The 576,716-nt window shown below is 36.7% G+C and overlaps 3 protein-coding genes across 8 annotated transcripts; 2 read left to right on the plus strand and 1 right to left on the minus strand.

Moving 5' to 3' along the window:
* Nucleotides 1-120,897: 120,897 nt before the first annotated feature.
* LOC139362249 (WAS/WASL-interacting protein family member 3-like) lies at nucleotides 120,898-122,796 on the minus strand. The gene is made up of 3 exons (XM_071092687.1): nucleotides 122,747-122,796; nucleotides 121,894-122,699; nucleotides 120,898-121,603 (listed from the first exon to the last, which is right to left on the minus strand). Exons 1-3 carry the CDS (start codon nucleotides 122,794-122,796, stop codon nucleotides 121,248-121,250), a joined length of 1,212 nt encoding a protein of 403 aa, XP_070948788.1. The 3' UTR covers nucleotides 120,898-121,247.
* On the plus strand, nucleotides 121,581-458,828 carry LOC105486352 (protein phosphatase 3 catalytic subunit alpha). 6 transcript variants are annotated; one of them, XM_071093249.1, is made up of 16 exons: nucleotides 143,053-143,068; nucleotides 144,307-144,394; nucleotides 146,031-146,139; nucleotides 280,270-280,470; nucleotides 365,983-366,107; nucleotides 381,394-381,505; nucleotides 382,599-382,744; nucleotides 387,180-387,319; nucleotides 398,125-398,202; nucleotides 400,776-400,870; nucleotides 417,920-418,045; nucleotides 420,134-420,208; nucleotides 441,411-441,495; nucleotides 449,968-450,065; nucleotides 453,062-453,091; nucleotides 456,216-457,031. In XM_071093249.1, the coding sequence occupies exons 4-16, from the start codon at nucleotides 280,362-280,364 to the stop codon at nucleotides 456,410-456,412; spliced, it is 1,416 nt and encodes a 471-aa protein (XP_070949350.1). In that variant the 5' UTR covers nucleotides 143,053-143,068; nucleotides 144,307-144,394; nucleotides 146,031-146,139; nucleotides 280,270-280,361; the 3' UTR covers nucleotides 456,413-457,031. The 6 variants fall into 6 exon arrangements, with proteins under 6 accessions (XP_070949352.1, XP_011747508.1, XP_011747509.1 ...); XM_071093251.1 differs by lacking the exons at nucleotides 143,053-143,068; nucleotides 144,307-144,394; nucleotides 146,031-146,139 and adding an exon at nucleotides 121,581-121,670; XM_011749206.3 differs by lacking the exons at nucleotides 143,053-143,068; nucleotides 144,307-144,394; nucleotides 146,031-146,139 and adding an exon at nucleotides 122,951-123,161 and having other exon boundaries at nucleotides 456,216-458,828.
* On the plus strand, nucleotides 123,449-142,897 carry LOC139362359 (uncharacterized). The gene has a single exon (XM_071093252.1). It carries the CDS (start codon nucleotides 123,598-123,600, stop codon nucleotides 124,093-124,095), a length of 498 nt encoding a protein of 165 aa, XP_070949353.1. The 5' UTR covers nucleotides 123,449-123,597; the 3' UTR covers nucleotides 124,096-142,897.
* Nucleotides 458,829-576,716: the final 117,888 nt, after the last annotated feature.

Consider the following 576,716-nt stretch of genomic DNA (forward strand, 5'->3'; position numbering starts at 1 on the left):
AGGACAAACTATGCACTCAGTTTACTGAGATCAGGCCTGAAAAGAACTTTCCTTATATCAAAATAAACAAACAAAAGGAAAAAAGAACCATGAGGCCTAGAAAAAAATAGTTTACAATCTAAAGAATCCACCATATGCTGGGCATTTTAAAATTGTATTATATTTTTAATAGGTAATGTATTCAAATTGGTCAAAATCAAGACCATAGAAAGAAATACAAATGGAAATTCTGTTCCCACCAATGTCCCTATCTTCATGCTCCCCATTTCCCCCAGCTAATACCTATTGGTAACCACTCTCCTTATTCCTGTTCCTGTGCTTCCTTCCACTGTTTCTTTATGCCAATACAAGTACACTGCAATGTAAATTCTTATTTGTCCTTTATTTCAGAAGCGTTTTATAAAACTTGCATTTTTTCCTTTTTTAAATTTTTATTTTAGGTTTGGGGGTACATGTGAAGGTTTGTTACAAAAATAAACACATGTCAAGAGGATTTGTTGTACATATTATTTCATCACCCATGTATTAAACTGAGTACTCAATAGTTATCTTTTCTGCTCCTCTCTTCCTCCCACCCTCCCTGCTCAAGTAAACCTCAGTTTACTTGTCTATTGTTCTATTGTTCCCTTCTTTGTGTTCTATTGTTCCCTTCTTTGTGTTCTATTGTTCCCTTCTTTGTGTTCATAAGTTCAGTGTCTATTGTTCCCTTCTTTGTGTTCATAAGTTCTCATCATTTAGCTGCCACTTATAAGTGAGAACATGTGGTATTTGGTTTTCCGTTCCTGCATTAGTTTGCTAAGGATAATAGCCTTCAGCCCCATTCATGTTTCCACAAAAGACATGATCTCATTCTTTTTTATGGCTACATAATACTCCATGGCACATATGTAACATTTTCATTACCCAGTCTGTCACTGATGGGCATTTAGGTTGATTCCATGTCCTTGCTATTGTGACCAGTGCTGCAAGGAACGTTCACGTGGATGTGTCTTTATGGTAGAATGCTTTATATTTTTCTGGGTATATACCCAGTAATGTGATTGGTGAATCAAATGGTAGTTCTGCTTTGAGCTCATTGAGGAATCGCCATGCTGCTTTACATAATGATTGAACTAAGTTATACTCCCACCAACAGTATATAAGGCTTCCCTTTTCTCTGCAACCTCACCAGCATTGGTTAGTTTTTGACTTTTTAATCATAGTCATTTTGACTGGTGTGAGATGGTGCCTTATTGTGGTTTTGACTTGCATTCCTCTAATGATCAGTGATATTGAGCTTTTTCCAAATGCTTTTTGGCCCCGTGTATGTCTTCTTTTGGGAAGTGTCTGCTCATGTCCTTTGCCCACTTTTTAATGGATGGTTTTTCTCTTGTAAATTTGTTTAAATTCCTTATAAATGCTGGATATTAGACCTTTGTCAGATGCAGAGTTAGCAAATATTTTCTCCTATTCTGTAGGCTGTCTGTGTATTCTGTTGATAGTTTATTTTGCTGCACAGAATCTCTTACATTTAATTAGATCCCATTTGTCAATTTTTGCTTTTGTTGTGATTGCTTTTGGTGTCTTTTTAATGAGATATTTGCCTGTTCCTATGCCCTGGACAGTATTTACTAGGTTGTTTTCCAGGGTTTTTACAGTTTTGGGTGTTACGTGTAACTATTCCATCTTGAGTTGATTTGTGTATATGCTGTAAAGAAGGGGTCCAGCTTCAATCTTCTGCATATGGCTAGCCAGTTATACCAGTATCATTTACAGACTAGGGAATATTTTCCCCTTTACTTGTTTTTGTCACCTTTGTTGAGGATTGGATGGTCATAGATATGCTGCCTTATTTCTGGGCTCTCTATTCTATTTAACTGGTCCATGTTTCTGTTTTTGTACCAGTGCCATGCTGTTTGGTCACTATAGCCTTGTAGCATAGTTTGAAGTCAGGTAACATGATTCCTTCAGCTTTGCTCTCTTTGCTTAGGACTGCCTTGGCTAATCGGGCTCTTTTGCGGGTTCATATAATTTTTAAAATATTTTTTATAGTTTTGTGAAGAATTTTGTTGGTGGTTTGATAAGAATGGCATTGAATCTGTAAATTGCTTTGAGCAGTATGGCCATTTTAATGATATTGATTCTTCTATCCATGAGCATAGGATGTTTTTCCATTTGTTTGTGTCATCTGTGATTTCTTTGAGCAGTGTTTTGTAATTCCCATTGTGGAGATCTTCCACCTCCCTGGTTAGCTGTATTCCTGGGTGAGTTGTTGTTTTGTGGCACTTGTGAATGAGATTGCCTTTCTGATTTGACTCTCAGTTTGGTTGTTGGTGGTGCATAGGTGCTAGTAATTTTTGTGCATTGATTTTGTATCCTGCAGCTTTGCTGAAGTTGTTTATTAGCTGAAGGAGCTTTTGGGCCAAGAATATGGGGTTTTCTAGATTTAGAATTACATTGTCTGCAAACAGAGATAGTTTGACTTCCTCTCTTCCTACTTGGATGCACTTTATTTCCTTCTCTTGCTTGATTGCTTTGGACATGCCTTCCAATACTATATTGAATAGAAATGGTGAGAGAGGCCATCTTATCGTGTGCTGGTTTTCAAGGGGAATGCTTCTAGCTTTTGCCCATTCAGTATGATATTGACTGTGGGTTTGTCATAGATGGCTCTCATTATTTTTGAAGTATGTTCCTTCAATACTTACTTTACTGAGTTTTTAACATGAAGGAATGTTGGATTTTATCAAAAGTCTTTTATGCATCTATTGAGATAATCATGTGGTTTTGTCTTTAGTTCTGTTTATGTGATGAATCATATTTATTGATTTTCGTATGTTGAACTAACCTTGCATCTCAGGAACAAAGCCTACTTGATCATGGTGGATTAGCTTTTTGATGTACTGCTGGATTTGGTTTGCAAGTATTTTGTTGAGGATTTTTGCATTGATGTTCATCAAGGATATTAGCCTGAGGTTTTCTTTTTGTTGTTGTTGTACCTCTGTCAGGTTTTGGTATCAAAATGATGCTGGCCTCATAGAATGAGTTTGGGAGAAGTCCCTCTTCCTCAATTTCTTGGAATAGTTTCTGTAGGAATGGTACCAACTCTTCTTTTTACATCTGGTATTTGGCTGTGAATCACTCAGATCCTGGACTTTTTTTGGTCGGTTGGCTATTTATTACTGATAAAATTTCAGAGCTTGTTATTGGTCTGTTCAGGGAATTGGTTTCTTCCTAGCTCAGTCTGGGGAGGGTGTATGTGTCCTGGAATTTATCCATCTTTTCTAGGTTTCCTACTTGGTGTGTGTAGAGGTGTTTGTAGTAGTTTCTGATGGTTGTTTTTATTTATGTGGGGTCAGCAGCAGCATTCCCTTCATCATTTCTAATGTGTTTATGAATCTTCTATCTTTTCATCTTAGTCTAGCTAGTGGCTTATATATTTTATTAATTTTGTCAAAAAACCAACTCCTGGATTCATTGATCTTTTGAATGTTTTTTGTGTCTCAATTTCCTTCAATTCAGCTCTGATTCTTGTTATTTCTTTCCTTCTGCTAGCTTTGGGGTTGATTTGTTCTTGCTTCTCTAATTCTTTCAGTTGTGAAGTTAGGTTGTTAATTTGAGATCTTTATAACTTTGATGTAGGATTTAGTTCTATGAATTTTCCTATCCTCACTGACTTAGCTGTATATTATATCTTTGTTCTCATTATTTTCAATGAACTTCTTGATTTCTGCTTTAATTTCAAAGTTACCAAAGTCATTCAGGAACATGTTGTGTAATTTCTATGAAGTTGTATGGTTTTCAGCCATTTTCATTGTATTGACTTCCATTTTTACTGCATTGTGGTCCAAGAGTGTGTTATTATGATTTCAATTTTTTACATTTGTTGAAGATTGTGTTATGCCTAATTATGTGGTCAATTTTAGATTATGTGCCATATGGCAATGTGAATGTATATTCTGTTGTTTTTGGGTGAAGACTTCTGTAAAAATCTATTGTATCCATTTGGTCCAGTGCTGAATTTAGAACCTGAATATCTTTGTTAATTTTCTGCCTCAGTGATCTGTCTAATACTGTCAGTGGGGTGTTGAAGTCTTCCACTATTATTGTGTGGGAGTCTGAGTCTCTTTGTAGGTCTATAAGAACTTGCTTTATGAATCTTGATACTCCTGTGTTGGGTGCACATAGATTTAGGATAGTTAGGTCTTCTTGTTGAATTGAACCCCTTACCATCATGTAATGCCCTTGTTTTCCACTTGCTTGGTAGATTTTCCTCCATCCCTTTATTTTGAGCTTATGAGTGTCATTATGTGTGAGATGGGTTTCCTGAAGACAGCATACCATTGGGTCTTGCTTTTTTATCCAGCTTGCCACTCTGTGCCTTTTGAGTAGGGTATTTAGCCTGCTTATGTTTAAGATTAGTATTGATATGTGTGGATTTGATCCTGTCATTGTGCTTTTAGCAGGTTGTTATGTTGGCTTGTTTGTGTGGTTGCCTTACAGTGACACTGGTGTGTATGTTTAAGTGCATTTTTGTATTAGCTGGTAGCATCCTTTCCTTTCTATATTTAGTGCTCTTTTCAAGATCTCTTTTAGGCAGATCTGATGGTAATGAAGTCTCTCAACATTTGCTTATCTGAAAAGGCTTTTATTTCTCATTCACTTAGAAAGCTGAGTTTGGCTGGATATGAAATTCTTTGTTGAAGATTTTTTTCTTTAACTATGTTGAATATAGGCCCCCAATCTCTTCTGGCCTGTAGGATTTCAGCTAAGAGGTCTGATGTTAGCCTGATTGGGTTCCCTTTGTAGGTCACCTGCCCTTTCTCTCTAGCTGCCTTTAACATTCTTTCTTTCTTTTCAACCTTGAAAAATCTGAGGATTATGTGTCTCGGAGAAGATCTTCTTGTGTAGAATCTTGCAGGAGTTATCTGTATTTTCTGAATTTGACTGTTAGCCTCTCTAGCAATGTTGGGAAAGTTTTCACAGACAACATCCTGAAATATATTTTCAAAGTTGTTTCCTTCCTCCCCTCCCTTTCAGGGATGCCAGTGATTCATAGATGTGGCCTTTTTACATAATCCTGTATTTCTCAGAGGTTTTGTTCATTCATTTTTATTTTTTTTCTTTATTTTTGTCTGACTGTCTTATTTCAGATAACCAGTCTTCAAGTTCTGAGATTCTTTCCTCAGCTCTGTTTATTCTGCTATTAATACTTGTGATTGCATTGTGAAATTCTCGCATTGTGTTATTCACCTCTGTCAGACCTGTTAGCTTCTTTTGTGTACCAGCTACTTCATCCTTCAGGTCCTGTATTATTTTATTGTAATTCTCATTTTCCTTGGATTGGATTTTGCCATCTTCCTGAATCTCAATGATCTTTGTTCCTATCCATATTCTGAATTCTATTTCTGTCATTCCAGCCAGCTCAGACTGGCTAAGGAATCTTGTTAGAGAACTACTACAGTTGCTTGGAGGACACATGACACTCTGGAAATCTGAGTTACCAGAGTTCTTGCATTGATTCTTTCTCATCTCTGTGTGTGGGTGTTCCTTTATCTGCAGTGTAGATTGTGTACAGTCAATAGACTTCTTTTCTGGACGTTTTCATCAGGCCATGGCTTTACGTAGGGTCTTTATTTGAAGCTGACTTCTTGTCTCTGGTTTCAGAGGGTGGGGTATGTTGGTAAGATTTTTTTAGTGTTGAAGCTTTGCAGTGTGATCCAGCAGATGACACTAAAGCTTATTGGTCAGTTGATAGATTCTTGCTCAGTTGTGTGACTTCCTTATGTTTCCTCACAGTTGTGTTCCCTCTCAGTGCTCTGAAAGTGTGAGTTCCTCTCCCCCTTAAGTGCTGGCTGTAGTTCATGACTTAGCACTCCCGGGCTTCCCTCTGCAGCTCTGGGGCAATCTCAGTGTTTATGTTTCTTCCCTAGCTTAGAGGCAGCAGTAGTGGTGGTGGCCAAGGGTAGTTTGCCTGACTCCTGGGGGCTCCGCCCAAGAGAAATGCAGGTCAGTCATTGCTCAGTGCAATCAGTCCAAGATGGAGGGTTTGTGCTCTGGGCCCAAGCCAGGGGTTCCTTGTCTACTGATGAGTCAGGTGGTGGGGCCAATAGTATGGGACTCATGGGAGATGAACTGACCTCCTCTCCTTAGGTCAACTGCAACTTGTTGGGGGTATGGATAAAGCACTTAGGGTCTTTATTCCTTCATTAGTCTGAGGGTGGCAAGGGCAGTTCCTCTGCAGAGGCAGTGGCAGAGAGGCTTTCAGTTGCCTCCGGAGGCTCTGTCCAGGGAGTTGCTGGGTTGATACTGGCTTGATAGCTCTGGTAGGCATGGTTGGAGGCCCAGGCCCAAAAGACCTGCCCAGTGAGGAGATATGGGCAGGGGCACCAATGTAACAGTCTGACCACTTTTCTGTAGGGCTGCTGCAGTATGCTTGGGGCCCACTCCAGTCCCCTAGTTATCTTGGATTTTCCAGAACCTAGAGGTGTCACCAGTGAAGGCTGCAAAACAGCAAAGATGGCAGCCTGTTCCTCTCTCTGGGAGCTTTGTCCCAGGGAAGTATGGACCTGTTGCCAACCCAAAGGCACCTGTAGGAAGTGGCTGGAGACCCTGGTTGGGAGGTCCCATCTAGTAATGAGGAACAGGATCAAGACCCACTTTAAAAAGCAGACTGGCCATGTTTTGGTCCAGTAGCTGTCCTATGCTGGGGATCTGCTTCAGCCACCAGGTGCCTCAGGCACTCCAAAGCCTAAAGGCTGGAACGGCTAAGTCACCCAAACAGCAAAGATGGTGGCCCACCCCTCCCTCTGGGAGCACTGTCTCAGGGGGAATTCATATCTCTGTCAGCTGGAGCGCTCAGGCGGGGGTGGCTGGAAGCTCCAGTTGGGAGGTCCTGCCCAATGAGGAGAAAGGGAATCAGGGACCCACTTAAAGCAGCAGTCTGGCCACATATTGGTAGAGCAGCTGTGTTGTGCCGAGGGATCTTTTCCACCCTGGGTGGACTCACACTCTCCAAAGCCTGAAGGCTGGAATGGATAAGATGTCCAAACAGCAAAGATGGTGGCCCACCCCTCTCACCCCTCCAGCCACTACCCCTGAGATGCAATGCCGCTACTGTTTGCTGGCTGGAATTCCAAGCCACTGAGTCTTACCTTATCTCACTGACTTGGAATTCCAGCAAGTAAGGTGCCATGGAAGTAGGGTCTGTGGGCTGTTGCTCCTCAGCCCCCTGTATTCAGCCTCTTTCCTAGGGGTATGTAGAGGAGTCTAACTTCTCACTGTGCCAGAGCTGCACCTATTCCATGTTTTGACTTTCTTCTTCAGAAATTTCAAATGTGTATATATTAAATATCTTTTGTCTGTCTATCTCCTATGGATAAAATTTATCTCTAATCTCTTGAGATAGTTTTCTTTTTCTTTCCACCTCATTTTATTTTCCTTTTACTATTAACCTACCTGTCTCTTACTATGCTTTCTGTAGTCTATTCACTTTTAGGGTCTTTGTAATTTAGTCTTCACTCCTGAAATGGTTTTCTCATTTTTTGTTTGCTTGTTTGTTTCTGAGATGCAGTTTCACTCTCGTCACCCACGCCTGTAATCCCAGCACTATGGGAGGCTGAGATGGGTGGATCACCTGAGGTCAGGAGTTCAAGACCAGCCTGGCCAACATGGTGAAACCCTGTCCTTACTAAAAATACAAAAATTAGCCAGGCATAGTGGCAGGCGCCTGTAATCCCAGCTACTTGGAAGGCTGAGGCAGGAGAATCGCTTGAACCTGGGACATGGAGGTTGCAGTAAACTGAAATGATGCCACTGCACTCCAGCCTGGGTGACAGAGCGAGACCCTGTTTCAAAGAAAAAAAAAAGAATTAGGTTATTATTCTCTTTTGCCTTATGGCAATTCTTTCTAAAACATTTTCTTCAAGTGTAAAGACTTTTTTCTCTTCTTCTACATACTTTGTTTATAGTGCCATCTTACAGAAATTGGTTTTATCCCTTCACATCATTCATCTTTGAAAGAGTTGAATTATCTTAAACCAGCTATTAGCAGGAGGTTCCAGAAACATGAGGGACCAGGCTTGTTGCACAGGTTTCTCTGCTTGAAGGATTTCTCTTTAGTTTCTTTAAAATATAGCCCCTCTGGGACTGCAGGAAGTGGGCAATGGAGAGCAGCTGTTTAAGAATGTACAGTTTCAGCCTGGTGCAGTAGCTTACGCTTGTAATCTCAACACTCTGGGAGGCTGAGGCAGGTGGATCACCTGAGGTCAGGAGTTCAAGACCAGCTGGGCCAATGTGGTGAAACCCTGTCTCTACTTAAAAAAAAAAAAAAATTAGCTGGGCATGGTGGTGAGGACCTGTAATCCCAGCGACTTGGGAGGCTGAGGCAGGACAATCGCTTAAACCTGGGAGACAGAGGTTGCCCTGAGCCAACAATGTACCAGTGCACTCTAGCCTGGATGACAAAAGTGAGACTCTGTCAAGAAAAAAAAAAAAAGGAGGTATTTATTTAACACTTATACGTATCAGACACTAGGAATATAATATGAAAAAATATATTTACAGGTAAGCTTAATTGAGAGATTGACCAGGGACAGTGGCTCATGCCTGTAATCCCAGCACTTTGGGAGGCTAAGGCAGATGGATCACAAGGTCAAGAGATGGAGAACATCCTGGCTAACATGATGAAAACCCTTCTCTACTAAAAATACAAAAAATTAGCTGGGTGTGGTGGCGGGCACCTGTAGCCCCAGCTACTCAGGAGGCTGAGGCAGGAGAGTGGTGTAAACCAGGGTGGTGGAGCTTGCAGTGAGCTGAGATTGCACCACTGCACTCTAGCCTGGGCAACAGAGTGAGACTCCACCTCAAAAAAAAAAAAAAAAAAGATTAGAAATATATTTATGAAAATATTAACAATGGTCATACTGTTTACTTTGTTGTACATGTCTATATGTTTTAAACATAAACCCATATGTTTATGTTGTAATTAAACCCATATGCCTTTGTAATTAAGAAAAAATTATTAAATTTATATATAAAGAAAACTGACTTCCAAATTCAGTTTCATCTTTCATTTTATACTCCATCCTTTCTATTGCCTTTCCCTCTCAAACACTCCTTTATAGTCTTAAGACTTTATAAATACAATTTTAAGTGAAGGGCTCATTAGAAAAGAGAAGAAGGATAACACATTTATATTATTGCTGCTTGCAATTATTTCTATTAATTTATATTTATGAATTTTCCATAGTATTAAAACTTATGAAACTACAAATTCCTGTTGTTTAAGGCATGATTTTTTTAAAGAAAATTAATCTCCTTATTCTAGAATATGTTAACATTTCTCATGACTAAGGTAGTTTTTCTCTAAATCTGTGTTTGCAAACCTAGCTGCACAATAAAATTACTTGAGGAGCTTTTAAAAATGTCTTGTCCTAGGTATTTTAATCCTTTAAATAATCCTTTAAAGAATCCTTTAGAAGTGATTCACCTTTCACCTATGAATAATATCATCAGTATCTTTAAGCAAATTGTAAGGTGACTGCCTCTAAAAATTGACATAATTGAAGCTAAGTTGGTATTAGGGAAAGTAACAAAGTCATCTTGGTGGGTTCCAAGATGGCCAAATAGGAACAGCTCCAGTCTACAACTGCCAGCGTGAATGATGCAGAAGATGGGTAATTTCTGCATTTCCAACTGAGGTACCGGGTTATCTCACAGAGACTTGATGGACAGTGGGAGTGGCCCACGGAGTGTGAGCTGAAGCAGGGCAGGGCATCACCTCACCTGGGAAGTGCAAGGGGTCAGGGAACTCTCTTTCCAAGCCAAGAGAAGCTGTGACAGATGGTACCTGGAAAATCAGGACACTCCCACCCTAATACAGCACTTTTCCAATTGTCTTAGCAAAAGGCACACCAGGAGATTATATCCCACACCTGGCTCAGAGGGTCCCACACCCATAGAGCCTTGCTCACTGCTAGCACAGCAGTCTGAGATAGAAATGCAAGACAGCAGCTAGGGTGGGGCAGGGGCATCCACTATTTCAGAGGCTCGACTGGGTAAACAAAGCAACCAGGAAACTTGAACTGGGTGGAGACCACCACAGCTCAAGGAGGCCTGCCTGTCTTTGTAGACTCCACCTCTGGGCACAGGACATAGCTGAACAAAAGGCAGCAGAAACTTCTGCAGACTTAAAAGTCCCTATCTGATAGCTTTGAAGAGTGTAGTGGTTCTCCCAGCATGGAGTTTGAGATCTAAGAACAGACAGACTGCCTCCTCAAGTGGGTTCCTGACCTCTGTGTAGACTAATTGGGAGATACCTCCCAGTAGGGGCCGACTGACACTTCATACAGCTGGGTGCCCCTCTGAGACAAAGCTTCCAGAGGAAAGATCAGGCAGCAACATTTGCTGTTCTGCAATATTTGCTGTTCTGCAGGCTCCACTGGTGATACCCAGGCAAATAGGGTCTGCAGTGGACCTCCAGCAAACTCCAACAGACCTGCAGTTGAGGGTCCTGACTGTTAGAAGAAAAACTAACAAACACAAAGAAATAGCATCAACATCAACAAAAAGGACATTCACACCAAAACCCCATCTGTAGGTCACCATCATCAAAGACCAAAGGTTGATAAAACTACAAAGATGGGGAGAAACCAGAGCAGAAAAGCTGAAAATCCTGAAGATCAGAGTGCCTTTGCTCCTCCAAAGGATTGCAGCTCCTCAACAGCAATGGAACAAAGCTAGATGGAGAATGACTTTCACAAGTTGACAGAAGTAGGCTTCAGAAGATCAGTAATAACAAACTTCTCGAGCTAAAGAAGGATGTTCAAACCCATTGCAAAGAAGCTAAAAGCCTTGAAAAAAGATTAGACGAATGGCTAACTAGAATAAACAGGATAGAGAAGACGTTAAATTACCTGATAGAGCTGAAAACCATGGCACAAGAACTACCTGATGCATGCACAAACTTCAGTAGCCAATTCGATAAAGTGGAAGAAAGGTTATCAGTGATTGAAGATCAAATGGATGAAATGAAGTGAGAAGAGAAGTTTAGAGAAACGAGAGTAAAAAGAAATGAGCAAAGCCTCCAAGAAATATGGGACTATGTGAAAATACCAAATCTACGTCTGATTGGTGTACCTGAAAGTGACAGGCAGAATGGAACCAAGTTGGAAAACATACTTCAGGATATTAACCAGGAGAACTTCCCCAACCTAGCAAGACAGGACAACATTCAAATTCAGGAAATACAGAGAATGCCACAAAGATATTCCTCAAGAAGAGCAACCTCAAGACACATAATTGTAAGATTCACCAAGGTTGAAATGAAGGAAAAAAGGACAGCCAGAGAGAAAGGTCAGGTTACCCACAAAGGGAAGCCCAGCAGACTAACAGTGGATCTCTCAGCAGAAACTCTACAAGCCAGAAGAGAGTGGGGGCCAATATTCAACATTCTTAAAGAAAAGAATTTTAAACCCAGAATTTCATATCCAGCCAAACTAAACTTCATAAGTGAAGGAGAAATACAGTCTTTTCAGACAAGCAAGGGCTAAGAGATATTGTCACCACAGGCCTGCCTTACGAGAGCTCCTGAAGGAAGCATTAAACATGGAAAGGAATAACCAATACCAGCCACAGCAAAAACATACCAACTTGTAAAGACTATAGATACTAGGAAGAAACTGCATCAACTAATGAGCAAAATAACCAGCCAACATCATAATGACAGGATCAAATTCACACATAACAATATTAACCTTAAATGTAAATGGGCTAAATAACCCAATTAAAAGACATGGACTGGCAAATTGGATAAAGAGACAAGACTCATCAGTGTGCTGCATTCAGGAGACCCATCTCACATGCAGAGACACACATAGGCCCAAAATAAAGGGATGGAGGAAGATCTAGCATGCAAATGGAAAACAAACAAAAAAATAAAATTAAAGGAGAGGTTGCAATCCTGGTCTCTGATAAAACAGACTTTAAACCAACAAATATCAAAAGAGACAAGGCCATTACATCATGGTAAAGGGATCCATTCAACAAGAAGAGCTAACTATCCTAAATATATATGCACCCAACACAGAAGCACCCAGATTCATAAAGCAAGTCCTTAGAGACTTCCAAAGAGACTTAGACTCCCACACAATAATAATGGGAGACTTTAATACCCCACTGTCAACATTAGATCAACGAGACAGAAAGTTAACAAAGATATCCAGGAATTGAACTCAGCTCTGCACCAAGCAGACCTAATAGACACCTATGGAACTCTCCACCCCAAATCAACAGAATATACATTCTTCTCAGCACCACATAACACTTGTTCCCAAATAGTTGGAAGTAAAGCACTCCTCAGCAAATGTAAAAGAATAGAAATTATAACAAACTGTCTCTCAGTCCACAATGCAATCAAATTAGAATTCAGGTTTAAGAAACTCACTCAAAACCGTACAACTACATGGAAACTAAACAACCTGCTCCTGAATGACTACTGGGTAAATAATGAAATTAAGGCAGAAATAAAGATGTTCTTTGAAACCAATGAGAACAAAGACACAACATACTAGAATTTCTGGAAACATTTAAAGCAGTGTGTAGAGGGAAATTTATAGCACTAAATGCCCATAAGAGAAAGCAGGAAAGATCAGAAATCGACACGCTAACATCACAGTGAAAGGAACTAGAGAAGCAAGAGCAAACACATTCAAAAGCTAGCAGAAGGCAAGAAATAACTAAGATCAGAGCAGAACTGAAGGAGATCAAGACACAAAAAAATCCATTAAAAAAAATGAATCCAGGAGCTGGTTTTTTGAAAAGATCAACAAAATTGATAGACTGCTAGCAAGACTAATAAAGAAGAAAAGAGAGAAGAATCAAATAGATGCAATAAAAAATGATAAAGGAGATATCACCACCGATCCCACAGAAATACAAACTACCATCAGAAAATACTATAAACACCTATATGCAAATAAACTATAAAATCTAGAAGAAATGGATACATTCCTGGACATACACACTCTCCCAAGACTAAACCAGGAAGAAGTTGAATCCCTGAATAGACCAATAACGGACTCTGAAATTGAGGCAATAATTAACACCCTACCAACCAAAAAAGTCCAGGACCCGATGGATTCACAATCAAATTCTACCAGAGGTACAAAGAGGAGCTGGTACTATTCCTTCTGAAACTATTCCAATCAATAGAAAAGGAGAATCTTCCCTAACTAATTTTATGAGGCCAGCATCATCCTGATACCAAAGCCTGGCAGAGACACAACAAAAAAGAGAATTTTAGACCAAGATCCCTGATAAACATTGATGCAAAAATCCTCAATAAAATACTGGCAAACCGAATCCAGCAGCATATCAAAAAGCTTATCCACCACGATCAAGTTGGCTTCACCCCTGGGATGCAAGGCTGGTTCCACATACCAAACCAATAAATGTAATCCATCATATAAACAGAACCAAATACACAAACTACATAATTATCTCAATAGATGCAGCAAAGTCCTTTGACAAAATTCAACAGCCCTTCATGCTAAAATCTCAATAAATTCGATGTTGATGGGACATATGTCAATATAATAAGAGCTATTTATAACAAACCCACAGCCAATATCGTACTGAATGCGCAAAAACTGGAAGTATTCCTTCTGAAAACTGGCACAAGACAGGGATGTCCTCTCTCACCACTCCTATTCAGCATAGTGTTGGAAGTTTTGACCAGGGCAATCAGGCAGGAGAAAGAAATAAAGGGTATTCAATTAGGAAAAGAGGAAGTCAAATTGTCCCTGTTTGCAGATGACATGATTGTATATTTAGAAAACCCCATCATCTCAGCCCCAAATCTCCTTAAGCTGATAAGCAACTTCAGCAAAGTCTCAGGATACAAAATCAATGTGCAAAAATCACAAGCATTCCTATACACCAACAACAGACAGACAGCCAAATCACAAGTGAACTCCCATTCACAATTGCTTCAAAGAGAATAAAATACCTAGGAATTCAACTTACAAAGCATGTGAAGGACCTCTTCAAGGAGAACTACAAACCACTGCTCAACAAAATAAAAGAGGACACAAATAAATGGAAGAACATTCCATGCTCATGGACAGAAGAATCAATATCATGAAAATGGCCATATTGCCCTAGGTAATTTATAGATTCAATTCAATCCCCATTAAGCTACCAATGACTTTCTTCACAGAATTGGAAAAAACTACTTTAAAGTTCATATGGAACCAAAAAAGAGCTCACATTGCCAAGACAATCCTAAGCCAAAAGAACAAAGCTGGAGGCATCACGCTATCTGACTTCAAAATATACCACAGTGCTACAGTAACCAAAACAGCATGGTACTGGTAGCAAAACAGAGATATATACTAATGGAACAGATCAGAGCCCTCAGAAATAGTACCACACATCTACAATCACCTGATCTTTGAAAAACCTGACAAAAGCAAGAAATGGGAACGGATTCCCTATTTAATAAATGGTGCTGGGAAAATTGGCTAGCCATATGTAGAAAGCTGAAACTGGATCCCTTCCTTACACCTTGTACAAAATTAATTCAAGATGGATTAAAGACTTAAATGTTAGACCTAAAACCATAAAAACCCTAGAATAAAACCTAGCCAATACCATTAAGGACATAGACATGGGCAAGGACTTCATGACTAAAACAACAAAAGCAATGGCAACAAAAGTCAAAATTAACAAATGTGATCTAATTAAACTAAAGAGCTTCTGCACAGCAAAAGAAACTACCATCAGAGTGAACAGGCAACCTACAGAATGGGAGAAAATTTTTGCAATCTTCCCATTGGATAAAGGGCTGATATCCAGAATCTACAAAGAACTTAAACAAATTTACAAGGAAAAATAAAACAACCCCATCAAAAAGTGGGCAAAGGATATGAACAGACACTTCTCAAAAGAAATTTATGCAGCCAACAGACACATGAAAAAACGCTCATCACCACAGGCTATCAGAGAAATACAAATCAAAACCACAACGAGATACCATCTAACACTGGTTAGAATGGCTGTCATTAAGAAGTCAGGAAACAACAGGTGCTGGAGAGGATGTGGAGAAATAGGAAAACTTTTATACTGTTGGTGGGACTGTAAACTAGTTCAACCATTGTGCAAGACAGTGCGGCGATTCCTCAAGGATGTAGAACTAGAAATACCATTTGACCCAGTGATCCCATTACTGGGTATATACCCAAAGGATTATAAATTATGTTGCTATAAAGACACATGCACACATATGTTCATTGTGGCAATATTCACAATAGCAAAGACTTGGAACCAACCCAAATGTCCATCAATGACAGACTGGATTAAGAAAATGTGCTACATATTCACCATGGAATAATATGCAGTCATAAAAATGGATGAGTTCATGTCCTTTGGAGGGACATGGATGAAGCTGGAAACCACCATTCTGAGTAAACTATTGCAAGGACAGAAAACCAAACACTGCTTTCTCACTCATAGGTAGGAACTGAACAATGAGATCACTTGGGCACAGGAAGGGGAACATCACACACTGGGGCCTGTCGTGGGGTGGAGGGAGTGGGGAGCGATAGCATTAGGAGAAATACCTAATGCAAATGACCAGTTAATGGGTACAGCACACCAACGTGGCACATGTATACATGTGTAACAAACCTGCACTCTGTGCACATATACCCTTGAACTTAAAGTATAATTAAAAAAAAAAAGAAAAAGAGAAAAAAACAAATAAAACAGTCATCTCTACCACTCTTTCTATATAGCATGAATTGTTCTAAAAAGTACTCAGCAAAACTATGACGATATTCTAGCTCCACATTTATGGAAGTCTTGTAGAGAAAAATCCTTCTTTCGGCCGGGCACGGTGGCTCACGCCTGTAATCCCAGCACTTTGGGAGGCCGAGGCAGGCAGATCACCTGAGGTCACGAATTCAAGACCAGCCTGGCCAAAATGGTGAAACTCCATCTCTACTAAGAATACAAAAAGTAGGCAGGCGTGGTGGCTCTTGACTGTAATCCCAGCTACTTGGGAGGCAGAGGCAGGAGAATTGCTTGAACCTGGGAGGTGGAAGTTGCAGTGAGTGAGATCGGGCCACAGCACTCCAGCCTGGTGACAGAGCGAGACTCTGCCAAAAACAAAACAAAACAAAACAAAACAAAACAAAACAAAGAAAGAAAGAAAAGAAAAGAAAAGAAAAAGAGAAATCTTTCACATTCTTAGAACAGAACTAATAAGTAGAAACAAAAGTCTGTCTCTGACCGTTAGCAGAGAAAATAGCCAAGAGTTAAAATCTGTACTACTCTAAAAGAAAATTGTTTCCTTTTCAGAATTTCTTTTTCTTGTCTTTCTTTCTTTTTCTTTTCTTTTCTTTCTTTTTTTTTTTTTTTTTACTAAATGGAGTCTTGCTCCATCGCCCAGGCTGGAGTGCAGTGGATAGATATCGGCTCCCTGCAACCTCCTCCTCCAGGGTTCAAGCAATTCTCCTGTCTCAGCCTCCCAAGTAGCTGGGATTACAGGCACACACCACCACTCCCAGCTAATTTATTTTGTATTATTTTATATGATGTATTTTGTATAATGTATTTTGTATTTGTATAATGTATTTTGTATAGTGTATTTTGTATTATTTAGTAGAGATGGGGTTTCACCGTATTGGCCAGACTGGTCTCGAACTCCTGACCTTGTGAGGCCTCTCAAAGTGCTGGGATTACAGACATGAGCCACCGCACCCAGGCCTGGAATTTCTTATATTGTAAGAAAACTATATTCAACAATTTAGTATCAATCAAAGGCCTAAGAGAAATCTTAATTTCTGAATTTTTAAAAAATGATCAACTGATTACTTTGGTTGACTGCATAAAATTCTGTGGGTTAAAATTTAAAAAAGCATATGTGTATCTAGGAGAAATATTTACATACAGAAATTTTCCCCAGAAAAACAAAATTTCTTTCCTTGTATGCAACCGTAATTTGTAATGGAATTAAAACTCTAAATTCTAATAGAAAATATACTGTGTAAAGTTGTGCATTGTTGGTTTTATAAGGAAACAGTCAACAGGCTAGAATTTTTAATGGATTAGTAAAATAAATGATAACATTGAAGCCGTATTTAGTTAATACTGAGTTGATTTTAAAAGGACTAGTGCAGCAGGGTCTGGAGACAGACTTTATCAGCTGTCTGATACTAGACTGCTTGTGTTCTAGAATCCTGAAAGCTTTGCAAAGTCTGGGATTAATAGAAGGTTTGAAGTAGATGGAGAGAGATGAGATTAATGTTTAAAAGAAAGCTGAATGGCGATCATTAAAAAGTCAGGAAACAACAGGTGCTGGAGAGGATGTGGAGAAATAGGAACACTTTTACACTGTTGGTGGGATTGTAAACTAGTTCAACCATTATGGAAAACAGTATGGCGATTCCTCAAGGATCTAGAACTAGATGTACCATATGACCCAGCCATCCCATTACTGGGTATATACCCAAAGGATTATAAATTATGCTGCTATAAAGACACATGCACACGTATGTTTATTGCAGCACTATTCACAATAGCAAAGACTTGGAATCAACCCAAATGTCCATCAGTGACAGATTGGATTAAGAAAATGTGGCACATATACACCATGGAATACTATGCAGCCATCAAAAAGGATGAGTTTGTGTCCTTTGTAGGGACATGGATGCAGCTGGAAACCATCATTCTTAGCAAACTATCACAAGAACAGAAAACCAAACACCGCATGTTCTCACTCATAGGTGGGAACTGAACAATGAGATCACTTGGACTCAGGAAGGGGAACATCACACACAGGGGCCTATCATGGGGAGGGGGGAGGGGGGAGGGATTGCATTGGGAGTTATACCTGATGTAAATGACGAGTTGATGGGTGCAGCACACCAACATGGCACAAGTATACATATGTAACAAACCTGCACGTTATGCACATGTACCCTACAACTTAAAGTATAATAATAATAAATAAATTAAAAAAAAAAAAAGAAAGCTGATGAGGGTTGATTTCAGCCAAACATGGTGTCACTGTTAACAGTTTAAGAGACCTATTTTTTAAAAAGATGCAAGGATCTGAAAGTTGAACTTATTGGTGCTGGGTATCACTCATTTGCAACTACAGCAGCTAAGAAAGTGACTTTTCTTTGCTTATCTTTATTCTTTTTCTTTATTTGTCAATTGACTTATTGTGCCATATAGAAACAAACAAAACAAAAAGTATTAAACCAGAAATAGGATTTTGCTTGGTGCTCTGCGAAAAATTTTAGGTTAGAGTTAAGTGCCCTGAGAGCTTGGATCAGATCTCCTATAAACATTCTATTTGAACTTAAGAAAATAACTTATATTCCATGGCATTAATTTAGCAATCAAGTGTAGAAGCAGTGTAGGATTTCAAAGCCCGAATTTTGGAGCAAGCTGCCAGGATTAAATGTCAGCTATGCCACTTACTAGATGTATACTTTGCAAAAGTTACTTAACGTTTCTGTGCCTTCGTTTTCTCTTATGCAGGATAGGAATAGTAATAACACTTAGCTCATAGGGTTATTGAGGGAGTTACATGATTTATTATCTGGCAAGCACTTAGAAGAGTGCATGAGACAGTCATTGTTTTAGCAATATGATGGGAACTTTGGTCTAGAACTCAGTGTTTTTCAGATTACTTTAAGCTATGGGAACTTGGTTCAAATTAAATACCACACAGATGTCTAAATAATTAAACAGATGAAATTAGAGATGTTTTCATTGGGCAGGCAACAATGGATTTGAGAATCATGCCTTCCATCTTTCCAAACCTTCCCAGGTGACCCCTTAGACAACATTAAGAAACCACAAAATGATGGAACACAGTTTAAAACACTAATGAGCCCTTCCAAATCTGCCATAGCTCATTTATCGGTGGGGAATTGTGGCTGGTAATAGAAATCTGACAACAGTGGTTTAAATATAAAGATCTATCCTTTCATCTAGAAGTTGAGCAGTGGGCAGTTAAGGCCTGTATAATACTCTCCAAGGTCATCAGGAAACCATGCTCTGTCCTTCTGGAGCTCCAGTCAACATAGTCATGATCCAGACAGAAAAATATAGGAAGGAGAAAAGGACAAAAGCAGCTTTTTTACAAGCTTCACTCAACATCTTTTGTTATCATCTCTGTTTATCCCTAGATACAGGGGAGACTAGGAAATGTAATCTTTTAGTTGGTTGCATTTCTACCTGGAATTAAGTAAGAATTCTGTTACTAATGAAAGAGATAATTAATTATGCTAAGGCTTCACCTTTTACATATTAATTTTAAAATGCCATTGTGTTTTATGAGTAGAAGAGGTGTTAAGGCTGCCTCTTAGATCAAAGAAACCGGGGAAAGAATAGTACATCAATCAACATCTGACTCTTTTAATTGGCTTTTAATCACCCTTAATTCTTACATGGCTTCTGAAAAAGTATATTAACTCCTCTAGTAATTAAAATAATTTTCAATGAAAGTCTGCCAAATTAGTTTGAAAGTATGTTCTTCTTAGACAGGGAAGTCAAAAAAAAAATGTTAAAGAGATGTCTACCTATAAAGTGAGGCTAATTTGAAGTTCTAAAATAGATGATGCGTGACAGCAGTATAGTATGATGTCCAGCACATGTTAGGTTTATAATAGATAATAATTCTCTATATTCTCTTTTGTTAATCTGAACCCCAATTTCTTCATCTACATTATGAAGAATTTAAGTCAAATAATACCTAAGGTTTCATGTAACTCAAACATCCTGTGAGGCAATAAGAAAATTCTAGAAATTCAAAACATTTTAGGGGAAAAGGGCTTCAGATGCCCTCAGAATTGGGTATTCGATAGGTAACTTCAGGAATCTAGACTCTATATAAAAAGAAGACTAGTAGTACTACCGGGGCATGGCAAAAGCTAATTAGTCTCCCAAGGTTAAACTTTTCGGGGAGTATATTTTAACCTATTGCCAAGATAAACTTATAGAACTGGAAAGGAGAGGAAAATACTTTTTACCCTCACACCATTCATTTCACCTAGCTCAGCTAATTGTAAATTATTAGTTCTCTCATTCGTCGTATTCTTTGAGCCCCTACTATTTCCAGGGCCACTACCATTTGTAGTACTTTATGAGAAATACAAATGGAATAGAAGTTGAAGGGTCTGCCCTAGATAGTCTTGAAGCATGGCAAACAAGAAAGCATTACATCAACAAATATTCACTTAGCTTCTCCTGTTTGTCAAATCCCAAACAAGAAATTGGGCATTAAATGTCAAATAAGACCCAAAGCTTGATATCACAAGCTTTGGGTCTAGTCACCAAATGTTATGCTCAGGACCACTGTACCCCTTGCACAAATCACATTACTTTATTACTCAAAACACACCTTAAAACATTGTCTAGTAAATAGTTCTTCCTGTTTCATAGGTCTTCTATTCTTATCTATACTTAAAGCTGAGTCAATTTCTTTAGACTGAAGAAACCTCTACTCCTCTGCAGAAGAGATCCTCAGAGAGTTTTCATGAGATAATTATTATGAGTGCCTGGAAGCAAAGGATTTGGCTGAATAAGGACACTTCTAGAGCACATAGGAAAATCAAACTCTGGAATTTGTAGCAGTGTCAAACTGGGGGGAAAAACAGTGTGCCTAAACCTTGAAGAAAACCCACTATCAAAGTCAAATTCCAGTTTCAAAATCAAAATGAGATTTATTTATTTATTTTTTATTTATTTTTGAGGGAGTGTCTCTCTCTGTCACCCAGGATAGAGTGCAATGGTGCAATCTCAGCTCACTGCAACCTCTGCCTCCCAGGTTCAAGCCATTCTCCTACCTCATCCTCCTGAGTACCTGGGACTACAGGCATGTACCACCACACACAGCTAATTTTTGTATCTTAGTAGAGACAGGGTTTCACCTGTTGGCCAGGCTGGTCTCGAACTCCTGACCTCAGGTGATCTGCCTGTCTTGGCCTCCCAAAGTGCTGGGATTACAGGCATGAGCCACCATACCCAGCCAAAATGAGATTTCAGATGTTTGCCAAGCTCAGTTCTCCAAGATATGACATGGGAAACTTGTACATGTGTTAGGCTGAATTTAGCTTTTATTATTATCTACTTTCTACAGCATCTTCTCTCTTTTTCCTTTTCTCTATTTTGAATTTCTAGTTTTCAGTGTTTGTAATGAAAAACAGCTGGAGGTGCCAGACTGAGTATGATCTCTATCTCAAGTTCCATACCGAATTTCAAAGTCTTCTCCTTACCCACATACAGTACCTTTAGGAGGCCTGGGAAATGTCTTTATGTTTCTTCTTTGACTTTTTTTCTTGTGTTTTATGCTATAAAGTCAATTATTAAACCTCTGATTCTAAAATCAATTATTGAATTTCTGGTGATTTTTGTTGATTTTTTTGTTTTCTGTTAGAGGTACTATGAGTAAGGATAGGATTTATGGCTGGGTAATAGGGAATCAACCTAGAAGAAAGGAGAGATGGCCCCTATCCCATAATAAATACATCATCCCCAATAAAATTTCTTGCTATTGCCTGCTGTCATACACTGGACAAATCTAATGCCCTTCTGAGAGCTGCTTAACTACCAACACTCATGGACCAAGATGTTAAGCATTGCAGTTTCAAAACAGACAGAATATTTAGAAAACTGAGCTTATGTCAGAAATATTAATTTGTGTTTCTATCCAGAAACAGTGTCTAAGAGCCCAGAACTAGTTTTTATCAAAATTCTATTTTGAACTTCTATTCTCCTTTAGAGTTAGAAGAAAAAATGTAAATTCTAGGAATATTTATGTAAATTTTAGGAGTATAAGAGGTGCCAAAGAAATGAAAGGAAGTCATTATTAATTCAACAATGAGCTGGAATTAAAACTCTCCATGTAATATACAAGTTAAAGACACGATATTGTTAAATGAAAGTTGCAATACCATTACATAGGATTGAAATCAATTTTAAAAGGTAGATGATAAGGTGACTGAGAAAAGGAATATGAAGGCTTTAGTGGTCAATTGAATATCATGTTTCAAAGAATAAAATTCATGTGTTTTATGAAATCAGGAATGTAGGGTGACTAATAGTATATGGATGCATGACAAAAGATAGTGTAAATAAATATATGAATAAGTATAAACATTAGAATTTGCTTCATAAAAGGTCTGGATTATGCTCCCCTTGAGTTAATATCATATGTGGGCTTTTACTCTTTTTCCTCAGACTAAGATTAAATATGAGACTATTCAGAATGAATAAAGTAGGAACCAACAGAAAAGGCTAGATTCAGTAAACAAAAGGAAAACTGCTATAAAGTAGTAACAGAAAAATGATTCAGATATTCTTTAGATTGATGATCATACTCCAACATCTTTCTGATTCTATTATATAGGCCCATGTAAATAACAAAGAACAGAATAACCTGGAAACAGAAGGAAATAAAAGGGCTATGACAATATCATAAGGCTCCAATATTATCAACAAGGTCAATCAAGTATTTCAGGAGTATCGCTGTGTCCCAAAACCATGACTTGGCAATAAAGCACAGGAAGATCCTACTGCATCCTGCTTCTCTAGAAGTGTGCCAAAATAAAGTACTTGGATAGGAGGGCATAACTCCCTACCTCTAAGTTAAAGCCCAGTGCAATTGTCCAGCACCTGTTATTTCCAATATGATAAGTCATGCTTAATTACTAAGGTTTTTCTCTTTAGAATCCCTTGTGAAGATGAAAAATTTTAATCAAAAAGATCAGTCTTTCTTATACATCCACCAGGGTGACCTGGAAATAGTACTGATCTTCATATCAGTCAACTGGGTTTGGAATTCAGCTGGACCTCTACTTACTGTGTGAGCTCAGGGAAGGTAGTTACACAGTCTGTTCACTGCTGAACTAAAGATTGCAGTAATAACAACTATTGTCCAGAGTCATTGTTCCTATGAGCTCAGAAGTGCTTTGTAAAATTGCCCATGAGCATCCTTTTCATATTCTCAATTAAAATCCACACATTTCATTTGGTGAAGGAGGAGGAGGAGGAGAAGGAAAAGAAGGAGATTCTTATTGATATAAGTATGCTAATTCACTTGTTAGTCTTCTAAAATAGGAAATCAGTGGACATTTTTATGTTCTTGGAATAGAAAAATAGATTTCTTCCATGTGCAACATAGAATCACTTTTCTTTTGGGATGGTATCTAGTATTAAGCCTACTGTGCTAATCAGCAAAGATTAGGAAAGTGCAGTTTTAAATGGATCTAAAGCGCTTAAATATATGTCCAGCATTTTGTTACTAATGTTTCTAATGGGGAGAGTAGCTGTGAAATGGTTAATTATGGCATAAATTATTTCTATAATTCAGGTAGAATAATAATATAATTTTTATATTTAGGTGTGATTGCCACACAAAGACTTTAGAATGCTTTACAGATAACATGTCATCAAGTATGTACTCACCGTTTCCCTGGGGCATCCAAAATACCTCTTTTCTCCTAATGAAGGCAAAGAATATAAGTCTTATAAATTACTGAAATCAAGTAGGATGACAGTGTTAAAGATGATAATAGAAACCATAACGTTCATTTTTCTTTATATATCTAAGTAAAAGACATATATTTTTCTAATGTAATACATGTGAACTAGAGAAATTCATCAAAGAGCTAGCAAATTATTAGAAGAGCATCAAAAAAGGAACCTATAATTAATACCTAGGGAGAATTAGATTTTAATCAAAATTTAACTGTATTCTCTGGGTATTCTGTGAATTTTTAAATTTATATCCAGAACAGGAAAACTGGCTTTTCAGTAAGTGAGATGCCCCACAAGTTGAGAGATAGGTAGACAGAGACAGAATTTATTATTGTTTTATAAGTAGATAAACTGAACTTAAAATTTTTTCTTTTATCAGTTTTACTGGCTATGATAAGGGTTTAATAAAATTGCATAGCTTCTGCCAAAAATGATGAAAGTCATTTTTAACTTACGTAAAATATGTTGTAGTGTGTATAAGTTGTTACCAGGTCATATACACTGAACGGTAAACATGAATAGGAAAAGGATAGAAATACTCTTCTTTGATAAAGGCAATGGTAACAAGACCCTTAACAGCTAGGAGATAAATCAAGAGTAAGAGAAGTTTTTCAAAAGAACAAAACAAAGAAAAGTGCAACCTGATCATAAAAACATGTTGAAGCTTTGAGAAAGAAGAAAAGCTTTGGCCTCAAATGAAAAGAAAGAAGAATTCCTCAAGCACGGATCATAACTACTGAAGTTCAGCAGCCCTGGGCAACTTAGGTGTACAGATGACTGATTAAATGCGAAGCTGTATGGTATGAGTCTACAGTCTTAAGCATTTAGGTATTTCTCCTAATGCTATCCCTCCCCTAGCCTCCCACATCCCAACAGGCCCTAGTGTGTGATGTTCCCCTCCCTGTCTCTATGTGTTCTCATTGTTCAGCTCCCACTTATGAGTGAGAACAAGCTGTGTTTGGTTTTCTGTTTCTGTTAGTTTGCTGAGAATGATAGTTTCCAGCTTCATCCATGTCCCTGAAAAGGACATGAATTCATCCTTTTTTATGGCTGCATAGTATTCCATGGTGTATATGTGCCACATTTTCTTTATCCAGTCTATCATTGATGGACTTTTGGGTTGGCTCCAAGTCTTTGCTATTGTGAAGAGTGCGGCAATAAACATACGTGTGAATGTGTCTTTATAGTAGAACGATTTATAATCCTTTGGGTATATACCCAGAAGGATTATATGGGACTGCTGGGTCCAATGGTATTTCTGGTTCTAGATCCTTGAGGAAGCACCACACTGTCTTCCACAATGGTTGAACTAATTTACACTCCCACCCACAGTGTAAAAGCATTCCTATTTCTCCACATCCTCTCGAGCATCTGTTGTTCCCTCACTTTTTAATGATCACCATTCTAATTGGCATGAGACAGTATCTCATTGTGGTTTTGATTTGCATTTCTCTAATGACCAGAGATTTTGAGCTTTTTTTCATGTTTGTTGGCTGCATAAATGTCTTCTTTTGAGAAGTGTCTCTTCATATCCTTCACCCACTTCTTGAGGGGATTGTTTTTTCCTTGGAAATGTGTTTATGTTCCTTATAGATTCTGGATATTAGCCCTTTGTCAGATGGATAGATTGCAAAAATTTTCTCCCATTCTATAGGTTGCCTGTTTACTCTGATGATAGTTTCTTTTGGTGCGCAGAAGCTCTTTAGTTTAATTAGATCCCATTTGTCTATTTTGGTTTTTGTTGCCATTGCTTTTGGTGTTTTAGTCATGAAGTCTTTGCCCATGCCTATGTCCTGAATGGTATTGCCTAGGTTTTCCTCTAGGGTTTTTATGGTTTTAGGTCTTATGTCAGGTGAACTAAGTGTTTACAAAGACTTTCTTAAAAAAAAAAAAAAAAAAAAAAAAAAAGGCATCCCTGAGATTAAAGTTATAGTGATTTGAAGGGAGGTAAGCTTAAGACTTTTTAATATTCATTGTCAGTACAAGTGTTGTTCAAGGCCTTGCATGAATTCACATTGTATGGCTCTGACTTTTATCAAATATACAATTGAAAGTTCTCTGTCATCTAAAAATTGAAGATAACAAGTATTTGAAGTTTTAACCCTCAATGTTCCTGGCAACAAAGCACAATAGGGGTGACAACAGACAAATTTAATAAACAAACAGTTTACAAGTCATAGGCAAGTTTTAAAAATAAAAGAAGATATGGTGAATAATCTCAGGGCTAGAGACCATAAAGAGCCAATGCTTAGAGAGAGAAAGGCAAGATTAATTATCAAGATACATACTTGTCAGGGAGAATCTCATTTTAGCAGCTCTGGCCTTTGGTATAGGAACAAAGTCATAGGCAGAACCACACTGAAGCAAAGACGGATGGAAGTAGAAAGGGGGATATACACCAGGACCTCTTCATTTTCCCGTTCTCTTGTTTCCTGCTAATGCCTCCTATAGACGGAACCCAGTGGAAACCAGAGGGAAATGAGGCCCATTGCTTCATTCCTTAGAAGGCAGGCTCCCAGTGCACAGAACAGGGTGAGAACAAAAGTATAAGGTGGAAGAGTCAAATAGAGAGTACCTAGTACAACCTCTGCCCATTTGAAACATTCTCAGAGTTGCTTCAGTAGTTTTCTGAAAGTCAAGAGAGCATTTGGGCAAAAACAAGGTCCATTTATTCTATAATTTATTTTGTGCCTTGTTCATAATTAACCAACATAAGAGTTTAACTGGCAGTCTACAACTATCGGATGGTAAGTACATTAAAATATGGGGTATTGAATATTCCAAGGATAAAAAAGATGATTAAAAACAATGAGGAGTTTACATTATGGATTGACACCTTTGTTTCTGTACTAAAACCAAAACAATGACATAAAATGAAATTCCAGATGTGAGAATGAATTACACTAGTATAGAATGGGCAAGAGAGAACATTAAAAAGTGACATCTTTAAATCTGAGTTAATAGAGAACACTGCAATGATCCCATTGTTGATTAGAAACAAAGAGTAACAAAAACTGTGGGACTATTTTACATTCATTTTAGCAAGATTTGGTATTTGCAAAGTGACAAAGCATTGAAATCAGTCTTCATGAAAGAAATATCTAAACACTGAGCAGCAGAGAACAGTCAAGAAACTATTAAAGGTGAAGTCAGGACATTAAAACAATCGGGACAGTTAAGGCCAGGTGTGGTGGTTCACGCCTGTAATCCCAGCACTTTGGGAGGCTGAGGCGGACAGATCACGAGGTCAGGAGATCAAGACCATCCTGGCTAACATGGTGAAACCCCGTCTCTACCAAAAATACAAAAAATTAGCCGGGCGTGGTGGCGGGCGCCTGTAGTCCCAGCTACTCAGGAGGCTGAGGCAGGAGAATGGCGTGAACCCAGGAGGTGGAGCTTGCAGTGAGCCGAGATCAGCCACTGCACTCCAGCCTGGAAGACAGAACAAGACTCTGTCTCAAAACAACAACAACAACAACAATCAGGGCAGTTAACACAAGGACATTTGTAAATATGTAGTTCTTAGGTTGCAAGTAAATGTTCTTATATCCAAAATGCACCTGGAAATAAGCACTAGACGATGGAAGACATGCAAAGGAAGACATGGTTATAAAGATCAGTTTGGGTTAACAGATTAAGTTTTAGTCATAAGTCAGAGGACACTACATAGCCAGGATCCTAGGTAATTTAAGCTAGAATACAGATAAATTGAGTATATTCTTCAATGTTCTGGCCTGAAGCTTAGTTCTCTAAATTTCTGCTGAGGGCTATGTGACAGACTCTTTTCCAGAAGCTAGAGGCAGAGATGAATAAACCATGATTACTGCCCTCAAGGAGGCTGTAGGGCTAGTGGGGGAAAGGGATGCCTTAATCCTTTTCTCTAAAATGTTCCATGGAAAGAGGCTCTGATGAGATGGGAAAAGCAAGAAAAATGGCCAGGGCTGAGAATCATGGATGCCCAAATCACACTCTGCCACCACAGTTCCTTCCTCAAGTTCCCTGAAGGAGACATATATTCAAGGAAAAACATCTGAAAAGAAAAAATCTTGAAAGCTTTGGCAAATAAACTCCAGTAGAGTCTACACACTAAACACACTCTCCCACCATTCCCATAGGAGAGAACTACACTGATGGTCTCATGAATAAACTCTCTTTCTGCTCATCTTGACATTACTAGTTTGTACCATAACTGAAAAAAACATTCCTATTTCTGTTATCTATTACCGTGTGACCAAGCACTCTAAAACCTAATGGCTTAAAACACTCCTGTTTATTTCATTTTCTCTTGTAATTCTGCAGGATGATGAGGCTCTGTTCTTCTCCTCCACTTGATGTTGGCTGGGGCTGCAGCCATCCAAAAGCTCAATTAGGCTGAAACATCCAAAATGGCTCGCTCACAAGTCTGGCAGTCCATGCTAGCTACTGGCTGGAAGCTCAGATGTGGCGGTTGTCAAGAACACCTGCATGTGTCCTGTGCTTTCTCCACGTGACTGGGGCATTGCACAGGCTGTCAGCTGTTTCTGAGAAAGCATCCCAACAACAAACGTTTGAAGGGAAAGATGCAGAAGCTGCCAGTGATCTTAACATCTCAGCCTAGAACAGGCACACTGTCACTTTCACCTCATTCTGTTGGTTAAGAAGTTACGGGGTTGACCCAAAATCAAGAGAAAGGAAACTAACCTGAAATAGAATTACCAGCCATCTTTCATTCGCTCCAATCCTTGAACATAAAACATTCACACCAGCAGTCCCAAGAATGAAGTGAGGGTATGATGATGATGGGGTGCTGCAGAGCGTAGCCCTAAGTTCTCTCTAGAGGCCAGGATCTTTTATATAGGGAATTTGAGTAGCAAGTTGTCAGTGTTATTATAATTGGCCAATAATGTCAGCCAGTCAGAGGCCAGGGGAGAGTTGCTTAGTTACTGACTGACTAAACTATAAATCAGAATTTGCAAGTGGAAGAATACAGGCAAATTAAAAAAAAAAAAAAAGTCAAGGGAAATAAATGCTCAAAATGAGATGACTTTGGGGAAATAAGTCGGGTCGGAAAGTTGGTGCTAGGTCTGACCTCCCTGACTCTGGGAAGGTCCGACTTTTCCCATAAAGTGAGTTTCAGTTAAGAGTAAATTAAAATGCTGTGGAATTAATACAGCATTTAGCAAAAAATGGCTTTTTGGAGAATCTGAAACTGAAATATGCAATATGAATAAGGTTAATTCAGTGTCATGTCATTTGAACTGTTATTCCTGTGTGCTTCAATATTCTCTCTTTCCCTGCAACCACTTAAAGATGTTTTTTATTTTAAAAACGACAATGAGGCCGGGCGCGGTGGCTCAAGCCTGTAATCCCAGCACTTTGGGAGGCCGAGACGGGCGGATCACGAGGTCAGGAGATCGAGACCATCCTGGCTGACACAGTGAAACCCCGTCTCTACTAAAAAATACAAAAAAACTAGCCGGGCGAGGTGGCGGGCGCCTGTAGTCCCAGCTACTCGGGAGGCTGAGGCAGGAGAATGGCGTGAACCCGGGAGGCGGAGCTTGCAGTGAGCCAAGATCACGCCACTGCACTCCAGCCTGGGCGGCAGAGCGAGACTCTGTCTCAAAAATAAATAAATAAATAAAAATAAAAAAATAAAAACGACAATGATACACTACAGCATTTCTTTAACTGGAAGCACAGTCAGTCCAATCAAGAGGAACTCTAGCCAACAATCTCTTATAGACTGTGAAGGAATAGAGACTAAAAGAAGTTGAGGTGACTTCAAGTCAAATGTGTTTTTTTTCTGTTTGAACTCACTTAACTTTTCAAAATTAAGCCAAGTTAAAACACAACAATAAACCTTACTATTTCAAACTCATTTAAGTGTTTTTATATATTACATCAATCAGTTTTAAATACGTTTTTTAAATTTGCTGCCTTTAAATGTATTGTTATTTTATTTGTCAGAGATTTTCTTGGGGAGCAAGCTTCCAAGTTTATAATAGAAGTAACAAGAAGATCAGCTTTCATCAGTAGAGAATTGCTTTTATAGGCAATATTCATTTCACAAAGAGAGGTTCATCTGTATTCTCTAGCTGACAGTTCATAGCTAGTAGCTGTTCTTTGGGACTACTTTTCTGCTATTACCTTAACATCAAAATATTTGAGATTAGTTTATTTGGTAGGGAGGAAAAGAGAGATTGTGAAACAAATAATTTCCAGTGGCTGAAACAGGAGTAGTTAGGCAAAGTTCCAGAGAGCAGTCAAGGCTATAACTACCCAGCTCCTACTGACATCAATGTGAGTAATAAAACTAAATCCTCTGGAGATACTTTGAAATTTTAGCCTGTAGTATCTTTGGAAATGTTTCACAGTGAAATTATATTTCCAATTCCCCAGCCAATACTCATTCTAACCATCTCTGTCCCATCCTCCCAAACATACGATAGCATCTAACTCTGGTCATTTGCAGTGATGACTTCAATTTATATAAACTGAGCATAGAGAAGGGGAAGGCAAGCAGCTATTTCTGATTTGCCCATTTAAAACAGTGCTGCGACAGTGTTTTCTTCCCTTTGACCAATTGACAAAGGAACTGTGCATAGTCTTGATCAAGTGTTCTAAGCCCCACCCAAAGAATCTTCAAAAAGGATGATTGGTAAACACTATAGGAATGGGTCAATCCTTCAGACGGAACATGTGAACATGGACAGGAGAGAGAAATAAGAGAGATAGGAGTGAGAGCACATGAATGAGGTCTCTCTCTCTCTCTATCTCTATCTCTCTCTCTCTTCTATCCCTCTTTTTATTGCTTTTTGTTTGTTTGTTTGTTTTAGACACAGTCTCTCTCTGTTGCCCAGATTGGAGTGCAGTGGCACGATTTTGACTCACTGCAAGCTCCGCCTCCCGGGTTCACACCATTCTCCTGCCTCAGCCTCCGGAGTAGCTGGTTCTACAGGCACCCGCCACCACTCCTGGCTAATTTTTTGTATTTTTAGTAGAGACAGGGTTTCACTGTGTTAGCCAGGATGGTCTCGATTTCCTGACCTCGTGATCTGCCCGCCTCAGCCTCCCAAAGTGCTGGCATTACAGGCATGAGCCACCCCACCCGGCCTTTTTATTGCTTTTAACCTTTCCCAAAAGAGCCTAAACCACATCTATCATAAAAGAATATGTGCTGTCTGTTTATTAAACTTCATAGGTCTCTTTGCCACTCACCTAATGAAGATGTATTTGGAGTACTAACCCTATAGGGGGATTGTGAGGATTAATGAATGTGAAGTGCTGAGAAGAGGGCCTGGCAGATAGCAAATGTTCAATCCATGCTATCTGTGCTTATAAATCCTTACACAGGATTTGGATTAATATGCCACACAGTCTATGCCTGGGCCTCTTCTAAACTGATCATTTAAACCACACACACACACACACAGACAATTTTGCCTACAGACTTTTGTCCATCCTATTTCCATGCATATAAAATCATTCAATTTTATATCCAGAATTTTTAAAAGTAGGTAAAAATAATGGAATTAGTGCAGCCAATGCCTGGCAGTTTGGTAATATATAAAAAACCCTTGGAAAATTCACTGCCTCAAGAAATGATGATAGTGGTTGTGATGGTGGTAGTGGTGGTGGCGGTTCACATTTACTGAGCATCACATGTCACCCAGGAATTGTGCTTTGCTTATTGTATGGTTATGTCAGAACTACACATCAGCCTTTTGATATATTTCTGTATCTGTTTTTATAGATTAAAAAAACCATGATTTAGAAGGATATTATAAATTGCCTGTACCTCCCTGTTTCTCCTGCAGTCAAATTCAAGTTTTTAAAATGTTATCCAATTACTCGACTCTACTTCCTTAATAGCATTGTCCCACCCCATCACTGAAATGAAACAAAACCACCTATGGTCTCATTATTGCTAACTCAAGTTAGCCCCTTCTCACCTTATCCTGCTTTACGATCTCACTGTCTAGCAAGTGATACTACTTTGATCATTTCCTCTCCCTTAAAAATGCTCACTATCCTTGGTTTTCATGATTCTTCCTTCTCCTGGTTTTTGCCTTTGTCTACCTATTGTCATCACTTTTTTGTCATCACTTTTGTTTTGTTGTTGTTGTTGTTCTTTTTTTTTTTTTTTTTTTTTTTTTTGAGACAAGAGTCTTGCTCTTTCGCCCAGGCTGGAGCGCAGTGGCACAATCTTGGCTCACTGCAAGTTCCACCTTACAGGTTCACACCATTCTCCTGCCTCAGCTTCCTGAGTAGCTGGGACTACAGGCGTCTGCCACCACACCAGGCTAATTTTTTGTGTGTGCTTTTTGTTTTGTTTTGTTTTGTTTTAGTAGAGACAGGGTTTCGCCATGTTAGCTAGGATGGTCTCAATCTCCTGACCTTGTGATCTGCCTGCCTCAGCCTCCCAAAGTGCTGGGATTATAGGCGTGAGCCACCGTGCCCAGCCTGTCATCACTTTTAAGTAGGTTCCTATTCCTCTTTGTCCCTTAAGGGAGTGGCTTTCAAATATTTTTATTGCAACCATGGGAGGAAATATATTTTAGATCACAATTCTTATTCAAATACATATTAATGCACTTCATGAAACAATGCTTCCTTACTATGTTCAATGTATTCTGATACATTTACTTTATCTCATTAAAAAGAATACTGTTGGTCATAACTTATCAAATTAAGTTTATTGTTTACACATTTTTCAGCTTTCTGTCTCAACATTATGTTTTCTCTTGCATATGGCTCAAATTTTGAAGTGACCACTCTGCCTGGTCACAACTATCTAAACATCTGTCACATACTAGCACACGGTGGTAGCAAAACCCAAGAGAATAGGTAATAGTCTTAGCTAAGCTTCAAAAGCTTTGAGAAGAATTATAATGAAGTCCCCAGAACATTTTTTAAACGATCCCATAGATGTCGAAGAGGCATTTTGCTAAATGTTTTCAATTGAATGAGCAAATGCCATGTTAGGGAATGGGTATTAAGTGTTAGAGAATAGATATATTTTCTAACTTCAAATCAACAATAACATCTGATCTGGAAAAAAAAGCTTTAAAATTAGAGTAAGATACAATATCAGAATAATTTTCTTATTTTACTATTCCACTGCATTATTTTACTCCTAAAAAGAAAGCAGACAAGCCTGTGTATCTCTTGTCATCGCTTCAAACTTCACTTATCCATTCATGCATACATTTGATCAGCAACAGCCATTTAAGCATTTTCTATGTACAAGTAATGCGCTTGAGGCCACATATCAAGTGTTCTTTTTATTCTGAAAAGGTCCCGTGGCTTGACAATTAACATTTAGATCCAAATAGGTGACTTATTAGCTGTGATCCAGTTGTATTATATGCAGTACATATTAATCACCAACTAGATTTTAAGTCAGAAAACAAAATCCCAATAAGTGGATTTCTGTCTACTTTTAAGATGTGTTTTCATGGCTTTAGCAAAATTTATTTAGATAACAACCTCCTATTTACTGTTTTCTAATCTCAAAGAAAATGAAAGATTGTGTTTTATCTTCCCAGATCCTACAGAGTAACAGTATTTTTAATCTAGTAGAATTCTTTTCCAGGCAGGATATACAAACTCTTGTAAAGTAAACTAATCATGCAGAATGTTACCAATGAGTAATTCTATAGACACTTTAGGAATGAGTGTGCCCTGACAATGGTGACTAACGACAGGGTTCATGCTACACTCTTGGCCCAGTATGATACGCCAGGTACAGCTTATCTGAGATGATTTCTCTGTTTGGAATGGCAGCTAACCATGGCAGTCCAGATAGTAGACACAAACATTAGCTTAACACCACACTAAGAAGAGTCTAAAGATATACGTGCCCTACAACACAGCAAATCCACTTTGAAATATACGTTCTTGTATATATGCCAAGAAAACCTGCATGTGTGAGGATGTTACTCTAAGTGTTGTTTGCAACAGTGAAAACCTGTGCTTATTTGCAGCATTATTCACAATAGCCAAGAGACTGAATCATCCTAAGTGTCCACTAATGGACAAATAGATAAAGAAAATCTATTATATATACTTAACGGAACCCTATTCATCTATTTTTTTTAAAAAAAAAAACTATGAAATTCTCTCATTTGCAGCAACATGGCTGAAACTGGAGGTCATTATGTTAAGTAAAATAAACCAGGCACATAAAGACAAATATTGCATATTATCACTCACATGTAGGAACTAAAAAATTTGGTCTCATGGAGGTAGAAAGTTGAATAAATACCAGAGGCTGGGAAAGGTATGTGTATGGGAGGAAGGGATGAATAGAGGTTGGCTAATAGGTACAAACTTATAGTTAGTTAGAAGAAATAAGTTCTAATGTTCTATAGTAAAGTAAAGGGACTACGGTTGGCAAGAACATACTGTATATTTCAAACCACCTGGAAGAGAAGACTTAAAATGTTCTCAACACATAGAAATGATAAACACTCAAGGTGATGGACACCATAAACACCTTGATTTGATCATTACTCATTCTATGCATGTAATAAAAAATTATAGGTACCCCAAAAATATGTGAAATAGTATATATGAGTTGTTTTAAAAACTTAGAGGAACTAAGTTGGACATGGAACTCAAATGTCCAACACACAAACACACAATATAAAATTCTATTGTGTGAATACTGTAAAATAAATAACCTACTTATAAATGCATCATTGAACATAAATATGACTACTGAATGACAAAAATACAATTTAGAGAAATCAGATAATATGCTATATCACACGTGCAACTTTTAAAAGCACACTGTGAGAATATGGTAAATTATAAAACATAGATAGAAAAAATACACATCAACTTTAGAAGAGAAGTATCTTCTAGAGAAGGAAAGAGAGTATAAGAAGGGAGGGAAAGAATTGCATTGGCACCCTTGACAGTCTTTTTAAGGATTTGAAATACATGTGGCCAAATGCTCACAATTGTTAAATCTGGGTGGTAAGTAATTTGTATATTTTAATTTATTCTCTTTGATCTTTCTTATAATTCAAATATTAGTGACTTTTAAACTATATTTTGAAATAACACAAGTGGCATGGAAACTTGGATCAGATCTAAACCAGAGTTAATATCCAGTGTAAGAAAATTGAAGCTAGAGTCATCAAAAAGTCTTCATTCATCTCATCCAGCTGATAGCACAATTATGATTTCAGGAGGTTTGTCCAATTTGAAGTAGGCTCTAGATGAGGTCATTTATTAACCAGCTGGTGGGTTGGTCTGGGTTGTAGTCAGGAATTATAGATCTCACCCAGGATGGAAAATAGCAGTATCAAGAAGAAACCAATCACAAGTACCAGGTAATAGCTATAACACTAGCAAGATCACAAAACCAATGTAGAATATGAATCCATCATTGAAAAATAATCAGGATGAAGTCTTGATCCTGTGTTAGTGTTATTTAATATAAAAAATAAAGCAGAATTATTTAATATGGAAGAAAGTTAGTATACCGCCTGGGCTCCCCTGATAAGCAGGGAACACCAATAACTGTGTTACAAAAATAAAACTAAGTTGAGATCATACCCAATGTTTTTTATGGCCTTTCTCGTTTCCTCTATGCCTTTGTCAAACTCTACAAAATGAGGTATTGTGCCATGTAGGCTCTTCATATGCATTGCTTCATTTTATCTTTATGTTCAGGTTTGATATTATCATCAAATTTTATAGATTGGGGAAATGAGGCATTGTTTCCAAGTGTTGGAACTGGACTTCACACCCAAATAGAAAAGGAAGGGAAGGAAAGGGAAGTGAAAAGAAGGGAGAAAGAAAGAAAAAAAGGGAAGGAAGGAAGGAAGGAAGGAAGGAGGGAAGGAAGGAAAGAAGGAAGGAAGGAAGGAAGGAAGGAAGGAAGGAAGGAAGGAAGGAGTAACTATATACACTATATTTCAGTAAAAGGAACGTTTAAAATATTCAGAGGAAAAACAAAACACCTCATGTAGTATAAGGCCAATAAAATTTCTTATTTCTTCCATATCCAAATCCATTTTTGCTGTTAATACAAGTGGAAACATTGACCAACAGTGTCTCTCCCTAAAGAATTGGTAGAAACTATCCTTATGCAAACAACACTCTTGACTCTGTTTCAAAGATTTATGTAGCCTTTTTTACATCTTTAAACTGAAAATAACAGATGAACAAATGTAAAATGACCATGAACCAAAATGAAGTATATGAATGATTTACCATAAATTTAAATGAACATTCAGTTGAGGAAGTAGGAAGAAAACTGAACATATACCAGTCCAGTGAGAATTTTATTTTTACACTTTATGTTTGACATTCTCGTCTTATGAGAAAAACTCATTTTGACATTTTTTTAAAATAAAAGGAAGCTTTAAAAGCTATAGTTGGCTTGCATTTTCGTGAGTGTCTGTTGTTCTCATGAGGAAAAATGCAGTGTAGACCAAAAGTCTGAAAGACTGAATATCCTTTGGGAATACAATAATTTGGGCAACTTGAGAAAAATGAGAGAAAAAAATTATCTAGAGAATAAGTTCCTAGTAATATAGCAAAATTATAAATGAATTATGGCTAACTATATAGGAGAGAAAACTTTTTAATTGGAGATATTTTTAATATAGAGAACCTTTAATATTATCATAGGGAATATTTTTGTTTTTGACAGTTGAAAATAAAATGCATTTGTGTGATAAGAATGAATGGCGGCTCCTGGACTCCCTCTTGCTGCACACCCTTCACCACTACCCCCAATCAAAAGGAAGAGCCAATGAATTGGATAAATGTAATTGAGACCGTAATCACTCTTTAGATAACAGAAAGTGACGTATTTTTGTGACTCTGGTGGGCCCCAAGGCAGAACAGAAAAGAAGTCTTACGATTTCCGGTGAAATTCTTTTTTTTGTTTTGTTTTCCTTTTTTTTTTTTTTTTTTTGAGACAAAGTCTTGCTCTGTCACCCAGGCTGGAGTGCAATGGCATGATCTTGGCTCACTACAACCTCTGCCTCCTGGGTTCAAGCAATTCTCCTGCCTCAGTCTCCCCAGTAGCTAGGATTACAGGCGCACGCCACCACACCCAACTAATTTTTGTATTTTTAGTAGAGATAGGGTTTCACCTTGTTGGTCAGGCTGGTCTTGAACTCCTGACCTCGTGATCCACCCACCTCAGACTTCCAAAGTGCTGGAATTACAGGCGTGAGCCACTGCACCCGGCCGATTTCCAGTGAAATTCTAAGGCCCTATGAATTCAAAGTTTACTAATTGCAAAAAGTTCCTCAATACAGGTTTCCAATATGGTTTCGTGATGGGGAGCGTATTATTAAGCTGAAGTACCAAAGTGAAATAAATGTTACATTCCAAAAGAGACATTAGATAAAATGCCAAAGTAATAAAGGAATTTAACCTGGGGGGACAAAAACAGTTACATGCTTCTTGGGCATGTTAATAACACAGAGATTAAAAGAGCCAGGTTAGGTAAGGGATTAGTGAGGAAGAGGGGTTTTTGGAGAAAAATCTTTGGAGCTAAACATAAAATAAAATAGTAAAGTTTGAGGGGATTGTCAGTAAGAGATATCCATACATGGAGGCAGACTTCCGCATAACCCATAAAAATTCTCCACAAAAGAAAGAATCAGCTTCAGACATTCACTTGGATTGGAAAATGTAGAGCCATCATTTGGCATCAAAATAAGAACTTTTCTGCTCTCCACGATCTATCTATTTTCCTTCCTTTATGTCCACCCACCCTAAACCCAGCTGAGACAGAAAGAGTAGGCAGCAATTGAGGACGGAAATAATTCAGAAGAAAAGAAGTGACTGAACAATCTCCCTTCCCAACAGGCTTAGAATAAGAATAATGATGGGTCATGAAGTCACTAAAAGCAAGCAAAACCAAATACCTTGTGCTTTTTCCTAAATGATAAAAATTAAAATAGGCTTCTTTACAGAACTCTAAATAAGTAACTCAATTTTAACTTTCTTTATACATTTATATAGCTAATTTTTCAAATTATCATTTACAAATCTAGTTCATTTATCTTTATTGAATCCCTACATATCAGTCATCAGCTCTATTAGGAAAACAATTTTTGTCTTATTCTCTGTGCGTCAATGGTAACATGCATGCAATAGACATCCAGTAGTGTTTTTTGTTTTTATTTTTTGCCTCTGCACTAGAGCTAAAGAGGTAAGAGTAGAAATTTGAAGAACCAAAATATTACCACATTCGTTTACATAAGTCCATCTTTTCATGCAAAATGACCCCATCTTGGAGAATGTAAATGTAAGCCAAAAAATTAAATTTCATCAATATTCATTGCAGTCAACCTTCAGTATTCACAAGTTGTGCATCTATGAATCCAACCAACCACAAATCGAAACTGTGGGATGGTTGTATCTGTACTGAACATGTATGAACATTTTTCTTCTTGTCATTATTCCCTAAACCAGGGGTTCCCAAACCCCAGGCTGCAGACTGGTACTGGTCCATGGTCTGTTAGGAACTGGGTTGCATAAAAAGAGGTGAGTGGCAGGAGACAAATATTACCGCCTGGGCTCTGCCAGTGCAACATTAGATTCTCATAGGAGTGTGAAACCTATTGTGAACTGCACAGTGAGGGATCTAGCTTGCACACTCCTTATGAGATATAACTAATGCCTGATATGAAGGTGGAACAGTTTCATTCCAGACCCACCATGCCACCCTGTCCATGGAAAAATTCTCTTCCACGAAACCATCCCTGGTGCCAAAAAGGTTGGAGACCACTGCCCTAAACAATACAGTATAACAACTATTTACATAGTATTTACATTATATTTACATAGTATTACAAGTAATATGAGATTTTACGTATATGGGAGGACCTGCATAGATTACATGAAAATACTACACTATTTTCTATGAGGGACTTGAGCATCTGCAAACTTGGGTATTTACCAGGGTCTTGGAACCAGTTTCCAGGAATACTGAGGGACGACATCATACAGAATAAGTAAAGGAGTAAAAAACCTTACTGTATATAACACTGACAACTCAAATGAGGAATCTGTGCAAAAGAACAGTCTGGGAAGTAAAATTTGTGACCTGTCACTATTAATTACCTAATAATATAGCAACGTTGGCAATGTTCTTTTTGTGGTGATCTTTATTATAATAAGTTGTCATTTAACCTTTAGGATGCTAATTTCAGAAGAAATTTATTTATCGAATCCATTTTATTTTGATCTGGTTCAATTTACTTTCCATGTCAAGTTATTATTACTTCTAAACACAATATGTGGTACTTACAAAATCATTCCACTTTTATTAGAAAATATTAGTGTCTTACAAATGCTACTAAATTCAATTACCAAAATCTAAGCAGTCTCTTTAAAAAAATTCTGTATTTAGGCCGGGCGTGGTGGCTCATGCCTGTAATCCCAGCACTTTGGGAGGCCAAGGGGGATGGATCATGAGGTCAGGAGATCGAGACCATCCTGGCCAACATGGTGAAATCTCATCTCTACCAAAATACAAAAAATTATCTGGGCGTGGTCGTGCATGCTTGTAGTCCCAGCTACTCGGGAGGCTGAGGCAGGATAATTGCTTGAAGCAGAGGGGCAGAGGTTGCCCTTGAGCCAAGGTCGCACCACTGTACTCCAGCCTGGCGGCAGAGCAAAACTGCGTCACACACACACACAAAAAGACTCTGTTTTTATAATGGTGGTATAATGATGCACATCTACTTTCCACTAAACAAACTGTAAACATGCTAGCTCAGCCAAAATTCATGGAGAATTTATTCACTCTGGCATTCTCACTTCCTATACTTTGTGTTAAGTGAAAACTTTACACAAAAATTAATCATTCCCTATGGGCAGGACTTTTGTCAAACAGTAGTGTAGTGACACTAACATTGTCTTGACTTTATAAACTAAAAATAAAATCCTAAGTCCTCTACCCACTGAAGGGACACCCTCTTGACCAAAGGAACCCCAGGAAACCTTAAAAATTTAGTTCCAAGTCATGATGGAATAGAGAGTTGGACACATTACACACTGATTACATGTCCAACTCATTACACTCTTTTCTTTTTGTGGTTTACACACAACTGACACAACTGACCAGAACTAATGTTAAAATAGAGATCATAAGATGGACAGAACAGACTCTTGTGGCAATAAGATACCAAACTATAAGACCTAAGGCCATGCCAGGCAAGGGTTAAGTCATGCACCCCTACACTTACAGAACAGACTATGTTCTAACTGCCATGAGGTTTTTGTTGTTGTTTTTCTCTAGTAGCTAAACAAGCACTGGCCTTAAGATAAGCAATATTAAAGCAATTTGCAGCTACATCAGATGCTAACTGACCCTTTGTTCCACCAGCCATAATTACAGCTTTGATTGAACAAGAGACTGATTTCAGTAACTTTCTCCTGATAGTACACCACCAAAGATGAACTGGCTCTGGCTGGTTTACAGAGACTGTGCACTTGCATGCCTTTGTGTCTTGAAAAGAACTTCTGACATATAGGTCTAATTGTAATACATTTAAATGCTATGTCTCCACCCCGAAGTGAACACAGGTCATATGTTACATGCATGTTTTTTAACACTTATGTGTCAGGACCACCTTCATGAATATTCATAGCTCCTTTTATAACCTGTTGAACAGGTATGTTTAGCCAACCTGTTCAGCATAAAACTCCTAACCTAGCCTCTCCTCCTTCAAAGTGCCTGTCTCTGGTCTTTGCTGGAGGCTGTGCTTCCCAGCCTGCGGGATGGCCACCTTGTAGGCTGCAATCCTTTCCCAGAAATAAGGTCTCCTCCCCTTTCTAAATGTATGAATTATGGGATTTTTTTTCATTTAACACCTTCATCTAACAAACCCTAAAGAGAAGCTGATAATTCTGCAGAGGACTTGGATTCGGTCTTTGTGAAAAAGCTTCCTCTAGTTCGTAAGACTTATGGAAGTTAAACATTTCCTACAGCAAGGCAAAAGAAAGTTGTCCTAGTCCTTTCATGCTACTATAACAAAACACCTGAGACTGGGTAATTACAAATAATAAAAATTTACTCTCTTACAGTTTTATAGGCTGAGAAATTCAAGATTACGGTACCAGCAGGTTTGATGTCTGGAGAGGGCCAGGTCTCTCTCTCCTTTCATGATAGCACTTTGAACATTGTGTCCTTACATGGCAGAATGGATGGAAGTATAAAAATGGCCTTATTCTATGAGAGGCCACTTTTATAAGGGCCCTAATCTCCATTCACAGGGGCTCTGCCCACATGACTTAATTACCTCCTAAAGGCCCCATATTTTAATACTATCACATTGGTGACTAAGTTTCAATACATAAATTTGGGGGGATATTCAAACCATAAAAATATTTTTTTCAAGTAAAGAATAACATGCACTGTCAGGCTGGGAGATATTGAGTGAACGTGCTTGGGTTATGGGTCTGCCAATTAGTTCCGAGAGAGGCCCTGTCAGGCTGCAGAAAGCCCAGAGAGGGAATTATCAGGACTTCTTTTTTTTTTTTTTTTTTTTTTTTTTGAGATGGAGTCTCGCTCTGCCGCCCAGGCTGGAGTGCAGTGGCCGGATCTCAGCTCACTGCAAGCTCCGCCTCCCGGGTTCACGCCATTCTCCTGCCTCAGCCTCCCGAGTAGCTGGGACTACAGGCGCCCACAACCGCGCCCGGCTAATTTTTTGTATTTTTTAGTAGAGACGGGGTTTCACCGTGTCAGCCAGGGTGGTCTCGATCTCCTGACCTCGTGATCCGCCCGTCTCGGCCTCCCAAAGTGCTGGGATTACAGGCTTGAGCCACCGCGCCCGGCAGGACTTCTTATATCTCTAAACACATCAACCTAAATCTTCAGCATAATTCTCTAAGATAGTTGCGAAAATTGCCTTCATCAAGGCATGATATCAAGCTTTATAATCTAAGTTTCAAGTAAATATATTACTCTAATTATTATATAGATAGCAGGAATCACATATGTACAATCATATGGCAGTCATTTACAAAGAGCATAGCTGAAAATATGTCTTGTCATTGCAAGACTTATTAGAGCCTACAAGGGGCCCACAAAAAGATGTTACATTAGGAAATAAATAACATTATTAATAAAATGGCTTCTCATATAACATTATTAAAATTAATATAAATAAGAAATGAGGAGTACAGGACCTCTTTTTTTTCCATTCTGCAAGACAAGGAGATCATTTTTTAAAGCATTTAACATTTACTGAACAAATATCTGCTATTGAAGAGCAGCCTCCATCAGCTTAGAACGTACAGACAATCTTCTCTCTAGTGAATTGAGTACAGAATGGTCCCTTAAAGTCACAGAAAACCAGAGCACTACATTATTCAGTGACTGAGAGGCCCTAGGTCAGTAGTTCCCAGCAGCAAGTCTATGTAACAGAGCTGAAAAACTAAAGAAATAAAGAAATCACAAGTAGAAAATGGAACAAATGCAGTGGAGGTAATTTTGTTATCAAAAGCTTATATCATTTAATGCAGGAATTCCACTTTTAGGCATTTGTCCAGCATAAATACTAGGTTACGTGTGAAATGATATATAATAATTATTTGCTACAGTATTGTTTGCCATAGCAAAATTTTTGGAAAAAAAAATTCCATCAATAGGGACTGATATTGAAATGTACAGAACATTTATATATTGTCATACTAAGCAGGTATAAAATGGAACTATGAACTCATATGGGACCTTAAAGATATTTAAAGTGGAAAGGAGTACAGAACATTATATATATATATATAGCTTTTTAAACTTTGACTTAAATGGAGAAAATAAGAATATATATTCCCATTTGTTTGAGTTATGTTTGAAGAAATTCCAGACGTATATCCAAGAAACTGTAACACAAAAGTAATTTTTTTTTTTTTTTTTGAGACAGAGTCTCACTCTGCCACCCAGACTGGAGTGTAGTGGCACAATCTCAGCTCACTGCAACCTCTGCCTCCCGGGTTCAAGTGATTCTCCTGCCTCAGTCTCCCGAGTAGCTGGGATTACAGGCACCTGCCACCAGGCCCGGCTAATTTTTTGTATTTTTAGTAGAGACAGGGTTTCACCGTGTTGGTCAGGCTGGTCTCAAACTCCTGACTTCAGGTGATCCACCCACCTCGGCCTCCCAAAGTGCTGGGATTACTGGCGTGAGCCACCGCACCCGCCACAAAAGTAATTTCAATAGTTACAATAGAGTAGGTATAAGAATTGGGTGAATGAGGCCGGGCACGGTGGCTCACACCTGTAATCCCAGCACTTTGGGAGCCAAGGCGGGTGGATCACGAGGTCAGGAGATCGAGACCATCCTGGCTAATATGGTGAAACCCCATCTCTACTAAAAATACCAAAAAAAAAAATTAGCCGAGTGTGGTGGTGGGCGCCTGTAGTCCCAGCTACTTGGGAGGCTGAGGCAGGAGAATGGTGTGAGCCCGGGAGGTGGAACTTGCAGTGAGCTAAGATCGTGCCACTGCACTCCAGCCTAGGCAATAGAGCTAGACCCCGTTTCAAAAAAAAAAAAATTGGGTGAATGAGAGACAATGAAGTGAATACTTTTCACTGTATGTATCAGTCAGAATCCCAGAAGAAAACAAATGACAAACTCAAATAAAGCTAAATTCAGAAATGTTTAACAAAAAAATACTTAAAATGGTGTGGAGAGGGTGTAGAGAAACCAAAAGAAATAATTCAGTACCAAGCCTAGTAGTGATGTGGCTGTGAGTCCCCCTATATCTACAGATTTGAGAGATGGAGCAGTCAGCCCAACCTGGAAGAGAGCACCGTGTAAGAAAGCACTGATAAAGGAGAAGTGCCTTTCTGTGAAGGGACACAGGTGGCCTACGATGACCTCATAGAAAGGCATCCAAATAAATAAGTACCCTACCTCTTATTCCTCCTCCTTCAGACCTCCTTCCAAAGTTAATTGGAATCCAGAGGGCAAGGAACCCTGCTTATGTAACTCACAGATCTCAGACTACATGGGCATAAAAAAAGGGGGTATAGTGCAGAGAGGATATGGGCAAAAGGAAGAACATCCACTAGTGTCCTTCATCCATGTATAAAGATGACATCAGCAATTCAAGCGACATATAAAATCCCATCTGCTATCATACTATCATTGAGTAATGCCAATTTTGTCATACGCCCACCTAAACTTAAAATTTTAACCAGTGTTCTTGATATAAGATAGAAAACAGAAGGGAATAAAAAAGAATTATGTAACATAAATATAACTGCTACCATTTCCATAAGACACAAATGGTTATTGAAAGCAGTGTACTTGTATTATTCTTCCCATTACCAAGTATGATGTCAAGAAACTTGACTGGACACACTTTTGTGCTGAGTGGGGTGGCTCAAATTTCCATTATTGTAGAATCTAGTCCTTGGTTGTCTTGACCTTATTGGAATGATGCAGTGTTTTCTTGACCAGGACTATTTTGTTTTTGTTTTTTGAGAGAAAGCCTCACTCGGTCACCCAGGCTGGAGTGCAATGGCACAATCTCAGCTCACCACAACCTCTGCCTCTGTGTTCAAGCGATTATCCTGCCTCAGCCTCCTGAGAAGCTGGGATTATAGGCGTGCACCACCACGCCTGGCTAATTTTTGTATTTTTAGTAGAGGCGGGGTTTCACCATGTTGGTCAGGCTGGTCTCGAAATCCTGACCTCGTGATCCACCCGCCTCAGCCTCCCAAAGTGCTGGGATTACAGACGTGAGCCACCGCGCCTGGCCCTGACCCAGACTATTAAGCAAGGGAGTAAAATGAAGTACCCTAGTGAAACTCCAAGGTTCCAGACATAGTCCTTCTTCTTCCAGTGTATGTTAACAACCTAATTTCTCCCAGTACTTGGTACCAAATTACTGTATGGCCATACCTTGGATGACCATTAATGCAATGGAATAAAAGTCTAAAAATGGCCAGAAGCTTCCAATACTTCAAAATCATTACTTCCTTAAGTACTAGTTACTCCATATCCACCATGCTTAAGGGCATGATGACAGTAGTAAAATTTCTTAAAACTCATTGTTAGATTTCATCACAGGAGTGGCTACTTTAATGTCAAACCCTTGTTTCTGGCAATAGGAAACAGTCATGATACATGGCCTGCTGGGTTAAGACATGAGCCATAAATTGCAAGGTTTTATCAGTAGTAAAAACTGTAAATAAGCCTAGCTAAATATTTTATTTGTAGAGACAGAGTCTTGCTATGTTTCCCAGGCTGGTCTCAAACTCTCAGTCTTAAGCAATCCTCTTGCTTCAGCCTCCCGAAGTGCTGGGATTACAGGCATGAATCACCATGCCTAGCCAGAAATACTTTTGAGCTGCAAAGTACATGTTGCTCTAAAAAAGTTAAGATAAAGAATTTTGGACCTGCATTTACATTTTTTTCGTTAGGGTTTTGACTTGCTAAGCAGAAAGAAGAAAATATACATTCATCTCAAGTATACATGAAATAGTTTCCAAGATACATTACATGTTAACCCGCAAAACAAGTCTTAACAAATTTAAGGGGATTGAAATTAGAAATTAATAAGAGTGAGAAAATAGGAAAATTCACAAAACATGTAGAAACTAAATAGCACACTCTTGAACAACTCCCAAGTCAAAGAGGAAATCAAAAAGAAATTTTTAAAATTTTTTGAGATAAATTAAAATAAAAACACTACTTCCCAAAATGTATGGAATGCAGCAAAAGCAGTATTAAGAATAAATTTTATAGCAACAAATGCTTACACCAAAAAGAAGAAAATCCAGACACAGTGGCTCATGCCTGTAATCGAAGCTACTCAAGAGATTAAGGCAGGAGAATAGTTTGAGCCCAGGAGTTCGAGGCTACGATGAGCTATGATTGTGTACACTTCAGCCTGGGTGACGGAGTGAGACCCCATCTAAAAAACTGAAGAAGTAGGAAAAGAAGAAGGAGAAGGAGGAGAGAAGGAGGAAGAGGAGGAGGAGGAGGAAGAAGAGGAGGAGGAGGAGAAGAAGAAGAATTTGAAATAACCTAAATTTACACCTCAGGGAACCAAAAAAAAAAAAAAAAAAAAAAAAAAAAAAAAAAAAACTAAATCCAAATCTATCAAAAGAAAGAAAATAATGAAGATTATAGATAAATAAGTCAAATAAAGAATTTTAAAACTATAGAAAAGATTTTTTTTAACTGAGTTGGTTTTTTGCCAAAGGAAACAAATTCAACAAACCCTTAATTAGACTAAGAACAAAAGAGAGAAGACCTAAATAAACAAAATCAGAAAGTAAAGTAAATACATTACAACAGATGCCTCAGAAATGAAATAGTTCAGAAGGGACGATTACGGGCCGGGGCGCGGTGGCTCACGCCTATAATCCCAGCACTTTGGCAGGCCGAGGCGGGCGGATCACGAGGTCAGGAGATTGAGACCATCCTGGCTAACACGGTGAAACCCCGTCTCTACTAAAAATATAAAAAAATTAGCCGGGCGTGGAGACGGGTGCACGTACTCCCAGCTACTCAGGAGGCTGAGGCTGGAGAATGGCGAACCCGGGAGGCGGAGCTTGCAGTGAGACGAGATCGCGACACTGCACTCTAGCCTGGGCCACAGAGCGAGACTCTGTGTCAAAAAAAAAAAAAAAAAAAGACTATTATCTATTATGGAGAATCATATAACAAAAAGCTGAGTAACCCAGAGTAAATGGACAAATTCCTAGAAACATAAAACCTATCAAGACTGAATCAAAAAGAAAAAGAAATAGCCTGGACCCACGAATAACAAGAGACAGAATTAGTAATCAAAAACTTCTCAAAACAGAAAATGCCCAGAAAAATATGATGTCAGAACTGAATTCTACAAATCATTTTTATTTTATGAGGCCAGAATTATCCTGATCCCAGAGCCAGAGGAAGACATCACAAGAAAAGAAAACTGCAGGTCAGTACCTTGGATGGACATTGATGCAAAAATCCTCAATAAAATGCTAGCAAACCAAATTGAACAACACAGCAAAACGATCATATATCATGAACAAATGGGATTTATCCTTGGGATGCAGGGTTGGTTTAATGTATGCAAACTAACCAATATGCTACACCACTTTAAGAGAATGAAAGACAAAAATAATATGATTATCTCAATAGACTCAGAAAAATCATTTGATAAAGTTCAATATCCTTTTATGATTAAAAAATTCTCAATGAAATATGTATCGAAGAAACTTTTCACAACATAATGAAGGCCATTTATGAACAATTTCATAGTTAACGTCATAATAAATTACAGAAAACTGAAAGCTTTTCATCTAAGATCTGGTACTAGGCAAGGATGCCCATTCTCACAATTTCTAATCAGCACAGTACAGGAAGCACTAGCAAGTGCAGACAAGAAATAGAAATAAAAGGCGTCCAAATCAGAAAGGAAGAAGTAAAATTACCTATTTACAGATGACATAATCCTATATGTAGAAAACTCTATAAAGACTCCACCTGACCGGGCGCGGTGGCTCAAGCCTGTAATCCCAGCACTTTGGGAGGCCGAGACGGGCGGATCACGAGGTCAGGAGATCGAGACCATCCTGGCTAACACGGTGAAACTCCGTCTCTACTAAAAAAAAATACAAAAAGCTAGCAGGGCGAGGTGGCGGGGCCTGTAGTCCCAGCTACTTGGGAGGCTGAGGTAGGAGAATGACGTAAACCTGGGAGGCGGAGCTTGCAGTGAGCTGAGATCCGGCCACTGCACTCCAGCCTGGGGGACAGAGCGAGACTCTGTCTCAAAAAAAAAAAAAAAAAAGAAAAAAAATTTCTACACAAAATATTATCAAATAGAATCCAGAAATATAGAAAAGGATACTATTAAATATATTGTGACTAACTTGTATGCATGGAGTACAGGTTAATATTTGAAAATCAATTAATGCAATTTACTGTATCCACAGGGAAGCAGAGGAAAATCCAAGTCTTATCATTACATGACAGAAAAGATAAAATTTAACTTTGTTTCAAGATGTAAATTCTCAACACACTAAGAACATGGAGAGACTTTCCTTAATTTCACAAAATGTTTATAAAAACTTACAGCAATTATTATAGTTAACAGTGAAACTCAGAAGTTTTTCCTTCCCAGCACTTTGGGAGGCTGAGGCGGGTGGATCACAAGGTCAGGAGATGGAGACCATCCTGGCTAACACGGCAAAACCCCGTCTCTACTAAAAATACAAAAAAATGAGCCGGGTGTGGTGGTGGGCACCTGTAGTCCCAGCTACTCGGGAGGCTATGACAGGAGAATGGTGTGAACCTGGGAGGCAGAGCTTGCAGTGAGCCGAGATCATGCCACTGCACTCCAGCCTGGGCGACAGAGGGAGACTCCGTCTCAAAAAAAAAAAGGAAGTTTTTTCCTTTTCCTTTGAGTGTAGCAACAAGGCAAGCATACTTGCTGTTATAATTTCCATATAATGGGCAAAATGCTGGCCTATATATAAATGCCACAGTCATGCAAACAAAAGAAATTAAGAATTAGAAAAACAAAAACGTATTATTTGCATATATGTGTCACATGCAAATAATTACAGTATGGGTATAAATTACAATCTCCAAAATAATCTGCAGATAAATCATTAGAATTACTAATAGTTTATCAGTTTTTCAAGATTAAAAAATTAATATATCAGTTGCATTTCTATACCAGCAAAAGAAATTAGAAAATAAAAATTTTAAATATAACATGTACTATTACATTAAAATATGTGCAGAATTTAAGAACAAATCTAGTAAAAGAAGTGCAAAACATATATGGAGTAATTTTATTGAGGAATATTAAAAAGAACTTAAATAAGTGGTGGCATATAAACATGGATGGGGATGCCTAATAATATAGTCATTAAATCCTTTATATTGATCTATATATCCAAAGCAATTTATATCCGAATCCCAAGTCATATTCCCAAACTTTCACCCCCGCTGTAGAACTTAACAGGCAAAATCCAGAATTTATATGAAAGTGATAAGTGACAAGAATAGCCAAGACACACATGAAGAAGGAACATCTGGGAGAAGATGCCTTAATAGGTAAAAAGACATAGGTTTAATTAAGATTGTATTGTATTGGAGCAAAGGCCAAGAACAGATGAAATGATCATAAAAGAGAAATAAGATTATGTATACATGTGGACACTTGCTAGATAGTTAAGTAGAGAAAGAATGGTAAACAATATTGTGACAACTTGGTATCCCACTGGGAGAGTACAACTGGATCTGTTTTTTTTTAATGGAACAAATTTAGTTTAAGGATGAAAGTGGCTTTTATTAAAAATTCATGAATAGGGCATGAATCTCATCCAAAAATTGAAAGAGCTTCATTAAATATGGCAGAACAGTTGGGTTTTGTAAGGTAGCTTGAGTAAGAATAAGGTGACAGAATAAAACAAAAAAGTAGACTGGTTAACATACTTCAGATTACTTCAGGTTACTTTCCTTGCAAGGGTTAATGTGATATGGTTTGGCTCCATGTTCCCACATAAGTCTCATCTCAAACTGTAATCTCCATAATCCCCACGTTTTAAGGGTGGGACCTGATGTGAGGTGATTGGATCATGGGAACGGTTTCCCCCATGCTGTTCTCATGATAGCAAGAGAATTCTCACAAGATCTGATGGTTTTATAAGGAGCTCTTCCCCTTCACTTGTTCATTCTTCTCTCTCCTGCCACTATGTGAAGAAGGTCCATACCCGCTTCCCCTTCTGCCATGATTGTAAATTTCCTGAGGCCTCCCCAGCAATGCAGAACTGTAAGTGAATTAAACCTCTTTCCTTTATAAATTACCCAGTTTCAGATATTTCTTTATAGTAGTGTGGGAACAGACTAATACAGCAAGTTGGTACCGACGTAGTGGGACACTTCTATAACATACCCAAAAATGTGGAAGTGACTGTGAAACTGAGTTGACAGGCAGAGATTGGAACAGCTTGAAAGACTCAGAAGAAAACAGAAGATGTGGGAAATTTGGAACTTCCTAGATGCTTGTTGAATGGTTTTGACAAAAATACAGATATGGACAATGAAGTCTGAGCTGAGGTGGTCTGAGATGGAGATGACGAACTTATTGGGAACTGGAGCAAAGGTCACTCTTGCTATGCTTTAGCAAAGAGACTGGTGGCATTTTGCCCCTGCCCTAGAGATCTGTGTAACTTTGAACTTGAGAGATATGATCTTAAATGGGAACTTATGTTTAAAAGGGAAGCAGAGCATAAGAGTTTGGAAAATTTGCAGCTTGATGATGCAGTAGAAAAGAAAAACCCGGTTGGGCATGGTGGCTTATGCCTGTAATCCCAGCACTTTGGGAGACCAAGGTGGGCAGATCAGCTGAGGTCGGGAGTTCGAGAACAGTCTGACCAACATGGAGAAACCCCATCTCTACTAAAAATGCAAAATTATCCGGGTGTGGTGGTGCACGCCTGTAATCCCAGTTACTCGGGAGGCTGAGGCAGGAGAATTGCTTGAATCTGGGAGGCAGAGGTTGTGGTGAGCCGAGATCGCGCCATTGCACACCAGCCTGGACAACAAGAGCAAAACTCTGTCTCAAAAAAAAAAAAAAAAGAGAGAGAAGAAAAGAAAAGAAAAGTAAAACCCATTTTCTGGGAAAACATTCAGGGCTTCAGAAATTTGCATAAGTAACTAGGAGTCAAATGTTAATCTCCAAGACAACAAGGAAAATGTCTCCATGGCATGTCAGAGACCTTCCCAAAGAGAAAAATGGTTTTGTGGGCCGGGTCCAGGGCCCCCTGCTGTGGGCAGACTTGGTGCCCTGCATCTCAGCTGCTATAGTCATGGCTAAAAGGGGCCAAGGTACAGCTCAGGCGGTTGCTTCAGAGGGTGCAAGTCACAAGTCTTGGCAGCTTCCATATGGTGTTTGTCCTCCAGGTGCACAGAATTGAGGTTTGGGAACCTTCCCCTAGATTTCAGAGGATGTCCAGGCAGAGGTCTGCTGCAGGAGCAGAGCCTCATGGAGAACCTCTGCTAGGGCAGTGTGTAAGGGAAATGTGGGGTTGGAGCCCCCACACAGAGTCCTAGTGGACTCTGCCTAGTTGAACTGTGAGAAGAAGGGCTGTGCCTAGTGGAGCTGTGAGAAGAGCACCGTCCTCCAGACACCAGAATGGCAGATCCACTGACAGCTTGCACCGTGCACCTGGAAAAACCAACACTCAATGCTAGCCCGTGAAAGCAGCCAGGAGGGAAGCGTGACCTGATGTGAGACATGGAATCAAAGGAGATTGTTTCAGAGTTTTAAGATTTGACTTGCCCCACTGAATTTTAGACTTGCAGGAGGCCTGTCATCCCTTTGTTTTGGTCAATTTCTCCCATGTGGAAGGGGAACATTTACCCAATGCCTGTAACTCCATTGTGTCTTGAAAGTAACTAACTTGTTTTTCATTTTACAGGCTCATAGGCAGAAGGGATTTGCCTTGTCTCAGATGAGACTTTGGACTGTAGACTGTTGAGTTAATGCTGAAATAAATGAAGACTTTGGGGGACTGATGGGAATGCAAGATTGGTTTTGAAATATGAAAAGACATGAGATTGGGGAGGGTCAGGGGCAGAACAATATGGTTTGGCTCTCCGCACACAACTCTCATCTCCATTTGTAATCTCCATAATTCCTATGTGTTGAGGGTGGGGCCTGGTGGGAAGAGATTGGATCATGGGGGCAATTTCCCCCATGCTGTTCATATGATAGTGAGTGAGTTCTCACAAGATCTGATGGTTTTATAAGGGGCTCTTCTTCCTTCGCTTGTTCACTCTTCTCTCCTCTGCCACTATGTAAAGAAGGCCCACATCTACTTCCCCTTCTGCCATGATTGTAAGTTTCCTGAGGCCTCCCCAGCAATGCAGAACTGTAAGTGAATTAAACCTCTTTCCTTTATAAATTTCCCAGTCTAAGGTATTTCTTTAGAGCATTGTGAGAATGAACTAATAGAGTAAATCAGAAAGGACTCCCTTATTCTTCAAGCTCAGGTTGATAATCCCTTTCCAATTGGTTATTGTAAATCTCTTACTTTTAAGAAAAAATGGTCTGTTTGCGAATTTTTCTGCTTCCTTAAAGTGCCAGTTTGATTATGTGGCACTTTGCACATGTGAGTCCATTTTGGTTTGGTCTGTTCGGGCCTAGTGTATGAGCTAACTCCAAAATAATGTCCTCTCATTATTTTATTTACCAGATTCTTACCTTCACCGTATGCAAATATCAATTCCCTAGGGGTAAAGAGCAAATAAAAACACATAATTAAACAAATAAAATATTAATATAGGCTATATCTTCATAACTTCAAGGTAGGGAAACATTTTTTAAACAAGTACAAAAAAGCAATATTCATAAAAGACTAAGGTTGATAATCTGGACTAAATTAAAATTAAGAACTTTGTTTTTCAAATGACACCTAAACTGAGTAAAAACACAAGACAAAAAGTGGAGAACATATGTACAACACATTTAACCCATAGTTACTTGTATCCAAAATACATACAAGTCAATAATAAAAGGAAAAATATATAATAAGAAATGGGAAAAGAATATGAACCAGCAATTTACAAGAGGGAAAATCTAAATTGCTAAAAACATACAAATATGTTCAATCTCACTGGTAAAAGAAAAATGCAGATTAAAATAACCATGGCATTTTAAATTTCAAAATAAAACATAGAATATCATATTTACCTACACTTTGAAAATATATATGTGTGCCTGCTATTATTATACCTATTACAAAGTTCAAAGCAGAAAAATTCATCCAGTTATGCATTTAACATGCTAAAATAATCTCACCAATTAATCACTGCTTAGATACCTCCAGATATAAGAAACTCAAAAAAATTCATCTAATCTTTGAACAGCTTAGGATTGGAAAGTTATTGCTTTTCTTATTGTGTTGTGATTGATTTCCTTCAGTTTGGAATGAACATTTGTCTTCTCATTCTTCTCTCCACTTGAATTTTATCTTATCCTTATAACCAGGCAAATTCTTTCTTCTGAACAAAATACTTTATAAATAAGAACCACCCAGTAATAGCAAAATTTAATTCAAGACATGGTAGCCTTCTACTACTAGAAGTATACTAGCACATGATGAATTATCATTTTTCACCATCGTATGAAAGGTTATATGCATTAAATGACTTCCTGAGAGACATTTAAGATTGGGTTTCATTCAGGCAATAACTAAAATTCCTTACATTATTTCCTGGGGAAAGCAGCTGCAGCTGGATGTTGCAGCAATGGCAATAGCCTGAGGGGAAGAAACAGGGGAGAGCCCTGGTGCCTAATGACCAAGAAACTCTACCCAACCTAGGACTTGCTCACTGCTTATGTGTCTATGAGAACTGGCACTCTAAGACTTAGAGCTGTGCTGTGCAACAGAGAGCCACTAGTCATATATGGCTATTAGACATTTGAAACGTGGTAGTAAAAATTGAAATGTGCTATATATATAAAATACATACTGGATTTCAAAACAATACCAAGAATCTAAAATCTCATTAGTAACTTTTTTTAACAATTGATTATATGTTGAAATAATATTTTGGATAGCTGTATTAGATAAAATATTTAATATTAACAGTGTTATAAAATCAATTTCATCTGTCTCTTTTCACCTTTTAATGTAAACACTGACAAATTTTAAATTCTATATGTCTCACATTGTATTTCTATAGGGCAGCACTGCCATAAAACTAAGGTAGAGTTCACAGTCTGGTACTCTGTAAGATGAATACTGCTCATGGAAGTGTTTTGTTTATCTCTTACAATATTTTTAAAATTTAAACCTAATTGCCAATTTTGAAAAAATCATCCATGTTTTAATTAAACTTAGATTTTATAGAATGATTTAATTTTATTTTTCTTGGAAATCCAAGAGATCAGGCATTTCTTGGACTAAATTTTAATACATGGCACCAATTGTTCGGAGTGAAGAGCTTCTGATTCATTTTTAGACCACATTTTCCACTTCCCCATCGTCCCCAGCATTTCCTAATGCTAGTTTTTCCTCACTTCAACATCTGCAATATTTAGCTGTTACCTACCTAAGTACTACAGACTTTTGAATTTGTAAGCCCTTCCCTTTAAGAATAATAATTTAGCATTCAACTTAAAAATGAATAGAAGATTGTGGCTTTGTTTTGGGGATAGAAAAAGTAGATTTTAGTGATAGAGACAGTCCCTGACTTACAATAGTTCAAATAAACAGCTTTTCAACTTTAGGGTGGGGAAAAAGCTATATGCATTCAATAGAAACATTACTTGTGAGTTTTGACCTTTTCCTGGACTAGCAATATGCCCTACGATACTCTCACAATATTGGACAGCAACAGAGAGCCACAGTTCCCTGCAGTCACAAGATCAGGAGAGTAAACAACTGATGCTCTTCAGTGTACTGTGTTGCTAGATGATTTTGCCCAACTGTAGGCTAATATAAATGTTTAGAGCATGTTTAAGGCAGGCTGAGCTATGAGGTAGCTGTCATATTTTTCGGTTAGATGTATTAAATGCACCTTCAATTTAAAGATATTTTCAACATACAATGGGTTTATTGGAAGGTTAACTCCATTGTAAGTCAAGGAGCATCTGTATATTATTCCACAGGCCCATTTCTGACTCAGGTGTTAAAAACTAGAACTCTATATTGGCATGTGGAGAAAACACATGTACAAATAATTGCTGCCAATTAAATTAGTTGGTTAAATGAATTAGAAGAGGTTCTCACTTACTTGCTGTAACAGAGGATTTTGTTCGAAATGTGTATGAGGATCCCACATCCTGAGATCAATTGGAAGTAGTGATGCCTGTGTCTACTAGAAGAGAATTCAAGAGTAAGTGGTTTGTTAATTCTTCTTGAAGACAAACCAAATGGCAGTCTCCCAAGCCTTAGAAACAAAAGTCAAAGGAAGCTACAAAGCAGAACAAACAAAGAAACTTCAGGGAGGTGGTGCCCAAAATCAGAGAAGCCTTCATTCCCCTTTGATAATCAGTGTATAATGTGGCCACCAGGGGAGACCTAATACTACCAAATATATCGGCATTTACAATTACCTAGTCAAGATAATAGTCCTTTAGATACTCTGTCCTTCCCAGCTTTAGTTTCTCCTGATTACCAGTTGGTCATTTAGAGAGCTGGTCTTCCAAAAAAGGCACAATTGCACGTTGTTTTTTAGCTCAACACTCTTCCTGACAGAATTATTGAGGAAGCATTATGCAAATCTATTGTTTACCAAAACCATAAAACCATCTGGTCCTAGAGGTTCATTTTTTGTAGCTGACTTCTGGAAACCAGCGTGGGTTTAACTTCCTCTGTCCTTCCTATTCTAGCTGCCAAGCCACTGTTGACAAAACACAGGTGTTTTAAGTTACTCATTTTTGACTGGGCTTTTTATCGAGATCCTTGTTTTATTTAACTTTGTTCTATTTTCTGTAAGATCACTTTATCTTCAGGATTTCCATGACTCAGTCAGTTTCTATACTTTCATATGGGCCTCATTTGAAAACGTTCTGAGTATTTCCAAACGTAGTCAAATACAAAGCACGTTTTTAGGAAGCCATAAAAATGACCTGGGTAATATAACCAGGGGACATGGCCATACATTCAGGTGGCAGCATCTAGGTTTCCAAAATCAGCTCCTGCTCCAACTCATATATCCACACATTTTGAATAACAGATACTAAGAAATCTAAGATTTTGTTGCTGTTGAGTAGGATAAATAGTGAATTTAATTTTCAAGATCACTACATAAAATTATGCTCTTTAATTTTCTTTAAAATGTGATTTTGGGATACTTCTTTTAACATATCACTGTTCTTAAAATATCACTATTATTCCAAACCACGGCAAATTCTGCCCTTAGGATGTGGAATTATATTTCTGCCAGCAGAATTTCTCCAATATGATCTCCGGTGTCTGAAGTATATAATAGCTATCATAGCATAGAAGCTGAATGATGTCCCTTTTAGGCACTAAATACCCTAATGGAGGGTAGCTGTCAGTTTCCAGCAATTGGGGATGCTTTTTAATCTTCATACAATCTATATAACTATGAGCAGGAAGCAAAGGGAAGTTGTTTCAGTGATGTACACAAGTAAAGAAGTACATGCTACAATATTTTCTGGGACATAAAATTTTACCAAGGCCTAAGGGCTTTTAAGACCATTGTAAACAATGTCAAGTTCACTGCATTGTCCAAGTACTAGTAGAACAGATTGAACTTTCTATGTGTCCGGATAGTTGCAAGTTAGACCAGAGAAGGAATTCTGGTGGCTTTTTGAGATAACAAAGGACAGATAATTTTTAACACAGCGTTAATAACCGTTATTTGATTATGATCTTTTTCGTGAGTGCCCCTGTTTTACCATTTCGGCTAGATGAGCTCGGTAATTTGAAATCACTGATGCCTAATATTTTCTTAAATTGTATAACCTGTGTTATAAACTAAGCTTATTCTGAGTTGCTGATTTTAAAAGGGAGTATGAGAGCAATACAAAGAAGATGTGAACTTTGGTTAAAGTCAGAATCTTAGGAGTTGCCATCAGCTAAAAAAAGAAATAGTGGGAGGAGGATGTGGCTCTTTGCTCAAAGACTTATAGCGCTTTTCTGGCAGCCACATCCTGCCTGTGGCTAGGTCAACCCAAGTACCACATCTTACTGTTTTCTTGAATGATAAAACATTATCTGCAATTGAAGGATCCTCTCTTTGCAATAAATCAATGTGATTATGAAAGGTGAAACATTTAGGGCTACAGGAAACTTGGGACTTTCATCTTTGCAAACATCACATATATGTGAAAATGTTTGTAGCCAAGATATTTATTGATAATTAAAAAATGTCATTATAGAAGACAATTTGGAAAAATACATAAAGGTGGAAAGAAGAAGAAATTTAAAGCTACCTCCTCTGATGTATTGAGAATAGCATTTATTTCTGCTAGTACATATGTACATGTGAATGTATATATATGCACATGTATGAATGGTTTTGATTTTACAAATATATATGTACTCATGGATTTACAAATGGAAATAATATTATCCATAATTCACATATGATCATACTAAATATAAATAATTGTTTCTCTTTTTATTTGCTTAATATTATAAGCATTTTTCCATGTTAAGTGTTCTTTGAAAACACTGACTGTCTGTGTAACACTTCATTACAACGATTCTCAAATATTAGTACATATCAAAATTAAGTGAATACTCTTATTCTACCAAATCCTCTTTGCTACTTAGTATATTTCTATGTTTTAAGTTGTTAGTCAAACTAACATCTTATTTCAATTTACATTTCTTTCATTACTGATGGCAGCAGCCACTCATCTGGAGTTGCTCCCACTATGACACTGGCTGCCGCAGCACTCCAGGGATCCAACAGAAGACAGGAATAGGAAGAAACCCCTCCCCTTTCCAAGTAGGAGGGATGGGATCCCTGCCCTCCCAGGCACACCTGCAGCTGCAGGTGGCTACAGACCTGGCATCTCTGCATTCTCACGGGCCAGGAAGACCCCCTGATCCCATAGACTTGGATGTGCCTGCTCCTGCTGACTGGCCTCTCCTCACTCCTGGTGCCTGCTCCAATTTCACGGCAAAGTTGTGGCCAGATCCAGGTGCTGTCGTGTGCCCACTCCAATTTCAGAGAAAACTTGTGGCCCAGCCCAGATGCTATAATGAGCCAGCCGGGTATGTGAGTGCTGACACACCAGCTCCCTGCTGCCTCATCTCTCTCTGGAGTTAGGGTGCCAAGGAGCACAGGAGGAAGGCCAAGGTGGGGTTAAGGGCAGCTCAGCATGGGCCCACAGGCACCCCTTAGCACAAACAGCCTGGACATGGTAGAGAGCATGTTAATGGTGGAAAGAGGCAGATAGACTTCTGGGCAGAAATGGGTGGGTCCCTGATGAAACCCCACCTTCAGGACAGGGATGGTCCGAGGCCTGGGGTCCAGGCTGCCAGTTCAGCAGACCAGAGCAAGAAATTATGGTGCTTTTTCTGGGCCCACCCATGGCTGCCCATGGACCAATCAGCATGCACTTTCTTCCCTCTGAAGCCCATAAAAATCCTGGACTCAGCCAGGCTCAAGCAGATGAGAGGCAACCTGCCTGTGCAGAGAAGCTACACACTGTGGGTCTCCTCTCTAATGAGAGCTGAAACTCATTGGAATGACTTGCCTGTGGAGAGGGTGTACCTACCGTGGGTCTCCTCTGAACTATTCTATCACTCAATAAAGCACCTCTTGGCTTTGCTCTCCCTCCACTTGTTCACATACCTCATTCTTCCTGGACGCAGGACAAGAACTCAGGACCCACTGAATGGTGGGGATGAAAGAGCTATAACAGACAGGGCTGAAACACACCCCTTGCTCACCAAGTTGCGGATGACAAGAAGAAGAGAAGACAGAAGGAGAGAAGAGGTGCAGCCCTTCAGGGAGCCCAGACCTAGGAGCTCCCCAAGCCAGGGCTGTGACACCCTCTTTGGGGCTCTGCTGTTCTTGGCATCTCCCAGCTTCCAGGTGCCACTGCATTTCCTGGCGCCAGCCATGGAAGCTACTTGCCATATATCTGGTCCAGCCACAGCATTGCAGGGAACCAGCACCCATGCCAGTGCCTGGAGCTGCCTGCCCCACCACAGCTGGCATGCCTGGTTGTGCACAGTGGCCAGACCCCACACTCGCTCACTCACTCACCCCTTGCTTGGCTTGCCCTTGCCAGGTATGGAATCCAGGCCAGTAGCACAAGCCAAATGCAGCCTGCCAAGCTTGGTGGGCAGAATGAGCCCGGCAAGCCAGGGCAAAACTCGAGCAAAGGCTCCATCAGCCACAGAGGTTTCTGGCCAGAAAAATGACACTGCAAGAATCCTGTGACATTACCAGTGAAGTGAAATAGTTTATCATATTTTAAATATCTATTTGAAAGAATGATGAGCGAAATTCTATGGCTGTTTTCTTCAAGCTGTAGGGGGCTTAAGATTTTTCTTACATGTGTCTAGGAAACCTTTATATTTTCAGGAGGTGAGGCTCTTTTTTTGTCATATTTGCTATAAAACTTTTCTTACTTGATTGCTCTTTACTCATTTGCTGTTTTTGATAGTAACAGTTTTTGTTCTTTTCAATTTTTATGTAGCTAAGTCGCTTTTTTCTTTGTGATTTATTTTGTTTCTTGGAAAATAGGTGTATTAGTCAGTTTTCACACTGCTATAAATAACTGCCAAAGATAGGGCAATTTATAAAGGAAAGAGATTTAATTGACACATAGTTCCACATGGCTGAGGAGGCCTCAGGAAACTTACAATCATGGCAGAAGGTGAAGGGGAAGCAAGATGTGTTTTACATGGTGTCAGGAGAGAGAGAGCGCGCCTACGAAGAAGCAAATGCCACACTTTTAAATCAACTATCATGAGAACAGCATGGGGGAAACCACTCCAATGACCAAATCACCTCCCACCAGGTCGCTCTCTCAACACATGGGGATTACAATTAGAGATGAGATTTGGGTGGGGGCACAGAGCCATACCATATAACAGGAGACCTAAAACAAATGAAATATTTTTTGAATTCTCATTTTTATGATTTTTATGCTTGGCATTTGCCAAACACTGAGGAATTTCTTGCCTTACCCTTCCCTCCCACCCTCCCTCCCTCCCTCCCTTCCTTCCTCCCTCCCTCCCTTCTTTCCTTCCTTTCTACCTTCCTTCCTTCCTTTTTTCTGTCTTTCTTTTTTTGTTTTCTGTGTTTTACACAAGGTGAATTGAGTCTCAAGTAGTTAATTACCCAACATCATTTATATTGAATAATCACTCCTTTTCCTATTCAAATGTGATGCATGATCACATTTAAGTTAATTTGCATGCTGGAAAATTAGTTCTTAGTTGGTATTTGAAGGGAATGTAAACTGATATAAGATATTGTTTTTAGTAAAGCACAACAGGAAATACACGCATGACAAATAATGAGAAAACCAGAAGTCAAGCCATAGTAGAGCAATATCATCTCAATTTCAATATGTGTCTTGGCTTCAGCATAGGTTTCCAACCAGTTGTTTACAGGGTTTCCTTGTTTTGTTCACTGCCTTAAAGATAATGTTCTCACAGAGACCAGCAAAAAAAAAAAAAAAAAAAAAAAAAAAGCCCTATTGCTTTTGGCAAATATTGAGAGTTGTGTATGTTTCCCAGAGTGTGGGGCAAATAGGGACTCTAGTTTAAAAATCCCACTGTATCATTGTACAAAGTACGTATTTTTATTGTCTGGCCTCACTTTTTAAGTTCTTTGTCATTTGATCTGTCAAACACTAGGCTTTTCTCAGTCTGTCATAATTAAAATCTTCCCACCCACCTTACTGCCCCAAAATATATCAGGACTGCATTATGGAGTCTAAGAGAGAGTAAAATAACCTCTTGGCATTTGCTTTGCTAAAGTCAAGTTCTGTTTACAAAATGTTTTTTTAACAAATGTAAACATCTTATAAGTAGCTGTCAAGAATTCTTTAATATTACTGTAGCTCCCTTATCAAAGCATCTCAATTGCAATGCTAGTAGAAAATTTCACCACAAAATCTAATTTCTAAGGCAATGACAATTATTCAGCATTTTTTCAGTTAATAAAAGTTATAAATGTAAAATAAAAGTTATAAATGTAATTATCTTTAAAACGCTGAGCCTCAGTTGTTACAATGGTGAAACTAAGGAGAAATGTCAGAACTTCAGATGATTAACCAAAGTAATGACCAATTTTCAGAAGAATGAATGGCAGAGTAAGAAAGTATTTTTCCAACTTGTTTTTTCCAAGAACTCACATCTTATAAATTTTGAAGTAGAGTACAGTGTTATTAAAAGAGACAAATATCACATGTATAATTCAAAGACAATGATATTTTCCAAATGCACTTAGCAGTTGCATCTGAGACTTATTTTTTAAATTTCCAATAACTCTGGCACTATAGAGATTTGTAAACATTCATTTTGGGATTTGTGGAAATTACGTTCAGATACTTCATTCCTGATCTCTTGTTCATTTCTTTCCTTTGTGTATAATCATACTAATAATAACAATATCACACTTTTTTTTTTTTTTTTAGATGGAGTCTCACTGTCACCAAGTTGGAGTGCAGTGGCGTGATCTCAGCTCACTGCAACCTCCGCCTCCCGGGTTCAAGCAATTCTCCTGCCTCAGCCTCCCTAGTAGCTGGGACTACAGGGGTGCGACCACACCCAGCTAATTTTTGTATTTTTAGTACAGACGGGGTGTCACCCTGGATCCATGTGTTCTCATTGTCCAATTCCCCCCCCAACTTATGTGTGAGAACGTGCAGTGTTTGGTTTTCTGTTCTTGTGTTAGTTGCTGAGAATGATGGTTTCCAGCTTCATCCATATCCCTGCAAAGTACATAAACTCATCCTTTTCTTGTGGCTGCATAGTATCCCATGGTGTATATGTGCCATATTTGCTTTACCCAATCTATCACTGATGGACATTTGGGTTGGTTCCAAGTCTTTGCTATTATGAATAGTGCTGCAATAAACATATGTGTGCATGGGGTTTTATAGCAGAATGATTTATAATCCTTCGGGTATATACCCAGTAATGAGACTGCTGGGTCAAATGGTATTTCTAGTTCTAGATTTTTGAGGAGTCGCCATACTGTCTTCTACGATGTTTGAACTAATTTACACTCCCACCAACAATGTAAAAGTGTTCCTATTTCTCCACATCCTCTCAAGCATCTGTTGTTTCCTGACTTTTTAATGATCATTATTCTAACTGGCATGAGATGGTATCTCACTGTGTTTTTGATTCGCATTTCTCTAATGCTCAGTGATGATGAGCATTTTTTCATATGTTTGTTGGCTGCATAAATGTCTTCTTTTGAGAAGTGTCTGCACTTTGCCTCATGCACCTGCACCTGATACCAGAATATTTTATCCAGATATTATACATTAAATTAATCTCAAAGTATTCATACTTTTAGGTAAAGTGAGAAATAGTTTACAAATTACATTCTCCTTACCAGTTTCACGTTATATATTATTACATTTGAAAAAAATCTGTTAAAATTATTGCACTTAAACTGAGGCCAGAGAGGCAAAATGACTTCCCCAGTGTTACAGAACTAGTAACGTGGAAGCCCAGTTGAGAACTGTACAGTCTGCCCTTGCTTTCTCCTAAACCATGCTTAAAAGTTGGAAATATTTGCCTCTTTGTGAGCTAATGAACTTCCTGAAAGGAGAAAGAAAACAAAATAGGAAAGGCTTCAGGTGAAATGTAAGGAAAAAATCAGGGGAAATACAAAGCTAGGTGAAATATAAGTTTTAAAAACTAAGCAGGATTCCTATTAATTGAACCAAAAGAATGAATAAACAGAAAAACATGGCAATTTACATGGCAAAATTTTGTATAGGAGCTATTATGTTAATATGACCCAGATTATCTTCAATTTATAGAATACCTGTGGATTTTAAAAACTTCTCCTAACTAATACAAACTCTCAAATGCCATTCACCAAAACATTTTGCTCCTCACCAGGTTCTTCCTTCTTTCGTTATTTTTTTTCCTTGTTTCTCCTCCATTTTCAGTCTGAGAAGAATCTTCAAATTTTCAGTATTTCCTCCTTTTGGAATAACTTGAAACTGGGTGTGTCTTCTCTATGTAAACAAATATATTTACTTTCTGACACATCCCACCTTCATAAGTTAAACTCATCCCATTTACCGAAGCCCTAAAGTTCTGCCTAGTTCTCCATGACATACTGTTAGTCACAGGTCAAAATTTCCCTCCATTTTCTATATTATGTCATTGACTCTGGGAAAATTATGCAGCTGGCAGGGAAAAGCATAAAGGAATTAAAAATAGATTGAATTATTATTTTTTTTATTTTTTAGAAAAACAGGCCAAAATGGACCAGAAAAAGAAGAAATGTGAATAAAATGAGGGAAAATAAAGATTTTGGCACAAGGAGAAATTACATTTTAATTAAAAAATTATCTTTTGGGGAGTTCTTAACTAAATTATTTTCCAGAAAAGCTTGCAAAAGTGTTTTGGGTACAGAAAAGTTTCAAGACGGTGAAGCAAGGCCGAAATGTGACTTGACATGAGAGTTAAAAATATATTGTCTAGTGCATGAAAACTCTCTCTACTTGCCTTTATTCTCACAAATTGTTTCAGGGAATAACTTACATCCATTATATTACAATTGGGTTTTGAAATTTCAAAATGTGTATTTTATTCATACTCTCTTGTTTTCTTCACAATGTCTCATCTTCATTGACCTTATAATTATAAGATTGCAATTAAATGACTCACCTCTGGAAGGATAAAATCTCAAACAAATTTAGAAGATAAACTAACATTTTGTCCTGCCATGTGGTGGGCACCCAAAAATGTTTGTTTTAGTAACTGATTTTGGAGAAGTATTTGAAGTTGGGCGTTCAAGAATGGAAGAGTAGGTAGAAGTTGTCAAGCAAGTTTTCTTTGTTTTGTTTTGTTTTGGTTTGGTTTTGAGATAGGGTCTCCCACTATTGCCCAGGCTGGAGTGCGGTGGTGCGATATCGGCTCACTGCAAACTCTGCTTCCCAGGTTCAAGTGATCCTCCCACTTCAGCCTCCCAAATAGCTGGGATCACGGATGTGAGCCAGCTAATTTTTTTTTTTTTTTTTTTTTTTTTTTTTTTTTTTTGAGACAGAGTCTCGCTCTGTCACCCAGGCTGGAGTGTAGTGGCATGATCCGGGTTCACTGCAACCTCCGCCTCCCGATTTTAAGCAATTCTCCTGTCTCAGCCTCCAGAGTAGCTGGGACTATAGGCATCTGCCACCATGCCCAGCTAATTTTTGTATTTTTAGTAGAGACAGGTTTCAGTATATTGGTCAAGCTGGTCTCGAACTCCTGATCTCACATGATCTGCATGCCTCAGCCTCCCAATGTGCTCAGATTACAGGCGTGAGCCACTGCACCCATCCCTTTTTTTGTAGAGACAGGGTTTCACCATATTGCCCAGGCTGGTCCCAAAGTCCTGGATTCTAGCAATTCCCCCATCTTGGCCTCTCAAATTGCTGGGATTATAGGTGTGAGCCACCATATCTGGCCAACAAGTACTATTAAATAACAAAATGAGCTAACATTTATATATATATATATATATATATATATATATATATATATATATATATATAATTAAACAACAAATGAACTATCATATATTCTATATATATATATATATCATCAAATGGAAGATCAATGGAGAAGACCATTATTGAAACACTTAATCAAGTATTCTGAATGCCTTTTCACTATGGTTGGAGGAAGAAGCACTGAGAGAGGGGGAGAGAGAGAGAGAGAAAGAATAGGAAGGCTTTATACCACCTTAGTAAGTATAGTAAAATCACTCTTGTTAGATAAAATTAGTACCAGTAGTTGGTCAGGTAATTTTATAAAGGTTAAAACATAGAATCATATAAATATTTTATATATATATATATATATATATACACACACATACACATACACATACAGTCATGAACTCTGAAGGCTCTGAGATTCTACCCTTCTTGAAAGCTAACAAGTTAGCCTGCCACAGTTTCTTGGATGCCAGCAGAAGACAAGAAGCTCCTGTATCAGAAAAGAAGAGTCTCAGAGCACAGCAGGCCACACATTTGTTCTTGTCCCACCAAGTCCCATATAGGTAATGCAGAATGGCCTGGGAGGACACTACACACCGATGAGTTGTATCACAACAGAGGAATCTCCAGCTTGGGAAACTCCAAACTTCTATAAGGGGAATATAAGCAAGACTGCCCAACCTTTGTCTGAGAGGTAGATATTAGCTTTATGATCCTTTACTGCAAATAAATCTACCTTTTGCTCCAGGGAGAGACACTATCTGCATCTTCCAAAGCTGTTATGCAAACACCATTGGAAAGATAGTCATGACAAGAGCTGCTAATGCCTCTGCTAAGAATATGTGCAGAAATGAGAGATCCATGAAGAGTTATCTCCCAACACACACTATAATTTTTTTAAAAAATTGACGTAGAAAATATGAATGTATTAAATCATACCCATAATTTATCCTCTGCTATTTCTATATAAGTTTCAATTATATTAATTTTTTTCTTTTTAAGCAATTTACATTTCTTGAGTTTTGTCAAAGCATGCAACTTTTTTTTTTTTTTTTTTTTTTTTTTTTGAGACAGAGTCTTGCTCTGTCACATAGACTGAAATGCAGGGGCGTGATCTCAGCTCACTGCAACCTCTGCCTCTCAGGTTCAAGTGACTCTCCTGACTCAGCCTCTCGAGTAGTGAGGATTACAGGTGTGCACCACCATAACAGGCTAATTTTTTTTTTTTTTTGAGATGGAGTCTCGCTCTGTTGCCCAGGCTGGAGTGTAGTAGCACAATCTTGGCTCACTGCAAGCTCTGCCTCCTGGGTTCACACCATTCTCCTGCCTCAGCCTCCCAGGTAGCTGGGACTATAGGTGCCCACCACCACCCCCGGCTAATTTTTTTGTATTTTTAGTAGAGACGGGGTTTCACCATGTTAGCCAGGATGGTCTCAATCTCCTAACCTTGTGATCCGCCCGCCTCATCCTCCCAAAGTGCTGGGATTACAGGCGTGAGCCACCGCACCTGGATAATTTTTGTATTTTTAGTAGAGACTGAGTGTCATGATGTTTGCCAAGCTGGTCTTGAAATCCTGACCTCAAGTGATCTGCCCACCTCAGCATCTCAAAATACTGAGATTACAGGCATGAGCCACCATGCCTAGCTGCAGCTTTGTATTTATAGGCACCACTCTGTCTTCACACACATTTAATCATGTAATATTATTAATCAAATAATTGTTTATGTATTCTATAATAATTTGTAATATCAAATAATTATGTAGCTATAATAAACAAAATGACGTAGCCAAAAGAAACAAACACAAATATTTGGGTACCAGACTAATTCTTAGTAAGCAAAAATACTGAAAACATGAAAGTAGAGTGGCATAGAGGTACTTGAGTAGTCAGGCAGCAGCACTAATTCAGTGTGGTATGAGTATCAGTTAGTACATTATATAGAGGAAATGGAAAACATTGGTTAAAACAGCTAGTCAGAGGGCAGTGTATCTACTACAATATCTTGATCTTCTAATATATTCTCATTTAGTTGTTTTATTGAGGCCCTGTGTAAAACTATGCCCAATAGTTGGAAGATAGAGTCAACACTAAAGTGGGTGCATAGTCTGAGTGTCAATGATCAACGTTGGGAGGATCTTAGATAGAAAATAAATTTAGTGGGTTTTTTTTCAATTTTTATTTTAAGTTCTGGGGTACATGCTCAGGATGTGCAAGTTTGTTACATAGGTAAACGTGTGCCATAGTGGTTTGCTGCACCTATCAACCCATCAGGTATTAAGCCCAGCATGCGTTAGCTATTTTTTCAAATGCTCTCCCTCCCCCTACTCCACCCTCTGACAGGCCCCAGTGTGTATTGTTCCTCTCCATGTGTCCATGTGTTCTCATTGTTCAGCTCCCACTTGTAAGTGAGAACATGCAGTGTTTGGTTTTCTGTTCCTGCATTAGTTTGCTAAGGATAATGGCTTCCAGCTCCATCTACATCCCTGCAAAGAACACGATCTCGTTCCTTTTTATGGCTGCATAGCATTCCATGGTGTATATGTGCCACATTTTCTTTATGCAGTCTATTGTTGATGGGCATTAGGGTTGATTCCATGTTTTTGCTATTGTGAATACTGCTGTAATGAACATACGTGTGCATGTATCTTTGTAACAGAATGATTTATATTCCTTTGGGTATATACCCAGTAATGGGATTGCTGGGTCAAATGGGATTGCTGGCTCAAATGGTATTTCTGGTTCTAGAATCTTGAGGAGTCGCCATACTGTCTTCCACAATGGTTGAACTAATTTACACTCCTACCAATAGTGTAAAAGTGTTCCTATTTCTCCACAACCTCACCAGCATCTGTTGTTTCTTAACTTTTTAATAATCGCCATTCTGACTGGTGTGAGATAGTATCTCATTGTGGTTTTGATTTGCATTTCTCTAGTGATCAGTGATGTTAAGCTTTTATTCACATGTCTTTGGCTACATGAATGTCTTCTTTTGTTGAGCAGACTGCTGTAATAACACGTCACAGACTGGGTAGCTTAAACAATAGAAATTTCTTTTCTCACAGTTCTGGAGGCTGGAAATCCAAGATCAAGGTGCAAGCAGGGTTAGTTTCTGGAGAGGCCTCTCTCCTCAGCTTGCAGATGGCACTTTCTCACTGTGTCTCACATGCCTTCTCTCTGTATATGCATAAAGAGAAAGAGCTCTGTTGTCCTCTGAGGTCCTCTCAGATTAGAACCCAACCCTTATAACTTCATTTAACCTTAATCACCTCCTTAGAATCCCTGTCTCCAAGCAGTCACACTGGAAGTTAGAGCTTCAACCCATAAATGTGGGAAGTGGAGCACAATTCAGTCTATAACAGATTGACGGGAGAGAGAACCAGTAAATTTATCAGCTTTGCTCTCTATGAAAAGATGGCAACCTCCTCTTCCATTGCCATAGCAAATTTGATACCATCCATCACAAAACATCTAAAAATCATGAGCAAAATATTTTGAAGATTTTGTAAATGCACTACCAAGGTGCCTGGAAACTGAGAGACACCTTAGAAGAAAAGATTGTTGTAAAAATGTTAATTTAACTTTGAAGCTAGTGAGAGTCTAAAGACATTTTTAAATCTCTGATAAGGCCAGCCTTGCACAGCTGGGTAGGTGAGAATTATCATGAAGATACAAGACTCAGGAATCAGTCAATCAGAAGCCACGTTTTCAGGACTAGGATATGATGCAAGCAGATTTAATACAGGGTGCCATGAGGAAGGGTAATAGCCATCATTGTTGAGTAGAATCTGGGAGACTAGAGGGGGACCTAAGTCTTGAGGTAGGAATTAGGGTTGAAGGCTTATGACCAATCCACATCTGATGGTTTTAATAACCTTACACTTTAATTATCCTATCTTCAGTGATGTCTTAAATGCATGATTGCTTGATTCAATTGCAGGTGAATACAATTGCCTGTGTTCTCAATATTCTAGACTAGTCTTATTTCTCTGAATAGCACCTTATTTATCTGTAGATTAAAAACCATCTATGTCAGGCCTGAATAAAACAGTTTATATTTATAATTCAAAGATCAAATCTAAAGGCAAGGCTTGCTACATTTTTTACCTCTATTCTGAGAAGTTGAAACTATTTTACTTATAGTTTATTTACTTATCATTAAAGGAAGAGACGGTAGAAGGCTTTATTTTGTACCTTCTCTTGAAATGGGGAGGAGATTTGTATATTTTTGTCTCCTTGACTAAACTAAAGTTAAAAAAATAAAATGACTTGCAAAAAGGTCAAGACTACAGGCAGGATATTATCTCTGCCTCCCCCTTTTTTGTCATCAGATTACTTGGCGACTCTCCTGAATACTTCCACTCTCCTCAGCCTCCCTTCAGGAGGAAAAAACAACAGACCGCAGTGGTTTCTTGGGTTTCAGCTTTGTGGGCTCAGGCTCCTGCTCACGCTGTAGCACGACTGACGGGAAGTCGAACCCCTCCTACCTCACACAGCCAGGTCACTAAGAATCTTTCAAAATTATTCTGCCAAACTTATGGGAACTTGGCATATCCGCTGAATAAATGCAGATTTACCAGAGCAGATTATCTGATCACCACTTCACCTTCATATAATTTTCAAAGTACAAAATAATTAATAAATTTAGGATGATCCACTGCATTTGCTACTTATGGCTATGTTATATACTAATTGACAATAAGGTACTTTGGGGAATCTTAATTAAATATTGTTACTTTATTGGCATAGACTATTTCATTCTGATGTGAGGAAAATCAATAAAACTGTCTAGACCTCAGTAAGGAGAGTACTTACGTTGTGGCTAAAAGGCTATCATACTTTGTGGCTAGGCAGGTAAAAAGAAGAATATTTATATAATGCAAGATACAACTTTTGAGAGGACCATTTATTTGTTTTATTGCTACACAAAGTATGCAAGTTAAATATTACTGGCTGTTTGAACCACTGGGTAAAACAACAGTTCTACTTAGGTAGAAAAGATTTATGTCTATTGTCACTATGCACTGTTTTCATTGAAGACAGTAAGGAAATTCTAATCATGCATCAAACGTGCATCTCTTAAAAAATATAAAATGCTAGAAACCATTTTTAAAGGTATATTTTTTGAGAACACAGTAAAACCTGAAAAATCCTAACTGATTTACATATTTTTAGAGATTTTAGTTTATTCGTAAAGCCTGAAAAATCCTGACTGATTTATATTTTTTCAGACACTTTCATTTTTATTTTATTGAGATTTTAAATGTATCGTGTTTGGAAAGTACATGAACACTCATACAAATCAAAATTCCTGCCAGGAATTTATCAACAGTATTATGTCCATTGTATGTAAGTATCTACATGTGTGAGAGAGAGAGAGAGACTGGAGTCATTTTTGTATGTTTATTAAGGTATTTTAAATTAGCTCGTCAATTTTAGATTTTAAGTATTTTTTTCTGTGTATAAAGAAACAAGTTGAGATCAATAAATAAAAACAAAAAATCTGAAGTTTTATTTTGTGATAATATCTATATTATCGGAAATGAAGATAAAGTATTCCAATAACAAATAAATAATTCAGTGATCAGTACAAAATTTCAGAATGAAAACAAAATCAAAAACCTCTCTTCCTCTGCCTCTTACCCAAAACGCTTGTCTCGTATTCTGGAAGGTGACTGTAGAAATTATTTTACCAGTAGTTCTTTTCCTGTAGCAATTCATTGATTACTCTGTTTTAAAAAAACAAAGAAACAAACAAACCACACATACACGCACACACACACACACTCTCTCTCTCACACACACACACGCACGAATCCACCAATAAACAAAAAAACAAAGACATGCTCCCCAAGGGAATTCTTTATTTTCTTCAGCAGCTCATTATGTCAAAAGATTGGGCCCAGCGTGGTGGCTCATGTCTGAATTCCCAGCACTTTGGAAAATTGAGGTGAGCAGATTACCTGAGCTAGGGAGTTCGAGACCAACTTGGCCAACATGGTGAAACCCTATCTCTACTAAAAATACAAAAATTAGCCAACGTGTTAGTGCATGCCTGTAATCTCAGCTACTAGGGAGGCTGAGGTGGGAGAATTGCTTGAACCTGGGAGGCAGAGGTTGCAGTGAGTCAAGACAGCGCCACTGTACTCCAGCCTGGGTGACAGAGTGAGACTCCTTCTCAAAAAAAAAAAAAAAGAAAGAAAGAAAGAAAAGAAAAGAAAAGAAAAGAAAAGAAAAGAAAAGAAAAGAAAAGAAAAGAAAAGAAAAGAAAAGAAAAAGATCAATTGGATTAACCTGGTCTGTAAGGGACAGCAGAGAAGCAAAAAAGGGATAAGTAAATAAATAAAGATCTAACATTAAAACTTGTACATCTCATGTACCATTAAAGTATTACTACTTTGACATTTCTGAAAGCAACTCTACTAGTGACAGCTTCACATTAATTATTTGTGTTCTATATAGGATACAGGATTTTCAGTTTCTTTTTGTGGAAATGTTTGATGTAAGTATTTGTTATTTTGGAAGTATTCTCCTATCTCAATCACCTTAATTTTTTCTCTACCATCTGACTTTCTGTTATCCTGATTTGCACATAATTTCTGGGGTTTTTTGTTTGTTTTGTTTTGTTTTGTTTTGTTTTGTTTTGTTTTGTTTTTTGAGACGGAGTTTCACTCTTGTTGCCCAGGCTGGAGTGCAATGGCGTGATCTTGGCTCACCTCAACCTCCACCTTCTGGGTTCAAGCGATTCTCCTGCCTCAGTCTCCCGAGTAGCTGGGATTACAGGCATGTGCCACCACACCCAGCTAATTTTGTATTTTTGGTAGAGATGGGGTTTCTCTATGTTGGTCAGGCTGGTCTCAAACTCCCAACCTCAGGTGATCCAGCCACCTTGGCCTCCCAAAGTGCTGGGATTACAGGCATTAGCCACTGCACCCAGCCAATATGCCCATAATTTCTTCTGCCTCATTGTTTCCTCATTCACCAGACAAGATTAATGTGGCCAGTGTTATAATAAGGATAACAAGAAAGTGAAGACAAAGATACGGACAAAACAGAAGAAATAATTTATTGAGTTTTATTATGCATCAGGCACTCTTCAGGGTGCCTTGCAAACCTTCACACATTTAAAGTATATGAGAATCCCATAACATATATTCTGTTTTCAGCCACATTTTAGATATAAGAAAACCAATGAACAGAGAGATATTAAGTAACTTGGCCATGGTCACGCAGCTATTCCCAAACTGTAGACTTTCTAAGCTAAGTTCCATTGATAAAACCTAGGCTTCCTCCCCTTCTTTATGAGTACACTTTGGCTCACTGTGTCTACTTACTATAGCTTCTGGAAAGTTCAAGTGCACATCTCTATCTTCCACAGATTTCTCTAGAGCACTGAGATATAGTACACCATGAAGTCTCAAACCAACAACTTAACCTGGCATAAGCTTAAAGCTTTACACATTCTCTATTTTTTAATTTACTGACCTTTCATGTCAGATCACCTTTCTTAAAATCCTGGACTCAGGATAAGGCCTTTCTTTGTGTTAGCTATCAAGAGTCTTAATTTTAAAGCCAAGACTTGTCGAGCTCCCTCAGTGTTGAGCCAAACTTGTCAAGGTCACCCCATGTAGCCGGTTTTTCCTGGCACCTTCTTGTATGATCTTTCCCAGTATTTTATCAGTGGCCTTGCACTTAAATGTAGATTGCAAAGCAGTAACAGCAGCAGTGCTCAGGAGCTTCTTAAAAGTCTACAATCTTTAGTCCCACTTGCGGCCTACAATTCTTACACAAATCACGTTTGAGAAGCAGTACTTCAGGACATTGCCTGCTGTTTGACAAATGGATCTAAGTCTCCAGTGTGGTTTCCAAACTCTAGTGGGCATTAGAATTACTAGGAGGGCTTGATAAAACACAGACTTCTACTTCATTGAGTATCTGAGTCAGTCTGGACGAGGGTAGGACTTAAAACGAACATCTGTGACAAGTTCCCAGATGATGCCTATGGTGCTGATCTGGGGACCATCCTTTGAAAACAACTATTGTACTTCCCCTGGATTCTATACCCTTCTGTACTCAAAACTTCTCTAAAAACTGTGAGTTCTCCTTAACTACAGATTTATCATTACCTTTCAATAATTCAGATACGAAATTGTTCTTTGCAGCTATTTTCTAAGAAATTGTAGGCTGATGAAACCCAGCATATACTGGGGAGTAAGAGTTGAGGTGGGGCTGGATATCTGAAATTCCTGCCCTGATCCTGATATCTAGACCATTTTACATCTACTGTGATTGTTTCATAGGATAATTTGACTGAAATATTCATAAGTACAAACAAGGTGGGATAAAATATATATTGAAGGGTCTGTAATAGCTGTTTCTAAACTAATCATTGTAAAGAGAAATTCAGCTAGGAAATTCATGGAACTGCTTAAGGATCGTGGTATAAAAGGACAATCTGGAGTTGAAAAGAGAGAGCAGCTAGGAATAATAAACAATTTATCTGCATCTTTACTGAGGAAATGTTTAGGGAGCTTCTTATTCTCAAATTGCTCTAGAAATGGGTATTTTGAAATCTCTAAAGTGCATAAAAGTAAAGCTACATGTTATTTCAGACCAAATCACTAAGAAAATATAAATAATTTACCTGGATGTCACTGACCTATAAGACTGGAAAAATTCAAGGTATGCAATTGTGGGATACCTCCTAGAACACTCAAGCTTTTATACAAGACAGCTGGGAATTTTCCAAAGTGATAATCATTTATAACAAGGGCTCTGGAGGGAATACAGAGAACTACTGATTATTCTTTCTTCCATTTCACAGAGATTGTTAGAATTTAACATAAAGAATTGAAGCTTTAAATATATAAGGTGATTATATATGTATATACATAATACACCCCATATATATAAATCAGGCATACTTCCTTTAAGAAAACTGGCATTTATCTACAATAATATGAGAAAAACAAGGATCAGTAGTTATAAACTATTTAGATGTTCAGATATTTTTCTACATCAAACATTATTGAAATACATTGAGTTACCAAGTTATTACAGCCATGATTTTACAATGGTCTTGAGTAAGAAGTACAGGATAATGATAAATAAACTCATCTCTGAAGTGTTCTTTTATAGTTTTATAAATAATTTGGAGGAAGCAGGCCATAACCAAATCTCCAAGTCTATAAATGGCATAAACTTTTTATTGCAGTGAAATTGTAAGCTAAAGGAGATAAAGTGCAGAAATCTCTTTTGGTATGAGAAGGCATAAAAATGGCAAATGAATTTCTATATAACAAAATCCAGAAAGCAAGTTGCTTGTGGAAGGATAATCCAAATTTTACTAATAGAATGGCAAAAACTTGAAGCCAGCAACAATCTAGATAAAGGCCTTGGCAATCATTATAAACACTTGGGTCATTGGTCTTCTGTGATATCTCAGAAAAAAAAGGTGGTTATTTTAAAAATAAAATGTAAGAATTACAATCTTACTTCTATCCATACTGCATGATTCTACTCATTACTCGGGTATTATACAAAGTCATAAACAAAGACAAAAATAGAAATGAAGCTCAACAATGGGAATCAGAAAGTATCAGGAGGCTGCAGAACTGTTGAACTGGATTAAAACTAAAAGATAAAATGTTCAACTTGCAAAAAATGAGATGCTTGCATAAGACAGAAATCTTTGAAATATGAAATAAGTTAACATATAAATTGGAAAAAATTGTATTTTACATAATGGGAAAATAAATTGTCTACTACTATATCCTGACAGTTAGATAGAAAAAGCTTAGAAAAAAATTCCAAAAGATTTTTGATACCACCATGGTGGTGGTCACCTGATGACTTTTTCTAAGTAAAAATGGTGGGGTGGTGTCATTAGCAGACCCTTAAACTTCGGAGGGAGGTGGAGTGTGTGACAACCATAGATGACACCCACAGTTTCCTGGAGCCTCCTTTACTGACAAAATATTATGCTGGATATACCATGCTAGCTATTTTCTTTTATTATTGTTACCCTTACTGTTTTGTAAAGTAGCTCTCTTTCTGATAAAAAGAAAATAATAATAATTATCCATATATCTGCCTCAATCCTCCACCCCTGTTCTTTAGGTATTTGTGTCTATCTCCTGTTTTGTCTCAACTACCCTATTGCTTGCTTTCCCTCACTGTTCTCTCCCCACTATGTATTATTTTCTGTTCTTTGACAATTCATTCTAGGCCTCTTTTGTCACTCTGTCTCTCATTTCTACTCTCTGAGTCTTCCATACTGCATTGTTCTATTCACACTGCATTGTGTCTTCTGGTTTTCTCTGAACCTTTGCTATGTGATGTTTTGGAAATTTTCAGGAGGAGAAAAGTTCAGCAAGAGAATGGGACTACCGGAAAAGACAGAAAAAGCTTTAAGGTGAGGAAGGAGGTTTGAAAACTTTTGCAGTATCTGTGTGTCTATAACTCTAGAATTGTGGGCCTACACAGTGCAATAGTATTCAATATTCCCCCAACTCCATCAATAGTACTCAATATTCCCCCAACTCCATCAATAGCACTCAATATTCCCCCAACTCCATCAATAGTACTCAATATTCCCCCGACTCCATCAATAGTACTCAATATTCCCCCGACTCCATCAATAGTACTCAATATTCCCCCAACTCCATCAGTAGTAGTCAATATTCCCCCAACTCCATGCTATTCCAAGAAGGTAGCCAAGTGCCTGGATACACCTCCTTGAAGTTTGCTGGCTAGAAAGATGCAGATTCAAAAAAGATTACTCATCATCATCTGAAAAAGCTATTAAAATGCCCACTCATTTTCCAATTACATGTATCTCTGTGAGTCTGGATCTTTATTATATAATTTTATCAAAGATTATAATACAATGAATTTGGAAATGAGAATGTAGAAAAGATAATCTAGCTCTTCTCCATGAAACTAGACGTTAAGGAGATACGCGAAAGTGTAAAACAGTGCCACTCCTCTCACTGCTTTATAGTGTGGAAAACACATTTATTTTTATAAAAATATTTTATATATGTTAAAATGTAATGGGTTTATTATAAAGCTCTTGTTAAATAAATTACCAAATAAAACCTTTTAAGTTTTCTTAGTTTTAATGTGTAACATGGCAAACAATGATAGCTATAACTACACAAAAATAAAAAATCTTTGTTGTTCTTAATAATTTTTAACAGTATGATTTTTTCATAAATTATATTTTGTGATCCTTTAATGCTATTAAATATACATATATCTTAATATAGAATAGTATAGTTTAATACATTGAGTCATTTCCTTAATTGAGCAGTAATTTGCATTTCTCAGCAGTGATCATCAGCTACTGAAAAACCTAGTGTATGGTTTTACATTGAGAGTTTTGAGTTCAGCTTTTCATTCCAGGATTTTTTTATATTTGATAGTGAAAAAAACAAAACAAAATAAAACAAAAAACTCTTGAAACAAATCTGTTCCAATCTTAGATAAACACTTTTTACATAAATGTTTCAGTTCACAAATAACAAGGAAACCCCTAGTGTCTCCAAAAGAAGGAGAAATTGAAAACCAGCATTATAATGAGTCTCTGGCAATTTGGCAGTCATAGAGGCTTTGCTGGGCTGAGTAATCAAGAGACTTGGCCTTTAAAGGCCACATGAAGCCATGGGCACCTGCGAGTTGATGAGTTGGAATGAAGATGACTCATACAACTTTGACCCTTGAAGGACATCATCCACCAGGAAAGTGTGAGCTTCATTAAAATCTCTACACTTGAAAATTGATATGACAAAGGAACTTTGTGTCATACTTGGCCCTGGGTGAAAAAAAAAAAAAAAATCTCCCCTGAAACTACATCCAAAGGTCTGCTTTAACAAGGTTAGAGATTTAAATTTAACCATGGTGTGGAAAGTTAATACAAAAAGTGTTTTCCAAAGTAGTAATATTTCTAAGAAGCCTAGCCAATGCAAACCCAAGACTTCTCTGTATGGATAAATCACCAAGCCATCCTTCCAGGATTCTAACAGATAAAGCCAGCTGAGGATGATTTCCCAGTACAAAATCTAAAAAACACATTAAGAAAAAATCCAGAATGGGACAGAGTCAACATAAAACAAATGGATGGCAGAAATATACGCATAATACCATACACTCAAATGAGAGATTCATCAGATATGTCATACAATAATACGTAAAATGATAGAGAGAAAAGCAAAACTTAAATAGATAGGAAACAAGATATTGTCCAAAAAGACTAGACAATTTGAAATGATAAACAAATAGAACTGTGAAAAATAAAACTTATAATAGGTGATTTAAAAATTTAGAGATAAGGATTAGGTTAAAAAAGATTGAAAATAATCTAATGGAGTAGAGTATATATCTGGAGACTCTATTCAAAACATAACACAATTAGAAAAAAATAGGATGGAGGAAGAAAAACATGTGACATGAAACAGAAAACGAAAGAACCCAGCTATATCTACTTACACATAAAAGAGGAGAGGAGAGAAGAATGGGAAAAAGGAACATTCCTAGAGATAATTATAAAGCATCATCAAGAAAAAATGGAAGTCATGATTCCTCAGGGTCAAGAAGTCTAATGAGTATCAATGTGAATTTGTAAAACCAATTCTTTTTGTTTTATTTCAATGGCGTTAGGGTCACAAGTGTTTTCTGGTTACATGAATGAATGATTCATATAGTGTAGTGGTGGTGAATTCGTGTAGTGGTGAATTCTGAAATTTTAGCATACCTGTCAATCAAGTAGTGTACATTATACCCAATATGTAGCTTTTTTAATCCCTCACTCTTCTCCCATCCTCTCCACTTCTGAGTCTTTAAAGTCTATTATACCACCCTACATGCCTTTGCATATCCATAGCTTAGTTCCCACTTGTAAGTGAAAATGTACAGTACTTGGTTTCCCATTCCTGAGACACTTAACTCAGACTAATGGCCTCCAGTTCCAACCAAGTTGCTACAAAAGACATTATTTCATTCTTATTTATGGTTGAGTAGTATTCCATGGAGTATTTATCTACTCATTGGTTGATGGGCACTTAGGTTGGTTCCATATCTTTGCAATTATGAATTGTACTATAATAAACATATGTATGCAAGTTTCTTTTTAATATAATGAATTCTTTTCCTCTGGGTAGGTTCCCAGCAGTGGGATTGCTGGATCAAATGGTAGATCTACTTTCTCTACTTCAAGAATTTTCCATACTGTTTTTCATAGAGGTTGTGCTAATTTACATTCCCACCAGCAGCATATAAGTGTTTCCTTTTCACCACATCCACATCAACATCTATTGTTTTTTGACCTTTTAATAATGGCCATTCTGGCTGGGGTAATGTGAGTATTGCATTGTGGTTTTGATCTGCATTTCCCTGATCGTTAGTGCTGTGCATTTTTTCACATGTTTGTTGGCCATTTGTATACCTTATTTTGAGAAATGTTTATTCATGTCATGTGCCTACTTTTTAATGCTGAGCATTTTTTCACATGTTTGTTGGCCGTTTGTATACCTTATTTTGAGAAATGTTTATTCATGTCATGTGCCTACTTTTTAATGGGATTTTTTGTTCTCGCTGATTTCTTTGAGTTCCTTGTAGATTCTGGATATTTGTCTTTTGTTGGATGCAGAGCTTGCAAATATTTTCTCCCATTCTGTGAGTTGTATGTTTACTCTATTGGTTATTTGTTTTGCTGTGCAGTTTTTTAGTTTAATTAGGACTCATTTATTTATTTTTTACTTATTTTCTTGTGTATGCTTTTGGGGTCTTAGTCATATATTCTTTGCCTATGCCAATGTCCAGAAAAGCTTTTTCCTATTTTCTCCTAGAATTTTTATGGTTTCAGATCTTATATTTAAGTCTCTGAGCCATCTTCAGTTGATTTTTGTATACGATGAGAGACAGGAATCCAGTCCCGTTCTTCTACATGTGGCTATCCAGTTTGCCCAACACCATTTATTGAATAGGGTGTCCTTTTCCCATTTTATGTTTCCATATGCTTTGTTATAGATCAATTGATTGTAAGTATTTAGGGCTTTATTTCTGGGTTATCTATTCTGTTTCATTGGTCTGTGTACCTACTTTTATACCAGCACCATGTCATTTTGGTTATTATAGTCTTGTAGTATAATTTGAAGTAAGGTAACGTGACGTCTCCAGATTTGTTCTTTTAGCTAAAGATTGCTTTGGCTATTTAGTCTCTTTTTTCATTCCATACGAACTTTAGGATTGTTTTTTCTAATTCTGTGAAAAATGATGTTGGTGTTTTGATAGAAATTGCACTGAATCTGTAGACTGCTTTGGGCAGTATGGTCATTTTCACTATATTGATTCTTCCAATCCATGAGAGTGGAAACTATTTACATTTTTTGTGACATCTATTATTTCTTTCAGTTATGTTTTGTAGTTCTCCTTGTAGAGATCTTTTACCTCCTTGGTTAAGTACATTCTTAGGTATTTTAAAAATTTTTGCAGCTATTATAAAAGGGATTGAGTTATTGACTTGATTCTCAGCTTTGTTGTTGTTGATGTATAGAAATGCTACCAATTTGCATACATTGATTTTGTAACTTGAGACTTTACTGAATTTGCTTATCAAATCTAGGAATCTTTTGGGGGAGTCTTTAGGGTTTTCTAGGTAAATGACCATATTATTGGCAACAGAGACACTTTGATTATTTCTTTTCCAATTTGGATGTCCTTTATTTCTTTCTCTTGCCTAGTTCCTCTGACTAAGACTTCCAAATTCTTTATACAACCTAAATAACTTGTAGCGAAAGTGCTGATCACTGATAACAGAAAAAAAAAACTCTTAAAGACAACCGATAAGAAAAACAGATTCTCAGAGATCATGGTGGGCAGGAGGCAAGACGAGGTTGCAGCTCCCACTTGGACAGGCAGAGAAGTGTGTGGAGACTTGCATCATGAACTTTGGCTTCAGACCTACTGCAGGAATAAACCAGAAAAGCCAAGAGAACCCATAGACCCTCTGAAGGAAGCAGATTAATCCTGAAGGACCCAGGAGACACCCCAAATACTGTGCTGGTAGCCATGGATGAGAGCCCTACAAACAGTTCACATCACAGGACTCTGGGCAGACAACCCCCAGTACCAGCCTGAAGCTTGGTAGACCTACTAGGTGGCTAGATCCAGAAGAGAGATAACAATCACTATAGCTCAACTCTCAGGGAGCCAAATCCCTAGGAAAAGGGGGAGAGTACTACATCAAGGAACATTTGTGGGACAAAAGAATCTGAACAGCAGCCTTGAGCCCTAGATCTTCCCTCTGTCACAGCCTACCCAAATAGGAAGGAACTGGAAAAACAATTCTGGTAATATGACAAAACAAGGTTCTTTAACACCCTCCAAAAATCACACTAGCTTACCAGTAATGGATCAAAACCAAGAAGAAATTCCTGATTTACCTGAAAAGGAATTGAGAAGGTCAGTTACTAAACTAATCAAAGAGGCACCAGAGAAGGGTGAAGTCCAACTTAAGGAAATCAATAATATGATACAAGAAATGAGGGGAGAAATCTTCAGTGAAATAGATAGCAAAAATAAAAAATAATCAAAACTTCAGGACATAAAGAATACACTTAGAGAAATGCAAAATGTTCTTGAAAGTTTCAGCAATAGAATAGAACAAGCAGAAGAAAGAACTCCAGAGCTTGAAGACAAAGTTTTCACATTAACATAATCCAACAAAGACAAAGAAAAAACAATTTAAAAAAATGAACAAAGCCTCGAAAAAGTTTTGGATTACGTTAAACAACTAAACCTAAGAATAATTGGCATTCCTAAGGAAGAAGACAAATATGAAAGTGTGGAAAACATACTTGGGGGAATAATCAAGGAAAACTTCCCTGGCCTTCAAGAGACCTAGATAACAAAATACAAGAAGCTCAAAGAACACCTAGGAAATTCATTACAAAAACACATTGCCTAGTCACATTGTCTTCAGGTTATCTAAAGTCAAGACGAAAGAAAGAAAGAATCTTAAGAGCTGTGAGGCAAAAGCACCAAGTAATGTATAAAGGAAAACCTATCAGATTAACAGCAGATTTCTCAACAGAAATACTACAAACTGGGAGGGATTGGGACCCTATCTTCAGCCTCCTTAAATAAAACAATTATCAGACAAGAACTTTGTATCCAGTGAAACTAAGCTTTATAAATGAAGGAAAGATACAGTCTTTTGCAGACAAACAAATGCTGAGATAATTCACCTGTACCAAGCCAGCACTACAAGAACTGCTAAAACGAACTCTAAGGCTTGAAACAAATCCTGGAAACACATCAAAACAGAACCTCTTTAAAGCATAAATCTCACAGGACCAATGAAACAAAAATACAATTTAAAAAAAGAAAAAGAAAACAAGGTAAACAGGCAACAAACAGCGTGATTAATAGAAGGGTACCTCACATCACAATACTAACATTGAAAGTAAATGGCCTAAATGTTCTACTTAAAAAAACAGAATTGCAGAATAGATAAGAATTCACCAACTATCTGCTGCCTTCTACCAACTATTTGCTGCCTTCAAGAGACTCACCTAACATAATAAGGACTTACATAAACCTAAGGCAAAGGGGTAGAAAAAGATATTTCATGCAAATAAGCACCAAAAGCAAGGAGGAACAGTTATTCTTATTTCAAACAAAACAAACTTTAAGGCAACAGCAACTAAAAAAAACAAAGATGGACATTATATAATGATAAAAGGCCTTGTCCAACAGGAAAATATCACAATCCTAAATATATATGCACCTAACACTGGAGCTCCCAAATTTATATAACAATTACTACTAGACCTAAGAAGTGAACTAGATAGCAACACAATAATAATGAGGGACTTCAATACTCCACTGGCAGCACTAGACATATCATCAAGACAGAAAGTCAACAAAGAAATAGTGGATTTAAACTATACCCTAGAACAAATGTACTTAACAGATATTTACAGGACATTCTACACAACAACTGCAGTATATACTTTCTATTCATCAGTGCATGGAACTTTCTCCAAAATAGACTATATGATAGGCCACAAAACAAGTCTCAATAAATTTAAGAAAACTGAAATCATATAAAGTACTCTATCAGATCACAGTGGAATAAAACTGGAAATCAATTCCAAAAAGAACCTTCAAAATACAAATACATGGAAATTAAATACCTGCTCCCAAATGATCGTTGGGCTGACAATGAAATCAAAATAGAAGTCAAAACACTCCTTGAACTGAACGATAATACAACCTATCAAAAGTAATACAACCTATCAAAACCTCTGGGATACAGCAAAGGCTGTGCTAAGAGGAAAGTTCGTAGACCTAAGTGCTGCCTACATCAAAAAGTCTGAAAGAGCACAAATAGACAACTTAAGGTCACACATCAAGGAACGAGAGGAACAAGAACACACCAAACCCAAGCCCAGTGGAAGAAAAGAAATAGCCAAGATTGGAGCAGAACTAAATGAAATTGAAACAAAACAAGTACAGAAGATAAATGAAAGAAAAAGCCGGTTCTTTGAAAAGATAGATAAAATTGATAGGTCATTAGCAAGATTAACCAAAAAAGGAAGAGAGAAAATCCAAATAAGCTCAATTAGAAACGAAACAGGAGATATTACAGCCAACACCACAGAAATACAAAAGATCATTCAAGGATACTATTAACACCTTTATGTGCGTAAACTAGAAAACCTAGAGGAGATGGATAAATTCCTGGAAAGATACAGCCCTTCTAGCTTAAATCAGGAAGAACTGGATACCCTGAGCAGACCAATAACAAGTAGCGAGATTGAAATGGTAATAAACCAAACTAAACAAAAAGAACAAATCTGGAGGCATCACATTACCTGATTTCAAACCATGCTATGAGACCATAGTTCAAAACATGTACTCTAAGGTACTGGTATAAAAATAGGCACATAGATGAATGGAACAGAATAGAGAACCCAGAAATAAACCCAAAAACTTACAGCTAACTGAACTTCAACAAAGCAAACAAAAGCATAAAATGGAGAAAGGACACCCTATTCAATAAATGATGCTGCAATAATTGGCAAACCACATGTAGAAGAATGAAACAGAATCCTCATTGCTCATTTTATACAAAAATCAACACAAGATGGGTCAGGGACTTAAATCTAAGACCTGAAACTAAAAATTCTAGAAGACAACGTGGGAAAAACCCTTTCAGTCATTGACTTAGGCAAAGATTTCATGACCAAGAACCCATAAGAAAATGCAATTAAAAACAAAGATGAGTAGATGGCACTTAATTAAACTAAAGAGCTTTTGCACGACAAAAGGTATGTCTGTTTACTTTGTCAGTAAACAAAGTATGTCCCACAGAGTAGGAGAAAATCTTCACAATCTATACCTCTGACAAAGGACTACTATCCAGAATCTAAAACTACCTCAAACAAATTAGCAAGAAAGAAACAATCCAATCAAAAAGTGGGCTAAGGACATGAAGAGACAATTCTCAAAAGTAGATATACATACGGCCGACAAACATATGAAATAATGCTCAAACACCACTAATGATCACGGAAATGCAAATCAAAACCACAGTGAAATACCACCTTACTCCCACAAAAATGGCCATAATTTAAAAACCAAAAAATGTTGGCTTGGATGTGGTTAAAAGGGAACACTACTACACTGCTTTTGGGAATGTAAACTAGAAAAACCACTAGGGAAAGCAGTGTGGAGATTCCGTAAAGAACTAAAAGAACTACAGTTTGATCCAGCAATCCCACTACTGGGTATCTACTTAGAGGAAAAGAAGTCATTATACAGGCTGGGTGTAGTGGCTCATGCCCACAATCCCAGCACTTTGGGAGGCCGAGATGGGCAGATCACAAGGTCAGGAGTTCGAGACCAGCCTGGCCAACATGGAGAAACCCCATATCTACTAAAGATACAAAAAATTAGTCAGGCGTGGTGGCACTTGCTTGTAATCCCAGGTACTCGGGTGGCTGAGGCAGGAGAATCACTTGAACCTGAAGGGCGGAGGTTGCAGTGAGCCGAGATCACGCCATTACACTCCAACCTGGGTGACACGGCAAGACTCCATCTCAAAAAAAAAAAAAAAAAAAGTCATCATACAAAGAAGAATCTTACACACGCATGTTTATAGCAACACAGTTTGCAACTGCAAAAATGTAGCACCAAATCAAACAAAATGCCCATCAGATAAAGAAATGGTGGAATATATATATATGATGGAATACAACTCAGTCATAAAAAGGAATGAATTAATGACATTTGCAGCAACCTGGATGGGATTGGAAACTATTATTCTAAGTGAAGTAACTCAGGAATGGAAAACCAAACATCATATGTTCTCACTCATAAGTGGGAGCTAAGCTATGAGGATGCAAAGGTATAAGAATGACACAGTGAACTTTGGAGAAAGGGTGGGAAGGGACTGAGGGGCAAAAGATGACAAACTGGGTTCAGTGTATACTGCTCGGGTAATGGGTGCACCAAAATCTCACAAAACATCACTGAAGAACTTACTCATGTAACCAAATAACACCTGTTTCCCAAAAGCCTATGGAAATAATTTTTTTTTTTTTTTTTTTTTGAGACAGAGTCTCACTCTGTCACCCAGGCTGGAGTGCAGTGGTGTGATCTCAACTCACTGCAAGCTCCGCCTCCCAGGTTCACGCCATTCTCCTGCCTCAGCCTCCCGAGTAGCTGGGACTACAGGTGCCCACCACCATGCCTGGCTAATTTTTTGTATTTTTTAGTAGAGACGGGGTTTCACCGTGTTAGCCAGGATGGTCTCAATCTCCTGACCTCGTGATCCACCTGCCTCAGCCTCCCAAAGTGCTAACAGATTCTTATAAACAAATGACAATAAACTTTTTCAACAACAACATTAAAGTTACAAAACAAGGCAATAATATTTTTAAACCTGAAAAAGGAAATAATTAGTAAATTATCATTTTATATCCAGTTTATCTAAAAATAGAGATAAAATGAGGACTTTCAAGAAAAAAAAATAGAGAATTTAGTAAAAGCAAACCTCCAAAGATGAAATTTAGGACGAAAAATATTGAACACGGAATGAAAAACTGAAAAGCAATAAAGAAAAGAGGAATAATTGGTAATTATGAATGTAAGTAAGCACTTAATGTATTTAAACATGCACTGCAAATTAGAGAAGTATAAACACATAGTAGTAATAAATACTGGATTTTTCAAATATAAGGTAGAATACAAGGGTAATCTGAGTGAAAGAATTCTAAAGTTCATTTATTGTTAAGGAAACCAATTAACTTCGGACTTTGTTATCTCTTCCTGACTATATTTTAAGGAAAAACAAATTAAAGAATAGAAATAGAATATATAACTTCTATAACCAGTACAAAGGGAAGAAAGGAGTAATAAATAAAACTTGAGCAATTCCAAGGAAGTCAGAATAAGAAAACAATAAATATACAATGAGAACACATGGGCACAGGGAGGGGAGCATCACACACCACACACACACCGGGGCCCGTCGGTGGGTGGAGTCTAGGGGAGGGATAGCGTTAGGAGAAATACCTAATGTAGATCACGGGTTGATGGGTGCAGCAAATTACCATGATACGTGTATAGCTATGTAACAAACCTGAATGTTCTACACATGTACTCCAGAACTTAAAGTATAATAAAAAAGAAAGATTTGAACGAACATGCCAGATGACTGCATTTGTATTCACTGAATTGGGTGTAAGATGAAGCGTGTTTGGGGCTGCCTTAGCATGTCTAAAATTTGGCTGTATCAACTACTGAAATAAAATGGAAGATAAAAGTGTAAAAAACAATAATGAATATAGAAATGCAGGTAAATAGAAACAAAAACTAAGAAAAATAAATAATAGTATAACTCACTCCACAATAAACATACTGGCCAGCTTATTTATAAAAAGAGTTTACAAAATTGCATGTATAAAAATGTATATGCTGCTTTAAAGGAAATAACTAAAACTCAAAAAAGATGAACATAAAATATAAAAAAGAAAAAGAAAATTCTGAAAAGAAAACTAGGAAACTTTTATTAACACCAGACAAAAATACATAATTAGTCAAAAAGGATTTTTAAAAATAAACATTGATCCTATATAATGAATTAAGAAAACTCAATAGAAAGATATAACAATGAAAATGTGTGAAAAAATATATTTTAAAAATATAAAAAGCAAAAATCAACAGACTAAAATAAGAGACTATTGAATTTCAACATAGTGGGAGGTTTTAACATGTATCTTTCATCAGATGCACAGAAAATGAGAATAACAAATAATAAGTTTGATTTAATGGCGATATATACAGATATCTACAATAGCAGTCAACAACTAAGAGTACCTATTATTTTCACATATATGTGAAACATTAACAAAAATAACCCAATTACTAGGCCATAAAATGGCTTTAAATATATAAGAATTAATATTAGACAATCCAGATAATCAATTCATATAAAAATTCTCTACAGTAATAATACTTTCAGGGAGAAAAAAATCATATAAATATAAAAGAAGAAGATTAAGCTTTTCTAGATTAAATACTCTATGCATAATAATACATTTTTTAATAAAACAAACTCTTAGCAAACTAAGAAAAGAAGAAAATTTCCACAACACTCCTAAATTTTTCAGAATACACGATGTCTAATGGTATGAACTTAGAATTTATTTTTCAATTATTTTTCAAATCAGGAGCAATACAAGAACATTTGTTTTCAGTAATTATATTTACATTTTTCCCAGAGGTTGAAGCTAATGTAATTTTTAAAATTAACAACTAAGTCATACACATAAAGCAAGACTTAATAGTTTTTAAAAATACAAAACCATACAATTACATGAAAACTAAACAACTCATTTCTGAATAACTTCTTGGTAAACAGCTAAATTAGGCAGACATCAAAAAATTCTTTGGAATAAATGAAAATAGAGAACCAACATACCAAACTCCCAGAGCTATAGCAAAAGCAGGGTTAAGAGGGAATTTCATAGCACTAAATGCCTACATCAAGTTAAAAAGATCTCAAATTAACAATCCAACATTGTGTGTCCAGAATTGGTAGGTTCTTGGTCTCACTGACTTCAAGAATGAAGCCACAGACCCTCGCGGTGAGTGTTACAGTTCTTAAAGATGGTGCGTCCAGAGTTCGTTCCTTCAGCATTCAGATGTGTTTGGAGCTTCTTCCTTCTGGTGGGTTCGTGGTCTCACTGTCAGGAGTGAAGCTGCAGACCTTCCTGGTGAGTGTTACAGTTCTTTTTTTTTTTTTTTTTTTTTAATTTATTATTATTATACTTTAAGTTCTAGGGTACATGTGCATAACGTGCAGGTTTGTTACATATGTATACTTGTGCCTTCTTGGTGAGTGTTACAGTTCTTAAAGGCAGTGTGTCTGGAGTTGTTCATTCTTCCCGGTGGGTTCGTGGTCTTGTTGGCTTCAGGAGTGAAGCTGCAGACCTTTGCGGTGAGTGTTACAGCACAAAAACGCAGTGTGGACCCAAAGAGTGAGCAGGGGCAAGATTTATTGCAAAGAGGGAAAGAACATAGCTTCCACACTGCAGAAGGGGACCCCAGCCCGTTGCCTCTGGCTGGCTCCCGCAGCCTTTCTTTATTTCCTTTTCTGACCCCACCCACAACCTGCTGAGTGGTCCATTTTACAGAGAGCTGACTGGTCCGTTTTCACAGGGTGCTGATTGGTGTGTTTACAATCCTTTAGTTAGACACAGAGCACTAGACAGAAAAGTTCTTCAAGTCCCCACTAGGTTAGCTAGATACAGAGTACCAATTGGTGTATTTACAAACCTTGAGCTAGACACAGAGTACTGATTGGTGTATTTACAAACCCTGAGCTAGACACAGAGTGCTGATTGGTGCATTTACAATCCTTGAGCTGGACACAGTGCTAGAAGGAAAAGTTCTCCAAGTCCCCACTAGGTTAGCTAGATACAGAGTGCCAATTGGTTTATTTACAAACCTTGAGCTAGACAGAGTGCTGATTGGTGTATTTACAATCCTCTAGCTAGACATAAAAGTTCTCCAAGTCCCCATCAGATTAGCTAGATACAAAGTGCTGATTGGTGCACATACAATCCTCCAGCTAGATTTAAAAGTTCTCCAAGTCCCCATCCTGTTCAGAAGCCCAGCTGGCTTCACCTAGTGGATCCTGCACTGGGGCTGCAGGCGGAGCTGCCCACCAGTCCCCGGTTGCACCTGCACTCCTCAGCCCTTGGGCTGAGGAGCCACCGAACAGGGGGCGGCGCCCCTGTGGGAGCCTGGGGCTGCACAGTAGCCCACTGCAGTGGGGGAGCTCAGACATGGCGGGCTGCAGGGCCGGAGCCCTGCCACTGGGGGAGGCAGCTAAGAATTTGAGTGCAGCGCCAGCTGGCCTGCACTGCTGGGGGACCCTGTGCAACCTATGCAGCTGCTGACCCGGGTACTAAGCCCCCCACTGCCCTGGGCCGGCAGTGCCAGCCTGCTGCTCCATGTGAGGGCTGCGGAGCCCACGCCCACGCCCACCAGAATTCGCACTGGCCCGCCAGCATCGCGCTCAGCCCCGGTTCCCGCGGAGTCTCTCCCTGCACACCTCCAGCAATCAGAAGGAGGTGGCTCCAGCCTTAGCCAGCCCAGAGACGGGCTCCCATGGTGCCCTGGCAGGCTGAAGGGCTCCTCAAGTGCTGCCAGAATGGACTCCGAGGCCAAGGAGGCGCTGAGAGTGAGGGCTGCTAGCACATTGTCACCTCTCAATTGCACCTAGAGGAACTAAATAAACAAGAACAAACTAACCCTAAAGGTAACAGAAAAAAAGAAATGACTAAAATCAGAGCAGAACTCAACAAAATTGAGTCCCAAAACTCCATACAAAGGATCAATGAAACTTAAACTTAGTTCCTTGAAAGTATTAAAAAAAAAATTGAGGCTAGGTGCAGTGGCTCACACCTGTAATCCCAGCACTTTGGAAGTCCGAGGCAGGCAGATCACGAAGTCAGGAGATCAAGACCATCCTGGCTAACATGGTGAAACCCCCTCCCTATCAAAAATACAAATATCAGCCAGGTGTAGAGGCCAGCGACCTGTAGTCCCAGCTACTCTGGAGGCTGAGGCAGGAGAATGGCGTGAACACTGGAGGCGGAGCTTGCAGTGAGCAGAGGTGGCGCCATTGCACTGCAGCCTGGACAACAGAGCAAGACTCCATCTCAAAAATACATAAATAAATAAATAATAAAAATTTAAAAATTGAAAGAACACTAGCTGATTAACAAAGAAAAAATTCAATGTGCTTTCACTATAAAAGCCCTCAGCAAACTAGGCATTGAAGAAACAAACCTCAGAATAATAAGAGTAATCTATTACAAACCCAGAGCCAACATCATAGTTAACAGGCAAAAGGAGCAAGCTTTTGTTTTGAGAACTGGAACAAGACAAGGATGCTCCCTCTTGCCACTCCTATTCAACATAGTACAGGAAGTGCTAGCTAGAAAAATCAGGCAAGAGAGAGAAATAAACTGCATGCAAATAGGAAAATAATTTTCTTTCTTCATTGACTGTATGATTCTATACCTAGAAAATGCTATAGGCTCCACCAAAAGGCTTTTAAAACTGATAAACCACTTCAGTAAAGTTTCAGAATACAAAATCATTGTACAAAAATCAATAGCATTTCTATACACCAATAACATTCAAGCTGAGAGCAAAATCAATAATGCAATCTCATTTACAATAGTCACACACAAAAATAAAATACCTAGGAATACAGCTAACCAAAGAGGTGAAAGATCTCTGCAAGGAGAAATACAAAACACTGCTGAAAGAAATCACAGTTGACATAAACAAATAGAAAAACATTCTGTGGTCATGGATTGGAAGAACCAATATTGCTAAAATAGCCATATTGCCCAAAACAATACACAGATTCAGTGCTATTCCTGACAAAATACCAATGTCATTTTTCACAGAATTAGAAAAAGCAATCCTAAAATTCATGTGGAATCAATAAAGAGCCCAAATATACAAGGCAATCTTAGGCAAAATGAACAAAGCCAGAGAAATCTCATTACCTGACTTCAAACTATACCACAAAGCTACAGTAACCAAAACAGCATTGTATTGGTACAAAAACAGACACATAGACCAATGGAACAGAAGAGAGGACCCAGAAATAAAGCCACACACCTACAAAAATCTGATCTTTGACAAAGTCTACAAAAATAAGCAATGGGGAAAAGCCTTGCTATGCAATAAATGGCGCTGGGATAACTGGCTGGCCATATGCAGAAGAATGAAATTGTACTACTACCTTTCACCATATACAAAAACTAACTGAAGATAGATTAGATGGGGTACAGTGGCTCATGCCTATAATCCTAGCACTTTGAGAGGCCAAGGTGAGCAGATTGCTTGAGCCCAGGATTTCAAGACCTGCATGGGCAACACAGTGAAATCCCATCACTACAAAAAATACAAAAATTAGCCAGGTGTGGTGTCATAGACCTGTGGTCCCAGCTACTCAGGAGGCTGAGGCAGGAGAATTGCTTGAGCCCAGGAGGCAGAAGTTGCAGTGATCTGAGATCATGCCACTGCATTTTAACCTGGGCAACAAAGCGAGACCCTGTCTCAAAAAAAATGAACAAACAAACAAAAACAGATTAAGGACTTAAATGTAAGACCTAAAACCATAAAAATCCTACTGGAGAACCAGAAATACTCTTCTGGGCATAGGCCCTGGCAAAGATTTCATGACAAAGATATCAAAATCAATTGGAACAAAAGGAAAAATTGACAAATGCGATTTATTTAAACTAAAGAGTTTCTGCACAGTGAAAGAAACTGTCAACAGAGTAAACAGAAAACCTACAGAATGTGAGAAAATATTCATAAAATATGCATCCAACAAAAGTCTGATACCCAGAATCTCTAAGGACCTTAAGCAATTCAACAAGTAGGGAACAAATAACCTCATTAAATAGTAGGCAAAGGACATGAACAGACACTTCTCAAAAGACGACAATCAAGCAGCCAACAAACATGAAAAAAACGCTCAACATCACTATCATCAAAGAACCACAAAGCAAAAGCACAATGAGATATACACTAATCAGAATGGTTAGTAATAAAAAGTCAAAATAACAGATGTTGTCAAGGCTGCAAAAGAAAGGAAAAGCTTATATACTCTTTGTGGGAATGTAAATTAATTAAGCCCCTGTGGAAATCAGTTTGGAGATTCTCACAGAACACAGAACAGAGCTACCATTTGACCCAGCAATCCCAATACTGGGTATACACCCAAAGGAATATAAATTGTTCTACCAAAAAGACACATGCACTTGCATGTTCATCACAGCACTGTTTACAATAGCAAAGACATGGAATTAGTCTAGGTGACCACCGATGGTAGATTGAATAGAGAAAATGTGGTACATATACACCATGAAATACTACACAGTCATAAAAAAAAAAAAAACCCTTTTTTTTTTGCAGCAACATGTATGCAGCTGGAGGCCATTATTCTAAGTACTTGCCAAAACAGAAAACCAAATGTCTCACGTTCTCACTTGGAGAGAACTAAACATTGAGTAGACATGGACAACAGACACACAGTACTGCTAGAGGTGGAGCTTGAGGGAGGGGACAAGAGCTGAAAACTACCTTCTGAGTATTATGCTCATGACCTGGGGGATAAGATCAATTGTACCCCAAACCTCGGCATCTCATAATATAGCTATGTAACACAACTGCACATGTACCCTCTAAATCTGAAATAAAAGTTGAAATTAAAAATAAAAACAAATAAACAAAACTAAGGTATACAGATTAAAACAGAGTAACTACAGTTATTCACATTTTGCATCATACTTTTTTTAAAAAGAATTTTACTAAAATAACATGAAAACTTAGCAAAGTTGCTTGATAAAAGATCAAGATAAAAATTGCTAGTTTCCAATAGTAACAGAGTTGCTTGTATTAGTCTAACCCTTCTTCTTATAACAATTACAATAATCATAAATTCTGGAAAAATATATTTTTTTAAAACCATCTTTTGGAAAGAGAAGAAAAGCAAGAAAATTTGAAGCAATCTTAAGTTTGAAGGAAGGAACCTGCTCTGGGGAAAATTAGCATTTATATGACTTTTTTGCCCTAGAAAACTCCCTAATGCAACAACTAGAACTAAGTCAGAAAGCTAGTTATCACTGGTCTCCTACAGTCTCTTCTTGAAGTTACTGTCATAGTATGGATTTCAGGCTACTTTTCTTTCTTCATTTAAGAAAATATACGATAATGTAGTTTATCTAACATTTTCTTGATGTTAGGGTAAAAGCAACACTACATTTTACCACTTTCTTTACAATGTCTTAATATTAAATAGATGAAAGCAGAACTCTTCCCAATCCCACATCACTCTTTAGCAAAGCCATGTCCGGGTGCCAGCAGGGTAATTTTCAGCCCAGCTCTTAGTTAGGGACAGATTTCATGTGTTGGTGCCCACAAATGTTTTTAAAGTTGTTTTTAGGTAAGGTTCATTAATATTCATTACTGTAAAGGATTCTGTTCTATGAATATATCAGAATTCACCCGTTCTATGTTTAATGAACATTTGAGTTGTTTCCATGAGCAAATATAAAATAAGACACTGAAGAACGTGTTTCAAGAGGTTTTTTTTTAACACACACATGCACAGAGTTCTATTGACTACAAACTTAGAGGTGAAATTGCTGGTCTTCTGGAACATTCACATTAAACAATAGTACATAATGCTAAATGGTTTTCCAAAATCCTTGTTATCAATCCTTTTCAATTGTGTAATTTACTCCGCATCCTCTCCATTACGAGCTTTATGAGACTTTATAATTTCAAACCATTCTGGTAAATGTAGAGAAATCTCAAAATTACAATTGGAATTTCCCTTGTGACTAATATGGTAGAGAACCTTTTCATATGTGCATTGTCCACTTGGCTATCTAATTTTTTAAGTGCCTGTTAACATCTCTCACCTATTTTTCTATTGATCTGTATTTTTCTTACTAGTCATATTTGTAACAAATATCTCCTCCTGCTCTTTGACCTTGTCACTCTCCTAACAGTGATGAATAGATTTTTGTGCTATTTAAAAAAATATTTCTTTACACTCAAAGTCCTCAAGAAATTTCCCTATAATCTTACAAAAGTTTACTGTTATGCTCACATTCATATCTACAAATTTTATGGAACTGATTTTTGTGTCTATTATGAAGTAAGCATTCAAAGTTTTATCCTCCATTTGCATGTTCAACTTATCCATTACTATTTATTAAAATATAAAATTTCCTCATGTCTCTGTGGTGTCATATTTGTAACAAATTGCATATCTGCACATGTAAAGGTTATATTATGGGGGTTTTCATCTGTTTAATTTGATTATTTGACTCTTCTTGAATTAGTATCTTACTGTCTAAATTACTGTAGCTTTTTAAGTTTTGTTATTCAGTATCACTAATTTTTTCCACTTTTTTTTTCCTTTCTTGAATGTCTTGGCTATTTTTGAAGCTATGCATTTCTATATACATTTTATTTTATTTTATTTTATTATTTATTTATTTTACTTATGTTTTTGAGACTGAGTCTCACTCTGTTGCTCAGGCTGGAGTGCAGTGGTACGATCTGGTCTCACTGCAACCTCTGCCTCCCGCATTCAAGTGATTCTCCTGCCTCAGCCTCCTTAGTAGCTGGGACTACAGGCACTGGCCACCACACACAGCTAATTTTTTGTGTTTTCGGCAAGATGGGGTTTCACCACGTTGCCCAGACTGTTCTCAAACTCCTGGACTCAAGCGATCCACTTGCCTTGGCCTCCCAAAGTGCTGGGATTACAGGCATGAGTCACCACACCTGGCCACATTTCCACATAAATTTTAGACTCAACTTACTAAGTTATATTTTAAAATATTTTCTGAGTTTTTATTCGATGATTTCATGAATTTTTTCCTCTGATTTTTGGGAAGGTTTTGTGATACTTCTACATGTGATATTGTTTGTATTTTTCCTGCTTTTTGTCTATTTTGCTTATTATTAGCAGTGAGTTTTGTACTTTCAGGTGACTACTTATTGCTCAAGAACATCCTTTTCTTTCTGATCGAAGTATTCCCTTTAGCATTTCTTGTAGGACAGGTTTCGTATTGATAAAATCCCTCAGCTTTTGTATGTCTAGGAAAGTCTTTGTTTCTTCTTCATGTTTGAAGGGTATTTTTGCCAGATACACTATTCTAAGATAAAAGTTATTTTTTCTTCAGCACTTTGAATACATCTAGCCACTCTCTCTTGGCCTGTATGGTTTCTAGTGAAAAGTCTCCTCCATATGTATTGGAGCTCTAATTTTATGTTATTTGTTTCATTTCTCTTGCTGCTTTATTGTTTTCTTTCTTTACCTTTGACCTTTGGAATTTTGATTATTAAATGGCTTGAGATAATCTTCTTTGGATTAAATCTGCTTAGTGTTCTAAAACCTTCTTGTACTTGGATATTGATGTATTTCTCTAGGTTTGAGAAGTTCTGTGTTATTTATTGTTCCTTTGAATGAGCTTTCTACCCCTATCTCTTTCTCTACCTCCTTTTTAAGGCCAACATCTCTTAGATTTGCTCTTTTGAGGCTATTTCTAGATCCTGCAGGCATGATTCATTGTTTTTTATTCTTTTTTCTTGTCTCCTCAACTGTGTATTTTCAAATAGCCTGTCTTCAAACTCACTAATTATTTCTTCTGCTTAATCAGTTCTGCTATTAAAAGACTGATGCATTCTTCAGTATGCCAATTACATTTTTCAACTCCAAAATTTCTGCTTGATTCTTTTTAATTATTTTCAATCTCTCTGTAAAATTTATCCAGTAGAATTTGGATTTCTTTCTCTGTGTTATCTTGAATTTCTTTGAGTTTCCTCAACACAGCAATTTTGAATTCTCTGTCTGAAAGGTCACATATCTCTTTGTTTCTCCAGGGTTGGTCCCTGATGCCTTATTTAACTCATTTGGTGAGATCATGTTTTTTTTTTTTCTTTTTTTTTTTTTTTTGGATGATGTTGATGCTGGTAGATGTTCTTTAGTGACTGGCCATTGAGAAATTAGGTATTTACTGTAGTCATCACTATCTGGGCTTATTTGTAGCCATCCTTCCTGAGAAGGCTTTCCAAATATTTGAAAGGACTTGGATGTCCTAAACTAACATGTATCTGCTTTAGGGGACAGCCGAAGCCCAGTAATACTGTCGTTCTTGCAGACTTGTAGAAATACCACCATCGTGGTCTTGGACCGGATCAAGGAGAATTTTCTGGATTACCAGGCAGAGATTCTTGTTCTCTTCTCTTGCTTTCTCCCAAACAAATGGAGTCTCTCCATGCGTGTGTGTGTGTGTGTGTGTGTGTGTGTGTTTTGAGCCACCTATAGCTGGGGGTGATGTGACACAAGCACCCCTGGGGCCACTACCACTATGACTGTGCTGGGTCAGACCTGAAGCCAGCACAGTACTAAGTCTTGCCAAAGACCTGTGGTAACCACTCCCTGGCTACTGTCTTTGTTTACTCAAAGCCCTAAGGCTTTACATTCAGCAGGTGGCAAGGCAAGCCAGGCCTGTATTCTTCCCTTTAGGGCTGAGAGTTCCCCCAAGCTCCTGGGGGAGCTTACCCATCGAGGGCTTGGGGGAACTCATAGCAACTGTTGGAAAGGATTATTCATCATGACCAAATGGGATTTATCCCTGGGATGCAAGGGTGGTTCAACATACACAAATCAATCAATGTGATACATCATATTAACAGAATGAAGAATAAAAAACTTGATGATTTCAACTGATACTGAAAAAGCATTTGATAATTCAACATCTCTTTATGATAAAAAAAAATCCCTCAAAAAACTGGGGATACAAGGAACATACCTCAACATAATAAAAACCATATATGACAGACCCGCAGCTAGTATCACACTGAATAGGGAAAAGCTGAAAACCCTTCCTCTAAGATCTGGAGCATGACAAGGATGCCCACTGTCAACATGGTTATTCAATATAGCACTAGAAGTCCTCGTTAGAGCAATCAGACAAGAGAACGATATAAAGGGCATTCAACTTGGAAACAAAGAAGTCAAAGTTTCCTTGTTTGCAGATGATATGAATTATATTTGGAAAAAACTACAGACTTCACCAAAAATCTATTAGAACTGATAAACAAATTGAATAAAATTGCAGGATACAAATTAACATACAAAAATCAGTAGCATTTCTATGCCAACGGTGAATAATGTGAAAAATGAATTAAAAATGCAATCCCATTTACATTAGCCACATATAAAATTAAATATCTAGGAATTAACCAAAGAAGTGAAAGATCTCTATAATAAAAACTGTAAAACACTGATGAAAGAAATTGAAGATAAAATGGAAAAAATGTCCGTGTTTATGGACAGGAAGAACAAATACTGTTAAAATGTCCATACTGCCTAAAGCGATCTACAGATTCAGTGCAATCCCTATCAAAATACCAAGGACAGTCTTCACATAAATAGAAAACAACAATTCTTTTTTAATTTTATGTATGTATGTATGTATGTATGTATGTATGTATGTATGTATTTATTTTGAGACAGAGTCTTGCTCTGTTGCCCAGGCTGGAGGGCAGTGGCACGATCTTGGCTCACTGTAAGCTCTGCCTCCCAGGTTCATACCATTCTCCTGCCTCAGCCTCCTGAGTACCTAGGACTACAGGTGCCCACCATCACGCCCTGCTAATTTTTTTGTATTTTAAGTAGAGACGGGGTTTCACCATGTTAGCCAGGATGGTCTCGATCTCCTGACCTCATGATCCACCTGCCTCAGCCTCCCAAAGTGCTGGGATTACAGGCATGAGCCACTGTGCCCAGCCAGAAAACAACAATTCTAAAATTTGTATGGAACCACAAAAGACCCAGAATAGCCAAAATTATCCTAAGCAAAATGACAGAATTGGGGAAATAACATTACCTGACTTCATATTATACTACAGTGCTATAGTAACCAAAACAGCATGGTAGTGGCATAAAACCAGACACATAGACCAATGGAACAGAATAGAGAACTCAGAAACAAATTTGCCCAGCTAAAGTGAACTAATTTTCAACAAAGATGCCAAGAACATGCACTGGGGAAAGACAGTCTCTTCAATAAACAGTACTGGGAAACCTGGATATCCGTATGCAGAAGAAAGACACTAGACCTAAGTCTATCACAATATACAAAAATAAAATCAAAATGAATTAAAGGCTTAAATCTATGACCTCAAACTATAAAAATACTAAAAGAAAACATAGGGGAAAACCTCGAGGATCTTGGTCTGGGCAAAGATTTCTTGAGCAATACCCCACAAGCTCAGGTAACCAAAGCAAAAATGGACAAATGGAATCACATCAAGTTAAAACACTTCTGCACAGCAAAGAAAACAATCCACAAAGTAAAGAGAAAACCCGCAGAATGAAACGAAATATTTGCAAACTACCCATGTGACAAGGGATTAATAACCAGAATATATAAGGAGCTTCAAGCAACACTATAGGAAAATGTCTCATAATCCAATCAAAAAATGGGAAGAAGATTTGAATAAACATTTTTTTTTTATCAGACAAGCAAGACACTTGCATTTTAATATGTGTGAACTCATGCAAGAAAGAGAATGGGATTGAGAGAGCTGGATAAATGTCTTACAAAAAAAGCAATAAACATACAAATCCTCCAGGAAAACTGGTGCAGTAATTTAATCACATATTGACAATATCTATATTCCTAGATAAATGCAAAAAGACTTTCCAATTTATAAATAGCTTACCACCTTCCTTAGTCCTCTCTCCACACTGTTTAAAGTCCTTGGCAGGTAAACACACAAAAGCAAAGATTTACACTTTAAAGGTTTAACTGCCATTTTGCAGTCAGTATGGAGGTAATTGTACCATATTAAAAAGTGGTATCTTGTGAGAGGGAGTAGTTTAGTTGGAGTATAGATGAATAGCTAGTCTGTGCCTCTAACATATTTTATATAATTCTGTATTGATTTTCTGCATTCCTTTTTTGCAAAGATTTTAGGATCAGAAAATACTGAGTTTCACCCTTGGCCTTGTTGGGCCCATGGCAAACTACAAAATAAACATTTCTTAAAAGAAGACATACAAAAGGAAAACAGGCATATGGAAAGATGCTCAACATCATTCATCATCAGAGAAACGCAAATCAAAACTTCAATGATATAGCATCTCACTCCAGTTAAAATGACTTATATCCACAAGATAGGCAATAATAAATGCTGATGAGGATGTGGAGAAATGGAAATCCTTGTACACTGTTGGTGGGAATGTAAATTAGTACAACCACTACAGAAAACAGTTCAGAAGTTCCTCAAAAAGCTAAAAATTGAGCTACCATATGATCCAGCAATCCCACTGCTGGATATATACCCCAAAGAAACAATACCAATATATCCAAGAGATATCTTCACTCCAATGTTTGTTGCAGCACTGCTTGCAATAGCCAAGATTTGGAAGCAACTTAAGTGTCCATCAACAGATGAATGGATAAAGAAAATGTGATTATACACACACACACACACACACACACACACACACACACACACACACACACACACACACAATGGAGTACTATTCAGCCATAAAAAATAATGAGATCTAATTATTTGCAACAACATGGATGGAACTAGAGATCATTCTGTTAAGTGAAATAAACCAGGAACAGAAAAACAAACATTGCATATTTTCACTTATTTTGGGGATCTAAAAATCAAAACAATTGAACTCAAGAACTTAGAGAGTAGAAGGATGGTTACCAGAGGCTAGGAACTACAGTGGGGGCGATTGGGGGGAGGTGGGAATGGTTAATGGCACAAAAAGATAGTTAGAATGAATAAGACCTAATATTTTATAGTACAAAAGGCTGACTATAACCAATAATAACGTACACTTTAAAATAACTTACAAAGTGTAATTGGAGTATTTGTAACTCAAAGGATAAATGCTTGAGAGGATGGATACACCATTCCTTATGATGTACTTACTTCACATTGCATACCTGTATCAATATATCTCATGTACCACATAAATATATACACCTGCTATGTACCCACACAAAAAAATTTTTTAAAATCTTAGAAATCAACTGGGTGCGGTGGCTCATGCCTGTAATCCCAGCCCAGCACTTTGGGAGGCCGAGACAGGCAGATCACTTGAGGCCAGGAGTTCAAGACCAGCCTGGCCAACATGGTGAGACCTCCGTCTCTCCTAAAAATAATAATAACAATAAATTAGCTGAGTGTGGTGGCGCATGTCTGTAATCCCAGCTACCCGGGAAACTGAAGCAGGAGAATCACTTGAGCCTGGGATGCCAAGGTTGCAGTGAGCTGAGATGGCGCCACTGCACTCCAGCCTGGGGGCAACAGAGCAGACAAAGAAAAACAAAGAGGGAAGGGAAGAGGAGGGGAGGGGAAGGGAGGAGAGGGGAGGGGAGGAGAGGGGGAAGAAAATAAAAAACCTTAGAAATCTACCTGGTGCTTGATTGTAGTATGGCTGAGCTGTTGAGGCTTACCAATTTTATTGATCTTTTCAAAGAATAAGCTTTTGGTTTTGTTTAGTTTCCCCATGATTTCTGTTTTCCATTTTATTGATTTCTGCTCTAATTTAGATTTTTTATTTTTTTATTTTTGGCCAGGGTCTTGCTTTATTGCCTATGCTGGAGCACAGTGCAGATCATGGCTCACTGCAGCCTCACACTCCTGGGCTCAAGCTATCCTCCTGTTTCTGTCTCCTGAGAAGCTAGGACTACAGGTATGCACCACCACATCAAGTTAATTTTTTTCTTTTCTTTTCTTTTCTTTTTTTTTTTTTTAAATAGAAGCTGGGTCTTGCTATGTTGCCCAGGCTGGCTTTCTTTGTTTTTAATATATGAATTTAATGCCATAATCTTTTCCTCTACACACTGTGTTTGTGGCATCACACAAATTTTAATATGTTTTCATTTTCATTTGTCAGAAATATTTTTTTGTTTCTCTTGAGACTTTTAACCCACGTGTTATTTAGAAGTGTATTGTTACTCTTCACATATTTTGAGATTTTCTGGTTATCTTTCCATTGTACATTTCTAGTGTAATTTCAGTATGGCCTGGGAGAAAACATGGTATGATTTCTATTATTTTAAGTTTGTTAGGATGTGCTTTATGGTCTACAGTGTAATTTATATTGGTAAATGTTTCATGTGAGTTTGAGAAAAATGCATATTCTGCTGTTATTTAATAAAGTAGTTTACAGATGTCAGCTATATTCAGTTGACAGATGATGTAGTTGAATTCAACTATGTCCTTATTGATTTTCTGGAGAAACCTTTTGGATCCCTCCATTTCTTACAGAGGGGGTGTTAAAGTTTCCAACTATAATAGTAAATTTGCCTATTTCTCCTTGTAGTTCTATTAGTTTTGTCCCATGTATTTTGCTGCTTGGTGGTTGGGTACATATATGTTAAGGATTGTTGTCTTCTTGGAGAATTGACTCCTTTATTGTTATGTAATGCCCTTTTTTATTCCTGGTAAATTTCCTTGCTGCAAAATCTTCTTTGTCTGAAATTAACATACTACTCCCACTTTCTTTTGATTAGTATTAGCATGATGTCTTTTTCTCTGTCTATCTACTTTTAATAGATATGTGAATTTATATTTACATTGGATTTCTTATAGAAACCATATAGATGCATCTTATTTTTTGATGCACGCTGACAATCTCTGTCTTTTCATTGGTACATTTTTATACCATTGATGTTCAAAGTGATTATTGACACAGTTGGATTAATATCAGCCATATTTGTTATTATTTTCTATTTATTGCCCTTTTTCTTCATTCTTATTTTTGTGTTCTACTGTTTTTGCCTCTTTTTTGGTTTTACTTGTGCATTTTTATGACTCTACTTTCTCTTCATTCTAAGCTTATCAGCTACACCACCTTTTTTACTTTTCAAGTTGTTGCCAGAGTTTGCAACATACATTTATAATTAATCGAAGTCCACTTTCAAATAATACTACATCTCTTCACAGATAGTCTGAGTGTCTTATAATAATGAAATAGCCTTATTCCTCCCTCACTTGTAGCAATGCTGTCATTTATTTTACTTACATATTAGCATATATTAATTCTAAAAATATATACATAAGCATACATAATTGAATACAATGTTGCTATTATTATTTGGAAAAATGCTATCTGTTACATTGATTAGGAATACAAAAGAGTTTTCATTTTGCTTTCACTTTTTCCTCCTTTGATGATGTTTCTTTCTTTATGTAAATCTGAATTTCTGCCCTCTATTATTTTAGTTCTCTCTAAAGAGCTTCTTTGACATTTCTTGAAAGGCAGATCCTTTGGCAACAAATTTCCTTTTTTGTTTGTCTGAGAAATATTTTATTTCTGCTCACTTTTAAAGATAATTTTGCAGGGTACAGAATTCTGGCTTGGTGGTTTTTTTCTCTCAAAACTTTAAATATTTTGCTACAATCTCTTCGCATATTCATGATTTCTGAGAAGTCACAGGTAATTTTTAACTTTGTTCTATAGGCAAGGTGTTTTATTCCTCTGTTTTTGTTTTTTGTTTTTTGTTTTTTGTTTTTTTGAGAAAATAATCCCTATGTGTAGGATTTTGGGGGGTTGGTGATTTTTGTTTTATGTTTTGAGTAGTTATCCTGCTCAGTATTTTCTGAGCTTCCTGGATCTGCAGTTTGATGTCTAACATTAGTTTGGGGAAAATTCTCTATCATTCTTGTTTTAAATATTTCTTCTCTTCCTTTGTCTTTTCTTTCTCCTTCTGGTATTTCCATTACATGTTAGTTAAACCTTTTGTAGTCATCCCACAATCTTGGATATTTTTTGTTTTCTTTCCTTCCTTCCCTTCCCTTTCTTTCCTTCCTTCCTTCCTTCCTTCCTTCCTTCCTTCCTTCCTTCCTTCCTTCCTTCTCTCTTCTTTCTTTTTCTTTTACTTTTTTTTTGGTGGGGGACAAGGCCTCATACTGACACCCAGGTTTCAGTGCAACGGTGCAATCACAGCTCACTGCAGTCTCAACTTCCTGGGCTCAGGTGATTCTCCCATCTCAGACTCCCGAGTAGCTGGAACTGCAGGTGTGTGCCACCATGCCTAGTTAGATTTCATATTTTTTTTTATAGAGACAAGGTCTCACTATGTTGTCCAGGCTAGTCTTGAACTCCTGGACTCAAACAATCCTCCTACCTTGGCCTCCCAAAGTGTTGAGATTATAGGCATGAACCACCATGTCCAGCTGAATTTTTCATTTTTGTTACACATTTTTTAGTCTCTCCCTTTTTTTGGTTATCTCTTAAAATTTTCATCTCTCTACTTACATTACCCTTATGTTCTTATATGCTGTCTACTTTATCACAGTAATCTTAATTGTTTTAAATTCCCTGTTTGGTAATGCCAACATTCCTTGTGTCTGGTTCTGATGCTTGCCCTGTCTCTTCAAACTGTTACTTGCATTTTAGTATGCCTTGTAATTTTTTAAATCATAGCCAAACATGGTGTATTGATTAAAAGGAACTACTGTAAATGGGCTTTTAGTAATATGGTGGTAAGGTGTAGGGGAAATAGACATGCTCTATAGCACTACAATTAGATCTGTCTTTTAGTGAGCTAATGCCTCTGGTCTCGAACTTCATAAGTGTTCCTCAGTTTTTCCCTCCTTCCTTGGGTGAGACAGGATAGCTAGAATTGGGTATTTCCCTGCTGTCCCATGGAAAGGCAGAGTTAACTGGAGTTTGGTATTTCCCTTCCCCTAGGTCAGTTGGCTCTGATAAAACACTAGCAGATTAGGCTCTGGTTAACCAGCTTCTCTTAAGAGCATACTTTGTTAAGAAAAACAGACTAGTGAGAATCTGGTTGAGCTCCTGCAGACAAACCTCACAAAAATGTGGAGGCCTCCCTGTGACTGGGTTTGTCTGGAGTTTTTAACTCTCATACTTGAGCAATTAGTCAGTTACAGTTCAGGTTTTTCTACCCTAGCACTGCTTCCCATAGAGTTTTCTGCTGTGATATTTTGTCATTTTTCTGTATCTGTCTGTCTGTCTCTCAAGTTTTGGGGTATCAATTTTTCTTTTGACCTCAATGTTCTTAAAAATCCAAGAAGGGCTGTTGATTTTTTCAGTTTGTTCAGCTTTTTACTTGCTGTCAGCACAGAGTAAAGATTTCCTTTTTTTTTTTTTTTTTTTTTTTTTTTGAGACGGAGTCTTGCACTGTGGACCAGGCTGGAGTTCACTGGTGTAATCTTGGCTCACTGCAAGCCTGCAAGCTCCACCTCCTGGGTTCACACCATTCTCCTGCCTCAGCCTCCCAAGTAGCTGGAACTACAGGCGCCCGCCACCATGCCCGGCTAATTGTGTGTGTGTGTGTGTGCGCGCGTGCATGTGTGTTTAGTAAAGACGGGGTTTCACCGTGTTAGCCAGGATAGTCTCAATCTCCTGACCTCGTGATCCGCCCTCCCAAAGTACTGGGATTACAGGCATGAGCCACTGCGCCCGGCCAGGACAGAGTAAAGATTTATAAGCTTCTTCTCTACATGCCTGATTATAAATTGGATGTATTCTTACTGTGTTTTTTAAAAAGTTAATAAGAAATGATATTTATAAAGTCTGTTTAAAATGACTTGAAGCTGAAACCCCGTCTCTACTAAAAAAAATACAAAAAATTAGCCGGGCATGGTGGTGGGTGCCTGTAGTCCCAGCTACTCGGGAGGCTGAGGCAGGAGAATGGCGTGAACCCGAGAGGCGGAGCTTGCAGTGAGCCGAGATCGCGCCACTGCACTCCAGCCTGGGAGGCAGCCAGACTCCGTCTCAAAAAAACAAACAAAAAAAAACCAAAACAACAAAACAACAACAACAACAATGAAACAAATGAGTTGAGGCTGGGCATCAGTTTCATAAATTCCATTCTATTTCTGGTTAGCAATCATTACTAGAATGGACCCCTCCAGTCGCCCTATTGAAAGCCAGAGATTTTACTGGGGGTCCTTCTCCTTGGAGAATGCCATAATTTAATTTTTTTTCCTAGTTCTATTACACTTATCTTCTTGAAATGTGGAGAGATGCTTACGATTTGGCAAATGCTAGAAACTGCCAAGATGTCTGTGCCCATCTCTCACCATATTCAGTCATGATAACCTTCAAAGCAAAACGGCATCTGCTTCACTTCTACCTTCCAAATTCCATATTAGTTTCCCTTTCAGTCAACTCTAACTGGGACCATACAGGGAAGGGAATTTTGGGAAACATAGGTCTAGTTTAACCAGATTGACACAGTACAAAATCATCATGGATAATGACAAGCAATTTACCCAAGTGGAAACCGAATGGCCAGTAAACATAATAAAGGAGGTTAAACTTTACATTTACTCAAAACATTCACTTTGACAACACGAGATACTGTTTCACCAGCAGATGTATATTCTGTGTTATTTAATAAAGTAGTTTACAGATGTCAACTGTATCCAGTTAAGTGGTGATGTAGTTTAATTCAACTATGTCCTTATTGATTTTCCGGAGAAACCTTTTGGATCTCTCCATTTCTTATAGAGGGGGTGTTAAAGTTTCCAACTATAATAGTAAATGTGTCTATTTCTCCTTGTAGGTCTATTGGGTGAAATAAAAGTGTTAACATATTAAAAATAGGGACCATATATTCTGGACAGAGTATAAATGGGTTCATCCAGGTTAAAAGACAATTTGAAATATCAAATAAAATTAAAGATGTGTGTAGCTTTCAACCCAGTGATTCTACTCCTAGAAATGCACTATTTACAGATGTATGCAAAGATAAATGTACTAAAATGTTCATAGCAGCATTGGTTTTAATAGCTAAAAAAAAAATCTGCAAAAGAAATTTAAATGTTAGTGAGACTCTAGATAAACACTTACTTATTTGTAAGAGAAAAACCTATGCAATCTTTAAAATTAGAACTAAACCTAATGCAAGAAAATGAATAAATCTTTAAAATAATGTTGAAAAAGCAAGTTGCTAAAGAATATATAGAGTATAACAGCATTTCTATAATTTTAAAACATTCAAAATAAAAATTCAAAATAAAACTATACATTTATAGAAATCATACATATGTATGAATATGTAAAATAATCTTCATATGACTATTTCTTTAGGTAACCTCTCCTAAAATCTGAGACATTAATATTTAATTATAATTTGTTGAAGTTACGACTACAGAAAACTGAAATAATATATCCCAGGAAATTAGGACATTCATAGGAGCCTTATTATCTCATGCTCTTATGCAAATGAGCATCAGTCTGCGCTCTTTGAAAACCAGAACCAAATTCTGAGTCAGTTAATTTTTCCTACATGGTTACCAAAATATTTCAAACATCTAGTTTAAAGAAAATCCAATAAAATATGTAGAACACTGTATCAGTCTGTTCTCACACTGCTAATAAAGACATAACTGAGCCTGGGTAATTTATAAAGGAAAAAAGTTTAATTGATACACAGTTCAGCATGGCTTGGGAGACCTCAGGAAACTTATAATTAGGGCAGAAGGGGAAGCAAACACGTCCTTCTTCATGTGGCATCAGGAAGGAGAAATGCAGCACAAAGCAGGGGAAAGCCTCTTATAAAACCATCAGATCTCATGAGAAATCACTCACTATCATGATAACAGCATGGGGGAACCACCCCCATGATTCAGTGACCTCCCACAGGGTCCCCGCTAGGACACATGGGGATTATGGGAGCTATAATTCAAGATGATATTTGGGTGGGGACACAGCCAAACAATGTCAAACACCTCTTCCCCTAAAACTATTAGGCAATATTGACAGAAATTAAATATTTAAATAAATGGAAAAATGTAGTATGTTCATGGTTTGAAATATGCCACTTTTCTCTAAATTAACCTAAAAATTGAATGCAATTCTAATCAAAAGTCTCATGTTTTCTTTTTCTCTTAAAATTTTAAAAATTAATATATCATTGCATATATAAATAAATGTATATTTTATACATGTGATATTTTGATACATGTGCCCAATGTGTAATGTAATAATACAATCTGTAATGTAAGTCAGGATAATTGGAATATCTATCACTTTAAACATTTATCTTTGTGTTGGCAACATTACAATTCTTCTAGTTTGTTTGAAATATACAACAAATTAATGTTAACTATAATTTCTCTACTGTACTATCAAATACTAGAACTTATTTATTCCTTCTATCTGACTGTAATTCTGTACCCAGTAGGTTTTTTGTACAGATATACGTTGAAATGCAAACAACCAGGGCAATCTTGAAGAAGAGAAAACTGGGAGAACCTGCTCTATTTGATATCAAAATAAATGCAGAGCTACAGTAATAAGGAAAAAGTGATATTGGTACAAGGATAGATTAATAGAATAATGGGTCAGAATAGCATATTCAGAAACAGACCTGAGTGTATGTGAATACTTGATTTATGTCTGATGTGGCAACCCCAGAACAGTGGCAAAAGGACATTCTTTTCATTAAATAGAATTAACATTTCCATATGGCAAAAAATAAACCTTAACTACAACCTCACACAATAAATAAAAGTCATTTCCAGGTGGTTGTAGAATTACATGTGAAACATAAAAGAGTAGAGCATCTAGAAGATAACATAGAGGATATCTTTATAAATTTGGGAGAAACAAAGATTTCTTAGAACACAAAAAGTACTGATCATAAGGGAAAAAGATTGACAAGTTGGACTAAAAATTAAGAATTTCTCTATATTGAAAGATATCATTAAGATGGCAAAAGCCAAACTGCAGAGTGAAGATAAAAACAACAAAAGGTTGGTATCCAAAGATATAGAAGTTCTAAAAATCAATATGAACAAAGACAATCCAATAGAAATATGGCATTAAACTTAAAAGGTGACTCACAGAAGGGATGTCAAAATGGCCACTGGTGGCCACTGGACATATAAGAAGGTGCTGAATATCATAACACATCAGGGAAACAAAAGGTGAAAACATAAGTTTGGTAAGTGCATGACAGTATGCCACCAGAATGGCAAAAACAAAAACAAAAGGGAAAACCAAGGGCTGGTAACAATATGGAGCAACAAGAGCTTTCTAGTGCTGAGGAGTGGAGTGTAAACTGCTACAGACACTTTGGAAAGTTGATTAGCAGTATGAATTCAAGCTAACCATCATACTTCATAATTCAGCAAATAATTTTTTTACCCTAAAGAAATGTATGCACATGCATAGCAAATGACAAGCTTAGTAATATTCACTGCAGTATTGTTGGTAATAGTCCCAAACTGAAAACAACTAAAATGTTCATCACCAATATTTTTGTTCATCAAAATATTTTGTTCATCATTTTATTGTTCATCAAACAATAAAATGTTCATTTATTTTATTTAAATAAATATTTAAATAAAATATTTAAATGAATATACATCTATAGTAATACTGTTCAGCTATGAAAATGGAAAAAACAGAACTATGCATAAAACATAAATCAGTTGAGTGAAAGAAAGCAGATACATGTTTTCTGTTGTTGTTGTTTTTGTTTTGTTTGTTTATTTATTTATTTATTTTGACACAGGGTCTCACTTTGTCATCCAGGCTGGAGTGCAGTGATTTCATCATGGCTCACTGCAGTCTCGACTTCCTAGACTCAACAATCCTGTCATTTCAGTCTCGAGTAACTGGGGCTACAGGAATGCCACCATTCCTGGCTAATTTTTGTATTTTTTGTAGAGACGGTTTTTGGCCGTATTGCCTAGGCTGGCCCTGAACTCCTCCCATCTCAGCCTGCTAAAGTGCAGGTGTAAGCCACTGCACCCAGTTGAACATGCTAATTTTATTTTATTCCATTTACATCACCTTCAAACTAGCAAAAAATTTATCTGTGTTGTTATAAGTCCTGAGAGTTACCCTTATGAAATAGGGAGGGTAATAGGTAATTGGTAGGGGTCTTAAGTGGGGGAGTGGGTGATTCCAAGCTGCTGGTAATGTCTGTCTTTCTTATTTATTTATTTATTTACTTATTTATTTACATATTTTCTTAAGGCACAGTCTCCTTCTGTCACCCAGGCTGGAGTGCAGTGGTGCCATCTCAGCTCACTGCAACCTCTATCTCCCAAGTTCAAGCTATTCTTGTGCCTCAGCATCCCAAGTAGCTGAGATTTCAGATGTGTGTCCCCACGCCTGACTGATTTTTGTATTTTTAGTAGAGATAGGGTTTCATTATGTTGGCGAGGCTGGTCTTGAACTCCTGGCCTGAACTGATCCGCTCACCTTGGCCTCCCAAAGTGCTGGGATTACAAGTGTGAGCCAACATGCCCAGACTAATGTTATTATTTCTTGATATTTGTCTGTGTCATGGTTACATAGGGGTGTGTTTACTTTGCAATAATTCATTAAACTATACACATGACTTTTGCACTTTTCTGTATGTATGTCACACTTCAATAGTTTTTTTTTTTTTTTAAGTACACAGGTTCAAATGAGAAAGTGCTTACCAAATTGTAGTAGCCAATTTTAAAGCTTTTGAACTAGAAGGACTTTCTAGAAAATCTAATCAGTTTGACAATATTCCCTATAAGTCACATGACTACACATTTCTGTGTTGTCTAATATATTCTCTAGATTATTTTAATGTGTCCATTCATAGGTAAAAGAGAAAAGGAAGGAAAATGAATATTTGGGAGTATATACACTATGTAAAGCACAATGATAGATGATTTCCATGTTTTTTTTAATCCTCAGAAATGTACCATGGGTAGTTAATATTATTCACATTTTTTAGTTTAAGAAATTGAGACTTTTATTTGTTAAATAACTTGCCTAAAGTCATATTCCCGAAGGGTAAATATCCAAGGATGTAACTAGTAAATGTCATTCTGATTTCACGTTGTATTGTTTAGCTCCATAAACTATATGAATTGGACATGAACTTGTGTAGCATGGGAAGAATCTATATCTGTCAGAAAACCCGACCTTATACCATAGCTGCATTATCTACTGTCTATAGAACTCCAGCACAAGATACTTAAACATTCTGAGCTTTGGTCACTTTATTTTCTTTCTTTCTTTCTTTTCTTTTCTTTTCTTTTCTTTTCTTTTCTTTTCTTTTCTTTTCTTTTCTTTTCTTTTCTTTTCTGTTCTGTTCTTTTCTTTTCTTTTCTTTCTTTTTCTTTCTTTCTTTCTTTCTCTTTCTCTCTTCCTTTCTTTCTTTCTTTCTTTCTTTCTTTCTTTCTTTCTTTCTTTCTTTCTTTCTTTCTTTCTTTCTTTCTTTCTTTCTTTCTTTCTTTCTTTCTTTCTGTCTCTCTCTCTTTCTTTCTCTCTCTCTCTCTTTTTTTTTTTGGGAGTTTTGCTTTTTTTGCCCAGACGGGATTACAATGGCGCCATCTCAGCTCACCGCAACCTCCGCCTCCCAGGTTTGAGCAATTCTCCTGCCTCAGCCTTCTTGACTAGCTGGGATTACAGGCATGCACCACCACATCCGGCTAATTTTTTGTATTTTTAGTAGAGACAGGGTTTCTCCATGTTGGTCAGACTGATCTTGAACTCCCGACCTCAGGTGATCCACCCGCCTTGGCCTCCCAAAGTGCTGGGATTATAGGCGTGAGCCACCGCACCCGGCCTGGTTTATTTCTAAATAAAAAACTGGAGACATTTTTGATGCTCCTCCCAGATTCCCTTTACCATCTAGATTATCCATCTCCCATTTCCCCTAAATATTGATGACAACGTCCCTCTTCTCTACGGAATTGCCTCCAGAGTATTGGTCAAACTGGAACTTCCCCCTGCCCTCAGAGACAGGGGTATGGAAAGCCAGCCCCTTGCATGGAGGGGGTACAACTCTGTGGTGCAATTTGTGCACAAAGCTTGTCTGTGGGATTAGATTGAAGCTAGTGACCAGCTGAAACCACTCACTTGCTTGTCTTCTAGTTCTTGTCCTATCTCACACCCCCTTCTCCTGAGGATACTCCCTCAATAAATCATTTGAAAAGAATTTCTATCTCAAACTTTTAGATATAGGCAAAAAAATGTGCTCAAAGTTCATGAGAATAAAATGAAATAATACATGAAATATTTTATTAGCTATAGAGTACTATAAAAATTTGATATTAGCATTATGCAAATTTATAAAACAAGTAAAATTAATTACCCTTAGAATATCAGAAAAGATCATCTTTTGGGTACCTAGTATACTTGTGTTGTGTCTTCTCTTTCCACATGTCACAACTAGAAACTAGCAAATGCTTGAAAACTGGGCCACTAGGCTAATCGGCCAAAGTGTGTGGTCCTAGGTCATGAGACATTCAAGAGTCTGAAAAGAAAAAAAATGGGTTTGACCAGCGTGTCTTTGTCATAGTGGTTAAGTCTGGGTGAATATGTTTTGCTGATCTAGAGATATCCAATGTTTTTGCTGGAGTGCCTCCAAAATAATTTTTTTACATTATATTTTTCAGTTGTTAGCTAAAGTTTTATATTGATGATTTAATAATTAAACATAATTGTAATTCCAGCAAATTGTGTGTTGCACTTATATGTTAAATATTTTTCATCAAAACAATAGAGCAGCACGTTTAACTTAATTAATTTAGAGAAAATGTCTGCCAAAGAACTTCATTGGCAAAGCCAGTTCTTAATTGTGAAGCAATAACTAAAGTGGAAATTTCTGTGAGGACAAAGAAAACTCTGATTTTGTTTTTCAATTTCAATAAATATGTAAATATGTATCCCCACTATCATCTCACTTGCAAATTCTAACATGTATAAGTAACACATGGTTTTCAGGAGATAGATCAAGTCACAGGGGACTACCCATCAGTCTTTCAGTCTTTCAACCTAGATTAGAAAAGGCACTTTCCTCTTCAATATTTCATGCATTGATGTCTTCCTGGATGCATCTTATGATGCTCCATTATTATCAATTCTCAAATTGTTTATTTGTATGAGACCCCAGAGGTTTTCACATCCTGGAATAATGCACCATAGTAATTTCAAAAGAGGGAAAGAAAGGTAAAGTTTCTGTGATGAGAGTTATGGGGGGGGGGGAAGAGACAGTGCCTTCTAGAAAGCCTTCTTATATTCCAGGGCTATGCTTGTCACCACTATAGCCTCTAGGCTACCCATCATTCTGCCAGACCTCTGGAGAGAAGGTGGCTCCACAGATCTAGACCCAGGATTTGTCCTAGTCAGAGTTTACAGCTGAGAAACTGTGTTACTCTTAGTTTCCCATATTATTTTTAAGTCGAATTATAGGTTCACAGCAAAACTGGGAGAAAGGTATAAAGATATTTCATATACCTACTGCCCCCACACATGCATAGTCTCCTGCTGTCAACGTCCCCCATCACAGTGGTACAGTGCTACAACTGATGAGCTACATTGATACACCATTATTACCCAAAGACCATAGTTTACATGAGGGTTCACTCTTGGTGTTGTACATTCTGTGAGTATGGACAAATGTAGAATGACATGTACCCACCATCATAGTATTACACAGAGTAGTTTCACTGCCCTAAAAATCCTCCCTGCTCCACCTGTTTATCTCTTCCTTCCCACTGACCTCTGACAATCACTGACCTTTATACTGTCTCCATAGTTTTGCCTTCTCTAGAATGTCAGATAGTTGGAATCACACACTATGTAGTCTTTTCAGGTTGGCTTCTTTCACTTAGTAATATGCATTTAAGTTTTCTTCATGTTTCTTTATTGCTTGATAGGTCATTTCTTTTTAGTGCTGAATAACAGTCCATTGCCTGAATGTACCAGAGTTTATTTATCCATTCACCTACTGGAAAATATATTGGTTGGTTCCAAGTTTTGGCAATTATGAATACATTTCTTTATTACTTACTACCCTTTGGTTGTACATAACTGAAATTCAACCAAACTCCAGCTTAAATGCTAATGAATTATAAGAATGTTGTGGGGGTCTCATGGACCCCAAGGGCTGTCATGTAGCTGGGTCGTGGGAACACAGTGGAATTAGGAAATGGAATATCAGCAGTCTTTCTTCTGTCATCTCTGCTCTTTTCTGCATTTCTGATTCATGTTTTTTTTTTTTTTCTTTCTGTAGAACCACCTTCTCTTCTTTCCTAATCCATATGGTAGAATAACATGGCTGCTGAAAGCTTCTTAGTATCAACATGACCTGTTTTCCAGAGAAGAGACTGAATTTAGTTTTCCAAAGAAAGAAATCTCATGGGAAAAGAAGGCAACATGGATCCAATCTTGATCTATGGAACTATAACCTTGAGATGGGGCCATGTAGAATCATGTGGATAAGTCATCTTTGAAATGAGGCTTCTGAACAGACAAAATATCCGACATACACCTAATGCCTTCCCAGTCTGGGCAGAGGGGGTACTGCAAATATCTGGGACAGATCTCAGTTCTGAGATGAGTCAATATATTTCCTGTTTTAGGAATATTTTCATTTTATCTATCAAGGAATTAAATGCTATATTCCATGAGTTAAAAATTTCGGGCAATGTAAGGTACATCACTTGGGGATTAGAAAAGGTGAAGGAATCTGCCCAGGAAATTCATCATCCTTATTCTTAGGATGGTAAATTCATTGTGGGTGTGGGAGAAGGAGCGTAATCCGAAGTGAGATAAGAAGAGATTATTGGCCCGGCGCGGTGGCTCATGCCTGTAATCCCAGCACTTTGGGAGGCCGAGGCAGGCGGATCACGAGGTCAGGAGATCAAGACCATCCTGGCTAACACGGTGAAACCCCGTCTCTACTAAAAATACAAAACATTAGCCGGGCATGGTGGCGGGTGCCTGTAGTCCCAGCTACTTGGGAGGCTGAGGCAGGAGAACGGTGTGAACCTGGGAGGCGGAGCTTGCAGTGAGTCCAGATCGCACCACTGCACTCCCCCCTGGGCGACAGAGCAAGACTCCATCTCAAAAAAATAAATAAATAAAAATAACTAACTAACTAACTAACTAACTAAATAAATAAATAAAAGGAGAGATTATTGTTTTTTTCCCCACTGCATCGTTAAGTCGGTGATCTGGTCATTTTCCTTGCACCATCCCTTTATCCAAGAGGCTATCAGTTCTGACTAGCATATGCCCTCAACACCTCGACCCTGAGCCTCTCCCAAACTTTTCCACTTCCACAGCAGCTCCCTGTGTGCTTGTATCTGCATCTTTGTCAGACCATTGTCCTCACACTTCCTTGGCCTTTGCCCGAATGTGGAGAAAGCAGGAAGTGCCTAGGAATTCGTATCTCCCTGAGGCCATCTGATCACACAAGCCTGGTGGGTACAAATACTCAGCTCCCTGATCCCTGATGGGGACAGCTCAGAGGTGTGACATAAGTCTCCAGAGGACCCCTGCAGGATTGGGCCAAAGTTACCCTCTTTACTTGACATATCACCCTTGCTTGGCTTTCTTCCCTTCCATGTCACTTTTCCTCCTTCCCTCCTGGTTTTTCCTTGGAACACTTCTTAATAAATCACCTTTACATGAATATTTATCTTAGGGTCTACATCTAGGTACTCCAATCTTAGATAGCTGACTATGCATTACAATTACGCAGGAGGTAGGTATTATATATTTAGGAGAACAGAAATTCTTAGGTCGTGAATGAGGAACAAAAAGTAAGTTTTCACCCAAAAAAAGTTAAATTAAAAACTTTAATTTTTAATAAAGATGTAATACACTGTGTGTGTGTGTGTGTGTGTGTGTGTGTGTGCATGCGCATGTATGTGCATATGTTCCACAGTCATTCCAGGACTAACTGTGGCATGTCAAACAGATAAGACAAATGTCCTAGTCACTGGGTTGTAATGAGTAGCATATGGGTCCTACAGGATTAGATGGGTTATTTAGATATGCTGATTGGCATATTACTCTTTATAAATGTTTGATCTCCAATTTCAGACATGTGGGAGAATCACATAACTCTGCCTCCCTTGAAATTAGGTTTAACCAAATGATGAGTTCAGCCTATGGAATGTGAATGTGGTCATTCACGAGTATCACTTCCAGGCAGAAGCATTTGATTGCTAGGGCTTAGACCTTCAGCCCTCTCCAGTCCTGCTGGGTGACTGTGGAAGCACGTGTTAATATTTGTGCTATCTGATTGTAGCAAGCTGGAATGCTGAGTCAGCCTGGAGGGCTGCCCAGACCTGCAGAGAAATTCAAACTTTTGTTAAGCTACCGAGATTTTCCATTTTTACTGCAGCATAGCCTATAACCTGCCTGATCATGACATGGAAATAATCATGGAGAATATTCAGTTAATAGCTCAAAAATTCACTAAGACTACCTAGTCAAAGTCTATCTATCCCTCTTTCCATCCATACTGATTTTTCTCCTTTCATTTTTTTTTTAACTGAGTGTGCTATAGAAACAGTGGTATAGGCAAAGATGAAAGTAGAATATGATCATTCTCTACTGTAGATAAGCATTTCCATAAGCACCAGAATCAGTAGATGAAAACTTACAGAGGGCATAAAGTAATACTCTTAGCTGCTCTTTTTAGGGGTCTTTTGGTTGTAAGGAACATAACACTCAAACTAACTGTAGAAAATAGGGCTTATTGTAAGGGTACTTAGGGGTTTATATAGCCAGAAAAAAATTAAACAATCATGCGTTGGAAGGACAAAAAGGACACAGATTTTGAAATGTCTCTTTCTGCTCTCTCCACCCCTGTTGAATCTGACCTATTACCCCTCTACCCAGAATGGCTTCATCTGTTTACACACCTTGCACATGAATCATGTGCTAGTGGCTACCTTAACCCCAGCCTGCAATTCCCTGTATTCAAACAACAACCATACACTTTCCTCTGAATTTTAAGGGCAAGCCCTTCACAGAGGGCATCTGGTTAATCCAGCTTACTTGTGCAAATTAGATTAGGGAAGTTAAAGGTTACCAGCCCATGGGTACCCCCTAGTCAGATGTTCATCCACCCTAGTCCAATATCCTGTAATGACAGTGATTAAACCTGTGACCTGATGATCGCTTGGCAGGTGAGGCTACTGAGGCATTTTACCTACAGCAGGGATGTGGGCAGGACAGGCACCCTAAAGCATATTAACACGATTTCCAGGACTGACTAGATTTCTCTGCTCTAGGCATCAGGAACACCCTGAAATAGAGAGGGAAACTCTTTTGAGGGAATGCTCCTAAACAACCATAACCCAAACTGTATCCACTTCCTCTGAAAATTGCTGCTATCTGTCCTAATTTATCACCAGAGAATAGCTTAGATGTTGCAAGCAAACAATAGAACCCTTTGTGTATTTGGAGAAGGAAGAGATATGAGTAATACTGGCCTTCCCTTGGATCTATATAAGTAATTATTCTTACAGTACGGATGTGTGAGAGACACACCTCATGCTAAAAACTAAACTCCTGAATTCCATTTGTCATCCTCAAGGCCTGAGTCAACTCTCTACTCTACGAAAGTTGACTTTGTAACTTTAAAAAACCTAAATGTTAAATTTTAGTTTTTCCTAAAAATCTTTTGAAATGCTTATTTAAACTATTTAGAAGATTAGAAAAACTAACATGGACTAGCGTTGTAATCAAATATTTGTTTTTTTTCCCAATAAACATATATTAAGCACCTGGAATATTGTACGCATGTTCCAGGCATTGGAAATTCAGCTGGGAACAAAACAAAGTCCCTGCTCTCAAGGTTCATATTAGCTAACAAGATGACAGAAGACCAACAAACAAATAAGTCAAACACAGCATACATACAGATGCAATGTCAAGTAGTTATAAATAGTGAAAAGGAACTGAATCCCTATAAAGAGGCAGAGAGTGACGAGGCACTGTTTTAGTTAGGTATACAAGTCTGCTTTGTCAAGATCACAAAGAATTTCCCTTTCCATTAAAATCAACAATCAAATTTCAGTTGTCATTTTACTTATCATATCAGCTTGATTGACACAATGCATTTGCTTGACTGTGGGGACATTACCTTTCTATCCCAGAAGCTGAATCTTTCAGTTGGTTTTGCTGGTACCTCCTTTTCTTCCTACCTTCTAACTGAAATAAAGTACTATTATGCCCACGATTTCCAATTTTATACACAGACTTTCAAGTTCAGGCTTATATATCCGACTGCCCACATGCCATTTCCACTTCCATGTACAATATGCGCCTCAGAGTTAACATATCTAAAGCTAATTTTAGATCTTCTCTACCAAATATGCTGTCCATTTCTAATGTTTTCTTTCTTAGTAAATGTTAGCTCCTCTCTTCCATTCGCTGAGACTCAAAATCTTATAGTTCTTCTTGATTCCTTTTCTAATTTTTTCTCACATCCTGTATCCAATCCATCAACAAATTCTGTTAGTTCTACTTTTAAAATGCACTTGGTATTGGATGCTTTTCACCACTGTCTTCTAAACTGTATAACCCAAACTACCTTATTTCCATTGGATTATGACAACAGTCTTTTAACTGCATCTTCCCATTTCTATTCATTCTTCCTTCCCTCCATTACATCCAGGGTCAGTTTTTACACAAGAATGATTGTTTTCTTTGAATTTAAGTCCTACTATATCACTTTCCTAACAAAATCCCTTTCATTTCACCCAGAATAAAATTCAGTCATTCCTATGGTTAAGGCCCTACATAATCTGACCTTTCATGATCTCCCTAACCTTATCTTGTACCACTCTTTCGAGTTCATTCTGCTCCAACTTCACTGGCTTCCTTTCAGAGTTTGTAGACTCTTAACTCTGGACCTTTGCACATGCACTTCCTTTTACTGGGAACTCTCTTCTTCCACATACTGGCATAAATATCTTCATTATTTCATTTGAATCTCTGTTCAAACATCACCTTCTTAGGGAGGCCTTCCTGGTCCAAGCTGTCTACAACAAGTACAGTAGTACTTTAGTATCTGTGGGGTTTAGTTCTAGGACTTCCTGAGGATACCCAAATGCACAAATTTGCATGTAACCTATGCACATCTTCCTGTATATTTAAAATCATCTCTATATTACTTATAATAGCTAACAAAATGTAAACGCTATGTAAATAGTTATTACACCGTCTTGTTAGGAAATAATGACAAGTAAAGAAAGTCTGCACATGTTCAGTACATATGTAGTTATCTTTTTTCCCGAAATATTTTTGATTCAAAGTTGGCCTAATCCATGAACGTAGAATCCACAGATATAGAGGGCTGACTATAGTACCCTTCTTCCCATCACTTCTGTCAATGTCCTTAGCACTGTGCATTGTCTGCACTTACTACTTAGTTTGCCTGACATGTTTTTTTTTGTGTGTGTAACTGTTATTATTTTTTCTTTACTGTTATCTATCTCTCCTCACTAGAATATAAGTTTTATGAGGTCAGAGATTTTGCTTTGCTTTGCTTTTTTTCATACTATATTCCTAGTGCCTGATATGTATAAGTGTTCGATAAATACTTTTTTTTTTCTCTTGAGACAGAGTCTCGCTCTGTCGCCCAGGCTGGAGTGCAATGGCGCGATCTTGGCTCACTGCAACCTCCACCTCCCAGGTTCAAGCGATTCTCCTGCCTCAGCCTCCCAAGCAGCTGGGACTACAGGCACCTGCCACCATGACCGGCTAATTTTTGTATTTTTAGTAGAGATGGTGTTTCACCATGTTGGCCAGGCTGGTCTCAAACTCCTGACCTCAGGTGATCTACCCACCTTTGCCTCCCAAAGTGCTGGGATTATAGGCGTGAGCCACCACACCAAGCCTCAATAAATACCTTGTGAATATATGCCTTCCACTAGCCATGAATAGTAGTTAAAAAAAAAAATCTCACTAATTGGAAATAAATGGAAAGAAGGCTAGCTGATTCTTCTAAATGGTAGAATATTTACTTGCAAATTCATGAATTTTTTAATCAATAATTGGCAAAATCTGTTTCAAGTAAAAAATACATCTTTGCCAACTTAGATGAGTGAAACTCGTTACTAATTGCTATATTGATTTTGTATATGCAAATGTGCTTTTAAAGGTCCTGACAAACTTTCTCCTAAATTGATTTACCGGATCTCCTACGATTTGTCTGTACCTGTAGTTCGATTAGTAAGCCTTTTACTGATATTGTTGAAGTCATTCTCAAAGCACCTAAAATGTAAACTTCAGCTCATTTCATGTCAAACATTCTGAAATTCAAAGTTTAGAGAATCCAGAATACATAAAGTTTTACAGTATGTATATTTCTTGGATGTTTAAAAATATGATAGCACATATATTTTAAATGCAAATATTTATGACTTGGCACCATTAATGTATTTATAATTTTCAAAATCAGTAATAAAATTAAAATTCAAAGTAAGAGAAAGGACTAATAACATTTCTCTCCAGCATATGTGTGTGTGTGTGTGTGTGTGTGTGTGTATGTGTGTGTAGGGGTTGATGTGCATGTTTTTAATTTTATGAGTCATATTGAAATTTCTCTGAGACTAGGAACTATATTACTTAGGCTAGTAACTTATATAGTGGATACCAATACATTTTAAGAATTCATTCAACAAAATTTGTTGAGCACCTACTCTGTGCCCAAAACTAGGATACGAGATGATGATACAAATCTATTAATAAATAAAATAAATATGATAATTTATTAAATACAAATGAATAATGATCACAGATTGTCTTGCTAAATTCTATGTAAAATACATATTTCTGCATACATTTAGCATATAATTCCATAAATTATAGTTTAATCCTAATGGGAAAAAAATAAACTTATTCCTGGATACATTTGATATAAAAATTTTTTATACTCCTTGAAAAATAGCTTTTCTAAATGGGTAAAACTGCCTTCTGAAATAAACAAGGCTCAACAAAATTTCAAGAGCAATGAAAAAAATAAGCAGTAAAACTTCCTTTTAGTTTGAACCTCAAATTAGATCTATGTAGAACAGCATATTTCATAGGACCTCTATGGAAGCAGGGTAGAACTAGACAATGTGAGAAGGAAATGTCACAGGAATTAGCTTTAAGATAATAAATCAAAGTCTCATATGCATTCGTGGCCCTATCAGGATTGACTGTCTACTTTGCAGGTTCCTCAGCATTGTGTTCCACTAACTTAAGTGAGGATACGGCAGACATACTGCTGTCTACCATTAGCTACTCAGAAAAAAGTGAATGCCTCAGAAGCGTCATAATCAGAAGTTATTTACTTATTTTTATTTTTTTTGAGATGGAGTCTCACTCTGTCACCCAAGCTGGAGTGCAGTGGCATGATCGCGGCTCACTGCAACCTCTGCCTCCTGGGTTCAAGCAATTCTTCTGCCTCAGCCTCCCGAGTAGCTGGGACTACAGGCGCACACCACCACACCCGGTTAATTTTTGTATTTTTAGTAGAGACGGGGTTTTACCATATTGGCCAGGCTGGTCTCGAACTCCTGACCTCGTGATCCATCTGCCTCAGCCTCTCAAAGTGCTGAGATTACAGGAGTGAGCCACTGCACCCCGCCATAATCAGAAGTTATTACTCAACCGTAATATCCAAATGCTAACACATTCATCCAAGAATCAAAGGAAAGTTCAAAATTTTGAAAGCCCGTTATTTTCAAAACAGAATATAACATACAATATTTTATTTTATTTTAAAAATAAAGCATCTGATAGAGCACTTAATAATAAACTAAAACGTACTTTGTTTACTATGATTTGCACCAATGGAAGTAAGCTCTGTGGAGCACTTAAATGCACAGATGATTCCAAATCCACAATATTTTCTTTTTTGCCTACATATTTATCTTCATAATTAGTTTTGGTATATCTAACAGTTTTTCTTCTCCAATAGAAAGAGAAAGTAGCACCTCACACCTAGATGTTTGCAGAGAGAATATATATCTAATGATCATATAAAACTTTTAAATCCTTGAATGAAGGAACAAAATCTTTGAATCCTTTTTTCCTCCCTACGTTTTATGCATCATGTAGCGTAGGACCTAGTACAGAACAGGTGTTCAAAACACAAGTGGTCAAAGAATATTCGTTTACAGATAATTAAGATTTGATGCTCATGTATTAAAAGAAGTAAGAGTATTTTTAGTCTTCTGGTAGTTCTCTTATATTACAGTAAAACAATAATTCTAGGTTTTGCTAAGGATTGTACTTTTTGAACTAATATATTACTTTTGCAAATTAATTTGGTAATATTAGCTATTCTAACAAACATATCTCCACATTTTAATGGAGTAGCAAAATAAATGGGTAAAGCCTAATGCATATTTTCTTAGTAAGTGGGCAGCATTCCTCTGTGTTGTAATTAAGGGATTCTCCTCTTTGTCTCTGGGGTTCTGCCTGCCCTGGGTCTTAGAAGTCTCTGCATTCAGCTAAGGATGGGAGTCCATAGACTAGAAAATGTATAACCGCTGCTTAACTGCCTTGGCCTGAGAGGGACCAACCATCTCAGCCCACAGTCTGTTGATCAGAACTAGTCACATGGACCTACTTGGTCAGGCTAGAAATGGGATCCCTCACTGGGCAGACACTTCCCAGAGTGAATTATACTAAGGAAGGGAAAACACATTTTTTTGGTAGACAAAAAGTTGTCTTTTTTCAAGTTTTTGCCCGCTACGATTTCTTGATAAGCAGGACATTGTCAAAGTCAGCATCTGGGAACTGAAGTAATCCCTTCAAAATGTAAATTCCAAAGATAAGGTATTCTCATGCAAGCGGTAATATAATTATGGACTGCTAGGGCAGTCTAATATGGGGGTTCCCAACTCCTAGGCCACAGAACAGTACCAGTCTGTGGCCTATTAGGACTGGACTGTACAGCAGGAGATCTGCAGCAGAGTGAGCAAACATTACTTCCTGAGCTCTACCTCCTGTCAGATCAGCAGTGGCATTAGATTCTCATAGGAGTGCAAACCTTACTGTGAACCATGCATGCAAGGGATCTAGGTTGCATGCTGCTTATGAGAATTTAATGCCTGATTATCTGAGGTGGAACAGTTTTATCCTGAAACCACCCCCTACTACCATCCATGGAAAAATTGTCTTCCACGAAACCAGTCCCTGTTGCCGGAAAGGTTAGGGACCTCTCGACAGGACAGAAAAAGAATGGCAGTAGGAGAGGGTAGGACATCTGAAACAGTATCTGAATTAAAAAGATGATCTGGCTGTCTACTTCAGGAGGCCAAGTGTATGAACACAAGTTGTTGCTAGTTAATATGCTGCTGTCCTGTTTCCCTTAGAGCAGGATCCAATTTTGTTTAAGAGGTGTCAGTGTTGCAGCAGTTATGGAATCATACACAGGCATTAAAAGTTCCTGTTGATAATGTGTTGGGAAGTGATTATGAGTCATAACTTTTTTTTCCCCATACATACCTTAGCTAGGAGGTGTCCTAGACTTGTAGCGGACTAAAGGGTGTGCCTGAAAGGTGTGCCTTTATTTCCTATCTGTATCGTGTAGTTTTATATGGTGCTGACATTTTAAGCCTTCTGATCTTGGTTCAAAGATGTTTATCCTATACTCAGTAAAAAGTTAGTCCAAATAACGGTGGGAACTTCATTTTTTTCTAATATGTAGGAGAGAATGTCTTGGCCTTGGAAATGAGCATCCCTGGACATGGTTTCCTGGTCTTTCTGAAGCAGGCCCTCTTCACCCACAGGTCTTGGCATCGCTCCCTCACTGTGTGCCATCTGGCCAGGGACCAGCTTCCCAAATCTGCCTTAGCAACTAGCTCTGCCTGTGCTCAGGAGGCTGTTTTAAACAACCTCTTCCTGAGGAGATTACAGTGACCTCTCAGAGCTCATAATTTTATGTTCTCTGAAAATTCTAGGCTTTATTGAGGGCAAGAACAATTTTCGAATACACTCCCTCCCCACCTAATTACCCACCACAGTGTCTGGCATATAAATAAAAGGAGTACAGAAAATATATTTATTGAATGAATTGTCTAATTGCCACCCAGTATACTGGGGTTGGAAATTGGGCAGCAGAATCTCAGTGCCAGTGGCAGGCTCCCTATCCTGGTGGGATACACCCTGCGTCTGCTCTTTTTGCTAGGCCTCCACAGAGGTATCTAGTGTGTGTTTCTATACAGTGCAGTCCACATCAAAGCCATGCTGCAGTACAATCAGTCTCTTACTCAAAATTTTCAAGTTTGAGCTTTAATCTAATCCTTGTCTCCAAAACACTTCTGGCTTCATCTCCCAGCTCCCTACATTTTTCGTTTTCGTGTGTGTGTGTGTGTGTGTGTGTGTGTGTGTGTGTGTGTGTGTGGTATCAAATCTTTTATTGGACCCGTGGTCAATTGAGGAAATAGGAAAAACCTGATACTGAAGGACTTTGGAAATAAAACAGGAAAGACGAAGGGTGAGAAATTTATTCAGATTTCTTCATAATTCCCCCCAAAACCTCCAACCACGTTGCCAGTCCTTGGGTGCTGCGGTTGGTCGCGGAGAGGGGCTGTGTGGAGGTGACCTTCTGGTAGACGGAGACCCGCTTTTCAGACTCTGTGGCACAGCAGGCGGGCCAGGAAGGAACATTTGGGCCACTATCACTCTTAGCTCTGCCGAGCCTGACTTTCTCTTCTCTAGTTTCTTTTCAACCGGAGGGACAAGTGTGGGGATCCGCTTTGGACTCCAAGGCCCTGCCCGCACTGGCAGCACCAAGCGGGTGTAGAATGACTCGAAGGAGCAGGGAAGGAAGATGGGTGTCAACTGTCCCGGCCAGTGGCTGCGTGTGTGTGTGTGTGTGTGTGTGAACAGGGAAAAGGCCACCCTTTCCCGTGTTTCTCCAGTCTCTTCGGTTCTTGGAGATCCGCAGGGCTGTCCCAGGTAACTCCGAGTTGCCCTGGGTCGCTGGGGCTTGATCAGCATGCTCCTCCGCTAGCCCGCTCCGGCGTTCCACAGCGCCCCGCCGCTCGGTGTGCACGCCTGGGTGGGACACAGTAACAGCCCCTACGCCGCCAACGCAAAAGCAAAAACAACCGTACACCCCATCGCAGTCGCAGCTTTTCTCCGCAAGGTAAGTTGTTTATTTGTCGCCGTTTTGGCGAACCTCCCTGGACAGCTGCGGCAGCGACGGCAGCTGCGCCGCGGGCGCCAAGCTCCCAGCCTCTTCCTTCCTCCGCCCTCTCAGGGCTGCCTCTTACCCCCACCCTCTTCCCTCCTATCCCCGCCTTTTCTCTTCTTGCCCTCTCGTGGGCCACGCAAACACCCGGAGACACCCTCTGCACTTGGCTACTCACACTGCGGCTTAACCCAGCCGACAAGGCACGCTTGCCAAAGAGGCGCGGGTGTGCGTGTGCGGGGTCCGCGTTCAGAGGCCAAAGGAGGGTGGCGTGGTAGAGCCCTTCTCCTCCCGGCCGCGACCCCTTGCCCACTCTCTTTCCCTAATCTCGGCCTGCCAGCAAAAGTGACACCTGAGCAGGGACTGGGCGGTGGAGGCTGCAGGCCCGCTGGTCCGGCAGCTGGGAGAAAACAGAGCAAGGGGCGGGGACAACGAGGAGGAGCGGGAGGCGGGACGAGCGGAGAGGCCGCCACCTGGCACTGAGTGATGTGCACTCTAGCCAATGAACGTGCGGGACTCCGACGTCGGGGCGGGAGGTCGGGGGCGGGCTCAGTGGGGAGGAGGAGGCTGCCGGCGCGCAAGAGGCGGGGGCCGGGAGGAGGAAGGGGAGGAGGCGGAGGCGGGCGCGGTGTCGGCGGCGGCGGCGGCGGCGGCGGCGGCAGCGGCGGAGGGGGGTAGGCTGTGCCCGGGACTGTGTCTGCCGAGCTCCGCGACTGTGCCTGTGTGAGTGGAGGAGCGGCGCGGGGAGGCAGAGGCGAGCGCGGGCGATCGCGGCGGCGGGACGTCTCCGGCAGCCGCGGCACCAGCGGCGGCGCTCGGTGTGGAGAAGCAGCGGTAACAGCAGCAACAGCAGCAGCGGCAGCGGCAGCGGCAGCAGCGGCGGCCGCCTCTCCGCCGCCGGGGACGCCAAGGTGCGGCTGGTGGCACTGACATCGGCGGCCCTGCCTCTCCTCCCTCGCCCCCGGCCTTCCCCATGTGATCGGTCTTAATCCCGACCGTGTGTGCGCGCGTGGGGCTCCATTCCGCGGTGCCGGTTCTCTGTGCCGGGGTGGGTGCTCGTGTGTGCGCTTCTTCTCCCCATCCCCCTTCCCCCAAGAATAAAAGAAGAACCGGGAGGCGTGCTTAGAAAATAAATAAATAACCACCACACACGCGCAGCCCAGAGCGAGTCGGCTGGGCTGTCGGCAGCGGCGGAGGAGGAGTGAAGGCGGCGGCGGCGGAGGAGGGACGCGCGGAGAAGGCAGCAACTTTAAAGCCAGCTCAGAGCCTAGACCTCCAGCCGAGCGGTTTGCAGCGCGGCGGCGGCGTTGAGTGTCTGGCCCGCCGGTCCGGTCGGGGTGTGCAGTCGGACGGACGAGCAGCGCGTCGCTGTCCTCCGGCGGCTGGAGATGTCCGAGCCTAAGGCAATTGATCCCAAGTTGTCGACGACCGACAGGGTGGTGAAAGGTAAGCGGAGCGCCGCGGTGGCCTGGGTGCACCGTGTGCCGCAGGCGCCTGGGCAGCTCGCCTCGCCTCGCCTCCCCTCCCCCGCCCCAGGTTCTCCTCTACCCGCTCCAGCCGCGGACCTTCTAGGATATTGTGCAACCCGCGAACCCCCCGCCCCCGCGGCGCCCTTCCCCCACGCGTCCCACCCAGCCTCACTTGGGGCATTTTTATTGACGGGGGCGTCAGTTGGCAAATGGCTGAGCCGCGGGGAGGTGGCGGCGGGGGTGGCGGTGGCGGGAGGGGGCGCCCGGGGGGTGGTTGCTGGTAGGGTGTAGCTGCTGTGACAGAAATAGGAAGTGGGTGGCTGCTCGCAGGCTTGCATGGGATCGGGTTTATGGTTTTCTTCTGCAGAGGGAGGGGTGATTTATGGCTTTTAAAAAATTAATATGGCATTTTTATGTGGCCGTGGCTTTCCACCGACTGCCTCGCTCTGGCAGGGTTCTCTTGGCGCTCCATTGCAGCAATTCCCTCCGCGCCCCCCTCCCCCTCCCCCTCCCCTGGAAGGGCCTGCACAGGACTCGCGAGAGAGCGGGAGAGCGTGGGGGGAGCCCGGCGCTTCCTTCCGCGCGGGGCGGAGGCGGGGGCGGCCGCTGGCTGGAGGGTGGCCGCGGGGGGCGCGGGAGGCGGGGAACGACCCGAGAGCACCAGCCGTTGCCGCCCCGGGATTTCCCCCGCACGCCCCGGGGAGAGACACGAAAACCACTTCTCTAGCCTCCCTTGCCATCCCCGGCAGGCCCCCGCCGACCTGTCATTGCTCTTGAAGGGTTCTCCACTCGTGCACACCTCCCAAGTGATAACCTCATTCCGCCTGCTTCCTCCGTGCCCTGGCATCCTTTTTGTAACGGGCTGTTTGATTCCTATTACTGCCTCCTCTTCCCCGCCTCCGGGATGTTAAACTCCTGGCGAGGATGGCACTGAGGTTGCTGGCAAAGAGAAACTGGGATGTGCGGAGTGAGGAAGGGGACAGGCTGTGGTTGTTCTCTCTATCGCACGGGGATCCACCGGCCTCCTTGTATTCCTAGGTGTAGTGGGGGAGGAATCATCCTATGAATCCTGGAAGGATGAGGCAGCAGAGCAGACCCGCCTGGATTAAGTAGTATCTCTCATTCCTGGGGGTTAGGACACCAAGCAAAGCAGGGATGGGCATGAGCTGTGCGCGGAGCGGGCCTCAAATTGGAAACAGCTCTGGCTGGTGTAATGTGTGTATGTGGTGTGTAGAACAGAGATGGTATCTAATGTGGCCAGAGCATGCAGCTAGAGTGCAAGGCAGTCAAGTCGTTCGCACCATGAGCACTTGAAAGTGAAGTAAACCCAGCAGCCCAAAGACCATGATACACAAGTCCCTCTGGGGTTTCAGAAATGATTCTTTCTCCTTAGAGGTTTACTCAATTTCTAAAGTAATTTTTCTGTGTGAGTGGCAGTGGTGATGGGGGAAATTGTGTTCCCTTTTTTCAGAAAGAACAAAATATCTTCTTTTGTTTTGGTTATACCGGAATCATTCCTGCTTCAGTTTCTGTGCAGGATTCATACACCCATGAAAATAATGAGGAAATAGCTCTGCAAAAATTATTTGAAATAGGGCTGCAGAGAGATGCACAGCTATTTTATTTTTCCTGCGGGCATGGATTTTCATGGAAACAGTCCATTCAGATTTATTTGAGAGAGCTGTGTTTTGCATGAAAGGCTTCTGTTGACATTTTCAAAAATTGAGACCCTTTGCTGGAATATTAGAGAATGATAACTGTCTCCTTAATGTGTGAAGTTTAGATGTAGCTCTAATCTAGGTTAAGATCAAAACAATGTAAAACTTACAATTCAAATGATACTAGTGAATGTGTTGGCAATTAAAAAAACACTTGTGCACACATAGGGTCACATTCCCTGTTTTAAATCACAGGATGTGGATTCTTAATGTAAATGTAAAGTCATGTCATCAGGTGAACATGTAAAAATAAATGTTTATACTTTCTGGCTTAGTGTCTCTACCAGTTAGAATGGAAGAGCAAATGGAAGAGCCCAATCAACCATTCCAAGGCTACTTTGCCTTGGTTTTTTTCAATGCTGTATCATTATAAATGACTTTTCATTTTAGATACACACACCCTCCCATAATTTCAAAAATTTTATTTACATACTATGTGGATAATAGACTCAAAATAGGAAAAGTTAATTTTGCATTTGTTTTGATAGAGATCCTGGTGTGAGATGTGAAATGTGAAATTTTGTTTATAGAAGTTTTGTTGATGAATCCTGATTTTAAGATGGATACCCTGTTGTTGTTTATCCTGTGTTTTCTTGTAGACTTTATATTATTGGCATGAAAGGCATTATCCAAGGTTGGATTCAACATTTTGTCGTACATAAGATTTTTGTGATTAGTTATTTGAGATAATCTATTTTGATTATTAGCCTTCTGTGAAATATAATATTTCCTCTTGAATATGTATACACATATTGAATGAATGGAAAGTATGGGTATGCTGGATGCGAAACCTACTAACAAGTGATTTAATTTCCAAAAATTAGATAATACGGAGTTTAGAAACCATGATTTACTTGAAATTTTGTTAGAACTTCATCTCAATGGCTATTTAAATCATTCTTTAATACAGAAAAGAAGTTATCCTTGAGGAAGTATTTGTGCCCCTTAAGTTTTCTCTTTTTTACAAAGTATGTGGAGTATTATTTACTATATATGCATACAGAAATAAATATTCAGATTGTTATTACCATGGCATGCCGTGGCATTTGCTTACAGTTACCATTGTTAGTGTCATCTGGCTTTTGTTGTATAACAGATTGCTATTTACAAATAAAGATGTGCTTGTGGTTTGTAGTAATATGATGTGACTGTTTTCTTAATTGTACTTTTAGAATGCAGCTTTAGAGAGGTAGGTTGAGTTTGTCTCAACTATGTTATTTTTGAGGTTTATAGAATCTGCTAGCATGTATTCAGAGACCCTGATCAGTTCTAAACCTTAAAAATGAAAGAGAATGATGGCAGTGGAGATGAAAAATATTCATTTAGATTATCCCAGGAGAAAAAGTTACTTCAGTTAGCAAAACTAGTGCTGTTTCATTTTGAGTCTTCTTGGATTAAAACAATGGAAAGTAGAAAAATTCAGTGAAAACATCTTGCTAATGACATTTGCTGGAAATCAAAATAATTTGATCTATTTATTGTTTTACATTATGTTTTTAAAAATACATACAGCAAACTGACGGCAATAAATAGAAGAATAACCGTCTTCCTCCCCTCAACCCCTGTCCTGATTTTTCTCTTGGTGGTACTCTACAGGCCTTGTCCCAAACTTTGGCTTTTCTTCATTTCTCTCTATTCCTGCTTAGAATGTTTTGTCTGGCCCTAGCATTCCCTGTTGGTCATAGAACTTTGCTATGTAATAGTTAAAAATACTTAGAGGAAATTAAACCCTATGTGATAATGAGTGTTTGGCTTTGTTAAATCTCTTAACCTTCCTTCCCTCTGTTCCCATCCCCAAGTTATTTTGTGATGGGACTTTTACCTTAACTCAAACTGATTGTAATGGTAGAAATTTTGTAAACTATGGGAGGCTGTTGAGAATAAATTTCTGAGAAGAGTTTTGTGGAATCTCTCAGAAACTGTAGGTAGTACGTTGTTGTGCTTTGTGTAAGGTTGCTTTTGGCTCTAGAGAATGAGCTGTTTTCCAGGTGTATTCACAGCTTAGTACTTCATGTAGACAGAGTACACATAGGGGAATTCTGAAAAGATACTAAGATCCTATATAGAAGCAAGAAGATGCTAATTAAGTATTAGTAAGTAAATAAGGATTCCAGTCACTAGTATTTCTAGCTGGGTGAGACTGATAATACTACTTAAAAAGAAAACAAATATGCCACATTGGTAATAACTGTGGTGTTTAGACCTTGATGCAACAGAGTAGTAAATAATGTCATTTATTTGTGGTGTTCCAAGAAGAACTTGTGAATTTATTTTGCTGACATTTTGTTACCATCAGTTGAGTTTCATGTATCTGGTTTTCAATTTGAGTATAGTGAAACTTTATTAATTCAGTATCATGAATTTAAATTTATTGTGAAAAAACACCAGTGTTTGTTGGCTGAAGTTTACATCAGCATTGGATGTGAAGAAAGGGGTCCAGTAATCAAAAAGTATAAACAACGTAGTTCCAGCATTGTTAATATGCCAAGAGAACAAATTCTTTTCAATACTTAGTGAACAGTGTGCAAATTCATCCTGCTCGTTACAAGTTAGGTTGGTCTATTTATTAACATTTCCTTTCGGGACTATTATAAAGTGAATATAACACAAGTACATTGTTGTAAATACATTCAGTAAATTTAATGATTAATGCAACAATTGAGACTGGGATTCAGGGGAATTCTGGTGATTCTAAAATGCCATCAATTAGAATAATCAACATTTTGAAGATAATAGTTTTTTTGGGAAGTGTGGAACAGAACCCTTACTTTAAATGGACAGTATATCTTAAGACATCCAGTTAAAATAGGAAAAATTTAACATCTAGCATCTAATTAATGAGGTTTACTCTAAGATTTGTTTAAAAATATGCCTTTTAAAATCTGTTTGTCTCTTTATTTGTAATTTTAGAGAGATGAAATATGATTTTGAGATACCATTCATTTATAACTTTTGTAATTGGCCTCTCATGCTTTTCCTTATCTTTTTTTGTGTCAGCTATGTGTAAATTTGAAACTAATTATGACACCAAATAAAGAATCCATTTAGGGTGACCTCATTGGAAAACACCATTTTTGCAGAGATACTCACTCTCCTTTTAGCAATGGAGATGTGATGGTTAAATTACCATTTTGAATACTTCCAGAACTGTGAAGAATGGTGGTGATTCATGATACAGAATTTTGATAATTACTAAAAATCATTTTGTCAATTTTTTTTCAGCAACTTTCTGATGTAGCAGTCTCTTGATATATAAGAGGGATATGGTGAGACCTTGAACTTCAACTTTCTGTAATTCCACTGGTATATGTTATAACTTCACAGGCTAACTTTCCCTATACATAAAAGGGGATTAATTGTATCCACTGCCAACTTGTGAGGACCAGAGGATAATCAAATGGGATATGGGGGGTGGGTGGTTACACTTTGTCCACCACCTGGTAATGGCGATTCAGTCACTGCTAACACAGAATTAGAAATGACAACATGTTATGTATGTTTTGGTCACCTGAGAATAATCAGAACCATTAGTATTGAAAGCCATGAGTGCCTTGGGTCAAGACTAGGTTATGATGAATTTTATTTTTATAGTTAAAGAAGTGGAGACAGAATACATAGAATGGTTACAGGTAAGTGTAAACAAATTATTTTCTTTATTAAAGAGGCTTTTCTCACTTAAAAATATTTTTGAAAATTGCCACTGGCCAGGTGTGGTGGCTCATACCTATAATCCCAGCACTTTGGGAGGCTGAGGTGGAAGTTCGGACAACATAGCAAGACCATATCTCTTAAAAAAAAAAAAAAAAAAAAAGAAAAGAAAAAAAGCAAATGGCCACTTCTTTTGGTATATTTAAAGTCTCTTCGCATTTTGTTACCCATTTTGTTTTACTCAATAATTAGCTATGTAAAATGGTGTGATTGGGAGAGGAAGCTTTTTATATTTCTGTATTTAGTAGACATAAAATTCTGGTAATAAATATTATGATCTAGTTTGACCTTGGCCTGAGGTTCACTAAAGAAATACTGTTAAACATTGCTTTCTGTTCAGGTAAATATATACACAGGAATAGAATAGCATACTCTCCTGCAAAGGAATGTCATTTACTTTCATTTTGAAGGATGTTGTCTTAAGCCTGTTTGTCTGAACTCCAGGTAATGACCCACACTGATGCTCTGGTTTGACAAACAAAATCCTCAGATTTGATGATTTTGTTAATTTCTAGAGCAGGCTCAGGTCAAAATATCAGTCAGTGATTCTGAGGTGTTGCATTCCTATTTTTAAAGCAGTCATTAGGTGGGACTGATGTGTGCAATGAAATAGGATTTTAGTTTGTAAATTAAGTCTCTTTAGTACTCTTGACATTTTCAGCATTCTAAAATCATTTTATTTTACAATAATTCTATCTTTTATATGAATCCATCAATTATATTTCATTTGAGAAGTCAAATAACAATATTGTATTCCTCCATGGTTAGGGGTTCTGAATAATGGCTTAAATCAGATGGGTTGTCAACTTTATGACCTAGCCCAGTTGCTGGTATCTCAAATCTGTTTTAACAAATACGCACTCGGATAGTGGAAACTTTAGATATTAAAAAATAAAAGCCCTCACTGAGGAAGTGGCAATAAATTATTAAAATGCTATGTTTTTGGAATTCAAGTAGATTCTTTTTGAGACCATCATAGAGAGGAATAGAACTTTGTTTTCCTTCTTTTTGTTTTCCTTATCCATGCTTTTGGATAGTCACAGCAAAATATACTGTGACTCTATTTTAAAAAATGGTCTGCCTGTCTGTGAACTTCTGTCTCTTGCAACTGGAAGTTTTGTGTGTATCTTTCTGCAAAAGAGGAAAACAAGTAGATATCAATGATTTATAAAAGCTACCTCAAGATTATGACATACTACTTTACAATGTTTGTCAATTTCAGGTACTTTCGACAGCTGTGAAACCGGAAGAATGGTGGTTGATGTTCAAAGACAGAGTTTTATTTATATGGAGCTAAATTTAAAAAATTTTCATCAGCTCTAAGATTCTTAGACTTAAAGTGAGTCTTTCTGTGGTGATTTTATTGTCCTAGCTTTCCTTTCTTTGGGGAAGAATTAGTAGTAGTTTTCATTTAAAATGTCCAGTTGTTTCTATGTAATATCAAAATGTTTTGGAAATTCTAGTCTGTCAGTGTCTAAACTATGTGTCTTGGTTGCTGCATATACTTGGAAGTTGCATAAAATTGTTAATATTTGTATTCAAAGTTTTAGTTTGAAAAAAATGGTCATTGTCTTATTGGTCCCTAGCTCAATGCCTTGCTCATTATGCACTGAATAAATTCTTGTTGAATGATATGGGCATTGCAAAATTCTCATGTGCCTTCTGAAGCCTTTGTTTTTATTTTGAGTGTATTATATTAAGTTCCATTTGTAAACGGTTCTGTATGGTGACTGGCGAATTGGAGTGCTTCTTTCTCCAGCCCAATCGGGGCATGGAGTATGAGAAGGAGGTATTAATAAGGTTACACAATTAGAATGAGAGCTGTTTTGTTTGGTCACTTGAACTCACTTTATCCCTGCTGAATATAAAAGGCTAAGTTCTATTCAGTTTAGTTTATTTGCTTGAACCTGACACCTGTCTTTCAGTTTTTATTGTATTCCCCCTTAGGCTGATCAATTTCTGACAAGTGAGAAAAAATACGTTAATCAATGAGTGTTTGATTTATTGGGTGATTTGTGTATTTTAATTATTGTCTAGACATGGACTTGAAGATAAAATGACCTGGTAAATTTCATGAAAAAGAAAACAAATTGGAAAAAACCTGTTTCCCTGTTTGCATCTCAATATATCATTTCCTATAGTGCTTTTGTAATCCAGAAATGCAGCCTTCTCCAGCATGACCTCTTTCCCTTCTCTGGCCCCCAAAATGTCATTGGATGCCTTCCAGTGGAAAAATACACAGGCTATGAAAAGTTAAGAAAAAGGTAGCACTAACGCTGTTGACTCCTTAGATTCTTACAGTGGGCTTTGAGCCATCCATTGACATTTGTTTTTAAAACATCTTGTAAGTTATGCCATTTTATCAGGTTAAATTAAAAGCAGGATATATTCTTAAAAGGATGGAACCTGAATCAGGAATTCAGGTTTATTTTATTTTTTGTTTGCTTTTTACAAAGGAATTACATTTTAAAAAATGATAAATCTGGCATTGTTGGTTCATTATATTTAATGCTATTAAAGTTACACACATTCCTGTTTTGTGTGGGCCTGATTATTGGGATAACAAACGTTCTCCTGATCATTCAGTTCTCTTCTTTCGAGCTTCAGTTCAGAAGTTGCATCCTCTGGGACCTGCATCTCCTGACACCTTCACTTAGAATAAAGGAATTGAGCCTCTTCCTTCTCACAGAGAACACCTTGATAAAAGCATGTTGCTGTGATGACTTGTTTCCTTGTCTGCCTCTCCTCCCCAGGAAGTGGAAAGTCCTAGAGACAGAAGTTCTATCTACTTTTGTATCTTTAGCTCTAGCACAGGGCCTGCTGTAGAATAGGCATTTGATACATGGTTGTTAAAGGAATGAAATAACATAAAGGATAAGATGGATTTAAATTTCTAAATTATAGGATTCCTTTATGTTTTGAAATTTTGTCAATCTTAAATCATGATCAGTATGCAAACGTCTGATGAGTTTCTTGACTTGTAAGCTCCCGTCGTTGTAGAAGTGTGTTTTCCTATGAAGTTTTGAAGTGCTGTATTTTATTAACTGGCATTATATGATTGTTGCTCAGTAGCCAGCATGCAGAAGCATAACTGGCAGAAGTGGCCTTCCCATGGGGAGTGGTTGGCTTTTAGTGGATTATTGTCACAATGTGTATAGGTTGATTTCCTCAAAGGTGAGTGATGGTTTCTTTCTCAGGAAGACAGGTAATGATACTAAGTTGAGGGGAGAGGCATTTGACAAGCATGTGGGAGGCCCATATTAGTCTTCACATGTGCAAATTGAAATGAATAAAAATGTATAAGATTAGGAATTAGAACAAAGATTAAAACATACTATACATCCTGATGACTTACTGTGTATATACCAATAAAAAATATTCAGGCCCATCACAAGTACAGGTTGCTCATGAGTCACCTCTCCTGATGGCATGTCTGCATGGTGAGTGTTTTTAGAAAAGCTCAGTACTGGAATCCACACCAACAGAGTGGCAGTATAGTGAAGCACTTGCTCTTAGTCCCATCCTTACAGAAGACCACTAAAGCTGCACTACTCCAGATGTGGTCGTATGACTTCTGATTAAAGAAAGCCAGCTGCGGCTTTCCAAGCTCCATTTTATTTTTGTTCTGAACCGATATTTCCGGTCTCTCACATGGGCCAGGATATACTTTTTCTTACTAACACAGAAATACTTTCATTTCAAAGAGTTGAAGACTAGGTAAATTATAGTTTCCTAAATAAAATCTCACTGTTAGCTTCTGTTGGTTTGCATTCAGCAACCAGGAGGGAATCTCTGTTGTCATTGCCTCTGGTCAGAATTCTTCCTGAGTACTCTGTCTCATTCCACGTGCCCTTCCAGAAATGGATGTGTTAAATTTTGGAGTATGTTTTATAAAATAGCCCCCAAGATGATTAAAGGACTTTAAATAAATTGTGACAGGAACTGAGAGATTATTCAGTCTGAACAAAAAAGGGTGAGTGGTGATTTAACTACAGGCTTCAAATACTAGAACATCTTTCTGTAGTTGATCATACTCAGATGTTCATCACGCCAGTCAACTACAGAGAGGAGATATTTAGAAGCATCAGAGAATTAGGTGATTTTTAAAAAAATTTAACCAGTTAGGGGCATTTGACTTTGAGATGGTTTATGGGAATCATCTGAATGGAGAGAATAAATGATTCTCATTTATTTTTGTTGTAAATGTGAACTTTATGTGTGCTAAAGAATAGTCTAAACCAAATGGCGTTTTGAAGCTGGAAGGATCCTTGGAAATAAATCTAATTTTCTGTCTGGCTCAGAATCCTTTATTTGTTGGGGAGAAGGATTGGGGGATGTAGGGGAGACCTTTTATCTCTTACACTTGCTCATGCTTGAATTTAGGCATACAAATCAGACTCCTAGAATTGGAAGGTACACCAGAATTCTAGCTCAGGCTATCTCTAATGTGAAACTCCTTGTCCAGCCTCTCTGATGGATAGAATCCCATCCCTGCATGTACACATCTAGTGAGAGGCAGCTCTCTATTCCATATACGTCTCACTCCATCCTGGACAACTCTGCTTTCAAGGAATATTTTCTTGTGCTTGATTACAATCTGACGCTTTGAATATACTTCCTTGTTCTTAGCATTGCCCTACAGAATTCCATAGAATGAGTCTTACCTGTTTGCCTCCAGAGAGCTCATTTGATATTAAAAACAGGTTTTTTTTTTTTGTTTTTTGTTTTTTTTTTTTTGACAGTCTTACTCTGTCGCCTAGACTGGAGCGCAGTGTCGCGATCTTGGCTCACTGCAACCTCCAGCTCCTGGGGTTCAAACGATTCTTGTGCCTCACCCTCCCGAGTAGCTGGGACTACAGGCATGTGCCACCTTGCCTGGCTAATTTTTTTGTATTTTTAGTAGAGACAGGGTTTCACCATGTTGGTTAAGCTGGTCTTGAACTCCTGACCTCAAGTGATCCACCTGCCTTGGCCTCCCAAAGTGCTGGGATTACAGGCATGAACCACTGCAGCTGGCCAGCTTTCTCGTTCTTAAGTCTGCTTTTTTTTTTGTTTGCTTTTTTTTTTTTTTTTTTTTTGAGACAAAGTTTTGCTCTTGTTGCCCAGTCTGGAGCCCTATGGTGCGATCTTGGCTCACTGCAACCTCCGTGTCTTGGGTTCAAGCCATTCTCATGCCTCAGCCTCCCAAGTAGCTGGAATTACAGGCACCGCCACGACACCTGGCTATTTTTTTTTTCTTTTTGTATTTTTAGTAGAGATGGGATTTCACCGTATTGACCAGGCTGGTCTTGAATTCTTGATCTCAGGTGATCCACCCACCTTGGCCTCCCAAAGTGCTGGGATTATAGGTGTGAGCCACCCATGCCTGGCAGTTTCTAGGTCCTCCTCCATCCTAGGAGTCTACCTTTAAACCCAAGTCAGGCTGTTGGAGTCCCTTGAAACTGGAGAAGTGAACAAAGGTTGATCTTGACCGACTTATTCCACAGAACCTCCAGCATCTCGTGCTCAGTTACTTGGTACTCTTGCTTGCCCTTCCGTGTCCTCATGCCAACTTGGAACTCAAAAGTCTTTACAGGTGGGCCCAGTTTAGCATCCCGTGATACCCCTTGGGAGGGTGAGAATTGCCACAGTCATGATGCTCTTAGTTCTTATGCCTTTCCCATTGAAATTCCCTTGTTTTTTTTTTTTTTTTTTTTTCCCATGACTTATGCAGTTTCAAGTCATCAAATGCCTAATCTGGTCTATAAGTAGAAGTCTCTGTAAAATCTAGATAGCAGATGTGTTTTAACAGTGACTTTCTAAAGGCATTGCTTTCACCTTTCATTTATAATACAGGCGAGTAATAAAGACAGGATGAAAGCATAGCACCATGTGGTGATAGTGGGGCTAGTGAAAGACAGGCCATGCCCCTTTGTTTACTTTTCAAATCACGCCACAAAGACAACTAGCTCAGCACCTCACTTGACCAGAGCCAAACCTTCCTCTTGTGCTTGCTTTCACTTGTGCCTAATCTTTGAAGATTGTCTGCTCCTAATGCCGTTGAGTTTGGCAAATTTAGTGAATTTGATTGTAATTTGATAACTAGTTTGAGTTTCACTGAGTTATGAAGGAGACCAGTGGTTTCCAACTATGGTGTCACAACACATTGTTGTGTTAGACTCAGCTGTGAGGTATTAACAGCTACTGATAACCTACAGAAGTTTGCCACTGACTTATTTTAAGATATCTGTGTATAAACGAGAGTGGATTCACATTCAACCCTAAAATGCTACTTTCCCTTGCATTCTGACATGAGGGGATGGAGCTTCAACTGTCATGGTGGGCATTTTGTATAACTTGCAGTTGCTGGATCTTACTGATAGGTCTTTAATCACAGTGGAAATTACATATGTGTGTATTTCCCTGAACATTTTTTTTATGTTGGTTCATTAGAATCTGGATTTGTTTATCCTAGTGTTTCATAGAAGTGAATGTTATATCATGTATATCTGGAGGGAAGAAAGGCCGAGACCTGTCATGGGAGACTGTCCCTTTGCTAGCCAGGTCTGTAAATTGAGTGGATCTTGAAACATTTAGGTAGGCACATTTGGGGTGACTTCAAAGTCCTTTATGAGGTCTTCTCTCCTCACACGTCTCCAGGGACTGCCATACCTGAAATTTCATGATTTTTTAAGATAAGAATGGCCTTTTTGATAGATATTTCCAAAGTACCTGATCTTTAAAACATAATTTACTGAACTGGATAATTTAAATTTTTTTCCCTTTGGATAATGTTGAATCTAGGAAAAAAAAATCCTGTTGTTCAGGAGACTTTTCGAGAGTGAACTTTCACGCTTCTTTTTAAATCCATATCCCATGCCTCTTTGAAAGTGTCACTTGGGGGTTGGGCGCGGTGGCTCATGCTGGTAATCCCAGTACTTTGGGAGGCCGGGTGGGTGGATCACCTGTGGTCAGGAGTTTTAGACCAGCCTGGCAAACATGGCGAAAAACCGTCTCTACTAAAAATATAAAAATTAGCTGGGCGTGGTGGCGGGTGCCTGTAATCTCAGCTACTTGGGAGGCTGAGGCAGGAGAATCGCTTGAACCCGGGAGGCAGAGGTTGGAGTGAGCAGAGATCACGACATTGCACTCAAGCCTGGGTTACAAGAGGGAAACTCTGCCTCAAAAAAAAAGAAAAAAAAAATGTCATTGGGTTTTCCGTGCATCCCTATTTCTCATATGATATAATCTCCTGCTTGGTAAGTAGATTATTTGCTTGAGTGTAAAATGGCTGTTAGAAAGATACTGCTTCTACTTATTAAGCCATCGATCTACCCATCCTGCTTATGTATGTGTCAGACTTTTAGCGCTCACTATGTGTGTGGCTCTGCACTATGTTCTTGCAGCCTAACATAATGTAGGCAATCTGAAGGTTACTGTCCAGTGTGAGAAGCAAAAGGAAACCACAGTATAAGTTGTGCTTACTTTAATAGCAGAAGGTGCTACATCCTACTGTGGAATGCAGAAAAGGGAGTGATAAGCTGCCTCCATAGACTGTGTTTTCGTTTTTTGTAAAAATAAATGTAATCAATATTAATTTGTGGGAAGTGTAGCATATATTGCCATGTGTTATGACTTTGAGCTTATTTTAAAATACAGATGGATGCCCGTTTTTGCCTGACATGATAGTCAGTGTTATCAAAGACAAGAGGCAGACCATTCCTTCATTCACTCATTTCCAAAACACTGAATACCATTCTGTGCCTAGTGCTATACAAAGCATGGGAGATTCAGTGTCGATAAGTCTTTGCTTTCCACTTAACAAGGGATGATTTTAATTATAGATTGTCTTCCTATTAAGTATGAATTTTAGCAGGCATTAAAATTAGTTTGATAATATGAGAAAAAAATGAAGATTGAGGCCAGGTGCAGTGGCTTATGCCTGTAATCCCAATACTTTGGGAGGCTGAGGTGGGAAGATGACTTGAGCCTAGGAATTTGAGACCAGTCTGGACATCATAGTGAGACCTTGTCTCTACAAAAAAACAAAACTAAACAAAAAAAAACACTGTACATGTTAGTGCATGCTTGTTGTCCCAGCTGCTGCTCAGGAGACTGAGTTGGGAGGATCGCTTGAGCCCAGGAGGTTGAGGCTGTGGTGAGCCATGATCATGCTGTTGCATTCCATCTTGGGTAACAGTATGAGACCTTGCCTCAAAAAAAAAAAAAAAACAAAAAAAACCAAAAAACCAAAACATTGTATTTGGAATTCTGCAGCTATTATAACTCACTTATGAGCAGGGTATATGAGATAGAATCATGGACTATTGAAGGTGGAAGAGGGCTCAGAAGTGAGCTAGTTAAACTATCTTTCAAAAAGAAAAGGTATTTCTGTTAGATGGTTAACAAGCCACTCTTCACTCCGCCTCCCTCCACATACTTCCAGTGATGGGGAGACAGCATCACAGTGTGGAAAGAGCATTGGTTTACAGCTAGACAAAACCTGGACTTAAATCCTCTGTCCTCCATATACCAACTGTGTGTCCATGGGCAAGTCATGTAACCATCCTGAACCCATTTTTCTTATGGAAATTTGGAAACAATACTAAGTTTTTAAGGTTGTTGTAACGGCGAGAGGAATATTATGTAAAATATCTACGGCGAGAGGAATATTATGTAAAATATCTAGTGTTAGTGCCTGCATGGAAGGTGTTCCCAATATATGTTAGGTATTGTAATTTTGCTGCTGGACAGCTCCTTTGAAAGCCATGCTTTTTACTTCTAGAAGGAGTAGTAATTATCATTAAAGTAATACACTTCCTCACCTCCTATCCACTATCAAATCCATTGTACAGTCATTTGGGGGACCCTACCAATCCACTGAGGGAGGTTGGCAGTAGCTGTCCAATGGCTGCTTTCTGTGATATTTGACATGGTATCACTTTGTTCTTCTTGAAAGGTTGTCCTTATTGGCTTTCATGACTTTTTATTTTCTTGGGTTTTTTGCTATCTCATCTTGACTGAATCCTAAATGTTGATGTTCCCTTATCCCTTTATACCTTCTTCTAGGCAGTCTCATGTCCTTACACTTACAGGATTGATTACTGCCTGTAGGATGATCACTGGCATGTCTGTATTTGCAACCTAGACTTTTCTCTTGAGCTGTCTCTCAAACCCTATATACAGCGGTTGCTATGGATGGGTATGGTGAAAATACAGTTGGGTGTCTTTTCTCCTGTGTTTCCTGTGCTTGGTGATGTCGTCACCACCCATCCAGTCAACTAAACATACCTTTCAGTTCAAGTCTTTTAAATACTTCTAACCTAGTGCTGCAGGAGCCTCACAACATCAGTGTCTCTGCTTTCAACCTTTTTCTCTTGCATACATGTATTTTGTCACATTGTCACTAGGATTATTTTGTAAAATGAACATTTGATTATGCCAGTACCTACTTGGTGGTTGATCCCTTTTTTTACTGGTTTGTAGGAAGTCTGTATATTATGGAATTTGACCCTATCACATGAATTCTGAAAATACTTATAGCATATGTTACATTGTACTGAACTTATTTTAAGTCTTCAATGTATTTGAATATAAATTTTTGGGAGCTGGGAGCATTTTTTATTTGTATATGTATTCTGAATGTTTATCTGTGTTTGGCATATAATAAAAGTTGATTGAGCTGAAGGACCTAAACACCCGAAGCACTCCTTCCCTGCTTTTCATTTGCTTTACCTCTGCATAGAACACTTTTAGTCTGTCCTGTGTGAAACTTCTCTGAAACCCTTACCAGCTGTCTGTGCTACTTCTCGTCCCTTGTATGCACAATGGATCACAAATGTTTGCAGCATTTTTTCTTCATTAACTGAGAAATCTCTGAGGGGTAGGGTCTTATCCACTTGATCTCTCCAGTGCTTAGTGCAATGCCTAGCACATTATTCTTCATTTGTGTTTTTACAACAAATTGACTGGAGAAGATATTTCTGTTTATTACACAAGAATAATGAAGCAAAGTACTTCCTCTCTTCCCGACCCATGTCATACTTTAGCTCCAGTTGAATTACTTTCTCTCATACTTTGAACTTTAGGAATACCTGACTTTCCCTGAGCATTTTCATGTGATGAACTTATAAACCCGGTCTCCTTTACTCTAGATTTTGTAATTTTTATTTGTAAACACAAAATGGAAAGTAATATCTCAGTTCGATTTATTCTTGCTAACCTCTGATTCTAGGCTTTTGAGACTTAAAATAAGAATCTGGAATACTTTTACCTATTCTTTTTAGTTATTTGTTCCAATTTATGCCATTAGTATATTTGACTAGACATTTACCCAAACATGGCTGCTAAATTCATTTTTGGAGCCAGTCATTTTGGGTGAGTGTGTTCACAGATTGCTTTGATTCTGCATATGTAACATGGGACAAATTCCCCGTGTTAATAAGCTGTGGCTTCTGTAGAAAAGGGAGGTGCATGAGGAATTGTTGTCCTTGATGTTTTTCTTACCTAGTTGGTATATTTTTCTGTAGCTCTACTTCAGAATAACTTTTTAAAGAATGTCCAGTGTTTTTGCCTACCTTGAGCTTTAATCTTTTGTGATTTCAGGGAGTGGAACAAATGAACTTTCTAAGGATAATGATTAGAGAATTTGTGCATTTATTTTTGGCAAATGTTTTGTAATATTTTACACATATTTGAAGAGAACACTGTTAATTTGTAGGTGAGTTTGCTTCTCCATAGGATCTTGCTCAAAGAAAAAAAGCAATAAAGTGTTTTGATATTTTTTGAGCCTTGTATTCTAAAAATTTTAATGGCATTAATATCCATGCCTTGCATGTATATTACCTCATTTTAAGTACCTTATGTGAAGTTTCCTAGTGAGTAAGTGGTGGATCAGGTATTTGGACTCCAAGTCTTGTCTCAGATCCTGGGTTTTTATCACCATAACACTAACTTGAGAGCAAGATGAGGCCAAATATATTAGATAGTGTCAGTGAATTGATAGAAAATACTTAGTTATTAGGGATTTGTTTTCATATAAAATATCGTTGCTCCTGGAAATCATTTTGGCTGAACATCTGTGGCGTTTTCTGTGGGAGAAAAATCTATTACTTTTCGTGGGGTAAACATTTTTGTCTTCTTTGTAGAAATATGTAGTTGAGGCCCACAACAATGGGACTAGACTGTAAATTATGCTTTTCTTGACATTATTGACCTTATTACGGTGTTACAACACAAACGATCCAAAACATGAAGTACCAACTATGAGGTCCATAAAGAAGTCATTTTAATTGGACCTTAAGTTTTTCCCCTAGGTTAAGACTGGAAAAATATGTAGTGCTAGTTATTATACACTGTTAGCCGTTTTTTATAGACATTGCTTTTTTTATACAGGCAAATTTTGGACATATTGTGGCTTTATACAGGCATATTTTGAAGATATTGTGGGTTTGGAGATATTCCAAACTGCCACAATAGAGCGAATTTCACAAGAAAGCTAGTCACACAAACTTTTTGGTTCACAATGCATGTTAAAGTTATGTTTACACTACTGTAGTCTGTTAAGTGTGCAATAACATTATGTTTGAAAAAGCAGTGTACGTACTTCACTTAAAAAATACGTAACTGTTGTGCTAATGATCATCTGAACTTTCAGTGTCTTGGGGTGGCTGTTGCTTTATCAGCTGAGTGTATGTAGTATTCAAAATCCTTTGAGTTGCTTCTCAAGGATGAGCAAAGGAAGTAGTTTTTTTAGATTCCAAAGAAACTAGCTACTTTGCTCATCTTTGAGAAGCAACTCTTTATCCATTAAAATTTTATCATGGTATTGCACCAAGTCAGTCCCGTCTTCAGGATTCACTTTTAATTCTAGTTCTCTTGATATTTCTGCCACATGTGTAGTTACTCCCTCCACTGAAGGCTTAAATTCCTCAAAGTCAGTTTATTTCAAACTCCTGTTAATGTGGATGTTTTGACCTCTTTCATTAATCATGAATGTTCTTAATGGCATCTGGAATGGTGAATCCTTTCCAGAAGATTTTCAATGTACTTTGTCCAGATCTATTAGAGGAATCACTATGTATGTCAGTGATAGTCTTATGAGATATATTTCTTAAATAGTAAAACTTGAAAGTTTAAATTACTCCTTGATCCATGGACTGCAGAATGGATGCTGTGTACAAGATCAGAGCTCTTGGGTGACTAGGTGCATCGCAAAGAGCAGTAATATTTTGAAAGGAATTTTTTTTTTTCTCTGAGCAGAAAATCTCAATCTCAGCCAAGAGCTTAAAATATTCAGCAAACAATGCTGTAAACAGATGTGCTGTTATCCAGGCTTTGTTGTTCCACTTACAGAGCACAGGCAGAGTAGATTTAGCATAATTCTTAAGAGCTTTAGGATTTTCAGAATGGTAAATGAGCACTGGTCTCAACTTAAGTTACCAGCTGCATTAGCCCCTAAAAAAGGGAGTCAGCCTGTCCTTTGAAATTTTGAAGCCGAGAGTTGACTTTCCCTCTCTAGCTGTGAAAGTTCTAGGCGGCATCTTCTTCCAATAGAAGGCTGTTTCATCCCTATTGAAAATTTGTTGTTGAGTGTAGCCACCTTCATTAATGATCTTATTAGCAAGGTCTCCTGGATAACTTGGTGTAGCTTCTGCATTAAAATTTGCTGCGTCACTTTGCACTTTTATGTCGTGGAGATGACTTTTTGCCTTAAACTTCGTGAACCAACTTCTGCTGATTTCCAGCTTTTCCTCTGCAGCTTCCTCACCTCTCTCAGCCTCCATGGAATTGAAGAGAGTTAGGGTCTTGCTGCTGATTAGGTGTTGGCTTAAGAGAATTCTGTGATTGGTTTGATCTATCCGGATCACAAAAACTTTTCTTATATTGCCATTAGGCTCTTTGGCTTTCTTATCATTTGTGTGTTCACTAGACAGCACCTTTAATTTCTTTGAAGAGCTTTTCCTTTGCATTCACAACTTGGCTGTTTGGCACAAGAGGCCTGGCTTTGGGCCTGTCTCCACTTTCGATATGCCTTGCTCGAGAAACTTAATCATTTCTGCCTTTTGATTTAAAGTGAAACATGTGTGACTTTTCACTTGAACAGTTAGAGACCACTTCAGGGTTGTTTAGCCTCATTTTCAATATTATCTTGTCTCAGGGAATAGGGAGACCCAAGGAGAGACAGAGAGAGATGGGGGAATGACTGGTCAGCAGAGCAGTCGGAGCACACACATTTATTTGTTAAATTTGTTGTCTTACATAGGTGTGGCACGAAGTGCTTTAAAACAATTACAATAGTAACATACAAAACCGTGGATCACAGATTACCATAACAGATAATAATAATGAAAAAGTTTGAAATATTATGAGAATTACCAAAATGTCAAACAGAGAAACCAAGTGAGCACATGCTGATAGAAAAATGGCACCGCTAGACTTGCTTGTGACCGAATTGCCATAAATCTTCAGTTTGTAAAAAATGTAATACCTGCAAAGTGCAGTAAAGCAAAACACAATAAGTGAGGTATGCCTGTATTCATTTTCATATTTTCGTTGCTGAAGCAAATAAAGGAAGCCACACATAGCTAAAGTGAAAGCCACTTCAAGGAGACATCACATGAAACATTTTGAGGAGGGAGTTATGTGGTTTCATTGTAACATTTTAGATGCAAATGTGAATTGTTTTGAGATCAGAATTTTTCATTTACTACTTTTAACTATTCCTGTACTATGATGAATGTTTAGGGTTAGCCTGGTTACACACTTCCTAAATTGTTTGAAATAAAATATGATAATTGAGAATTTTAATGCTTCTCCTGAGGCAGGTGATTGGAGACATTTGTTTGTTCTTGTGATTCATAAACGTATTTTGAATCCATCTGAACCGGGTTTGATTTACTTTGAGAAATTCTGTGGTTGAGGTAGTTGCAGGTTATAGGTTTAGGTGTAAGGGAAGATTTAACACCCTGCCCTGATTTCCTGGGTCTGTAAATTCGGGGAGCTCCAGTTTCGCACTGAGGCCTCTTACTATCTTTTGCTTCGTGGTGAATACCTCTGCATGTGGGAAAATTTCCTCCTGCTGGAATCAGCTTAGGTTCATATTTTCTTTTTCTTCTTTTTTTCCCGTGATGTTTTTGTGGACCCTGAACTTCAAATATATATTTTTTGGTTTTTGTTTACAAAGGGTGTCCAGTACCACGTAGATGAAAAATTTGAGTAAACTTCACACAACTAGAGTGTTTTGTTGACAGTTCTCATTTTGTTAATATATGTTTATTGAAATGTAAGGGTTCTCATGGCCTGAAAAAACAAAATATATATTATAACTTTCCTGCTGTGTGTGTTTATTTCAGTTCTGAAGCTAGACCTTGCCTGAAATAAGCTCTGCTTTACAAGAAAATTGACGCTGTGATTATGCCCAACATTTATTATGCATATACAGCTAATTTGAATGTTATAAGTATAGGAAAAATATCAGGTAAGTCTGTATTCAGATAGGAATATCAAAGTAAAATAACCAGTGACTAAACATTACAGTGGTAGTACCTGTGAACCAAGTGAGAAAATATGTAAGAGACATGCTTGGATTTTTCGTTCGTCTGCCCCCCTTCCCCCACAAATGTGGATTTAATTTGTGTCTTATAAGTGAAATTTTAAAGTAGAAGATTATGAGAGCTCTTCTTTCGGGAATTCCCCTAGTAAATACAGCTTCTAAGTTCACTTCACTGTTTTTGTTCTTTCTTGAGCTAATGAGAGAGGTTAACATATTTGTAGTAGATTCCAGGTTTTAAAATTTTTTCTTAGGGAAGAGAGGCAAGCTGGAGTCGCATTCAATCACAGTATTTGGTTCAGTAACAATATTTGATTGGAATTCAATTGTCTTGGACAGAAGTAAGAGTGTTCATATTCTTAAAAAATGGAAATGTGCATATGTACATTCACTATTTTAAATAATTATTTCCCTTTCACTCTTATGCTGAACTGTATATTATTACCACATGGATGAAAGTCTACCCCTTTCCTTCTTCACAAGGTTTCTGACTATGAGATTTTGTGAGTGATTTGGTTTATTTGAAGAATGATGGAATTATCACCAATAATGTATATTTTAAAATGATTTTGTAGTTATGCCTCAGAATAGGCAGATAGATGCTGCCTATTCATATTTGAACTTCTGTCCTATGAAGAGCCAGCCCCAGAAGGGATCTTCTGCTTTTGATTATTTAGCCTATATTTAAGAGGTTCCCTTTCTCTTGAATTGTTATCCCCGGCTACTTGTTCAGAGATGTTTGTGAATGAAGGGAGTGAGTGGGAGGAAAAGCTTATGTTACTTGTAGAACAGAGAATAGTATAGCAGCTAGAAGTGGTGTTTGTCGATAGGCTACCCTTAGTTGATTTATGTTGCCATGCAAGAAACATTTTGATGCATTTATTTCAGGACACAGCATTTTGGAGACTTCATTAAATGCTACCTGTTGCTGTTTGTGATGGAATCTGGTCTAGAATGTTAAGAGGCAGTAGAAAAAGCTGAAATGGCAAGAAGATGGCACTTTTCAGTCTTTACAGATTCACTTGTTTCAATTTTAGAAACACATTACCATTCTTTTTGATTCTCTTAAAATTGGAGCTATCTGGATTAAATTTAAATTTATCTTTATGATGTGACCTACTTGGTGTCAGTTATTTTTACTAATACTGTTTCTTTTAATCCCTAAGGTAATCCTGTGAGGAGGTTAATATGGAAATCTGTTCTGAAGTCTGTGAATCAAAGATGCTAAATAATTTTCTCATGATCAGAGAGCTAGTAAGTGATCAAGCTGGAACTGAAAAACAGAACGTTTAAAAATATTTTGAAAAAATGTCAAATATATGTAGAACTTAGGAGGACAGTTAACCCCCATATACCTATTCCATAGATTACTTATGGAGATTTTATTACATTACCTTTATTCCCTCCTTCCTTTTTTGCAGACAGAGTCTCACTGTGTCGCCCATGCTGGATTACCTTGGTGCAATCTCGGCTCACTGCAACCTCTGCCTCCTGGGTTCAAGCAATTCTCCTGCTTCAGCCTCCTGAGTAGCTGGGACTACAGGCACATGCGACCCCGCCTGGCTAATGTTTTTATTTTTATTACAGATAGGGTTTTGCCATGTTGGTCAGGCTGGTCTCGAACTCCTGACCTCAAGTGATCCGCCTACCTTGGCCTCCCAAAGTGCTAGGATTACTCTTCTTTTTTCTTTGCCAAAGTATTTTAAAGCAGATCCCAGACATCATGTTAATGAATGCGCACATTCTAACTGTGAGGCTAGTGTTTAGAATTCTGTACCTAATGGTCTAAGGCATAAAAGAGCATGACACAATATGAAGATTGTAAGCGGTAGAAGCCATATTTTTTCTAGAACATAAGTTATATATCTGCATTGAGTTTTCTTGATACGGTTAGTCATCATTTGCCACTCATTTGTTAAAAAAAGATCAATGTGATAACTAATATTTATTGAGTACTGTCTCTGGGTTAGGAACAGTCCCTCATGTTTTATACATGTTAACTGATTTAGTTCACAGTAGCCCTGTGTTCTGTAAGCATTTATTATGGGTTCCAGTTGCTTGTCAAAAACAGTTCCCTCTTTTACATAAAAATGAAATATTCCACGTTGCCTTGACTCGTAATATCTTTTCCATTCCTTCTCACCTTTAGTAATTATAATTTGTTAAAGAAGGTATAGAACAGTGCTGCTCAAAAGTGTGGTCCGCATAACAGCAGCAACAACATTACCTGGAAGCATGGTAGAAATACAGAATCTCATGCCCTACCTTTTGAATCAGAATCTGCATTTTAAATTAGGTCTTTAGGTGATTTATATGTATATTAAAGTTTGAGAAGGTTTGGGTTGCATTTAAACTGCCTTGCAAGCATGGTTGCACATTACAGTCACTTGGAAAACTTTTAAAGCTACCAATGCCCAGCACTGTCACTGAACAGTTAAATTAGACTATCTAGGTAAGCCTCCAGCATCTTTTTCCTTTCCTCCCCACCCCCCCTTTAAAAAAATTAGATTCTCCAAATGAGACCCTAGTATTGTTATTGTTGTTTTTCAAGCATCCCAAGTGATTCTTAAGTTTGGCCATGCTTTAACATGCACTGGTTTTATAGAAGTAGAGTATCATTGTGTTCTGTTCCAGCTTCTTAACCCTGAACAGAACATTTCAACTTGTAAATCATATATTGAAAATGATGCCAAAAGAGAATCAAAGATGGAAGAAATTCTGGGCTTATACTTAGTCTTGTGTCAGTAATTGGCTCCTGATGGCATAAAAAATAATTTCCTTTTTTGCAAGACTGAACTTCTTCATTGTTCGTACGCTCACTTGGCACTAGGGAATGAAAATGCCCCCAAAGTTTATTGTCTTTTTTTTTTTGTTCCATTCTTTCCTTCAGGTGAAGAGTTACACTGAGGGAGGCAGGGAGATACGGAATACCGGATGGACAAAAACTGGACCAAGAATTGTTAAATAAATTCGCTTCATTACACTGGATAGGATTCTAAGTATTTTAATTTTTGTTTTTAAATTTTCTTCTGTTTGTGCATGGCTGCTTGATTTTCTTTAAGTTAGTGAATTTAGTTCCAGGCACATACTTTGTTTATTTAGCTGCATTTAGTAAGTGGCTCAGTAAACGCAGTCAAAGGAATGAAATAGCAAAAGGGAACTGGAACAGTGGGGAGAAATGGAGTTTCTATGTGCTCCTTACCTTTAGTTGCATATGGTGGAGTGGTTTGGAGCCAGACTATCTGCATTGACTCCTGGCTTTGCTGCTTATTTGCCCTGTTGCTATGGTCAAGTTAATTATGTGCCTCTGTTTTCTTTCTTTTCTCTTTTTTTTTTCTTCTTTTCTTTCACAGTCTTACTCGGTCACCCAGGCTGGAGTGCAGTGGTGTAATCTCACTGCAACCTCTGCCTCCCGGGTTCAAGTGATTCTTGTGCCTCAGCTTCCTCAGTAGCTGGCATTACAGGCGTGTGCCACCACTCCCGGATAATTTCTGTATTATTACTAGAGACTGGGTTTCACTGTGTTGGCCAGGCTGGCTGATCTCGAATTCCTAACCTCAAGTGATCTGCCCACCTTGGCCTCCCAAAATGCTGGGAGGCGTTAGCCACCATGCCTGGCCTTGTGCCTCCATTTTCTTGTCACTAAAACACGGTAATAATAGCAGCTACCTATAGAGTTGTTATGGGGATTAAATGAATTAATGTATGCATACAGCAGTTAGAAGGTTAGACATATAGTAAGTGCTATGTAAGTATTTGCTGATATAATTACTGTTATTAAATGTTCTATACCTCAAAGAGAAAGGGTGGCTTATATATGAAAGCATGGACTCTTAATCTAATGGTTTCGACATCTGAGAGATTATTTAGTGATCAGGGAAATTGGATTCCTGATTTGAGCAGGGACAGAAGGAGTTCAGACATATATTCTGATGCCATTTACTCCTCATTTCATTGGGAAGTGGGTTACTCAGTCCATCCTTGACTGAAGAGGGAGCAAGTAACACTCATCACACGTACACAATTAACCTTAGCTTGTTGAAGTATTTTAGATTCCTTCCATAAGAGTCGCTGAATAAATCCAAATTTTAGTCTTCAAAATAATTGCCTTCCCCAAAGCCCTATAGTAGCACAGTTGAGTATTTTTAAAGCAATTCATTAGATTAGTAGTATTTTACAGTTTGGCTTTATTTGAGGAACACCTATAGGTATTCAGTTCAGGCATGGAGGAAATGGGGCAGGCAGGTTAGAGGGCAAGCAAGGGAGGAATGGAGAAATAGGAATACTAGAGCTGTCAAATGGGGGCCCTTCAAGGGACCCTAAAGACTACATGTTAGCCCAGTGCATTTATTTCCCAGAAGATGAAATGGCTGAAGTGTGAAGATTTTAGTACTCTAATGATAAATACATGCTCTATTTTTTACTTATTTTAATGCTTTTCTGTTAAATTAAATACATTGATACATATATAGACTTACATATGTTGAGTGTAGCAAAAAAAGCAATAGCAACAGTAAATATTATTCTACAATAAGATATTTTTGTGTCTATTTTTATACCTCTTCAAAATTGTGATATTAACTAAATATATTACCTCTTTATCACAGTTGTCTTAGTTCATTCAGGCTACTATAACAAAAGTACCATAAGCTGGATGGCTTGTAAACAAAATTTTTTTTCTCTTTGTTCTTGAAGTTGCAAAGGCTACATCTTTAGATCAAGATGTCAGTAGAAGCCAAGTGCAGTGGCTCACGCCTGTAATCCCAGCTTCTTTGGGAGGCTAGGTCGGACAGATCACCTGAGGTCAGGAGTTCGAGACCAGCCTGGCTAACATGGTGAAACCCGGTCTCTTCTAAAAATACAAAAATTAGCTGGGTGTGTAGTGCATACCTGTAATCCCAGCTACTTGGGAGGCTGAGGCACGAGAATCGCTTGAACCCAGGAGGCAGAGGTTGTAGTTAGTGGAGATTATGCCATTGCACTGCAGCCTGGGTGACAGAGTGGGACTCTGTCTCAAAAAAAAAAAAAAAAAAAAAAAAAACCCAAAAAAACCCAAACAAACCGTCAGTAGATTTAGTGGTGTTTGGTGAGAGCCTACTTTCTAGCTGCGTTTTAAGGGCACTTCCTAATCTCGTTCATGAGGGTCTGGCCTCATGACCTCATCCCACCCCAAAAGCTGTATCTCCTAATGCCATCATCTTCCAAGATGATGGTTACAATTTCAGCTTATGAATTTTGTGGAGACATAACATTTAGACCAGAGCAGTAGCGATTTTCATGCATTTTGGAAAAGACTGTGGTATCTATTTTTTATGGGGAAGATTAGGCATGTTTTTGTTGGCATAGAAAAAGTTGCTATGTGAAGAGAGTGACTGTTATTTCTTTAACATTTAACCAGAAAGCCTAAATATGTTCAAAAGAGCTCATTTGACAAGGGTTCTGGGGCAGAAGTGTTAAAGGACAAATGAAACAAGGATTTCTTACTCTTAATTGGAGTTGACGGAAAGGGCCAACTTTCTGTAGGGAAAATGACTATAAATGGTCTTTGCAGTTAAGACATCCTTTGTTGCAACAGCCACCTTTTTGGTCGGCTTGTTGTTCCTCTTTCTTCACAGAATACTGCTATTAGAAACACCTTTCTCTTGGCACTTGGACTCTGCCATTTGACTCTTCAGATTTTTCTTGTTTCTGCATAAAATTTTATTGCTCTTATTTTTGAACCTTTGTGCAGCCTAGTACCAAGCTCTTTGCCTTTTTCTTCATTTGTTATTCCCATCTTGGAGGCTTATTCACTGGTACTTGGTATGCTTGGAAGGGTTCCCTTGTGTTATGCCAGATGACAACAACAAGTGAATCCTGCTCCCTAGTCCTTTTATAGATAACTTTTAGGGGAAGAAAATTTAAAGGAAAAATTAAAAACAAACATTTTATTGTCATTACCGAAGATGCAATGACATTCATTCTCATCTGATAGACTTTTTGGTCTCTGCTAATATTTTTTAAGCCTTTAGGGCAAGTATTGCTTTTCCTTGTTTTAGTGATGTAATGTTGCATGCTAAAGTAACACCCAACACTGAAATGCTCTTTTGTTTGTTTCTTCAAATATATGTGGTTTCTGAACTATATCGGTTTTTAAAATAATGTAGTTCTATAAGTCGGCTATACAAGAGAACTTCTGTTTCTACTTTTTATTTTGGGTTAATTTATATAAAATAAACGTGTGTGGACATGGTTTACCTCTATAGATCTGCTATCCTTGAATTTGTTTATAAGCATTATATCTGTAAAAGGTAGGTGAGAAAATGGAATCACAGTTTGTGATCTCACAGATGACTGGTGGACATAGAAGCACAAATCATATCTTTTGATAGAAAATAGCATAAATCCCACCAAAAATACTTTTTCCTGTAAGTGAAAGTGCAAGGGTTAGATTTGACTTTAAACACATCCACAAACATTGATGTTTTTCTTCTCTTTACCTCTCTGTGATGCTTTCCTCTTAGGTGGCTTCACTGCCCTGTAGTCATTTTTTATGTTGGAGCAATGATACCCACCCTTAGATCCAGATTTAACCTGGATCTCAGAATAATACCTGAGATCCTTTCACAAAGATCTCAGAATAAGCCTGACATGGCACCCATCAGAATCATATAGTCTCTCCCAAAGATTGTGAATGGATCATATGCCTACTCCTGGATCAGGCAATGTGTCCAGGTTTGTCAGGCCAGCCTATTTACTAGCTAATGACAGCTTAGTTATACATTGGAACATTGCTTGTTTAACTCAAGTTTGGAATGAAGGAATAGCTGTATGTCATGTTTTAGGCCGGAAGCATTGTTTCTTTTTATATAAAGGTTATTTCTTTCTAAGAACCATGACCAATCACCTGGAATCCAAGCCCCCCCATCCCCCCACTGGAGGAAACGTTGACATAATAAGTCTGTGTGTGTGTGTGTGTGTGTGTGTGTGTGTGTGTCTCTATACACACACACACACACACACATATATGTGAGTGGTTTTGTGTGTATGTGTACCATTCAAGCTATGCCATAGCTGTGCTGATCCATTTTGAAAATACCTTCCTTTAGTACATAATATTGTTTTAATAACAATGCAAGTCAACAATTAATTTTAATTGATTACATTTTAGGTTAGTTGTTTTTGGGCAGCTTATAGAGAATGCCTCTCCAATGCTAATACCTAATCTCAAATATAAACTTAAAATCACAGTTTTGGATAAGCTATTTCTGGAAATTAAAAAAAAAATCACTGTAGATTGTGTGTGTGTGTGTGTGTGTACATGTACACACGTGCACGTGTGAATTCTTAGTTGTTTCTGTAAGATAGAATAATATTACCTGATACTGCTTTGTTTTTAGAGTTAATGATCCATGTTAATATTTTGGCTTGTTGTGCCTCTATTCACTGACTCATGGAAATTGGGGATTGGGTAGAGGTATACACAATATCTTATATATTATTCAAAATTATCCTAGAAAGCTGGTGTTATCTTTGAGATGAAATTCAGGTATAAGGCTAAATGTACATGACTTAGTCTGCTTAATAATATATGATACCACAAAGCCAATTGTACTTAAGAGTTTTTGCCGGATCTTCTTTATCACTCTTAGTATGCTGTTTATTTTGCATTTAAAATAGGTTTCTTGATATAAGTTTATCTCTTGGATATTTAAAGTTTTCATCAATTGATACCATTACACTTCTATTCTGAAACTTCTTCTAAATATCCCTGAATAAATTCTGACCTCAATTTTTTAACTGATTTTTGAGATTTCTTTTTCTTCATTAACCTGATTCTTATTGAAAGGAATGAACTGCTATTACAGAAGTACTGTCAATTTCATATCATCTAATCTACTGCCCATTTGAAATTGATGATTTAGTTGTAAAGGAGTATTTTTAGTTTGCTTTAAGTAGCACGGCTTGTAATGTGAAAGTTTTGGGTACTCTTGAATAAGATTAGATTAAAGAACTTGTAGTTCTAAAAATTTATTTAAATTATTCAATCCTAAACGTACGGTTAAGAGTGTGAGTGAACCTTTAATTGGGCACTTCCACTAATTCGTAGACTTTCCATGGAAACATGCCAGAAATCAATAGGTTAGAATATAACTTAGTCACTTTGTAAATAGTATAACAAGAGTTTTTAAAAGCAATAATGTCATTTATCTTTCATTCTTTTTGGGTATACATTACTGAAGGAATAAACTCTCTGTTCTTCACTTTTAAAGCCAGGCTTTTTTTTTTTTTTTTCCTCAATATGGTATAACTCAGAATTCTTCATGTTTAAGAGCCCAGTAAATTTTAATAAATTTTCTAAGTGGCTGCCTGCTTTTAAAATAATATTTGTCTTCATTATGTTCTCATTCATTGCTAATTTAATTTTTAAAAATAACTTTAGTTGAGAGATTGCTTTTCCAGCAGAAATGGAGCTAGCCTACATTCAGAAGAGCAAACTTGTATAGAACAATTTAAGAATATAGAGAGTTTGAAAGAAGTGAGAATCTCCAAGCCAGTTATCATTGCACATTTCTTAGATTCTAGATCCTTTTGTGCAAAGTTAAATGAGTGGTAATGTATAATGGGCAGAACTTTGAGCTATTAGAATTCTCCTGGTAGCAAGTTTAATGTTCATATTGAAAACAGAATGCTGACTATCAAGTTAGACTCAAGCATAAGGTTTTGGACCCCAACTTTAAGAACCTATGAAACCTGAATCTCTTCCTTAGGTACAAATGAAAACTTTAATGACTCTTATTGGAAGACATTGATGATATTTTTGTTCTTAGTATCTACTGCATACTTTTATGCTCGTACTATACAGTGGATATACAAACAGAACAGTTATCGCAATACTACACAGATACACAATTCTAAAAATATAATTTAATACTTCATGATTCGTAAGTTAATGTTTTATTTGTTAGGTGGTAAGTATCAATTTGTCTGAAATCTAAGGACATCATTAATGAAGCCCGGTTTGCTTACCACTTCCATGATTTCTTTATAAAATATTTCATTATTTGAGGAAAAATACACATTTCTTTGTGTTTCCTTTCATAGGAAAGTCATTTTTACTTTCTAAAAGGAATTTAATAGCTGAAGTTCCTTTTAAGTAGGCTATAAACTCAGTTTAAAAGGAATAATTTAATTGGTGCTGGGGTTTTCTGAGTCTAGGCCTTTTATGAGGAGATGTTAGTGGATTATTTCAGTAGTGAACTTTTTTCATATCATTCTGTGGTTTAAATTTTTTCTGAATATTTCTTAAAAATACAATTCCAGTGTTTAAAAGCATGCATGTGAACATGCTATCATTTTGAGTGGGCAATTTATATTACCAAATTGTTTTGATATGTTATTTACTGCACTGCAACTATTTTTTAAGAGAAGTGAGAAATAATAATAGGCAGTATTTATTGAGTGATTACATTTATCTGGTACTGTCTCAGCCTACCTTTCACATAGTAATATTTTAAATACCGAGAGCAACTCCAAGAGGTAGATGTTGTTGTTTTCCCCATTTTACAGAAGAAAGGACTTGAGTCACAGTGCACAGCTTGCCCAGGATTGCACAGTTTGTAAGTGGTGATACTAGGATCTCAACCAGTGACTATCGGTTTCAGAGCCCACTGTTTAGCCATTATACAATGTGCTTCTCAAAAGACTGAATGATTGTTGAGACTTTCATCAAGTGGATCAAGTAGACCAAGTCCACAAATATCCAATTTATTAAATAGTGTTTTCTGATTTTGAAAAAAGTGGAAAAATAGTATTGTCAGTAACCGAGTAGTTTTTGGTATGACAAGTAATATTGTTACAGCAAATATGTTTTGGTATGACATTATTTCTATGTTTAATTTGAGCCTCTTAATCATGATCTTTGGAAATCTGTGTAAATTTAAAGAATGACAAAATATGCTAAAACACATAGAATACATCCAGATAAAGAATTTGAAGAGACTGGGAATGTTTAGTCTTGCATTAAAGATTGTGGGGAGATAAGAAACTTCATTTATTTGATAACTTTTTGTAAGTATGTAAAATGGAAGGAAACATTTTGCTGTCTTGATTATATGAATAAATTGAATTATTAGAAATTGTATCACTTTATTATCGGAGAAAATAAGGTAGGTGTGTGTGTGTGTGTGTGTGTGTGTGTGTGTGTGTTGGGATTACCGAGTTGAGGAGCCTTCAAGACATGTTTAAGGGATGACACACATGGCCTGGTTTTCTTTTGCTGTGGACTGCTTGTCTGGCTTTGTCTAGCTGAATGCAGCCAGATAGATTGTGGAAAATGATTGTGGGACGCTGGGAAGGTTTTTGAGAGAGGAGATAGATGGGAGAGTAAGATGGGTACGTAAATGCCACAGGGAATGGAACATTGGGGAAAATACTTATAGAAAATTTCAAATATGTTTACTCTGTGTATGTGAAATGACTCCTTCCTCTATCTTTCCAAGAAGATTTTGTAAAAAAGGTACTTTCTTAGTTAGTGCTTTTGAATGCAAGTTCATGTTTTTCTCAAATGCTTCACTATAATACCGACTTCTAGAAGAAAAGACTGACTTACAAGTGAAAGCACAACCAAGAAAGCCCTCTTACTACATTCAACTTACAGATGTACCAATTACCTGATAGTGTTTTTAAATACTTACTTAGCAATAACACATTGGAGGATAGTTGTAGATCTCTATAAATACTTGGGTCTTGCTTACTTTAGCTATTCAGGCAACTCTCAGATTTGATTCCTTATCAATATTTGCATTTTCTTCTGGATTCTCTATTTGGTTATTTGTTCATAACCTTTGGATATTAGAATAGTTTTAGATGATAAATATTCCTTTAAACTTAGTGGCACTTCTACTGGCAGAACTTAGCTTTACCTAAACCAATTCCCTGTATTCTAACCTTGGAAAAAGATTAGTATTTGTAAAACAAATCCCACCTGAGTTTGTCTGACAGAAACGGTAATTCTTTATAATGTAAATGTTGAAAATAGTTTCCTAAAATGTAAAACCACATTTACTTATTTGATTGCTTATAATGAGATGATTCCAGTGGGGTATTATATCCTTCCTAAGAAATAACTCTGGATATGTCAACCTCAATTATCTTTGATTTGCTTGAAAAATTTGATTATATTATGTATAAGTTGGAGAATATATGCAAATTCCTGTGGCAAGTTCATCTAGTTGCCTCCAAATACTCATTTTTACCTTTTAGTAATAACACAACTCTGATTTTTAGCTCAACACATTGCCACCCAGCCAGAAAAACATACATTTTATAGATTCCTTTGTAGTCACATCAGTGTGTGTGATAAGTTCTTTTCCTGGGCAGATGTTGAAGTGCTGAATGTTGCTTTTGAGATGTATCTTAAAAGAGAGGGGTATCTTATTTCTTTCCTGATTTTTCTCATCCTGCTTCCTAGAACATAGAACTGATGGCTGGAGCTCTGGCAGCCTTTTTAGACCTTGAGGATAACATTCACACTTGGCAAGCTTGTCCAACCAATCTTATTTTGTTGTTTTGCTTTGTTTTAGGCTTTTAGCAGCCCAAAACCATGGTTTTTAGTTTATATCTCTAGTGATGAGGAGAAAAGAGGGATGAGGAAGGGGCTGTACTGGCCCAACCAGAAACCGAAACTACGAACCTGTGACTGTATTCTGTTCCTTGGATACGCCTGCATGGAGTAGTCTGAGTCTTTGATGACTTTGTGGAATTCTCATAGGCTAGATTACCCACTTGGACTTAATTTCTGTGAGAGAGCTGAGCTTCTATCTTATTTAAGTCATTGTTATTTTGGGTTTATCATATGCCGCTGAATTTAATTCTAGCAGATACCATTCTCAGTGAGTAGGACCTTTATTGTACACTTTATTGGCTTTATTCTTTTGGGCATATTTCTGCATCTTGAATGAGAGATTCTGATTCCCACATGTAAATGTCGGTGAATAATGAGAAATAGCAAAATATGCATGGGGGAAAGAGCATGAATCTGACTTTGAATTTTACTGATTATGTGATCTTGGGCAAGTTATTTTACCTTATTGAGCCTCAGTTTACTTTTTTATAAAACTGGGGTTGTACTATGTCTTAGTTCATTTGGGTTGCTCTAGCAAAATGCCTTAGATTAGGTGGTTTATAAACAACAACAGTTTATTTCTCACAGTTCTAGAGGCTGGGAAGTCAGGGTGCCAGCATGGTCAGATTCTGATGAGAGCCTACTTCCTTCATAGATGTGTGTCTTTTCATTGTAACTTGACATAGTGGAAGGAGCGAACAAGATGCCTTGGGCCTCTTTTTTAAAGACGTGAATCCCATGTAGGAGGACTCAGTCCTTATAACCCAGTCATGCCTCAAGGCCCCACCTCTTAATACAATCAGATTGAGGATTAAGTTTCAACATGTGAATTCTGGGGGGAGCACAAATAGCCAGACGTTAAGATGTCTGTAAGCAGGACTGTCATATTTAATGAAAAAATTGTTAAGTCAAGAGCTGTTGTTTCTAATCATGTTTTGAAAAAATACAAATGAAATATGTTGTTCTTCTGCAAAGTGATTTTTATAAAAGAAGAAATTTTAAGAAGCGGTTACTCTTGTAATGAAGTAAGGTAGCCATTCAGATAATTTGAAGAAACAGAGGAATTTTTATACTTTGTTTCCATTTTTCTTTCTCTAGTTCAGTTGAAAAAAAATGTTGAAAATATCTCATAGGGATTACTTTTATTTTCTTAGAAATATATTGGTAGATTATTTTTTATTAAATTATTTAAGATCAGATGTAGTGAGAGGTATTGCCATTATTTATAGTTTTTACAGCAGAGCAAAAAGTAGTTTAATAGTGAGAGGTATTGCCATTTTTATAGTTTTTACAGCAGAGCAAAAAGTAGTTTAAGAGTTACCATTTTGAAAATTAAATCTTTTGGTAGCTTGATTAGTAACATCTTAATTGAAATTTGATAAATTAGAAGCCCATCTGCAGAACTTACCCTTTAAAATTAACATATGTTGAAATATCTACAGTAATGTTGCCAGTACAAGTGTTGGATAGTGTATTGCAAACATATTTTTGCAAATTTCTGATTCCTTTTAGTTTCTGGATTGCCTCCCAGTTTTAAACATAGGGTAGGTGATGAAATTGTTGGGCATCAAATGCATTTGAAAGTTGCAAATGAGTTCTATTTTCTTTTAAAATTATTTGACAGACTTTCACTAGTGTTTGTTGTACAATAACAATTGTATCTTCTAGTGTTTGCCCCTCAAGTGAAGTTCTCCTTAGAATATCTTTTGGGATCAGTTCCCCCCATTTTCTCATATGTTCACTAATCAGCTGGGGTTGACATTTCATTATTCCAACCCTCATATTCACAGCCACTTAAACGTTTAATAGAGTTTTAAAAAATCCAAACAATGTGCATCTTATATAATTTTATTTTCATTTAAAATTCTGTTACCAAAAAAGCCAGGTTAGCCATTTGCTTATAATAAATCATGCCTTCTTTTAGGAATTTTTAGAGTCAGTTTAATAGGACTCCTGAGTTGACAGCTGTGCAGTCTGAATTGCCTTAGACTCTGAAAATGCTTCAGATTTAAAATACTACCAACCAACATGGAGTACTGATCTTCCCACTTGTTGCCGAAGAGGCTGGTTAGGAAAACTAGGGGCAAGCTGTTCTCTTGCAATTTGAAACTGAACAGAAACTGAAATTGAGAGAAAGTCATATTAAATCCCCACGTCTGCCACGTTTGCAGAGGTCAGCTATACAAATATGAATGTTAATTTGAACCTTCAATAAAATGATCCTGCTAAAATATAATACATCTTGAGAATGAAGATGACTCTCTACTTGTTTTAATCAGAGCCTCACGGGTATGTCTCAGGGATTAATTTCATATATTATATCCTCAGGCTGAGTGTGGTGGCTCACACCTCTAATCCTAGCAACTTTGGGATGCTGAGGTAGGAGAATTGTTTCAGGACAGGAGTTCAAAACCAGCCCATGGTGAGCTCTCATCTCAAAAGGAAAAACAAAAAAAGACCCTTCAAGAACTCAGTTTTTTGGTATTAAAAACTGAGAGAGAGATGTTTATAATAAAAAAATACACCCCTACCCATAGGATCTTTAGTAATAAGTAAGGACAGAGCTTCAAGAAAATTGAAGTGTTTGAGAGGTATAACTTAAAGGGTTTGGTTAAATTGGAAGAAAGGAAGGAAAGAAGAAAGAAGATTTTGTACATTTAATAGAATGCTTTTCTCAGTAACTTGTATTTTATTGTACATTTTAAAGTGCTTTTTATGCATTTTTTGTTAGCCAGAATGTTGATATGTTAAAGATGCTGGTTTCGCCTGCAACCACTTTTTAATGTCTCCGATGACGTATCTGGTATAGTGCTTAGGAGAAAGCACTTATGCTTACTTTTGTGTTTTGACTGTCTTTTATACATTTTATTTGCTTGCTGTTTGTCACTTATTGTATTAATCTATACATATTCTTTTAAAAAATTAATAATTAAAGATTATTTGAAGTTTCTTTAGTAAATTATTTTACAGCTTAGTTTTTCCAGACCACATTTTATTAAAGGAGGAACTATTTTAATTTTTTAATTTTTCACATAAATCTGAACATTTGAAAAATGAATGACCATTCAGCCAGTCTGACAATGAAGATAATTTGTGAATATTCTGTAAGAATGTGAAAAGAGGATTCTAGATATTTTATTTATTTCTATTTATTTGCTTTTTATTCTTAGGTAAAAACTCGTCTCCCAGGTGAATTCTTTTATTATTTAATAAAAAATAGTGTTTAATAAGTTCCAGCTTTCTATGTATGTCTTATGTCACATAATTCAAGTTATAATTTATATACAGACAATTTTCAACTTCACAGTCTTTTGACTTTATGATGGTTTTATTGGGATGTAATGCCATTGTAAGTAGAGGAGCATCTGTCCTTACAATGAAAATGAAATTGAATATGTTTTAATGATCCATTTTACATAATTGCAATATATGCATTATATAATACATATATAGATGTATATTTCCTTTATTATTCAGTTTAATCAAAAGTATATGTAATCTTTTTATATTTATTAACTCCTGATTGTCTTTTTCAACTACTTATAATTAAATGAAATGTCTGTATAAGCCACATAGAAAAGTGCTTGGCAAAGAGTAGGCATTCATTAAATATCAACTATTATCATTATTTTAGTTTTTAAATGATACATAGTGATATAAAGTAGTAGATATTAGAGAGTTGAGTCTGGATAACTTATAAGTTTATTGTATGCATGTCTTCATAGCTACCTTGAGTGGAAAGAGATAAAAAAGAGATAATAAATTGGATGACTTGGACAAGGTTGTATGTTCAGAACTGGAGCTTTACCAACAGAAAAATTGCAGCATCATACTGAGAGATGGTATCATTTTTTTGAGATGGAGTCTCCTGTCTCCCAGGCTGAAGTGCAGTGGTGCGATCTCAGCTCACTGCAACTTCTGCCTGCTGGGTTCAAGCTATTCTCCTGCGTCAGCCTCCCAAGTAGCTGAGATTACAGGCACATGCCACCATGCCTGACTAATTATTTCACTTTTGCTAGAGACAGATTTTCGCCATGTTGGCCAGGCTGGTCTTGAACTCCTGACTTCAAGTTATCTGCCCACCTTGGCCTCTCAAAGTGTTGGAATCACAGGCATGAACCACCATGCCTGGCCAAGAGATGGCATCTTAATGTTTAGTACTGCCTTACAATACAGATAGGGAGCATGGCTTAGGGGCCAGAACACCTAATAAATAGCTACAGACTTCATATAACTTACTCAGTTTTCATGATTTTTAAATACCTCATTAGATAAATAGGGATAATGCTATCAAGCTGATAGGGCTGGTTGTAAAGATTAAATGAGATAATGTAAAGGATAAAGCACAGTGCCTTGTCACATAGTAGGCACCAAACGAATTTTAATTCTCTTCCTCCTAAAACGGAGAAGAGAAAAATGATAGGAGTATAAGAGAAGAGGAAAATTAAATATGCGGCATTGTGTTTACATAACTTTTTAAAAAACATAAATCTATCTCTTGGAATTTAAGTTATACTTGGATTTGCAAGCAAACAAGAAATCCTGAAGTGAAGGTTTATATATTTCTCTTCTGTGAATTATTAACGTTAGTTAGAATTGAGTAATTTTTGATTTTTAAATTAGTCTCCTTCCATAAAGCTTATTTACTTTTTGCTTCAAAAATGTGTTAATATTTTTCACCATTCCATTCAATATTAATTAAATTTTGTACTCTTCAGGGTGATGACTTTGAAGTTGTCTGCTGCTTTCATTTTAAGTACATTTATTTAGGTGAATTGCCAAGTACATTTATAGTTTTTATTTAATTTGAATAAGATCCTTTGCTCAAAAATGTTTATGCTTTCATTGTATTGGATTGTGTATTTTATTTTCAAGTACTTTTTTGGATTTCAGTAGTTTCACTTTTCCAAATTAAACAAATTTTTTATTTTAATTAATTCTTATGTTGTTATTTCTTAAAAGAGTGTTTCTCTCTGTCACTCAGGCTGGAGTGCAGTGGCGTGATCATATCTCATTGTAGCCTCTAACTCCTGGGCTGAAGTGATCCTCCCACCTCAGCCTCTTGAGTAGCTAGAACTATGGGTGATACCACTCCTGGGAGATTTTTATTTTTGTAGAGATGGGGTCTCACTGTGTTGCTCAGACTAGTCTGGAACTCCTGGCCTCAAGTGACCCTCCCACTTGGGCCTCCCAAAGTGATGAGATTATAGGCCTTTCTTCTTTTAAAATGGAGTTTATATAATTTACTTTTTCTGTTCTTTGCAGGATACAAGTATCACTCTTTTTGAAAATCCTTGAGGTCTTGTGTGATTACATTAATAATTTCTGTGAGTCAAGTTGATCAGTATTAAGATACACCATAACCATCATTATTATTGGTTACTGAGAATTCATGGTGTTTCAATTTAAGCCTTAGTGTTATAACATTGTGTTAATTATGAGAAATTCATTTTAAAAACCTTGGCAGTGAAAGGTAGAAAAACAGGAAGTTAATCATGGTAAGCTTTTCTTTTTACTAACAAACTCAACAATCAGTAGTACTACAGCTGAAGAGAGTACAACTGGTATATTTTCGTTAAACCAAAGTAGATTTTAGGTACCATGATAATTGATTGAGTTTTCTGTTTATTTACACACTGATCTTTTCATTTGAAATACTATCTCAAGCTTTCTAGGACATGGAATACAGAATTAAAATGTTGAATCAATCATGTCATTGATAAATACATACTTTCTTTTTAAAGTAGGGGAATGTGTAGCACACTATTTTTCTACAGTATTTTTTGTTATTAAATTATACAAGAATATCCTATAGAAACATTCCATTGTATCACACATTAGAGAACAGGGTCTCCCTTGGTTAATTCTGATTGCTTGACCGTTCTTATGGAGACTGCAACGAGGATCAAGCAACACAATATCTGGATTTCTTTCTTTTTTAAATGTATAATTGGAATTTTCACAGGGCCCTACATGGCAGATATATATTTTTCTGTTTAGCTGCTTTATTTTCAGACAGAACAGCACATCTTTCTTTGTAGTGTTCCAGTTGACCATGTTTATGAATGTTTTCCCTGAGTCCTAGAACAAGACTGGTTTATGGAACTGTGCAGTGCCGCCTCCCCACCCTCTACCACCCCACACCCGCTTTGCTTTTGAGTTTCAAGTGTTTGTATGAAACCTACATCACAACATAACTGCTTCAGAAGCCTGGCTGCCCCCTCTTCTGAAGGATTATGTTTCTTACAGTCTCTTATTTATGGATTATTATCAACTAGAAAGCTTTGTCATTTTATACTATCCCCAGGAAAAAAGCCCCTTATAACTGGAAGCAACAGGAAGTACCAAGATAATACCTGATGTGTAGTATCGTTTTGTTTCCTTTCTATTCCATAGATGACAAAGGCCTTGCTATCAAAGTACAGAAAAGGGATGACAGAGGAAGGTGGGGCTGGGGTTGGGAAAGTTTATTATTATTATTATTGTTGTTTTTGAGACAGGGTCTGCTCCTTTACCCTGGTTGGAGTGCAGTGGCACAATCATGGCTCACTGTGGCCTCAATAACCCAGGCTTAAGTGATTCTCCTGCCTCAGCCTCTCAAGTAGCTGGAACCACAGGTGCACACCACCATGCCAGGCTAAGTTTTGTATTTTTTCGTAGAGAAGGAGTTTCCCTATGTTGCCCAGCCTGGTCTTGAACTCCTGGGCTCAAGCATTCTGCCACCTCTGCTTCCCAAAGTGCTGGGATTATAGGCATGCACCACCATGCCCAACCAGGAGGTCTTTGTAGAAAACTCTGGATTCCTTTTTCTGGGAAGTATCTTCCTCTTACTAATGGAAAAACGTTTAATCTTATGTACATAAAATTTCACATTGCAGAAAGTATATTTTACTTGAATAATGAAATTTTTTGTGACTACAAAATAAATTAATTTTGGCTAACACTTTATTAAAAATAATTATGGGCCAGGTGTGGTGGTTCACACCTGTACTCCCAGCACTTTGAGAGTAGGAGGACCTCTTGAGGCCAGGACTTAGAAACATAGCAAGACCCTGTCTCTGCAAAAAATTAAAAAGTTAGCTGGGTGTGGTGGTGGGTGCCTGTAATCCCAGCTACTTGGGAGGCTGAAGCTACAGGATCACTTGAGCCCAGGAGTTGGAGGCTGCAGTGAGCTATGATCATGCCACTGCACTGTAGCCTGGGTGACAGAGACCTTGTGTGTTAAAAAAAAAAAAAAAAATCTGAAATATTACATGAAAGGGGATTTTGTGAACATTCTATATGCTAGGTATTGTGATAAAACTGTAACCAAGTATATTGTATATAGTGTGGAATGACAGTAATACCATTATCTTTAATAGAGAAGTTTCTCCTTTCCAGTTTTAAAATTTAGGATTACTTTGGGTCAGGTCTATTCATCTTTGAAGAAAATAATTTTTTAAAAATTCCATTGTGTAATATGAAGATTTTTATATGTGAAAAATACATTAAAATCTTGATAAATAACTTTTAATTTTACATTTCAGGCCGGACATTTGTTGTATGAATCTTTAAGAGCACATACAGGATTCCTTGTCATATGTGGGCATGAGTCATTATAAAGTGTATTGTTAATTTGTTTGGAGGCACACCCAGTAGATGAAAAGGCTAAAAAATGTGTAATGTGTAATTAGGAAATTCTCCTTTGACTACTTAGTTACCATTATGCTTTCTTTATCACTAATTATTTCGGGTAACAGATTCAATAGGTTTACAATAAGGATTCAAATTGTGAAGTGGAAGATTGTGTCTTTTACTGAAACCTCACTTACCATGGAATTGGAGTATAAATAGAATTTTTATAAAAGAGAAGTTTATCCTTAAAAAAGCAGTATACCTCCTTGGTTACTTTGGTTTGTTTTAAAGCATTCAGCATGGTATTTGCGCTGGAGGAAGGCTTCACATAGTAGGCACTAAGTGTTCCAAGTGTTGGCCACAAGTACATCTGGTAGATTTAGAAGCATCGAGAAAATTTCCACCAAAAACTATTTTACACTTGACCATGTTTTAGCGTTTTTAACACTGGACATATGACCAGTTGTAACTACATTTTATAGTAAGAATGGCAACCATTTGTCACATAATCAAGGAATTTGTTAAGCCAAAACTTTTTTAGGGAGTTACCTTCTTTATCTGTATGTATTAGAGTTTGACTAATGAAGATGTATTTTCAGCTGATAAGATCAGCTAACTATGGTGATGTACCTGATTTGCTAGGTTTTTGCTCTGCCAGGCCACCTTCTCAGAATTGTTTCAAAGGTAAAAGCCCCCAAATACTTGACATATGGCAGCTATTCTCATTTCAACACATTCTGTGTTTAAATTCCTGCAGACCAGGAAAACTTAATCTGTCATCACAAGTGGAGCTAGGGCAAACATATCTTACCTCAGACATTCAGGTTTTCCACATAAGGTGGGGTCATTTGTATAAATACATTGTACCAACAGAATCTGTTGGGTTTTTTTTTTTTTATTTTTTGGTTCAAAGTGACATTAGTGCAGTGATTAATCCCATTTTAGAATCTTTGTTCAGCATGATTGAAGTTTAATGTTTTTGCTAGGAAAAATTATTTGGTGTTTTGATAGAGCTGTAACACCTACGATACCACCACTAGCTTCGGTTCTTGAGAGGAGACATAGTGTGCATTCCCTCAGATATAATCCTTCAATAAATACTGCCGAAGCAGCTGTCTACCAGGAAGGGAAAGAGCACTGTACTTGCCTCAGCCTCCCGTGGACTCACTGTTCTTGTCTTGCCTATTCTGTGCCGTAATTCTTACATCTTAACTAAAGGAGCTACCAACAACTAAACAAACAGACCAAAAAAAAAAAAATTCATAGTATACCTTCACAAAACAAAACAAGCAGTCTATATGGTTTTTTTTGTCAGTAAGTCTGTAATGCTCGACATATCAACTTTCAGAATTACAGTAAGTCAGAGCAAAGAGAATCAGATCTGTAGCTCAGCTTGTTTATTTTTTGGTTTGCTTCTGCTGAAGTTTGTTTCCCCCAAGTCAGAATACGAGTCTTTTTGTGTTCTCTGTCTTCTCTTATTCTTCCGAGAAGTGAAGGTGGTGGGTGTACAGCCCATATTCGTTTACTTTTTCTGTAGCTCATGTATCTATTATTACTGGTGGTTTCTTAGTGGAAATTTTTCTTTCACTCTCACTTTGGCTTTACCTCTGAGTGCTTTCTTCTCTTGGCTGCGATTGAGCACTATAATTTGTGGCTTTCCGGAGGGGGAGCCTCGGTGGTCAGGTGGAGGAGACAGGCCACATTCCAAAAGCGGAGTGGTAGGTGTTCCAGGCAGCGCGCTGATGAAGGAGTGAGTAGGGGTGTGGGGTGAAAGTTGGCTACTAATTCAAGCCTTACCTGAGGCAGTGTTTCTCAAACAGAAAAGTGCCCTCTCTAATTAACTGCCCCCATATGCGCTTAGATTAATGACAGCCAACCAACTTAGAAACCCCTTCCAGAGTAAGCTAGCAAAACAATTGATGTTCTATGGACATGACAAAGAGCTAATTTTCATGCACTAAGGAATTTATAGCTCTTGTATTTGTAGTGGACTGCCTCATCACCTAAGGAAGGTAAAGTACGTTTTCCATTTTAGGAGGCAGAGCTAAAACATTTTCCTCCTGTGGATATCTGATTAGAAAAACAAACAAACAAATAAAACTCCTACTTCACTGTACCTTTCCAGCAAGTCTTATCCTCTCAAAGCACTGTATAAAGCTTTGAAATTAACTGGTTCAGTGAGTAGATTATATTTTGATGCTTCCTTATTTGTCCTTAAAAACATTTTTAGACTGTTGGATATAAAAGAAGATATTTATGAAAGGTTGAAACTTCATTATCATTGATTCTTTTTAAACACCCCCCCCATAACCTGCTGTTTTCTGCATTTGAAATAGGAAGATTGTGACAAATGATTTCATTCTGAAATTGCAGTTGAATATAAAGTTTTGATGTTATAACTCTCATTCTATTCAAAGAATATAGTTTTCATTTACCTTTATATAAAAATCAGTGATAGTCATTTTTTCCTGCATATTTGTACTCTGAAAGAAATATATTCTAGGCTTTCTCATCAATTAACCTGGCCTTAAATGAAATCATAGAAACAAATAATTCACATCTTAAATATTTTTTTCAGTTTTCTAGAAAACTTTATGATTAAAAATTGCTAAGTTAATTTCACACTTTTCCCAAGGTGTGAAATACAATTCTGTAAAGACGTTTCCATAAACAATAATTTATGGGGTCACACTGTGCAGTACTTTCAAAGTTACGTGGAAAGTGTTTCTTTTGATCTCCTCTCAAACATGTAACTAAAATAATAATACCTTTTGTGGTCTCAAATATTTCAATTTTCAGTTGTGAACTTTAAAATTCACATGAGCAAAACAAAACACTGCCTGAAAACCAGGCAGTTTTTCTTCCCTAGATGCCCAGAAACATTTTGAGCTATTCCAAACCACTGGGATCATTTGCTCTGATTTGAGATAAGCAACATAAAATAAACAAACTCTTGCCCATGTGGGAACTGGTTCTGCTGTCTCTTGTTCTAACCCTGTGAAGCCTGAATGTCTCCTCAGTATCTTTGAATGGGTCTCATTGTTTATTTATTGTGCTTTTCACAAGTGCTTGTAACTGTACCCTTGTTTTACCAATAGCTTTCTTCTAAAGTGGGTTGACATTTCAGTTAATTTTCAGTGTCCTCAATGTTTTTTCTTAAATTGGGCCAGACTGACCGGCCTGTTTAGTTAGTCTCATACAAATTGTAGCACATAAAAATAAGGAACATTTATTAGATATTTTGAATTTGTTTTCTTCTTTAAGAAATGTCAGGTCAAGATAAATTTTTTTTTTCACATTCTTTAATTATTTGTGTTGTTAAATAATTGCACAGAAGTTTTAAACCTGTAGACTATCCTAGAAGTTTTAAGTTTTTACGTTAAAACCTATTAGATATGTAAATGTATAAATTTTTATTCATTTTTGAATGTACTTCTGTTTAAAATCTTAACATGAAGCATTTAGGAAATTGTTCAAAGTCTTATCTAGATGAGCAATTTTTGAACACTTTACATAACATTCAGATTTTTATTGCATTTATTTAAAAAACATATATAAAACATTTTTCATCTGTAGGAGTAAACTAAAAATGAAACTACAGGGAATATTGTCCTTGTACTAGGAAGTAAAATTTACTGACTGTAGGTCTGTATTGGCACAGAAATGGGCATCATTAGGCAAAACCCAGAAACAGGTTCCAGTACATAGTGAAACTTACTGAAATGAAGAAATGACATTTCCATTAAATAGGAAAATCATGGATTATTCAGTAAATATTATGGCGTGGCTCTTGCCAAATATAATACTATAAGGAAATTCCAAGTATAGTAATAGCACAAATAGAATCAAAAAACAAGTTAAATAAAAAGTATTAGGAGAAAACATAAGAGACTATTAGTGAAACATCCTGATGAAAGAGACATTTGTACACATGTTAAGAAACTTTGATCGATAATGCATAATAACAGATTTGGTTGCATAAGTAAAACATTCTCATTTATAAAAGACGCCATAAAGAAAGGCAAAATACTAGCAGAAAATATTTGCAACAAATATGGTGAAAAGATTAATTAATATGTAGAGGGTGTCAGCACATTAATGGAACAAAAAACAGTTTTGAAAGGACATGAACATCAGACAAATTGCAAGTTTGACCAGTGAAGATATAGAAATATGTTCAACATAATGAGTGGTCATGATAATACAAATGAAAACAATAAGATGTCATTTTTATCCCATCAAATTGGTGCACTTAAGAGGACTTCGAATAGCCAGTGCTTCTAAGAATATCAGATAGTTGATATTTTTATGTACTCATGGTAAGAGTGTGAATGATAAAATGTACTTTTTCTCTCAGTGATCCTATCCCACTTCTGGGAATCCATCCTATAGAGAATACCAATACATAGAGTATGAGAATGTCTATTGTTAACAACCTATATGTTGTGAATATAAGTTAATTGTTAAAAATGTATTTTTATTTGTTAAAAATATCAGTGAAACATTTTTGGATTACATATGGCACATTCAAACTATGGAATATGCAGCTATATTAAAATAATTGGATCACTGTACACTTGGGAAAATGTACATGATATTTTTGAAGTGAGCAAAGAAAGTTGAAGATATGTAGGTACGTATAAATATATGGTCATGTATTTCATATCATTTTGCTAAAAAAAACTTATAAAAATGCATATATTTGTATAATTTTGTGTACTTGTAGAAAAAATAAGGATGTTTCCCTAGGGTGAGCTAGTGTAGCTTGCTGGAGAGGTGGAGGTGAAATGAGTATGCATATTACGTTTGTAATTTTAAAAGTACCAGTAGAATTTTACATGTAAGTTTTGGCCATTTTCGTTTAGGGAAACTTGTTATTTTGAAATGAGTCAGAATTACACATTTTTTGGACAATGTTTTACTGAACCTAGTGATAAATATACAGAATTACAGAATCTGTCCTTTTATTTCCCTTGCATTTTGACACGGACACAGTGGAGATTGAATCTCATTTTGATGATGAAAAATTTGTCTAGAGTTTTTTAAGGGAGGTATGAATTTTGAAGGGGCATGTAGCTTTGGATGATACTCAAAACTAAATTTAATGGCCACTCTCCATTTTTAAGCAAGACATACGTTCGACCCTAAAATTTCCAGCTTGATTCCTGTGCTTTGTTAATAACTCTGCCTTAGAGTGATTAGGGAGTCTGAATTGCATTTAGTCTTAAAAGGCAGAGGCTGAGAGCCAGAAACTTTTGTCCTCACGTTGGATTCTGTCTGGCCGACATAGGGCCAAATCACTCTTGTGGTTCTGGGACTCAGTTTCTCCCTTTCTCAATCAGAATGATGACATTGAGAATTAACCAGCTTGTATTTTTAGGTTAGTTTGAGTTCTGCATGAAAATGTGCTGTAGTCTCCGCTACTAGGGAGGCTGAGGCAGGAGAATCGCTTGCACTGGGAGGCGGAAGTTGCGGTAAGCCAGGATTGCACCATTGCACTCCAGCCTGGGTAACAATAGCAAAACTCCATCTCAAAAAAAAAAAAAAAAAAAAAAAAAAGTGCCGTAATGGCAGCCTTAGAGATGTCATGTCATGTTCTGTTAATTGTCTTATTATTTAATGCTATAACAAACTTGTTACAGATTAACAGTCATCACTGTAATAGTGTGCTAACTTAGAAAAGTTTATCCTTGCTTTTTGAATTATATAATAAGATTCTTGTAATAATATATTGTTGCAGTTTGGTCTTTTCATAGTATTAAAGCCAGAAGGAACTTGGAAGATGAGGATGCATCAGCATTTTAAAGATGTTCAAACTGAGGTGAATTACTTATCCCTGGTTACACAGCTGGCTAGTGACGGAGCTGGTACTTCATTTGAACAGCATTCTGGGGAGTATTTCTGGCATAAACCAATTTACAAATGAGATTGCTCTAGATCTAGGGCTCTGTCTACAGCATTTATACATTTCGTTTTTCATTATTACCAAATGGAATAAATATTTACAAGTATACATAGTCTCTATCAGGAAAATTTGTATCTAAAAATGTATACCCTTTTAGAAGCTGTGTAGCTTTGCATTCATTTTTAATTTTTTTCTTTCAAACAAATTTCTTTAGGATATTCTATGAACTACATTAAATGGGCCAATTTTTGCAGAAAACAAATATAAATAATATTTACTTATTTGCATGTTTTATTTTAATTAGATCATTAGTAATTTCTTTTGACTGGGATTTTTAAAATTTTATATATACATATATATATATATATACACATACATACATATATATATATATATATATATATGGTGCTATATAATACTGCTTTAAAAGCTGGGCGTGGTGGTTCACACCTGTAATCCCAGCACTTTGGGAGGCTGAGGGGGGTGGATCACGAGGTCAGGAGCTAAGACCAGCCTGGCCAACATAATAAAACCCCATCTCTACTCAATATACAAAAATTAATCAGGTGTGGTGGCACATGCCTGTAGTCCTAGCTACTCTGGAGGCTGAGGCAGGAGAATGTCTTGAACTTGGGAGGCGGAGGTTGAGGTAAACTGAGATCGCGTCACTGCACTTCAGCCTGGGAGACAGAGCAAGATTCCGTCTCAAAAAAAATTATATATATAAAATAATAAATATTATATATAATTATATATTATATATAAATTTAATATATACATTATATATAAATTTAATGTATATAATGGTTAAAATTAGTTGTATCAAGGATTGTCAATTGAATTGGGTGATTCATAACACAATTTCATTGGAAATGTTTGAGTAGGGAGGGACTAATATTTAGCAGATAGTATGTTATTTGACATTAAATGAATTGAATTTTGTAGTTTCAGTAAACACATGTGAATCTTGGACATTTGAAGACATGAATGCTAGCTTTATATGTCAGTGTCTGTGTATATGTATATTTATATAAATGAGTCATTTTGTGTACAAATGTATGCATTTATGTAAATTTGTAAATGTAAGTATAAACATGTTTACTGTCTTAGTGTTTGAGATGATTCCATTTGTGGTGAATGATGGTGACTTTTGTTTTAAGGATGTTTGAAATTGTTTAAAGTAAAATCCTGTTCATAAATCTAAGGATTGAGATAATTTTATGTGAATATTTTTCCCTTTTCATTATTATTTTTTGGTGTCTTCTAAAATATGTATAAATAGTGATAGAAACAATGATGTTTTTTGTATGGAGAGAACTCAGAATTATTCAGAGATATTATTATTTTGGGGGAGGCAGATATACAGTACAATCCAGAATGATATTTAGGACCACTATATGAAATATTACATGGCAGAGTCTTGCTCTGTTGCCCAGGCTGGAGTGTAGTGGTGCAGTCTTGGCTCAGTGCAACCTCTGCCTCCTGGCAGAGTGATTCTTGTGCCCCAACCTCTCGAGTAGCTGAAACTGCAGGCGTGTGTCACCATGCCTAGCTTTTTTTTTTTTTTTTTTTTTTTTTTTTTGTATTTTTTGGTAGAGACGGGGTTTCACCTTGTTGGCCAGGTTGGTCTGGAACTCCTGGCCTCAAGTGATCCACGTGCCTCGGCCTCCCGAAGTGCTGGGATTACAGGCATGAACCACCGTGCCTGGCTGGCAAAAAGGGATTTTAAAATTAATTTAAAACATTAAAACAAAAATGGTTTTATTACTGTGGTGATACTGATGGCGTTCCACTGGTAGGTTGCTCAGGGTTTATGTTTTTGATGTGATCTTTGTCCTTTATGTGTTAGAAATACCCAAGCCAAGATGTGTGACTGCCAATTTTTGATCCTAATAGCTTTTCTGACTAAACTTGTTTTATAGCTACTATGATAACATCTTCTGGATACAAAGTGTTTGTATGGGTAGCTTGACTTGACAGATTGAAATATTTAATGAGTGGACATTGACCTTACTAATTTGTATCTGTTAAGTGAAGTTGGTAATATTGTAGCTTATTTGTCTTATTTGTGGTATGACCCTATTTGTAGTATGAGCCAAATTATTTGTCTCTCTGAAATAGCAGTGTATTAGTCTGTTATCTGCTTATTTACTTTACTTCCTCCACCCCACCTTCTCAGTAGACTTATGTTTCTGGGAAGCAGAGGCTATTATCTCTTTTTAATTTTAAAAGTTTTTTATGCTTTTAAGAGATTATTATCTTGATCACCTTTGCAAATTTAGTGCCAAGCGTGAAGCTGGGTACGCATTCAAAAAAAGTGTGTTCAAAGAATGCCTTTTAAAGTAGCTGTAAGACTGTATGGCATGCTGGTCCTTGATGATCTAGGGCAGACAGTGGTGGAAAAATGGTGTGTGCTTATGACCTGATGAAAATAAGTTAGACATTTTATAATGGAAATTATAAATTTATTTACTCATCTTCAATTCCTGAGGCTCTGTACGTGTTCGGTACAATGGGGGTATTTAAAAAGACAAGTGTCTGGGTTTTAGCATTCCAAAGAGATAGAGGACAAAACTGTAAAATTCTTGTTTTTAATATTTATTTCTTATGGATAAATACATATATACACATAGCAGTCATGTGCTGCATAACCATGATTCAGTTAGTGACAGACCCCATATAGAACAGGGTCCCATCTGATTAGAATAGAGTATATTTGAGCCAGGCATGATGGCTCATGCCTATAATCCCAGTTACTTGGCAGGCTGAGGTGGGAGGATTGTTCAAGACCAGCCTGGGCAACATAGTGAGACCCTGTCTCTAAACAAGAAAAACAAAAAACAAATAAACAAAAGCCTTCTGTCATTGTCTGGCTTCCAAGTCTTCAGTGTTTTTTCACTGATCTCAGAACAAAGACTGCAGGACTAATGGGGTCCTCAAGTCTTGCATCTGTAGCCTGGAACACTCTAATAGGCTGAATGCAGTGGCTTATACCTGTAATTCCAGGACTTTGGGAGGCTGAGACAGGAGGATCACTTGAGGCCAGGAGTCCAAGACCAACCTGGGCAACATAGCAAGACCCCGTTCTCTACCACACACACACACACACACACACACACACACAGACAGAGGAAACTCGATATATGGCACTTGATATTGACATTGCAGATCAATTAAGAGAAATTATTGATATTCAGCAGTGGTGCTGGGACATTTAGTTTTTCCATATGGAAAAAATAAATACATATATACCATCTAGGTTTATGCAAGCACACTCTAATGTTTGCACAATGACAAAATTGCCCAGTTACACATTTCTCAGAGCATATCCCCATCATAAAGCAATGCATTAGTGGATACACACACACACACAACACACACACACACAGTTGACCCTTGAACCATTTGGGGACTTGGGGCACTGACCCCTCGTGTAGTCGAAAATTCATGCGTAACTTTTAACTCCCCGCAAACTTAACTGCTAATAGCCTACTGTTGGCTGGAAGCCTGATGGATAACATAAAGTTAATTCACATATATGGCATATATGTATTATATATACCATATTCTTACAGTAAAGTAAGCTATAGAAAAGAAAATGTTATGAAGAAAATCATTAAGGGAGAGAAAATACATTTACTATGCATTAAGTGGAAGTGGACCATTATAATCATCTGTTGCCTTTACATTGAGTAGGCTGAGGAGGAAGAGGAGAGATTCGTCTTGCTGTCTCAAGGGTGGCAGAGGAGGAATAGGTAGAGGAGGTAGCAGGGGAGGCATGCGTACTCTGTATAACTTAATGAAAAAAATTCATGTGTAAGTGGACTTGGGAAGTTCAAACTCGTGTTGTTAAAGGGTCAACTGTAATATATACATATATATATATATATATATATATATATATATATATATGCATATGTCCTTGCTAGGTATAGGTATTGTTAGTTAGATGTCTTTACATCAAGATTTCTTTGTCTTAGACCAGTTTAAAAGGAAATATGAGGCTTTGGGGTCCTGAATGACTTCGGGCTACATCTTAGGGACTCTTGAGTCTATCTGAGGGTACATCTTTCTGTAATGCTGGCATAAGGAGCTATGAGACCCATTAGCTTGTTCTGATCCTAGGATATACATATAGGAGAAATACTATAATCCTAGGTCTTTGGAACTGAGAGGAATCTCTGGAGTCACTTATTGGAATTGCCTGTTCCCACTGAGAAAGCACAGTGAGGATTTTCCAAGGTACACAAATATGAGGAGTCAGTTTAAAATCTGATTCCCTGATTCCTGGTCCTATTTCTTTGTGTCAGTAGTGTGCTGTCACTCCTGATACAGTGGAGAGCAAAGTAAAAACAGCTAAACTATTCAAAAGGGACAATAACAAAACATTATAAGTCATGAACACCCAATCAAACAGACTACCATTGTGGTTGTATTGCAACATGAGAGAAACAGTTTGCAGCAGATTTTCAGTTTAAATACATGTTTAATTTCATGTTTAAATACAAACTAAATCTCAGATTTAGGATAGGGGATCTTCATTATCCAGATGAATATTCCTGCATAAGGAAGTAAGGGAAAAGGCCTGTAGAAAGCTCTGTCATGGTAGGTTATGTGCAGAATCCATTGCCAGCAGCTGGCTATATGTGTCTGGGCTGGCATGGTTGACTCTTTCCCAAGGATGGTCATTTAGTGTGTGCCTCTTCTTGACATCCCAGGTACAATTGGCCATGATGCCTTCTGCATAGTCAAACTATATGTTTCCTAAGAGACCTTGGGCCCACTTCTGTCACCTTACATGGATCTGTTAACATTACACTGGGTAGGTTAAGCAATGACCTGTATTATGATAGCCAGTTCATGATGTCTATATAGTAATCTCTTAGGACATAGTAAATGATTATGATCATCATTAGTTTTGCCCCGTGTGTCAGGTTCTTCATTTAAACAGGAAGCTTATTCCTGTACTTACTGTGTGGTGGGCACAGTGCGAAGAGAGAATATTTGTTTTCATCTGGAATTAATCTAACTCCAAAAGAAATGATTAGAGAAGATCAGGGAAGCCCAGACAACTTGTCACTTAGCAGTCTCAATAAAAATTCATTAAAAAGAAAAAATGCTTATAAATGAGAAAGAAAGCAATATATGAATATTTCCTGTTTTATCATTATGTATTATTTTATTTGCTACTGTCTCTAAACTATGGTATTTTGATAGGGGTTTTATAAGTTCCTAGAATGATATTGTACTTGATTGTGCATATATTAAAACTTTTTAAAAGAAGCCTCTTGGTGTTTTAAATATATGTTATTTCAACATACTGCTATTTAACTTCAGAATATTTCTACAGTGGTTTGATGGCAGATTGGTGTTATAGAAGGGGCCATTAAATAAGTTAGCAGTGTTTTACTATGAGTCATTGACTAACCTTGAGTCTCCTAACTTTTAGATGTATGACTTTTTAGTTTATCAGTTATAATCATGTATGCATAAATGTAAACTTTTGCACATGTCTGTAATAATAAATGAACCTTTATTTTAAAAAATGGGAAACAGAAACAATCTAGTTGAAACCCTCAGGAAAGTAAGCCTGTGATAAAACCCTTAAATGAGATAACATACTCACCAGAATTAATAACAATAATAGGAACATATGGGATTCCACCTTTAAAAAGAGAATGGACATATTATAATTACCTATCTGATTATTTTTGAAAAGGTCAGCTTAAAGCAAAAAAGATGAACTGGTTTGCCAAAATATGGAGTGTAGTAAAATAAAAGTAGTTCATCTTTATTTTTCTTTAGCTTTCTTCCTGCATCTGTTAAGGAGCAGTAAAATGAACAAAAGACAGATACTGCGAGAAATCTGGACTATGGTAGACTCTAGATGAATAATCTTAAATTTTTTCACATACAAAATACTTATACTTAGTTCTAAAAACAAACACAATAGCCTCTGAGAAATGGTTAACTTTCTGTGTTCCACTGTGAATTACATACCAATAGAAATTTAAAATGCTTTAAAGTTGGCTGTAATTGAAATCTATTGAATTTTATTTGGGAAAATTACCCCCTTTTATAAGGTTGGTAATTCTTAACAAGGTTAGGAAATTCCTTTTGCGCTACCATTTAGGAACATGTTTAAAATGCATATATATAATTCTAAGGTTAAACAGTCAATGTGACTCTCCTCTCGACACATTTTGCTTGAAAGACATGTAATATTCCTTTAGAACAAACAACAACAACAACAACAACTCCAGCTTGTTTTCAAATCTGTTACGAAAGAAAGCACAGAAGGAAACATTCTTGAGGTCTTACAGTTCCAAAGAAGTTTATCTAAAGTTCATAGCTTGTTGTGTCTGGTCCATTGGAACAAAATATCTCACCCTCTAGTGTTAAACTTGCAGAATGAGTGATTTTCTTTTTAAACTTTTTACACTTTCCTCTGGGATTCCAAACCCGTGCTGAAGAGGAATCATAGGAGGGAATGGAAACATCTTTAAATTATGACAGTAGGTAATGCCTATATGGCAAAAAGTTATTTGTAAGTTTGCTAATTATCTGGTTAAATTTATTAGTGTTGACAGCTAAAAGCTGTAATTTAAACCCCCAAAAGAAAAGTTTGAAGCAAAGTAATAATACCAAAGAATTGCCAAGTCTCCATTTTGTTTCATTCTGTCTAGACGTGGTCTTAAATCATGGAGTCTAAGATTTTGAATGACAGTGTCCAGTTTTCCAAAAAGAAGTTTAAGAAAATTTTATTTAGAATTTCTTTATAGTCTTAGAACATGTATGTGCTAATTTTAGAGGCTTTCAACTTGTGTAAGCTTTATGTACAAAATAGAAAATAGATGCCCATTTTGTTAAAACTCATTTGCCCAACTATTCATAAAGATGTTGAAGCCACTAAAATATGAGTGAATATACTTTCAGACCTAGTATACCAGTAGCCCTTTTTCTTAAGTAATTGCCTGTCGATACCATAGCTTTACCTTGTGTATAAAGATTACTTTAATGGACATTTTGTATTTTGAGACTCATGACTATTTAAATTATTTTAATTTTTTTTTTTTTTAGTGGTTCTCGGTGCAGGAAGCGGGTGGGTTTGGCAATATCTCTAGTCATTTTTCATTGCTACAACTAGTGAGAGAGTGCTGGTATCTAGTGAGTAAAAGCCAGAGATGCTGCCAAACATCCTACAATGCATAGAACTCCCCCCACAACAAAGAACTATCAAGCCCAAAGTGTAAATTATGCTGAGGCTGAAACCCTGTCCCAGATGGAAGGAACCTTATTTTTCTCCTCTTTGCCATATATAATACATTTTTTAATCATTAAAATTCATAAAGCATACTCTTAGAATATACTAATATTAGAGACAAATATAGGCCTTAATAATATAAATGATTACATTAGGTACATGTAGGGCATGAAATTATAACATCTACTTGATACATGGTTATACAATTATAATACTGAAGTACCCCAAGGATAACAAATAGAAATTTGTTAAAACTTCATGTGTGTCATAGAGTTACGTATTGCTGGAGCTGGAAGGAGCCTAATTTCATGGTTCCTAATTGGGTTGATGTGTTGATGAGCATCAGTGCTTCAGAATTATTTGACGAGATACCTAGTTCAAAGACGAATGCTTGGAGTACCACGTTAATATTGGATTATGAAGGCGCAAGGTCCAAGAGTACTTTTTATAAACTCACTCATTTTGGGTAACTACAAATATAAGTGATTCTTATTATATAAGTGGTTCTTATTATCTCAGTCACCATCTCCATTCCACTTCTTCTGAGATCTACTGTTCTATCTGTATTACATGAAGGCTTGATGTTGACATTCCTCAGTTACCATTGTTAGTGAACTAAAAAAGTGGATCATTGTTTCTTCCTTATTGCTTTGATAAGATTGCATTTTAAATGTTGAAATACTGGCTTTCCTATCTTGATACATTCATTCTCCTTACATAATGCCTCCTGGCTGTCTTCTGCCAGGCCCAGTCCTAGTATCTGAGGATACAGATATTGTCTCTGCCCTCTTGAAGCAAAAGAGAGATAGAAGAAAAAAAAAAATAAGCAAACACAGTAAATGCAAAGCTGTAGGAGTCTTAACAAATGGGACAAAAATTGAACTACAAGTGGCCTAGCAATCACATGGTTCAGCTGAGACCCAAGAAGTTGAAGTGACTTGCCCAAGTTTACCTAATGACATGGCTGTGGTGGAGATGAAAGGAGGGTGTGGGCCTCTGGATGTCTGTTCTCTCACTCCACACTAGAAGACATGCAGGTGGGGAACAGGAGCATCTTCTACGTGTGGAAAAATGTGAGGGACTGGCCCATAGGTGTTATAAGACAAGTTGATACCACTGTCAAGCCTAGTGGAGGTAAGGGAAGTTGTGGGCCATTCCAAAGACATTTGTTCACTCCACCCTTCATACTCTCATTGGAGTAGGTAAACATCAAAGAGAAGTGACCAACATTTCTTCCTTTCTTAGGACACAGCCATGACTGGGCTGGTTGGTATTCTTTTAAAGTCTGAAGAATCAAGAGTTCCTGAGCATGTCTTCTTCCCTGTCCTGGCCTCTAGGCAGCCAGTGGCTGCCCAAGATGTGTTACAGAAAAGTGAAGCATGGAAAGGCAGAAAATCGGGGATAATATTATTACCTGTGATTGAGCCTGCAGGTAAAGGAGGAGAACACAAAGGGTAGGAGGATTCGAGTGGGGAAAAGGGAAGCACATGTTTTCCATGCTGCTTTCCCTTTCCTGCTGTGAACTTCAGAATGCACTTGCCCATTGACCACATTGTGAGTGTGGATTATGATTCTAGGCCAGCTTCCCAGACCCTACTTTACCAGTCATGCATTCTCTGACCATAACACTAATAGTACAGTAGTACCAAAATTTTAATTTAACATTTTGAAACAGTAGGTGAGATTTGTATAGGATGGTTAGCAAGTTGGTTTATGAAACTTAGCCTGTAAATGACCACATAGGTTTGGAAATAGAAAATACATTGTGTGATCTAATACGTAAGATTGTCATGTGGAAAAACAATACAAAGTAGACTGAATGTTCACCATATGAGAAATACACTTTTTTCCCTTTGAATCACATTAGCTTTTAAGAATCCTCAAAACTTTTTCAGGAACATGTTATGGCCACCCCAACCCCTTATTTTTTGGTTAATTGTTGTTTGCCCTATCTTAAGGACCAAAAGCTGTACTTAGTTCCACTTAGTTTGTCAGTCTTTTAAATTTATTTTTCTAAATTGAGAAGAGCCTGATTAAGGAGTTCTGTGGCAATAGAAAAATCTCTCTTTAATTCATTGTCAAAGCATAGAGGCTTCTGTATATAGTATTTAAAAGTAAAGCTCTAAAGTAATTATTTCCTTGGATCCTAAAAGGACTCGTGTTAGTGAAAGCAAAGCGGGACTTATTTCGACCCACTAGGAGGAGCTGATTTAGAGGCCACGTGGTGATGCCCTGGGAGAGGCGCATGTACTGCTGGTTTAGGAAGAGCTCTTCTGATAAGCTCTCAGCTGTTACAACAGATAAGAGAAAACTGATAGTTTCAGAAAGCAATGAAGTTTAACTAGGACTACAGATAAACAGCATCTATGATTCTTTTCAAATGTTTGAGTACAAAACACCCATATTTTAATTTAATAAGCGATTACTGGAGACTTACTGTGTATGATATGCTAGAAATATTAGAAGCTCTAAAAGAACGATAGGACAGAGTTCTGCCCTTAAAGACCTTAGAACTTTTTAGCGAAGAGCCAGGTCCCACTCTAGGGGCTGTGTATGTGTGTTTCTGTGTGTGTGTGTGTATGTGTTTGTTTATTTTTTGAGACAAGGTCTCACTCTGTTGCCCAAGCTGGAGTGCAGTGGCACAATCATGGGCTCACTGCAGCCTCAAACTCCCTGGGCTCAGGTGATCTTCCCACTTCAGTCTCTTGAATAACTGAGACTACAGGAGTACATCACCATGCCTGGTTAATTTTTTTTTTTATTTTTGTAGAGACAGGGTTTCGCCATGTTGCACAGGCTAGTCTCAAACCCATGGGCTCAAGCAATCTGCCTCAGCCTCCTAAAAGTGTTAGGATTACAGGTGTGAGCCACTGTGACTGGCCCGTGTGTGTTATAGGACAAGTTGATACCACCATCGAGCCTAGTTGGAGGTAAGGGAAGTTGTGGGCCATTCCAAAGACATTTGTTTACTCCACCATTCACACTCTCATTGTCTCCTACGTATCACTCTGTCCAAGTAATCAGCCTGCATTTGCTATTACAGATATTCATTCAAGTATTTTCCTTCCTTTTTGAAATGTCCTTGAGAACAAGGACGTTGCCTTATTAGTCTTATTCTCAGTGTTTGTCAGTGTCTGCTAAACATTTGTTAGAGTTAATGATTGAGTGAATAAATGCATGGATTAATTCGTGAATGCTTTGTGAAAGCAATGGAGATATGGATGTGGATTGGTAGAGTGGAGGACCTTCCCTTAATTGAGGCTTGGAGTGGAGAGCAGAGGAAGTATTCCACAGCTGGAACAAGGACGTAGTGATGAGCATGCCATGTGTTGGGAAGGCAATCCTCAGATTACATAATAAATTAGAATCCATGCCAATACAGACTCCTTAGGTTGCAAGTCATAGGAAACCTAGCTCAGAGTGGATTAAATAACATCACACAGCAACTCTGACTTTTTTCAAATGAGGAATTGGCCCCTAAGATAACTCCTATTAGTGAAAGCAAAGCAGGAAATTGTTTTGACCCACATAGAAGAACTAATTTAGTTGATTTAGAGGTTCCAATTATGCCAAGTAACTGAATAGCCTAGTTAAAGGGCAAAACATCAGGTACAGTTTGCAGCAGACAATCAAATAATGTAAACAATCCTGGTTATTTTGCTCTCTCAGGTTCTGCCTTTCCTACATTGTGCTTTCCTACTTATGATGGCTTTGTTCTTAAGTAGCAAAATGATTGTAGTAGCTCCAAGCCTTGCCTGTTCACAACACCAAAATACAGTGGTGCTTGCTAGCTCCAATGTCTCTTGTATCTGAATGACTCTGATTTTATTTGCATACCTCAAAACCAATCACTGTATCCAGGGAGTTGATATGTCAGTCTGGCACCATCCCATGAGGTGGTATTCATTGATTGCCTCCAAGCCCTCTCGTAGGTGCTGGAGATGACGTTTAAGTTTCAACCACATACCTCTACCCTCACTCTGGCACTCCCTGTGTTCCTTCCTTGTTTTATTTTTCTCAATAGCATTAACTACCTTCTAACATACTATTTAACTCTTACAGTGAGTTGTCTGTCTCTCCTTGTTGGAATGTAAGCTTCATGAGGGTGTATGCATTTTTGCATTTTGATCGCTGCTCCATCCTCTGTCCAGCATATGTAGGGACTCTAAATATTTGTTTACATGAATGAAAAAATAAAGAGACAAGGTTCTTACTTTGTTAGGCTTACATTCTCATGTATTTATACTATTTAACCAAGGAAATATTTACACTAATTAAGCAAGAAAATACCAGTTACTGATAAGTGTTGTTAAAAATAAAACAAGGTGATAGGAAAGCAAATGTGAAGGGTGTTTTAATGTGGATGGCAATTCCACCTCAGTTGTTGGGCCGTTAACAGGAGAGGAATGGGTGACCAAAGGAAATTCCTGGGACTGCACCAGAGAAAGTCAAACTGGAGATAGAGGTAACAGAAATGATCTTTCTTATAGAATGCATCTTATGACTTAATCAAACTAGAAACACAGTTATATCCTTTAAAGAAATTACTATTTTCAAGATTTTTGCTAGCTGCTGCTTGGCAAGTTTTGTGAACTTTTGTTGACTTTTAACTTTATGTCACTCATCTCTTAAAACTGTAGATCACTTTTGTCTTGCGAGGTACAATGTTGGTGTCGCACAGTCTTCATTACGTGCATGTGCATGGCACATTTCTGATGTCAGGCTAGCTTCCTTCCTAACACTTCCTTGCACCATTCCAGCAGCATGATCTTAGGTCATGTAAGCCCATTTTATTGTTAGTCTTAAACATCTGACACACACACACACACACACACACACAGACATTTTGGGATTATAGTGATGTTGTTAAATTGAATGTATGACTGGAATCAAGTGACATTTGAATGAGACAGATTCACAGAAGTCATAGGCTCATACTCGAGGGCAGGGAGAAAATGTAAAATGAAAGATAAGTTTTAAAAAACTCATATATACATATATTATGTATAAAAATAATCTATGAAAATGTATACACTAAATTATATATGTTTATACGTAAGAGACTGGATTTACCATCTTTGACTCATTAACTCACCTGAGAATTAATCATGAAATGATTAAATTCAGAAAGGGAGCTTTATTACATGAAGTTGCTCATTGCAGGTTTCACTGCAAAATGAGGAAGACAATTGGAAACACCCAAAAGTGTCCAAAAAGAGAATAGGGGAAATCATAATAGTCTACCTCAAGTGAGGGAGATTGTCTGCTAAGCCCATTCTATAAGAAGGCAGGTATAAATAAATAAGCAAGTGAATAAATAGATTACTAATTTGTGGAATACTATGGAATTCTTAATGATTTTACAAATATGTGGAACATGTGGAGATGTTATGAGCTGCCAAGTGGAAGTGCAGAATGCAAAACTATAAGCAAACCATGATTATACCTATGTGCATGTATGTATTCTGATATACAGATATGAAGGAAATGTACAAAATAAAATGTGTATTTTAGCTATAGAGTTATTTTTGTTGTAACTTCTCTTTTGAGTATATTTTAATGTAGATATACATAGTTTTAGTGAATTTGGCATTACATTTATAATGGGTTTATAAAAGATAGCAGACCAGTGTCATTTTTCTTTTTTCTAAATTGAAACCAGCAAGTAAGAGCTTGTTTTTTTCCTCCTACGCAGTTGGAGAATGACAGATACTGTTGATGACCCTCACTTTCAGGATTTCCGTCTTGTAGCCAAGTTGGGAGGAAATGTTTCAAATCAAAAAGAGGAAGGATGAAGGGACTCAAGGCACTTCATTTTGTGCATGCCTGTGTGTATGTGTGTGTGTGTTTTCTAGTGGGTTAACACATTGCCTTAGCTTGGATTATTTCTATCCTCAGAATGGCATATAAACATTTTTTGGGGGGGAAAAAGCTAAAATATTTATACAGCTGCTTCCTTTATTTTTTTTAAATACACATAATATTTTTACTACCTCATGAACATCATCATGTCTTTGTAACTAGCATGCTAAGCTTTATTTCTCCTTTTGGTAGCACTATTTTGTTATTAATCCCTTCCGCCCTTCCTCCTTCCCTTCTCCCACTTTACCTCTTATCCGCTCCTTCCACCACTCCCCTCCCCCTTCCCCTCCCTTCTCCCTTCTCCTCCCCTCTCCTTTCCTTCTTTTAAAAATTATCTGTTAATTTGTTTGAACCTAGGGTGCCTGAAAATTCAGATAACTTGAGAGTAATTAATTAATTCCACATTAATATCCCAATGAGTTTGTAATGACATGCTTGCAATTTTTTGGGGGTAGGTAACCATTAATTTTGCCTCAGTAAAATAAATGGCCTTTATGTATAAGCTAAGACTTGCAAAAAAGTAGATTAATGTCCTTCACCTGTGACTCTACAACACGAATTCATTCACTTTGGTTTTTCAGCCAGACATCTGGCCATTTTAGTGATTTATTGACTTAACTGATTAATTTGGTAGAGGAGGTTAATTTTATAGCGCCTTCAGATATAGCCTTAAGTTTCTATCACCAAGAGGTGATGGCAATCTAACCTGTTGGCCTTAGGATGTGCTTTGCCTTCCCTGGATTCCTCAGACTCCTATTTTTATATCAGATTCTACTTTGGTTGCTGGCATGACTTTAAGCTGGCAGGGCAAAGGGCTTTCTTGAAGGTGACTGTCTCCTCAACCTGTCTGACTTAAACGGTTGGGTCAAGGAAGGAAAAAAATGGTATGATGCAGCAGGAACTGGGTTGTTGAAAACTGTATTTTATTTGCATTTCTTGAGTTTGCACAGAACTTAAGTTACCAACCTTTGATTAGCAATGTAAATTTAAAGTTTGTGTTGGGCAAACTTACTGAAAAGTTCTTTAGGCACTTTCTTCACATCAATTAAAAAAAAAAGAGATTAATAGAATGCTAGCTACTATTTTGTTTCCTTTTTAATGCCACATGATCCATATACCTTGGATGGCAGAAAAATAATTTTGTCCTTGTGTTAATTGAAATAGTGAGCGTCTTTCTTGTCCTGGCTGTAGATGACGGTGGGTCCTTTAAGCAGAGGACTTGGTGCTCTTGAATGGAGCAGAAGACAGGCTGCTGCGCAGGGTGTCTGAACTTCACACTCACATGCCTGGAGTTGGACTGCGTATCTAAGGAAATTAACATGTATTGCCACTGTTTTGATCAGAGGCTTGTGTTTCTATGCTGAATATTTTCAAAACAAGCATTTTGTCAAGGAGTAAAGGTCAACATCAGTTCTCTCTAAAGGCTTTTAATTTCTATTTCTTTTGGTGATGCACTCTAAATGTATACATTAAAAGGGTTAGATAAAAATGAGTGTGACTTTTTGTGTTTCTAATGCTTAAGTATGTATAATTAAAGTAATAAAAAATGTAAGATGGTGGCCAATTCAAAAATTTTAAGCTTTGCTAAAGCAAGGTAAATTAGCCAAGATATTTCTGCTAATAGCTATTTTTATTTTTTATTTTTATCTGTCAGTTACTTGGTTTCAGAAATAAAAATACAGATTTGAGAATGACCTTGTTATTTAATCTTTAAACATTAAAAATTTAGTAAACATAGCCTCACATTACTGTTTAAGAGAAAAGGTATATTAATATTACACACATACTTTTTTTTTTTCCTGTTGTGCAATCTAAAACCTGCTGGAAAGAATATATATGCTTTCCATCACAAAAAGTTAACAACTTTTAAAATCCTACAGGTTCAAGTCTCAGCTGTCAAAAACTGATCCTGGGCTGCTGCAGCTAATGTACTTTCCTGTGAGAGGCTGAACTCTGTCACAGATGACAGCCGACCCACTTACTCAGACCTTGATGAAGGACCAGGCTTCTTTTATAGGCCTTCAGATTCTCCCATGGTCTGTCATGACCAGCGGTGGATGCTGAAGCTGAATTTCTTATACTTAATTTTTTATAGCATTTGTGTCAACTATCAGTTTTGGAGGAATGGTTAAAATTCTGACACAGTGGCCTGTGAGAGTATTTTGAGTTCCATTTTGAAATGAAGGGTAGCAGATGCTATGAGTTTGGTTACAGAGCCCCTTAAAGTGTGCAAGACAGTTTTTGTTTTTTAATTAGTTGTTTGAATTGTATTAATATAATTAACTTCATAACTTCCATTTGTGAGATTCCAGGATTTTTCTACCTTCTTGGTAACTTTTCAGTGAAGTAGATGTTTCCAGGTGCAAAACTTTATGACCTAAATAATCTGTAATCCTTTCCATAGTATATGCAAGTATTTTAAAGGAGTCAGGTGTCTTAACAAAAGCCACCCAAGATTGTGGTTGGCATTTGAGTTTATTTGCCTTAACATACATATATTGACTTTAGCATATTTTCTCTAAAGCAGGGGGTCCCCTGGGCCTCTGACCTGTAGCAGTCTGTGGCCTGTTAGGAACCTGGCCACACAGGAGGTGAGTGGCGGGCCAGAGAGCATTACTGCCTGAGCTCCTCTGCCTTTTGTCAGATCAGCAGTGGCATTACATTCTCATAGGAGAACAAACCCTATTGTGAACTGCACATGTGAGGGACCTAAGTTGGATGCTTCTTATGATAATCTAACTAAGGCCTGATGATCTGAGGTGAAACAGTTTCATCCTGAAACCATCCGTCCACCCCTGCCTGGTATGTGAAAAAATTGTCTTCCACGAATCCGGTCCCTGGCACCAAAACAGTTAGGGACCACTGCTCTAAAGTATATGTGCTTTTGCAATGCAACTTAGGGGTAGGAGTTTATGCGGTTTTTGCCTTTTTGTTTTCATTGTGTAAATTATCAGCCAAAACTTTTGTTGAACGACTGCAATATCTTGGTCTGTGTTCCCTGGACCGGCTTTGTGATGATTCACACTCGTATTGATTAATGGCATGATTCATAGCAGCGGGCATTGATAAGTTCAAGAACTCCCCTTGTTGACGTTGTGGGTCATCCTTGACCCTTTTGGGAGAGGTGTTTCTCTGAGACGGGAGTAGCCAACATCCATATGTATTACAAAACACACACACACACACACACACACACACACACACACACATACACACAGAGGCATTTGAAAGGGAAGGGAAACGAATTAGTGTCAATTAATTCTTTGAAATGAAATGTATATCATTGTTTCACATGACAGGATCTGGTTTGTGTGATGTGATATAAGAAGGGGGAATTCTTTAAGCCATACAAAAACTGGATCTTAAGTGATTTGATATGTGCAGGGGTTATAAATCTTGTACTCCATTTATTTACAGATTAGTCATATTAGATGTAAATCTATTTAGCAGGGACAGTATAAGCAATTTATCTTTAATGGAAAGGATGGTTGAGAGGCCATAATCTCCTTTCTACTACTTCATAAGATATGATTAAAGGAAAGCAAATGAAATATAATAATTATTTACACATAATCCTTTATGTCAAAATTAATATTGCATGAATTTTGAATTCTATATTTACCTGAAAGAAACCTGTAAAATCTCTGTGCTGTGGGACGTTGCAGATTTTAGTGCAGTGAGGTGTGAAACAATAGTACAGGTAGAGGGTTAGAATCCTTGTCTCCCATCAGTATTTGTGTTTGTGTTTGTGTGGTTTTCTTGCTGTTGTTAGAAACAATACATTTCTTCAGAAGATGCCAAAAGAACTTGCTTTAGCAAGTTGACATCTATTGATGAATAAGTATGACATTTTAATCCCCATATTTTAAATGATGTTTGGTTACTATTTATTTAAAAGCAACTGAATAAAAACATCTTCAGCTATCCAGATTCCAGTCTGTACAGATGACTAATCATGTGGAAGATTTGAACATAAAGGTTCTAGTGAAAAATAAAAATTAAAACAAAAAAATGTAGTTGCTCCCAGATTAGAAAGTACAGAATGTTTTCTGTGCCTTTTAGATATGGGTAACTATGACATTGAAAACAATGGTAACCATGGCAAATGCACCTTACAAAATAAATAAGTGGGGGGAAAAGACATGGGGGGGAGGAGTAGGAAGGAGTTGGTGTAGTAACAGCTTGGTGAGTAAATAAATATTTAAACTTCATTCTTTGTTACTTGTGTAATCATGAGATTTGCAGAGTTATGTTTTATATTACATTTTTAGTTGGTATATTGTTTATCTTGTGTTAAATAATCTGTTAAGCCAAATTTAAGTACTATTCAGAAACAAAAGCAAGTTACAAGCTTTGTGAGTGTTAATGTCTTGTGTGTAAAAAAACCCAGGATATTGCATTAGATATATCCTAAGGTTTTTCCAAGCTCTTAAATTCCATGATTCTGTGACCCAGGAGGTGTCCAGGAGTCCTGTGAGTAAACTTTTAAGTTTTTTTTTTTTTTTTTTTTGTTTTGTTTTTTTTTTGAGACGGGGTCTTGCTCTGTCCCCCAGGCTGGAGTGCAGTGGCCGGATCTCAGCTCACTGCAAGCTCCGCCTCCCGGGTTCACGCCATTCTCCTGCCTCAGCCTCCTGAGTAGCTAGGACTACAGGCGCCCGCCACCGTGCCTGGCTAATTTTTTGTATTTTTAGTAGAGACGGGGTTTCACTGTGGTCTCGATCTCCTGACCTTGTGATCCGCCCGCCTCGGCCTCCCAAAGTGCTGGGATTACAGGCTTGAGTCACCGCGCCCGGCCTACTTTTAAGTTTTGAAGTAACATTAACTCTAAGACTTGAAACCCTTGAAATTGCCCAGAAATCCTATACAAGATTTTCAGAAAGTTACCATTATACTTCCTGATTACGCTTACGGATACAAATATAAAGCAAACAAAAAACAAGGACACATAAAACAAACCCTGATCCTAGCAGTTTAAGAAAAGAGGAAATTTATTAGAAGGTTCTGGGGGATCATTGTCCAGTAGGACTTTCTGTGATGAGGAAAATGTTTAGAGAATCCGAGCTATCCAGCATGGTAGTCAATAGTCATATGGGACTATTTAGCACTTGAAATATGTCTAGTTCAGCTACAAGACTGGATTTTACATTTTATTTAGTTTTAATTAATTTAAATGCAAACTTTTAGGATTTAAAGGAATCCTGGGAGTAACTGAAACATCAGTCTTGCAAAGAGTAGGAAGAAACCAGGGTGGCCATAGGGACTAAGAACTGCTTTGGAAGCAGTAGTGCTGGGTTCTTCAGAGTCATACCATGACTTAGTTATTAGTTGTACCCAACCTGGAGTTATCAGATAACAATGGCATCTTGCAGGGAGAGAAAATCTGATTGTCTTTACATGGATTTGGTGTGTACCCTCCAAATCAATCAACTGTAGGTTGGGTTGCAGAATGGTTGTGTACATGCCAGAGTGCTGACAGTTCCCAGGGAAGGAGGAAGTGGAGCCCGGCAGCAGTCTTAAGAGTGGTTTGCCACATTACTTAAAAGAAATGTATTTTTCCCTGCAAGCACTGATTTTTCTGACTAAAATACTCTTATTTTATTCATTTACTTGTATTGCACCTGACTTATTTACCTTTTTTATTGCTAATTTAAAATAATACCAGTCTATGTTGAGTAAAATTTTACTAACCTGAGAGACTAATGATTTATAACATTGTGTAGAAGGAAATCAAAGAAAATTATAGCCAAAAGCAACAATATGAGCCATGCTAGACAATGCTGTCTTTTTACAGAGAATATTGATACCAAGGCTTAGATGTTTTGCTATTTCAAGTCACAAAATTATTTGCCACATTAGGGGTAGATACTTACTTTAATCTGAACCTATGTTGTTAACCAGCTACATGTTAAAACCAAGTGTTTGAAAACCATCTTTTTGAAATTTGACGCTTTCCTGTAAATTATTATTTTCCTGTCAAGTGGTAATACTAATAATTTGTGAGAAAACTGAGTAGTGCAGATTTTGATTTTCAAGGGTTTTTTGTTTTGTTTTACATTTTTAAAGCACAAAGAAAGAGCTTTGAGAATGTGTTAATTGTGTTATGTGAACCTGTAAAATTAACCTAATGTAAATGACGAATTAATGGGCGCACCACACCAACATGGCACATGTATACATATGTAACAAACCTGCACGTTGTACACATGTACCCTAGAACTTAAAGTATAATAAAAATAATTAACTCTTATTATTTAATACATTTGAACCAGATAATGCTTGACCCAGATAAGTGAAGGATAGATAGAAAGGAAAGGCATTCACTTAAAATGACTGCTTATTTTATCAAAGTTAGATTTCAAATTAGAGTTGGATGAGCTGTTTTAAATGTCCATGCTAAATGTGTTGTGGACCGCCCCGGAAACAGGTTTTCCTCTGTGTAAATCAGCCATGTTTCTGTGGTGTGAGGTGGGTGGGAGCCTTGCTTTACTTCCTGCATCTCAGCAGGCTCAGGAAGGGAAGCTTGCTAGGTGTTAAAGCACCCACATGCATTATGTTAAGTTAATTCTACCCCAGTCTTTGGACATCTATTGACAATAGTATTATTTGGGTTGCAAAATCAACAAGTTAATAGACCAAGGAAGAAATGGGGAAGAACGCAGAATGAGTGTGAGTCAGACACTACCTTGACACAGGAAGGCAGGACTAGAAGCCCTGAGATTGGTCAGATCCAAGAAATATGCTGACTGCACTGTCATTTAAAACAGGCCACTGGGAATTCGGGACCTGATTGTCCATGTCTTACTAGCTTAAAGCAGTCTTCTGGGAAGAGGTCTGGACCTGTATCTAACATGAATTCTAGTGAGGTCTGTCCATCACATTTCACTCATCTAATCTCCTTTGTCATTCTTCTGGTTTTCATAGATAGGATAGAAAAACTGTAGTTTTTTTTTCTGTTGCCACTTAGCTCTTGGCTGCAGGGGCTGCTAGGTGGGTGTGAAGTGGTTATCAAGACTGTTAAAAACACTTCTCCTCAAAATTGGCCTTAGCAGTTAAGCCAGATTTAAAATGATTTTGGTAGTGGATTATCTAAGCTCATATAGAATAACTGTAAGTCACTTTCAAACTTGCCATAAATGAGAAGATAACGTGTTCTCATTCTCTGGACTAGCTTTTCCCAGGAAAAGGTCTGGGGTGGAGGGATATCAAATATCAATTTTTGTAGATATGGAAGGCTCCATGAATGTGCACTTATAGGCCCTCTGAGGTCTAACTGAATGTATGTTGAATGCAAATTCTTCTGTTTTCCTCCCCAGGTTTGTCATTTGGGAACTAGTACAGGAAGAAAGATCCTCAGTAACTAGCAAGTCTGTCTTTGTTATATGTAGACAAGCATTTTGATTAATTTAGGGAGGATGCTTTTTTCACTATGTAAAATTAAAGTGAAATTATGGAAGAACCTAGTTTGTTTTCTTACTTGAGTTGGATGCTGTTTAACTACTTACTTATTACATTTGATTGACTTACTTGAGTTGCATGCTGAATGTTTAACCACTTTCTCATTACATTTGATTTACTTAAAAACCATCTGTATCATAACCTAAATAACTTAAAAATTTCAGAAAGTTGTGGCAAATTTTTTGATACATTTTCATTCATAGCCAACTCAATTATATATTTTTTTATACAAATCACATTATACTGTAATCCATACACATTAAATTTCACTTAAACCAAAGAAGAACCAAGGCTTCTTTACTGGATCTCACCCCCTTACCTATTTAAGAGCATTGCCCCAGCAAGTCCTCTTTTCTGCATCAGCATTTTCTACTATTTGTTGGATCGTACTCATTAGCAGAAGATGCCATAGTTTTTACTGTCTTGAAATAATAAACCTTCTCATGAGCCCTTGTTCTTATCCAGCTACTGCTGCACTTCTCTTCTGATCAGAACTCTCCAAAAGAGTTATCTGCATTCACTGTCTCAAATTGCTCTTCTCCTGTTCTTCCTTGAACCCTCTCCAAAGCTTTTCCTCCTCCACTGCTTCAGAGCCTGCTTTTGTCAAAGTCTCCAATAACTTCAGTGTTGTCAAGTCTAATAGCAGGCTCATCTGATTTGACTTGGCATAGCATTTAACACAACTGATCACACTGTCTCTCCCGGAACACATTCTTCGCTGGAGTACTTGGACATCACATGCCCTTGGTTCTCCTCCTGCATCATAGGCTGTTCACTCTCAGTCATTTTTTTCCCCCCTATTTCTTCATTTCTTCATCCTCTAACCATTTAACCATTGGGATGCCCCCTTCTCTTTTCTATATAATGCACTTGTGGAGTGAGCTCAAGCATTCTTCTTTCATGTATGACACTGATGGTTTCCAGTTTTTTTTTTTTTTTTTTTGAGACGGAGTCTGGCTCTGTCACCTAGGCTGGAGTGCAGTGAGGTGATCTTGACTCACTGCAACCTCCGCCTCCTGGGTTCAAGTGATTCTCCAGCTTCAGCCTCCCAAGTAGCTGGAACTACAGGTCCATGCCACCACGCCTGGCTAATTTTTGTATTTTTAGTAGAGATGGGACTTCGCCATGTTGGCCAGGTTGGTCCTGAACTCCTGACCTCAGGTGATCCACCTGCCTCAGCCTCCTACAGTGGTGGGATTACAGGCGTGAGCCACCGCACCCGGTTTGTTTCCAGTTTTTTATTTACAGTTTGGATCTTTCCTCAGTGCCTCTAGTCTCATATATACAAATACCTGCTTAACACTTTCACTTGCCTGTCTAAATTAACTTGTCCACACTCAGACTCTTGCTTTTCCTTGTTCTTTCTGACCAGTAACAGTGGCCTTCTTGATATTTATTTAAAAAAGAAAACAGATTCACAGCTCAAGGTTTTTATATTTGCTATTACCTCTGTTTGCTTTTCTCCCAGATAACCACATGGCTTATCTCCCCACCTCCTCAAATATCACTATTCTCAGTCCAGCTACTGTTTCTTCTTAATTTTCTCTCTAATGCTTATTTGACATGCCGTACATTTGTCTGTTTAGTGCTTTACATTCCAAGAATATATGCTCTAAGAGGGCAGTGACTTTTGTCCATTTTATTCACGAATGTATTCTCATTTCTTACTATAGTGCCTGGTCCATAGTAAGTGCTCAGTTAATATACATTGAGGGAAAAGACTACAAGAATATTACTACCATGATGATGTTACAGTTGATTTTAGTTCCAGGAACTGAAAATGTGAAGTGCTTCAGTCAGTTTCTCCTTTGAAACTTCACTTTAGATAACTTACTTCTTTAGGGAGAACAGCAGCCCCTTATTCTTAAAGGAAGATTGCCATTCTGTGCCTTTTTCTTCTGCAGCCTTCTCTGAGTAAATTGCTCATTCTAGCTTCTTCTTGGAATGAGTCTGTTCTCTGAACTTCTCTTGGCTCTTTCCTCTTTCAGCTTGGCTTCTGTTCACGGAGCTTAGTTCTGCTTCCTGACCTCACAGAGCTTGCCCTTTTTATAGTAAAAAGCCTGTGGTGATGTCATTGGCTCAGCTGGTTTCAATCAGGCTGCTCAGTTGAAGCTGGTGAATGACTCTGCAAGTTATCTTTTGGAGGGCTATACTTATTCTGATACAAAATACGCAGTTATATACAGCATTAACCATTTAGCAATTATCCCATGCGGATGAGTCATGGGAATGCTTTTTCCCACTCTTTACTAACGGAAATTCTCATCGATCATTGGCTGCCCCACAAGCACAGCAGAGTCAGGTATCTGATGTTGGTCAGCTGCTTACTGGCTCTTACTCTGCTTCTACCCCTCTAGGACCTCCTGCAGCCTTTCTCTTGCCTGTTACTTTATTCTGCTTTCTAAATATCCTTCCTTACATCCTTAATTAAGCTACCCCAAACTCATTTCTCACCTTGAACCTCTGCCTTACTGTTACTCATCCATTTGCTGCTCTTGGATCACACTTTTTTTTTTTTTACCTTGCCATTTGTAAAATGTAATTGAATTCTGTGTGGCTACTCTTTAATTTTTAAATTATAGAGCTTCATCTTTACTATTAATCCTGTAACAATTGCTATTTTTGATTTTAGAACATTGTACTAACTTTTTTCAGTGAGAAGGTGATTGGTTTGTGATTTATTTTTGCTAATTTTATGCTTCTAAGTCTGATGCAAGACATTTTAATTATATTTTTTAGTTTGGAAGAGAAAGGCTTTATTGGGAAATTGCTTGGTTTTCATAAAAGAAATCTGTCATATTTAAAAATGGGCCTGCATAGAATATAGTGTGTATGAAAAGTAGTGGCTACAGAATACTTGTAGTTAAAGCTCAGAAAGCTTTGATAGCCAGTGGCGCAAAGGGGGTCCATGGGGGTGATTGTTTAAAGGGATGGCAGCGGGGTAGGGAAAATGTAAAGTGAATGTGTAGAATGAAGGGGTGCTTATGACCAGGGTGAACTTCTAATTTATTGTCTAAATCAGGATGCTTTGAAGATGAAAGTTGTAACAGACATAAGCTGGGGCTGCCCACGCACACCCTACCTATATATAACATTGCCAACACACCTCAGAATTGTGGGTAGGTCTGGGTTGGCCTTCATGTTCAGTTGCTTTTCAGGACGCAATGAAGCTAATATTCCCCCTCTGTGGTATCAACAGTCTGCTTCATAGCAGAGCAAGAGTCTCAGGAAACACAGTTTAAGAGCTCCAAGGTCAATATGGAGAGGTCTGTTTCTGAGCAGCAGCTATTTCTAAGCCACTGCACGTGGGAAGGTGGTAGAGGGAGTGATGAGGAGGGGATCAGGTATCTTTGGGGAAGTTAATGGACCTAATTCTGAGGGTTAGAGAGGGGCAAAATTTGGGGTAATGGGGCAATAGCAGAGGACTGACCAGTGACAGGTAGACTTAAGCAATCTTTAAATAATATTGAATATGTTTTAAAGACATGCTTACCTCATTATAAGCTTATAATTAAGAAACTGAATATGGCAAAGTAAGTGCAGTGTTAAGTTTATTTCATAACATTGAATTTGAAAGTCATAGTTAAAATAACTCTTCTTAATTTTTTTTTTGTACTAATGGCTTTTAAAATTTCGTTTTTTATGTTTGTTGCCAGAATTAAGAAGTGACCCTTTCTCTATATAAAGCAAATGGAGTTTTATATGCTAGATTCAACGTTGTGAACTGGGGAAAAATATCTGGTTTTATGTAGGTTTTAAGAAAAATCAGGACTGATCCTAGCAAGATTAGGAAGGGGATTTATAAGACTATAATATAGTCACTATCTTAGTGTTATGATTTACTGCTTTCGTTTTCATGGAAATTTCTCCTGAAGAACATTGTGAATCACTGGTATAGACAGAATTCTGAACACTCTTAGACCACTGACAAAGTAAAAAACCCTGTTTGCAGCCGACAGGGTCTGTGATTTTTCCATAGTAGGTACTTAATAAATATTGTTGACTTGATTTGGCTTAGTTTTGTCCCTGGAAAATGAAAAAGCCAATGTACATTTATAGATTGATTTAAATTTTGGTGAGCATTTTTGCCAGGCTATGTACATTTAGAGAAATAATGGCTGATATTTTTGTCTAACAGGAATTGCAGGCAATGCGTGAGTTGAATATGCAAGATGGACCTCTGTGGAGACAAGAACCATTGGAAGCTTTTGCATACCATGTTATCTAAATATTCATAAGTAAATGCAAATAGAAAAGCAATTTCTGTCAAATTAGGACATTTAAACAAATCAAGTGTTAACTTTGTTATTAAATTTTAAAAATGCATTTTTTGATATTTACCTAAATGAATTGGAAATGTAGGTTTACACAAAAACCCATGCACAAATGTCCACAGCAGCTTTATTTTTAATTTCCAAATAACCAAGATGTCTTTCAATAAGTGAATGGATAGATAAACTGTGGTACATCCATATGATGAGGTATTATTCAGAGATATAAAGAAATGAAGTATCAAGCCACATAGAAATGGAGAAAACTTAGATGTCAGTTGCTAAATGAAAGAAGTGAATTTGAAAAGGCTGTGTATGATTCCATCTATGTGATATTATGGAAAAGGCAAAAATATGGTGACAGTGAAAAGGCCAGTGAATCCCAGGGCAAGTGGGTAGATCTGGGGAGCAAGAGGGATGAATAAGTGGAGCACAGGGAACTTTTAGGACCTGAAAATATCCTGTATCATACCATAATGCTGGATAGATGTCATTGTACATTTGTTGAAATCCGTAGAATGTATAACACAAAGAATGAACCTCAATATAAACCGTGGGCTTTAGTTAATAATAACGTATCAATGCTGGCTCAGCAATTTCAACAAATATACCATACTAATGCAAGATGTTAATAATAGGGGAAACTGTGTGGGAGGTAAAGGGGTAAATGGGAACTCTGTACTTACCATTCAGTATTTTTCCTCTACATCTAAAACTGTTCTAAACAACATATTTTATTTTAATATGATAAACCTGCAAGGGCAAACCCTGTTTCCTGTACATGGTGGATGTCTGATAAATACATGGTACATGAATGCATGCTGGGATAAGTGAAGAAATGAATTGGGTGATAATGTATGTGAAAGTACCATGTAAACAAACGCCTTACAAATGGTGGGTAGGCGGGGGGAAGCTAGTAAGAAAAAATGGAAAATAAATTATGAAAAACATCTAGTGTAAAAGTTTGAGAAGGCATAAGAGGAATTTGAACTAAAGACTGAAACTATTTTAAACTGTTTAATTTTCAGAAAACAATAATTAGTATAGTTTTTATTAAATAGTTGATACCTATGCTTTCAGAGTCTGTGAATTAGAGACACCCACTTGACACAAATTACTTCTCATATTAATTTGGTTTTGTTCTAGAGGCTTCAGACGTTTCAGAGGGGGCCCTTTTCTAAAGGTGTTTTTTGTTTCCTTCATTGCTTAATATGGGCAGGTTTCTGCAATCTTGATACAAAACCTTGATGAGGCCAGGAGTGGTGATTCAAACCTGTAATCCTAGTGCTTTGGGAAGCTGAGGCAGGAGGATTGCTTGATGCCAGGAGTTCGGGACCAGCCTGGGCAACATAGTCAAATCTTATCTGTACAAAAAAATTAGAAAAATTAGCTGGGCATGGTGGTGTACCTTTAGTCTCAGCTATGCGGGAGGCTGAGGCAGGAGAATTTCTTGGGCTCTCGAGTTCCAGGCTGCAGTGAACTGTGATTTCCACAGTACTCCGGTCTGGGCAACAGAGCTGGACCCTGTCTCAAAAAAACAAAAACAAAAACAAACAAACAAAAAACAAAGAAAACACACACAGAAAACAAAAAGCAAAAAAAATCACCACCCCAAAACAAACAAAAAAGATGTAAATGTGACCTTGCACATAACAAGCTTTCAGCCAAGAAGATTGAAAAGCAATTAAAACAAATAGAGGAATAGGTAGACTATCATTTGCTTAGTATTTTATAATTTTGAGTGTTTGGTCTGAAGAAATGAAGCAAATGTGACCTTTGTTAAGTTTTCGATAAATATGAGAATGACCTTGATTCTTTAGTTTTATCTTCAGTAATGTTAAAAGTGCAAGTATGTTGAAGTTATTTGTTGTTTTTCTCAGATAAGCCTTGTGTATTTGAAAACAATGGGGAATGATTTCTGTTAGGTAGTAGTATAATTTTCCTAGCTTTACATCTTTTATGCAGTGCTCTCAAGGAACATGGGTGGGACGAGGTTATAATACTGGCAACTGTTTCTTAAGGATTTGACATGAAAGAAGGTATAACTTTCTATAGGCGATTACAGATAAGAACATAGTACTGTGAGAGTATATAGGAAAGGTGCTTACCTGCAGCCCTGAGGATCAGTGAAGGTGCTTTATGAGAAGTGACAAGTGAACCAGGACCTGAGATATGGGTGGCAGTTAACGAAATAAGTTAGCGAGAGAAGGGATGTGAAAGTAAAGGAATAGTCACTGCAGAAGCTTGGAGTCAGGGCTGCAGAGAGTTTAGAGATCAGAAAGATGTTCTTCGTGGCCAGAATATATACCGTTAAGTATGAGGTTTATGAGGAAATAATGAGGCTAATGAGGAAGTAGGGTGAGTGAAAGACTTTCAGCCATGTTAAATAATTAACTTGTGGAGCCCAGTCACTGAAAATGATTCAGTTTCATTTTTGAACTTTTGAACATTTTGTGATTAATAAAAAAGACATCAATTATTGCTTATTAAAGGCTTTCAATGCTATTATTCACACAGTTTATCTCATATGAATTGTTTTATTGCTTAAAGTGTCTTGGATTATAAGAAGGCACCTGTTAGGTTTGTATTGATCTAAATGTAATTTCACTTTAGCTTGATTATTGCTATTTATGAAATTAAACATTAAATGAGTTACGTATACTAGATTTGTGGGAAGGAAGGCTTTCTTTAAAGGCAGAATAAACTCCCAAAGATTTTACTAATGTGGACAACATGTCTTTTTTTTTTTCCTACAGAAATGAAAAAAATATGTAATCCATGATTTTCATACCATAATACGGTACATAGAAGAAAAGATTTTTGTTAATAAGAAGGGGAGTATTTGTGAACTCTGGAAGAATCTCATGTTGAAGAAGAAATTGTGAAATCAGAATGTAGTGTGGGTTTAGTATTTTCTGTACAGAATATGTTTGCCCTATATTACTAAATAATTCACAGATCTTTGATCTGATTAATTGAAATAAAATAATTGAAGATTTGTTAATTTTGGATGTTGTAGCCAGTTAACAGCTGAAATAGCCTTCAATACTAATTGAGTAAAGACAAAATAATTTGAGACGTGAACATATTTTCTCATCTATGTTATGTTCTTCTTTATGTATTTATTTTTGAGACAGAGTCTTGCTCTGTCGCCTACGCTGGAGTGCAGTGGCGCAATCTCGCGATCTCGGCTCACTATAACCTCCGCCTCCTGGGTTCAAGCGATTCTTCCGCCTCAGCTTCCCGAGTAGCTGGGATTACAGGCACCCGCCATCATGTCCAGCAATTGTTGGTATTTGTGTAGAGACGGGGCTTCACCATGTTGGCCGGGCTGGTCTTGAACTCCTGACCTCAGGTGATCACCCGCCTTGGTCGCCCAAAGTGCTGGGATTACAGTCATGAGCCACCATGCCTGGCCAACCTTTAATCTACTCTGTGCCGTTTAAAGAGTTATTCTGCAATTTCTTTGTATAAATATATTTTTTTTCCCAGGGGCCTTTTTTTTTTTTTTTGTTACTTAAATCAATTTTAAAGTTTAAGTTAGATATAGCCAATTGCTATTGCTTCTTGGCCCAAGATGTTTTCTTATTTCATCATTTTATTTTTATTTGCAGTGTTGACGGTTTTATTTTAGTTCTGTAGAGGAGGTGTCACTCTTGGCCATTTTTGCTTAAATAGTTCTTTTATTCTACTCTTTCGTTCATTCTGACCTTAGAGGGTTTATGTATATTGAAACTTATTTTTGAAAAGTGGAGAAATAAAACTACTCATGCTTGGGATTCAGTTTCTTAAATGTAAACTGTCTTCATAAAATATGTAATTTTAAAGGCCAGGCGTGGTGGCTCACGCATGTAATCCCAGCACTTTAGGAGGCCTAGGTGGGCAGATCACAAGGTCAGGAGTTCGAGCCGAGCCTGGCCAATTTGGTGAAGCCCCGTCTCTAATAATAATGCAAAAATTAGCCGAGCGTGGTGGCGTGTGCTTGTAGTCCCAGCTACTCGGGAGGCTGAGGCAGGGGAATCACTTGAACCCGGGAGGCGGAGGTTGCAGTGAGCCGAGATCGCGCCACTGCATGATCACTCCGTCACCCAGGCTGCAGAGGCACTCTGTCCAGCCTGGTAACAGAGCAAGACTCCATCTCAAAGAAAAAAAAAGTGATTTTAATTATTTTCTTTTATTAAAAATAGAATCTCAGAATGAAAAATGTGTTACTTCTTTAAGAGTAATAGAAACCATTTGGTACAGGTATTGGGAAGTTACAAACAGATTCTTGACTTAGAAACACATACCAGTTTATATTCTCAAAACAATTAATATATATCACACATCTATTAAGTCATAAATTAGAGGATCAGTAATCAAAATTTATAAAATTCTCCTCCTTTGGACTCAGGATGATCTGAAGGTCTTACAGTACTTCAGATGACCAAAAGTCAATCTGGAGAATGTTCTTTTGGAGGTCTGAAGCCAATTTAGTTTCTCTTCTGCTCCCTTCCTGTTTTAGTTTTTAGCTTTTCATTCCTACCTGGAAATAGTTTGCTCCTTGTTTGTCCCCTTTCAGCTAACTCCCTTACCCTAAGGGAAAATTTAAAAGTATTTGGGTTACAAGTTATTTCTCCATAAATAAAGTGCATGTGTATAAACAGAGTTCTCCATTTAGCAGGTTTGATATAGTCTACCCACAGAGTTTTTGTTTAATAAACACTTCCTTACTCTGTGCCAGGCACCGTTTCAAGTACTTTGTAGATATTAATGCATTTAATCTCATGAGGTAGATAACATTATTGTCCACATTTTGCATGTGAGGAGACTGCAGCACGGAGAAGTAAGTGGAGGAACTGAAATTGGAATCCGGGTCATCTGACTATATAATTTTGTGTGCTACTTCTCTGAGCATAAGAGAAAGATCAGTACTAAAGCGAAGCATGCTAATGGTCAGTAACGCTGAAAACATACTTTTCTTGGATGAATTTCTGTTGAATAGATAAGTGAATCTTGATATGATTGCCTTATTGTCCTACATATCTTGTATATTATAGAATGAGGCATTATATCTCTGGAATTTATCCAGGCTTTGGGGGTTAACAGAATTGGGTTTAAATTCTGACTGCCACGTACTCATAATTCTTATAATTATTTATAATTCTAAGGAATGTCTTTAAATATAAAATGGAACTAGTAGTACTTCATAAGGTAGTTATGGGATAAACGAGATAATGAACGTAGTAGGCCAAGTATATTGAAGACATTCAATAAGTGGTATGTAGTATTAAGTGCTCTAACTAGGATGATAGAAGTAGAAGTTGTATAGTGGAGGAGATAAACCTAGAAACAGTTTCATGTAATCGTATTATCAGCTAAGGGTGGTGAGTGAGGTATCCATAAATGGCAAGATTACTAACCTAACCTTGAGGTGTGAGGAGTGGCGGGGTGTAAGGGAAGCCCTTTGAAGAAGCAAATTAGGCCTAAGTAATAATAAAGAATATTTCATTATTCCTAACTATTAAGTGAATTAAATTAATCATTATCTCGTTATAGTATAATGATTACAAATGACTAAGTAGTTAAAATGTTATATTTTAAATTTTGTTTTAAAAAGGTAAGTTGTATCAGTGAGCAACATAGACATTTATTCACCAACAGCAGTTTTGTTGTTTGTGTTTTGTGTGTGTTTAATTCTGTCCACCACATTTTTGGGCCCATCTTTTACCCTTGTGTGTAGTTTATCTTCACTATATTAGTTTATGGGGAGACCCTCCCTCTTAATAAACAGCAGGAAGCTGTCCACGTCTGGTGGTGCTGACTCATGTAGGAACAGGAAGAGGAATGATTCCTAAAGATGGGAGGGGAAGGGGCAGGAACCTCTTCCTTCCCCTAAAGAGACAAATTCGGGACAGAATTACAAAGCAGTTTATGTGACGGATAAGTAAGCCATAAGTTAAAAATTTTTCTCCTTAATTAGTGCTTTTTCATTTGTGCTTTATTCTTAGTCTACTGGCTTACCCATGAGAAAGCAATTCCTAATGCCCACTGCCTTTTAAATTTATGTTTGCTTTCTCTGATTAGAAGATTAAAGAGAAATATCATGTTTACACTTACAGTCAGTATTAGCTTCTGCTTGTAACTGGTGGTATGCAGTTGGGAAAATGGGTAACTAGCACTTAACAGTGATGGTTGGCACCAATCAGTTCTTATTGGTTGAATAGAAAGAATTACTGAAAGGATTTTAGCTAGATAAGATATAACTTACTAGCTAAATGCATAAATTGTTATTATGTGTCATGAGTTTATTGTTGACTGAAAGCTGCGTTTTTAATTATCAAGTTTTGGAAAACATGTAGGATCCTGTAAAGAGAAATCCAGAAGATTTGAGAAGATAGGTGGGAGTGCTGTTATTTGCAGAATAGTTTCTGTGTGTGATGTGAACTCTCTGAGAGACCTTGAGGAGAGGGAGGAAGTGAACATAGGTGAAGTGGCTGGCTGAGGTGGGAGGATTGCTTGAGCCCACGAGTTTGAATCTGTACTCTACCCTTGGGTGATATAGCAAGACCCTGTCTCAAATATATATAACAGAGGTCTAACTAAAAATTATTAGAATTGATTTTTACATGTAGTTTATGGAACAATTCTTAAAAATTCATAAAGTCACACTGTATTTAATCTACTTTGGGGTTCAAATGTGCAAAAAGGACTTTTAGGCAATGATTTTTTGGAATGTAAAAGATACCATAATTAAAAATGACTCTTATTGAATTGTTAAGCCTTATGTATCAAGGACTTCACTATCCCACCTGTAAATTAAGAAATTAAAACCATTCAGATTAAAGAAAGCAAGTATAAAGGAAGTTGGATGGACCCTTTTTGCCAATATGCAGATGTATCATTTCTAGAAGATGTACTTTAATTATAACCATTTAATAGACCAAGACTGTCTACTTGCAAACCACTTTTGGTATCTAATTTCTTGCAGCATAGTACATCTCAAATAATTGGTAGGCAATTGTTTTGTGTCTTTAAACATATTTTTAGGAACGTACGGTATTATGCAGTGAGCTGTCCTTTCCTTTGAATCTGGGAGTTGGAAGGAAGCTTAGTTTGAACGAACTTATCTAGTACCTGACATTGAACATCCCTGTATGCCTTTTGATAGAGCAATAGATTGAGACACATATTTACAACAAATGATAAAGTTTTTATTGGTTGTGAAGATACTATGCACACATATGAATGACCTGTCATGGATCTCACTGATACTTCCTTTTTATGCAGTAGCTATAGCCACTTTAAAAGACACAGATGTTATGTAGTAAAAATACTACAAACTCAGAACCTTTTAAAACAATTTTTGCCTCTTGCAAATTACTGTCTTTATGCAGTATTCCTCAAAGATCTTGTTTGCAGTGAAGCATCCTTTGAAGTATGTGAAATGTATTTTTCATTACCATCTCACACGTTATGTGCCCTTAATTCCATTTGTAGGAACTCCTTCTAACATTTAATGAAATCCTCAGCAGCCAACTCTATGCCACCGAGATTACCATGGGCTAACCAAAATTTTATGAAATGTTCACATGTTCCTGGAAAAACCAATGAGTAACTTAGAGAGACTGGTAAAGGAAAGGCCTGACTTCTACTGATGTTGCATTTCTGTAGTACTGCCATATTTGGACACTTACCTTATAAATACTTGTATGTTGTCTTCTTCATGATGTTCATGTTGAGGTGCTTGATGCCAGCAGTGTACTTTGTGTTTCACAGCTATGAAACAAAATTTTCCAACAAATATTTAATGAGTGCCTGTTAATACCAAGAAGTTTTCCAGGTTCTGGGGATATATAGCAGTTAAAACACAAACACACACACACACACACACACACACACACACACACACACACACTCACACGAGTTCCTTGTTTGTATGGAGCTTATGTTAATTTCTGTGCATTGTAAGAGAAGACAAAACCAAATAGAATTTTATCCCTATTTTCGTGGATGGGTATAACAATTTAATATTGTTTACTTGTATTCTAGAATATAAGTCAGAGAGAATTAGATTTAAAAAGATGGTTTGGGGGCCATAGAGTTCAAAGCCTTGTGTAATGAACTAAGAAGGTTGCATTTCATTCACTTGCGAATGTGGAGCTAACGAGGATTGAGTGAATATTTTGAGGAGGACAGTGGCATGATTGTTGCTAGGCTTCTGGAAGGATGATTCTTCCATGAGGGTATGTGGTGAATTATGGTCTGAATTGTAAATAAAGAGTGGTTAAAATTAAGTCTGGCAAGATTTACTATAGCCTGTCTTAGACGATGGATAAATCCAAAGGTGGATAGATCAGTTAGGAAAGTATCACAATATTGTAAGTTGAAGTAATAATCACCCAAACAAATATACTGGCACCAAGAGGTATATTTGAGACAAACAGTGGAAATATCAACTAATTAAAATATTTAGAACCTGCATGCGTAGGGTGACATAACAGGGTATGTCTTGGGTGACTCAAGGTTTCTAGCTTGCAGTGGAAGGAGTAGTGGGCTTGTGGACAAATACAGATGTTAGTCTTTGGGAGAGCACTTTAAGCGAAGTAGAAATGGCTTAATAAGTATACTTGCAGATGAGGTAGTGGGTAGTGAGGAATTAGAGCCAGCTGGGGCAATCATCATTTTTAAGACATTTTTATGGGAGAGGAAACAATCACAAAGGTATTGTGTTGAGGTGGGAGCAGGAGCAAGGGAAAGGTTTATCTTTGTTTTTGTCTTCTCCCACCCCCTTTCCTAAGCACAGAGAATACCTGAAAAATTTTGCAGGAAGAGAGAAAGGAGCCAGCCCACAGGGAGAATCTGCAAATGAAAGAGAAATATGGTGCATAATTGATATAAAAATGGACTAGAGTTGGCAGTGAGTCACTTTCATGAAAAACGAGTGGAAGATTTGCTTTGGTAGAGAAGGTGGTATGTTTAAAACTCAGAGAAAGGCATGAAAGAAGAGGGAATTGAGGAAGCAGAGGGATTCTGAGTTGGTGAGGAGGGCAGCTGTGTAATCTTACAGCAGTGGGTCTCGATCTTCTTGACAAATTTTTGAAGACAGGGAATGACATTGCTAAAAGATAACAATAAAAATGAAAAGTGCTGACTAAGTTGTTACAGTTAGACATGATAAATGAATTTTATATCTGCTCTTCTGTAATTTTCATAGCAGTTTTCTCCTGGGCTGAACAAATAGTTTATAAACTTTGGGCAGCTGATATTTAGCAGGACGTCCCATGAGCCAACTTAGTAAAAAGAATAAAATAATCAAATACCAAGACCAGTTTCAGGAATACAGCATAGACATCAAATTGTGATACTGTCCTTTGGTTTTTTTTCCCATATTATCTTAAGGAAGATATCTTGAGTGCACAGAAGTCTTGGACATTTGGTTCAGATATGTTACTTGTATATGTGACTAATACATTCAGCCTAATGTGTTTCAGCAAGTATAAATAATATGCTATAGGGATTGTTATAGGCTGCGAATCTTCCTTAGGTTTATCTAGGTATAGAGGTGAGATAAAGTTGCAATTTTATTATCTTTAGTTCATTAGCAGTTAATACAGTGTTACTCTATGTATTGTTGACTGTCCAAGTTGTAGGTTTTTATAGTGATATTGACATATTTAGGGTACTATTCTAGAGGAAGACGGTTTTACGTATTTAAGTTGATTTCAGCATTGTGGTCCTATGGCACCATAAAAACTGTGAGGTCGGAATTCTCTTTGAAATTGTTGAAGGCCTGCAAATCACTATGTACCAGCTTAAGAATGTAATCACTGAGATGTGACAGAATTTTGCCTTCTTTTCTCAGACTTCTTTCACTGATAATTAACTAAGTGCAGGTATTTTTGCAGAAAAGAAGTAATACCTCTTTTCCATTTGCTTTAGCTGAAAATTAATGAGAATTTATCAGTTTTTCTTCTTCTCCATGTTGATTTTTATTATTGTTGTTATTATTATGTTTTTAGAGAGTGGATCTCTCTGTGTTCCCCAGGCTGGAATGCAGCGGTACAATCATAGCTCACTGCAACCCTGAACTTCTGGACTCAAGTAATCCTGTTGCTTCAACCTCCCAAGTAGCTGGAACGACAGGCACACACCACCATGCTTGGCTAATTTTTTAATATTTCTGTAGAGACGAGGTCTCAGTATGTTGGTTAGGTATGTTGATTTTACCTCAGGCTATCAAATATATCCCTGAAAAGGAGGAAATTATTTATTTCAACTAAAAAGGTTTTAAAAGTTTAAAAACCATCTTCTTATACAAGTTAACAATAATATCAATAGTGTAAATATTAATAGTGGAGTAAATATTGGTATATAAACTGATTATAAATTCTTGCACAATACACATCTCATCTTGGACTCAATTTATTGGACATTTTTAGTAATTTTGTCAGTCTGGAGTTCAATTTTGTTAGTAGTATAAATTGCATTTTCCAGAGATAGCATATGTTAATTTTAAAATGAAGATCTGGGACAGAGAATTTGAATAGTGAAAAGAATTAATTATGTTTTTACATATGTTAAATTTTCTTTTAGAATTATCTGTTACACATCTACAGTTATATTCTGGGTAATTATTATTACTAAAAACCTCCCCAAAATTCTGTTAAGTAATGAAGATTTTTTTTTTATGAAGCATGTTTTATAATGGAGAATTGTCATTTAAATTTTCTGTTATATCAGATTTTTTAATCTTGTCATTAGATAAAATTAGTGGAGTTTGCTCCATGTTCTTTGAGACTATTTGTAATACCTGCTTCTGATGTCCCCACATTTAAGGCTATCCTCGTTCTAGTTTCATCTGCACACTCTCTGCAGATGCAGTAGATTTTCTCATGCAACTTTTCACTCTTCCATTTACAATACTTTAGTTCCCCATTAGCTTCTAAATTAAATTAAAGACATTTAACCTCCCTTTCTGTCTCATCATTCTTTGTCCTGCTTTTCAAGACTGAAATTTTACTACATTTAGATAGTGCTTCAATTATTTGCTTTCCCATAACATGCCCTCTGCTTCCCTGTAGCCCTGTTTCTATACCTTTGTTCATCTTGACCGCCCACTCTCACCCCAGTTCTCAAAGTTATTTTTTTCTTCAAAACACATTTTGACCTTCGGAAAATATTTGTGTAGTCAATTAATTACTTCATAAGAGATGGGATTTTGAAATATTAATTGGAATATGGTTGTAGATGTTATATGAATTCAAGGGTGTTAGGCAGGTATTTAATGTGAAGACCAATTTAGAGGTAGTTCAGTAGCTGAGGTATGCTGTGTAGAAGTAGCGCTGCTTATTATTCCTTTGATTAAAATCTCTTGGTGTTTTTCTTTGCTTAAATAGGGAAATCCAAGCTTCCTCTCTGTTAAGTCCCCATTTGCTTCTCCATCAGGCCTACCATTGTTTTGGAGACTTTGCACATGATTTTTCATTTGCCTGGACACATTTCCCTCCACTTCTTTGTCAGATTAGGTGTCATTTCCTTTAGAGGCCATTCCTCAGATCCCCTTATCCTCTCCTGCCTCCCATCTCAGTGTAGTATGGGCTTCATGCACTTCCATTATTAAACTTGATGCTTATAGCCCTCAAAAGCAGGAGTCATAGCACAGTTTCTATACTCTAATTATTCGATTACTGGATTGTCTTTCACACTAAATAATGAGTTCCTGAATTATAAGGACGTTGCAATCCCAAGTATATAACACAATTCCTAGCATATCATAGGCCCTGAAGGAATATTGGTTGGAAAGAAATCTTTATTCACATTTATGGATAATTCATACCTATTATGTGTTACATTGACTTATGAAAACCTTTGATTCCGTGGAAATGGAATTTTATTCAATTTTTAGATGAGCCATTAATTTATCCTATATTTAATGCATATTCTGCACAGTACATGGGTTATCCACTAACATACTTTTTTCTAACACTGAAGCAATTGAGTTCCATTATCTAGAGTCCTCCCACTCAGTTTGAGGGTGTGGAAATCTGTGCATACATATTATTTCATTCCTAGGTAACTGAGGACACCCCAGGGCAGAGGCCGATTGGTAATAAGGTCTGACTTCACACCATAGCCCTATCAGTGATCTGAAAAAGACAGCTAGGAGTGGTAATCTGAAAAGGACAGCTAAGGATGTTTGTCTGTCTAATGCTCCTACAGAATTTGGCTTAAATGAAGAAAACAGTTGGTCACATTCTCTATATGAGAGAGGACAGTATCAGTAATCAATAATTACTGAGCAATTGCTACTTACTTTCTCCTTTTATACCCAGAGATACTACTGAAAAGATACTATTCTCTTCATTTTCTTTAGTGAGTGTGTTTGTGTTTGCTACACATAGCCCTTATTTTATTATTATTATTATTACACTTTAAGTTCTAGGGTACATGTGCATAACATGCAGGTTTGTTACATATGTATGCTTGTGCCATGTTGGTGTGCTGCACCCATCAACTCGTCAGCACCCATCAACTCGTCATTTACATCAGGTATAACTCCCAATGCAATCCGTCCCCCCCTCCCTCCTCCCCGTAATAGGCCCTGGTGTGTGATGTTCCCCTTCCCGAGTCCAAGTGATCTCATTGTTCAGTTCCCACCTATGAGTGGGAACATGCGGTGTTTGGTTTTCTGTTCTTCATAGCCCCTATTTTTAAATTTCACTTTCACTAGTTGAACTCAGGTTCAATTGCTAGACAAGCATGGACTGGTCTAGTATGGACTGCACTCTTATTTCTCATCCAGTCATCTCTGAGTCTGTCAATATAAAGGAATTTCTTCATGTTTATCCCAACCTTGACATTTCTTTGAGATTTCATTAGGTCATCTTTAATTATATGTTTTTAATTTTGTTCTTAATGGATAGTTGATAAAGACTGAATAACACTGTGATTTTAAATGAGAAAGATTAATTAATCTACATAATACTGTAACTGATTTTTATAATTACTTGTAACCATTCTTATAATTTAGTAGTAAACATAGCTAGGACCATATCTGAATTTAATAACTTGATTGAAAAATGCATTCACTTAATAATCCTATTTATTTTTCGTACTTATGATGTAAGTTCTTATGATGTAAAATATAAATAGTAAATGTATAGAGCTATATGCAACTTTTATTCCTTTATTTTCTTCTATTGGTAATTTACTGGCTTTACATATTTTGACAGTTAAAAAAAGAATAAGAATATGGGAACTGATGTAAGAAAATACAGCGTTTTGGTGAAAAGTAGAGGAAATAGGTGAGGTAAGATATTGTAAAAACAGGCTGGAATTATTGATTATTATTATATCTAAGTCACTTGGTAAGAAAGTAAACCTGTTGAGGTATAAATTATTTTACTTCCTCTTTGTATATGTAAAGGTAATTCTATATATAAAGGTGATTCATCCACAGGCAGTAACATGTAAATTCTATAATCCCTCTGTATGCTGTCACAAATACATTAAAGAAACACATTTTTCTTTTTCCAGGTAGAGCGTGTGAGCTGCATTACCTTAAAGACATTTATGTTGCTTTCCGTGTTTATTCCCTTCTCTTACATGACCAGTCTTTCTCTACTTTGTAAACAAATGACCAGTGGAGTTTCTTAGATGGTTTAATTTTGTTATTTTGGGATCAGGGTAAATTAGTTATGTTTGTTTTGAAGAGGTGTTTGTATATCTGTTGTTTATCTTGTGTGGTTTTTATTTGGGTTATCATTTGACTTTGAAATTTAGTCACTCCTTACCTTTCATTCATCTTCTTCAAAATGCTGCCACAAGCAGAGAAGTGAATGAACAGAAACTCATTGTTTGTATTTATTCATGTTTCCAAGTGATTCATGTTTAGTTATCCTTTCCTTGAATCACCATTCATTAAAAGTGGTTCAGTCTTCTTTATGCCTATCTTCTCTGATAATCTTTCTATTCTTTGGGATTCAGGTCAGTTTAATAAGAAAAACTCAAGATTAAACATCTTGAAGAAAGCAGACATGGGCTGGGTGCTATGGCTCCCACTGGTAATCCCAGCAATTTGGGAGGCTGAGGTGGAAAGATCGCTTGAGCCCAGGAGTTTCAGACCGGCATGAGAAAGAGAGTGAGACCCTGTCTCTACAAATAAATAAATCAATAAAAATTTAAAAAAGGTAGCTGGGTCCCAGCCACTCAGGAGGCTGAGGCAGGAGGATTGCTTAAGCCCAGGAGGTCAAGGCTTCAGTGAATCCTGTTTGCACCACTACTGCAGCCTGGGTGACAGAGGGAGACTCTGGAAAAGAGGCTCTACTGCATTATTTCATATGGTTAACAAATTATAACCTACAATACAACAAAATTCAGCAGAATGCTTATGGATATAGTGGTAATATAAATTTTTGGTTTCTCTCCTGAATTGTCTTTCTTTTAATCATCTAGACGAGAACTGAAGGCTGCCTCCCCCTCAGAGAGAATTGTTTGGCCTAAAAGAGATTTAAAGAGTTTGTATTAGTTTCCGTCATAGGGGATTCAGAAGATAAAATCTGACTTTTCCCTGCTACCTCCTTTAATAAGGGCATATATCACCAGAACTCTACCTTGCCTCCTCTATCCTGTCTTCCCTCATACATGCTTTGTTTACTTTGCCTCCCCTGGCTCCTATAGGCATTTGAGTTTGTTGTCTTTTCTTGAATGATTAAATGAGATATTTGCTTAGTGATTATTTGAACTTAATAAACCATTCTGAGAAATTTAAGGTCACTGTGCAACTGGGCTTTTAGAATCTCGATTTACACTGAGACCGAGGGACAAAGATCTGCACAACAAACTGAATTTTATATGCATTTGTACATTTTGTGTTTTTCTGTATGTTAAATAGTAATTGCCTGCTGGTCTCAAAAAACTGATTCATGAAGAATGTTTCCAAAGGAAATGTTTTTCCTTCCTTTATTTTGATTTTTTCTTTTTGTTAACTTTCTTTTTCTTGCCCTGTCTTATGGTGCTGATTTTTTCTTCCTTCACATGTCTTAGAAGTCATTTCAGTTTTCGTATTAAACTAAAGATTAAAAAAAGACTCAATTCCTATTGAAATTAAAAAGTCAAAAAAATCAAATGCAACTGTGAGCTACATTGACTTCTTATTTACTAACAAAGTGCTGGGTCATAAAAAATAAATAAAAAGGAAGGACAGACAACAGAAACAGTTCCTGCCTTGGTGGAAAAAGACATGGGGGAAAAAGATATGAAACTGATTCATGCCTTATTTCATTTATTTGATGTAAATGAAGAACTTTATATGAAGACATATTACTTGTTATGTCTGTTTTGAAATCTAGACATAGACTTTGATGTTGGGGTCAAATTGCTAATTTAAGTACTGTGAGAATCAGTGTACTAAGCTAATCTTGTGGAAAGATAGTTTGAGATGGAGACTCTTCCCAGTAATTATTATGGAGTTAAGGCACCCTTTTTACCATCTTCTCTGTCAACCTAACTGACCTGCATTTCTAATCAGGCAAAGTGAGAAGAGTGATCCGGAGAAGATAATTTGCATAGTATATGTAAATTTCTATTTCATTTATATAAAACCCTTGAATGATACCTTAATAGAAACAATATAAAATAAAGCTAATGTGGGTTAGATGATAACGTGGTTAAGTGGATTTTTTTTTTCCTGTGTGAACGAAAGAACCGACAATTTAATCAATAGACCCCTGTCAGTCTGGAGAGATGCTTCTAGTGGTCAGCATGGCACTTTCGTCTTTGTGTGTGCATATGGGTGGGGGTGGGGCAGGGTGTTGCATTTTCCCATTAATCATGGTAAACATAAAAAAAAAAATAAAAAACTAGATGATACCAAAATGGAAATATAAAGTTGACAGTGGAAAACGATTCAGAATTTTAGTAAGTTCCCTTCACTGAAAGTAGGAAACATACACCTTGTCTGTCTTTTCTTGTGAGCCTTATTGCCCTCTATGAAGGAAGTATTAACAAAAACATTTGTTTGTTGATTATAAGATTGAATGAGATATATCACATATTGTACAGTAACAGGGACAAAAATGGCACTGATGCCTAGACCCCACTCTTAGAAATTCTGATTTAATTTATCTGGAATGGGGTCTAAGCAGTAGTTTTTTTTTTACAAGCTCTTCAGACAATTGTACTGTCCAACCAGTTAAAGGGTCATTGGACTAGTGAGTCCAAGATTTTCTGAGGTGGAACAAAGATGACATATTCTTACATACTCTGCAATAGCTGCTACTGCCTAGTGACCTGTATTTGTCCTGAATTTTTTCTTGATAAGATTGAAAGCTAAAGAAAATGAAAAATGTCTCTCAAGGATATGGGATTCAAGTGTTCAGCTTAATTTTATCTTCCCAACCATGTACACACAGTACACACTGCATTGTGCGTCATAAAGTCATTCTCTTTATAGCTGCTATGGATTCTATTGGTATATTTTCAGTGTTGTTTCTCTCCAGTTGAATGCTCTCCTGCACCTTCCTCATTCCTTTGCTTTTCTGCCCCCTCCCGTGACAGATAGCCTACAAGGGCCACAGGATTAAACATGTGTGTAAAGCTTAACGCAAATTTTCTTCTTAGTAAAGTAGCCAGCCCACTAACTATGGGAGTAAGGTGGTCAGGTGGATAGTTATAGCTCACATAAGCTTGATTTGCATTTTTCTGATTATTCCTAGAAGGCACACATAGAGTTGAAACTTATGGAGTATGCCATATTCCAGGAGAACAAAACCATGAGTCAGGAGACCTGCATCATAGTCTCAGAGGTTTAGAGTCCACCTAACTTCATGTGTTTGAGCACCTTACTTACCTGCTTCTGTCTCATTTTCTTCTCTGCAATATGAGAAGCTCAAACTAGCCACTTCCTAAGGTTCCCTCTAGCCTTTACAATATGAAGTGCCATTTTATTTTTATTATTAGCTTAAGAGAATATAAGCATCCACTTGTTGCTAAATACTCTTTTCCCAACATAAAAAGGTAACCCAGCCAAAAACTAAATACAAATTAAAGATTTCAATAATGTAAATAATTTTATATACTTAAATTTGGGTTATTTTAATTGAAATGTGTCTTAATGATATGAATTAAGACATTACTAGTCCAGAAATATTTCAACCTTGGATGAGGGAGAAGACTGGGGTGGTTTGTATATACTCTTGTTATCAATTTCACTTAAAGTGCTTCTATCAAGTATAGATAACACTGCCTTTGATCGCCTGTTTGCAGGGTGATTATTAGTAAAATGAAGGGGAACTTGGTGGATTCCTCTTTTTCTACTAAAGAAAAAAGAAATGTAATACAAAAACTGCTGAGGTAAAAATCGGTCTTTGTATTTACCTTAGTTCCTGGTCAATTTTTAATTCATTGAATAATTCTTAGAAAAATCTTTGAACGTATTTTTTTGTTTTTGTATAGGAAGATTAATAACCTCTCTGAATATTTCATTTAATCCTATAGAAAAATATGAGTAGTTAGAATAGATTACCTTAAATAATTCTGAGAAGAATAATCAATAATGCTTGATTATTTCTTTTGATAGCTTTTTTGGGGGGGTGGGGGGAGGGGGGAAGTTAAAACACACATTGAATGTAATTTTTTTTTAAAATGAGTTCTTCAGAAGAATGTGTGCGAAAACTCATGATGATTTATATATATATAGTTAATTTGGGAATTTGCAGAGCTCACAGTTAATTAGATATTTCCAAACTTATATGTAAATTTCTGGTAATGCTTTGCAGTGAGATCATTGATACTTTTGAAGAAAGTAAAGTTTTGTTTTTTTAAAGTGAAAATAATTATACTACATCAGTCATTTATAAAGGACAATGCTTATTATTTTTTCAGACCGATGTGCTGAAAAGAGTTACTATGTGGTGTTTGCAAATGCTCTGGAAGAAATGCAGATGTTTGGAAAATGTCTTAAAAATCTGGAAGTTGTAAACATTATGCAGCAATAATGTTACATTATGGTAGACAGAATATCTTGTTATAATTACTAAAGAGTAAAGAAATTTATATTCTGGCTCCAGATTTAAGGATTTGAGTGCTCAATGCTAGATATATTGCCTTCTTCTATGGTATTTTCTACAAAACCATGCCTCCAATACTGTGATTGAAAACTGACTATACTTCTATTATAATTGGTGAAGGAGTTTATCTCTGATATGCTGTAAGAGTCTCATCTCCACCATTTGTTTCAATCTTGGTCAAATGATTTAGTTAGCCAGACCTCAGCTTTTTATTTCTAGGAGGTATTAATGGTACCTACCTGATACAGCTTTATGGAAATTAAGTAAAGCAATACATATAAAGTGTTTAGCTGGAGACTGCTATATAGTAAATGCTCAATAGAAGTTAGTGATAATGTTACCTTGCTTGTGGAAGATCTTGTCAAAAAACCATTTGTTGCTTTGCCATTGGCTTGTGCTTTTCTCTGTGAAAATGATACCTCTAACCCCTTTTCTTTTGTATCCTTTCTTTTAAGATCTCATTTATTCCCAGGGACAGTGAAAGTAATTAAGAGATTTACTTTAGTGGAACTTCCTTTTAGCTTACTCCAGATAGGAGTAACCAGAAAGTAGGTGACAATGTTAATTAGAAAGATAAATTAACATCTTTTATGAGGATAATTTACCTGATAATAATTGAGAAATCATTGTGAGATTGTCAGAGGGCAGTTTATAGAATGAATTACTTTTGATGAACGAAGGTTGCTTTTTCAGGGGAAGAAGATAGTTTGGACTTATATTTTAGAGAGAGAGGGAAAGTTACAATGTTGCTGGCATTCATCATTTAGTTAATATCAGGGCTGAAACAGAGCTTGCCTTTTTTGATAAAGGATCATTTAATATAAAGACTTATTTAGATGACCTATTGTCATTCTGTAGGGATCTTGGGTATTTCCATATGGACTAGAATGGTGCTAGGAAGTAAAAGATTTTCTGGGAAATCAGATATGCCATTTTAAGGAATGATTTTTATCAGGTCATTTAAATTTTGTGCTAGACTTCCAATATTTTTGTTTTGTTTTGATTATGAAGTGTTCTGTAAGGCCAGAAAGGAAGCCAGCATGTTAAGGAAGTTTTAAAGTTATTATGTTTCTGATACTGCCCGTACAGAGACACACACATACAAACACACAATTTCTTTGCCACCTCTGAAAATCTAAGGTAAGATTTAAATTACAGACAGTATGAAATCCTGTGATGCCAAGGTCTTATTAGAATAGCAGTTTGCACCTTTCTTGTTGACATGATTTGCCCCATCTTCAGAAGCCTGTGCAGCTGAAGATGAGTCATTAAGAGAAGCTGGAATCAGTAAAACTGCATTTTACAATAATGCTTTCTAAACTTGTCACCTAGCTAAAATTGGCTGAGGCTGAAGACAGCAGTTTCTGCCTTAAAAGGAAGGAGTAATTACTATTAACATTGGTCAGGAGCTTTCTTATGTTCGTGCCTTGACAACTCTTAGCACTTTATTAACATATGCTTTGGAAACAGGTTATGTGGATTGCACAGGTTTTAGGGGTATGAAGCTGATAAAGCGGGAGCATATTCACCATATACCAGTGTAAGGGAAGAGAGCGTGTGGCAGAAGATTCACAACTTATTTTAATTTGCCAGTCCAGATCTTCTGTTCTGATGGAAAGTCAACATCTTTTAGGATGGAGTGTGTGTGTGTGTGTGTGTGTGTGTGTGTTTTAATCCAAGGAATCTAAAACAACTTTCAGAATTTATAAATTTTCCTGAACATAATGATTTCAATGTAACACTATAAATAAATCTGGCATTATAATGATGTGCTTTATAATCCTGATAGGTTACTTTTACATAATGCCAGAAGCACATTTTTTAAGCTAACACTTAGAAATATTACTTTTAGTTCCAGAAAATAAATTATCTGGTAAAAAAAAGAACAAAGTTTTGACCTGTAAAGAAATGGTGCCCACTGTGGGGACTGGTCTGTGGAGTGGAGGGCAACTGAAGTTACTGGGATTTATTGATCTCCTTGGTGATCCTGGTCCGTGTGGCATCCAGGCTCATTGTGGATGCTTGCTGAATGAATGAAAGAATGATTGCCCTCCTGTCAACTGGGAAAGGAAGAGAAAAAACCATGAAATTGAAAACAAAAATGTTTAGCAGTAAGATTCCTATCAGCTGGGTTCATGACCCATGTTCTGACTAGTTACCAAAATTGAATTTATCTCAAGGACACATGAGAGGAAACTGTTGGTATGTGGGGGGTGGCTGGAGAGAGATGATGATAGAGGAGGAAAGTACTTCTAGTGTGACTTTCCTCAGAGTCAAGAGAAGGAAGTCTTGCAGCAATAAAAGTATTTAAATATAAACTGAAGAACACCTCTGGTTCTCGTTTTTGGTGGATGGGGAAACCCAGAGCAGAGCTTAAGAGGTGTCATCTGCTCTCCAGATGGAGTCAGCTGACGACTCAGAAGCAGAAACCAGGTCTTCTGACTCTGGGCAAATGTTAGATGCTCCCTTTAGTAGCAGGAAGACCTGGGTTAAAATCCTGATTTGGAGTGTGGTTTTTTGGACTTCAATAGTTCGCTTGTCTGGTTTCTTCTAAAAGACATTTAATTTGCCAGATATTTAATTTCTTTCGGGAAAGGAAACTGGACTTCATTATCAAGCTCGAGAGAAGAGCCAGGCTTACCATTTCTCCTTTCTTTCTGAGTTTTAGCAAAGGAAGTCTCACTGTGGCTCTTCAGGTAAAGAGATGAGGACACCAGGAAATGGGTGGTGGTAAAGGAGTAGTTTAGCTCAGTAGTAGGTAAACAAGAAAGAGAAAAAAATTCAAAGGAATGAAAAATTCCTCAGGAAGATTACGGTTTTGTGTTAAAGTCACATATTTCTTATCAAAGCGGAGATCATTGAATAACTCTAATTTAGATAGTATTTCCTGTTTCCACTTGGGAAGTTAGTGTCTCAAATATTGAGAGATTTGAGGGAACATATAGGTTATCCTCTTGTCCAAGAGGAAGACTCGGGTGTGGACAGTGCAGCTGTCTCTTGTCCGGCCCTTCTCTTTCCTTTTGCTTGCTAGCGGTTCATTGGCTCATCAGAAAATTTGGGCAAGTTGACCTTGAGGGATCTAGACTGTAGTTTCTTACCTCAGTGGTAATCCATTTGGATAGTTCCGTAAGAATCCTCTACAATGTCCACTTTCTTTGTGATGTTTTCCTTAGCTACTGTGTTCTGTAGTTTTTTGTCCATCAATAAGTTTATGATAATTTAGTATTTATACTTCAGATTTAGTGTTCTTGATTAAAGTCAAGACTTTTTTGGTAACTGATTTTGTATTGTTTTGGATGCTTCACTACTACTGGAATTGTGATTTTTTTGAAGAGTCATTTATGTATATATTTGTTTGTACAGCAAATAGTTTTTGGACACCTACTTATTTCAGAGATTTTTTTATGTTGCCCTGCCTCTGGACAAGTAGGGCATAATGTTAATACCTTTGTTTTGAACAGTTTCATTTGCTAACGTGGTTTTAAGAGAAATTATTTTTGGTCACGTGTTGGAAATAATGATACCTTTAGAATTGTCCACATTGATGATAGAGAAACAAATGTAAAATGTTCCTGGGTATATCCTAAATACAAATAATGCATATTCAGTAACTAATGTTGTTGGGCTAAAAATAAACAAGTAGTATGTTTATGGTAAGCATGATTCCTTTCACACAGCTGTTAACATTTTCGTCATCTCTGTGTAATATTCTGTATGTTTCATGGATCAAGAGGTACCTCATCCAACATAATAAAATTAAGTGGCACTTTATAGAGCATACTGCGTGTCAGGCATTATTCTAAATATTTTACACATTGGTTATTTTAATAATAAGAACAACACTATATGATACTTTTAATGTATTAATATATTAAACCAGTAATCTCTGATTTAAACACTTATAGGAGAGGTTAACACAGCCTATAAACAAATATTTGTGAACTTCAGAACAAACTGAAAGCAGGTTCCAAATGTCAAATAAAATGGCTTATAATATGTCCATTGGATTTGTCACTGAATGTGGAATTCTGAAAACAAAAAAAATGTCTTATACATGTAGATGGAGACCTCTGTCTCCCTAATCCAGGGTGGAGGTAACTAACCAACCCATTTGTTTAATATTTTTCCTTTTGGGACATTAATATACCTTATCCTTATTAAACACCCCTTCACTAGAAGAAGACATCAAAACTAAAAGAATCAGGAGTAAACAATAACATGGAAATATTTAACATGGAAAATTAACGTGGAGCTTCGTGTATGATTTGTAAACTCAGTCTCAGAAACATTAAGTGACCCATCTAAGGTCACGTAGCAGAGCTAGAATGAGTTCCATGATAAGAAATATTAAGATTCTAATCCTACCCCTTCCCTACTTGGGCAACCCTGGCGAAGTTAATCTTTCACAGCCTCAGTTTCTCCAAGCGTAAAACGCATAGCAATGATAAAACTTACTTTACAACATTAATGAGAGTGTTAAACAAAATAATATACTTGAAACTATACAGTTCAGTGCTTTGCTTCATAGATGGCAAATAATAAATGCTTATTTTCTTTTGTCCTCACCATCTCTATTAGTCTATTAGTGACTGAATCTGCTACCCTAGGAATACAACCCTAACATTACAGTGCTTCTCAGGGAACTAGAAAATCCTACTTGCAAACGTTCCCAAAACACGAAGCTGTTTCATATTAGGTCTGTTGACTCCTTCCATCGTTAAAACTCTGCAACCGTCATATCTCAGTTTAACTTGATCAGACTTCTTAATAGTCATTTAAATGGAAATTTCTGTTGTAGATATGGCTTATTTGGTATCAGTGAGTACTCATACTAGTGAGCAGGCAGCCTTGCTAGCCAAATATTTGCCTTTGGGGTTGGCCAGTGATTTTGATTGCTCTACTTTTAAAGTACATGTAGTTACATTTCTAGCAGGTGGGCATTTACAATTTCTAGCAATGTTTATGTGCCATCATGCAATTAGCAACCTGTTGTAAATCATCCAGCCAGTGGTGATTTGCCAGAATGAACAATAGCTGAGATTATGCATTGCTGACTTTTCTATTGTAACCCAAAAGAAAACATCCTTTTTCCTGGTTGGTAGGAGTCTCTTCAGACATTAGATGATTTTTAAAAAGTTAACTCTATAGACTCTGACTCTATTCAGAGAGCAAAATAATATAGCATTTGTATTGTGCTAATAGCAAATCTCTGTTAAGAATTCATATATGTGTACCTTTGTTACATTTTATAATACGTTTTCAATACAAATCTTGATGTAACAGGAGTGGTGAAAAGAACATCAGCACCCCTGTTCAGGGGCAGAAAAGAATATAAGTTGTTAGGCATACTGGTAATCCGCCAATTACTTTAACTATCCAGTGACCTTAGTATAGGCAAAAGAGAGAGAAAATGATTTAAAATTATTCCTTATCGTATTTAAAAAATGGAGGAGGAAGAGAAAGGTGAGAACAGTAAAGTAAATTTGATGCTTATTTAATGCCTTCCTTGTGAAAAAGTAACAACACAGAACCAACAGTGATTATGGTAACAAAACAAACTAACAAGCTAAACATGCTTATAAGATTTTAGTACACTTTGAACAAAGTATTTAAATGTGGCACTATAGAGAAGTGTAAGATATAAAAACAAGAGGCAATAAATGCATCTGCAATTACTTAATTTTTAAAAATTTCACTTTTACCTTCAGAGGATTAACATTAAAATAATAGGCTACTTTTATAGTTGCAGAATTTACTTACTTTTGGTTGACAATGTTAGAATTGTTTTGTTTTAAATAAAATTATTAAGAATATGATAAATGTAATAAAATATTAGGAGGGTCTGTATCTTACTTTAATTTCTATCTCTGTTGTCGCCCTTCTAGTGCACATCTTTGTATCTCATAAGTGCTAGTGAACTATTTATGTTAACCTGAAAAATGTAAAAACTGAAAACGGGAAACTGTAATTTTCACTTGCAAGTAGCACATGTAAATAACATGAAGACCTTACGTCGTTTCCTTTTTACAAAGCTAACGACAACAGTAGAGTACGTCTTCTTACTGGTGAAATAAGAAATTAGGAGGTTTTTTGTAAGAGATGTTTTAGTGGAGAGGTTTCTGAATATGGATTTGCAGTGAATTAGGGCAGGGTAATTCCCGGAGAGGAGAAACAAAATTGGAAGTCACAAGGGATAGGCTTTCTCATTTCAGTGATTTTTAAATCTGTAACATTTGAAGTTTTTTGTTTCCTCAAAGAAAAAACTAAAATAAACTTTGTCCTGTGTAACTACATCTTTTTCCTGGGACTAGTGCTTCTTATGTTTATTGTATTGTCACCATAAGGCATCCTTTATTCACATACTGCTCATTTCCTGTTAATTACGTATACAAATGAGGTCCTGCCTTATGCATGGTGGAAAATAAAAAGATTAATTGGACACAGCGTTTACTTTCAAGAATGTAGTAGTTTAGGGGGAGAATCAAGCTAAGGTCATTAAATGTTGGTTGAGTGGCTGAATTAAGCAATTTATAGATAATCATAGTGACTATAGGAGCAAAATTTTTCAAAGGACAAGACACAAGATTTAACATTTAGAGTAATGAGGGAAGAGTCAATTAATACTGCTTTATGGTATTAAATTTACTGACTGAAGTTGATCAGAGTCCATTTAGATAATGTTCTCTCTTTGAGCATGTCTATATGAATGATATCAGTGAACACTGTTACAGTATTGAAATGATGTGTGGGTTTATTATTCACAAAATTATTTAATTTTTATTCTTAGAGATATTGTCAACAACTATTAGCATTAGGTATTATAATGATTACCATTTTAGAGTCTGAAAACAGTGATAGAGCAATCACAAATCAATGACCCTCGCTTTTAAAAAAAATGCAATATAAACCATTTATACAGTACATAAACTGGTCCACATCTGACCAGCAAATAAACTATACACATTCTATAACTAGCAGAATATTTCCATTAAAACGAACTTATGAATTATATCTGATAATTCTTTCATTATTCATCAAGTGCTTAATATGTATTAGCTTCTCTTGCTGAATACAGAGATCATTATTGGACCCAGCTATATCCTCCCAGTGTTAGTACTTCAGACAGGTATGTAAACCAATACATTTTGTAAAGTTTTCTAAATTGTAACTGGAAGAACAAACTCTACTGGGACTTTGTGAGGATTAAGTCATACTGACTTGGCCTCTTTGGATATACGTCTTGAAGGATAAGATGATTTTGCTTTTGATTTTACCTGACATGAGTATAATAATAGCTGTAAAATGCCTTATTACTGTAGAATTTAAGTCTAATGATTATAAATTGAAGGTGGAAGGGGCAAAGACAGTGTACAGAGTTCAAGTGGCTTCCTGTATTGTATAATTTTATTGGTTATACTTTTTGCCACATCCCCACAGAGAAAACTGGAATCGATTTCTACTTTTCTAACGAGCATCATAAAAGAGAGGTGCTGCCTCTTCCCCTCTTTTCATCATATATTCACACGTTTCTGAGACTTAACTCGTCATTCATTAAGCCTAGAATAATGTGAATGTGGGGTAGAGCATGGAGTAAGCTCTTATTTAAGTCATGACATTATCATAATCTATCAAAATGTTAATTTAATCAGATAATCTGTAAACACAAAATTTAAAGTCTATAGGGAAAATCAGGTATGTTTAGTAAATATTTATTGAACAAATGAGGATATTGGGATTCTTTAATAATTGGCCCACGTGATGGAGATGAATATTTTTATTTAGCTTTTATTTAATATGATGAAATTAAAATACATTTTATGTATCACAAATAGATTGTAACCCTTGAAGGTGCTTGGTATATGTACCAACAAATGTTGGAAGAGTTCAAGAAAGAAAGTGACTCTTAGTTTCAGTAATATCATTGTCCTTCTTTAATCTTTGATTAATGTTCTGAACTTAACTAGCTAAGAGCAGCTGGTGGAACGGTGCCAAGTTAACATTCACCATCTGCTTCTCACATGTATAATTTGTAAGAATGTGTGCTAAAAAATAATATATAATAGCAGGGATATTCTATTTTGTGGTTGTTGATCAGGGAAGCTGTGCCATTTAATATAATTATATTTAAACGTGAATAACTTCATTAAATAAACATAGCAAAAACACTTTTAATGAGCAATCTCAGTATGTTGTTTTGTCTTTTACTTGGTTCTATGAAATGTTGTTGTTGTTTTTGGTGAAAAATTAGAATTTGCTCTTAGACTCTTTTAGCTTCATCAGAGTTGGTTTCACAGTTTCTTGGAGGTGTCCCTCTTTATTAGGCTTCTCAATGAGTCCTTTTCTCTGCATGGGAAGCACATGCCTTAGCAAGCAGCAAGCTCTTAGAGTCAGCAGCTGGCTAACAGCCTTGCTTCTCCACTGTTTCACTTTATCCCAAATATTAAGTGTGGGCCTCTTGGTAGACTGAAACTGATATGAGAGCAACTGTCTATCAGATAAGAGAGACAGTTAAGAAGTACTTCAAAGGAGGGAAGAAGACAAGAGACAAAAGTAGTTGGGCCTCTGAGCCAGGCTGCAAATGTATAAAGAAGTTAATACCAGCAATAATTTGCTTATACTTTTAAGTATAAGCAAAGCAGGGTTATACCTGGACCTATGTGTGGTGAGTATATGGTCTTCAGAGGATCTGGAAACTCTAAAATTCCATGCAATATTTTTGTGTATAGATGCACATAGTTAAAAACCATTACTGTGGAGTTGTAAATGTGTGCAGAAGGGTTTTCTCCCAGGCTCCTTCTTTCACCTGTTTCACAGTGGTATGCCTTAGTTTTAGGTAAGGTTTTTTTTTTTTTTTTTTTTTTTTTTTTTTTTTTTTTTAACCAACTGGGGGAAAAATAACATATAAATCAGAAAAAAAGATAACACACGATGATGATGTTATTTTAATTGAGTGAATGCTTATATTCGTTTAATAATTCTCTACCGTATTTATAACCCTACCAACGTCTGCATTTAGTCATATGACAGACAAAGCAACAAATAATGTATGTTTATATTAGTTCTTTCAAGACTAAGGTGGGAAAGTGTCATTGTACTGGCAAGATGGGGACAGTATGACATTTTGGCTAAGGACAGGACTTTAGAATCAGAATAGAATAGAGTTTGGATTCTGTTACACATTACTGATTGTCACTGTACATGTAGGCAGGCTCTTCAAACCTTGCTTTCTTTTTCTGGAAATTGGAGATAATAGTATTTACTTCTTAGAACTGATTTTGTCTTAAAATCATAGTTTTAGTAATGGCACATGGGAATTGTGAGTATGTCTGTTTTCAGCAAGGTGTGACCTTTCTGAAACAAATCCTGTCTTGCAGGAGGATCTGGTCCTCAGTTTAAAACTTTGATGAAGAAGGAGGCAAGGTATTGGCTTATTTCTGTACTGTGGTTCTCATTACCTCAACAATCATAACTTTGGTATCTACATGTGTTCTTGCTTCTAGGTGGAGATGAGATCCTGTTTTACTTTTTGCCTTCAGAAATTATGAACGTTTCTTCCAGTTAGCTAAAATCAGTGTACACGTCATCTCTGAACCTCTTGGGAAAGGAAAGAGAGTGTTAGAATGTACCTTTGTTATATATTTATTATATTTATTATTATTATAGTTGTAATTTGTTAGTATACACCTTTAGTTCACCTGACACTTGCATGTTGCTTTTAATCTCTACAAGTTTTTTGTTTTCTGTTATTCAGGAAAAGCACTAGAGCATCCCTGTTGTTAACAATTATAGGACATTTAACAAATAGTCTTTGATTCTAAGGAGAGAAACATCATTGTACTCTATTCTGAAGAACTAGTCATTGTTGGATCCAACTTAATTTTTGTCCTGTGTAATTTACACAGGTGTTTCCATTTATTGTTAGCAACTAAGAATACTGCGTGTCAGTCATATTTTCACATAGTAGAAAAATCTTGTGTTGAGTTTTGTGATTAGCAAAACATAAGATTTCTAAGGCCCTTCATTTATAAGTACAATACAATGAAAGATATTTACTTCTTTGGGAAAACATAGAAATACGTATACATAAATATATTTCATTTTTTTCCAATAAATGAAACTTTAAAGGACTTTGTTCGGTTTTCCCCAATTTTCTTTCACTGTTCCACATTTGTCTTCATATGATATAATTTTATGAGCCTTTGAGAGCTAAGAATATCCTTGCTATTTCTTCTTAATGTTAATATTAATGAATACTAAAACAATTAAAGATTTGTAACATGAAAATTTTCTTTGTGTCAAGTGGAAGTATATTTTCTCTAATAAAATTGAAAACATTATTCTCTTCCAGGACTTAAAGATACGTTATTTGAAATAAAGAACAACCTTTCTTTTTTCCTTTCCTTTGTTAGTCATCATACCAAACTGATTGTTCGGGAAAAGAGCCCGTTGGTAATCACAGTTGAGATAGTTTATTTGTCTTTAAAATTTTTTATTTCCTTTTAATATACAGGTTAGCAATCCATTATATTTATCAAGAAGAATATACTTACTTATTAACCCTATTAAAAATTTAATAGTTGGAAAAAAATTTAACCTCAGGGAAGAAAAAAGTTGAGGCTAATGAATAGAATTGAAAAATTGTCTTAAAGTCACTTCTAAATAGCTAATTATGTCAATTTAACATTTAGGGGGTGAAAGTTACAGTTTTAATCTATGAGATTCACCTAATTGGAATGAGTTTCTTTTTTTGTTTGTTTGTTTTTTTTTTGTTTGTTTTTGAGACGGAGTTTCGCTCTGTGGCCCAGGCTAGAGTGCAGTGGCCGGATCTCAGCTCACTGCAAGCTCCGCCTCCCGGGTTCACGCCATTCTCCTGCCTCAGCCTCCCGAGTAGCTGGGACTACAGGCGCCCGCCACATCGACCGGCTAGTTTTTTGTATTTTTTTAGTAGAGACGGGGTTTCACTGTGTTAGCCAGGAGGGTCTCGATCTCCTGACCTCGTGATCCGCCCATCTCAGCCTCCCAAAGTGCTGGGATTATGGAATGAGTTTCAAAAGTATGTGGGGAAAAATGTGAATTTTGAATCACAAGCTGCCAGTAAGTTAAGCAGAATGTCATGTGAATTATAGACAAGAAGGCAGGAAACCTGGATTTTTATGTAGCTGTTTCTTTGATAAGAACAGAGCTTCACGTAAGTTTGCCATCCTTTTATGCAACATAATAATACTCTTTTAAATATATTCTTTTTTTTTTTTTTTTTTTTTTTTTGAGACAGAGTCTGGCTCTGTCGCCCAGGCTGGAGTGCAGTGGCCGAATCTCAGCTCGCTGCAAGCTCCGCCTCCCGGGTTCACGCCATTCTCCTGCCTCAGCCTCCCGAGAGTAGCTGGAACTACAGGCGCCCGCCACCCCGCCCGGCTAGTTTTTTGTATTTTTTAGTAGCGACGGGGTTTCACCGTGTTAGCCAGGATGGTCTGGATCTCCTGACCTAGTGATCTGCCCGTCTCAGCCTCCCAAAGTGCTGGGATTACAGGCTTGAGCCACCGCGCCCGGCCTTAAATATATTCTTATGGAAACATATGAAATACTCATTATGTCCTTTTTACAGATGTTGAAACTAACGGCATAAGGGTATGAAAGATACAGCCACAGGTACAGTATAACACAGTAAGCAGTAGAGCTTGGATTAGTATTCAGGTCTGTCTGACTCTAAATCCTAGGTATTCTCATAACACCACGCTGCGTGGCCTTGACCCAGACCTTGACCCAGGGGCTTAACTTATTTAGGTGACAGTTCTTAATCTATAAGAAAAGGCTTAGATTAATTTATATCAGAAATCTCATTGGCTCTCAAATTCCAAAAACTCAGTTATTCTTGTGTTTAAAAATGAACCACAAAGCACTCATTTAATGTTTATTAAATAACATTGAATAAACTATTACCATCATACCTTACACAGCATTTCAAAAGTAAAGTACAATTTGTAGTCATCCAAAATCTAATGTTAAATGGCTAGCACTGAGAAAAGTAAAGAAACAGTAATTTGTATATAATTTAGGAAAAATTCACCAGAAAATTATTTTGCTATTTTATATTATGTATTATGTTGTAAATGTACTGAGGAAACTGTCTTCAAAACATAAAATAATATAAACTACTACTAACCTTAATTTATTTTAAGTAGTTTAACTTTGTCATATTAAAACATAATATAATACATTATAGTGCTAAACAGAGATTGATAATATAATGTTGGTTTCTCTCCTACATTAAGAATAAAGCAAAGCAATGTAAATATTTTAGAAGTCTTTTTGTAGAAGATAAAACTGAAAGTTAATGTTGGCTGCGAGTTCTCTGCCATGTACTGGAAACCCAGTAATAACTGAAAGGTCAGGAGATTGAAATATTAGTATTTTACCTTCACAAAATAGTAACTCCTTATGTTCAATACTTTTTTTTTTTTGATGTTTAACTTTGGTGTTTCAAGGAAGAATGAATGTATTAAAACACACACACACACACACCCCTTTCCCTTTGCAGTGGGTGAAAATTTCTAGCAATCTTGTTCCAAGGTAATTTATTGTATTTTTTAATGGATGCTTTAATATAAGGATAAATAATACTAAAGGCATTATTTAAAAAATATTTTATATTTTATGACATAAAAGAAAAATTTATAGGTAAGTTTCTTTTATTTTTGCTAATGTTATATGAAGGTGGATAAAATGTCTGTGAAAGGGGGACCTGAAATCATCGCACTGTGTAGTAGTGCTTACAGTTAGAAAAGCATTTTAAAATCCCTAAAAGCAGAACTTTGTTTTTTAAAGTGTCGTTTAACACTTAAGATTCTCTGACAGATGATTTTAAGATAATTCATTTCAGATTTGAATTTCAGAGTAGCTACTAATGACAGACAGAAGAAATACATTGAATTTCATTAATTACAAGTCTGATACTTTAATCAGTGTGTAGACATCCAGATTCTTAGTACCTTTGGGGAAAAAGGACGTATTAGTAATCTGAAATGCAAAAAGGTAATCCAGCACATATTTTTGTTTTATCAGCAGCATTGATTGAGTTGATTTTATATTTCCATGAGTTAGTGTAATTGCTAAAGATGAAACCACTTCCTCAGAGCAGTTGAATGTATAGTGGAATTTTTTTTTTTTTTTTTGAGACGGAGTCTCGCTCTGTCACCCAGGCTGGAGTGCTGTGGCCGGATCTCAGCTCACTGCAAGCTCCGCCTCTCGGGTTCCCGCCATTCTCCTGCCTCAGCCTCCTGAGTAGCTGGGACTACAGGCGCCCGCCACCTCGCCCGGCTAGTTTTTTGTATTTTTTAGTAGAGACGGGGTTTCACCGTGTTAGCCAGGATGGTCTCGATCTCCTGACCTCGTGATCCGCCCGTCTCGGCCTCCCAAAGTGCTGGGATTACAGGCTTGAGCCACCGCGCCCGGCTGTATAGTGGAATTTGATATGATGTTTACTATTAGTAAAAGTGATGACATAGATAGATATGCATGTTCAAATATTTTAGAAATGAGAATGTATCTTTTATTTTGTGACATAGCTGACTTTCTCTGAAGAATAGTGGTTTCCTTTTAATTCAAAAATTGCTATTTATTCGAAAGCAGTTATATATTGCATGCATTAAAAGAATTATCTTATTTCTAACAAGAAAACTACAAGGAAGGAATTCTGATCTAGAAATTTAATGCACATTTAGGTCTCTCTGGCTCTAAAACTCAAGTTGTTTTTACATCATACTGCTGTCAAGTGAATTCTACATTCTGAATTGCAAATAGTCATAGGATGTTAGAGACAGAAGGAACGAAATATTGGTCATGTAGTAAAACTTTTTGGAAGGGCCAAAAGAGGTTTATGAACTTGCCAACAACCAACAAATAGTGGCCAAACTAGAATTTTTATCTTCTAATTACTAGTATTTGCTGTTTCCAAGCTCCTTTCCATTATCATTCAGGAGCAATTAATTAAACACCTCCTCTCTTGGGACACTTTTTATATTATTCGACTCTCTCTCTCTCATATATATATGTGTGTATATATATGTGTGTGTGTGTATACACACATATATAAAGTTTTAAAAAGTGTGTGTATATACACACACACATACATGCATACATATGTATACACACTAATTTTATTATTTTATTGTCATCTTTTATTGGGCAAGGAAGGCTTTTTGTCCCCCTTCAGGCAGTGCATAGTGAAGGGGCATATATATAGTAGCACTCAATAACTATCGATTAGTTTACTGCTACTGTTTTGTATTATGTTCTTCAGTATTGCTATTTTGCTCCTTTAGCCCTCTGACAACTGTAAGCAACTTTCTATATTAAAATTCTTTTGTTGAAATGCCTACTTTGATATCTAGTTTCCTGATTATACCTTAACACATACAAAATAAATCACAAGCGGAATGAAAAAAATATGTATAGGGAAAACATAATAAGCTACATCACTTAAATTTTGTAAATTCTTTGCTCATGGTAAATAAATAAATGATGCTCATACTGTGCTTAGTACAAAATACAGAATAGCATAATGGGACATTGGAAGGGTTGGTGGGGAGAAACCTTCTGTGATGGCAAAGAGGTAGATACATATTAAGATGACAAGGAGGCCTGTAATACTAGCATTTTGGGAGGCTGAGGCAGGAGGATCCCCTGAGGCCAGGAGTTTGAGACTAGCCTGGCCAACACAGTGAAATGCTGTCTCTACCAAAAATACAAAAATTATCCTGGTGTGGAGGTAAACACCTGTAATCCCAGCTACTCAGAAGGCTGAGGCAGAAGAATCTCTTGAGCCTGGGAGGTGAAGCTTCCAGTGAGCCGAGATTGCACCACTGCACTCCATGCACTCCAGCCTGCCTGGGCAACAGTGAAACTCCATATCAAAAAAAAAAAAAAAAAAAAAAAAAGAAAAAAATGAAAGAGAAAAGATGACAAGGAAGACATGACCACATCTCTGTTAGGCATTAAAAAGTTTAATATCTAATATTCGATAAATTGACTTTATGTTGAGGGAGTATACTCTTGTGCTCAGTGAGTTGGTATGTGATTTGCATTTGAATGCAAACTAATTATATTTGCTCTGAAGAAAGTACATATGTGGTACTTACTGTATATACTTTGTTTTTCCCATAAGGTTGATGACTTTTTCTTATTCTGTTATTTTGTGGGGTAGCTAGAAGACGAAGGGTTATAGGAGAAGCCTGCAAATTCAAGGTTAAGTCAAGTGGCTCAGAATGAGTTTTTTTCACCTTTGCCTCATTAGCACTACTCTTTAATTAAATCTATTATAAATCACAAATAACAAAGCCCTTTAACTTTATATATGTGGAAGGAGACTCGTGAATATATATGATATATATGCATATATACACATACACAGATACATATATATATAAACACACTGTGTGTGTTTGTGCAAAACTATGTCTATACCGATTTAATTCACAGTTGGTTTATACTCAGAGTAATATATGGAGGTTATTTTCTTGTTTATATAAAGACTAAAATAAATACTTTAACCTGTATAGCTTGTAACTTGTTTCTAATTAAGATTTGATTATATATAGCTTGTAACTTGTTACTAAGATTTGATTATCATTTGACTAGAAAATAGATGTCAGTGGTTTTGGATGTACATTTGATCTCCTTTTCTAAAATGGCCTAAAGTTTTGTTTTCAAATCACTTTGGATTGCCATAGTTCTTCATATGACTTCACCGGTTAAAGATGATCAGAATAAATAAGTAGCGTCTCATTGGTCTCTTTGTCTCTTAAAACATACCAGTGCTGTATTCTAGCATGTGGATTGTAGTTGATATCTCACTCTATATGGGCATTTCTTTGTATCAGGTAATAGTACGGCCATCAACACACACTCATTTAGTCCTTACTACATGCACTTTTTGCTGAAAGTGAAGAAAATACTTCATAAGATATACAGATACTTTATTTAAGGAGTTTATGCTCTAATTGGGAAAGACAGAAACCTGTGTAGGAGCAGGTGATTGGGAAGATTATCATGGAAGATGTCACGGATGACATATAACTTTGAAGACTAGTAGAATTTAACTGTATAGAAATGAGGAGGCAGAGATAGGTGGAGAGACAACATGAGCAACTGGGTTGGGAAAGAAATAAGTGACAATGGGTTCATAGGAAGGAGAAGGGAATTGAAAGCCAGGGTGGTGTATGGAATCGATGAATGATAATATAATTTCCAAAATTACTTCTTTAATACGTGTTCTGAGGGGAGGAAGGGTCCCTTGTTCAAGTAAGTGTGGAATATGCTAGATTAAAGAAAGATAAACAGATTACTGCACCTCAAGACTTCAGAAACTTTCGTATGTTAATATACACAGTGAGAATCCAAGAAGGGACAGTAACAAGCAGAATATCTCATACCTGATTGGCCATGTGTATTTTTGGGGGTGGAGTGGAGGACAAAATATATGTTGATAAATACTGTTATAGAACATTGATGGAACCATTATAGGATTTAGATGATCTATTTACGTAGTGTTTTAGGAAGATAAATCTTCTAGAGATAAACTGGATACATAGAGGAGTAAAAGATAGTAGCTCTTGAAATCCTTCAGGGGAGAGCTGATGACAGTCTGGTCTAGAGTGGTAACAGTGACTTTGGAGGATAAGAGGTAAATTCAAGACCCTTTTCAAACAAACAAACGAAAAACCTATAGGATGTTGTAGCAAATTGCAAAGTAATGGTAAAAGTGTACGGTATATAGTGACTGAATTCAATTCTTATTTGTACTCTTTGGGATAAAAAGGTGAAAAATCAGAAATAAGCCCAATGTTCTGTTTGAGGAGATTACAAATATGTTGGTGCTGCTAATAAGACTGAACTAGGATACAAAGGAGCTGGTGCTCTATGGGAGAAGATGGCGAATTAAATATGTGATAAACACGTGCAGTTGGTTGGTAGGACTATCCAACAGTTCCATGTTGGAAATTGTCCTGCGCAGTCTGTGAGCCTTGTCCTTTGTGTAATCAGATTGCTTTCTTTTTATCTTTTAAAAAGCCTGATGGGAAGCCATTAAAAAAAACTATTCAGACAAGTATGGCAAAACTATTCACCAATCTCATTAAATTTCACTAGATTTCTTTGAAATATATGTGGGCTGGTGTTTATGATAGCCCAATTTCATAGGCAGAGTCGATTTTTCTTTTCTTTTTTGTCAGTGACGCACATGAAATTATGAAATAGCTTGGAAACGACTTTAAATAGTCTCCTTTAAAGCAGCGTCTCACAGAGCCATGTATTTGGCATCTCTAAACATTTTGCAGGCAGGTATTTCGATGCAGAACAGAGAGCTCTGACTGTGCCAGTTTGAATCAGGTGTAAATTGCATAGTAACTAATTCCAAACTTAACTGAATCATGTATAGCACAACTTCAAGGAATAGGTACTGAAGTATTTTGAATTCTTCTGAAGCATATAAAGTGTATGCCACATCAAATAACAGATCTATTCTGTATGTTGTTGTGTTTTCATGTGTTGATTTAGTGTGTTTGTGTCTGAGCATAGGCATCTCTCTTATCTACCATGGGGGAGGGCGTACCGCATACTCTTAATTGTGTTGTTAGTCAGTCCTCATTAGCACTATGATGAGGAAATTGTTTCTCACTTGCTTTTATTTTGTGGTGTTGATTAAAAGCAGCATGTTACATGCTCTTGGGATACTCTGTGTACTGACTTCTTTGTGTGCTGTTTCCAGGTTGTTCAACTTGCAGATTGAAGAGGTTAATTATATAGCCTCCCTTACTCTTCTCTCACTAACATAAGAGAAATGAAAAAAAAGGAGATCCCTTAGAACTGTGTGGACTCTCAGTTACATTTGTGTGGTAAAGAGTAGACATTGGTAGAGAATAAAGACATGCATATTATTGGAGGTTGGTCCTGGTGTCACTTTTCTATAGAAGGCATTTTAGGAAACTAACTTATATACAGAAATGATGTTTTAAAAGTAACATTGGAACTAAATATGAGATGATTTAAGGACAAAGGACCTGCTCTATTCCTTTCATGGTTCAAATATTTGGAAGATATGATCTTTCCTTTGGCATAGGGAAGCCAATATACTTTTCACTTAGACTATGATCCCAGTTGCCATGAGGCAGAACATTTGTGGTTCTATAAAAAAGATACCATACCTTATCTTATAAATCAAAACTTTTCTGTCTTCATTTGAATTCACTTTTATTCTTTCAAGAATTAATAGTTTTGAACTGGAAAGTACATTAGCAATTTCTTTGTCCAGGGGTCAATGAATGAGAAAATTGAGGGTCGGAAAGATGGAATAACCTCCCAAGACCACACAGGCATGTAGAGAAGAACTGGGATTTGAACTGAGATATTTAATTCCTGGCCAAGAATTCTTAACCAAATACAGTCCTCCGTCGGCATCCATGTGGGATTCGTTCCAGGACCTCCCAAGGATGCCAAAATTCACAGATGCTCAAATCTGTTATATAAAATGGTGTAGTATTTGCATGTAACCTATGGATATCCTTCTATATATTTGAAATCATCTCTAGAATACTTATAATCCCTAATACAATGTAAATTCTATGTAAATAATGGTTATATCATATTGTTTAGGGATAATGATAGGAAAAAAGGCTGTACGTGTTCGGTGTAGTTGCTGGTTTTTTCCCCTATGTATATTTAATTTGCCTTCGGTTGGATCCATCGATGTGGAACCCAGAGATATGCAGGGTCAACTGTACTTATTTCCACAGCCCCAGTCTGTAACTCCCTGTGCTGTTTCTTAGCCTAATGCTTTTATACATGGTTCAGAATGGGCAATATGTTCTATATCATTAGGTGTACAAATAAGAATATGCACTATGTGAGGATATGTGTTCACGTGTGTGTGTGTGTGCACACATACAGTGTATATGGGAGTCAGGGAGCTGCCTAAAACAGATTGACAGTGGGAGTTGGGCAGTTTGAGGAAGCTGAGCAGAAGGAAAAAGCAGGAGTGGATTCTTCCAGTTTGTAGGTTGATAAAGGTGAGATGTAAAGGAAAATGGTTTTGTCCTACATGATTTCCTCTGGTTTTGAATCATTCTTGTTTTGGAGCCACTGCCATGGTCATTGTCAATCTTTCTGTTCCCTTTAACCCAGTAATATTCCACTGCACAAGCTGCTGCCATATTAGTGGGTTATAGAACCCAGATTCAGTGGCACAGTGAGCTCTTGTTCAAGGAATGAGGTCCCTCTGTGTTACCGAGGCTGGAGTACAGTGTGCGATCATAGCTTACTTCAGCCTCCAACTCCTGGGCTACAGTGATCCTCCTGCCTCAGCCTCCTGAGTAGCTGGGACTTAGGCATATGCCACCATACCCAGCTAATATTTTATTTTTTTTTGTAGAGACAGGGGTCTTGCTATGTTGCCCAGGTTGATCTTGAACTCCTGACCTCAAACTATTCTCCTGCCTTAGCCTCTCAATGTTGGGATTACAGGTGTGAGCAACCACACATGGCCCAGATTTCTTAATGTAACATGTTTCGATAATGACACATATAAGACATCCTGGAAGTCCTGCAAATCCATGATGCATGATATGGGGGGAGAACTCAGTTTTACTGTTTTTTTTTTTTTTTAAATTTTATTAAACCAATATTTTCCTTACTGAACAATCTCAAGCACATAGAGTAATTTAACTTAATTTTTATTCTCTGGCACTTGTCTCCCCTGAGTTTGACCCTTCCTGTTCCTCCTTAGGACTTGTGTATTTGAGTAATAGCTTACCAGTTTTCAACTGGAAATAAGTGGTTTTTTAAAATGTAGTTTTCAGGTCATCTCACATAAGTATGTTTTTGTGTCTTAATTAGATTTTAAAAATAACTAATTAAAAAAAGTAACCGATTAAGGTCATGTCTTTAATTGCTTATCTATCCCCATTCAGTGTCTAATATGATGCTTATTGCAGTCATTAGTAAATAAATCATTAATAAGCTAACTGCTGTCTGTAGACATTCATGTAATCTTGGTGTTTCTACTATGAGTCTTAAGAATTTCATTTTTAAGCATTTCTATATCTGCACAAAACCAGATGCTCAATTACGAGTATATTTCGGAACAAAGAAGGAAGTATTTTGAAGGCAGAAGAGTGAAACAGGTTATATAATTGATATGATGCCATAAAACTGATATCTGATAGTTCCAGAATATTAAAAGATTATGACTGTGTAGCACAGTATAGTTAACAACAATCCTGAATTGATTTTACCTGAAAATACTGTTTTGGTGATGTACTGTAACATTTGTACAGATACACTTAGCAATTTGCCTAAGTGTACATGTATTAATGAATTCATTTTTAGTTTAAAAGCATGGTCACTGGAATCAGATTTTCTAGGTTTGAGTTGAGACTGTGTGATTTTTGGTATATTATCTAGCCCTGTATTTTAGTTTAAGTAATTTAAATGAAGTAAATAAATAAAGCAAATAAAGATTTACAGATGAAATAGATTCTAATAATACATTCTATCTCAGGAAGTTACTGCCAGGTTAATATTTCTAGGCTTTAAAACAGGACCTGGCAAATAGTAAGCATTGGATTAATATTGGTTATTGTTATAGACAAAGTATTCCACAATATGACATTAATATAAATATAAAATAAAATGATTGGATCATTTGATTTCAGGTTTAGAAATTATTTTAAAATATTCTTTCTTTTATTCAACAAATACTTGCTGAGCACTTGCTTTTTTCGTTAGAGTTAGCAACATTAATATCACCTGTAATTTGTGTTACCTTTGATCTGTATACTGCTCTAACATTTGCAAAGGTCTTCCACATATTATCTTAGGTGGCTTTCCTGTCAAAACTATGAAGCAGCTAGGAAAAATGATATTGCTGGTTTATAGATGAAGCACCTTTTCATAGGAGTGCAAAGGTTTACCTCATTGCAAGAATGAAAGCCTAGGTCATTTCCCTTTTCACTGTACCATACTATCTCCTCTTACGTATCTTGGCCAGGCATGGTGGCTTATGCTTGTAATCCCAGAATTTCAGGAGGCTGAAGCAGGAGAATCGCTTGAGTCCAGGAGTTTGGGACCTTCCTGTGCTACGTAGGGAGACCCTGTCTCTACAAAAAAATTAAAAATTAGCCAGCTGTGGTAGTGTGCACCTGTTCCTAGCTACTTGGGAGGCTGAGGTGGGAGGATCGCTTAAGCCTGGGAGGTCATGGTTGCAGCCTGGATGACAAAGCAAGACTCTGTCTCAAAAATAAAAAAAATAAAAATAGAAAAAGAAAAGAAGAAGAAAATCATCTTGCTTACATTCCTGTGGAACATATTGTTGCCTCTGCATGTTACAATGTGGATCTTTTGGACATAGGGCAAATCTGTGTTGACTTGGAGTCTTGTAAGGTTGCATCACAGCAATTCCATCCTTATTATTTTTTAAAATGTTCGAAAGGTTTTCTGAATATTAGCAAATTTTGTCTATTTTAAAATTGAAGGTATTTGATTTATTTAGAAAACATTTAAATTCTGATGTGTCTTTTTATTCTTTTGTTTCTGTTACCCCTACTTTCTCTTTTTATTTTTTCCTGTTTGCATATGTGATTTCCCAGCCTCCCACATTATAGATTCCAGGACCAACCTGGTTATTTTTCTTTACACACAAACAGAAATATTAATAAGGGGGCGAGTGGGAACAAAACTGCCCATCAGACATGTAATGGGTTTCTCTAATATACCTGATTGAATTGATTATTCTAACAACTCACTCAGTGAAATAAAAAGTGAAAGGCACACGTCATTTAGTTATAAATTTATTCATTGCAAAGAGCCACATCCCATTAATTTTATGTAATTTGGTAATTCCCAGTAGTTCCTACTGGAGTGGTTTTGTGTGATGATGTCCTCTGGAGAGAACTCTATTGTGTATATAAACTTTAAAGGGCGAAAAGATTTTCAGAGAACTCACAATCTTAACTGTTGCTTTGTCCCAGTGTGTACGCTCACTTTTAGAAATGCATTCATCTGCTGTATTTCTGAACCTAAGTATGTGCAGAACTGTAGCAATAAAATTATGTACAAACCAGTTGATCCTGTGTTCCAGTAGCTATCTACCTCACCCCCCCTTCAAAAAAACCCAAAAAAACAAAAGAAAACACACACACAAAATACAAAAAAAACAAAAACTAGTCACTGGAGGCTCTTTTTATTTTAAACCTCCTTAATCAAACGATTCTAGATTATATTTGCCTAAGATCTGCTTGATGTCAGTGTACAGTAAAATGTGTTCTACTGTACCCTTGGTGCACTACATTTTAACTGTTGTTGCATCTAAAGAGTGTGATGCCTTTTCATGCCTATGGAATCCCTGATGTAGTTGAGAGCCTAAAGGAGTAATGACTTTGATGAGTCAGTTTTAGCCAGTGCTGAGCTCTCAACTTTTATTACTGGATACAAATTTTGTATACAAGGCCCATGGCAGTCTTAATATGCCTTCATATTTTATCTTGGGTATGACTGGAGAACAGTTGGGAAAGCAGAGGTGAGCCATTAAAATGATGATCATTTTTAGCATTTTTACTGTCTATTTTTGAGTTTGTATTTAACTATTTTCATGTTTACTATCTACTTGCTTTTGTGTGTATGTGTGTGTGGATTCTTCCTGCTTCCAAATTGTGATAACTAAATTTCCTAATCGTCCTTAGGTCCTCTCCTATACCTAAGTGGAATTGTTTTCTTCTGGAATTCTCTTTCTTCTGTTTGTTGACAGAATTTCAAAATTTAGTTTCTTGTTTGTTGGCATGTTTGTTTGCTTTCAATTAAGACAATTTGATTTTGAGATAACTTTACTGAGAAAGAAAAAGAGAGTAATCAACAGTGACATCAAACTATTTTAGTGCTTTTGGAATAAAATTAAACCAAATGTTTAAATTTTGTTGAAAAGTAGAATTTAGTGAGACTGTGCCTTTTTAAGAAAATTAGTTATTTGCTTTTGAGAAGGGTGAGATGTTTGAATTCGCATTTGGTAAAGTAAAAGGGAGGACAGAACACTGTAAGTTACATATTAGCCTCTTTACTATTATTGGCAAACATAATTTTTGTTTAAAAGTTCTGCCTGTGGGGCTCAGCAGCCCCTCACAATCTGTTTCCTGCCCTTCAGTCAACTTTCTCTGAATGACAGTGTTTGTAGATGGAGGAAATTAATTTAATTGTCAGCAATAGATGTGTGTGTTTGTTATACTTGGTAGTACTGGCAAATGGGAGGATGGGTACGTTAGATTTTTGATCCTAAAAATAATTATGAGTCATCGAAGTGCCAGTAAAGAAATAATTGTGTAAGACGTTCAGAACGTCTTAGGTCAGAGAAAGAATTAAGTCTCTGAGAAGGCTAGTTGAAGGATAGGTGATAGGATATATTTGAAAACATAATTCTGGTCTCTCTTTTTACATCCATTAGAACTGAAGCGCTTCCCACCAAAACGATTAAGATCTAGCTTGTGGCCTGAGATAAATATTGATTCTTGAAGTAGAAAAACGATGATTTTTGAATCCCATTTCTTTAAGCTGTGCACTTTAAGACTCCAAATAGCCCTAGGGGATTTTCGTACTTTATATGGAGGAAAATAAACTTGAATATCTTTTCCACACCTCCTATTTTAGTATATGCTTTTTGATCTTTAAGCTAAAACTTTTTTCATCTATTCCATTTTTTATTCAGCTTTGTATGATGAAGTTAATGTTATACTAAAGAATTCATAAACTGCTTTTTATATTTAAACTCTTGTATTAATTGTAAAAAAACTGTTATTTCTTAAAAATAATCTTGAGATTTCTGTAGAACTATTATCAGCTTTTAATTGATTTGTGGTCTCAGAGTGAAAGACAAGGTATTAAATCAATTAAGATAATTATATTTTGTTGGATAACATTATATAATATAGTGACATATAGTGATATGACTGTTTTTAAGCATATTTGTGCATCTTTATCAATTTTACTGTTTTATGCTTTGAAAATATATTTTTCTTTTAAAAGAAGGTTTGTCTGGATCTAGCAGCCACATTGCGTTCATTTATTCCACAAGTGTTTGTTGGGTAATGTCTTCGGGCAGGTTGCCGAGAAACAGAATGTGAGATTTGTGTGCAGTAGGTTTATTGGAGAGCACTCCCAGGACCAACACCTGTGGGACTGAAGAGAGTTGGAAAGAGGGACTTGAACTTTGATGAGGTTGGAATAGAGATGTGAGTCAGCCCTTGGTGAGTTCTGGAGCTGGGATGGCTTTTGAATTTGGTCTTTGCAGTCTTGCATTTACCAGGGAAATAGTGCAACCCTGAGTGGCACAGCTGTGAGTAGTCAGCAGCTAATATTCCTAGAAGTCCAGGGAAGGATATCCTTGATTCTGAAGGGGAATCCTGACTGGGGGATCTGGCCAGTGCACCACAGCAGCTGCTGCAGTTGCCCACCAAGTATCAGACTTTGCTGGGGACACCATGCTAAACAAAAGCAGATGTGCTCTGTTCATTCAAGAAGTTTCCATCTAGTAATGAAGATATACTGTTCAAAATTACACTAATTAAAGCAAGCTTGTGGTTGCAATAGATGCTACTGCATGGTATTATGAAAGCCAGTAGAGTAAGAAGCTAAAGATCAATTATGAAGCTATAGATAAAATACTTAAAAATATATATATTGCTGGTAGTCAATCAAATCTTTATGCAAGTTCATTACTGGTTTGCCTTCCCTAATACAGGTTGATCGTGTATAATATTTTTCATGCTACTTTGTGTGGACATTGTTTTAACTACTCAATAACTGAATCTCCCTGTTAATACTCAACTCACCACTCCCCGGAATGCTGGATAAATCTAATTTAGATGATTCAGCGAACACAACTATAATGTTATATTTACCCACTCACTTGGAAGAGTGTTACTATATACACAGTAGACCTGATTATTTGAGGAATCACAATTGCAGCTATGATATTTTCTGCTGAACTTTGACGTTGCAGGACAAAATTGTATTTTCAAATTAATAGAAAAAGGACAGCTAATAAAGGAAGGCTTCTCAGGCTGAATTTCAATCATTGTTAAAATAACAATACTATATCTGATTTTAATGATCTAGTTGCCAAGTGCTTTATATGGATTATTTTATTTAATTCTTACTAGCCTATGATTATAAAAACTTTACACAGATTATATAATTTAATCTTCATAATATCTCTATGAGATAAATTCTATTATCGCCATTTTACAGGTGAGGACACTAAATCTAGAGTCTTCATATATCTAGTAGGCAGAAAAGCCAAGATTTAAGGCATCTCATTTGGGATTCAAAGGAGACTGTTGAAGTTGCCCATTCTCCCTGCTGAGTAGTCTTCAGTCTGTGTCATTTAAGACTTCTGGACATTCCTACTCCAGAAGTTTTCTTAGCAAAATATTATGTGTATTTAAAACAATGAGTAGGTAGTGGAAAAATCAAGGATTACTTAAAACATAAATGTTCAACAATTTAGAGGCAAATAAACAACTTTAGAAAATGCTTCCCTGCCTTCTATGGGTGATGAAATTTAATTAATATATCAAGGCAAAGGGCTCGCTATTACTCCCATTCTTGCCCCTTGCTCTCATTGTCCACCTGGCATAGAGATAATTTTGTTGAATTTTACTAGTTCACTACCTACATCCTTTCATGGCTTCCCATTGTACTTCAATATATATTCTCTAGTTTGGTGCCTACAGCTCCAACCATAGATGGTGTCCCCACCTTAACTCCCTTCAACTTTGTTCAAGTTTACAGGGTTTCTTTCAGTTCTTGTAAATGCTAAGCTTTTTCCCACCTGAGGCCTTTGCACTTGCTGTTTTCTGTGCCTAGAATGTGCTTGCTTCTGCTTTTCACGTGACTGTGTTTTTCTCATCCTTCAGATCTTGACCAAAATGTTACTTCCTCAGCAGAGCCAGTCCTTATTGTACTATTTAAAGTTTGTTTCCTTTTTTACTTTCTGTCTTTGCACCCTGTGTCCTTCATTGCACTTTCTATAATTTGTGATTATTTTATTTGTTCATTTGATTATTTGTTACGTAGGTTCTTTACAAAGCTACAAATTCTATGAGTACAGGGCTGGTGTCTGTCTTATTCCTTTTCTTTTTTTTTCAGAGCTTGGCAGAGTCAGTGTTCTGTATCAGCTGTGGTAATATAATGGTCCTTCTAGTCAAGCCATGGTGAATTTGACATTTTTACTTGCTTTTTCTTTTTAGGCCCTTTAAATGCAGAACAAAGATTTAAATTTAAATACAGAAAAAAAATGTTCATTTTATTGGAAAGTCATGTGGGCCATAACTATACAGTGCAAAGGGTATATTAACTGTTATGAGTTAATATTCATTTTGGTTGAAAATTTATGTACTATCCTCTATAACATCAGTGAGGGAAGCTACACATGAAGTAACTCAGTTTTAGACAGATTGGCTGTCAAATGGTTAATGATTATTCCACAAGACAGATGTCAATGGCCATAATATGCTATGTTAATGAAACACATTTACTGAGCATCTACTTTATGCCTAGCTACCTTTTAGGTTCTTTGGTTACAGAGAAACATAAACAATCTTTCTTCATGGAATCTGTAGTCTAATGAGGGGAGAATTATTAATTAGAAATCACTTTTCATTGCAAATTGCTTTACATTCATGTCCATGCTAACACTGATACAAATGCACATATTATATATCCAGTGTGTGTGTGTGTGTGTGTGTGTGTGTGTGTGTTTAGGTTCTGATATTGTGTATGCACATATAGGTCTGGTAGCCCTTTCAGAAGTCTGAAGTGACATAGATTGAATACTAGTTGACAGGAAGAGTGGGCAACCTCAGTATTATTCTTTGAATCCCAAATGAGATGCCTTAAAAAGCTGTTTTCATTTAAATTTACTCCTAAGGCAATTCAGACCCATACCTCAAATGTATTCGATGGATATAGCTTGTTGTAAAAAGTGTTCAGTTTCTTAAATTGTGTAAATTATGTATAATTTGGGCAGTTTAAATTCAGATATATCTTGTCTTAAAAAGTCTTATTTTGAAGTAGTCTCTCAAATAATATCTTCCATGTGTTAATAATTTACATCTTTAAAAAGTCACCTATCTGATTCACTCACTAGTAATATATATATAATATATATAACTATATATATAACTATATATATAATATATATGGTTGAAAAACTTGTAAAGAGTGCCTGTTTGCAGTATTTATTTATGTATTACTCTGTTGAAGTCTCTTCACATTTCTTCTAAGCATATTAGCCCTGTCCTTCTTTAATAATTATAGAATAACATTCAGACTCTGATTAGTTTGTAGTTAGAAAATGAACCAGCAGAGAATGTTTTTTGGGCAAAAAAGCTGTGATTAAGTAAAAGGTAATTATATGATGCTAATATTTATTTTTGTACACCTTTTACTTTGAACCTGTAAGTTTCTCACTGCCTTAACTGCTAACTGCCTTATCTCATGTTAAAATGGATGGACTTTTTCCTTTACTTTTATTAGTTTGGCAAGAAATTTGCTCCACTTTGTGATAAAAGAATAAAAATTGATTGATGGGTACTGTAATTAACCTAAAACATTTAATAAAAGTGACCCGACTGGCCGGGCATGGTGGCTCACACCTGTAATCCCAGCACTTCGGGAGGCCGAGGTGGGAGGGTCACGACATGAGGAGATTGAGACCATCCTGGCTAACACAGTGAAACTCTGTCTCTACTAAAAATTCAAAAAATTAGCCGGGTGTGGTGGCGGGCACCTGTAGTCCCAGTTACTCGGGAGACTGAGGCAGGAGAATGGCGTGAACCCAGGAGGCAGAGATTGCAGTGAGTGGAGATTGCGCCACTACACTCTAGCCTGGGTGACAGAGCAAGACTCCATCTCAAAAAAAGAAAGAAAGAAAGGGAGAGAGAGAGAGAGAGGGAGGGAGGGAAAAAAAGTGACCCGATTTACAAGGAAAAAAAAAAAAAAACATTAAAAAGTGGGGAAAGGACATGAACAGACACTTTTCTAAACAAGTCATACATATGGCCAACAAGCATATGAAAAAAACCTTAATATCAATGATCGTTAGAGAAATGCAAATTAAAACCACAATGTGATACCATCTCACACCATTCAGAATGGCTATTACTAAAAAGTCAAAAGATGACAGATGCTGGTGAGGTTGTGGAGAAAAAGGAACTCTTACACATTGTTGGTGGGAATGTAAATTATTTCGACCTTTGTGGAAAGCAGTGTGGCAGTTCCTCAAAGAGGAATACCATTTGACCCAGCAATCCTATTACTGGGTATATACCCAAAGGAATAGATATTATTCTACTATAAAGATATATGCACACATATATGTTCATTGTATCACTACTGACAATAGGAAAGACATGGAATCAACCTAAATGCTTATCAATGGCATATTGGATAAAGAAAAGGTACATATATGCCATGAAATACTGTGCAGCCATAAAAGGGAATGAGATCATAATGTTTGCAGGAACATGGATTGTGCTTCAGCCCATTATCTTTAGCAAACTAACGAGGGAACAGAAAACCAAATACTGCATTTTCTTACGTGTAACGGGGAGCTAAATGATGAAAACACATGGACACAAAGAGGGTAGCAACAGACAGATGGTGAGAGGAGGGAGAGGATCAGAAAAAAATATCTATTGGGTATGACGCCTCCTACTCGAGTGATGAAATAGTATAACAAACCCTAGTTTGTATAGTGTGTTAAACCTTCATGACATGAGTTTATCTGTATAACAAACCTGCACATGTACCCCTGCCCCTAAAATAAAAGTTAAAACAAAGACCTGGAAATTCCTACATCAGGACTAAAAGTTTTCATTTGAATTAAATATTTAATAATTTTGTTTTATTTTTATTTCATTTTATCTTTTTTGTGAATGTTAATATCACACATAGAGGCAAGTTACCTTGATAATAGAAAGTGAAAGGTAAACATTACAGGCTGAATTCCTTATAGAAGTGAATATCAAAACCATTTTAAGGTTTATTTACATTTTCCTTTAAAAATGCGAACAAAATAAACATTATTCTGAGCTGTTATAAGAAACCAAATTGTTAAATGCATCATTTATTCTGTCTTTAAAATGTTAATGACTTAGTTTTACAGTTGTATAAAGAGTAATTGAAGATCTAAGTTTCAGCTTGCTATGTCAAAGAGGGTGACCAGTTGGTTCCGTTTGCCCTGGACTTCTGTGGATTTAGTACTAAAAGCCCTGCATCCAGGGAAACTTTCTCCTTAGTTCCAGGTAAAGTAGGATGGTTGACCACTCTAATGTCAAGTTGACAATTCTTACTAGTACACTCTTCCAATCATGTGTCTAGACAGCTATTCTTTGTATCTGTACATTTTCAAACTCTTTCTAATATGAAATTAATTTATTTTATACTTTAAGTGTAATGTCTTATAGTTTTCCTATGAGTTAGGTGGCTTTTCCTTTGAAAATGGTTACAGATTTAAAAACAAAGTAACCCAAAATCTCATTTGTATAGTTCACATTTTGATAATTAATTTTGGTAGATAGCAGCCTAATATGTAGAAAAAGAAGGTATTTTAATAAATACTAGTAAATCTGTATGGTGTTCTCCATTTATTACTGATAATATCTTTATCTGTTGGTAGAATACCAGAATATAGACCATTAAAAATGGAAAAACATCAATTTTAAAAATTGACATTTTCAGAATAAAAGAACAAAAAATAATAGTATGTTTTCATTTAAGGTCATGAAACTAATTTAAAACTTAAGAATGTTAGGAAGGAGGTTTTATGTAGAAATTGAAATGCAAAGAGATATTCCTTTTTCTACAAAGCCAATCTGTGGTATGACCATAAGCCAATTGAAAAGAAAGCATGTAAAATTCAACTCGTAAGTGTTTGGTTTCCATGTGGTCAGTCCTAAGATATTGAGACCAAAACCTGACTCATGTATGAAGGAACTAAAGATGGTCAGGTATAAGGCCTTCCAACTACAGATAAAACATTTATTTCTATTGCATATACTCTTGCTTATTTTATTTTGGCTCTTAGCATTGTCACTTTGTGTGAAATAGCTCCATTTTTTTTTTTAAGAAAATAATTCCAAGTTTGCTCAGTGGCCAAAAATTATATTTTAACTCCTGACAGACTACATAAAAAAATGTGTGCCTCTGGTCCCAGGAGGAACCAAATGGCTCAGTCAGCTCAATTCATCATTACTACTGGAAAAAATAACTCAGCATGCCTGCCCTGCTTGGTGGTGAGTCAGTGGCATCATATTCATATACTGACAGCAATTTTTTTCTTTTCAGGAATTACCCTCTCTATCCTGAGCCAAAACACAGAGCAGTAAGATTAAATTAGGTATCAGTGTTTTAAAGAGCAAAGGCTGATGTTATTTTAAATTATTAATTCATTTTAAAAGGCCAAGTAGCATTTACTTTAGGTGCTGAGGTGATGACAGAGGTCAATTTGATGATGGTCTTGATCTTGGGAGCTTATATCTTATAGAAAATATGAAATGTACTTAAGTAATATTTTCAGCACAGAATGCTAAATTACTGGTAATATTCAGTGGGAGTTCACAGGGAGGAATGAGTATAAATACTTACGATTGGGAGGTTTTCTTTTATTTATTCAGCAATTTGAATACTACTGTGTTTTAGTAGGAATTTTTAACAAGGAGATTTAATTGTAGCTCTGACTGATCCAATAGTCCAGCAGAAATTTACTGAACAATTAGAATAAGTGTGATATTTAAATGAATAAGAAATCAGTAACATGTATTTTGTTTCATAAGTTAGTCATGATCCCATGGAGGGAGACAGACGAATATGAAGCATTTGCAGCAAGATATAAGTGTTATAATACGTTTGTCAAGGATACAATTTCTTTCTTATGGTATATATTTCCCTTAAGTATGTATATGTATTTTTTTGGTCAAAGCCTTCTATTGTCACTTTTGTTCAAATTGGAAAATGCCCACCACATTCTCTCATTACAAAAGCTAGTCTTCATTTGTCAAATCAATAAGCCAAATGAGACTTAACTTGGGTAAGAAAAAGTATGACTTCCTTTTTCAGTTTAAAGAAACTAACCGTACCTCCTTCCCTTGCATCTCAATTCTGATTCCTAATTCTAAGATAAATGGACTCATTGATAAATAGTCTGACTTATAGATAAAATCATGGAACCTGTCCACGAGTTAGTGGCCTGATAAACTAGAACTGCTGCCTTCCCCATTTCTTGCTTTGCTCTTACAGGGTTCTCCCCCTAGAGGAAAACTCTCAGTTGTCTCCGGTTGCTTGGTGCTCAGGAGTTTTTAAGCCCTGGCCAGTGCATCATTATAAGATTTGTAAATTGGAGAAGATCATTTGTGAAAGAGAAAATGGAGGTGGGAAAGAAGAGTGCTCAACAAGAGCGTTTTGAAGGAGATAGTTTTAGGAAAGAGGAGATTTGACTGGAAATTGATTCTTATGAAATTATCCAAATACCCACGTGTACCCTGGAATGACTTTGCGTTTTGAAAATGATTCATGAAAGACAGGTCATGAGGTATGAGTAAAATATTCCTAGATGAGGAAGGAAAAGGAGACCATTCAAATAGTTCACAGAATACACAGAAAATCTTGAAACGATTGTGATGTATTCACGAAAAGTAGAAATCCTCATTGTGTCTTCAGGATAGAGTTATGATGTAGGAGTGGCAGAAGGTGAGATTAGAAAGCAGATTGGGTTCTGTTTGTGAAAATCTTTGCATACTATTCTAGTAATATCTAATTTAGACTTTACCTATGCAGGTAGAAGGAAGACACAGTGACCTTTTAGCTCAGAGGTGCTATTACAGGCAGGTAATTTATATGGCAGAGTAAAGGATGGAGTGGGTAAGTTGGGAGATGAGACGGGAAGCAGACACACAGTTGGGAGGCTTTTTTCATTTTTTATGTTATTTATTTAGTTTGTTTATTTATGTATTTATTTATTTGAAACAGGGTCTTTCTCTGTCACCCAGGCTGAAGTGCCGTGGTGTTATCATGACTCGCTGCAGCTTCAGATTCATCCATTGATTGACAGGTTATAAACTTATTGGTGATATTTTTTTCTTTTAAAGATACAAAAATTAATGATATATTTTAAAGTCAGTGAAGAATGTAATTCAAGTAGAGGTGACGTTGATCCCAAAATTAGGAATTGCAGGGTGGGGATGGATAGAATTTTAGAGATATTTCTAAAGAAGAAAAATCCAGTTGACATATTAAAAATTTCTAGACATATGATTAAATGCTTCTAAAGATCGTTAGAACTTAAGGTTTATGACTTGTTGAGGCATTTATGATTCAGCCACAAAATAGATTAAAAAATAATCCAGATCTCATGGAATCATACTGGTTTGAGTTCTGAGACCTTATTCAAAAAAAAATTTTAATAGAGAAGGAACTGTATTTATCTAGCCACCTATCTTTATATATCTCAATTCTGGTGATAAATGGTTCCAAATACAGTTTTTTCTTCTTTATATCTCTCTTTCTTTTTCCAATCTCTTGGGCTTTTTCTTCTATCCTTTCCCAATTTTTTTTGTTACTATCTCATATTTCTTTTTGCCCTATTTGCCTTAAAAACAACCACTACTCACAAAGCACTGTCTACCTTTTGATTTCCTCCTTTTCGACCTCTCCCCTTTCCTACTGCCCTTTTTAACCCTCTCCATTGTGGATGAGACTGGGAATATATACAGTACAGAAGGGAACAGTTAACTCAACATTTGGCCCAAGGGTTATAGTGGAGACTGACTCCTAAGAGCTCAATCTATATTCATGCTGCCTTTTGATTCATTTTTTTCATCTCATACCATACTACCAGACTCCCTAGTTGTTTATTCAAGTCAGAGTTTACTTTTGCAAAGAATAAATAGATCAAAATAGGAAGCAAATACAGTTCTTGAAAAGTACAATAACTTTTAGAGAGAAGAGGCTATCATAAAATTATACGTTTTTGCTAGAATGTTTTTCTGATTCTCATATACTTGGTAATTAGATTCTGAAGAATATTCACTTTCTTTGTACAGGGGAATCAGCAGCATCCAGAACCTTGTATAGATAGCTGACTTCTTAGACCCAACCTAGTGACTCAAGCTGTGGTAGCTTTGGGGCTGGACAGTTGAAATTCCATTCAAAGCCACAAGGCATTTTTCTTTTAATGTAGTTTGTAGTGTGTGTGCGTGTATGTGTGTATGTGTAAAATAATGAATAAAATTTGTATTACCCTTGTAGTGTTCAAGTTGTCACTTAAGTTGTATTGAATTCTTTTTCGATTGGTCCCTAAAAAATGTTTTGTGTTTTTGTACCACTCTGCAACACCTATTGAAGAGATATAATTTACTTATTAAACAGCTGATCATTTTATTTTATGCTGCAGTTATTTGCAAACCCGTATAATAATACTGTAGAAACAGCTTATTGTTTTAGTGCGAAGTAGAGTGACCAGGAGTTTGCATGCTGGTTGTCCAATCAAAAATGAAGTCTCAAAAAGTCCCTCACATTTTATTAATTGGAAAATCAAAACCAATATCTAATGGGACAGCACCAACTAAACTTTCTGGTGGAGGTTATCTTTGTAGAGTTTGTATTTATTTCCAGATCTTTTCTAATGAAATGGCTCTTTTCACAGTCGTTTATTTGCCATTGACTGTTGTTCCCTGGCAATTAATTAAGAAGAGGGGGATAGAGTTCACTTCTGTTAGGTTCCCTGTCCCTACCCCATTCCAAAGTTAAAATCTTTGATAGTTGGCTGTTTGTGAATTTCAGTACATGCTTCTAATTCACAAAAACATTTGTTTGGCAGGAAAGAAAAGGCCCTTTGCTATGAAGGATTTTTTTTCCCCAGATATGCATGGAGATATTTTGTTGTGATTTCTCAAGAACTGAATGAGAGTCCCAAATTAAAATAATTTGAAAAAACAAAATGTAAAATTCCATTTTGCGTAGTATCTTTAATCAAGACTCTTTGATGTCGTTTGTTTGGTTATTAAGTTTCTATATCTAAGATCGAAATGGTTTATATTTAAATTATATAAAAATGTCTATGTTATGGATGCTATGTGTTCATAATTTTGAATTGTGATTTAATTCTCATAAAACTTCACATATTAGCACCTCAATAATTTTTGCTCAGAAATGCAGAATTTTTATAGTTTAATAGCAGAGTCTCTGAAGGTACACCCTGAAAGAGGAGTCTCATGGTGATTTCAAAGAGAATTCTGTTTAGATCACAATAGAGAATTCATATCATGAAACATTCATTGAAACGTAAGTGTTCTCAATATTTTTTGTCTACTTAAAAAAATGATTTTGCATCTATTTAAATTATTTATCATATTAGATTTTATGTGCCATAGAACTTAACTTTACATGGGTAGGTTGAATCATTGAAGAGAGAATCCCCTTTAAAAGGCCTGTTGATAGCAAAGACATGAAATCAACCTAGATGCCCATCACTGGTAGACTGAATAAAGAAAATGTGATAAATACACACCATGGAATATTATGCAGCCAGAAAAAAAAGAATGAGACATGACCTTTGTAGCAACATGGGTACATGGATGGAGCTGGAGAACATTATCCTAAGTGAATTAATGCAGGAACAGAAAACCAAATACTGCATGTTCTCATAAGTGGGAGCTAAACATTGAGTACACACAGACACACAGAAGGGAGCAATGGACACCAAGGTCTACTTGAAGGTGGAGGAGAGGAGGGTGAGGATTGAAAAACTACCTATTGGGTACTGTGCTTATTACCTGGATGATGAAATAATCTGTACACCAAACCCCTGCAATGTGCAATTTATCTATATAACAAACCTACACATGTACCCCTAAAACAAAAATAGAAGCTTTAAAAAAAGAAAGGCCTGTTGGATGATGAGAGAAGTTCTGTTCACTATCCTCTAAGTATAACTAGTGTGATTGAAATATGAGGAAGAGAAGTTAAAATTAAATTGAATGGCCTTCTATGTGCCAGGTGTGTTTCCTTTTCAACTACTAGAGTGTAGAATAAGACAAAGAGAGTTGATCAACAGTTGTACTCCTATATATGATAATACTATGTAATCTAGTATATAAAACAAGAGGGAAAAAGTAGCAAATGATGAAGAAAAAGCAGTGGTTAAACCGAAAAGAAGGATTTAGTTGAACTTTAAATTATAATCCAGTGAATTCCTTAGGAAATTGATGAGGATTCATTTTGCTAATCGAAACTTAATTATGTTGTGTTTTCTGTTTCTCCATACATTTGTGTCTTTATTAAATGATGTCATTTATATGTATGTATGTATGAATGTACATACCTACCTGCCATTATGCTATAGACATCTGTGTTTTCAACATTGAACCTGTCAGTAGAGCCACATTTGTTTTATTTTTGGAATGCTTATTTAAAGTAGATCATGTTTAATTGTAAAAGAACTATAAACGTCTGTACCTGCACTACTACGTGGTGTCCATCATAAAAAAAAGTAATTATCCTTAACCATGGACATGTTTGCGGTTGTAAATCTGTTCTCTTTTCTCTGCTTGAAGTGATAATGTTTCATGATACCAGTATTTTTCGAACATTTCTATTACAAGACACCATGAATACAGAGGTGAATGATCACGTTCTTACATGAGAGATTTAACTCTGAGAGGCCATTGCAAATAGGATGTCTGTAAATTTTGAAGTCTTAGGCTTCATATGAAAAAAAAAGAAATGTAAGCAGTTGCACTGTCCTCCAAATATATGTATTTCACTACAAAAAAAAATTATCTTTTCCTGTAAGATCTTTGAGTAAAAATGATGCTTGCGAAGGATGTGCCAGGTTTCAAGGACTTTCCAGTGGCCATAGTATTAATACAAGAAACACAGTTGTGCATTTGGAACTTCAGTTCAGTGATACCGTGAACTGAATTGATGAATTTACTGAGTTAGAACTTGTTTTGTTTTTTGACAGTTGAAAGGGTATTTGTAGAGACTCCTTCACCTGGCAAAACTTTTTTATGTATCAATAGTCTACAGTCTCTGACTTAGACCATTTGTGTTACAAATATGCACTAAGTAATGCACGGAAGCCTGGGTTATTGAAATATGTAATCATTTCCCAACTACAGTATCAGGATGTCAGGAGGTTCTGCATTTTTCATTTTGTCACTTTTAGGAAATTTTGCCAGGTGCTGGATATGATAACAACTAGGGTGGAGAAAGGAAGCAGACAGGTGTGCGCATGTGCCTGTATGTGTGCATGTCTGTAACTGGAAACTAGGGAAGATTGCAAGAAGCCTGGAGTCCCACATAGTTCACAGATATCACAGATTTAGGTCTTGGCAGAGGTGTATCAGCACAGATCTGTTCACTACTTGGGTTAAAGACCTTCCTACTTTAGGGCCCATATCTATAAGGTTTTTGTCATGTAGAAAGAAGAATAATATTACTTTAGTGTTAGATTCAAATTTTCAGGGATGTCAACATTACTATCATGACTATATTGTATAACAGTTTATTTTCCATAACCATTTTCTATTAAAAGGAAATACAGAGTTTGTCTTGCTCACCATGTTTCTTATTCCCCACACTGAAACACAAATGTTCATCTTGATTGAGAAACTGAGAGCTTGATTGCCTCTGTTTCACATATTGATATTTGCTTTTTAAAGTACATTGGCACAAAGTAGCCAGTATTAAATATACCTCTATCCGAGATGTTTTAGAGAAGAAAAAGGAAAGTCATTGTTAGTCATCATATAATTTCTTAAGAATATTTTATATATACAATACACAAAGACACCTTTACTTTTTCTATTTTAAATTTCTCTTAACTGTCAGAAAATCTCTGTTTACCATTGCTTTAGAACTATCCTTAAACATCATAAAATTCTAATTTGCTCTGCCTGTAACTGATAAAAAACATTCTGGAACCAGTAAGTTATTTAAAATCCAAAAAACTGTGTTTCAAAGATACCTAAAGGGACATTTGCAAAATGGTCATTTTAACTGTGAATTTTAAATCACCTCTTGGTAAACAAGGTTTGTAAAGAACTATTTATTTCGGTTCCAAATCATGAGACATTTTTATAGGCTTTATTCATTTAATGGTTACATTTCTTAGATTACTAGCTTATTCATTTATTCAACGAATATTTGTTGAGCCCTTTTTTAAGTGTCAGTCATTTTTCAAGGCACTGGTGATACAAAAGTGAGAATATTTAACAAAAATATCTTCATGCTCATGAAGCTTCCATTCTAGTGACAGAAAGAAAAAAAAAAAGATAAGTTATAAATCAAATAGTGATTGTATGGAGAAAAGTAAAGCCAGAAGGGAAAAGGAGTCGTGCTGGGAGATGTTCCATTTAAAACAGGGTAGTTAGGGAAGGTCTCAGAACGGTAACATTTGTAGGAAGACCTAGAGGAGGCGAGAGAACAGCTGAGTACTTCCATGGAGTTACGTGTTCTAACCACAGCAAATCCCAAATCCCCGAGGCAGCACCGTGTCTGCTGGGAATCTCGGAGAGGAGAGTTGGGTTGATTGGTGCAGAGTGAAGTAGGTGGGAAAGCAGAAGAGGGCAAAAGAGGCATTGTATGTGGGGAGTGAGGAAAGTAATAGAATACTTTGTGAGGGCTTTGGCTTTTCTCTGAAGGAGATGAGAAACCACTGGACAGCTCTGAGCATTAAGAGTTACTGAAAAAATGACGTGAACCCAGGAGGCGGAGCTTGCAGTGAGCTGAGATCCGGCCACTGCACTCCAGCCTGGGCGACAGAGCGAGACTCCGTCTCAAAAAAAAAAAAAAAAAAAAAAAAAAAAAAAAAAAAAAAAAAAAAAAAAAAAGAGTTACTGAAAATATCTTTGGAAATCTAACCATGCTTTGTGTAATGAAACTTATTTACAGTTATTGGCCAGTTCTTCTGTGCCGTTCCGCCTGCCCCGATTTCCTTATTTATTCAGAATATTGAATTTCAGAAGACTTTATATTTGTAACACACATACCTCACATTAGCTATGGCAGGTGTTTCAAAGTCCGGCTTCAGGTGACTTTAAATATACAATAGTGTAGTAGGGTAGGTTTAGGCAGAAACTAGCCTGCTGCTGCTTTCTCCTCTCAGCTCTAGCAATGGCATTTTGAAATGGAAATACAGTTGTCATAAAGCTCTTGTAGAAGTCATAGCTTTTAAAGGAGATTTTCAGACTAATAAACATTTCTCGCCTCAATTAATAGACATAATAGGAAATGCAGAGAAGAAGGAGTAAAGGGCCTTGACTGATATTTTCCTGGATTGGAAAGGAGAAGTAGGGGTACAACAGAATGAAAGAAAAAAGAATTCTGACCTAAAAAGCCAAAAGCATCTCAAAACCAAGATGCTTGGGAATCCTTTAAAAAATCCAGCTGGTAAAGACATATAATTAGAGTGCTCATATGTCCTGTTTTATTCCCAGGACAATACAGATTTATGCCTGCTCTCCCAGTGTAATTATTAATAGCACCCCTTTCATTCCTCAAAATGTCCTGGTTTTGATGATAAATTTGTGGTCACCTAACTGAGTCTAACTGTGCTTCACACCTTTTGTGTTATTAGAAATCATTTCAATTTTTGGTGTTCTCATAATTTTAGTTTAACTTAGAGTATTATTAGTGCTGATTAGCCCTTTAATTTTTTCCCTTTAATTTTTTCCCTTTAATTTTTCCCTTTAACTTTTTCCCCTCTTGGAATGGTTTTATGGGTTTGTATTTTAAAAAGATTGGAGATTGTTGACTTTCTGGTGCTTCAGAAGAATGTACATTTCTTATTTTAAGAGTTGTTTATATTGAAGTTTATTTTCTGTATTTTTGCCTGTTGAATGAGAGATTATTTTAGATTAAAAATTATATGTGGTTTCCAGAGTGTTGCTGTTATAATATTATGAAATTATACATTGAAATTAAGTTTTCATTTATGTATTTTATAAAAGCATTAGTTTTGGTTTATGGAAGGAGATTGGTGAGAAAAATGTTTCCTTTTAAAGGGAAGGTTGGAATGAATGCTTTCATATGTGTGTCCAGGTTTGCTTTGCAAATACAGTATCCCACATTGAAATATCAATGTACTATAAATATTGCTGTAACAGTCTTATGGACATGTAATTGTGGAATCCGGGGAAGAGAACTAAATTAAGAGTCAGGAAATCTTAATTCTTGTTTTTTTCTCAGTAAGTGGAATGATGATTTTTGCCTATACTACTTACCCTGTCTGTGCCTTAGGGCTCTCTGACCTGAACTAAGTCACTGGGCTGTTGGGCAGAGCCAAGGAGTTAAATATGTTTGAAACAATTTTATAAGTTATGATTTCTGTCTAAATCTAAGATTGCATTTGGTGTATGGGAACAAGGAAAGCCCTTTTAAGTGAGATAGTTGTATTTCTTTCCTAAGAAGTTCTGAATCAGTAAGTTAATTACCTCTCTCCTCTAGGGAATGAATCAACTAATTATAAAGAGAGAGCCAAGGTCAAATTTAAGCCAATCTGTCTGTTAGTCTAGGAGACTACTTAGTTCATTTCTTCATGGGGGAAATGCAGGCGTTAATGTGAATAGTTTGACAGGTTTGAGAGCCTGGGCAAATAGACCTAAGTAGACCTTTCACAATGACTTCCATAATTTATTGAAAATAATGTGCATTAATAGATTGACAGAGATACCCAAATGTCTATCTTTCACATAGAAATGATTTTTGGATTATGTGTACCATTGACCTGCACGATTGGTATGGATAAATTTTAACTATGTCTTTGCAGCTAATCTAGCTTGATAACTGTGTTTAGGTGTAGCACATATCTTTCATTGGAGATTCTGGAGCAAAAATGAATATGTTTACATAGGGTAAAGCATATTCCTTTTTAATGAAAGTTCATATTTTTATTTATTAAGAGTAGATCCTCATACTATCCTTGTACAATTGGCCTATCTTTGATGTAAATGATATTTTTATGAAACACATTTTCATCAGTGCAATGAATCATCCATTCCTGGATACCTGCCAATAGATAGTTATGACCTTGGAATAAAATAACAGTTGGGAAAAATAATCAGATTTCCATATGTAATGTTGGGCAATTTAAATAATATAAGGTGTGCCTTCCTCTAGTACACTTAAACACACAGAATTGAAAGAAAAATGAAGTTAATCTTTTGTGTATTACTATATTTATGGACTGGAAAAAAACGATGGCTAAAAAGAACAATCATGGCATACCATTGTTATTGAATGTATTTTTAATGTGTATTTGAGGTGGAGGTGAGGGTGGAAGGTTTTATAAACTGAGATAACTGATTCTGTGTGGAAATGAATTACATCCACTTATCATGTGGTTCTCATATATATATATTTGAAATTAAATGCCTTTCTCTCCTATACTAAAGGAAAAGAACAATGTGTTTGTAATAAGGATAAAACTGTTAATTTCATAAAATTCCTGAAATAATATACATGAACAAAGAAGTGATTTTTCCAGTGGTCTTAAAAAATTTGATAAATGATTGCAATTATTTAAATTATTTTTAGAATGCATTTATAATCTGGGTTTCAAATTTAAATACAAGTTATTTTGTATTTATGAGAAGTAATAAGAAAAATTCAATAGATCTCTAAAGAAAACGAAAACAGGTTAAATATTTGTTAGATATCTTTTACTGATTTGATATCTCCTATTTTTAAGTGTGTTTTGGTATTATTAAGAATGCAATCTATAAGAAAGAACACGTGTGAACTTTCAGTTACATCGGCTACCAGATAGCAACTAAGCCATGCATTTCTTTTAGAGGGAAGAGTGTTTTGTTTCTTGAAATAGAAAAGTTACTAACTGATGCTGTTATATATTATTTTTGTGCAATAAGGATGTTTTGCAGTTTTAAATATGATTATATACTATAGTGTGTCCACTCTGGTGGTATGCAGTCATCATTAAGATTGACATTCATGAACCATATATATGCCTTACATTTCTATGTGCCCATTGCCGGTGTTGGACTTGAATTTTTTAAGTGGTTTTTCAATAAAGTAGTCTGTTTAGAATAATTTCTTATACTTTTTAATTTTTTTTCTTTCTTTCTTTCTTTTTTTTTTTTTTTTTTTTTTAGCAAAGTGAATGGAATACTCAGAATTCCATTTGGGAATTGTGGTTGTTTTTAAATTCTTGCATCTGTGAAGGGAAGCTAACTAGAATGCTGTTTACTTCTCAAAATGTGACTTTTATTTGAAACAAACTTTTAAATGAAATGACCTGGAATATGTCAGATCTGACAGAGTTAGGAACATTTAAAATTGATGTAAAATATCATTTTACTAAGCAATTAATAGGGATAGACTTACTTAGTTCTGTTATACATAGCAACTACACAGGCAACGATATATTTCATATAATTCCATGCGAGTCCCTTGGAAGAGGCACTATAGTGTGGCTGCTTTTTTATGGCCATCTGTTACTCTTTCTATCACAACACTTAACACTTTACACAAGGTACACTTGGAATTAGTTCTTTCTACCACTTGGTAACTAATGAAAAGTATACGTGACACTTAGAATCTATGGAAGCAAGTCATTTCATAGGAGGAATTTGGAAGTCTTTCTCTTATCAAATTATAACATGAATGATTTTTGCTTAGAGTTGTTCAACTCTACTTTGACATAATTTTTGATGATAAAAATTCTATTCACTGGAATTTCTGTTAAAATACTCATGTAAAGTGGCTAGAAACAGAATACTTGGATTTTCCATAACTTAATTCAAATAGGACAATCTGTTTCAATAAAACTACAAGAGGAATTTAAGGCAAAGGTGCTCATTTGGGTTTAGCTTAAATTTTTATAATGCAAACTTGGAGGCAAAACTGTGACTGGCACACCTGCCGTCATTTAATGTGAATGAATAAACCTTTGTGTGTGGCTGTATGTGTATGAGAGTTATTGATAGAGAATGTATAAGAGAGCTATTTGATAACAGACATTGTCCTCAGGTGAATTGGGAAATTGGGGAAGTAAAATAACCAATGTGTTTCATTTGCATGTAACAGGTAGGAAGAATAATTAAGAAAAACAAACAAACAAACAAACAAAAAACACCTGTTTCCCTAGTGTCAGTTGCCCCTAGATAGGTTTATTTTTCTTTAAGCATCAGAAATGCTAGATCTTTTTATTAAAATCCATTTATCTCTAGCTGAGATGTATCAGTGATTCTGTTAAATAAAATTTAGTGTTAATACTGTTATTTGAGAGAATTTTTGGTTTGATTATAAAGAGATAGATTAAAATAGAACTAAAGATGGTTTTGGTAAAAAAGGAACAGGTTAATTTTCTCCCTTCTCATTTGACCATTATTTTAGCTATCAAGTAAAATAAACAAATAAAAAAAAAACCCAAATATACTGTCAGGTAATTCTGAAAAAGAAAGCTTTGGGTATCCATAGTATTATTTTAAGAAAGTGTTCCCTGACCTTGTCTCAAAGGATTTGAAAGATGTAAACATCTTTTGTAAAAATGAGGCCACTAAATCTGATTTCCTTTATATTAAAATATTCATATGTATTGTAACAACTATATAAGTGGCAGTTAAATATGTTTTCTTCCTAAGTGTGATCATCTGTTTTACACTTAATTGAAGCAAATTTCTTCTGGTTTTCTGATTATAATGATGACATGGCATGCAAGAAACCAGAGCATGTTAATCAAACCTTATGATTAAGTACTTAACTTCATGGAAAATGATCATTATGGACGCTCAGTAACATTTATTTGGCCAAATTACATGTAAAGTTAGTTCCATTCTTAATACTACAAAGTTATGCATTTGTGTATCTCGTTATTGAAGGAAATTTAGAAATCTTTTGAGTTTGAATTCCCTCATTTCATTTTGCAATTTAAACAATACATTTAGAAAATCAGTCTGCATTGTTACATGGAAAATAATTTGCCAACCAGCCTCTCCCAAGATGACAGTACTGAAGACTGTAATGTGTTTCAAAATATTCATTTTATTCTAGGTGTTGACTACTTTTACGATTGCCTTAATTAAAAAAAAATAAAACTTCTAGGAATAAAAGTTTTATTGTTCACCATGGATGGTTGAGAATAATATAATTTAATACCTTATTTGAAATAAATTATAAGTGACATTTTCTTATAGGCTTTTCTACTGAAAGCTAGATGAAACAGAATATGTACTGAGATGGTGAGATTTTATTACCAAAATCTACTTATTTTTAAAGAAATTAATTCTCTTCTGTCTTTACCTCCATGCTATTTTTAATATTATTCTCGAGATGTGATTCAGAAGCTGTCTCATGAAAATAATATACTAGAGCTTTACTTTTAATTGTACTTTTGTGTATCTGCAATGTTCATTATACTCTAGAATACTTCATGAAGGGAGAATAGATTTTATGAAAATGTTATGCATGCAGTCTGTTAACCATTAAGTAGAAGAATAATCTGGATTATAGATAGTATACTTTCCAGACGCAGTGATGAAATAGGAAACTTTGAAGCACAAGACCATGAAATTGTAGCATATCAGACTTTGACAATAAAGCCGCCGTCACACCCTTCCATTTTCCCCCATTTTATGCCCTGCTGCAAAGTAAGATTTTAACTTTGATTTCATAACACCTAGCTCAGTGTCTTGACACATAATAGGCACTTTAACAAAAGCTTTTTAATGAATGAACAAACTCAGATCTTTAGCAGGTGTTTTTAAAGGGACAATGCGTTTATTTGTGCTGGGAAGAAGCATATGGATAACCAGTAAAAACTGTGGAGTACAAATAGTGGTAGAGAATATTCATCTATTGTTCACTTATGTCTGATTTAAGACTTTTAAAACTGTATATTTCTTTACATTTCAGCATAAAAACTTGCCACTTTTTCTTGGATATCCATTTACTTCATTTTAGGTCTCTATTCTTTTTTTCTCAGAGAGTAGTTTGCTTTACAGTTTATCCCACCACTGAATTATTTTTTGAGTTCCTATCTTATTGGGATGTTGGATGAACTGTATTTTCCGTTATTACACGTAATTTTTTTCCTTTGTTTTTTTCTAAATGAATTGTTTCTGGAAAGGAATTTAAACTGTGAGTAATTATTATTCAGCTTTCCTAGTGTTTGTGAAAACAGAAGTTGACCTCATATGGTAAGAGCTATGGGAAAACTTGGGTGTAACAACAACAACAAAAAAATTTAAGCAAAGGGAAAAAAATTCAACAGTAAGGATAGGAGAGTATGTTTCAATCCTTTAACAGTTTAACTCCAAAAACCAGTTATTTAATACTAAAATTCAGTTTTTAACGGGTTTTTAATGGGAGTTATGAATGTTAGCTAAATGGTATTTGATAGTAAAGACCAATTACCTTTTGATTTAACTCAGTATTTGCTAAGGTTAAAATCTTATTATTTGGTAAAGGGGCATTATTCCCTCTTCCATTATTAATGAGGAGGAAAACTAGTGTATTCTTCATAGCTCCATTTAATAACTCTCTTTTCCTCTCTTTTCTTTGTCTTTCAGCTTTCCCTTCACACTCATTCTTTGACAGTTTCTCCTTCTCTTTTCTCTGCTTATTCTTCCATCAAGTTTATTAAGACCCTGTTCCTTGCTGGGCTCATCCAAGACAGGTAGTTCATCCTCAAGTTCCAAAAAATGAAGATGATTAATAAAGCTATTGCATTTCTTTCCTTTTCCAACCTTGACAAACAAGTCTTTTATTATGATATATGTCCCTTGAGCATCACTCAGGCCCTCTGTCTGACCTGTGTCTACCCCAAGCAGGAACGTAGAAAAGGTCCACAGTTTGACTCATTTATGGGAATGAGGATTTCAGTGCCTCAGTGTCTGCCTCATCCAGACACTTGTGCAATAGTCACACTGTACAACTGACTGCACTGGACCTTGTCCTAGGCTGATTTATGATTTAAGTGTGTTCCCCTAAACCTGTAGATTTGGGGATGCATCTGGGATTTGTACAACAGAAGAAATGGCTATATATGAGAGATAAATATGTGAAGCCTCTGAATAGCTTTTGCAAATGGAAGGAGATCTGGAGATACTGGCACTGTTGGCTTATTTTAGCAATAAGGAAACTGAGCTATTAAGAAGTGATGTGAAGTGCCCACACCTATGTAGTCGGTGAGTGGCAGATCCTTGACTGATTCTCTCTGCTAACTTGAGGACCAGTAAACACTACACTGTAGGGTTTCAGCTCACTCAACATGTAAACAGAATTAGATTTGATAGTCTAAATATTGAATATGTTTCTGAAAGTTATTTTAGAATACTAGTTTTATTTAATAGAGTAAATAGTTTAGAAGAGTATACTGTGAACAATTGAAACCAAATATACCTGAGTGTGCATCCAAACTCTGCTACTTAATAGTAGAGTGAAACTGAACAGGGTATTTAACCTCTTTTTCTTCATCTGTCAAACAGGAACAATAAACACTTATTTTACATGGTTGTTGTGGAGTCAGGCCCAAAATCCACATATTCAAAACTATTGGTACCAGAGTAAAGTGCTTCAGGGATAAATGAAATCCATAATGTCCAGCCTCAGTTTTCCTGCTACTGTGGCTTATTTCTTCAACAAATTTTAGATGGGTTTCTAAGAGCTAGCACCATTGAGTTGATTGATGCTCCTAAAGAGCGTCTTTTACATATATAATTTTTTGAACATTTTTATTTTCACTGATCATTGAGTTGTGTTATTCATATTTGAACGTGACATTAGGAAGGAAATTTTTTTTAGAAGCTTCTTTGTCAAAATGGTTTCTGATATGATTTTCCATATATATATATGGTGATTTTATTTAACTGTGAGAAGTAGGTTATGGGGCCGGCCGGGTATGGTGGCTCACGTCTGTAATTGAAGTATTTTGGGAGGCCCAGGTGAACTGATTGCGAGAGCCCAGGAATTTAAGATCAGCCTGGGCAACATTGTGAAGCCTCGTCTCTACTAAAATAAATAAATGAATAAATAAAAAATAAATGGATCTGGTGGTGTGCACCTGTAGTCTCAGCTACTCAGGAGGCTGAGGTGGGAGGATCACCTGCATTGGGGAGGTCAAGGCTGCAGTGAGATGAGATTGTGCCATTGAATTCAGCCTGGGCGACAGAGTGACACTACATCTTAAGAAAAGAAAAAAATAAATAAAGGAAAGTTTTATAATCTACAGGCCATTTTTGTAGCAATTGAGCAGTTCTACAAAGTAGTTTTGAAGGACTCACATGTTTTTGGAATCTAGCACCAAAATCTGGTGATCAGCTGGTGAAATATAATTCATAACATCATGATTGGGAACAGTAAAGAAAATACAGGATTCAAAAAAGTATAATTGTGCTCATTTGTTATCACCACTAGTTCCTTAATATGAGACAATGTCATTTATTATGCAAATTGGAAGGAAATTATGTAATTTGAGGTTATTTGAGGACCATGTTACTATTTTTCCTTACAGGGTACAATGTTGAAATAATATTTTTCAATGATAAATCATATATAATGCTGTGTAATTTTATTGATTATGATATATCTTTCCTTTGCATTCATATGTAGGTCAGCCAAAAAAAATTAGTCTCAAAAAGCACCATAATTTTTAGATTCTTCTACTAAATATTAAATCTTGGTGTAAACATTTGAGATTTAGGGACTTTCTCTTTTAATTAAGCCAGATAGTTGTTTAATACAAGATGTTCCAAATTTGGTAATGATGCCTTCTGTCATCTGCTGAATATGTCTTACTTCTCGTCACTCCTTAGTGCCTTTGTTGAGCTTTGGTGATACAACTTTAATTTTAAACTGATCACATTGTTTCTAAACCTTTGCTAGATGGCATTCATCTTTATACTATATGGTAAAATATATCACATTGAAAATAGATTAGTAGTGTTTTAAAATAAATTTACAATTATATCAGCAATATATTTGTTCTGGAGCCATTTGCATTAGCTTCATTAAATTAGAAATTTTTAAAATGCTTACATGATGAAAACAACTGAAGGTTACTTTTATTTAGTTAGAAGGGACATTAGGATTAGAATGGTCACCAGGTCCTTGTCTCTGGTACACATAATTGAACTTTCTTTCCCTTCATTTAGTTTTTTTTCTGTACCAGAGGAAGGAAAATGCTTTCGCTGTAACAAATTAAGAATAAGTTACATTTTGCTTACTTGGTAACTGGATTGTTAATAGGTAATTAAGTTGAAAAGAAAAAAAAATGGAAAACTTTCACTTGATTCCTTTTCTAATACTAGAAGTGAGGAATTGGGAAGAAATCAATATAATGCATGTAATTAAAACATTCTGTGGTTTTGGTAAAAACCTCATTTAGTTACATGCAAATATTAGAGAAATCTATTTATATTCTCTTATATTTTACTTAATGCCTTTTGGCTAGCTGAATAGTTTCTGTTTTAATTTCATGGCAATTTGCATTTATTTTTAAGATTGTTTCAAAACAAATTCTCTTTTTAGCTTGAACGCACATACTGATGTTAATTATAAATATTATTATTGTAAATATTGCATTTGGTAGAAATGAATTTCCCTCAATGTCCACTCAATTCAGAGAATATATACCAGACAAAATCTCAGGAAAGGACATGAGGGTTTTCTTAACAAAGAGGTACATAGCTATACTATTACACCTTAAGGATGAAAATGTTTGATTATTGCTATTAGAGTAAATAGTGTTTCCCTAACATTCTTCTCTTACATTTCGGCTAAATAATTATATTAATTTAAATGAAAATGAGGTAAATGACTTGGAGGAAATTTGACCTGGCTAATTATAGGCATGTGTCTAATCAGTGTCAATGATTTTGGATGTCTCTGTAGTCAGAGTTTATCAAAATAAGATTTTCATAACAAAATTTAGCCCTTTGCATTTGATCACTGATTATTTCAGTGAGATCTCCCAGTTGATTTTGGTGGCTAGTTATATCATTAAATCTATATAAATGACTCCTCAGAACACATTGGCTTGAAAAAGGGAGCTTTTACAGATTATGGGAGGAGTTAGTTTCATTATTGAGTTTTGAGTGTTGTCTAATAGGTAGAAATTGAACTTCCTCCCTGGAGACAAAGTCAGTGCAGAAAGCCAGCATGTCTTATTGTGTGGAGGTCATTGTTATTGCTCTTGATCTTTTTTCTGGTAAATCACAACTCAGGGAGCTGCTATATGTTTCTGATTTTGCTCTCACTTTCTGAAGTCTCATAATGATAATGGTAAATGTTTATTGACCGCTTAGTACATGTCAGGCATTGTTTTAAGTTTTTATATGATATGTTATTATTATTAATCCTCACAACCACTTTGTGCTATCATTATGCCCATTTTACAGATGAGGGCACTCAGGCATACTGGGATTAAATAAATTATCCAACTGCCCAGTCCTAGTAGGTATTAGGAAAAGGATTTGAATACACATAATGGGTGTCTTAGAGCCTTGGGACAAGCACAACTTTGTAACCCAGATTTCTTCAATGTTGGCCCCCCAAAATAAGGAATAAAACTCTTACTTGAGAGTAAAAATCCATTGTAATTAATTTGAGTAAACATTTAAATGACTGATAATCTTGGTTATCCGTGGCGGGCCTATGAGTACAGATTGAGACTGTCTAACAGTAGGTGTGGAAGTGGAGGGAAGATGGGAGTGCCTGCAGCTGTGGCAACCCTGTCACTGTCAAAAATGAAAGATTTTATTTTCTTTGCTTGGAATTCTTCAATTTCCTTCTTCCCTAAGTAGATGTGTTAGAAAAATAACAAACGCCTTTGATAACCTACAGTTTACAGGCATTTTCAGATTAATATAGTGAGCTTTAGTGGAGAGGGCATGGGATCTGGAGTCAAGACTCTAGGATTATGTCGTGGCTCTGCCCACAAGCTGTGTTATTTTTACCATTTAATGTGAACTTCTTTTCTTCACTCTCTTAATCTATAAAACCAACACTGTGATACCTATTACATAGGGTTATTCTGAAGACTGAATGAAATCATACATATGAAAATGTGTTAAAAATGTAAAGCATATGTGGGTAGTGTCTTATGGTTGTTGAGTTTTTTTTTAAGTTGAAAACGTCATATTCATAAAAGAGCTCTTTGTTCCAAATGATAGCATTTCTTATGCCCTGTAAAGCAGTCAAGTTAAGTCTGCTAGATCAGTTTTATACTGAAATTAAATATTGGGAATTTACTTATCCAACATTGGTTTGAAGATAACCTAATACCATTTAGTAATCTTCAAATCAGATTTGACTTAAACTGGTATTATATGACTGCAGTCACATACTATTAAGAAAACACTGTGTGCATTATAGGTTAAAAGATGTTAACTTTTATTGCATGGTCATACACTGTTTCATAGTATGGTGTACATACGACTTAATACAAATCAGGAATAAGCAAATTTTTAACTTTTTTGAAACTGATGAACAAGTGTAGTATGTCCTTTCCTTAAAAAACTCTCATATTTATGACTGTGATTAAAATTTCTGGCCAGTTTTACTGCTGGTATCTGTTATAGAATATTAATGTTTGCATGAACTAACTCACTGTGTCAAAATGATTAGCTTTTTGTTTATAGTGTACTTTCTGAAGACATACTTTAAGATGTGTCAGGAGGACTCAGTTTTATAGGAAAAAATGTTGGGAAATGAGGCATGATTGATCATCCTCTAAGACACCAGCCAGACATACAGATTATTGAGATCGCTAAGAAAACTTGCCGTAAATAAATAAATTTAACCATTTATAACATAGATGTTTTGGAGCTCCTCCTCACCCAGATTTTTTTTTTTTTAATAAAACATCTATTAACCCAAAATTACAATTGGGAAATGCTGCTGTATATATAAATATTCTTGGAAAAGCCCAGTAGTTTTTTTTTTTTTTTTTAATACTTTAAGTTCTAGGGTACATGTGCACAACGTGTACATATGTATACATGTGCCATGTTGGCGTGCTGCACCCATTAACTCGTCATTTACATTAGGTATATCTCCTAATGCTTTCCCACCCCCTCCTCCCTCCCCACAATAGGACCCAGTGTGTGATGTTCCCCTTCCTGTGTCCAAGTGATCTCATTGTTCAGTTCCCACCTATGAGTGAGAACATGCGGTACTTGGTTTTCTGTTCTTGTGATAGTTTGCTGAGAATGATGGTTTCCAGCTACATCCAGGTCCCTACGAAGGACACAAACTTATCCTTTTTTATGACTGCATAGTATTCCATGGTGTATATGTGCCACATTTTCTTAATCCAGTCTGTCATGATGGACATTTGGGTTGATTCCAAGTCTTTGCTATTGTGAATAGTGCCACAATAAACAAACATATATGTTTATGTTTATTTTTATGTTTATTGTGAATAGTGCCACAATAGTGCCACAATAAACATAAACATACGTGTGCATGTGTCTTTATAGCAGCATGTCACCACCAGGGCAGGCCTGGTGGTGACAAAATCTCAAAGCATTTGCTTGTCTGTAAAGGATTTTTTCTCCTTCACTTATGAAACTTAGTTTGGCTGGATATGAAATTCTGGGTTGAAAATTCTTTTCTTTAAGAATGTTGAATACTGGCCCCCACTCTCTTCTGACTTGGAGAGTTTCTGCCGAGAGATCTGCTGTTAGTCTGATGGGCTTCCCTTTGTGGGTAACCCGACCTTTCTCCCTGGCTGCCCTTAACATTTTTTCCTTCATTTCAACTTTGGTGAATCTGACAATTATGTGTCTTGGGGTTTCTCTTCTCAAGGAGTATCTTAGTGGCGTTCTCTGTGTTTCCTGAATTTGAATATTGGCCTGCCTTACTAGGTTGGGGAAGTTCTCCTGGATGATATCCTGCAGAGTGTTTTCCAACTTGGTTCCATTTTCCCCATCACTTTCAGGCACCCCAATCAGACGTAGATTTGGTCTTTTCACATAATCCCATATTTTTTGATGGCTTTGTTCATTTCTTTTTACTCTTTTTTCTCTATACTTCTCTTCTCGCTTAATTTCATTCATTTGATCTTCAATTGCTGATACTCTTTCTTCCAGTTGATCGAGTCGGTTACTGAAACTTGTGCATTTGTCACGTAGTTCTCGTGTTATGGTTTTCATCTCTATCAGTTCTTGTAAGGTCTTCTCTGCATTGATTATTCTAGTTATCCATTCATCCATTCCTTTTTCAAGGTTTTTAGTTTCTTTGCGCTGGTTGTGTAGTTCCTCCTTGAGCTCTGAGAAGTTTGATCGACTGAAGCCGCCTTCTCTCAACTCGTCAAAGTCATTCTCCATCCAGCTTTGTTCCGTTGCTGGCGATGAGCTGCGTTCCTTTGGAGGGGGAGATGCGCTCTGATTTTTTGAATTTCCAGCTTTTCTGCCCTGCTTTTTCCCCATCTTTGTGGTTTTATCTGCCTTTGGTCTTTGATGATGGTGACGTGCAGATGGGGTTTTGGTGTGGGTGTCCTTTCTGTTTGTTAGTTTTCCTTCTAACCGTCAGGATCCTCAGCTGTAGGTCTGTTGGAGTTTGCTTGAGGTCTCCAGACCCTGTTTGCCTGGGTATCAGCAGCAGAGGCTGCAGAAGATAGAATATTGCTGAATGGCGAATGTTGCTGTCTGATTCTTGCTCTGAAAGCTTCGTCTTAGGGGTGTACCCCGCCATGTGAGGAGTGAGGTGTCGGTCTACACCTAGTGGGGGATGTCTCCCAGTTAGGCTACTCAGGGGTCAGGGACCCACTTGAGCAGGCAGTTTCTCCGTTCTCAGATCTCAACCTCCGTGCTGGGAGATCCACTGCTCTCTTCAAAGCTGTCAGACAGGGGCATTTACCTCTGCCGAGGTTTCTGCTGCTTTTTGTTTAGCTATGCCCTGTCCCCAGAGTGGGAGTCTACAGAGGCCGGCCGGCCTCCTTGAGCTGTGGTGTGCTGTGGTGTGCTCCACCCAATTTGTGCTTCCCGGTGGCTTTGTTTACCTACTTAAGCCTCAGCAATGGCGGGTGCCCCTCCCCCAGCCTTGCTGCCACCTTGCAGTTAGATCTCAGACTGCTGTGCTAGCAATGCGGGAGGCTCCGTGGGCGTGGGACCCTCTGGGCCAGTTGTGGTTTATAATCTCCTGGTGCATCGTTTGCTAAGACCCTTGGTAAAGCGCAGTATTAGGGTGGGAGTTACCCGATTTTCCAGGTGTTGTGTGTCTCAATTTCCTTTGGCTAGGCAAAGGAATTCCCTTCCCCCTTGTGCTTCCCAGGTGAGGCGATGCCTCACCCTGCTTCAGCTCTTGCTGGTCAGGCTGCACCCACAGACTAGCACCAACTGTCCGACACGCCCCAGTGAGATGAACTCAGTACCTCAGTTGAAAATGCGGAAATCACCTGTCTTCTGTGTCGCTCACACTGGGAGCTGGAGGCTGGAGCTGTTCCTATTTGGCCATCTTGGGTGTGCCCCCCCGGTAGTTTTTTTAATTGCTGCTTTGAGCCTTCCACTAAAGACACATTATACTCATAATAATAATTCTCCTATTTGCCCATGATAATGAATAAAATTCTTGTTTAGACAATGACCTTTAGGCCATCTTTTTTATTATTTTTCTCCCTTCAGCTTTTAAATTTAGGGGTACATGTGCAGGATGTGCAGGTTTGTTACATAGGTAAACGTGTGCCATGGTGGTTTGTTGCACAGATCATCCCATCACCTGGGTATTAAGCCCAGGGTCCGTTAGCTATTCTTCCTGATGCTCTCCCTCCCCCAACACCCTCCTTGACAAACCCCAGTGTGTGTTGTTCCCCCCACATTTATCCATGTGTTCTCATCATTCAGCTCCTACTTTATAAGTGAGAACATATGTTCTTTGGTTTTCTGTTCCTGTGTTAGTTTGCTGAGGATAATTGCTTCCAACTCCAACCATGTTCCTGCAAAGGACATGGTCTCGTTCTTGAGGCTGTCTTTGTCAGTTGCCAGATAAGTACCATTCTGTTAGACCAATTAGATGGTATAAGCATTTACTTAATACTTAGGGCTTTTGTGATATATATAATACTTAGAGGTTTTGTGATGTGTATATATATATCAAATGAGAGTTTTCAAGTATACCCCAAAATGCAGGCATATGGAATAAAAGAAATCCTGTAGGAATTCACTTAAATAGAATAATGACAAATAATTAAAAATTTATAAGTTAAGCAAATTTGAGTTCATACTTCACACCAAGTATTGCACAAAGCACTTTTGCAAGTGTGTTCTCATTTAATCCTTTCAGTAGCTTCTTGAGTAGTTATTACATCTCCATTCTACAGGTGATGAAACTGGTTTCTTAAAAATTTTCTCAAGGACACACAACTATTAAAGCTATTATGTGAAGATAGGCAATTAGATAATTCAAAACTAATAACCATGACACTTTGTTGCATGTAGAGCTCAGTTTCTGCTCTGTGTTGCTGGAAATTCTCAACAGCAGGTTAACTAACATGCTTTTTAAAGAGTAAAGGCAGAGGAGGCACATTTTAAACAAAATCATAGGCCAGTCTGAGAGGGGACAGCTAGCATTGGTGGGAAGAATTTATTTTGTGTAGAACCTAAGCTCAGTGTTCATATATGGAAATACTTTGAAGGACTCATTTATCTCTGGATCAACTCATCAAAAATTAAATTAAAACAAAGAAACATGTACCTTTTACAAGCTGATTACTGAACCAGTTGTTCCTTGTAACGTTTTGGTCTCTTTTAAGGCTGGGAGCAATTAAATTAAGAAGACAGAAGAGCCAGATAAGATACTCAAGGAGCAAACTGTGCATGCAGAATAAACATTATTGCATTTAGAAAATTGTGTGGTGAGATGTGAATCATACACCAGTAAATCACTGGACAAATGTTTTTTGAATGTTTTCTGTGTCCATCGCTCTGGGTTGGGAATAGTGAACTCAAAAGTAAAGAGCATGATTCAGGGAAATCTGGAGAACTGGATGTGTACTTCGGGTTCTGCCCTTAATTACCTTTGGATCATTGGATGAGTCAGTTATCTACAGAGAGGGGATAGCAAGAGTTAAAAGCACAGCTCCATAGCAGGGGTCTGATGTGAGCCCTGACTTCCCCTACTTATTTGCTGTGCAATCTTAGCAAAGTCATTTCATTTCTTTGTACCTGGGTTTTGGAATATAAAAAGTAGAATAACAGTACCCAAATCACAAGACTGTTGTGAAGATTCAATGAAGTAAATCTGTGAGAGAATTGACTACATCTCAGATACTGTTCTAAACAATATGTATGTATATAAATTATTTATATAACATTTTATTATTTCATTGTTATAATCACTACTCTTACTCTCTTTGAGCCTCAGTTTCTTGAACTAGAAAATTAGAATGTGAAATTGGATGATATTTAAGAACATAACTACAGATGTGTAAACTTTTTTTGAACTTAGCAGAGAACTTGTCTAATGATTTGTAGGTTGCTTTGTAAGGGTAAAGTTAATACTGGCAGCAAATGTTTTATGTTTTAAAGACAAAGAAATAAACACAAAACAAAGTAAAGAACACTGTATTTTGGTAATCAAAATATAGTTTTATTAAGTATTTAGTACTCAACGATGTGGTGGATTTGGATGGAGAGCAGGCTTTGTGTGTTTTAAGAAGTTGTGCTATTTGAATAGGGATGATTAGGATGTGTGGCCAAGAAGGTAAAGCAAGGTAGTTGTTAATCATAAGGAAAACTTATGAAGTATGTATTGTGCTGGTAATGGGCCAAACACCTTACAAATATTAGTTTGTTTAATCTTCAGTGGTCCCAGCACCTTACAAATATTAGTTCGTTTAATCTTCAGCTATAGCATAGAGCAATTAAATTATGTGCTCAAGATGATATGGTTTACCTAGGCAGTCTGGCTTCTGAATTCATACTTTTAACTCCTTTACCTTACTGTCTCTGAAAAGCTTGAAGAAATGTTTGAAATTGCCTGAAATACTTGGGGTACTGAGTAATTGGTTATAGTCAGACCATAGAGTTTGAGGATCAGGTGGATTAAGGTGAGATAACTGGGAACTTGGAAAAATAGTCTGGTCATTATCACAATAATCCAGACAGGGTAATTGAGGAACTAGACTATATGGTTACTATGGTAATGGTGAGGAAGACTTTTTGGAGTGGGCCTTAGCCTCTTTGGGTCACGGACTCTTTTGAGAATCTATTAAATTGTGGCCTTTCTTCTCAGAAATTTGTGCAACACATAAAGTTGCGATGAAATTTCAACAATCTCCTAAGCCCTCTATTTGGTGATTTATTCAACTTTACTTTTCCTTTTTTGTAATAATTAGTTTTCTAAAGTTCTGTAATTTTTCTTTACTTTGTATTTGTTTTGTGTTCTATGTGTTTTCTTTTAATAATATTTTAAAATATTTCACTTTCTTTGGATACCTGTTCTTCAGTCACTAACAAAATCTAATTTTGGTGGGTTATTGATGACTTACTCAACATATCCCTAATTATTGCAGTAACATTTTCTGTATTTTTCTTTCTTTGTTGCTTGAGTACAAAAGTGATGGTAGACCTTGTGGCCAGTATATAGGCTGTCTTTCCAGTGATCCACATCATTCTTTGTCTATTCATATACATTTCTTATTTGTATAGAAGCATCTGGAATAGGAAAATTATGTGCATAAATAAAATACATCAGTCTTACATTCAAAATATACTTTGAATGGCTTCTTGTCGTGAATCTGATCCAAAATTTTGTCTTTGCTTCTAGGATGTACTGTTTTGTCTCTTGAGCATGGAGATCCCCAGGGTAATTACAGTCTAGTGGTAAGGGAGTTCAGAAGAGGTGGGGTGACTGGTTATTGTTTGTTTTGTTTATCATTTGGTGTGAGAGTAATAATTGGGTCCCCCTCGGCTATATAGGGAGTAAGTATTGCCAGTACCTTTGGGAAATTGCTCTAGTAAAACTCACATGCTGTTTAGGATTTTGCTTTTTAAAAAAATGCAATGTAACTTGGCAGTTTGGTTAGTTGAACTCAAATTTATATTCCTCAAGTCATAAAAAATTGTTTATTTTCTCCTTATTTCTTTGATTATTCTTGAACTTTTATTGCATTTTGGACTGTTAAAATCTCTATTATGGAAGTATAAATTATTTCTAATAATAATTACAAATATAAATATTCTCAAAAATCATGAGCTATTGAAATTGCTTTTGAAGAATAACAATATCAGAAAAGCAATTGTAGAAGTTTCTGTATTTTCTGCCTTTGTATTTATAAAGGAAAGTTGCTTTTACATAGTTTCCATTTATGTAATAAGTAGAATGGGAGATTTTTCTTTTTCCAGTACGTAATGAATGCATGTATCATACATATCATAAAAAAAACCCGATGTAAAGAGTATTAGCAAATCAAAGAATATTTTGTTTCATTATGAATTATTGAATTCACTCTTTTGGGAATGAGAACCTTCTCCTGATTTGAATTATATTCCAAAAAGAATTGACAGTGTATATAAACCTTCAATTATATGCTGTAGACAAGGAATGATATATTTCACTGAAATCACATAAGACATATATCTTTTAAAATTATTTACAATTCTGTTTAAAGATAGTATATTGAAATTGTATTATACCTTTCTCTTCCTCTGTAATAGAGAGCGTTGTCTAGGTATCTGTAATAGAAGATATTTGTGAAATGTGGAATATTTGTGAAATGTGGAATGTATACCATCACGGATATTCCCTGATGTTCCTTAGGACTGTCATGAAATATAGAACTGTATACATGCACACTCAATTATGCCATGCTAGCATCCCTTTGTATTTAGTGTGCTGAGAATGGTTCCATTCCTCGCCTGTGGAATAAAGGACATGAATTTTTGGTGAGGTTTTTCACCATTGCTCTAGGTGTGGAACTGCACTGTGGTTGTTAAAGACAACGGGAACCAAAAAGCTCTGAATAAATGGAGAATTATTATGGATCAAGGGACTTCAAAACAAAATACCACTCCATTGTTGAAGTAGCACACACTGTTACATCATCTATTTGTGCGTGTGTGTGTGTGATCACTTTTCACCGAACATGTCCTATATCTTACATTTATATTAAGCTGTTAGTAGTTCTACATTTAATCATGATTATTTCTTGAGTGAGAATTTTAAGCCAATGAGTGATTTTAAATTATGTGATAATAAAAAGTAGTGTATTTCTAGTCTGCTCATTGTGACTTCCGAACATGAAACTTGAATGAAGGCACAGCGCTGCCTAAATAACTGCCCATCATGCCTAAATGAGTGTGTTTAATCTGGATAGTGAAAAACTTATGGAACTGAAGCTTTTTGGATGCTTTGAGGAACCAAAATAATATATCATGGGAATTAACATGATTCTATTTGCCATTGTAGATGTGCTTAGGCTGTGTTAGATACTCTAGTTATTAACGACTATTTTTTCTTCTTCTTTTTTGTTTGGATGGAGTCTTGCTCTGTCACCCAGCCTGGAGTACAGTGGCATGATCTCGGCTCACTGCAACCTCTGCCTCCTGGGTTCAAGCGATTCTCCTGCCTCAGCCTCCCAAGTATCTGGGATTACAGGCGCCTGCCACCATATCCAGCTGATTTTTGTATTTTTAGTAGAGACGGGGTTTCACCATGTTGGCCAGGCTGGTCTTGAACTTCTGACCTCAAGTGATCTGCCTGCCTCAGCCTCCCAAAATGCTGGGATTACAGGTGTGAACCACTGCCTCCGGCATAGTTTTTAGCTATTCTTAACAGCTGAATTTCTCAATAAATTTTTCATTTGTGTCTACTAGTAAGATTTGGATTCACTTTGGTAGCCTGTCATGCAGACACTATAAAGAGGGGAAAAGGAGGCCTTTGTCCCCCTGAACTACTTCTGACTCTTGAGTTGCCGAGAAAGTGTTAGTCTGTTAAGTCTTGGATATTGCAAGTTTAGCAATTAAAAATGCCTTTAATTGAGTCATACTTCAATAAATGTATATTAATAACATTCTTATAAACTAGGAAAATGTTCCTTTAAAGGAAATATTTGAACTGCTTTCTGAAATTCCATGTGATGGTGTTTTAGGATCTTAGCAGTGGGGCACTGTTGTACTGATGTAACATTATTTTTATTGTTACTGGGTTAATTTTACATCATAAATAACAACAGATTTATCTGTGACCCTGCATTCACATGTGCAATTAAAATAATTTAGTTTTTCAAAATGTTTGCAATTTTTTTTTTCTTGTCCGTTTTCAGTTTTCTATTCTGTTGCTCACTTTTGATCACATCTGTCTGTTTACTCTTTGATATGGGCCCCCAGCTTCCACCACACAATGTGGCATCCATGGTCTCTTTACTCTAATGGCTATTTAAAAGACATTTACATTTACTAACTGAAGGTTTCAGTGTTCTGTTGTTTTGGCTATTGACTATCATTTTGTAATTACATACTTTTAGATCTGAACAAGGCCATTTTATTTTCTATTCCCTCTTCTTAGACTGCTTCTAGTACCACAGAAGTATTAAATAAATTGTGAGTGAGATGGAGAAAAGACAATCCTTTCTTACATTGACTCAGAAGCACATATCAAATGCCAGAGCACTGGACTAGACACTCAATGGGACTTGATTGTTAATCCTTCTACTTAATTATTCTGTTTTTGAGTAGTGATCATTGATTGACTCATTGGTTGGAAGGAGATTTGATGTTACCTGTACATTTGCAACTGGCATTGTAATTCCAGCAATCTGTTTCCTTAATTACTTGAAAGTTTCTTTTATGCACAAAATTTACCTTACATATGGGTGGAAATTACCTCCCAAGAGTGGTTCTTTTTGGAGGAAAGGAATGCAGTCTGTCATAGCTTTATTATAAAATTGTTCATTTTCCTTTTGCTGGATTAAACAATGCATGTTTGATAATTAAACCAAAATTGACAAGTTCATTTTGAAGATAAATGAAACAATTGCAAATGAAGTTTGAGAGAATAGTATTGTAGGTGGTAGTCATTAAGACATTCCAATTTTTAAATAGATGTATGAAGATTATGATTTGGGGAGTGAACATTAGAGGTACAGACAGTTGGAACTTCCTGCATGCTTCTGTGTTATTCAGACGAGTAAGTGGTTCTTAGAAATGGTGGACCACAGATAGTGGATGAGAACAGGTCTGGTCGTCAGAATGAAGCAAACAGAGTAGGCATTACTGAAACATAGAAAGACATAGGGGGCCTGATGTTTTGCTGCAACGTGCTCTAGAGCCTACTTGGACTAGGGCGTATTGAGCCAGAGCAGGTGGGAATTACATGCAAACCTGGGAATTTAGCTCCTGCTCTTGGCTCTCTGGAAGATGACTGTCAGGCAAAATATTTTGATCTTTGCTTCACTGTGGTCACAGATATAAGATGCTATATACTCGATTTATTATTTTTTAATGGATCACCTTTTATATGCAAAAGTGGTTAACATTCTTAAATTGTCACTTAAGACTTACATTATTTGGTATCATTTGGGACATATGTTTGCCATTTTATTAAGACCCTTTGAAAGAAGAGAAGGCCTATTCATTAAATAAAATGATTTTGATGCCTATAGGTGTTTTAACCACAGAGGATGGGGATGGTAGGTGGGCATATGGACATGGAAAATGTGTAGGCCCATAGAGTTGAATGAAGAGGGTAAAAGGAACAAGTTATATGTGGGCATAGATGTTTTGTTTTTTCCCTATCAACTTACCAGTTTAGGATTGAGGACTAAGAAGGCAAGTACTGTATTTTGTAAGGTTTATTAATACAAAGGTTTCTAAAGTTTATAGTGATTAAAAAACTTCTGTCAAATAGTTCAACTCAATAGGTCAAGTCCTTCCTTATATTTCATGTCTTACTTAGGCTGTTGAGTTGAGGATTTCTAAGTGGTAAAATGTACCTGGATTCATGTACCCCAGAACTTAATTATAAATAAATAAATAAATTTTTAAAAATGTACCTGGATTAAATAAAGTTTCAGAATCCCTGGGTACTCCTCATTTCTAAGGAATAATTATCATGTTCAAAGGGACTGGCTCACTTGAAATAAATTCATCTAGTCTTAAAGTATCTATCCTTGTTTGTTTCTTGATTTTCTTATTCTCCCGTGGCATTTTTCTCTGGAGAAGACAGCAAATGTTCAAGTCCAAAAAATAAATGTATAAATAAAAGCCTCTCTCTTTAAATTCATCCCAGCGAGGAGAATTTCATGCATTACTTTAGTTTGCTATTCTGAGGATTAGTATAAACATCATTTGCTGAAAATATTGTTGTAACAATTTCATCTAGTACAGAGATCCAAGATTGTCGGGGGTACCTCTTGGTGTAACTGAATGTGTGTGTGTATATGTGTGTGTGTATATATATATGTATGAAATTTTAAAAACCATTATAGAGTAGACTCATATAAAACAACAATTCTTCAATTATATATTTAAATTTTTTAAGTATTTGACTTAAACATGTAAATTAAGACATTTAATATTTAACTACAATTCTAAGTTTAATGTAAACATTAGATAGCATATATTTCAAAATCAGTAAATATAATTTTTATTTTATCATGCCCATGTATGATAATTTGTGATTGGCATTGTCCATGTGTCAATCACTGGACTTGTGTGTATAACTTTAAAATTTTGAACAACATTAAAAAAAATCAGGGCCAGTTGTTGTGGCTCATACCAATAATCCCAGCACTTTGGGAGGCTAAGACAAGAGAATTGCTTGAGCCTCAGAGTTTAAGACAAGCCTAGGTAACATAATGATACCTTATCTCTACAAAAAGTTAAAAAATTAGTCAGCTGTGGTGGCATGGTACCTGTGGTCCCAGCTACTCAGGAGACTGAGATGGGAGGATTGGTTGAGCTCAGGAGGTTGACTGAGGTGGGACGATTGCTTGAGCCCAGGAGGCTGAGGCTGTAGTGAGCTGTGTTTGCACCAACCACTGCCCTCCAGCATGGGCAACAGAGGGAGACCTGTCTAAAAAAAGATCAACTTTTATTTAAACTTATCAATTATGCTGAAATATTTTGAAACCATTAAAATAACTTTTGTCAAATACTATTCAATGTTGAATCATTATTACATAATTCATTATATAAGCCATTTGCAATTGTAATGAAGCAAGCAAAATATCAAAAATTAAAGTAGTTTTGTGATAGAACTTCTCAAAATATCAAAAATTAGTTTTGTGATAGAACTTCTCAAGACTGCATGCTGAGGAAGTTGTGGACTGTCACTCATTTCTGTGTCCTTGAATCCTTAGACTCAAGAATATGTGGTGAAAAGGAGCACACGAAAATCTGTACATGGGAAGGAGAAAGAATAGATACACATAAATAAGTATATTTAAATATATATATGTAAACATTTAAAAACTTTTGAAATTTGGATAATAATAGAAGCTCTGTACTGCTCAGGTACTTATTTTCTCTAATTAATTTTTAATCCCTTGTAGTTGAGGAATATATATATATATACACACACACACACACACACACATATATATATATATATATATATATATGTATGTATATATATATTTTTTTAATCCTGAGATGGAGTCTTGCTCTGTCGCCCAGGCTGGACTGCTGTGGTGCAATCTCGGCTCACTGGAACCTCTGCCTCCTGGGTTTAGGTGATTCTCCTGCCTCAGCATCCTGAGTAGCTGGGACTACAGGCACGTGCTATCACACTCAGCTAATTTTTGTATTTTTAGTAGAGACAGGGTTTTACCATGTTGGCCAGGATGGTCATGATTTCTTGACCTCGTGATCAGCCCACCTTGGCCTCCCAAAGTGTTGGTATTACCGGCGTGAGCCACCATGCCTGGCTGAGGAATAATTCATCTAATTAGTCTGATCTTTATTAAATAATTGCTTGTAGCACATTTCAGATTTAATCTCAAAAAGTACTGGGTATAATATATATTCTGTAAGCCTGAGGAAAAAAAAGAATGTTTATTTCAGTAAGTGCTTTGAGCACCATAATGCCCTTTGATTAACACGTTGATATGTTACATAAGATACTATTTTGCTATATTTATATGTGAACATTGAGTGAGCATTCAAATGAGGTATTCAATCTGCTAGTAAAATGATCAAGACACATACTGTATCTAGCAGTTGAATACATTTGAAGGCTCAGGACTGGTATGATAGTATTTAGAGGAGGTGAGTAAGGAGGTTTCTGACAAGGACAGAAGAAGTCATCATAGTAGCAGGAAAAAACAACAGTAAATTAATAAATTATATCTTTATTTATAGATCTATGAAAAAATCATTTTTAAAAATTTTAATTGAGACTGGATTTTTCTGTTCGCAAGCCTGATATTTAACCACACTTGAGATGGCCATGTGTATTTTTATTTGAAGGGAATTGATATCTATAATAAAAGCCAAAGACTTTCAAACATGCAAGTGATGAGTGTCTGCAGGAGTAGCATAAGTAGAACCCTAATAAATATGTTCTTACGATTCTTCTTAGGGGCTAGCTGTGGTTAATTTTTAGCTCTCTCTTCCAGACAACATGTTTTGTATATCTTTGCATCCAGAATATCCATTCTGTGCATAAATAAACACATATCCCCCATACTGATATATATTTTTTCATCCAGGAGAATATAAGTTAAACCTAATTGCTCAATGTTAGAACCCAAATAAAATTCAGTGAAAAGTCCTTAGTACTTACATATCTCTTTACTCTTTGTTCAGAAGTAGAATCAGATTTCACATATTTTGGTGATGGAACTGCTTTTTATATTTCAACTGGCATATATTTTACAATAGACATATTCTATTTTTTCATAACTTAAAAACAGAACTTCTCTTGGAGTCATCTAAAAAATTAAATATTTATTATGTACTTTAAACAAGAGAAACGTGCAACTGGATCAAAGAGTTTCTAAGAATTCAGCCATAACCTTAGGGTAGAGAGACACAATTTTTTCTTAGTACTTACATTTTTTTCTCATTGTCTTTAAACTTGTTCTTTAGTTTTGCAGTTTAACACTTTGCCAACTATCTCAAGCAAAACCTGATAATTATACCACCTGGTAAGCTCTTCAGAGCTTGGGTTGGCTTATGTTTGTAATCTGTGGTCCATTTCTTCCTGCTCCTCTCACTGCCTAGCATGGGATACAATGCATAGTTGGTGCGTAATAGGTGCTGCTGATTGATTAATTGATATAGTTTGATTAGCACAGAGGACTGTGACATACACAAATATCCACAAGGGAATAGATGGTGTTCCAGTCTAAGGAGGTCAGGCCAGAAAGTGTTTTAAGCTGTGTCTGACATGTGATATGCTTAAGCTGTTCTCCTAACATGTGCTGACATAAGTATCTTTGACAGTCCTTGTTCAGACAGTTGCCACATGAAATATGGGATAAGAGCTGTTCCTGTACATGTCCGGATTACAGAGAGGGATGAAATAAATGTGTCTGGACTTGCAAAGACATTGCATCTGTTGTGGTTGATTGACTGGTGTGGAGGGAAAATTGACTTGTTTAGAGGGAAAATTAAAGTGCCCAGCATTTTGTATGCCTTTACTTATGGTATAGATCAGTGGATCTCAATCTGGACTTGATATTTGTGTAACCTGGGATTAGGTAAAAATAGGCCAATGCCCTGGCCCTACCCTAAACCAGTTAAATCAGAATCTCTAGACATAGGGCATGGGCATCATCTTTTAAAAAAGCAATTCTCAGTGTGCAACCAGTTTTGACATAGGTTGAGGTTTTGTAGAAATTGAACCAAGTTGAGAAAGAAGAAACGCTAAGAAATTTAATTTCCACTCACCTTGTTCTCATTTACTTAGAAGGATGCAGGGTCTAGAATACCACTGTCCAGTAAAAGGAAGCTAGGTATGCAATTTCAAATGCTCTAGTAAACATATTTTTTAAAAGTAAAAAGAAATAGTTGGAATTAATTTTAGTAACAAATTTTATTTAGCCCACTATGTTCTAAATATTATTATTTCAACATAAAATCAATATTAAAATATGAATGTTTAACTTTTTAAAATACTGTATCAAGTCTTCTAAATACGATGCTTACTGTGGATTTGCAACATATTTCAGTTTGGAGTAGCTATTTTTTGAGTATACAACAGCCATATGTGACTAGTTAGTACAATATTTTGTAAATATAGAGGGTAAAGTGCTGGAATTGAAATCAGGAGACCTTAATGTTAGTGTTAGTTTGGCCAGCTAGTGACTAATCCTTTGATGTTGGATGATTCATTCATCCTCTTTCTGGACTTCACTTTCCTTTTATTTAGTATGAGGGGGTCAGTCTTGACTGAGAGTTTTCTAGTTTTGCTCCAGAGAGCAGCAGGATTGTGTCAGCACTCCTTAGTAGCCATCTTCGAGGAGAAAGGAGGCACGCTGCTTTAGTCTCTTTCTCTTTTGGATATACTTACGTTTCCTGGCATAATTTTGTTTGAGGGGGGAGAAAAGAAGCGAAATAAAGGCTCAAAAGATCACTAGGCTAAATATTCTCTTGAATCTTTTCTGTCAGCATTTATAGGACTACTCCAGGTAGAGGTGAAGCAGTAGGTAGCCTGTTCCTGATACTTAAAAATATTCATTGGCATATTTTTATACATCCCAGGTTACATGGATGTGAAGTCCAGATTGAGATCTACTGATTGATACCATACCATCAATGATACCATTGATACCATAAGTAAAGGCATACAAAATGCCAAACATTTTAATTCTTTCCCTGAAACAGGCTCCACACCAGTGAATCAATCATGACAGATGCAATGTCTTTGCAAATTCACTGGATTTAGAAGGCTTGATACAGTATTTTACAAAGTTACATATCCCACTAGTATTGTCACTGAGAATCTTCCAGTCAAGGTGTGACCATGGCAGTGACCCTCAGATGTTTCCTATTAAACAGTGGAATCCCTTCAGTAGTGGCTTAAGTGACTCAGATTTGAGAAGTAGAAATCCCAGATACCTGGAACTATCCCAGAGTGATAACAGATCACGTATGCTACTGAACACATATTTGTGGTCTAAAATTAACCTATCCTCAAACTCGGAAAGTGATCCCTGGATCTTTCTGAGATGTAGTTCCCATAGTCAGCCAGACTGAGGGCTAGGATTACTCTGGCTGCAGGGTTTTTTTGACTTGAAATGTGTTTCTCTCTGGTAAATGTATAGTTGACAACAACTTTAATAATAGTTATATAGATGCCAATATTGGATGCATATGCGTTTGGTTCATAGGTAGACTAGTAACCTTTCTCCATATCAGATAGATAAACTCTCTGCTGGAAACAGCAGATAGAAAAAGAAACAATTTCATGTCATTGACCCTTGAAAATCAGTCTCTGCCGGATTTCCACTGTCAATGACATGAGAACATAATCCTAGCCCAATATGTTGTTTGCCTTTAAAGCCTTCTGTGATGTTTTCTGTTAGGAGTCAGTCAAGCACTTACATTTCCCAGATTTTATCTACTTTGCTGTTTTATTAATTTGAGGGGAAAAAGTGGCATTGGGTGGGAATTGTGAAGTAGTGAAAGCTGAGAAGGTTTCTAGCTTCTCAGAAGATATGCTTCTTGATTGACTAGAAGCTCATCCTGAGTAGGATGCTTCTAAGACGTCTTAGCACTATATTCTGTGCTTACAGGCAGTTACAAAAAAATTGTTTTGCAAAGAACCAGCCCAAATATCAACAGCTGTTGCTGAATTTTTACTAATGTGCACAAACATCATTTCTCTAGTCCTGGCCTGCTCATGTATCAATGAAAGCAACTTGTTGTGGACTCAAAGCAAAGGAACGAAGGGGAAATCCAGTTTTGTTATATTAAGTGTAGCAACTTTCACAATGCATTAATTAAATAAATGTTTCCAAGCTGATTGGATTCTTTGGTCTAAATAGTTTTTGCTCATTATTTGGCACAGGTCTTCATGTAGGATTCTAGGTGAACAGAAAAAGCAAATAAATGTGACCTTTGTAAGGCTGGTATGTTTTTTATGAAGCCAAAAGGTGCACAAATACACAAATATTAGCCCAGTCTTATTTTTGTCCTAGAAAACTTTTCACTGGCGACATCTCTGTGTTCCGTCTTTGGCATCATTACTGCCCACCTTGGTTCCCTGCAGGCTCTGCCATCTGTTTAACTGGTAGAGGGCCCCGTCTCATCAGGATCTCTTCCATCCAATTGGAAATAGAGCCATCTGATTGGCGTTTTTCCTCTCCTTTCTCACCCCTGTTTATTTGGAACCAGCTCCAGTATCTCAGAGCAGGTGGCTTTACCTTAGCCAGTTGCCTTAGGATTAGCAATTACTGGAAGGTAAAAGATCTGCAGTGGAGGGTGGAGCATCTGTTATTGCAGTGGTCTTGGCCTTGGAGGGAGTCTAGGGACTTGGAGAAAGACTAATTCATGAAGGTGAGGCGCTTCCTGGGGTGCTCTCCTGTTGCCTCTCACCTTCGTAAATGCTTTGGCACTTTCAGGTTGAATTCTTTGATCTATCTTAAGTTTAATCAGGCCAGCAAGTGCATGTGTGGCAGAGACCCACTGCTTTTATCTGCCTGACAATATATTAGCCTCCTTTCCTTCTGTGCACCTGTGATTCTTGCCTGACGGTTATGCAGAGCCACTTAAACCTTCACTGTTGCCTAAAACACCTTGGGAAATCATTTTTTAAAAATTCAGCGGTTGCCCTTACCACAAGCATCCTTTTGAAGTTTACCCCTTTCTAGCCCCCATCCCATATCTTGACTCATGGTCTATAGCCTGAGGAATTTTGAGGAGTTGCCAGGTAAGATATTTTCTAATCTCAAAATGTATATAAAGACCTGTGTAAAGAAATGTGGCTGTTGAAAAACATCTCTGTGTTTTCTTAACAAGCATACTCTATCAGTCAAGCAAGGAAAAGCAGGGAGGGCAGAGAAAAAAAAATAGAATAACCTCCAAATGCCTCAAATTTAATGACCTAATTTCCTCTTTTTCTCTCCTCCTTGTTTAATCTTCAGATTTCTTTTATTATTTACTATTCTTTGGGATTATACAATTCGTCTTTTGTTCTCGTATTATGTATCTATTGTACTATAAGCTACTCAAAGTAACTTTTGGAAAATAAAAGTATTTGTGAGAAATAAATACCTCTCAGAATTAGAATTTCATAAGAAGTGATTTATTCATCATTTTTACTTACTAAGCATTATCGAGTACTTTCTGGGAAATAGTGTAGTTTATTTATTGCAGGTATTCTGGCATCAGACTGCTGGGGTTTAAACTCACTGAGTTATACACATAAATCACTAGATAATTATCTTGGGCAAGGTGCTTAATATTTTTGAGCCTCAGGTTTCTCCTGCACAGTAATGTTATGGCAGCTAAATAAGTTTATATATAAACACATGTATGTACACCCTACTCATCTTACACTTTTATTGTTGTTTTTGATTTTATTACCTAAACGATGCCTGGCATAAAATAAATACTCTACAAATATTAGCTACTACTGTGACTATTTACTGTAGTTAGTATAACAATCCTCAGATAGATGTAATCCTCACTTCACAGGTGAGGTAACTGGAGCCAAAGAAGGTTATTTAACTTGCTCAAGGTCATAAGCTGGGGAGTGTGCAGAGTGCAATGTTCACACCCAGGTTTGTCTGACCACAAAAGCCTCCTGCTCACCCAACGAATCTGCCACGACTGCCTCAATCTGACAACATAGTGAAATAGATGTGGCTGGATTGTCCAGAAAATCATCCTTGCATCCATCTGTACAAGTTCATTTCCCAGTTTTTCTTTTCTTTTAAATAGTTATAATTTCACTCAGGATTATAAACCTATGCCATTAGATTACACAAAATGTTTTGGCATAAGTCTCCTGTAAGTCTTGCTTCCTTGAGAGACACTTTTAGGAAAGGAGAGGGCCAAGTTTATTCCGTAACATCAAGTGCTTTTCCTGAGAGAGGAGCCATCTAATGGAGATGCTGTATGTCTGTTTCATAACGGGCATGGCACATGAAAGATACATGGGATGATGTTTATGCTCCTTGCTAGATACTTCTAATATCTGGCAGGGATGAGTTGTGCAGTGAATGAACCATCATGTGAAACAGATAAATAATGAGTCTTTAAATGGCTTATTGGCCATTTGTTGCAAATTTAACCTTTGTGATACCATCTCTGACCATAGACCTTTGGAAGCAGGGCAAGCTAGAGGAGTTTAGTGAATGTCCTCTGGCTGAATGAGTGAATGAATGTACTCACAAACGTAGAGGAAGGCAGTAGCTACAAGAGAGCTTCTTGCTGTTAAGAAGATGTGAGTGAGTGGAAGAGAGAATGATTGCTTCCAAGCCTAAGCAATCATTGGACTTTGTCATTGTGTCATTTTTTAAAATACCTGTGTCTCCTCCCTGACAACCTGACCCTTCACTTTTAAGGAGGTCCCTTCAGTATGAGCATAAACACTCACCTGCAAATCCTGATTTCCTTATCAGTATTCAGTGCACTTTTGCCTTTTTCCTTTCAGATTCCTGCTGTTTTCTTAAACAGTGAGTAGATCAGTTATCTCAGATGCGACTCTAGTTAGAGCAGCAAATCTGGTTGGATAGATCTTTTCCCATGCCTCTAATCCCAGTAGAGGAGCCCGTTTTCTAGTGGAGACCCATCTTTGCACAAGTTGGTTATGGTTGGATATATAGGAACAATTTTCTTTCACAAAATTGATTATTGTTGAACTGAAAACTTATTTTCATTCCTTTTCTTTTTAACTCAATCAGGATATTATAGATGCAAGAGATAGTACTGGATGAACAAGAACTATCAATTTTGTTTAAGCAAGCACATTATATCTAGAATCAAAGAAAGGATGCAGTTCTTAATTTTTGATACATAGCCCTTGATCATATTTTAATTCAGCCACCGTAAAAATACTATATTAGGTGGTTTGTGATGAGGATGGATATTTGGTGGTTATTATTGAATTGTTTGTTGTTGAGTTTTGGCTAATGTCATAATTGGACCTTTTTTTCTTTCAGCTGTTCCATTTCCTCCAAGTCACCGGCTTACAGCAAAAGAAGTGTTTGATAATGATGGAAAACCTCGTGTGGATATCTTAAAGGCACATCTTATGAAGGAGGGAAGACTGGAAGAGAGTGTTGCATTGAGAATAATAACAGAGGGTGCGTCAATTCTTCGACAGGAAAAAAACTTGCTGGATATTGATGCGCCAGTCACAGGTAAGTCCTGAGGAGGGAGATTGCCCATTCGCATACACATTTTGTTGTTTATAGCATCAAATCAAAAGTCCTAGTTACCACTGAGTCTTCAAATACCTTACTCATCATAATCTTTTACTGTCAAATCTATACATTAGAGGAGTAAGTATATTATACATATATACACATATTTTCATGTGTTAAATATCTGTAAGATTGCAATGCTCTAAGAAGTGGCATGCGACTTAGAGATGATGATGATTTCTGAAGTGATACTTTAAGAAGTCATATTGTTTGTAAGTAGAAATACTAAGTGGCACAAAGAACACAGGATATTCATTGGGAAAGACTAGACAAAGTATCCCAAGACTTCCACAATGGTTGAGTAAGAGTCTAAGTTAAAACAGTAGTTTTCAAAGTGTGATCCCCAGACTGATAGTGTCATCATCACCATTTGAAACTTGTTAAAATATGCATTCCCAGGCCCCACTCCGGCCTACTGAATCAGATTATCTGGGGTGAGACCCAACAATCTGTGTCTTATCCAGCCCTATGTGTGATTCTGATGCACGTTAAAGTTTGAGAACCACTGAACTTTCAGAAGGAGGACACTTTTTTTTTCTCTTTTGCCCATAGCATTTTGTCCCTACAAAATAACATGGATTTTTGTTTTTTTTTTGAGACAGAGTTTTGCTCTTGTCGCCAGACTGGAGTGCAATGGCATGATCTCAGCTCACTGCAATCTCCGCCTCCTGGGTTCAAGCAATTCTCCTGCTTCAGCCTCCTGAGTAGCTGGGATTACAGACACCTGCCATCATGCCTGCCTAGTTTTTGTATTTTTGTAGAGATGGTGTACTACTTTGGCCAGGCTGGTCTTGAACTCCTGACCTCAGGTGATCTGCCCGGCTCAGCCTCCCAAACTGCTGGGATTACAGGTGTAAGCCACCACTCCCGGCCTTTTTTTGGTTTGTGTGTTTGTTTTGGTTTTGTTACTTCTTATGATCAGATACATATTTTGTGTAAGTGTGCTTCTCTTAGGCCATAAAAATGAAATATCGTCAAAAAATTGTGTATGGGCTGGACATGATGGCTCACGCCTATAATCCCAGCACTTTGGGAGGCCGAGAAGGATGGATCCCTTGAGGTCAGGAGTTTGAGACCAGCCTGGCCAACATAGTAAAATTACATCTCTACTAAAATTACAAAAATTAGCTGGGTGTGGTGGTGGGCACCTATAATCCCAACTACTTGGGTGGCTGAGGCAGGAGAATCTCTTGAACTTGGGAGGCAGAGGTTGCAGTGAGCTGAGATTGTGCCCCTGCACTCCAGCCTGGGCGACAGAGTGAGACTCCATTTCGAAAAAAGAAAACAACAATTGTATAGTATACAGCTTCTAATACTAGAGACGTTGGATCTACTCTTTATGGAGTTTGCTTAATTTGCAAGTTTTCATTTTTGAAGAAGCTAAAAATATTTTCCTCTTAAATATTATTCTGATTTAGACATAGAATATTGTTCTTTTTGATATAAAGGGGGCATCTAAACGTATTTCATATATACTAGTGATGGCTAATTTCTTTTAAAATTATTGATCTTCAAATGAATATTTGAATTGTACTGTTAAGAAAGAGATAAGCTCTTTTGAGTATCAGACTACACCTTTCTTTATCAAAATATCTTGAATGATTCCCATTCTAGAGAGATTGACATTATTTACATTTTAATTTTGTCTTGCAATGCTATTTTTTCTTAGTTGTAATTCAGAAATAATAACTATGTTTAGGGCCAGGTAAAGGAGGAATTGGCTCGAGGAGTATTAACTCAATATTGGACCAGTGGTGAGTAAGTCAGGCCAGAGACTTACCCTAAGTTACTGACCGATAACTTCTGTGGAATTCAGAATTAAGTGTAGTAGATATGTAAACTCTCAAAAGAAGTGATCAATATTTTATAATTAAAAAGCCACTACCAGATTTTCCTCTAGTCCTTCCCTCCTACTTTTTATGAATAAAAATGTTTCACTCTCAGATGTTTAGAGAAGAGTTGTACTAACATTTGCCATGGTTTGCCCCCATTTAAGAAAAACTGAGGAATTAATGCCCTAGTTTTTGGAAATCTAGATAGTCCTTCATTCCTTTGGCATTTCTTTAAAGTTAAAATGAACAAAGACTTTCTCTTCAAGTGTTCATAAGGCAATGAAAGGTTTGTGTTCATTTAGGATTTTTTTCCCCTGAAAATTCATTATGTTTTATTTTGGAGAAGTCAGAAGGACCAGGAAGCTGCCTAGTCCCCTGACTCCCTGCCATCTGTCCATCCGGAGAGGGAGTAAAGGAGTGTGGACTTGCCCTCACAAAGTGGATTTAGCGTGTGGATTTAGATAGGTGAGCATACCATCTTCATAGGAGTAGAGATGAAATTTGTCCAAACAAGGGAGCCATGAGGCAAGTTCCATTATTTTTTTCTCATCTAACATGGCTGACTAGACTGGTAGCTGTTTCAGATCTTTAATTTGAAGACTATTTCTGTGTTGCAGACATTTTGTAAAGAAAAGTATTTTTCCTCTTTGAAATTTTTTCCCCAAAAATGTAGTTGAATTTATCTTTGTGTTCTTGCAAACACACAAATGGAACGTTGAAAAAAGTGTGGCCCCAAATCAGTGAGGCAACACATTTTGGAAATTCAATTTAATGAAATGTTTATTGTACATTTTACCTGGTACAGGTGGTATGTATCATACACATGTGAATAAGACCTGGTCATTGCCCTCCAAGGGCTCAGAATATAACAGGAAAAAGGTATCTAACCAAGCGTAAGTACATTAAATTGTTGACTAAATTAAAGGCTATAACCTAGGTTTGTTCAAGAAAATTAGGAAGTATCCAAGTGAATATAGCTAATTTAAAACCAAAATGTGTTCCTATCTTCTAAATGACTATTTCCTTGACAGTGCTCATTGATTATTACATTTCATCTTTGAGTTAAAGAAACTGTTAAATAACTGTCCTATCTGTTGTGGATATGGAAGCCACTGGTATTTTTTGTAAAGTGGCTAGTCATGTTCTTTGAGGTTTGCTGTGAGAAGACGGGGTTTCAGAAGGGTATGAGAGGTGAGGTGGAAATGGGAGGGTGAGACTGAGGCTGGAAGGCCAGGGTTAAATATTAACTCTATAGCCAGCACTTATTCTGGTACCATTCTATAAGGAATGGGGGTCGAGGGGATCTTTGAGCAGGAGAGTTACATAATCATGTTTGTGGCTGGAATAATGTCCTGGATGAGATGAGTAGGATGAGGTGGGGAGGGATTCTTAAGAGGGGGGATGATTAGGAAACTTTCATACTTGTTCAAGGGAGCCATGGCAGGGTAGGGGGATTGAATCCCACTTTTATTACAAGACCTTTTATAAAATGAGTGTTCAAGTTGATTTTAAAACATCTGAATAGTTTGTATTTAAAACGTTAATATCTCTTCCAGTCTTCTTCAAGACAGTAAGATGATTTGTGCAGGGATCCAATTTACATTTCTCCCTGAAGTTCTCATATTTTCCTGTTTTCCCTTTCACTTAGCAGAGAACATTCCACTCATTTGTAATGCAAAAACAGACCGGAGCTTAGATTTTTTAATACAATGATTTAGAACTCATTTTCTGCTCTCTGGGCAGAGGGGATAGGCCAGCATCAGCTGGGCAAACTGCTAATCTCTCTGGTTTGTCTGTTTCCTGCGGTGGGGGATTTGTCCCTGGGGCAGCAAAGGATTCCCTTAGTGCCTGGGCCTGCCATTTAGCATGTCAGGCAGTTGCCAGGAGAACCCTCTGGCTTTGTTCCTGGATGTGAGAGTGGACTGGTGGCCAAGTTTAAGGTCATGGCAGTCCTTCCCTTACAGCAGCTGACGTCAATTAGGAGAATTCCCCGTGCCTGCACTCCGAGGAGAGTTAAGCAGGAAAAGGAATCGGTGTCTTCTGGGACCTAAAAGATCAGTGTTTATTCTCCTCATGCTGTCATTTGTCACTATGAAGCAGTGTGGCCTTACTTTATATGGAGATAAAATATTTCGTCTGGGGCATTTTGCCCACTTGTGATTTTAGTGGCCAAATCTTTAGGGCCTGTCCTGCGGCCAGAGACTATTTTGGTACCCGGCCCACTGTTGGCAAGTCAGCACATTTCAGTCCCAGCCTGTGGCAGCCACACATCATTTTGATGTCCTTATACTCCTTAATTTCAGCCCTTGGTTAAAAAAGTGATTATATTTTAAAAGGTGACTGCATGAGAGCCAAAGTCTTTTGATCTGTTCACCTCTGGTCTTGCAAGGTTGTTCTTGGAAACCCATTTTACAAATGTGAAAAGGGACACTCAGAGGTAGAGTCAGTGTTTGCAAACTTAGCCATCGATCAGAATCACCTGTAGGGCTTCACAAAATACAGATTGCTGAGTTCTACCTCCAGAGTTTCTGATTTAGTAGGTCTGAAGTAGGGCCTGAGAATTTGAATATCTGAGTTCCCAGATAATGATGATGCTCTTGATCTGGGACCACACTGTGGGATGCATTGGTTTAAGAACTTTGACTGAAATCTCGTAGCGGGTAAGCTGAAGAATTTGCTTTAAACAGACATTTATCTACATAGCCTATGCTTAGCTATTATACTATATTGTATACACTATTCTATTTCTGCCTTGTAGGGTTAAAGTCTTGGGCTTTCAGTTCCCGTGACTAGAATGTTTTCCTGCTCATTACTGAAGACAACATACAAAGAATAGTGATGCGAAAGATCCTCAAGAAAGAAGGAATAAATTATTTTGACTGTTGATTATAATTTACTATATTTTAAATAAAAGTGTGTTTCTGTAACACAAGCAGGCAGAATGAAACAAAATGCTTGGCATATTTGGGACATTGAGTTTATGTATGTAGTTTTTCCCAGAAGAAAACATTCATAGTTATTTTCTTTAGAAGTTCTTAGGGAGTTTACTATAGAAAGTTACTACTGGGACAGTGTATCAAACAAAAAATGTAAGCCAGGGGCTCAAAATCAGGTTTCAGTGAGCTGAGTGGTAATGAATACAATATTCTATTAAGAATAGCTGAACCATAGTAATTCAGTATTTGTGTATACGAATCAGTAATACTCTATTAACATCAATAAACATGTAGCACTATCTGTGGGAAACATTTGACAGTCATTACAATTACATCATAGTTACATGAACAACTATTTTACTTTAAGACACAGTATACATATCCCTTTTAACATATCTCTTTTATCTTCTCATGTATTGGTACTTTTCACAAATAATGACATATTTAAGCACCTTTGGTAAAGCAATGCCTGTTGTTTTCACAGGAAGGTAAACATCCGCAAGATTGTTATTCTTAAAATTTGAAAACAATCTTTGGCGGTAATAATGCTCTAATTCTTTTGGAGAAGGCTGAAATATATTAACATCAATACTATCGTGGCTTTAAGAGAAGTGGTGTTTCACGTAATACTGAAATGCCACCAGATAAGGAAGGAGTATTTTCTTAAGTTCATTAAAGAAAAAATTGTAGATGTTTTCCTTTGTCTACCCAGGTAATTCTCACGTTTTCAATCTCATCTATGTTATACTCATTTTTATACTAATGTTTCCGATCTTATCCATATTCCAACTTCTCATTGAAGTGTTCATAATAATTTCAGACTTCATTGATTTTATTCTCTTTCTGAGTCAGTAACATGTATGGACTGTAATGGGCAGTCTGAAATACCAGTCACTGACTGGTTCTGACCCATGACAAAGTTTTCACTGATCCAGAGTGAAAATTTCATGTTCATTTTAGCGAAAATGCTTTCTTTTTGTGCATAACACTATGGTGACAGTAGATCATAATTTTTTATAGTTTTAGGGGGGATAAACTGAGTTGTTTTTGTTTTAAAACTAACATTTATTAGGTTCTTGTGGAGGTTTTTTTTTTTTTCCTGTTTACTATCATAAACACTGTACTTTTTAACTCTTAAGTGTTCACACAACCCTGTGAAAAAAGCATGTTATCAGCTCCATTCTACAAATGACGAAACTAAAGCTCCGTGAAATTGTGTATCTTACTATGGTTACACAGCTAGATAGTGCCAGAATTAGTATTAAATCCCAAGCAGTTCAACTATGTCTATTTCTGTTTTATTTGGGGGTGGAGGTTAATTTTACAGGTTTAAGAAATCATTAAATCTGGAAGTAACCATATATAACATGACATTAACTGTATTGTCCTGAATAATATTTTTGTTTCATACTGTTATCCTACTAAAGGTTAAACATCTGAGGACATAAACTTGCATCATGGCTTTGTGGATATTGTTCTATCTAAAAACAATTTTAGTATAAATGCACTGCTGATTTATATATAGTAAATTATGATAATAACATAATGGAAATATACGAAAACCTCTAGAGTATGTGTTTATATATGTGTGTGTTTCTTTGTGTAAGTGTAACCACTTCTATAGCAGTTATCTTTTTAGTCTGTTCTGTTTTCCTGAATTTGTTGATTTTATTGATTTCTGTCTTCTTAGTGGAGTGTTTTGGACACAGAAACATGAGATACTTGACGAATACACAAGTCTGGAAGTTGTTTCTTACAGAAGAATCTGTGGTTTAATTAGTGGATTTATAAAAGAAAAAGAATATAAATTTTGATGCAGCTACTTTACTATTTTGTAAAGTTACTGTCTTGGTATATAAAGTCTAATATTATTTAAAAATATAAACTAAAAGCTTTTAGTTCCACACCTCGCTAATGGAAAATATATTACTGAGAGAAGGCCTTCAGGCAGTTCAGTTCTGGCTTGTGTTTGACTTGGAGGTCAGATAGCTTGTTCTTCTGTATTTTGTCTGCCTTGCCAGCAGCATCATTGTGCATTGCCTTATGAAGTAACATGAAAGTCCATGGAATAGTTTGATACCTAAGTCAATCTGTTGAGGAGGTAGGGAAAAGCCTTTAGAAGAGTTCAGTGTTCTTTTCCTTGTATTAAAGCCTAAAAGGTCTAGGTAGCAAGCTATATACATATATGTAAAACCATGTCTAAAAGAGATAACACACTCTTAAGAAGTTTCACTTTTAGACTGCTTTCATCATATGAAAATAACGTTTATAGCAAAATGTATTTTGAAAAAGTAGGATTATAATGATTATATGATGATAGAAAAAAAACTTATCCATGAGATAATCAAGTGTTTTTCAGAAATTTTTATAAAACCACATTGTATTTTAATATAAAGAGTACTAGGAAGAAAAATTTTCGATAGAAATAAGGGAAACCTCAAATGATTAACCAAGTTTTCTTTTGCTCTTATGGCTCCATTTGTAATGACTTATTTATCTTTATATAAATAGATGTCAAGATCACCATTTTATTTCCTGCCTTTCTTTTCAGATTCGTATATTTTTGTTATATTCAAGATAGTATTGTTAGTTTTCTCTGGATTTTGTGATTCATGTCAGACATTTTAATATGAAAAGATATACTTGGAATTCATGAACCTGATTCCCAGAAATGCAGTTATTAACTCTCACAATCTCTGAATGTGCTGTCTGATTTAAGATGCCATCTGGTGGTATGCATTTGATACACCTAGTTCTTTTAATTGCTCTCAGAATCACACATCCTATATTGCTTATGAAGAATATTTTTGAAATGACATGCAGACATTTGTTTTCATTTCAAACAAAGGATCGTTTGTGTTTCCCTTTCTGTTTTCTCGAAGTAATATGCGTGTTTGCTTTGGTCTTTGTTAATAAGCATAATCTGATTCTGTCCTACAAAGCATTATAATCAGGCTGCAATTTTCAGAACTCAACTTTGCTCACAGACGTTTGTAGATATTCAGCATCCTCTTTAAAATCCTAGTTACATATTTTTTCATTTAATTTTAAAAGGTAAAATTTGATTGGATACTTGGATACCATGTGGTGAATAAGAGATTCTCAGATAATCAAGCATGAAACAGAAATTATTCATTCGAATTCTTTCTTATGTTTTCAACATTAAAGGCCAACTCCTTCAAAGGTGGACCTTAGCTTAATCTCAACTACTGCTTTGCCTTCTTCAGGAGATGAGCTGGTAATATTTATTAAATATATATCAAATGTAGGTGAAAGCTAGACATTAAATTGCCTGCATTATTGATATAAAATATCCATTGCACTTGAGACTCTGAATTGAGGAAATGTTAAAAATACATGAGATGATTTTAGCCCCTTACGAAATAATTTGTGGCTGGTTAGCTTACTTTATTAAGGACATGGTGGCAGTGAGCCAACTTATAGACCAATGAGCCAACTTACAGACTTTTTTCCTCCTCTGTAGCCTGTTTAGAATTCTCAGTTTATTTTCAAACTTCTGGGTTCAGCCAGTTTACCCTTAAAAAAAAAATGACAGGAATAAGAAGAGGTGAGAATAGGAAGTGTGATTTAATCTCTGCTGTGCAGGTCACCTGAGGTGTATCACCTAATGACAGTGCAGCAGTAACTTTATTTTCACCCTATCCAGCATGGTGTCCACATTAAAATCGTCAATCTCTAAATTAGCATTTTGTGTCTGCCACTTTCTACCGACGTACCACTCAGCAGGATATCTACCTGTTTAAATCTCAGCTTTCTTATTCAGTGGTGTTAGTGTCATACCTGTCACTCAGATACAGTGAAATGTTGCAACCACAGCACAGATATGCCCACTGAGTAGTAAATTTTTGTTGTTATTGCTGTAATTGTTACTATTGGGACCGGTATTGTTGTTACGTATCTGTTATGTCAATTTTTGATTCTAGATGGTTTTGGTGATTAGAAGTATAGACACCCTGTAAAAACTGTATTAATTTGGATAATATAGCTTGCAGTTCCCCTTTTGTGGATGTAAGTAAAGACTGAGAGGGCTGTGCTGTGACAGTGTGTGCAGATAGTTCCTCCTAACCACAGCTGTCCCCTGCTTGCCTTTTCTAAATTCCAAGTGAGTTTTAATTGGAAAGAAAATAAATTTTGTTTTCATGAATGTATTTTGCACTATCAGTATATCAATTAGAAAGAAGAAAAAGAAAAATTAAAAATGGGAAATATGAGATATTATATGTTAGAAAACTAGAAGTAAATAGCCAGATATATGCAAGGGTGGGCTTTGCTCAAGAGTCCCATGTCAAAGTAATAATTTCTTTGATGGTTGAGAATCATTTAGATGTAAATACATTTTCATTTCATGTTTGGGTGATTGACTTTTTAACAGTTCATGGAACTACCAACAAAGTATGCATAATTTGGATTTTACATTTCCCAAATAATATGCAACTTTAGATTGCTTTCTGACATTTAAATCAGAAAAATGTTGCAGGAATTTTCAGTGAGTTTTTCTCCCTCTCATTGGCAACCCTAAACTATTTGGGGTTATTTTGTTCTATACCTCTTTGTCAAAGCTTTCTAGGGTTTCTAGAAAGCTCAGGCTGTCTTTATGACAATTTCTTAGTATGTTTCAACATGTTAATGAGAAAACACTAGGCAAATACCATTTTAGTTGGAGAAATGAAGACATTGTAAGTTAAAGGATCATGTGTCAAAACAATATAATATTGATTGGCCTCAAATATGCCTTTATTCTTTTGTACACTATGAAGAAATTTAAGCTGTTTTTAGATAGGCGCTAATATTTCAGGTTCTGTTTTAAGCAATGAATGAACTAAACAGTAACTCTGGGAGGTAGGTGTTCTTTGGATATCCATGTAATAGATGAGAAAATTGAGACATGGAAAGGTTTACAGAGCTTGCCCAGGGCCGTAGACATAGGGTGTCCACAGCCTGGAGTTCTTGGTTCTAAGGCCATGGTCCTTCAGTTAAAATATTACTCAAGGCCAGGCAATCTGGTTCCAGAGCCCAGTGTCTTATGAGGCAGGGAAGGTGGCCATAAACCATTGATTAAAATATTCTTGAATAGGAATTTCTCCTAATAGTCTCCATGAATGCTTTCAAACAAGTTTCTAATTGACACCATGTTTATAAGCATCAAATTATTCCCTCAACATCATGCAACCTATAGAGAAGGCATGCTACAGCTAGTGGAGTTAGTGGGGTGAAGTTAAAAATTAGAATGTTTGAAGAGCTAGTTAATATTTTTAAAGTGAATGCATAGTTTTTATTTTGTCTTTCCCCACATGACCTTGTTTCAAAAGTTTAGCTTTAGAAATTGCTTTCAAGTACTGTGTTAGAGATACTGGAATCATTTTAAAACAATCTTGAAATCCTTCTAATACCCCTCAAGGAAATTCAGATAATTTACATAAGACCTCAGTTCCTGTTGGTCCTCTAGTGAAGGATGAACCCCAGAATTATTTTCTTCTTCTTCCTTCCACCTCTTTCTTCAGAATTCTCGTCAAACAGTATTTATTGTAGAACACATAAAAATAACAAAATATTATTACCTCACAAATCTTGCCTGAAAATTTTACTTGTTTTCTAGCTAGAAGAATTTTGGCATACTAAATTATTTTATATATTTGGGCTATCTAAGAAGACAATTTAAACAACTGATTTTAGCATAGAACCAAATAAAATTTCATGATGGCATTTGACTACCATTTAAAAAGACATTTTGGACCTCCCTTTTGGCTTAACTAAGGCATATAGCTTGTAATTTTTTGCCTCCTGCTCCTTCCTTGCATTTCTGTGGGACTGCCGCAGCTCCCCCAGCAACTCTGATTCCTGCCTGATGCTGCAGTGTGCAGCCATAAGGCCTTGCCTCACCCTGGAATAAAGCACCTAGGTTAGCCCTTCCCTTCTAACTCCAAGTGCTAAAGAATGGTAATTAGCATTCTTTGGACCTTTACTACGTGCCTAACAATATACTAAAGGTTTATATGCTCTGTTGAGCAATCTTGTGAGGTGTAGGTACTGTTGTTATTCCCAAAGTTAGAGATGGAGATCTGTCCAGTAGATACATAGTATGAGCTACATGTATAATTTTAAATTTTCTAAGAGACACTTACAAATTTTAAAAAAGGTGAAATTATTTTTAATAATGTATTTCATAGCTTCAACTTTCCAAAATATTTTCAACATGTAATCAATATAAAAATTATTAGTAACATATTTTGCATTCTCTTTTTACAAAGTCTTTTAATTCTGATGTTTATTTTGTACTTAAGACACATTTCGGTCTGACTGTATTTCACGTCCTCAATTGCCCCTTGTGGCTAGGAGCTACCACATTAGCACAGTTATACATAAAGAAGCTGAAGCTTGGCAAGTAACTTATGATAAGAGCCTTAGTAAATGCAGCTGCTGGAATTAAGTGCAGGGAACTGATTCTGGGCCTCAAGCTCTCAGTCAGCACAGTATACCATCTCAGGACCTGGATGTTTCTTCCTTCAACTTACAAGCATCGCCTTGTTAGATTCTTCTGTGGCTTTAACTGCCTGTATCATGACTAATGAGCATAGTCAGATTCCATTCTCTACCTATTTCTTTTTCTTTCAGTTGATCCTGTGGTGTTAGCTCTGTGTCTGTGATCCATTTCCCTGTTGGGGCAAAGGACATAAAATTACAGACCACTGGAAGTCTATGGGAGTCACTTACCTTCTTTTTTCTAACCTAGCTACTTTTGTCTTCCCATAATTGTGAGCTTGGGCCTGTAGAATGTGTGCACTATTTGTTACTTCCAGTTAGAAAGCCTCTGTGACTAGCCATTCCTCATAGTAGTGATTCTCAAAGCAGGGTGGCACAAGGTTCATAGGGTGTGCCATAATTCATGATGAATCAGGTAGGGTTGAGCAATGAGATATTGAAGCAAGAATGTGGAAAAGCAAAGCAGTGCAATAGCCTTGATAGAGAAAGTCAACAGCTTCCAGTCTGTCTTTCACACAATGTCAAATAAAAAAACTTGAATCAAGAAAAGGAATGGGATGCATTGTTCATAATGGTAACACAGTGCCCATTTTATAGCATGTAACTTTGAGAATCAAATTTTTTTTCTAAAATTGCTTTCATATGTTTTTAATCACAATTTTTTTTTTTTATTTTGAGATATCAAATAGAGTTAAACACGGCAAAGGATTTTGATAGTTTTCATTAGAGGACATTGTAACACACTATTCTGTAGGATTGAGTTGATCATACACTATTTTATCTCAACGTTCATTCCTCTAGTTTCTATTTTTTCTGAGTGATACACATGGCCACTGAGCTGAAGACTAAATTTCTTAAGTTTCGTCTGTCACTATATATGGCTGGGTGACTAAGTTTTTGTCAATGGGGTATAAGCAAAAGTAGCATGTGTTACTTACAGATCATGCAACTAAAAAATTTAATGTCTTCCTTGCTTCCCTTTTCCCTTCCTGCCAATACACTTAGGATGGCAGGAGCTAAAGATGCCATTCTAACCATGGGACAGAGATGATATGTCAGGTGTGGCAGAGCAACAAGACAGAAGGGCCGTTGAGTCCCAATGTTGTGTACAAGCCATGTTACCTCAAATTGCTTATATCCAAAGAAATAAGCTTTTATCATATTTAAGCTATTGTTATAGCTGAGTCTTTTTAATAAATTTTTTTGGCCTGCATTCTAACACTGTATTTGTTTGTTTTCATGCTGCTAATAAAGACATACCCGAGACTGGGCAATTTACAAAAGAAATAGGTTTAATGGACTTAAGGTTCCACATGGCTGGGAAGGCCTCACAATCATGGCGGAAGGCAAGGAGGAACAAGTCACATTTTACGTGGATGGCAGCAGGCAAAGAGAGAGCTTGTGCAGGAAATCTCTCATTTTTAAAACCATCAGATCTTGTGAGACTTACTCATTATCATGAGAACAGCACGAGAAAGACCTGCCCTCATGATTCAGTTATCTCCCACTGGGCCCCTCCCACAACAGGGTCCCTCCCACAACAGGGTCCCTCCCACAACACGTGGGAATTCACAATGAGATTTGGGTGGGCATACAGTCAAACCATGTCAAACACAAAATCTAGATTTGTTAATGACTTTCCTACAGATTGTTACCTTTGTGTCCTACCATAACTACCATCAATCCCTGCCACAAACCCTGTTCTTTTCCAGAGAGAAGTCAATATATTGTTCTTTTAATGAATCTTGATTGTCTTTGTTTCTCTAACTTGAGATACGTCAGAGTAATTCAGTCTACCTGTGGTATGCCTTCTGTTTTGTTTTTACCTTCTGGTTTGGTTTTGTTTTGTTTTTCCCCACCACTGTGAATTCTATACAGCACTCAAGAGCAGGCTCAGGTCCTGTGTCCTCTGGAAAGATTTTCTTAACTCCTCAAATAGCAAGGTCTTTCTCTTCCCCTAGTTCCCAGTGCATTTTAATACTTAAGCCTGTTTTATTAATGTTTATTAGGTAGTATCTTCTCTCTCCCAGCTATCCTGAAAATTCCTTGAGGGAAATACCTGTATCTAAAACTTCTTGAAAGCAATCTTAACATCTGTCCCAGTGCCTGTCTGTATTAGGTACTTAATGATTATTTCATTCAATTTGATTTTGTTTAATACCAATAAAATGTTAATTGAATCTCAGTCTATGACCTTAAAAGTTGGTAGGTCTTAGAGATACTTTTACACAATTATTTTTGTAAGGAAAAATTAAGGTTGCTTTCCAATTTTTCCTAGTTTTATTGTCCTAGAAATAAATAGAGAAAAGCACAGTATAGCCCAGTATGACAATTTAAGAGTAAATAATCACATATGAAATTGTTCAAAATCTTACCTTTTTATTCCATACAAATCACCTTACAATCAAATTATTGTCAACTCTTACTTTGATTTCGATAGGCTTCCTAGTGATCATGGTTATAATTTATAACATCCGTAATTGTGCTGTTTAGCCTGTCTCACCCTATATGTAAGTCTCCTCATAATTTCTTACCTAAAGATTTGACAACTCATTTGTGTGCCTCTTATGGCAAATTTGTATTGGTAAACATTAATATAATCATAGAATTGTAAGATACTTTATTTTGTATAATCCTTTCATTGTAATGTGTTTCTTTTTTATGTCAAATGTAATTTTTGAGTGGTCTGGCTGCAAAGTATAATGGGCTTTTCTGTGTATTTTTATCAAATCCTGATTTTAGATTCCAGATTATACTTATTTGAGGAAAGTTAAAAATTGACAAAACTATTTGTGTAACAGAGGAGCCTCCACTTTATTTTTACTAAAATAATTTTTAAAACACTTTTGTTTTCCCTTTATAGTCTAAGTTGTATAAAATTCATTTCTTTGAAATATATCATTTTATTTGAGCTTTGTTATGTTACTTTTGTGGACCTTGTTTTAAAAAGGATCCTCAGGTTTTTAGAGTATTGACTGTTTGATATCTTTTCTGATGTTAAATTCCTTCTATTTAGTAGCCATCAACATATTTATAAATGCCCATAATATACCCAGTAAAGTCTGTGAAAGTCAAGATACTTGGTATGTTATTTTTTAAATTTTAATATGGTGATCATAAACTTGTGATGATCTACCAATTTGAAAAAAAATTCTCATGAAAAGCCACTAAAGGGGAAAAATGTATTTACCAATATTATTTTAACATTCTTAACTTTTTTTAAAATTATCAAAGCAACACTTATTCTATTTTATTTTATTTATTTATTTTATTTTATTATTTTTAGAGACAGGGTCTTGCCTTGTCACCCACCTGGAACGTAGTGATACAATCATAGCTCACTGTAACCTTGAACTCCTGGGCTCAAGCGACCCTCACACCTGAGTAGCTGGGACTATTATGTTTTAATATAGTGTGCTAATGAGGTGCACACTACCATGCCCTGCTAAATTTTATTTTGTGTAGAGGCTCACTAGGTTGCCTAGGATGGTCTTGAACTCCTGGCCTCAAGTGTTCCTCCCTCCTTGACCCCCCCAAAATGCTGGAATTACAGGTGTGAGCCTCTGCGCCTGGCCAAAGCAGTATTTACCTTAACATCATCATGACCTGGAAACTTAATTTTCCATTAGTTTAGGTTATGGATAGCTCTCAAATTCCCAGTATGAGAATACTGTGGGTGAGTCCACTATTACCAGGGTTACTATAGTAAGATATAATGCTAATTATTGATTCAAAATAAAAATTTTCAGTAATTATCAGGGAAGGTCAACTTCCAGAATTAATTAAGGCATATAATTGAAATACAACTTAACTGTCAGATGTCCACAGGCAGTAGGTTAAATGCCGATTCATATGTAGGCCTTTTAAAAATGGCCTACAAGGACAGTGGTTTTATTTTCACAATCTGTCCTTTTTTGTCTCAGTTATGAATTTTGCTAGCTCCCTAGTGACCTATAGCTACGTTTTAGCTCTTTACCAACCTAGCCAATTCTTGCATCATGAGTAGAACCCACTTATTAATTATGGGTACCAAATTGGGTGATACTACAATTTATCCTTCAAACTGGTACCCTTTTGAAAGTAAACAGGGATGCTGTTACTAATTATACTACCACAGTACATTTAATCCAGGACCGTTCCAGACAAACCGGGATATTAGGTTGTCCTAGTACTGTACCTTGAAGGTCCCCAGTTTCCACCTCTGCTCATCTCTGCTAGATGTGACCACATGTTCTTAATGTTGACCAACTTGCACATATAACTTTGGGTGCATTAATCATTGTCCTATCATTTTTGGGTGACTACAGAATGATATACCATAAATGCAGATTATAACTATCTGCACTAACTGGATATAGGTGACTTCATATAAATAATATTTTGCTTGTAGGTTTTGAGTATGTTTGCATTTGAATGTAGACCTGAGTGGTTCTTCAGAAATTAATACAGTAAAACATTAGAAATTTAGGACAGTGATGGTGGAGTGGGTCAGTTAGATGTCAAAAATTGTAATAAAACATTTCTTCTATACATGGAAGAATAGGCATTAAGATTGACACATTATGTTGATTCAAATATTTTAAAATATTTTTCGAATTTTTATTAGCATTTACCCTGAAATAAGTACTGCACAAAGCATATTCATTCAGTATTGTCCAGTTGCTCTTAGCATCAAGTCACTGGTGTCAGGTTGATGGCAGTGATGAGACAAATTACTCCTTTCACCTCTTTAAACATCAGATAGATTGCTGGGGACAGAGAGACAGCATGGCTTCCAACCATTGCACAAGTCCCCCTTCTGTAGCAAGGATCATGTCCAGGATGATGCAGTTACGGAAAGCAGCATGCTGAGTTTCTGTTAATTTGATGAATCACCATATTGAGACCAGTGGTGGTATTGTCCAGGGACAAAGTGAATTGCTTCAGCAGTGGGTAGATAACCCACTATTTTTGAGTTGAACTTTTTCAGCTAGATAATAATTTCCTTGGGATGGTATCCAAAAGGTGGCAAACCTTTCCCTAAAAGTAGTGGAGTTGAAATTTAGTCTCAGTTCTGTAGTTATTTTCTTTAAACAGCACTGTAGGAACCAAGATTACACTTGCATGAGGACTTGTGATGACCTGGACACCTCTTTTGTTTTCTGTGATTAGAGTGAGATGAAATGGAGGGGGAGTGGGTGATCGTTCGAGAGATAGTTCAAGAAAGAGAAGAAAATTGTGGGGAGTCAAGTATGAAGGGATTTGTAAGATTGGTGATAACAAGAAACAGTTGATTTGGCTAATAGACTTAGGTTCCACAGAAAAAATAAGAATCATTGAGAGTTAGCCAGGGGTCATAGAAATAATTATCTGCTGACTAAGGGTGACCAGGGAATGCTGGTTTTGAAGACGAGGAAAGGATTTGTCAGAGGTGGTTTATGTGTGGTTGGATTGAATCTGAGGAATTAGGACAGTAGGGGTAATAGTAACACTTCCATTCGTATGGGGACTGTGTGGAGAACGCTTGCCAACTTGAGGGCTTTATGTTAGATTTAATGATGTCTAGGTGTCACGACAAATGCTCATTTCCAGAAAGGGACCAGTGGTAAAATTATGATAGAAATAGACGTGTCGTTTTTGAGGATAGACCTTTGGAGGTTTAGGAGTTGACTTACTATGGATAATTATGCAGTTTAGAATGGTAAAGGCAAAGAGAGGAAGGGTTTTAACAAAATATGCATTCTGATTGGTCAAAGGACTCTGGGAGCACAGTACCAAAAGTCTGTCCAGTAGAGGTCAATGGGAGACAATGTTTGTACTATATTTGTTAGATAGAATACATTATTTTCAGGAGCAGTATGACCATGATTTTGAATAAAAATTTAATGTAAAGGTAAGTCTCTTTTGGAGCAGATTTTGAGTTGGTGCTTAATTAATCAAGGCCTAATGCTAAAACTGTTAAGTATTCATCATGCTACTGACAAATAAAATCTGAACATTTGCATATAAAGTAAAACTGAAGCATGGATTCATGCTCGTGTTCTAGATTCTTTCACATAACAACTGCATTTTATGTGTAATGAGCGTGTTTAAGGGTAATGCTTTGTCACCTAGTGAGAAGATCACTGGCTTTAGAATGAAACAGACATACCCTGTAATCCTTCTCACAAGTTACCTAACATGCTCCTCCTCATTTAAACTTCTGTGCAAGTAATTGAAATAATTTCTACTTTACAGCACTGTGAGACTTGAGATAATGTTGAAAAGCTCCTCACATAGTACCTGAGATGTAGTAGGAACTCAGTGACCAAAAAATACCATTTATTACCACTAAAACTGATCTATGTACATATATTCACTGAACCTTCTGCAAATGGATGGATATATATGTTTATATTTAGTAAACAGAAAAAATAATTCTTGGTATATAGTAGTGTACTCTGGATAATGATAGTCATTGTTATAGGAATTGTGTTATTTTTTTCTGCTTAATTTTACAGTCACTCCTGGTAAGAAATATCAAAGATTTGCTGATATATTCAGCACTTACTTCATATTTGCCCTTCACGTGTAAATCAGAAACAATTAAAATAATTTATAATAGAAAAATCAAAAATTCAATTTATAGAATTTATATAAACTCTTTCTTACTTTGTTTGATGTACTTTCTTAGCAACTGAATTCCACTTTTCATTTGACTCATGTGAGTTGTTTGACATTTGTTTTGGTTCCAAGTAAAAGTATAGTTGTTTTGTTTAGGATCGTCTTGACATTACTGAACTAAAATTATCCCTTTTTTTCCCCAAGCTTAACACGAAAAGAAGGATGCAAATAATAGCATTAGTGAAAACTATTATCTAAAAGCGGTGAGAGTACAGAACTACTATGAATCAGGAATCCTGAGAGATTGTGCCAGTTCTAACAGTGTCTTCCTGTAATTCATGAAGAGGTTATTCTAGGTGATCTCAAAGCCCTTGTTGGTTTTCATTCTGTCAATGCATTTCTTACTCAAACTATATGTTACATGACTTCAAAGGGAATATCTTGATTAGTCTAATCAGGGTTTCCTCCTGCTACCCTTTAAAAATACCTCTGTGTCAAAGTAAGAGATAACCTCAACTTTTGTTATTGTGTGATTTAACTTCCCACCATATGATGAATTCCTGAACATTTTAAAACCACTAGTTTTATTTTTGTGAGTACTTCAATATCCAGAATGATTTCTTTCATTAACATAATGAAGCTTCCACCCCTACATGTGTTTCTTTTTTCTTTAAAATATAGCAGGTCTGTTTCACAAAACATTTTTCTTCTTTAAATATGTACGCTTTTACATTCTTCTCATATAAATAATATGTGAATTGACTACTTTTTAATTTGAATAATGTTGTGGCTATAGAAAAAAGCATGGTGAAAAGGGAATGGATTTAGGAATTTTAAGTAAAATACCCTATTATAGCACATATCTATTGATATTTTATTGGTCACATTTTATTGATGTTTGTTGGTCACATTTCACTGTTTTTTGGGGGGGGAGGCTTTATAGTAGGTGTATTTTAGTCATAGTAGTTAATTTAACAAACAGTTCTCTGTGATTTTCTCTATCTTGATTGTTCTTAAGGGTTAATCATTTGCTTCATATGTCTGATAATTGGTCATATAAATATTGCTAAATTCTTGACTTTGAAGAATGTTTGATTTTTTTTCTGTGATTATTTTCTACTCTAAATAGTCATATAATTTTACTTTTGGAAAAGCCTTAGAGACCACTCCAGCTGCTGGCCTTACAGATTAAGAAGCTTGGAGCAGTCTGTCATTGCCACTCACAGCTGGAAAGTGCTGAACTAGGTCCAGAACTCTGGTCTCCTGGATGCCATTGTGGATTCTCTGCACCGTGTCCCCCTGCCCTTCTTTGTTTGTCATCTATTTCCTACTGAATAACAATGAAGAAGTTGATGACTTCTGAAGCATGTTAGTGTTGCTTTTGCAACTTACACAACTAATAAGTTTGTATACACTAATACATTTAACAGTTATTCTTCAGCAGTAGATATGAGTTTTTCTACTCTCAACAACCCGGTAGATCACATAATAACTGACCTTTTCCTACTGACCTTTAAGTAAGGCAATCCTTTAATGTACTTCTCATTTTGTCCTTGACCCGGAGCTCACTTCTGCTTTCTTACATCATATTTGGCAGCGGGACAGAGGTAATAACCTGAGAGGCGTGATGTTTGTCCCTTCCATGACTACCCCTGTTTAAGTGTTGGGAAAGTTTCCCTCATCTTCTCCCATAATTATTTTTAAATGTCTTCAGACTTGAGGGAGTAAGGTTTTGTGGAGACCACATAATGCTGATGGGAGTGTACTAGAGATATCCATTCTGTATTTCCTGTGGAAAATGGAATAAAATAGAATGTTTTCAGTTTCTTAAACTTACTCCTCTGTGTGGCAGAATCAAAATCATTGTATTTATGCCTAAAAAGCAAACTACTCCACTCCTGTACTGAGGCTTCTTAGTGGCAGTTCCTCTCCATTTGAAAATAGAAGATGTTTCATACACCAAAGACCACTACTTTCTAGCTGCTTCTTTCTCATCAACAATTTAGGACAGACTCAGGCATACACGTCTTTTAATATGGTATACAGCTGCAGAATTACAAAAAATTAATGTGTGTGTATCATAGATAGCTTTAACTCCCTTTGGACTCCTTAGATGTCCTTTTTTCACCAGCATCCTAATAGAGTCATAATACAGCATTGCAACTGGAAGAAACATTAAGGCTAAAAACAAATCAGGTAGTATGTTGAAAGGAATGGTGGACCTGCCACTAACCAGCTGGAATAGTCTTGGAGCAAATCACTTCAACTCCCTATGCCTCATTTTCTCATTGATAAAATGTATCAGTTAACAAGGTGCAAGAATTACCTGGTGATCCCTTTTCTCTGATCATTCAATTATAATTGGCTGTTACTGTTTCCCAGAAGTCTACCACAGGTCAGCCCCTAAGTTCTAATTCAAGCAATCGACTTTAGTTTTCCCTTTAATTTCTCAGAAGTAAAACGTTTTTTCTTTTACAGGCCCCTTCCAGTTTCTATAGCTTCAAAAACAAAGATGATGTCATTCCAGCTGCTTCTTCCAAAAATTCTTTGTTTTTCTTTAGTCTTTGTTTTAGGATTTGTTTTCAAGGCATTTACATATTTTCTTTCTAGCATTATAGATTATCTTACATCTTTGTTATGTCTCCAAATATTTTTCGGGACTTAAAGTCTTACCTTAGTCCTCTGACTTCCCCTTGAACATGGATTTCACAAAGCACACCCCTTTATATCCATAGTGTCTGGATTCAAACCCAGTGCTGTCACCTCCCAGCTCTGTGACTGTTCAAGTTACGTATACTCTGTGTCAGTGTCTACCTAGAGTTGTTGTGGGGATTAAGTGAGTTAGTATCTGTCAAGCTTTTATCACTGGCTGGCATATAGTAAGTTGTATTTGTGTGAGTACCAGGCTTTATAATCTTACCACAGACTTTGTTCCCTTTCCCTACCTCACTATGCTTGGCCAACTGAGCATCTCATCTTCCCCAGACTTACACTTCTTGTCCCTAGACTTTATGTTCTTTTGGATTAAGAAGGATAACTCCATTGGCGCCCACAGGCTCCCCTTAAATACTTTACAATATGTATAATTTTATGTTTAGGCTTGCACACATATTCTTTACTTGTCATCCTGAAAGTTATTCTCATAATACTTAAAGTTTCATACATTTTGTTAGGAAGAAATGTACTTAATTCAAGAAGATGTTTTAGAAAATATTTAAGCCAGATTGCAAGGATACATAGATACAAAACTATGTATTGTTTCTTTTAAAAATAAGTGTACCTAAAGTCGTTACACTTTAATGAAGCATTCCCTAACCTCAATTAATTTTGTGATATCTTAATGAAAAAAATGTAAAAAATAGTTTGGTTGTTTCACTTCCTTAAAAATACATCATTTAGGTTCATGTTTCAAAAGAGCCAATTTTAAGCAATACTGAAGGAGACAATCTTATTGAGAAAAACATAAATATTTAATAGAGCCATAGAATATTAAAAGAGTTTGAAAATATAAAGGTGGTTGATTTCAGTAACTTCCAAACTATTTGTTAACAACAGTGTTTTTTGTTGTTGTTGTTGTTGTTGTTGTTAGTTTTTCTGGGGGGAGTTTTTGTGTTTGTTTGTTTGTTTATTTATTGGTTTTGAGATAGGGTCTCATTCTGTTGCCTGGGCTGGAGTTCAGTGGTGTAGTCATAGCTAACAGCAGCCTCGAAGTCCGGGGCTCAAGTGATCCTAATGCCTCAGCCTCCTAGGTAGCTGGGACTACAGGCACCCCCCACCATGCCCAGCTAATTTTTAATTTTTTTGTTAAGACAGGGTCTTACTCTGTTGCCTAGGCTGGTTTCAAAGTCCTGGCCTCAAGTGATCTTCCTACCTTGACCTCCCAAAATGTGAAGATTACAAGCATGATCCACCATACTCTCTCTCTTTTTTTTTTTTAAATGAAATATTTAAATGCAAGGTTCAAAATATGAAACAGAGAGGCCCTGGTTAACAGAAGGATGACACCTGTCTCTCCAGCGACCCAAAGACACATTGGGAAATATATTTGGGAAATGTGTACTTACCTAAATTTCTCATTCTACTTCTGAAGAAACTGAGGACCAGAAAGTTTAGTTTCATTACAAGATCATTTAGCTAGTTAATAGTTGAACGAGGAGTAGAAGTCAGCAGTCTTAACCCCTATGTAAGCATGATTTCCTTACTTAATTTCATGTTTGCCCTATGAGACTATTTTATTACAGTTATGTATAATTATTTGGAATTTCACGTGTTTAAGAAAGACCTGGAACTTTGTGGTTAGGCTGATCTAAGTTCGAATTCTGGATCTACCTGTTCTTAGTTACCTGTTCTTAGAATACCTAAGATAAGATGTTCTTATCTATAAGAATGGAATGATACTAAGAATATATACCTCAGTGGATTTTTGTTATGCTATCACTTCAATAAATATTTATCTAATTTTAGCATTGACATGATTATTATTATTATATTAATTTAGCTAAATTAGGCATTTTTTAAATGAATCAGGAATTTTTTTGATTGAAAAATTAAAATTATTTGGATGGAAAACATCTTTGCTAACTGTTATTTAAAACTTCTGTGTGCTTACAGAGGGACCTCATCTCTGTGTCCATTTTCGTATCTCTAGCTATATAAATCCTGACATCACTATGTTTCTAGTGAATAAGAATAAGTGTGTAGTATAAATATGATACTGCTATTTTTTAGCAATTAATAAAAATGTCAATTGCTAGGGCTAGATGTAATTGCAGAACGACCTAGTGTTTCACTTTGCTGTTTGAAAAAAAAAGCCCTTTAAAATTTGGATCTTGTTTTTCCTTAGCACTCAAATTGTGAACCACTAGATTTGCAAACTCTTGTACATCCAAGCACAGCCTCTCTCTTACCACAGGCTAAATAAACACCCTGCCCACCACACATTCATTTATTCCTCATTGAAATGTAACTGAGCTTATTGGACATTTCACTTGCACCCCTCATCCCCTCATCCCCCAATAAAGGCAAAAGCCCTGTTCCATTAATCTCTAAAAGCCACTGTTAGTGCCCAGAATCTGTCTTTAGAACCTGGGCTGTGTTATTACACTGGCCCAATGGCTCTACTTTTACACTAAGAGGAAGAAATTGTAGAGAGGAGTCTGAGGAGGGAAGTCAGCTGGTGGAGCTCCATGTACATGTGGGTTACCATAAGTCTGGGAATGCTGAATTTAAATGTCCAGTTAATTGTTCTTCAGTGCAAACAAATCTAATGTGTGCCTTGTAGTGAATTGATTTTATTAGTCTGGTGAAAATAAGGTAGGGTTGCAAGTTTCGAAGCATTTTTTTACAGGATCATTAAAAAATATATTAAAGTGAGGACATGGGTTTTAGAAAGAAGGAAGACTTAGAGACTTGTGTTTAATATGTCTTATGGGAATAAGAAAGCAAATGAATTCCCATTGTAAGTTAGAATTTGTCCTGATTTAAAAATTAGGTTCAGCTTCCCTTTGCATTAGAAAACTAGGTGATTTCATGGAAATAGGGCTAAACCTCCTAAGACTCATTAGAGAAGGGGCCACATGTGCTTGAAAGGAATCTGAAATGAGGAAGGGGGACAAAGACTCGCTTTAAAATTTTAAAAGATAGGAAAGTGAGGATAACATTTTGGGGACATTTAGTAACAAGGTAACTGTGACTAACTGTGTTAGTCACAGTGCTGAGTGCTTTTGTACATGTTTTCATAATTAAGGCCCCAAAGAACCTCACAATTTGGTAATTAATTTAGCACCAGCTATATTCTAGGTATTGTAAGTTTTTGGAATATATCAGTGAATTAGAAGCAAGATGGGTACATACTTCTCCTTGTAGATGAAATAGCTAAAGCTCAGTAATGTTAAGAGCTTGTCTAAGGCCACAGATAGAAGTATCAGAAATGGGATTTGAACCAATCTCTGGTTCTGTGCTCAGGTTGTGGGACTATAGCATGAATTTCTAGACATACTCATGTTGAGGGTTTTTTCCCTTACAATAGGGTAATAATACCTCCACTGCCTGTCATGGACTTATTGAGAGAATCAAGCGGTACTCAAGCGGCATTTTGTTTCTTCCTTTCTCCCACTGCTCTCCATCAGTACTTTGAGAGAGCATTAATACTGAGTCAGCATTTTTGAAACCTCTTGCTACAGATTTCTCTAAGTTTGCAAAGTCATCACATAAGAGTCAGCAGTAAAAACAAAAAACAAAAAACAAAACAAAACAAAACAAAAAAGGCATTTACTGCTTCTGGTATATAACATTTGCATGCTCAACCCCTGCCTTTTAGCAGCTTATAATCAGATGCTGAAAACATATTCACATATAGCACTAGTTAAAAATCAAACCTGTAGGTAGGCATTTAATAACTGTTTCTTTAGGCCTGTTTCAGTTTATGTTGATCTCAAAGAATATTTAGCATATATTTGCCATTACTGTGATTGCTTTTCAGCTTTAGGATAAAAGTCAGAGGCTGACTGATGCTCCCCAGGGCTGCCCAGGTGGTTGGGCATGTCTGCACTACACGTCTCATGACATGGTAGCCTAGTAAATAGCGCCCTCTGGAGTAGTGTAGGACATAGCCAGAGTGGTCATTTGTGGTAGCCTTGGGCATGCACACCATTCATTCTTGTCTTTACTGCTGACTGAGCTTCTTCTCTACGCACTGTGCTAGATCGATGTAGAAAGTAAAAGTGATGAATTTCACTTACGAGCTTTATTAGAATTTAGGTAATATATTCACTTTCCTAAATTACCTATACATGATTACCATACTAGGCACTCAGTTTGATCTTCAGTGAACAGGCAAGGCTGGTTGTTGACCTTTGTATGTAGATATAATTGCTTAACTGCTTATCTGTAGTTCCTGTTTGCAATTAATTGCTCTTGTGCAAAAGTAAGCCTCTCAATTTCCTGTTTGCATTTCTGACTGAAGTCTATGAAGTAGCTTTATTACTATTGTTTCATTCAGTACATATGATTGATCATCCAGCAAATAGGTATAAAGGGGAAGATAGAATTATAAAGAATTGTAATTCTTATACCATTGCTTTACAAGGCTAAGATGGTGGATTTAGCACATGTATCATCATATGTGTAAGCAGATATATCTGATACAAAAGACTGGTGTAAATTTCTGATATAATAAGAAGTCTTACTTGCTAGACATGTAGTTAGTGTAGCATAGCTCCTAAAAACTAATTTCTGAGAAGAAGTATATATGGTCTTAATTAGATACTATTCGGTTCAGTACCTGAACCTTTTTACCATCAGCCAATTTTTAGTCTTCCTCTCATTGAATCTCCTGAGAAGTTGACACTCCTTCTTCCTTTCAATACTTTCTTTCCTTGGTTTTCGGATACCATGCTCACCTGCTTTTTCCTTAGTTCATGGTCCTATTTACTTAGTCTCCTTGGAGAGTCTTCCCCCTCTTTAGAGTGTCCCAAATTTTAGCCCTTAGACTTCCCTCCTTTATCTACATTCACTACCTTTGGATATCTTCCCTATTGTCTTGTTTTCAAAATTGTCTTTTGTGAGATGATTCCTAAATATTCTCATCTTTAGCCCACTCCTTTCCTCTAAGTCCAGTCTCATGTTTCTAGTTATCTACTTTTCTCCATGTGCCTATGTAAGACACACCTCAAATATAAACATTTCCAAAGCCACACTTCCTACCTTCCTTTATAAATCTGTTCTTCCTACTTTGTCTTCCATCTTATTATGCACAACTATATTCTTGACATCTCCTTTCGATTTTTTTCTACATCTTGTACACAGTCTGTCTGAAAATTCTTTTAGCTCTGTCTTTATGCCTGAAATTTGATCCCTTCTCCCTTCCCTGTCTGCACTAACCCTTCTACTACCTTGTCTGGATTATTGCAGTGGCCTCTATCTAAAGTGTTCTCTGGCTTCCCTCTGCCCCCATTCTCAACCCAGTGGTCAGTGTGATCCTGCTAAAACAGAAGTAGCATCATACAGCTCTTCTGCTCACATCCCTCTAGGAGCTTCCCTTCCCACTAGAGAGGTCAAGAGGATAAGTGCTTGACCTCACCTCCAAGGCCTTTCAAATTCTGATCCTTTGCCTCTTCTGCCTTTATGTCTTTGTGATTTCAACTCCTATTCCTGCCACCCTTGTTTATTCACCTCAGCCCCTCTGGCTTCCCCTCTCTTCCTCACACATGTTCTGTACTTGGTGTCCTTTCCAGCCAGCCAGCTTTTCACCCACAAGATTATACGGTCCCTGACCTCCTTCATGTCTGTGTTTAGAAGGCCTCTAAGGGAAGCCTTCTCTGATCACTCTATATGATGTCATAGCTCTGTCCCCTAACCCTCACCACTTCTCAGGTGCTTGTTATCAGGCACCCCTAGTTTATAATCTCCATTGCACTTATTAATTGATACACTTTGTAGTTCAGTTTATTTATTTATTTATTTATTTATTTGTTTGTTTGTTTATTATCTTTCTCCCTCTTTAGAATATAAGCTCAAGGAGGGGAGAGACATTTAATTTTTTTTTCTCTATTCGCAGTGTCTCAAAAAATACATGGCATATATTAAGCATTTGGTAAATACTTGTACACATATTCAATAACAATTTAAATGTTGACTAAACTCCTCTTTGATGCTTTTTTACTAAAGCTATCTAAGTGAAGAAAATTGTCTGGTAACCATGCGACTGGGATTTACTCAAAAAACAAAAACAAAAATCACCATGCATCTCAGTATGCATCCAGAAGCAATTTGTTCTTAAGGTGCCTTAACCAAGAGCCTCTATAGTGATGTCAGGAATCATCATCTCTATTGCTCTTTAAAGATTATCTGCCCTAATAATGGACATTTACAGAGCCTAGAGAGTTATTTCTCTTACAGAAATGTAATTTTGTATTTGTCTCACACTTCCTTCAATTAATGACACCAACATGTTTAGTTAAAAGAATGGAATTTGGAATTTGACTTGAGGAAAATCATTTCTTACCTATCTTTCTCCTGAATTCAGGTCAAAATGTTAAATTGCAGGTATAATTAAAGGAGGGGCAAGAAAGACTAAGAAACTGGCTATGTGCTGTTGTTTCAGTTTTGAATATTGTCTCATTGCTTTCTAATAATTTAGCTCTTATTAATATCAACAGTCAAAGTAAATAAATCAAAATGTTTCGGCTTGTAACCAATGTAGATTTCAAATGTATTAATATACCCCAAGGAAATACACAGTGTAAGTGGTAACCAATAAATGTGTGTTCATATTATTGTTGCTTTGGAATCCTTAGAGGTAAAAAGTATTTTATCCATCTTTTAAATGAAGAACTAAATACTTTTCAAATATTGGCTTCATAGAGTGTAATAACCATATGAAAATTAAAAAAAAAACCAACATAAGATTGTCTCTCCAGAAATAAACTATACAATGTGGACTCACAGTGGCAGTGTGGGCCACTTGCAAACATGACCTAAGCAATGAGAAATTGAATTCAAGAAATTTAGTTTTCTTTTCTTTTTCTCTTTTCTCTCTGCCTTTTTGGGACAACTTTCCATTGAGGGAGGTATAATATTCAGGAAAAAAATATTCTAAGGAATCAGAACAAATTTGTTTAAATGAGTAAACATTAAATCTTTGTGTTGAGACTGAATTTTGCATGATAAAAATCTGCTTTTTGGGTTGGAGGGGTGGTGCATTGCACTGCTCTCATGGAACAATTTTATAATATTTTGGCACAAAAAAGGGTTATCAGATGCCGAAGAATTGTGTACCTCAGAAAAGCCAAAGTAACAATTGGTTTGAGGTGAAAGGAAAATCTAAGTGATGCAATTCACTGAGTCTAGAAGAGAATATGTTGGTGTTTGATTGACTGTAGTGGGAAGAATTTCTTTGTCTAGGAGTACTTCATTATCTGAATGGTTGTTGTATATGTTTCATCCTAAAATACTTTCAAGTTGGAATGTGCATGAAATTCAAGTTTATCTTCTTGAAATCTGCTAAATGAATATATGTTCTATATTTTATCTGGTTGTATGTATTCTAATCAATCCCTTATGACTTAAAATTTTATTTAACTGATTTAGCAAGTCTACTATCTTCTGCCTTTGATCATTCCATTGCTGTATCATCCATCCACTTTTCTTTTAACTAACCAGGTAAGACTAATCTTATTTAACGTGCAAATCACTTTTGTTTTTATACAGAAAATTTTGTGTAATATCTATGGCCTGCATGTCACTACCAACAAAGCTAATGCCCGTTTGAGTATATCTCAGTAATATTATCTGATAAATTCTTTTTATTTTCATGTAAAATACCTGTTGTTTCATAAAAGGCTGCTTTGTGCTTGTATATGGCCAATTCTCTTGAATGGTTAGTACGTTTTATTGATGTACACATATAAGTATTATAATATTTGAACAACTTAGACATCAAAGCAGTTTCAGATGTTCAAGGGTTTTTCTTTTATTCTTGGGTAAAGCAACAAGGGAAAAGAGTTTAATACCAAAATTGTATAAGTTGAGAATGATGTCTGATTGAATAAAAGGATAGGGGACTGTATGAAGCACATTAAAGGGTTAATGTTCAGTTTATGTCTGTCTGAATATGTCCGTCTTAAAGATTGTACAGATAAAAAAATTGACATAGCAAATATTTTACTGTTTGTACAAAGAATAATTAGTTTATATTAAAAATGGCGTTATTTCATTTTGCAATGTTTGGGAAAAAGACTGCCTTTATGGAAGGAGAAATGTGAAATGTCTGTCTTCCTTTGATTATTCTTATTTTTAAACGATGTGCAGCATCCCTTACATAGCAAAAAGAGATACAAAGAAATGTTTTCTGTTATAAGAGTCATCCAACATGAAATAAACTGTTTTTGCTGAGTTTGTTGCTGCTGTTGTTATTGCTGCTGCCGTTTTGTTTAATCGCGTATTCCATAGAGCATGACCTTCTTTCAGGAATCATTTTTTTAGGGATTCCTGTACTGGACAGACTAATGAACAAAATCATCAAAATCTCTCCTCCCCTACCCAGAGGCAATGCTAATCACTAGATTATAGTAAAATGATGAAAGAAAATTTAAAATTGTATATGTATATATGCCTATATACATGTGCAACTTTAGCAGCCCTTTATCTCTGGTAGAACTGTTTTTTCTTCTAAGTTTTGTGGTGGATTGTGTATATGAACCTAATCCTATTTTAATTATGATAGATGCTATTGGTTTAATACCTTTCCAGAGCAAAAGAACATACTAACATTCTATTTTGATCCGATCCTCACTGCCTTCTCTCTGCCGTGGGGGATATTTTACTGGCCCATGAAAGCCAAGTCTGGGAACCACTGAAGTAAGTGATCTCAATGGTTCTTTCACAATCATTCTATGTAAATCTACCCAGTTAACAGATTTTGCAACGGCTTTTAATTGTATAGAGCCAGGACCCTATAAATATAAACTTAAATTCCATTATTTTTAGAAATAGCAAGTTATAAAGAGCTGATAGGACCTTATAGGGGGCAGGAGGGAGAGAAGAAATCAAAACCATTGATTCATTTAGGAACTTCTTATTGATACATATTCAATAAGTATTTGAATTTGTAGTATTATTATATCTCAACAAGTACTGTTTTAGGCACTTGGGATATGACAGTAAAGTTTTTACAAAGTTCCTTACTGTCTTAACAGTAGAAGACAAAACATAATAAATGCAATAAAGTATAAATAAGTAAATTATAAAAGATGTTAGAAGGTGATAAGTTCCATAGAAATAGAAAATTAAGAGTGGGATAAGGGAGTGGCAGGGTGAGGGCGGGTGGAGTTGTTAAGTAGAGTGCTCAGAGTAGGCCTCATTGAGAAGGAGAGGAGATTTGAGCAGACTTGAAATAGGTGAAGAGGTAGCTAAGGAGACACCCAGAGGAAGGGTTCTTCATAGCATGAACAGCTAGAGCTTGGCTCCCAGGAAGAAATATTGCAACACCAAGGAGACAAGTATGACTCAGAGTGAGCAGGCTGAAGGCAGTATACCTTACTGTGGTTTCTTTCATACTATTGCTAACAGTCTGTCATCCTATAAACCTTGGGTTACTTCATTTGTAATTAATGTGTTTGTTTTGATGAAATTGAAACTTGAGTATTTATTAACCCTGATTTAGATTAAATTATATAACATACTGCTTATGCTGCCCATGAAAGGAACAACATTTTTACCAATATTTTCTTCCGACTGTGTCAAAATGGGTTCCAGTGGCCATTTATAGGTGGAGAGAATGAAGGCCTGGATGCGAAATTACAGATACTAAAACCCTGTCATGTGGCCAGGCACAGTAGCTCACACTTGTAATCCCAGCACTTTGAGAGACTGGGGCTAGCAGATCGCTTGAAGCTAGGAGTTTGAGAACAGCCTGGGCCACAAAGTGAGACCCTGTCTCTACAAAAAAATTTGCCAGGCTCGGTGGTGAACAACTGTAATCCCAGCTACTCAGGAAGCTGAGGCATGAGAATCAGTTGATGGCACAGGAATTTGTAAGTTATGATTACACCACTGCACTCCAGCCTGGGTGACAGAGCAAGATCTTGCCTCTAAAAACAAACAATAAGGAAATAAAAAATAAAAGTTAAAAAAATTGTGTCGTATACCAACTTCCATCTGAGGTCATTATAGAAATATGTTTATTCATGATAAATAGCTACTAGCTAAGCCTTTGGCCCTAATCCTCAGTATAGCGCCTGAGGAGCTAGACCGAACCAAATGTAGAACTCTGTTCTGGTTCTCTTAAGTGACTTAAAAATAATGTAAAATTGGCTTTACTTATTTCTACCCTTAAATCAACCAGAAACTTTAAACCATGGTGTACCTATCATATATGCCAGAACAAACTCTATATCCTAACACCTAGTGCTGTGCTTCCATAACACAGCCCAGGGCTTGCGCAAGTGTGAAGAAGAGAAAGAGAAGAGAGGGAAGCAGAATAAAAATAAGGATGAACACACCTTGTCCAGATGGTTATTTAAGCCTCAAAGAAAAGGTGGGAATAAGAAAGGATGAGAGAATATTGTCCTCATTAAAGCATACACCAAACAGTTACAGAGACCACACTGTCTATGCTACATGCTTTTGTGGATCTCTTTAAAAATACCACAACTTTGACTTGTGAGCCAATGCATATCCTGAATTGATTGATTCAGATCATTAGTTTTTCTTGAGAGAAAGGACTCGGGGCAAACAACAAAAACAGCAACAACAACAAAAGCCCCAGATATTTCACACTGAAAAGAGTTTTAATACAATGAATTAAGTATCTTCAAAATTGTTACAAAAAGCAGAGGACTGTCAGTCTAGGTTTCTTGTTGCTGTTGTTCACTCTACTGCAAATTAAACCAGGAAACTGCCATGCACAAACACAGGAAATGCCTGCCAAAGCTGTAACTACTCCATAGCCCTTAAACTGGTGACTGGTATTGGAATATGGAATTGCCAGTTATTAAAAAGTTTTTACCGAAACCCATAGTCAGTAGCCATGTCAAGTGCTGGGATGGATGACTTTTACCTTCCTTTGCTTTCAACTAATCACATAATGTGAGTACATCTCCTTGGCTGAACCTAAGCCTTATCCGGAACCCTAATGGCAAGGGAATCTGGGAAGTGTAGTGCTTCAGCTTCCAACTCCTATAGCTAGAGAGTGTAAAGAGTGTGGTAATAAATGCTGACTGACAAGGTTTCTCAAAGGCATGCCCATTTTCTAAATGAAGAAGTGAAATTAAATGAAAATTCTTACAGGGAAAGGATTAGTCAAATTTGCTAGTGAAAACTTGTAAACCAGAAACAAGATACTGTAAACTGTAGGTAATTAGTGTGCGTGCATGTGTTTGGGGACTTAGTGGATCAACTAAGAAATTCATTGTCAAATGTTGCACAGGGTCATGTTTATATTCCACAAAGTGTCAAAGATGCAGAAATCAGTTCTATACTTGATATTTCCTTTTTTTTTTTTTTTTTTTTTTTTTTTTTGAGACGGAGTCTCGCTCTGTCACTCTGCAGTGGCGTGATCATGGGTCACTGCAACATCCGCCTCCCAGGTTCAAGCAGTTCTCTGCCTCAGCCTCCCGAGTAGCTGGACTTACAGGCACCCGCCACCATGCCCAGCTAATTTTTGTCTTTTTAGTAGAGACGGGGTTTCACCATCTTGGCCAGGTTGGTCTTGAACTCCTGACCTCGTGATCCACCTGCCTCCTCAGCCTCCCAAAGTGTTGGGATTACAGGTGTGAGCCACCATTCCTGACAGTTTTGTTTTTGTTTTTGTTTTCTGAGACAGAGTCTTGTTCTGTCTTCCAGGCTGGAGTGCAATGGTGCCGTCTCGGCTCACCACAACCTCCCCCTCCCAGGTTCAAGCGATTCTCCTGCCTCAACCTCCCGAGTGTCTGGGATTACAGGCGCATGCCACCATGCCTGGCTAATTTTTATATTTATAGTAGAGATGGGGTTTCACCACGTTGGCCAGGCTGGTTTCAAACTCCTGACCTCAGGTGATCTGCCGGCCTCAGCCTCCCAGAGTTCTGGGATGACAGATGTGAGCCACTGCACCCGGCCTATTTCACTTTTTTTACCCTTGATGTGGACTATCAAGGTAAAATTTTTCTATAATATGTATATAGAGCCAAGTCAAATGTCTGCCTGTAACAAAATGATCACCTTGCCTGCTTTTAGGCAACTCCTATTATGGCATGCTGGTGTAGACACTGGCCTTCCCTGTTCTTTTGGAAACAAATGACTTTTCTCTTACACGTCAACTCCATCTGTTCTTTTTCCTGTGTTCTAAAATTTGCAACTGTACTTGAATTTGTTCAGAATTCCTTACCACGTATTGTAAAGCTCTCACCTGTATGTGTTAAAAAGAGATTTTAGAATTGTGTAAAATCCTAATTGTTAACCGAGCAGTTTTTTCATGTCTGTATTTAAATGATTCTTAGGACTGCCAGTCTTCTAGAGCTAATGAATCCTGTCCCATTTGGCAGCAGACAGCTTACTGCCAGCTTCCTCCCATCTGATAAATGTTCCCATAGCAACACTAAGGCAATCTGTTTAGTTTCATTAAATACCAAAATTATAGCCTGAGAAAAATGTATAATGTATTACACCATATTACAGCACCTTATGAAATAATTCATGAGTGATTGAATTCATTGTGATAGGGAGAGGCTTGTTCAAATAATCAATAAAAGTATTATAGTCATACTTTGCTTAACAACAGGGAAACATCCTGAGAAATGCGTCGTTTGCTGATTTCGTTGTTGTGGGAACATCATAGGGTATATTTACACAAACCTAGATGATATAGCTGATACAGGGTCTATTTATATAAACCTAGACAATGTGGTGTAGCCTATTGCTTCTAGGCTACAAACCTGTACCACATGTTACTGTACTGTAGGTAATTGTAACACAAAGGTAAGTATTTGTGTATATAAACATATCTAAACATAGAAAAGACACAGTAAAAATATGATGTTATAATCTTATGGGCCTACTATCATATAGGCAGCATGTCCTTGATCAAAACATTGTTAGGCCGTACGTGACTGTATTTCTTTGTAGAAGGAAGAAAAAGAAACCCTTGAAATCTGTGTCATTATTTTGAACTTCAACAAGAATTCAAATTTTCTCTTGATATTAGCAGATCTAATATCCCAAGTCCATTTGTTCTACATTCCTAAAACCTGGCCCCTTATTACTAGTTTGGATACCTTCACTCACATACATATTCTAAAGAACATCTTCATTTGTCTGATTAAAAAAAATATTTTTGAAGAATAGATACACTCTAGATATATAAAAAGAAGAAATAGCTATTGATTCACGAAAATCACTATCTTTTAGAGTAGTGTAAGTGTGTTTGCTACTTGAGAGGGTAGATATGCTTATTCTAAGCAACTCCAGTAACACCTTGACGTCATAGAAATGAAAGAAAGGATTATTAATAATTTTGCAAGACATATTTTGCTTCTCAAGTGTTCCCGTAGTTATCCTATAGAGCACATTCTGTGCATTTACCGTGATCGCACTCCCACACATTTTATTAATGCATAAATTTGAGATTATTATTTTTGACCAAGTTGATGAATGTTAAAGTTTGAGGAGACTAAAGAAATCATGTTGGTCATTTTCCTGCTTCTTCGGATGAAAAAATTGGGGCAAAAAGGATAAGTTATTTCCCTAAAGTGAGCCAAACTTTGTTGGTAAGGACTAGAATGACTTATATCAGTGGTTTTGTCCATAGATTTTCCGTGGGGAAGTAAATGTAAGTACCTGAGAATTTTGTTAGCGACTTCATCATTGCAGTCACTATAAAGGTTTGTATTTAGCACACTATTAAATTGTATGGCACTTGCAGTTCAAGGTAGAAGTATGGAATGTAGCAGGCATGCACCAACCATACTTTTATATTTTACTTTCTATTTCACACTTTTTTTCTCTACTTTCCCAAGGTAGTTGTCACCTTATCCTAGCTTGATTATTACAATAATGCATACGTGAGTATTTTTTCTGTTGGGCTATTTTCAATAAGATTCAGACAGAATATTTTATAGATAGTTCATGTTTTTGTAACTGTAAGAATAACACTGAATACTGCCCCCAGCAATGGCCCCATTTCTGTGTACAGATGGTTTTGATGTGTGTATTTCAGGTATCTGAAGCAAGCAGAAAAAGGCAGCGCCGGTTGATACTTATTTTAGAATCAGCCCTACATCCATAAATGTATATTTTTGGAAGATTTATTTCTGGTATTTTGTAATCCTGTTATAAGACTATATTCTGTGAATTTTTAAAGTAGTGACAATACAGCACATAGGATGGGAATAATTTTAAGACTAGGGGCATTATGAGGGTTTCTGAATCAGTTTTACTTAATAAAAATACAGCTGTTCATTTAGATCATTATTAACCATTAATAAACAAAACTGTCTTTCTGTTGACACCGGAAGGAAGGCCAGTCTAGTTCACTCAACTGACAAAACCTCTGGTAAAAAATCTGTCACAATCTAAACCTGTTTCTTTTGGGTGGAAGTGTTGATTACTGTAAAATCCCTGGTATCTTCCACTTAGATAATGTAAACCCAGATTAAATCAGAGGCTGGCACTGTTCTTATCCTGGGGTAGGGAATGAGGGGCTGGGGAGGTGGGTCAGTGGGCAGGTACAGGGTGAGGAGATAGAGATAGAGGGAAAAAAATGGTGAGTCCCTACTTAGATCAGCATGGCCTGCAGGAATAACATTGGCCTCTGAATCACTGTTTTTTTAGAATCTACTTCTTTTCCAGTTCCAACTTTCTACCGCCTAATGAGATCTTCTTGGGCCCTGGGGCCAGACTGCCAGGATTGGTTCACATGTTGGCTGACTGTATAAGTTACTACCTTAAGAATTTGGGCCACTTACCTAAAACTCGCTGAGCCTCAGTTTCCTCATCTGCATAATGGAGGTAATGATAGTACCTCTTAGGGAACTGTGAGGATTAAATTAGCCAAACCCCCAGAGGAAGCTAAGTCAACTACTATTATCATGGTTTAAGTTTCTTAATCATTTTTGAGCCTTAGTTATTTTCATTCATAAAATGGAGTGTCATCACTACTGTGAAAATTAAATAAAATGGATATTAGTTAAAAGTACTTAATAAATGTTACTGAGATATGAATTAACTTTTAGCCGATTAAAATTCTTTAACTATTATTTGCCATTACATCAAATATTTGAATAACAAAGCTTTTACTATGTTTAGTAAACTGCAACTTATTCATAGGATTCACTAATTTGGTTATTGAATAACCAGATACCAAACAACAATTGACTGACACATTCAGATATTATTTATGGGCACCAGTGATAGGCAATCACAGTAGAGGCCACAGTTGAGGTCACTGAGACCCCAAAAACCTAGACCCGTTGTGTGGCACCTAGTTTTAACTGCTCTCATGGTTTGTCATCTGACATTTAAGTATGATATGATACAGAGGCCCAAAGTCCTAAACATGGAAACTGAAAGGAGAGCCCCCTTAACTCATCCTTTATTCATCTGAACCTCAACAACAAAAAAGTTATAAAGGAAAAACAGTTGCTCCCTTCTTAAGTACTGCCTTTTAAAATGTTCTTGTTGCACACTGCTTCAGCTTTTCTCTGCCCACCAGGCTTCCATTTGTGATCTGTCTGAAATAACTATTTTTGCATAACACATTCTTTCTTCACTGCTGATCTTTCCTGGAGCTGCTGCTGCTGCCCGTGGGGAATACAGATGAGGCTGGTGATGCACCAGGAGCAGGCTAGGGGACTCTGAGTTGATGACTCTTTGTCATTGTGAATAATTCTCTCTGAATTCTCAGGTTTCTGGTGGGTTTTTCTTCTTTCTTTTCATCTTCTTGGTGTAAATCTAGTTTTAATTATTTCACAGAATATTTGTCTTTCTGAAAGCTTCTCCCGTAAAACAAAGAAAAAACATTAACATAATAAAGTTATGTCACCAGTACCCTTTCTCTCCCTTAATTAGGATGTATATCAATATGACATCATTATTTTCATTCTTTAAATGTACACAAGTTTAAACACTTGTAGGTTTTAGACACTAATTGAAAATAGAACTATTTCGAAACTGGTCATGAAGACTGAGAGGTGTTTTTTTTGTTTTTTTTTTTTTTTTTTTTTTTTTTTTTTTTTTTGCCTCCTAGGGAACCATTTAGGATGATTCATAAAGCATTTTCTGAAATAAAAGGCAGAACCATACTATTTTGATTTGAAAAAATCAGGGAATCAGAGTACCCCGGACTTGCAGCTTTAAAAGAGCAGAAGAAAAGAGCGTCGAACAAACTTTACATTCTCTTGATAGGTTTCAGAGAACATCAAAATGATCTAAGTCAATTCTCTTCTGCCAGACAGGAGTTCATTTACATCATCAGCCTTTAAGAACTTCGATTCAGTGCACACAGACACCAGGTTCCTTGTACTAGGTTATCTCTAGGATTTCTTAAGCCTACTCAAGGCACTGCCATGCTCCCTGTCTCCCAGGCTTGAAACTTTAAAGACTGTCTTCATTTCTTCTTTTCCTCATTCCCTTTCTCTAGTCAGCCACTAAGTCCTACTTTTCATTTCAGTGTCTTTTGTGTCAGCTTTCTCTTTTCCTCTTTCTGTTGTCTTCTTCTTGACACACATGCCTGGAATGTGAACGTGTAAAATATCCTGATGTTACTAAGGAATTAATGTGTGGAACTTTCACAATTAAATCACCACTCGTTACTTTGCAATAATTCATCGTTTATTTCTACACCTGCAATTGCAGTTTACCTGGGGGCACTTTGCATACAGAAACATTTTTCATCACTTACTAAGTGAGAATAGGACCCTGGCCTGAGGGAAAAACAACAACGGACAAACCATAGTTCCCTGAGAAGCAGAAGCATAGTGCTGGCTAGTGAATCGCTTTCGCAAACCGACCTCATAACTCTGTGCCCTAGAAAAATTAGAAATGGGAACATTTGGAGATCGCTTGGGAAAAGTTGAAATTGTGAATGTTAATCTGTGATTGCTAAGGGGCCGTGGTATTTCCTGCCTATTTTTTCTGTAGTTTTTCTCTTTCTCTTCTAATTCATTTTTAAAACTCTGCTAGATTAATTTTGCTAAAATAACATTTTGCACTCCTCATTCCCTGTTGAAAAACATGCAGTGACTCACCATCAGTTTTAGAAATCGATTCAAAGCACTTCATGAAACTGGTTTCAGGCCACCCACAGTTTGGCCCATACCTATCTCCTGTTCTCCTTCATAAACCTTTCAAATCTAGCCAAATTGGTTTGTTCTTTGTCCCTGGAGTATGCCTTTTTCTTTTTTTTTTTTTTTTTTTTTTTTTTTGAGATGCAGTTTTGCTCTTGTTGCCCAGGCTGGAGTGCAATGACACGATCACAACCTCCACCTCCAACCTCCGGGGTTCAAGCGATTCTCCTGCCTCAGTCTCCCGAGTAGCTGGGATTACAGGCATGTGCCACTACACCCAGCTAATTTTGTATTTTTAGTAGGGATGGGGTTTCTCCATGTTAGTCAGGCTGGCCTCGAATTCCCGACCTCAGGTGATCTGCCCGCCTCAGCCTCCCAAAGTGCTGGGATTACAGGGTGAGCCGCTACACCCAGACTGGAGTATGCCTTTTTCTATTGCTGTGTTTGATTCTGATTTTTGTTTTAGAATAGCTTTCAATTCTTATTCTCTTTCTTTAATCTCTCCTGTGTCTCTGTTTATGCCTTCTGGACTTGACATGCGGACTGGGGTGGTTGTAAAGGCCCCCTGAGTTGAGATGTGGAAGCACCCTCTGTTACAGAGTGAGGGATTGACCACACACTGAAAAGAACTATTCAAGTCATTTCTGAATTGCTTACCTTTGGTACTTTTTGATTTAGTGAAGCAGATTTCTTGTTTTCATATGAAAAGCATCATTGAATCATAGAGCAGGTATTAGGAATCAGACTGTCTGGGTGTGAAACCCACTCTGACTTTTACTAGCTCTTGACCGTAGGCATAGTTTCCATATCTCTAAATACATATAATGGTCCCTGTCTACCTTATAGGGTGGTTGTGAGGATAAGAACAATACACAGCACATAAGAGCTCAATGAATATTAGCTGCTGCCGTTGTTATTAGTATTCATATTATTGCAGATATTTTCTGATGAATTTGATATTCTTTCACCATTTACTTTGACACATTTAATTTTGAGTTAAAAGATATTTCCTGCTTTGAGAATAAAATCTATTTCAAGTTAGAAATTAATCTAATATACCCTTAAGTAGTAATGAGGCATGAAGTTACTGCACTGAAGTAGTTATGTGCCTCCCAAATTGGGAAGTTAAAACAAAGGAATCTTTTAAGCTTAACAATTCCTTATGTTAGTCATATAATTATCCGTTTTCTCGGAAGCCTGGGGCCAAATGGATCTGTTCCCAGGAGAAAGGAACGATCTCTCCTGGCTTAACAAACATTAAGTTTAAAGGCTAGCTACCCTCTGAGTCATGCTGCTTTCCTGATCTTGGAGTGCTTGCCTCTGTCCCATGAGAAAGAAAAGTGGATGGACAGCACTTGCAGGAAGGAACTTTCCTCTTTCTTGAAGCCAATCCAAGGCCTCAGATGCAGAAAGAATGCCTCCCTTACCTCTTCAGGGGAAAAGGGGTGCTCTACATAATGTGAATCTGTTTTCATTCATGCATGCATTCATCTGTTCTTTTATTATACATTCAATTCCTCAACCATTTATTGAGTATATACCTGATGACAAGCACTGTGCTAGGTACTGGACACGTCAAAAGGAAAGAATAAGATTTCGTCCTCTGCCTTGAGATTAAGGTAATTTGTTTGTTTGTACATTTCAGTATACCAAGTCCAATTAAATCTTATTTTTTCTATGGCTGGGCGCGGTGGCTCATGCCTGTAATCCCAGCACTTTGGGAGACCGAGGTGGGCAGATCACGAGGTCAAGAGATTGAGAGCTTCTTGGCCAACATGGTGAAACCTTATCTCTACTAAAACTACAAAAATTAGCTGGGCGTGGTGGTGCATACCTGTAGTCCCAGGGACTTTGAAGGCTGAGGCAGGAGAATCGCTTGAATCCAGGAGGCGGAGGTTGCGGTGAGCTGAGATTATACCACTGCACTCCAGCCTGGGCAACAGAGCAAGACTCCATCTCAAAAAAAAAAAAAAAATTCTGGGAGTGAATGTGTTCTGAAGCAGATTTACATTTGCTAAATTCCATGCCAGGCAGAACAAATGTAATGCAGTGCATATCTGAAATTCAGAAAATAGAAGTACCTGAGTAGTCGGAGAACCTGTTATTGAACTGAAGAAACGCAATCATGATTGGAGTCATAATGATTAATCTGGGTAGAGTCTAACCAGCAATTTCTAAAATCCAGTCACTTTGTATTATCTCTGTGACAGAATGTTGGAATTTAAATATTACTTCTGGAAGGCCAGGTAATTTTTAGATGTGTTGGAACACTTTTATTGCCCCATAGCATAGCTTTAGATTTTTTTCTTCATCCCACCCTTTCCACGAGTCTGGGAAAAGAACCATTTCCAAATTCTTACGCAGAGTAAACCACATGCTGTTTAATTGTTAGAACTAATTTTAAATTTTGATAGTGTTTATAAATTTGCTAGTCAGACTTCTGTTACTTGATATGTTACTTTGGGTTTGAAAATGTTTCTCTTTTTTATTCGCTGGTAGAATACCTGACTTTTGGAAGAACAGCAATTATTTCATGGTGGTAAACTTGTTTTAATTAGCTAACAGGACCATTCACAGTTTTTGAAGCATTCTGGCCAAGAAATAATTTAGAGTGGAGGATAGAACTATTTTCTTCTTGAAAACAGGAAAGCAGGCAAGCAGTGTTCATAAGGATGACATATACAAGCAAATGTGGTACTTCATAAAAACTGAGTTGGTTCTATTGTTAAGTAGCATATTTACTCCTTTTGACTTGGAATTTTTTTTCTTTTAAAGGTGGCTATGGGCTTTATTTAATAACTTTTACCAGAGAGCAGCAGAGAAGGCCATGCATATGTCCAAATGTGTTGTGCTTTCTTTTTTCTTTTTTTCCGTAAAATCCACATCCCTTACAACCAAATGTGTTGTATTAAGAATGAACTGTGATAGTAATTGGGTAACATTGCAGGAAGTATGCCTGAGCACACAGTGGTTCTTCTGGTGTGGTTCTGAGATTTTCATGCGCTTGTCTTTGTTGACTTAATCCCACAAGAAAGAGGTCTTCACAAAATTCCTTTTTGCTAGCTAGATAAACTGTGGGTGCTGTTTGTTTTCTCCTAGGCAAGGAGAATACCTACTTGAGTGTTAATAGGATTCTTAGTTTGGTTTTCTAATTGGAAGCCCTAATTAAGCTCTGACAAGATCTCTTTTTGTTGATATTTTGACACCCTCTTTGTTGACGTGATTCTTTGTTCAAAGATCTTTTAGCAGCTAAACAAGCAAATGTGAGGTGATGAAAATAATTTTATATTCCATGTACAAAGTGTTTATACAATTCTGTTTTGCCACTAGTATATAGTATCTTCACAAATCTTGAACTGTGTGTGTACTGTTGAAATGAATGTTATTAAGAGAGATGAAATAAACATAGTAATTTATTTTTTTGCTAATAGTTGAACTTAACAAGAGATGTTCCTTTATTTGGTATAATGTCATGCTTTCTTTAGGTTCCATGTTGAGAAATGCCTGAATTCTTTTCTTTAACATAATGCCTGCCTCATTCAGACCCACGCACAGAGTTTCTGCGCATAAAGTCAGTCCACTGCCCCTGCACAAAACCTTTTAATAGCATCTCTTCGCCCTTTGTTTAGAATCCAAACACTTCACCATACTACCACTTCACCCTGGATGCTCAGAGGGCTGCTTTCTTCTCCAGGCTTCTCTCGGTCCTTTCCCCTTAATCTCCAGACTCTAGATTTACTAGATACCTGACATTTAATGGAATTTGTTAAGCTCCCCTTTAACCCAGGTAAACCTTACTCACCCTTTGGGTCTCCAATTAAACGTCACTCCTATGGGAAATCTTTATCCACAGAAGTATGTAATCTACTGCTTTCGCACTTTTTTTCCTTTTCTGTTTTTTAGTGAGACTAGTACACTTGGATTTCCTTTTAATCACACATTCAGTGGCCTATGTTATCTGTGTTCTTTCTAGAATATATGTCTATTTCTGGCAAGGACTGTTTCTCTGCCTCTTTCCCCATTGTGTCATACTATGTTTGCCCCATGGTAGGTTATCTTAAATATTTGATGAGTGACTGGTTGATTGGTTGATAAGGAGAAAGAGTTGTGCAAGGACTTAATGGCATGATGGAGAAATCTGTTTCTAGTAAAATTTACTCAAGTTATGTTACTGCATTTTATATCATTTTCTGTACATAATCTGGTCTTACAACTGCCAGTTTTCTTACTTTATGAGTAGCCCATAATCTTAGAAAGTAAAATGTCTTTATTCAGCACCTACTACATTAGAATGTGATCATTTGGACAGGGTATACTAACAGCTTTTAAAGATAACTCATAAAAAGAAAAATCTTTTTCAAATATCCAAAAGCATTATAGATGTATTAATTTACTTACAAACACTTCTGTTAATTATTCTCAATTACTCTTACCTATTTCTTAGCAAGGTTCATAAAGATTTATGTTAATACATCTCAACGTAGATCAAAGTACTATATGATTTTCCAAATATTAAAAGTGTATTTTTATGTCTATCTAATCATTAATCTGTCCAGTCAGTGCTTTTTAACTGGAAGAATAAATTAATTAAAAACATCTTTAATACTAAATTATGGGTATTTAGAAAGAAGTTTAGAATACTACCTCTGCTTTCTTGAAATATTCCGAAAAAATTCTTAAGTTTCAGATTTGCAGCAACTCAAATCTGCACCATACTTCTAGTTATGTTGAAATAATGAAATAATGAGGTTTTTCTATTTTGTATTTCCAGAGTAATAAAATATTTGCATATGTATAGAAAAATAGGAAACTTGGCTGGGCGCGGTGGCTCACGCCTGTAATCCCAGCACTTTCAGAGGCCGAGGCAGGCAAATCCTGAGGTCAGGAGATGAAGACCATCCTGGCTAACACGGTGAAACCCCGTCTCTACTAAAAATGCAAAAAATTAGCAGAGTGTGGTGGCATGCTCCTGTAGTCCCAGCTACTGAGGAGGCTGAGGCAGTAGAATTGCTTGAACCCGGAAGGCAGAGGTTGCAGTGAGCCGAGATTGCGCCACTGCATTCCAGCCTGGGCGACAGAGCAAGACTCTGTCTCAAAAAAAAAAAAAAAAAAAGGAAACCTTGGCTTAGCCTAGCTAAATTTTGGGAATATTCTTTCTCTTTTCCTTTTTTGAAAAATGAGAGTAAACATTTCTTCCTTTTTTTTGATACGGAGTCTTGCTCTGTCGCCCAGGCTAGAGTGCAGTAGTGTAATCTCGGCTCACTGCAACCTCCGCCTCCGGGGTTCAAGCAATTCTCTGCCTCAGCCTCTCTAGCAGCTGGGATTACAGGCATCCGCCACCACACCCGACTAATTTTTGTATTTTTAGTAGAGACCAGGTTTCACCATCTTGGCCAGGCTGGTCTTGAACTCCTGACCTCGTGATCCACCCGCCTCAGCCTCCCAAAGTGCTGGGATTATAGACGTGAGCCATGGTCTGAGAGTAAACATTTCTATCTGGAAGTGAATCTGTTGAACCTCATCAAGATAAACAAATGAATATTTGGCCCCAAAAATGATTATTCAACCATTATATTCCAATCCTGACTGAAGGTCCATGGTCACAGTCTATGTGCCATTGATGAAGTAGCACTTTATAAAAAGCTGTTAATGTTAAAAGTAATGTTTAATAGCTAATGTTAAAAATAAAGTTATATGATTCTAAAGTCTTCTTATGAACTTAATTTTGAGGTATTATAATTAATTTTAAATTTTGATTATACAGTCCTTTTTCTTTTAAATAGACCTTTGTGGATTACATATGATTTATAGCATGATAGAGTGGGCCTGGAAGAGACATACATGAAAAAGCATGGTTACGTCCCCAATGGACTGGCACTTTAGGAGACTGAACTGATGTTTCCCCAAATAATATGTCGTGTGCTGTGATAGAGTCCAAAAGTTAGATGAAAAATAAAGTATTATGTGAATGTCAAGGAGGAAGCGATTAATATGAATTTGTAGAATCAGAGAATGCTCTATAGAGCATTTAAACTTTATTTTGCTTCTGTGCAGCTTTATTAACTATTCTATACTGTGTGTCATAAATAATGCCTTATTTAGCAATGTTTTCATTTCAGTTAAAAAAATACTTCAGTCCTAGCAGGTTAATGAAAATACAAAAAGATGACAACTGTCATACCAGTCTATATCATTATATTCTAATAGTGGTAACAATCATTACATAAAGTGGCTTATTCTCAAAGTGGTTTAATACATGTTCTCTCACTAGCAAAGTGAGGCAAATAGGATGTTAGCTTCATTTAATGAATGAGAAACATGAAACTTAGAAGCATTGTTAGTAAAAGAGCAAAATCTGTTTTACCTGTGTCTTCTGTTGCCACACAGAGCTCTCTTCACACTGCACAATACTGCCTAGAATTCTCAAAAATTCAAAGCATAGAGAAAGCTTAAGAACTGTTAGTGGTACAAGTACAGAATTTGGAAGAATCATCAGACAATCAGACCTAAAGACCTAAGGAAGAATAAACTAAATATAGTGTTTTGACATTTGGATTTTCAATAATGATGGGCCTATTCTGAATCTTTCAGTTTCCTCTAATGTTCTGATTATTTTATTCCTTCTATTTCAGTCTTTATATAATGGGGTGGGTGAAAGTAAGTATATTATCATTCTACTCAAAATATTAGTATGGGTACTGTAAACTAGAAGTCAGGAACACAGACTATGGAGTTAGATGTCTTGATTTCAAATCCTGGCTCCACTTTGAATAGCCCTGTGACTTCGGGACCACTGCACTCTCTCTCCTAGCCTTAGTTTACTCATCTTTAAAATAGAATAACAGCTGTATGTGGGCAGTAGGGTTATTGTGAAGTTTAAATAAGGTGATGTACATAAAGACCTTACTATGTGGTTTTGCTCATTGTAGACTGTCAATAACCTAGCCATTGTTAGGATAATGATCTAATGAGATAGCTGAAATCTTGAGAGTGCTACTGATCTACCTTTGTCTGCCACTTAAGGTGTAAATTATAATTTAACAACTGTACTTAATAATTTGTGAGTGTTTGATAAATCTTTGAGTAATTAAAAAATTGAGCTTGAGTTTGCTCTGCTCAGTTCTCAATATTGGTTAGAGAAAATCATGTAAGTTGAGAGACACATAATTGTTTGGATTTTTTAGTACCTAGCACTTCAGCAGTGTGTAAAACACAAGTAAAGACAAAACAAACATTGCCATTGTTTTGGTTCTGATATCAAACTTAAAATTTCTAGCAAAATTTTTTAACTTAGATTAATGTTTGATTTTCTCCTTTTCCTGGGGTTGAACTACAGGATTTGAAATGTTAATCTTTTAGTTATATAAGCTAGAGAGTGAAACCAATTTCTTTTGTTATTTTCTGATTAATACATACATTGCTTTGTTAACCTGGATAATGTGTCTAAAAGTGATGTTTTCTAACACTTAGGAGAATTATGTGAGAAAGCATGTGAAGCCTAAGCCAATTTGTTTAACTTGTAGCTTCTTTTAGTTACTAATGTTGCTGTAAGGGTTAAATGATGCAATGCATGTAAAGAAAGATGGTGCTTTATACATTCCAAATTCAATTTTATCTATTTTTTATCATAAACAACCTCTTTAGAGTTTAACAATTTATTTTACATGTGATTATAGTTTCAAATACATAGTTGCAGCATTTTTAGTAGCATTTCCAAAAATACTGATTCCTGAAAATAAACTTTTTGTTACTTTTTAAAATATAATAGGAAACTTCAACATGACACAAATTTTAAAAAATTATCTTTATTCATTAATATGGTATGCTAGTAAAGAACATAATAACAATTTCTATGATAGATTGCTTTAAAAATCAGAATACATTATGCTTTAACAATATTTTTTTTTCCTATTTGGAATCTGATAATAGGATATTCTGAGAGATTTGCCAGCTTTACTCTTTTTAACAAACATAGAAAAGGTGTCATGGTAACACGTTCGAGAGAACCTTCAACTCTTACCTTTCACTAAAGCCTTACACTCCTTGTCCTTTCCTGGGTCTGATGGTACATTTACCATCTGAGATAAAAGACATGCTCAGGCACCATATTTCCTGAGATTATAAAGCACTGTCGGAATCCAAAGAGGTGGCACTCCAGCTTCTTACTTGTTACTTTAAAATATATATGCTAATTTGATCAGGAATTCAGCTCACAAAAGTAAATTAATTATTCTGCCTTAAGACCAGTATATCAAAAGATTAATATCTTTAAGAAATTCACTATTTGTAAGTATAAAAAATAAATTATGATAATGTTTCTTTTCATGGTATCTAAAATTTCTGTTTAGAAAGATAAATTAGCTTTCACGATCAAGACATTAAATAAATAAATAAATAAATAAGTAAACAGCCTAACTATGGCAACTGAGTTAAGTGTTTTAAATAATTTTGCATTAAAAAGTGATATTGAGAAACTAGAAAATGTCACAAATTTTAATGCAAATACTTAAATTGATATAATTACTTAAAATCATACATGTAATTTAATATTCAGGTAATTCTTTAGAAGCCATATTCACCTTTCTTAGCTTTATTTTATATCTAGCTCAAAGGAAACATTTTTTTCCAAGTACATTTTAATTCAGTAAGACCAGATTTTTCAAAATATCATGACAAGATTTAGCTTTTAGTGTATTTCAACAACAATGATAATTTCAGTGTATCCTAAGGGAAAAATTGTTACCTTATATTTTGGTTGTAAGAGTTGAAATAAACATTTTTAGAGGGAATTGTTATTGTCTACAATATGTCCCAGACCAGTGAGATTACCTGATTGTGTCTATTTTAGACAGAGACGTGGATCTTAGCCACAGTTGCCTAAGTGACCAGATTTTGGAATTATTCAATTTCCTTCATAATAACTAGAGACTTGTGACAGTTAGAAAAAAATAATTCAGTTAACTTTAATTTTATAGTTTCTAAAGTGATAAATATTAGCTATTTTACAGTATAGGCTGTTGTTAGCCACAGAGGAAAATATAGTATATGGATATGTGGTGTGAATCTACAAATCTGTGTGTGGGTATGGGTGTGTGTGTGTGTGTGTGTGTGTGTGTGTGTTTATATAGAGTGAGGATGAACTATGGGTGGACAAGGGAAAAATTAGCAATTGTAGCAAATGAATCGAATACATCACAGTTTTAAAAGAATAGCTCTTGGAGAGAATCCAGATTGGTTCAATTTCAAGTAGCAAAGGTAATAATATCTGTGAATTACCTGTATGCCAACATTCTTGTATAATATTTCAATAGGCTCAGCTTTTTTCTCTTCGCTGTAATAGGAACTCTGTGTCTTTTTTTAGTTAGTACCCTTTGATATTCTCAGATAAAAGGCATCCTTTTGAATTCTTTGATCATACGTGACAGCAAGCCAACAAACTCTCATACATGACATTTTTCAAAAATACTGAGTCTTCTAATTTATTTTAAATTATTGAATAACATGGCAACTTTCTACAAAGTATAAAGGAAATTAAGCCAGAATTTAATGGCATGCTCTAAAGAACAAGTAGGAAATTATTGGCCATAAAAGAAAAACCTTGAATGCTAAATCGATCACTTTATCAATTTTTGACAATTCACTGTGTTGCCTTTAACAGCAGAGTCTAATGGGAATAGCCTAGACTTCCGGACAAATCTGCATTCAAGGCCTAGCTCTGCTACTTATTAGCTATGCGATCTGTAGCAAATTTTAACCTTTGTCTGCTTTTCTATTCTAATTTGAAAAATGAGGATATAAACAGTAACTATCTCAGAGGAATGTTATACAAATTGAATGAGATACAGGTTAAGCATCCCTAATCTAAAGCCTGAAATGCTACAGAATTTGACACTTTTTGAGCACTGACATGATGCTCAAAGGAAATGCTTAGGGCTGCTGAACCAATAAGTATAATGCAGATATTTCAAATCTGAAATCTGAAAAACTTCTGGTCCCAATCATTTTGGATAAGGGATATTCAATCTGTACTGTATTTCAAGAACAGTGCCTGGTAGATAGTAAATATACAATAAAATGTGATTCTTGGCCGGGTGTGGTGACTCATGCCTGTAATCCCAGCACTTTGGGAGGCCGAGGTGGGCAGATCACAAGGTCAGGAGTTCGAGGTCAGCCTGACTAACATGGTAAAACCCCGTTGCTACTAAAAATACAAAAATTAGCCCATCTTGGTGGCACACACCTGTAGTCCTAGCTACTTGGGAGGCTGAGGCAGAAGAATTGCTTGAACCCGGGAGGTGGAAGTTGCACTGAGCTGAGATTGTTCCAGTGCGCTCCAGTCTGGGTGACAGAGCGATACTCCATCTCAAAAAAAAAAAAAAAAAAAGAGGTTCTTTAATAGTGGTTCTACTACTCCTAACTGTCCAAAGTCAAGTTACTGAATTAGCTCATCCTTTATAAACATAGGATAACACTGACTTTCAGGTTTGTTGCAAGAATTATGAATGACATATGAATTCCCTAGCACATCCATTACCCTGTTGCCTGACACACAGAAATACTTGGTAAATGGTGGCTTTACTGCAAAGCTCCTACCTAATCTGTGTTGTTCTTTCAGGTGTTTTTGGATAAGGCATAGAATATGGATTTCAAGCCTTCAAGGACTTTTTAGAGTAGCAGAGACTCAATTACAGAAAACACATAAGCATCAGTGAGAATATTCCAACTTTCATCATGAATAGAGAAAAAAATCATTAACTTAAACTATTCTAAATTTAGATTTCTCATACTTAGATCTGGACCAGGCTGAGGTTTGCTTTGAAAATATGTGTTAATCAGTGGTTTTTTGAACTAAATAAAATGTGAAACATAGTTCAAAGGGACAAGATTAGCTTTTAACGTAATATTTTTATGATTTTAAGCTCATAGGTTATAAACAAAATGCTTTTGTATTTATTAAAGCCAGAACCTTTATTTTTAAAAATAGTTTTCAGCCATGTGTCAACTTCAGTGAGAAAGCATGTTATTTCTTTTTAAATACTCTGTATTTTCCCACTATTTACTTGGATTTTCTTATATTTTAGTCAAATTCTGAGTGCTTTCCAGTAATATGTAATTATTGTTGGGTAAGAAATAATTATTCTTTCTAATTTTTTTTTTTTGTACCCATTAGCCATTCCCACTTTTTCCTTACACCAAACTACCCTTGTTAGCTTCAGGTAACCATCATTCTACTCTCTGTCTTCATGAGTTTAAATGTTTTAATTTTTAGCTTCCACAAATAAGTGAGAATATATAATATTTGTTTTTCTGTGCCTGGCTTATTTCACTTAACATAATGCCCTCCATTTCCATCTATGTTGTTGCAAATAACAGGATCTCATTCGTTTTTATGGCTAAATAGCACTCCCTTGTGTATATGTACCATGTTTTCTTTATCCATTCATCTGTTGATGGACTCTTTGTTTGTTTCCAAATCTTGGCTAGTGTAAACAGTGCTGCAATAAACATGAGAGTACAGATATCTCTTGGATATACTGATTTCCTTTATTTTGCGGACATACCCAACAATGGGATTGTTAGATCATATGGTAACTCTATTTTTAGTTTTTTGGGGAACTTCCAAAGTGTTCTCCATAGTGGTTGTACTAATTTACATTCCCACCAACAGCAAACAAAGGTTCCTTTTAAGATTTTTTTTTTCCTGAAAACATTATATAGAGAGCAGTGTTTTCCAAAATGTGTACATCACAGTCCATGAGAAATGAAAGCAGGTTATTGTATCAATCTAGTATTTTTTTATTTAAAGCAAAAAACTAGACTAGGAAAGAAAATATGAGTTTATTATACCAATCAAAGGGCAGTACTTCTAATTTTTGTATTTGTATTCATATATGTTTATAATGGCTTAGGATGTAAAATATATTTCTCATCTTGATTAGTGATCAAATGATTTACAAAACCACTACCTAAAGCACAAAACCTTGCATAACATTTGCACTGTTCAGAGATTATGGCATAGGAAATAAAATACTATGAAACAGGTTTTCCTAACCATGAATGGTCAGCCTCAGGGAATATGTAGCAGTAGATTGAAGTGGACTAATAGAATATCATTCTTCTATTTAGCTGAGAAATGTTTGTTGATCATTTAGATTTCTAGGATCTGGAGTCACAGGGTTAATAAATGCAGTGTCTGCCCTTAGTGGTATCATAGTCTCCTAGGGGAGACAGACTGAAATCAGTCTATTATGAAAAATATGATGCATGTGTAAAGCAAGAACAATTTGCAGGGAATAACAGACTTCAAAGTGAATAACTTTGTAGATACAGGTCAAAAGGCAGTAACTTCTGATAAAGGTTTTGAAGGACAAATAGGAGCTGACCAAGACCGAAAGGGGCCGGGGAAAGAGCATTCTAGGCATTCTAATGTGTCCTAAGGAGCAGAGGGATGTTTTAGCTTGATACATTGGCAAAACTATTTTCCAGCTGAGGGATTGGAGAGTTTGGCAAGGAAAGTCTCCTATACTAAGGATAAGTACTTTAAGCTTTAGTATATACATATACTCCAAAGGGTATTTAGTAAGGAAAAGACTTGATCCTGTGTGGTATATGTTACTATTATGTTTTATTCACTTGGACATAAATCTGAAGTTAGTGCTGGAGGGAGCAAGGACGAAGGCAGAAATTCCATCTAAACTTCATATAATAGTCCAGACAGCACTTGAACCAAGACAGACATAGTGGCAACAGCAGTGGTGGTAAAGATGATAGGATTTTAATAAATATTTAAGATCGGGGGCCTAAAGAAGGAGGGTGATGAGTGGAAAGAGAAATCTAGGATGATTTTCATTTTCCTGCTTTATGTGACTGGTTTATGTGACTTGATAGATGGTGATGCCACATCCAAGACAGGATGTGTATGTAGGAATAAGTTTGGGTGAGAAGGCAGTGGATTCATTTTAGGTCAGCTGAATATGAGCATTTTACGTGACACCTAATTGAAACCACCCAGCTGTAACAGCTGTCTATCATTTCTCTGGAGTTCAGTTGGGAGATCTGGTTTAGAGACACCACTCTGGAGCTATCATTGTATAGATAGTGGTAAAATCATGCAAGTGGATGAGATTACAAAGCCAGGGATAATGCCTGCAATTAATGAACAATCAAAGGAAGTGGGGCCGCAGAGATTGAGAAAGAACGATAGTCTAGTGGAACCTGAGGAGAGATGGACTCAAGAATACCTGCTTGGTTTGACAGTTAGGAAGTAACTGGTGCAATATGTCCATAGAAATGCAATAGAATGGCCAGAGACAAGGCCATTATGATTATAGTGAATCAAGGGTGATTAGGGAGAGCAAGGAAAAGGAAAATACGCAGGGTGGACTAGTCTTTCAGGTAGTTTGACTGAGAAGAGCTATATGACAGTAGCAACAGAGAATGGGAGGTACAAGGGGATCCTTTATGACCACAGAAGACACTCAAGTGTTAATAGACAAAGGGAAAGAAACCATTTGAAAAGAAGTTAGAAATAGAGGAGAGGGAGTAAATAATTGATGATAGAGTGTGATCCTTGAGAGAATAGTCATGAGAATACTAGCAGATTGATTAACTTGAGATAGGAATAAAGACCTTCTGAAACCATAGGGAAAGAAAAAGTATGAAGATAGAAAAGGTGACGTAGGAAGTAGAGAACCAGAAAACAGAGAATGTGGATCCCAGCCCACTTTCTCTCTTACTTGTGTAGTAGAAATTAAACTATGTGCTGAAAGTGAAGGCTAAGGAGAAACCTGGAGATAGTATAGAAACCTCCTGAAAGAGTGGCTGGGAAAGAGAACTGACCAGAGACATGGCAAAAAGTATAGTGAGATCAGCATAGGGATCAAGGTATATAGCCAAAGAGGCCTTGCACAGCCCAGTTCCAGAAAGTGTCACTCCTCACTTGAGTATTGTGGCCTCCCTGATCATTAAATATTAGCAAAATATTGTAGAATTATTTTTCTACCTTGCTGTGGAAAAATGGATTCTACAAGATGATTACTAAGTTTGTTTCCAGTGTCTATTTTCTTACCTGAATTAATTATGAAAGTTCTTTTTAAAGGTTTACTTTGTTTTAAGAAAAGAAGGGAAGCCAGTCTCAGTGGCTCACATATCTAGGTCCCAGCTACTCAGGAGGCTGAGGCGGGAGGATCACTTGAGCCTGAGAGTTTGAATCCAGCCTGGACAACACAGTGAAACCCTGTGTCTACAAAAAAGCTGGGGTGGGTGGGTGGAGTAGGTTGTGAGGATTAAAGGAGGTTATGCGTGCAGGGTGCATTGTATAGTGTTGGTCCCATAATTGACACTCAGTGATTGATACGTATTATCATTATTATTGTTGTTATTCATTCTGAAAGTCTGTAATGTAGCTTTGGGCTGTATTTAGCTTTCCTCTTCCTCACTGTCTCCACTACTCAGCTGATAGCACCACTTTCTTACCTTTTCTGATGCACTAAGTAGCTCTTCCTTGTATGTCAAAGTCAGATATAGACAAGTAGTTATCCTGTTTCCTCAAGCTCCTGGGGGTGAGATTTACAGGAAGTCCAATTTAGTATTTATAAAATGCTTTACTTCTGTACAGATAATTAAAATGCTGTTCAGGAAAGCAAAGTCTACCATTTCTAGTATATTTTGCTTCCATGCTAATTTTTGATCAGTGTCTTTAATTGTATTATGTATTATTTTTATCCAAACAGATAATTTGTGGTCGACCACAATAACAACTTCTTCTTCTTCTTCTTCTTCTTCTTCTTCTTCTTCTTCTTCTTCTTCTTCTTCTTCTTCTTCAACCTTGTTTCCTCCTCTAAATGATGTGAAATGCTTGACAATTGGAGTGCCTTTTCCTATCATCCTCCATTAACATGCTAATGTTAAGTATTACTGTACCACAACTAAGTGGAATCTGAGATTATATTTACCACTTTGTGTTATAAGTGTAAGTTCAGCCTTTGTATCACCCATCCTATATATTCATTTGTTCACTTGATTAAGAAACTTTTTGAGGCAGTCGCTGAATAATAAATCAGGATGCAGGAGTGAACAGTCCATTCTTGGGAAGCTGTGTTCTAGTAGGGAGAGATAAAGAAACTGGTAAATTTAAAGAATACACAATAAGTGAGGTTGTAACAAGTGCTGTGAAACAATACTAAAGAAGAGATAGAAAGTGTCAGGTATGAAATACAAGAGATGGGGATCAGGGAAGACCTTTCTGAGAAAATAACTCTTCAGTAGGGTAAATAAAGGGGAGAGCAGAGGACATGTTTAGGGGAATAATTCTGTAGGCAGAGGAAGTGCAAAGGACCTGAGGTAAGAATGGGCCTGGTATTCATAGGAGAGCATGATCACTGTGGCTGAAGCAAAACTAATGACTTGGAGAGAGGGAAGCTGTGGTTAGAGAAGGAGTAGGGGCCATAACACTGCAGGGGATTTTTGTTTGTTTGTTTTGAGACAGTGTCTCTCTCTGTTGCCCAAACTGGCATACAGTGGCATGATCTGGGCTCACTGGAACCTCCACCTCCTGGGTTCAAGCAATTGTGATTACAGGCATGTGCCACCACGCCTGACTAATTTTTGTATTTTTAGTAGAGGTGGGGTTTGGCCATGTTGGTGAGGCTGGTCTCGAACTCCTGACCTCAAGTGATTCACCCACCTCGGCCTCCCAAAGTACTGGAAGCCACCATGCCCAGCCCACTGCAGGGTTTTGAACAGAGAAATAAAATATTGGTTTTATGATATCTTTAGATTTTAAGTATTATTTCTGTCTTCATTATGTTTTAGCCTCTTGTTTGACTCATGAGCAAGTAATCAAAATGATTCAGTGTTCTATGAAATGTACTACTAGTGAAAAGTATCTCATAGATAATTTAAGCTCAAATCTCCACTTATTTACTTTATGTGGGTAGCATACTAAAAACAGATAATATTGTTTCTGTTAAATTTAATAATGTGTCTCAAAGAAATGGTGTCTGTGGATAGAGAGAATCATAATTCTGTTACTATGTACACATATTGGGAATGCTTTTGACACTGCAGTCATTCTGCATGATAATTCTAATATCATTTCTCTTTGTCCATAATACACTGTTTATAACTTGTCACAGATATGTTTGACTTTTACCAAAAGTGACTTCAAAAAAAAGGACTCTGAGTTTTTTCTTCTTAAATAGAAATATGAGCATTAGGGTCCAATTTTTCATCTTACTCTGAATCACATAGGTAATGCATCTTACCCAGAGAAGATAATACTGATAAAGGAAGGAAGAGGGGAAAAGAGAGTGTCCTCAAGGCCTAATAATGTACGATTAATCTTCTAAGTGCTGTTGAGGAGAGCTGATGAAATCTGTCATTACACGGTCCAGTATTTGCATAGGGCATGCACTGGGCTGCTGAGATCTGTGTCTTGAAAGGCCAGTATCTTGAAAATGATAATATTATTAAGTCATTAGTGCTGAATTCTGGACTCAGAACTCAACAATGGATATACAAAAGCTAGTTTAATTTGAAGAGTAAATTGCAAAGAGAAATATAGGACGAGTTCCACTTTAAAACTGACAAATGAATGTTTTCACAAGTAATCCCCTTTAGGAAATGGAGAAAGAGTGATATTTGGACAATTATGAATTACCTTTTAAAAATTGCTATGTAAATTATTCATTAATTAATAGTTTAGAGAATTTTTATGCTAATCATTCACTTCTAGTCATAATACCATTTTAGTAAAATATGAAAGTGCTTTGCAGAATTAATTGGGAAAGCAATGCAAAAGAGATAATTTGTTACCAAAACCTAAAATTGTATGTTAATGCTTTTTTGCCACATGACTTAAAAAAAAGATTTTAAAGACTTCAGGTGAATTAACTGTATTGTTCTATTTACAGTAGCATATCTTTTCAAGCAGTAATAGTTGTTGCAACAGATTTACACTCCAAGCCAATAGAAAAAAGAGTTAAGGTTCTCAAAGCCTTTTATCTTTTATGTTATTTGTTGAGTGGTTACTGGACAAAAGCATACAAGCAAACCCAACAAACAGCAACAATGACCAAAAAAAAAAAAAAAAAAAAAAGTCACTTTGAGTAGAAGATCCATTCCACTTTGTAAATTTATCAGGACTCTGTTCATGTTCACTCTTTCCTGGCATATACCCAAAGCACTGCTTATACATCTGTCATATCCTTTTAGGGGTCAAATAAAGTATTTGTGAGTTCCTACAATGTACAGATGCAAGGCACACACAATCTGGGTACTTGGAGGACACAGAAAGGCTGTCTTTGTCTTCTCAATATCTGCATAAATTTGTATGAACATTAGTAGGAATTAAAGGAATCCTGGGCTTGACCCTATCACTGGTCAGCCAAAATACCTTTAACAGGTTGTCTTTTTTTTTTTTTTTTTTTTTTTTTTTGAGACGGAGTCTCACTCTGTTGCCAAGGCTGGAGTGCAGTGGCACCATCTCGGCTCACCGCAAGCTCCGCCTCCCGGGTTCACGCCATTCTCCTGCCTCAGCCTCCCGAGTAGCTGGGACTACAGGCGTCTGCCACATAACTGGATAATTTTGTTCTTGCATTTTAGTAGAGACAGGATTTCACCGTGTTAGCCAGAATGGTCTCGATCTCCTGACTTCATGATCCACCCACCTCGGCTTCCCAGAGTGCTGGGATTACAGGCGTGAGCCACCACGCCCGGCCTAGTTTCCACTTTTATAAAATGCTTAGACTGTTTACATAAATTAAAATACTTGGATTGTTTGCTATTTTATTTGAGAATTGAAGAAAATAGTATATATGAATGTTTTCTTTTTTTTTTTTTTTTTTTTGAGACGGAGTCTCGCTCTGTCACCCAGGCTGGAGTGCATTGGCGCGATCTCGGCTCACTGCAAGCTCCGCCTCCCGGGTTCACGCCATTCTCCTGCCTCAGCCTCCCGAGTAGCTGGGACTACAGGCGCCCACAACCGCGCCCGGCTAATTTTTTGTATTTTTAGTAGAGACGGGGTTTCACCGTGGTCTCGATCTCCTGACCTTGTGATCCGCCCGCCTCGGCCTCCCAAAGTGCTGGGATTACAGGCGTGAGCCACCGCGCCCGGCGAATGTTTTCTTAAAAAGTGTTTTTCACATGTTAGGTTTTCATAATATTTTGACATTATATCACTTCAATTTAATATATTTGTCATATAATATAAAATTATTAACAATGAAAGATTACAGATGTAACCCTATAGATACGTAAGAATCATAGTCATAAGTTTACATTTGTAAGCGTGTAGGTAACCATATGTAAAATCCACATGTATTATATCAATATACAATGAATAGTAGAGCAAGCCTAACTAGATATCAGACAAATAAGAGTACAGAGTGGAATGCTTTTGTTATACAGAGGAGCATCCCTAATCTGAAAATTTGAGAATTCCTAAAGGCTGCAAACTTGAATCTTTTTGAGTACCAACATGACACTCCAAGGAAATGCTCATTGGAGTATTTCAGATTTTAGATTTTTGGATTAGGGACGGGCGACTTTTAAGTAGATAAATCAAATATTCTGAAACTCAGAAAAATCTAAAATACAAAACACTTCTGTTCCCAAGCAATTCAGATAAGAGATAATTGACCTATAATAATAGCTACCATTTATATAAACTTACTGTGTTTCAGCTAATGTACTTGGTGATTAAATATATCACACAATAAACCAATGAATAGATGTCTTATTTCTCTTTTAGAGATGAGAACTCTGACATTCACTGGAGCTTAGTTACTTATCCAAAAATTATGCACTTAAGGAAAGTAAAGCCAAGATTCAAATCAGCTATGTAAATATCAAAGCTCAAGCCCATAACCATTCCAACCGTTTCTCCAAAGGGATTGATGAGACAAGGCTGCAGACATGAGAGAGAACCAGTTTGTATAGAGAGGACAGAATATGTTATGGTAGTGCCATGATCAGGAATTTAGATTTCTGTCATTTAGGCAAAAGGTAACCTTTGCTTATTTCTGTCCACATAAGTAATATGGTAAAAGCAATACTTAAAGATTAGTGAGATCTTGATTTTACAGATATGGAAATACAACTGCTCGTTTATTAGTGACCTATTTTATATAATGCAGAATAATAAAGACAAAGTCCTTGCTAGTTTGAATTATTTATTTATTTATTTATTTTGTACGTGTGTGGAAGTTTGTGTATTTATTTATTTATTTATTTATTTATTTATTTATTTTGTGGACTGACATCTGTGAGTTACAATGAGCTTCCCAAATGTATGTGTACTTATTCTCAGCCCATGGAAAGTAGTAAACTGCTCTCTTTCTTATGACACATTTGGATTAGGAGAAAACGTTGAGAGGAGGGAAGCACTGCATTGGCCAATGAAAACTGATGTAAGATGATGATCTTGTGAAAAGAACAAAATCAGCCACAGTGAAAAATAAAAATATCCCACAGGCAGACACCTAGACCAGAGAGAGTGGGTGCTCAGCTCTTCCGGAGGACATCAGCCTACCCTTGCTCTGGGAAGACCTAGCCTTTGGTTTGGTTGGGTGGGGAAGGGATACTGGGATTGAGGTGCTCCGTCGAGAAGCTGTGGAAATGACATGATTCCCAATAGCACACCTGGGAGAGCCTAGACAGGTTTATGTGCCTTCTCACACCAACTGGCATGACACCTGGGAACTGCAGACCATTCCTCAGCCATGGAGACAGCCAGTTTTGTTGTCTCTGTAATTCCTTATTTAAAGTGGTCTTTTTCGTTGTATTTCAAGGCATGACACAGTCAGATTCCCTACTACTCCCCCCATCTTGCCTTTTTAATTGCTTTGGGATGAAGTAATCCTAGGTTTGGAAAGTAATTTAGCAGTCTTCTACTGGAGATAATATCAGAAAATCTCCACTGTAATATGCCTGCCAACCTGTACTTCATTAAGCAAATACTTGTTGAGCCCCTCTTTTATGTAACTACAGAGGTATATATTTAAATAGACACCTCTCTTACAGTCAAGGAAAATTATGCTAATCAAACAACAATATATTTTACAATTCTAAGATGTACTTTTTTCATATTTTAGCTACTATGAAATTTGCCTGGGTCTCAAGTGGCTGTTGGTCAAACACTAGTCATGATATATTTCTAGTTGTCATTGCCCGCTCATGCAAGAACTTGGTTATAGCTGTTTATATTGTCTCTTTGAGTTATAAGCATTGTTGAAACCACAGATGTTGAGTTTAATTGCTATTTAATGTCTTCAAGTAACTAAATATTATTGTTCGAAAAGACACAGACAAAAGGCAGTGAGGTGCAAATTAATAGAAAAGAAAATATTCATTATTGGATGACTGTTTGCATTTCCCAATTTTTACACAAAACAAAACCCAAATGCTTTATAGGAAGGACTTGAGAAATAAAGATTACCATAAGCTGATGAAGCCTGTTATATTTTCTTGCCAACATACAAGCAGAAGAGGACATATCATACATCAAACAAGGAAGTCCAGCAGCAGAATCCTGGTTATAATACTGGAGTGCTCCTTTAAAAACATTGCCTCATGAACACTTTTTTTTTTTTTTTTTTTTTTTTTGAGGCGGAGTCTCGTTCTGTTGCCCAGGCTCCAGTGCACTGGCGCAATCTCGGCTCGCTGTGACCTCTGCCTCCCGGGTTCAAGCCATTCTTCTGCCTCAGCCTCCCGAGTAGCTGGGACTACAGGCACACGCCACCACGCCCGGCTAATTTTTGTATTTTAGAGACGGGGTTTCATTATGTTGGCCAGGCTGGTCTCTAACTCCTGACCTCCAGTGATCCACCCACCTCGGCCTCCCAAATTGCTGGGATTACAGACGTGAGCCATGGCACCTGACTGATGAACACTTTTGATAGCACCGATGATATTTGGTGTAAAAACATGAATGATACTGATGTGAAAAATGATAAGCCAAACTCAATGGAAAGAAGTTTTGGGAATATATTAATCAGTGTTTCACTTCTAAAGTATAATAAAGATTCTCAGCGATAGGAAAACGTTTTGTTGTTTAAAAATAGATAAACTAATCATGTGTCTTATAATCAGTGGCATATTGAAATATGTTAGTGACAGTCACAATGCAATATACTTTTTAATCCTCAGACAGCCCTGCAAGGTGAAATGTTATTATTTTAGTTTTACATGTGAGAACATTTAAATGAATAGTCTAATATATTACAGCTGATTAGTCCTAGTGCAGCTGTTTGAACCAGGGTTCAAGCTGTTTACCCGAAGTAACTTGCCATAAGTGAATCAGAAAGAAGAAAATGAAAGTAAAAACAAAAATAGGATAAAATAGAAATAACGACTTGGTGTTTCACACTTTGCTTAAATGTTTCTAGTGTGGGTGAGCTCATTACATCACAGTGCCAGCTATTCCATTCTGAATGGTTTCCTTGTTATAAATGAATTTTCTTTTTCTTCAATTGAACTAAGTGGGCTTCCTTTTAACTTTCACTCATTTGCTTTTATTCTGCCCTCTGGGGGAGGGGAGGGAACCAGAGAAAATAAGTGAAAATAAGCCTGGTGCCTCATCTGTGAAAGCCTCTCTAATACTTGAGCACAGGTATCATGCTGCCATCGATTCTGTTTTTTAGACCAGGTAGCCTCTATTTTTCTTACAAAATAGCGTTTCAAGACACAGAATAATGGTAATCGTAGTTCCTGAGTGTATTCTGTTTTGCTAGTGTCTGTTAAAAATCTGGAGTTCAGAATAAACTGTTGCACTAAGGGTTTCAACACAGACATGGCCGACATGGCACACATTGCATATAACATCAACTGAAATTTCCAGGACATTTTTCAGGTGATTGTTATGGACCCAGGTTCCCCACATATTGAATTTTTTTTTGAGAAGAATTAATTTTTTTTAAATTAATATTCTCTAAGTTCTGTGATACATGTGCAGAAGGTGCAGGTTTGTTACATAGGTATATATGTGCCATGGTGGTTTGCTGCACCCATCAACCAATCATGTGCATTAGGTATTTCTCCTAATTCTATCCCTCCCCTAGGCCCCCACCCCCCACAGGCCCCAGTGTGTGATGTTCCCCTCCCTGTGCCCATATATTCTCATTGTTCAACTCCCACTTATGAGTGAGAACATGTGGTGTTTGGTTTTCTGTTTCTGTGTTAGTTTGCTGAGAATGATGGTTTCCAGCTTCATCCATGTCCCAGCAAAGGACATAAACTCATCCTTTTTAATGGCTGCACAGTATTCCGTGGTGCATATGTGCTACATTTTCTTTATCCAGTCTAACATTGATGGATATTTGGGTTGGCTCTAGGTCTTTGCTATTGTGAATAGTGCTGAAATAAACATACATGTCCATGTGTCTTTATAGTAGAATGATTTATTATTCTTTGGGTATATACCCAGTAATAAGATTGCTGGGTCAAATGGTGTTTCCAGTTCTAGATCCTTGAGGAATCACCACACTGTCTTCCACAATGGATGAACCAATTTACATTCCCACCAACAGTGTAAAAGTGTTCCTATTTCTTCACATCCTCTCCAGCATCTGTTGTTTCCTCACTTTTTAATGATGGCCATTCTAACTGATGTGAGATGATATCTCATTGTGGTTTTGATTTGCATTTGTCTAATGACCCGTGATAATGAGCTTTTATTTTATGTTTGTTGGCCATATAAATGTCTTCTTTTGAAAAGTGTCTGTTCATATTCTTCACCCTCTTTTGGATGAGCTTGTTTGGTTTTTTCTTGTAAATTTAAGTTCCTTGTACATTCTTGATATTAGCCCTTTGTCAGATGGATAGATTGCAAACATTTTTCCCCATTCTGTAGGTTGCCTGTTCGTTCTGATGATAGTTTCTTTTGCTGTGCAGAAGTTCTTTAGTTTAATTAGATCCTATTTGTCAATTTTGGCTTTTGTTGCCATTGCTTTTGGTGTTTTACTCATGAAGTCTTTTCCCGTGCCTGTGTCCTGAATGGTATTGCCTAGGTTTTTTTCTAGGGTTTTTATGATTTTAGGTCTTACATTTAAATCTTTAATCCATCTTTAGTTAATTTTTGTATAAGGTTTAAGGAAGGGGTCCAGTTTCAGTTTTCTGCCTATGGCTAGCCAGTTTTCCCAACACCATTATGTAAATAGGGAATCCTTCCCTCATTGATTGTTTTTGTCAGCTTTGTCAAAAATCAGATAGTTGCAGATGTGTGGTGTTATGTCTGAGGCTTCTGTTCTGTCCCATTGGTCTGTTTCTCTGTTTTGGTAACAGTACCATGCTGTTTTGGTTACTGTAGCCTTGTAGTATAGTTTGAAGTCAGATAGCTTGATGCCGCTAGCTTTGTTCTTTTTGCTTAGGATTGTCTTGGTTATATGGACCCTATTTTGGTTCCATGTGAAATTTAAAGTAGTTTTTTTCTAATTTGGTGAAGAAAGTCAGTGGTAGCTTAATGGGAATAGCATTGAATCTGTAACTTACTTTGAGCAGTATGGCCATTTTCATGATATTGATCCTTCCTATCCATGAACATGGAATGTTTTTCCATTTGTTTGTGTCCTCTCTTATTTCTTTGAGCAGTGGTTTGTAGTTCTCCTTGAAGAGGTCCTTCACATACCATATAAGTTGTATTCCTAGATAATTAATTATCTTTGTAGTCATTGTGAACAGGAGTTTGCTCGTGATTTGGCTCTTTGTCTATTATTGGTGTGTAGGAAAGCTTGTGATTTTTGCACATTGATTTTGCATCCTGAGACTTTGCTGAAGTTGCTTATCAGCTTAAGCAGTTTTTGGGCTGAGACGATGGCTTTTTCTAAATATACAATCTTGTCATCAGCAAACAGAGATAATTTGACTTCTTCTCTTCCTATTTGAATACGCTTTATTTCTTTCTCTTGCCTGATTGCCATGGCCAGAATTTCCAGTACTATGTTGAATAGGAGTGGTGAGATATGCTATCCTTGTCTTGTGCCATTTCCCCATTCAGTATGATATTGGCTGTGGGTTTGTCATAAATAGCTCATATTACTCTGAGATATGTTCTATCAATACCTAGTTTATTGAGTGTTGTTAGCATGGATGTTGAATTTTATTGAAGGCCTTTTCTGCATCTATTGAAATAATCATGTGTTTTTTGTCCTTGGTTCTGTTTATGTGATGGATTACGTTTATTGGTTTGCGTATGTTGAACCAGCCTTGCATCCCAGGGATGAAGCTGACTTGATCATGGTGGATAAGCTTTTTGATGTGCTGCTGGATTCAGTTTGCCAGTAATTTTTTTGAGGATTTTCAAATAGATGTCCATCAGGGATATTGGTCTGAATTTTTCTTTTTTGGTTGTGTCTCTTCCAGGTTTTAGTATCAGGATGATGCTGACCTCATAAGATGAGTTAGGGAGGAGTCCCTCTTTTTCTGTTGTTTGGAATAGTTTCACAACGAATGGTATCAGCTCATCTTTGTACCTTTGGTAGAATTCGGCTGTGAATCAGTCTGGTCCTGGGCTTTTTTTGGTTGGTAGGCTATTAATTACTGCCTCAATTTCAGAACTTGTTATTGGTCTATTCAGGGACTCAACGTCTTCCTGGTTTAGTCTTGGGAGGATGTATGTGTCCAGGAATTTATCCATTTCTTCTAGATTTTCTAGTTTATTCATGTAGAGGTGTTAATAGTATTCTCTGATGGTAGTTTTTATTTCTGTGGGATCAGTGGTGATCACCCCTTTATCATTTTTTGGTGTTTCTATTTGATTCATCTCTCTTTTCTTCTTTATTAGTCTGGTGGTCTATCTATTTTGTTAATCTTTTCAAAAAACCAGTTCCTGGAATCACTGATTTTTTGAAGGGTTTTTCTTGTCTCTATCTCCTTTGGTTCTGCTCTGATCTTAGTTATTTCTTGTCTTCTGCTGGCTTTTGAATTTGTTTGCTCTTGCTTCTCTACTTCTTTTAATTGTGATGTTAGGGTTTTGATTTTAGACCTTTCCTGCTTTGGGCATTTAGTACTATGAATTTCCCTCTACACACTGCTTTAGCTGTGTCCCAGAGAATCTGGTACATTGTGTCTTTGTTCTCATTGGTTTCAAAGAACATCTTTATTTCTGCCTGCATTTCGTTGTTTACCCAGTAGTCATTCAGGAGCAGGTTGTTCAGTTTCCATGTAGTTGTGCGGTTTTGAATGACTTTCTTAATCCTGAGTTCTAATTTGATTGCACTGTGGTCTGAGAGACTGTTATGATTTTCATTCTTTTACATTTAATGAGGAGTGTTTTACTTCCAATTATGTGGTCAATTTTAGATTAAGTGCGATGTGGTGCTGAGAAGAATGTATATTCTGTTGATTTGGGATGGAGAGTTCTGTAGATGTCTATTAGGTCTGCTTGGTCCAGAGCTGAGTTCAAGTCCTGAATATCCTTGTTAATTTTCTGTCTCATTGATCTGTCTTATATTGACAGTGGAGTGTTAAAGTCTCCCACTATTATTGTGTGGGAGTCTAAGTCTCTTTGTAGGTCTCTTAGAGCTTGGTTTATGAATCTGGGTGCTCCCATATTGGGTGCATATATATTTAGGATAGTTAGCTCTTCTTGTTGCATTGATCCCTTTACCATTATGTAATGTGCTTCTTTGTCTTTTTTGATCTTTGTTGGTTTAAATTCTGCTTTATCAGAGATTAGGATTGCAACCCCTGCTTTTTTTGTTTGCTTTCCATTTGCTTGGTAAATCTTTCTCCATTCCTTTACTTTGAACCTATGTGTGTCTTTGCACATGAGATGGGTCTCCTGAATACAGCACACCCATGGGTCTTGAGTCTTTATCCCATTTGCAAGTTTGTGCCTTTTTTTTTTTTTTTTTTTTTTTTTTGAGATGGAGTCTCACTTTTGTCACCGAGGCTGGAGTGCAATGGCGTGATCTTGGTTCACTACAACCTCCAACTCCCGAGTTCAAGCAGTTCTCCTACCTCAGCCTTCCAAGAGTTGGGAATACAGGTCCCCATGACCACACCCTGCTAATATTTTCATTCTTAATAGAGACGGGGTTTCACCAGGTTGGCCAGACTGGCTAGGCTGGTCTCAAACTCCTGACCTCAGGTGATCTGCCCACCTCGGCCTCCCAAAGTGCTAGGATTACAGGTGTGAGTCACCACACCCATCCTGGACTGTGCCTTTTAATTGGGGCATTTAGCCCATTTTTATTTAAGGTTAATATTTTTATGTATGAATTTGATCCTGTCATTATGATGCTAGCTGGATATTTTGCCCATTAGTTGTTGCAGTTTCTTCATGATATCGATGGACTTTGCATTTTGGTTTGTTTTTGCAATGGTTGGTACCAGTTTTTCCTTTCCATATTTAGTGCTTCCTTTAGGAACTCCTGTAAGACAGGCCTGATAGTGACAGAATCCCTCAGCATTTGCTTGTCTATAAAGGATTTTATTTCTCCTTCATTTATGAAGCTTCTTTTGGCTGGATATGAAATTCTGGGTTGAAAATTCTTTCTTTAAGAATGCTGAATATTGGCCCTCGCTCTATTCTGGCTTCTAGGGTTTCTGCAGAGAGATCCACTGTTAGTCTGATGGGCTTCCCTTTGTGGGTAGCCCAACAAAGGCTCTCTGGCTGCTCATTACATTTTTTCCTTCATTTCAGCGTTGGTGAATCTGATGATTTTGTGTCTTAGGGTTGCCCTTCTCAAGGAATATCTTTGTGGTGTTCTCTGTATTTCCTGAATTTAAATGTTGGCCTGTCTTACTAGATTGAGGAAGTTCTCCTGGATAATATCTTGAAGTGTATTTTCCAACTTGGTTCCATTCTCCCCATCACTTTCAGGTACACCAACCAAATGTAGGTTTGGTCTTTTCACATTGTCCCATATTTCTTGAAGGCTTTGTTTGTTCCTTTTTATTCTTGTTTCTCTAATCTTGTCTTCATGCTTTATTTCATTAAAGTGATCTTCATTCTCTGCTATCTTTTCTTCCAATTGATCGATTTGGTTGTTAATAATTTGTAGGCTTCATGAAGTTCTTGCGCCCTGTTTTTCAGCTCCGTCAGGTCATTATGTTCTTCTCTAAACTGGTTATTCCAGTTAGCAATTCCTCTAACCTTTTATCAAGGTTCTTAGCTTCCTTGCATTGGGTTAAAACATGCTTCTTTAGCTCAGGAGGAGTTTGTTATTACCCATCCCTCTGAAGCCTACTTCTGTCAATTGGTCAAACTCATTCTCTATCCAGTTTTGTTCCCTTGCTGGTGAGGAGTTGTGATCCTTTGGAGGAGAAGAGCCATTCTGGATTTTGGAACTTGCAGCCTTTTTGCACTGGTTTGTCCTCATCTTCGTGAATTTATCTACCTTTGGTCTTTGATGCTGGTGACCTTCGGATGGGGTTACTGAGTGGACGTCCTTTTTCTTCATGTTGATGCTATTCCTTTCTGTTTGTTAGTTTTCCTTCTAACAGTCAGGCCCCTCTGCTGCAGGTCTGCTGGAGTTTGCTGGAGGTCCACTCCAGACCCTGTTGGCCTGGGTATCACTAGCAGAGGCTGCAGAACAGCAGATTGCTGCCTGTTCCTTCCTCTGGAAGCTTCATCCCAGAGGGGCACCCACCAGATGCCAGCCGGAGCTGTCCTGTATGAGGTGTCTGTCGACCCCTGCTGGGAGGTATCTCCCAATGAGGAGGCACAAGGGTCAGGGACCCACTTGAGGAGGCAGTCTGTCCCTTAGCAGAGCTCGAGTGCTGTGCTTGGAGATCTACTCCTTTCTTCAGAACCAGCGGGCGGGAACATTTAAGTCTGCTGAAGCTGCGCCCACAGCCACCCCTTCCCCCAGGTGCTCTGTTCCAGGGAGATGGGAGTTTCATCTATAAGCCCCTGACTGGGGCTGCTGCTTTTCTTTCAGACATGCCCTGCCCAGAGAGGAGGAATCTAGAGAGGCAGTCTGACTACAGTGGCTTTGCCAAGCTGTGGTTTGCTCCGCCCAGTCTGAACTTCCCTGGGCTTTGTTTACACTGTGAGGGGAAAACTGCCTACTCAAGCCTCAGTAGTGGCAGACATCCCTCCCTGCACCAAGCTCAGGTATCCCAGGTCAACTTCAGACTGCTGTGCTGGCAACAAGAATTTCCAGTCAGTGGATCTTATCTTGCTGAGTTCCGTGGGGGTGGGATCTACTGAGCTAGACCACTTGGCTCCCTGGCTTCAGCCCCCTTTCCAGGGGAGTGAACAGTTCCGTCTCGCTGGTCTTCCACCCACCACTGGGGTATGAAAGCAAAACTCCTGCAGCTACCTCGGTGTCTGCCCAAATGGCCTCCCAGTTTTGTGCTTGAAACCCGGGGCCCTTGTCCTGTAGGCACCTGAGGGAATCTCCTGGTTTATGAGTTGTGAAGACCATGGGAAAAGTGTAGTATCTGGGCCGGAGAGCGCTGTCCTTCACAGCACAGTTCCTCAACGTTTCCCTTGGCTAGAGGAGGGAGTTTCCCGACCCCTTGCACTTCCCAGGTGAGGCAGTGCCCCACCCTGCTTCTGCTCACCTTCCAGGGGCTATACCCGCTGTGTAACCAGTCCCAGTGAAATGAACCGGGTACCTCAGCTGGAAATGCAGAAATCACCAGCCTTTTGGATTGGTCTTGCTGGGAGCTGGAGACAGGAGCTGTTCCTATTCAGCCATCTTGCCCAGGAATCAAAAATTAATTTTAATTAAAAATTTTAATTGACAAATAATTGTGTACATATTCATGATGTACAACATAGTGACGTTTCAATACATACAATGTATGATGGATGATCAGACCAAGGTAATTAGCATATCCATCATCACCAACAGTTATTTCTTTGTTTTGGGAACATTCAGTATCCTCCTTTTAGCTATTTGAAACTACATAAAGTACTAATTCTAGTCATCCTGTAGTGGTATAGAACACTATAACTCATTCCTCCCATCTAGCTGTGATTTTGAGAAGGATTTTTATGTTAGCTCTCAGAGCATATAGCCTCTTACTAGGACAGGGAAGACTGGACAAGTTTGTGACCTAGACATCTCTATGTGAGGGATGTCTTTCCATAAAGACTCAGGGGCTTATGATGGCAGAAAGTCCCATATGTACATCAGAGATGTAGTAGCTGACATCAGTAAGGATCCTGTATGGAGCACAGTCCCAGAGTGAGACCGCTTGGTTTGAATTCCAGCTCTGCTACTTACCAGCTTGGGCAATTTCTTAATCTTTCTCAATTCTCCATCTGGGAAATGATGATAAATGGTAGTACTCACCTACTACTGAAAGGTTACTGAAAGGTTAATTGAACTGTTGCATCCAAAATGCTTAGAAACATTGCTTGACATATTTTAAGACTCAAAATGTTGTTGTTGTTGTTATTGTTGTGCATATGTATAGCGATATAACTCAAATAATTGAGGAATACATTTGGTGTATTTGTTTCTTAGGGCTGGCCCAAACAAAGTGCTACCAACGAAGTCGCTTAAAACAACAGAAATTTATTGTCTCACAGTTCTGGAGGCTAGAAGGCTGAAATCAGGATGTTGGTGGGGCCTTCTTGCCTTTGAAACCTCTAGAAGTAGATCCTTGCCTCTTCCGGCTTCTGGTAGCTCCAGGCCTTTTTTTGGCTTGTGACAGCAAGATTCCATTTTCTGCCTCCATCTTTACATGTCCTCTCTGGTTCTGCCTATGTCGAAGTGTTTCTTTACTTATAAAGACACTAGTTATATTGGATTAACGCCCACCCCAATCGAGTATGACCTGATTGCATCTGCAAAGATGCTATTTCTAAGTATAGTCACATTTGTGGCTACCAGGGGTTAGGTCGTCAACATATCTTTGGTGGTGGGTGGAGCACAATTTAACCCATAATATCTAGAACAGAGACATTCAAAGTAGAGGAACTGGATGTACCAGCAGCAAGCAGAGGGCACTAATGGAGTTGGGGGTAAGGTGGAAGATCTAACAAAAGCTGATATTTTGACATTTCACTAGTCAAAAGGCCTAGAGGTTTCTCTGAATAAATGAGACACCCAAACCAAAGCGCAGATAAGGGAAAACAAGATTTCTGTCCCCTGGGGTGAGTGTAAGGGGCAGAATTTGGACTTAAATCCTAGAGGAATCGCAGTACTGAACAGGTTCCCAAGATATAAGCAGTAGACTTACACTTAGCACTTACTGTGTTCAGTTTTGGAAATGTCTGTCCTCAAACATGAGATAAATGGCATCTTGACAATTTCAAAGTGTTAATGTACTATTAACAGCCTTCATAAAAACAGCATTGTAGATTCTGGTTGCCTGGCCATTTTCCAACACAGATAGATTTTACTTTATGTAAGATGTTTTTGAGATCTTCTGGGAGTAAGAATGTGTTTATTTTCTGTTTGAGATACTTAACTAAGTTTACTTTGTGTAGCCAATAGGTATTATCTTGAGAGCTTTACTGGTGGATAAATACAAGTTCGTCAGGTTTTTAAAGTGTTTGAAGATGCCATGAATAAAAGGTGCATCATAAGTAGATGTCTATTATTATAATCTGTGTGTCTGTATGATCAGTATTTCTAAAATAATCAGTCTTGATTTCCTAAATACAGAATTATGACTATAAGTAAGAAGCCATAATGGCTGAAATATTAAGGAAATTAATCTCTTTTGTATCTTAGTAAAAAAGTCTTTTGTGAATACCATATTAATGACAACTGTGGAAAGAGAAATATGAAAATTGTACTTAACTTAGAATTTTCTAATCCTTACAGGAATTTGAATCAACAAAGATTAGATCATCCCCTAAGTGGGTTTTTATATAGTTGTTTCATTTCCAGTTTTCCATGCCTTTTTAACACTTGATCTTTGTATGAAAACTACTGCCATATTCAGAGACATGAGTCATGGTACTTAAAATGTTTTCACCATATTTTAGACATCACAGGATACTACAGTAGGAAAAGAGTAATCTCTTGGCATTCACAATTTTTACATTGTAAGATTTGACCTTTCACAGTAGTTCATTACATGTGTTAATTTAGCTCATGCATTATTCTAGCAGATTCCTCAGCATATGAATTTCATTTTGGCTTTTACTTTAAAAATATTGTGTATAAATTTACCTGTACATCTCTCTTCCTACCCCCCACCATGTAGTATGCATGTTTATTTCCTATGAAAAAAAAATATCCATGAAAAGAAAGCAAGTTCCATTGAAAGTGAGAAGAAAATGATGAGGTGATGACTTAATAGCCAGAAAGAATGGCTTCAGATAAACTAAAGAATAAAATGTCATATTCTTCAGGGATTTGGATCTGTAATATAAATGAATCTATTATAAATTCTATGCAGAAACTAGGTGGAGTGAATATTAAATGGTTTCAATGAGTTTTCCAGGTCTTGCCAAGATTGCCGAAGTGAGAACCTGACCTCTAGCCAAGGTATTCGAATGACTACTGCAATGATCTTTATGATAAAGAGAAATATATAAGAATTTTTACTTCTCAAAAAATGCACAAACCCCTGTTTGCGATCGTTGCCTGGAATATTTTTCCCAATCCCTTTTCTTTGGATACTAGGCTTAGCCTTCCTCCTACCAGCAAGAGGGAGTGAACACATAACCCAGAACTGGCCAGTCAGTATGCACCATTCCCTGGATGCAGAGATTGACTCATGAGTGTGCAGGGGACCTTCAGAGGGTCAGTCACATTTATTTCATGGCTTAGTTTTGCTGGAATTGGTGGATCTACCTTTTAGGTTATGGAGCTGGCTGGATGTAGCTATAAGCCCCTGACTGGAGTAGGTGCAAGTGCAGTCGGTGAAAATAAGATCAAAGTGCAGAAAGAAGTTGATAAAGAGTGAAAATTAGAGGCAGGCTTCGTTTAAGCTCAGATCCATTTGTGCCTGAAGGCAGTGTTTATATCTTACTGCATTTTATGAGGGAAAGATACGGTTAGTAATGTTCTTGAATGGCAGGATTTGCAAAGAGCTTAAGAGAAGATCCTGCGAATGACTTAAGTTTCTATAGTATCTTATACCCTCCTGCCTATGTGCTAATGAGCATTTAGACTTTTTCATTAGTTTTGAGGCTTTGATGAATTGAATCTCTGTGTTTTAAGATACTTCGAAACCCTGTGCTTCATTTGAAGTACACTGTATTTACAGACAGTGAAAAGAGTATTTTACATCTGTAGATGTAAAGTATAAGCGAGATGTAATGTGCATCAATTAATAATTCAGTAACCTGTGAATGTTTAGCCACTTTAATAATGAATATCAATGTGAAAGGGCTCTGTAAATGATGGGAATTTAAAAGCATGGTAATAAAATGTGCTCCTTAACCCCAATACAGTTACTTTTTTTTCTTTCTTTTTTGTTTTTTTTTTTTTTTTTTTTGAGACAGAGTCTTATTCTGTAGCCCCAGCTGGAGTGCAGTAGCAGGATCTTGGCTCACTGCAACCTCCTCCTCCTGGGCTCAATCTATTCTCCTTCCTCAGCCTTCCAAGTAGCTGGGATTGCAGGCATGCACCACGATGCCTGGCTAATTTTTGTATTGTTTTAGTAGAGACAGAGTTTCACTATATTGGCCAGGCTGGGCTCCAACTCCTGACCTCAACTGATCTCCCCGCCTTGGCCTCCCAAAGTACTAGGATTATAGGCATGAACCACCACACCCAGCCCAACATAGTTATTTCTGTGTAATTTATTAATATGTAATTTCTATTTTAAATATTTCTGCAGGTTTTTTTTTTTTTTCTAATTTGGTCATATTGTGTGAAAAGTGGTAAATAAAAAAGCAGTGTCATCTTGCTGGCACTTTACATCTACAGATGTAAACTTGGGACCATCAGCTACCCATTACCTAGCATTCAGTTAAAGAGGGCAAGATAGAAAATAAGATATACAAAACTCTTTAAAAGACTAGCCTGATGCTAGTGATATTTTAACACTGAAATATTATTGTAACCATTTATTAAGGGGACAGTTGTAATCAAGTGGTGCTAAGGAGAGCTGTGGTATAGTAGGAATAGGAAACTTACCTTCTGTGGAAGTATTAACCTGTACCAATTATTCTAGCTGTCTTCTGTCAAAGTACTATCCTGTACCAGTTACTACAACTTTATCAAATTTTTTATCCTTACAATCACTTTGTATGGGATATGGTATTGTCCTTATTCTTTATTATTATTATTATTATACTTTAAGTTCTAGGGTACATGTGCACAATGTGCAGGTTTGTTACATATGTATACATGTGCCATTTTGGTGTGCTGCGCCCATTAACTCGTCATTTACATTAGGTATATCTCCTAATGAGGCTTAGATAGGTATAATTACTTGCCAGAAGCAAGGTAGAGTCTTCATGTTGCCCAAATTTCTTCCATGGCTCCTGTTTGGATGAAACTCAGGCTTCCTAGCCTGGATGACAAGACCCTGATTATCTATCCCTTGTTAATCTTTTGTTTTGTTTATATATTTTGTAGAGATCCGATTTCACCATGTTGCCCTGGTCTCGAATTCATAGGCTCAAGCGATCTGCCCACCTCCACTTCCCAAAGTGCTAGGATTATAGGCGTGAGCCACCACGCCTGGCCTGTCCCTTGTTAATCTTTACAGCGTCATTTCTTTTCATTCCACACCTAGACTTCAAGTTTATAGATCTTTCACTTCCTATAATATGACATATGTTGTTTCTACTGTGAGCAACATTCCCTTTCATGTCCCGCTGTTCTGTGACTAACTCCCCTTCATTCTTCAAGTTTCCACTTAAGTACCTCATCCTCCAGGAGACTTAATCAAGTCCACCATTGATGAGCATGATGAATGAGTCCACCATGAACAATGCCTATTGCATTGTTCCTTCATTCAGCAAATACTGATTGAGGATCCCCTATGTGCCAGGCACTATCCTAGGCACTAGGAATACAACAATAGACAAAGAAGAAGAAAAATTTCTGCCCTTATAGCTTGTATTCTAGTATTATTAATTATTTATTTCAGTATCACTCATTAGATGTTTACTTCCGTTAATGTTCTTGGGGTCTAACACAATGGGATATTATAAGAATATAGTAAGCATTTAATATTTATTGAATCAAGGGAGAGATGAATGGCTTCACTTATTATTTAATTTATAATTGTCTTGAAGAAGTCAAAGAAAGTTCTCTTTGGCCCTTTTATCTTTTCACACTGCCACCATCATAATACCAGACCTCATTGTGTTGTGACTATAGTAATGCAGCAAACCTCAAATTAAAACCAACTTTTTTTTTTTTTTCAGTTTTTCTTCACCATTGAGTTCTGCAGAGAATTGCCAGATTTATCTCCCAAAACATTACTGGAATTGCTCTCCTTGAAATACCTTATGTTAGAATTTGGGACCCTTATAATATAATGTCACCATCCTTCGCTGATTTATCTCTAGATGTTTCACATATGCTCTCTGTTCAGTCCAGTGTTTTGTTTTTTGCAATCCACTTACTTTGATTCATTTGCACCTTTCTGCCTAGAGGTCTTTCAGTTTATGACAAATTTCATCAATGCTGCAAGTCACTTCTTTTTGATTAAGTCTTCTTTGATAATATCAGCCAACCTTTATTTCCTTAATTTCTGATTTCCTGTAAGAATTACTATCTCTACCTGTAGTATTCCAAAGCCTTTTGTAAGCAGCAGAGTCTACCCTGTATCACATCTGTAACATAAGTACATGTGCACATATGCACACATGTACCTGTGTACACATATACACATAAAAAGAACTCTTACATGGAAATCCAAGGTATAAAAATAGATAAAAATATAGCTTCCTGTACTAATGACCCTGATACTCCTCAAGAAACCTTCCACTCCACAGAACATCCTTGAAGCCAGTGTTGTGACCTCAGTCGCACTGGTCTTTGCTTCCTCTCACTATTCCAAAGAAAAAGTCAGAAGAGGTCAGGATGACTTAGCATTGCTGAGAGAAAAATTACTTTCTCATGAAACAGAAGGAAAGAGTCATATTTGCCATACCTGCTGCAGCAACCATTTCAAGCCTTGTGTTTTTATTTCCTATGACTTCCCAGGAACATGTGCAGGGGAACATGTGCATGGGGAACATGTGCATGTCAGATTTCATCCCTTTATCAAGTTCTGAGACACTTGAAATGCTAGAGAGCCTCTAAACTAGATTCTTCTGAAACTGTTTTAGCAGTTCACATTTCACGTATGTATGGACCACAGAGAAGAGTCCATGATCAAATGTCAGTGTCTCCTTATTGATAAAAGACCAGATCAGGAGCAGTTAACCCGCTGGAGGCCCCATCTGTTTTCTGTTCATATGTGTAAGTCTGTATATCCCAAGCATACTCTATGTTCCTTGAGAAAATCAGTTATATTTGTATGCTGTAACTGTAAAGTTACTCGTTATTTTTAAATTATTTCAGATAGGCTTATGTCTCCAACAAGTTTGAAAAACTAATGACTATTTTTTTTTTTAATTCTCTGTTACACCTGTGGCATAGCAGGTACTTAATAACCACCTGTTAATTAAAATGAAATAAAATATCATAGTTTGTGTACTTAGCTATTATTTAGAGTTTTAGAACATTTTTCTGTTCTGACATGTTAACTTTATATAAAATATCATAACTTTGTAGGGAAATCAAGTGTTATTTGTAAAATATATTTCAGATTTGTGACATCACTAATAACTAAGAGATTTAATATTTTTTAAAGACACCTTTGTGTCTTTAAATAAAAAGGCAATGCAGCTAGAAATTACGTGGTTTTATAAGGCAAACTTTTCTCAGTAAGAAGTTTAATAACTTATCAAATACATATTATGAACATGTTTTTCAATTTTCTGTATTTTGTCAAAGGAAGGTAGAAGAGTTGATTGATAATCCTGATTGATCTTTTTAGCAATTCTAATATATAAACAACACTCATCATTTTTAATTGAAAAAAATTTAAATTTGAAATTAGGATTGCTAATGAATCACAATTTATTATGAGCTAGCAGCTGTTTTATGTTTTCCAAACACCTGTATTAATTTTCTGTGATCACTCAGTTTATATGCCATATGTACCATGTTAGGCAAACATGATTTTTGCATAGTTTCCTTAGATATTTGTGGTATACTGAAGAAACAAGAAACTTAAGACATGATTCATGTTTAAAATGGAGACAAGCAAATATGTAAATTTTCAAAATATTCAAAGACTTTATGGATATTATGATTTAAGTCAGTTTAAGATACTGTGACACCTAATTGTTTCATAGAGATAAACAAAACTGATGATTCATCTCACTGTGGCATATAAAAAACTTTTACATAGTGTCTTCAATTCAACATTAGTCCTGACATGCAAATTTAAGATAATCTAATCTAAGTTCTCAAATTTTTAGATTTATGCTTCCTTTGGACAAAGAAAACAATCTCATTCCTTTTCTTAATGTAATTTGGAATTTCAAAATGAAAACATCATTATTAAAAGTAAATGTAAAGTATTTATAATTTAACAATTAGTTTTAGAAAAATTATATATGCTTCTACCTCTGTTGAGTAATGTGATGGATGGAAACAGGCAATAAAATGATTTGCCCGTATCAGACATCAATGTGAGACCTAAGGCCTAAACCCATAGAAATTTCCAGTACAGAAAGGGAAATCCACTGATGTCAGGAAGCTGATGCTTTTCAGTACCATTGTTTATATCTACATCTTCTCAAGTGTGCCCTTCTTGAGGCCATATTTTTATTTGTGTTATTATCCCAGTATAATCCAGCACAAGTGAAACATCAACCAGTCTTCAGTGTTTATTCATCTTTTAATACAGAATATTTAGTAAATATTTCATGTTTCAGTGTTTTATTCATTGTTTGGATATTTAACTGAATAAATATTTCTGGAATATCTACCTAGTGAAACATATGTAAGGATATGAAAGATAGATTTTTAAAATCTAGTCAGAATTAATAAATGGGCTCCATGCCTTTGTCAGAATTATTTTTCAGATAACACTTTTTCTTAACACATTTTCTTAAATTTTAAATGAACCTGTTCAAGTATGTCTGAATAATATTTTAATAATTTGTCAATTCACAATTACATATTTAATTTCCAAATATGCTACACATAACAAGTAAGCTTACATATTTTTCCTGAGGGAAGTGATAGTGAATAATCAGTCTAATCCTTCCTTTGCTTAAGGCGTTTAAATATTGCCATTTAAGAATAGCACTTATTAGCTTTGTTCACTTACTGGAAATTGGATAGAGCTGAATACTTAAAAGTCAGTTTTAGTCAAAACCCTTCTGCTGATATTCCCACTGCCTATAATTGCCAAATTAATAATGAATATGTGGACTTTGGAATTAAATGTCATTCCTTGCTTGCCTTAAGATTTTAAAATATTAAAAACAAAATAATCCTTTAAATTGTCAAAACGTGAGGACTATCATGACCAGGAAGAGGGGTGATTTTCTTCTCCCTACGTAGAAAATTTTTCTTAACAGAGTTTTCCATAAATTTAAGAAAGCTTTGTTTTGTTTTGTTTTTCAAAAAATCCATTTGGTGAAATGTCTTACATTACTTCTGTTTACTATGTCACTTCCAGCTTTTGAAACATTACTACCATTACATAGCTGTGGAACACAATGGTCTTGTAAATGAGCTTTGCTACAAAAGAAAATGAGACTCACTGGAAACTCGTCATGGTGCTGCCACTCTGAAAGATTGGTAGTATCACCACAGCCATTTAGAGATATTTCCACTCTTACAAAATGGAAATTGTGGAGTATGAGACCTAGTCTATTTGATTTCAGCCTTAATAGCTTTCAATATATGATAACATACATTTGGATAAAAAGTGGAAAAATATAGAACAACTTTCTGTGTATTTTACTCATGGCCACATTGATTACAGATGCTTAATTCATCTATCTAAATATTGCAGAACATTCAAAATGTTTCTTAGGTAGACTATGTCTGAAATAACTGCCCTGTCTGCTGTTTCACATTTTGTTAGTACATACCATGTGCCAAGCTCTTTTCTTCCTTACATTGCTTCAGTATTAAAAAAAAAAAAAAAAAAAAAATCTGTAAGTTCTGAGTCTCCTTATAGATGAGGCAGTTGAGGCCTTTTACAAATACCTCTCTTGTTCCACTTATATAAGTCATAATTTACTGAGCACGATGGTAAAATCCTTTAAAAATGTAGTCAACAGAACAGAGTGTGCATATGCAAAGGAGGAGATTGGGAAAAGCAAATTAGAGAGTCTATGCATTCTGTAGACAGTGAAAACTGGTTCAAGCAGAATGAATAAGAAAGTAATTAAAAAGGAAGCCACCGCTTATTGACTAAGGACAAACAGGAGAAATAAACATAAAAACCAGAAACTAACAGAGAGCAATTATGATGATAATGTTCCAAAAAAAATCTGAGTGAAGAAGAAGAGTAATACCAAACCCTTATGATAGTAAGTGTCAGGTGTGTAGTATGTACTGATACTAAAGTAAATGATGTTCAATTAAAACTTAATTTATAATTCTGGTTTCGTGATAGTCCTTTAAGGGAGGTGCTATTTTGATATTCATCTTTACACATGAAGAGACAGATAAAGAGAGATTAGCTAATTCTCCAGGGTCACTCAGCTGATTCGGTAGTGGAAATTGGCTTTGGAACCAAGCAGTGTGGCATTATAGTCTTAGTTCCTAACAACTGCACTATACTGCCTCTCCAAAGGGTGAAATAACATATCCAGGAAAAAGCAAAATGCCAGAAATGAAAGAACACTGAGACACGGTGTTAAGAAACACTAAGATTTTTTAAAAGCCCTAGAAACATAGGCTTGGAAGGCCCAAAATGGAAACACTAAGGCATAGCCAAACACCCCAGATCTGGACAGTAATGACAGTCCATCTTTCAGGGTCCTAGAGGGAGTTAATCTGAAACCTGAGATGAGTATTTTTAAAAGTGAAACTTGAGATGAGTATTTCTAAAGTGAAAATTAGTAATTTATTAATAATAACTTATTAATTTTATATGTAGTTTATATGTACTAATCAAATTTGTATACATTCGACTGAAATTATATCAACTTATAATGTTCATCCAATACTCTTGATGGGCTGGTGATGATGATCAAGGACCTTGTAAACTACATAATGTAAATAAATTCACATATCAAATAGCTACTAGTTTCCAGGACTGACCAAACTTGGACACAAGAACAGAGAGATGAACAAGTTTAATTAAATACTGTCATAAATGTTATATCTACTTACTTATTGTAATTATATATTGGCACCACAACCATGACTATAATTTATGTAATGCTATGATGCTATTATGAACCCTTAATAATCAGGCATCTTTATTATAATATTGGTTGGTACTAAAATGGAAAAATAGTGATATCAGATGGAAAAATGCATTCCTTATTCAATAAATTAAATCTTTTAAAGTATTCAATCAGTGGAAGAAAAACTGCAAACAAAAAATCTCAGTGGTGAGAACACTCATCTTTAAGATAAAAAGATAAACATAGGTTTCATTAGTTTACTTTTGATTGATTGGAATAGTACACTGTGGTCATATGATGGTATTGTATATACTTGGGCCTTTGATAAAATAGTTTTTAACATGTAGACTCTTCTGTTTTGTTTCCATCTGATTACAGTTATGAACTGAGATTTAGGGGATAAATGAAGTGTTTAGTACTGGACTATTGTAATTGTTAATGACTATTATAATCCACAATATATTTTATTCTTTTTTTTAATTTCCCTGCACTGTTTTTCGTTAACATTGGCTAACAGTTTATCTTCATAAAACAGCATCATAAATATAAAGAAATGTTTAAAATACCACTATTAATCTGCACTGGTGCTATTATTATTTCGTATTTGATTTTATAGCTTTATTGTTTCTTTTAAAATCCTTGCAATTTCATATATATATATATATATATATAAATTTTTTATTACCAAAAACGTGCTGGCAGAAATTTCTGTATTTAGCAAATTTTGATTTGATTTAGAGGCTTTTTCATTATTCTTCTATAGCATCAAACCAGAGTGACCTGGTTAATAATTCACAGTTTGTTTTTTATAAAATACCTAAAACATATTTATCCTTTGAAAAAGTAATATTCCCTATGAGAAAATATTATTTTGAAATATACCTCTTTAGTAAATTAGAATGCTGTTATTTTTTCTTTTTTAGTTTATGATAGATACAGATTTCTAGATATAAGCAAATGCTGTAATAAACTGCAGTGTCACCTTTATCTGAGGAATTGTCTGATTTTAGAAGTCTGTGCATTCTGTTAATGAACTACACATACCTGACTAGCTGGTTTGTACTTGAACTTATCATCCACTTATGGTTCCATATGCCTGGATTATCAACAGGAGGAAACATATATACTTGTAGTACCCACTGTGGTTAACCTCTAACAAAACCTCTAAACAAAATCTTTCTCTGCAAAATTGTAGATTTTGGAAAAGAAGAAAGTTTTGGTCAATAAAGTATTCAAAAACCAAATCAATAAATTCAATAAATTAATCTCCTCATGCTGAGAATTAGACATAAATTTAGTTCTTTAACATTAGGGATTTTATTGTCTTGGGAAACTGTGGCTGTTATGGAAAAAACACTGAGTTGAAGTAAATGAAGCTGAAAGTAGTGAGGAACTCCAGTGGTGAAAATTGCTAAACGATTCAGTAACGTCTTTTCTAAAGGAAAAATTGTGATCTGTTAGTTTAGTATGAACTGGAAAAACTTGTATAAGAAGATTTTCTACTTCATGCAAGTCTTCCAAGATGATAAAAGCCAGTATTTTGGAGAAATTGAAAGGTCTTTTTAAAAAAATAAATAATGAGTCAAGAATTAAGAGCACTTGACTTCTAAATCATAGTATTGACACAGTCTTGCCAAACAGTTTTGAAATGCTGATACATTAAAAATGTAGTTTTCATTTGCAATTTGTAAATGTATTGTTTCACAACTTTTAACAACATACTCCTGTGTCCCCAGACAACCTAATTTGTATAAACTTTCTTTAACCTAAAATTATATGATATTACAAAATTTTTCTCAGTATTAAGAAGTTGACCCAATGATGTTCTTTAACAGATTTCCCTTTCATATAGGCAAGTAAATAGGACCACATGTATAAGTCTTTGCACTAAGTGAAAGATATTGTTAAGTAATTTTATATGAAAATGTATATTTTATATTACATTAGATTTGTTTCTTCTATTCAGGGTGACAGTTGTATCTGAGTTCTTTTCAAGCTATTATTTGTATAGTCCTTATAGTGGAACCTTATCCTGAAGTGTTCAGTATTATCTACTTTGGTTTACATTTTCTAATGCACTAATTTAATTGCCAATATGAACTTAGAAACAATAGAATTCTTTGAAAAAATAATCAAATTATAATATAGATATATTTATTTGTAGATTTGCTAAATTTATTTAGACTTGCATACCTAACACTTATATAAAACAAGATTGGTTCTTGTTTTGAACACCTGTCCCTTCTCATTAGAGAGTTACCTGCGTCTCTCTGGACAAGAAGATGCAAGGCAAATTCTTGGTTCTGGTCATGTTTATCTTTCTGACTTGTCCCCTCTCCTTTGCCAAGATTCTATTCTCAAAGGCCTCTTTGTCCTCCATATGCTGGCTATTATCTTCTCTACTTAGAAGCACATTGGTTTTAGGGACTCTTAGACTTGCCCCGTGACTGATTCATTGTCCAATTTGTGTATTGCAAGAGCTTACTCGGCTAACTACAAAGAGTCCCTTGTCACTGCCCTTGCTTCTTATTGTTTTTTTCTCCTCAGCGCTACTTTGCTGTAATCTATAGTGAGTAAAGTCCTGAACTTCTGTTTAATGACTCCTGGACTACCACATCGCCCATTAGTTTCTGAATTCCTCCTTTGTGGTGGGTGGTTTTATACACACGTGCACATACACTTTAATATTTATGTTTATGTTTGTATGTACTTGAACCCCCATGCCTGTGATTTCAAAGCTTTATAGCTTTCCTACAGTGATACTGGGGTTGGGGGAAGCTCTTCCTTTCCCTAAGAAATAAAGACAAATACTTTCTGCATGTTATTTTTCTGTTCCTATTTCAAACCTCAAAATGCTTCAACTTAGATCAAAAGTCTTTGTCACCACTCCTTTGTGAAAATTATTTCCGATAAAGTTTTATTTAAAATGGGGTAAAGTCATGGAGGGAAGGAAGCAATATTAAAAGGCCTTTTAATATTAATATTAGTTAAGACCTTAACTAGTAGTTGATTATTTAGGCAGAAGACATGTGTTTTCTGATAGAAAGAGATAAGTAATAGTGTATAAACATCACAGGATATTGGCCACTCTTGTATATTTTGAGTTTGCAAGACGAGTTTGTTTAGAGGAGCCATATTCAGAACTACTGAGTCACCCCGCTTAGGGAAATTACCAAGATAGATTATATTAGATTAATTGCACCAAATAGATTAAACTGCTCAGTGTATCTGATAGTTCTTACTTTTCCAGTACAAAACAAATGGCAGGTTGTTTCTCACAGGGAAAATAACCATCAATATTTGTGTCATATCAGGTTGCTAACAGATATGAATAGTAATGCTCCCGAAAAATAAACTTATGTTTTATTTCAATATCTTTAATGTGTTCATTTTGTTAAATGCTATAACTCTCTACATTTCTGACATAAGTACATACAGTTCTGTTAATAATTGGCTGAAGACATAATAAAATTTTTGGAAGATGCAGCCAGATGGATGGATATTTTCTTAGAGCGCTAGGAGTGTTTTAAATACTTGTATTGTGCATGTATGTTTTTGCTGCTTTTTAAACATCATAAGCATTTGGGTACCCTACCTACCAGTGTTCTAATTAGGAATGGGAAGCAAATAATGGGAAGCCAGGAGGATGTGGGAAGCATTTAAGTGTGAGCTTGCCTTAAGGACAAAACATTTGTCAGAGCCTGATTGTTTAAGAAGTGCTGTCAAGGCCAAGTAAAATAGATAAAAAAAGGACCTAGCCTGCTGAAGATTTGGGGACCCTGAGCAACCAAACAGACAGCTTGTATCATCAAGTGGCATTGGCATATTGTGCTGCTCTTTGGACACCAGTATCTTGGGTAACCAAGAAGATGGAGGAGGGGACCAATAGTGAGTGAATATTATAGCCAGGCAAGCCTTTACTCTGTGTGATGTCATGGGCCCATCCTTTTGGGCACCTCCTGGATACTTCAGTATGGTGACCACTTTCTTCCTGAAATTTGATATCAAAACGGTGAATGAGATAATAGGAATTAAGGATAAATCCCTTATCTTACAGCTGAAATATCCAAGGCCTGAACAATAAATACAATGAAATGCCCAAAGACATGTGGTATTATCACCCTTCTTAGGTTCATCCCTCTTTCCTAGATGCCATCAATCACTTATGATTCTTTCATATAATAGTGAAGTCCTAATCTCACAGTGACCTAGAATGAGCAATGAAAGAGGTTGCCTTTCCAATGTTCATCTCCTCCACACATAGCCCCTGTGAGGAGGACCATACTAGTGTGCAGAATGAAGGCTGTGTGTGCTATGAGAGGCTCAAAAGCATAGGTGTATTTAGTCATACTGAATAGATAAGGATAGATCCAGGAGCTTGTTAGTGAATCTGCATCTCTGGAGATTCTGATTCAGGGCCCAGAAATCTGTAATTTCGAAACCTCTCCCAGTGGTTCTGATGTAGAATTAGGTGGGAAAATAACCGTAAGATGTGTGGAGGTTCCACATTCCACCCCAGACTTGCTGCACACTGTGTTGAAACCTGTGACTTACAGGCTTAAAATCAGCACAATCTCAGATAAGTTGAAGGCCTTTGGTTTCCATCAAAGCAAACTCCACAAACTTGTCAATTTCTGTCAATCCCAAGGGCATCTCAAAATCTTTGCCCTCTTAGTTAAGGATTTTCAAATTAAGCATGGCGTAGGCCCAGCAGAAGAATGCTAGCACGGCAGGTGTTTCTTGTGTGCCTCCTGGGCACACAAGTGTCTAGGCACTGGGGATATGGCGGACAAGACTGACAAGTTATCGAGCTTAGCAGTGGTTATATTTCAGTGGGAAAAATCAGAGAAGAAACAAGCATGCAGATAAATCAACTAGATAATGCTGATTGTGGCATAATTACTGTGAAGAAAGTAAAGGATGATAGTGGAGAGAGTTTGCACCTTTATATAGGATGGTCAAGAAAGACCTTACTGAGCATGTGATGTGTATCTGAGACCTTATGGATGAAAGGAAGGCAGCCTATGAAAATTTGAGGAAGAAAATACCTCCATTTTTTCATTATGTTTTATTTTGAGTTACTGTTTTATTGGGCTTTGAATTTTTCTGTGATTATGTATGCACGTCATTTTCCTTTACTGAACATTATGATAGGTGGTCTTTCTATAAAAGGCCTGTGACAATTCTAAGGTAAAGTCAGTGACAGTGTGATGATCAGATGTGTAACTAGATTTCAGGGTATTTTGTTTTCCATGCAGAGTTTACAGCAATTACTCTTTTCTATTTTATATCATCAAGCCAAAATCCAATTATTGCAGTGATCTTGTAAATCATTGAGATTATCTCTTATCACAAAGTTATTATAGACCAGGAAGAAGAGATTAATTTTGTTTTTAGAAAACTAAGTTCATGATAATGTACTTCTATACTTCAGCAAAAGAAAAAAAATACCCTCATAATGCTTGCATTGTCTAGAGACATTTTTTTTTCATTCTAGCTGCCAGATTATGCTTCAATTGTATGTTAGTTGCTATAACTGCTTAATGCCTACCCCGCAGTTTACAACCTAAATTAATGTCTTGGTATTTATGTCATTTACATAATACAGAGGTAAAAAGCAATTATCCTTGAATCTTCTGACATGGCCAGGAATTAAAATGGAAGGATAAAAAGGATATAAGAAGCTAGAAGGGGGAGAGAAAGGAAGAAGATGCTTTAGAATGTCTCCAAAATGCCTTCCACTCCTTATTCCCCCCATCTCCAAGCACCAGAATTCTATTCTGTCTGGGACCTTGACATTTTAAATACAGCCATTTTGAAATGCCACTTTGATACAGCATTTGTTAAATTCTTATTAGACTCCAGAAACTCTTCTAAGCCTGTTATGATATTAACACGTTTAATTCTGACAATAGCCCAATAAGGTCAGGTACCAGTATCACCCCCATTTTATAGATAAATACATTTGAAGCTCAGAGAAATTGAGTAAATTGTCCAAGTTCACTCAGATAGTAAGTAATACAGCAAGGGTTGGAGCCTGGGTAGTGTGGATCCAGAGACCAAGCCTTTAAATGATACCCCACACTGCCTCTAATACCTTTGATTAACCATTTTGTCTTGGGGATGTTTTAATACCAGCCTAAAATATGACTGTTAAACTTGCCATAGAAATTCCTACTAATATCTGAAGACTGTGTCTTTGCTCCTCACTTGGCTTCCTGTTTTCCCTGAGCTTTACTTACAAGTGTTTAACCCTCACCTCTCTGTTGGGCAACAAGGAGAGGGAGAGAGCCAGTAGCAAGACATGGGCTTTACAAAGTGTCAGCGTCACACCTATTGACATGTGAAGGGCTGCATAAAATTAGTTGCAAGGAAATGTCTTGCTTCATATTTTGTTCCCTTGAAGTTCCTTCCTTCAACTTCCAAACCTAATGGAGAGCACATGAAGGCATGGTTTCCAGCCATATGTTTTCTGTTTTGTAATTTTTGGTTTGAAACATGTCATATGTATGACAGATAAAAAGGTTCCTACAATTTGAGAGAAAGTGGTGCTTGTGATAAGTAATCCATACCAACTATAATTTTAATAGATACATAGGTAGAAGAGTAATTATATTATTACTTGTTAGCTAATAAGCTTTATCTTTGCCATGTAAAAATTCGGTAACAAGAATGTGCTAATTAAGATTTTAAGATGGATATTTTAAAAATTATTATGCTCATATCATATTATATATACATACATATATAAAAATACATAAAAGTTTTAAGAAGTGTTTTACTATTTATGTTAGTTTTCACAGCTCCAAATATAGCTGTGAAAGTCCCCAGAGCAGGTACTGGCTTCCATGTCTGGCAGTGCTTGGACCATCTCATCCAGTGTTCTTTATTTCCCCTTTTGTTAGATATCACATATGATTACAAGAAAGCACATGATATGTCTCTCACAAACCAACTTCTTAATGCCTCAGAATATGGATTTATTTGCTCAGCTCTAAGAATAAAAAAATTATTTATAAACTGTCTTTTAAAACATATTTTTTCAAAAATGGGAGAATATGTTTCTGATGTTTCTACTGTGTATCTCATGCTTAAGAGAGGGAAGAAGCTATATGATTGGAGTCTACCAAAGGGATGCATTAGTAGTTAAAGCTCCTTGTTATTTACATCAATTTTGTTGGTATTTAAGATTACCAAGTGCAGACATTCTAAAATGGAATCCACCTGTACCTGCTTCATGCTTATAGTGCTGTGGTTCTTAGTAGCTAATTCTTGATAGTAAAGACAGGAATTTATAGCATGTAACATTTTTATTTCATTGTTTTATAATTATTTCATCATTGAACCCACTTGACTCTTTTTTCCTATGATCTGTTTTGTCAAGTAAGGAAATAAAATTTAAAACATTTTAATAACTTGCTTGTAATTGCAGGATATAATGTGTTAAGATCTACTTTTGGCCTCCTGATTTCTTATTCACGAATGCATTCATTCTATGTACCTCTTAGTGTTGCAAAAGCAGCCACATCATGTTCACCATTCAAGCACAAAATTTTAAAAATATTACACAATATATATACACATACACACATATATATTAATATAAATATATAAAAATATCAAAGATACCATAATGTGGTGGCTGACAGAAAAAGCTTTGGATCAGGTGAATCTGAATTTAAGCCCTGGGTCATTTATTTTTAGCAGTGACCCTACCAAGCCACATAACTTCTCTAAGCTATATTATTTCCTTATCTGTGTAATAGAGATAAAAATATTATTTTTAAAGTTCTGAAAGTAGAAATGAAATAAGTACTAAATAAGTGAGTTTTCAAAAGAGACAAAATAGCTCTTCCAAGAAACTTGGTTTAAAAGAGAAAGTGAGAATGTTAAGAAATACCAATTCCCAGTAATTTTTTGTACACAAAAAATGTTTCACAGCTTTTAATACTTGTAGTTTTTTTTCACTTTAACATTTTTTTAAAATGCTCCTTTATAATTTAAGTTTGGGTTTTTTTTTTTTTCCTTTCTTAGTGGTACGTAAACTAATGATGTGTCTTACAATGGATAACATTTTAGATTCATTGAAATGCAGGTTTTATGATACATATCCACATTTCTTTCTCTTCAGGAGGCAGTAATGTTTAGTGGCCATGTATTCAGACCTCAGTTGTACATAGATTATGCCAAATTCCTGAACCATTCTTTGGTGTCATCTCTTACCTGCAAAATGAAAACATATTTCTTGGCATTATTAGGGTTAAATTTAAAAATGTGTATAAACATCCTGGCAGTGTCTCATACGGAATTTTTAAGTGCACAATGATAGCTATTATTGTTATTCTCTTCTTTTTTTTTTTTTTAAGTTAATCTATATACTAGTAGACTCAGACATTAGAGCCAGGTTTGCCACTAATTAACTTTGGAAACTTGAGCAAAATACTTAGCTTTTCTGTCTTATTTCTTGTTCTGCAAAAGAATGTTTTGGCCTAGATAAACTTGAAATTAATTCTGGCTCTAAAATTTTGTGATTTTATTATTTAATTCAAAATCCTAATATAATATGACCATAAAATGAATTTTGTTTCTTTCAGTTTGTGGGGACATTCATGGACAATTCTTTGACTTGATGAAGCTCTTTGAAGTCGGGGGATCTCCTGCCAACACTCGCTACCTCTTCTTAGGGGACTATGTTGACAGAGGGTACTTCAGTATCGAAGTAAGTCTACATCATGTCTTCTTTGCTGTTCAGTTATGGATCAACAGTATCTCAAAAAAATAAAAGCAATAAATGTTATTGCCTTATGGAAACCTCTAACAATGAAATTTAATTCACGTAGTTCATAGGGTATTACATATTCTATTTTCAGTTGATTCCCATGTGTTTTTTGTTTGTTTGTTTTTGAAACGGAGTCTCACTCTGTCACCCAGGCTGGAGTGCAGTGGCATGATCTCTGCTCACTACTACCTCCGCCTGCTGGGTTCAAGCCATTTTCCTGCCTCAACCTCCTGAGTAGCTGGGATTACAGGCGCCCACCACCACACCCAGTTAATATTTGTATTTTTAGTAGAGATAGAGTTTCACCATGTTGGCCAGGGTAATCTCACACTCCTGACCTCAGATGATCCGCCCAACTCGGCCTCCCAAAGCACTGGGATTACAGGTGTGAGCCACCATGCCCAGCTTGATTCCCATATTTTTTAATAGAGATGCAAAAAAAAAAATGGTAAATAGTAAGATTTTGCCTTTTGTACATTTTACATATTTGCAAATTTGCAAAAATTACATCTTGTTTTATAGTAAATAATTCCATTTTCCATTGAAAGAACTAATCAATGTTGATCAAATAAGCAGGAATGTATTTTCATGTTTATGCCTTATAATTGTGAGACAGTAACTTACGTTTGTAAATTGATAGCAAACTGCCTGTGTCTCTGTCTGTGATTGTGTATGTGTGAGTACACTTATAGCTGCTATGTTTTGTCTTTTTTGGCACCTGTCATCTAACTAGGGTAATTTGTCAAACTCATTAATTAAAACAAAACAGATAACCTTTAAGTAGAGGTTCTTCCACAGCCTCCCATCTGCATCTGCTTTAGGTAAGTAAAACTACATTCAAAATAAAGGCAGAGACCTTGTTTTATTCATATTTTTGTTCTTCCTGGTGCCTAACATGGTGTATTAATAAATAATTTATTGAAAGAAATGGTTTGAAATTGAGTAAGTTTTAAAGAATCTGACCTCATGTATAGTATCTGACATGTGCTATCAAAAAAGATCATTAAAAAGGAAAATGATTACTCTTAATTAGAGAGAAATCAACATTATAATCTCACACCAACATCATATATTCATAATAATTGTAGAAAAATATTCTGTGTTTCCAAATTTTTATTACAGTGTTTTATTTACTAAAGGGATGTATAATGTTGAAAAACATGTCATCCTTAAACAGCTTTTGTTTATAAAATTGTATCAGTTTTATTTTTCGGTTATTTAATTCACCTTTAGTCACTGACTACACGCAGACACAGAAAGTTTATATAGACATATATGTATTTCCACCAGCATAATAATCCCGTCTGCATTTAAAGATGACAGATTTCTTAATTATTCCTGGTGATGATGAGGGAAGAAGGAGTGGTGATGGTATATAAATCTCAAAAGACAAGATAAATTCTTGGTATTTCCTCCATTTGATAAACAAGTATATAAAATGTATATGCACTATGAATAGGACTGCGAGGAATTTAAAGAAATGTAACATACATTCTTGCTCTCTAGAAACCTAAATCTACGTTGCAAAACAGAACCATAAAAATCTGTATAGAATCAGAAGCCTGGAATAGGTGATTATCCAGGGTTCAGTTATTTAAATGGATGATTAAAACCTTGTGATAAAGGAGATACAAAATAATAAGTGTGATTGGATTAGAGAAAAGAGAGAGAATATTGAGAGCACACATGTTTGGGGAAGACTGAATCAAAGAACAAGTAAGATTTAGCTAGGAAGGAAATTAAAGTGAGTGAAAGTACAGAGGAAGAAATAGTGAACTCTGCTAACATTGTTTTTTGTTCTTGGGGCCAGCCTGACCAGCTTAACTAGTGGAAAAGCAATTGAGTACTAATTTTGTAAGACCTTTATATCACATTAGGACTGGTATCTGCCAGGATTAACAACAAAACAAAACCCCTACATAATGGTGGTTTGGACAAGATAGAAGTTTTTCTGTGTGAAAAGCCCATAGACAGCAAGCCAACACTGGTGTGGCACAGCATGGTGACAGGGCCTAGGCTCCATCTGCTTTCTTGCTCTGATTTTCATGGCCTTGTTCCAAAGACAGCCTAGTGACCCAAGTTGGCTACATCAGCTTCAACCATCATTTCTCCACATAATACTCAACAAAGAGGAAAGGGAGAATGAGAAGGGTATACACATACCCTGTTTAAGGATGTTTCCCAGAAGTGGCCCAGTTCCTTCAACTTGTATCCCATGAGCCACAATTTACTGATATGGCCATAAGATTCCATATGTGGCCAGGTTTAAGGAAGACTGTGGTAGGCAATAAACAGCAATGGAAGGACAAGGATTTCTGTTCTTCTCCTTGAAAATTAGGGTTATGTAGAATTTTTTTTCTTTCTTTCTTTCTTTCTTTTTTTTTTTTTTTAATGAGACAGAGTCTCCCTCTGTCACCCAGGCTACAATGCAGTGGCACAGTCATAGCTCACTGTAACTTCAGTCTCTGCAGTGGTACAGTCACAGCTGACTGCAGCTTCAATCTCCCTGTCTCAAGTGATCCTCCCGCCTCAGCCTCCCAAGTAGCTGGGACCACAGGCATACACCACCATGTCCAGTTAATTTTTATTTTTTGTAGAGACAGGGTCTTACTAAGTTGCTCAGGCTGGCCTCCATCTCCTGAGCTCCAGTAGTTCTCCCACCCTGACCTCCCAAAGTGCTCAAATTGCAAAGTGTGTAAGCCTCTAATCTGGCCTGGGTTACGTAGAATCCAAGTGAACATTTTAAAAATTGTTTTAGTAACTCTTAAATTCATCTTATTCATTTAACGTTTGTGGCACTTATAATAAAGTTTTTGAGGATGAATGAAATAGGCATTCTACTTTCTTTGAAGCTTGCATTCTGAGTGAGGAAATCCCGAGACTATCATGTTGGAGTGATTATTTTTGTCAGTCAAATGATGTTGTGCTACGTTGGAATTTATTTTTTATTGTAACATTTGTGATTTTTCACAACTTCCTGTCTTTCCAAAGGTAATCAAAGGCAACAACACTTGCTTATTAATTTTTTAATGTGGTACTACATCATGTGTGGCTTGAGTAACAGTTGGCATAGTTGGACTTTCCTTCTTTGTCCCACCAACTCCATCTTTGGAAAATATTCTTTAATCTTATTGTTCTTTATTTACCTTTTTTTGTTTGTTTGTTTTCGTTTTTTTTTTTTTTTTTTTTTTACTTGAAGAGTGCAAGCTTCTGAATCTCTGTCCTCAAACCACCTGAAATTTTCTAAACTTTTTTTAATTAGAGCATTTTAGAATTTTTTTTTTTTTTTTTTTTTTTAAGTAAAGATGTTGCCGGGCCTGGTGGCTCACACCTGTAATCCCAGCACTTTGGGAGGCTGAGGCAGGCGGATCACGAGGTCAAGAGATCCAGACCATCCTAGACAACATGGTGAAACCCCATCTCTACTAAAAATACAAAAGTAAGCTGGGCGTGGTGGCATGCACCTGTAGCCCCACCTACTCAGAAGGCTGTGGCAGGAGAACTGCTTGAACCCAAGAGGCAGAGGTTGCAGTGAGCCAAGATCGCACCATTGCACTCCAGCCTGGCGACAGAGCAAGACTCCATCTAAAAAAGAAAAAGAAGATATCAAGTAGCAATAATCACTAATTTGTTCCTCAGCATTTTTTAAAAGTCTACAATTAATCTAGATATTTGAACTATGAAATTTGCTGTGTTTTGTTTAGTGTGTTCCTTTTGAAATTCAAGCAAAGGATCAAACTGGATGTTGGTGACATATCAAGTGTAGGAATTATGGGGTATTTAAAAGTTCTAAGTTGCATGTATTGGAGTCCTCATCTTCAAAAACAGCTCTTTAATTAAACTTCAAGAGTCTGATACAACCCAGGAACTTTCCACATACATACAAAAATGACAAAATGGCTTGTATGTGAAATGTTCCATTTTAATTAGACTGTGACCTTTCAGGGGCTTTGGAATGGCTCATTGATATCGTATGTAAAACAGCGTGGACATTTTTATAAAATGTACCTACTGAAAATACTTTAAGGATTTTTTATTGTGGATTAAAGAAACTGACATTGTTAGCATGTTGTAAATGCTATTGTTTCATGGTTTAAATGACCTCATTTATTCCTGACAGCTTTGGAAGGAACATGTAAATATGTTTCTTTTATGAGTGTAGAAACTGAGGCTCAGGGGTCACACGTGGTAAATGGCAGTGCTGAGACTCAAAGCCTGTGTTCTTCCATTAACGCCAGGCTTTTGCCATAGTATATTCATTACATGTACCACAAAGCACCACACACACACAAAAAAAAATCAGTAATGCAGAAACTGGTACACACTATTATATTCACCCATGCTTGTACAAACATGTACACACAGCCTTCTCCCTGTCTATCTAATCTGACGATCAAAGCATTAAATATAAAATGTTTTCTGGGGGGCGGAGCAAGATGGCCGAATAGGAACAGCTCCAGTCTCCAACTCCCAGCGCGAGCGACACAGAAGACCGGTGATTTCTGCATTTTCAACTGAGGTACTGGGTTCATCTCACTGGGGAGTGCCGGACGATCAGTGCTGGTCAGCTGCTGCAGCCCGACCAGCGAGAGCTGAAGCAGGGCAAGGCATTGCCTCACTGGGAAGCGCAAGGGGGAAGGGAATCCCTTTTCCTAGCCAGGGGAACTGAGACACACAACACCTGGAAAAGCGGGTAACTCCCACCCCAATACTGCGCTTTAAGCAAACAGGCACACTAGGAGATCATATCCCACACCTGGCTGGGAGGGTCCCACACCCACGGAACCTCCCTCATTGCTAGCACAGCAGTCTGTGATCTACCGGCAAGGCAGCAGCGAGGCTGGGGGAGGGGCGCCCGCCATTGCTGAGGCTTAAGTAGGTAAACAAAGCTGCTGGGAAGCTCGAACTGGGTGGAGCTCACAGCAGCTCAAGGAAACCTGCCTGTCTCTGTAGACTCCACCTCTGGGGACAGGGCAATAACAAACACAGCCGAAACCTCTGCAGACGCAAACGACTCTGTCTGACAGCTTTGAAGAGAGCAGTGGATCTCCCAACACGGAGGTTGAGATCTGAGAAGGGACAGACTCCCTGCTCAAGTGGGTCCCTGACCCCTGAGTAGCCTAAGTGGGAGACATCCCCCACTAGGGGCAGTCTGACAACCCACACCTCACAGGGTGGAGTACACCCCTGAGAGGAAGCTTCCAAAGCAAGAATCAGACAGGTACACTCGCTGTTCAGAAATATTCTATCTTCTGCAGCCTCTGCTGCTGATACCCAGGCAAACAGGGTCTGGAGTGGACCTCAAGCAATCTCCAACAGACCTACAGCTGAGGGTCCTGACTGTTAGAAGGAAAACTATCAAACAGGAAGGACACCTACACCAAAACCCCATCAGTACATCACCATCATCAAAGACCAGAGGCAGATAAAACCACAAAGATGGGGAAAAAGCAGGGCAGAAAAGCTGGAAATTCAAAAAATAAGAGCGCATCTCCCCCGGCAAAGGAGCGCAGCTCATCGCCAGCAACGGATCAAAGCTGGACGGAGAATGACTTTGACGAGATGAGAGAAGAAGGCTTCAGTCCATCAAATTTCTCAGAGCTAAAGGAGGAATTACGTACCCAGCGCAAAGAAACTAAAAATCTTGAAAAAAAAGTGGAAGAATTGATGGCTAGAGTAATTAATGCAGAGAAGGTCCTAAACGAAATGAAAGAGATGAAAACCATGACACGAGAAATACGTGACAAATGCACAAGCTTCAGTAACCGACTCGATCAACTGGAAGAAAGAGTATCTGCGATTGAGGATCAAATGAATGAAATGAAGTGAGAAGAGAAACCAAAAGAAAAAAGAAGAAAAAGAAATGAACAAAGTCTGCAAGAAGTATGGGATTATGTAAAAAGACCAAATCTACGTCTGATTGGGGTGCCTGAAAGTGAGGGGGAAAATGGAACCAAGTTGGAAAACACTCTTCAGGATATCATCCAGGAGAACTTCCCCAACCTAGTAGGGCAGGCCAACATTCAAATCCAGGAAATACAGAGAACACCACAAAGATACTCCTCGAGAAGAGCAACTCCAAGACACATAATTGCCAGATTCACCAAAGTTGAAATGAAGGAAAAAATCTTAAGGGCAGCCAGAGAGAAAGGTCGGGTTACCCACAAAGGGAAGCCCATCAGACTAACAGCAGATCTCTCGGCAGAAACTCTACAAGCCAGAAGAGAGTGGGGGCCAATATTCAACATTCTTAAAGAAAAGAATTTTCAACCCAGAATTTCATATCCAGCCAAACTAAGTTTCATAAGTGAAGGAGAAATAAAATCCTTTACAGATAAGCAAATGCTTAGAGATTTTGTCACCACTAGGCCTGCCTTACAAGAGACCCTGAAGGAAGCACTCAACATGGAAAGGAACAACCAGTACCAGCCATTGCAAAAACATGCCAAAATGTAAAGACCATCGAGGCTAGGAAGAAACTGCATCAACTAATGAGCAAAATAACCAGTTAATATCATAATGGCAGGATCAAGTTCACACATAACAATCTTAACCTTAAATGTAAATGGACTAAATGCTCCAATTAAAAGACACAGACTGGCAAACTGGATAAAGAGTCAAGACCCATCAGTCTGCTGTATTCAGGAGACCCATCTCACATGCAGAGACATACATAGGCTCAAAATAAAGGGATGGAGGAAGATTTACCAAGCAAATGGAGAACAAAAAAAAGCGGGGGTTGCAATACTAGTCTCTGATAAAACAGACTTTAAACCATCAAAGATCAAAAGAGACAAAGAAGGCCATTACATAATGGTTAAGGGATCAATTCAACAGGAAGAGCTAACTATCCTAAATATATATGCACCCAATACAGCAGCACCCAGATTCATAAAGCAAGTCCTTAGAGACTTACAAAGAGACTTAGACTCCCATACAATAATAATGGGAGACTTCAACACTCCACTGTCAACATTAGACAGATCAACGAGACAGAAAGTTAACAAGGATATCCAGGAATTGAACTCATCTCTGCAGCAAGCAGACCTAATAGACATCTATAGAACTCTCCACCCCAAATCAACAGAATATACATTCTTCTCAGCACCACATCATACTTACTCCAAAATCGACCACGTAATTGGAAGTAAAGCACTCCTCAGCAAATGTACAAGAACAGAAATTATAACAAACTGTCTCTCAGACCACAGTGCAATCAAACTAGAACTCAGGACTAAGAAGCTCAATCAAAACCGCTCAACTACATGGAAACTGAACAACCTGCTCCTGAATGACTACTGGGTACATAACGAAATGAAGGCAGAAATAAAGATGTTCTTTGAAACCAATGAGAACAAAGAGACAACATACCAGAATCTCTGGGACACATTTAAAGCAGTGTGTAGAGGGAAATTTATAGCACTAAATGCCCACAAGAGAAGCAGGAAAGATCTAAAATTGACACTCTAACATCGCAATTAAAAGAACTAGAGAAGCAAGAGCAAACACATTCGAAAGCTAGCAGAAGGCTAGAAATAACTAAGATCAGAGCAGAACTGAAGGAGATAGAGACACAAAAAACTCTCCAAAAAATCAATGAATCCAGGAGTTGGTTTTTTGAAAAGATCAACAAAATTGACAGACCACTAGCAAGACTAATAAAGAAGAAAAGAGAGAAGAATCAAATCGACGCAATTAAAAATGATAAAGGGGGATATCACCACCGACCCCACAGAAATACAAACTACCATCAGAGAATACTATAAACACCTCTACGCAAATAAACTGGAAAATCTAGAAGAAATGGATAATTTCCTGGACACTTACACTCTTCCAAGACTAAACCAGGAAGAAGTTGAATCCCTGAATAGACCAATAGCAGGCTCTGAAATTGAGGCAATAATTAATAGCCTACCAACCAAAAAAAGTCCAGGACCAGATGGATTCACAGCTGAATTCTACCAGAGGTACAAGGAGGAGTTGGTACCATTCCTTCTGAAACTATTCCAATCAATAGAAAAAGAGGGAATCCTCCCTAACTCATTTTATGAGGCCAACATCATCCTGATACCAAAGCCTGGCAGAGACACAACAAAAAAAGAGAATTTTAGACCAATATCCCTGATGAACATCGATGCAAAAATCCTCAATAAAATACTGGCAAACCGGATTCAGCAACACATCAAAAAGCTTATCCACCATGATCAAGTGGGCTTCATCCCTGGGATGCAAGGCTGGTTCAACATTCGCAAATCAATAAACATAATCCAGCATATAAACAGAACCAAAGACAAGAACCACATGATTATCTCAATAGATGCAGAAAAGGCTTTTGACAAAATTCAACAGCCCTTCATGCTAAAAACGCTCAATAAATTCGGTATTGATGGAACGTACCTCAAAATAATAAGAGCTATTTATGACAAACCCACAGCCAATATCATACTGAATGGGCAAAAACTGGAAAAATTCCCTTTGAAAACTGGCACAAGACAGGGATGCCCTCTCTCACCACTCCTATTCAACATAGTGTTGGAAGTTCTGGCTAGGGCAATTAGGCAAGAGAAAGAAATCAAGGCTATTCAGTTAGGAAAAGAAGAAGTCAAACTGTCCCTGTTTGCAGATGACATGATTGTATATTTAGAAAACCCCATTGTCTCAGCCCAAAATCTCCTTAAGCTGATAAGCAACTTCAGCAAAGTCTCAGGATACAAAATTAATGTGCAAAAATCACAAGCATTCTTATACACCAGTAACAGACAAACAGAGAGCCAAATCAGGAATGAACTTCCATTCACAATTGCTTCAAAGAGAATCAAATACCTAGGAATCCAACTTACAAGGGATGTAAAGGACCTCTTCAAGGAGAACTACAAACCACTGCTCAGTGAAATAAAAGAGGACACAAACAAATGGAAGAACATACCATGCTCATGGATAGGAAGAATCAATATCATGAAAATGGCCATACTGCCCAAGGTAATTTATAGATTTAATACCATCCCCATCAAGCTACCAATGAGTTTCTTCACAGAATTGGAAAAAACTGCTTTAAAGTTCATATGGAACCAAAAAAGAGCCCGCATCTCCAAGACAATCCTAAGTCAAAAGAACAAAGCTGGAGGCATCACGCTACCTGACTTCAAACTATACTACAAGGCTACAGTAACCAAAACAGCATGGTACTGGTACCAAAACAGAGATATAGACCAATGGAACAGAACAGAGTCCTCAGAAATAATACCACACATCTACAGCCATCTGATCTTTGACAAACCTGAGAGAAACAAGAAATGGGGAAAGGATTCCCTATTTAATAAATGGTGCTGGGAAAATTGGCTAGCCATAAGTAGAAAGCTGAAACTGGATCCTTTCCTTACTCCTTATACGAAAATTAATTCAAGATGGATTAGAGACTTAAATGTTAGACCTAATACCATAAAAATCCTAGAGGAAAACCTAGGTAGTACCATTCAGGACATAGGCATGGGCAAAGACTTCATGTCTAAAACACCAAAAGCAACAGCAGCAAAAGCCAAAATTGACAAATGGGATTTCATTAAATTAAAGAGCTTCTGCACAGCAAAAGAAACTACCATCAGAGTGAACAGGCAACCTACAGAATGGGAGAAATTTTTTGCAATCTACTCATCTGACAAAGGGCTAATATCCAGAACCTACAAAGAACTCAAACAAATTTACAAGAAAAAAACAAACAACCCCATCCAAAAGTGGGCAAAGCATATGAACAGACATTTCTCAAAAGAAGACATTCATACAGCCAACAGACACATGAAAAAATGCTCATCATCACTGGCCATCAGAGAAATGCAAATCAAAACCACAATGAGATACCATCTCACACCAGTTAGAATGGCAATCATTAAAAAGTCAGGAAACAACAGGTGCTGGAGAGGATGTGGAGAAATAGGAACACTTTTACTCTGTTGGTGGGATTGTAAAATAGTTCAACCATTATGGAAAACAGTATGGCAATTCCTCAAGGATCTAGAACTAGATGTACCATATGACCCAGCCATCCCATTACTGGGTATATACCCAAAGGATTATAAATTATGCTGCTATAAAGACACATGCACACCTATGTTTATTGCGGCACTATTCACAATAGCAAAGACTTGGAATCAACCCAAAGGTCCATCAGTGACAGACTGGATTAAGAAAATGTGGCACATATACGCCATGGAATACTATGCAGCCATCAAAAAGGATGAGTTTGTGTCCTTTGTAGGGACATGGATGCAGCTGGAAACCATCATTCTTAGTAAACTATCACAAGAACAGAAAACCAAACACCGCATGTTCTCACTCATAGGTGGGAACTGAACAATGAGATCACTTGGACTCAGGAAGGGGAACATCACACACAGGGGCCTATCATGGGGAGGGGGGAGGGGGGAGGGATTGCATTGGGAGTTATACCTGATGTAAATGATGAGTTGATGGGTGCAGCACACCAACATGGCACAAGTATACATATGTAACAAACCTGCACGTTATGCACATGTACCCTACAACTTAAAGTATAATAATAATAAATAAATAAATAAATAAATAAATAAAAGAAAAAAAAAATGTTTTCTGTGAGTATGATACTGTTGGTTTAAGAAAAATCCTAAAATAAGAGCTCAGTTTTCCAGTGTGTATTATCCTAACAGGCTTCAAAAGGATCTCAATTCATCTCAATAATTCAGGGCTCCACTGCAGGTATTCTCCTTTGGCTATCCCCTGGGCAAAGGGGAGCACTTCAGTTTAATTTTTACCGAGTCAGCTTTGAAGGGTAATTTCAGATTTCAAACAGTCTCTGCTGGGTATATTTATAAGCACTAGGTAATGTGCTCTGGGCAGTACATAGAGCTCATTTTATGCATTACCCCCACCCCAGTCTTCTCCTTTTGCCAAAATTAGAAATCGTTTCCCACAAAGTTAGCCCAAATAAGACAAGCAAGCTTTTGAGTAGTGATGAAAGAGGTGATTTTGTTTTGAGTAATAATTTGTCTTACACCAAATACTGCTCTTTCCGATGATTGCGTTATACTACCTAATCTCTTTGATCAAGCATATGTGTATATATAAGTCTATGCTGAGTAGTTTTTCTGAGAACACAAGGAAAAACTTAGAATTGCAAACAGGCACGCACAGCTGTTTCCTTCTATTCACTTCCTCAAACTCCCTTTCTAGCCATTTTGCACTACACTGCCTTGAGCTTAGAAGTGAGGTGGCTTCTCAACTTAGATCCAGATCTCAACTCCAGGCCTCAAGCAGGTTTAAGTGTGAAGAGTTGTGGTTATTAGCTGTGAATTCATAGACCAGAATGAACCACAGCAAACCATACAATGTTCCATGCTTCTGCCTGAGAATAACAAGCAAGTGGCACCACAAGAGATGTTAGGCGATAGAGTAATGCCACAGACTTGAGGAAGAAATTGCCTGGCTGTCCCCCTGTAGCCTTTATGGTGCATTGCTCTTCCACTGCTGCCTATCTACGTACCTGTCAGACCAGGCAAGTGATGTCTTAGAGGAGCTACATTTGACATTTCAGGAGTTTGGATCTTTTCCCAACTGATGCAAATTCTTCACTTAATTGTCCAATGATTGAGAGGCAGCACTTTTGATTGGAATGTTTCACAGCACGAGTAAAGAGCTGATTAATATTTACCTAAAGCTGTCCATTTTATTTTTTACTTCCTTGCTTCCTCTTTTACATCCTTCTGTACTTCTCTATGCAATTTTCAAGACTACTTATCATTAAAAGCATAAATTACAAAGTAAATCATTGCACTGTTATTATCAGTGAACCAATTAAACTAACGAAGAAAATTGTATTCTTAGTGCTGCTTCATTGGGGAAGATAGGAGAAAATTAAACAGGAGAAAGCTATGTCTGTGGCAAAAAATTAATTTCAAAACTAGAGGATGCTCAGTCTTTCATATTGAGTAACCTAAACTAACCTTAAAGTGTAAATATGTGTTTAATTAAGAGTCAGAATAGAAAGACAATAGGGGTCCAGTTGAAGTGATTAGCGCACCTCATTTACATCTCACCATGCAGAAAAGGCCGGTGTGACACAGCCCTTTGTTTCTACCTTAACCAATTAATTCACTGAAAATTTGATTCAAATTAGCCATCTGATACCACATAGACAAAAATAAACAATTAACTGATTGTATTTTGCTGCTTTCATTGATTGTGATTTTTTTACAAGAGACTTCCCTTTTTTAAAAAACTATCAGGTTACGATTTGCTGAAGATCTTCAGTTCTCCAGAATGTTAGAGCTTTAGATGGTAAAATAGTTGTAGGGAAGACAGTGTTGTACTTGGCAGCTCTCTCCCACCAGATGTTGAGGGAGAAGGCTGGCAGGGCTCCACCTCCAGTCCACCCTTGCCCTTTCATTTACCATGCCACATCTTCCATATTGGCTGCATTTGTGGTTTTAGTCAATGTTTGGGAAGATATTTTATTCTTGTCACAGGGGAGAAGGAAATAAAATGTGAAAAGACTTATTTTTAGGGTATTTTGAGCCAAGAATTTAGAAATTGAGTTATATTCTCTCTCGCTCTCTCGGCCTTCTATTTCTCTCTCTCTCCTTGTTTCTCTCCCCTCCCACCCCCCCTCCCTTCCTTCCTTCCTCCCTTCCTTCCTTCCTCCCTTCCTTCCTTCCTCTGCCTCCCTCCCTCCTTTCTTTCCTTCTTCATTTACAGAAAAGGAACTAATATTTCCTCAACTCCTATCATATACTAGGTGCTTTATATGCATTAAATAATCAGGGATATTAAATGTATGTTGCATCATTTAAAAGGTATAAATATGTAGGATAGAAATATTTAGCATCGTGCATTTATATATCCCGCTTTGAGGTTTCAGTTATGAGAGAACTATGGCAATTAAGACTGGAAGGGATAAAGCCACATGCTAATGTCAGAAAAAGGTCTCAACAGATAGCAAAAAAAGAAAATGTGGGTCCTAGAATGTGATTCCTCTAGTGGTATTTGAGTGGGGTTAAAAACTTGCAGTTCAGATTTTAATTGGAGAGGTAGAGCTTTGCCTTAAAACAAATTGTTACGGGCAAAACTAATCTAAAGAAGTCAGAATTATAATGACATTTCCAAAAGAATATTGACTAGGAGGAGGCTGAAAGGAGCCTTCTAAATGCTGAAATGTAACTGGATCTGGGTAGTGGTTTCAGGGGATTTGTGTAAAAATTAATTAACCTGTGATTTGAGTTATGGACATTTCACTGGATATATTATACTTTCCTTAAAGAAAAAAAAACTTTAAAAAAAGTAGCCTACGTGCCTTCAAAACATGTATTATCTCCCCCAGCATATAAATAAAATATATTCAAAATAGCAATTTCAACATGCAAATATATTTTTAAAGGAGTTTTCATATCCATTCATATTCCAAACTAGACATCCTAAATTAATGACTACTTTGGAAAACTACATATATAACTTTCAGATTAAGGTACAGCCTTAGACATTTTAAATTGGAGACATTCCTCCCATTGATATTAATAATAGTTTATGAATATCTTCTCTGAAATGTGAGACAAGCTCGAGTAATACAAACTCTTTTTATTGAAACACGTAGTACAGCTATAAAACCCAATCCGTAGCAGAGACTCATTAAGGTACCGGACTGCTCACTGAGGTAACAGGAAACTTTACATACATCAACAGATCATGATGCTTTAAGGATCGCTTGTACAGGCCATTTGGTCAACTTTTCAGACATATTAATATCATTAGTCATGTGAACTGTAGCTAATAACTATAATCAGAAAGTGGTAATTAGAAACTTAAAGTAACATATATAATTTAATGTCAACCTATTATTTTGTTTACTTCAATCATAATTACATAGAGATAATATCTTGCTTGAACAACAAAATACAAACATTTGTTCTGATAATTAGTATTTTCTCCAAAACTTGGGCTGTGTAGTCAAACATAATTAGTTCTCACTCATTTCATAAATTATCATATAAACTAAGAGAGATGATTACTCTTTACAAGTAGTACTACAAATAAATTGTCAGCAGCTTTTCCCTATAGATATTATCCAGGATATCTACTGTATTGGAAAGCCAATTATTAATGTATAAATCTCACTGATTTTAGTTTCAGATTTTAGTAACCAGAATTAGACTTGTCTCAATATTTTTGTAGTTTTTGTATCTTCTTAGCTTCACTTTGGGAATGCAGGTTTTATGAGGATAAAAGAGCATACTTGCTTTTCAAAGCATGGTTTTCTGTTGCCTATGGATTCTTAACAAATGTCAGTTGATGATAACAAATTACTGATGTTAATACTTGAGTATTTCAGTTGACTTAATGCTCATTCCAGGAAGACTGTGTCAAATGTAGATGTATTCCCAACTTGGTGAATGCATAATTGACCATCATTTTTACAGACTGCAATGCCCAAGTAACTAAGTTGAGAGTCTTAAGGTATATGAAGTGTATCCCATAGCTTTTGGCACAATATGATTAATGATTAATAAGTAAAATAAAGTGACTTCTCTTTATAAAGCTAATTATTTTTAAAAATCAGGTAACAGAAATGGAAGGATTGAAAAGATAAAGTACGACTAAATGAGGAGGCAAAGCACTGACAAGCTCAGCCTAACTTGAACTGCATCTCTATTTTCTATTACTTTTCCTCATCTCTAGCTCCCTGCCTCCTTCTCTCCCAACATCTTGTCTTTTCTGTCAGTGTCTTTGGTATATAAATCTTAAGTTTTTGATTTATGTATATATTTGATTAAACTGAAGGTGGTCAGGGAATCTCACTACATATACCAGTATTTCTTCTCATCCTTTTACACCAGCATATTTTTATTTCTAGTATATTTTAGTTAAGTTTCTTCCTCTTCCTTTTTTTTTTTTTTTTTTTTTTTTTACTCCCGATCTCCTCAGGCCACATAATTCTCCTTCTGTTGACTATATGTAATCCATTGTTTTCTTGTGGTATATGATCTTCAGTGTGTGTATGTATGTTTTAGGTGTAGATGGACCTGGCTTTTTACCAAAGTAATGTTTCCTATTTGATTGTCAGTATCTTCTCTACCAAGGTCCAGCCTTTTGGGGGACTTTTGGTCATGGTAATACATTTTATTCGTGTCTTTATGATATGTGAGCAATGAAATACATAGGTATTAAGGAAAAATATTTATTTTCATATGATTTTTACTTTTCCCAGTGTGTGCTGTATTTGTGGGCCTTGAAAATTCTTTACCCCAAAACACTGTTTTTACTTCGTGGAAATCATGAATGTAGACATCTAACAGAGTATTTCACATTTAAACAAGAATGTAAGTATACTTCAGTCTCCTTTCTTTAACACTATATACGCTAAACAGTAATTTTAATCAATACTAAGATACATACAATATAATCCATTGCCTAAAATTCAAAAACTTAAAGTGACACTTTTTGATCTTATCCTATATTTCTTTCTAACCATGGACATTTATGAGAATTCAGAATTTCTTTTTAAATTAGAACTTCTTTATAAAGTGATTGAAAAATTTCAATTAAAATTTGATATAATTTATCCTAAGAAACAAATGATTTAGGGATACTACTGTTTGGAACACTAATTCTACCCATTAATCTCGCATTACTCAAGAAACGCAAATGGAGGGCAAATTCAACCTATGCCTCTGTTTTGGACCCAATAAATAAATACTAGCTTCTAGTGAATCTTATAAAACTGAAGATGATGTCATTCTTTAGACATAGACAGTAGGAGTGTGGAGTGCTTTTTTCAATTTCTTTTTCCCCCTTACAATTTTTCTTACTATTCGCTGAATCTTACAAAGGTATAAAATCTTACATTTTTGTTTTATATATAAATACAATTAAATGGAAGAGCAGGGAATCTCTCTATACATATCAATATTTTTCTCTTTCATTTAGTCCTATATTCAGTGGAGCATAAAGACTTACCCTCTTCAAACATTAGATATAAGTCATGGGAAAAGCAATGTGCAGTGAGATAGAAGCAGCTTTAGAAAATGTCTTGCCATCTGCTTTTCTACAAAATCATTAAGGAATATCAAGCAGCTTTATGGCTGTTTTTCTATTGGTCTTCCAGTTGTTCAGTTACATTTTTTTGGTGAGACATCTGCATATAAATAGCCAGAATGTATATAAAAATTCTCTTGCTATACAAAAAGTTATGAAAATTATAAAATATGAATGAATGACAAAAACAGGAAATGCTAGATATAAAAGATTAATATGTTACTTTCAAAACATCTTAATTATATTTTGGAATTTTGCAGTATGTGCCTTTATGTTAATAATATGGTCCTGGCAAGAAAACTTCTTAAAAAACCGAAACTATTTAAGTGAAATTATCCTGCTTATAAATCATAAGTATTTTTTTATCACTTCTAAAAGGTAAAATAAAGTATTCAGAACGCGTATATGACGCCTGTATGGATGCCTTTGACTGCCTTCCCTTGGCTGCCCTGATGAACCAACAGTTCCTGTGTGTACATGGTGGCTTGTCTCCAGAGATTAACACCTTAGATGATATCAGAAAAGTAAGTTTTGTTACTTTCCCAGTCTAATCATTTTGTGCGCTACAGTAATAAATAGAAGACATTAATTATCCTGTCTTTATCACTAACTTTTTCCTTTTGAGTTAAAATGATTTAAAGTGGTCATGAATCTCTCCTTTGTGTTAAATTTTTATCTAGAAAGGAAGATATATTTATACTTGGAAAAGTTTTTATCTCTTCAGCCTCAGAGTTGGTCTTACCATCTGACATGTGTCTCTGGAAATATAAAATATTTGACCTCTAAAAAAATATGCCTTATCATTTCCATTTGGCTTTTTTCAAACAAATCATTGTATAGTCATGATGTATTATGCTAGAAATGTTGCTTTGCCCTTGGGAAAATATTGTAACATAACCGTTAAACTGTGTTCATTTTATGGTTTTTTAAAAATCTAGTATTTGTTACAACTTGAAACTTTTTAAGTAGCAATCTAACAAGGACAATGATAATATTCTATTAATTTTATTGAGTGGATAGGTGAAAAACTGTACTTTTTAAGAAGTATTTGTAGGAAGTTTTTAAGAAGTACTCCAGTTTCGCATTGGCTATTAACAGTTTTTTAAATCAGCAAAAAGATGAGTTACATTGAATGTGGAAGGGGATTATGTCTCTTTCTTAAATAAATCTAATAACATGGGATAGTTTTATGTGGTACAATAGACAATCTTTTATTTCTTTGGTTATGTTTCTAACTCTGATGATTGCAATGATGTAAGGGAAAAAATAGAGAGTAATAAAAAATCTCAGTGTATTTTTCTTGGTGCCAAAATTGGGCCAAAGAGAGAAGGCGATGTAAATGTTTTCTTAGCTCATTTTAAAATAATATTACTTGGAATTATTTTAAAGTATGATCATTTCTTCACATTAATATTTATAACATGTTATTGAAAATTTGTGCCCACCATTAAGCTTTCTGCCTAGGAAGTCTAAATCAAATTTTTTCTGAAGGAATTATAAACAGTTGAAAACTATATTTATCTTCTTTCCTCTACTTTTAGAGACCTAAGAAAATATGCTTGTACTTACCCCATAGAATAGAGGGGTGGAAATAATTCTACCTTTTTATTATTATTCTCACCAGTAATTTTAGCAAGAATAAATTGGTCACATTGTTCTAAATTACTGTATTTGAACTGTAAAGTTTAGAATTTTGCTGAGATTTGTTCTAAAGATACGTGCTACTCAGTATATATTTAAGCCTAATGTATTATAGGTAGTCTTTGGCTTCAAATAAGTGATGCACTAATCTCAATGTGTACAGAATTTATTTCTTAAGTTTAGGTTCACTTAAGAATAACCATGGGCACAGTTCAAATTCTAGATCTTGGTTATCATTAGGGCCATTCATACAAAGACTCCCTTGGTGTCACTTGTTTGACTGATTCCCATTTAATTGTTTTTTTCCATTTCTTCTGAGTTTGGAAACTTGATTGCTAAGTCTGAGAAGTCTATATGCTGAACAACATTTACAAGTTAATTCTATCAGCTGCCATAAGCTATTAAATTAGTAAACAGTATTTTCCCATTGTGTTCAGTGGAGAAGTAAAGCAAATATTTTATCTATTCATGTATCCATGTATCATATTAACCTGATAACCACTTACTGAAATAGGTTTGGAAAATGAAAAAGGTCAAATTACAAATAAGTGTAGTAGTTTCTGTTAGCAAATGATGGGCATGAAAGACATGCATTTATGTTTTATTCTCTTGCCTTGATCAGATTTCATGGCCTCGGATGGAAGATGAGAAACTTCCTAAGTGTCCTCTTTAAAAGGGGAATTAGTGAAAACTTTGCTCAAAATAGTGTTTTCATTATTTGAACAGAACTGAATAGAGTTTTGTACTGTAGAGAGTAAATAGAAAGGATAGTGCTATTGGACTATTTTGTTTAAGACACAATCACCAGCAAAAAGGTTGTAAACCTCTACTATAAAATGAATAACCATTTTCATATAGCTCTCATTTGTAGTGTTTCTTTAATACTTTTGTTCATGAAACTCATAGTTTTGAAGAAATACTTTAGTAAATTATGAATGTATTTACATACCATGAGTCTCTATTACCATGAACTCAATATTCTTTTAGAGTTCATTAGTTTTTAGAGAAAAACTATTTTTAGGTAAAATAAAACATTCAAGTTCTTCCTGTCATTGAGGTTCAAGTGTTCAAGTATAAAAATAATGTGTATATTTTCCTGTTGGAAAGAAAATGCATGCTTTTAATTTTAAATAAACCTTATTTCCTGCTCTGTGTCTTTGTGTCCATTTTTGTAAGACACTTTCACACTTCTATAGAGCATAGAGCATTGGTCTTTGCTCTATCTTTGAAGTACAGTAGAGATATGATGCTGGTTCAGTATAAAATTGTTTCTTTCTGGGCCAGGCGCAGTGCCTCACGCCTGTAATCCCAGCACTTTGGGAGGCCGAGGCGGGTGGATCATGAGGTCAGGAGTTCAAGATCAGCTTGACCAACATGTTGAAACCCCATCTCTACTAAAAATACAAAAATTAGCTTGGCTTGGTGGCTCATGCCTGTAATCCCAGCTACTCAGGAAACTGAGGCAGGAGACTTTCTTGAACCTGGAAGGTGGAGGTTGCAGTGAGCAGAGATCATGCCACTGGACTCCAGCCTGGGTGACAGAGGGAGACTCCCATCTCAAAAAAAAAAAAAAAATTCTTTCTTTATGTATGAATGTAATCAGCTCATTCTTCTGTAATCTGATGGACTTTTAAAAAAAAATAAACTTCACATCCTAAATTAAGTAGATTTTTTAAAAAATATCACCTAATATCCCTAGGAATTACTTCCTTGGATATTTTAAATATTATATTCAATTTTCATACATATCATTAAGCTCTGCACATGGCCAGAAAATGATTTTTAGGTTTTTGTCTTGCTATATATCAATCCAAGTTTTTTTTATTTGTTTATTTTTCCTGTCAATGATATTAACTTTTTTAATGCACTGTATACTTTTTCCAGAATAAATGTTATATTCTGGTAGCTTTCCAAACCTTTAGTTGGGGATTCATATTAATCAGAAACTTTCCACCTCCTCTACTGTCCTACCCTTAATAAGTTCTTGTTTTTTAGAAAGAAGTTCTATATTTTTAGACACAAGTTTTTTCTTAAATGTATTGTTCCAAAAGCATAAATTGTTTAAATCTCTTAAATTTAAGTTTGCAATGAATATTTTTGGCTAACATAGTGGTTGAAATATAGAGTCTTGTTTTACTGAAGTTTTTCATTGGGTGTTGAAAATGTAAAATATTGCCTCATTCTCTGTAGATACTAATAAAAAGTAGTGTGCAGCAAAACCATTACTTACATCTTGTATGTCCCAGAAAAAAAAAAAATAGACAATTTGATTAGTTGTCAGCAAAATATGTTCACTTGTCTTTATTGGATTGTTTTAAAATATTAATATGAAGAATATCAATTCTTAATAGATTTTCATAGCTATTGTATGCTTTTATTCAAGAAGCTTTATAATATCTGCTGATTCACCAAAGATCCTTTAATTGCAGTTTAATCAGGATGAAGTGTTTAAAATTGATCATGATATGTTATTTCGAGTGATGATATTTCTAATATGCCTTCTAAATGCACCTTTTAAAATTGAAATGTGACTTCACTAAACATGTGTAGCTGGAAAATGGATTTCATATGAAGGCTTCAGGTAAAATTATAAAGCTTAGAACTGTGAACTGAAGACTGACCAGCTAAAGTTGAGTTTATTTTACTGCTTATTATTACTCATATTTGTACACACTAAGATCCACTACAGTAGGCTTGTAGTTTATCATTAGAAACCTAGATAGCCCATAATGAAGTAATATCCAAAATATCATATAGCAAGTGGCTACTTTTAAAGTAAAAGCCATCTTTTCTCAAAATCATGTTCTTAAATATAAAAAGTATATATAACATAAGCATGAAAACTAGTTGTTTCCCATCCAAACTTCTAAATCATAGTTTAATCGAGGCAGTAATAGGAATTTCCCCCAAAAAAGTAAAAGCCTTTTCTCAATAAATGAAACAGAGGTGGAGTTACAATAACTGGTAGTGACAAAAACACTTGGATAAAGTAAGTAAGGAGAGAAGGATAAAATGTAGAATAGGAGAAACGAGAAACTGCTAAATCTAGAGATAATAGAGTCAAGAGGGAGGTAAAGGGTTAGACGAAGATGGATACTAAATGATCTCATCAGAAGGAAGCTGGAAAGAAAATTGGAGGAGAGATGAAGGATAGGAAAACGAGTAGGAAGGACAGGAAGAGAGAGGTAGAGGACATTTCACTCTGAACTGTAGCTGGTGAGAAGAGGATGGGTTCTGCATAGTGCTTGTTTCTTATATTGTCGGAATTCTAAGTTTCCAAAGATTAGTATTTTGCTCTCTGTCTTCTATTTTTCTTAGTTAGACCGATTCAAAGAACCACCTGCATATGGACCTATGTGTGATATCCTGTGGTCAGACCCCCTGGAAGATTTTGGAAATGAGAAGACTCAGGAACATTTCACTCACAACACAGTCAGGGGGTGTTCGTACTTCTACAGGTGAGAATAGAGAGCTTGCTATCTGGAACACGTTTGCATCATAATGCTAGGATTTCTCAATTTATTTATAATGTTTGTATAACTTCTTTAATAGAAATGGAAGGCTCACTAGCATTTATAAAATGAAAACATAAATAAGTGAATAAGTAAATGGGAAATATATGTATGTATACATATACAGGTGTACGTTGGGGATGTTAAGGATTTGATTCTAGACCACCGCAATAAAGCAAATATTGCAATAAAGCAAGTCATTATTTTTTTGGTTTCTCAGTGCATATAGAAGTTGTGTTTACACTATACTGTAGTCTATTAAGTGTACAATAGCATTGTATAAAAAAAATCTACATACCTTAATCAGAAAATACTTCATTGCTAAACAATGCTGATGATCATCAGAGCCTTCAGCTAGTCATAATCTTTTTGCTAGTGGAGGATCTTGCCTCGATGTTGATGGTCACTCACTAATTAGTGTGGTAGTTTCTTTCTAAAAAGAAGACATTTATGTGGCCAACAAACAATGAAAAAATGCTCATCATCCCTGGTCATTAAAGAAATGCAAATCAAAACCACAATGAGATACCGTCTCATGTCAGTTAGAATGGTGATCATTAAAAAGTCAGGAAACAACAGATGCTGGAGAGGATGTGGAGAAATAGGAACGCTTTTACACTGTTTGTGGGAGTGTAAATTATTTCAACCATTGTGCAAGACAGTGTGGCAATTCCTCAAGGATCTAGAATCAGAAATACCATTTGACCCAGCAATCCCATAACTGGGTATATACCCAAAGGATTATATATCATTCTACTATAAAGACACATGTACATGTATGTTTATTGCAGCACTATTTACAACAGCGAAGACTTGGAACCAACCCAAATTCCCATCAGCGATAGACTGGATAAAGAAAATGTGGCACATATACACCATGGAATACTATGCAGCCATAAAAAAGGATGTGTTCATGTCCTTTGCAGGGATATGGGTGAAGCTGGATCCATAAGAACTATGATTTTGCCCCAATGCAGCAAACTAACACAAGAACAGAAAACCAAACACCACATATTCTCATAAGTGGGAGTTGAACAATGAGAACATATGGGCACAGGGAGGGAACATCGTACACCAGGGCGTGTCATGGGGCAGGGAACTGGGGAAGGGATAGCATTAGGAAAAAATATCTAATGTAGATGATTGGTTGATGGGTGCAGCAAACAACCAGGGGACATGTATACCTATGTAACAAACTTGCACATTCTGCAAATGTACTCCAGAACTTAAAGTGTTAAAAAACAAAACAAAACATAACAAAACACTGTTCCAAAAAAATCTAACACCAGCCTTGATTTTTTAAAATTCAATTATGTAATCACATTTAAAAGTTTTACCAGTTTCTATAACTTGAATCAGAAAAACAACTTTACATTGGTTAATTGAATCATATTTAATTCATTGTTACATTTGTTTATCAGGCTTCCTGGATAAATTAAAATGAGCAGCTTTACAGTATATAGGAGCCGTAGTATATTTATCTTTAGGACTTTGACAAACCAAGTAGAAAATATTTTTATAATAATTTTTACATTTACAAATCGCTAGGGATTTACCCATTACATGACATTTTATATCACTTCAGAAAGGAATCTGCAACACAATTAGGTTGCCGCATGACCCTACTGTCTTTCTGACGTGTCACCTCAGTTTTATCCTTCCGGATCTGATCATCCTGTTTCACTGAAGTCTCTTATCATTATACATACAGCTTATGTGAATGTTGCAAGAGTGAAAGAGTAAAGAGGTTATAAAGAAGTTTAGAATTTTAAATTTTAGAATACTTCTTCCTCTTCTTCTCCTCCCTCTTCCTCCTCTTCTTTTTCTTCTTCTTGTTCTTGTTCCTCTTCTTCTTTTTCTTCTTCTTCTTCTTCTTATTAGATACTTAAAACCCTGGGCCGGGCGCGATGGCTCACGCCTGTAATCCCAGCACTTTGGGAGGCCAAGTGGGGCGGATCACGAGTTCAGGAGATCGAGACCATCCTGTCTAACAGGATGATCTCAGTAGTGAAACCCCGTCTTTACTAAAAATTTAAAAAACAGAGCAGGGCGTGGTGGCGGGCGCCTGTAGTCCTAGCTTCTTGGGAGGCTGAGGCAGGAGAATGGCGTGAACCCGGGAGGCGGAGCTTGCAGTGAGCCAAGATTGTGCCACTGCACTCCAGCCTGGGTGACAGAGTGAGACTCCGTCTCAGAAAAAAACAAAAACAACAACAAAAAAAAACAAAAACAAAAAAAACAACCAAAAAAAAACCCTAACCTGGTGTTCCCTGAAGTTAATGCTCAATTCCAGCCCTGGCAGCTAAGCTAATGGCAAGCCTGGAAGAATTCTGTAAAATACATCCAGCCGTGTATCGTCTGTCTCTCAAGTAAGCAAATATCCTTCTATAGAACGTTGATCAGATGCCTATTTAGTAGTAGGACATTTTGTTCCATATACTAAGTTTTTCTCATGGGGGGAAAAAAAGGTTTTTATCTGTTGATATGTTTGAGAAATTAAAGTTCATGAATAGAAAATCTTGTGCACTATAAAGCATCTTTCAAAGTATAGTTTTCTTTATATGAATATTAACAAAGAGGTTTGTTCTAAGTATATTTATTTAAAAAATTTATGGTTCACTTCTATATTTTGGAAATTTGGTTTAATGAATCCATTTTGGCTGAATTGAAGACACATGGTATAATATTTCTGAAAAGACTAAAATTTATTTTCAGTAATTAATTTGGGAGTAATCTTTTATTAAAGATGTTTAAACTTATAGTGAAAAGTTGGCATTGTTAAAGTACATCAAAGTTATGTGTTTAGTTTTCCAAAGCTAGTGTTAACTTTCTAATTATAACCTAGATGTTTAAATTACCTGTTTGATATCACTGAGTTATACTTCATTAACATAGTATCAAACAAAATTCAAACTCTTGATTTTGATATTAAGTCCTGTTACATTAATAATAGTATAGCATTCTATTAGTTTTTGTGTCAGCTGTTCAAATCATATTCTAAGCAGAGTCCCATACTGAACTTACATAATGTTATGTCATTTTAAAAACAGAGAATATATTTAGAATAAAGTCTACCATCTTTAATAATAGAGGATAATTAGAGAATTAAACATTTTCACTTTTGTTTTCAACATTATGATTATTTCACTTGTCTCATTAAACATTCCTAATAAATAATGATTTTTAGCCATAGCAAGTACAGATTATGTAAATAGCTGAATATCTAAATCTGTGGCCTATATATAGACTAACTAATGTCAAAGCAGTCTGGATTATGTTTTATCTAAGGAGGAGAAAAATGTCTCTCATTCTCCTACAGCTTTTTGGTCCTTTTGTCTTTAGTGCCATCTTGAAAGTAGAAGGCATCCTCTGGGATTATGGTTTATAAAGTGGATCTAGATGGGCACAAGCAAGCCATGAAATAGGTAGAGAACCTTAGTGGCAATTACCAGTTTGAGTTATTGGCAGGTATTTTGATTTACTACTCTCAGTTTTATTTAAGATTTGTATGTGTAGTTTGCATGTTTACTTTGCTGTGTCACCGTATCCACTATCTAACGTGTGTTCTGGGCCATTATTTAAATAAAATAAAGTTATGCAGAAAAATGCATCAGAGTTTGCACACTCAAATAACACCTATAATGTTCAGGCAGATAATTGAGATACTTGGAGCAGGCCAAGTGTTAGATTCTGGAGATTAGTGAGGATCATGACAAATTTTCATTTCATGTAGACCAATGAAAACTGGCAGCTGGATTTGGTGTTTAGGTTATCAATCTGTATTTCTGCCTTGGATTAATCATATAAGCTTTGTATCCTGGGTTTACCTTGCTTCAAAATGAGTGAGTTAAATTAGACGTCCTAAAGCTCTTCTAAACTCTGAAATTTTAGGGGTGTCTTGACAGTGATTTTGAAGTGTTTTGGAAGCTGCAGGTGGCAACTCACTCAAATCACTACTGGTTCCTTAATCACAAATCAGCAGCCTTCTCTTCTCACACCGCCCAGCTTCTCTGCAGTGGTTCACACTCTTATCAGCCCCTTCCGTCTTGAAATCCTCTGGTTCCTCCTTGTTTACATATCCTGATTCTCCTCTGACTTACCAGGGTGATCCCTGCTTCTTCCTGCTGCTTTTTTTTTTTTGTCTTCCTTCTGCTTTTGACATTTTTTTCTTCACACTTTCCTCTAGGAACCACACCTACACCCGATTCCCTAGATTCACTGTAAACTGTAAACTCTATGGCCAGTTCCTGAATCTATGTCTAGCCCCCTTCATCTCTTTTTCTTTCCTGAGCTCAATTCCTGTATGACTAGTTGTCTGCTGGAACTTCTTATCTAGGGATTCCATTTTCACCTTAACCTAAACTCACCTTGCCTGAAAGGGCTTATTTACTTTCCCACTTGCTTAATCCCCACTGAAAATTCCTCCTGTTTTTTGTTTGTTTTTTGTTTACTGTTCATTCTCCCAGCCATGCAGACTAGCAGGTGTCTTTGCTTTTTTTTTTTTTTTTTTTTTTGAAAATCACCACCAGTCATCACATCTTTATAATAGCACAAGCATCCTAACCATGCTGCCTTTCCTCTTTCCCACTGTGGGTTCAAGACCTTTATTTTTAGTCTATTGAAATCACACCTGAGCTCTCTGCTTCCAGTTTCATTAGTATCCTCCCTCTCTCCTCTGCCCAATTCATACTGGTCCATTCATGGGTATCTTTTCTGAGAATTTTTCCACTCATTCAATTATTTGGCACACATTAGCTGAGCATTTACTGTAGTATATTCTCTCTACTGAGTTTTATACATGCTGAGTCCCTGCCTTCAAGAAAATGACAGTCTAGCAGCAGAGACCACGAAGCAGAAACAGACAAGTAAAATGCAAAGTGAATAGTGCCACCATTATAAATGTGCAGGCTATCTCTCTCTCTCTCTCTCTCACACACACACACACACACACACACAGATTGGGGGGTAGTGGGAGAGAGAGACAGAGACAATCTGAGTGAGTGTCTTAGAAGTCCTAACCCCAGAAGGGGATGGATTAGTTCAAGGGACTATTCATGATGAAGGCATTAGCCAGCCTGAGTTTTAAAGGATTAGTAGACCATATCCAACCAGAGTCACTGGGGAATATTTGGCAGGCGGGGAAAGCAGCATCATGAGAGTATGATGGGAAGCAACACTGGGAATTCTGCAGAGAAGGTCACCTGATCTTACTTCACCTCTACTCCCAAATTACATTAGCTGCTTCATTGTCTGTTAAAACTGAACATTCATATTACCAAGCTATTCTACTCCTATTTTATATCCTTTAGAAATGTGTCTATAAATGCATCAAAAGACATGTGCAAGATTAATCATAACAGCCAAGAAATGAAAACTCAGATATCCATTTAGTAGAATGAATAATAAATTCTAATATATTTATACAACTAAATACAACAAATGAGAATGAGCTAACCAAAACTGCACATAACAACATGCTTGAAGATCCCAAGTATAATGACGAGTGAAAGAAGTCAGATAGTGACCCATATATACTGTAAGATTCCATTAAAATATGAGTTCAACATCAAAGAAAATGAATCTGTTATGCTATAGGCCAGGATAGCGGTCCCCCGTAGAGAGGAGGTGACAGTAAGAGAGACGTGAGGAGTTTCTAGGGTTCAGTAATGTTCTATGTCTTGATCAGAGTGCAGCTTCAGGGGTGTTGACTTTGTGAAAGGTCATCAAGTTGATTTTTGCCTTTTTCTGTATAGATGTTTTACTTCACTAAAAAGTTTGCCTTAAATAAAAATTGCTCGCCACTTCTGAACTTAAATGTGGAAAAGTTCTGGCAGGAAGAGTTGGCCCCTTAGGACTTGATCCCCACTGGGAAAAAATGAAATTAGATCAAGAACCCTGGGGCAAAAAAGAAACACAGCAAGTCCTAGGAAAAGGTAGGTCTGACAGCATCCAGGTAGCCCCAGGATACCCTGGGACTAAGTACCCATTCCCAGGCCCCAAGAGACAGAGGGGTAGTTGAACAGTTGGGCAGGGTCTTCCCTACTACTGGATCTGGAAGAGGACAAGGACACCAAAGAAATTGTGGCTTCCTCCCTGTGTATTGGCAGGGCATTGCAGGCTGCCTGCCTCTGCTTCGCGAAAGCACTGAGGGAGGAAGGAAAGAAACCCTTTGCATCCCTCACCTGCTTGACTGACCCTATTGAGGCTACTTCAGCAATTGAGCGTAAGCTCCAGTAAGCTGACAGACTGCAGCTAAGCGTTTAAGATATGAAAATGCAAATGAAAAAGCAGCGTTCCTCTCCTAAGGCATTCCCTATTGCTGGAGCACAGAAGTATAAACATAATTTACACTACAACATGATAAGTGATATATTAGATACATATAGGAACACAGTGGATACTGCAATTGTGTACACCTTAGGTGAGATAACCTTGAAGAGAATGCTTCACAGGTGATAACTAAGACTTGGCAGAAGAACAGGCCTTTCCAGGAGGAAAAACTGCACGGGGAAAGTATCTATAAAGGCATAAAAACATTAGGAAAAAAAAAATTTTAATAATGCCCACTAGCTATGTCATGGCTATAGAGTGTTACATCTGAGAGATTAAATTCAAGGTTGAAAATATAGTTCAATATGATATAGAAACAAATACAAGAGAATAAACGGAATTAATCTAATAGTAACTATTTGCCCTATTGTCAAGCCAATTTTTCTAGCATTTATTACATTTTTTCTTTTCTACCTTCCTTACCTTTGCTCATGTTCACTCAGCTTCCGATGGTCCCTCCCGTTTTCCGGGCAGAATTCTAACCCCTTTTCTATCTACCGATCTGCATACATCATTCTTTTTAATATATAACAAAAGATAGATATTTTTCAAAAAGATTTATCTGATTAATTTCCGATGCTTTCTTGCTTGCTTTATAATGTCTCTGTAAAACTTCTACCATTTTATCTTTGATGTGTTTTATAATACAGTAGTTTTTTAAAAATATTTTTATAATGCTTTATGTTCCTGTATAGAAAACAAATACCCCTAGGACAGAAACCATGCCTTGAACTTATACCAGCCCTCCCTGTAGCTAATACTGTCTTCTAATAAATGGAACAATCATCTCTGGGCCTCTGATAAATTACTGGGGAATAAGTGATTTTTCATCTCTCTGGGGTGTTTAACTGTTAGCAGTATGCCTTTCCTGCCATTCTTTCTCTCTTGCGCGCTCTCTCTCTCTCTCTCTCTCTGTGTGTGTGTGTGTGTGTGTGTGTGTGTGTGTGTGTGTGTGTGCACAGTGCTTTTCAGCTTGAACATTTTGTGGTTTGTGATCATTTCCATTAAAAAGCATAAAAGTGTAACAGAGTTTCTGTTTCTCTTTTCTAATACTATTGGAAACTTCTGTATATCCTAGGTAGGTAGTTAAGCAACAGTGGGAATATAGATGATAGTCAAGTATTTTCTAGGTTTATGAGGAAAATGTCGGTATTTCTTTGAAAAGCCGAGTATATGATGGCATATGTTTTGAAAATGTCTAAAGTTTTTCTTCAAAATGAATTCCCTCCAAGTAAATAATGCAAATACTCCTCACTTAATGCTGTTGACCTAGCAAATTGGCACTTGATTCGTTTTATTTTTTTTCAGCTTTCCATTAAAAATCAGATATATATTTTCCTGGGGAAAAACTTAGCTTAAACACATAAGGGTATCAAACTTAGTGTGAAGAAAATATTTTAAAATTATTCTTTCTTAAGAAGAGTGTACGTTGGCTGGGCGCAGTGGCTCAAGCCTGTAATCCCAGCACTTTGGGAGGCCGAGACGGGCGGATCACGAGGTCAGGAGATCAAGACCATCCAGGCTAACACGGTGAAACCCCATCTCTACTAAAAAATACAAAAAAACTAGCCGGGCGAGGTGGCGGGCGCCTGTAGTCCCAGCTACTCGGGAGGCTGAGGCAGGAGAATGGCGTAAACCCGGGAGAAAAAAAAAAAAAAGAATAGTGTAAGTTGTTCCAAAAGGGCAATAAGAAAGAGCAACCAAGTCATTTGCCAAGGGCAAAAAAGTGACAGACTTAGTCAGGCAACCTCTGTCTGAGAGTGGTAACAAGACAACATACTTCTATACAGAAGCTTTGCGAAGGCACAAGAAATTTAAGTGAAGGCCTCAAAAAAGAAAAAAGATAGGGAAGGAACATATTGAGAACCCATTCTGTGCCCCTTTGGCTGGGCCTTTTATAGCTAATATATACCAAACAAATCTGCTGTTTTTGAAAGACCAACCAGTATCTCTGAAAGTAAAGTGGTTTTTTTCTTTGTTTTTTTTTTTTTTTTTCTCTGTCACACACTTATCTGGAAAGGTCGTATATTCACTTTTTCTTTCAGCAGAACAGAAGCCTTTGAAGACACATGTTGGTCAACACCTGATTCTGGGTACCAGATGGGCATGTTTCCATGAAGAGACTGGGCCATCCTCTCCAGTTTCTAAAATACACTCATGTTCATCAGTTAGGTGTTTTATTTGTTGAATTGACTGGGGACAACTAGGAAGTGGAGGCCCCATGGTTATCTCCTCTTTTGCTCCCTTTCTCTTGCAAAACACACTACACATGGGCACATGAACAGAGACTGTTTTCAGTTTCAGATCCCTTTTTGCCAAAGAAGTGAATCTTTTTTATTGTCAGTATCTCTATAACTGTATGTTATCTTTTTTCTTTTTTCTTTTTTTTTTTTTTTTTTTTGCTCTTGTCACCCAGGCTGGAGTGCAATGGCGTGATCTCAACTCACTGCAGCCTCTACCTCCTGGGTTCAAGTGATTTCCTGCCTCAGCTTCCCGAGTAGTCGGGATTACAGGCACCCACCCCTAGGCCTGGCTAGTTTTTTGTATTTTTAGTAGAGACAGAGTTTCATCACACTGGCCAGGCTAGTCTCGAACTCCTGACCTCAGGTGATCCACCCGCCTCAGCCTCCCAAAGTGCTGGGATTACAGGCTTGAGCCACCGTGCCCAGCCAACTGTCTGTTATCTTAATAATTTTTTCTTGTTGGTCAGGGAATTTGTACAAAATGTGTAACATAGAAACTATATTTTATTTTATAATAAATAATAAATTATTTGAATAACATATACTACTAGAATGTTTCCCTGCAGTGCTATTTTTTTTTTTTTTTTTTTTTTTGAGACGGAGTCTCACTCTGTCGCCCGGGCTAGAGTGCAGTGGCCGGATCTCAGCTCACTGCAAGCTCCGCCTCCCGGGTTTACGCCATTCTCCTGCCTCAGCCTCCCGAGTAGCTGGGACTACAGGCGCCCGCCACCTCACCTGGCTAGTTTTTTGTATTTTTTAGTAGAGACGGGGTTTCACCGGGTTAGCCAGGATGGTCTCGATCTCCTGACCTCGTGATCCGTCCATCTTGGCCTCCCAAAGTGCTGGGATTACAGGCTTGAGCCACCGCGCCCGGCCGCAGTGCTATTTTTATAATTGATAAATGTTTTCAATGGTATATAGTTTAAGTTCTAGTGAATATTTGCAGTTTGAGTATTGGTTTTCTGAACCTTGATTTGCATTGTCAAAATTTCTTTTTGGCCGGGCGCAGTGGCTCACGCCTGTAATCCCAGCACTTTGGGAGGCCGAGGCGGGTGGATCACGAGGTCAGGAGATCGAGACCATCCTGGCTAACATGGTGAAACCCCGTCTCTACTATAAATACAAAAATTATCCGGGCATTGTTGCGGGCGCCTCTAGTCCCAGTTACTCGGGAGGCTGAGACAGGAGACTGGCATGAACCCGGGAGGTGGAGCTTGCAGTGAGCCGAGTTGGCACCACTGTACTCCAGCCTGGGCGACAGAGTGAGACTCCATCTCAAAGCAGAAAAAAATTCTTTTTATAATATGCATTTGTTTCATTAAAAGTCCTTAGAGCAGAGACATAATGATTGTAAAATGTTTTTCAAGTTTAATTTATGATTTGAATTTCATTTATAATGAAGTTATTTGAGTTTGAGACTCTTAAAAGACAAACTTAATTGTATATTGGATGTTTTATTTAGTCAAGATAGATAAGTCAAGATAAAGTTCTGCTGATCACATTTAAAGGACACATTTTCAGGCCTTGTGAACATCCATAATTTTGTTTAGGTTTTGAATGATATAATCATCTTATCGTACCCATAATGTTAGATAAAGCAATAACATGATTTCCCACCATATGGGAGGAGTCTTAAATCTGGGAGATTTAATTCAAGGTCTAAAATATAGTTCAATATGATACAGAAACAAAAATAGTTAGGAGCCAGAAGAGAGCATATGTATTCTCTTCTGCCTCCAAACTCAGTCATCTTTGTTGTATACACATACATGCACACATACGCACAAATGGTGCAATATTTGAGAAAATTGAGAATTATATTTGAAATTCATTATCTTGTTATAGTTCTGCTCTGTTCATTTTGTCTTTAAATGTAGACTTGTAAAAATTGATTTTTCTGAGAGTGGACACTTTCCTAATGTTGTTATATGATGACTTACGTTTTTTTCCCCCAGTTCACACACTTCAACCCCTTTCTGATTACGTAAAAAGTACAGCTGTAGATTCTTTTTCTGCCACAAGGCCTTGTGAACTTGGCCTTAGAGTCGAGAGGCTTGTTTCATGAATGATGTATGTTTGATTATCTTTGATCCAGTCACACAGATCTGGATGTTAGAGATAATTGTGCTACTCCTGATGATTTCATAACAGATGCTTCTCTTTTCTTTTTGTCTCTGGCAGTTACCCGGCTGTATGTGAATTCTTACAGCACAATAACTTGTTATCTATACTTCGAGCCCATGAAGCCCAAGATGCAGGGTGAGCAGTTTTGAGCATTTATAAAAACCATGCATTTTCCATTTGCCAGAACTTCCTCATTTTGCTTAGGCTCTGCAGGTTCCCTTTTACTAGGCTTACTCCCAAAAGGAATTAGAGCTTAAAATTATCTTCTGATGGATGACACAGGCATGGCAGAGTCCTAGGAAATGAATGACTGCAGATGTATTGTAAAGTCTCCCATAAAGTTCTTCCATCTTTAGCCTGAACGAGTCCGTTTTCAGCTTGGTTTCTTAAGCACTGTAACGGCACCTCCTCTTATTCCTCTCAATTGTTGCATTTACACTGTCATATAAGCGAGTAAATTACCAGCTAGTTTTCAGCCTTGTTGACAGCATGAATGAGAATTATACATAAATATTTAACAGATATTGCACATTTTACTATTGTTTTAAAGAATACCATTCCTAATCCTGAAGACCATTCCTGATCCCTGTAAAATCCCTGATTTTAAAGGGAAAAGAATAGGGACGTCTTTAAAAAAAAAAAAAAAAAAAAAAGGGAAGAGTCTATATTCTAACTAGCAAATGATTACATAAAGTTGATTTTGTCTCATCTATAGGTTTTTAAGATGTAGAACAATTTTGAAGGTTTAGAAAATTATGAAATTTCAGATATTCACTTTAACAGTGTACTAAATCTACATTAGGGAGAAATTATAATAATTTTAAGATTTGAGGTCGATACTGTTCCCAGTAAACTCCACTGAAAGGCATTGTTTGCCTTTGAATAACTAAACTCATCCCTTCATAGTCCAGTTTTTCTGAAAAGTAGAAGCACTTCTTTTTATAACCTGTGTGCTGAAATTGGAAATATAGATTTTGAAGGAGGCCGATGTGTATCTATGATATCCCTGAATCAAGGCAGATACCAAGTTCCTTTCACAATTAGCTGTTTTCAAGCAATCGGTCAACAAGTGTAAACGGATCCAGTATTATATACTCACTGTGTTACAGCTGATGTTTGAAGTAACCTGTTTATATACCCAGCAAGTCAGGTCTTCAAATAATTTTTCTCACTTGTGAAGGCTATAGGCTGAGTGTTCCAGTCAGCTGACTGCCTATTTTTGGCAGATTTATCCTCATTGCACTGCATATCCATAACCATTGGCTTACTTGAAGGTGTGTTAAGTGCATCAGTTAATATCAAGTATTTTTGTTTAAAATGAGAAGATGATTAATTCATTGGAAAAACTGAGATTATGTCATCCAGTTTCTTTGTTTTTGTTTGTTGTCAAGTAGGCATAGTCACCCTCTGTCTATAAAGTCAAGGTATTAGGATTAAGAGTGAAACTGCCTTTCACATAGATTTTGTTTCCATAATGAAGCTTAGTTCCACAATCAGAATACATACTTCTAGAACATTTCAGAATGTTTTTAAGGGGGCATTTTCTTTTGAGGTATAGTGTGACCAAGTTCCAAAAAGAGAAGACTCACAGTATTTTTAAAGTTATAAATGTTAAGGTGGTTATTTATCTATCTGAAGGTACTTTTTGAGCTACTTTTAGAACCCAACTATATTAGGCATGGTTTAGTCTACCAGAAATAAATGACACAGATCAACAAAGAAATTATAAAATGTTGTTTTGAAGGGGTATTTCTAAACTGATACTCCTAAAATTGATTACACGGAAGTCATGATACATTTTTATCCTTATGTAAAAGAGCCAGAGTCACCTGTATTTTTAATTGAGAACTAAAGTATTAACATTAACAAATTATTTGTGTCTTAGTAACTGGATTGTTGGTTTATTTTCAAAGTTCTTGTGAATGTTCTGTTTCATTACTGATTGATTAAATATTACCCTGCTGAGACAATAATCTTTGACCTGTAGATACCAGCAGAGATTGGTAATAAATAAAATTCTAAAAGAGAAACAGTCTCAATTTGTACAAATTCATTGATTTAAGGGGACATTCTTCTAAAAGAAAATCACTTAGTCTAGGCAAAATGCTTGTATATCATTTAATCTATGAATTGTATTAAATCTATGAATTAAATTAAATTTAATTATTAATCTAAAAATTCAAAGATTTAAGGGGGCATTCTTCTAAAAGAAAATCACTTAGTCTAGGCAAAATGCTTTACAGAATATTGTGGATTTATCAGATAATTGGCCTGGTTTTTAGTGGTAAGTCTTTATATCTTGCTCTGCTTATTTGGTCTTTTTATGTCAAAAATGTTGACAACTTTTTGAAAATTTTGAGTGGGTACAAAGTATCTGTGTACACTAATCAGCCTTCGCCCTGTCTGTTGAACACATGGAAATGACATGATTTTCCAATGAATTCCACAGTCTCTTGAGGTTTGCTAACTTAGAAAATACCTGTTTGGAAATTTTACATATGAATGTATGTTTTCATGCTCACCCCCCTGAAATGTATTAATACCTGTATATTTCAGACTTCAGAAAGAAATTTTTATTTAGTGTTATATAATTGGAGGCTCTTTGAATAATGGCACTTGACTCATCCAATTTTCTGTTTCTGAATCTATGATTTAATATTCTCTTTTTTCCATACGGGCTTTGTTTTGACTGTATTTGTTCTTTTTAGGTACCGCATGTACAGGAAAAGCCAAACAACAGGGTTCCCTTCTCTAATTACAATTTTTTCAGCACCAAATTACTTAGATGTATACAATAACAAAGGTAAGTGTTTTTAAATCCCTCTTGCAGTCTTATGTAATATGTGCAGTAATTCTTAAGCATTTTATTTTGGTTTGGTCTTAAATATTTTAACTAGTCTCTTTTTTTGTAATTTCTTCAGTTATTGTTTGATGCATACTTTGTGATTATCCTCAAAGATACAGATTCAAATTTGGTCAGAGATTGGGCTTATGCACTGTTAATTTTTTAAATGTTTTCTAGGACATTTTAAATTTTAACAGGGTTGACAACTGCTGCTCTGGTAGATACAGACTTTAAAAGAAATAATAATTGGAAGTAATCCAAAATCATGCTTCTTAAAAAGAATTTGGATTTAAATAGAATAAGGGTGATTGTGCATGGAAAGGATCAAGAAAAATAAAAAATAAACCCAGTAGCTTGAAATTCAAATTTGAATTGCATTTATTGAGCATCTACCATGAGTCGGCTCCTATGCCAGGCAAGTACATGTTTATTTCTTTAAAAAGCAAAAAGAAAAAGGAAACTTCAAGGTATTATTAGCTATTCTATCTCCTCCTTTTTTAATATGCAGAGTGTGTCCCTGTGGTTAATTGCCTTGTCCAAGGTCCCTTAATTAGGAAATAATGAGCTAGGTTCAAATCCATACTTCTGGTTCAGTGTCCTGTGCCTTTTTTCTGAAACTCCATACCTGAAAGAAACATGAAACTCGAGGGCATTATTACTTACTACAAGGAAAAGAAGAAGAGCAAGGGGTGCATTATTACCTTCTTTCATAAATGTAATCTCTTTATTTGGAAATATTATAAAGTGTTCCACATGTAAGAATGGGTGAGAAAATGTGAAAAATCCTTTAGGTAGCATTGGTCTGGATATTATATAGGCAACGTGTCCGAGTGTGGCTTTCTGAGATTAAGAGAAATGGATCACGAGGTCAGGAGATCGAGACCATCCTGGCTAACATGATGAAACCCCGTCTCTACTAAAAAACCACAAAAAATTAGCTGGGCTTGGTGGTGGACGCCTGTAGTCCCAGCTACTCAGGAGGCTGAGGGAGGAGAATGACATGAACCCGGGAGGCGGAGGTTGCAGTGAGCCGAGATCGTGCCACCGCACTCCAGCCTGGGTGACTGAGCGAGACTCTGTTTAAAAAAAAAAAAAAAAAAAGAGAGAGAGAGAAATGGAGACAAGGAAAAAAAGCAGTCAAATAACATATATAAGGTCAAATATAGCCCAAAAGGGGTGGTAAAAGGCAGCCTCGTTTCTGAGCCAGTCTGAAAACTCCTGGAATTAGGAGCCATGCCCCTGCAGAAATGAGGTGTGATGGGTCTCTTGGCTCAGGCCTGGTGTCTAGGATGCCTAATATGGGCCTTGGCCGCCTTTATTCCCAAGCACCTGTTGAAGGTCCTTAGTCCTTTGTTTCCCTTCATGTATTCCACTTTCCTATTGCCCAGAGAATGACATCTGCTGGATGGTGTTTGCTGTGGCCATACAGTCTTTTACATTGACATTTTGTCCATGGTGGGTCCTCCTCTATAGCGAAGTAGCATGTTTATCAGTAAAGCATAGTGCAGTTCTTGTTGTAACCAACGGGGAGAAAGGAGGCAGTTCCTAGAAAAGAAGTGCTGCCTTTAGTAGTCTATGTCAAGAAAAATGCAAAATAAAATAAAACATGTTCTCTGCTTGCCATGTGCTTTTACGTATGTGGGAGTGGGAGTCAGTGATTCACTGCTAAGGTGAAGATTGTTGTATTTGAATAAGATTGATGTTGCCTAGAATTTTGAAAAGCACTGCAATAAAATTGGGTTGCAAGCACCTTTAAAACACAATCAATGGAAAAATAGCTGTGAAGAATCTATGAGTTAATAATTTGATTGTTAGAAACATGATCATAAAGGACTCTAGAATTATAAGCTAATAGTTACAGTATGATTTGATTTTTAGAACTCCTGTAGAGTTGACAAAGTAAGACATTTGTGTGATTTAACCAAAAATATAAGACCCAAGGTGATTAAGTGTAAACAAAGAGAATCAAACACAAAATACATTTGATAAGGGATAATTTTCTAGAATGGTCAGAGAAGGCCTTAAGATAAAATATGATCTGGATGTTAAAGAATAGTGAATGTTTGATTAGAAAGAGAAATAAATAGTATCACGGCCAATTAATATTTTTAAAGCAGTAAACATTTATGTATAAAACTCATAAAAACTAATCTCTTTGACTGGATGAGGATTCTTAATCTTGCATGAGACAAGGACCCTGAGATTCCTGCAGGGAATGCGGGAATTTAGTAAGTCATACTGTATATCCCAGTTTCACCATGATCCTATGTTTACCAAAAATACATAAAATACTCTTTTATATATTTTTTATAAACACAGATTTGTATTGTTCTATGGCATTAAGATTTTTTACTATTAAACTGAGGGAAGGAAATGTCCCTAAAAGTCATTTTCTTTCCAAAGACTGATTACTAAATAATGTGTACTCTACTTGGAAGTTTTCCAACAATTTCTAAAAAAGAAAACCAAAACAGTAAAACAGGAATAAAAATTGGGATTTTACTCCACAAAAACAAACTTGGACTGTTTCAATTCTTCATAATGCCAGGTAATGCAGTTTTGCCTGAGACCAGTAGCTATTTCTCAAATAAGGTGTCTATTTCTTCTTTTTGTATAGTTCTGATTTAACAAGTTTGGAACTTTAAAAAAAAAAAAAAAAGATACCAGTGCATCACTGACTTGAGATTTTTTAGTTCTTTCACTGTGTTCTTGCCTTTAGGGTAGATCAGAATCGCTCAGAAAATGCAGTAGAACTGTTTCGTTTCGGGAACCTTTTCATAAAAGAAAATATTCTCCAGAGAGAAAAAGATAAACTGATAGGGAAGAGAAAGATGTGTTCTTTAGTTTAAACAAAATTTCAAAAGACTTTTATGTAAAATTTCTGAAGCACTTTAAAGCTATTATGCTAACAGTGTATACAGTATGTGGGAGTGGGAGTCAATTATTCACTGCTAAAGTGAGAATTACTGTATTTGAATAAAATTGATGTTAACTAGAATTTTTAAAAGCAATATAATAAAATTGGATTGCAAGCACCTTCAAAACCCAATCATTGGAAAATAGCTGTGAAGAATCTGTGAGTTAACCATTTGATAGTTAGAAAGAGATGATCATAAAGTACTCTGGAATTATAACCTATTAGTTACAGTATGATTTGACTCTTAAAGCTCCTGCAGCTTAAGACAGCAGTAATACTATCTGGCAAAATGAAACAGTGAGAAAAATAGGTTTATTCTTGCCATCTTAAAACCCATAATAGTTGTGATAAGATTCATATTTAAATGTCCAATAGTTCTGATTGGTAGTTCATACTTACCTGCAATTAGGAAATAGCATTCAGAAAGTTATGAGAACTAAATGTTCCATCTCTTGGTATAGCCCACATAAATTCATTCAGTCTCATCCTTTCCAGCCTGTGCTGTCTTCCTGCCGGTCTCCCTGCCTCTGTGTCTTCACTCTGAGAGCTCTGCAAGATGCCATAGCAAAAGATGTAGGTTTGAATCACAGCTCTGCCATTAAGCAACTAACTCATTTAAATTTATTGGACATGCAGTGGCGTTGCTATGAGATGAGAAAAAAAAATGTTCATTTGTGAATATTACATGAAATCGCTTTGAAACAAAATGCTGTGCGATATTAAGACATTATCATTAGTGAATATTTTATGTTATTATTTTGTCGCATGTTAGTGCAAGGCTTCACAGAAGCTTGCAGGAAAATTCCCTTATTCCTCATTCTTATTTATAATTTCACTATATGCCTCAATCTACCGTTCTCACCTATCTCTCTCCTTATCTTGCAGTAAACCTCATTACCCTGAGCAACTTTGGCTTTCTGTTTCTCCACTTTTTTGCCTACATACTTATTTCTATCCAAAATATTTATCTCATTCTTCTGCCTGTCTAAGTGGTCTAGACCCACTCCAGTCTGCATTTCCATAAAGACTTCTGTTGGTGGTCCTTCTCTGAATGTCTGCAGTGCTAATCATTTTCTCTTGTATTTATTGTTTACTGTTTTTCTTGATAGCTTTTCCATGCATTCCTGTTTTTCCCAGTGAGATTATAATTAGTTTGAAACATGAGGCTTTTTGGTGCACATGATAAAGCCAAGTTGCATGCCTTGTACATGATAGGCAGTCAATACATGCATTGATTTAAGCATTTTTTTTTTTTTTGGAGAATTAAGAGCAAGACTGTGACCAAAAATACCCTATCAATATTGACCCACAGACCTTTATCTCACTTTAAATCGCTCCTATAACCAGTGCTGATACCCTTTCTAAATTGGAGTTAAACATTGCAGAGCACTTTGCACATTTCAGTTGTTGAATTTTCTCCTGTGAATCTGTAAACCTAAAGGAAAAACTATTTCCTAATTACTCCAATATGCCAATCAGATGAAAATTACAGTTATGACACATAGCTTCAGTTTTTTAAAAAAATATTTTCCCCCTGTAAAAGTGATTTTAGCTCAACCCACTCACCGATACAATAAACCTTTATTGAGAACTTACTACATACCAAGCACCATACCATACTAGGTGTTGGGGATATAAACGAAACAAGACAGACATGGTCTTTGCCCTAGTGTACTTAATAATCTGGTAATATGATAGACATTAAATAAATAATTCCACCAATAATTATGTATGTGTATTTGGAAAAAGCAACAAAGAAAATAGTGGTGTGATATGAGAGTGAAAATTATTCTGTGGGGACTAATTGGGGAAGTGACATTTAAGCAATCGGTGAGAGTAAAATCTCTCTGGATTGAGAAATAGAGTGGCAGATGTGAACATTGGCTTAAACAACTCAGTTTGGCCAAAAATTGTAATGAACCTCTGGGAAAATGTATTTTATACCTTGATGTTAACACTTAACTTCATTTCCTCTGTAGAGGTACACCTGTGCTGCAAAAGAATCTAAAGTAAACGACAGTAGGCTTCCATGTAGTACAAGTTCTCTGTAGTTCAGATGGGTTGTTGGATGGATGGGTGACTAGATGAGTGGTTAGATATATGATGTATATGTAGAGAAATATAAACATATATACCAGGGGTATGTAACTTAGTTCCAGTACAAACTACCGACAGTAAAATTAAGGAAATTTGTTAAATGAAAATTATTTTGGATTTGAGAGGAAAGTCTAATGGCAACCAAACTAATTTAGTAATCAAGACCAAACATTTAAATGATAACCAAGAAAGAAATCAATTCAATATTAAAGTAGTTAAGAAAGAGAGAGGTGGAAGATTACTTTTATAAGATGCACATGGAAAGCATCAGCTGTGGTTTTCCTGTGTCACCACCCAAATCTCACCTTGAATTGTAATAATCCCCACGTATCAAGGGCAGGGCCAGGTAGAGATAAGTGAATCATGGAAGTGGTTTCTCCTTCTCCCACACTGTTCACGTGGTAGTAAGTCTCACAAGATCTGATGGTTTTATAAATGGGAGTTCCCCTGCACCAAGCTCTCTTGCCTGTCACCATGTAAGACATGCCTTTGCTTTTCCTTTGCCTTTCACCATGATTGTGAGGCCTCCCTAGCCATGTGGAGCTGTGAGTCCATTAAACCTCTTTCCTTTATAAATTACCCAGTTTCAGGTATGTCTTTATTAGCGGCATGAGAACAGACTGCATCATTTGCTAAAATTAGGAGATGCAAAAGTCTATCCTTTTTGATAGGGAAAAAATATGATATTTTGGACTTATAAGTTAGCAACTTGATGTAATTGCTGATAAAAAGCCTTTCAGTCTTACCAAAGCTTGATGTTTTCAGCATCTTCATATATTTTCCAGTCAAAAAGGAGTCATAGGCTTCAAGAAGATACCGTTTATAAGTAAAAAGAGAATTTCTGGCTTGGCAGGAAGATACCATTGTAAGAGAGAATGGAATTGCTGCTATAATGAACAAACATAAGAATTTTGCTGGCAGTCATGATATGAGCATAAAGGAACAGATGTAACATATCAGATGCCAGCTCGACTTGGTCTCCAGACTTCTGGCGGGAACCCTCAGTGACACTGTCTACACAGTGTGGTATGGCCAGACCTCAGAAGCTCATTCCATACTATACCACAATTTTTTTCCACTAGGAGGTTGTTTTATCATTCAGGAATATTTTTCACACACTTATAGATCTCTACTACCCCTGTGGTTCACAAGCCAAATTTAGAACCAGTTAGCTCAGATCTTTTTGAGAGGGAGATGAGGAGTCTCAGAAAGGAAAGTTGAATCTATACCCAGGCGTCCCCAAGTAACATATCTGTCTCCACCATAGCACATCAAAGAGCTCCTCCCCTACAAAGTTGAACCATGTTTTATAGCAAAGATTCATTTCTACGAGCCTGAGGCTTGTCTTAAGCATGGACATAACTTTTAGCATTGACTTTTTAAAGCATTTTTTTTTTTGGTATCCTTACAACCACAGGTTAAATGTGATTACTAGTTGCTTTACAAGTTGCATAAAATTAATCCAGAGACTTTGCCCCATAACAACAGTTTTCTCAGCATGTACTTTTTTCCTGCCATCATCTCAAACCTGAAGATGCTCTTAATGGGTCCTGAGTATTTGTTTGCCCCAGATCACTTATTGCATTATAAAAAATGTAAACATACAGTCAGGGTAGTATATTTGGTACTTTCCAGTAATTGTAGGCCAAGGTTGTTTTACTTTTTTATTTTTGTTTTTTTACTAAAGCAAAACAATAAGACGTCCCCCCAACCCCTAATTTATTCCTTCATTTATTTGATAAAGATTCTTAAAGCCATGTGGGTATGATAGAATTAGACACACTAGAAAGATAATTTCTCATAATCATTATTAAGCCTAAGAGAGTTCACTGAGAAATGGTATGAAATACCATAATTTATATGAAGGAATAAAGTAGAAACTACAAACAAAACCCTTTAGTATTCTTTTATTATCAATATGAGGTGGTAGATGGGCCAGGCGCGTCCCAGCACTTTGAGAGGCTGCGGCGGGCAGATCATGAGGTCAGAAGTTCAAGACCAGCCTGGCTAATATGGTGAAACCCCATCAGTACTAAACATACAAAAATTAGGCGGGCGTGGTGGCCCGCACCTGTAGTCCCAGCTGCTCAGGAAGCTGAGGAGTAAGAATCGCTTGAACCTGGGAGGTGGAGGCTGCAGTGAGCCAAGATCACACCATTGCATTCCAGCCTGGGCAACAGAGTGAGACTCCATCTAAAAACAAACAAACAAACAAACAAACAAAATATATATATATATATATATATATATATATATAAAATTCACTGCAGAGTGGTTTCAGCAGAATGTCTCCTCTCATTGCATTTTATATCCAAGATTCAACATGTGTAATTAATCCAACCGTGATATTAATTTCATTTACCATTGTCATTATCTTTGTCACTTTGAGTGATATAGCTTGATATATAAATATATATATATAAATATATAAATATATATGTGTATATATATATATAAATATATATATATATATATATATATATATATATAGAGAGAGAGAGAGAGAGAGAGAGAGAGAGAGAGAGATTTTTTTAGACGGAGTTTCGCTCTGTCCCCCAAGCTGGAGTGCAGTGGCTCAATCTCAGCTCACTGCAAGCTCCGCCTCCGGGGTTCACACCATTCTTCTGCCTTGGCCCCAAGTGGTTGGGACTACATGTGCCCGCCACCATGCCCGGCTAAGTTTTTATATTTTTAGTAGAGACGGGGTTTCACCCTGTTAGCCATATTTTTTAAAGTCTTCAGTTGGTAATATATTTAGCCAATGTAAATATTTCCCTTCAGTTGTGATAGCATACTATACCTATGCTATTCACTTTGTTCCTATAAACAGCATATAATAATAACTTTTTTGAGCACTTACTATGTGCCAGATACTGCTCAAAGAGTTTCTGTGTATAAATGCATTTAGTCTTTCAACAACCCTATGAATTACTGTATAATCTTGATTTTATTGATGAAAATCTAGGGCACAAAGGAACTGCATATTTTTCCCAAGGTTGACACAAGCTGATACCAGAAAGCACTGAAATTGAAACTCAGCATACTGACTGCAGAGCCCACATATTAACCTCTGTCTGTACTCTCCTGCCTTAGCTTTGTTGTGTGAAATGTCTGTGAACGATCCGCTAATCCACTCTTCACCTCATGGTTCCATTATGTTTAGGTGACTCTAACCATTATTCAATAAGAAAAGAAAGCTTTTGAAATGAAGAGTTATTTGTTATCACTTTAAAATTACCTGAGTGTTATGCATCCAAATATATGCATTATTAAAAGAACGAAGTTAGAATACCTTTTACATTTTTCTGAAATAAATAATTCATTAATCCCTTTAAAATGTATTCCCTAACGCACTTTTGCTTTTGTTTATTCAGCTCCACTGTGAAAGTGTCATTGCTGGAGGCCACTTTGTAAATAAGTTAGTTTTAATGCAGTAGTCACTTGCTCACATTTAAACATTTAATTAATGGAAGGGATGGTAAAATATAAACTATCCCATTAAAATTTAATATTGAAAGATACCTTGTACTATATATTTTAATTGAATGAATCTACACATAATCTCTGTATCTTTGCACCAACAAATGACCGTCTTGATTTCTTAAAAATCACTACTCTCTAATTGTAAATTTAGTTAAGTAGTTGTGAAACCTCCACAAAGTAAGACACAGTGTGTGAGGTAATTCTTGCTTTTCACAAAGCTTTGCCTATAGAATTACAAGATTTCAGATGTCAGAGTTATGGGAGACCTTACCAGGGAACAAAGAAGGATTCCATGCTGAGTCCTCCATACAGATTCATTGCCAAGTGCTCTTCTGCCACCAGCTGAAAAGGGTCAATCAAAGAATCCATCTTAAAGCATTGAATTCCATTGTCTGATAGCCCTGATGGTTAGTTGAATCTTCAGTTGAACTAAAATGTACTTCTCTACAAATCTCATTCTCTATAAAGCATTCAGCAAGAGAAAAACAGTAACAATCCGAGGAATGTTAAAAACTTGAATTAATGGATTGTCACTTGCTATTCATTATCTAGGAATTCTAGACCTGCAAGAGACTCTTAGACTTTACTCTTACAGTGTCAAAAAGTCTGCCATGACATTATTTCCATGGAAAACAATGTTGATACGAAGTGTAGGAACTTAATACTAACTCAGTGCCAAGGATATCTTGGAGATAACCTAGAATAATTGCAAGCTATAGCTCAAGGCCTGATACAAAGTCCAAGCTTGAAGTTGAAAAGGGTCTTCTACGAATGTGTAGAGATAACACCAGTTTCAAAATACCTCCCACCAGAGTACAGTTACCCTTATTAGGCTTTTGGAGCTGTACCAAATGAGAGCAAGGCAAAGGCACAGTGTTTACTATCCCTATGCCTTCTCCTCCAATAGCTTAAAGCTTCAGCTAAGACTCTCTCTCTCTCTGTTTTTAGTCTAGGTTTGCATAAGCCTCACTTTAGCATCATCATAATATAGATTAGAACATAAATGAATTCACTAGCTAAAACTGTTAAGAAACTGATAATTGCCAGTGATTCTTTCTTATTAACAACAAAAAAAAATTTGCTAGAAGAAATTCAAATACTCTATGCAAAATTGTAATGTTAGAAATGATTCACAATGTTTAACTGGTCTTGAGCTACTTACAAAGATCAATTATTGGCCCCAAATTCTCTGGATCCTAGTATGTAAGTATAATATATTAGGTGGGAATTATAAAATGGCAAACTATTTAAAATAGATAGCCATGCCCTCCTTGAAGAATTTGAAACAGACTTATAATACTTTACATTTCTCAAGGACAAAATATTTCATCTGATTAAGATTATCATGCATATTAATCACATGTGTTTTGTTTTGTTTTGTTTTTCCTGCCCCATTCTCAGCAGTTGGATTATTTGATCTTTATACTTTAAAAATGAGAGGGCAGATATTATTCCTGTTTTACAAGTTTGAAGGTAAAGACTAAAGAAGGAGAAATATTTGCCCAAGTTCATGCAGTTACCGTGTGACAGAACTAGTGTCGTTTCCACTGTTCTCTAATTTACATGCTCTTACAATTTTAAAACAAACAGTTTAGCCTTTGAGGTGACACATTGCCTTTTACCTAAATTCCTTTATGTTTCCTTCAGATTTCTGTTTGTATTTTGTTAGTTATGTTTTTAGTATCCTGATTGGTTACATGCTTTGTGTTTCCTTCCTCTCTTTTTCCCTCTTCTCCCATTTTCTGTTTTCATTCCTTAGGTCTTTTCTTCAACCAACACAATTAAGCATCAACCATATGCCAGATTCAGTACATAACACTATAAAAGAATAAAAAGGATCTGTTCCTCCCTCATTCCTTCTATTGTCTTCCTTCCACTTACTTTACCCAAAATTCTATATATCAATAATAACCTGGTTAATAATTTGCTAACCCTATATTAAGAATGGAAACATACAGAATTGACCCTGGAACAATACAGCAGTTAGGGGTGCCAACCCCTGCTGCAATCAAAAATCCACATATAACTTTTGATTCACCAAAAACTTAACTACTAATAACCTACTGTTGCCCAGAGCCTTCCTGATAACATAAACAGTCAATTAACACATATTTTGTATGTTACGTGTGTTATATTCTGTATTCTTACAGTATATGATACACAAAACCTAGAAAAAAAAATGTCCTTAAGGAAATCATAAGCAAGAGAAAATATATATACTATTCATTAAGTAGATGTGGATTATCATAAAAGTTTTCATCCTCATCATCTTCATTTGGAGCAGGCTGAGGAGAAGAAAGAAGAAGAGGGGTTGGTCTTGCTATCTCAGGGTTGGCAGAAGCAGAAGAAAATCTGCATATAAGTGGACCTATGCAGTTCAAAACTGCATTGTTCAGTGCTCAACAGTACACACACATGCACACATGCACATAATCAGAAGATTACCTCATACTGTTTCCCAGAAATATCTAAATGCCATCTCTGCCGTTCATGTAAGTAAGATAATATGAATATTTTATTTAGGAGACTTGTAACAAAGTTCAAAAAGGTGTTGTAGGTACTATGAAGGATGCATGTACAAGGTATATAAGGTATATAAAGATTGAGAATGTGTTTCCATTTCCACCTAATGAGTAAGAGGAGTGGGGCAAGGGCTAGAATGGACATAAAGTGATTATATATAGTAGCATACATGTGTGTCCTTGATACATACAAAATAATTATCTCACAGCTTCAAGTAAGTCATATATACCTACTGTTTGTATCCACTAATAACAAAATATTTCAGATTGGCCGAAATTTAGTCATTATGAGCCAGGCATGGTGGTGTGTGCCTGTAGTCCCAGCTACTTGGGAGGCTGAAGCGGGAGGATCACTTGAGCCCAGGAGTTCGAAACTGCGGTTAGCTATGATTGTGCCATTGTCTTCCAGCCTGAGCAACAGAGCAAGATCCCATCTCTTGAAAAATGAAAAAAGAAAAATTTAGTCATTATATGAATTTACTGAAAATTTGCCTGTGAAAGACCCTATATTAGGTACTGGATGAAACAATATAAACGTTACCTTTCTCATACTGAAGAATATCATGGTCAAATTACCTAAAAATTTAAGGTTTGAAGTCTATCTTCATAAGTGACTTGAACACATACTTTTCACTTAAGCTTATGATCTAGAGAGTAAAATTTATGACTACAGTCCTTGCTCACCAAATACTGTAACCATCATGAATTAGTACATTTCCCTTTAACTAAATTATTAATAATATTTAAAAGAATCTTTTAAAGACAGAATTCATCCAGCAAGAACTAGGACATTGAAAGGGAAAAAAAATGGAGGTGGAAGTTAGAAATCAGATTTTAAAATGGAAGGAATTGTAGAGACTGTGTTCATGAATGCTATAATATATACTATGGAAAAGTATGCATATATGTGAATATACATATATACATCTTCACACAATCTTAAATGAAAATTGTACCCCCAAAAAGTAATTTTTATGAGAAAATACAGATTTTTGAAAACTAAGTAGCATGGCTCCCAGAATTTAAAAAACCCCTTGCATGCAGCATACCGGCATAATCTTCAAATGCTGCCATAGAACATTATGAGTTGCATGGGTCCTGCTTCAGGAATTGTATCCACCAAGGCATTATGCCTCCTTTCGTGATGGTAGGACTTTGCCAAAAGAACACACTGATGCTAGTTTTTCTGCTAGGGCATCTGCGGGTGGAAGAATTGGAAGGAAAAAACATCCTGGGTCTATTATGCAATTTCTTTGTGCTTTTGCTATTTCTGGATGGATTATGATTCTGGAATGCCCCCATTTGGTTTCTTCTCATCTTTGTTTCTTTTCTCTCCCTCTTTCCCATCTTCTGAAGGTGAAAGAGGATGGTCAGTTAGGGATAAGGAGATGAAAGACATTAGCAAAAGGGTGAGGACAGGAATAAAATTCAAGTCATTTTCCATTCTTTTGACCTCTTCTCCCCTGTCTTAAAATCGGGACTAGTGGTGTGAAGAGTGCCGGAGGTATGGTGGAAGCATTACAGTTACAGGTTTTTCAGAAAAAGAACTTTGTATTCCTCTGGACACCCACTTCAGAAGTGCTGAGCCCATGTGTGGTTCGGTAAACTGGTTAATACCACTTGTTAGCAATAATTTTGATAGCTGGTCTTTAATTAGAAACTTACTTTTGATCTTTCTACTCTTGTCATTCATTGCTTTGTCTCCAGTTTCCCTGGGTGATGGAAATTGTAGACAGTATGTTGAGAAATGTTTTCAAGTTTTCATTAAATACTAGCTTTTTTTTTTTTTGGTCCCATCAAAATTTCAAATTAAAGTAAGAAAGACCCCCTGTTTTACAGATTTGGATATGGTCAGGCAACTTAGTACATGGCTTGGTTGACAGAGCAGTGGAATAAGATAGATTCTATTCCTTGGACTTCACTATGTACAGGGGACCAGTTGTGTTATTAGATATAATCGAGGTACAGTCCCCCTTCTGCATTCACCAAGTAGGAGCAGGCCCTTGATTACTAATTTTACATCTTTTACAGCATGTCTTTGAACCCAGGGTTCTACAGGTACTATAAAATGAGTGGATTGCATTTTTAAGACAGTAATTTTGACATCAGAAAAAGAACTGGCAGTCAGGCTTCCAGATTTGTGGGATTAGTATTCTTTTCATTATACCAAATTTCCTTCCAGCTGTTCTTCATACCTGCCAGTACAGCAGAAGAGCATTTATTTCTGTGGTGTCTGGTGTGCTCTGAAGGATGGTTAATCATGTCAGGCCTGCATGTATGTCAGAGTCTCTCTGTTACAATTGTTAAGTGACAAGAGGTCATGTGGAATTGCCAGTAGAATAAAGGAGCTCCTTGGTGGTAGACTGTTGTTCTTTTTTTCTTCTGTTTCTCAGACAAGGGCTCAGGAGGTGGTCTTGAGTGATTATTGAAGTACAACTATTTGTATTATTTATATTGTACTGGAGATAAATGTCTTTCAAGTACTTCAGAGAAGAGCACACTGTTAGGGCTCCAGTTGGGTTTTGTAATCCCAATGACAGTCAGAGGCAGGTGGCAGGGGCGGAGGATGTGGGAGGTGGAAGATGAAACGTTAACTGTGAATTTCGTGACTGCAGATATTTTGGACTGTTTTAGTTTTTTTTTTTTATTCCTCATGTATTTCTGTGTTATATATTTATTTTACAAAAATATCAGAATTTTGAGTAACTTACTAATGTAAGGTTGTTCAAAAAGTATTTTTGCATAAATGTGTTGCTGAAGAAAAAAGAATACATATTGGTGTAATTTCATTTTTCAATTTAGGATTTTTCGAGCTAGAGAAAAATTAGAAAAAATTATATTTATAGCTTATAGAACTACTGAGAATATTATTTATTGCATTAGTGATGAGGCCTTTCATTGTTTACAATGAAGTTTGTTAACATCATTCAGATCCGGAAGAGATTTTATAAATTATTTATAAACCCACATAGTTAGGTAACTGAGACTTAACTTAAAGATACTAAGTACCTTAGTCTGGTGAATAATTAGTGACAGATTCCATCTTGTAGTCTGGACTCCTGGCTTTCCAGTCCAGTGCTCTTCTTTAAAGAGATTAAACATGGAAGGAGAAAGAATTTGTGTCCACAACTTGATAGACACTGAATTATTTATACTATTAGAATGAATATATTATGATGTACTAGAAGGATGAGGGACTTTAGACTCAGGCCAAAAGTGAGATTTACCTCTTTCTAAGTGTGACTGTAGGCAGATAACATCTCTGTTTGCTTGTTTTCAAAATATAAATGATAAGAACCACTTTTGAGGAATATTGTGAAGATTTGTAATTATGTTTATAAAGGGCCACACATAATGCCGGCATATATCAAATACTCAGTAAATAAATGAAAATAAAATCTAAAAACAATATTTGCTTTTATCAGTAGGTACTGAAGTAAATTGTATTGAGCCAAGATCAAATGAACTTTTATCTCACCAGCTACAAAACAGAACTTCTGTTTTGTCTATTGGATGAGCCTTACCCTTGCTTGTGAATTGCATCCTGTTTCACTCAAACATGTATTTTGGCAAAAACTAAAACCTCTCTAATTATGAAATCCATATTCGAAGTTAAATTATTATAACAGCTAGGACTAGAATTCATACATTTATAATTTATGAGAGACAGCAGGGAATGAAAGAAAGGGAATGAATTTGGTGTCAGAAAAAGCTGAGTTTAAATAATGAGTGAGATCTGTCAGTTACTGGTTGTGTGATCTTGAGCAAGTTTCTCCATTTCTCAACCACAAGTCCTTTGTAACATAAGGGCAGTCACACCTGCTTCTCAGATTTGTTGTGCAGATTATTACATAAAGCCTATCTCTTGCCTCCAGGGCACTGTTAATTATAATATTTACTTTTCTTCTGCCTGCTATACCACCGACCTAAGGTTAATAAAAAGTGGGGGAACTTAGAGGAGAAATTACTCTTCAAAAAGACAATTTAAAGCCTTAAAGATTCATCTGAAGATACGAGGATGCATTTCTGCTGTGAATATTCAGTGTTCCGAAATAGTAAAAACCTTTTACATGGAGCTAGAGCTCTGGTAGCACTTAGCAAAGATAGGAAATACGTCACCTTTCTTAAACTGAAAATCAAAAGTATTGGTATGGTAGTTTGCCTTGATTTTTTTTTTTATTTTGCATGTTTTTAATATCATGTAAATGTATCCTTATGGCATAAACGATAAAGCAACGTAAAAGGGAATGGGTTTACAGAAACATATGCAGGAATTAGAATTCCACAGGAAGAAGAGGATGACTACCTTCATATCAGTATTGCCTACACTATCTACATTTCTTGTCCCCAAAGTGTCTGTGATTATATGTTCCCTGGAACCATGTTGGTCAGCCAGAAATAACAATGCAAAACAAAGGCCTTACCATTCACAAGTACGAGTTTAGTTAAATGCAGGCTGCTAAAAACATCAACATATTGTTAGGCATATGATATATATAGTATCCACACCACAGAAAACGATATATTCTCCCCATACTCTGCACTGTTCAAACCGACCTAGAAGATTAAATTACTTCTGGGCCACATTTTAACAGAGACATTGCCGATCTGGCATGCATTCAGAATAGGTTGAGCATGATGAGCTAAAGCATCAAGAAGCCATGTCATATTAAAGAGGGTGAAAGGGGATAAAAATAATTTGCTTGAAAAAGATTATAAAGCAGATACCAAGATGTGTCTCCAGCTCCTGATCCTCCATTCTGAGTATAAACAAAAAAGTAATGATTAATTTTTCTGTATTTTCAACCCCGTAACATAAACAAGAAAAGATCCTATGATATCATGTAGACTCCGTTGGTTACTGTCTTCTAATGTAATACTAATTATGCCCTGAATAGATAATAAAAATGAAATCTTGCCAAAGCCTAAGAAGATATGCTTGAGTATCATATTTAATATTTAAAAGGCTGTCATTCAGAAGCAGAATGACAGCCTTTTAAATATTAAATATGAAACACATAGCAAAACTATGATCAGTGACTGGTAAAGGCAGGTTTAAACTCAACCTGAGAATTTCCTGCAACTTAAAATTGTCTATCCGTAGAATAGGTGATCCCCACTAAAACAGGTGACTTTTCCTTTATTGAAAGTACTTACAGAGACGTGAAGCATGCAGATTTGTTTTCCTGAGTCATAGATGGACATCTTTTTCAGAAATCAAGGATAGAGTTAGATAGAAGCACATTATTTTGTGTGAGATTCAATCCAAACATTTTATTTTATTAAGTCAAGAAAGCAATCTACCATAGGGTAACTATAGTTAACAATAATAGATTATAATTTCAAATAGCTGGAAGGAGAATATTGAATGTTCTAAACACAAATAAATGATAAATGTTTGATATGGTATTTAATGTATAGCTAATTACCCTGATCTGATTACTGTGCATTATATGTATCAAAACATCACTATATACCCCATGAATATGTACTATTATTATGTTAATTTAAAAAATAAAATAAGCATTAAAAAATAAAGCAATCTAACTTAAACTATTTTGTACAACTGTTGGGAGTTCTACTAGATGAAGTTTTATTTTTAAAAAATAAATTCATTCAAATATTTCAGGAGATTATTATGTCAAACTTAGCTGTGCCACTTTTATTAGTGTCATCAGATATCAAATTTTAAGACTAAAGTATTCTTGGCTGAAAGGGGAGCTTGATACAATTCCTGACAGACAGTGGATTAACTATTTTGTATAAATATTTTCTAATTTGTTATACAATTCCATATTAAGTATTCATATATTGTGTAGAATAAGGTTCAAGTACATAAGTTATATAAGCATTCTGGGATGCCTAAGGTATGAGCCTGGATGTTTTGGAACTTCAGTCAAATGGTTGAATTTTCTTGATGAGGTAAAGCCATACATAGAAGCCGAAATATGTCCTGTGTTTCTGACATCCTTTTTTGGTTATTTTTAGCTGCAGTATTGAAGTATGAGAACAATGTTATGAATATCAGGCAATTCAACTGTTCTCCTCATCCATACTGGCTTCCAAATTTCATGGATGTTTTTACTTGGTCCCTGCCTTTTGTTGGGGAAAAAGGTATGTTGTGGAATCCTGAGATGTTCTTCTTAAAATAGTTTAGGAAGGAAGGAAAGGAGATTAAACACTCAGAAAGAGAAGAACTTTGGCCCAGCCAATAAAATGTACAAGTTGTACAATGAAAGATGTGATTTGGAGGTAGAAGTGTGTCACTCTGCATCCTATTAACAGAACACAATTGGTGAATTAGGGGGAAGCAGAAAAAAACAAAAACAAAAACGAATATTTAGGAAATTTTTACAATTTTATTAGAATAATATAACTCTTTAAAATATAATGGAAATACAGCTTTACCTGGTTTCAAGTAATGTCTACACTTTTTCCTTACCCCTTTATACTATAATCCCAAAGGACTATTTAATTTTATCTGCCAAATTAAAAGATTATCTGCCAAATTAAAAGATTAGGATAGCCATGCTCTCCTTACATTTCTGATGTTAATAAATTATTATTTAATAGTGCTTAATGGCTACAATATTTTGAAGAACAATATGTACAACAACAACAAAGTAGTTCATCAATAATGTAGGCATTAGCACATTATAAGGTACAGAACAGGAGACAAATTTACATTTTAAAAGTTGTTTATTAACTTTCTTCTTGCCTGCCTTCTTTCCCCCTCTGTTTTGCTTTCATATGTTGACTTAAACTCCAACAAAAATTTTGAGGAAATGCCTGCACCACTTGTTTTTCATTCAGGAGGCCTAACAGTGATACACAGATTGATTATCACGTATCGTCTCATATTTTCCATGAGAAGGTGAATGGGCATTACGAGAAAGATGAGTGTTCCCTACGTATCAGAGTAATGATGTCCTATAAGGAGTATCAGAGAAAAGCTAAATATTTTTCTGAAACCCTAATTGTTGTTTTCCCTTTAAATGCCCTAAAATGATTAAACCAGTGAAGTTTTGAGTTGTCAGCAAAGAAGTCTTCCCTTTGGATATCAAAATAATCAAAAATAAATTTTTAATAGTCTCTGATAAATAATCCCAGTACTACTCCATATTGCAACTTTCTTGCACTGATCAAATTGGAGTAGCATCATCTGTTGACTTCACTGGAAACAGAAGCAGTGTGGATCCTGACAACTATGGGGCACCTTCTGAGCACTCTTTATTTGAATTGTTTCTATTAATTATTAAAATTTGGGACATTTATTAGAAATTAGCATATTAATCTGTTGGTACACAAAATCCAGTTTTGCTAATTAAACTGAAACTCTGGATCAATGTTGGCTCCATTGAAGTTTCACTCTGTATCATACATCTTCAATTCTAGAAGGACATGTTTTGAAATAGCGTATTACTTTAAAAACTAGCTCTCAAAGAAGCAGTAGACAGGCTTCTTTTCACATGCATAGTAGAATCCAATCTAATTTCAAAAATTGTTAAATGTAAATAGCATGCTTTGTAGTATAAAAATAATGCAGTACTAATTTCCTCTGTACAACACTTTTATATAATCCTACTGTAATCTATTAAGTAAATTTCTGATTAAACTGCAACTATTTAATTTTTTAAGCATTTTTGAAAATCAAATTTAATGATATTTCTGTCAATACATTTTTAAAATTAGTATTCTGAAAAATACTTCAGATATATTAGTTTCTCAATCAGCAGTTTGTAATAAACACAAAACCACATGCCTATAATGGCGTGAAGTTCTCTAGGTGATTAAAAATATTTTAAAAATTCATCATTCTTAGTCCCTACTGAACAGAACGTTGTAATCTGATCTAGATTAAGCCTTATCATTGTGTGATAATAAAAATTCAAAAAAACCTATTTTCTCTTTTGTTGATTTATAGTATATTCACATCCACATATTTGATTTGTCATTGTCTATTGACCTAGAGCTAGTAAATGTTACCATTAGATATCATAAGCATGAGCTAATAGTTTTATAAAGTCTGCATAGAATTACAAAGGCTGTTTTTTATGATCTGGATGTTTATGGAAACTGCTTCTATATACAATCTAAATAAGAAATGTTATTGCTACATTTGCTCATTAACATTGCCAGAGTAATAGTTAAGGTTGTAACAGAAAACCCCCTGACTTTTCTTTCTTTGCTTTCTCTCTTTAGTGACTGAGATGCTGGTAAATGTCCTCAACATCTGCTCTGATGATGAACTAGGGTCAGAAGAAGATGGATTTGATGGTAAGAGGCTTGAGCCTTTGTGCTAATGCTATTTGCCAGATAATTACTTGGAGTCTCATTGCTAAACCTAAGAATAAATTTCTAAGATTTGGATTATGTTTAAAACATAACATATTACGCCTGTAATCCCAGCATTTTGGGAGGCCGAGGCGGGCGGATCATGAGGTCAGGAGATCGAGACCATCCTGGCTAACACGGTGAAACCCCATCTCTCCAAAAAGTACAAAAAATTAGCCAGGCGTGGTGGTGGGCGCCTGTAGTCCCAGCTACCCGGGAGGCTGAGGCAGGAGAATGTTGTGAACCTGGGAAGCGGAGCTTGCAGTGAGCCAAGATCACACCACTGTACTCCAGCCTGGGTGACAGAGCCAGACTCCATCTCAAAAAAAAAAAAAAAAAATACACACACATATATATATATATAAATTGAGAATGAAGGATATGATTTTATTTTCTGTTTACTTTTTAAAAGTATAAGAAACAAATTTGAGAATTTTCTCATTACTTTAAAAACATTGTTAAAGTAGTAAACTGTTTTAATAAGCTTTCAGTAGCTCATATTGCTAAGTGACCTTTTTTGGCTTTTTGATACAAATGTAATCCTTTATTTTCTAACAAATGTTACCATTTACTGGACAATTTCTTTTACCAGGCAATTTAAAAATGTCCTCTAATGGAATTGCTCACGTCAATTATTCAAGTTTTGATATTTATGGTAAAAGAAGACATTTACATATTGATATATTGGTATTTATGTCAATCCCAATATTTCTTCTTTCTGTAGTAATAGGTAATGAATAAACCATAAGGAGTTTTTTATGTTTTTTAAGATATTACTTGGTGTTTACCCTCACAGAGTATGCTTTTTCTGCAAGGGGCACAGATCCATGAAGTTAAATATGGAGGAGAAAATTACCCTGAGTCTTACAAAAGCACCTCAAAATGAATAGAAACTGACAAAATGTACTTAGAGAAGAAAAGCATAAAAGCAAACTTTACTGCATTTAAGAAGTACAGTTGGGGCTGGGTGCAGTGGTTCCTAGCACTTTGATAGGCTGAGGCAGGAGATCACCTGAGTCCAGGATTTTGAGACCAGCCTGGGAAGCATAGGGAGAACTCATTTCTACAAAAAATTAGCCATGTGTGGTGGTGCATGATTCTGGTCTTAGTTACTCAGAAGGCTAAAGTGGGAGGAAATCTTGAGCCCAGGAGGTTGAGGCTGCAGTGAGCCATGGTCATACCACAATACTCCAGCCTGGGTGACAGAGCAAGATCCCGTCTCAAAAAAAAGCAGAAGTACAGTCAGCCCTCCATATCGGAGGGCTCTGCATCCATGGATTCAAACAACCTCAGATTGAAAATAATTCAGGAAAAAGTTGCATCTGTACTGAACACATACAGACATTTTTTGTCTTGTCATTGTTCCTTAAATAATGCAGTTTAACAACTATCTACATAGCACTGACATTGTATTCAGTATTGTAAGTAGTCTGGAGATTACTTAAAGTATACTCAGAGGTCCTAGATTCAGGACACTCAGGGTTATAAGATGCATTAAAAACCTATTCCCTGAAGAAGTTGCAAACTGGTTGGAGAGACTGATGCATAAACCAATAATATCAATAAAATGAGACAAATTATAAATAAAGGGTGAAGAGGGCAAGGGAAACTAGATATTATGGTGAGTTTAAATGGATAAAATTCATACCTTTAAAAACTGCACTGGAGTAAAATGAAAAGAGAATGTGGTCCTTTCTGAAAGTTGGTTTCCAAATGGCATGATTTAATGTTTACCTGAGCTTAATACAGGTCATGGCTATAAATGGAAAATACCTAATGCTACAGGCAAAAGTAAAATAAACCTGTTCATACACTCATGTAAATAGAGTCTATATACTTAGGTAAATTAAATGTATAAGATTTATTTCTAACATCTCATAGTTTTTCTCCTTTCTGCAACTTCTCTTGTCTTTATTACTTTTCTTCATATACTAGTTTTGAGTCATATACCACATTGCAAGGAGATGTGCAACATAGGGAAGGAAAGGGAAAAATTGATATATTAAAAAAACAACTTTACTGGGCTAAATTTAGAATATATAAGAACTTAAATATATTGACATATTTTGTAATATGCAGGAGATCAATGGACATTTTGTGCTTTATCTAAATTCTAGATGTTTCATATGTTATAGCCACAGTTTGCTACTGTTATCTTTTAAATGATAATACTATTTTCAGAATGGCAGAAACTATTTCCTAAAAAAATACTAACCACATGGAACCTAAATCTTAAACATCAACAAACATTTTTCAGTATGTACCTTTCACTATAGTCCTTTTATTCTTTAAAAGAAAGATTAGCATTAATACAGTCATAATCCCCTATTAACAAATGTTTGTTTTGCCAAGTCCACTAGCCAGTATTTATGATATAGAGAACAAAAATGTAACATACTGTAGAGAATAAGAATGTGTAGACCTACACATGTTCGTAATTTTTATGTTAATCCATTCACTCAGCAAATATATATTCAGTATCTACTAAGTACTAGGTACCATAGCCAAAATGACTGTACATTTCACTGTTACATGCTATTCCTGCAGACTTAAACATCACCAAGACTAACCCTGTGCTTACTTCACTTCTAGTAAGCACCCTTTACTCATCATCTCAATCGCTTACGTGAAAGGATTTGTTTTGTCAGATACTTTTTAAAAAAATAATTAGTTCTAATCAGTGTGCTGTGCTCATCACCAATTACTTTTTAAACTCTGTTTTAATTCCAATTATAGGAGTGTATGTTTTTCTTAGGGCCCTTGGAAGAATTTTTTTCTTTCTAAGCAGACCCCTGAATACCCACTTTACCACTCTTTAAGTTTTAAGTCAGTCCTGCAGAGAAATTTTGTCCTCCCAGGTGCAGGGAGGAAGATGGTCAGGAATACCTAACGTGCTCTTACCAACTAGAAAAGATGAGCTTTATCTCTCACTTTTATCCGCTTCCTTCAGTGATCCATTCCTATCAGGTTAAACATCATTAAGTTATTTATCGTTCTGAGCAGTTTATTCTACTTTAGCTTATTTCTGCTCAGCTGTATTAACAGTAAGATTAGTGTTTTCAAAATTTTAAGCGAAATTTACACACAGGCTAATTAAAACATGTAATGCATATTAAAAGTCCTATGTGTCTATATATGACTTGTCAGTTTGGGAGCGAGCAGAAAGAGATAAAATTATTGCTATATAATTTTTAGGGATAGACAACTGAATTTCCTTGGTTTCCTGTATATTGGACCTCACTTAACCAGTAGTATGTGGGTGTTTTTTCTGCCTTTTTTCCCCATCTTATTTAAAATTTGTTGGTGTATTTCCCTTAGTCAAACTAAAGAGAAACAATCATCTAATCTTATGCTTTATTTCTTTTGTATATGTACGTATGGGAGGAGAAGGAAGAAAGAGATGAGGAGAGGTGAAAGAAAAAATCCTTCTGCCTGATTGGGCTTTGCCAGCATATGATAGCAGTGCAGGCCTTGGTTCCATGAGCAGCATCAGATTCAAATTTCATAGAAAAAGAGCCTAGAGGAACTGAAGAAGAGAAATTAAATTCAGCAAGGAGAGGCATCATATACATTATGCATTAACGATAGGTTATGATTGAGAAGAAGCTGGTGCTTTGGGAAAAACATATTAGGTTCTACATTTATCCTTTGTGAATAGTTTTCTCCTTTCTAAACAGGGTGATAATAGAAGAATGCTGAATGCCTCTCCATTGAATGTGGAAACTGATGGGCCAGCATTAGTGTGATCTTGTCTGCCCACATTTTTCTAGATGCAAGTTTAAGAGCATGTTCAGTGTGAACATTGAGGACTTTAGGGATCTGAGTCTGAGATGTGTCAAAGTTAATCTTAATAGATGCTGTCCTCGGTTTGTAACTGTGACTTCTAAATGTGACCTTTTAGTTCAAATCTCATAAATTTGTCATTTAGAAAAAACACAGAAATGAAAGTTTTAAGTTTTAATTAAAAGTATATTTTGCTGGGTGCAGTGGCGCATGCCTATAATCCCAGCACTTTGGGAGGCCAAGGCCGGCATATCACTTGAGATCAGGAATTGGAGACCAGCCTGGCCAACGTGGCAAAACCTTGTCTCTGCTAAAATTACAAAAAAATAGGTGTGCATGGTGGTGCACATCTGTATTCACAGCTACTTGGGAAGCTGAGGCACAAGAATTGCTTGAATCCGGGAGACAGAGGTTGCAGTGAGCCATGATTACACCACTGCACTCCAACCTGGCTAAAAGTGAGACTGACAAAAAAAAAAAAAAAAGTGTATTCTACTTAAGATATTATATATTTCAGTATGAGCAATCAGGAGTCCTAGCACTTGATGTAACAAGACAGCAAAACTGGATTTCCTCAAAGGGTTAGGGTTAGGGTGCTCAAAGATGCTCAAAGAATAATTTGTAAAGTTTCTTAGAAATCTTTGATTTTCTTTGGGAATACTGTTTATTGATAATATATATTGAAGTGAGTTTTTGTTTGTTTGTTTGTTTGGTCGCATTATTTCCAACCTCAGGATAAAATTTCCAAATTTCCGCACCCCATCCTTCCTGCCTGCAGCCTGTAGCCTGTCTCCCTCATGGGGCTGGCTCTCTTCTGCTGCTTGCCAGGCTCCTTATTTGTTGGCTGAAAAGGCAAAGCAGAAATCAGAAGACATCCAAAGACTTAAATAAAATTCTTCCTTACATTGCTGCTTATTTTAAGTGGGCTATCCCTTCATGAGTCATTTATCAAGCCCTTCTCAATACTTCATTCCATCTCCAATGTGAATGGGAAAGTCAAAGGTAATAATAGTGCCTGTACAGTCCATGACTGTCTTTTATCTTATCAGCTTGACTTTTTAGTGTCTATAGCGCCTATAGCAATTTAGAGATGCTCCTCATTTCCTTCAGAATCTGTCAACTCGTCTTTACTATTTAATGATGATGTTAGTGACAGCAACTAACACGTACATGTTAGGGATCAAGCTTAGTTCTTTAATTTACTAATTTTACCTTCTGGCCAACAAAAGATTTGTTATTATTAACTGTCATTTATGTTAAGTTTACTAGGCAATTTATATTATCTTTTATCCTCAAAACAGCCTATTGATATATGTACTATTATTATCCTTATTTTACACATAAAGTGATCCAGGCTCAGTAAGTTGAAAACCTAAGTTCATCCAGCTAGCGAAGTGCACCAGAGCCTGGATTTAATGTCTGCCTGGTTGTCAGGCTCTTAAACTTCCCACCACATGTGATTACAATGTTTGAAATTTTTTTCATTCAGTGTGATGCTTTAAAAAAAAAAAAACTAATAAGCAAATATAATATGCTTTAATTTGTTCTATTAAATATACTGTAAAATAAAATATAAATATAACAATATATAAGTATACTGTAAAATAAAAATATTTTATGAAATGAAGAAATATATTTTGCAGTATTATTTGGCCATGAAAGTCAATGCATATGAAACAATATCATTCTATTATTTTAACATAGGCTAAGAAGAAATGTGTTTCATCTTGTGAAAAATTTAGGTGTATCTGAGCAGACAGAAAGTCTTCTGGCTCAGTCAGGCTTCTGGATAGAAACCATGTCATGATTCCCTCCTCCTTAGCTTCTGTCTTATAAGTAAAGGAATTTGATAGGCTGTCTGGAAAAAGATTGCTGCTTTAAATTGGCCTGTGGTCGTCTTTGTTGAAAATAAAATTAAAAACTTCTGTTATCTTGTGAAGTTTGGAAGCAGTTTAGTGCCAATGAATGTCTTTTGATGATCTAATTTATATGTATTAGGGTCTTTGTTTCCTGTTTCCACTTCTTATTTTGGATGATAAAATGATAGTCTGGTTTCAATTTAGGGTTGTTATTCACTGGAACACTTTAGAGAAAAAAGAAATCCAAGTAGAGGTATCACATTTGGTAGATAATGCACATTAATGAAGAAGACTCATTTCAGACCAAGCTTTAGTAAATGATTCCAAAGTAGAGCTAACAGAAATCAACCTTCATTACAAGGGTTTCTTTATTGTTCATTATTATAATAAGGAAGTCTGGAGAAACAGTAAGCATTGGAAACCTAGTGATAGTTTTGTAAGTTAGGAATAGTTATTTATCTGGGACTGTCTTTTAGGTCCTAAAATCGTAGGCACTGAGATCACTTTTTTAAAAAATACAGATTATGTTTGAGACTGTGATATGTGATAAGTCTCACTCACCAGAAAAAACTATGGAAGTGAAACTGAAGTCCTGTAGAATGAGAAAGGAAAGAAAAAATAATAAAGTGAATACATTTCAAGATAAATACAGTTTCAGGCTGCACTGGAAAGACTTAATATTAAATTAGAATTTATGTGTCTGCTTTTATCTAAAGAGCAAACCACATGGTAGAACTCTTATCCTTTATCAACGTTTTTGCCTTATTCCTAGTGTTAACCATAAGCAGGTGAATATGTAATCAGAGTAGCTTTTTGCATGCCTCTATGAAATCATCTATATCGTATACCAGAAAATTATCTTCCATAGTCTGCCTTGAATTAGATAATTCTTCATGTCTATTATCACAGATTCTAGAGTATCTCCCTACCTATTTCTGTCTAGCTGTTAACAGTTGTAGAGAACTTAAAGTGCAAAGTTGGGAATTAGTGTGACTAATGTAGTATCTTACTGATCCTTGAGGAATACTTTTCTAAGGGTATGAATATATTATTTTCTACCAAAACTGTATTTATTTGCCGTGATGAATGTTTGACCTAGCACAAAGCATTTGACACTAATAATTCTTTTGTAGAAATGCCTTGGCACCCCAAGCATAAAGGGATTACCCCCAAATCATTACTTTCAGATAGTCACAGAATCTAAATGGGTTTGATTAATTTAAAAATCTAAATGGAGTGAATAAATTAAGTTTAAGGATTTAACTGTAGAAAGTCTCATCACTCGGGCCGGGCGCGGTGGCTCACGCCTGTAATCCCAGCACTTTGGGAGGCCGAGACGGGCGGATCACAAGGTCAGGAGATCGAGACCATCCTGGCTAACACGGTGAAACCCCGTCTCTACTAAAAGTACAAAAAAAAACTAGCCGGGCGAGGTGGCGGGCGCCTGTAGTCCCAGCTACTCGGGAGGCTGAGGTTGGAGAATGGCGTAAACCCAGGAGGCGGAGCTTGTAGTGAGCCGAGTTCGCGCCACTGCACCCCAGCCTGGGTGACAGAGCAAAGACTCCGTCTCAAAAAAAAAAAAAAAAAAAAAAAAAGAAAGTCCCATCACTTTGTGCATTTAGCAGCACATAGGCTAAGAGCCATTAGCTTGGAGCTTTTTTGTGTGCTGTGATTATTATTTCTGAGCAACTCATTTTAGCATCCTATATTTCAATTTCCCAATCTAAAAAAATGACGTTATAGCCTGTAATATTTGACAGTTTAGGGGGAATATATTACATTTTAATATAAACAATAGAAACAAACCCATTTAGACATACAAAAGAAAATATGCTCTAAGGAACACAGTGGTGATGAGATTCTTGTTCTGTCAACATTGAAGCCCAACCTGAAGTTAGTAAGTCAAGGAGTAACATAATAAAAGCAGTATTTGAGAAAAAGCAAAAACTTTTTCAAGCTTAGATAAATGCTTGGAAAATGAACAAAGGGTGAGTAGGGATACAGTTTAGGAACTTAATAAAGTATCTTGAAGTTGCACTGACAAGATCTGAACAAAAATATTGTTAAGAAAAAAACATTAAAAAGGAACTGTTCAAAAGATATTTCCGAGGACTTACAAAGTAGAATCAACAGGTCTTAGATAGAGGGGCAAAGGAAACAAAAGTTGAGTTTGATGGTTCAAACCTAGGGCCATAGGAGGTATGATAACATTTATGGAAAAAGTCACCACCTCCAGGAGACAGATGAGTTATGTTACAGGCAGGAGTTTGAATAAAACTGACATGTGTAATTCTAGAAATGTCCAAGCAGGATTTGGGAAAGGAGATCTAGAAATTGAGAAAGAAATTGGGGCAGTGACAGAGGCCTAGGATTAAATAATAACTGAATTTATTAAGAGTGAAATAGGCCTCCAAAGTTGCTGATTTGGAATAAAATCTCACAAAATTGAGGACTGATTTTTAAAATTAGCCTGCACTGTAAAAGCTGGAGATGAAAGAAGGAGAAAATAAGAGTGATGAGAGAGCACAAAAACCAGGTTTGTGTAGCAGTTCAAGCAACAGCTACTTAAAAATATTTGCACCCAGTGTGGAAAAATTAATATGAGATATAAGTCTGGCCAGAATTAGGACCATGACTTTGGTTATCAGATATCAGATTGTTGAAAGAGGTGAACAGCAAAATTTATTTTATTTTTACAGTAGCATGTAGAATTTAAATCATTGACAAAAGCAAAATACTAAAATAAAATTCAGTGTACCCAATTCTAATATCACATTGTGTTTTTACTTTACATATTTTTATATCTGTGTATTCATTAAAAGCAAATATGGACATAATATATTTTACCATATATTCAATGATGAACACAACACATGTGGTCTCTGCCTTCACTGAACTTGGAGTCAAGTGGAATAAGAAACCAGTTTTAAACATGGTAGTCATGCAGAGGATATAGGTGTTTAAACATGCTAGTCACAGCATATAGGCGTTAGGGGAGGCAGCAGGAATTGGGATAAAATATTTAATAACTAAAGGAAGAAGGTGGGGGACATCTTTCTTTTTCTACTTCTGAAAAGCCAAAAAAAAAATTTATGAATTTTGATGTTTTAGAAAATGTGGCCATGTGATAAGTCCATATTATTTTTTCAAGGAAATTATATGCAAAAGTGGACATCAGTTTACCAGTGTTAACATTTTAACATCTCTTATATTTTTATAATAACTGCATTTGCATGATGTAATTAGGGTACAGGGAAAGGAAGATGTGTAAAAAGGTAGGTTAATATTTTTAAAAGACTAAATTCTTCTCAGGCTTTTTTTTTATTGTTTTCCCAGTTTATTGTTGGGTTTTCTTTTTGTTTGTTTTCAGTTGCCTAATATTTTAGTGTCTAACTTAGAAGCTAAATCGTTTGTCTCTATAAATTTATTATTTATTTCTTAGACCCTTTATAAAGTACAGAAAACCACTTGTTTCATTATGCTTTCATCTTAAAAAGAAGACACCTTGTTATAGCTACTATATCATTAAAACTAAAAAATGTCTGAAAAATACATGGGCATTTACTAGGTGTAGTTTGGTATGATTCTCATCGTATTTAGGTTTGTTGACATTTTGAGACCTTGACTATCAAACAAGCTGCCTGGTTAGCTATCATATTTTAATTAGTTTCATCAAATCTGGCCTTTCATCTTTGGTCACAATAATTAAAATCCTTTTAACTTAGCAATTAAAATGATGCAGTAATATAGGCATCAGAAGTACTGCCTTTTCTTCATACTGTACTACCATGACTGCACAAATGTGTTTCTTAATTATCTGGCATAATTTTCACATTGCATGGAAGCTCATAATTTGCAGAATGAACTAAATGTTAAAAAAACAGCCATATCCCTGTTGCAGCTAATTGGCTGGATAATGCCCACCATTGACCAGCGTATTATGCTCACAGTAAGGTAATATTACAGAAAATACTCCAGATTTTATAACTGTGTTTCAACATGCAGTATTATATGCATATATAGTATATATTTTATACAGCTTTTAAGAGAAATTATTTTTATAGCATTAGTTTTTATTCAACTAATGGTGACATTAGCCTACTTATACTAAACATTAGCTATTGCACATCTAAGCATAAATGTGTTTATAAAATTTATTCGAGAAAGCAAACCATGTTGCAAAAGGGAAGTAAACATGTGGCCCTATAGGCCTTAATGCATTCTTTATTTGAAAGGCACTGAAATAGAGAGCTCTCTCTCTCAGTGAAAGCAAAGACTCTCTGTGTTTTAGAACACTTTACTTCTTGCAAATAGGGTTGAGATAATTGGCATGTGAAAGAGGCATTCTTTGTAGAAAGGCCTGTAGTAAGTAATGTTAGCTTGCTGAAAACTAATACCAAAAGAAAATAAACTATATTTTTCAAACTTTTCTGGCAGAGCTTTCCCAATTCTCTTTGTACTAAAGCATTAATGGATTCAGGTTCTTAACTTGAAGATTGTACGTTTATTAGAGTAATTGATAACTGACTGAACAATTTAAACATGCTAGTCATGTGGAGGATATAGGTGTTTAAACATGCTAGTCATAGGATATAGGCGTTTAGGGGAGGCAGCAAGAGAGTTGTTGAGTCCACAGTTTCTAAAACATTCTTTTTAGAGTAACTGTTTGATCTCTTATGGCGGGTGTAAAGGCTGTACTTAAAAGTTCAATAAATGCCCACAAAATTTAAATGTTAAAAGTATTTCTCTCTGAGATTTTCCTATTTTCACTCTTCTAAAATCTGTTTTTTCCCCTCTTTATTCTTAGCTCATGAGAAGATATAAAAGCTGTTCTCCCATTTTGTCTCAGAACTCTGTAGAAATAGAAATGTTGATTCTATTTTGTCAACCCATCTATTTGGGGTGGTTTATTTTGTTCTGACTGCAAAGCCAGCAGCATCCTGGCTCCTCTCATTCTCTCCAAGTGTGTTTGCCATAATCTGGGGTCCAGCCTTTAGCCTGGCTGGCACAAAACATAAATGAGGCCACATCTCAGGGCAGCTTGATATTCACCAAGAACACATAATACATCATTTAATTTACAGAGAGAAATGTAACTGGAATGTTCATATCTGTACAAGTGTTTTCTTCTAAATAATAACAAGCATTTTACAATACTTCCCATATACCAAAGCTCTGTTCTACATGCATTAGCAGGTAGCACCCTAACTGGCACATGTGTTTGTTGAATGTTGAGAATGAATGAGAACATTACTTATTCTGCCACCGCGAGTGAAGTAGGTCAGTTAGCTGGTACTGTAATGAATCCTGGTTCTGAATCATCTCTAGCTAAAGACCTTAGGCAAATAACGTTTTGTTCCTTAGAATTGTTCTCTGTCAAATGGAGACTAGTAGTACCATCTCCATGTGGTTGTTGTGAGGATTATATGAAATAATGCAAATAATGCATTTAGAACATTCCTCACTTTTTAGATAAGGAAAGTGAGCCTTAAAGACACTTACTTAATACTTGCCCAGGATAGCTAGTAAATGATAGTGGCGGGACTTAGACCAAGGTCTTTTATTCTAGACACAAGTTCTTTACCTCTGTTCTGTTCTGGCTTTCAAATGCCGGTTTAGTTATATGTCTTAAGAGAAGTGCACAAGCCAAGTATTTGTGATCCAAAGCTTCGCTGTAAGACCAAAGCACTTCACAGCCATTTGGCCCATGGACAGTACTTCCCAGAACATTTCAAATGTTTGCCTCAGCTACTCTTCTTTACTATGCATCTGTTGCAAACCAACACATTTTCGACTAGCACATCCATTCTCCTGGTAAGATAATAATATGTTTAAATGATGCTAAAGTCTCATGACTTGGGAACCATCTACTTTTTGATGTTGCCTGGGTCACTGACCAGAACCTCTACTTCTCCTCCTTGGGCAAAACTTTACTACGTCTCCCACAAAGTAACAAAACACCGTGTGTGGACTGTGAATAGTAACAGACCTTTGAATGACTTATTTTCAGATAAGCTTCATTACCTGCCAGTGCCTCAGCCATTCTCCACTGTCAGATGAAGGAGTTGTATTACTTGTTTCTGTCTGTTTTTTATTATGCTGTCAAGTGGTACTCAAATTAACTTTTTATCTAGGATAAAACATATGGGACAATCAAACATAATATTTTACTCTGTTCATTTTCTCCCTTCACTTTATATCATGGCAGAGATAACATGTAAATGTCATTCTAGTATTTGATAAATGTATAAATCCATATGGGCCCAGAATTAAGTTCTAGTCTGAATGCATTCTTCCAGCACTTACCACGTATGCACAATTATGTCCTCAATAAACACCTATTAAACAGTTATATCTTCATCCATATCAAGAGCAATCTTTGATTAGACATCTAGGCATTATGACTGCTTCCCTTTGAGATAATAAATCAATATTATTAAATTTAGATTTATTCCTTTTTGTTTTTATTTTCTGTTGCTACTTTATAAAATTGATGTGTTTTTGTCTCGATAAAGGGGTTAAGCCAAGTCAGATTTTATGGCTTTTAATAGCTTCCTTGGTAAATATTAAAAGGGGGGGCAATATGCTTTGTAAGGCGTTAGCTGAACATGTTAGAGTTTCTTGAAAAATCAGTGGAAGGTTCCTAATCTACTGTAAAGTCTTTTACTTTCACCCAGTGAGAATTCTGCTTATAGTCAGCTTCTGCAACTCAACCAAGGAGTCATTAAACAGACGGAACACAACATCTTAGAGAACAAAAGTGCATGGAATCAAATTAGAGTTTGGAAATGAAAGTAACTGATAAACAGAAAATAACCAAATAATGACAGTAATTGGGCATTTGGGAGTAATCTGTCCATTTTTAAGACTACCTATCCAAAGAATTTGGTTATGTTTTATGACAAGAGAGGTGGAGAAAAAACTAGTCTAGGCTCTTCTGGCCTTCCTTAAAATCCATTGAACACTTAAAATCCATTACACGGGAGAAACCTTTTTAAAATATATATATATTTTTTAAAGGCTCTTCTATTGCTTTCAAAGTGGGATGTAAGACAGAATAGCCTTATGCCAAATATCACACCATTCATTGCAGGCTCTTAATATATACTGAGATTGTAGTCAAGTTAAAAAAACATATGGAAGAAATTCAGAATGTGTGCTTTAGAGTCATTTGGAGTGAGTGGCAATTATGTCCCAATTTTATCACCTATGGGAGGGATAGTTAATAGAGTTAGGATCCATATTAGAAAGATACTCTAAATATTTTAGTTTGTAATCTTCAAAAAGATGAATTTTTACCAGGATTTTTTTCACTTGTTGTCCTGAATGTATTTTTCTTTTGCCCAAAATAGTAATATATAAGCATACATATGGCTTTGTTTGGTGAGAGAAAGTACCTAACAATCTCTGGATTCACTTTGACTGCACTGACCCTAAATAGATGAACAGTGCAGGATTTCCAAGTTTATGGCAAGTTAAGGAGTTCTTCCAATAGCTGTCAACTCTAGAAATAGAGTAATCTAATTCTTGATAGAACAGCACTCTTCAGGCTGGAGTATCTGTACTGTCGCAATCACCCTAAGACATTTCAAGAGGAGTTAAAGGGAATCCAGTTTCACATCCTCAGCCACCATAAGTCTTATTTTCTTAAAAGTGATCAGCCTGAGAAGGCACCTTGGCTGGAGGCCTTATTGCAGCTTCTCCTTTCCTGCCTCCTCTTTCTCAAATGCCCTTTTTCCATTTTAACAAAAAGGCACAGGTCTCCCTAGACATAGTCAGTATGAACATTTCCTTGAGCTATAAAAATCTCTGGGGCACACACACAAAGAGACATTGGAAAAGCTTCGTATCTAGGAAGTCTCTTTAATCAAGGGAGCAATGTAATTTTCTTCCCATCTTTATCATTAAGAGATGAATTCCAATAAAATTTTATTTCTGTGCATTTTAATATTTCTGAATATTTATCATATGTTAGTGCTCTCTCAATTATGAACTAAAGAGTTCATAATTGTGAACTCTCTATAATAATTATGATATTGTGTTATTTAAAAGGAATTTTTGAACACTTAGTATCCATCATCTCAGGAAATTTCTAAAATTTAGTTAAATTTTTAAACATAACATATAATGTAGTGACAAAAATATTTTAAAGTTCAGCATACCTGTAACCCGACTTGGGAGGCTGAGGCGGGAGGATCACTTGAGCCCAGGAGTCCTAGTTCAGCCTGGGCCACATGTAGAGAGCCTGTCTAATTTAAAATATGTATATATTTTAAAAAAATTTTAATGCACTGGAACAAAATTGGGGAATTTTAAAGTGGAACTACAATTTCAAAGAAAATAATAATAATATATGATTTCTAAATATCAATGAGGATTTCATTCCTGGACTTTTCTCTAAATGAATGATAGTGGGACTCAGATTGCTGTGATATTTATATACCATTGGTAACAGAGTAATATAGCCATTTCATTTTAATCTCATAATATTTACAACATTATTTACAACTATTTAAACATGGAATGGGAATAGTATTCTTTGGGGATATTATTTTGTAGCTACATGAGTAAAAATTATAAAGGCTACAATTTCGAAGTCATTCCATCAGAGTAAACAGTTACCCATTGCTTATGGTGCTTTTTTTAAATCTAGGGCTCAAGTGCCTGGTGGTGTAGGAAAATGTACTGAAGCACTTGTCACAATTCATAGCCAACAGCAAAACTGGGTGGATATCTAAAGTAACTTCTGCATAACATCCCTTTGCTGGGATATAAGAGCTCAAGGTTTGTTATTGTTAAGTTAGGTCAGGAAAGAAAAAGACAAGATAAGATTTAGGGATTACTTCAACTGTTGGACATGTATTTTCCCAAAGAAGACAGTCTTTATATTCACAATTTTCATAATCTGTAAAAAGCTATAAAGACCAATTATGCAGGTTTCTTAGAGGTATCTGAAGTCGGTTCTATCTTATGCATTATATCTTCTATTTCAAAGGTGCTGAGTCTGGATGGACACAACACCCATTTTTATCTTTAATATAGCACAACAAAAGATATTAATGATCTCAACACTTTATGCTTTCATAAAGAGATTTTATTCAAATTCAGTAATTGCTCTGTTTGGCAAAGAATAAAATCTGAAGGAACATTGAAACTCTGTTTAATAATACTTACCCATGATAAAAATTTTATTTTCAAGTAGAATAGGGATGAACTTTGTTAAGTTTTAACAAATTTGGAAGTGGTGAGTGGTAAAAAAAAAAATTTCTCAGATTTTGGATTAAACATTTGAAAACATTTGAAGTCTACCCCCAAAATATAATTTTAAAGACATATCTTTCCTTTTAAAACATACAAAAACTTTTAGTATACATATACTTTTTTATGTATAGTTCATTGAAATACATATGATGTGGATGCACTTGTATTAGTTAAAATGTCCTATAAAGAAAGAAACCAAAATGATAACAAAAAGTTTGTGGCCAATATAATGATGAATTGGGAAAGGTCTGCTAGTGTTTCTATCCAATAAAATACAACTCAATAACAATAACAATTTTTAAAAGCAGTTTTTTCACATTCTAATGTAAAAATATTTCTTTTCAGAAGATATTTAAGTATAATTTTTATAACTGGTCATTTTTATTTCTTACAGTTGTAAAAATGTGTTGAAACTAATAAGAATCTCTTCGATTAGACTTTTAAAACAAAATCTTGCCAGTTCAGCTCTCTCCTGGATTTGGTGAAGAAGAAAGATGGGGAGAATGTAACTCCAGTGAGAAGTATTCATTACCTTTTTCAGCAAGCTCCTGCATCCTCCCCGATTACATAAAGGAAGGGCAGGGCAGGACCTAGAGACTTCTCTCCCCAAAGCTGCTATTTTTCTTTCCCCACAAAACCAAATTTCTTCCAAGTATAGTTTCATTTTTTGACATTTTATTACAAAATGTTTTAAACATACAGGAAAGTTTGAAGAACTGTATAGTTAGTGTTTAGATACCCATTACTTAACTTTCTATAGCTAACAATTGACTATATTTGCTTTATCACATATCTGTCTCTACTCATCCAGCAATCTAAGAGTTTCTTTCTTTTTTGGTATCTGGCAAAGTAAGTTTTATTTAAGTCAATTGCATATATGCTAATATCTAAACTTCTTGTTTGCATGTACTACTATGCTAAAGCCTTTACAGGTTAGCCCAGGCATTTCCTGCTTCTTTCCCAGCCTACCATCATCCGAGTTTACTCAAACTTCATTCACATCAAACTCCTTACCCATCATCTGAACATAATGTGGAATTTTGCTGCCTTTACACATTTAAAAAACCTCCATGGAGAATGCCATTCTTCTTTCTCTTTGGTGTTTATGTATACTTCAAGATCCTTGACTGTCACCATTTCACTGAAAAGTTTTCTTCTACCTGCACGCAGTTTGCACCTGTCCTCCCAGGGAAAATGGCCCTGGTTTGTAGCATTTGCAGATTTTCGTGGTATAAATGTTTCCCCCACAGCTGATTTGAAGCTACCAACATGAAATTACTGACCATGGGCCGGGCATGGTGGCTCATGCCTGCAATCCTAGCACTTTGAGAGACCCAGGCAGGTGGATCACCTGAGGTCAGGAGTTTGAGACCAGCCTGGCCAGTGTGGTGAAACCCTGTCTTTACTAAAAATACAAAAATTAGTCAGGCATGGTGGCAGGCACTTGTACTCCCAACTACTTGGGAGGCTGAGGCAGGAGAATCACAGGAAGCTGAGGCAGGAGAATTGCTTGAACCTGAGAGGTGGAGGTTGCAGTGAGCCGAGATCGCCATTGCACTCCAGCCTGGGCAAAAGAGTGAGACTCCTTTGAGAGAGAGAGAGAGAGAGAGAGAGAGAGAGAGACTGAGAAAGAAAGAGAAAGACAGACAGAGAGAGAGAGAGAGAGAAAGACAGACAGAGAGAGAGAGAGAGAGAAAGAAAGAAAGAAAGAAAGAAAGAAAGAAAGAAAGAAAGAAAGAAAGAAAAGAGAGAAAGAGAGAGAGAGAGAGAGAGAGAAAGAAATTACTGACCATGGAGTTAAGAAGGGACACACTCAGTATCCTCTTACCAGCTGACAGAAGCCAGCTCCAGTGTACCACTGCTACTTTCAATATAATATTTGTCATGATCTATTGTTGTTCACGTGATCTCCAAAAGCAGAGACAATGCCTCATTCATACTTCTGTTGCTAGCACATGGCAGGCTGTATAGTAAAGGAGTCACAAGAATATTTGATGAATGACTGATTTGGATGTTAATTTGAACTCTACATAACACGTTCTGCACACCACTAATTCAGGTGTAACTGAGGAATTCACAGTAGTAGCTCCACAGTGGTAACTGAGCTGGAAGTCAGAGCCAACATCTATAATGTGTGGCAGATACCCCAGGTGGTAAGAATCTCTCTTCAGCCAAGCACTTGCCCCCACTCTCTGTGGTGCAAATGCCTTTTTCCAGTTCCTTTTTAAGGCTGAAATCTACCCTGTGGGGTTGCAACACTCACTTAGAAGGCCATTTGCCATAGATATCTTAAAACTTCATGAGAAAAAGTCAGTAAGGTGCTAAGTTAAAGGCAAGAAGGAAATGTATTAAAAGCAAATCTTTAAAGATCCCCTTGGTCTGCATACTAGCCTCCCCCATGTTGAGCAAAATTTGAGTTTTCAGGGTTGCTTAGAATCTGGAAATAGTAGCATGATACCCTAGGCATAAAAGAAGATCAGAACTTAAAAAGTTGAAAGGAGAGGCCAAAAAAAGTGGTGAATATTATTTGAATAGAAATACAAAATGAAATTTTACTTAAAATTGCTATTTTTTTCTAACATATGAAATACTACCTTTCAGTTTTGGACTTCCAAGTTGAAATAAGTGATTATATGTTTTTTTCAATGGGAAGAAATTATCACAGTTTTCATGTAAAAGGTATTTTATGTGTCTTCATTATTTTATATACTGAATTTTAATTTGAGCTACTGTGGTACATTTTCACAACGTAAATAGAACAGTACCAAGAATGTTTAATATGACATTATCTTTGCATGTTGCAGGTAGCAAAATTCTGAAAAACATGTACTTATTCTTGATATTTCTGTTTAATTATGGACTGTGAGGATTTGAAATGGAATAAGTTTTTGAAAAAGAATTTTAATGATCTCTGGAAAATACCGAAAACCTGGAATAGCAATACTTAGTATACTAGACCATTTACATCTGAACTTAATTCTCTCCTGCTATTGTTCAGCTCCTTTAGATTGAATTACACATCAATCCAGATATTTTATTTCAATATTTTAAATCTTTGTATGTGAGGTTATGTATGTGTGGTTAGAGCTCATTTTGATTTGATTATATTGAAAAGATTAAAGGTACTTTTCAGGATAAAAGATTCAGAGAATAGTTTAATGACTCTTCTTACTGTCCATGGTCAGGTTATTTTACTTTTTGTGTAAATATATTCCAATTTTATAAGAGGGATAATAAAACTCCTTATCTGGGTTATTGAGAAATTTTTAAAAGAGAGGTTTGTTTGTTTTTTTTAATTAAGAAAAGTGCTAGAGTGTGTTGCGATTCACAGTTTATGGGGAGCACAACTGCATATATATAAAGTAGAATATCTTTTATATGCTCTCTAATCATTCATTTGATCTGAAAATATAAGGAATAGTATACTGACTGTGAGAATGTTCATTTTACATTTAAAATTGAGTATGTATTTGAGCATTTTTCTGATCATCAGCTTACACCAAGCTAAGAAGCACAGCTCTACATAATTTATTTCCCTCCTTTTCCAACTTTTTACTTTTCATTTCTCTAGTTAAGGTTTTTACAAGTTTTTTATCAGAAATGTTCTGTGAGATTATTCTTCATATATATTTTTACTTAATTGATTTTATGTGTTACCCCTCTCACCTCTGTTAAATACATGAAATTTTATTTCTAGACATCTTGGCCACTCCTTGCTGCTTTTCTTGTGCTTCTAAATATAGTGACCAGTTTTGGAGCTCTCCCACAATTTCCATTCTTCGTGTTCATTGGATTGATTTCATGATCTGGCCATATTGTCTATTGGAGAGGGCCAGAATCTTTTCCCTTACTCAGCACATCATGACCCTTGAGTTCACAGGTCAGCTGAGGTAGGGAATTTTAAACATAGAGTAGTAATAGGACAATGTTATACTGAAAGCATCATCAAATGGAGTAACTGAAATATATATATGTATAGGAAGACCACCCTAAGGGGACTATTAACCATCCCACTTAAAAAAAAATCTTTTGATGATCTCTTGTTCATTAATCATCTAAAATCCAAGCACAGAGAATTCAGTTTTAGATGGTCTCCAGAGCAGAATTTGATGTATAATCTTAATTACAAATCATAGACAATTAATATTGTTACAAAATCAGAATACGATTAGAGGCAGGGATCCTGCACACACCCTATTTTCCTCTCCATTGTTCTGGCCAAGAGACTAATTAATAATTCAAGGATCTGATAGTGAATGAGACCCGTGGTTTTGCTTATTATCAGAATAGCTGGGTTGGAGAACAGCTCTCTCCCACATAGATGGAAACCTATTCTACCCATTTGCAGGTAGAATAGCTGGCAATAATAAGTCCTACCCATTGGATGTGTTGAAAGGTGCCTGCCATGGCATGGTTGCCACAAGAGAGGATGAAATGGACATACATGTAGGCTGCTTTCAGGTCAGAGGGAAGGTGGAAGGAAGCCAGCTTGCTGGTTTTCATACACCCTCTGGGGAACACCCATGCACCTATGAGATGGGTTTGTGTTAGCATCACCTCTGAAAGATTACGCACCCAGGCAAAGAAAGTGATCCATTATGTTTTCACTTTCTTGGAGTGGAAGGAGAGAGAAAAAAAAAGCAAAGGCCTTTTTTTCTAGCCATTTCAAAATTGTGTGTGTTGGTACAAGTTTTCTTTCTCGTGGAAATGTTGGCATATTAATTGTTTGATCAATACAATCAACAAGATTCCAAATGGCGTTCATAAAAGCCCTCTAAGGGAAACAGTAGAAATCTTTTTTTCAAAACCATTCTGTGAAAGCTTGCTGTTATCACAAATTATAATAAAAAACCAAAACACATACCAGTTATCATCTATAGTCCCTGAGCAAATTACGTGACTTCGACTGTTCAGTTGGATTAGGAACATTTCTGTTATTATTTGAAAAGAATATTCTATTGTGTATCTATTAGAAGCAGTGGAATTAGATGATCTGCCTGTGTTAATGCTTTCTATAAAATCCCACATAATGTATAAAAAGGATAACTTATCCATTTTACCTTGGATTATAAAAATCTTGGCCAGGTGTGGTGGCTCACACTTGTAATCCCAGCACTTTGGGAGGCTGAGGCAGGCGGGTCATTCAAGGTCGGGAGTTTGAGACCAATCTGACCAACATGGTGAAGCCTGTCTCTACTAAAAATGCAAAAACAGTTAGCTGGGTGTGGTGTCACATGCCTGTAGTCCCAGCTACTTGGGAGATTGAGGCAGGATAAATCACTTGAACCTGGGGAGGCGGAGGCTGCAGTGAGCCGAGATCGCGCCACTGCACTCCAGCCTGGGCGACAGAGCGAGACTCCATCTTTTAAAAAAAAAAAAACAAAACCAAACAACAACAACAAATTGAGAGGTATTTTTTCTGTTTTATACTTCTTCCAGTATACCTTGGGAATTAAATAAAGAATAAAATGGGTTCATTAAAGTATTATTTTACAACATTATTTTAAAATATATTTATTTGTAACAATAATCTATGTAATTACTTTTTTTAATTTGGAAAATGTAACAAGTGGTAAAACTTACCTGGAAAAACCGTGCATAAATTTCAAAAATAGTACTAAAATGCAAACCATGGTGTCATTGTCTCTTACTAAATCCAATTTAGCAGTTCTCTACTCTTTTCTCTAGAACTCATGAACCAACCAGAATATGAAAGAGTATCAAGTGCTCAAACAGTCATCATCAAATAATTATGAATGATGTTGCAACGCAGATAGGGAATTAAGAGACTTCCTAGTTTAATCATATCAAAGGAGAACTTTTGGAAAAGCAGTTTCCTAAAGTAGTTTTCCCAGCATGGAGACTGCAAATGAATAGAAGATGGTGATAAGGCACTTAACTCTTCCTCCCAATGCATGGTCTCTGTATAAATAGAAAAGAAAGGGAAAGTCAATTAGAAAAGGAGGATAGGAACCTACCCCTCTGCTCAGTGATTTTCCAGTTAGCTTCTTACTCACCTCCCCCCTGATATCTCAAAAGTATGGGGACTTCTCAAAAATCACATCCTAGTATTGGTGGCCAAAAGCTTAAATTTTCAACTTTGATTTACGGATAAATCCTCTTAAGGAAAAAAAAAAAAAAAACCTGATTTTGCTTACTGGAGTCTGATGTATGTATAAATTTGTAAAATCAATTGCAATTAGATAAAATCACTGACCCCTGAACTCTGTTTGAAAATACAGGTGCAACAGCTGCAGCCCGGAAGGAGGTGATAAGGAACAAGATCCGAGCAATAGGCAAAATGGCCAGAGTGTTCTCAGTGCTCAGGTGGGTGCATTCGTCCTCTGTTTTTGTTTCAAATTTTATAATGTGTCACCTAATAAATACTTTAATACTTTCATCTGGTAATTTAAATATTTTACTAGAGAATATTTGTCTTTTTTTTCCTTTTAAATTAAAAATTGAGAAAAATTGAATGAGAAATTGTCTGTTTCTCACTCTTTTAGTTAAATTGCAATCTACTAAATTATTTCTGTTAAGAAAGTCTCAAAATGAATTGCATCACATTTTATTCCTCTATTTGCTATAGGACTTTAAAACATTGATTTCACAATAGGTTGAACATCTTATGAAACAGGAAAAGCTATTGTGATTTTTTTTGTTTTGTTTTTCATTCTGGTTCTGTGGTGAAAGATGCATTTATCAGACACATTTCACTAGATTTCTAGGAAATGAACTTCAACCATAGAGCTATTCATGTGAATCTATATTATTCTAATTATTGAGAGAAGAAATTACTATGTTTCAATTTCCATATAGTAGTATATTTTGTAAATAGATTATGAATCATTATTAAGCATTAATTTAGAAAACAAATGTTTTCTTGAAGGAAACTCACTCTAGTTATTTCTAAATAATACAACATAACATTTCTCTTCAGAAGATTACTTTAAAATGTGATATATTTATATGTTAGGAGTATACAGTCAATTCAAAATGATACATATTAACGAGTAAATAGGAACACCTTGGGAAATATTACATCTACAATTGGATAATTTAATAATCTAATTTTTTGCCAAATTTTTGCCCCAACTCTTTCTCATAGAGTATTGACACTGGCTCTTTTGATTTCTCCTCTTGCTATTTCTATCCTCTTCCTCTTCCTGGTACAGTCACTAAAGAGTAACTGAATGACTTAATGCCAAAAGAGGGAGCCATGAGAAGGATGAAAAGCATTATCATGCTCTCAGAGACACCACATCAAAGACAATGAGAACTCTGTGGTAGCCAGCACAATCACGACAAGCTGTGTGCAGGCTGAAAATAGAGCATCATTGCTCCCTTCTGTTACCGAATGAGGCTACCTTTGCTCTATTGCTCTACGTTTCCAACTACATTTTCAGGGTTTATTCATTCATGCCATAAGTAAATATAGTAAAACTTAAAGCATTCATTATGTACCATGGAGAAAAGAAATAAAGCAATGTAGAGATGGAGCAAGTGGGAGATAAAGAACTTCTTTTAGTGTGTGGTCAACAAAAAACTTTCTGAGTAATGGTATTTGGGCAAGCATGGGTGACCTTCATGAAGAAATGGGGTAAGGGAGTTCAAGACAAAGAAAATAGCAAGTGCAAAGATACTTAAGTAAAGACAAAACTGGCAGTTTTGAGGACCACAAGGAGACCTGTATGGCTGGAAAAATGTTCTGTGGGAACAAAGGCATATATGAAGGTCATAAGCTTAATTGGAACTCTGAGTAAACACTTGCTTATTTATTGTGCCTCAGATTTACCAATAATGCTTTTATTTCTTGTTCTGTCTGAAGTCTCTGAGGGAAAGTAAAAACAGCTCTAGAATTTCCATGACTATCCCATGATAAATGGACTATTTGAACCCAGTGATCAGTGACTTGACTTAAAATTGCACATGTTCATAGAAAAATTGAAGCAAGCTATATCTTATTGTTTTTCTATAATAAAAGCATCCATAGCACATATGCAGAATATAGAGAGATCTTATCTAGAAAAAAAGTAAGTTAAGCTTAGTAAGTAATGATTGAGCATTAACTGTATACCATGCACTGAATTAGGCAATCTAGATACCAAATTGGAATGCCAGCTAGATAGATAATAAACTAACATAAGAAAATAAAGTGTGTGCTAACTACATGAATAGATGTCCTGCTGTGGCATTAGACAGGAAGGAACCTTGTGTTTCCTGACTGGAATGTTCATAAAGAGGTTAAAGTTGGAGGAGTGCTGTGAAGGATAGGCTTGATTCCAGGACAGGGAGGAATGTGGTGAAGGCATTCCTGGAAGTGGAAAAATTATCAGGAGCACAGTCGCACAATCCTAACAGCAATATCAATGGCCTCCTTTTATGGGACACTTACTAAGTGCCAGGTTCATGCCCCATGTTTTGCACATTTGACAATAATCAACACAGGAAGCTTGCAAGGTTGTGGTGACTTCACTTTCCTGTGAGGAAATTGAATCTGAGAGAGGCTAAGCAGTGTCCCAACTCACTCAGTTGGGGAGCAACACTAAGGAGAGTCTTACTCAAAACTGCTATGTAGTCTAGTATAAATTCTAGCAATACTAGTAATCTAGTAATGAATTCTAAGTATATTCAAGGACTGACTAGCAAAAGACATGAAGGTGAGTGAGGAATCTAGTTAAAAAAGAGACTGAAAATATATTGAAGTCCATATCCTTGAGTGCTTTGAATAGCATGTTAAGGCATTTAATTTTTGTGTGTGTAGGCAATCAGGAGTTGTAGAATTACTTTAATGAGATTAGAGGCATGCTCTAACCCATGTTTCACTAAACATGTTAATCGCAGCGTGAAGATTGGCTAGCAAGGTGACATATGGATAACCAAAAATGTAAATAAATATAAAATAAAATGTAAATTTAAAAAAAAAGAAAAACATTTAGGAAGCTTTTGAAGTAATCCTAGCAAAAGGCTGGACCAGGCTATGGGAGGAGAAGTGCAAAGGAAAGAACAAACACAAGGAATTTGGGAAAACAGAACGTCACTAATGAATGTGGAATGTGGTACAAATTTGTCAGATATACTTGCCCAACATGTTTCCTACATTTTGGAAATGTGCAACGTTATCAGGGAACCAGAAAACTGTCTTTAGCAGTCCTTGCAGATAAAATACAAACCTGTTGCCTAGGATTCGCCAGTCAGATAAATGCATGTAAGTAAGGCTTTGTTTCAAATTGAGCATCATGAGGAGGCATCAAGGCAGGACGGCAATTGTCCAGTCAGGTGTGGAATCTCATGGGCCAGCAATGGAAGAGCTTCCACCTCAGCATTTTGGGAGCTAACTACACAGCATTAGTATGAGCTCTGGCATTGGCTATGAACATCAGTGGCAAGCCTTTCATGGAGCCCACCCCACAGTGTGGACTGGTACTATTACTCTTCCCAGCTACAGAGCATCAAAGCCCAGTTCTCTGGATCTGTGAACTCTCTAATACCTTTAATATATCTCTTTCCTGTTAAAATTAGCCAGAATAGATTTCCGGTGTTGGCCATGAGAACCCTTACCTATGTGAGAGGCTACAGGAGAGAGGAAATATTCCAGAATATTCTACAGAGGTTCCAGTCTGTGCCATGGATAGGATGCCATTGTCTAAGGAAGAGGAAGTATTTTTCAATTTAAATATCCAACAGGTATTTATTGGGAAGAGTAGGATGTGTTGAATTTGGCAGAGCATTTATGTAGAGGCACTCAGAAATTCTGCCCTGGAGGTTCAGAGAGAGGTGAGGGTTAGAAATGCAGACATAAGAGGCCAGGTGTGGTGGCTCATGCCTGTAATCACAGCACTTTGGGAGGCCGAGCTGGGCGGATCACAAGGTCAGGAGTTTGAGACCAGCTTGACCAACATTGTGAAACCCCGTCTCTACTAAAAATACAAAAATTAGCCAGGCAAGGTGGTGCGTGCCTGTAATCCCAGCTACTTGGGAGGAAGAGGCAGAAGAATTGCCTGAACCTGGGAGGCAGAGGTTGCGGTGAACCTAGATTGCACTATTGCGCTTCAGCCTGGGCAACAGAGCAAGACTCTATGAAAGAGAGAAAGAGAGAGAGAAAGAAAGAAAAGAGAGAGAAGAAAGAAGGGAAGGAGGGAAGGGAAAGAGAAATGCAAACAAGAGTAAACAACACAGAGATGAGTGCAGTAACGTAAGCTGATGGTCTTGCTAAAGGAGGGCATGAAAGGTGAGAGGAGGAGAATAAAGAATTCTTCAGAACATTGCTGTCCAATAGAAATAAAATGTGAGCCACATCTATCATTTTAAATTTTCTAGAAACCACAGTAAAAGGGGTAGAAACAGAAACAAATTATTGATTATTATAATATAATCTGTTTAACACAAATATCCAAAATTTTACCATTTTGACATTTGATCAATATAACACTTATTAAAGGGACATTTTCTATTCATATTTTTGTACTAAGTCTTTGAAATCCCATGTGTATTTTACACTTACAGCACGTCTTAATTCAACTAGTCATGTCTGAAGTGGTTAACAGCCACATGTAGCTGGGGCCTACATATTAGAAAACATAGGTCTGGAGATAGAAGAAAAAGATCAGCCTAGGAACTGAGAAGATGTCAGAGAAGGAGAAGGAGAAGCAGGAAAAAAAGCATTATAACACCTAGGGCAAAGAGTCTTTCAGGAAGGAGGGCATGGTCATCAGAGGAAATTACTGCAGAGATTACCAGTTTGAATGAGAACTCAACAGAGAGAGTTGGAATTGAAAAATGAAGAAGCTGCTAGAAACCATTGAGGGCATGGCTTCCGCGTGAGGCAGGAATGGCAGTCACAATTAAGGGAAGTAAGGAATATGGTTGAACAAGAAAGAAAAAAAGAGCAAGGAAGGAAGGAAAATGACCATCTTCTTTGCTGGGGCTTTTGTAACAGTGTATCATTTAATCTTCATAGAAATCCCATAATTACAGATGTAATTTTATAGAGAAGAAAACTGAAGCCCAAGAAAATTAAATGATGTCCCAACATCAGTCTTATGACTGGGATGTTAGCCTGAGTGTGACCCCCACAAAGATGTGATTTCCCAGAAAGGTTTTTCTACTGTTGGTACAAAATTAAAATTTTGAAGAAATTTTGAAGATTAAAAAGAATACTTCAGATTACCGGAAAATTTTTGTAGGTAAAAAGCTAATAATTTACTTGGCTTTCTCAGAGCATTGTGGGTTATAATTGTTTGTTTGATGAGTCCCGTGTTTTGGGGGGTTTTTTGTTTTTTGTTTTGTTTTTGAGACAGTCTCACTCTTTCGCTCTGGCTGGAGTGCAGTGGCACGATCTTGGCTCACTGCAACCTCCACCTCCTGGGTTCAAGCAATTCTCAAGTCTCAGCCTCCCAAGTAGCTGGGATTACAGGAGCATGCCATCACACCCAGCTAATTTTTATGCATTTTTTACTAGAGATGAGGTTTCGCCATGTTGGCCAGGCTGGTCTCAAATTCCTGGTCTCAAGTGATCCGCCCAGGTCTGCCTCCCAAAGTGCTGGAATTACAGGTGTGAGCCACGGTGCCCAGCCTGAGTCCCGTGTTTGATGCGGGATTTGACACAAAGATTCTTGGTGTATGTAGGAATTCTAATCACTCATGAGGCAAAACCCATATTTTGAATGTGAATGTAAAGGAAAATTGTGTTCGTTCTTTAGAGATACTCACAATTTTCCCAAATCATATTATCATTCAATATATTTCTTCAGGAGACCTCTAGTGGTTTGACAGACCACAGAAGCTTAAAAAGTTTGAAACACCTGCATGAAAATAAACAATAATTATCTCAAACCTATTATTATTATTATATTATTTATTTATTTTATTTATTTTTTTTTTTTTTTGAGACGGAGTCTTGTTCTGTATCCCAGGCTGGAGTGCAGTGACACAATCTCGGCTCACTGCAACCTCCGCCTCCTGGGTTCACGCCATTCTCGTGCCTCAGCCTCCCCAGTAGCTGGTACCATAGGCACCGACCACCACGCCTGGCTAATTTTTTGTAGTCTTTAGTAGAGACGGGGTTTCACTGTGTTAGCCAGGGTGGTCACGATCTCCTGACCTCGTAATCCGCCCGCCTGGGCCTCCTCAAGTGCTGGGATTACAGGCATGAGCCACGGCGCCCAGCCATCAAACCTACTTTTTGTTTGTTTGTTTGTTTGTTTGTTTGTTTGTTTGTTTTGAGACGAGTCTTGCTCAGTCGCCCAAGCTGGAGTGCAGTGGTGGGATCTCGGCTCACTGCAAGCTCCGCCTCCTGGGTTCACGCAATTCTGCTGCCTCAGCCTCCCAAGTAGCTGGGACTACAGGAGCCCACCGCCACGCCCGGCTAATTTTTTGCATTTTTAGTACAGATGGGGTTTCACTGTGTTAGCCAGGATGGTCTCGATCTCCTGACGACCTCGTGATCCGCCCACCTCGGCCTCCCAAAGTGCTGGGATTACAGGCGTGAGCCACCGCGCCCGGCCAAACCTATTATTTTTAAGTAAACTTTGCAGTAGAGGATACAGAAATCTAAAATATGGATTAACATTTCCATTCTCCATTCAACTTTTACTGTTTTATTTTTAGCAAATACTTTTGAAATGTGAGCTATGTACCAGGTACTGTTCTAGTCTGGGTGCTGTGGATGCAGCAGTGATTAAAGCAGACAAGAACCCCTGCTCTCATGAGTCTTGTCTAGCTGGGGGGTGCAGAGGGGCGGGGAACGGCGGGAGGGGAATGGAGTGGGCAGGAGACCAGAAGTAGGGAAGTAAACACACCGTATCGTTTTTCAGGGGTGATAAGTGCCTTAGATAAAATAGGCAAAGGGAGAAGGAGTAGAAAAAGGGATTATTATTTTAAATGGCATTCCTAAGGAAGTCCTTGCTTAGAAGGCGATATTGGAGCAAAGATTAGAAGGCAGAGTGGGAGTGAGCCGCACAGATGCCACGGGAGGAGGATGACAAAAAAGTGCAGCGCCCCTCGGTGGAGTGTGCTGGGTATGTCTAAGGAAAGTGGACGTTGGTAGGAAATGTAGACCAAGAGATGGGTGCGAACAGGAGAGTGTGGGGTAGCTAGTTTATTTTAAGGCCTTTGTGAAACCTCCCTTTCACCCATCAGAAGAGGAGAAGCCATTAGAGAGTTCTGAATACACAAGTGACAGGATTTGGCATAGGTATGGAAGGCCTCACCCTGGCTGCCATACTGAGAACAGCTGTGGGAGGAGGGGGCAAGAGTGTGACTCGGATGGAGCAGAGAGACTATTTGGAAGGCTCCTGCAATCCAGGTAGGTGATACTGGTGGTGAGCAAAAGAGGGAAGTCACAGAAGGCTGTATTTTGTATGATTTTATTTATATGAAATGTCCAAGAGAAACAAATCTACAGAAAGTGACTGGAAGTGATACAGGGCTGAAGGAAATAGGGAGTGACTGCTCAATAGGTATGAAATTTCTTTTGGGGGTAATGAGAATGTTCTAAAATTGATTATGGTGATGGCTGTACCTCTCTGTGAATATATTCAAGACCATTGATTGAATCCTAACACTTTAGGTTAATTCTATGCCAAGTTTATATCTCAACAAAGCTGTTGTCAAAAGAGATGAGGTAGTAGCTTTGTGAGAACTGGTTAAACTAGAAATATTTTGAGGGCAGAGCCCTCAATATTTGCTGATATAATGGATATGGAATTAGGATAAAAAGAGTTAAAGAGTGATCCTTTTAAGTAACTAAAAGATGGAATTGCTAATTTCTGAGTTGAAAACAGATTGTGGTAGAACTGAACTTGGGGAAAAGTTCAGGAAATCTGTTTGAGTCATGTGAGACACCTTCATAAAAATTTGGAGTAGATAATTCTACATACTAAACTCTCTTCGTGTGTGTGTGTGTGTGTGTGTGTGTGTGTAAGTAAACACAAATATATGTGTGTGTGTATGTGTGTATATATACAATTTGTATTTTAAAGACTTTTTTCTGGTTATGTAGGATTGCAGTATCACTATGTGGAAGAGTGAGTGGTTATTTAGTCATGGTTATTATGAGGATTAACAATTCAAAATGATTAATAGTGTCAAGTAATTAATAAATATAATTGAAATAATGATGTACTTAAAACTGATTGTAAAACAATTGTCATGCTGAGTAAGAAAATAATTTTATATTAGCAAATCAGTGGGGAAAGTGACTGAAGAAAAAAGAAAAAAAGGCTGGGAAATTTTGCCAGTAGGTTTACTGGCTACTTGCCATTATTTTATGTGTTTTTCATGTAACATCTAAATTACTAAATTCCTTAATTTCTAAAAGTCCACTGAATGTAATTCCTGATTCCCTAATCCACAAATCAGTTTTTTTTTCAATCTCCATATGCTCTATTTTTTTGTTCTGTCAAATCAAGTCACTTCCTCTTATTTTTGCTGAGTCTTGGCTGAAAAACTTAACATCAGCATTCACTATGGCTCACTTTTAACATACAGAATGCACAACAAACACTTTTCATTGAGATGCCTGATTACAAAATCAAAATGGTTTTCTCTATCTTCGATACTCAAAAGAAACTGAACCTCCCTAATTGGATAATGTAAACTTTATTGTAGCAATCGTTTATGGAACATTACTAGTATATAAATAAATTAAAATAAAGTATGTTAAAAAAAAAAAAAAAGATCCGGAGAGCCAAGATAGAAGGAAATGTGGGTTCTTATATGCATTTTTTTTTCCTTTGAGTCATTTCTTTTGCACAAAAGAAATTAAAGGTTAATGCCACCCCTCATTGTGCCTTCCAGAGAAGAGAGTGAGAGTGTGCTGACGCTGAAAGGCTTGACCCCGACTGGCATGCTCCCCAGCGGAGTACTTTCTGGAGGGAAGCAAACCCTACAAAGCGGTAAGCAGACCGATGGGTATGACTGTGTGCCAGGGCATCACAGTCAGCTGTGTCATTAGAGCCCTGATTTATTCATTCATTTAAGCCTGTCTTGGTCTTCAGTTCTTCTCAGCTGGCAGAAGGGCTGAAACCCCAATCAGTTTGATCAGTCATGTCCAACATAATAGCTCCCTCATTCTCTGGAATATGGTCTCTACTCCACCTTTCCCCCATTCCCTCATTCCCATGTGAATCTACATGTATTCAGCCTAGCTACAGGACAGCTCATTTAGGTTGCCTACATGCACAATAGGTTTGACTACTTTGAGCCACTCCGTTGTCAAAAACAACTTTTTAATTACATTTTTGATAAGTATGCTGGTTATCCATTTCATTTATGAGATTAACACATACACACAAAAACTAAAATATACCTGGAAGTCTAGATTTTAGGGAGATGATTTCATTATCCTCTTGAATGGAAATCGGAAGCCATATGTGTCTTTTCGCTGATTTATCAGTTGAAAACAAGAGACTGAGTAGAACTGCATTTTTGAAAAAAAGAGTAACATTTCCTTTACAATACAGATTTTATGTTAAAATGTGTAGCTTTCTAGACTAGTGTCATCCAACAGAACTTTTTGTGATGGTGGAAATTTCTGTATCTATACAGAAGGCACATATGACTGTTGAGCATATAGGGAATATAACCAAGAAATTAAGTGTTTTCTTTTATCTAATATGTATTAAATTTAATTTAAATAAGCCAGGGGGCTAGTGGCTACCATGTTAGCAGCACAGTCCTATAAATTATTTCACCTTTGTTACTTTTTTTTATCAATTTTAACTATTATCATAGACCACAATTTTAACACTAGGAAATTGCTATTAGATGAGGCTTTAACAGAAAAAAAATGAAAATGAAAATATGCTGTAAGATTTTTCAAAACATTCTCAGCCTCTTGCTTATTTTCCTATATCTTTCCTTAAATCTTTTTTGTATTTTCTTTTCTGTCCCTGCCCTTCAATCTAGAAGACTCACTATTCTCATTTATGTTATTTAATAACCTTCTACATGAAGAGTAGTGATCAACTTCATGAATATAGTATTGTTGAATGATCACATCATGGCTGCATCCCAATAATTGTCTTTATTTTCAGATGAATGTATTCCAAATCAGTGTCTTTTGAGTTTTTACAAAAAGACAAAAATTTTTAAGTGAAGGTAGGAAGATACATAGTATTGAGAAGTAAACGCCCCCTTTAAATTTACACTAGGAATTATTTTAACAAGTTTTAAAAAAACACACATAAAAATGTTTCTACCAAATTAAATATCTTACTAAAACATTAGCATAAATGGATCATTTACATGTCCAAAATGTACCATCTACCTAACTGACTGAAATCTAGTTTCTGATAAGCACATTTTAAGGCACAGCAAGTGTATTATCAGAAACTGTGGGCTACATTTGCTTTCGAACATTTAATAGTGGGCAGTACCATAGTTCTAATATGTCAGTGCTGGTGTGATTCTGAATGTTTTGCTTTACTTTTAAACCTACATTACTTAAGTTTTTCCAGTTCTTTGTTTCATTTCCAGATTTTCACCTGTGTTTTTCCTTAGGTTATTCAGTTTTATTTTATTTTAAATCCATTGGTTTGTGTTTTTCTATGTTGAACCCACACACAAACACACATACACATAAAAGACATATGGGTTGAAACCTTTCTATATGGGTTTGGAAACTTACTGTATATTTTAAACCACATACATTGATACAACTCCAAAATGTATTGCCTGATGCCCTTCAATTTGTCTAAAAGGGTAAACTACTTACAACTTTGCTATGTACTCTCTCTCCATGGTGATAACTATTCCCTATTTTTATCATAAGGAATCTAGAATCCACTGTAAGTTATAGTGCACATTTTGCAGTTGCTGTAGTTTTAAAATCTTGAATTATAAGAAAAATGCAAATTAAAGTCAAGGGGTAGAATTTTAATATTAAACATTTTGGAGTTACAGAGGAGTTTTAAGATTTAATTAGGGAAGTGTAAACTAACCTTAATAACATAGAAAGACTCATACATTTACATAGTGAAAGTTTAGACCCTAACCTTATTACAAAAATTGCTGATAAAGCAATGGGCTTTTCAAGTTCTGCCTCTGAAATATGCTGTTTCTGTATATTCAGTATTTAGGCTGCCTGTTTTTTAAAATGCTGATAGAATTTTTGCCACTACTGGCACATTACCACTTGATTTGTAACATTTTAAGAATTTTACTTCCAAAAAGGATATTCCACTAAGGAAAAGAAAATATAATTGGGCTTGCTGGAAAAAGATGTCCAGATTATATCATACGTTTCCTTTTTTATTTTTCCTTCACACTCTTCCTACCCACCGACCCCCAAATCTAATCATGCCCGATGTGTTTATCTTTAAAGAGTCACATGCATTATCTCCTTAGACACCCTGATTTTTTTTTTCTTTAAATTTGAATCCCCCTGCTTTTCCATCACATTAGGAAATAGTGCTATTTAATATTAAATAGTTTGAATGAGCCCACTGATACTGTGGCACTGCTTCAACTTCCGTCATTTTGTCTGGCATTTTGAAACTAAATCACCAAGCATAGCAGAGGTTTTATAGCATTCTGTGTGAGTCAGAAGCACAGTTGAGATTTACATAATCTCTTATAATTCAGTCCATGTAAAAGAAATTTTCCTAAGTGTTTTCCTAAAGGGTTAATTGTTTGTTATTTATTTAGTGGGCAAAAACCAAAGCATTTAATTCAGATAGGTGTATCCAGCTCATAAATTAAATTTATAATTTCTGTGGCATTTTTTTTTCTTTCTTTTTAGCATTTCTGTTTTGTTGTCTGTGCCAGAATCTAGCACTTACAGGAACATTAGTTCTCTTAGCTCCTTTGATGGTCACTGATTTGTTCTTAGAGTTAAAAAATCCTCTGCTCATTTTTCTCATTCATTTTGCACCCCCTTTCTTCTCTTCAGCTACTGTTGAGGCTATTGAGGCTGATGAAGGTAAATTGGCCAGTCCCCTTTCTGTTGTACCTGCAACAGATAAGGGCTCTGCTGGGTGTATTCATTTTTTTGCTGTAGCTTGTACAGAGTGTGTGGGTGTTGAGCTAACAGTTGTGGCTCAGTATTAACCAAAGTGTTCTTGCTTTAAAGGGGAAAATGTCCTTCTATGGTTTGTTTGTTTGTTTCTTTCCCTTAAAGCTATGTTTGACTTTTGTATATGATGAATAATAGAATCACAGAAAACAAAAGGATTATATATTTTGAATGATGTGGGGTGGGGGTTATGGCAGCTGTTTTGACCAGTAGCTTATAAAACAATAATCTTTGAGCTGAACCATGTCCCTCCCTCAAATCACTTTCAGGCAGCACTGAAGATAATAAAAATAGCCATCTTAATTCTAGTCTTCAGAAGTTTGTAGCCAAAGGAAAAAAATGTTCATTTAAATAGTGCTTTGTTGTAGTTCAACATTAATTTATGTCTCTAAAAAATATTCCAACATGAGACAGCTGTGCATGAGATGAACAGTTCTGGTAATCTTAAATCAAAGTTTAACCTACTGGTATTTGTATGAGAATTAACACCATCTAAATATTATAAAAAGTTCAAAAGCATCTAGTGGCTATGTAAGTGGCCAATAACAAGAATAGCAAGTATCAAGTAACACTCAATTGATGAATGTATACTGAGTGTCTGCTTTGTGCCAGGCACAGTACTAGGAGCTGCAGGGGAAATAAAGAAGTGTCCATCTCCAGCTGTGTCCTAGCACTACTCAAGGACAGTAGAGTTGACCCTTTAGTAATTGCTTTTTACTTGACTGCTTTTTAAATATATAGTTATAAGAGAAGTGCATAATCAAAATAGTTGTTAATAATATACATACCATATCCTTTGGAAATTTCAAAAATAATAATTTGAAGTTCCCCTTTAAAACAAAATTCTTCAGTTGTATTTTGTTCTTGCAAGGTAATTTTTTTGTTTTTCTCAAAATTATGTGCATATATGGTCCTTTGGTATGATATAAAAAGTGCCACTTTAGACTCTTCCAATTTGTACATGATTTGGGTATGGTAGGGGAAACAATAGCACTGTAAGAGAAAATACAACTGCTTCCTAAATAGCAGTGAATAAACTGCTATTTATGTGGGAATTCTCTATTCCTCTTGGCAAATTCTAATCTGCAGTGTGCATTCTTGTTGATAGTTTGGCTGTTTTCTGTGGTTTCTGTGACTCTGTGTTGTGTTAAGTATACTACCAATGTAAATTGCTAATACCCATTGTCTGACCAGCAACTACAGCAGAGCACATTCTTCCATACCAGGATGGACAAAAATGATTAGAAATGGAGCCCCATTCCAGAAGTATCCATTGTTCTCGCTAGATTTTTAATTTTGACACTCCCACCCTATTGGCTTTTAAAACCTAGAAATTTCACTTTTATCATTTAAATTAATTAAATCATTTCATAAATGATAATGATGACAAACTTTTATACCTGCTAATTATGATGAAATTATATTCACAGTAGTCTGAAAAAAAAAAACCAGTAGAGTACCACTTCGTGCCATTCTTTTGTACATCAAAATAATTGAGTTAGTTTTCAGGGTGGGTGCTCGTTAGACAGCTCTATTATTTTGCAATTTATTACTAAATTAGAGAAGAATTAACAAGCTTTGCTTTGGGCCTTGGTCTTTCCCCATTTCCCCATCTTATTCCTCTCACAGTTGACTAATCACCATTATGCTAACCTTTAAAATGCAGAGGGGGGGGAAACTTGTTTCTTATCGTTTAATGAGTATTGAAACGACTGTGTATATCTTTTAGGAATCTCATCCATACTAATAAAAGGCACTGCACATTTGCGTAGGAGTGACTGGTAAATTTCAGCTTGAAACTGCTTTCCTTTTTTTTTTTTTCTCCCCCAAATAAGATTGGGAGGATAAAGGTACCATGAAATTATCCTTAATCAGCCATGGTGATGCAGCCCAATTGAGCATTGGTGATTGGCCCTGAAATATCTGGCTTGCACTTCACAGGGAGTAAAGCAAACTGATGTCATTGGTTCCCCATTTATGTGTTTTATTTGCAGCCCACCAGTTGGTGTACTCACTGAAGAAATCATTAAGATTTTTGTACAAATGCCTTACCCATCTCTGTAGCACACTAAAGATTACTTTTTTAAAAAATCAAGTATCATTCCCACTTTGAGATTCCGTGTTTTAATTGAATAGGACCAAAACCAGTTCAATTCATTTTTGCTAAATATTGTGAAAGGCATTTTTTCCTTGTAATAATTTAACCATCACTTACATCTACGTTGATCTACTGAGTTTTTCTTTCATTTAGGCAGTAATGGATACCAGATGAACATCAGTTTGACCTGTTCGCTGCTGAAGGGCAGATAATACGTTTCTACCTAGTGATCTTACCTTGATTTTTTTTGAGTTTCTCTTACCTTGTCACTCACTCCACATGCTTCCAAAGTTGAGTGGAGAAACAGGAGTTTATAATTTCATTTTTTGTCATGCCATCATTGAGTTGTTTGTCAAGAAGTTCTTTCTGGGATTCTGAGATGGCATGGAAATGCCCTAGTTAATTCCTTTTCTAGCTCCTTTTAGCTCCTGCTTTAAGCCCTTTACTAGGTTTTTAGGTATAGCAGACATACTGATTCCACTGAATTTGCCATTACCTAGCACAATGGAAGAATACAAAGAGGGACATGCTGCAGCCTGTCTAGGTTAAGGTGTTTGATGAAGTAATCATGCTAATGATGTGGCCAGTTGATGCTGGTTCTAGAGGCTTGTCCCTGAAAGCAGCTTTCCTCTTTACGTGTCCACTTTGAATTTCTTTGATCTAAACTTTCATGAAGACAGGAGAAATGTTTACATCTTAATAACTTCAAGAGGACATTTTGGTTGGCAAGAGACATTGGCTGTTTTCAAACCTTTGGTTACCTCCGAGTATGGTAAGGAGTCTGTTGTGTGGTGTGCAGGTCCCGTCACTTTGTTCTTCACTGAAGGATTCCCTGTCACTGAGAAATCTCTAACATCACCTGCTGCAACAGCTGTGCCTTTTGTTTTCCTTTGGATAATCCTGTTTTTCTCTTTTTAATGATTTTCTGTTTAGCTATCAAAGGATTTTCACCACAACATAAGATCACTAGCTTCGAGGAAGCCAAGGGCTTAGACCGAATTAATGAGAGGATGCCGCCTCGCAGAGATGCCATGCCCTCTGACGCCAACCTTAACTCCATCAACAAGGCTCTCACCTCAGAGACTAACGGCACGGACAGCAATGGCAGTAATAGCAGCAATATTCAGTGACCACTTCCTGTTCACTTTTTTTTTTTTTTTTTTTTTTTTGAGCTGCAGGGCATGATGGGGATTGCTGCATATCAGCAGTTGGATGTTCTTGCCTCTGACAGTAGCTTATTTGCTCTGGGGGCCAGGAATTGGATTCAGTTTACACTATCATTAAAAAAGAGGGAGAGAGATAATAAACTATATTTTGGTGGGGGTGGTGATTAAACACCTCTTTGGGGTATGCCTTTTAAAAATGCTTATAGAGAAAAAAATTTTAAAAAGAAAGCTAATGCTAGTATATACTGCAATGTTAGGGGAATGAACATGTTTTCCTACTGCGTTGGGGACTTCTAGATAGGTTAATGAAAGGCCTTTTATTCTGTTACTGGACATGAAAAACTTTGTCTAATTTCTTATTCTATTGTACGTTTACAGTCGCAGCACTAAAAATGGATGACATCAAACATTTTTAACAAAATGATGTACAAACTAAGGACTATTTATTGATAATGTTTTGCTACTCTTGTCAGACAATGGCTATAAACTGAATTAGGCAGTCTTAAAAAAAAAAAAAAAAAGAAAAAGAAAAAAAAAGAACGTTGCAAATTTGTTAAAATGCCAAAAAGGACAGTTTAATTTTGTACAGATTATGCTTACCTCAGGTTTCTTTAGTGTGCTTGAATGCCCTTCTTTCCATATAACACTTATCTTATTAATTCGGCAATGAATATCTTTTCTTTAAGTTTTAAAAAAACTGGAATAATTACATCTATCTTTTTTGCTGTTTATATTTAGGGATTTTTGTTGATAAAATCAAGTCTTGGTTGTGGCTTGCTGAATTAAATATTTATGAGTGGTGCATTTTTAAGTATAGTGAACAAGACACCATATTAAGTACAGTGATAAAGCATCTATATTCTGTAAAAAAAAAAAAAATCTGCCTATGCATGTTTTTTAAGAAAAAAAAATGGCTGTATCGGCCTGTATGGGACTGTAATGCGCTTAGTGGTCTGACATATACTGGAAATGTATGTATACTGGCGTACTTTATATTCTCTAAAATGCTTAATGCCTTTGAAATTTTGTAATCAAAAAAAAGCTTTGAAAAAATCTAAAGGGGAGAGTATTCTTTAAAGTTTTTAACATAAGCCTGTCAGTGCACATGTAGATGGTTAGCATGTTTAGCAAACCTTGTGAAATTATAATCAGTTTGTAGTTACATGTGAAACTCTAAATGCATGGTAACTGTTAATGTCATAACAGTTTAGTTATTTTGTTCTGTTCTGTCATGTGCCACAAAATATGTACTTTTTTCACTTTTTTCCCTTTGTATATCAGTTACGGGTTACAACTGGTTCATTCTGAAAACAACTACAACAAAAGTCCATTCATATTTTTTAACAATTGTATAAGTGCCCAAGTAATTCACTACAGCCTAAAGCCTTGCCTTTGTAATTTGACTTCTGACATGTTGGCAATCAAAGCATGCACTTGTAACAATGAAAAAGAAAAAGCATTTTATATTACTACTCAATAAAATGTGCATGAACTTACAGAATTCTCATCCTTCCACTGAGTCCGCTGAAGGGATTTATGTGCACAACCACCACGTGTCTTCTAGGTGCTGGCCCACCACCACACATCACAGGCTGATTTCCACAGGGCTTCTTCCTAGGGGCCTTGTGATCTGAGGGGTGGTGCCTATTTCCACTGTAAGAATCTTGGTGGATTTGTGTCTCAAATCAGATAAGAGAAGTCTATTTAAAGAGCAGATGCCATCTTCTGGCTTCCTCAAGGAGCCAGTTAAGAAACCAGAGCATTCCTTTTTATTGAAAAATAAAATTAATTTGTTATCAGGTTGTTTCAGTTGTATTGGATGCCCTATCTGCTAAAGCAAAAAGTACTAGGCTACTAAGTGCATTTTCATCACAGAAGAGAGTTGCATTTGTATTAATAAGAAATTTGTATACCCACGCTTCAGCTACTATCTAATCACCCGAAGATTTAAGAAACACCAAATTTCAGTTTGTTTCTAACATTGTTCATCTTTAGTGTACTTTGTTTTATATAATAAAGTATGCCTGTTATATTAAATAATAAAAATATGGCAATTAGTGATATAGCATACCAAAACAAAGATGTTTTAGATAGAGTCTGGCAAAGACTATCCCAAGTTTATTTTAATGAATTCAGACATTTTTTCCTGTGGATATTTCTCCATCCTAAAAAAAGTGGCAACCAAGGAAAATATTTAGATGCAACTTACTAGAATGATGTGAAAGAAATGGTGATTCTGGTATCATGGTGTTTATTTTCTTTCTTATAACTGCAGAGAAAATATCCTGACTAAACAAAAATTCATTTTTTGGATTCCTTTCTTTTACAAATTGTGCTGAGGCAACTATGGCATAGAAATAAACATTTGACATTAAAATAAGCAGTTGATGTGAGTATTGCTTGCTCTTTCTGATCAATGGTTAGGAAAGTAATACTGTGTATTTTTCCATAATAGTTTGGTCTCTCAATAAAGGTTGATATAGAACTAGTTATTTTTTCAAAAGGGATAACCTTTCCAGACCATCAATTATTAGGTTTCCCTCCTTCACTTTTGGAGAAACTATAGAATTCTTTAGTTGCTCATGCCAGTGTACCTCTGGTTACACACAGACACAGACATACACACAGAAACAACCTCCTGTCCCCCGTCCTCCTGCACCCAGTCCCCATGGTGACTTCACTCTCATGGGATTCAAACTCAGTGCTGAATTTTCAACTGTGTTTTCAAGAATGAAGAGCTAGATTTGACCCTGCATCAGCTGTTTTTCCTGTCTCAAATATCCTCTACTTCTGTTCTCCTTAAATGGTATTTGAGGAAAGGAAAGAAAAATCTTCAGAGACTAAACTTGTGCAATGAGGTGAACAAACTGGAGAGGAGGAGAAACATCTCTGCCCATCTACAGTGTGTGACTTAGGATGACGCCAAAGCTGGAAGTATCTCTTGGCATCAGCCCAGAACATGGTGTCGTGGTGATGCTGAAACCCTCAGAATGACCTTGTCCTGAAACATGTCTTCCCTCTCACCCTCACCACATCCATGTGAAATAAATTTTAATACACATCCATTTTTCTACCCAGAAACCAGGGTCCCCAACATGAAGTCAGCCCCATAGGAGGCACCATGGGAATGGTCTGTCTGAAATGTCTCACACTTCCACTCTACTACTTCATGTCTCTCACTCACTGGATCCCTCTTGTCACACTCCATTTAGAAAAGAAGATCTTTCAGTTTGCCCCACCAGTTTCTTCAAAACTGAAAGCCCCTTGGGTTGAACAAATTTGAGATCTCCGCAACTGAAGAGATGTCGTTTTCCCTTGTTATGTGGCTTTTTACTTTATTCATTGCTCAAACACCAGGCCTCTGCCATGTTCCTTTCACCGTTCTAGGTTCTTATTTTTTCCACATACACACACAAAATGCCTGCCAATCTTAACAACATACCAGTTTTTATTATAATGTTAAATGTCAGCATTCCATTGTACAGTGAGTCACTGTCAGGCTTAACACAGCTGCTCTTTCGTTTCATGGATATTACTTCTTTATATATTTTAAGGTAATATTAGCCAGAAAAGCCCCTGACCAGGACTTTTTGGAACAAATTTCTTTCTTAAAAAATGCATACATAGAAATGGGAGGCAGAAGGTAGTGAAAGAATTGTTGTACCTATGTCTGGTGATGGAATTTTGAAAGGGCAACTTTGTCAAATCAGAATGCATGTGGGAGAATGGACACCCAGCAGGAGAGAGAGTCTGTTTTAAGGAAGGACTGAAGAAACTTAAAAGGTGAGCATCAGAAGTCATGATAGATATAATACCGAGTTGGTTATCCCAAAAGACATTCTTTAAATCAGAAAGATGCCTAATTACCATAGAGTAGAAGCTTAAGGAATGCCTCTGCTTAACTACAGAGTAAGCTGCAGGAGAGTGCAAGTGCCTCCCCTTTACTGCAAGTGTTAAAACCCGGGCAGACTTTACTCAGTGCCTAGACACCTCCTGAGTGATGCTGCCTGGAAGGAGTTACACTGCATGTAGTCGAAGAAACTCTTCAAAGATAGACATTGAACTAATTACCCTTCAATAGTAAGATTCTAAATATCCATGCAATTATTCAGTCTTCTGAAAGCACAGAACTTTGATTTGCAAACTGTTGGCTAGAAGCTTGTATTTCCAGGAATACTGACATGGGGCTGAGCTTTCTGCATCAACCAAAGCAGCTCTTTTATGTATTTTGCTGTATATCAGCTGAAAAGAGTCTCCACTAGATTATCAAAGTTTTAATTGACTACTATAGAATATTAGCTTAGAACAAAGTTGACTTAAACTTCACTCCTAAGACATGTTTGTCATGTTATATTTTCAAATCTTTTTATACCAGTTGCTGGAAATATTTAGGCTTCTCAGCAACTCCAGGTTGTCTGCAGGACTGTCCTGCAGAGAGTCTTACGAGGTGGCATGTAAGTGTATTCACGATCTGATTCCTGCCAGTCTCATCTACCCCAAACTTGACCCTGAGCTTCAGCCATAGTGGACTTTTTACAGTGTTCGGAAGACACCAGGCTTCCTCAACCCTCTGGGTCTGTATTCATGCATCTTCTATGTGCAGATGTCAGATTTGTCTTAAATACTGGAATGAGTCATTTCCTCCTCTCTAAGCACACAGTATCCTGTGCTACCTCCGTTTTGACACTTAATCCACTGCATGTAATTGTTTATTGTCTATCCGGCACTGCAGTGAGCATTGTTGCTATCTTTGCATTCTTAGAATGAAACACTGCCTGGCATAGTGTCTCTTGGAAGAAGGGGAGGTAGGGAAGGAGAAATAAAATTTTTTTTGGCATGGCTTTATGGTGTGGGCACTCCCAGATTCCAAATGGCAAACCCTTATTGAAGAACAGCTGAAACACTTACCCAATTCAATGTTTCCTGCTCTTTCTCATAAGAATTTCCTGGTCCCTTGGCCGGGCGCGGTGGCTCAAGCCTGTAATCCCAGCACTTTGGGAGGCCGAGACGGGCGGATCACGAGGTCAGGAGATCGAGAGACCATCCCGGCTAACACGGTGAAACCCCATCTCTACTAAAAAATACAAAAAAACTAGCCGGGCGAGGTGGCTGGCGCCTGTAGTCCCAGCTACTCGGGAGGCTGAGGCAGGAGAATGGCGTAAACCTGGGAGGCGGAGTTTGCAGTGAGCTGAGATCCGGCCACTGCACTCCAGCCTGGGTGACAGAGCAAGACTCCGTCTCAAAAAAAAAAAAAAAAAAAAAAAAAAAGAATTTCCTGGTCCCCAAAGGTCAGGAGTGGAGCCTACGTTGTAATAAGCATCCACCAAAATTCTTATGGATCAGACAAGTTTGAGAAACCCAGTCCAATTTATTTCTACAGCAAACTTAAAACTCAGTTCTGTATTTTTATTTCTACAGATTTTCTAGCACAGGCAAATATTTTACTGCTTAACATGGCTGTTACACAAGATTATGCATGATGAATTCAATTTTCATTTATAGTTGTTTAATGAATATGAATTTACACAAAAATGTGGGAATTATTTAAGTATGTAATACAACATTCACAACTAAAAAGGTTATGGGAAGAAAGCAGTGGTTTTTGTAGTTGTGGTTGTTTTAGTGTATTAGACTTCACCCAGAAAAAGGAGATTAGTGGTGGTGGAGTATCTGGAGATTCCTGGTGAAGAATCAGTGAAAAAAGCTGCCTGGCCTTGAAGAGAATGGAATGCTTTCATATTGAAAAGTTTGCTTCTTTCACACCACCCCACCTTACCATAACAACCACACCCATTATCACCATCAGCTTGCCAGAATTTGCTCACAAAATGCCTTTTGAATATATATTCAACACCATTTACCTTCCGGAAGTTTTACCATGAGTCATTTCTTTGAGTTCAAAAGCACCTTCTCTAAAAATCTTTTTTTTTTTTTTTTGATACAGATCAGAGAAGGAAACCACCAACCTTTGTCAGCTATTAACATCTTAATAAAAGTTAACTCATATGGTTCTGACAGGGCTAGTCACAGGCTAATAAAGATAGCTGTGTTTATGGAGAGGGTAAGGCCACAGCTGAAGCACGTGAGAGTGCTTGGGGAGAGGACTACCACCTGATCAACTGGGTGCATTAACGTGTAGCTATTTCTACTAGGCCTGTGGCAGAGAAAGGAGTACTGTGAAATTCAAGACAAAATTTAGTCTCTCACAATATGCGGTGGCAGTGACAATAAATTAATGTGTGTGCTACAGGTACTCACTTCTGCATAGTGTACTTGACACCAGTCTTGGCCTACAGTTGGGCCTGGGTTGGAGTTTTTATAACTCTGATACTTATTAGATCTCTGTGTGACCTTGAGAAACTAGGCTTCTTTACATCTCGTTTTCTCCCTGGTGAAATGAAGGCAATGAGAGTAATTAGTTCATAAGCTTTTCATGGGTTTCAAAAGGAATGATGCAAATAAAGTAGTAGGCATGGTGCCCGGCAGAAAATAGGCACTCAGTAAACTAATTATTGTTGTATTCAGCAGCATGCAGAATCACATGAGTGCTTCAGATATTCCGTAGGTGAAGATTGTTTATGCATGTGTGAGCACCTGTGAGTGTGGTGCGGGGCTGAGAGGGTAGGTGTAGTCAGAAAAAACCTGGGCAAAGCTGACTTGGTTGGAATCTTCCTACCTAGAGGAAAGTCTGGGAGGCTGGGGAGGGAACAGGCCTGGAGGGGGCTCCGGTGTGAGAGGAAAAAGTGAGAGCAGAGGAAAAGATCCAGAAAAATAGTGATATGTTGTCCAGTTGGTTAAAGCAAAGGAGGGGTGGGGCACGAAAAGTGATGAGAATGAGAAGCTAGGATGGAGCCAAATCAGGGTTTGTATCAGGAGGTATTTTGGCTGCAAGTAACCAAATACCTAACTGGGTTCAAACCACAGAGACATTTACAATTCCTGGACAAGGACATACGGGACTTCGAGGCCCCAAGGTTAGTTTGATGGCTCAACAGCATCCCCAAGGACTGAGGCTGTTTCCATCCTTCTCACACTATTCCTCTATTGACTTCTGTCCTTGTGGTTGCAAAGGATGGTCACAGCTCCTGGCATCACTTCCTCATGCAACACTGTTTGACTACTGGAAAATACTACCGAAGTAGCCTATAAATAAGACAAAACTGAATTCATTGCTTACCACAGCAATGTAACCACTCCCTTGACAGAGGCGTAGTAAATCTAGATGGGGAGGACACAAAAGAATAATACTTATGATATATTTCTTTTGGTTAAGGTGAATCTTTCCATGTAAAAGTCTAATAAGGATTGGAGAAAGCTTATGACTTTGTAATTTTAAAGTGGTAGAAACAACAAGGGGAGAATTACTAAGTGAATTTTGAAGAGATAAAAGTAAGTAGGTAAAAATAGTAGGCTTTTTTCCTCAAGTTTTTTGAGATATGTATAAAATTGAACACAAAAATTACAAAGTTACAAGATGCTGATTAAAAAGTAAAAGAAAACCTACAAAATGGAAAGACACTGAGTTCATTAGAGCTCAGTTGATTGGAAGACTTAATGTAGCTAAGATGTCAATTCTCAAATGAATTGGCTGTCTAGATTTAATGCAATCCCAATCAAAACCCTGGCAAGTTTTCCTTGTAGATATAGACAAACTGATTCTAAAATCTATGTATTGTAGAAAGAATAAAGAACTAGAATAACCAAAATGTTTTTCAAAGTCCAACAAAGTTGGAAGATTCACACTAGCCAGTTTTAAAATTTACTCCAAATCTATAGTAATAAAAAGTGTGGTATTGATGAAAGGATGGAGACATAAATTTGTGGAACAGAGCAGAAGGTCCAGAAACAAATTCACAAATGGTCAATTGAGAAATGTACAAAGATATTTCAATGGTGAATAGATAACTTTTCAGCAAATTAGTGGTAGACAATTGGAGATCCATTGGCAGAAAAAAAGGAATTTGACCTCTACCTCATACTTTATACAAAAATTAACTCAAAATGGACCGTGGATTTATAAAATCTAAAATACTAAGTATAAAATCTTTAGATAAAAGCATAGAACACTATCTTTTTGACCTAGGGTTAGGCAAAGAGTTTACACAGATGACACCAAAAGCATAAACCATAAAGGAAAAAAAATGATAAATTAGACCACATCAAAATTATAATTTTTTCCTTTGTAAAAGGCAGTGTTAAGAAAATGAAAGAACAAACAATTTTCTGAAAGAAAGTGTGTTCAAATCACATCTCTATCAGACAATTTGTATACAGAATATATACAAATCTCTCCAAGTTTAATAACAAATTTTAAATTGTGCAAAAGATTGAACAAACATACCAGACAACGTATATAGATGACAAGCATGTGAAAAGAGACTCAGTATCATTAGTTACTAGGGAAATGCCCATTAAAGCCTGGTGCAGGAAGTCAGGGACCCTGAATGGAGGGACTGCCTGAAGCCACAGCAGAAGGACATAAATTGTGAAGATTTCGTAGACATTTATTAGTTCCCCAAATTAATACTTTTATAATTTCTTAAACCTGTCTTTACTGCAATCTCTGAACATACTGTGAAGATTTCATGGACATTTATCACTTCCCCAATCAATACTCTTATAATTTTCCATGCATCTTTAATCTCTTAAACCCATCATCTTCGTAAGCTGAGGATATATGTTGCCTCAGAACTCTGTGATGATTGTGTTAACTGTACAAATTGTTTGTAAAATATGTGTGTGTGAACAATAAGAAATCTGGGCATCCTAAAAAATGAACAGGAATAACAGCTATTTTCAGGGAACAAGGGAGATAACCATAAGATCTGACTGCCTGTGGGACTAGGCAGAACAGTGTCATACTTCTCTTCTTGCAGAAAGTGAATAGGATAAATATCAATGAATTCTTTTCCCAGCAAGGAATTACCCTGGGAAAGGAATGCATTCCCAAGGGGAGGTCACTAAAATGGCCATTCTGGGAGTATCTGTCTTATGCAGTTGAAGATAAGGGATGAAATACGCCCTGGTCTGCAGTGCCCTCAGGCTTGCTAGGATTAGGAAATTCCAGCCTGGTAAATTCTAGTCCCGATTGTCTGCTCTCGAACCCTGTTTCCTGTTAAGATGTTTATCAATGACAATGCATGCCCAATGGGACATGGAACCTCATCAGTAATTCTAATTTTGCCCTGGCCTTGTGATATTGCTGTGACTCTCTGCCTCAGTAATCTTTTATTGCCCTTTGAAGCATACGACTTTTGTGACTTACTCCCTGTTCGTACCCCACTTCCCTTCTGAAATCCCTAATAAAAATTTGCTGATTTTGCAGCCCAAGGGGCATCACAGAACCTGTCAACATGTGATGTCATCCCCGGAGGCCCAGCTGTAAAATTTCTCTCTTTGTACTCTTTCTCTTTATTTCTCAAACCGGCCGATGCTTAAGGAAAACAGAAAAGAACCTACGCTGAAATACTGGGGGCTGGTTCCCCCAATAAAAGCCACGATGAAATACCAATACACATCTATCTGAATAGGAAAAAAGAAACCTACACACAAAAAAACTGATAACATCAAGTATTTAAGAGAATGCAAAGCAACTGGAACTCATATATTCCTAGTGGAAATCCAAAAATGATATAGCTACTCTGGAAAACAGTTTCTTATAAAGTTAAACAGTTTCAGAAGAAGTTACTATATAACCCAGCAATCCCACTCCTAGATATTTACCTTACAGAAATAAATACTTTAGTTCACACAAAAACTTGCATACAAATATTTAGCTACATCACTCATAATTACCAATCTGGAAATAACACAAACGTTCTTCAACAGACAAATGGATAAACACACTGTAGTACATCTATCCAATGCAATAGTAGCTAGCAATAACAATACTTTTTATGGGTTGAATTGTGCCCCCACCCCATAAAAAGATATGTTGAAGTCCCCAACCCCAGTAACTCACAATGTGACCTCATTCAGAAGCAGAGCCATTGAAAATGTAATTAGTTAAGAAGAGGTCATACTGGAATAGGGTGGATTCCTAATTCAATATGACTGGTGTCCATATAAAAGGAGCCATATGAAAATAGACACATAGGAAGAATGCCACGTGGCAAAGGAAACAGATATTAGTTATGCAACTGCCAGTCAAGGAACCCAAATGGTTTCTGGCAAACCACCAGAAGCCAGGAAAAGTCAGGAAAAGATGTCATTGTAGGTTTTAGAAAGAGCACAGCCCAGCTGGCACCTTAATTTCAGAGTTGCGGTCACCAGACCCCTGAGAAAATGAATTTGTGTTGTTTTAAGTCATCCAACCTTTGCTAGTTTGTTACAGCAGCCCTAGGAAACTGATACACTAACGCTACATAAAATAACCTAATGCATCAAAATGCATTATGTTAAGTGGAGGAAGTATTAAGAATTATGAAGTGTCTGAGGCTTTACCTTGCTTCAAAGTTAACAATTTTGCCTAACACAGTGTCATAGATGCTGACAGAAAACAAGAGACTCCTGGGTCAGAGACAAAGAATTTTATTACTCACAGCACAGCAGCCAGCATGTGCTTCATGATTGGGTCAGTTCTTCTAGTCCCCAATCCATGGGCACAATGCAATGGCAGACTCAGATAAACACCTCGTACACTGAGTTTTTTGTCACAGCTGAGGAACTCTACCTTAGAAAACCCACAGCTTTGGCCAGCCGGGCACGGTGGCTCATGTTTATAATCCCAGCACTTTGAGAGACTGAAGCAGGTGAAGCACCTGAGTTCAGGAGTTTGAGACTGGCCTGGCTAACATGGTGATACTAAAAATACAAAACCAATTAGCCAGGTGTGGTGGCAGGTGCCTGAAATCCCAGCTACTCAGGAGGCTGAGGCAGGAAAATCACTTGAAGCTGGGAGGTGATGGTTGCAGTGAGTTGAGTTGGCACCACTGCACTCCAGCCTGGGTGACAGAGCAAGTTTCTATCTCAAAAAAATAAAGGAAAAAGAAAAAGAACCCCCCTGCCCCACCCCAGCCTTATAAAGGGAGCTCCAAGCAATTATGCCCAATGTTTGCCTCAAAAGAAGACAAAAATCTTCAGGATCCTGCTCAAGAAATAAACCTTTCTTAAGCTTTAGAGGGGCACAGTACCTCTATCTTAACAAACATCCTTGAAACTGTCATAGAAAACGGCCTCAAAAGGACAGCCCAGAACAAAAACTACCACAAGATGTGTGGAAACACGATGAAGAGTTGACCCAAACAGAAGTCACTCTTGAAAGATTACTTAGTATAAGATTCCATTTTTATGATGTTCTGGAAAAGGCAAAGTTATTGTGACAGGTTACATGGGCAAATGATTCTCAGGAATTGTGGTGGGGTTAAAAGTCAAAGAGAAAGGATGAAGGAATTTTGGAGTGTGGTAGAACTATTCTTTTACTTGGTGTGGTGATGGTTCTAGCAATCTATACATGTGTTAAAACTCAGAAATGTACATCAAAACTAAAGCTAGTTTTACTGTATATAAATTTAAATCTTAAGAAATTAATAAAAAACAAATACTAATAGATAAAGAATATTTGTTTTAAAAAGAAGACATTGAATCTGAAAGGGTTACAATTACGGTTCTAATCATTCTTTCTTTTTCTAGTTCACTAATAGTTTATAAAATGCTGCTTTCATTTAAGGGATCAATGGTCACAGACAGCCTGGTATGAATCATTTACACAAGCCTAGGAAAGTTCATGTATACATGTCTACAGGAAACACACACAATACAGTCTTTGAGAATTAGAAGACAAACATTAGTATTTTAATGTCTGATTCTGACATTTGCTCAATTTTAGAGGAATGAGTCTTCAGGGAAAATGGTTCTCCAATTGTACCAAATTCCAATTAATTTCAAGCAACCAATTATACAACCTATTTCTTTTAAAAAATAAAGTTTTCACCTGACTTCCTTGGCTGAATCAGAAGACCAGACTTTTCCTGCCAATATGTAGGCATTTTTCATTTTAAACATGAAATGGAATGCTATATTATACCTGACCTCTTTTTCCACCACAAACCAGGTCATCTGCACTGAAACCCTTTTTTCCCCCTTCAATTTTAATATATTTTCCAATATTCTTTTATTGTAAGGAACATTTTAACTTTAAACTCTCTCAGACTATGTCCTAAGGCATAGCTGATACTTTGGGGAACCAGCATAGAAGGTGGTTAATTAATTTCACAACAAATGTTTTTGACCTCCTATTACAAAAGCTTTTTGCATGGAGTAGATATTATGTCTAAAATGAGCCACTTAGGTCATAAATATAAATGATAGAATGTTGCTAAAAAACATGATAGAATGTTGCTGTGTTTAATTTAGCACATAAGTCCAGCTTCTCATCTATGACTTGTTTTACAACTGTAACAATTAAAGCAATTTCCTCAGGTTTTTCAGCTCTTAAAAAAAGGTAGTAGAAAAAAATTAATTATCCTACTGCACATAGAAAGTCACCTGAAAACAGAGTTAATTGTTCTTGCTTCCAGATGTTTCTCCTCAAATCTTCTGACACTGGAGGCCAGTTTCCTTGAGTCATTCCAATCCATCCTACTCACAACTGTGCCACATGCAGCCCTGACAGGAAAGAGATATCTCATTTTTTTTTTTTTTTTTTTTTTTTTTGAGATGGAGTCTTGCTCTGTCGCCCAGGCTGGAGTGCAGTGGCGCAATCTCGGCTCACTGCAAGCTTCGCCTCCCGGGTTCAAGCCATTCTCCTGCCCCAGCCTCCCAAGTAGCTGGGATTACAGGCGCCCACCACCACGCCCAGCTCATTTATTGAATTCTTTTAGTAGAGACGGGGTTTCACGGTGTTACCCAGGATGGTTTCAATCTCTTGACCTTGTGATCTGCCTGCCTCGGCCTCCCAAAGTGCCAGGATTACAAACGTGAGCCACCACACCCAGCTGAGGCACACTTTCTGTCATCTGTTTGCAACCTTATGCTGTCTGGCATAATTTTATTTTCTTTTTTCATTCCAATTTTGATTATTTATAATATCTGTATATTAATTCCTGCATTTTTATTATTCAACACAGCCAAACAATTTTGGCCAAAGCCATTGTGAGTATAATTGCAAACGAAATATTTAAGAAGTAGAATTGCTCCTATGACCAACTGTGACTAGGCTCCATTTTAATGATGAAAAAGTTTGGTTTCTCAGTTATCTGAAGACACTCACAGAAATAATGAAAATGGGATGCCAGATCTAAGACTTTGCTTTCTAGCTCACCACTTATGAGGAAAAGACTGGAGCAAACCATTTTGGCAGTGAAGTAGAATACCTCTTTAAAAATCAAAATGGAAAAAGTGCAAATTCCTTGCAAAAATCTCCAGTCAGAAGCCACAGCTTCTTCTCTTAGATAAATATTGTTTTTTTGTTTGTTTGTTTTGTTTTTTTTTATTTTTTATTTTTTTATTTTTTTAATTATTATTATTATACTTTAAGTTGTAGGGTACATGTGCATAACGTGCAGGTTTGTTACATATGTATACTTGTGCCTTGTTGGTGTGCTGCACCCATCAACTCGTCATTTACTTTAATCTGAACCCTGGAAGAACGTATTACTGCTGTTACCAAACAGAGTTTGAAGCAATCTCCTGGTCTGCCTCTTTAACATTTATCAGAGACTTGGCAGCTGCATTCTATTCAAGTACAGCCTTTTGGCGGTTACTGTCAGTCTGCTCCGCCATCTTCTCTCCCCCTTACCTGCATCCTAAATCACAGACTTTCTTTCTGCCTTCTTATAGTTTTTCAATGTTATTCCCTGAAAGTATACCTTTCTCCGGTTGGCCCAGTGTATTTTAAAAGGGATTTTATGACTCCCATCTTTCCCAGTGAACCATTGCTGCTTCTATTCCAATAGAGATAAACATTACTTTTTTTATTCAACTACTATCTAAGAGTTTTCAAGTTACACTCCAATCAAATTTTATTTTAGTTGATCTAATGTCATATAAAATCAAGATGGTTGCCAGAGTTGAGTATGCACATTAACATGCAAGTTATTTAAAGAACACCCAGGTTCTTCCTCCAACTAGGTGCTTAATACATATCTGTTGAATGAATGAATGAATGAATGAATGAATGAATGAATCACAGCTAGCCTCTACTATCATATGGGAAATATATGACATACTAAGCATAATTTATAATTCGTTCCTTAGGAACTTCAGTTTGGATATAGCTTGAAGTGAGTGATGGGGCCTACAGTGTAATAAATTGAATTTTCTAGCAGATGGGAATCCTCTGTGAAAGAAGGCAATGGTGGGTGTCCAGTGGCCTGCTTATCAAACATTAGAAGAAAGAATGAAATGAGACAGAGAAATGTTGGACAAAATTAACAGTAGGCTGGGAATTAAGGAATGAAGTCAAAAAGAATCCAGTCAAAAAGAAAGCATAAAAATGGATAACAAGTTCAAAATATAGAGAGTTTACGTAAAGATCAGTATGGCAACTGGTAGCTTATGAGCACCTGAAAAGCCCGGAACACCAGGAACTTCTACTGTGAAGTGAATGTACAACTGAGAAAACAACTATCAGCTTGTAGAAGTCAACAAAAAGCATCAGCAGCAGGGTAGGAGATACTAGATGGGCTGTTGGACTCTGAAAGATGTCCTTAACTTCTGTTAGTGCCCCCTCTCACTTCACATATCCCCACCCAAACACACATACACATACACACAGCAAGAGTCATCCTATCTTTTTATATCTACAGAGGAATGCTAAATAGAGTATTTATATTTTATCGGGCAAAGACAGTAGTAATCATGCCCCAAGTCACTTGATAGGGTTGGAAAATGATGAACTGAGAAAGAATACTTGCATTGAAGAGGGTGAACTTAAATTACTTCTTGATATTTGACCCAATTAGGAGGGTCCCCATTATTTCACAGGGTAAGTTACCAAGAAATTTTAACCTCATAGTTTAAAAAAGCAGACCTGAATCTCTAGCTTGCTGATACTTGAGAAAATAATCTATAGAATTTTCATGATTCTCAGGCCAAACCTGGGCATAGGAGCACTAGAGACATTTTAAATAAAGGGAATGAGAAACTTTAGAGGAAGTAATGCCTTCATCAGACTTCAGGAAGAAACCAGGTTAAACAGGAAAAATGATATGGTCTAGGTGTTAACTAGCTTAAAGCTATTTGCATGTTAAGTTTAAGAATTGCTAATGATCCAGTCAACTAGTTGTTTTAGCAAAATTTAGGCCCACAGTACCAGAATGGAAACACACTATTTTATATTCTTAAGGTGTGAAAAAGAGATAGCACAAGCTACATCTCTTTAGATGTATTTATAAATATAAGTGAGATGCCTGTGTAAACATACTAACTATACTTGCTAAATAGTCAGACAGTAGTAAAGATGAGAAGGCAGTTAAGTGTGTATTAAGGCATCTTTTTAAATATAGTATCCTTTGAAATGCCATTCTAAATTGTTCAGTTTGAACAACAATTTCCTTAGCTCAGTAAATCTACTTTCACGTTCAACAGTAAATGGGAGAAGCTGTTTAATGAGGAACTACTCTCCCCTTGTCTTCTCTTTTCTCACTTCCTTTCCCTTCCTCTCTACTCCTATCTCCCAATCTTTTTTGCTCCCCTCCCCTTTCATTTTCTCCCCTCCTTTCCTCTCTCTTGTCTCTTCTGTCATCCTCCCCTGTCTCATTTTATACTGACCTTAATTAGGAGCAGAACAAACACACCTTGCAAGGAATGAAAAAGATGCTTTTATTCATTCATTCAGTGAATAACTATAGAGATTTATCAAGTTCCAGGATTGAAGCTATGCAGTTTTGATTGTGGAGCAAATAAGACAAACATGGTTGTTACCCTTAGAGTGTGTACAGTTTGTAGGAAGACAGATAGCCAAGAGGCAATAACAAAATGCATGTCACGGTAGGTATTCTGATAAGACAAACTATTAAGGAATTCCAGAATAAGAGAATTTTACCTAGTTAATGCTATTTCTCTCTAGGCATATGGAAACATAATCTTACTGAATTTCTTGAAAGAGTCTGGGTATGACAGGAAAGATTAGATTTTAATGGATTCCATACTGATAATTTGACAAATTCCTCCTGCCTATTCATTTTTTTTTTTTTTAGCCTTAACTGTAGTTGTTACGAAATGAAACAAGGTGAATTAAGGATTTTTGAGTGGTATTTATACAATTCTGAAAGAAGTACATGTTATTTTTAAAAAGTATGCATAAGAAAGGAATTTTCTGCTATCTCATTTTATTTATCTTTATTTTTTTTTAAGGCACAGACTTTCTTGCTCTAGTTATTATCCTGGGCTCTGGGAACAAATGGTGGATAAATTATGCAGAGTCCTTGCTCTTGTGGGCATTTGATAAAGCAAGCAGAGTTAAATTTAGTTACCTTCAGTAAATAAGTTATTAAATATATCAACAGAGTGAAAGGTATTTTAGTTTCAGTTTTACAGAAGCAGAGGCTAAGACAAAGCTTTGGATGCATGTAGTTTATCCTAAGAAACAGCAGTGAGGGAACAGAGAAGGTGAGATGGAAATCCTCACTCACATAGTTGAAAAGTACAGAATCCCCTCTAGAACTGCCCCCTTGAAAGAAGAAATGGTAGAATTTATCCATCCACTCCCATTGGTTGAGGGCTGCTCACTGGGGCATAAACTCTTCCAGATTCCCGCACTGTGCTGACATGTGGGCCACAAGAGCTCCTGCTGTGTCTACGGACCCAGGACAGAATGAAGAAAGATACTCTGCTGGGGCTTGGAGCCTGACACTAAGACGAGTGTGAGCAAAGGAAACTGTCTACCACAGCTGCACTGAAACAGAAGTGCAGAGGTTGAAAGGATGTTTCAGAGACCAAAAGCATGGACTACAAATGGCATTTTGAGACTGTTTTTCCTGATCATGAGCAAAAGCATCAGGATTCAAATCTCCAAGAGAGAAAAAAATTAAGCAGACAGAGATTTATTTCTGTTCAAGTTTCTTATAAAATTGGTCTGAGGATGAGATCCAGTCCCCAAATAATTTATCTTGAATTGTTTTTTCCAGCTTAGGAAATACCCTGGGGACATCCAAATCAAATATTTTGGTCCTCATGGCTTTCTTTTATTTCTGCATAAGCCCCATGGTCCCATGGCCTCATGTTGTTTGAAGAGGAATTGATACTATGATGAAGGAAACAGGCAGGAAGCTATAGACAGAAGCAAACAGGTTGATCCCAATAGGCTTTGCCAAAGGAACATGCAGGAACTATTTTTATCTGTAAGAGTTATGCTGTTATTTGTATTTGAATAGTGTGTTCCAACCCATCAACAGCACAGTATAATGCTGTTTTTATCTGAATAACAGAGACGGGTTTACTTTTATCATTCTACACCTTACCCTGGATATATTCTGGTCAGTAGCAAGCATTTGTAATTAAATGATGTAAATAAGGGTGGTAGTCTGTGCCTCTGGGACCAAGTTTAAAAGTGCCTATGTGAGGGCTGGGCATGATGGCTCCTGCCTGTAATTCCTACTTTTGGAGGCTGAGGCAGGAGGATCGCTTGAGGTCAGGAGTTTGAGACCAGCCTGGGCTCCATAGCCAGATCCCATCTCCACAAAAAAATTAAAAATAATTAGCCAGGCATATGACACAGGCCTGCAATCCTGGCTACTTGGGAGACTGAGGTGGGAGGATCTCTTGAGCCCAGGAGACTTTGAATGATCACACTATTGCACTCCAGCCGGGTGACAGAGCAAGTGTCTCTTAAAAAAAAAAAAAAAAATTGCCCAGGTGCAGTGACTCACACCTGCAATCCCAGCACTCTGGGAGGCCAAGGTGGGTGGATCGTAAGGTCGGAAAACGAGACCATCCTGGCAAACATGGTAAAACCCCGTCTCTACTAAAATACAGAAAATTAGCCAGGCATGGTGGTGCACGCCTGTAGTCCCAGCTACTCAGGAGGCTGAAGCAGGGGAATTGCTTGAACCTGGGAGGTGGAGGTTGCAGTGAGCTAAGATCACACCACTGCACTCCAGCCTGCGTGACAGAACAAGACTCTGTCTCCAAAAAAAAAAAAAAAAAAAAGGAAGAAACAAAGAAGTGCCTGTGTGACTAAAATATTTCACAATAGTATTTGCCATTGGCTTTTTGTGGAAAAGTGTAAAAATTGGTAAATTAAGGTAAAAGCTATTTAAGAGTCTCTCGTATTATTCTTCCAACTTTTTTGTAAGTTAAAGAGTTTTTTTTTTTCCAAAACAAAATTTTAGCAAACATTGCATGATACATGACTATATAAGACATATATGATTGATGAAAAATGGTCAAAAGTATAAATAAATGAGACTTTTAAAATCAAGATATACTGTTACCCAAAAGAGATAAGGCAGTTTTGCCATAACCTTCTATACATTTTCCTCTTGGAAACAAATTATACACATGTAAATATAAATAACATTATAAAACAGACATATATTGTATGTGCCAGTCTTTCTATAAGGTGCTTTTTCTCTCAAAAATATTCATGATCACTTCTCTCTGTTAACAAATATGTTAATATATTCCTTCCTAATAAATGCCTAGTATTAAATCATTTGGAATATATTTGTAAATGTTGTAATACCTTGCTGTTGTTTATACATTTGATCTAACAAATGACCAAATGTTATAATTTGGTTTCTAATTTTTCTCTATTTTAAATATAATTTTATTCCTCCAATATAATATATAATGTAATTTTAATTATGTTATAATTATTACTGTAGGAAACATCTTTGTACATACAACCGGGCCCTCCTGTAGGCATATTTTGATGACATAATTTCCTCTGAGTAGCTATGTCAAAAGTTACGCACCTTCAAAATTCAGGTTTTTGATATTTTGCTTTCAGCCAATATGGAGTTACAAGTATTGATTGTATCCTCCTACCTAAAACAACACAAAACAAAAAATAAAATATATAAAACAACCATTTATTTATTTATTTACTTACTTACTTATTTATTTTTGAGAAGGAGTCTCACTCTGTCGCCCAGGCTGGAGTGTAGTGGTATAATCTTGGCTCACTGCAACCTCTGCCTGCCAAGTTCAAGCGATCCTCCTGCCTCAGCCTTCTGAGTAGCTGGGATTACTGGCGCACACCACCATGCCTGGCTAATTTTTGTATTTTTAGTAGAGGCAGGGTTTCACCATACTGGTCAGGCTGGTCTTGAACTCCTGACCTCATGATCTACCCTCCTCAGCCTCCCAAAGTGCTGGGATTACAGGCGTAAGCCACTGCACCTGGCCAAAACAATCATTTATAATACACTGAACAGGGGGCAAAAAAGGACCATGATCCCTGAGAGAGGGCAGAAAATATCCTACATTTGTCCTACATTTGCCCCATTTATTACCTTGGGAGAGTATCCAGACCCTGACACAGGGAGGCAAAACTCAATATTCATGAGCACTGAGTACAGTACACAAATGGTGTATTAGTCCCTTCTCACACTGCTATAACTAACTACCTGAAACTGGGTAATTTATGAGGAAAAAAAGGTTTAATTTACTCACAGTTCCAAGGCTTAACAGGAAGAATGACTGGAAGAGCTCAGGAAACTTACAATCATGGCAGAAGGTGAAGAGGAAGCAAGTATGTCTTACCATAGTGAAGCAGGAAAGAGAGAGGGGAAGTGACACACACTTTTAAACCATCAGATCTCGTGAGAACTCACTATCAAGAGAACAGCAAAAGGGAAACTGCCCCCATGATGCAATCACCTCCCACCAGGTCACTCCCCCAACAATTACAATTGAATTGTAATTAACAGTTACAATTCAACAATTGCAATTGTTGAATTACAGTTCAACATGAGCTTTGGGTGGGGACCCAGACCCAAACCAAATCATTCTGCCCCTGCCCCTCCCAAATCTCATGTCCTTCTCACATTTTAAAACACAATCATGGCTTCCCAACAGTCTTCTAAAGTCTTAACTCATTCCAGCATTAACTCAAAAGTTCAAGGCCAAAGTCTCATCTGAGACAAGGAAAGTCCCTTCCACCTGTGAGACTATAAAATCAAAACAAGTTAGTTACTTCCAAGATACAATGAGGATACAGGAAATGGGAGAAATTGGTAAAAACAAAGGGGTTACAGGCCCCATGCAAGTCCAAAACCCAGCAGTACTATCATTAAATCTTAAGCCTCCAAAATAACCTCCTTTAACTCCATTTCTCATATCCAGGGCTCAGTGATGCAAGGGATGGGCTCCCAAGGCCTTGAGCAGCTCTGCTCCTGTGGCTTTTCAGGGAAAACAGCCCCTGTGTCTGCTTTCACAGGCTGGTGTTGAGTATCTGTGGCTTTTTGAGGCACACAGTGAGAGCTGTCAGTGGGTCTACTATTCTGGAGTCTGGGGGATGGTGGCCCTTTTCTCACAGCTCCACTAGCTAGTGCCCCAGTGGGGGCTCTTTGTGGGGGCTCCAACTGCACATTTCCCTTCTATACCTCCCTATTAGAGGTTCTCCATGAGGACTCTGACCCTGCAGCAGACTTCTGACTAGACATTCAGTCATTTTCATACATCCTCTGCAATCTAGGTGGGGGTTCCCAAGCCTCAGCTCTTGCCTTCTGCACACCAGCAGGCCCAACACCATATGGAAGATGCCAAGGATTAGGGCTTTCACTCTCTGAAGCAATAGCCCAAGCTCTACCACGACCCCTTTTAGCCATAGCTGGAGCTGGGATACAGGGTGCCATGTTCCAATGCTGCACAGAGCAGCTGGGCCCTGGGCCTGGCCTATTTTTCCTTCTTAGTTCTTCAGGCCTGTGATGAGAGGGGCTGATGTGAAGGTTACTGAAGTGCCCTGGAGAAATTTTTTTTGTCTTGGCTATTAACATTTGGCTCCTCATTACTTATGCAAATTTCTTTAACCAACTTGAATTTCTCCCCAGAAAATGAGTTTTTATTTTCTACTACATGGTCAAGCTTCAAACTTTCTAAACTTTATGCTCTGCTTACCTTTTAAATATAAGTTCCAGTTTTAGAAATCTTTTTATTCATGCATATGAGCACACACTTTCAGAAACAGCCAGGTCACATCTTAAATGCTTTGCTGCTTAGAAATTTCTTCTGCGAGATACCCTAAATCATCTCTCTCAAGGTCAAAGTTTCACAGATCTCTGTGGCAGGGCCAAAATGCTACCAGTCTCTTTGCTAAAGCATGGCAAGAGTGACCTTTACTCCATTTCCCAAGACATTTATCATCTCCATCAGAGACCACTGCAGCCCAGACTTCATTGTCCATATCACTATTAGCAATTTGGTCAAAACCATTCAACAAGTTTCTAGGAAGTTCCAATCTTTCCCACATCGTGCTGCCTTCTAAGCCCTCCAAACTGTTCCAACCTCTGCCTATTACCCGTTCCAAAGTTGCTTTTACATTTTCAGATATCTTTATAGAAGTGCCCCATTCCCAATATCAATTTTCTGTATTAATCCATTCTCACACTGCTATAAAGAGCTACCCGAGACTGGGTAATTTATGAAGAAAACAGGTTTAATTGACTTGCAGTTCTGCAGGCTTAACAGGAAGCGTGACTGGGAGGCTTCAGGAAACTTACAATTATGGCAGAAGGCAAACAGGAAGCAAACACTTTATGCTATGGCAGAGCAGGAAAGAAAGAGAGCAAAGAGGAATTGCTACACACTTTTAAACCATCAGATTTCATGAGAACTCACTCACTATCATGAGAACAGCAAGGGGGAAATCGTCCCCATGATCTAATCACCTTTCAACATGTCCCTCCCCCAACACTGGATATTACAATCCAACATAATATTTGGGTGGGGACACAGACCCAAACCATATCAAATGGCCTTGCCTCAGGAGTGGCAAATAATTTGCTCACTTCTTAGCCCTGCTCCAGTCCCATGTATCCTATCTCAAAAGTAAGACCTGAAAGGATAACACTGCTTCCAAGGAAACTAACTGCATTCTAAAACAAAGCTTAAGACTATTTATGGAAGTATAAAAGTATCCACTACATAAATAGGTAAAATTTACAAAGTCTGGCATTCAATAGGAAATTACCAAGCATTAGGAAACTGGAGGAAAATATGACCTACAAAGAGAAAAATCATTCAATTAACTGAAATGGACCCATAATTCACACAGATGTAAAAACTGGCAGGTACAGACATTAAAAGTGTTATTCAAACTGTATTCCAAACAGAGCAAAATTAGCACTTGGGCATCCCTGAGAGTGAGTGCCTTCTTAAATTTTGGACCCTAGATGATATGTCTCATCTTTCATTTTACTCCTGGTCTGATTCCAGAATATTGAAAGTTAAATAGTGGTATGAAACATGTAAATAAAAATATAAAAATATGAGAACCTCAATTCAAATCTTTAGAAATGGAAATTACAATGGTGAGATGAAAAAATACATTAAATGAGATTAATAAGAAATTGCATATTACAGAAGAAAAGATTAGCTATCCTGAAATCATAATAATAGAAATTACCCAAAAGGAAATAATTTAAAGAAAAAAATAAAAACAAATCTATGAGTGACAGGAGAATTCAAGAGACTCTCTATATACAGAGTCTACAAAGAAAAATGAAGAGTGGAGGACAGTAAAAATCTTTGAGGAAACAATGGCTTAAACACTTCCAAATTTGATGAAAATTATAAATATATATGAAAGAAGCTTAGCCCCAAGCATAAAGAAAACTACACCAAAACACCAAACTAAATTTCTCCAAATTAATAATAAAGAGAAAATCTAGAAAGAGAACAAAGAAAAAAGACATATCATGCATAGAACAAAGATGATAACAGAACATTTCCTGTGGGAAACAATATAGGTAAGAAAATAATGGAAGAATATTTTAAAGGACTGAAATTTAAAGAAAGAAAACCACCTAAAATACTACATTCAGGAAATATTTATATAAGAAATAAAGGCAAAATAAATACTTTTTCTAACATACAAAAGCTGAAAGAATTTATTACATGTAGTCCCACACTACAAGAAATTCTAAAGAAAGTCCTTCAGGCAGAAGGAAAATGATGTCAGAGGAAATTCTGGATCAACATAATGGAAGAAAGAGCCCCAGAAACAGTAATTATAAGAAATTGTGAATGATCTGAGATTTTACCCTGTCCACAAGTTAAGAAGTTAACCTTCCACAGTTTCATGAGTGCTGGCAGAAGATTCAAAGTTCCTAGATCAGAGACAAATAATTTTATAAGTCATAACACAGCAGACAGTATGAGCTTCATGTTCATGCTGAGTCTTTTTGCCTCCTATGTCCCATGGGGTGAAGCAGGCTGGCCTAGATGGATTATATACATTGATCCTTGTGTCACAATTAAAAGATCCTGAATATAGTATACAACATAATATTGTATATAATATATATTATACATATTATATATTATAAATATATAACTAATATAATATATAACATATAATATTATATCTTATATATTATAGTTATATAATATATAACTATAATATATGATATATTATATATCATATAATATATAAATATAATGTTGTATGTAATATATAATATATAATTCATTGTATATAATATATTATATTATTATATATTATATATTATTCATATAAATAATATATTTTATATTATTTACATTTTATATGTTATTTATGTAAATAATACATTTTATATTTTATATAAAATATGTTGTTTTATATAATATATATTATTTATATAATATATAAACAATGCATTTATATAGTATATATAATATAAATAAAATATATTATTTTATACTTAATGCATATATAAAAGAATATATAACATATAAATATATATTACATATGAATACATATAAAAATATATATTTATAAAATATGTATTATATATCATTATCTTTATATATTTTTATCAATGGACACTTAGGTTGATTCCATAGATTGACTGTTGTGAATAGTGTTGCAATAAATATGGAAGTGCAGCTATCTGTTTGACATACTGATTTTATTTCCTTTGGATATATACCCGGAAGTGGGATTGCTGGGTCATATATTAGTTCTATTTTTAATTTTTTTGAAAAACCTTCATACCATTTTTTATAATAGCTGTATTAACTTACCTTACTGTCAACAGTGTACAGGGTTCTTTTTTCTTCATTTCTTTGACAACGCTTACTGTCTTTTGTCTCTGAAAAAAGCCATTCTAACAGGTATGGGATGGGATTGCCTTATGGTTTTAATTAGCTTTTCCATGATGATTAGTGATATTGAGAATTTTTTTATATACCTTCTGGGCATTTGTATGTCTTCTTTTGAGAAATGTCTACCTGGATTCTTTGCCCATTTTAAAATCAGGTAATTTATCTTCTTGCTATTGAGTTGTTTGAGCTTCTTGTTTGTTTTGAATATTAACCCCTCATCAGATGTATGGTTTGCAAATATTCTTTCCCATCCCATAAGTTGCTGTCAGGCCTCTGAGCCCAAGCTAAGCCATCACATCCCATGTGACCTGCACATATACATCCAGATGGCCTGAAGTAACTGAAGAATCACAAAAGAAGTAAAAATGGCCTATTTCTGCCTTAACTGATGACATTACCTTGTGAAATTCCTTCTCCTGGTTCATCCTGGCTCAAAAACTCCGCCACTGAGCACCTTGTGTCCCCTGCCCCTGCCCACCAGAGAACAACTCCCTTTGCCTGTAATTTTCCACTACCTTCCCAAATCCTATAAAATGGCCCCACCCTAATCTGCGTTCACTGACTCTATTTCTGGACTCAGCCTGCCTGTACCCAGGTGAAATAAACAGACTTGTTGCTCACACAAAGCCTGTTCGGTGGTCTTTTCACACATAAGCACATGAAAGTTGCCTTTTCACTCTGTTGATTGTTTCTTTTTCTGTGCAGAAGCTTTTTTGTTTGATGTATTCACATTTGTCTATTTTTGCTTTTGTTGCTGTATTTTGGGGTAATAGTCAAGAAATCATTGCCCAGATAAGAGTCATGGAGTTTTTCCCTTCTGTTTTCTTTTAGTTGTTTCACAGTTTCAGATTTTATGTTTAAGTCTTTTATCCATTTTGAGTTGTTTATTGTATGTAGTATGAGATAAGGGTCTAACTTAATTCTTCTGTACATGAATATCCAGTTTTCCCAACATAATTTATTGAAGAGCCTGTTCTTTCCTCATTGTGTGTTCTTGGCACCTTTGTCAAAAAAAATCAATTGATCATAGATGTGTGAGTTTATTTCTGGATTCTTTATTCTGTTCCTTTTGTTCTATACGCCTGCTTTTATGCAACTACCGTGCCATTTTGGTTACTACAGCTTAGTAGTATATTTTGAAGTCAGGTAGTGTGATGACTTCAGCTTTGTTCTTTTTGGTCAAGATTGCTTTGGCTTTTCATGGTCTTTTGTGGTTTCATATCAATTTGAGGATTTTTTTGTCTATGTCTGTGAAGAATGTCATTGGTATTTTGATAGAAATTGCATTAAATCTGTTGATTTCTTTTGGTAGTATGGTCATATTTACAATATTAATTCTTCCTATCCATGAACACTGGATGCCTTTTCATTTTTCTGTGTGTGCACTTTTCTATTTCTTTCATCAGTGTTTTATAGTTTTCATTGTAGATATCTTTCACTTTCTTGGTTAAACTTATTCTTTGGTATTTTATTATTTTTGTAGTTATTGTAAATTTTATTGCTTTCTTGATTTTTTTGGCTAGTTTGTTCTCAGGGTATAGAAATTCTACTGATTTTTGTCTGCTCATTTTGTATTCTACACCTTTATTAAACTTGTTTATTAGTTCTAACATTTTTTGCTATAGTCTCTAGAAATTTTTATTTGTAAATCATGTCATCTGCAAACAGAAACATGATCAAGGGATTCCTAAGATGCAAGATTGGTTCAACATAGCCAAACCCACAAATGTGGTACACTACATTAATAGAATGAAGGACAAAAACCATATGACAATCTCAACTGATGAAGAAGAAGCATTTGACAAAATTCAATGTCCTTTTATGATACAAATTCTTAGGTACAGAAGGGATGTACTTCAACACAATAAAGCCATATATAACAAACTACAGATAACATAATATTCAACAATGAAAAATTGTAAGCTTTTCCTTTAAGATCAGGAGCTAGTCAAACATGCTCACTCTTAACACTTCTGTTTAAAACAGTACTAAAAGTTCTAGCCAGATAAAAAAATACAAGACATGCAAACTGGAAAATAAAAACCAAAATTTAAGTAAAGACAACAAAATATTTGAGTTGTCACTTTACTAATGGAAATATAAAGATGGCAAACATCCACGTGGATGGAAAGATGTTCCACATTGTTAATTGTTAAAGAAATGCAATCTAAAATCACAGTATACACACACTAGGTTGTCCAAAAATAAAGACCAGTAAAATCGGGTTATTGCCAAGATGTTAAGGAACTAGAACTCTCATTCGTGGCTGATGGGAATATAAATGGCACAGTAACTTTTGCAAACAGTTTGCCAATTTATTTAAAAGTTAAAAATATTACTCCCATATAATCCAGCTATTCTACTTCTATGTACTTACCCAAGATGAAAGAAAGTTTATGCCCACACAAAGAGTTGCACACACAAATTCATAGAGATGTATTTATAACAACTAAACACTGGAAACCATCCAAATTTCTATATGACAGATGAATGAATAAACTAATATTGCCATATGAAAGAATACTAGACAGCATTAAAATGGAATAAATCACTGGCACATGCTATGGCATAGATAAGTCTCAAAGTAATTATGCTGAGTGCAAGAGGTCAGATGAAATAACGTGTACTGTGTAATTTCATTTCAGTAAAATCATAAGTCATGAATGTGGACATAAGGAAATGTCAGGGATGGTCACAAGAATGGGCTTATAAGTGACATGAAATTTGGGGGAGTGATGAATATGCTCATTATGTTGATAATGGTTATGGTTTCATTGTTATAAACATATATTAAAACTTTTCAAATTATATACTTTAAATATGGGTGGTTTATAATAATTCAGTTATATTTCAATAAAACTTCTTTTTCATAAAAAGACTATTGATACATAATAACAGAGTTTTGTTTAGTAAGACTTCCCCCATCACTCTCCCATTAGCATTATGGGAAAATGCTGGCTTTTCCTCATCCCTGATTGCCAATCTGAGAGGTTACAGTGACACTTTACTATCTTCCTTTGCATTTATTTGACTACTAGTAAAACTTCATTCAAATGTGTAAAGAAAGGTTATTGCTCTTTTTAAATGCAGCATGGAATTTGACTAACACTGGGTTTCCTTATTAAATTTCTGGGCAGGGTAATTCCCAGAGGACCTTGGATTCTGAATGACTTGGCAGATATTTGTATAAATTGGAAAAAAGAGAAAATTGATGAGATGGGACAATGTATAAATGCAGGAAGTTGAGTAGATTTTATTTTTAAATCATTGTGAAAATGCATTTGTATATTAAAAGAACCTTGCCTAATATACAAGGAAGGAATGTTTTATGTATTCTCCTCTAGTCTGATTGATCCTCTGGACCTTAATCATAAATTGGTTTTATTTATTCTCCTCTTGTCTGATTGATCCTCTGGATCTTATTCATAAATTGTTTTATATTTGTACAGCAGAAAATACAATGTTGCATCTACATGCAGAGAGATCTCCCTTTACCTCCCCTTTGTAGTTTGCAAAACAGTGCTAAAATATTTTTAATTACTAAAGAAAGAACAATGACCTCTGTAAAAAGTGCAGCTGGGCCCAAGCATGGAGACAGCTGGAAAACATTGTCTCCTCATGAGCTTTGTAAATCATTCCTGGCAGGAGGCATCACTATCTTCTTAACTCTCTTGCAGAGTCTCTAATGTGGTTTTCAGAGGCGTTGTTAGGACTCTGAGAGCAGAGAAATTGTTCACTTTATGACATCTACTTGGAGATCTTGGGGTTTAGAATTGGTAACACAGTAGGAACGGCCCTAGAGTTCAAGAGGCTTGAAGTGTGCTATGTCAGGGTAAGTTAGGGAACATGTTAATGGTTAAGTATCAGAGCAGGGACTAAGTTAGGGAAAGTGAGGTAAAGAACAAAGGAAAAGGTCTACTTTTGGGTTATTCACACTCTAGGTACCCTTCTCTCTAACTTGGCTTTCTTTTAAAAAATCAGACACGCACAAATGTAGAAAGTATAGTATCCTATTATATCTATTACCAAACTTAAACAATGGCCAAATATGTTTTGCCACACTAGAGTTTCTCAAACTTCAATAAAACCTATTGATGAACTCGAATGTTAAAATACAGTTTTTTATAGTTTAGGCTTGGGTCTGAGGTTCTTCATTTCTAACAAGCTCCTAGGTGATGTGGATCCTAGCTGTTAGTTCACTTTTTGAGTAGCAGAATTCTAATAGTCCTTCTTATTTCTACACTTGCCTACTCATTATTTTGAAGCAAACTCTGGATATTATGTTATTTAATTCATAATTATTTCAGCATATATTCCCAAAACATTTGTTCATTGTAAAAACATAGCCACAGTGCCATTATTCTACTTTAAAAATAATAATTCTTCAATAACATTACATGTCCAGCCATTGTTCAAATTTCCCCAGTTGTCTCATAATTGTTTAATTCCCTCCACCTCTCAAATAGTTTGAGAGGATTGAAATAAGATCCATACATTATAACTGATTGATGTTTCTGACTGGTTGTTGCAATTGGTTCATGTTGCAATTCACTGTTGTCTTTAGTTTATCTTTCTTTCAGTCTGTAGATTCTCTAATACACACACTTTTTCTTACTCTTTTCCTATCTCTTTATATTTCTTTGCAGTTTATATTTTTGAAAAAAATCCATAATTTGTCCTGTAGAGTTTGAATAGTGTAAATTTTCCTGATTGCGTAGTTTTCATTAACATGATCCTTGGCACCCTATACTTCCTGTAAAATCATAGTTACCTATCTTGACATAAGACATGTATACTTGGTCTCTGCCCCTGGTTCCTAGCACACCGCTCCAAAAACCCTTGAAATTTCCTGAGAGATATGAATACTAGGAGCATCTTTTTTTTCTATTTCATCTCTGACCCCAGTTTCTGAAACATAGCTCCTTAGAATCCCTTGGGATTTTCTGGGTGACAAAATCATCCTTTGTTTTAATGAGGTGACTCTTCGTTGGCTTTTGGCTAGTCTCAGACGGGGGCTGGTCATCAGAAAGAACCAAGACGTGATTAGAAGCTTGGAAATTTCAGTCCCCAACACCTACCCTCTTCCTCCCCAGAGGAAAGAAGGGCTAGAGATGGAGTTAATAATCAATCATGCCTATGTGATGAACCATCCAAAAAAATCCCTAAAAAAATGGAGTTCCGAGAGCTTCTAAGAAGTTTGGTGAATACATTCATGTGTTGGGAAGGTAATGTGCCCTAATTCCATGGGGACAGAAGCTCCTGTCTCAAGACCCTTTCAATGTTGCCCTAAGTGCCTCTTCACCTGGCTATTCATCTGTATTCTTTATCACATCCTTTATAATAAACAGGTAGATATAAGTGCTTCTCTGAGTTCTGTGAGCCATCATAGCAGATTATCAAACACGAGAAGGAGGTCATCAGAACCCCTGATTTGTAGCCAAGTCAGACAGAAATGTGAGTAACCAAGGGACCTGCAATGGGTGTCTAAAGGGGGGACAGTCCTGTGGTGTTTTTGCTAACTCCAGGTAGCTAGAATCATAATTGAATTGGAGCACAGCCATTTGTTGTCTAGAGAGTTGGCTAATGTGAGAAAAAATTGACACACAAGTGTAGAGGTTACTTCTGAGGAGGATCAGAGATTTGGGGAAGTGGTAGCCATGACTATTTCATGAATAGTGTTTTGTAGACAAGCAAACATCTGATTCTTTTCTACTTTGTCACGTTAGAAGCTTAATTCATTAAATAATCGAGGATTGTAAGTAGTGATATTTTATCATTTCTTGATCACTTATTAGCTGGCATACATTTATAAAAATGTTTTGAAGCAGGATATCTCCCTGATTTCTTCACAGAACTCACGACAGGGGTTCCTCATTTACTCAGCCTGCAGCTTTCAACTCCTTGTGGCAAGGAGTGTGCTGGCAAATGAGGTGGGAACTGGAGTGCAGGAATGCTGGGACCTGATGGCCACTTTGGCTCTGGCAGGAGCGAACTTCATTCACTCAAACCCACTGCATTCCACCCCTCACAGGAGGGAGCATGCAGGTGAGTGGGTGCAGAAGCCAGAGCAAAGGCTTTTGGGTTTCAGCCACAGAAAATTCCATGGGGCCCTGTGGCAGCATCTGGAGGGGGGCGCCTGTGACCCCTGAAGCCTCAGATGGGGTGTTACAGTGCTCTTTTAGCTCTGCTATTCACAGAGAGCTTAAGTGTTAACCGCTCGGTGGGCCTTCTGTCTTTTCATGTGAGGCAGCTGCCTTCTGCCTGCTAGGGCAAAGGGTCAGTGTGACAGTCTTTTGTATCCACACTCATGACTCCCGAGCTCTTGTCCAGAATCCAGGAGAAATGAGGTCACATGAACGAATCGAAGAATGGTGAATGTGGGGATTTTATTGCTGATGAAAGTGGCCCTCAGTGGGAAGGGGAGCTGAAAGGGGGACAGGGTGGGAAGGTAATATTTTCCTGAAGTCCAGCCATCTCTGGTTGGATTCTTCACTGAAGTTATGCCACCAAGCTGCTCCTCTCCAATGTCCAGCTGCTTCTCCTTTCTACTGGCTGAGTCTAGGATTTTTTTTTTTCTTTTCCCCGAGACGGAGTTTTGCTCTTGTTGCCCAGGCTGGAGTGCAATGGTGCATCTTGGCTCACTGCAACCTTCGCCCTCTCAGGTTGAAGAGATTCTCCTGCCTCGGCCTCCCAAGTAGCTGGGATTACAGGCATGCACCAACATGTCTGGCTAATTTTTGTATTTTCAGTAAAGGTTGGGTTTTGCCATTTTGTTCAGGCTAGTCTCGAACACCTGACCTCAGGTGATCCACCCTCCTCAGCCTCCCAAAATGCTAGGATTACACCCAGTCCAAGTCTGGGATTTTTATAGGCACAGGATCGGGGCAGGGTGGGGCCATGGGTGGTGTTGGAAAAGGCAACATTCAAGCAGGAAAACAGTGATGTAAGTTCTCGCTTTGGGCCGTGGTGTCAGGCTTTACAATTTGAGAGTGGGGCTTCACCAGGGACCTGCCTTTTACTGCCTAGAATTTCTCTGCTTCCTGTCCCTATCAGTTTCCCTGTATATTTGGACTCTTTCCCCTTCTTTACCATTTTTGAAAATAGAAATTTGATTACTTCATATGCTTTGAAGGTGAGTAATCATTTATTTTCAGTGTGAGGAAATATCATTATGAACACATACATTTAATAATATTTGATGTTTCACTCCACTGTAGTTATTCTTATTGATGCTGAAAATGTTTGTCCATGATAACTTCTTCATGTTGACTCTTATGTAGCATTATTCTGGCAAACACATTCTAAAAAAAAAAAAAAAGGCCATATTATTTTAAAGACAGTGTCAGAATATTCTGAACATTTAACAATCAGCTGCCATGAGCCTGTGTGACTACTCTTGAGACTTGTCAACGTTACCACTGGTTTCTAGACCCATTCAGTAAATATAGCTAGGGAATTTGTTCATTTTCAAAGATAATCTACATATGAGTTTATATTGGTATTTCCCATTTAAATTCAGGATTCCACTGTTTTCACTTAACATTATCTTTCATCTGTTTCTCTTTTCTCCCACACAGAAAATCCCAGCTCCCAATGAATCAACATAATTACTCATCTGATTTATCCCACAAGTCATGTGTAAAAATCTTAGAATAACAATACCAACACTGTCTGCAACAATGTGGTTACTGAAATATTTTAAGATTTCTTTCTTTTTTCTTTCTTCCTTTTTTTTTTTTTTTTTGCTGCAATTCCTTTTGTCTTAGGACACAGGCCACTAGAAATATATATAATCAAGTTATTGTGTTGTAAAGTTGCTTGAACTTGACAGATATTTGCTTTTTACTCAGTTTTGCTTTTGCTTTTTAAGAATTTCTTTAACTTAATTTTGTGTAATAATTATGTAAAAATTTCGAAGTCACATTTATAAAGCAAAGGGTATTCAAGAAGTCTATGCCTATCTCTGCTCCTTCCATGCTACTTTTTTCCTTCCCCATAGATAGTATTTTTAATAAAGAGTTTTTGGGTTTCCTTACATTAAAAATACAAACTAATATATATATAGTTATATTTATCCCTTTCTTACATGAACTTTACTATGCCTGTTTTATTCTATTTTAGTTTTTTAACTCATATATCATGGAGATCAATTCATTGCACGATATAGTGCAATGAATATTCTCATGCCCTATTCACAGCGTTATAGTACTCCATCATATGAATAAACCCTTGTTTATTCAACCAGTAATACAGTGATGAACTTTTGGATTATTTCTAGTCTTTTGGTAGCACAGATAATGCTATGTTTGGGTTTTTGCCAGTGTACGTTGAGGATAGATCCTTTGAAGCAGCCTTGTGAGGTGAAAGAATGAATGCATACATAATTTTACTAAACATTCTTTACTTGATTATTGGCCACCCTTAAACGCAAAAGATAGAGAATAATAGAAATCTTGAAGTTCAAGTTTGCCCCTCACTGGTGCTAATTTCTGAGATTTATGTTGGTCTCTCTGACTTCAGTGACTTCTTAGCACTGGTCAGTTACCCTTTTTTTTGTTTTTCACGAACACTTCATTCTGCTTTGTAAAAGCATCAAATGTTTTGTTGAATCTTTAATATAATTAAATTTATTATAAAGATTATATATAAAATTATAACAAAATATAAGGTTTATAAAACTTTAGATTTGAAATGTATTGAAAATCTTTTCCTTCATTAAATTGGGAAGGAGGAGATAGATATTAAACAAATGAATCAAGATTACAGAGTACATAACTGATAGAGGCAGGATTAGAATCCATGTCTCATTCTCTAGATGCAATAATCTTTAATCTACCTCTTGGATGTTCAATCTGGTATGCCAGAGGACATGTGATTTCATAGGGAGATCTTGGAAGTGATTCTGTTACCAGGGGGTCCTTGCTCCCAGAGCTCCCAAGATGGTGGTGGGTCACTTCCAAAATGGCAGTGGGTCACTTCCAAGATGGTGGCAAGCCTCGTGTTCTCTGACCTGGGGTTCTTGGCCTCACAGATTCCAAGGAATGGAATCTTGGGCCATGCAGTGAGTGTTATAGCTCTATTAGAAGCCATGGGTCAGGGAAGAAAACTGGAACCCAGTGACTAGTGTTCAACTTGATTAGGATGAACCCAGGCACTTAACCATGCAGGAACAATGGCAAGCCTTTAGCCCGATCGGGAGTGGCAATGGGCGTCTCGCTGGATCAGGAGCACAGCGGACACCCTGCTGGATCCAGAGGGATGGAAGTCAGTGGCGGGTCTGCAACGGTGGCCAACAGCAGTGGTGGATGGTGAGCAAAAGCTCAGCTCAAGCTGTAACAAAACATGGACCAGAAGAGTGCAGTTGCAAGATTTAATAGAGTGAAATAGAGTGAAAACAGAGCTCCCATATAAGGGGAGGGGACCCAAAGGGGGTTGCCATTGCCCGCTCCAATATCTGGGTTTATATCCTGATTCTTGTCCCTCCTGCTCTGCTCTCAGGCAATAGATGATTGGCTATTTCTTTACCTCCTGTTTTTGCCTAATTAGCATTTTAGTAAGCTCTCTGATTGGTTGGGTGCGTGCTAAGTTGCAAGCTTCATGTTTAAAGGTGGATGTGGTCACCTTCCCAGCTAGGCTTAGAGATTCTTAGTTGGCCTAGGAAATCCAGCTAGTCCTGTCTCTCAATTCCATGGTCAGTAATTTGATTCTATGGTAAGTCAATATGATTCTGTGGGAAGTAATATAAAACATTTTCTATATTTAAACAGGCAACTACTTTGTAGTAGAATGAAAAAATAATCACATGGTGTTACCGAGGGTCTTTGCCCCCAAAGCTCCCATGGTGGCAGGCCACTTCCAAAATGGCAGCGGGCCACTTCCAAGATGGGGCAAGTCTCATGTTCTCTGACCTGGGGTTCTTGGCCTCATGGATTCCAAGGAATGGAATCTTGGGCCATGTGGTGAGTGTTATAGCTCTATTAGAAGCTGTGGGTCATGGAAGAGAATCGTGGAACCCAGTGACTAGTGTTCAGCTTGAGTAGGACAAACCTGGGCACTTAGCCATGCAGGAACAATGGCCAGCCTTTAGCCCGATCGGGAGTAGCAATCAGCGCCTTGCTGGATCAGGAGCACAGCAGACACACTGCCGGATCTGGAGGGATGGAAGTCAGCAGCGGGTCTGCAACGGGGGCGAGTAGCAGTGGTGGATGGTGAGCAAAAGCTCAACTGGAGCCCTAACAAACATGGACCAGAAGAGTGCAATTGCAAGATTTAAGAGAGTGAAAACAGAGCTCCCATACAAAGGGAGGGGACCCAAAGGGGGTTGCCCCTGCCAGCTGGAATGCCTGGGTTTATATCCTGACCCTCGTCCCTCCCGCTGTGCTCTCAGGCAATAGATGATTGGCTATTTCTTTACCTCCTGTTTTTACCTAATTAGCATTTTAGTGAGCTCTCTGATTGGTCAGGTGTGAGCTAAGTTGCAAGCCCCATGTTTAAAGGTGGACGTGGTCACCTTCCCAGCTAGTCTCAGGGATTTTTAGTCGGCCTAGGAAATCCAGCTAGTCCTATCTCTCAATGGCGCTTTAAATAACAAATTATAGGGCACTGAAAACACTTCCTAGCATGCCAAGGGCCATGTGACATCCCTGAACCTTCAGTTCATTCTCCTCTGCCTGAGGGCACTTAATGGAAAAATTTGAGTAACATTGCTCATCACCATACTTCCTTCCCATTGGAGTTGGTGGACATCATTTCTACCAGTCTGGTCATTAGCATTTTTACATTCTCCCTGAATTGAGCCAGGTAAGTAAACAAGGAAAAGAAAGAAAACGAAGCAGCCACTGTGTTATCCTGTCCCAAGAAATGAGTTGGCCTCACTGTGATCCACATTTAGGCAAATAATAAAAGGAGAAGCGCACTGGCTTCCTTACTCAAAACTCTATCTCTTTCAAATATACTGAAGGGAAGTTCTGAGATTTTTGAGCCTGAAAAGTCTCAGAGCCTTCTTTGCTACCCTGCAAAGGTTATCACAAAACAAGGAGACATTGCGGGTGGAAAGGAGTTGCTATAAAAAGCATATTTTCTTGCTGTATTGGAGAGGAATATACAGTCTTAATTGCTGACACATGGATATATGAAGATAGAAAATTGCATTATAAACAAAGACTAATTATGAAGAAAAGTTGCTTACAGCTTAGTGTTGTGGTTCAATATGAATGCTTTTTAATTCTTCTGAGGACCCATTAGCCATTTCTTGAGAGGAATCATAAGGACTAATCTCTGAAATCAGTGGAGAATGTGAAAACAAAGTATGGAAAAAGTTATTGTCAATCTCTTAAATCAACCCATAGAGTGTACATGATTCTCTGCATATATCTATGCATACACAGTGTTTTATTTGCAAATCCAAAGCTTGAATGAAAAAAGTAACAAAAGAAAAAGCAGTGTGCAGAAGTCTGGGTCTTCAACCCATTTTGTTTTGAAGTTAACTGTTAAATTCCCAGTAGTTAATAGTAGAAGAAAATCCTAAACTTTTCTTATTTACAGTGTTTATACTTTTCTGACTCAGCATTGTCAATGTGGAATGTTGTGAGAATGGAAGACAATCACCCTGTGACACCACACTGACTTCATACCATGTGAGCCACAGCAGAGGTGGCAAGCACGTCCTGTTTTTGTTTTTTTTTTTTAATACTTTAAGTTCTAGGGTACATGTGCACGACATGCAGGTTTGTTACACATGTAGACATGTGCCATGTTGTGTGCTGTACCCATTAACTCATCATTTACATTAGGTGTATCTCCTAATGATATCCCTTCCCACTACCCTCACCCTATAACAGGCCCCGGTGTGTGATGTTCCCCTTCCTATATCCAAGGGTTCTCATTGTTCAGTTCCCACCTATGAGTGAGAACATGCGGTGTTTGGTTTTCGTCATTGTGATAGTTTGCTGAGAATGATGGTTTCCAGCTTCATCCATGTCCCTACAAGGGACATGAACTCATCCTTTTTTTATAGTTGCATAGTATTGCATGGTGTATATGTACCACATTTTCTTAATCCAGTCTATCATTGTTGGACATTTGGGTTGGTTCCAAGTCTTTGCTATTGTGAATAGTGCTGCAGTAAACATATGTGTGCATGTGTCTTTATAGCAGCATGATTTATAATCCTTTGAGTATACACCTAGTAATGGGATGGCTGGGTCAAATGCTATTTCTAGTTCTAGATCCCTGAGGAATTGCCACACTGTCTTCCACAATGGTTGAACTAGTTTACAGTCCCACCAACAGTGTAAAAGTGTTCCTATTTCTCTGCATCCTCTCCAGCACCTGTTGTTTCCTGACTTTTTAATGATTGCCATTCTAACTGGTGTGAGATGGCATCTCATTGTGGTTTTGATTTGCATTTCTCTGATGGCTAATGATGATGAGCATTTTTTCATGTGTCTGTTGGCTGCATAAATGTGTTCTCTTGAGAAGTGTCTGTTCATATCCTTTGCCTACTTTTTGATGGGGTTGTTTTTTTCTTGTAAATTTGTTTGAGTTCTTTGTAGATTCTGGATATTAGCCCTTTGTCAGATGAGTAGATTGCAAAAATGTTCTCCCATTCTGTAGGTTGCCTGTTCACTCTGATGGTAGTTTCTTTTGCTGAAGCACGTCCTGTTCTTGTACTGTGATACTTCATGAGTAATTGAGTGCTGCCACCATAGTCAACCTTAACTGGGAAGGCTCATATTTAGGTGGTACAAAGAGGTAAGCAGAGACCAGTTATTACAGGCAACATCTGTCCCAATTGGTTGGTGTTTGTGAGTTTTGGTTATTATATTTATTAAATATGTGGTTGTAGGAATCAAATAATATGCTGGAATTGAAGCTTACCATATACAACATACTGGATACTTCCAATTACAGGTCACAGGATACGTTTTACATGTTATAGTATTGTTTTTCCTCTGATAGAGTAGTTTTACACATTATGGTCATCTTCTTAAGTTACTATGACCCTAACTGTTTACCAACAGTGAAAAATGTGACTAAGTCAGATTAATTGAGCTGGTTCTGCCAGTTAGCCCTAGGAGCTTGTTTAGCTAATTCAGATAAAAAGTGCTGAAGACTGTCCATAATGGATTATTTTGGAGACAAGCCTGTCCTCTTGTGTGCAACTTCCAGTTAAAAGTCTGCATATTTGTGCTCTGGGAAGCAATGGTAGTTTCTGAGCTGGAAAGTTGCTTAAGACCTTACAAAAGTGAAAAGTGGAACTAGTGGCTTATAACCAGTGGAAAAATAAGACTGGCTAGGAAGAGCTTAAGGATGTTTTAAATGTTTTTGGATCTTTTGCTACAATATGCTTCCAGTTATTTGATCACCAAAATGTGCTTTTTTTTTTTTTTTTCCATTGAAGGATTTGCATAAACTATCTGTTTGGCTGGCTCAACTACTTGGAGAGTTTGCAGTATAAAAAGAGCACAAAAGAGTGGAGTGCATCCACACTGGGCAAGAGCTTGACAAGCCCATTTGTCACACCCAGGGATTTAATACTGATTCAAAAGCCTTTGGTGAGTCATGGAATTGAGGGATCCATTTGGGGAAACTTGTGGAAGTGTGAGAATGGAGGACAATCACCCTCTGACACCACATTGACTTCACACCGTGTGAGCCACAGCAGGGGTGGCAAGCATGTCTTGTTTTTGTACTGTGATACTGCATGAATAACTGAGTGCTGCCACCTGAGGACGCGCATCTTTTGGGGGCTGTTGTCTTTCACTGCCACCCCTCCCTCACATCATGCAGCCTATCAAAGCGTTTCTCCCAACAAACACACAGCCCTCATCCTGAGAATTCTGGTAAATTTGTTTCCTTATATTTCCCATAATGCTTTTAGTACCCCTTATAACTAGTCTCTTGGAAATGGCCTCAGTTTGAAGCAGGACCAGGGTGTCTCAAGTCAAAACACAGTTTTGAGTCCTAGCTCTCTGCCACTTACAATTATACTCTTGGACAATATATTTAACTTTGGTAATCTTCAGTTTTCTCATCTATAAAATAGGAATAGCTATATATTTTTTTAAACCGGTAAGAAGGAAGTTGAAATGTAAAGATGAAATTCAAAGGGGCCTCATTTATCTCTGGGACCCAATTTCTCTTCTACTTTGAAAAAAGTTTATTAGAATGAATAATTGTAATTGCTGATATATTACTTTTTTGGTCTGTAGAAATGGCAGTTTTTTTTTTTGTTTTTTTTTTTTTTTTGAGACAGAGTCTCGCTCTGTCGCCCAGGCTGGAGGAAATGGCAGTTTTATATGGTTTAATGTTATTGTGTCCAACAGATAAGTAGAGATGAGGAATTAAATCGATTATGAAAATTTTGGTCGGTTGGTCCAGCATAGTGGTTCATACCTAAAATCCCAGCAGTTTGGGAGGCCAAGGTAGCAGGATGGCTTGAGCCCAGGAGTTTGAGACCAACTTGGGCAACATGGTGAAACCTCATTTCTACAAAAAAAAGCCCAAACCCCAATCCAAAAAAAAAAAAAAAAAAAACCCACAGAAATTAGGGCATGGTGGCACGCATCTGTAGTCCCAGCTACTCAGGGGCTGAGGCGGGAGGATAACCTGAGTCCAGGCAGGTTGAGGCTGCAGTGAGCGGTGATCATACCACTGCATTGCAGCGTGGGCAACAGAGTGAGGCCCTGTCTCAAAAAAAAAGAAACAAGAAAAGAACTTGGCAGGTTGTTGATCCTACACAAAATGTTTAACATGCATTCCACACTGTTATCTCTCAATTACTTACATAATTATCTTGAGACCTAAGAGATTACTAGATTACTAAAAGCTATGCCTGCATTAAAATATGACTTTTTTAGAAGACAGTTCTTCTGTCGTGTTAAATTTACTCCTGAAATAGGGCCTCCTTAACATAAAAAGCTCATGTTATTAAAAGTGTACATTTTTGCTCAAGAGAATTCTTAGATAAATTCCAAAAAGGACAAAGGAAAAGAAAAAAATACCACTCTTTACTTGTTTTTTTTGTACCTCATACTTTGTCTTCATATGTCCCTGTGATTTTCCTAAACAGGAATGATCGGGTCACCACCTATGTTGGAAAATAAACTTTATTTTCAACATATGTTCCTAAGCTTAGTGTCTAAAACTGTTTCCACTGGATAGAAAGGAAAAAGAGTGTGTTGTGTCTTCCATGCTAGCATCAGCATGCAGGAACTTTGAAAAACACACCAAGTATCTCATTTGGAGACTTTGGGCAAGCATCACAAAGCAATAGTACTTGTGGCAAAAGCCAAAATGAAAATCAGTATTTTCTTCTTTCTTTGCCAATTCTAATGGCAGGCTCTGGCCTGCAGATCCCAGAATTTTAAAATGTCTTTCCAGCAAGGAATTGCTTTCATGTTTGCATCCTCATTGCTAAATCTGGATCTCTTCTCATAATGTCCTTCTTGCATCGGGTCCAGGATCCCTTTCTGTTTGGAAGAGTGCTGAATTCCCTCTTAATGGAAACCAAGCCCCCAGCATGCACTTATCTAAATGTTCTTTCTGCCTTCATATTGTGGAATATGCCTTGCCAAAATGCTTTAAAAACAAAATCTGTCTGGGTAAAGGTCATAAAATCAAACTGTTTATGAGCCTTCATGCTCTTGATTGAAGATTTCAGAATTCCATTCTTTAAACCTTTCTACCTGGAAGCTATTAAGAGTTTCTCATCCAATTGGAAACAACCACCACAGAGAGTAACAAAACTCCAAGTGTTACAAAGTCCTTAAGCAGTTGTGATGCTCTTATCTTCCAGATGTCTTTTTTTCTCTATTTACTTTATTATGTCCTAAAATTATAAAGCCTTGGAGGTTTTTGCAAACAGAAGACTGTTTTGCCTTCAAGAATTTGGAAGAAGAGCTTAGAGAATTAAGTCAATAGGTATTGGTGTGCATCTGTTCTTCTTCCTCAATAGGCACTGTGGATAAAAGACAAATAACACACAATTTTTTATCCAGAAGGATGTTCTCATCTAGTTAGGGAGAGAAGTAGAAAAATTATGGATTAGGATTCAAGAGTGCATAGGTTGCCACAAGAACGAAGGGAGGTCACTAAAAGGTTGCAAAAGAAAACACTTTACCTGTAAAACTTAACAAAAGTGTAAAAAAGCACATTTCTTGCTAAGAAAAAGCATGTGCAAAAGCAGAAGAGGTGGTATAGTGCACTGGTTCTCAAACTTGTAACCATAGGGAAAATTTTAAATGATATAGATGCTTGAGTTTCGTCTCTAGGGTTCTGATTGTATTGGTATGGAGGTCTATTTGGTCATTGGGATTAATGGATGCTCCCTTGGTCATTAGCATGTGCTATTTAGGTTGAAAAACACTCTTGTAAATTATCCTTTGTCCAGAATGTAGAGCTTGTGGGGATAAGTAAAAATAAGGCACGCAAAGTAGGTTGAGTTTACTGTTTCCAGCTCAGAGTTAATACCAAAGTAATGAAGTAGTCCCTAAGGATTCTGTAGAGGTGAATCGCAAGATCAAATTTGCGTATTAGAATGAGGACTTTGATAGGTGGCAGTTGAATGGATTGTGGATGTGACATTGTGAGTGTGTATATGCACAAGCAGAGTAGGGAGGGAGATGATACCAGGAAAAGGGAGACTTCTTAGAGGGAGCCTATTGCTGGGAATCAGAAAGAAAATAATGGCAGCTAGAAATCAGGTGGTGGCAGGGCTGCAGAACTGTTGCCTCCTGATTGGGCAGAAGAGCATGCGGGTTATTACCTGGGTAACTCCATCCACATGCCATGATTTTCCATGCTGCAAAATTAAGGAAAGGCTTTGTCTGAATTACCTGGATAATTGTCCTCTGCTCTGTCCTTCATTTTTGCCTGTGGAGAACAGTCCTCAGGGAACTGTTGCTAAGCTCAAAGATAATCAAAGTGGTAAGCATCTTTTAATAAAGAAAATGAGGAAATTCGATAGGCTTTTCTTTCCTTCCTTTGTATTTGCAAGCCAAGGCACATTTCTTGGCTTTCGGTACCCTTGCTCCCCTGAAAGCTGCAGTAATTTTATAAAGGTCATCTGCCCGAGTTCTCTGAGATCCTCTTACTTTCTTACTCAATACCAACTAGTGGGGCGGAATCACCACTCCCCGAGGAGCTAAACCCACAGACTGCCTTGTCCTTGATCTGTATTTCTACTTTCCCACAGAAAAACTGATTTCTTCTGGTGCAGTCCTTTAAACCGCTAAACAGCCTGCAAGTTACCTATCAGAATAATTGTGGCCAGAAGAGATGTAGCAATGGTTTCTGGCTAATTGGCAGGGTGAGCTCTGGCTTATGTAACAGTTACCTCTGGCAATTTGTCTCAATACTCTTTTGGCAGCAGTGCTGTGGTATTTTTTATGGTAAGAGCTTGGCCAGTTTTCATCCAATCTGCTTTTTTATTTTGCTGGCTGCAATTAGAATTACTGTTTCTTTCACCTTGTTTCCAGCCAGACCTGGTTCTGTAAATATGTCACTGGGGGTTTGCATGGAGCTATGTTCTGCTTCAGTGCCTTAAATCCATTATTTCACTTCAAAAATCATTTTACCTTTATACAAAGAGGGCCCATGATATATCTGACCTTAATCCCAGGTGTCAGTCGGACCTGTAGAGAGGGAGTTCAGTGTTCCCAGATTTTAATGACATTTACAATTTGGAAAGGGGGTTTAGGATTGTCAACAGAGAGGAAAGCAGCCTGGCCCTCTGGCGTGGTGGATTCGTTAGGAACTGCCTTATGTACCCCGCACCAATCATCACCTGCTTGCAGTCAGCAGCTTTCAAAGAGGCACAATGAATCCTGAAGAGGTGTAGACAGGGGAAAGGAGGTTCAGTTTTCCAGAATTCATTGTCTCCTCTTTACCTTTATCACCCCTGCCAGGATCTGTTCTGGAGTAGTCAGTATTGGCTGTAGATAAAGAACAGAGCTTCCTTATTCACCTTTGCCAGATCTAGAAGATTTTTTTTTTTAATGGACTTTAATTTGGAGGGAAAACCTAAGTGTATTAATGCACAAAATACACTTTTTATTTTTTTCTTTTTGAGACAGGGTCTTGCTGTGTTGCCCAGGCTGGAGTGTAGTGGCTTGATCCTGACTCACTGCAACCTCTGCCCCCTGGGCTCAAGAGATCATCCCACCTCAGCCTCCTGAGTACCTGGGACTACAGGTGTGTGCCACCACATCCAGCTAATTTTTCTATTTTCTTTGTAGAGATGGGGTTTTGCTATGTTGCCCAGGCTGGACTCGAATTCCTGGGCTCAAGTGATCTGCCTGCCTCAGCCTTCCCCAGTGCTGGGATTACAAGCATGAGCCACCACACCCAATCCACAAAATATACATTAAAAATCATGAATGCTGTTTTCCCCAGAGAGCAAATGAAGACTTTGTCTTAGTTTCTCTGATAAATTGAGACCAAGAAAATAGGGGAAAACCTTTGAGTAGCATGAAAAGAGAAACTCCACCAGGAGAGCTAAATAGTCTGGCTGTGTGCTCTCTTCACCCATCAGAGTTAGGATGCCCAGGGGTCGTTTCTAAATTTTCCTTTAGCAATAAACATTTTTCTAATTAATTGTTATGGTTTTAATCTGCCCCTCAAATTCCATATATTAGACAATTCCAGACTGATATGTGGATTAGAGGTGGAACCGCTGGGAGGTAATTAGGATTAGTTAAGGTCATCATCGTGGTGCCCCCTTGATAAGACTGGTGGTTTTATAAAAACAGGAGAGACCTGAGCTGGCACGCTCTTGCCATTTCACTATATGAGGCTCCCCACCATGTTATGACGGGGTAAGAAGGCCCTCGCCGGATGTGGCCCTTGACCTTACAGCCTGCAGAACTGTAAGCAGCAAATTCCTTTCTTTATAAATTACCCAGTTTGGGCCTGGCACCGTGGCTCACGCCTGTAATCCCAGCACTTTGGGAGGCCGAGGCGGGCGGATCACTAGGTCAGGAAATTGAGACCATCCTGGCTAACACGGTGAAATCTCGTCTATACTAAAAATACAAAAAATTAGCTGGGCGTGGTGCGGGGCGCCTGTAGTCTCAGCTACTGGGGAATCTGAGGCAGGAGAATGGCCTGAACCTGGGAGGCGGAGCTTGCAGTGAACCGAGATGGCACCACTGCACTCCAGCCTGGGCGACAGAGCAAGACTTCACTTCAAAATAAACATAAACATAAACATAAACATAAACATAAAAAAATTACCTAGTTTGTGGTATTCTGTTGTGGTAACAGAAAACGAACTAAGGTAACTTTGTTGCCTAGGGTAATGTTGGGGGCAAAAAACCCAAAACGGAATAAATATTCATGCTACTACAGGAAATTTGAACCATAAAAAAAGAATAGCCTTCAGAGTATCAAGGATATATTTTGAAAACATACGTCTAGAAGAATTTCCTATCCCAAGGAATAATAAACGGTGTATCTGCTTCTCTCCAGAATGCCTCTGTTTTAATCGTGTTCCTTCTTAATATCTTAATATTACTGCCCTTTTTTTCGGTTAGATAATAATGACATATATAAAACCTCCTAATCTCCATTTTAACAAGGAGGATCCAATATTGTCCTCCTTTGTCATCAGAGGCAATTCTGAGGATTGGGAAAAGGGAAAATAATGGAAGGGCCCTGGGACAGAGCAGCAGGAAATCTAACAGATATCTTCACTCTACTCTATCTTTTAACCTTTGCACAAGCCAGACTAAAGGACTGGGCAGCAGGATCACTCCAACTACTAGCAAAGCAAGTAACTTGATCCAAATCCTGCTGCAGTAGTCAGCACGCTAAAGTGGAAATTTAAAAAATAAATCTAATTGGCATCAACCTAAATGGGTATTTTTTTCTGGCACAGATGTGCAGGCAAAGTAAGCTGAAATTATAAACTAAATAATTCATAAGCCCGCCTAATGCTTTGTCTGGAACCAGTGAATATTTTGTTATCCAAATTTTAACTCTTTATCATGCATATCAAGAGGTAGATTGGCTTAGAAAATCTAAAAGGAAAATCAAGTGGAGTATGAAACCATAGAACAGTGGGAAATGTTACGCTGAATATTTTTCACAACAGTGAGTTTCCTTTGGCCAGTAAAAAACTTAATCAGTGAATCTGCACAAAATGCACTGTTTGGTTAATTGCCCCCAAATGAAGAAATCTGTGTGCACCACCCAGATAAAGAAATACAGCATTTTCAGAACCTCGGAAGACTTCCTGAAGCCCTCTGCCAGTCACTAACTCCCTCCTCAAAGATAATCTTTCTCTTGACTTCTAGCACCTCGCGATAGTTTTGGCTGCCTTTAAATTTTGATAATTTTAATAATACATTGTTTGAGCCTGGATTCTTTCCTTGCATATTTGTAAGACCATCCATGTTGCTGCATGTAGTGAAACGGGGTTCATTTTCATTGCTGTACAATGTTTGATGTTCGAGTGTACTGTAATTTATTTAGCCATTTTACTATTGATCAACTTCTCAGTTATCTCCAGCTTAGGGCCATTATGAATAGTGCTGTGAATACGAAGACTTCATTTGTCTTAATTTCTCTGAGAAATTGAGACCAAGAAAATGGGAGAGAATCTTGGAGTAGCATGAAAAGAAAAACCTCCAGGAGAGCTAGATAGGTTGATTGTGTACTCTCTTCACACATCAGAGTTAAGAGGCCCAGGGGTCTCTTATGATATAAAAGGAATTGCTGGGCTATAGGATATGCATATTTTAGATTTAGTAATCACTGCCAAGCTATTTTTCCAAAATTAAACCCATTTAATATTCCCACTATAAATATAGAAGTATTTAAGTTATTCTATATCCTTGCTAATATTAGGCAATGTAGACAATATTATGTATATCCTTCCTAACAGTATATTTAATTATAGCCATTCTCAAATGTACTTATGGGTATCTCTTTAAGATTTTAATTGACATTCCTTTGATAAGTAATGAAATTGACCACGTTTTCATATGTTTGTTGACAGTTTGAATGTCCTCTTTTGTGAAGTTTCTGTTTGAGTGCCTTGTTCCTCTTTCCATAAATTTTTCTGTATTAAAAAATGATTTATAGAGTTTATATATGTATTCTGGATACGAGGCCAGAATCAGTCTTGCCTGGAATTTATTTTGTGGGAAAGTCTGAAATATAGATTTACTTTCTTTAACAGGTAGAGGACCAGGCAAATTTTCAGTATTTTTCTGTTGTCAATTCGGTATAGATTGTGTTTTTCTGGAAATTTATCCATTTCATCTCTATTTTAAAATTCACTGGCATAAAGTTGTTTATAATAACCTCCTATAATCTAATAAATGCCTGTAGGGTTCATAATGATTTTTAAAATTCTTGGAATTGATAATTTCTGGCTTTAATATTCATCAATGTTTGCCAAAGTCTTATTAATTTTATTAATGTTTTCTGACAACCAATATTTGAATTTATTGATATTCTCTATTATGTATTTGTGTTGCATTAATTAATTCAGTTTTTGTTTTGTTTTGTTTTGTTTTTGAGAGAGTCTTACTCTGTTACCCAGGCTGGAGTGCAATGGTGTGATCTTGGCTCACTGCAACCTCCGCTTCCTGGGTTCAAGTGATTCTCCTGCCTCAGCCTCCTGAATAGCTGGGACTACAGGCATGCACCACCATGCCCAGCTGAATTTTTTGTATATTTAGTAGAGACGGGGTTTCACCATGCTATCCAGGCTGGTCTCGAACCTGACCTCAAGTGATCTGCCTGTCTTGGCCTCCCAGAATGCTGGGATTACAGGCGTGAGCCACTGCGCCCCGTTCATTATTTATTTTGATTATTTTCTTTGAACTAATTTCTTTGAATGACTTTGCTTTTTAGAAAACTTTAGAAGGGTACATAGATCACTGATCTTTTCTTCTTTTTTTAAAAAAAATATATACTTAAGGCTTAGCATTTCTTTCTTAGTGTGACTTGATTTACAGCCCACTATGTTGCATTTTTATCTTCATTTTGTTTAAGACATTTTGTAATTTCCACTGTAATATTTTTCTGACTATTAAAAAGAATACTTTTTATTTTAACATTTGGAGATTTTATAGATTTTTACAGATTATTGTTTTCTAATTTAATTCTAATGTGGCTATGAGAATACACTGTGCATTTTTAATTCTTTGAAATTTGTGGAGAATTGATTATTATGTCCCTGCTTATTGTCATTTTTGGTAAATATTTCATGTGCACTTGAAAAGATTGTCCTGCAGTTGTGGGGTGAAGCCTTTTCTTTAAGGGCAGGATTTTCAAATTGTTTCTTTGTGAATTCATTACTGACGTAGTACATAGAATGTAGGATGAATTTAGTAAATATTAACTGAGTGAAAAAATGTTTCTAATGTTATTAAATCAGATGACTCAGCAACCAGTTAATTCATTTATCTAGACTAGATATCTGGCAAAGAATAGGTATAATATTTGTTGAGGTAATGAATCATTTAAAATATTGGGTAAAAAAATACTTTATTTTGAAGATGCAGGGAATTTTTTAAAAATAAAATGACCTTCCACAGAATAAATTGAAAGTTAAATGAGAAAATTGAGAAATTCATTGTTGGTGAAGATAATTTTTGAATTATTTTTCTGAAAATTAAACCTAAATTCTTCTTCGCAGAACCAAGATTAAGTAAGGCTAAAATCACTGGGATACTGATCATTTGAGAACAATCAATTAGCTATAAGAGCATAAAAAAATTGATCAAATGTACAACTACATGGTTTATCTCAAAGTTTTGACTGGGAAGCCATGAAAACCATATTCTGCAAGTGTTTAAAAATTAAGGAAAATCTTGTCCACCCTACACTGTTCCTAAACTCTGTGAAACCTTTATACTGAGCAAGCAGGACTCAATTACCATGGCACTATATGTGGACATTTAATCCCCAGAGATTTGGAGGAGCAAGTTCTGCTCAGCCAATAAAAAATTATTGGCTAATCTTCTGGAGTATATAATTTCTGCAATTATATATCTCTGAAACTAATTTGTATGTGCATAAAAATATGTTCAGAATCTGCAGGTCAAATTGCATTTTATCAGAGGGTGCTGTGAAAAGTTTTTAAACCCAGGCAAATGAAAAAAAATATGCTTTTCTGTGAATGTAGCTTCCAGTGATTTCTTTTCAGGTACTGAAATCACGGCAGTTAGCTGCTTTGCATCCTAGTCAGTCTCTGTGTATGCAAGAAAGAGAAAACATATATGTTAGATTGATTGTACCATGTCCATGCTTTCAACTTGACTTTCTGAATGAAGATGATTGCAGAATTCACAGCATATTTTGTTGATTTGACAACTGATATAATAAAAGGGAAAACTTACCAAACATGCATTATGTTGAGAAACATAGACATATAGATGGCTATATGTTTTGCAAATATGTATTCAGGCACATCTCAATTTAATATAGATTGTGTTTGTAAGTTTTAAAAATATTAGTTATCATAGTATTCTTTTTTATAACATAAACAATTATTGCTTGGCCAGATCAGCATTCAAAAACCTATTTCATTTATAATATGATTGAAAAATTACACATATGCAATAAAAGATCATACAGAAAATATAATTGCCACACCAAGAATTAAATACATTGAAAGTAATATTAAAATTTAATTTATTTTTATTACTAAATATAGATTCTTGAGAAAAAAATTTAAAAATAGTGACAAATGCAAAGCTTTGTTGAAATTTGTTAAGGAACTTCTGGAACTGTTAAAGGAATTTATATTTTGAGAGTGCTGATTTTTCACTGTTTCTAATTTTATATCAAAATTATGGGTTTTCTTTTCTTGATAGAGTGCCATCTCTTATCTACGTTTATCACCCATGGTTGGATTGATATTTGGTTCACTAATGGGAAATGGGAAGAAAAGTAAAAAGAAAAGTGGGTTTTTCGTAAGTAGCCAGCACAAAAAGTAAGTATGCATTTCAGAAAGAAATTAGTGAAGGATTAGTGAAACATGGGATATGTAGAGGGGGCTGAAAACCCAGAACCTGAAAAATCTTACTAGGAGAGGAGGCAGCATGAAGAGAGCTGTTGATGTGAAGATTCCACACTTATAATTCGGAAAGTACACAGGAACCATCTATAGAACACCCTCTTGATTATTCTCAAAGAGAGTATCTACGGTGTGGTCAACTCCTGACAAACCTTGCTTTTAAATTTATTGCCCTTGCCTTCTGTGCCTGGGTGCTTGATTATATATGTCTCTATTAATGTTGCATAGCTGTATTTTTTCCCTTCATTCACATTTCACAACTTTATGTTTACATGTTATGCAGACAAAATCTTTGAAACTACTTCCCTTTTCAGGATTCTTTAAAAACTAAAGATGCTAAACCCTAATAGCTCTAAGGAAGTTAATTATAAGCTTGAGTTAGATTACCCTGGAAAAAGACAAAATTAGGAAATTGAAGAGCTTTTCAACTTCTCTAGCTGACTTTCCCAAGGTAATGTCAACTGATGCTGGGTGGGGCATATCCACAGAGTCAGAGAAAGGAGCCACATAGTTGACTCAATGTTCCAAGTAAGAATATATATTGTCAAGGGGCTGGAACTAGTAGAGAGCACCAAGAGCTGTGAAACAGGAGTGGAAACTAGTTAATTACTGAGATTATGAGTTTGGGATGGAAAATTGTCAGGGATTTCTGGGCCCTGAAGCACATAGTAGCTGTACAGCAAGGACTTGTTCAGCCATTTCTGCTATTCCTTCCAGGAGTATCCACCACCTTCCTGTTCCTGGTCTTGATTGGAATTCTTTCTGTTACAGCTGTCTAGAGAGGCTGGGACGAATGAGTATGAATGGTGGGGTTCCATTCCAGAGTCACATTTTCCTATGGAAGGAGGTAAGGGAGAGCGCTCGCACACAGATCCATCTCTCTTTGCCTGCCAGCAACTGTGGTAGGTGGCAATCTCAATGTTTATGCCATCTTGATGGTGAGAACCTTTCAGTAGTCATAAAAATGCTGCATAAAATCCTTTCTTTCTGTATGGTACTAACTGGTATCCTCACATCTCTCTTATTTTCTTTGAGTTGAATATAAAAATATTGAATGCACCTATATTCAAACCTAAATATTAGCATAGGAATATATTTAAGGCTGAAAATAAAGAAATTGTTCAAATCATCAAATCATTTGGAATTATCTGTAGTGTCTTCCTTATATCATCATGAATAGCAGGATATGAATATATGTGTTATATATGTGTGTCTATTTTTATGTACCTTCTTCTCTGATGCTGGCAAAAACTCTCAAAATATTGCTTTGGAGTTGTTCTTTTGATTTTATCCCCAGAGCATTTATTCAAGAGAATAAATTTGGCCATTTTAAAGCTGTGAGAATATGGAATGCATAAATTTTCCTGCTATAAAATACTTTTTTAGTGTATTTATGTAACTCAAAACAGATGCATCTACAAAGTTTACACATAGAAACACAGACTACTAAAGGAAGAGAGTCAGGTCTGGCTTGGAAAAGATTTTGGTATTTTTACCCTACAAACATTTCCAATGTATAAAATTGGTACTAAAGACTTGGATCCAATGGTTGAGCTCTGGGGAGATTCCTATAAAATGGCACAAGATGAGCATCTGACTGCACAGCATTTCAGCTTTAGGTCTGCAATTTTAGAAACAGCCATGTTTACATTTTTTATTTGTATTTTCTATTTATTTATTTATTTATTTATTTATTTATTTTTTGAGATGGACTTTCGCTCTTGTGGCCCAGACTGCAGTGCAATGGTGTGATCTCAGCTCACCACACCCTCTGCCTCCTGGATTCAAGCGATTTTCCTTCCTCAGCCTCCTGAGTAGCTGGGATTACAGGCATGCACCACCATGCCTGGCTAATTTTGTATTTTTAGTGGAGACAGGGTTTCTCCATGTTGGTCAGGCTGGTCTCGAACCCCTGATCTCAGGTCATCCACCTGCCTTGGCCTCCCAAAATGCTGGGTTTACAGGCGTGAGCCACTGCACCCAGCACAGCCATGTTTATTCTTAAACCGGACTGGAGACAAGTCAAAGGTTGTTTCTGCAAGATTTTTCTGAACAGTGGTAGCATGGTCTAGTCTGAAATTTCGCTAAGTTTAAATGTTGAATTTCTCTGGCACTTGATCAGATCAACAATATGGTAATCCTAATTGGCTGCTAAAGTAGAAATCGGCCTTTTACGAAAGGATTCTGGAGTCTGGAATTCAATATGTAGGCCACCTGTGAAATGGATTCTCTGTATGATGCAGTTACAGAAAGGAAATCTCAGTGTTGGTCCATGGATTGAGGTGTCTAGATGGTTGAGCAGCTTTCTCAGAGTAAGCACCACCCCACTGGTATAAAACTTGTATCCTTTTGCCTTCTGAGAAGGGGGAAGTTCAGAAAACAGAGGCAGAGGTGGGAAGGGACCAGTCGATGCTTTGGCTCTAGCAATATGAGGAAGTAATTAAGAATGTATGTGGTTCCTGTTAAGGTTAATAAAACACATCTGATCCTTGATACTTAACTGCCCAAAACTTCGTTTCTATCTTCATTAAATAAATTGTCATAAAGTGTGCCTAGACCGCCAGTGGATGATAAATTTCTTTAAAATAGATTTTGGCTCAATTTTTCATTCAATAAATATTTGTTGAAATATTACTTTGTGGAAGGCACTGATCAGTGCTACTTGACAGGGGATTTGTGCCCCCCTTCAATTAGTAGGATTGAAAATTCTCATTTCTTTTGTTACAACATCATTTTTAATTTAAAAATCTGATAAATTGAAATAATCACTTTAAGGGGCTTTAATATTTTAAATAATATTTGTGCATTTAAGACATTTATTTTCTTTAAGTATTTCAATTATATGAATAACAAACATTTACAAAGTACTTAAGATGTTCTTTATTACAACTCTAACAATGGAGACTTGTAGATACAGTTATGGCTCACTTAACTACAAAGATATGTTCTGAGAAATGCATTGTTAGGCAATTGCATTATTGTGTGAACATGATAGAGTGTACTTATGCAAACCTGGATGGTATAGCCTACTACACACCCGGGCTATATGGTATAGCCTGTTGCTCCTAGGCTACAAAATTGTCTAGCATATTACTGTATTGAATATTACAGGCAATTCTAACAAATAGTATTTGTGTATCTAAACATCTCTAAACATAGAAAAGGTATAATGAAAATATGCTATTGTGATCTTATGGAACCACCATTGTATATGTAATCTATCATTGACTAAAATATCATATGGTGCATGTATCTTAAAGTACAATGTATCTCAAATACGTGATAAGATATTTTTATACTTTTCAATTTAAAATCCCAAGTGTAAATGAGTAATCAGGCATTTAAATTGTAGTCACAACTCAAATGTGCCAAATTCTTTTAAACATTCCAAATATCTAAAGTAGAAATGTACAAAGAGTATTGCCTAATTTAATGCAAAAGCATTACTATCATGGATTTAATTTACTTCATTATTTCTAACTTTAATTATCAATCTTCCCAGGGTCAAAGCATTTTACCCACAGATTAAATTTATTTATTTGTTTTTTTTTTTTTTTTTCTGTTTCCTAAGCAATTTGTTATTTATCCCAAGCAAACCAGTGTTGTCTTTTCAAGGGGCAAAGCATGTGGCTAAGATCTGTAGCAGCTGACATTCAGGGTGATTTTTCTCAGGATCATAGGAGACAAATCAGAGCCTTCCAAATGGTAGATTGAATGTGAGGATAGATAACAATAATAAATGCCGTTTTTGGTATGAGCAATTGAGTAGAGAGTGGTATAATTTACAAAATGAAAAAAGATGGGGAATAAAAGTAGATTTGAGAGAGAAAACCTAGAGCTTCATTTTAAATTTCTTCACACTGAGGGGCCACTTTGAAACGAATTTGTTTCAAAGCTGAATATGTTTTCAGGTAGAAGGCTGGGCTTGAAATTTAAGTTTGTGAGTCACAGAAGCACAGATGTTGTTAAAAATCTATGGAACTAGGCTGGGTGCAGTGGCTCACGCATGTAATCCCAGCATTTTGTGAGGCTGAGGTGGGAGGATCTCTTGAGCTCAGGAGTTTGAGACCTGCCTGGGCAACAGGGTGAAACTCTCTCTCTACAAAAAATACAAAAATTAGCCAGGTGTGGTGGCGCACGTCTGTAGTCTCAGCTACTCCTGAGGCTGAGGTGGGAGGATTGCCTGAGCCCAGGAGTTTGAGGTTGCAGTGAGCCACAATAGCCCCACTGAACTTGAGCCTGGGTGACAGAGCAAGACTTTGTCTTAAAACAAACAAATAAACAAACAAACAAAAACAAAAAAACACTATGGTACTATAAGAAGCCATAAAACTAAACACTGAATGGCCTCAGTTTTATAGCTCAGGGACAAGAGCAAGCTGCTGAGAGCTGAGACAGAGCAATGATGCAGGAAGGAAATATCAATGACAGCGTGAAAGGGCATGAGAGTTGAGAAGAGAATGCATCAAGGACAGAAAATTCCAGAAGGAAATGGAAGGTTAAAAAGAAAAAAAAATCACAGAGGCGGGGCACGGTGGCTCACGCCTGTAAACCCAGCACTTTGGGAGGCAGAGACAGGCGGATCACCTGAGGTCAGGAGTTTGAGACCAGTGTGGCCAACATGGAGAAACTTTGTCTTTACTAAAAGTAAAAAAATTAGCTGGGCATGGTGGCAGGTGCCTGTAATCCCAGCTATTCGGGAGTCTGAGGCAGGAGAATCGCTTGAACCCAGGAGGCAGAGGTTGTATTGAGCCGAGATCACGCCATTTCACTGCAGTCTGGGCGATGAGAGAGAGACTGTCTCCAAAACAAAAACAAAAACAAATCACAGAGATGAAAGCCACATTTGAACAATTTAAATAAAAGCAAACGTAAATGGAGGTTATCTAGGGTAGGCTTGAGGAAATTGCAGAGTGAAAGACAAAAACCCAAAAAAGTTATAGAAATAATTTCACAAAAAGGAATAGATATGGATGACAGAGATGAAAGAGGGCAAAATAAGTCAACACATATGGAATAGCGACAAAAGAAATGTCTAAAGACACGAATAGTGAAAATTTTAGCTAGTATAAAGAACAACTTGAATCTGCACATGCCTGAACAAAATGAATACAAGGCTGACAACAGGAATTTAGATCTAGTTAAGTTATTGAATTTCAAAGGTAATGGAAGGACCCTTATAGGGTTGTGAAACATCAGGTTGTGTGCCTGATATATAAGCACTTATGATAAATGCTGCTGCAGCCCTTGCTTTTTCTCTTTTCCCTTCTATTGTTGTTACTGTGATTGTTATTCTCCTCTCTTCCACCATTAAATGTTGTTATTGTTCATGACTGGGGCTTCAGCTCTCTCTCTTCCAGTGTATTCTCCCTCCTGAGGCAATCTGTTCTGCACCTGAAATTTCAGTTGTTCTCTGCTTTCTAGTGACTCCTAGAGTTACATCACTATTTGGATGTCAAAAACTACCTCAAACTCAAATGATCAAGATATATTTCATTCTCTCCTCTCCTTTGGTGATTCCTCTATCTTTTGTCCAGAAAGCTAAGTACTCTTCCAGTATTGCCAATATGTAGGAATGGTACCAGTACTTCCCAGGGGCAGAGGTCAAATGCTTAGGAGTCGTCCTTGACCTCTTCTTCTATATAAACCAATGATTGCATCTGCTCCTGGCCCTGCAGTATGTGCCTCATGCAATGGCCAGAATGACCCTTACAGATATAAGCCAGGTTATTAAATTCTTCTGCAAACATTCTTCCAATGCCTTTGAATTTCACACAGGACCGTGGTCTATGCTCCCTATTTCTGTGACCTCATTTCCAATGTTGTCCTCTTGCTGTGTTATTCCACAGCAACCAGAGTAGTATCTTTTCCTTTTCTAAATTACAGAGACTGTCGCTTCAGGTAACTTCTGCTTAGAAATTGCTCTTCACAGCTGTCCAGATGCCGCTATCCTTTGCTTCATTTAGGTCTCTGCTCAAATGTTACCTTATTGCCAGTTCTCTCTCTGTTCCCTTAGTCCTTTGATTTTCTTCTAAATACTTACCACTGTGTGACGTATTTCATTTGTGCTATCTATGTGTTTATTTGTTTTCTGGTCTCTTTCTTGCTCTATAAACCCCACCACACTTTTCTTTTTTCAACTGCTTGCTCTTGCCACAGGACGTTTGCACATGCTTGCTCTACCTGGAATTTTTTTTTCAACCTCTCCCTCTGTACCTACTTTCTGCCTTTTTACCTACTTAACTCCTTCTAGTCATTTTACTTTAGCGTGAATATTGCTTCAACAAGGATGCCTTGCCTGATCCATAACTCTTATCAGTGTCCTTTATTTATGCCTTCATAAAAACATTTCTCTTTTATTCATAGGATGCATCTACACCTCTTACTATGCACTTATACAATATGATTATTTGTATATGATTATTTGGCCATCATCCCCACTAATTTATTGCTTAACTTTGTGATATCCTCTGTGTTTAGCTCCTAACCAGCTCATTCAATAACAAAATATTTAACAAAAAAGTGAATGAGCCCTTGGACCATGTAAGAGTCTCTGCTTTTTATTTGTTTTTCACATCACCAATAGGTTACTTGGCAATAACCAAGTAATTAGCTCCAATTTCTCTTCCTTCGGCCTCCCTTACACAGTTGTCAAATTCACCTTCCCAAAACATACTTCGCATTCCATCAATGGTCTTCCAGTCCTTTGAAAAGAAAATAGAAACATCCTAACTACAAGCCCATTCCTTGCTTCATTTTCGGCCTTACCCTCTCTGTATACAGTTTAAGATCAAGTATAAATTTCATTAATAAAAAATTTATGTTTTGTTATATTAGTGAGTGACTAACATCTGCTTAAAATAAACAAAAAAGAGGTTCCAAGATGATGATATGGTTCCTATATCTTGAGAAAGGTATTCAGGATTGGAATTGTTTGTATCATTATCATCATTATTTTATCTTATTTTTATAGGCTTTTGGGAAACAGATGATGTTTGGTTACATGAGTAAGTTCTTTAGTGGTGATTTGTGAGATTTTGATGCATCCATCACCCAAGTAGTATACACTGTACCCAATTTGTAGTCTTTTGTCCCTCACCCCCTTCCCACCCTTTCCCCCAAGTCCCCAAAGTCCATTGTATCATTCTTATGTCTTTGCATCCTCGTAGCTTAGCTCCCATTTATAAGTGAGAACATAAGATGTTTGGTTTTCCATTCTTGAGTTACTTCACCTACAATAATGGTCTCCAATTCCACCCAGGATGCTGAGAATGTCATTATTTTGTTCCTTTTTATGGTTGAATAGTATTTCATTATATATATAATATATACATTATATTATATATTATATAAATTGTGATTATATATTATATATATATATTATTCTTTATCTACCCATGATTGATGGGCATTTGGGCTGGTTCTATATTTTTGCAACTGTAAATTGTGCTGCTGTTTGTTGCAATAAATCACTGCTAATGAGATATATAGCATTCAACAGTGCACACCGCAGAGAAAGACTGTTAGTTGAGTATACTTACTTTGTTGCAATGTGATTTTTCTTCGAGAGACTTTCTCTTAATTCAGGGTTTGCTTTAATTATAGCATATGACTGAAGAGAAAACTCTTTTTATTCTATGAATTTATCCTATGTTCTGCTGGTTTTCTAGACTGTAAACCTAATGGATCTTGCTGTGGTGTGACCTGAGATCCTAAACATATTTTGATAATAGGATTATCCTAAGAAATAAAAAACGAAGCCCCCCCCCTTTTTTTTTTCCTGAAGGGGATCAGAATGATCCAGTCCCCCTTCCTGTGGTATTACTTGATGATTTAAACATTGAAAACAGTTTTCAGCAGTTAAAATGTGTCACTTTTCTTACTTGAAATAAAATAAACATTACTTTAAAATTTTGAGATACAATAAACATTCAGAATACGATCCTCGTCTCATATTCCTTCACGTTTTTGTACAAAATGCTTACATGCAAATGCTGTTTTCAGATATCTCTTAAACTACATAAGGAAGGCTTTGAGGTAAAGACACTGAAACTCAGAGAGGCTGTAGGTGGCAGAGTACAACCTTGGCTCAGTGTTTCTTGCATTACACACTATACCACATTACAGCTTTCAACCAAGTGTAACCCTCCAAATAGCACTTTTTATGCTGACTCCTTTTGTCACTCTGAAGATCTCTATTATAAGTATGGGGAAATAAGAATATAGAAATATAGGGTTTTAAAAATATATGGGCCTAATTTTCCAACTTTCCTCTCTTTGGTTTTCAAAATGGTGAAGCAGTTCTGCTCAATAGCTAGGATTGTTGATCTGGTTTGGGAGTCTACTCAAAGAACATTTTTTCTACCCAGAGGATTCACAAAACTTATTACTTAACCTGAGCTTCCTCCAGCCCATATGGCACCTTTCTTCTTCTTCTGGGCCAATGCAGATGTGGGCTGAGCAGATGGCTTGGTGAGGGAAATCTGGAATGCAATTCAGCTCCCACTCACCCTCTGTCCGGGTGGCATTGTGTAGAGTACCCCAAGACAAACTACAGATCCTAGGTTAGTCTTTAGACAGCATTAGAGAGGAGAAAAGTGCACTTATCATTAAGTTAGGTTGCTTTCTGAAAACTTGATGCCACTAGATCCTGGAGGGTTATTTAAGAGTAGACTTAACATTCTCTTCGTCATATAGAGCGCCTCAGAAGTGCTGGACCTGTCTTAACTATGGAGTCATGTGAACTGGAAATTACCCAAGTCCACTTTTAGGAATCTCCATTAGATTGAACAAAAGGGACTTAGTTAAAGAAATTGCTTGAATGATTCCTGGCTGAAATAATCTCACTACTGTTTTCTGGATGACAAAGAGAGTCACAGATAACCAACTGATTACCCATTTTGAGCCTCAATTAGTTAATTATAGAAATTCTGCCCAATGTCTCCAGGATAGGATTAATTAAGATGTCTGAACAACTCACATAAGTCTGTTTGAATGAGGATGGAGTGGCTTCTCTGGAAAATTAACATTAAAGAAAGATCCAAGGCCCTGCATGGGGAAGAACGTACCCATGCAGGGGCTTGGGTCTTTCTTTAAGAAGAAATAATTTATCACATGGATGACAGTAGTGATCTGAGTTTGATTTGCTGGATTTCTGTTGAATGTGTCTTTGGCAAGTCCTTGAAAAAAAAAATGTCTGATTCTAGAAAGAAATAGAATAAGTAAAATTAAAAGCATATGTCACTTAAAACTTTATAACATTAGGGCAGTAGTTCAACCACCATAAAGATGGGCCTTTTTTGATAGAATATGATATGGAGCAGAAAAACACACTGAATGCTGCTCCACATGCTTTAACGTCCTGTCTTCACATTTCTGTAAGCTAAGACTACATGCACCTTACAGGGAGGGTTGCTGTACTTACTTGCATGACTATGAGCAAGCACATGTACAATTCAGTCCTTAACAAGTTGTTTTAGTCTATTGGTCTACTATAGCAAAACACCATAAACTGGATAGCTTCTAAACAAGGGTTCATTTTCTGATTCCTATACAATATTTTCCTGCTGTGTCCTCACATGGGGGAAGAAGCAAGGGATTTCTCTTAGGCTTCTTTTATGAGAACACTAATCCCACTCATGAGGGCTCTGCTCTCATGACCTAATCACTCCCCAAAGGCCTCATCTCCTAATACCATCACCTTGGGGGTTAAGGTTTCAACAGAGGAATTTTGTAGGAGTACTCAAGTATTCAGACTAAAAGCACAAGTCCTTTTAGATGAATACAGTAAAATATAAGAGAGAGGAAGCAGTGCTTCTCTGCTTAGCAAACTCTAGCCAATTAGTTTAAGGAAGAAATGAATCTGTCTTTGCCAGGTACAAATACTACTTTCTCATCCCAGAAATATGAAGTTAATTTCCATTCTCATGTGGAAAACTTGTGCTTCTAATACAGGTGTACTAAATATAATGCATGTGTGCTCTTCTCTTCAAAGATGCAACCTTGGAAAACATGGCTGGTTAGTCACGTAACTTTTTCCAGAGCCAGAATGTGGCCTGAGAAGTCTCCTTAGCAAAGTGCTCCAAGAAATAACTAAAAACTAAAAACTTGCAACCCCTGTTCTAATATATTTTGAAACAAAAATACGCCATCTGGGGACATAAGTTCTTTATTAGAAAGGAAAGTTAAGTCCCAAGTTATGCTCTATTTAAGCACATGATCTTTTAAAATAGTAGCTATCTACAAAAAATAATAGCTATCTTTAAAATAGTAGCTATCTACAAGGGATCCTTGCAGGAGGAAGATCCTTTTCCTGAGCTCAAGGCCACCATGAAAACATAACTGAAAGTTGGAAGGTCTTAGCCTGAATATTCAGATTATATTTCTGAAACACTCAAGACACTGAAAACTTCTTTAACCTCCAGTTGCTGAATAGATATTTTTGGCAATACACAAGTCAGTTTACCTTTGGTTTTCAGGGATGGATTAAACAAAAAGGACTTAGACATTCTGGCTAGAGTTTGATTGGCTGGCTTTCTGTTGAATGTGTCTTTGGCAAGTCCTTGAAAAAAATGTCTGATTCTAGGCAGAAATAGAATAAGTAAAATTAAAAGCATATGTCACTTAAAACTCCATAAGATTAGGGCAGTAGTTCAACCAACATAAAGATGGGGCTCTTTTGATAGAATATGATATGGAGAGGAAATTTTTATGTGAAATATAGTGGACGCAGATAAATTACCTCTCTACTCCAGCCTTCTTATATTCTTCTTAAAGTGGGGCTCTTTTTAGAGGAGGTTCCATCCCTGGAACGGATTGATATTTGTCTCTGAATGCAACGAGATGAAAGGAAGTGGGTCTGTGTTCATTGAGGGGCATACAAATCACTCTCTGTGAATGGATGACTTTAAGGTAGTAAGATTATTTTAATAATTTCTTCAGTGTAGTTTTTATTGGTTCATTCAAAGAGGCTGAACCAATGGCTGATGAAGACAGACACTGGACTCATCTGTCTACTAGTTACTGGAAAAAAAAGGATAAACTTTTGTTACTAGAAACTGACTCATTCTTAGGCAAAAATAGAGAAAGTAGGCAGGAGGAAATAGTAGGTGAGGTGATTTATTGGTTAGCCAATTTCCTAGCCAGGCAAGACAATTATGAAGTGCATAGAATCTGGGTCTTAGGGTGTGGCGCACATTGACCAAAGGGATGAGGGAGAAAGGTTGCAGAATAGCTGCATATTAAAATATATATTAAGACTTTATCACATTTTTGATACTCAGGTTTGCTGGTTTCCCTGGCAACTAGAACCCACCTCACTTGTTGTGCAATCTACGACAAAGATAGACAGGTAGCTAGCTAGATGGAGAGATGGATAGATAGGTGTTAGGTTACTTTTATGCTAATATACCGAGGTTTTATCACTGTTAACTCAAAATTCCACTCATCTATGTGCTGTGGTTTAAATATTTTACATTTGACACTGTGGATTTGACAATCTTTCTGTAGCAAAAATATGATGTATGTAGCAGTATAAAAGAGAGATTGAACAACATTACTGAATATAGTTGGCCCTCCGTGTCTGTGGGCCCACATTCATGGACTTAATCACAGATCAAGAATATTCAGAAGAGAAAAAAAGGATAGTTGAATCTGTACTAACATGTACAGACATTTTTCCTTGTCATTATTTCCTAAACAATATAGTATAACAACTATTTATATAGCACTTACATTGTATTAAATATTATAAGTAATCTAGAAATGATTAAAAATACACAGGAAGATGTGCATGAGCTATACGGAGATATTACAAAATTTTATACTGGGGCTTGATCACCCATATATTTTGGTGTGGGAGGGATCCTGGAATGAATCCCTCATGAATACTAAAGGAAAAATATATTCAAGAGCATGAGACTGAAATCAGATGATCCCTGGACCTTACTAGTGGAGTGACACTGTACTGATTTACAAAACTTTGCTAAGCTTTAGTTTCCTCTTCAATAAAATAGGGCTTATAATAATAAGAATAATAATAATCACCTTATAATATTGTTGTGGGGACAAAACATACATTTTATATGTATTTTAGATAGTATCACCTGATAAAATATAGAAGATCCTGTTAAATTTGAAATTCAGATGCATAACACTTTTTTTTTTAGTATGAGTACATCCCATGTAATATTTGGGACATATTTACATGAAACATTTATTTATTGCTTATGTTTGTTTTTATTTGCTAAATCTGACAACCTAGCCTTAGAGGATGAATGGACAGAAGAGCTTCAACTGCCAGTGTTGTTGGTATTGCATGATTTAGGTGGACAACAGCCACAGACAATGCCCAGACCAGTGGAAGCAATGGTGAGTTGTCTCTTTGAGACCTTGTGGAATTTAATGGCTTTGGCAGCAGATATATAGATAGAAATCCAAAAGTAGAGTGAAAGAATGGGAATATGGTGGAATCTGTTTTACAGCTAAAAGTTATGACACATTAATTAGACACTCAATGGGGACTCCCAAGATTGGGACAGTGGAGTTGAGCTTCCACAATCAACTCAACAGTGAAGGTAAGAGAAAATACTGTTTGAAAATTTAAAAAACAAAAACTCCAGTTGCCAAGGTTGCCTGCAGACATGTGGATATGTAGAAAACAGGTTTTCTTGGTGTTGCTTCATGGACAAACTAACTCCACAAAGGACATGGCAAAATCAGAGTGTTTGGGGAATATTTACAACAGAAATGCAAAGTAACCCTGAGCTTCCAGTGTGATTTAAAATGGTTAATTCATTGTTTCTTCCTGGTGAGGAGGCAAGATTTAGTTATTAGGTTGTAGATACTATTTTCCCTGGTGCTGTCCTTGTGGAAGGTGTTCAGCAACGTGATTCCCTCCTGGGCAATGTTTGAATTTAATTATGTTCAGGGACTATGCAGAATGCATCAATTTATTAACCTTGTTTACTTCAAGATTCTAAATTGATGCACTTATTCAAACAGGGTAGTTTCATATACTCATTCTGAGCCATTCACTTGCGAAAGAAAAATGTCATCTTTAGCAAGTAATTATAGCTAAAAAGGCTACAACTAGGTAATAAGGCTTTAGAACAGAAGCAGTAAAGATTGCATTAGCAATCTGCCTCAGGAGAACCAGAGAGCCTGGCTGACACGTTTTGAGCAAGATGACCAAGTGTAGCATGATACGACCCACGCTGCAAGCCCACATTCTCAGTATGACCCACATAGCTTAGATTTTTAAAACAGTAATTTCTGCAAATGAGGGATGGATGATCAGCCTGATAGACTCCTAATACGGGAGGCAAGAGCAACAATCTTGATAGAAAATTTTATATCCAAACAATGTACTATTTTTCTGTATTATTTTTCCTGTTGTTCTAGAAAAAATTCAAAGTGTACAAAATCTCTAATTCTATTCTCTTAAGACCAGTCACATTAGGGAAGCTTTCCCAATATGCCCACCCTTCTTTCTATAAGAGCCCTTCTTCTAATTGGCTTCCTTGGCCCAGCAATAATCCAGAGGCTACTAGAAACCCACTGACTACAGGCCTCTGAGGTTTCTTGAAAAAATTGACCCAAATCACGTTTTTCTGGTTAGCTAAATCTTGAATCTACTTTTGTTCCAATGATAGGTTTCTCTAGGAGTTTACAATAGCACTGAAAAGTCTCCAACAGGTAAAGCAAAGGCCTTATGTTTGAACAAGTGCTGGGCATAGCAGGTGACACCTGTCAGGACACACACAACATCTACAACCTAGATTGTTTATTCTCTGACTACTTCCTGAAATTTCTCTCCTGCTCTTTCTTACTTAAGGTTGACCCTTTCCTCTGCAGCTCCTAAAGCTCTATTATAGCAAATCAGCTGTTGAGGCGCTACAAACAGCCTGTTCTCTATCTGGTAAAATCTTTGCAGTGAAAGAAGGAGATGGTATTTTTGTCTGCTGTCCCCCATCAATGATGGGAACCACTGGGCACAAAGTTGTGGCTCAATACATGTGTTACCTGTTCCTAAAACCTCCCTAGCACAGGGCAGAGATGATACATACCTGACACATATGCTGTCATTTTAACTATATTTCCATTCCTACACTTACGTTGATCATTCCTGCTGAGAAGCTTCAGAATTCTTCTCCCCATAGCACTGAAGGCTTCCACTACCAAATAGAATTCCTCTGCTAAATGAAACGAGCTGTGGAACCACAATAATATTCTTACTGTAAGAAAATCACACCAGCTATCTTTCTGTAACTCTGAATCCTTATTTTCAGGTTCAATCACAACAAAAACAATAACAATGTACAATTATAATAATGTCAGGAACAGTGCTGGGCATATCACACATATTCTCTCGAATCCTTCAAATACTTCCACAGGCATTTACAAAGAGGAATATGAAGCCCACAAAGACAGACAACTATAATTTGGCAGTGCTGGATTCATACTCAGAAATACCTGGGTACAAAGTTGGTGCTTTTTCTTCTAAGACATTTTGTTGCCCAGAATTATGGAAACTGTTTTAATAGGAACATTTTGCATGTGAATTTGCAAAAGGGAGGATATTTTTTTTCCTTCCCAAATGAAGAACTGTAGGGTTAGTTAACACCTCAAATATATTTTCCATATATATTAAAGTTTCTTGCTTTGAGTTAATAATATAAAAAAATCACTCTCCTTAACCTATACTTTTCTTTCCTTTAGCCTTGCCCCTTTCTTAGTAGAACACCCAGCTAACTCTTCCGTTTGAATCAGTTCCTGATAACGGAGGCTGACTTTGCAGTTTTCATTTTAAAGAGAAAATAAAGGCAGGTTTTCTCTGTCATTGATTTGTCTCAAGGAACATAATAGCAAAACATTCTGGTAGAATTGAGGTGTAGACCTTGTGCCTGTACATTGATTTTCATGTTCTCAGATGTTCCCACCACCTAGTGGGCTTGCAAAGCTGGTTTGTGATAGTTAAGACTATCCTGGGAATATCAATAGGAATATGCCCCAACAGTTTCCTTATTACTGAGGAAAGAATTGTTAAGATAGATTACGTTTAAGTCTCATTTTCCTCATTTATAAAATTAGGGAATTTTCAAACTTTTAAAAAGCATAAGTCTCTTTTATAAAATAAAATCTTTGGATAAACTTCCAAAAATAGAACTGATAATAGTGGAAACACTGGGGTTAAAAAACAGGTTGGGATGCACAACCAGAAGCCCAGGAGTCACCCCTGGTCCACACCTTTTAGTTGCTTTTGGGATGTGTGTAGGAAGCTCTCCAAGACACAGTGTGGCAACCACTGGATGAGATGTTCCTGAAGATTAGCTCTTGCATTTAAGGACCTGTGTTTGATTCCTCCCTACCACATGCTAGTCACATCAATGTTGCAGCAGGATGTTCTTGCTCCTCTACAGGTAACAGACTGCAGCTCTTCATCTCTCTCTCAGCCCATTCAGGCAATGCTCGTACCTTTCTCGTTTCCTCAGGCACTGTTGTTAATGACGTGTTCTCAGAAACTTTTGCTAAACCGCTATCATCTTTCTTCCTATTGCATGTAGAAGCCAGGATGTCCACACCCTTAAACAGTTTTTAAGAAATATTTCAGCACAATTGAGTCTCGACAGTCTGGGGAAGGAAGAAAGTGTTACATATTCACTTCCTGGTAGAAATGGAGACCTCAGCTCAAAAAAAGTTAATGATAATAACTTCAAGTTTAAGGTTTGGTTTGGACTACTACTACCTTCTGGTAGTCCTCCTGGTGCACTGACATGATGATCTTCCAACAGAACGATGAGAGTTTTAATGAAAAAACACAGCCAGTCCAATGCAATCCAATGCAGATGAGCCCTTATCTGCTGATACTTAGTAATAACACCATTAGAAATGGGCTTGGTATCCTCTGAGCAAGTGTGTTCTGGAATCTACATTTGCATGTCAGCTCTGCCACTTTATAAGCTGTGTAAAAGAGGAAAAATAACTTAATTGCTCTGAGCATTACTTTCCTTTTTCTGCAGTGGAAATGATGCCTACCTTGCAAAGTTTTGTGAGAATTAATGACATGGCATGCTTAATTTTCCACCAAATGACTGGTACATAATTGAGGCTCAATAAAAAGGTTGCAGTTTTCCTTTAAATAGAAGGGGCACAGCTACAGACACTCAACAAACTTTGCGAGTATATCCTATAGCCAAAAGCAGAAGAATAATTTCACTCATGTTCAGCAAAGGAAATGTGATTAATTTTACCTCTTTGCAGCTAAATATTAACAAACACTATGAATGTTATGTCATCTTAGTACCAAAAAACTAAAAGAAACCAGGATGGCCCTGAAAATTGTAAAACAGCAAATGATATCATTTCCACCTAATTGTATTATGTTAAACTCTATTCTCAGAAAACAAAATAAAAATGAAAAACAGAAAGAAATAGAGGCTTGAAAAGCACAAAGAATCATATGATTTTTATAGTGTCATGTAATGGAGTTCAAACTATAAATTATTTATCTTTTCTTTCAGATAAATCTGCAAGTAAAAACTATTAGAAAAACACTGGAGATATTTTTTGGTTTGAATACCATGTTGTGGCAACATCCTTCTTTTTTTAAAGTTCTGTCAATTTGCATTAAGTTGTTTTCTTAGCAATTTTATCATAAGGAGGAGTCAGTGGAGGTGGATATGCTATTTGGGGATAATCTTTCAAGAAAAATGATCCAAAATACTCCATAAGGATGAGCCAAACAAAATAGCATTTGAAAGGAAAGAAGCTCAAGTGGTAGGTTATACAATTCATGTTCCCCACACTAAGAACTTACTGACAAAAGCCAGCAAGCGTATACAAATAAGTCTTTTCACATGTTGATTATCACCTGAAATTTTATCAGGAATATTATTTCCAGGATTATAACAACAGAAGTGATCAGAGACAAACTACACTGAGAAAGGAAAATGTTACTGAAAGAGCATTTGCAAACATAAAGTCACATACCTCACTTCAGAAAAATAAAACAGATAAGTTGATTTTATATAAGCTCCAGGAATATTGTATGTGTGTCTCTCTTCTGTAGCTAATTTGGACTGTATGTACATGCAGAGCTATGTTTAAGAAAAGCCAGTTACCATGGTGACACAGTACCCCATCTAAATGCAGAATGAGATATCTAATTTTGTGTGTTAACTATTTGGCTGAAAAATGAAGAATGGCTTGGAAGCTACAGATGGATCAAGAATATCTCTCTAGGTGTCTTTATCTTTGCCCTACCTCTGTCCTTGTCTGTCTCTTCTCCACTTAGAGAAAATACTATTTTTTATCCTTCATTATTAAGTTGATGATGCTGTTTTTCTCAGATGCCTGAATCTGACAAAAATAACGCAGAAAGGCAAGGTACTTCTTTTAAGATAGGACAAAACTTTGACATATTAAACAAGTAAATTAATCTTTAAATAATTGTCTTGTTAGTTCTCATTAGAAGTGGCCTTTTCAAAATAAATCCCTAATATTAGAGCTTGTTGATATCTCTAATTTTAGTCTTTTTCCTCCCACATCCAGTCACAAGTATTTTTATTTTAGAGTCATGCTCTCTGGCTGGAGTACGGGGAAGCTGTTTTACATGAAAAATGCTACACAAGTACATATGGAAATGAACAAGAATGTATGAATTCCAATCTTCAATCTTTTTAATTATTTTTTTTTTCTTTGAGACAGAGCCTTGTTCTGTTGCCCAGGCAGGAGTGCAGTGGTGCAATCTCGGCTCGCAGCAACCTCCGCCTTCCGGGCTAAAGCGGAAGCCTCCCAAGTAACTGCGATTACAGGCATGAGCCACTGCGCCCAGAGAATTCTTGTATTTGTAGCAGAGACGGGGTTTCATCATGTTGGCCAGGATGGTCTCAAACTCCTGACCTCAAGTAATGGGCCTGCCTCAGCCTCCCAAAGTGCTGGGATTGCAGGTGTGAGCCCCTGCGCCCAGTCAAGAATATTTTTTAAAAATCCAATATCTAATAAGTGTTCTTTCAATATTCACAACAACAAGTGATACCTACGAGACACATTTTCCATGACTTTGTGCTTATGCACTTGCTCATTTGTTGGATCAATGGCAGAGGTACTCTCAGGGGAAACTACCACAGGGTAAGAAAGAGGCCTGATAAGATACTGACTAAAGCCAAGTCTTCGTTAACGATGGTCTAATGGGTAGTCATTGCATGGGTCATGAATCAAACACATAGCCACCAGCCAATCTTCTTATGAAGTTAAATATAATAAATACATTATTAGTTTTTATCTCTTCTACCTTTTACCACATTGTCGTTGCTATCCAAATAAACTGAGTATACAAAAATCAGTTACTGGGTGAACAGAAAAATGAAAATATGCTTCACCAGTCACCACACAGAAAAGTCATGGCTGGGAAGGCCAAGAAAGAGCAGTTGCCTGTTTCTAATAGGTAGTGAATTTAGTCTTTCCTGATTCAAGCAAGTGTCTGATGCACTTTAAAGTGACATTGCACTTAGTGACACAAGGATTTTTTTAAAAAAGACTATCTGACCTTCTAAGCACTCCCAATGTAGTATAGAAATAGGAATATAGAGTTTGTAACTGGAATCAGTAAGTTTTAAGGTGGTACTCTTTGTGACTTTAATATCTAAAGCCCCTGTGAGTCCATTAATGTAAAACGTGTAACTTGTTCACCATACAGCTGGGAGTCTTTAAATGCCATACATAGTAAGAGAATTTCTGACTTTGGAAGAATTCAAAGTATTCAAAGTAGATGGTAATAGAAAGTACAAATTCTAGTGCTGTGTCAGTGAACAGAACTAATCCATGGCGTACTGGATATAGGAGTTATATTGTGTGTGATCTCACTGTATACTTATGTTTTTCCTCTTTGTGTAAGTGATCATGAAAATTTATGATACATCTATTTTATTTGTTTGCACAGCTAAATACTCATTCCCAAGAAAACTTAACAATTGCTTTTCTGGTAAGATTTCAGAACCATTCACTACAAATTTTGGGGCAACTCTAATGGCAGAATGAACCATCCTCAGGAGAGTGAAATGGACATTAGGGTTCCCTTCTCCTGCTTATATCTAGTAATTGTGCAGGTGAACCGAGATTTGGTGGAACTCTTTAAAAGAAAATTCTTCTTTGTTCTCCGCAGGGTGTGGTGTGGCTCACGACTGTAATCCCAGCACTTTGGGAGGCCGAGGCTGGCGGATCACGTCACGATGTCAGGAGATTCAGACAGGCCTGGCCAACACGCTGAAACCCTGTCTCTATGGAACCCGGGAGGCGGAGCTTGCAGTGAACCGAGATCGCGCCACTGCACTCCAGCCTGGGCGACAGAGCGAGACTCCATCTCCAAAAAAAAAAAAAAAAATTCTTCTTTGTTTTCAAATTATGCAACATGGCTATTGTAAATCATGCAAACAATACAGAGGTTTATAAAGATCCCTCCCTATCTTCATTCCTTAATGATTTGCAGTCAGCTAATGCTTCCCCTTCCCCACCACAGCTAAATTACCTACTCCACAAAAAAGTCACTGCTAACAGTTTGGTATGTGTCTTTTAATGTATACATGTGTGCGTATATTATATATAATATTATTGAATGTAACGTGTGTATATGTAATGCTGTAATATATTACATGTGTATTATATATATAGTTGCATGTCCCATCATAGATGTAAATATACACATTTTACCACTTCACTACACCAGGAGTACCTGGAGGAGTGAACCAGTGTTGACACACTTGTCTCTGGAGTCTGGGGGTTGGTGCAAAGCACTTCTTTACTTTTTCTTCACATTACCTATCAGTTCACAGTACTTACTCTGAAGGTATGAGCATAACCCCTTTCCTTCCCTCCCCTTCTCATTCTAGTATCCTCCTCTTCTTCCACAAGCCCTTGGTCATCTCCATTACTCTTCCTTCTCACAAAAACTGTGATGCCTGAGTACCTGGGCATCACCTAAAGAAGGGGGGGCAGGGTCTGCAGTAGCCCCTGAGCAGTGGAGAGCTGGAATGCTGGAGGGCCTCACAGTCTTCAGAGGGAAATGCCCACAAGCCAAATCCATATTTTTTTCTGGACGGTATCCCTTAGAACATGTTTGTTATGCTATAGAAGTGACAGTCTCACCAAAAACCATGATCTCTTAAAAGAACTGACAAGAGTAAGGACAGAGAGGAGAAAGAGTAAGAAATGGAAGAGGAGAACTCCAAGTATTTCCCTTTCTGTTTCTGTCTCTATTGTGCTCTCTTTCTCTCTCTCTCTCTCTCTCTCTCTATCTGTCTCTCTCTCTCTCTCTCTCTCTCACACACACACACACACACACACACACACACACACACACAACTTTAAAGATGAGATGATCCTAGGAGACTAGTCTATATATTTTTTATTTAACAGTTTCTCATGGACATATCTACAAAGTCAGGATATTTACAAAGGTGCATAAAATTCAATTTTTGAATGTACTGTTTTATTAACAAATTCCCTATTTTTGGAATTTAGTGACAGTGCTGTTTTTCAGTATTATAACGAGTGTTGCAAATAAAATCTTTTTTTGCATATCATACATACTTGAGTTTATAAATACGTAGTTTATTAATCTAGAAGAGATATGCAGATTAAATAAGGAGGTAGGGAATGAGTAACCATAACTAAGAAATACTGAACTTTTTGGTGTAATTTTGTTTTGCAGATGATCTTCCTGTTGCCTTTACTCTGAAGGCTCTCTTATTTTTATCTTGATGCCATTTATTTTTAGTACTACCTCTTTTTCATTTATCTACCAGTCCATCCATCCATCCATCCATCCATCCATCCATCCATCCATCCATCCATCCCTGTATTTTACAAGCTAATATAACCACTTTGGAACAAGCTATACTTGGTCACAACATTCAAGAAACTTATTGTCTCACAGGGAGATTGGCATTAATAAATCAATGTGTTCATTAATTACAATTTAGATGAGTATCACAAAGAAAAATACTGCATGCTACACAATCACATAATAGAGGACTCTTAAGTAACGAACACTTATTCTTTGAGAGCCATCTGGTACTTCACATTTCCACATTCTGAAGAACTTCAGCACTTGACCCTCCTGTCTATCATCATCCTCATGTTATTCAACATCCAACACCCTGACTCACAGTTCCTTAATTTTTGCACTCCTCTATTTCTGCCTACTTAATTTCAACAAGTCATCACAATAACCTAATCTTAAAACTCCTCATCTAAAAACATCCAGAACGGTTTTATTACCATGGTCTCAAATTATGATATTCTTTTCTCTGACTACCTCATTTCCTCACTCCTACTGAACATACTCTTATCCTCATTGGAATTGCATAACTTCAATGACTGTTTACAAAGTAAATGTTTTACATATGATTTCTCATGTAGTCTTCCCTCAAATGCTGTGAAATAACTATTGGTACAGGAACCTATTAAGTATTGCTAGTACAATAGAGGTTTTTCCATTTTCTTACATCAAAGTTTGCCCAGTACTTTTGTCAAGTATCTTAGATAACAGCATCCTATGTAAATTTTCTGAAAAAGTCTACCACTCACTGTTACTTGTCTTGTTTTGTTTCCATTTGATTATGTTGCATTTTTAAAAATTGCTTTTTTGTGTCTCCCTTTTATCCACAGGGGTGTAAACTCTTCGAGAATAGAGACCTTGACTTTCTGTTCACTGTTTCTTTTTTTTTTTTTTCCAATCAACAGAACAGTGCCTGAAATATGCCAAAGAGATATTTGTTGAATGCATCTGTGGGACTTGATAATACCTAAACTCTGGCAGTCAACAAAACCAGTTTTAAAAAAAATATATCCATTTGTCCATATTTTGCATACTTTCTTTTTATTGTTGTTTCTTTCACATAATTAAAAGAAAAGTTTCAACGATGTGCCAAGCATTGTGTTAGGCACTAGGAGAGTAAAGATAAATAAGACACTGTTGTCCTGATGGTGTCACAAAGACACTGGCCGATGGAAAACTACACAGAACAAAAAGTATTATTGCACTGAGAAAAATTAATTCATAAATATTTTGTTGAAACTCTGGGGGAGATAAGCATTGAAAAGTTCTATAACCAAAGTACTAAAAAAGAAAATCAATTATTTCTATCTTAGGATGCATAAAATGTTATTTTTGTCTTTATTTAGTATTTTGTTTGGTGTCTTTATTGTTTCATATGAAAGAATATTATAAATATATTTTATATAGTATCTAAAAGATGCCAAAATCAACTCTTCTAGGGAATTTTATTATTAAGAATAGAATAAACTATGATAAAAAAATAGATCCTCAATAGCACATTGGCTCAGAACAAGTTTATTTCTTGTTCATATAGAGATTGAATCTTGTGTTCCTGATTAACCAGCAGTTCTCCATATGGCCACTCTGGGAAGCAGTTTCCTTCTTTTGCTTTCATCATCCCCTAGGCTGTGGTTCAGGCCAGTAGTTCAAGAACCAGTAGCATCAGCATCACCTAGGACCTTATTAGAAATGCATATTCTCAGGCTCCATCCTAGACCTACTGAATTCAAAATTCTAAAGGTAGGTTCCAGCAATTAGCATTGTAAACAGACCTCCAGATAATTCTAATGCATGATAAAAGTTGAGAATCACTGTTCCAGGCCTTCAGCCCTCGTGTTATTTGTACCCAGTGAGTGGACAGGAAAAAGTTACACTTGCTTCTGAAAGATCTTGGCTCAGATATGCCATATATTAATTACTTTTTTCATATTTTATTGTCAAAAAATTAGTAACGTGGCCACAGAGTCTCTTCTACAGATGTCTTAAATGCAAATTCACCTACTATGTAGGAGAATTCTGTATCGAGAGATGAGGCGTTGGTGTGGTGGAATGTTCTGGAACATAATGGTTAGAATTGGATTGCAGAAGACCTATTGTGCTTTGTAGTGGCTCTAATACAATTTAATAGATTCCGGCAAGATTTTTGGTACATAACACTTTTATTTTAATGGTCTCTAGTGGGACGGGACTATATATTCTGCCTGAATAATGTTGAAGTGTAAAAATGTAAAGTAGAAATGTGTAAAGTAGAAATGTGTAAAGTGGAATGTTCTGGAACATAATGGTTAGAATTGGATTGCAGAAGACCTATTGTGCTTTGTAGTGGCTCTAATACAATTTAATAGATTCCGGCAAGATTTTTGGTACATAACACTTTTATTTTAATGGTCTCTAGTGGGACGGGACTATATATTCTGCCTGAATAATGTTGAAGTGTAAAAATGTAAAGTAGAAATGTGTAAAGTGGCAAATGGTAAATATGACTCCACTCTGAAGAATAATTATCTTAAAAAGTAATGTAACAGGAAGAGAACTTGCAGCAGCAATATAAGAGACCAGGGCCAGTTGTTTAATTTGAGGAGAATGGAAGAGGATGTGGAACTGATGAGAAATAAACTTGAGCCTGCCTCAGAGCCATCGAGAGGGCTTATTAAAACCCAGGTTCTCTGACTCCAACCTCAGAGTGTCTGATCCAGCAGGTCTGGGGAAGAGCAAGCGAATTTCATTTCTAAATAAGTAATTTTCAGGTGATAATGTTTTTGTTTAGGGAGCATACTTTGAGGATCACTGATGAGGCATTGTAAAAGAAACCTTTCAGATGAAACCAGGATTTGGGGTAAATTCTCTGTGCCCTGGGGTTTTTTGACAGGTGTTTCTGTGACACACAGGCCAAAGATTTTTCTTTTCCTGGTTAAGTTTGTTGTGTGCTCCCAACTTGAGGATTGGAGAGTAGATATTGGCTGCTCTCCAAAGGAAAAAAATCAACAGCTTTGTTCCTTTAGGGAATGTTTATTAATCCTTACTATATCAGCAGTTTCTCCTGTGGTGGGAATTAGGAGCTAAAGGTGTAACTCATTTCATTAATTAGACAAATAATCTTGTTCAGTTACAAAGTATTTTATTACTGTTTCTCCCTCTCTTCCCCTATCATCAACACTTTTGAACATTTTTAAATAGACTCATAGACACACACTTACTTCCAATTTCTTATACCTTCAATGAAAGGCTTGGTTTTGTGGAGCTGCTAAGACATCAACTTTCACTATGTAAAATAAATGCATTAAGAACACATAATACCCTGCTTATTTTAGCTGACTCTTATAGAGAGCTTACCTAATAAGTATTATTTTTCTGCAATTTAGGCTGAGTCTATGAATTCATTGAATTAAATTGTTCTTACTACTGTCAGATCTCTCTCTCCATTGTTGATTCTGAATTAAAATTCTGTGCTAACTGAAGCCCAACATTTTTACAAACTGCAAAAGGTATATATTCCCTTGTGTGTTATTGTTATTATGATATAAATTATAATATACACTGTCAACTGAACATCAGCAGTGTCCCAAGAATTGTACTGAGCAAAGAGTTTGACAAGTTCTTTGCCTAAGGATTATGTAACAGCCATTCAAGTAGAACTGAATTAACATATGACTTAGTTTAGTCTGGCTTAACTTGAATATTGGTTGATTCTTAGGATGTGAAATGAGTTTGTGGGAGAGCAAAAGAAATGAAATTTTAGGATCTGTTTTTCTGAATCATCTGCTGGTTTCAACTAAAAACTCAGTTTTCTCTGTTGAAAACAATTCTTGATTATCATTTTATTTCTTTGAGTTGAAACAGTTGGATTGATGGACTCAAGTTAGCAGTAAGAGAGTGACAATAATGTCTGATGTTTTAATCACCTTCTTTTCTATCCAGTTATAATGCTGTGCTCCAACTGCTTAACATTACATTCTTCATTCCTTCTTTGTATTATAGGTGGATGAGATTTAGCTCTTTGTTTCATATTGAAAAGGTTTGAAAATTTCTCCATTTCTCTGAGGCACTTAACTCATCTTATTTTTAAAATAATTATTGAGGTTTATCATACATATGGATAAAGTGCATAAAGTACACTAATTGTAAGTGTGCAGATTGATTTGTTTTTCTCATAGTTCAAAGACAAAAGTACAATAAATCCAGTTTTGCAGATCTTAATTGGCTTTTATTTGCAATTCTAGAATCAGACAGGAGTTTGAAGCAAAAATGACCCAGAATGCCCCACCCTACCACCTGTGCATGTTATATTTACAGTCAGAGAAAAGGAGGTGATATTCAGAAAATAGAAGTTAGGTATGGAGACAGCCTGATTGATTACAACTCTCATGTGCCTTATTTGAATATAATTTGAATAGCTGGTCTCCTGTGATAGGCTGAGACACTTGTTTGTTCCTAAACTGGTTTTCAGTTTGTTTGCATTCTGAGTTAGGTTGCAGTTAAGAACTCCTAAGGAGGCCTCCTTGGGCCAATTTTAGTTTGATTTAGCGCTAAATATCACCCTGTGTAACCACACACAGCTGAAGACAGGATATTCTCATAACACAGAAGTTTCCCCATGTCTCTCTCCAGTCAAAACTTCTCCAAAAGCAATTACTACTTTGTTTTTTTTTTAACACCATAGATTAGCTTTGTATCTGCTTGAACTTCATATGGAGTCATATAGTATATACTATTTTGTCTCTGATTTCTTTTGCTCATCATTACTCTGGGAGAGTCATCTGTGTGGCGGTGTGTATCAGTAGTCTATTCTTTATTGCTGTGTGGTATTTCATTTAATGAGCACACACAATTTGTTTACCTGTTTGTTGCTGTTGCTGTTATTGGTCACTTGGATGGTTTCCAGTTGAGTTATTATGACTAAAGCTGCTATCAAGATTTTTGTATTTTTTTGGTGTTCATATGAACTAATTAGTTGTGAGCCATGAAATAGGCAGATGATTAGCTCTAATTTTTAATGCCACTATTCCAAATAATTGTGCTAATTTATACTTCTTCCAGTAATGTATCAGAGTTCCAGTTGCTCCATATTCTCATCAACATTTACTATTGTCAATTTGTAAAATGGTAGCTATTCCTGTGGGTATATAATAGCATCTCTTTGTCAGCCTACTTAAAAAAGTCAATTAATAAAACTTCTAGATTAAATAAAAAAGAATCAGATTGATTACTCAGAAAAGATAAGTTTAATCGGCTATCAACATTTTAAAGCCACAAGAGCCATCTATACAGTTATTAACTAAGTTCTGGAATAATTGAAAAGCCAAAATTTGCCAAGCATGTAATGATAATAATGATGACGCTCACTAGGTCACAAATAAATTGCTAAATTATTTCTTTGTAATGACTCATTTAAGGTGTTGTGTTTTGTATCTGACATTACTATACTTGTTTCTAAACACACTCTGAATTTGGGTCTGCTTTTGACCATTAATATAATTCAGATTTCGTCACTTGCTCTAAGTACATCTTTTTGAAAACAATGAATTCAGTCTTCATAGCCTCAAGTATTTACTCTGAGAACAGAACCACAAATTAAACAAGATAACATTTTTTCCCCTCACTTGCTTTAAGTACATCTTCCTGAAAACATTGAGTCCACAGTCTTCAGATCCCCAAGTGCAGTTATCTCTTGGTATATGCTGGGGATTTGTCCAGGACCACCTGTGTGTATATACATCCCACATACTCAGTTGGCTTTTCAAAACCTGAATATACAAAAAGTCAGCACTCTGTACACACAGGTTTCATATTCCAAAAATGCTGTATTTTCAACCTGCACTTGGCTAAAAATACCTGCATATAAATGGACCCCTGCAGTTCTAATCCATGTTGTTCAAGGGTCAACTGCCTTTACTCTGAGAATAGAAGCACAAGCTAAGATAACACTTTTTTTTTTTTCTAAAAAGCTACCATCAACATTTTGTACTTTTTTTGTGTATGATCATATACTGTTGGGTCATTAATATTTTTCAAATAATTTCATTTAGAAAAAATTGTCTTTGCATTAAAAGGGCAAAGTTACTGAATGATTTTTTCTCTTTTAATTACTTTAGAGAAAGGACTATTGTTTACTCTTCAGTTTGTCTTTGGGCTTGTTTCTGCTTACCCCTCTTTTGGGTGCTAGCGTATGGGCTGACCTGTCCATGGACAATACAATCTCATTTTTAAAGAGTGGTTGATGATCAAAATTTCTGTGCAGAGTTAGAAGCAGACAAAAACCTTGAAGGAAGTTGAGCACGTCTCAGTTCTGGCACTCTGTGATTTCTTTGTTCAAGTCTCTTGACAATTGTCTTTGATTAACAAATACTGAGTAGAGAAATAGGACATTGAATGAAAGAGTCATTAAAGTTACTTTTCAAACATCCTTAGTAATTACAAGAATGACTTCCGTTTGTGATTGGATACAAAGGTAGAGGCCAGAGAAGAAAAAAAATGCAGTCACAGAGAGGAAAGTGCTTCAGTAGTATGTAGTGTTGACAAGGTCCAGTGCTGTAGTGAAACATAACTAATAAGCACAACTACAATTCAATGGAGAAAATAGACTCTTCCATAAATGTAAACACCTAGGTATCTACATGAAAAAGAATAAAGCTAGACTCCTATTTTCCAACACATTAAAAAATCAACTTAAAATGGATGAAAGATCTAAACATAAGAGCTAATACTGTGTCAGGATACAAAATCATCGTACAAAAATCAGTAGCATTTCTGTACATCAATATCATTCAAGATGAGAGTCAAATCAAGAATGCAATCTCATATACAATAGCCACATAACGAAATAAGATATTTAGATATCCATCTAACCAAGAAGGTGAAATACCTCTACAAGGAGAATCACAAAACACTGCTGAACGAAATCATAGATTAAAAAAAAAAAAAGGAAAAACATTCCATGTTCATGGATTGGAAGAATCAGTAACATTATAATGGGCATACTGCTCAAAACAATCTACAGATTCAATGTTATTCTTATCAAACGGCCACTGTCCTTTTCCACAGAATTAGAAAAAAAAAACTATTCTAAAACGTACACAGAACTAAACATCAGCCTGAATAGCCAAAGCAATCCTAACCAAAAAGAATAAAGTAATAGGCATCATATTACCCAATTTTAAACTAAACAATAAAACTACAGTAACCAAAACAGCATGGTCCTAGTACAAAAACAGATACATAGGTCATTGGAATAGGTTATAGAACCCAGAAATAGAGGTGCATACCTACAGCCATCTAAACTTTGACAGAGTTGACAATAATAAGCAATGATGAAAGGACTCCCTTTTCAATAAATGGTTCCAGGATAGCTGGCTAGCCATATGCAGGAGAATGAATCTGGATACCTACCTTTCACCATATACAAAAATTAACCCCAGATTGATTAAAGATTTAAATATAAAACCCCAAACTATACAAGTCCTAGAAGTAAACCTTGGAAACACCATTCTGGACATTGTTCCTAGGAAACAATTTATGACTAAGTCTTCAAAAGCAATAAAAACAGAACATGACATGTGGGACCTAACTAAACTAAAGATCTTATGCACTGTAAAAGAAACTACCAACAGAGCAAGCAGATGACCTATGGAATGGGAGAAAATATTCACAAACTATTCATCCAACAAATGTCTAATATTAAAAATGTACAAGAAACTTAAGCAATTGAATAATCAAGAAAAACCCATTAAAAATGGGCAAAAGTTGCTTCTCAAAAAAACAAGTATTTCTCAAAAGAAGACATATAAACAGCCAGTAAACATGAAAAAATACTCCACATCACTAGTCATCAAAGAAATGCAAATCAAAACCACAATGAGATACCATCTCACACCAGTGAAAATGACTTTTATTAGAAAGTAAAAAAAATATAGATGTTGGCAAACTGTGGAGAAAAGGGGATGCTTATACACCATTGGTGGAAATGTAAATTAGTTTAGTCACTGTGGAAAACAGTTTGGAGATTTCTGAGAGAACTTAGAACTATCATTTGACCCAACAATCCCATGACTGGATAAATATCCAAAAGAAAACAGATTGTTCTACCAAAAAGACATATGCACTCACATCATGCTCATTCCATCATTATTCACAGTAGCAAAGACATGGAATCAGTCTAGATGCCCATCAACAGTGGATTGGATAAAGAAAATGTGGTCCTTACGCACCATGGAATACTACACAACCTTAACAAGAATAAAATCATGTCCTTTGCAGCAACATGGGTGGAGCTGGAGACCATTCTCCTAACTGAATTAATAATTCAAGAACAGAAACCGTATACTGCATATTCTCACTTATAAGTGGGAGCTAAACTTTGGGTATTCATCCATGTAAAGATGGAAACAACAGACACTGTGGACTGCTGGAGGGGAGAAAGGGTGGGTGACAAGAATTGAAAAACTACTTGTTGGGTACTATGCTCAGTATTTGGTGATGGAAACTTTCACACTCTAAACTTCAGCGTCACACAGTATACCCAGGTGACAAACCTGCACATGTGCCTGCATATGTACTTGCTGAATCTAAAATAAACACTGAAAATAAAGTTACAGAGATATTAACATTTTATATCTATATCTATATCCATGATTATACTATCTTGGTTTCTGTGTCAGTGATTTTATTAAGTCTTGTACATTTTTCCAAATATGAAATTTTATAATCATTTTCAACACTGGTAAAAGACAAGTATGAGATTGTAGAGCTGGGAAGAAGCAAGAGAGGAGCTCTGATGGACCATTAAAGCAGACTTGGACTTTGTCCAGATACCCTAGAAAAAGGTAACTAAGCACAACAATTGTTACTAGTGTGGAGAAGATAAAAGCTTAACAGGAACCCTGTATCTGATGTAACTTTAATACTTTATTTTGACCATGCAATTATCCTCCAGGTAGTGTGCAGACCCCAGAGAATATAGTCTTTAAAAACACACAACCACAAACAATAATATATGTTTATTGTCAAGTATCAGAAAATATAATTTAAAAAAAGAATAATGGGGGCAGAGAAGAAAATAACTAATATAAGAAAATTTGGAAAGCAGTATCTATAAAGTCAAAGAATTGTATATAAATACTGTATATGAGTTTGTACCTTTTTTTTGCTTATAACAATATGGGTTAGCAATTCTGAAACTGCTTTTTGTGTATATTAGGATTGCACAAATAAGTAAAGCATGCTGTAGATAATGAGATCTAGGTTTCTTGCAGTTGGAGAGAAGGGTTACAAAAAAGGAAAAGGAAAAGACTAGAATGAACCCTGGGTCTTGGATTGATTGATACTGGAGGTATCAGCATGAATTCATAATTTTTAATATATTTATATAGATAGATACAGAGATAAATGTAGATGTGTGTATATGTAGAATATATACCTGTAAATACTCTATATATTATATACATGTAGGTTAAATATATGTAGTTAAAATACATGTAGGTTGAAAATACATACATGCATATATTTTCTTTTTAAAATTTTTTAATTTTTTTATTTCAATAGGTTTTTAGGGAACAGGTGGTGTTTGATTACATGAATAACTTCTTTAGTGGTGATTCCTGACACTTTGGTGTACCCGTGACCTGTACAGTGTAAACTTTTTCCAATGTGTAGTCTTTTATCTCTTGCCACCCCAACCCTTTCTCCTGAGTCCCAAAGTCCAGTGTATCAGTCTTATGCCTTTACATCCTAATAGCTTAGCTTCCACATATGAGTGAGAACATATAATATTTGATTTTCCATTTTCTGAGTTACTTCAGTTAGAATAATAGTCTCCAGTTCCATCCGGGTTGCTGCGAATTCCATTTATTTCATTCCTTTTTATGGCTGAATAGTATTCCATTATATATACACTAGTTTACATTCCCACATATATATATGATAGAATATATACATTATATGTGATGGAATATATACATCATATATATGCTTATCTGCTCATTGATTGATGGGCATTTGGGCTGGTTCCATATTTCTGCAATTGCAAGTTGTGTTGCTATAAACATGCACTTTTGTGTAGGATGATTTTTTTTTCCTCTGGATAGATAACTGGTGTGGAATGTTTGGGTCAAATGGTAGATCTACTTTTAGTTCTTTAAGGAATCTCCACACTGTTTTCCACAGTGGTTGTAGTAGTTTATATTCCCACCAACAATGTGCAAGTGTTCCCTTTTCATCAAATACCCACCAACATCTATTGTGTTTTTATTTTTTGATTATGACCATTCTTGCAGGACTGAGGTGGCATCATATTGTGGTTTTGATTTTCATTTCCCTGATAATTAGTGATGTTGAACATTTTTCTATATGCTTGTTGGCCATTTGTATATTGACTTTTGAGAATTGTCTATTCATGTCCTTAGCCCACTTTTTGATGGGATTGTATCAGAGATACATGTAGATTTGTGTATATGTAGGTTAGCATATATACATGTAAATACTCTATACATTTTGAGACAATTCTCAAAAGATAATATACAAATGTCCAACAAGTATATAGAAAAATGTTTGACATCACTAATTTTTCTTGCTGATTTGTTTCAGTACTTTGTAGATTCTGGATGTTAGTCCTTTGTCAGATGTATAAATTGTGAAGATTTTCTTCCACTCTGTGGGTTGTCTTTTAACTCTACTGATTATTTCTTTTGCTCTACAGAAGCTTTTTAGCTTGATTAAGTCCCATCTATCTGTCTTGTTTTTGTTGCATTTGCTTTTAGGTTCTTGGTCATGAAGTCTTTGCCTAAGCCAACGTCTAGAGGGGTTTTTTCCATGTTATCTTCTAGAATCTGTATGGTTTCAGGTCTTAGATTTAAGTCTTAGATCCACTTTGAATTGATTTTTGTATAGGGTGAGAGATGAAGATCCAGGTCTTGGAGCCGTGGACACCAGCATCTGCTCTGGTGGAGGTAGCAGGGGGGTGAAGTGGACTCTGTGAGGGTCCCTGGTTGTATTTTTGTTTAGTGCACTAGTTTTGTGTTGGTTGGCCTCCAGGCAGGAGGTGGCACTTTCAAGAGCGCAGCAGCTGTGATCCTATAGGGAGGATTCAAACTTGCCCTACTTATCCTGGTTAAGTATTCAGGTTTTTCAGGCAGTGGGCAGGGCCTTATAACTCCCAGGAGATTATGACCTTTGTCTTTGACTGCTAAGTGGGTAGAGAAAGATCACCAGATGGGGGCAAAGATAGGCATATCTGAGCTCAGACTCTCCTTGGATGGGGCTTGCTGCAGCTGCTTGGGGGATGGGGGTGTGGTTCCTGGTCCAGTGAAGTTATATTCCCAGGAGAATTAAGGTTGCCTCTGCTGAGTCATACAGGCCTCCGGGGAAGTGGGGGGAAAGCTGTCAGTTACAGGCCTCACCTGCTCCCATGCAGCCTGCAGTCCAAAAGGCTGGTCTCACTCCCACCGTGCCCTCCCAACAGCACTGAGTCTATTCCCAGGCAGTCAGTGACCAGGACTGAGAACTTGCCCCAGATCATGAGCCTCCCCCCTGAGAAAGCAAGCAGTCTCAGTTTTTCAGTGTCTCAGGGAGCCTGCAGGGGTGATCCAGCTCCTTCAAAGGGTCTGTGGATTCTCCTGGCTTTCCTGGTATGTTCCTGCAGTAGTTCTTGGAGCAAAAGTTCATGATGTGAGTCTCTACATGTTGCTCGGTCCATTTGAGCAGGAGCTGCAAGCTACTTCTGCCTTCTATCCGCCATCTTCTTCCTGATGCATGTATTTTCTAACCCTGTACGCGGAGAGGGCCTAGAGGAAACATGAGTCCAGTAGCAGTGATCACACCTAATTTCCCTGTGGTTTCTGATTACTCAGATTTCTGGAGAAATGGTTGATTCTGAGGCCGAGTTAAGGAAAATATGATAAGATCCTAGAAAATATTTTGTATCATAAAATAAGAAAGTGAACACAAATTAGTAAAACGAACAAACAAACAAAAAAACTGGTAAAATATGAATAATGTCTGTAGTTTAGCTAATAGTATGCCCCAGTATTAATTTTTTGGTTTTGAAATTGTACTAAAATTATGTAAGATAGGGAAAGCATAGAGAGGGATACGTGATAAGTCTGTCATCTTTTGGTAAGTTTTCTGCAAGTTTAAAATTATTCCAAATAAAAAATTTTAAAAACACAAAACCGTGTCAAATCCTACTTCTGAAAAAAATTTAACAGAATCCTTTTTGACTTTCTATGTGTATGTACCTATGTTTTTTAAACAAGAACAACAACAACAAAATATTGTTTGGTGTTTAAGAGCACAGATGCTGGAGTAAGAGGGACTGAGTTCAAACCCCAGTTCTTCTAACTACTAGCTTTTTTACCTTGGAAAAATGTTTCTCCAGTCTTTGCATCTGTAGCTCTTTTGAAGAATAGGAAAAGTAATAATAGTAGCTTTCTCATCAAGCTGTTGCAGGGATTACATGAGTTACTACATTTACAGCAGTTAACACAATGTCTAGCTCATAGCAAGTTCTCAATAAATAATTGTAAAAATCACTTACTGTCTTGTAACCCTGGACTAGATAAGTATTTCAGGGCTCTGAATGTTTAATGTGTGTGAGTTACTTGGGTGGGTAAGAGAGACACTTTCAGACAGACGGAGCTAAAATCATAGGTGTGAAATCTAGAATCACACAATAAGACATTAATATAATTGTGCCTTTTAATTAATGGAAAGTATTGAATTGGAACCTCTGTGCTATCAGTTCGGACACTAAATGTACCTACACAGCTGCAGTTGATTTGTGTCTTACATGTTTATTTTCTTCTTTCATGAGTATTAGTTAAATAACTATATAGAGTAAGATTATATGGAAACTGTATAATAAAATACCAAATATGCTTGACTCCCACCAACTTCCTTCCCCAAAATTCAGAAACAACAAGGAATCAAAACAGAAACAGGGGAACAAACCTTACTGCTGCCAACAGTACTGGTTGCCAGAAGCCATAATCCAACCAGCCTGGAAATCTCTTGCCTAGATGCGACATGCTGAATTAGCCGATCCCCAAAGGGGATCTCTAATGAACTGAGTATATTTTAAGAATCTGGTCAGCATTCTTGGAAGTTAGTAAAACAGAGCCAATGCTAGAACCTCATCTAATTACCTTTTCCAAATCTTCAAGTAAACAGTGACTCACTGAAAGAAGGAAAAACAAGGCCATTTTCTTTCTGGCAAACATTGATACTCTACTCTGTGAGTTAAGATTGGTGGGAACATGAGAGCCACATACTTAAGCACTGTAAAGATTAAAACAGTAATTGCAGCATATTGCTGGCTTTTCTCCTTGTCATTCATTCCATCCATATTGTTCAGGCAAAAGCATTATTGAACAGATGGACTAAGTCCTGAAGGTTGGAGAAAAACATAATAACTCAGCTGACAGCCAGATTGGGAGAGAAACACCCTGTGGTGGGAACTCCTTACTTTGAGAGACACTTTATCAACAACATCCATTGGTATTTTAGGAACACAGCAGCTGATTTGACCCAAGTAGTCGCTCAGGGAAATGGGTGAATTTGAAGCTAACAACATAAACATCAGCTTATTCATAATAAATGCATGACCATGGAGTTTTTGTCAAAATAAATTGCCTTCTGTTGTTTTATCCCACTTAGACTTAAACATATTCATGAGTAATGCCAATATTGGAGATGTTTGAATCACCAAATTTTACTTTTAACTGTTGTCACTGAAACCTAGAAAACCCACCACAACCATTTTTTAATGAACTTTCCCAAAGTACAGGGAATGTGTTGTTTCTAGCTCTGAAATACCTGTTCGATTGTTCTCTTTATCTTTCACCAATGTCTTCATCTTCTCTCCTGTGCACTAGTGCAATGCTTCTCAACTAGTCTTTTATTCCCTTCCCTTAAATTCATAACTATGTCAAATCCCTTAATCAAATCCTTTGAAAGGCCTCCATTTTGCACAGACTGAAATTCAAGCTTCTTAGAATGACTTGCAACTATTTCACAATCTGGTCTCAACCTGCCTTTCCAATCTCAACTACCTTTTTTTTTTTTTTTTTTTTTGAGATGGAGTCTCGCTCTGTCTCCCAGGCTGGAGTGCAGTGGCGTGATCTTGGCTCACTGCAACCTCCACCTCCCAGGTTCAAGTGATTCTTCTGCCTCAGCCTCCCTAGTAGCTGGGCATGCACCACCACGCCCAGGTAATTTTTTTATTTTTAGTAGAGATAGGGTTTCACCATGTTGGCCAGGCTAGTCTCAGATTCCCGGCCTCTGGTGATCCACCTGCCTAAGCCTTCCAAAGTGCTGAGACTACAGGCGTGAGCCACTGTGCCCAACTCAACTACCAATTATTTTTTGTATCAATGTTATATAACGCACAGATGTCATATACTCTTACACCTCTGTGCCTTGCTTCTCATTTTTCCTTCTACTGGAATGGCTTTCTCCCTTACTTCTAAAGTTGTAACTTGATGGCATTCTAATTATTCTTTCCATCTCAGCTCAAATATGTTTTCTCTGATGCTCTCCCCTCTCTACTCTCCTGGTTTGAATTAATTACTGGCTTATTGCTCTGCTTATACAACTACTACCAAATATATCATAAAGCATTGTATTTAGTTATGCATATACCTGCCTCTATAGATTATGAGTTGTTTGAGGCAGTTTCCATCTTACTCATGTTGGTTCATCTCTGCTTTTCTATACTTAGTAGAAGTGTAATAAATGTTAAGTGTATGTATGATCAAACGAATGAATGAAAAAATAAATATATAGCAAAATATTGCAACCTAGGGCCTTACATACTCCTCAGAGACTCAGGTAAATGCGACTAAATCTATTGATGTTTGGATGAACCTTCTTCAATCTATGGGACTGTCCCTTGCATTGTGGACATAAAGCATGTAAATGGTGCTCTGGAGTTATCGTGACAATCCAAAACATTGCCACACATTTCCAAATGCCCTCTAGCTGCTGTGAGGGTAATATCACCCAGGTTGTAAACAGTTGCCAGCTTAGCCTCTTCACTGTGCTTCATAAGAAATCCAAACAGACTTATGATCTTGTGAGTAGAAGTATAGACTGGAATAATATTATGCATCACACAGCCTTCTCTTAACTTACTGACTCCACTTCTCTGGGTTTTTTTCCTCAAGGTTCTAAGTTCCAACACTTGACACTCCTGCTGCTTTTTGTTTCATAGGAACTATTATCCAGTCCCTACCTTGCCAATGCTTTTTTGTAGAGAAAATGGGCCAACTGGATGGTCTGGTTTTTCTTCCATGATTTTCTATTGGTTAAAGCCTTATCATTTTATTATTTAAAATATTACATATTATACTAATAGTTCTAAATTTCTTGTAGGCATTCTCAAATATTACTTATAAGTTCCTGAGACAGCTCATTCTAGTTAAAGGACTGTTATGAATGGAAATATTTATGTCCCCACAAAATTCATATATTGAATGAAGTCCTAACCCCTAGGCTGGCATATTTGGAGATAGGACCTCCAAATTTACTACTAAAGAAGCGATTCGAGGTTAAATGCATAAAGACGAGGCTCTGCTCTGAAAGGATTAGTGTTTTATAATAAGAGACAGCAGAGAGCTTTCTATCTCTGTACACACACACTAAGTAAAGGCCAGGTGAGCACCCAGTGAGATGGCAGTTGCCTACAGGCCAAGAAAAGAGGCTTCAGGATGAATCCCATCTTGCCACCACCTTGATTTTGGACTTTTCAACTTCCAGAAAAGTAAGAAAGTAAATGTCTGTTGTTGAAGCCGTCCAGTCTATGGTATTTTGTTATGGCAGCTCAAGAAGACTATTGCAGGGCTCATGATTTGTTCTTTAGCTTTAGGCTTAAGAGAGCTGATTGATGAAGTTCTGAACTGACATCTGCTAATTAGAATGTAATATTATAGAACTACTGAACTATTACAGCAAAGTCTAAAGCACCTTCTATTCTCCACCAAGTCCTATTTGGACTCCCTTTCATGCCTTGGGTTTCTCTGTAGATCACTGCTTGGTCCATACAAATGCCCTTCCCATGGGGTTACTCTGCAGCATGTCTCTGCCCAGCCTCAGTCGAATGTTCTGATATTGATGTTTTCTTGCTTTACAAGGTTGTGATGATAGTTTTAATTTGCATAAGCTGAGACTCAGTCTGCAGAAGCCCTGCTCCCACAGGTATTTGCTGCCTTTCTTCTCATCTCTATCCCTAGGCATACAGGAGCACTTGATGGGAGTTTCTATATTGAAGTAGACAAAGTTAAAGCATGGCTACAAAGAGTGCTGGGCAGTCTTCTGGAATGAGTTCGCAATGACTGTGCTGCTGTTGGCCAAGAGAAAGCTCAGTGCATTGAGAAACATACCCAGCACCAGACAGTGAATGCTTCCTGTGTGGATTCCTTGACAGAATGTGTACTCCTGAGGCACAGATTGCCTGAGAATTTCATTATGCTGACACGGGAAAAAGCTAGATGACCAATCTCTGCAAATACGACCACATTTCTCTCTCTTCCTTGCGCCTTTCTCCTGGAGGGCCTGTGGATGATCTCTCACTGCCTGCTTGATCTTTTGATCACAAAAGAGAAAAACTCTGATGATCTGAAACTGAAGATAACTTAAGTATATTGGCATCATTAGATCTCTAGGTCTTCCAATCCATTTTTATAATTCTCATGCCAAGCCTTGCTAACTAACTGCATCTCTTCCCACCCTCAGAATTTTGTTTAATCTGCTTCATCGCCATGGAACCTTCCCAGGTGGACTCCATCCTGATTGTCAGTCACTTCACAGTCATCTCAATACTTGTGTTTAATTATACCTTGCTTATGTTTCTAACTGTGCTTTTATTTTCCTTTTGCTGTGTTCTTATGGATTGTGTGGATGTTTGCCTTTCCTTCGCTAACAACAGCAACAACAGTGACAATATGACAACACCATCATTTGTCGAGTCTAACTATGTCTCTGAGTTACACACTTTAGAAACAAATGGTATTTTGTTGAAACCTCATGATAATGCCCTTCGATATTTAAAAAATCATTTTATCTGAGAAGTGATATATTAATGCATGCACACTGTGAAATATTTAAACAAACAGAATTGTTTATAATGAAACTGAAAGTTCCCCTCCCACTCTCCTCCTCATGGTTACCATTCATAATGGTGGGATGTGATTCCTTCAAGATCCTGTGTGTGACTGTGTGTATATATGTGTGTTTATATGTGATTTCTTTGTTACTTAACAATATATCTTAGAAGTAGCATGAGGAAAGAATAATTTTTCTCATTCCATAGGCAAAGAAACACAGGCTTGGAGAGGTTAACGAACTTTATCTTATTAGCTAGTAGTTTCTATTGTCTGACAGGTTCTTTGAAGAGAGTATAATCTTTCTGTTGTATGTTCAGTTCCAGTGCCTTCTAATGTAGTTTTTATAGATACCTTATGGTATATCTTCAATGCGTCCTTTATACTCTCATTCTTGAAGCTGGATCCTTGTTTCTGTCCACGTGCCTGAGTCTCATGATTTGGGTCATGCTTTACTTTTGTTTTGCCTTATTTAGGTAGTGCTCCCCCACTGGAAGGATCTTTCCATCTGCTGACAGGCTTCCTGATGCTGCCTCTCTGCTTCTAGAATGTTACTTGCTCCTGAATTTGCTGTATTTTTGGATTTGACATTTGACTTATTGGAGCTACTTTTTAAAATTGTCTTTCTGATCATCTGCGATATTGTATTAGTTGTGCTGGGCTTTTTGGAGTGCCTAAAGCTGAATCGACTTTCTTCACTCCTCTCCCATTTCCCTATATATGCCTTACTTCACAGGCTGAATCTTGTTACAGGTCCCTTGCAGTATGTTTGATCCCACCAAAATTCTGCCTGCTTTGCCTTGAGGTGAAATGCAACTTTAGGACAACATTAGATCTGTCTTCAACATGAACTGAGATGACAGTACATTTCATGGAGAGAAACAACACAGACAAGGTTCTGGAATAACATAAAACAGATAAAGCGAACTAACAATGGACATATTTACTTCTCATTTCTTTAACATTTATGGAATGATTACTGTACTCAGGCTAATCAGCAACATTTTCCTTCCTATCCTGAGCTTGATGGTTTATTTATTTATTTATTTTTTAGTAAAGAATAATACTTGTTTTTTTCTTTTTTTTTTTTTCGAGATGGAGTCTTGCTCTGCCACCAGGCTGGAGTACAGTGGTGCGATCTCGGCTCACTGCATGCTCCTTGTCTTGTGCTGGCATTCAAGGGGATGCTTTCAGCTTTTCCCCAAGACATATTTCTTTATGAAATACAGTTTGTCTGTTTGTTTGTTTGTTGAAACGGAGTTTTGCTCTGTCGCCCAGGCTGAGTGCAGTGGCCTGATCTCAGCTCACTGCAGTCTCCACTTCCCGGGTTCAAGCAATTCTCCTATCTCAGCCTCCTAAGTAGTGGGATAACAGGCGTGTGCCACCATGCCCAGTTACTTTTTTTATTTTTAGTAGAGATGGGTTTCACTATGTTGACCAGGATGGTCTCGATCTCCTGACCTCATGGCATCCACCCTCCTAGGCCTCCCAAACTTCTGGGATTACAGGCATAAGCCACCACACCTGGCCAATACTTCTTTTTTTAAGAAATAAGTTTGTTATCCAGATATTGAAGGATTTTTTAAAAATAGACCTTCAAAACACTCAGGAGGCTTTTCTAGTTTAGTAAATAGTCTTTCTTCATTTCTCAGAAACTCTTATTAATCTTGCTTCCCTATTTTTTATTAGTGATATGCTGATTTCATAGTCACCTCAAACAGGAACAAGGGAATCATCATTGATGTTCCCTCTTCTTTACCCTCTATCACTGCCATCCACACCCTGGACAGGAGCTCATAAGTACACCCTTACTGATCTTCCAGACTCCAGTGTGCCATATCCTTCATTATCTCTCTGCCCCTATGTGATGTATGCTTCTCCTGTAAGCATTGCTTTTATTATATCATTTCTATAATAATACTCAAAAAGCATAAAATGCTTCCTTATTGTCTACCAGAGATAAGCTTAAATGGATAAGAATTACTTACTCTTTTCTCCCATGTGACCAGTCTGCTACCATTTAGTGTGTCAGATTTGATCAGAAAATTTTTGTTTCTGGCCTTCATTTGTAGTTCAAATAATTATTCTTAGAAACAAATCAGAGCCCCTGATTTCAAACTTCAATCTAGTTCCCTTGGAGAGTTGGCCTTCAATAATCCATAACCCTCAGTAATCGAACTCTATTCTAGTATCCAATCTTAGTCCACCTATTCCCCAAATGAGAACCTTTTCAATGTCCTGTGAATACACAATGCATCTTTCTGCTGCCAAACCTTTGATCATGCTCTATCCTCCCCTGCAACACTTTCTTTTTCCTCCTGATAGATGGGAAGGTGATTGACTATAACATCTGTCATTCTTGGCTTCTACTAGCACTTCTTGCACCTTTGTGGGAATTGCAAAAGGATGCCCACATTGGATGGATCAATTATATAAAGGCACAGCTTTCCTCTAACTCTTACATTTCTCTACTGGGATGCTTGGCTTATTGTGCTAGTAAGGGTTGGATTTTAGCTCTCTCTCCTTCCCTCACCAGGTGCCTTTGTGTAGGATACATACTGCATGATAGTGTATAGCAGCCCTGTTCAATCCATCATCCCAGATCCAATTTTGTTGACCTGGCTGGTGAAGAGAATTTGCTTTTTTCCTCCAGTCTTTCGTTAGGGTATTGAAATTCAATTCAAGTTTCATGGACCAGCTTATAACTTAATTCCTGGATGAGGACACCAACCCTTGAAATACTCTCTTTGCTGAAGAGCATGTACATAATTGCTGTCATAAAATTTAATTCATGGTTATGGTATTGCTTAGTTTCTGAGTACGTCTTGGGTTGGATATATCTTTCGTGATTAGGAGATTTTCATAAGATTGAGAATAGGAGTTAGTCCTTTTCTCTAGTCAGTAACATATTAAACATAAAACTAAGCACATACATTATTTTGTTAAATCAAAGTTGCCATTTATCTTAGTCTATTTCCTGTTGCTTATAACAGAATACTTTAAACTGAAACAGGGTAATCATTTATAAAGAATGGATATTTGTTTCTTATAGCTATGGAGGCTGGAGATCCAAGGTAAAGGGGCTGCATCTAGTGAGAGCCTTCTTGTTGGGAGGGAGCCTCTGCAGAGTTCTGACACAACAAAAGGCACCAAATGGTGCAGGGGCTCAGCATGTTAGCTCAGTTTCCTCTTCCTCTTGTTACAAAGCCAGTCTCACTCCCATATAACCAATTCATCCATTAGTTAGTGAATGTATTAATCCATTCATGAAGGCACAGCACATATAACTAAATCACCTCTTCAAGGCTCTGCCTCTCAATAGTATGACATTGGGGATTAAATTTCAACATGAGTTTTAGAGGACAAATATTCCAACCATTGCATGACTAATTCTAAGTCATGCAATGGTAATATTAACCATCATAGATGGTTAGATTACTGATCTATAACCATCATAGATTACTGGATGGTAATATTAACCATCCAGTCAACTGACTGGATTGAGGGATTCCCAGATGGCTGGTGAAGCATTGTTCCTCAGTATGTCTGTGAGGGTGTTGCCAGAGGAGATTGACTTTTTATTTATTTATTTATTTATTTTTTTGTGAGACAGAGTCTCGTTCTGTCGCCCAGGCTGCAGTGCAGTGGCGCAATCTCGGCTCACTGCAAGCTCTGCCTCCCAGGTTCACGCCATTCTCCTGCCTCATCTTCCCGAGTAGCTGGGACTACATGCGCCCACCACCACGCCCGGCTAATTTTTTGTATTTTTAGTAGAAACGGGGTTTCACCGTGTTACCCAGGATGGTCTCGATCTCCTGACCTCGTGATCTGCCTGCCTCGGCCTCCCAAAGTGCTGGGATTACGGGTGTGAGCCACCACGCCCGGTGAGATTGACATTTGAATCAGTGGACTAAGAAAGGAAAACCCACCCTTAATATGGGTGGGCATCATTCAAGCTCAGCTAGACCAAAGCAGGCAGAAGTAGGGGGGATAAGCTTGCTTGCTGAGCCTTCTGGCTCTCTCTTTCTTTTCCTTCCTGATGCTTCCTTCTCCTACCTGATGCTTCCTTCCTTTTCCCCTGCCCTTGGACATCAGATCCTAGGATCTTCAGCCTCTGGACTCTGGGATTTGCATCAGCATCAACAGCCTCCCTGGAATTATCAGGTCTTTGGCTGCAGACCACAGGCTGTACTGTTGTCTTCCCTGGTTTGGAAACTTTTGGACTTGGACTGAGATACTACTGGCTTCTTTCCCCAGGAGGCAGATGGCCTGTCATGGTATAATCATGTGGCCTATCATGGTGTAATCATGGCCTATCGTGGTGTAATCATGTGAGAGAATTCTACTTAATAAACCCCTTTTTATGTATGCTTATATCCTATTGATTCTGTCTCTCTAGAGAACCCTAATATCATTGTTTTATGTACCATTAAAAAAATGCTGAAAATTGAACAATGATTTAGAATTTTTATTTTAAATTTGTTGAGATTTTGATTATCCAACATTCTTACACACATATACAATGGAATATATAAGGTAAATATATTGGTTAAGATATTCTGAAAGTTTCTTTACAGATTCTATTTTGAATAATATTCAACTCAGTTTTTAATGCCTGTGCTTTCCAACAATCTTGTTCTCTGTGCTTTTATGAGCAACAGTAATGCAGCAGTTCCCTTCTTCCTTTTTTCCTTCTCTCTTCTTCCTTCTTCCTTCTTCTTTCCTCCTCCTCCTCCTCCCCTCCCCCTCCCCCTGCCCCTCTCCCTCCCCCCTTCTCCTCCTCCTCCGCCTCCTCCTCCTCCTCCTCCTGATTCTGCTTCTGCTGCTTCTGCTTCTTCTTCTTCTTCTTCTTCTTCTTCTTCTTCTTCTTCTTCTTCTTCTTCTTCTTCTTCTTCTTCTTCTTCTTCTTCTTCTTCTTCTTCTTCTTCCTCTTCCTCTTCCTCTTCTTCCTCTTCTCCTTCTTCTCCTTCTCCTTCTTCTTCTTCTTCCTTTTTAATAGAGACACTGTCTCCCTTTGTTACCCAGTCTAGAGTGCAGCAGGTCGATCATAGCTCATTTCAGCCTTGAACACCTGGCCTCAAGCAATGCTCCTGCTTCAACCTCCTTGGACATCAGACTCCATGACAATAAACAATTATAATGAATAATAATTGTTATTCATTTATGTTGTTACTGACACCCAGCTAAAAGTAACAATAAGAACCATTGCTTCTTAGACTCATCTCTATTTTAGAAGAGGTACTAAGTGGAAAAATGTGTCTTAGTGTTGATGAAATATGGGTATTTGTTCAGTTGAGGTCAATTTCAGCTGAATTAAAAGTGAATATCAAAAATTTCAAAAATTAGAAAAATCATATGTATGAAACAACATTGTTAGGTAGAAAAATCATTGGACATATATTACCAGGGCTGTGGTACAGGTTTTGTCATTAAATCATTTGTGACATTTTAACTTCACCTAGTGTTTCATCGTTTGAAGAATGAGGGCTTTAGCCCTAAATGATTTCTAGTGGCTTTCCAACACTAACAGTCAAGGTACCCCAAAGCAATGAGATTGAAGTTTGAAATCTTTAGCCCAGATTCTTGTCCAAGAGAAAAATCCCTTGGACTGAAACTTTGTCCTACAGATTTGAATTTAATAAAATCTGGCAGAAGCCATGTGTGGTAAAGGATGGGCTCATGGGAGATGATAATATGTAATCCCTATCCATCTGAAGAGAATCATTCATATGCAAACTCTCTTGAGGATAGGAGAGAGAAAGTAATCAAGAAGATTATTGGGAGAGTTCATTTGTATGGAAAAAGCTAGACCCTTGGAGAGCTCCATATTTTTCTCTGAATATAGACAAAGAACCAGAGACATTCTGCTCAAAGAAAATTAGATTGCAAAATGGTTAATCCTCCCCAAATGGAAATCTGGGAAAAAATTTATGTGTGAAGCCTAAAATATACACAGCAGAGCCAAGTGACTCAGTCAATTTAGAAAAGATCACATTTTAATTAAATGCAACGGCAGAGAGAAAGAAGAAATATTATCCTGTTTTTCAAAGATACATAAAACTACTGTAAATATGATGGGTAAGTAATGTTATTTTATTATTCTACAGTCAAACCATGCAATACACAAATAAGAGCATTTATTTTTTATTATCATGATCCTTTAGCCCCTTTCATTGTAGTTAGGTCTCCTCAAAAAGCAAGCACCATTGTTTATTTGAATATATTATATTCAAAGAGTGCTGGCTTAAAAAATAAGGTACAGCTGCTAAGATGATTCAATGTTTTATTATCGTTTTTCTTTCACATTAAACAAACAACTTTAATGTTTGGGCTGGACTGTGACCTGGGTAAGAACATTTTTGTGTGATCTAAGGTGACAAATTTGTACCAACTTGTTTGTATCCACAGATTAGGATTTGTAATTGTACATGGTATATTTCACCTAAGAAGGGAAAAACAGATGGCTTAAGGGGATATTACAATGTTTCCAAGAATTTTCAAGTTTCAAAAATATGCATTTTATTGAACTTTTAATAATCAGTCTCCTTAAATTCCACTGTTCTAGGTAAGTGTCTTTAATCGCTTTACTTCATTATATGAAGAATCAAAATCCTTAACACCTAGTACATTTAGTGTTTAATAAAAAAGAAACAGAGGAAAGAATATGTGTTTAAATTCAGACAAAACTGGGATCAGTCATATACAGACAGTGTGACCTCACTTAAGATAGTTAACTCCTCTGAGTTCTGATTTACTCACCTTTAGGATGAGATGTGTAGTCCAAATTTGTTGGGTGGCTTAAATATGATAATAGATGAGAAGTCACAAACACAGTTTCACACATTAAAAAATAAAAAACTCTCAACAAGTGGTAGCTACTGTAATAAGCAAACACATTGAGAATATATGGACCTGTATCTGAAGTGTGGATAGGAAAAGGAAAGTGGACAAATAGGTTTTGATTTCCAGGGATGTAATAAGCAGTAGTCGTATGTTATAGGTTTCTAATCCCATAAAAATTGCTAAGAAGTATATGTATATAATTTTTCTCTTGACATCATGAGAATACTTCAATAAAATTGGTCATATATGAAAGGGCACATATTATGTCAAAACATTCACTTGAGCAATTTTTAAAATAAGTAATTTGGCATCATGTGGACAAGCATAAAAGCATGCACAAGGCAAACTTGTCTGGGGAACAAGCTGATTTGTGTAGGTGATATATTTGTCCACAAACAATAACATTTGTTCCCATTTAGTTAAACTTCAGAGTGCCTTATTTTCCTTTTTAGGATTATACATAGAGGAAGAGAAAGTTATCTTCGGAAATCATCATCTCAGACTTTGGACAGCATTTGAACTGAATAGTAATAGATTCTTTTTTTTTTTTTTTTTTTTTTGATCAATGAGCTTACAAGCACCACTACTAATGAATCTGTTATTCAGTGTAGGCCTTAAAGGAATGAAAAATCTAGTGGTTTGAAAGCATTGTAGAACTTAATCTTGCTACGTTCCTCTTGCTTTTCTTGTGGCAGTTTCTCTGGTATTAAGAGAAAACTACATTTAAGACAAACCTCTTCCCCATTTAACTCATTTGGTTCTCACTTAAGTTTTAAACATCTTTGCATCCAGGCTATTGAAGACTTGAGATGCCATTTATAATATATTTACTAGAACAGTTCTCAAAACCAAGTCATTAGTCAGCTACTTTGATATGATTCTCTTAATCAAAGATTTATTGGGATAGTTAGAAATAGTCAGATAAATATTCTCTCTACTTGGGAGATGGGAGGCTTAAGCAGTGCTCTGTGGAAGATTTATGCTAAATTGCTTTATGCCATCTTGCATTTGATTAACTTTTATCAACCAGAACAAAAAACCCTTTCTCAATGCATCATTTATGTGAACTTTATAAATGAACCATCTTTTATTGACTGTATAATTCACCATGATAAAGTCATTTTTAAAGCCTCTGAAGGGTAAGCAATTAACACAGAGAATTTTGGTATGGTTTTTCTGCAACAATTTTATATTGAAAAACCCAAGTACACTACTCTGCAATCTGAAATTGTAAAGGATTTACATGAAATGTTAAGCTTTCCTGAGAACAGGTAGAAAAGGTAAATGGTTCTATCCTATCACCTTGTTGATGCCACAAACAGTTTTTGATGAGAGTAAGCCAAATCAAAGTTTGAATAAAACATTTGATTTATGAAGTGAGTTCCATATGATCCAAAAGAATCCATACAGGTCTCCATCATTTGTACATACTTCCTCAGCCTGAGATTTCAAACAAATACGACAGTGGCATTTTTAGATCTGAATGGCAAAACTTAGGTAAATTGTGCTGAGTGCTCAAACTTGACACTCAGAATTGACGTTAGTTCAATTAGGAAAGACACTTTTAAATAAATGTAAAGGTGCTTTCTGGTGAATGTGAAAAAAATGTTACTTCTCTGAACAATACAGATAGCAATGGAATCTTATTGTAACTCTACTTCATTAGCTATGCTTCTTAATAGTTTCTTACATAGACATGTATTTCATAGTTAAAATTTTGAAAAAGGTGAAATAAATGGATTATGAAAACAAAGTAGAGATAGTTTCCAAAATTGTCTTGTCTGTCCTCAAATAATAGATATTTTCAGTCTCCTTGATATTTCTGTGGCCACATAGTCTTTTCATATGCTTACGTAAAAGAAAATTTAGTAATGTTTCTTCTTGTTCCTCCAGGTCTATTGTATTATTTTCTTTTCCCTACTCTTCCCCAGAAGGCTGACTTCTATGAATTCGTTTGCCCTCTGGCTTCTCTAAACTCTTTCAGTTCTATCTACTTCCAATTGGGATCCTAACAGATATGCTTGGCATTTTACCTAGGGGCAGCTTGTTAATATAGAACTGAGATATAATTAGAATTAAAAGATAATTTCTAAAAATTTTGTTTACAATTGACACATAATAATTGTGTTTATGGGGTACAGTGTACTATATCAATACATGTATATGTTGTATAATGACCAAATCAGGGTAGTTAGCATGCCCATCATCTCAAAATTTATCATGATTTTTGGTGATAAATTTCAAGATTCTCTTTTATAGCTATCTTGAAATATACAATACATTGATACCAGCTATAGTCACTCACTGTGTAGTAGAACACCAGAATTTCTTCTTCCTGTCTAACAGTATCTTTGTACTCATTGACCAACCTCTCTTCCTCTCATCTCCCCCAATCCCTGTCCTGCCTTTGGTATACATTACACTACTCTCTACTTCTATGAGACTGACATTTTTAGATTCAACATATGAGTAAGATCATGTAGTATTTGTTTTCATTTAACATGATGTTCTCCAGGTTCATCCAACCGTCACAAATGATAGGATTTTATTCATTTTTATAGGTGAATAGTATTCCATTTTGTATATATACCACATTTTCTTTATCCATTCATCTGCTGAGGGGCACAACAGTTGATTCCATCTCTTGGCTATTGTGAATAGTGCTGCAATAAAAATAGGAGTGTAGGTATCTCTTTGATAAACTGATTTTAATACCTTTGGATATATAACCAGAATTGGAATTACTGGATTGTATGGTAGTTTTAATTTTTTGAAGAACCTCCATACTGCTTCTTATAATGACTATACTAATTTATATTTCCACCAACAGTATATAAGAGTTTCTCTTTTTTCTTATCTTTGCAAGCTTTTGTTATTTTTTGTCTTTTTGATAATAGTCATTTTAACTGAGGTGAGGTAATAGTTTATTGTGGTTTTGATTTGCATTTTCCTGATTATTAATGAAGTTGAGCATTTTGTCATATACCTGCTGACCATTTGTCTGTCTTCTTTTTAGAAATGTCTATTCAGGTCTTTTGCCCATTAAAAATTAGTTTTTCTTTCTATCGAGTTGTTCGAATTTCTTATATATTCTGGATATTAACTCCTGGTTGGAAGCATAGATTTCAAATATTTTTTCTCATTTTATAGGTTGTCTCTTTACTGTTGATTGTTTTCTTTGCTGTACAGCAGCTTTTTAGTTTGATGCAATCCCTTTTGCCTGTTTTTGCTGTTGCCTGTGTCTTTGAGGTCCTATCAAAAGAAGAAAAAATGATTGCCCAAATGTCATGAAGTGTTTCCCACGTTTTTATTTTCAGTAGCTTAACAGTTCCAGGTCTTATCTTTAAGTCTTTAATGTATTTTGAGTTGATTTTCATATATGGTGAGAGGTACGTGTCTAGTTTCATTCTTCTGAATGTGGATATCCAGCGTTCTCAGCACCATTTATAGAAGAGACTTCGTTTCTCAGTGTGTATCCTTGGTGCCGTGGTCAAAAAGAAGTTAGCTATAAATGTATGGATTTATTTCTGGCATCTTTATTCTATTTCATTGGTTATATGTCTGTTTCTATGCCAATATCATGTTCTGGTTATTATAGCTTTGTAGTATATTTCGAAGTCAGGTAGTGAGATCTGCAGTTTTGTTCCTTATGCTCAAGATTATTTTGGCTATTCAGGATCTTTTGTGGTTCCTTATGAATTTTAGATTTTTTATTACTGTGAAGAATGTCATTGCCATTTTGATAGGGGTAGCATTGAATCTATACATTTCTTTGAGTAACATGAGATTTTTAAAGATATTAATTCTTCAAAATCATGAACATAGAGTATCTTTCCATTGGCTTGTGTATTCTTCAAGTTCTTTCATTAGTGTTTTTCAGTTTTCATTGTAGAGATCTTTCATCTCCTTGGTTAAATTTATTCCTAGATATTTTACTATTTTTTGTAGCTATTGTAAATCAGATTGCTTTCTTGATTTTTTTCAAGATCGTTTGCTATTGGAGTATAGAAAAGCTGTTTATTTTATATGTTGATTTTTTTATGCTGCAACTTCATTGAAATGATTATTTAGTTCTAACAGTTTTTGGGTGGAGTCTTTAGGATTTTCGCTATATATGATCATCTACAAACAGGAACAATTTGACTTTCTCTTTTCTTAACCTGGAAGAGCTTTATTTCTTCCTCTTGCCTAATTGCTGTGGCCAGGACTTTCAGTACCATGTTGAATACAAGTGGAAAATGTGATCATCCTTGTTTTGTTCCAGGTGTTAGAGGAAAAGAGTTCCACTTTTCCTCATTCAGTATGATGTCACCTGTAGATTTGTCAATACAACCTTTCGGTGTCATTATGTGTTCTTTCTATCTTAATTTGTTGAGAGTTTTTATCAGGAACGGATGTTATAGTCTATCAGTCTATCAAATGCTTTCTCTGCATCTGTTAAAATGATCATATAGTTCTTATCCTTGATTCCATTAATATGATGCATCAGGTTTCTTGATTTGTGTATGTTGAAAATACTTGCATCTCTGAAATGAGTCCCACTTGATCATGGTGAATGATCATTTCAATGTGTTGTTAACTCTGTTTGCCAGTACTTTGTTGAGGATTTTTGCATCTATGTTCATTGGGGATATTGGTCTACAGTTTTCTTTTTTGTCTTGTACTTGGCTGACTGATATCAGGGTAATGCTGACTTTGTAGAATGAGTTTGGAAGTATTCCCTCCTCTTAAATTTTTGGAAATGTTTGAAAAAAATTTTATTAGCTCTTCTTTAAATATTTTGTAGAATTCAACAGTGAAGCCTTCACGCCCTTGGCTTTTCTTCGAATGAAGAGTCTTTATTACTGCTTCAAATTCATTACTCTTTATTGATTTATTCAGGTTTTCTATTTCTTCATGATGTAATCTTGGTAGGTTGTATGTGTCCAAGAGTTTATCCATTTCTTTTAGATTTTCCAATTTGTTGACCTACAGTTGTTTATAATAGCCTCCTATCATTCTTAGTTTCTTTTTTCTAAACTTTTATTTTGGGTTCAGGGGTACATGTGCAGGTTATATAGGCAAATTACATATCATGGGGGTTTTGTGTAGAGATTATTTCATCATTCAGGTAATAAATATAGTACCTGATAGGTAGTTTTTCAACCTCACCGTCCTCCCACCTTCCACCTTCAAGTAGGCCCTGGTATCTGTTGTTCTCTTCTTTGTGTCCATGTATACTCAATGTTTAGCTTCCACTTTTACATGGGAACATATGGTATTTGGTTTCTTATTTTCTATGTTAGTTTACTTAGGATAATGGTCTCTAGCTCCAAACACGTTCCTGCAAAATACATTATTGTGTTCTTTTTTATGGTGGCATGGTATTACATGGTGTATATGTACTACATTTTCCTTGTTGAGTTTACCATTGATGGACATTTAGGTTGATTCTATCTATATCTTTGCTATTGTGAATAGTGATGCAATGAACATATGGGGGCATGTGTCTTTATGGTAGAATGATTTATATTCCTTTGGGTATATTCCCAATAGTTGGATTACTGGCTCAAATGGTAATTGTGTTTTAAGTTCTTTGAAAAATTGCCATACTGCTTTCCAAAATGGCCGAACGAATTGACATTCCCACCAGTTGTATAAGTTTTCCCTTTTCTCTCCAGCATCTGTTATTTTTTGACTTTTTAATAAAAGTCATTCTGATTTGGGTGAGATAATATCTTACTGCTGTTTAGATTTGCACTTCTCTAATGATTAGTGAGGTTTAGCACATTTTTTCATACGCTCTTGGCTGTGTGTGTGTCTTCTTTTAAAAAGTATCTGTTTATTTCCTTTGCCCACATTTACTGGGAAAATTTGTTAATTTGTTCAAGTTCCTTATAGGTTCTGGATATTAAAACTTTGTTAGATGCAGAATTTGCAAGCATATTCTCCCTTTCTGTAGGTTGTCTGTTTACTCTGTTAATAGTTTCTGTTGCTGTGCAGAAGCTCTTTAGTTTAACTGGGTCCCGCATGTCAATTTTGGTTTTCGTTGCAATTGTTTTTGGCATCTTCATCATGAAATTTTTGCCCTAGCCCACGTTCAGGATGCTATTTCCAAGGTTATCTTCCCAGTTTTTTTAAAAAAATAGATTTAGGATTTACATTTAAGTCTTTAATTCACCTTGAGTTGATTTTTTGTATATAGTGTAAGGAAGGGGTCCAGTTCCAATCTTCTGCATATAGTAAGCAGGTTATCGCAACACCATATATTGAATAGAGAGTCCTTTCCCCATCTTGTTTTTGTTGCCTTTGTTGAAGATCATGTGATTGTAGGTGTGTGGCTGTCATTTCTGGGCTCTTTATTCTGTTCCACTGGTCTATGTGTCGGTTTTTGCCCTGTATCATGCTATTTTGGTTACTGATCCATTGTAGTGTAGTTTGAAGTCAGGTAATGTGGTGCCTGCAGTATTGTTCTTTAGCATAGGATTGCTTTGGCCATTTGGGTTCTTTTTTTGTTCCATATGAATTTTAAAATAGATTTTCTAGTTCTGTGAAGAATGTCATTGGTAATTTTATTGAAATAGGATTGAATCTACATTGCTTTGGACATTATGGCCATTGTTAACAATAATGATTCTTCCTATCCATGAGCATGGAATCGTTTTCCATTTATTTGTGTCATCTGTGATTTTTCTCAGTAGTATTTTGTAGTTCTCCTTGTAGGAATCTTTCACCTCCCTGATTAGATGTATTCCTATGTGTTTTATTCTTTTTGTGGCTATTATGATTCATATTGGGTTCTTGATTTGGCTCTCAGCTTGTGCATTGTTGGGTGGGATTGCTGGTGCCTGTGCATGTGTTCACACTGGAGGCAACAGCATTGGCCTAGCGGAGTGCTTGTGCATCAGTGGTTGGGAGGCAAATGGGGCATGCTTGGACTGGTGGGGCAGGTAAGGCCTGTCCGGTCCTATGTACTGGCAAGCAGTGGGGTGACAGTGTGGGTGAGTGCATGCTGGCAAAGTAGTGTGTGGAGTGTGCCATGAGGATAGGCTGTGGGTGGGCTGGTACATGTTGGTGGGAGCCGATCTGCTGGAGCTCTGTGATGGTGACATCAATAATTTGTATTTTTGTATTATCAGTTGTAATGGCTCTTTTTCCATCTCTGACTTTATCAGAGTCTTCTGTCTTTTCTTCTTAGTCTAGTTGAAGGTTTGCTGGTTTTGTTTATCTTTTCAAAAAACCAATGGTTTGTTTCACTGAAATTTTGTATGATTTTTAAAAGTCTCTATATTGTTTGTTTCTGGTATAATCTTTGTTCCATTTAGTTCCAGTGTTTCTAGTTCCTTGAGGTGTAATATTAGGGTGTTCACTTAATACCTTTCTACTTTTTGATGTAGGCATTTATTACTATAAACTTCCATTTTAGAAGGGTTTTGCTGTATCTTTAAGGTTTTGGTATGTTGTGCTTTCATTTTCATTTGTCACAAGAAATTTTAAATTTCCTTTTAAATTTCTTCATTGACTCATTTGTTGTTGTCCAGGTGCATGTTGTTTATGTTCCATATATTTCTACCATTTCTAATATTTCTTCTGTTATTGATTCCTAGTTTTATTCCATTGTGGTCAGAAAAGATGCTTGATATGATTTTGATTTTAAAAAACTTGTTAGTACTTGTTTTGTGACCTAAGATTTGATCTATTCTGGAGAATGTTCCATGTGCTGTTGAGAAGAATGCGTATTTTGACATGGTTGGATGGAATGTTCTGTGAATGTCTATTAGGTCCATTTGATTTAGACTGCAGTTTAACTTCTAAGTTTCTTTGTTGATTTTCTACCTGAGTGATCTGTCCATTGCCAAAAATGGAATGTTGAAGTCTCTACTATTATTACATTGCATTCTTTAGACCTATTAATATTTGCTTTATATATTTGGGTTCACTAGTTTTCGGGGCATATATACTTACAGTTATTATATCCTCTTGCTGCATTGACCCTTTTATCATGGTATGATGGCCATCTTTATCTATTTTTTTAACCATTCTTGACTTAAAGTTTATTTTATCTGATATAACTATAATTACTTCTGCTCATTTTTTGTTTCCATTTGCATGGAATATCTCTTTCTATCTCCTCACCTTTATTTTTAGTGTGTCTTTATAGGTTAAGTAAATTTTCTTATAGAGAGCATATACTTGGATTTTCCTTGTATTTTTGTAATCTATTCAGCCACTCTGAATAATTGGTAAATGTAATCAATATATAATCAACTATATAATTGTTTAATAAGAGTTCACTAGTGTCATTTTGTTACTTGTTTTCTGGTTGTTTTGTAGGTTTTTTCATCTCTTTTTCATCTCCTACCGTCTTCCTCTGTTGTTAAGTGATTTTCTCTGGTAATATGTTTTAATTCAGCACTATTTATATTTAGTGTATCTATCACAGGTTTTTGTGTTGTGGTTACCACATGGTTTACAAAAAATTTATAGTCATAACAGGTTATTTAAAACTGATTACAACATAAATTTAGTAGCAAAGTGAAACAAAAAAGAAACAAAAACATACTCCACACTTTAACACCATTTCCCTGACACACATTTTGACTTTTCAATGTTTTAATTTATATCTTTTAGTATTATCTGTCTTTTAACCAATTGTCATTATTTTCCTTAAAAGTTTTTCTTGGCTGCGTATGGTGGCTCACACCCGTAATCCCAGTACGCTGGGAGGCCAAGACGGGTGGATCACAAGGTCAGGAGTTTGAGACCATCCTGACCAACATGGTGAAACCCTGCCTCTACTACAAATACAAAAAAATAAAATAAAATAAAATTCCCTGGTGCCTGTAATCCCACTTATTCAGGAGGCCGAGGCAGGAGAATCACTTGAAACCAGGAGGCAGAGGTTGCAGTGAGCTGACATCACACCACTGCACTCCAGCCTGGGTGACAGAGGGAGACTCCATCTCAAAAAAAAAAAAAAAAAAAAAAAAAAAAAGAATAGTTTTTCTTTGTCTTCATACTAAAGATATGTTATTTACAAGCCAGAATTGCAGTGTTATTAATTTTTCTATGTACTCACCAGTGAGTTTTATACCTTCAGTTGTTTTCTTGTTACATGTTATCTTTCTTTTCTTTCAGAGGGATGAACTTTCATTAACATGTCTTATAAGACTGGTGTGGTGTTAATGAATTCCCTCAGCTTTTGTTTATCTTAGAAAGTTTTTCTCTCTCTTTCATGTTTGAAGGATAGCTTGCTGAGTACAGTATTCTTTGCTGGCAGTAATTTTTTTTTCTTCATCACTTTGACTATATCATTCCACTCTCTCCTGACCTGAAAGGTTTCTGCTGAGAAATCTGCTGAAAGCTATGTATATGTGATATATTTATTTATGTGATATGTATAACGTGATATGTTTATTTTTATCTTGATGCTTTCAGTATTCTTTGTCTTTGATTTTTGATAATTTGATTATGAGATGCCCTGGGAAATTCTTCTTTGTGTTGAATTTGGTGACTTCTCAGCTTCTTCCTGTTCCTGGATGCCCTCATCTTTCTCCAAATTTGAGAAATTTTCTAGGCCTTTTTCCTCTTGTATCTTTTGGGATACAAGATTAAATGGGGATTAATTTGCTTGATGTTGTTCCATAATTCCTGTAGGCTTACTTCACTCTGCTCTTTTTTTTTAATGTTTATCTCACATTTATTCTGTGCCAGGTCTTGTGAGAACTCTTGTGTGTGTGTGTGTGTATGTATATTAATATTTCAATACATATTTAATATTATATATTACATTCAATAATACATATATTTTTATTTGTTTTTTAAAATTTTAATTAAAAAATTTATTTTATTTTATTTTATTTTAAGTTCTGGGATATGTATGCAGAATGTGCAAGTTTGTTACATAGGTATACATATGACATGGTGATTTGCTGCACCTATCAACCTGTCATCTAGGTTTTAAGCCCTGCATGCATTAGGTGTTTGTCCTAATGGTCTCCCTCCCCTCGCCCCCAACCCTTCGACAGGCCTCTGTGTGTGATATTCCCCTCCCTGTGTCCGTATGTTCTCATTGTTCAATTCCCATTTATGAGTGAGAACATGTAGTGATTGGTTTTCTGTTCCTGTGTTAGTTTGCTGAGAATGATGGTTTCTAGCTTCTTCCATGTCCCTGCAAAGAACATGAACTCATTCTTCTTTATAGTATCAGCATAATATTCCATGGTGTATATGTGCCACATTTCCTTTATCCAGTCTATAATTGATGGGTATTTGGATTGGTTCCAAGTCTTTGCTATTTTAAATAGTGCTGCAATAAGCGTACTTATGCATGTGTCTTTATAGTAGAATGATTTATAATCCTTTGGGTGTATACTCAGTAAAGGGATTGCTGGGTCAAATGGTATTTCTGGTTCTAGATCCTTGAGGAATCACCACACTGTCTTCCACAATGGTTGAACTAATATATACTCCTATGAACAGTGTAAAAGCATGACTATTTCTCCCCAGCCTTGCCAACATCTATTGTTTTCTGACTTTTTAATAATCGCTATTCTAACTGGTATGAGATGGTATCTCATTGTGGTTTTGATTAGCATTTCTCTAATGACTAGTGATGATGAGCATTTTTTCATGTTTGTTGGCCACATAAATAAATGTCTTCTTTTGAGAACTGTCTGTTCATATACTTTGCCCACTTTTTGATGGAGTTGTTTGTTTTTTCCTTGTGAGCTTGCTTAGGTTCCTTTTAGATTTGGGATATTAGACCTTTGTCAGATGGGTAGCTTGCAAAAATTTTCTCCCATTCTGTAGTTTGCCTTTTCACTCTGATGATAGTTTCTTTTGCTGTGCTGAAGCTCTCTCTCTCTCTTTTTTTAAATTAGATTCCATTTGTCATTTTGGCTTTGTCGAAATTGCTTTTGGTATTTTAGTCGTGAAGTCTTTGTCCATACCTATGTCCGGAATGGTATTGTCTAGGTTTTCTTCTAGGGTTTTTATGGTTTTGGGTTTTACACTTAAGTCTTTAATCCATCTTGAGTTAATTTTTGTATAAGTTGTAAGGAACGGGTCCAATTTCAGTTTTCTGTGTAAGCCTAGTCAGTTTTCCCAGCACCATTTATTAAATAGGGAATCCTTTCACCATTGCTTGTTTTTGTCAGGTTTGCTGAAGATCGGGTGGTTGTAGATGTGTGGTATTATTTCTAAGGTCTCTGTTCTGTTCCATTGGTCTATGTATCTTGTTTGGTACCAGTATCATGCTGTTTTGGTTACTGTATCCTTGTAGTATAGTTTGAAGTCAGGTAGCATGATTCCTGCAGCTTTGTTCCTTTTGTTTAGGATTGTCTTGACTATATAGGCTCCTTTTTGGTTCCATATGAAATTAAAAGTAGTTTTTTCTAATTCTGCAACTTCACTCTCTTTTATTCTTTTTTTTTTTTTTGCCCCTGTTTTTGAGAAATTTCATATGTTCTGTCTTTGAGCTTGCTAATTCCTTCCTATGTTTTTTCAAGTCTGCTATTGAGGCTTTCTAATGAGTTTTTCAGTTGACTTATTGTATTCTTTTTTCTATCATTTCTGTTTGGTTTCAAAAAATTGTTTCTATTTCTTTGTCAATTTTATTTCTTGATTATTTTCCAAACTTTATTCAATATTCTTGTGATACCCTGAACTTCTTTAAGATAATTATTCTGAATTCTTTGTCAGACATTTCACAGAACTTCAATTTCATCTGGGTCTACTACTAAAATTTTATTGGTTTCTTTTGATGGTGTCATATTTCCCAGTTTTCCCCATCCTCATGTCTTTATACTGATGCCTGTGCATTTGAGGAGGTGATATGATTTGGCTGTGTCACCATCCAAATCTCATCTTGAGTTGTAACTCTCATAAATCCCACGTGTTGTTGGAGGTTCCCAGTGGGAGATACTTGAATCATGGGGGCGATTTTCCCCATACTGTTATCATGGTAATGAATAAGTCTCATGAGATCTGATGGTTGTATAACGGGCTTCCCTTTTAGCTTGGCTCTCTTTCTCTCTTTCTCTCTTGTCTGCTACCATGTAAAACATGCCCATTGCCTTCTGCCATGATTATGAGGCCTTCCCAGCCACATGGAACTGTGAGTCCTCTTTTTCTTATAGAGGACTTTTTCTTATAAAGAAAAAGAGAAAAACCTCTTTGCCCATACCTATGTCCGGAATGGTATTGAAATGATAGGGAGGTTTTTCTCTTTTTCTTTATAAATTACCCTGTTTCAGGTATGTCTTTACCAACAGCATGTGAACAGACTAATCACAACCGCTTCCAGCTTTTCAGGGGTTCTTTGGTGGTGTTAGGCCTAACTACTTGATATCAGAATTTAATTACTTGCCTTCTGTTGCTTACCATTCTGGGGAACTTATGATGAGCAAAAGAACTAAAGCAGTGCACTGCAATGAATTCACTGCCCTATCATTTCTTCCCAGTCTGGGGAAGACTTATTGCAAATACTGGAATTTAAACACTGCAGCAGAACTTAAACTCAGGCCTGCAGTGATTTTCATATCTGGGGAAGACTTAAATGAGCACTAGAACTTAATTGCCAACCTTTTAGTTGTTTCTGGCTCAGGTGACAGCTCCACACAACCTCCTGGGATGTGTGGGAAATTTGGCACAGCGTTCAAGTCTTTCTATGTACCGTACTACCTGCAATGATATGGTATTGGCCAGGCTGCTTAGTATGGTATCCTGACTGACTCGTATGCAGAGTAGGTGGTAAGGGTCATGTGCCTGTTGCAGTCAGCACCCCAGCTTCTTGTCTCCAGTTCGCCCTAGGTGGTTCAGCCAATCTGGCAACCAAATGCTTCCCATGGGATGGGATCAAAGTGGGCATCTTGGGAAGATTTGCAGGCCAGTGAGAGATCAAATGTCCTCCTACAACTTCTTCCTCCTACCTTGAAAACCATGGATCTAGAGAAGTTAACTGTGTGTTACATTATGTCATCTTGGAGAAAGGGTGGCACAATATGAAATGAGCATTCCTCTTACTGGTTGAAGTTTTTCTCATTTCTGCAGGCCCAGGATTTTTTTTTTTTTTACTTCCCTCAAAGTTCTGGTGAATTCAGGGTGATAGTCTTATCTTTGAGTAGCTTATATTATAGTTGCATTTTTGTGTGTGTGTGGGTGAAGGATATGATGGGGTCTTCTACCATCTTACTGATGTCACCCAAAAAAGCATTTTTTGTAGAGAGAAAAAGTGCATTGGAAATTAGTACCTGGACTCTTTTCCAACCCTGTCAATAATTAGCTGTGCTACTTTGGAAAGATCTTGTAACTTTTATGAGTCTAATTATCTTTGTAAAACAAAGTATAAGGCTAGATAAATGTTCAACTTTCAGTAATCTAAATTTGTATATTAATTTTACAAAGACATTTTTTAATTTGAACTCATAGAAGGCAGGGATTGTTGTACCCTCTATAATGTTTAGCTCTGAACTTTAAGTAAATGGACACTAGGGACTTGATGAAGAGTATTATTATGAATATTCAAATGTATTCACTAGATTATGCTTATATATTGTCCTTTAGAGTTTATAGTACAAAAAAGAAGTAAACTCATAATTTTTTCTCCTGGTTAACTCTTCTGTATGGGCCTTGAGCTGATTTAATTGAGAAAAATAGAATTAAATTTCATTTTTTCCAGAACTGAAGTTACATATAGAAAAAAGGTGGCAAACATGGATAAACAAAGACCAGATTCACCCTTACACCTGATACAACTGAAACACTGGGCAAATTTTATGAAGAAACAGTTCTTCAGGTATTGGACATCAGCAAGTAAAGGAGAGTGATTACTGAGTGACAGCAAACAAATGGAATGAGCACTGTGATTGCTCCTTCTAAGTAGTGTGAGTGAGTTTTTGAGTCACAGCACAGCAAGGGGACCTCAGGCAGAGCTAGTGGTCACACAACTGGAATCAGGAGGCTAAAACCAGGTAGAATTTGCAAATTAGAATATCAGAAAAAAAGAGAGACAGAAGGCTGATAACCCTGGTAATCCAGAGAATTGTTTCAGAAGTGGAACTAAATTAATTACAATTTTATAAAACTCATATCTCATAGATATTCTAGAATGCTGTTTTAAAAATGCATCAGCCATTGATCCTTAAGAGTCTTGATTTAAAGCTGTAAAAGCAAGACTTGAAAGGACCAAATTATTTCCAAGTAACGTAATTGCATCCTAGAATGCAGTTCCAGGATATTATTGGGAATACAAATATATCAACCACTCAAAAAGGTAAAATTCACAACATCTGATATCTAATAAAAAATTTAAAGATATGCAAAGAAGCAGGAAAATACAACTCATGTTGAGGGGAAAATATCAATCAATACTAACTGATCTAGAAATGACACACATGATAGAATTTGTAGAAAACCTGTGGTTATAACTATATTACATATGTTCAACAAGGTAGAGGAGAAATTGAACATGGTAAGAATTGGAACACATACAAATTTCCAAAATCAAACTTATAGAGAAGAAAATTTTAGACAGTTGAAACGAAGTTCGTGATGAAAAATGCTGTATATCCTTGCCATTCACAGTAGTTATGACCATTAAATTAGTGGTTACTGAACAATTCCCCCTAGGGGAAAATATAAGGTCTCAGTCCATTTTTGCTGCTAAAATATAATATCTGATACTGCGTAATTTATAAAGAGTACGCCTTTAATCCCAGCACCCTGATAGACTGAAGTGAGAGGATTACTTTTGAGCCGGTGCTTGAGACCAACCTGAGCAACATAGGGAGACTCTGTCTCTACAAAAAATAAAAGAATTAGCTGAGCATGTTAGCATGTGCCTGTAGTCCAGCTTCTTGGGAAGCTGAAGTGGGAGGATCACTTGAACCCAAGAAGTCAAGGCTGCAGTAAGCCACGATCATGCTACTGTACTCCAGCCTGGGTGACAGAACAAGACCCTCTCTCAAAAGAAAAAAAAAAAAAAATGAAAGAAAGAAACAAGAAGGAAGAAAAAAAGAAAGGAATCTAATTCTTCACAAATATGGAGGCTGGAAATTCCAAAGTTAGGATGTTGGCAGGTTCAATATCTGGTGAAGGCCCTGGTCTCTGCTTCCAAAAAGGCATTTTGAATGCTGTGTCCTCACATGGCAGAAGAGATAGAAGGACCAGAGAAGCTAAAATCACCCCTTAAATCTTTTGTATAAATGGACTCATATCACTCATGAAGGTAGAACACTCATGGCCTAATCACCTAATAAAGGTTCTGTCTCTTAATACTATCCCATTTGGCCTTAGGTTCCAACATATACATTTTGTGGGCCCATGTACCTTTAAATCATAGCATAGGATTAGATTCCTGTGAGCTTCTGGTCACAAAATTTTCCTCAATCAATCAATATAAGATTTTGTTTTATATTTGTGTCTGTTTAAAGACACTCTATTTAATATACATTGTTAATAGATTAACATTGAACTCATGGCCAATGGCACTATAACTCATGCTGACCAAAGCTTGTCTAACACATACATTTTCTCCACAAGTCATATCACAGTCTTCTGGTGTTAGGAACACTAAACAGCACTTTGGCACTATGTTTGGGGCTCATTTTGAACAGTGAAATTAAGATAAAAAGTACAAAAATGCGGCACCAAGTAGACCACAAAAACAGGCATTTATTTACCGTATGAGAGCTGAAACCAGAAGGCAGAGTGTTGTCTCGTTTGACCTCAGCTGGGAATAACTCAGATTCTTTTTGCTAGTTTACTAATGACCATGAACGACCTTAAAAGCACAGCAAGTATTGATTTGGGGCTACAAATGCATTTTAGCAATAGGTGAATTTACAAATAAAGAATCTGCAAATAATAAGGATTACCTGCAAGGAAAGATTAGGCTTTACTGAGGAAAACATAAGTGAACTTGAAGAAGTAGAAATAAGCATCATCCAAAATGAAGCAGCAAAAAATAAATGATCAACTTCAAATAAAGTAATAAACAGTGGGCTCTGTGTATCTGCAGGTTCTGCATCCATAGATTTAACCAACCACAGATCAAAAATATTTTTTTAAAAAGGATGATTGTGTCTGTACTCAACATGCACAGACGTTTTTTCCCTTGTGATTATTCCCTAGACCAGTGATCCCAAACCTTTTTGGCACCAGGGACCAGTTTTGTGGAAGACATTTTTTCCACAGACTGGGGGAGGTGGGATGGTTTCGGGATGAACTGTTCCACCATCAGTTCATCAGGCATTAGATTCTCATAAGGAGCGTGCAAACTAGATCCCTTGCACGTGCAGTTCACAATAGTGTTTGCGCTCCTATGACAGTCTAATGCTGCCACTCATCTGTCCAGCTCAGGTGGTAATGCTTGCTGGCCTGCCACTCACCTCCTGCTGTGCAGCCCACTTCCTGTTTCTGGCCTGGGGGTTTGCGACCATTGCCCTAGAGAATCAAGTATAACAAGTATTTACATAGCATTTACATTGCATTAGGTATTACAATAAATCTGGAGATGATTTAAAGTATACAAGACAGCAATATGCAAATACTTCACTTTTTAATATAAGAGACTTGAGCATTGTAGGAGCTGGGTGTCTGAGGGAGTTCTGGAACCAATCCCCCAGGGATATCAAAGGACAACTGTGCAGGTAATTGGAATCCATGAAGGTAGAGAGCAGAAACATTATTTGAGAAAATCATGGTTGAAATATTTCTAAATTTGCTCTCCACAGGTACATGGAGCTAAAAAAAAAAAAAAAAAATCCTAAGCCAGAAATATGGCAATATGGATAAATGTACACTAAGGTTTCTTATAATCACATCACTCAAAACCAGCAATGAAGATAAAATCATAAAAGCAGCCAGAAGGAAGAGGGGTGGTGGTGGAATAAGTTATATACAGAAGAACAAAAATAAGGATGACAGCAGATTTCTCATCAGAAACAATTCAATCAGACGATAGTACAGCAAGGTCTTTAAAGTAATGAAAAAACTATTAACCTAGAATTCTATACCCAGGGAGTTCTTTCCTGAAAATGATGGTAACATAAAGACATTTAAGTCAGAAATACTAAAAGAATTCACCACTAGAAGGCATGCATTACAAGAAATGTTAAAATAAGTCCCTGCAGCAGAAGGGAAATGATAGCCAGTGGGAATTTGTGTCTACATAAAGGTGAATAAAGTATAAATGTTAAGTACATGGGTAAACAGAAAATATTTTCTCTTATTTAAATATCTTTAAAAATGACTGTTTACATTAAAACTAATGGTAATTGTGAGATTTATAATATATGTAGACATATGACAATAATAACAGACAGGTCAAGAGGAGAGAAATGTTTTAAGACTCTTAGAGTATATGAGGTGTAATATTACTTGAGCACTGACTATTGTAAGTTCAAGATGTGTACTCTAAATTTGAATGCAACCACTAAAACAAACAAAAAGAATTATAGCTGATTAGCCAAGAAGACAGTAAAATGGAATCACAATAAGTAATTAATCTAAAGGAAGAAGGAAAAAAACAGAACAAAGAACAGGTATGATAAATGAAGTGGGCAAACTTCTATAAAAGACCAGATAGCACATATCTTAGACTTTGTGGGCCACATATAATCTCTGTTGCATTTTCTTCTTTGTTCTTTCTACAAACTCTTTAAAAGATAAAAATCTATTTTTAGTTCATAGGCCATAGGAATACATACCACTGCCAGATTTAGCCAGTTGGCTAGAGTTTATTGACCCCTACTTTAAATACCAACCAAAATGTAGAGATTATCAGATTGGATAAAAAAGCTAGACCAAATCATACGCTGCCTGTAGGAAACCCACTTTAAATATAAAACCACAAGTAAGTTTTTTTCCCCAGGTTTTATTTTAAGTTCAGGGGTACATGTGCAGGATGTGCAGGTTAGTTACATAGGTAAATGTGTGCCACTGCAGTTTGCTGCACAGATCATCCCATCACCTAGGTATTAAGCCCAGCATCCATTAGCGATTCTTCCTGATGCTATTCCTCCTCCCACCCGCCAACCTCTTACAGGCCTCAGTGTGTGTTGTTTCCCGCTTTATGTCCATGTGTTCTCATTATTCATCTCCCGCTTACAAGTGAGAACATGTGATGTTTAAACCACAAATAGTTTCAAGGTGAAAGGATGGTAAAAGATATAATAAGTTAACACTTATAAAAAGAAAACTGGGATAGGTATATTAATATCAAACAAAATATATTTCAGAGAAAACAACATCATTAATGAAACAGAAGCTTATTTCATAATGACTAAGGTGTCAACTCGTTAAGATGACCTAACAATCTTAAGTGTTTATCTACCTAGTAAAAGAGTTTTGAAACCCAGCAAGCAAAAACTGGTACAATTGAAATAGAAATAATAGACAATTCCACGGCAATAATCAAAGATTTCTATATTCATTTCTCAATAATTGATAAAATAAGGAGATAGAAAACCAGTAAGGATATAGAAGACTTGAATAACACTGTCAACCAACTTGACATAGTTGACATTTATAGAACACTCTTCTCAACAATAACAAAATGCACATTCTTTTCCAGTGTACATGGAATATTTACCAAGATTTGGGCCGTGAAATAAGTTCTTTAAAAATGACTGTTTACATTAAAATTAATGGCAATTTTGAGATTTATAATATATGTAGACATATGACAATAATAACAAACAGGTCAAGAGGAGAGAAATATTTTAAGACTCTTGGAATATATGAAGTGTAATATTACTTGAGCACTGACTATTGTAACTTCAAGATGTATATTCTAAATTTTAATGTGAATGTTTTTAACTTATTTTTAAAATTATCAAATGGAGGTAGGGCTATTTGTATTACATATTTATTCTTCAGTAAGAAGAATACTATTGTAAGTTTAATATTGATACTATTGATACTATTGTAAGGTCAATATGTATATTCTAAATTTGGGCCATAAAATAAGTCTCAATATAACTTTAAAGGATTCAAGTCATACAAAGTATGTCCTCTGACCACAATGGAATTGATATGAAATCAATAATAGAAAAATATCTGAAAAATCTCCAAATGCCTGAAAACTAAATAAAACAATTGTAAGTAAATTATGGGTCAAAAAATAAATCAAAAAGGAAATCAAAGCATTTTAATGGAGGGAAAAAAGGGCATGTCAATATATTTGCAATGCAGCATTTCTTAGCAGAAAATTTATGGAACAAAATGCCTATATAAAAAATAAAGGTCTTAAATAACCTTACTTCTATCTTTAGAAAATAGTAAGACAAAATCAAATGGAACCCAAAGTAGGCAGGAGAAAATAAATAATAATAATTAGCATTGAAATGAATGAAATAGTAAATAGTAAACAGAGAAAATTAATGGAATCAAAAGCTGACCCTTTGAGAAGCTTTAAAAAAAGAAAAACCTCAGTCAGACTAATCAGGAAAAAATAAGAATACCTATATCACTAATATTATAAATGAGAGAGGTGACATCATTACAGATTTTACAGATATTCAGTGGCTAATAAGAAATCAAATGAAATATATATATATATATTCTACAACTTGTATCAAATGAGTAAATTTATTGAAAGACACAAGTCATTAAGGCTTACTGAAGAATAAATATGTAATACAAATAGCCCTACCTCCATTTTATAATTTAAAAAATAAGTTAAAAACCTTCACATTAAAACCTCCAGCCCTAGATATCTTCAATGATGAATTCTGCCAAACATTTAAGAAAGAAATAATACTAATTATGCAAATTTTATTTTAGAAAATTGAGTAGGAAGCAATATTTCCCAGCTTATTCTATGAAGCCAGTGTTACCCTAATACTAAGATGAGAAAAATGTATTTCAATAAAAGTAAAGAATAATATATTTCACAAGATGTAAAATTTCTTAACAAAATGTCAGCAAATCAAGTCCAGTAATATATAGAAAAGATAATACATTATAATCAAATTGAGTTTATCCTAGAAATGCAAGGTTAGTTTAATATTTGTAGCTCACCATTCACTAACACACACACACACACACACACACACACACACACACACACACACACACACACAAAATCTCATCACATTAGGAATAGAAAGAAAATCCTTCAATCTGATAAGGAGCATTTAAGAAAAACCGACATCTAATGTTCTAATTAAGAAAAAAAAAAAAAAACCTGCTGTTTCCTTCTAAGGATGTTTGCTCTCATCGTTTATAGCTATCATTGTATTGGAGGATCTAGTCACTAAGGCATGTAAAACAAAAGGACATTCATATTAGATACAAAGATACAAAATGATCTTTATTCAAAGACCACGTGTTGTCAATATAGAAAATCCTATGGAATTTTTTTTAAATGTACTGGAACTGATTAGTTTATTATCACTGCAAGATAAAAGATAAATGTTCAAAAGTCAGTTGTGCTTCTGTATGCTAGCAATAAAATCAGAAATTTGAACTTTAAAACATGTCATATATAGTAGCATTAAAATGTAAAGTACATAGTCATGCATGTAACAAAAGATGTGTAAGATCTATAAAGCAAAAGCTATAAAACATTACTAAAAGAAATGAATGTATTCTTACATAAATGGAGAGATGTTGTGTCCCTGTATCACAAGACTGAATACTGTCAAGATGTCAATTCTACTCAAAGCAATCTATATAATTGATGCAATCATAATCAAAATACCAAAACAATATTTTTAAAGGTTCTTCTATAGGCCGATTCTAAAATTCATATGGAAATGCAAAAGAGTAGGATAGCCTCACAGATTTAAGAGGAACAAAGTTGGAGGACTTATAATATTGAGTCCCAAGACTAATAATGCTACAGTAAACTGAACAATATACCATTCATGTGAATATAGACAAATAGGTTATTTGAACAGAATACAGAGAATTCAGGAATACACTTGCACATATATGGTCAGTTGACTTTCAACCAAAGTACAGAAGAATTTCTATGAAGAAAATTAGTGTTTAAAAAAATGATGCTAGAAAAATTTGATATTCATATCTCCTTCCCCCAACAAAACTCTTCAGTTCATATCTCACATAACATATAATAATTAGCCCAACATGAGTCATACACTGACGTGCAAATTCTAAAAGTAACAAATGTCTAGTGAAAAACAGGAAAAAAATATCTGTGACCTTGGATTTAGCAAATATTTCTTAGATACAATGCTAAAATTATAATTCTTAAAAGAAAAGAGTGAATCAATTGGACTTCATCAAAATTAAGAACTATATGACCCTTTGAAAGACATTGTTGAAAATCAAGTCACACACTGCAAGAAAATATTTGCAAATTACATATGAGATAAAGGACTTGCATACAGAATGCTTTAAGAACACTAAATGCTTTCAATAAGAAATCAAACAATTTGATAAAGAAGTCATAAAAGATTTGAATAGACACTTCACCCAAGAAGATATATATATGGAAAATAAACATAGGAAAAGATGTACTAACACCAAAAGTTAGTACAGAAATGCAAATTAAAGTGACAGTGTCTAAAATTAAAATATCTGATCATATCAATTGTTGCGGAGCAGAGATTGAGGAACTGGAACTCTCATACACTAATGGTTGGAATATGAAATGATACAACCCCTTTGGAAAACAATTTGTGGTTTCTTAAAAGATAAATACATACCTACAATCTGACCCAGTCATTTTACTCCAACCCATTTCACTCCAATCAAAGCAAAAGAATATATCCACATAAAAACTTGTACAATAATGTTCATTACAGCTTTATTGGTAATAGCCCACATCTGTTAACAATCCAAATAAATATCAATTGGTCAGTGGACAAATCATGATATGTCTGTATAATGGAATACTACTCAGCAATGAAAAAGAATGAACAATGGCATGCATGAATCTCAAAACAATTATGCTGAATAAAATAAGACAGACAAAAAGGTTTCATATTATATATTCTATTTTCATAAAATTCTAGAAAATGCAAAATCATTTACAATGACAGAAAGTAAATAGATGATCCCCTGTTGATAGGCAGGGGCTGGGAGAAGGAAGTATTACAAATAGGCATGAGAAAATTTGGGGGAGTGGTGGATATATTTATCAATTTTATTGTGATGGTTTCATGAGTGTATACATAAATTCAAAAGTCACCAGATTGTACATTTGAAGAATGTGTGATTCATTGCATGTCAGTTATATCTCAGAAAAGCTATATATGTGTGTTGACAGAGAGATAGATATAAGAGAGAAAGAAAGAGAAAGAGAGACAGAGAGATCAAGAGAGAGCATGAGAATGCCGTGGATACTGGAGAATGAAGTCTCGCCCTTGATCAAAAGCAGGAAACAGCAAATCATCCTGTTAGCCTTTATTTTAAGGGTATTTTCCTAAATTCAGTCTGTAAGTTACCGCAGAATGATAGATGCTTTCTTTATACCACATTCTGTAATCCTTATAGTCATCTTGTGGTTTGGGCATCATTATGTGTTTTTTATAGATTAGTTGCCTGAGGCAGTGAGCTATTAATTAACTTGCACAAGGTCACTACCAATAGGACTGGAAACCAAGTATCTCTTGCTCCATAGCACATACTCATTCCGCTGCCACAAGCCCACCTCAGTAATCAGGTTGTCTTAAAGCATGGTGTTTTGGTGTCCCCTTTCCCTCAGCAATCTCCTGCAGTTCAATAAGACGTCTGTTTTTCCTAAAACCCAGTTAATATATATGAATGCAAAAATGCACTGCCAGGTCACTATCTTTGACCAATGAAACAGGCCCTCCCTGGTTTTTTTTTTGCCAGGTGAACAGACTCAATTCATTGTCTTTTCTTTAACTTGTGGGAGAGTGCGGAATGCTTTTCCTGTTGAGTGAGGTAAGATGTCACCAAATCTGGAAGTGTGGCTGGAGGCAAAATGCAGCCACACTTCCGGATATTGACACCTGCTGGTCAAAAACATGAACATCCAGAAAGAACATGTAGAAAGACTAATAAAACATCACCAATCTTTTTGGATTTCAGATTTTCCTCAGCAAAAATGTTTATACTTTCACCTATAATATATGTATATTTATATGTAATGTACAAATACTAATATATATGCCATAAAACATACAGGAATGAATTTTAAACATAAAATAAAGATGGAATAAACATTAAAGATAATATATTTCATGATTGGTGCCAAAAACAATATTTTGAGAATGATGTGAATGAATATTCTTCGCTATTAAAAAAGTCCTGGTTTAACCCATTGTGAATAGGAAAAGTGATTATTTGGTTTAGTTTATTTAGTTTATTTCAATAATATTTCAAATGGCTTTCATAGCTGAAGACGTTACTGCAGAGAAAAGCATAAATGCAAATGCAAGTGGTTTGCACTGGTTTTGCTTACTAAATCAATAGCTTCCACTCATGGATTATGCAAAATTTTGATTTCTAAAACACTACTAGCAAATTTCCATTTCCTTGATGTAAGTCAGTTGTTCTTGCAAGCGAATGGAAGAGGTGTTGCATTTTTTATTATTTTTTAAACAAGATTCTGTTAACAGTTTTTTAAGAGTATAGAAGGAGTTTTTATATGACATTCATTATTTTCAGGAAAAGAAATAATGAGGAAAAAGATTTCAAATACTCATTTTCAATGTTCTTTCCATTGCTCAGTTTTCTTTCATAAAACAATCACTTTCTCATTTATTGTAAAAATGTTACCTTTACCTATAAAAATAAATGTGTTGTTTTAAATATCTGTATTATATCAATAGTCTCTCTAAATTACAGAAGGAAGCAAAATTGGAACACTTCTGTTTTTTAAAGAAAAAAATATATGTTGTCTTGAAGTTCTGCAACTCTTTTTTTATTATAATTAGGGATGAAATTGCATCTAAGTTCTTTAGTATTAGATTTTAAATCTTAGTCCACGAAATTTTAATTTGCTTTATATCAGTACTTTTTTTCTTAATTTTTATTTTATTTTATTATACTTTAAGTTCTGGGATACATGTGCAGAATGTATAGGTTTGTTACATAGGTATACACATGCCATGATGGTTTGCGGCACCCATCAACCTATCATCTACGTTAGGTATTTCTCCTAATGGTATCCATCTCCTAGTCCCCCCACCCCAACAGGCCCTGGTATGTGATGTTCCCCTCCCTGTGTCCATGTGTTCTCATTGTTCAACTTCCAGTTATAAGTGAGAACATGTAGTGATTGGTTTTCTGTTTCTGTGTTAGTTTGCTGAGAATGATGGCTTCCAGCTTCACCCACGTCCCTGCAAGGGGTATGAACTTATCCTTTTCATGGCTGCATAGTTTTCCATGGTGTATATGTGCCACATTTTCTTTATCCAGTCTATCCTTGGGGATTTGGGTTGGTTCCAAGTCTTTGCTATTGTAAATAGTGCTGTAATAAATATGCATGTGCATGTGTCTTTAAAGTAGAATGATTTATAATCCTTTAAAGTAGTTTTTTTCTAATTGTGTGAAGAAATTCAATGGTAGCTTAATGGGAATAGCATGAATCCATAAATTACTTTGGGCAATATGGCCATTTTCACAAAACTGATTCTTTCTATCCATGAGCATGGAATGTTTTTCCATTTGTTTGTGTCCTCTTTTATTTCTTGAGCAGTGGTTTGTAGTCCTCCTTGAAGAGGTCCTTCACATTTCTTGTAAGTTGTATTCCTAGGTATTTTATTCTCTTTGTAGCAATTGTGAATGGGAATTCACTCATGATTTGGCTCTCTGTTTGTCTATTATTGGTGTATAGGAATGTTTGTGATTTTCGTCCACTGATTTTGTATCCTGAGACTTGCTGAAGTTGCTTATCAGCTTAAGTAGATTTTGGGCTGAGAGATGATGGGGTTTTCTAAATATACAATCATGAAATCTGCAGAGACAATTTGCCTTCCTCTCTTCTGATTTGACTACTCTTTCTTTCTTTTTCTTTCCTGATTGCCATGGCCAGAACTTCCAATACTATATTGAATAGGAGTGGCAAGAGAAGGCATCCTTATCTTGTGCCGGTTTACAAAGGAAATGCTTCCAGTTTTTGCCCATTCAGTATGATATCGGCTCTGTTTTGGGTTTTTCATAAATAACTCTTATTATTTTGAGATACGTTCCATCAATACCTAGGTTTTTGAGAGTTTTTAGCATGATGGGGTGTTGAATTTTATTGAAGGCCTTTTTTTGCATCTGTTGCGATAATCATGTGGTTTTTGTCATTGGTTCTATTTATGTGATGGATTATGTTTACTGATTTGCATATGGTGAACCAGCCTTGCATCCCAGTGATGAAGCCGACTTGATTGTGGTGGAGAAGCTTTTTGATGTGCCGCTATATTTGGTTTGCTAGTATTTTATTGAGGATTTTCGCATTGATGTTCATCAGAGATATTGGAATGAAATTTTCCTTTTTGTTGGGTCTCTGCTAGGTTTTGGTATCAGGATGTGGCTGGCCTCATAAAATGAGTCAAGGAGGAGTCCCTCTTTTTCTGTTGTTTGGAATAGTTTCAGAAGGAATGGTACCAGCTCCTCCTTTTACCTCTGGTAGAATTTGGCTGTGAATCCATCTGGTCCTGGGCTTTTTTTGGTTGGTAGGCTATTAATTACTGCCTCAATTTCAGAACTTGTTATTGGTCTATTCAATGATTTGACTTCTTCCTGGTTTAGCTTTGGGAGGGTGTATATTTCCAGGAATTTATCCATTTCTTCTAATTATCTACTTTAATTGCTTAGAGGTATTTATAGTATTCTCTGTTCATAGTTTGTATTTCTGTGGGATCGGTGGTGATATCTCTTTTATCACTTTTTATTGTGTCTGTTGGATTCTTCTCTCTTTTCTTCTTTATTACTCTGGCTAGCCATCTATCTATCTTGTTAATCTTTTCAAAAAAGCAGCACCTGGATTCACTAATTTTTTTGAAGGTTTTTTTTGTGTCTCTCTCTTGTTCAGTTCCGCTCTGATCTTAGTTATTTCTTGCCTTCTGCTAGCTTTTGAATTTGTTTCCTCTTGCTTCTCTAGTTCTTTTAATTATGATGTTAGGCTGTCAATTTTAGATCTTTCTGCTTTTCCCTGTGGGCATTCAGCGCTGTAAATTTCCCTCAAACAGTACTTTAGCTGTGTCCCAGAGATTCTAGTACATTATGTCTTTGTTCTCATCACTTTCAAAGAACTTCTTTATTTCTACCTTCATTTTGTTACTTACCTAGTAGTCATTCAGGATCAGGTTGTTCAGTTTCCATGTAGTTGAGCAGTTTTGAGTGAGTTTCTTAATCCTGAGTTCTAGTTTGAATGCACTGTGGTTTGAGAGACTGTTTGCTATGATTTCTTTTCTTTTGCATTTGCTGACGAGTGTTTTACTTCCAATTATGGGTGATCAATTTTCGAATAAGTGTGATATGGTGCTGAGACAAATGTATATTCTGTCAATTTGGGGTGGAGAGTTCTGTAGATGTCTATTAGGTCCACTCGGTCCAGAGCTGAGTTCAAGTCCTGAATATCCTTGTTACATTTCTGTCTTGTTGATCTGTCTAATATTGACAGTGGGGTGTTAACGTCTCCCACTGTTATTGTGTGGGAGTGTAAGTCTCTTTGTAGGTCTCTAAGAACTTGCTTTATAAATCTGGGTGCTCCTGTATTGGGTGCATATATATTTAGGATAGTTAGCTCTTGTTGTTGCATTGATCCCTTTACTATTATGTAATACCCTTCTTTGTCTTTGTTTCATCTTTGTTGGTTTAAAGCCTGTTTTATCAGAGTCTAAGATTGCAGCCCCTGCTTTTTTTTTTTTTTTTTTTTTTGCTTTCCATTTGCTTGGTAAATGTTCCTCCATCCCTTTATTTTGAGCCTATCTGTATCTTTTCACGTGAGATGGGTCTCCTGAATACAGCACTCTGATGGGTCTTGATTCTTTATCCAATTTGCCGGTCTGTGTCTTTTAATTGGGGCATTTGGTCCATTTACATTTAAGGTTAATATTTTTATGTGTGAATATGACCCCGTGATTATGATGCTAGTTGGTTTTTTTGCCCGTTAGTTGATGCAGTTTCTTCATAGTGTCAATGGTCTTTACAATTTGTATTTTTTTGCAGTGGCTGGTACTAGTTTTTCCTTTCCATATTTAGTGCTTCCTTCAGGATCTCTTGTAAGGCAGGCCTGGAGGTGACAAAAACTCTCAGCATTTGCTTGTCTGTAAAATATTTTATTTCTCCTTCTCTTATAAAACTTAATTTGACTGGATTTGAAATTCTGGGTTGAAAATTCTTTTCTTTAAGAATGTTGAG

Source organism: Macaca nemestrina, chromosome 3 (assembly GCF_043159975.1).
Source record: "Macaca nemestrina isolate mMacNem1 chromosome 3, mMacNem.hap1, whole genome shotgun sequence".
In the NCBI taxonomy this organism is placed as follows: Eukaryota; Metazoa; Chordata; class Mammalia; order Primates; family Cercopithecidae; genus Macaca; species Macaca nemestrina.

Bases quoted from the DNA above. Each gene is read 5' to 3' on its own strand.
- LOC139362359 (XM_071093252.1), top strand. From the start codon at position 123,598: ATGTGGCCGTGGCTTTCCACCGACTGCCTCGCTCTGGCAGGGTTCTCT.
- LOC105486352 (XM_011749206.3), top strand. From the start codon at position 123,104: ATGTCCGAGCCTAAGGCAATTGATCCCAAGTTGTCGACGACCGACAGG. The intron at 280,471-365,982 runs GTAAGTCCTGAG...TGTTTCTTTCAG, and splicing joins TATTGATGCGCCAGTCACAG to TTTGTGGGGACATTCATGGA. The intron at 381,506-382,598 runs GTAAGTATACTT...CACTTCTAAAAG, and splicing joins TTTCACATTTAAACAAGAAT to GTAAAATAAAGTATTCAGAA.
- LOC139362249 (XM_071092687.1), bottom strand. From the start codon at position 122,796: ATGGGGAGAAGAAGCGCACACACGAGCACCCACCCCGGCACAGAGAAC. The intron at 122,700-122,746 runs GCACCGCGGAAT...GTCGGGATTAAG, and splicing joins CACCCCGGCACAGAGAACCG to ACCGATCACATGGGGAAGGC. The intron at 121,604-121,893 runs GTGAGTAGCCAA...TTGGCGGCGTAG, and splicing joins CGGCTGGGTTAAGCCGCAGT to GGGCTGTTACTGTGTCCCAC.